This window comes from Pseudophryne corroboree, chromosome 2 (assembly GCF_028390025.1).
Source record: "Pseudophryne corroboree isolate aPseCor3 chromosome 2, aPseCor3.hap2, whole genome shotgun sequence".
Taxonomy (NCBI): Eukaryota; Metazoa; Chordata; class Amphibia; order Anura; family Myobatrachidae; genus Pseudophryne; species Pseudophryne corroboree.
In genome coordinates this window covers 810,957,787-811,479,025 of record NC_086445.1, presented here as the reverse complement: position 1 = coordinate 811,479,025, position 521,239 = coordinate 810,957,787, and the positions used below count along the sequence as shown (strand labels likewise).

The 521,239-nt window shown below is 46.9% G+C and overlaps 2 protein-coding genes and 1 long non-coding RNA gene across 5 annotated transcripts; 1 reads left to right on the top strand and 2 right to left on the bottom strand.

Annotated features, from left to right (window-relative positions):
- Positions 1-116,861: 116,861 nt before the first annotated feature.
- LOC135051275 (ras and Rab interactor 3-like) lies at positions 116,862-161,130 on the bottom strand. The gene is made up of 6 exons (XM_063957348.1): positions 160,921-161,130; positions 143,215-143,492; positions 126,717-127,508; positions 120,773-121,087; positions 119,121-119,249; positions 116,862-117,167 (listed from the first exon to the last, which is right to left on the bottom strand). The coding sequence occupies exons 2-6, from the start codon at positions 143,441-143,443 to the stop codon at positions 116,956-116,958; spliced, it is 1,677 nt and encodes a 558-aa protein (XP_063813418.1). The 5' UTR covers positions 143,444-143,492; positions 160,921-161,130; the 3' UTR covers positions 116,862-116,955.
- Positions 161,131-178,636: 17,506 nt separating this feature from the next.
- Positions 178,637-334,689, bottom strand: SIRT2 (sirtuin 2). Of its 3 annotated transcripts, XM_063955663.1 has the most exons (16): positions 334,593-334,688; positions 316,643-316,686; positions 290,333-290,372; positions 282,040-282,150; positions 260,823-260,864; positions 244,956-245,062; positions 244,405-244,461; positions 244,026-244,094; positions 243,612-243,741; positions 243,264-243,323; positions 224,354-224,409; positions 213,950-214,026; positions 205,588-205,639; positions 205,429-205,496; positions 204,817-204,883; positions 178,637-179,851 (listed from the first exon to the last, which is right to left on the bottom strand). In XM_063955663.1, the coding sequence occupies exons 1-16, from the start codon at positions 334,600-334,602 to the stop codon at positions 179,717-179,719; spliced, it is 1,125 nt and encodes a 374-aa protein (XP_063811733.1). In that variant the 5' UTR covers positions 334,603-334,688; the 3' UTR covers positions 178,637-179,716. The 3 variants fall into 3 exon arrangements, with proteins under 3 accessions (XP_063811733.1, XP_063811736.1, XP_063811735.1); XM_063955666.1 differs by lacking the exon at positions 316,643-316,686 and having other exon boundaries at positions 334,593-334,689; XM_063955665.1 differs by lacking the exons at positions 290,333-290,372; positions 316,643-316,686.
- Positions 289,396-505,556, top strand: LOC135049790 (uncharacterized). The gene is made up of 6 exons (XR_010241472.1): positions 289,396-289,482; positions 485,104-485,189; positions 486,640-486,749; positions 487,219-487,337; positions 497,613-497,790; positions 499,122-505,556. It is a non-coding gene; the product is annotated as an uncharacterized LOC135049790 (long non-coding RNA).
- The last annotated feature ends 15,683 nt before the right edge of the window (positions 505,557-521,239 follow it).

Genomic DNA, 521,239 nt, shown 5'->3' with positions numbered 1-521,239 from the left:
AGTATGCCAGCACACACCCCAGCGCTATATGACCCAGGAATCACACAGTAACTTAGTGTTAACCCAGTAGCTGCTGTATATACTGCTTTTTGCGCCAAATTTATGTGCCCCCCTCTTTTTTTACCCTCTTTCTACCGTGATTCTGCAGGGGAGAGCCTGGGGAGCTTCCTCTCAGCGGAGCTGTGGAGAGAAAATGGCGCTGGTGAGTACTGAGGAAGAAGCCCCGCCCCCTCAGCGGCGGGCTTCTGTCCCGCATTTTGTGTGTAAAATTATGGCGGGGGCTCATGCATATATACAGTGCCCAACTGTATATATGCTGCTTTTTGCCAAGAGGTTCCCAATTGCTGCCCAGGGCGCCCCCCCTTCCCTGCGCCTTGCACCCTACAGTGACCGGAGTGTGTGGGTTTAGTGTGGAAGCAATGGCGCACAGCTGCAGTGCTGTGCGCTACCTCATATGAAGACTGGAGTCTTCTGCCGCCGGTTTCGAAGTCTTCTTGCTTCTCACGCCGGCTTCTGTCTTCTGGCTCTGCGAGGGGGATGGCGGCGCGGCTCCGGGATCGGACGACCAAGGGTGCGTTCCTGTGTACGATCCCTCTGGAGCTAATGGTGTCCAGTAGCCTAAGAAGCAGGAGCTATCTTCTAGTCAGTAGGGCTGCTTCTCTCCCCTCAGTCCCACGTAGCAGAGTCTGTTGCCAGCAGATCTCTCTGAAAATAAAAAATCCTAACAAAATACTTTCTTTTTAGCAAGCTCAGGAGAGCTCACTAAGATGCACCCAGCTCGTCCGGGCACAGATTCAAACTGAGGTCTGGAGGAGGGACATAGAGGGAGGAGCCAGTGCACACCAGTATCCTAATTCTTTTTTAAAGTGCCCTGTCTCCTGCGGAGCCCGTCTATTCCCCATGGTCCTTACGGAGTCCCCAGCATCCACTAGGACGTTAGAGAAAATAAGATATTAAACCTACCGGTAAATCTTTTTCTCCTAGTCCGTAGAGGATGCTGGGCGCCCGTCCTAGTGCGGACATATTTCTGCAAGGCTTGTATATAGTTATTGCTTACATAAGGGTTATGTTACAGTTAAGATCAGTCTTTGGCTGATGCTGTTTTGTTCATACTGTTAACTGGTTGCGTATATTCCATGTTATACGGTGTGGATGGTGTGGGCTGGTATGAATCTTGCCCTTAGATAAAAATGTCAAAGTCAGAAAAATATCTCTATGCACACTGCCATATTTGCACCTCACACAGGTCCGTGCTGCGCATGCGTACGCTCTCCCGTACGTGCGCATACTCACAGTCGCGGGCACCCGCAGGCGCATGGTATGCGTATTTACGGTAGAGTTTATGCGATCGTAGCGTGCGACTCAATCATTACATATTTTCACTAATAATGTATTTTGTAGATCATGGTCCCTTTGATAGATTCTGAAAGTTTGGTTAATATAGAATGTTCATGAACAGAGAAATCCCTCTTTGTTTGATACGAAGGGTCAGACAGGAGTAATACAGTGGTGTTTAGTATCCATCGGAAGAATATTTAATTAGAAATATTCCGGTGTTGGTTTGAAGCAGATCAATCGCTCGTGCGAATAGTTATGGACATAAGAAGTTTATGAACATTTACTTTATTTGCACTTTATTACCCATGCGGCGGGAAACCCAGTTTCCCTCCCACCTGAGCAGTTGGAAATAGTCACAGCCCACCTGTATGAATCAACCTATGACCTTTTGTTATAATGCGAAGCCGAATTCCTGTGTCCAATGAACAATGAGATTGTAGGGACCATTGAATTGTATTGTGTGTGGGGCATAAATAGGCAAGCCGACCATATCCAACTTCACTCTCTTCAACGGTTCTCATTGCTGATAATCGGGAGCTGGATATCGAGGCGCATGCGATCGTTCCCCTTGTGCGTAAGTTTTCTCCGTAATCATATTGTCTTACTGTGAGCCATCTCTCTCTATCTCTCTCTATCTCTCTCTCTATCTCTCTCGTATTTTCCTTTAAATTGTATTGTATTGTATTTCCTGTGTAGTTATCTGGTTAGTTGGTTTATGTTATATTGTAGTGTATCATTTGTACTGTGATTCCTTTTGCAAGTATAATAGTTATAATACATATAATAGGTTTTGGACCCTAAGCCCAGGTATCTGTGTATTCTTTATAGTGTTAAGCAGCTTTGTAGTTAATCAGGTTACACCAGGTTGCACTTACACTCTGTCTCCACACTAAGGTATACTGTGTATCTCATTGTTAAAGGTATAGATATAAAGGTTTTAACGTTGTAAGCGTCTGCACCGCTGGTGATCTCCTCGTGGTCCCGAGCGTACGCTACGCTATAGCGAATCATCACGTTAGCCGGCAGCCAATAGCGTGCCTGCCTGTGATCACTGGGCCGTAAGCGAACGTGACGCTTGAGCGTCTCGACTACGGTTGAGCGATCGCTACACAACTTGCGTACCCTTACGGTACTTCTTACGTAGATAGCGTATAGTGTTCTTAGACCTCTTAAAGTGTTTTATATACGATAAATATTTAGCTTTATCAATCCTCGACTACGGTTGAGCGATCGCTACACAACTTGCGTACCCTTACGGTACTTCTTACGTAGATAGCGTATAGTGTTCTTAGACCTCTTAAAGTGTTTTATATACGATAAATATTTAGCTTTATCAATTGGAGGCTCGCCCGTCCTTCACATATCTGCACTAGGTAGATCAGCAGACATTATCCCTCAGCAAAGGGCGGGAGGTTGTATCCCTCGTAGTGCTGACAGGATAAGCGTCTGCTTCGCTTAAGTAAAGAGTGCTGAAGGAATCCGGGAACCGGAGGTAAGAACAAAACGCTAGTGCCTTTTAAAACTGTTTATTTTTCTGTCTTGCGTACACACGCACGCACACATATATATCTGCATTTCTTTTTCATTTTCGTATATCACTCTCCTGTCTGCCAGTTTTATAGTTGATAGAAGTGCTAAAAGAGAGTTGCCGTTATTTCATAGTTTAAGAATAGATAACATAGTTAAAGGATAGACAAACACACAGTTTTGCCTGGGAGATAAGGCGAAGTCAGTGTGTTGTGTGGTAGATGATCAAGGATCATCTACATTGATAAAAGTATAAATTGTGTTACGGTGGATCTTTGCTTTGCGTATACGTGTCTATAACAAAGACCTGCGTACGCAATCCAAAGGCCGACGCACGCAGCGTATATTACGCAACGGAGCGTCCGGTTACGCCCACGTAGCTCAAGTCACGATAAGTTGATTTTTAACGCAAAGCGATAAATAACGCAAAGCGATAAATAACGCGAGGCGAGAAATAACGCAAGTCTATTTTTGGGTGTCCGAAATTTTAATTAACAGATCCTGCTCCTAATTGGTAACACACCTGATCTAAAGAAAAATTTCTGCGCAGAAATAGAAATAGAAACAAAAGTGTACATGTGATGAGTGAGTGTTTTTACAATTTTTAAAGGTTGAACCACAAGAAAAGTCGAGTACTCGTGAGGTACATGCGTGTAAGTGACGTGCACGGTGGCTAGGGAGGCATCTCTGGTTAAATATACAATTTTGAGCATTAGAGTATAGCAGACCAGGAGGTCATACTGTAACAAGACCAGGAGGTCATACTGTAACAAGACCAGGAGGTCATAGCAGACCAGGAGGTCCAGGTACAGCCGACAAGGAAGTCCGCTATACAGTTCACAGGCACAACACCGAAAAGGGTTGGTGCAACACCCATATAGGCCATATAAGCTCTGGCTGAAGGAATTCGCAGTCGTAAGTTTCGATTCCATTGGTCTTTCCGTACATAAGCTTAGTTGTTTGTGTACTGAACGACTGGACCGCACGTAAGTGTGTGCAGTAGTTAGTAATCTGACCTAATACCATTAGAGTAAAGGGGTCACAAACGCTATTTGTACACTCTAACGTGATTTGTGTAATTTTTTTATTTTAAGGGAAGTTTGCTGCTCACTCAGGAACTATCCAGCAACCAATAGTTACTGGAAAGAGTAAGTGTTCTTCGGATAACCCTCGCAGGTTCCAGTAAATAGAGGTTCAGGTCGCAGGGGCCCTAGGTCGAGTACGCCAGCACCATATCGGTGTGATCAGGTCGTATTGGTCGGCGTGGGCGAGTGAGTGGGGTACTCGGTAAACCGCCACCGTCAGCCTATTGTGGACATTTGGTTTTGCGTAAGGGTTGGCTAAATAAAGCAACACTTTCGAACTATGGGGGCCACTTGTTCAGGTAGGGGGCGATCAACCTCGGTTCGGGTTGATTCAGTGGTCCGACCAATTGGGTCGGCCAGGTATATAATGTGTGAGAAATACGGAAGTCACACAGAAACTTTATGTGATGAATGGGAGAGAATGACTGTACATGACGGGGAGAAATTCCCAAGAGTAGGGAGCTTCAGCTCAGAAGTGTTACAAAATTTAAGGAGGAGGATATGTCTCATAAAATCAACAAAGAGACGAATCCAGCATTATGATTATTTACAGTTGTGGCAACAGGAAGGTGAGATACAGAGAGGTTTGGCTCAGGCGGCGGGATCTGGCTCTAACAGAAAACTGATTGCCACGGCCCCACCGCCACCATATATATCAGGAGAGAAGTTGATTGCGGAGAAAGACGCACTAAGGTGTAACACAAAATCACTTAGTAACTGTGTAAATGTTAATGATAATGTTAACCCATGCAAGTATTAACCCGTGCAAGTTGTACCCTGTTTTGAACTTTCCTCAGGAGTGTGATCAAGAGGACGAATCGGCAACGATTTCAGCGCTCTCTCTAGCAGCCACCATAGCAGAGACCACAGTAGGCACAGCTCCACCCACGAGATTAGTAAAGGCCCCTAGCGGAGGGATAGGTGAGGTCGTATCAACTGGTAAGTACGGCACCATGCATTATGCTGAGACTATTTCACCACAGCCTGTAGAATCTACACAGAATGAGGTTGTTAGAATTACACCTGTTAGAGTAATAGCAGTGCCAAATGGGAAAACAGACACATCAGGAGCCACTCCCATTAGGAACATTGCCATGTACACCCCATTTTCCCGAATGGAATTAAGGACCATAGTGTCTGAATTTCCTGACCCTAGAAAAGATTTAGTTGCCAGTCAAAAATACATCAGAGACTTAGGTAACACTGTAGAGCCCAACAATAAAGACTGGCAGATATTGCTGAGAGCATGTTTACCCTCAAATGTCGACGCAACTCAATTTTTAGCTGATTGCGGACTAGATCATGATGTACCTCTTACAGATGTGTACAACCAAGATAATGTGAAAAGAATAAACTTGCAGCTAAAAGAGTATTTCCCAGCAGTAGCTAAATGGAATAAGATATTCTCCATTAAACAGAAGGAGTCAGAGACAGCTGCAGAGTATTTTCACAGAGCATTATTAGAAATGGCAAAATACACAGGCATAGAGGACATTAAAACAGACACAAACCATCGGGAAGTAGCAGTATCGGTACTGATGGATGGTTTAAAAGAGTCTTTGAAGACTAGGGTACAGACCACGCAACCATGTTGGCGAGGTCTGTCTGTGGCTACTTTGAGAGAGGCTGCTATTGATCACGATAGAAACATCACCAGACACAGGGAACAACAAGGTGATAAATTAATGTCAGTAAGTATACAGGCTCTGACCACAAGGCAGCCTTTGTTTGTATCACCAAATCCTGTGGGTAAGTCAAGTATGGTTACTTGTTATTCTTGTCACAAACAGGGACACATGGCACGAGATTGTAGAGTAAAGAATCCACGAAACTCATACCAACCCCCTAGACAACGACACGACACACGACATTGGGATCGGGGTCCACAGAAACGGAGTTATGAGCCACATACAGGGGAAACAAAAAGATATCCCCCGAACAGAGACTGGCATGCCTCTGGTAGTTCCCAGCTAACTCCCTCACAAGTAGTTGCTGCCAGCGGGATTCAGGAAGGTCACCATACCCAATAGGGGTGTGGCCATACCTGTAATCTGCAGCCAGTAAAGTTAATTGCCAACCTTGGAAGTGAACCCGAGATCGCAATTAATGTAGCTGGTAAAACTTTAAACTTTCTTGTAGACACAGGGGCGGCCAAGTCGGTGATAAATTCGACAGTGGGCATGAGAACCACTGGTAGGACAATTCCAGCCATGGGAGTAACAGGAGTAGTCCAGCACTACCCTGTTAGCAAACCAGCCGAGATTACAATAGGGCCTTTGCATACCAAGCATTCCTTTTTGCTGGCTGCATCGGCACCAACCAATCTCCTGGGAAGAGACTTACTGTGTAAAATGGGGTGCGTCATTTATTGTACTCCTGAAGGTGTATTCTTGGACATACCTGAGAAACACGCTCAGGTAGTGCGAGACATGTTAGACTCCCCATCAAAATTAATGTCACATACCATTATGACAAATAGGAATCCATCCCAAATAGAAGAGATGACATCTCAGATACCAGAGTCACTTTGGACAAAAGACGGACAAGACACTGGATTAATGGCAAACGTAGCTCCAGTAGTTGTACAAGTAAAAGATGGTAGGATAGCTCCAAAAATCCCACAGTACCCTCTGAAGCCAGAGGTGGAGTTAGGAGTTTACCCAGTAATAGAGCGCTTGCTACAACAGGGCATTCTGGTAAGAACGTCCAGCACTGCTAATAGTCCCATCTTCCCTGTGAAAAAGAGTGGGGGGAGGGGTTACAGACTAGTGCAGGATCTAAGGGGGATTAACAAAATAGTTGAGAGTCAGTTCCCCGTAGTGCCAAATCCAGCTGTCATCCTAATGCAAATCCCTCCCACTGCCAAATTTTTCACTGTTATTGACCTCTGCTCCGCTTTCTTTTCGGTACCTCTACACCCTGACAGCCAATATTTGTTTGCATTTACATACAAAGGAGTCCAATACACGTGGACTCGATTACCCCAAGGTTTCATAGATAGTCCAAGTATATTTTCTCAGGCTTTGCATGATTGTTTACAGTCTTTCCAACCAGACAGTGGATCAGTATTGATACAGTATGTGGACGATTTACTACTGTGTTCAGATTCACTGGAAGCATCTCTGAAGGATACGAAACAGCTCCTGTTTCATCTTTCAGACACAGGACACAAGGTGTCCAAAGACAAGTTACAATTATGCCAAACTAAGGTAAAATATTTGGGACACTGTCTAACACAAGGACTGAGACACCTGACCGCTGATAGAATCCAAGCAATTAGAGACATGACTCTGCCACAAACCCAGCAACAGATCAGAACGTTTTTAGGAATGTGTGGGTATTGCCGTAATTGGATCCCAGGGTTTTCCATTTTGGCGTTACCTTTGCAGGAAATGGTCTCCTCAAACAAACCTGATAGGATTTCGCATACAGACGAGTCCGAAACAGCATTTGAGAGACTCAAACAGTGCCTAACGCAGGCACCAGCACTAGGTATGCCAGACTATGGGAAACCCTTTGAACTATACGGAACAGAAAGTGCTGGTTGCGCGGCAGGTGTACTAACCCAAAAACACGGTGATGCCAGTAGGCCAGTTGCATACTACAGCGCTCAGCTAGACACGGTAGCGCGATCCCTCCCCACATGCTTGCGAAGCGTTGCTGCGATAGCATTGCTAGTGACAAAAAGCGAAGATGTCGTGCTAGGCCACAACCTCACAATCCATACGCCACATGCAGTATCACCCTTATTGAATTCTGCCCAAACCAGACACGTCTCATCAGCGAGGTTTACAAGATGGGAATTGGCACTAATGGCCCCCGTAAACATCACCATAAGGAGATGCAGTGCATTAAATCCTGCAACGTATCTCCCAGGTGTGCCTGGTCAGGCACAAAGGGTGGAAGGTGAGAGTGATGGGGAAGGAGGATTTAATACAAAGGAAGATACACATGATTGTATGGAATATTTGACCCAAAATTTTACCGCAAGGCCTGACATCAGTGACAACCCACTGGAAGATGCAGAACTCACGTTCTACACGGACGGTAGTTGTCATAGACAGTCAGACTCGGGAGACTTGTGTACTGGATACGCAGTCGTAGATGACCAAGACACCATAGAAGCGGAACCGCTAGGCCCACCTCACTCAGCCCAGGTTGCTGAACTGGTCGCCCTAACCAGAGCATGTGAATTGGCTAAGGGTAAGTCAGCCAATATCTACACCGATTCTAGATACGCATTCGGGGTAGTCCATGATTTCGGAGCCCTATGGCGTCTCAGAAATTTCATGACGGCCGCTGGTACACCGGTAGCGCATGCAACTCACATAAAAAGGCTTCTAACAGCGATACAGGAACCCGACAGAGTGGCTGTTATCAAATGTAAAGCACACACATATAGCCAAGACCCGGTATCACTTGGTAACAGCCGAGCAGACGAAGCTGCTAAGTTAGCAGCTGCTACCCCCATACAGACAGACACCACACAATTGATGGTATTTAATACCATTAACACACAGAAGTTGTGTGAAATGCAAAATTTGTGTTCCACACAGGAAAAGGCAGTCTGGAAGGCAAAGGGATGTGGCCAGGAGTCCTCAGGACTCTGGACGGATGGACATGGTAAACCAGTGGCCCCCAGAGCATATCTTCCATGTCTGGCTGAAGCAGCTCACGGGCTGACTCATCTAGGCAAGGAAGGGATGTGCAAATTGGTGAGAGCATATTGGTGCGCCCCAGGATTCTCCTCTCATGCGAGTAAAAGAGCAATGTCATGCCTTACCTGTTTGAGAAAGCATATTGGAAAGGCAATACCTACAGAACCATCCCATATCCCACCTGCCGGCGGCCCTTTCCAGGTAATACAAATTGACTTTATACAATTACCCCCTTGTCGGAATTTGAAATATGTACTTGTTTGTATAGATGTTTTCTCAAATTGGGTCGAAGCATTTCCTGCGGCTACAAATACCGCTATGTTTACTGCTAAGAAAATTGTGCAGGAATTTGTATGTAGATATGGTATCCCTAGAATAATCGAAAGTGATAGGGGTACCCATTTTACAGGTGATGTCTTTCAAGGAATGTGTAAGTTGATGGGAATTGATAGCAAGCTGCACACTCCGTACCGTCCACAGGCGAGTGCGAAGGTCGAAAGAGTGAACAGCACTATTAAAAATAAATTGAGTAAAGTGATGGCAGAGACAGGATTGACATGGCCAGAAGCTTTACCCATTGTATTGTACAGTATCAGAACCACTCCCAGGTCCCCTCTTAATCTGTCTCCCTTTGAAATCTTGTTTGGTCGACAACCGCATGTTATGATTAACCCTCAGGATGATTTGAAATGTAACAATGAAGTAACTGTAAAGTACTTGATTAACATGAGTAAACAGTTAAGGAATCAAAATGATAATCTGAAGTTGGTGATTCCTGATCTACCTGATAGTAATTGTCATGACATTGAACCTGGGGATTATGTAATGATACGGAATTTTCTACGCTGAGGTTGCCTTATTGACAGATGGGAAGGACCATACCAGGTCTTATTGACTAGCACTACAGCACTGAAGGTTGCTGAGAGAGAGACTTGGGTCCATTCATCCCACTGCAAGAAGGTTGCTGATCCAGAGAAGTCCCGTGATAAGGAACAGACGGTAGAGGTTGTATCACTGGAGTGTCTGTTCCAGGAGGACTGAGGCGGCACCCGAGCCTTGAAGACCGACAGCTGTTGTCGACTCCCCACTCCCTTTTATTATTTTCCTCCACTTCCCATCCCCTCTCCCTCAAATTTCTTTTTCCTCCTTCTCATTCTTCTCCGTTTCCTCCTATAAGATGGACTTGCCCCAAGAGACTGTGATCCGGATTTTCCTGTTGACCATGATGTTGACCAGAGCAGTCTGTTCCGGCGAGAGTACCATGGAAGTCGATAGAGGTTCTGGAATGGGTCCTGATGATAAAGATGGAGGCGTAGTTTTCCAAGATCAACCTAACCAACAAGCAAAGGCGAGTATCAGAAAACGATCCGATAGCATTGACCATAGAAGAAATTGTGACGGATTGTTAGCTGAAGAAAACTGTATCTGTAGGCTCTGTAACAATGTCATTGAAGATGGGTGCATTAAGAAATGCCAATCCAGTTTTAATATCCATATGGACCGGCATCCATTGAGTGACTATCACTCCTTAGTGGGTAATGTGTTAAACAAAACAGATTGTTGGGTATGCTCTCAAGTACCTCAAGGTCATAGCAAATCAGGGCTAGTGCCATTTCCTTTAACGATAGAGGAGGTACTTGAGTTAAATGGTGGGAGACCGGTGGACAGGAGGTTTAATATCTCCAGCCCTCCTAGTTTGAAGCTCCACCAATACCATGTGGATAGGTCCCTATTATGTTTCAACATCTCCAATCCCAGAAAGCCGGGAAATTGGGAAGTGTCATGGAGTAACCACACCATGACCTTTTCGCATAGAGCAGATAGAATGCCTACAGATACAGAGCTTGTACGCCACATAGCCAGTAGAGGAAAATCTTTCCGGTATAGGTACACCTTAGGAAATAGGATTACGAGAGTTGGAGAAGTATCACCAGGATACTGTGCACATATCATACAACCTGATACGTGTATTAAGCAGATGGAAGAATTAGGATTAGGAGAGTTCACCTGGAAGGTGTGTAATATGGTTATGTCCTTCTCCGTCCCATATGTTCTCCCCGATGATGCATATTTCATATGCGGGAGAAAGGCGTACAAGTGGCTTGCCCCAAACTCTGAAGGATTGTGTTATATTGGAAAAGTATTGCCTGAAGTAATGACTGTAACACATGATAAAATTAAAGACATACATCGTGGTGCCCAAGCTCCTTATACTCACACCCATTACGAGCACGTTGTTAAAAGGCACCTGATAGAGAAGACAGAGCATCCGGCCTCTGATCTGATAAGTGAATCCACCGGGATTCAATTCTTAATCGCGTTAGATTTCACCCGCACCGCTAGAGGAGTGCTAAATTATAAATACATATCGGCGCTCGCAAATTTGTTAGACAATATCACTGAAATGTATGATGACACGTTTAGATATACTGGAAGGGAACTTCAAGCTTATAAAACAGAACTGGTGCAGCATAGAATGGTTCTCAATTACCTCACAGCAGTGACAGGCGGATATTGTGTTACATTGGCAACACAGTACGGCGTGAAGTGTTGCACGTATATCACGAATAGCATCGAGGATCCGGTCGAGGTCATAGACCAAAAGATGGACGATATTCTCCAATTGAAGTGGGAATTTCGCCGAAAACACAATCTCACTCTTGCTGCTGTAGGTAATGAGCTGACTGGTTGGGTGTCATGGTTGAACCCGCGAAATTGGTTCTCCGGTTTGGGAGACTGGGCTCAAGGAGTCATAATGGATGTTGGGAAGTTTCTCCTATGTATCTTAGGTGTTGTCATATCAATTGGCTTGATATTTAGATGCGGTCAGGCTTTAATAAAGTGCAAACATCGTACCAGGGTAATGAGTTTGAGGAGTGAGGAAACTGTAATTAACCTGGATTTGATTTATGACCCAATGATAGAAATAATGATGTAATGAAAATGCGATTATACGGTCCGTTTCTTTCACCTGTTTTTCTGCTTTTCTCCAAGATAAAAAGACCCACTTGGACGAGGAAGTTGACGAGACGCTATACAGACAACGGATAGACCAAAGAAGAAGTTTTGACCACTTGAGATACGGACATTTGATGAACTTTGCCATGGATCCCCAGTTTCCCTAGAATTCTTAAACTTACGCTAGCCCAACATTTTTTTGTAAATCTAATGGCATTGACAAAGCTTTTTGCTCACACCTAATGGGCAACACAGCGCAAAGAAGACGACTTTCAACTGATACCGAACAAAACTTCAACCGACAGATGTACATTAACCTGACATAGAATACCACCGCATTTACCGTAATTATGTCTTTTCTTCATTTCTACAACCCTCAGGTAATGACACACATAGTATAGGGAATACAGGCACAGATATCAGCAATCACATATTCCCCCATTCATGTATCATCAACTAAAATGTGCTCCCCATTTTGTTCAAAATCCGAAAAGAGCTCGGTAAAGTTTGACAGCCCATCCACAGACCCGTACCACGGGATAAGAAGGAATTCAAATGTATACTTCGCAATACCTCGAAGCTTGATTTACAACACGTACGGCACGATGATACATGACCCCCCAAACATGGACTCATACACACATGCTTCTGCTATCTCACTAGGTCATACCCTCTTCACACCTACTCCTCTCTCCTCCCTTACCCAACCATGGAAATGAATTAACCCCTGACATATATTTTTCTCCTTTTGAAATGTTTTCAGGAAGTGGTAGTTATTATTGACTGCCAAAGGGTGGACTGTCAAAGTCAGAAAAATATCTCTATGCACACTGCCATATTTGCACCTCACACAGGTCCGTGCTGCGCATGCGTACGCTCTCCCGTACGTGCGCATACTCACAGTCGCGGGCACCCGCAGGCGCATGGTATGCGTATTTACGGTAGAGTTTATGCGATCGTAGCGTGCGACTCAATCATTACATATTTTCACTAATAATGTATTTTGTAGATCATGGTCCCTTTGATAGATTCTGAAAGTTTGGTTAATATAGAATGTTCATGAACAGAGAAATCCCTCTTTGTTTGATACGAAGGGTCAGACAGGAGTAATACAGTGGTGTTTAGTATCCATCGGAAGAATATTTAATTAGAAATATTCCGGTGTTGGTTTGAAGCAGATCAATCGCTCGTGCGAATAGTTATGGACATAAGAAGTTTATGAACATTTACTTTATTTGCACTTTATTACTCATGCGGCGGGAAACCCAGTTTCCCTCCCACCTGAGCAGTTGGAAATAGTCACAGCCCACCTGTATGAATCAACCTATGACCTTTTGTTATAATGCGAAGCCGAATTCCTGTGTCCAATGAACAATGAGATTGTAGGGACCATTGAATTGTATTGTGTGTGGGGCATAAATAGGCAAGCCGACCATATCCAACTTCACTCTCTTCAACGGTTCTCATTGCTGATAATCGGGAGCTGGATATCGAGGCGCATGCGATCGTTCCCCTTGTGCGTAAGTTTTCTCCGTAATCATATTGTCTTACTGTGAGCCATCTCTCTCTATCTCTCTCTCTCTCTCTATCTCTCTCTCTCTCTCTATCTCTCTCGTATTTTCCTTTAAATTGTATTGTATTGTATTTCCTGTGTAGTTATCTGGTTAGTTGGTTTATGTTATATTGTAGTGTATCATTTGTACTGTGATTCCTTTTGCAAGTATAATAGTTATAATACATATAATAGGTTTTGGACCCTAAGCCCAGGTATCTGTGTATTCTTTATAGTGTTAAGTATTCTCTGAGCGTCGGTGACGCTCAAGCAGCTTTGTAGTTAATCAGGTTACACCAGGTTGCACTTACACTCTGTCTCCACACTAAGGTATACTGTGTATCTCATTGTTAAAGGTATAGATATAAAGGTTTTAACGTTGTAAGCGTCTGCACCGCTGGTGATCTCCTCGTGGTCCCGAGCGTACGCTACGCTATAGCGAATCATCACGTTAGCCGGCAGCCAATAGCGTGCCTGCCTGTGATCACTGGGCCGTAAGCGAACGTGACGCTTGAGCGTCTCGACTACGGTTGAGCGATCGCTACACAACTTGCGTACCCTTACGGTACTTCTTACGTAGATAGCGTATAGTGTTCTTAGACCTCTTAAAGTGTTTTATATACGATAAATATTTAGCTTTATCAATCCTCGACTACGGTTGAGCGATCGCTACACAACTTGCGTACCCTTACGGTACTTCTTACGTAGATAGCGTATAGTGTTCTTAGACCTCTTAAAGTGTTTTATATACGATAAATATTTAGCTTTATCAAAAACACAAATCCTTTCCTCGTACTGTCCGTCTCCTCTGGGCACAGTTCTTTAACTGTGAGGAGGACGGCGGCGCGGCTCCGGGACGAACAACGAGGGTGAGACCTGTGTTCCGACCCTCTGGAGCCAATGGTGTCCAGTAGCCTAAGAAGCAGAGCCTATCATTTAAGTAGGTCTGCTTCTCTCCCCTCAGTCCCACGATGCAGGGAGCCTGTTGCCAGCAATGCTCCCTGAAAATAAAAAACCTAACAAAAGTCTTTTTCAGAGAAACGCAGTAGAGCTACCCTGCAGTGCCTCCAGTCTCCTCTGGGCACAGGATCTAACTGACGTCTGGAGTAGGGGCATAGAGGGAGGAGCCAGTGCACACCCATCTAAAGTCTTTAGCGTGCCCATGTCTCCTGCGGAGCCTGTCTATACCCCATGGTCCTTACGGAGTTCCCAGCATCCTCTACGGACTAGGAGAAAAAGATTTACCAGTGGGTTTAAAATCTTATTATTTCTGTGCATGCTGCAAATAGTCCAGGGGCAAACGCATTCATTTTATGGTGTTTTTTCACACATACACACTTATGTATGTGTGTGTATATGTATATGTATGTAAATGTAAAAAAAAAAAAAATATATATATATATATATATATATATATATATATATTTTCCAAATTAAGGGAGCACTCACCAGTCTTCAAGTAGAAAAAGGTAATTTATTCAGACCATCAGCATATAATTTATGTCGACGTTTCGGTCATAATTCTGACCTTTGTCAAGATACCAGTGCATTAAACTAGTGTTACCTATATACCCATATAGGTCCCTCCCTCCAATTAATCTCAGCAACTCCCCCACACCACAAACAGTTACACTTATTACACATTCAACAAACGTATATTAAAATCAAGAGGTCACTGTATTTTGTTCTATCTCCTTATTGGTAATCTCTCACTTACCCCCTATTGCAGCCACCATCATGTGTTTGTGCAGTAAAATCAATAAACACGGTGTGCGTTCCACCGCTAAACGCACTTCTGGTCCGTGGAACGCATCCACCGCATTAACATACAGGACATTGTCATAGTATGGCCTCTAGCCGCGGGTCACATGATCGGCGCTTCAAGGCGCTACCTAGCAACAGGTACGCTAAGGCTACATGCGTTCCACCATAGACCGGACATCTGGTCCGTGGGACGCAGAAAGCCACTGCCACATAAATGGTGCGTCTTAAAGGTGCACCACACTCATATTACGTTTATAATGTACTATTGGCAACACAATATGGTATAAGTTAACTTAGGCAGATCACTTGTATATAGAGAAAAATATACACTGCTCAAAAAAATAAAGGGAACACTTAAACAACACAATGTAACTCCAAGTCAATCACACTTCTGTGAAATCAAACTGTCCACTTAGGAAGCAACACTGATTGACAATTAATTTCACATGCTGCTGTGCAAATGGAATAGACAACAGGTGGAAATTATAGGCAATTAGCAAGACACCCCCAATAAAGGAGTTGTTCTGCAGGTGATGACCACAGACCACTTCTCAGCTCCTATGCTTTCTGGCTGATGTTTTGGTCACTTTTGAAAGCTGGCGGTGCTTTCACTCTAGTGGTAGCATGAGACGGAGTCTACAACCCACACAAGTGGCTCAGGTAGTGCAGCTCATCCAGGATGGCACATCAATGCGAGCTGTGGCAAGAAGGTTTGCTGTGACTGTCCGCGTAGTGTCCAGAGCATGGAGGCGCTACCAGGAGACAGGCCAGTACATCAGGAGACGTGGAGGAGGCCGTAGGAGGGCAACAACCCAGCAGCAGGACCGCTACCTCCGCCTTTGTGCAAGGAGGAACAGGAGGAGCACTGCCAGAGCCCTGCAAAATGACCTCCAGCAAGCCACAAATGTGCATGTGTCTACTCAAACAATCAGAAACAGACTCCATGAGGGTGGTATGAGGGCCCGACGTCCACAGGTGGGGGTTGTGCTTACAGCCCAACACCGTGCAGGACGTTTGGCATTTGCCAGAGAACACCAAGATTGGCAAATTCGCCACTGGCGCCCTGTGCTATTCACAGATGAAAGCAGGTTCTCACTGAGCACATGTGACAGACGTGACAGAGTCTGGAGATGCCAAGGAGAACGTTCTGCCTGCAACATCCTCCAGCATGACCGGTTTGGCAGTAGGACAGTAATGGTGTGGTGTGGCATTTCTTTGGGGGGCCACACAGCCCATTGCTAGACCTCATGTGGCTGGAGTGTGTCAGCAGTTCCTGCAAGACGAAGGCATTGATGCTATGGACTGGCCCACCCGTTCCCCAGACCTGAATCCAATTGAGCACATCTGGGACATCATGTCTCGCTCCATCTACCAACGCCACGTTGCACCACAGACTGTCCAGGAGTTGGCGGATGCTTTAGTGCAGGTCTGGGAGGAGATCCCTCAGGAGACCATCCGCCACCTCATCAGGAGCATGCCCAGGCATTGTAGGGAGGTCATACAGGCACGTGGAGGCCACACACCACTGAGCCTCATTTTGACTTGTTTTAAGGACATTACATCAAGTTGGATCAGCCTGTAGTGTGTTTTTCCACTTTAATTTTGAGTGTGACTCCAAATCCAGACCTCCATGGGTTAATAAATTTGATTTCCATTGATAATTTTTGTGTGATTTTGTTGTCAGCACATTCAACTATGTAAAGAACAAAGTATTTAATAAGAATATTTCATTCAGTCAGATCTAGGATGTGTTATTTTAGTGTTCCCTTTATTTTTTTGAGCAGTGTATATCTAACTAAGGCTGCAAAGGGAGCAAGTGTTTTATAGGAGAGAATAACATAACAGGTATCATTATAAAGACCATCATATAACAGCTTTAACTATATTCGGTCCTAACTTACATATATAATTGATCCGGTCCTAATCACTAATATGCATGATTCCTCAGGGATCCCATATATGCACAATAGGATCCTATTTCTCATTACAGATTTTCGGTTTCAAAACATTGTATAGGACAAAAAAATGAAAGTTGATAACCGACGACAGGAACAATCAAAAAAATATAAAAATATAAATAAAGAAAATGACCATGGAGCCATAGTGGGACTATGATTCCAAAAAGATACTATAGTGTATTCCATCATTGAGGCCACGGAGTCGTATTGTATCCAGTCTGTGAATCCACGCAGCTTCTCGTTTCAGTAAGAGTTTTGCTCGATCCCCACCTCTTTTGGGCAGCTCCACTCTATCAATCACCATACTCCTCAGGGACGCCAAAGGATGTCGTGCTTCACAAAAGTGTCTGGCCACCGGTTTATCTGAATTGCCACTTGTTATAGCATTCCTGATAGAAAGTCGGTGATTAGCCATTCTTTCGCGGAATGGACGAATAGTCTTTCCCACATATACTAAGGAGCATGGGCATGTCAGGGTATACACCACATAATCCGAGGTACAGCTCAGTCTATGGCGAATAGATATTTTCGCTCCTGTATGTGGATGATGGAAAAATTGACCTGTGGTCATGCTTCTGCATGTGGTGCAATTTATACACCTAAAACATCCTAGTTTTTTAGGCATCAGCCACATATCTGAAGCTTGTGGCATTGTTCTATCAGGCTGCATCAGGATGTCCTTCAAATTATGAGCACGTCTGAAGCTTAATAATGGTTTGTCAGGTAGTTTTTTCATGAGAACCGGATCTGTTCTTACTACTGGCCATAGCTTTTGGACCGCTTTTCGAATGGCCGGACCGGCCGTATTAAATGTGGTGGAGATGACAAAAGGGTTATCCTCCTTATGTTTTCTATGTGAGGCTCCCTTATGAATGTTTTTAGCCTTGCATAGGCACCTGCTGATGGTCTGTTTGTCATATCCCCTTGCCTCAAATCTCACTTTCATCTCCTGCAGTTGCATGACAGCCACTTCTTCATCTGAATTATTTCTAAGGACCCTCAAAAATTGGGATATGGGTAGATTTTGCTTTAATGAGCCAGGGTGATGACTGTCAAATGACAGTAAGGTGTTCCTGTCAGTCGGCTTTTTATACAATCTGAAACCATAGCCCTCATTGGTGGTGCATATACTGACATCTAGAAAATCTACTGTTTCAATACTCGAGTGCATAGTAAACCTAATCGTTGATTCAAGACCATTCAGATACTCCAACATATTCATTAGGGCTTCCTGGGTATCCACCCATATAAGGAAAACATCATCAATGAATCTTCGGTAGAAGGCAATACTATCCCCAAACGGCGGGATGATGTTCATAGTTTCATACGCATCCATATATAGATTTGCATATGATGGGGCTATATTACTCCCCATCGCTGTACCAGCCGTTTGGAGATAGTACCGCCCCCCCATAGGTGAAATAATTACAGGTCAGAATCAATTCCAATAAATTCATCAAGAAATCAACCGGAGGGGAACCCTTATGTGATGCAATCAACGCTCGTCTAGTCGTAGCCAACCCTTCTGTATGGGGTATTACTGTATATAGTGATACTGCATCCATGGTGACCAGAATCCTCTGGCCAACATGGGATTGTAGATTTAGTAATCTCAAGAAATCCTCCGTATCTCTTAGGTAACTGTTGGTTTTCTTGACACAGACCTGCAAACAGCTATCAACATATTGTGCCACTTTAGAAAAGAGCGAATTACGTGCAGATATAATTGGACGGCCAGGAGGCCTGTCCAAAGTTTTATGTATTTTAGGTATCAGATATATAATCGGAGTAATCGGAAAATCAGTCTTCAGAAAACCAACAGTATCCTCATCTATCCATCCCTGGGAAAATGCCTTATCTAAGACATTATCTAAACGGTTTTTAAAGGCCAAACCTGGGTCCCCAGGTAGCAATCTGTATGTCTTAGTATCCGCTAGTTGTCTCAATACTTCAGTGTTGTAGTCTGCAGTGTTTAATACAACAACTGCTCCCCCCTTATCCGCGGGTCTCACTGTGATGTTTGGATTATTTTTTATTTCATGTAGTGCCCTCCTTTCTACCACAGAAAGATTATATCTAATCTTTTTTTGCTTAGCTAAGGATTTCTTAATATCAGAATCAAGCATTCTGGTAAAGGTCTTTATACTTGGATTATGTGATATAGGATCATAGGTACTTTTATTCTTGAATGGTTTAACAGTTTCAGTACTGGGTTTCACATTCTCAAATTTCTCAGCAAGTCTCAATTTCCTGCCCATTTTGAACCTATCTATAGACCACTCAAGGTCATTAAATTTAGGGGTAGGTATGAAGCTCAAACCCTTGGACAATACACTCATTTCTGCTGATGAAAGTTTATATGCAGATAGATTTATCACTGATTCTTCAGAGTTTTGGTTGTTTTTTTCTTTTCTTTTGTATTTTCCCTGCCGGAGGTGGGGCCTTCTGCGTTTAAATTCTGCTCACCAAACCGTGAGCGGGTATTAGCTCTTGGTAACGTTTTTTTTTATGTGTCTGGGAGTCTGAAGAATCCCTCTCAGAAGAAGAGTAGCTGTCTAATTGTCCGCCGTTTGGGGATAGTATCGCCTTCTACCGAAGATTCATTGATGATGTTTTCCTTATATGGGTGGATACCCAGGAAGCCCTAATGAATATGTTGGAGTATCTGAATGGTCTTGAATCAACGATTAGGTTTACTATGCACTCGAGTACTGAAACAGTAGATTTTCTAGATGTCAGTATATGCACTACCAATGAGGGCTATGGTTTCAGATTGTATAAAAAGCCGACTGACAGGAACACCATACTGTCATTTGACAGTCATCACCCTGGCTCATTAAAGCAAAATCTACCCATATCCCAATTTTTGAGGGTCCTTAGAAATAATTCAGATGAAGTGGCTGTCATGCAACTGGAGGAGATGAAAGTGAGATTTGAGGCAAGGGTATATGACAAATAGACCATCAGCAGGTGCATATGCAAGGCTAAAAACATTCATAAGGTAGCCTCACATAGAAAACATAAGGAGGATAACCCTTTTGTCATCTCCACCACATTTAATACGGCCGGTCCGGCCATTCGAAAAGCGGTCAAAAAGCTATGGCCAGTAGTAAGAACAGATCCGGTTCTCATGAAAAAACTACCTGACAAACCATTATTAAGCTTCAGACGTGCTCATAATTTGAAGGACATCCTGATGCAGCCTGATAGACCAATGCCACAAGCTTCAGATATGTGGCTGATGCCTAAAACACTAGGATGTTTTAGGTGTATAAATTGCACCACATGCAGAAGCATGACCACAGGTCAATTTTACCATCATCCACATACAGGCGCAAAAATATCTATTCGCCATAGACTGAGCTGTACCTCGGATTATGTGGTGTATACCCTGACATGCCAATGCTCCTTAGTATATGTGGGAAAGACTATTCGTCCATTCCGCGAAAGAATGGCTAATCACCGACTTTCTATCAGGAATGCTATAACAAGTGGCAATTCAGATAAACCGGTGGCCAGACACTTTTGTGAAGCACAACATCCTTTGGCGTCACAGAGGAGTATGGTGATTGATAGAGTGGAGCTGCCCAAAAGAGGTGGGGATCGAGCAAAACTCCTACTGAAACGAGAAGCTGCGTGGATTCACAGACTGGATACAATACGACTCCGTGGCCTCAATGATGGAATACACTATAGCAGGAGTTCTCAAACTTGGTCCTCAGGACCCCACACAGTGCATGTTTTGCAGGTAACCCAGCAGGTGCACATGTGTATTAATTACTCACTGACACATTTTAAAAGCTCCACAGGTGGAGCTAATTATTTCACTTGTGATTTTGTGAGACCTGCAAAACATGCACCGTGTGGGGTCCTGAGGACCGAATTTGAGAACCTGTGCACTATAGTATCTTTTTGGAATGATAGTCCCACTATGGCTCCATGGTCATTTTCTTTATATTTATATTTTTAAATTTTTTTATTGTTCCTGTCGTCAGTTATCTATTTTCATTTTTTTGTCCTATACAATGTTTTGAAACCGAAAATCTGTAATGAGAAATAGGATCCTATTGTGCATATATGGGATCCCTGGGGAATCATGCATATTAGTGATTAGGACGGGATCCATTATATATGTAAGTTAGGACCGAATATAGTTAAAGCTGTTATATGATGGTCTTTATAATGATACCTGTTATATGTTAATCTCTCCTATAAAACACTTGCTCCCTTTGCAGCCTTAGTTAGATATATATTTTTCTCTATATACAAGTGATCTGCATAGGCGTGCGCAGCACATTTTATTAGGGGGTGCACCGTCGGAGGGATGTGTCTAGCACTGCCTTTTGGGCGTGTCTGGCACCATCTATTGACGGTCAACGCAATATAAAATATCCACCCTTGTACCAGTCCTAATAAAGCAGATACATTGTCAGATGTTGTGGTGTGCACCAAACAAACACCCCTGATAGCACTCACTGCAATTACACTGCTCCTCCTCAGCCTGGTCTGGCTCCCCCTCTCTTTCCTCTGCAAGCTGCAGCAGTTTACTTACAAGTCAGTCACTCACTGACACTTGCAGTCGCAGACTAGTACTGCTGCTGCTGGAAAAATGAGTGACGTGTCAATGTTGCTGCCGACTGCCTTCTAGTATTGAATTTGTCTTCCTAAGAGGAACGCTGGCTGCATGCTGATCCTCATCAGTGGCTGGCGTTGGCATAGAAAAGAAGGAGAGAGGTGGGGGGGGGTGGCGGGTGGGCGTGCAAGCAGCATGACGTAATCACATCACGCTGTTTTTATACATGGAGGTGGAGCCAGGAGTTTGAAAATCAGTGCCAGTGGCACCCTTGATTAACTCAGGCGCCCAGTCAGAAATGCAGTCCTGACAGGGTGCAGCGCAGAGGGGACAGTAATCAGCTTGCTTGGCGATCGCTGCATCAGGCATGTGAGATCGGGGTGCCAGACATTAGGGGGTGCCTGTGCGCACCAGGCACCCCCCCTGCGCACACCTATGGTGATCTGCCTAAATTGACTTATACCATATTGTGTTGCCAATAGTACATTATAAACGTAATATGAGTGTGGTGCGCCTTTAAGACGCACCATTTATGTGGCAGTGGCTTTCTGCGTCCCACGGTCCGGATGTCCGGTATATGGTGGAACGCATGTAGCCTTAGCGTACCTGTTGCTAGGTAGCGCCTTGAAGCGCCATTCATGTTACCCGCGGCTAGAGGCCATACTATGACAATGTCCTGTATGTTAATGCGGTGGATGCGTTCCACGGACCGGAAGTGCGGGCGGCGGTGGAACGCACGCCGTGTTTATTGATTTTACTGCACAAACACATGATGGTGGCTGCAATAGGGGGTAAGTGAGAGATTACCAATAAGGAGATAGAACAAAATACAGTGACCTCTTGATTTTAATATACGTTTGTTGAATGTTTAATAAGTGTAACTGTTTGTTATGTGGGTCGTGGGGGAGTTGCTGAGATTAATTGGAGGGAGGGACCTATATGGGTATATAGGTAACACTAGTTTACTGCACTGGTATCTTGACAAAGGTCAGAATTATGACCGAAACGTCGACATAAATTATATGCTGATGGTCTCAATAAGTTACCTTTTTCTACTTGAAGACTGGTGAGTGCTCCCTTAATTTGGAATTGTATTGGAGTGGGATTTTCTCTCCCTCATTGGATGTCACCCCAGCACTTTTCTCATATGCAAACGGGAGTGTGGACCCTCTATGTTTATATATATATGTATGTATTTGCAAAAAAGGAAAAAATAGCGCCACTTGTGGTATGTTAACCTTCACAGTTATGTATAATATATGTCCAAAAATACACTCCCTTGGTACAAAGGGTGTCAGCAGGCCCCTAAATAAAAACAGCAGTGGTAAGCTGCTGTAAAAAGTGTTATAGAAACCAAGAATATGGGCACAAGCGACCAATGGTGTCTATAGTAAAAGAACGTAAAAATATTTTTTTATATAAAAAGAAAGAGCATATTTATTTTACATGAGTAAAAACACTGATATACTTTGATTTAAAAAAAATGCTTAAGCATAAGAATTCATTAAAAATGCATAAAAAATACACGAAAATGTGATAAAAAGAGAAGAAAAAATCTAAAAGTACAAGGTACACATCGGTTTGTAATAAATGTGTAGAAAGTGCTTATCTTAGGTTCAGGAGGTTGGTCTGGGAAAGATCATGTATGTATGTGTGTGTGTGTGTGTGTGTGTGTGTGTGTGTGTGTATGTATATATATATATATATATATATATATATAATATACTGCTCAAAAAAATAAAGGGAACACTTAAACAACACAATGTAACTCCAAGTCAATCACACTTCTGTGAAATCAAACTGTCCACTTAGGAAGCAACACTGATTGACAATCAATTTCACATGCTGTTGTGCAAATGGAATAGACAACAGGTGGAAATTACAGGCAATTAGCAAGACACCCCCAATAAAGGAGTTGTTCTGCAGGTGGTGATCACAGACTACTTCTGATAAAGCAAAATATTTATCTTATAACATTCACTATATATTGGTAAGAGACTCAGTACGCAATGGGCGTACGGGGTACCGTAAGGGTACGCACTTAGCGTAGCAGACGCTAGGCCGTGGTCGAGACGCACGAGCGGCACGTTCGCTCACGGCTTACGCTGGGTATCGAGCACGCTATAGGCGGTCCGAGTACCGTAATGCTACGCTACTAGCGTAGCGGACGCTGTGCCCACAAGAGGAACACGAGCGGCGCAGATGCTCACAGGATGACACACAGTAAACCTTGTATGCAACACAATGAAAGGCTGAGCCTATACTGTAAACCTTGGTTTTGTAATGTGAACACAATGCAATGCTAATTAACCTCTATTATATAAAAGCCTCTTGAGCGATTGAGACGCTCTGAATACTCTCAGCAATGTAATAAACACACAATACCTTGCTAAGGTTCCAAAACCTTTACTAACGAGATATAGTTATGTAAAAAGGGAAAATACAGTTAACATCTTATACACTACAGACTAACATCAATATCTAAACATAATAACTACACATATACAATATACAACAGCGTAACAATAACAGAGAGAGAGAGAGTATGGCAAATACAAACAGAGAACAAGTTGGTTACAGAGAAAAACTTACACACTGGGGAATGATCACTGCGCAGTCCTGGTCACCAGCTCTCAAGTTAGTCAGTGATGAAAACCTTTTGTGGAGAGTAGACTAGCTGGCCCAAACTGGCTGCCTTATATACACTGCATACAGTACACTACAAAGGAGCCTACAATCTCATTGTTTATTGGACACAGGAATCTGTCTTCACATTATAACAAAAGGTCATAGGTTGATTCAAACAGGTGGGCTGTGACTATTTCATACTGCTCAGGTGGGAGGGAATCTCAGGATTCCCGCCGCATGGATAATGAACTGCAAATATAGTGAATGTCCATAAACTTCTTATAGACATAACTATTCGCAGGAGCGATTAATTTCTCTCAAACCAATACCGGAATGTTTCTAATAATATACTCTACTGTTGCATACCAAACACCACTGCTCAAAACCTGTCTGACCCTTTGTATCATGTAAAGAGGGATTTCTCTGTCCATAAACCAGTTACACTAAACAAACTTACTGATATTATTAAGGAGACCATAACCTACAAAATGCACTATTTGGATTAACTATGTGACAATTGAGTCGCCCGCCAGACGCACGCAAACTCTACCGTAAATGCACATACCACGCGCTTGAGCGCTTGTCTGTGGAGGCGCCGTCACGCAACTGCGAATATGCGCACGCACGGGAGAGAATGTGCACGTGCAGCGGGCAAGCGCATGGGGTTAGTACAAGGCATGAGAATAACGATATTTTTCGACTTTGACAGTCCACCCTTTGGCAGTCACCAATAACTGCCACTTCCTAAACAAAACAGAAAAATATATGTCATCATGTAAACACCTTTTTATGATTGGGTAAGGGGAGGAGAGGAGAAGGTAGGAAAAGTATGACCTAGTGAGATAGTAAAAGCATGTGTGTATGAAATCCATGTTTGAGGGGTCATGTATCATCGTGCCGTATGTGTTTTAAATCAAGCTTCGAGGTATTGCGAAGTATACATTTGAATCCTTCTTATCCCGTATCAAGGGTCTGTGGATGGGCTGTCAAACTCTACCGAGCTCTTTTCGGCTTTTGGTTGCAACAAATGGGGAGCACATTTAGTTGATGATACATGAAGGGGGAACATGTGAATGCTGATATATGTGTCTATATTCCCTGTCGACTATGTGTGTCATTACCTGGAGGTTGTAGAGATGAAGATAAGAAACAATCATTATAAATGCAGTCGTAAACTATGTGAGTTTAAATAAACAGTCGCCGATTGAGGTCTTGTCTGATGTCTTGTCTTGATGTACATGTTGTCTGATGTCTCTCGGTGCTTTTGCTATAAATAGTGAGCAAAAGCTTTTCCATTGTCCATAAAGTTACAGTCTCTAAAGTATTGGGCTATCGTAAAAGTTAAAGTCACTAGGGATATTGGGGCTTGTGGCATAGTTCATCAATGGTCTGTATAAAAGAGGTTGTCAAATTCTTCTTCCAAGTGGATGTCTTTGTACCTTGGAGGGAAACAAAGGAGAAATGGGTGAAAGAAACGAACCGTGGAATCACATTTTCATCACAACATTGTCTCTATCGTTGGGTCATAAACCAAATTAGTTGTTGTTATTACAGTGTCCTCGCTCCTCAGACTCATCACTCCGGTACTACCTTTACACTTCGTTAAAGTCCGAACGCATCTAAATATCAGGCCAACCAATATGACGACTCCCAGAATACACAAGAGAAATTTCCCTACATCCATTATAATACCTTGGGCCCATTCTCCTAAACCAGAGAACCAATTTCGTGGGTTCAACCATGACACCCAACTGGTCAGCTCACTACCCACAGCAGCGAGTGTGAGATTGTGTTTCCTTCGAAACTCCCACTTCAATTGCAAAATGTCATCCATCTTTTGGTCTATGACCTCGGCCGGGTCCTCAGTGCTGTTTGTAATATACGTGCAGCACTTTACTCCATACTGAGTTGCTAGGGTAACGCAATACCCGCCTGTCACTGCTGTGAGATAATTGAGAATCATCCTTTGCTGAACCAGCTCTGTTTTGTAGGCTTGTAACTCTTTCCCAGTGTACCTGAACGTATCGTCATACATTTCGGTGATATTGTCTAACAAGTTCACTAGCGCAGATATATATTTATAATTTATCACTCCTCTGGCGGTACGAGTGATATCTAACGCGAGTAGGAATTGAATCCCGGTGGATTCATGGATCAGATCAGAGGCCGAGTGCTCTGTCCTCTCTATCAGGTGCCTTTTAACGATGTGCTCGTAATGAGTGTGAGTATAAGGAGCTTGGGCACCGCGGTGAATGTCTTTCATTTTGTTATGGGATACAGTCATTACTTCAGGCAGTACTTTTCCAATGTAACACAATCCCTCTGAGTTTGGGGCAAGCCACTTATACGCCTTTCTCCCGCATATGAAATATGCATCATCGGGGAGAACATATGGGACAGAGTATGACATTACCATGTTACAAATTTTCCATGTGAAATCTCCTAACCCTAACTCTCCCATCTGTCTAGTACACGTATCAGGTTGTACGATATGTGCACAGTATCCTGGTGATACTTCTCCAACTCGCATGGTCCTACTTCCTAGAGTATACCTATACCGGAAATATTTTCCACTGTTGGCGATCTGGCGTATAAGCTCTGTGTCTATGGGCATTCTATCGGCTCTATATGAAAATGTCATGGTTTGATTACTCCATGACACTTCCCAATTTCCCGGCTTTCGGGGATTGGAAATGTTAAAGCATACTAAGGACTTATCCACGTGATACTGGTGGAGCTTCAAACTAGGAGGACTAGAGATATTAAACCTCTTGTCCACCGGCCTCCCACCACTTAACTCAAGTACCTCTCCTACAGTTAAAGGGAATGGTACTAGTCCTGATTTGCTATGACCTTGAGGTACTTGAGAGCATACCCAACAGTCTGTCTGGTTTAACACTTTACCCACTAAGGAGTGATAGTCACTCAATGGATGTCGGTCCATGTGGACATTAAAACTGGACTGACATTTCTTGATGCACCCATCCTCAACTATATTGTCACAATGCCTACAGATGCAGTTCTCTTCAGCTAACAATCCTTCACAATTCCTTCTATTGTCAATGCTACCAGATCGTTTTCTGATACTCGCCTTTACTCTGTGATTATGTTGCTCTTGGAAAACTACGCCTCCATCCTGGTCATCAGAACCCTTTCTCGACCTCCATGGTACTCTCACCGAAACAGACTGCTCTGGTCAACATCATGGTCAACAGGAAAATCCGGATCACAGTCTCTTGGGGCAAGTCCATCTTATAGGAGGAAAAGGAGACAAATAAGAAGGAGGAAGGAGAATAGGAGGGAGATGGGAACTGGAGAAAATAACAAAAGGGGGAAAAAATCTGGCTCGACAAGCCTCCGGTCTTATTATTCTCAGCGCTCAGGTGTCGTCTCAACCTTCCCGGAACAGACACTCTAGTGATACAACCTCTACCGTCTGTTCTTTATCACGGGACCTCTCTGGGTCAGCAACCTTTTTACAATGAGACGAATGGACCCAAGTCTCTCTCTCTGCAACCTTCAATGCGGTCGTGCTGGTCAATAAGACTTGATATGGTCCTTCCCATCTTTCAATAAGGCAACCTGAGCGAAGAAAATTCCGTATCATTACATAATCCCCAGGTTCAATGTCATGACAATTACTGTCTGGTAAATCAGGAATCACCAACTTTAGATTATCATTCTGATTCCTCAATTGCTTACTCATTTTAACCAAATACTTTACAGTGACTTCATTGTTACATTTCAAATCATCCTGGGGGTTAATCATAACATGGGGTTGTCGACCAAACAGAATTTCAAAAGGATACAGATTAAGAGGGGACCTGGGAGTGGTTCTGATGCTGTATAATACGATTGGCAAAGCTTTGGGCCACAACAATCCTGTTTCAGCCATTACCTTGCTTAATTTGTTTTTAATAGTGCTGTTTACTCTTTCCACTTTCGCACTCGCCTGGGGGCGGTACGGAGTGTGCAGCTTACTATTTGTTCCCATCAACTTACACATTGCTTGAAAAACTTCACCTGTAAAATGGGTACCCCTATCACTCTCAATGATTCTAGGGATACCGTACCTACACACAAATTCCTGCACAATTTTCTTTGCAGTAAACACAGCGGTATTTGTGGCCGCGGGAAATGCTTCAACCCAATTTGAGAACACGTCAATACAAACCAATACATATTTTAAATTTCTACAAGGTGGCAATTGTATGAAATCAATTTGTATTACCTGGAAAGGACCATCTGTAGGAGGGATATGGGATGGCTCTGTTGGTATTGCCTTTCCGATATTCTTCCTCAAGCAGGTGAGACATGTCATCGCTCTTTTACCCGCATGGGAAGAAAATCCTGGGGCGCACCAATAAGCTCTTACCAACTTACACATTCCTTCTTTGCCTAGATGAGTCAGTCCATGTGCCGCTTCCGCTAGACTTGGAAGGTATGCTCTGGGTGCCACTGGCTTACCCTGTCCATCTGTCCAGAGTCCTGAGGACTCCTGGCCATATCCTTTTGACCTCCACACTGCCTTTTCTTGTGGTGAACACAAATTTTGCATTTCATATAATTTCTGTGTGTTTACAGTATTAAATACCATCAGTTGTGTGCTGTCTGTCTGTATGGGGTTACTGGCTGCTGATTTAGCAGCTTCGTCTGCTCGGCTGTTACCAAGTGATACCGGGTCTTGGCTATACGTGTGAGCTTTGCACTTGATAACAGCCACTCTGTCGGGTTCCTGTATCGCTGTTAGAAGTCTTTTGATGTGGGCTGCATGTGCTACGGGTGTGCCAGCTGCCGTCATGAAATTTCTGAGGCGCCATAGGGCCCCGAAATCATGGACTACTCCGAAGGCGTACCTAGAATCTGTGTAGATATTGGCTGACTTGCCTTTAGCCAGTTCGCATGCTCTGGTTAGGGCAACCAGTTCAGCAACTTGTGCTGAGTGTGGTGGGCCTAGGGGTTCCGCTTCTATGGTACCTTGGTCATCTACGATTGCGTATCCAGTACACAAGTCTCCCGAGTCCGTCTGTCTGTGACAACTGCCGTCAGTGTAGAAAGTAAAATCTACATCTTCCAGTGGGTTGTCACTGATGTCAGGCCTTGCCGTGAAATTTTGGGTCAAATATTCCATACAATCATGTGTGTCATTTTCCTTACTAAATCCTGCTTCACCATCACTCTCATCCTCCACCCTTTGTGCCTGTCCAGGCACACCTGGGAGATATGTTGCAGGATTTAGTGCGCTGCATCTCCTTATGGTGATGTTTACGGGGGCCATCAACGCCAATTCCCATCTTGTAAACCGTGCTGATGAGACGTGTCTGGTTTGGGCCGAATTCAGTAAAGCTGACACTGCATGTGGTGTATGAATTGTGAGGTTGTGTCCTAGCACTACATCTTCGCTTTTACTTACTAGCAATGCTATTGCTGCAACGCTTCGCAAGCATGTGGGGAGGGATCGCGCTACCGTGTCTAGTTGAGCGCTATAGTAGGCTACCGGCCTGCTGGCATCACCATGCTTCTAGGTTAAGACACCTGCCGCGCACCCAGCACTCTCTGTTCCGTACAGCTCAAAGGGTTTTCCATAATCTGGCATGCCTAATGCTGGCGCCTGCGTTAGGCACTGTTTAAGTCTCTCAAATGCCATCTCAGACTCGTCTGTGTGCGAAATCCGATCAGGTTTGTTTGAGGAGACCATCTCCTGTAAAGGCAAGGCCAGTATGGAAAAACCTGGGATCCAGTTACGGCAATACCCACACATTCCTAAAAACGTTCTAATCTGTTGCTGGGTTTGTGGCAGGGTCATGTCACGAATTGCTTGAATTCTATCAGTGGTAAGGTGTCTCAGTCCTTGTGTCAGACAGTGTCCCAAGTATTTTACCTTGGTCTGGCATACTTGTAACTTGTCTTTGGAAACCTTGTGTCCGGTGTTTGAAAGATGAAACAGGAGTTGTTTCGTATCTCTCAGAGATGATTCCAGTGAATCTGAACACAGCAGTAGGTCATCCACGTACTGTATTAATATTGATCCACTCTCAGGTTGAAAAGACTGTAAACAATCATGCAAGGCCTGTGAGAAAATACTTGGACTGTCAATGAAACCTTGTGGTAATCGAGTCCAGGTGTACTGAACTCCTCTGTATGTAAATGCGAATAAGTATTGACTGTCAGGGTGCAGAGGTACCGAGAAGAAGGCGGAGCAGAGGTCAATCACAGTGAAAAATTTGGCAGTGGGAGGGATTTGCATAAGGATGACAGCTGGATTTGGCACTACGGGGAATTGACACTCAACTATTTTGTTGAGCCCTCTTAGATCCTGCACTAATCTGTAACCCCTCCCCCCACTCTTTTTAACAGGGAAGATGGGACTGTTGGCAGTGCTGGACGTCCTTACCAGAATGCCCTGTTGTAGCAAGCGCTCTATTACAGGGTAAACTCCTAACTCCACCTCTGGCTTCAGAGGGTATTGTGGGATTTTTGGAGCTATCCTACCATCTTTTACTTGTACAACTACTGGGGCTACGTTTGCCATTAATCCAGTGTCTTGTCCATCCTTGGTCCAAAGTGATTCCGGTATCTGGGAAATCATTTCCTCTACCTTGGACGGACACCTATTTACAATAACAGTGTGTGACATTAATCTTGTTGGGGAGTCTAGCATATCCTGCACTTCCTGAGCATGGTTTTCGGGTATGTCCAAGAACACACCTTCAGGAGTACAATATATGACACATCCCATTTTGCATAGTAAATCTCTCCCTAGGAGATTAGTCGGAGCCGATGCAGCCAGCAGAAAAGAATGCTTGGTATGCAAAGGCCCTATCGTAATCTCTGCAGGTTTGCTTAAAGGGTAGTGTTGTACTACTCCTGTTACTCCCATGGCTGGAATTGTTTTACCAGTGGTTCTCATGCCCACGGTCGAATTTATCACCGACTTGGCCGCCCCCGTATCTACAAGGAAATTTAGAGATTTACCAGCTACATCAATTGTGACCTCGGGTTCACTTCCAAGGCTCGCAATTAATTTCACTGGCTGCAGACTACAGGTGTGGCCCCACTCCTATTGTATGTGGTGACGTCCCTGCATTGCGCTGGCAGCTATTACCTGTGAAGGGGGTAAATGAGAACTATCAGAGACTTGCCAGTCTCTTCTTGGGGGATACCTTTTTGTTTCCCCTGCGTGTGGCTCATAACTCCGTCTCTGCGGTCCTTGATCCCAATTTCGTGTGTCATGTCGTTGTCTAGGGGGTTGATATGAGTTTTGTGCACTTTTAAATCTACAGTCTCGTGCAAAATGTCCCTCTTTATGACAGTAATAACAAGTTACCACATTTGACTTACCCACAGGGGTCTGAGACTTATGCTGAGTTGGCCTTGTGGTAAGGGCCTGTATACTTACAGCCATCAGCTTATCACTCTGCGACTCCCTGTGTCTGGTGATGTTCCGATCATGATCAATAGCGGCCTCTCTCAAAGTAGCCACCGACAAACCTCGCCAACATGGTTGGGTGGTCTGTACCCTCGTCCTCAATACTTCCTTTAAACCATCCATTAACACAGATACTGCTACTTCTCTATGATTCACATTTGTCTTAATGTCTTCTATCCTTGTATACTTAGCCATTTCCTGTAGTGCCCGATGAAAATAATCAGCAGCTGTTTCTCCCTCCTTTTGCTTGATGGAGAAAATTTTGTTCCATTTAGCAACAGCTGGGAAATATACTCCCAGCTGCAAGTTAATTCTTTTCACATTATCTTGATTGTACTCCTCAGTAAGGGGTACTTCTTCGTCTAGTCTACAGTCAGTTATAAAACTCACTGAGTCGACATTGGAGGGTAAACATGCCCTCAGCAATGTCCGCCAATCTTTGTTATTGGGCTCTACAGTATGTCCTAGCTCTCTAATGTACTTCTGGCTTGCAACTAGATCTTTCCTAGGATCAGGGAATTCAGACACCATTGATCTTAATTCCGTTCGGGAAAAGGGGCAGTGCATGGCGATGTTTCTGACAGGAGTGACTCCTGAAGTGTCAGTTTTCCCCATTTGGTACTGCAATTATCCTAACGGGATTAAGTTCAATAACATCATTCTGAGTAGATTCTACAACATGTGGTGTAATGGTTTCAGCATAGTGTACAGTGCCGTACTTACCAGTTGATACGACCTCACCTGTCCCTCCACTAGGGGCCTTTGATACTGCTCTTACTGGTTGGGACGTGCCCACTGTTGTTTCTGCTATGGTGGCTGCTAGAGAGAGTGCCGATATTGTTGTGGGTTCATCCTCTTGGTCACAATCCTGGGGAAAGTTTAAAACAGGGTACAGCTTGCACGAGTTAGTATTAGCATCAACAATCTTAGTTACATTATTCTTAACATCTATACAGTTACTAAGTGCATGTTTATCATACACCAGTGTGCCATTCTCTGTAACCACTTTCTCTCCCGTTATGTATGGTGGTGTTGGAGCTGTGGCTATCAGTTTTCTGATAGGGTTAGATCCAGCCGCTTGAGCCAATCCTCTCTGTATTTCACCTTCCTGTTGCCATAATTGTAAATAATCATAATGTTTGATCCGTCTCTTTGCAGATTTAATGAGACATATCCTTCTCCTTAGATTTTGTAACACCTCGGGGCTAAAACTGCCTACCCGTGGGAACTTTTCCCCGTCATGCACAGTCATTCTTTCCCATTCATCGCACAAAACCTCTGTGTGTGAACCGTATTTCTCACACATGATATACCTTGCCGACCCGATTGGTTGGTTTACTGAATCAACCTGGACCAGAGTTGATCGCCCCCTACCTGAACAACTGGCCCCCATCTTTGCAGGTGTTGCTTTCGCTACCTCTGACCTTCAAATCAGGGTCTTCAGCAAACCCTTACAAAAACCAAGATGTCTGGGGTAGACTGACGGTGAAAGTTTACCGAGTACCTCCACTCACTCGCCCACGTCGACCAATACGCCCACACACTGCCTTAGCGCTGGCGTACTCAACCTAGGGCCCCTGCGACCTGAACCTCTATTTACTGGAACATGTGGGTGTGATCCGAAGAGCACTTAACCCTTCCCAGTAAACATCAGTTGCTGGAGAATTCCTGAGTGACCAGCGAACCTCCCTTAAAATAAAAAAAAATTACACAAATCACGTTAGAATGTACAAATAGCGTTTATGACCCCTCTAGCGTACGCAAATGGTACTGGGTCAAGTTACTAACTAATGCACACAATTACATGCGGTACAATCGTTCTGCACATAAGCAACTAATCTTATGTGCGGAATGACCAGTGGAATCGAAAATTGTGGCTGCGAATTCCTTCAGCCAGAGCTTAATGGCCTATATGGGTATTGCACCAACCCTCCTGGTGTTGTGCTTCTTGACTCTATCTGTAGCGGACTTCCTAGTCCGCTGTACCTAGACCTCCTGGTCTGTCTCTGGACCTCCTGGTCCGTTATCTCTAATGCTCTTATTTTAATATGTTAACAAGGGATACCTCCCAAGCCACCGTGCTGTCACTTTCACATATGTACCTCACGAGAACTCGATTTCCTGTGATTCCACCCAAAAATGAGAAACTTATATATATGTATACACACTCTTTCACCTCATATACTCTTTACTTTCGTTTCTGCGCAGAAATCCCTTTCATTCAGTATCACAGTCTAGTCCCGAAAGGAGTTACAACTAGAGAAGGATTATTTACGCTAAAATTTAGGACACTGAGATTGACTTGCGCTATTATCGCGTTGCCTCCGTATCGCCTACTAAAACAATACTATTGTGGGATTTGTATTACGTGGGCGTACCCATACACTCCGTTGCATAATATACGCTACGTGCGTCAGCCCTTGCGTCGCGTACGCTTGTCCCGCCCTTTGTTAGGGACACGTGTACACAGGCCAGACACGTCCACAGTAACACAAGTAACACGTTTATATCAATGTAAATGATCTTTAACTGTAATCATTTACTGAACACCACACAGAACTTCCTTGTATCTTAGGCAAGCCGTGTGCGTGTTTTACAAATTACTCCCTTACGTATTAATTTTACTTTTAACTACCAATAGCAACAAATCTTTCTCAGCACGTTATCAATGATAAATGGCAAACAGGAGAGTGAGATGTGAAAATTACACAAATGACAAATGCAGGTGTGTGCGTGTGTTGCGTACGCAATGCGTATCAAGCAGAAATAAAACAGTTTTAAAAGACAATAGCGTACTGTTCTTACCTTCCGGTTCCGGATTCCACTAGCACTCCTACAGCGTAGCGATGCAGACGCTTATCTAGTCAGCATTACCGTATCCCTCACCACCAACACGGATACAAAGGGATACGCCTTCCCGCCCTTTGCTGACAGATAAAGTCTGCTTGTGTTCGCTAGAGCGGATATGTGGAGGACGGACGAGCCGCCAATTGATAAAGCAAAATATTTATCTTATAACATTCACTATATATTGGTAAGCGACTCAGTACGCAATGGGCGTACGGGGTACCGTAAGGGTATGCATTTAGCGTAGCAGACGCTAGCCGTGGTCGAGACGCACGAGCGGCACGTTCGCTCACGGCTTACGCTGGGTATCGAGCACGCTATAGGCGGTCCGAGTACCGTAATGCTACGCTACTAGCGTAGCGGACGCTGTGCCCACAAGAGGAACACGAGCGGCGCAGATGCTCACAGGATGACACACAGTAAACCTTGTATGCAACACAATGAAAGGCTGAGCCTATACTGTAAACCTTGGTTTTGTAATGTGAACACAATGCAATGCTAATTAACCTCTATTATATAAAAGCCTCTTGAGCGATTGAGACGCTCTGAATACTCTCAGCAATGTAATAAACACACAATACCTTGCTAAGGTTCCAAAACCTTTACTAACGAGATATAGTTATGTAAAAAGGGAAAATACAGTTAACATCTTATACACTACAGACTAACATCAATATCTAAACATAATAACTACACATATACAATATACAACAGCGTAACAATAACAGAGAGAGAGAGAGAGTATGGCAAATACAAACAGAGAACAAGTTGGTTACAGAGAAAAACTTACACACTGGGGAATGATCGCTGTGCAGTCCTGGTCACCAGCTCTCAAGTTAGTCAGTGATGAAAACCTTTTGTGGAGAGTAGACTAGCTGGCCCAAACTAGCTGCCTTATATACACTGCATACAGTACACTACGAAGGGGCCTACAATCTCATTGTTCATTGGACACAGGAATCTGTCTTCACATTATAACAAAAGGTCATAGGTTGATTCAAACAGGTGGGCTGTGACTATTTCATACTGCTCAGGTGGGAGGGAATCTCAGGATTCCCGCCGCATGGATAATGAACTGCAAATATAGTGAATGTCCATAAACTTCTTATAGACATAACTATTCGCAGGAGCGATTAATTTCTCTCAAACCAATACCGGAATGTTTCTAATAATATACTCTACCGTTGCATACCAAACACCACTGCTCAAAACCTGTCTGACCCTTCGTATCATGTAAAGAGGGATTTCTCTGTCCATAAACCAGTTACACTAAACAAACTTACTGATATTATTAAGGAGACCATAACCTACAAAATGCACTATTTGGATTAACTATGTGACAATTGAGTCGCCCGCCAGACGCACACAAACTCTACCGTAAATGCACATACCACGCGCTTGAGCGCATGTCTGTGGAGGCGCCGTCACGCAACTGCGAATATGCGCACGCACGGGAGAGAATGTGCAAGTGCAGCGGGCAAGCGCATGGGGTTAGTACAAGGCATGAGAATAACGATATTTTTCGACTTTGACACTTCTCAGCTCCTATGCTTTCTGGCTGATGTTTTGGTCACTTTTGAAAGCTGGCGGTGCTTTCACTCTAGTGGTAGCATGAGACGGAGTCTACAACCCACACAAGCAGCTCATCCAGGATGGCACATCAATGCGAGCTGTGGCAAGAAGGTTTGCTGTGTCTGTCAGCGTAGTGTCCAGAGCATGGAGGCGCTACCAGGAGACAGGCCAGTACATCAGGAGACGTGGAGGAGGCCGTAGGAGGGCAACAACCCAGCAGCAGGACCGCTACCTCCACCTTTGTGCAAGGAGGAACAGGAGGAACACTGCCAGAGCCCTGCAAAATGACCTCCATCAAGCCACAAATGTGCATGTGTCTACTCAAACGATCAGAAACAGACTCCATGAGGGCCCGACGTCCACAGGTGGGGGTTGTGCTTACAGCCCAACACCGTGCAGGACATTTGGCATTTGCCAGAGAACACCAAGATTGGTAAATTCGCCACTGGCGCCCTGTGCTCTTCACAGATGAAAGCAGGTTCTCACTGAGCACATGTGACAGACGTGACAGAGTCTGGAGACGCCAAGGAGAACGTTCTGCTGCCTGCAACATCCTCCAGCATGACCGGTTTGGCAGTGGGTCAGTAATGGTGTGGGGTGGCATTTCTTTGGGGGCCGCACAGCCCTCCATGTGTCAGGTAGCCTGACTGACATTAGGTACCGAGATGAGATCCTCAGACCCCTTGTGAGACCATATGCTGGTGCGGTTGGCCCTGGGTTCCTCCTAATACAAGACAATGCTAGACCTCATGTGGCTGTAGTGTGTCAGCAGTTCCTGCAAGATGAAGGCATTGATGCTATGGACTGGCCCGCCCATTCCCCAGACCTGAATCCAATTGAGCACATCTGGGACATCATGTATCACTCCATCCATCAACATGGCGTTGCACCACAGACTGTCCAGGAGTTGGCGGATGCTTTAGTCCAGGTCTGGGAGGAGATCCCTCAGGAGACCATCCGCCACCTCATCAAGAGCATGCCCAGGCGTTGTAGGGAAGTCATACAGGCACGTGGAGGCCACACACACTACTGAGCCTCATTTTGACTTGTTTTAAGGACATTACATCAAAGTTGGATCAGCCTGTAGTGTTTTTCCACTTTAATTTTGAGTGTGACTCCAAATCCAGACCTCCATGGGTTAATACATTTTAATTTCCATTGATAATTTCTTTAACGTCCTAGTGGATGCTGGGGACTCCGTAAGGACCATGGGGAACAGACGGGCTCCGCAGGAGACAGGGCACTCTAAGAAAGAATTAGGACTACTGGTGTGCACTGGCTCCTCCCTCTATGTCCCTCCTCCAGACCCCAGTTAGAATCTGTGCCCGGTCAGAGCTGGGTGCACTTTAGTGAGCTCTCCTGCTAATAAGAAAGTATTTTATTAGGATTTTTTTATTTTCAGAGAGATCTGCTGGCAACAGGCTCTCTGCTACGTGGGACTGAGGGGAGAGAAGCAAACCTACTAACTGCGGATAGGATGCGCTTCTTAGGCTACTGGACACCATTAGCTCCAGAGGGATCGAACACAGGAACTCACCCTTGGTCGTCCGATCCCGGAGCCGCGCCGCCGTCCCCCTCGTAGAGCCAGAAGACAGAAGCCGGCGAGAGAAGCAAGAAGACTTCAAAATTGGCGGCAGAAGACTCCTGTCTTCACATGAGGTAGTGCACAGCACTGCAGCTGTGCGCCATTGCTCCCACATTTAACCCGCACACTCCGGTCACTGTAGGGTGCAGGGCGCAGGGGGGGGGGGGGCGCCCTGGGCAGCAATTGAGTACCTCCTGGCAAAATAGAGCATATATACAGCTGGGCACTGTATATATGCATGAGCCCCCGCTATTATTTTACACAAAATCGCAGGACAGAAGCCCGCCGCTGAGGGGGCGGGGCTTCTTCCTCAGTACTCACCAGCGCCATTTTCTCTCCACAGCTCCGCTGAGAGGAAGCTCCCCAGGCTCTCCCCTGCAGAATCACGGTAGAAAGAGTGTACAAAGAGAGGAGGGGCACATAAATTTAGCGCAAAATCACTAATACAGCAGCTACTGGGTAAACACTAAGTTACTGTGTAATTCCTGGGTTATATAGCGCTGGGGTGTGTGCTGGCATACTCTCTCTCTGTCTCTCCAAAAGGCCTTGTGGGGGTTCTGTCCTCAAATAGAGCATCCCCTGTGTGTGTGGTGTGTCGGTACGTTTGTGTCGACATGTTTGACGAGGAAGGCTATGTGGAAGCAGAGCAGGTGCAGATGAATGTGGGGTCGCCGCCGACGGCGCCGACACCTGATTGGATGGATATGTGGAAGGTGTTAAATGATAATGTAAACTCCTTGCATAAAAGGTTGGATAAAGCTGAAGCCTTGGGACAGTCAGGGTCTCAACCCATGCCTGATCCTACAGCGCAGAGGCCGTCAGGGTCTCAGAAGCGCCCACTACCCCAGATTGTTGACACGGATATCGACACGGATTCTGACTCCAGTGTCGATGGCGATGATTCAAAGCTGCAGCCTAAAATGGCTAAAGCCATCCGCTACATGATTATAGCAATGAAGGATGTATTGCACATTTCAGAGGTAAACCCGGTCCCTGACAAGAGGGTTTATATGTTTGGGGAAAAAAGGCAAGAAGTGACTTTTCCCCCTTCACATGAGTTAAATGAGTTATGTGAAAAAGCTTGGGATTCTCCTGATAGGAAAGTGCAGATTTCCAAACGGTTACTTATGGCGTATCCTTTCCCGCCAACGGACAGGTTACGCTGGGAATCCTCCCCTAGGCAGGGCCGTCTTTTCGTATGGGCTCAATGGGCTCTTGCCCAAGGGCCCCAAGAGTAAAAGGGCCCTAGGCTGATAGCTGAGAGTCCCCTCTTTCCAGGGGTACCAGATTTTTGCAAATCGGCCCTGGGGAACCGGAGATATCCGACTTCAAAGAGTGGTCCCCATCCAAGCCAGTTAATTGTTCTTCCCTGCCAGATATCTCGGGTTCTGTCTGACTTAGAGATTTTCTGAGGGTACACTCCAAAAGCTGAGACTCTCCCCTATTGGTGAGCACTGGCAGCTTGTCTCTACTATGCCCAGAACCAGAGATATCAGCCTTCCAGCAGCTGGTCCCTACTCCAGCTCCACACGCCTGGTATGCAGTTTTATATGTTTGTTGGTGGATTGCTGTGGCTCCTGAACTCTGATCCCCAAATCCCCAGTACCTCCTGAAAGGTGGGACTCTCTAGTTTGTTATAGTGATGAGTGGGTTCGGTTCCTCGGAAACCAAACCCCCCCGAACTTCACCCATTTTACACGGGTCCGAGGCATACTCGGATTCTCCCGTATGGCTCGGTTAATCCGACCGCGCCCGAACGTCATCATCCCGCTGTAGGATTCTCGCGAGATTCGGATTCTATATAAGCAGCCGCGCGTCGCCGCCATTTTCACTCGTGCATTGAAAATGTTAGGGAGAGGACGTGGCTGGCATCCTCTCCGTTTATTAATAATATTTGTGCTGCTTATTGCTTAATTGTGGGGACTGGGGAGCAGCTGTATTATATAGGAGAAGTACAGTGCAGAGTTTTGCTGACCAGTGACCACCAGTATACGTTGTCTGCCTGAAAAACACTCCATATCTGTGCTCAGTGTGCTGCATATATCTGTGCTTACACTGCTTAATTGTGGGGACTGGGGAGCAGCTGTATTATATAGGAGTACAGTGCAGAGTTTTGCTGACCAGTGACCACCAGTATACGTTGTCTGCCTGAAAAACACTCCATATCTGTGCTCAGTGTGCTGCATATATCTGTGCTCACACTGCTTAATTGTGGGGACTGGGGAGCAGCTGTATTATATAGGAGGAGTACAGTGCAGAGTTTTGCTGACCAGTGACCACCAGTATACGTTGTCTGCCTGAAAAACACTCCATATCTGTGCTCAGTGTGCTGCATATATCTGTGCTCACACTGCTTAATTGTGGGGACTGGGAAGCAGCTGTATTATATAGGAGGAGTACAGTGCAGAGTTTTGCTGACCAGTGACCACCAGTATGCGTTGTCTGCCTGAAAAACACTCCATATCTGTGCTCAGTGTGCTGCATATATCTGTGCTCACACTGCTTAATTGTGGGGACTGGGGAGCAGCTGTATTATATAGGAGGAGTACAGTGCAGAGTTTTGCTGACCGGTGACCACCAGTATACGTTGTCTGCCTGAAAAACACTCCATATCTGTGCTCAGTGTGCTGCATATATCTCTGCTCACGCTGCTTTATTGTGGGCACTGGGGACCACCAGTATATTATATAGGAGGAGTACAGTGCCAGTGGCAAACGCAGGATTTGCATGGGTGGGTTTCCAGAACTGGGTGGAGCCAATCACGGGGTGGGGACTGAGGTGACCCAGTATATGCTGGGTCCGTAAAACTAGTGTGCCTGTGTGTGTGTGTGTGTGTGTGTGTGTGTGTATATATATATATATATACACACATATCTACACATATATATACCGTATGTATATATATATATATATATATATATATATACACACACACACACACATACATAGCATATTAAACATGCATACACACACATATATATATATACACATACAGTACAAGTATATATACACATGTATATATATCATATGTGTGTGTGTGTGTGTGTGTGTGTGTTTATATGTATGTATGTATATACGTGTGTGTGTGTGTGTGTGTGTGTGTGTGTGTGTGTGTGTGTGTATATATATATATATATATATATATGCACATGGATATATATGTACTATAATAAAAATAAAGTAAACTTTTATTGCACTTACAAGTGCCACCAGGAAGACAGCTGGCTGAAGAGGACGCTAGACAGCCATTAATAATACTCATGCAGCAAAAAAAAAATTTTTTTTTTTTTTTTTTTAGTGGAGGGAGTTTTCTGGGTGCTTGGAAACCCCCCCTGGGTGCGCCACTGAGTGCAGAGTTTTGCTGACAGTGACCACCAGTATATATAGCAGTACAGTACGGAAGGCCACTGCTCTACCTACCTCTGTGTCGTCAAGTATACTATCCATCCATACCTGTGGTGCATTTCAGTTGTGCGCAGTATATATAGTAGTAGGCCATGGCTATTGATACTGTCATATAATTCCACACATTAAAAAATGGAGAACAAAAATGTGGAGGTTAAAATAGGGAAAGATCAAGATCCACTTCCACCCTGTGCTGAAGCTGCTGCCACTAGTCATGGCCGAGATGATGAAATGCCATCAACGTCGTCTGCCAAGGCCGATGCCCAATGTCATAGTAGAGAGCATGTAAAATCCAAAAAACAAAAGTTCAGTAAAATGACCCAAAAATCAAAATTGAAAGCGTATGATGAGAAGCGTAAACTTGCCAATATGCCATTTACGACACGAAGTGGCAAGGAACGGCTGAGGCCCTGGCCTATGTTCATGGCTAGTGGTTCAGATTCACATGAGGATGGAAGCACTCATCCTCTCGCTAGAAAAATGAAAAGACTTAAGCTGGCAAAAGCACAGCAAAGAACTGTGCGTTCTTCTAAATCACAAATCCCCAAGGAGAGTCCAATTGTGTCGGTTGCGATGCCTGACCTTCCCAACACTGGACGGGAAGAGCTTGCGCCTTCCACCATTTGCACGCCCCCTGCAAGTGCTGGAAGGAGCACCCGCAGTCCTGTTCCTGATAGTCAAATTGAAGATGTCACTGTTGAAGTACACCAGGATGAGGATATGGGTGTTGCTGGGGAGGAAATTGACAAGGAGGATTCTGATGGTGAGGTGGTTTGTTTAAGTCAGGCACCCGGGGAGACACCTGTTGTCCGTGGGACGAATATGGCCATTGACATGCCTGGTCAAAATACAAAAAAAATCACCTCTTCGGTGTGGAATTATTTCAACTCAAATGCGGACAACAGGTGTCAAGCCGTGTGTTTCCTTTGTCAAGCTGTAATAAGTAGGGGTAAGGACGTTAACCACCTAGGAACATCCTCCCTTATACGTCACCTGGACCGCATTCATCAGAAGTCAGTGACAAGTTCAAAAACTTTGGATGACAGCGGAAGCAGTCCACTGACCACTAAATCCCTTCCTCTTGTAACCAAGCTCCTGCAAACCACACCACCAACTCCCTCAGTGTCAATTTCCTCCTTACACAGAAAAGACAATAGTCCTGCAGGCCATGTCACTGGCAAGTCTGACGAGTCCTCTCCTGCCTGGGATTCCTCCGATGCATCCTTGAGTGGAACGCCTACTGCTGCTGGCGCTGCTTTGCTGCTGCTGGGAGTCGATCGGCATCCCAGAGGGGAAGTCGGAAGACCACTTGTACTACTTCCAGTAAGCAATTGACTGTCCAACAGTCCTTTGCGAGGAAGATGAAATATCACAGCAGTCATCCTGCTGCAAAGCGGATAACTCAGGTCTTGTCAGCCTGGGTGGTGAGAAACGTGGTTCCGGTATCCACCGTTAATTCAGAGGCAACTAGAGACTTGATTGAGGTACTGTGTCCCCGGTACCAAATACCATCTAGGTTCCATTTCTCTAGGCAGGCGATACCGAAAATGTACACAGACCTCAGAAAAAGACTCACCAGTGTCCTAAAAAATGCAGTTGTACCCAATGTCCACTTAACCACGGACATGTGGACAAGTGGAGCAGGGCAGACTCAGGACTATATGACTGTGACAGCCCACTGGGTAGATGTATTGCGTTCCGCAGCAAGAACAGCAGCGGTGGCACCAGTAGCAGCATCTCGCAAACGCCAACTCGTTCCTAGGCAGTCTACGCTTTGTATCACCGCTTTCCATAAGAGGCACACAGCTGACAACCTCTTATGGAAACTGAGGAACATCATCGCAGAATGGCTTACCCCAATTGGACTCTCCTGGGGATTTGTGACATCGGACAACGCCAGCAATATTGTGCGTGCATTACATCTGGGCAAATACCAGCACGTCCCATGTTTTGCACGTACATTGAATTTGGTGGTGCAGAATTATTTAAAAAACGACAGGGGCGTGCAAGAGATGCTGTCGGTGGCCCTAAGAATTGCGGGCCACTTTCGTCATTCAGCCACTGCGTGCCGAAGACTGGAGCACCACCAAACACTCCTGAACCTGCCCTGCCATCATCTGAAGCAAGAGGTGGTAACGAGGTGGAATTCAACCCTCTATATGCTTCAGAGGATGGAGGAGCAGCAAAAGGCCATTCAAGCCTATACATCTGCCCACGATATAGGCAAAGGAGGGGGAATGCACCTGACTCAAGCGCAGTGGAGAATGATTTCAACGTTGTGCGAGGTTCTGCAACCCTTTGAACTTGCCACACGTGAAGTCAGTTCAGACACTGCCAGCCTGAGTCAGGTCATTCCCCTCATCAGGCTTTTGCAGAAGAAGCTGGAGACATTGAAGGAGGAGCTAAAACAGAGCGATTCCGCTAGGCATGTGGGACTTGTGGATGGAGCCCTTAATTCGCTGAACCATGATTCACGGGTGGTCAATCTGTTGAAATCAGAGCACTACATTTTGGCCACGGTGCTCGATCCTAGATTTAAAACCTACGTTGTATCTCTCTTTCCGGCAGACACAAGTCTGCAGAGGTTCAAAGACCTGCTGGTGAGAAAATTGTCAAGTCAAGCGGTACATGACCCGTCAACAGCTCCTCCTTCACATTCTCCCGCAACTGGGGGTGCGAGGAAAAGGCTAAGAATTCCGAGCCCACCCGCTGGCGGTGATGCAGGGCAGTCTGGAGCGAGTGCTGACATCTGGTCCGGACTGAAGGACCTGGCAACGATTACTGACATGTCGTCTACTGTCACTGCATATGATTCTCTCACCATTGAAAGAATGGTGGAGGATTATATGAGTGACCGCATCCAAGTAGGCACGTCAGACAGTCCGTACGTATACTGGCAGGAAAAAGAGGCAATTTGGAGGCCCTTGCAGAAACTGGCTTTATTTTACCTAAGTTGCCCCCCCTCCAGTGTGTACTCCGAAAGAGTGTTTAGTGCAGCCGCTCACCTTGTCAGCAATCGGCGTACGAGGTTACTTCCAGAAAATGTGGAGAAGATGATGTTCATCAAAATGAATTATAATCAATTCCTCCGTGGAGACATTCACCAGCAATTGCCTCCAGAAAGTACACAGGGACCTGAGATGGTGGATTCCAGTGGGGACGAATTAATAATCTGTGAGGAGGGGGATGTACACAGTGAAAGGGGTGAGGAATCGGAGGATGATGATGAGGTGGACATCTTGCCTCTGTAGAGCCAGTTTGTGCAAGGAGAGATTGATTGCTTCTTTTTTGGTGGGGGCCCAAACCAACCAGTCATTTCAGTCACAGTCGTGTGGCAGACCCTGTCGCTGAAATGATGGGTTCGTTAAAGTGTGCATGTCCTGTTTATACAACATAAGGGTGGGTGGGAGGGACCAAGGACAATTCCATCTTGCACCTCTTTTTTCTTTCATTTTTCTTTGCATCATGTGCTGATTGGGGACAATTTTTTTGAAGTGCCATCCTGCCTGACACTGCAGTGCCACTCCTAGATGGGCCAGGTGTTTGTGTCGGCCACTTGTGTCGCTTAGCTTAGTCACACAGCGACCTTGGTGCGCCTCTTTTTTTCTTTGCATCATGTGCTGTTTGGGGACAATTTTTTTGAAGTGCCATCCTGCCTGACACTGCAGTGCCACTCCTAGATGGGCCAGGTGTTTGTGTCGGCCACTTGTGTCGCTTAGCTTAGCCATCCAGCGACCTCGGTGCAAATTTTAGGACTAAAAATAATATTGTGAGGTGTGAGATGTTCAGAATAGACTGAAAATGAGTGGAAATTATGGTTATTGAGGTTAATAATACTATGGGATCAAAATGACCCCCAAATTCTATGATTTAAGCTGTTTTTGAGGGTTTTTTGTAAAAAAACACCCGAATCCAAAACACACCCGAATCCGACAAAAAATTTTCAGGGAGGTTTTGCCAAAACGCGTCCGAATCCAAAACACGGCCGCGGACCCGAATCCAAAACCAAAACACTAGTTTGTTATCCCATTAAAGCTAAGAAATCTATTTCCAGGAACTGGAGATATCTGCAGTAAAGCAAGCTGCTCTCCCACCAGAAAATTATGAATATTAAGCCCACTCCACTATCGACCCCTCCCCTACATATTAAACATCCCCTACCACCCTGAAAGTCATGTACCAGGTCCCCTTCATTCAGCCCAATGCCCCCTTCTACAGTTTAGTGTTCTCCTTCCTGCCCCATATGTGCAGTAAAGGAGTAATTAGCAGAAATTATTTCTCCAGGTCCTACATGCTGAGTGGAAGATAGGACACCCCCTAACTGCCCGCGGAACATCAAAGCTGCCGCTGATAGCACCCCCACCCCTACCGCTGGAGGATGGGTAGGGGCCCCGCCGCCCCAGTGCATTGCTGTGCCCAGGGGCCTACACTGCTGTTAAGACGGCTCTGCCCCTAGGGTAGACAAAGCTTTGACACGCTTAACTGAGAAGGTGGCCCTGCTGTCACAGGATACGGCCTCCCTAAAAGATCCTGCGGATAGGAAGCAGGAAGGTATCCTGAAGTCCGTTTATACACATTCAGGTACCCTACTGAGGCCGGCAATTGCGTTGGCCTGGATGTGTAGTGCTGTAGCAGCATGGACAGATACTCTGTCTGATGAACTTGATACCTTGGACAAGGATACTATATTACTGACCCTGGGGCATATAAAAGACGCTGTCCTATATATGAGGGATGCCCAGAGAGACATTTGCCTACTGGGCTCTAGAATAAATGCAATGTCAATTTCTGCCAGAAGGGTCCTGTGGACTCGGCAATGGACAGGTGATGCCGACTCAAAAAAGCACATGGAGGTTTTACCTTATAAGGGTGAGGAATTGTTTGGGGACGGTCTCTCGGACCTAGTTTCCACAGCTACGGCTGGGAAGTAAAATTTTTTGCCATATATTCCCTCACAACCTAAGAAAGCACCGTATTACCAAATGCAGTCCTTTCGATCGCACAGAGGCAAGAAAGTCCGAGGTGCGTCTTTTCTTGCCAGAGGCAGGGGTAGAGGAAAGAAGCTGCACAATACAGCTAGTAACCAGGAACAGAAGTCCTCTCCGGCTTCCACAAAATCCACCGCATGACGCTGGGGCTCCACTCGTGACTTGGAGGATTCCAAGTTACTAGATGTAGTCAGGGCTTTGAAGATTTATGTAGCCAGAACGGCTGGAGTCAGGAAAACTGACTCGCTGTTTATCCTGTATGCATCCAACAAGCTGGGTGCTCCTGCTTCAAAGCAAACTATTGCTCGCTGGATCTGTAACACGATTCAGCAGGCTCATTCTGCGGCTGGATTGCCGCATCCAAAATCTGTAAAAGCCCATTCCACAAGGAAGGTGGGCTCTTCTTGGGCGGCTGCCCGAGGGGTCTCTGCATTACAGCTTTGCCGAGCAGCTACTTGGTCGGGTTCAAACACGTTTGCAAAATTCTACAAGTTTGATACCCTGGCTGAGGAGGACCTAGAGTTTGCTCATTCGGTGCTGCAGAGTCATCCGCACTCTCCCGCCCGTTTGGGAGCTTTGGTATAATCCCCATGGTCCTTACGGAGTCCCCAGCATCCACTAGGACGTTAGAAAAAATAAGATTTTACTTACCGGTAAATCTATTTCTCGTAGTCCGTAGTGGATGCTGGGCGCCCGTCCCAAGTGCGGACTTCTTCTGCAATACTTGTATATAGTTATTGCTTAACTAAGGGTTATGTTATGTTTGCGTCAGGTTGTCTGATGCTCTGTTGTTCATACTGTTAACTGGGTAAGTTATCACAAGTTATATGGTGTGATTGGTGTGGCTGGTATGAGTCTTACCCTGTATTCCAAAATCCTTTCCTTGTACTGTCAGCTCTTCCGGGCACAGTTTCCTTAACTGAGGTCTGGAGGAGGGACATAGAGGGAGGAGCCAGTGCACACCAGTAGTCCTAATTCTTTCTTAGAGTGCCCTGTCTCCTGCGGAGCCCGACTGTTCCCCATGGTCCTTACGGAGTCCCCAGCATCCACTACGGACTACAAGAAATAGATTTACCGGTAAGTAAAATCTTATTTTTTGTGTGATTTTGTTGTCAGCACATTCAACTATGTAAAGAACATAGTATTTAATAAGAATATTTCATTCATTCAGATCTAGGATGTGTTACTTTAGTGTTCCCTTTATTTTTTTGAGCAGTATATATATATATATATATATATATATATATATACATATATTACAGATACAAACAATATCTCTGTGCGCTAATAAATATACAGTACCATTCAAAAGTTTTAGGCAGGTATGGAAAAATCATCAAAGTATGGATGCTTTCAAAAATAGAAGTGTTAATAGTTTATCATTTCGCAAAATGCAAAGTGAACAAAAGAGATATCTGAATCAAGTCAATATTTGGTGTGTCCACCCTTTAAAACAGCATCAATACTTCTAGGTACACTTGCATACAGTTTTTGAAGGCACTCAGCAGGGAGGTTGTTCCAAACATCTTGGATAACTAACCATAGATCTTCTGTGGATGTAGGCTTGCTCATATCCTGCTGTCTCTTCATGTAATCCCAGACAGACTTGATGATGTTGACATCAGGGCTCTGTGGGGGCCACTTCTAGGACTCCTTGTTCTTCTTTATGCTGAAGATAGTTATTAATGACATTGGCTGTATGTTTGGGGTCGTTGTCCTGCTGCAGAATAAATTTGGAGCCAATCAGACACCTCCCTGATGGCATTGCATGATGGATAAGTACGTGTCTGTATTTATCAGCATTGAGGACACCATTAATCCTGACCAAATTCCCAACTCCATTTGCTGACATGTAGCCACAAACTTGAAAGGAACTTCCACCATGCTTCATTATTGTGTTTTTCTGCAACATTTTGTAATCATTTTCAGGAATTTACTAAGATGCCGAGTTTTATTTTTCGTATTTTCCGATGTCGATGATATTCGTATTGTCGGGCAGTGTTTTACGGGAGTGATTAGTAAAACACTGCCGGACATAAAACAATGAAGTCCGGCCGGATCAGTGAGATCCGTGCAGGGCGTCATTGTGTATAGTATTTAAAGTGTTAAGAGTAAAAAAAAAAAATTGCATGGGGTCTTCCCTCCTATGTATAACCAGCCTCGGGCTCTTTGAGCCGGTCCTAGTTGTTTAAATACCGGGGGTGGGTGGGTGGGGGGGAATTGGACAGGGGTTCCCCAGTATTTAGACAACCAGCACCGGGCTATTGGGCCGGCCCTGGTTCCAAAAATATGGGGGACAAAAGATGTAGGGGTCCCCCGTATTTTTAAAAACAGCACCGGGCTCCACTAGCCAGAGAGATAATGCTACAGCCGGGGGACACTTTTATATAGATCCCTGCGGCATTACCTCCCCAACTAGTTATCCATGGCCGGGGTTCTCTGGAGGAGTGGGGACCCCTTAAATCAAGGGGTCCCCCCCTCCAGGCACCCAAGGGCAAGGGGTGAAGCCCGAGGCTGTCCCCAGCACCCCTGGGAGGTGGGTGCTGGGCTGATAGCCTTTTCCAGTGTAAAAAAAAGAATATTGTTTTTTTTGTTTTAGAACTATAAGTCCCAGCAAGCCTCCCCCACTTGCTGGTACTTGGAGAACCACAAGTACTAGCATGCGGGAAAATAACGGGCCCACTGGTACATGTAGTTCTACAACAAAAGAAATACCCAAATAAAAACAAGACACATACACCGTGAAAGTAAAAATTTATTTAAACATACTTACACACTCATACATACTTACCTACATCCCATGCTGCCCAACCACGTCCCCTTCTCCAGTAGAATCCAGTCAAGTACCTATAAAAATTAAAAATAAACTTACGAACAATCCAGTGATGATCTGTCCTCTTCTGTCCTGAAGTAATCCACGGCTTTGAAAAAAAACAAAAAACGAAATCCCAGTCCATGCCACTAAAGGGGTTCCATGTTTACACATGGAACCCTTTCCCCGAATGCCGGGACCCCCCGTGGCTCCTGTCACTGGAGATCCCAGCAGCCAATCAGGGAGTGCCAGTCATGGCGTTCTCCTGATTGGCTGTGCGCTACTAGCCTGTCAATCAGGAGTAGCGCACCGGCTAGAATGGAGGAGCGCGATCCTCCATTCTAGCCGGTGGCGCTCCCTGATTGGCTGCTGGGATCTCCAGTGACAGGAGTCACAGGGGGGGGGTCCTGGCATTCGGGAAAACATGGAACCCCTTTAGTGGCGTGGACCGGGATTACATTTTTTTTTTTTTTTTCATGGCCGTGGATTACTTCAGGACAGGGGAGGACAGATCATCACTGGATTGTTTGTAAGTATATTTTTAATTTTTACAGGTACACGACTGGATTCTTCTACTGGAGTAGGGGACATGATTGGGCAGCATGGGATGTAGGTAAGTATGTATGAGTGTGTAAATGTGTTTAAATAATTTTTTACTTTCATGGTGTGTGTGTTTTGTTTTTATTTGGGTATTTCTTTTGTTGTAGAACTACAGGTACCAGCGGGACCGTTATTTCCCCGCATGCTGGTACTTGTGGCTCTTCAAGTACCAGCAAGTGGAGGAAGCTTGCTGGGACTTGTAGTTCTAAAACAAAAGACAATATTTTTTTTACACTGGAAAAGGCTATCAGCCCAGCACCCACCGCCCAGGGGTGCTGGGGACAGCCTCGGGCTTCACCCCTGGCCCTTGGGTGCCTAGAGGGTGGGACCCCTTGATTTAAGGTGTCCCCACTCTTCTAGGTAACTCTGGCCAGGGGTGACAAGTTGGGGGGGGTAATGCCATGACCACAGGGACCTATATAAAAGTGTCCCCTGGATGTGGCATTATCTCTCTGGCTATTGGAGCCCAGTGCTGGTTTTAAAAATACGGGGGACCCCTACGTCTTTCGTACCCCGCATTTTTTGAACCAGGACCGGCCCTATAGCCCGGTGCTGGGTGTCTAAATACTGGGGAACCCCAGTAAATTTTTCCCAGGTATTTAACTAACCAGGACTGGCTCAAAGAGCCCGAGGCTGGTTATACATAGGAGGGGGGACCCCACATAATTTTTTTTTATTTTACATTTTTAACTGTTTCAGACCCTTTTCCACAGATAAGCATGCATGGATCTCACTGATCCGTGCATGACTATCTGAACACGCCAGCAAAAAGCAGGTCTATTTGAAAGCTCCTTTTTTTTTTACGAATTCTATGCTGTCCGGGCTGTGTTTGGCTATTGTCGGCAGTGATTGAGAAGACAAATTCTTAGTAAATTACCGAGTTGTATAAAATAACAGCTGTGTTTGACCAATGGTCTATCCATTCGTATTTGTGAACTCCGCCTGGAAAAAAAGTACGAATAACCCCAACACTGCCGAGATTTGTGTTTAGTAAATTCCCGTGATCACACTTAGACAAAAAAAACAACAACAAAAAAAACAAGTGAAATCAGGACCTTAGTAAATATACCCCTGGGTCTTTGTACACAAAGTGTTACAGTACAATGTAACAGCCGCAGATTTTTTCTCAATACAAGTGCTGTTATGCTCCATATACAGTCACACATAATATTCAAGTGCCTCTTCTTGCGTCTTAGTCACATTGCATTGTGACTGAGATGCATTTTCAGCAAAAAAAAGACACCTGACGTTAGAGTTGTATGGGACCTGGCGGCTCACTCACACCAAGCATCTCGCGTTACATGGCATATTCAGGATAGATGTATGAGAACACATCTGTACATTGCATTATTTATGGATAAACCAAAATGTTCAGACAATGAATTTAGCAATGGTTTTTATGTAAGCAAACAAAAGGAATTACAGAGTTATTTAATTACCTGCTAACAATAAATAACTGTTTTCTTTTGCATTAGAGGATTTTGTTTCATTTTAATTTCATTTCCATAGTCAGAGCCAGACTGGGACTTTAAAGCAAAGTTTTGCATGCAAAGCCCACATTTATTGTGTTTGATGGCATCACTACTGACCCTACAGCAGCGGTAGCTACAGTAAATGGTTAGAGTACAGTGGAAGTGCACAGGGGTGGGGGGTTGCTATGGAAATGTGATGGCGTTGTGAGATGCGCTACTACAGGGGATGGTCAAACATCTGGTCAGGACCCATCCTGCTTTGTAGCATTGCAAATGCATCATAGCTTTAATAGAGCCCAATTAAAAATGCTGAAAGGCCTTTCTCATAAGTCCTAGAGGATGCTTCAAGAACCATGGGGTATAGACGGGATCCGCAGGAGACATGGGCACTTTAAGACTTTAAAAGGGGTGTGAAGTGGCTCCTCCCTCTATGCCCCTCCTCCAGTTAGATTATGTGCCCAGTGAGACTGGATGCACACTGAGGAGCTCTCCAGAGTTTCTCAGAAAAAAAGACTTTGTTAGGTTTATTATTTTCAGGGAGACCTGCTGGCAACAGGCTCCCTGCATCGTGGGACTGAGGGAAGAGAAGCAGACCTACTTCTCTGAGTTCAAAGGCTCTGCTTCTTAGGCTACTGGACACCATTAGCTCCAGAGAGTCCGATCACTTGGTGCGCCTAGCTGCTCGTTCCCGACACCGCGCTGTCACCCCCCTTGCAGAGCCAGAAGATAGAAGCCGGTGAGTATTAGAAGATCAGAAGACTTCAGTGACGGCAGAAGATGGCTTGTTGAGGTACCGCGCATCGGCCGCGCTGCGCGCCATGCTCCCACATTCAGATCGGCATTGCAGGGTGCAGAGGGGAAGCCCTGGGCAGCATTAATCCTCAATTTAGCCACTGGCAGAAAGAGTATAACGTGCCTGGGCACTGATTACAGACCCCCGCCAGTATAAAAAATATGAAATTAAGTGGGACTGAAGCGCCCCATTAAGGGGGCGTGGCTTAGCCCTCACAGCTCTGACCAGCGCCATTTTCTCTTCACAGAAGCTGCAGAGACGCTGAGCCTGGCCTCCCACACTACTGTACAAGTAACAGGGTGCAAAATGGGGGGGCACAAGGGATTTGGTGCTAATTATTGGAATATAAAAGCGCTAGCAAGTCTGGGCAGTATTTTACTCGCTTCAGGACCGGGACAGGGGCTGGGTTGCGAGCTGGCAGAACTCCCTCTGTGTTTCTCTAACAGGCTTTGTTGTGGGTCTGTCTCCTATAGCCCTAGTGTGGTTGTGGGTGTCGGTACGTGGGTGTTGACATGTCCGAGGCTGAGTGCTCTTCTCAGGAGGAGGCTGGAGTGGGAACAGAAAAGGCTGGGGGAGTGACCGTGTCGGCACCGCCGACAGCTGATTGGGTAAATATGTTGAGTGTTTTGAATACTAATGTGGCTCGGTTGACGAAGAGATTAGATAAATCTGAGTCTAAAAGCCAGACATGGAGGAAATCCATGGAAGATGCATTGTCACAAGCTCAGACCCCTTTCGGGGTCACAGAAACGTGCATTTACCCAGTTAACAGATACAGATACCGTCACGGACTCTGATTCCAGTGTCGACTGTAGTGATGCCAGATTAAATCCTAAACTGGCTAAGAGCATTCAGTACATGATTGTGGCAATAATAGAAGTGTTGCATATAACAGAGGACCCTGCTGTTCCTGATACTAGGGTCTGTATGTATAAAGGAAAGAAACCTGCAGTAACTTTTCCTCCCTCTGATGAACTGAACGCTCTCTTTGAAAAGGCTTGGGAAAATCCTGACAAGAAGGCACAGGTTCCCAAAAGAATTCCAGTGGCATATCCGTTTCCCTTTGGGGACAGGGAAAAGTGGGAGACAACTCCCACGGTGGATAAAGCTCTATCGCGTCTATCCAAAAAGGTGGCAATTCCGTCTCCTGACACGGCAGCCCTAAAGGATCCTGTGGATCGCAAGCAGGAAAATACACTAAAATCCATTTATGTCACTACGGGTGCGCTACTCAGGACTGCCGTTGCTTCGGCATGGGTGAGTAGCGCTATTGAAAAGTGGGCAGATAACTTGTCATCTGAGTTAGATTCCCTAGACAGGGATAACGTTCTTTTGACTGGGTCATATCAGGGACGCTGCAGCATATTTAAAAGAAGCTGTAAGGGATATTGGCCTTTTGGAATCAAGGGCCAATGCCATGGCAGTCTCAGCTAGGAGAGCAATGTGGATTCATCAATGGAATGCTGATGCCGACTCTAAGAAGGCGATGAAGTCTTTACTGTTTAATGGTAGTGTCTTGTTTGGTGACGGCCTCACTGACCTGGTATCTACGGCTACTGCGGGTAAGTCGTCATTATTACCTTATGTTCTGGCACAACAGAAGAAAACGCCCCACTATCAGATGCAGTCCTTTCGGCCCGATAAATTAAAAAAAGGACGAGGGTCCTCCTTCCTTGCTGCGAGAGGAAGAGGATGGGGAAAGAGGTCACAGGCTGTGGCAAGTTCCCAAGAGCAGAAGTCCTCTCCGGCTTCTACCAAATCCACCGCATGATGCTGGGGCTCCTCGGCGGGAGTCCGCACCGGTGGGGGCACGTCTCAAACTCTTCAGTCAGGTCTGGGTACACTCGGATCTGGATCCTCGGATATTAGAAATAGTAACCCAAGGGTACAAATTAGAGTTTCAAGACGTGCCCCCTCACCGATTTTTCAAATCGGCCTTGCCAGCTTCTCATCTAGAAAGGGAGGTAGTATGCGCGGCAATACTAAAGCTGTGTCAAAATCAAGTCATTGTCACGGTACCCCCGTCACAACGAGTCTGTTCATGGTCCCGAAGCTGGATGGCTCAGTCAGACCGATTCTGAACCTAAAATCCCTCAATTTCTTTCTGAAAAAATTCAAATTCAAGATGGAATCTCTCAGAGCAGTGATCTCCAGTCTGGAGGAGGGGGATTTTATGGTTTCGGTCGACATAAAGGATGCTTACTTACACGTTCCCATATATCCTCCACATCAGGCATACCTGAGGTTTGCTGTTCAGGATTGTCATTACCAATTTCAGACGTTGCCGTTTGGTCTGTCCACAGCACCAAGGAATTTCACCAAGTTTATGGCGGAAATGATGGTTCTCCTCGCAAGCAGGGAATTACAACTATCCTGTACTTGGACGATCTCCTCATAAAGGCGAGATCCAAGGAGCAATTGCTGAAAAATGTTGCGCTCTCACTGACTATTCTGCAACAACATGGTTGGCTCCTAAACTTGCCAAAATCACAGTTGGTTCCGACGACACGGCTGTCGTTCCTGGGTATGATTCTGGATACAGAATTACAGAGAGTTTTTCTTCCAGTGGAAAAGGCTCTGGAAATACAGAACATCGTAAAACAGATTCTGAAACCGGCAAAAGTGTCAGTTCTTCAATGCACTCGGTTGCTGGGGAAGATGGTGATGGCCTACGAGGCCATTCCGTATGGCAGGTTCCATGCCAGGGTGTTTCAGTGGGACCTGCTGGACAAGTGGTCCGGGTCTCACCTGGATATGCACCGGAAAATAATCCTATCTTCCAGGACCAGGATCTCCCTTCTGTGGTGGCTGCACAGTTCTCACCTTCTGGAGGGACGCAGGTTTGGGATTCAGGATTGGATCCTGGTGACCACAGATGCAAGTCTCCGAGGCTGGGGAGCAGTCACACAGGGGAGAAACTTTCAGGGACAATGGTCAAGCCAGGAAGCTTGTCTGCACATAAACATTCTGGCATTCAGCAAGCGTAACATCTTCTTCGCGGTCTGCCCGCCTTGATTCAGTCAGACAACATAACAGCAGTAGCGTACATAAACAGCCAGGGCAGAACAAAGAGCAGAGCGGCGATGGCCGAGGCCACGAAAGTTCTTAGCTGGGCGGAAAGACATGCAAGCGCTCTGTCAGCAGTCTTCATTCCAGGAGTGGACAACTGGGAAGCAGACTTCCTCAGCAGACACAATCTCCATCCAGGAGAGTGGGGTCTTCATCAAGAGGTCATTGCAGAAGTGACAAGTCGTTGGGGATTTCCTCAAATAGACATGATGGCGTCCCGCCTCAACAAGAAACTTCAGAGATATTGTTCCAGGTCGAGGGACCCTCAAGCAATAGCGGTGGACGCCCTAGTGACACCGTGGGTGTTTCCGTCGGTCTATGTGTTCCCTCCACTTCCACTTATTCCAAAGGTGATAAAGATTATAAGAACAAGGGTTCAGGCGATACTCATTGTTCCAGACTGGCCAAAGAGGGCCTGGTATCCAGATCTTCAGGAGTTGCTCATAGAAGATCCCTGGCCTCTTCCTCTACGGGAGGACCTGCTACAACAAGGTCCGTGCGTGTATCAAGATGTACCGCAGCTACGTTTGACGGCATGGAGGTTGAACGTCAAAACCTAGCCAGGAAGGGTATTCCCAGTGAAGTCATTTCCACACTTCTTCAGGCTAGAAAGGAAGTAACGGCAAAGCATTACCACCGTATTTGGAGAAAATATGTGTCTTGGTGTGAATCCAAGAAGGCTCCTACGGAAGAATTTCAGCTGGGGCGTTTGCTCCATTTTTTGCAAGCAGGTGTGGATGCGGGCCTAAAGTTAGGCTCTATTAAAGTACAAATTTCGGCATTATCAATTTTCTCTCAGAAAGAATTGGCCTCCCTTCCAGAAGTTCAGACCTTCATGAAAGGTGTGCTGCACATCCAACCTCCATTTGTGCCTCCTGTGCCACCGTGGGATCTTAATGTGGTATTGCAGTTCCTGCAATCTCATTGGTTTGAACCTTTACGAAAGGTTGAGTTAAAATTCCTTACTTGGAAAGTAGTCATGTTGTTGGCCTTGGCATCCGCAAGGCAGGTATCTGAATTGGCGGCTTTGTCTCACAAAAGCTCCTATTTAATCTTCCATGCTGTAGAGCGGAGTTGAGAACTCGTCAGCAATTTCTGCCAAAAGTGGTTTCATCATTTCACGTAAACCAGCCTATTGTGGTGCCAGTGGCTACTGACGCCTTGGCGGAATCGAAGTCTCTCGATGTGGTCAGAGCTTTGAAAATCTATTTCGCCAGAACGGTGCAGATTAGGAAAACAGAGGCTCTGTTTGTCCTGTGGGCTCCCAACAAGATTGGGGCTCCTGCTTCCAAGCAGACTATTGCGTTCTGGATCTGTAATACGATTCAGCAGGCTCATTCTATGGCAGGTTTGCCGTTACCGAAATCGGTGAAAGCCCATTCTACCCGAAAGGTGGGCTCATCCTGGGCGGCTGCCCGAGGGGTCTCGGCATTACAGCTTTGCCGAGCTGCTACTTGGTCGGGTTCAAACACCTTTGCGAAGTTTTACAAGTTTGATACCCTGGCTGAGGAGGACCTCTTGTTTGGTCAATCGGTGCTGCAGAGTCATCCGCACTCTCCCGCCTGTTCTAGAGCTTTGGTATAAACCCCATGGTTCTTGAAGCATCCTCTAGGACGTATGAGAAAATAAGAATTTACTTACCGATAATTCTATTTCTCATAGTCCGTAGTGGATGCTGGGGACTCCGTAAGGACCATGGGGAATAGCGGCTCCGCTGGAGACTGGGCACATCTAAAGAAAGCTTTAGGACTAACTGGTGTGCACTGGCTCCTCCCCCTATGACCCTCCTCCAAGCCTCAGTTAGGATACTGTGCCCGGACGAGCGTACACAATAAGGAAGGATTTTGAATCCCGGGTAAGACTCATACCAGCCACACCAATCACACCGTATAACTTGTGATCTGAACCCAGTTAACAGTATGATAACAGAGGAGCCTCTGAAAAGATGGCTCCCAACAATAATAACCTGATTTTTGTAACAATAACTATGTACAAGTATTGCAGACAATCCGCACTTGGGATGGGCGCCCAGCATCCACTACGGACTATGAGAAATAGAATTATCGGTAAGTAAATTCTTATTTTCTCTAACGTCCTAAGTGGATGCTGGGGACTCCGTAAGGACCATGGGGATTATACCAAAGCTCCCAAACGGGCGGGAGAGTGCGGATGACTCTGCAGCACCGAATGAGAGAACTCCAGGTCCTCCTCAGCCAGGGTATCAAATTTGTAGAATTTAGCAAACGTGTTTGCCCCTGACCAAGTAGCTGCTCGGCAAAGTTGTAAAGCCGAGACCCCTCGGGCAGCCGCCCAAGATGAGCCCACTTTCCTTGTGGAACGGGCTTTTACAGATTTTAGCTGTGGCAGGCCTGCCACAGAATGTGCAAGCTGAATTGTACTACAAATCCAACGAGCATTAGTCTGCTTAGAAGCAGGAGCACCCAGCTTGTTGGGTGCATACAGGATAAACAGCGAGTCAGATTTCCTGACTCCAGCCGTCCTGGAAATATTTTCAGGGCCCTGACAACATCCAGCAACTTGGATTCCTCCAAGTCCCTAGTAGCCGCAGGCACCACAATAGGTTGGTTCAGGTGAAAACGCTGGAACCACCTTAGGGAGAAACTGAGGACGAGTCCTCAATTCCGCCCTGTCTGAATGGAAAATCAGATAAGGGCTTTTACAGGATAAAGCCGCCAATTCTGACACGCGCCTGGCCCAGGCCAGGGCCAACAGCATGACCACTTTCCATGTGAGATATTTTAACTCCACAGATTTAAGTGGTTCAAACCAATGTGACTTTTGGAACCCAAACTACATTGAGATCCCAAATTGCCACTGGAGGCACAAAAGGAGGCTGTATATGCAGTACCCCTTTTACAAACGTCTAAACTTCAGGGACTGAAGCTAGTTCTTTTTTGGAAGAAAATTGACAGGGCCGAAATCTGAACCTTAATGGACCCCAATTTCAGGCCCATAGACACTCCTGTTTGCAGGAAATGTAGGAATCGACCCAGTTGAATTTCCTCCGTCGGGCCTTACTGGCCTCGCACTACGCAACATATTTTCGCCAATTGCGGTGATAATGTTTTTGCGGTTACATCCTTCCTGGCTTTAGATCAGGATATGGATGACTTCGTCAGGAATGCCTTTTTTCCTTCAGGATCCGGTGTTCAACCGGCATGCCGTCAAACGCAGCCGCGGTAAGTCTTGGAACAGACAGGGTCCTTGCTGGAGCAGGTCCCTTCTTAGAGGTAGAGGCCACGGATCCTCCGTGAGCATCTCTTGAAGTTCCGGTTACCAAGTCCTTCTTGGCCAATCCGGAGCCACGAATATAGTGCTTTCTCCTCTCCATCTTATCAATCTCAGTACCTTGGGTATGAGAGGCAGAGGAGGGAACACATACACTGACTGGTACCCCCACGGTGTTACCAGAGCGTCTACAACTATTGCCTGAGGGTCTCTTGACCTGGCGCAATACCTGTCGAGTTTTTTAATCATGTGGACGACTTCTGGGTGAAGTCCCCACTCTCCCGGGTGGAGGTCGTGCTGAGGAAGTCTGCTTCCCAGTTGTCCACTCCCGGAATGAATACTGTTGACAGTGCTATCACATGATTTTCCGCCCAGCGAAGAATCCCTGCAGCTTCTGCCATTGCCCTCCTGCTTCTTGTGCCACCCTGTCTGTTTACGTGGGTGACTGCCATGATGTTGTCCGACTGGATCAACACCGGCTGACCTTGAAGCAGAGGTCTTGCTAAGCTTAGAGCATTGTAAATGGCCCTTAGCTTCAGGATATTTATGTGAAGTGATGTATCCAGGCTTGACCCTAAGCTCTGGATATTCCTTCCCTGTGTGACTGCTCCCCAGCCTCGCAGGCTGGCATCCGTGGTCACCAGGACCCAGTCCTGAATGCCGAATCTGCGGCCCTCTAGAAGATGAGCACTCTGCAACCACCACAGGATGGATACCCTTGTCCTTGGTGACAGAGTTATCCGCTGATGCATCTGAAAATGCGTCCCGGACCATTTGTCCAGTAGGTTCCACTGGAAAGTTCTTGCGTGGAATCTAACGAATGGGATTGCTTCGTAGGAAGCCACCATTTTCACCCAGAACCCTTGTGCATTGATGCTCTGAGACTTGGTTCGGTTTTAGGAGGATCCTGACTAGCTCGGATAACTCCCTGGCTTTCTCTTCCGGGAGAAACACCTTTTTTCTGGACTGTGTCCAGGAACATCCCTAGGAAACAGAAGACAAGTCGTCGGAACCAGCTGCGATTTTGGAATATTGAGAATCCAATCGTGCTGCCGCAACACTACCTGAGATAGTGCTACACCGACTTCCAACTGTTCCCTGGATCTTACCCTTATCAGGGAATCGTCCAAGTAAGGGATAACTAAAATTCCCTTCCTTCGAAGGGATATCATTTCGGCCATTACCTTGGTAAAGACCCGGGGTGCCGTGGACCATCCCTACGGCAGCGTCTGAACTGATAGTGACAGTTCTGTACCATGACCTGAGGTACCCTTGGTGAGAAGGGTAAATTTTGACATGAAGGTAAGCATCCTTGATGTCCCGAGACATCATGTAGTCCCCTTCTTCCAGGTTCGCAATCACTGCTCTGAGTTACTCAATCTTGAATTTGAACCTCTGTATGTAAGTGTTCAAAGATTTTAGATTTTAGATTTAGAATCGGTCTCACCGAGCCGTCTGGCTTCGGTACCACAATAGTGTGGAATAATACCCCGTTCCCTGTTGCAGGAGGGGTACCTTGATTATCACCTGCTGGGAATACAGCTTGTGAATGGCTTCCAAAACTGCCTCCCTGTCAGAGGGAGACGTCGGTAAAGCCGACTTTTGGAAACGGCGAGGGGGAGACGTCTCGAATTCCAATATGTACCCTTGAGATATTACCTGAAGGATCCAGGGGTCTACTTGCGAGTGAGCCCACTGCGCACTGAAATTCATTGAGAACGGGCCCCCACCGTGCCTGAGCTTGTAAGGCCCTAGCGTCATACTGAGGGCTTGGCAGAGGCGGGAAAGGGTTTCTGTTCCTGGGAACTGGCTAATCTCTTCAGCCTTTTTCCTCTCCCTCTGTCACGAGCAGAAAAGAGGAACCTTTTGTCCGCTTGCCAACAAAGGACTGCGCCTGATAATACGGCGTCTTATTTTGAGAGGCGACCTGGGGTACAAACGTGGATTTCCCAGTTGTTGCCGTGGCCACCAGGTCTAAAAGACCGACCCCAAATGTCCCTTTTCAAAGGCAATACTTCCAAATGCCGTTTGGAATCCGCATCACCTGACCATTTTACTGGTAGAATTGGACAACGCACTTATACTTGATGCCAGTCGGCAAATATTCCGCTGTGCATCATGCATATATAGAAATGCATCTTTTAAATGCTCTATAGGCAATAATATACTATCCTTATCTAGGATATCAATTTTTCCAGTCAGGGAATCCGACCATGCCAACCCAGCACTGCACCTCCAGGCTGAGGCGATTGCTGGTCGCAGTATAACACCAGTATGTGTGTGAATACATTTTTGGATACCCTCCTGCTTTCTATCAGCAGGATCCTTAAGGGCGGCCATCTCATGAGAGGGTAGAGCCCTTGTTCTTACAAGCGTGTGAGCGCCTTATCCCCCCTAGGGGGTGTTTCCCAACGCACCCTAACCTCTGGCGGGAAAGGGTATACACCAATACTTTTTAAGAAATTATCAATTGTTATCGGGGGGAAACCCACGCATCATCACACACCTCATTTTATTTCTCAGATTCAGGAAAACTACAGGTAGTTTTTCCCTCACCGAACATAATACCCCTTTTTGGTGGTACTCGTATTATCAGAAATGTATAAAACATTTTCCATTGTCTCAATCATGTAACGTGTGGCCCTACTGGAAATCACGGTTGTCTCTTCACCGTCGACACAGGAGTCAGTATCCGTGTCGGCATCTGTATCTGCCATCTGAGGTAACGGGCGCTTTAGAGCCCCTGACGGCCTATGAGACGTCTGGACAGGCACAAGCTGAGTAGCCGGCTGTCTCATGTCAACCACTGTTTTTTTATACAGAGCTGACACTGTCACGTAATTTTCAACAGTACATCCACTCAGGTGTCGACCCCCTAGGTGGTGACATCACTGTTACAGACACTCTGCTCCGTCTCCACATCATTTTTCTCCTCATACATGTCGACACAAACGTACCGACACACAGCACACACACAGGGAATGCTCTGATAGAGGACAGGACCCCACTAGCCCTTTGGGGAGACAGAGGGAGAGTATGCCAGCACACACCAGAGCGCTATATATATATACAGGGATAACCTTATATAAGTGTTTTTCCCCTTATAGCTGCTGTATGTTTTAATACTGCGCCTAATTAGTGCCCCCCTCTCTTTTTTTAACCCTTTCTGTAGTGTAGTGACTGCAGGGAAGAGCCAGGGAGCTTCCCTCCAACTGAGCTGTGAGGGAAAATGGCGCCAGTGTGCTGAGGAGATAGGCTCCGCCCCCTTTTCGGCGGCCTTATCTCCCGTTTTTCTGTATATTCTGGCAGGGGTTAAATGCATCCATATAGCCCAGGAGCTATATGTGATGTATTTTTTTGCCATGTAAGGTATTTTTATCATGTTTTATTGCGTCTCAGGGCGCCCCCCCCAGCGCCCTGCACCCTCAGTGACCGGAGTATGAAGTGTGCTGAGAGCAATGGCGCACAGCTGCAGTGCTGTGCGCTACCTTATTGAAGACAGGAACGTCTTCTGCCGCCGATTTTTCCGGACCTCTTCGCTCTTCTGGCTCTGTAAGGGGGCCGGCGGCGCGGCTCCGGGACCCATCCAGGCTGGGCCTGTGATCGTCCCTCTGGAGCTAATGTCCAGTAGCCAAGAAGCCCAATCCACTCTGCACGCAGGTGAGTTCGCTTCTTCTCCCCTTAGTCCCTCGATGCAGTGAGCCTGTTGCCAGCAGGTCTCACTGAAAATAACAAACCTAAACTAAAACTTTCACTAAGAAGCTCAGGAGAGCCCCTAGTGTGCACCCTTCTCGTCGGGCACAGAAATCTAACTGAGGCTTGGAGGAGGGTCATAGGGGGAGGAGCCAGTGCACACCAGTTAGTCCTAAAGCTTTCTTTAGATGTGCCCAGTCTCCAGCGGAGCCGCTATTCCCCATGGTCCTTACGGAGTCCCCAGCATCCACTTAGGACGTTAGAGAAAATAGGATTTTAATACCTACCGGTAAATCCTTTTCTCTTAGTCCGTAGAGGATGCTGGGCACCCGTCCCAGTGCGGGCTGTATCTGCAGTTTAGTTTTGGTTACACTCATGTTGAGTTAAGTACAGTCAGTCAGTCTGTGGCTGATGTTGGTCATGCCGTTGCATGCGTTGTTGTTGAATGCCATGTTGTACGGCGTGTTTGAGGTGTGAGCTGGTATGTATCTCACCTTAGTTTAAAAATGAAATAAAATTAAATAAATCCTTTTACTCGAAATGTCCGTCTCCCTGGGCACAGTTCCTATGACTGGAGTCTGGAGGAGGGGCATAGAGGGAGGAGCCAGTTCACACCCCTTTTAAAGTCTTAAAGTGTCCATGTCTCCTGCGGATCCCGTCTATACCCCATGGTTCTTGAAGCATCCCCAGCATCCTCTACGGACTAAGAGAAGAGGATTTACCAGTAGGTATTAAAATCCTATTTTTAAACTAGAAAATTTAATGTATTTTACATGTTTAAGCAAGTAAAGTTTTATTGTGACTCCTTCAATGAGAGATGCGACCAATGTGGCCCTCAGACTAGAAAAGATTGTGCCACTTTGGATTAGACTGTAATATGCTGGCAAAATGTAATGAGGCCCTTAAATAATAAAAGTGGGCATATAGAAATATTCAAAAATACAAACATCTGTTCTTATTGTACACTGGTCTAAAACAGTACAGGGAAATTGTGATCACTTAATAAGGATGTCCATCTCCTTTAAAATTCTGATCTACAGCCGTGGTCAAACATTTTGAGAATGACAGAAGTTTAGGTTTTCACATTTTTACAAAGTTTGCTGCATCAGTGTTTTTAGTCCTTTTTGTCAGATGTTACTATGGTATACTGAAGTAAAATTACAAGCATTTCATAAGCGTCAAATGCTTTTATTGACAATTACATTAAGTTTGTGCAAAGAGTAACTATTTGCAGTATTGACCCTACTTTTTCAAGACCTCTGCAATTCACCCTAGCATGCTGTCAATCAACTTCTGGGCCACATACTGACTGATTGTCGCCCAGTCTTGCCTAATCAATACTTGGAGTTTGTCAGAATTTGTGGGTTTTTGTTTGTCCACCCGCCTCTTGAGGATTGACCACAAGTTCTCAATGGGATTAAGGTCTGGGTAGTTTCCTGGCCATGGACACAAAATTTTTATGTTTTGTTCCCTGAGCCACTTAGTTATCACTTTTTCCTTATGGCAAGGTGCTCCATCATGCTGGAAAAGACATTGTTCACCACCAAACTGTTCTTGGATGGTTGGGAGAAGTTGCTCTTGGAGGATGTTTTGATACCATTCTTTATTCATGGCTGTATTCTTAGGCAAAATTGTAAGTGAGCCCACTCCCTTGGACAAACAAAAACCCACAAATTCTGACAAACTACAAACATTGATTAGGCAAGAATTGTCGTCCATCAGTCAGTATGTGGCCCAGAAGTTGATCAACAGCATGCCAAGGTGAATTGCAGAGGGGTTATGGGTCAACACTGCAAATATTGACTCTTTGCAGTGGCGGAAGTCCCGGAGGCAAGTGAGTCATTTGCCGCCAGGCTCCAGCCGCCAGGGGGTCACAGATGAGCAGACCCTGCAACACAGGCACGGGTTGAGCTAGGAGGCAAGCAACTATGCTCCCGGGGTTGGCCATATACTTTATACGCACCAAGTTGTGCCCAGTGCTGGCATCTGCAGTGAGCAGAGGCTCACCGAACACTCACTCACTGTGTATAAACGGTGACAGGCTGGCTAGCAATGCCCGTCTGAAGCTCTGCCCCCATGACAGCTGGCCCCGCTCCTGACCTGCACACACTCACTGTATAGGATAGGGATCCCTGGCACTTGCTAGATAAAGTTAGGATTGTTGCCCTACTCACTCTTACATGCAGGTCCCCACTCTCTGGGATCACAACAAATCCCTTTCAGCTCTGCCTCTACAGCTGCCTGGCCCGCCCCCTGCTCTCCTCCACTCCTCCCTCCTGCTCCCATTTCCAGGGCATAGTGTGCTGCTCTGCACTCAGTGCACTGTACACACACAGAAGATGCCATTGCAAGTGGGACAGCGTTGCAGGGCACAGAGGTATATCCCTTCTCTGCAGTACAGTATGTTTCACTGTTCTCCTTACCATTCCTGCCTCTGTCCCTTCCCCATATCTGTTCCTCTGACCACTCCCTATCTGTGTGCCCCTGCCCTTTAATCAAATCTGTACCTATGCCCTCCCTTTATGTGTGACTTTGCCCTTTCCATCTAATCTTTGCCCCCTCCCCATATCCATGACTCTGCCCCCCTCATATCTGTGCATCTGCCCCCCCTCACTTATGTTGTTCTAACCACTCCCTGTCTGTGTGCTCATGCCCCATATCTGTGCCTATACCCTCTCTGTATATGTGCTTTTGCCCTTTCTCATCTTTCCTTTGCCCCCTCCCCATATCCTTGACCTTATATCTGTGCCTCTGTCCCCATCACTTCTGTTCCTCTGTTGCCCCTCATCTGTGCCTCTTCTCCCTCCCTATCTATGCCCCTGACCCCTGTTTACTACTGCCCCTTTATCCATGTTTGCCTATGCTGCCTCACCCAATAGCTTTTCTGGCTGCCGATCAGCCACTGGTGGGGAGTCGGCACCACGTCAATTTCGCCTCCGGGCGTCAGGTATAAACTTACGCCCCTGACTCTTTGCATAAATTTAATGTAATTGTCAATAAAAGCCTTTGACACTTATGAAATGCTTGTCATTTTACTTCAGTATACCATAGTAACATCTGACAAAAAGTTCTAAAAACACAATCTGCAAACTTTGTAAAAACCAATACTTGTGTCATTCTCAAAACTTTTGGCCATGGTTGTAGATAAGTGTGTTTGCCTCTCTTTCCTTGTAGCTTATTCTGCAAAATCTTTCTTACTTTATAGCAAACCTACTAACGTTTTTGATATTCTGGAGAAGAGACTGTGGGCTTTCACCGTCTTGCCGTTGCTACATGATGGCAATCTCTGTGGCTGATACAATGGTCATTATCCAGATCGTCATCCTTGAATTGGTCCTTAAGTTCCACACTCCTGAACCCTTCTGGAGCAGAGTTCCTTGGTGCATGATCCGGGATGTACTAAGTTATGGAGCTTACAACACTTCTGTCTGGATGGTGGTCTGCTTTACCATTGAACGGTTTATATCAATCAGATCTCTGCATCAGAAACCCAAGTGGTGTACTAAAAAACGGGCAGTCTATGTGATAGCATCTGTTTTTATCTGCAGTCATCTGCTGGCTATACCATATTTCTGGTCAAATCAATCAATACCACAGAATGGGACTGACGTCTTCATATGTGTATACAATGATCAGCTACCAAGTCTGTTTGTGGAAAGCATGGTGTGGTTTCAAACCACTGTCATATATGTCATACCATACATTATCATTTTTACACTTAATGGAATAGTTTTAAGGCAAATCTGCCAAAGCAACAAAGTTCATAGTGAAATGCAACAAAACCGCAATAGGCATTCAGCAATTATTCATAGGACGAAACAGAGGCTGAAGTCCATGGTACTCTTAGTGACCGTTTCAATGACTTTTGCCTATCTGTGCACCATGCGATTTGTTACCCAAATTATAATCAAGACAGTGCACTACAAAATAAATAGAGAAGACTATAGTAAGAGCATTAATATTGCTGCAGACATTGGAACCATGCTTGACCTTACAAATACTGTTGTTAACATGTATCTCTATGCTGGTACCCAGCACAGATTTCGAAAAGAGATTTTACAGGTGGCAAAAACAGTGGTAAGCCCGTGCAGGACTGACAAGCCACAAAGTAATAGCCCTATGATCTCTCACATCTGTTTCAGAAAATGTTATCCTAAGTGAGAGAACTCAGACTTCATATTAAGCCTTGGTAACATGCCACCTGAAGGGTGGCAAGCCCTATTCCTACTCCTATAATACATGCTATGGTGTCCTCTCCCCCCAATTATATACATATTTCTACATGTATGTATGAACTTATGTCTGAAAATCCCATAATTGGGAGTCATTCACAAACCCGTAACAGAAAGCGATGGAGCACATTTTCCACTCCGCATGCCACCACATACCACTCAGACCACGCCACCTGTTTCCAAATGCCACACTGACCACCCAACATTACACTTATACCTCCCAACATACCTCCAAAAGTTATAACACATGCCAGTTTGACCTCCCTTTAGGGGCATAAATAGTACTTTGTGGCCCCAAAGCAAGATTTTGAAGGGCCGCCAATGCTTCTAGAGATAAACCGCTATCTACAGCATTCCACCTCTTAATGCTCTCGGTTGTAGACAGTCAAAATGTTGACAGTGCAATTTTAGCCTAACACTAACCCTAACGTTCACCTAAATTGCACCATAATCCTCATTGAAGCCTAACCCTAACTGCAGCCAACCCTAACCACAGCCTACCCTAACCGCAGCCTGATCGTAAATCATAAATTCATGTGCCGACATTCACAATTAAACATGTCAGTATTGATATAGTGAATGATGTCTGCATTATGGTGTCAACGTTTTAAATGTCAACATGATGACTAGGTACCCTCCAGTGCACTTCATCTCTATTATATAGTTACTACATATTATTCATAAATCATGAGTGTAACGTACAGTACATTGAGTGACTTCATTGTGGAAGAACAGGATCCACGGTTATGTAGCTCCCACTTAGGCTGAGGCTGTGTCCACTGAATTTGGAGTTTTGTGTCCACCGAGGGTGAAGAGGAAAGCGAGGCTGCCTGAGAGAGGCTATAGAGCTGGGTGCTGGTGGTGCAGGCCCTGTTGAAAATGCACCCCCTGCACCTATCTATGGTTCCACGCCGCCTGAGTAGGGCTGCTGACATTAGTCCCAATTACTGATTTTTCTGGTGCACGGAGCTAGTGCTCAAGTGGCTCCAGCCCAGCTACACCCCTACATCTCAGTTTACAACCTCAGTGCACAGTATAAAGAGAAAGAGGAAAATAATGTATGTCGTCTGGCAATTCATGAAGCTTGCTATTTTATTTAATTCAGAGCCTGCAGAACCACTAAATGTTTTCTTTGCTGCAAAACTTACATACAACATACTTTACAGTGTTCACATGAATAGAAACCTTTATCCTATTACTTCCTTCTTTATTTGTTGGACAAGATGGGAGGATACTAGGGGCCAATATACTTTATAGAGATTTGACCTCAGTTGTTCTCCTGGGATAGTTCTTGCTCGTATTACACTTTCCTTAATTAAATTGTCAGTACAGGTTGAGTATCCCATATCCAAATATTCCGAAATACGGACTTTTTTGAGTGAGAGTGAAATAGTGAAACCTTTGTTTTTTGATGGCTCAATGTACACAAACTTTGTTTAATACACAAAGTTATTAATATTATTGTATTAAATGACCTTCAGGCTGTGTGTATAAGGTGTATATGAAACATAAATGCATTCTGTGCTTAGATTTAGGTTCCATCACCATGATATCTCATTATGGTATGCAATTATTCCAAAATACGGAAAAATCCGATATCCAAAATACCTCTGGTCCCAAGCATTTTGGATAAGGGAGACTCAACCTGTATATTTTTTCTCCTTAAAACGTGATCTATACATTTCCGCTTGTGTATTAAATTTAGCATCTTGGGCGCAATTCTTAGGGTCAATCTAATTGCTTGCGAAGGGTGCGAAGAGTCACTGCTGTGGAATTTAAACGACAGCAATGGCACCTGATCTTGCATCCTTCATGGGCACGAAAGTACTCGGAGCCCTATGGGGTGGCAAGCACTTTTAAATTAAAGATGACTCGAACCTGTGAGATCATTGCGGCTAATTGGATTAATCCCTTAGGGGGAGATGTACTAAGCCTTGAAAAGTGCTAAGTTTCACATTGATAAAGTACCAGCCAATCAGCCCCTAACTGACATGTTACAAATAAATTATAATGATTACAATTGCAGCATATTTGTAGTTATTAACCATGAATAAAGATGGGGAGATAAATCTATTGGTCATAATCAGGGAAGAGTCTGCGGACATCAATTTTATCTCTCCATCTTTATTCAAGGTTAATAACTACAAATATGCTGCAATTTTAATCATTATAATCTATTTGTGTTATACAGGTTGAGTATCCCTTATCCAAAATGCTTGGGACCAGAGGTATTTTGGATATCGGATTTTTCCGTATTTTGGAATAATTGCATACCATAATGAGATATCATGGTGATAGGACCCAAGTCTAAGCACAGAATGCATTTTTGTTACATATACACCTTATACACACAGCAGGAAGGTAATTTTAGCCAATATTTTTTGTAACTTTGTGCATTACACAAAGTGTGTGTACATTCACACAATTAATTTATGTTTCATATACACCTTATACACACAGCCTGAAGGTCATTTAATACAATATTTTTTAATAACTTTGTGTATTAAACAAAGTTTGTGTACATTGAGCCATCAGAAAACAAAGGTTTCACTATCTCAGTCTCACTCAAAAAAGTCCGTATTTCGGAATATTCCGTATTTCGGAATATTTGGATATGGGATACTCAACCTGTATATGTTATCCTATTATTAAAACAAATTATTAATTGTGAGCGCCTCTGGATATTCATATCTATTCATTTATGTATGTTATCTGATATAATTGTTTCTAAATAAGCTTGACACAGGATGCGGTCAAGATCCTGTCGGATGGAATCCCGGCGGTCGAAATACAGACGCCGGAATCCCGACCGGCACAATACAGACATATTCTCCCTCCGTGGGTGTCCACGACACCCATAGAGGGAGAATATAATAGTGTGCCGAGCGTGGCGAGCGAAGCGAGGCCGCAAGGGGCTGCGTTCCACTCGCCACCCCTGTCGGGATTGTGTGGTTGGGATTCCGGCGTCGGTATTTCGACCGCCGGGATTCCGTCCGACAGGATCTTGACCGTCCAGCGGGATTTAGTACTGATCCCCTTGACACACCAGAGTGTCATATTTGGGGGCTGCTTTTTATAATTAGTCCTTTCATAAGGTGACATGAGTTTATAATTTATGTTATTTTATTATATTATACGTATTTAATTAAACTAAATAGTATTTAATTGATTGGATACCACTGATTGCGCCCGGTTTACTATAAACTACTGGGTTTGAAAAATGGCAGGTAGGAGCTGATTCACTGGTACTGTATCACTTTGAAATGTATCACTTTTCAAGGCTTAGTCGCTAAGCCTTAGTACATGTCCCCTTAGTCTGACAAATTAAGATAAAGGAATATTTGATTTCCATTTATGTAAATGACTGCTGTCATCGAGAACATAGCAGTTACTGTGAACAGAAGGGGGACATGTACTAAGCAGTGATAAGTGGAGAAATGAGCCAGTGGAGAAGTTGCCCATGGAAACCAATCAGCTGCTCTGTATACTTTTATAGTATGGAGGAAGAGAGATGCGGATGCACACTCCTAGCACTAAGAACACTGATAGTAAGAATAATTTAAATAAACTCTCACAATTAACATGGAGTATAATTGAAGTTCTTAGCACACATTTGCGCAAATATGCGGGCCCATGTACCGCGGCCAGGTGACTTCATCACATGGGTCCCTAACATTCCTAATACCATCACATTATATAAATTTATACAGGACTTACCTCTAAATAGGGCCTTATCAATGTGTGATCTGAAATGCAGGAACCCAGCTAATTAAAACACCTGAGGGTAAATGGGAGGGGTGCCAATGCCAGAGGAAGGAAGCCTTGCCTTCCAGTGTACAATATATACACAAATATAGAGGAAAAAAGGGGGGAACCTGGACTGCACACCCTAATACTAGAGATTTCAAGAGGTGCTATCATGCTGAGGCTTGATAGCACCTCTTGAAATCTCTAGTATTAGGGTGTGCAGTCCAGGCCCCCCTTTTTTACTTTTATAGTATGCAAATTATAATGTTATGTCAATGCTGATTGGTTGCCATGGGTAACTTCTCCAGTGCTCACCTCTACTTGTATCACTGCTTAGTACATCTCCCCCATAATAAAAGTGTAGGTGTTCATTTTCACCCCATTTTTTGTTTTTTTTGTTTGAAGGGGTAAATTTACTAAGGTGTAGGTTTTTTTAGAAGTGGAGATGTTGCCCATAGCAACCAATCAGATTCTAGCTATTATCTTCTAGAAGCACCTAGATAAATGTTAAGTAGAATCTGATTGGTTGCTATGGGCAACATCTCCGCTTCTAAAAAAAACCTGCACCTTAGTAAATATACCCAATGTGTACAAAATCAGATCCAAAAACTCAATTTAACTTTTTGGGAAGTTACAGTAGAGGTAAATTTCAGATTATATTAATTAAAACGTAGGTACATCATAAACTCTGAAAAGCATTCTTGGCTCCTCTCCCAAATTATTAGCACGTTCTGGTTTCGCCTTGTAAATGATTGCCGCTTTAAAAATAAGCACAAAGTCCCGCACCTCCAGATTCTATTACACTTACCCCAACATGTTTGGTCTAACTCCATTCAAGATCATTACATTTTTTTAAATCCATATTCCTTTCTAGACCTATAACATATGGTTATTATTTCTTGTATTGCCTCTAGTTTTACCTGTGTTGTAATGGGATACCTGTTATTAGTATAACTATGGGGGTCATTCAGGTGCGGTTGGACCTGATACGGATTTTCTGTACTTTGCACCAATGGTCTCAATTGGTCTCAATGACCAATGGTTCGATTTTCCGTATTTTGCACATGCGCAGAACCCCTTATTAACAGGTCCTGCGGCATAGGACGCAGGCCAGCATCAGGCTGTCATTGATTCAATGTCTGATGCCGTTTTGGAGGGGGTGTGGTGACGGGCTCCATTTGGAAAAACGGAGGTGTGTCACCGCTGTTTAGGGGTTGGAAAGGGTATCATTGTCATAGGATGGAGATTTCCTGGCCTTTGCAACAGACGCCTTGCGCGGCAACATGGGTGCCGTAAGCCACCCAAAGGTGGGTGCTTTGATCCGATGCTATGTCCTAGGACACAGCTCAGATCACTAGTGCAGCAGGAGACGTCTGCATGTAATTGACGCCTCCTGCTGCATTTACATACAGAGCTATCACCAACCGACCTGACTGACCCCCTATATGCCTAGGTACAGGGCTCGCTTTGATAATCACTGTGGGTTCACTAGCATCTGGGACAGACCACTAAGCTTCCTAATAATGGAATTTTAATAAGGGAGACTATGTACATTGTTCTGTTTCTACCTTATGTTATACTAGCAATTCAAGAGACAATTTGTTCTATAGTGATAAGTCTGCTCTTTAAAGTTCCTAGATCAAGGTAATCTTAAAATCACCTGTGTGGAATAAAAGTACTAAGATGAAATATAAAACAAGACTTAAGTCTAAACTGCTATACTGTAACTCCAAGGAGAACCAAACCCCAATCTTAATTTACCCTATAGGGGATATTCAATTTGCCCACAACGATTGCGCCGATAAGCCGGGCAGGCGAAGCAAAATGCCCGATAACAGCCCCGTTTTCATCTGAAAACGGGGCTATTTCACCCGAAAACACACAGGTTTCACTGAACCTGTGTGTTTACGGGTGTAAAAGCACTTGTTACTGGCCGAGCTAATTAAATAGTCCGACCGCAGCACCCGAAGAAACATTGGGGGGTTTTACTCCTGATGTCTCTTCGGACCAAATTGAATATGGGGGTAAGTGTTAACCCTACATTGTATATAAATCCTTAACCAGGCTTAAATCCCAAATATAAATTTATTCAATTTATAAAGGAATCTCAAATTGTAGCAGATACCTGCCCAAATGTGTTAACTGTAAGAGACTCTCACTCAAGTAGATGCACCTGATATGGGGTGTGGGCCACCTACAGGACCCAGTCCTACCCCTGCCCCCAGTTACACTGCCCATGGCTTCTTCTGTGTGTCTCCGTCCTCACTGATGTGCTAGAATAGCCACACCTCCTCCCAGCATCATTGATTACTGTCAGACGGTGGGACAGTGCTAGATCCAGTGGGGGACTGAGGGGTGTGTTTACACCCACTCACCCATGTCTCCTACAAGAGCCATATTACTAGATTGATTGTGAAACACTAACTTATATACCACTTTACAGTATATCATACACAATTAGGAACACTATATAATACTTACTATATGCTAATCACCATTCACTTAATCAAGTATGTCAACTAAGCGGACAGAGCCTGCAAACATTAGATCATTTACACTCATAATGGCTATACGGCAAATGAATTTAGCATATAATCCCAAACCTCTTAGTGTAAGGTTCATTTGGCAGGGCCAGCTTACCTTTCTGTTTTGTGTCATTGTATCTCATTTGCTTGTTGCATAATATGTCAGAACATTATAAATAAAAGATAATAATTGTATATAATTTATTTGTATCATTATTTCATCAATGTATAGTGCTGCATATGTTACAGCTTTATAAACACTAATAGTAATGTTGATATCTACAATTGATATTAGGTATTGACACCTTTGGACTTTTCCCACATTTTGCTGTGTTACAACATATAACCAGAATAGATTTAATTGACATAAAATAATTTATCATGTGACACAAAATGTAATACAAACACTTGTCAGAATTAAAAACTAAAAGAAACTAAACATTGCACCGCTAAGGATTATACCCACTTCTCTGCACCACATCAGCATTACTCTTGAATAGATATGATCCATGTGTCCCAATCTCTCACGACATTGGTCTCTGATGCAGGCATCACTCCCTGTTCATGGACGGATCATGCGGGAGTTTATATTCTATTAGATGTCTATAGAGCCCCCAACAGGATGCGTAAATGGCGCTTAGACAACACTCTCCTATCACATCCTTCAACTCTTTTAGACAGTAAATCAACCCTGCAATATTATTTTAAGGAAAATGCCTCCCCCGAGGTTCCTCCCGGCCTTGTTTGGGAAGCACACAAAGCCACTATTCGTGGTCATTTTATGTCCAAAACTTCAGCCTTACGTAAAAAAGCGGCACATGAAGTTTCCTCATTGGAGTCTCAAATGTCTGCGCTTTTAGCCCAACATAAAACTGCCCCGAGTGACTCCCTGCTTTCTCGGATAGATAACCTCAGTGGTCAGTTAAATACCCTATTGTTGCGACGTGCAGCTACTATCTTACAGAAACTACGTCAAAAATTCTATGATAAATCGGATAAAATAGACAGTATTTTAGCCAACAAGTTAAGAAGCAAACGAGCTTCAGGCATGACAGAAAAACTATATTCACACAAATTAAATACACTCACTTATGACCCTAAACTGATGACTGAGGAATTTAGAGGCTTCTATAGTTCCCTTTATAATCTCCCTGCCCCTCCCCTTTCCTCTGATGGTCATCTATGCGGCATCTAGCTCCATTTGCGTTAGGATTAAAGAGAATGTTTATAAATTATTATACAGATGTTATTATGTACCCTCTCGTTTGAGTAAAATGTACCCTGATACATCGGACAGATGTTGGAGAGGATGTGGTTCGGAGGGCTCTTTTCTACACATATGGTGGTCATCCCCTAAAATAGTAAATATATGGAGGGATGTAATTAATCTTATTTCTAGCTTACTACAGATTTCTGTTCCTTACGACCCTAAATATATCCCCCTTCCCCTGAACCTGCCAAAGCTGACAAAATCTCAAAATAAACTGCTGCGCAATGTGGCCTGTCAATTGGCAGTAGACCAGAAAAACCCAGCTCCTCCCCCCATACAATCTATACCAGTGATCTCCAACCCGTAGCTCGCGAGCTACCGGTAGCTCGTCATAGTATTTTCGGTAGCTCACAGAGCGCACGGGCTTGGGCAGTCACTGGCACTCCTCCTCCCTTTATTTTTAATATGGTGCCTGCCGTCAGCCAATCAGAGCTCGTGGACCGGCAGTGGCGGCACTTTATTGGCTGCCGGACCGCGAGTTTTGATTGTCTCACTTACCGGCACCATATTTTAAATGCCCGCCGCTGCCGGAGACTCTGTCACCCTCACCGCAGCCGCTTTCCGGACTTCACAGGAGAGGCGCGCGTTGCGCTCCCCTCCCCTTCCGTCCCTCATACAGGAGGAGCAGCACCGGCGGCAGTAGAAGCCAGCAAGGGATAGCACTGTGTGGGACACTGTATTGGACACCGCGGGGGGGGGGCATTTTAAATGGCACTGCGGGAGGAATTGTATCTGGCACTGGTGGGCGCATTGTATCTTGCACTGCTGGGGGCATTGTATCTGGCACTGCTGGGGGCATTATTTGTGTATCTGGCACTGCTGAGGGGCATTATTTGTGTATCTGGCATTGGTGGGGGCATTGTATCTGGCACCGCTGGGGGCATTATTTGTGTATCTGACACTGCTGGGAGGCATTATTTGTGTATCTGGCACTGCTGGGAGGCATTATTTGTATATCTAGCACTGCTGAGGGGCATTATTTGTGTATCTGGCACTGCTGAGGGGCATTATTTGTGTATCTGGCACTATGCGGGTGGGGCATTACTTGTAGTTATGAGGCCACACCCACTTTCGCAGGAACGCACGTGCATTGGGGGGAGGGGGTAGCTCCTTCAGAGGTTTTATTTTACAAAAGTAGCTCACACCCCAATTAAGGTTGGAGACCACTGGTCTATACTATCTCGTTTCTGGTATGTTTACCGTATGGAATACATGACTAGTATTATTAACTGTTCCTCTAACTCATTTGCTAAAATATGGAGTCCGTGGCTGACTACCCAACATGCCCCTTCGTCTTTCCATTTGAAATGCCCTGTGCCATCTATAACAACTCTAGATTTATTTGATGGACCCCTCCCGGGGATTCTCTGCCGTTCTTCTATTCTTTTCTTTCTTTTTTTTCTTTTCTTCTCTCTTCTCCACCTTTTTTACTCTTCAGTCTCGGTCGGCTAATTCCTCTACTGGCTGACATTCTTTCCATGTTTTATTACCCGATTTGCGGTTTGCAAAAAATTGATCATATTTTTGGTTCTATCTATAAACGCCAACTATTAATCTATGTTTATAATGTACTATGACTCAAATATGTTGGTCTCTGTTTGATTCTATGATCTCGCTAATAAAAATTATGTTTAAGAAAAACTAAAAGAAACTGAGTTTAATTACCTTATTCTTTTTTTAAATTACATATCATTTTATGTGAGTTATGTGACACCTAGGTACTGTAAGTATTGTGGATGTTGTGCAAAGTAAGTATGCAGGTAAGTATGCAGGCAAGTTGATGACTTATGGTGGCTGGGTAGAGTACTCTTTTACCTGGTGTTTAAGTCTAAAGTGATGGGAGATAGAGGGGCGATATTAAAATGGTCCCCGTTACTGCGTTGATCGCGCCCAGTACAGTTGGGTTTAGATGCATAAAGCACCTAAACCCAACTAAACTAATGGGCCCAAACGGGTTCTTTACATGCATTTCAGCTCAACAGAGCCAATGGAGCCTGTCAGCGCTTCCCTGCTGACTCCAAAACAAAGCCGCGCTCCCTAACAATGCTGCCTCAGGACTGAGGTTACCAGTCAGTCACAGCAAGGACAGCGGCACATGGGATGAGGAGCAGCATATTTTCACAACTAACTAAATTTGGGTGCCTCTGTATATAACCTTTTGGGGTACCACATACTGCTAACAGTAATATGTTCCAAATATATCTGCCCCAATAAAAAAGTTAACACTTTAACAAAATGCGTTGGATGATGAAGAGAAGGAACCTAATACCCCTTTTCCACCGAAAACGTGGGTACGACCCGTGATTTGGACCTCGGTTCCAATCTGGGTCAGACTCAGAACAGACCCCTTTCACACTGCGCCGTTTCCACTGTACATGGGTGCAGTCTATCTCATCTGCTGGCATTTGGGGATGGCACCAACCGTAATGGTCCAGAACCCGAAACACCGGACCGGCGGCTTGCAGTGAGTGTCTCATCCAGGAGGGTGTCTGTCATAGCTGTCAGTTGGGAAGATAGGCAGGGAGAGATTACAGCCTCCCCATATGACGTGGGGATGGGGTAAAAACCGGAACGGTCCGGACTATATGGGAAAGATGCAATCTCTCCTCCCCAGTGACAGCTGTTACCGCCATCTTTTTTACCAAGTCACCATCCTGTTTACACTGGCCTTAACCTGGATCCTTCTCGGGTCCAACCCTGGTCACTACTCAGGTAGGATTCCCAGGTCACTGGACCTACAGTAGGTGTTTCTTTTGGGATCCTTTTCCATTGAGCTGCATCCTGGGTTACCACAGGAATAACCCGGGTTTTAAAAGCAGTGGAAAAGGGGTATAACTAGGCTGTTATTTTTAACATGGCTGCAAAGTTCTTTTTTTTATTTAAACAATGAAAAGGGACGAGAGGTAACTGATTGCCAAATATTGTTAATCAATGTTGCCATGAGTGTTCCACTAAATTGTCTAACTGCAGCCTACAGGTCATGAGTAAAAAGGATTACAGTACCTTTTCAAATGAACAGTTTGCATTACGATATAGCCACCATCTAATCCAGTGGTTCTCAAAACTTTTTTCTGCTGTTACACACTGAAAAGTGATATCCAAATACGTGACAAATTTTAAAAACATAAAAATAAATGTAAATTAACCTTATTGTACCCAAAGCACACTCCTACATACCAAACACCCCTCCCCCATTCTCTTTACCATTGCTCATAAAAAACAATCAGCATTAACTTAACAGTTAGAATTTGTATAGTATAAAAGTATACAGAGCAGCTGATTGGTTGCCATGAGCAACTCCTCCACTGGCTCACTTCACTCTTTTTACTTTTTTTTTTTTTTAGTACATTTCCCCGTTCTACTGTGTCTCCTGTCCTACTGAACTGCAGCTGCCTGTTCCATGCTCCTCTCCATGGCAGCCATCATGATGTATCTGCTGCCTATTCCTTTATGATGCCACAGGAAGCTAGGAGGTGGATGGGACTTTGGGACTTTTGGCGAGATTTATCAATCTTGGAGAGAGTTAAAGTGGAGATATAAAATATTAACCAATCAGCTTTTGACATTTTACAGACTGTGTTGGAAAAATGACAGCAGCTGATTTGATAAATCTCCCCCCAAGTCACAGTAATGTATAATACATTTTACAGACTGTTGGAAAAATGACAGCAGCTAATTTGATAAATCTCCCCCCAAGTCACAGCAATGTATAATTTAAATTGGTTGGATCCCCTATTACCAGACACGCATTGTTTCAATGTGAAAGTGTTGCAAAGACAGCATATTATAGACGGTATGCAGATGTTGGTATACTGACATTCAGCATCCTGCGTGCCGATACCACATACCGATCCCTTATAGACATTGGGGCAAACATTGGTGTGAAACTATTAGGCTGGGCAGAGTTGGTGCATGTTGGACATTAGTCTACAGTAGGCATTAGGGCTTCTATGCTTGGCCCAAGGTAAAGGAGGTTTGGCATTGGTCTGTGGTAGACCTGTGATTACACTGGTGGAACTAGTTAGTGATTAATGGCCCCCCCCCAAAAAAAGAAAGAAAAATACACTTTTCGGAGACAGTTTAAATTAAATCCCCTTTGATTTACTTAATATACAAACTCTGATAAGAAAGATGTAGTAATTGGTTTATGTAAAGAAAGAGGAACTTTTTATGTACAGTATTTCACCCACCACCTCACTGTGTACCTAGCCCATGTCCCTCGTGTGTCTCCATTGCAATTCCCCTGTGTCTTCATGGTGGTTGGGCAATTATAGTAGACTGAGGACAAAGGTGTATATGAGACTATTATGCTGGTTTTACTTTTAAGTCGACAATTAACCCGGACCAATTAAGATAAATTCAAATGCAAATTTATTCACAAAGGAATCATCAGTAAAGCACAGGCATGCATCAGATTCAATACTAGAAACAATTCCAAGTTTTTCACCATTCGACCAGTCAATGTGTACTATACAAGATATATTAATTACAAATTCAAAGTAGTTATATTATCTTTTAAAGTAACAGTTCACAATTATCAGCGGTTGGCACAAACTATGGTACCCTCCCATCCTTTATCGATAGGTTTGATCGATGTTACGCAATCCATATCAGCAGCTGATCTTATAACGTCAGAAAACAGGTATGTGTCCAGTAGCTCAGTTGTGCCAAGTTCTTTGGTATAGATCCAGGTGTATTCCCTTTATCCAAGTGTGTGATCAGAGTAGACTTGTGTTATTTGAGATTAGGACCTCATCACATGCATTAGCATATGTCATGCTTAGCTGTCTTTGCTTACAGAACATCTCATGATTAATTAATTAATTACTTATTTCTCATACGTCCTAGAGGATGCTGGGGACTCCATAAGGACCATGGGGTATAGACAGGATCCGCAGGAGCTTGGGCACACTACTGACAATGCTAAATTCCTTTGCCTTATAACAACCCTTTATGAAGCTAAGAACACTGTACGCTGTTTACTTAAGAAGTACCGTAATGGTACGCTAGTTGCGTAACGATCGCTCAGCCGTAGGCGAGACGCTCAGGCGTCACGTTCGCTCACGGCCCAGGGATCACAGGACACGTTATTGGTTATGTCTAGGGGAAAGATTCGCTGTAACGTAGCGTACGCTAGAGACCACGAGGAGGTCACCAGCGATGCAGACGCTCACAACACTATACCTTTATGTTAAAACCTTATACCAATGAAATACACTGAATACCTTAATGTGAGTACAGGGTGTAAGTGCAACCTTGTGTAACCTGACTATCTACAAAGCTGCTTGAGCGTCACCGACGCTCAAGTGAACACTTAACACTATAGTAAATACACTGATACTGGTTTAGGTTTCCAAAGCCTATTAACTGTATTATATCTAATATACTTGTAAAAGGGGATAACAGTACATATGATACGCTACAATATAACAGAGACCTCCTAACCACAGAACTAAACAATAAATACAATAAGACAATACTACGCTGACCTAAATGAAATACAATACGATACTATAATACTATAAGGTATTTAAGAGAAAAGAGGAGAGAGAGAGATAGAGAGAGAGAGAGAGAGAGAGATTGGCTCGCAGAAAGACAATGATTATGGAGAGAACTTACGCACAAAGGGTATGATCGCCAGCGCCTCGATATCCAGCTCCCGATTATCAGCAGATAACCGTTGATGAGAGAGTGAGTGCTGGATGTGGTCGGCCTGCCTATTTATGCCCCACACACAATGCAATCTCCTAGTCCTACTATCCCATTGTCCATTGGCCGAAGGAATTCGGCCCTGCATCATAACAAAAGGTCATAGGGTGATTCATACAGGTGGGCTGTGACGATTTCCAACAGCTCAGGTGGGTGGGAAACTGGGTTTCCCGCCGCATACCTGAGTATGTGCAAATCATAGAAATGGACATAAACTTCTTATGTCCATAACTATTCGCACGAGCGATTAATACGCTCCAAACCAACACCGGAATATTGCTAATTAAATACTCTTCCGATGGGTACCAAACACTGCAATATGATTCCTGTTAGACCCTTCGTACGATGCAAAGAGGGATTCCTCAGCTCTGGGACATTGTACTTTAACCAAACTTACAGAAACTATCAAAGGGATCATGATCTATAAACTACATTAATTGTGAACATTTGTAACTAATGAGTCGCACGCTACGATCACATAAACTCTACCGTAAATGCGCATACTGCGCGTGCGAGTGCACGCTATTGCGGGTATGCGCTTCCACGGGAGAGCGTACGCATGCGCAGCACGGACCAGTGTGCGGTGCAAATATGGCAACGTGCATTGAGACATTTTTCTGACTTTGACAGTCCACCCTTTGGCAGTCAATAATAACTGCCACAAAACATTTAAGGAGAAAAATGTAAGTCAGGGGTTAATTGATTTCCATGGTTGGGTAGGGGAGGAGAGAGGAGAAGGTGTGAAGAGGGTATGACCTAGTGAGAAAGCAGAAGCATGTGTGTATGAGTCCATGTTTGGAGGGTCATGTATCATCGTGCCGTACGTGTGGTAAATCTAGCTTCGAGGTATTGCGAAGTATACATTTGAATTCCTTCTTATCCTGTGGTACAGGTCTGTGGATGGGCTGTCAAACTTTACCGAGCTCATTTCGGCTGTAGTTGTAACAAAATGGGGATGCACATTTTAGTTGATGATACATAAATGGGGGAGGTATGTGGTTGCTGATATCTGTGCCTGAATTCCCTATCGTCTATGTGTGTCATTACCTGAGGGTTGTAGAGATGAAGGTAGAGAACACTTATGGGAAATGCAATGGTATTCTATGTCAGGGAAATGTACATTCGTCGATTGAGGTCTTGATTGGTGTCGGTTGATTGGAGTCTTCTTCTTTGTGCTTTTGCTCATAAATCGTGAGTAAAGCAAACAACGTCCATGGATTTACAAAAAATGTTGGGCTAGCGTGATTTTAAAGTTCCTAGGGAAACTGGGGTACCCATGGCATTGTCCATCAAAATCTTGTATATCAGGTCGTCTGCTCTTCTTCTTTCCATCTTTCCGTTGTCGGCCCCTTGGCTCATCAAATCCTTCGTCTACGTGGGTCTTTGTACCTCGGAGGAAAACATAGAAATGGGTGAAAGACGGACCGTATACTCATTACATCATTACGTCATGGTTTCTAGCATTGGGTCATAAATCAAATCCAGGTTAATTACAGTTTCCTCACTCCTCAAGCTCATCACTTTTGTACTTTGTTTGCACCTCATTAAAGCCTGCCCGCATCTAAATATCAATCCAATCGATATAACGACACCCAAGATACATAGTAGAAACTTTCCGACATCCATTATGACTCCTTGAGCCCAATCTCCTAAACCGGAGAACCAATTTCGCGGGTTCAACCATGACACCCAACCAGTCAGCTCATTACCTACAGCAGCAAGGGTGAGATTGTGTTTTCGACGAAATTCCCACTTTAGTTGGAGAATATCGTCCATCTTTTGGTCTATGACCTCTACCGGATCCTCGGTGCTATTTGTGATATACGTGCAACACTTTATGCCGTACTGTGTTGCCAATGTAACACAATATCCGCCTGTTACTGCTGTAAGATAATTAAGAACCATCCTATGCTGAACTAGTTCTGTTTTGTAAGCTTGAAGTTCTCTTCCAGTGTATCTAAACGTGTCATCATACATTTCAGTGATATTATCTAACAAATTGGCGAGTGCGGAAATGTATCTATAATTCATCACTCCTCGAGCGGTATGAGTGAAATCTAACGCTACCAGAACCTGAATCCCGGTGGATTCATGGATAAGATCAGAGGCCGGATGCTCTAACCTTTCTGACAGTTGTCTTTTAACTCGGTGTTCGTAATGAGTGTGAGTATAAGGAGCTTGGGCACCACGGTGTATGTCCTTCATTTTGTCATGTGTTACAGTCATCACTTCAGGCAATACTTTTCCAATATAACACAATCCTTCAGAGTTTGGGGCAAGCCACTTGTACGCCTTTCTCCCGCATATGAAATATGCATCATCGGGGAGAACATATGGGACGGAGAAGGACATGACCATGTTACAAACCTTCCAGGTGAAATCTCCTGACCCTAATTCTTCCATCTGCCTAATGCACGTATCGGTTTGTACGATATGTGCACAGTATCCTGGTGATACCTCTCCAACTTTAGTAATCCTATTTCCTAAGGTATATCGATACCGGAAAGATTTTCCTCTACTGGCTATGTGGCGTACGAGCTCTGTATCTGTAGGCATTCTATCTGCTCTGTGTGAAAAGGTCATGGTAAGGTTGCTCCATGACACTTCCCAATTTCCCGGTTTTCTGGGATTGGAGATGTTAAAACATATGAGGGACCTATCCACATGGTATTGGTGGAGCTTCAAACTAGGAGGGCTGGAGATGTTAAACCTCCGGTCCACCGGTCTCCCACCACTTAGCTCAAGTACCTCCCCTAACGTTAAAGGAAATGGTACTAGCCCTGATTTACTGTGACCCTGAGGTACTTGAGAGCATACCCAACAATCTGTTTGGTTTAACACGTTACCCACTAAGGAGTGATAGTCACTCAATGGATGCCGGTCTATATGGATATTAAAACTAGATTGGCATTTCTTTATGCATCCATCTTCAACCAGATTATCACAGAGCCTACAGATACAATTTTCCTCAGCTAACAATCCATCACAATTTCTTCTATCGGATCGTTTTCTGATACTCGCCTTTGCTTGTTGGATTGGTTGATCTTGGAAAACTACGCCTCCATCATCATAATCGGAACCCATTCCAGAACCTCTCTCGACCTTTATGGTACTCTCGCCGGAATAGACTGCTCTGGTCAACATCATGGTCAACATCAAAATCCGGATCACAGTCTCTTTGGGCAAGTCCATCTTTGAGGAGGAAATGGAGAAGATTGAGAAGGGGGAAACAGAAATTTTAAGGGAGAGGGGATGGGAAGTGGAGAAAAACAATAAAAGGGAGAGGGGAGTCGACAACTGCTTCCGGTCTTCAAGGCTCAGGTGCCGCCTCAGTCCTCCTGGAACAGACACTCCAGTGATACAACCTCTACCGTCTGTTCCTTATCACGGGACTTCTCTGGATCAGCAACCTTCTTGCAGTGGGATGAATGGACCCAAGTCTCTCTCTCAGCAACCTTCAATGCTGTGGTGCTAGTCAATAAGACCTGGTATGGTCCTTCCCATCTATCAATAAGACAACCTGAGCGTAGAAAATTTCGTATCATTACATAATCCCCAGGTTCAATGTCATGACAATTACTATCTGGTAAATCAGGAATCACCAACTTCAGATTATCATTTTGATTCCTCAACTGCTTACTCATATTAATCAAGTACTTTACAGTTACTTCATTGTTACATTTCAAATCATCCTGAGGGTTAATCATGACATGCGGTTGTCGACCAAACAAGATTTCAAAAGGAGACAGATTAAGAGGGGACCTGGGAGTGGTTCTGATGCTATACAAAACAATGGGTAAAGCTTCTGGCCACGTCAATCCTGTCTCTGCCATTACTTTACTCAATTTATTTTTAATAGTGCTGTTCACTCTTTCGACCTTCGCACTCGCCTGTGGACGGTACGGAGTGTGCAGCTTGCTATCAATTCCCATCAACTTACACATTCCTTGGAAGACATCACCTGTAAAATGGGTACCCCTATCGCTTTCAATGATTCTAGGGATACCATATCTACATACAAATTCCTGCACAATTTTCTTAGCTGTAAACATAGCGGTATTTGTAGCTGCTGGAAAAGCTTCGACCCAATTTGAGAAAACATCTATACAGACAAGTACATACTTTAAATTTCTACATGGGGGCAATTGAATGAAGTCAATTTGTATTACTTGGAAAGGGCCGCCGGCAGGTGGGATATGGGATGGTTCTGTAGGTATTGCCTTTCCAATATTCTTTCTCAGACAGGTAAGGCATGACATTGCTCTTTTACTAGCATGAGAGGAGAATCCTGGGGCGCACCAGTATGCTCTTACCAATTTGCACATCCCCTCCTTGCCTAGATGAGTCAGCCCGTGAGCTGCTTCAGCCAGACACGGAAGGTATGCCCTGGGGGCCACTGGTTTACCATGTCCATCCGTCCAGAGCCCTGAGGACTCCTGGCCATATCCCTTTGCCTTCCAGACTGCTCTCTCCTGAGTGGAACACAAATTCTGCATTTCACACAACTTTCGTGTGTTGATGGTATTAAATACCATCAGTTGTGTGGTGTCTGTCCGTATGGGGGTAGCAGCTGCAAGCTTTGCAGCTTCGTCTGCTCGGCTGTTACCAAGGGATACTGGGTCTTGGCTATATGTATGTGCTTTACATTTGATAACAGCCACTCTGTCGGGTTCCTGTATCGCTGTTAGAAGCCTTTTTATATGAGCTGCATGCGCTATCGGTGTGCCAGCTGCCGTCATGAAATTTCTGAGCCGCCATAGGGCTCCGAAATCATGGACTACCCCGAACGCGTATCTGGAATCGGTGTAGATATTGGCTGACTTTCCCTTAGCCAATTCACATGCTCTGGTTAGGGCGACCAGTTCAGCAACCTGGGCTGAGTGAGGTGGGCCTAGTGGTTCCGCTTCTATGGTGTCTTGGTCATCTACGACTGCGTATCCAGTACACAAGTCTCCCGAGTCTGACTGTCTGTGACAACTACCGTCCGTGTAGAACGTGAGTTCTGCATCTTCTAGTGGATTGTCACTGATGTCAGGCCTTGCGGTAAAATTTTGGGTCAAATATTCCATACAATCATGTGTATCTTCCTTTGCATTAAATCCTCCTTCCCCATCACTCTCACCTCCCACCCTTTGTGCCTGTCCAGGCACACCTGGGAGAAATGTTGCAGGGTTTAATGCACTGCATCTCCTTATGGTGATGTTTACGGGGGCCATTAAATGCCAATTCCCATCTCGTAAACCTTGCTGATGAGACGTGTCTGGTTTGGGCAGAATTCAATAAGGCAGATACCGCATGCGGTGTATGGATTGTGAGGTTGTGGCCTAGCACGACATCTTCGCTTTTTGTCACTAGCAATGCTATCGCTGCAACGCTACGCAAGCATGTGGGGAGGGACCGCGCTACCGTATCTAGCTGAGCGCTGTAGTATGCAACTGGCCTGCTGGCATCACCGTGTTTTTGTGTTAGTACACCTGCTGCGCACCCAGCACTTTCTGTTCCGTATAGTTCAAAGGGTTTCCCATAGTCTGGCATACCTAGTGCAGGTGCCTGCGTTAGACACTGTTTGAGTCTCTCAAATGCTGTTTCAGATTCGTCTGTATGCGAAATCTGATCAGGTTTGTTTGAGGAGACCATTTCCTGCAAAGGTAGTGCCAATATGGAAAACCCTGGGATCCAATTACGGCAATACCCACACATTCCTAAAAACGTCCTGATCTGTTGCTGGGTTTGTGGCAGTGTCATGTCTCTAATGGCTTGGATTCTATCAGCGGTCAAGTGTCTCAGTCCTTGTGTTAGACAGTGTCCCAAATATTTTACCTTAGTCTGGCATAATTGCAACTTGTCTTTGGAAACCTTGTGACCTGTGTCTGAAAGATGAAACAGGAGCTGTTTCGTATCCTTCAGGGATGCCTCCAGTGAATCTGAACACAGTAATAAATCGTCCACATACTGTATCAATACTGATCCACTGTCTGGTTGGAAAGACTGTAAACAATCATGCAAAGCCTGAGAAAATATACTTGGACTATCTATGAAACCTTGGGGTAACCGAGTCCACGTGTATTGGACTCCTCTGTATGTGAATGCAAACAAATATTGGCTGTCAGGGTGCAGAGGTACCGAAAAGAAAGCGGAGCAGAGGTCAATAACAGTGAAAAATTTGGCAGTGGGAGGAATTTGCATTAGGATGACAGCTGGATTAGGCACTACGGGGAACTGACTCTCAACTATTTTGTTAATCCCCCTTAGATCCTGCACTAGCCTGTAACCCCTCCCCCCACTCTTTTTAACAGGGAAGATGGGACTATTTGCGGTGCTGGACGTTCTTACTAGAATGCCCTGTTGTAGCAAGCGCTCTATTACGGGAAAAACTCCTAACTCCACCTCTGGCTTCAGAGGATACTGTGGGATTTTTGGAGCTATCCTACCATCTTTTACTTGCACAACTACTGGAGCTACGTTTGCCATTAATCCAGTGTCCTGTCCATCTTTTGTCCAAAGCGACTCTGGTATCTGAGATGTCATCTCTTCTACCTGGGATGGGTTCCTATTTGTCATAATGGTGTGTGACATTAATTTTGATGGGGAGTCTAACATGTCTCGTACTTCCTGAGCGTGATTCTCAGGGATGTCCAAGAATACACCTTCAGGAGTACAATAAATGACGCAACCCATTTTACATAGTAAGTCTCTTCCCAGGAGATTAGTTGGTGCAGATGCAGCCAGCAAAAAGGAATGCTTGGTATGCAAAGGCCCTATTGTAATCTCGGCTGGTTTGCTAACAGGGTAGTGCTGGACTACTCCTGTTACTCCCATGGCTGGAATTGTCCTACCAGTGGTTCTCATGCCCACTGTCGAATTTATCACTGACTTGGCCGCCCCTGTGTCTACAAGAAAGTTTAAAGTTTTACCAGCTACATTGATTGCAATTTCTGGTTCGTTTCCAAGACTAGCAATCAACTTAACTGGCTGCAGATTACAGGTATGGCCACACCCCTATTGGGTATGCTGACCTCCCTGAATCCCGCTGGCAGCAACTACTTGTGAGGGAGTTAGCTGGGAGCTACCAGAGGCATGCCAGTCTCTGTTTGGGGGGTATCTTTTTGTTTCCCCTGTATGTGGCTCAAAACTCCGCCTCTGTGGACCCTGCTCCCAATGTCGTGTGTTGTGTTGTTGTCTAGGGGGCTGAAAAGATCTTTGTACATTCTTTGTTCTACATTCTCGTGCAAAGTGTCCCGGTCTGTTACAAGAAAAACATGTTATTACACTTGCCTTACCCACAGGATTCGGTGGTACATACGCAGGCTGCCTTGTGGTCAGCGCCTGTATACTTACGGACATCAACTTATCACTTTGCGACTCCCTGTGCCTAGTGATATTTCTGTCGTGATCAATAGCAGCCTCTCTCAAGGTGGATACTGACAGACCTCGCCAACATGGCTGCGTGGTCTGTACCCTAGCTTTTAATGTTTCTTTTAAACCATCCATCAGTACAGATACTGCTACTTCCCGATGGTTTGGGTTGGTCTTAATGTCTTCTATACCAGTGTACTTTGCCATTTCTAATAGTGCCCGGTGAAAATATTCTGTTGCCGTTTCGGACTCCTTTTGCTTAATGGAAAATATTTTATTCCATTTAACAACGGCTGGGAAATACTCTTTTAGCTGTAAATTTATCCTTTTTACATTATCCTTGTTGTACACGTCTGTAAGCGGTACATCTTTATCCAATGCACAATCAGCTAAAAACTGAGTTGCATCAACATTGGAAGGTAAACATGCTCTTAGCAGTATCTGCCAATCCTTGTTGTTGGGTTCTACCGTGTTACCTAAATCCCTGATGTATTTTTGGCTAGCAACTAAATCCTTCCTGGGGTCAGGAAATTCGGACACTATTGTTCTTAATTCCATTCTGGAAAATGGAGTGTACATGGCAATGTTCCTTATGGGAGTGGCTCCAGAGATATCTGTTTTTCCATTGGGGACTGCTATTACCCTTACAGGAGCAATTCTAACAGCCTCTTCCTGTGTAGATTCTACAGCTTGTTGTGGTACAATTGTTTCAGTGTAGTGCATGGTGCCGTACTTACCCGTTGACACGACCTCACCTATCCCTCCGCTAGGGGCTTTCACTAATCTCGTGGGTGTCGCTGTGCCTACTGTGGTCTCTGCTATGGTGGCTGCAAGAGAGAGAGCTGAAATTGTTGTTGAATCGTCTTCTTGATCACACTCCTGAGGAAGGTTCAAAACAGGGTACATCTTGCACGGGTTAATACTTGCATGAGTTATTTGGTTAACATCATTAACATTTACAGTGTTACTAAGAGTTTGTGTTTTACAACCCAGTGCGTTTCTCTCCGCAATCAACTTTTCTCCTGCAATGTATGGTGGGGGAGGAGCTGTGGCAATCAACTTCCTGACTGCCCCAGATCCTGCCGCCAGAGCCAAACCTCTCTGTATCTCACCTTCCTGGTGCCATAACTGTAAATAATCATGATGCTGAATTCGTCTCTTTGCTGATTTTACGAGACATATCCTCCTCCTTAAATTTTGTAACACTTCTGGACTGAAGCTACCTATTCTTGGGAATTTGTCCCTGTCTTGTACAGTCATTCTCTCCCATTCATCACATAAAGATTCGGTGTGAATTCCATATTTTTCACACATTACATATCGTGCCGACCCAACTGGTCGGTTCACAGAATCAACCTGAACCAGGGTTGATCGCCCCCTACCTGAGCAACTGGCCCCCATAGTCTGCAGGTGTTGCTTAGTCCTCCTTGGATCTCTGTATCAAGGTTTTCAGCAAGCCTTTTCAGACAACCAAATTACTCCACAGTAGGCCGGCGGTGGCGGTTTACCGAGTACCCCACTCACTCGCCCACCTCGACCAATACGACCTGATCACACCGACGTGGTGCTGGCGTACTCGATACAGGGCCCCTATGGAACCTTCAGTTTACTGGAACATATGAGGGTTACCCGCAGGACACTTACTCTTTCCAGTAAAGGTGGGGTTGTTAGATAGTTCCTGAGTGACCAGCGAACTTCCCTTCCAAAAATAAAAAATTACACAAATCACGTCAGAATGTACAAATAGCGTTTGTGACCACTTTACTCTAATGGTATTAGGTCAGATTACTAACTACTGCACACAATTACGTGTGGTCCAATCGTTCAGTACACGAGCACTACTTGTCATGTACTGAAAGACCAATGGAATCGATGTTTCCGGCCGCGATTCCTTCAGCAAGAGCTTATGGCCTATATGGGTTCTGCACCAACACCCCAGGCGTTGTGCCACTGGACTTTTATAGCGGACCTTTTTACCTTATGACCTCCTGGTCTTGTTACCTTATGACCTCCTGGTCTTGTTACCTTTTGACCTCCTGGTCTTGTTACCTTTACCTTATGGTCCGCTATACTCTAATGCTCAAATATTATTTAACCAGGGATGCCTCCCTGGCCACCGTATATGTCACTTACACGTATGTCCCTTGACGAGTACCCGGCTTTCCTTTTGGTTCCACCTTAAAGTTATATAAACTTTTGTATACAAAACACACTCACTCAACACATGTACACTTTGTTTCTATATCTATTTCTGCGCAGAAATTGTCTTCAGGCCAAGAGTGTTACCAATTAGGAGCAGGATCTGTTAAACTAAATTTCAGATTTTCTAAAAACAGATTTGCGTTATTTACCGCTTCGCGTTATCTACCGCTGTGCGTTAATTATCGCCTTGCGCTAATTATCGCTTTGCGCTAATTCAACTTTTTCGTGACTTGAGCTACGTGAGCGTAACCGGACGCTACGTTGCGTAATGAACGCTGCGTGCGTCTGCCTTTTGGATTGCGTACGCTAGTCTTTGTTAGCGACACGTGTACGCAATGCAAAGGATCCACCGTAACACAATATATTTATTTATCAATGTAGGTGATCCCTGATCATCTACCGCAATCCACACTGACTGCCTTGTATCTCAGACAAACCGTGTGTTTGTTCTATACTTTAACTATCACCTCTACTATTAAATAACAGCAAATCTCTTTTTAGCACTTTCTATCAACTATAAAATTTGGCAAACAGGAATAGTGATATACGAAAAAATGAAATACACAAGTGAAAAGAAATGCAGGTATGTATGCGTACGCAAGACAAAAGAAAAATAAAACAGTTTTAAAAAGACACAAGCGTTTTGTTCTTACTTCCGGTTACCGGGTTCCTTCAGCACTCTTTATCTAAGCGAAGCAGACGCTTATCCCGTCAGCAACTGCGAGACAACCTCCCACCCTTTTGCTGGAGGGATAATGTCTGCTGATCTACCTAGTGCAGATGTGAAAAGGACCGGACGAGCCCCCAATTGACAATGCTAAATTCCTTTGCCTTATAACAACCCTTTATGAAGCTAAGAACACTGTACGCTGTTTACTTAAGAAGTACCGTAATGGTACGCTAGTTGCGTAACGATCGCTCAGCCGTAGGCGAGACGCTCAGGCGTCACGTTCGCTCACGGCCCAGGGATCACAGGACACGTTATTGGTTATGTCTAGGGGAAAGATTCGCTGTAACGTAGCGTACGCTAGAGACCACGAGGAGGTCACCAGCGATGCAGACGCTCACAACACTATACCTTTATGTTAAAACCTTATACCAATGAAATACACTGAATACCTTAATGTGAGTACAGGGTGTAAGTGCAACCTTGTGTAACCTGACTATCTACAAAGCTGCTTGAGCGTCACCGACGCTCAAGTGAACACTTAACACTATAGTAAATACACTGATACTGGTTTAGGTTTCCAAAGCCTATTAACTGTATTATATCTAATATACTTGTAAAAGGGGATAACAGTACATATGATACGCTACAATATAACAGAGACCTCCTAACCACAGAACTAAACAATAAATACAATAAGACAATACTACGCTGACCTAAATGAAATACAATACGATACTATAATACTATAAGGTATTTAAGAGAAAAGAGGAGAGAGAGAGATAGAGAGAGAGAGAGAGAGAGAGAGATTGGCTCGCAGAAAGACAATGATTATGGAGAGAACTTACGCACAAAGGGTATGATCGCCAGCGCCTCGATATCCAGCTCCCGATTATCAGCAGATAACCGTTGATGAGAGAGTGAGTGCTGGATGTGGTCGGCCTGCCTATTTATGCCCCACACACAATGCAATCTCCTAGTCCTACTATCCCATTGTCCATTGGCCGAAGGAATTCGGCCCTGCATCATAACAAAAGGTCATAGGGTGATTCATACAGGTGGGCTGTGACGATTTCCAACAGCTCAGGTGGGTGGGAAACTGGGTTTCCCGCCGCATACCTGAGTATGTGCAAATCATAGAAATGGACATAAACTTCTTATGTCCATAACTATTCGCACGAGCGATTAATACGCTCCAAACCAACACCGGAATATTGCTAATTAAATACTCTTCCGATGGGTACCAAACACTGCAATATGATTCCTGTTAGACCCTTCGTACGATGCAAAGAGGGATTCCTCAGCTCTGGGACATTGTACTTTAACCAAACTTACAGAAACTATCAAAGGGATCATGATCTATAAACTACATTAATTGTGAACATTTGTAACTAATGAGTCGCACGCTACGATCACATAAACTCTACCGTAAATGCGCATACTGCGCGTGCGAGTGCACGCTATTGCGGGTATGCGCTTCCACGGGAGAGCGTACGCATGCGCAGCACGGACCAGTGTGCGGTGCAAATATGGCAACGTGCATTGAGACATTTTTCTGACTTTGACACTACAAAGACTTTGACTGGGTGTGAACTGGCTCCTCCCTCTATGCCCCTCCCCCAGACCTCAGTTAGACTTTGTGCCCAGGAGTGATGGGTCACACACTAGGGGAGCTCTACAGAGTTTCTCTAAAAGACTTTATGTTAGGTTTTTTATTTTCAGGCAGACCTGCTGGCTACAGACTCCCTGCAGCGTGGGAGTGAGGGGAGAGAAGTCAGACCTACTTCTTCTTAGTTCAAGGGCTCTGCTTCTTAGGCTACTGGACACCATTAGCTCCAGAGGGTTCGATCACTTGGTTCGCCTAGCTGCTTGTTCCCGGAGCCGCGCCGTCACCCCCCCCTCACAGAAGCCAGAAGACAGAAGCCGGGTGAGTATGTGAAGAACAGAAGACTTCAGTGACGGCAGAAGGCTTCAGTAACGGAGGTAACACGCAGCGGTCGCGCTGCGCTCCATGCTCCCACACACCAACGGCACTCACAGGGTGCAGGGCGCTGGGGGGAGCGCTCTGGGCAGCAAGTTACTAGAAATGTTTAATACAGCTGGCATAAGGGCAGACTCTATTACTGGGCACTGTTACGATCCCCCGCCAGATATCGTAGCGGTCACGCTGCGCACCATTGCTCCCACACACCAATGGTTGTTATGAGGGTGCAGGGCGCTAGGGAGGGAGCGCCCTGGGCAGCAATGTGTATGTATAACTTTTTGGGGGTGGTAGTGCATCTATACAGTGTCTTAACACTGTATATGGACCCCCGTTGGCATGTAAAAAGTTATTTTTTTGCGGGCTAGAGCGCGCTGGGGGGCGGGACTTAGCCCTCACTTCAGATACAGCGCCATTTTCTTGCTTGTCCCCGCCAAAGCATGAGGGAGAACAATGTTTAGTGCTGTTTAGAGAAAGATAGCACTGTTTTAGACAAAGGGGCTTGTATGCTGTGTGTTATAAATATATATTTTTATCTGTGTGTTCCCTGTCGTATACCCACTATAGTTAGTCGACATAGGTCGACAGGTGTGAGTGCTCTGTCATTTATGCGGATCACAGTCGACATCGCCGGCTACTGTTGGCTGTAAATGCAGTGTCAGCATGTCGGTAGTTGTATACTTGTCAAAAGTAAACACTGTTTGGGAGACGCAGTAGTATGTGGGCGGCACCGAATGTTATTACTGGGTGTTATTTAACATGCGGTAACTACCTATACCTGTATATGTGTTATATGTATAGGTAGGGTACGGGTCCGTGGGCCTGTAGCTTGTGCGCAGACATGGTAGTACATGTAATGGGGTGTTATTGAACTTATTATGTACCTTCCTTCAGTCCCCTCGGAGTTACAAGTATGTTATTTTACATGATTACTACTCCCTGCTGTCGACGAATGCAAGGTTTTCTGTCGACCATAATGTTTCCTGGTAGATCCACAACTGGGGCTTCAGTACATGATCATACACAGTCAGAACACATTAATGTCATTAGGGAACCGTTGGTTCCGGAAAATCCGCTTATATGTATATAGATATATATATATATATATATATATATATAGATATATATATACACAGTCCAAATACCGGCACTCCTGCTATAAATCAATACAGCCCAGGTGCTCTCCCAGGTAATAAACACCTAGCATATGTCTCCAACATCGGGTGGCACTCACGGGTCTTCACACCAATAAATCAGGCAATAGATCAGTAGATCAACGTTTCGATTTACTTATAAATCGTCATCAGGATCAGATAAGTACAAAAGCAGATAACAAACAAATTTATAACTCACCCAAAGTGATTCTCCCGCCTCCTCACCATGCCGCCAGGTTCCGGGTGCCCGGCGCCTTCCGGTGACGTCACTGCTGCCTGCGTGCGTCCGTACGTCACCTCGTCAGCCCGGCTTCCCGTTGCCCAGCAACACAGGTGGGCGGGCTCGTGTCCGTGCCACCTTCACCAATGAAAAGCCTCCGTCCCTCCTCCACACCCTGCTGGCGAATCAAGAGCGCCTAACGCCGGCTGATCCTATCCACACGTCCATGCGACCAGCTCGGCACAGTGTCCCGTTGCCCGGCAACCAGGGGGGAGCGAGTTCAACGGCCGGCTGTACATCAAATAAAAACAATAATACATAAATACAACTGAGATAATGGCATAGATCAATATTATAAACCCTACATAACAATGGCTCCTTATAATGTGCGGAATCCAAACAAGCTGGTTATCTAACAATATTATTAAACAGAAAAACTACACTAAAGCAGCAGATTACAAACCCATAGAGTTCTGTCAGCCTAATCAAAAGAGTATTTTATAGGAAGCAATTAAGACCCAAAGATTCATTCAGGCCTCTAGGGGCCACTGTATCTAAACGATGTATCCATTTAGCTTCCCTCTGTAACAGAGCCCGATCTCTGTCACCACCTCTAATGCTTTTGGGGACCTGATCGATAATTTTATACCGCAACGTAGACAACCCATGTTTAAAGATCCTAAAATGACGTGCCACCGGTTGTTCTTGGGGCACCACCAGACCTTCCACAGCTTTACGTATTGAGGACCTATGCATATTCATGCGTTCCTTAAACTGTCTCATGGTCTTCCCTATGTAGAGAAGACCACATGGACAGCGAATAAAATATATGACATGCGTACTGGAACATGTCAGGACCTGACGAATGGCGATGCGTTTCCCCGTATGTGGATGGGAAAACGAATCCCCACTTTCCAGGAAGCTACACGTAGTACAACCCGTACAACGGTAGCACCCAGGTCTGCGACTCAAAAAGTGCACAGATGGAGGTGTCTTCGTAAAGCCAGAAATGTCATTTTTCACCAGCCAGTCCTTCAGATTCTTGTTCCGAGAAAAACTAGGCATGACCTTGGTCTCATGAAAGACCTTCAGGTCAGGATCGCTCTTCACTAGGGGCCACAATCTTTTAATGTGCTTGACCGTACTTGCACTTTGGTTGTGGAATTTCTGTACAAAGGGGATTTTTCTAACAGACTTAGTGTCCTTAGTGGTAGATTCCATGGCCTGTTCCCTAGGAATAGCTACTACCTTGTGTTTGATACGTACTAATTCCTCAAAATTGTACCCTCTGGCTACAAACTGGCGAATCATCACATCTATATCCTTCTCAGTTATCATCAAGTTATCCGAAATTCTATGCACCCTGAGGAACTGTGAAAATGGAAGACCTTTTTTAGTACTAATAGGGTGTTGACTAGAAAAATGTAAAACATTATTTCTATCGGTGGGTTTTTTGAATAATGAGGTATGTAGACCATCTGGATCCAAACGGATAGACACATCCAAATAATTCACCTGTTTGTTGATAATTGTATAGGTGAATTTAATAAATTCATTATTATTATTATTGGCCCTGGTCATGAGATCATGAAACTCAACCTCGTTGCCAGACCATATGATCAACAGATCGTCAATGTACCTCAAAAATAACAAATTTTAGAAGAAATACTTAGATCTTCAAAAAAAAATTCCCGTTCAATATCAAACATATAACAATTGGTGAATGCTGGGGCCACACAGGACCCCATAGCACAGCCTTGCAATTGTATGTACCAACGATTATCAAATAAAAAGTAATTTCTCCTAAGAGTCAACCCTAACAATTGTATAAAAAATGCAACATCAGGACCCTGGTAGGCTGAACTCTGGGAGAGTAATCTTTCTGCTGCCTGTAAACCACCATCATGCGGAATACTCGTGTACAAATTCACAACGTCTACAGTACACAGAAAACAATTTGGTAAGGGGTTCGGTAAAGAATGCAACCTATGTAGTAAAGCGGTTGTATCTTTTAAATACGTATTTTGTACTTGAATGACAGGTTGAAAAAACGTGTCCAGATACTTCGATACTTTGTAGTAAATTGAGTCCCTAGCGGCAATAATCGGCCGACCAGGAGGCCGCAAAGCATCCTTGTGAATCTTGGGCAGGGTGTATAACACAGGCGCCACAGGAAATTCCTGTATTAAAGCATTTTTAACACGTACAGTAATGATGTTATCACTAACCGCCTGTGTCAACACCCTATCCAATTCATTATTAAACAAAGAAGTAGGATCAGTTTCCAATTCCCTATATACCAATGCATCACCTAACTGCCTATATATCTCATCACAGTATTGACCGATGTCCTGAATGACAATCCCGCCCCCCTTATCTGCAGGGTGGATAATGATGTTTTGATCTTTACTGAGATTCACCAATGACTCATACTCCACTTTGGACATATTCGGTACTGTGAGTTCATCAGATCTAGCAGTAGGTTGTTCCAAATTCCTCTGAAAACATTCAGAGAAGCATTGTTCGTATACGGATCAAATTTGGATTGAGGTTTAATAGACAGTGTTATGTAGGGTTTATAATATTGAACTATGTCATTATCTCAGTTGTATTTATGTTTTATTGTTTTTATTTGATGTACAGGCGGCCGTTGAACTTGCTCCCCCCTGGTTGCCGGGCAACGGGACGCTGTGCCGAGCTGGTCGCATGGATGTGTGGATAGGATCAGCCGGCGTTAGGCGCTCTTGATTCGCCAGCGGGGTGTGGAGGAGGGACGGAGGCTTTTCATTGGTGAAGGTGGCATGGACACGAGCCCGCCCACCTGTGTTGCTGGGCAACGGTAAGCCGGGCTGACGAGATGACGTACGGACGCACGCAGGCGGCAGTGACGTCACCGGAAGGCGCCGGGCACCCGGAACCCGGCGGAATGGTGAGGAGGTGGGAGAATCACTTTGGGTGAGTTATAAATTTGTTTGTTATCTGCTTTTGTACTTATCTGATCCTGATGACGATTTATAAGTAAATCAAAACGTTGATCTACTTGATCTATTGCCTGATTTATTGGTGTGAAGACCCGTGAGTGCCACCCGATGTTGGAGACATATATATATATATATATATATATACACATACTGTATATATATATTTTTTTGGGATATGTGTGTAGTTGAGTATTACATTATGTATATTCATATTACGTGTTTAAATGGATGCTGAAATAATAGTATTCCTTCTCATGTGCTGGTCGCTCTGTTGGAAAAGCTCTAGGTCGGCCGTGACGAGTTGGTGTCAGAAAGAAGCCCGAATGTCTATTCTTTTCCCACTGCGTATAGAATACTGCGAAAGTCAACTTCTAGTCGACTCAGGGCCCTGCCACAAAGGATCGGACACAGGAAGCTAAGTGATATTTTATTCTTTACTTTGGAGTTATGTACATTGCCTGCACATGGGGGGAATGTGGTATTCGGAAAGGCATCCGATAGATTTACCCTATAGAAAGAGGGGCTGTATCTTATGTTGATCCTTTTCTATAACATGGCGACAGGTTGCAGTGCGTCTGCAGTAGAAATGCTGAGGCTGAATCCGAGAGATACTGGAGTGTTTCCCTGGGACGGTGTACCGCTGTAGAGTTGGCCTCGGCTCGGTCAATCTTGGCAGATACCATGGGTAAGTCTGTCTACATGAGTTGGATTCCCTCACAACGGTTGGTGACGCGTTCGGTTGTGGGATGCTGTCATTTTAACCGGTTTCATACTTTTCTTTTTTCCTTTTCGGTGCAGATTGTGGAAGGTGACAAGGTAAGAGTTCTGCAGCCTTGTTAGGCTCGCAGAAGCGGATGTTGTTGTCTGTTGTCTACCACATCCACCGCATGTCGATGGGTCTATCTGACTGGAGCCCACTCCGGTGGGAATTCGTCTATTACTCTTCAGTCAGTCCGAGACTGGACTTGGACCTGGGAGTTACTCATAGATGACATGCTGGGGTTTACAGATGTTTCCCCTCACTGATTTTTTTTAATAGATCTTAGCGATTCCCCCCTGGAAGGGGAGGTAGTACGCGATGCCATACCAGAGTTGCGTCAGGTTCAGGACTTTGTCCTGCTATCCAAAAAAAAAATAATAATAATTTTTTTAGGATATAAAGTTTCTACTTATGACGGTGCTTCAGCACGTAAAGGTAGAAAGGGGATTAAATGCATTTTCCCCACATTTAGTTTACCTAGGTTGATATCCAGGTTGTCTTTGCCATTTCACCGGAGTGATGGCAGTATGCTGGGTTTCTTTCAATAGTAAGACCCATTATTATTGTGTACTGAGACACTCTCCTGATTAAGGCGAGGTCATGAAACGAGTGGTGCAACTCGTTGTTTCTCTCTGACTGTTCTTCAACACAGGGTATAGCTGTTGTTCCCAATGACGCAGATGTCGGAGGTGGGTATCAGAGTAGATACTGAACGGTGGAGGTTCTGTGTTTCCTGTGGAAAGAGGTCTGAGGATTCGGAGTCAGATCAGTTTTGCAGTGACAATCCATCAATATGTTCCGATGATGAAGGAGTTGGTGCGGCCTAAGAGGCTTTTCGTTGAGCAGGTCAACTGCCAGGGTGGTTTTCACGAGGCCAGTTGGAAATGTGGTCCGGGTCTCACCTACACATGCGGATTATAATCCTAATAGCCAGGATATCGTTCCTGTGGTATCTGCTCAGTTCTCACCCCCTAGAGGGACGAGGGTTAGGAATCCAGGCTGTGATCCTGGTGTCCATGCATGCAGATTTACGAGACTGGGGAGCAGTCCTTGCAAGAGAAGTATTTCCAGAGAAAAAGGTCAAGCTGGGAAGCTTGTCTGCAATAAGCTTTCTTGACTTAAGAGCCATTTTCAATGAACATATGCTTCGTGATCTGCCCGTGTTAACTCTGTCGGAGGACCTGACAGCAGTAATGTAAGTAAGCTGCTAGGGCAAGGAGCAAAGCGGCAATGGCAGAAGCCGAAATAGGTTTTCCGATGGGTGAAAAGACTGGTAAACGCTATATTAGCAGCCTTCGTTCCGGATGTGAACAATGGAGAAATAGATTCCTCTGCAGACGCAATCTCCATCCGGGTGAAATACTGGGTGAAATACCGGGTGAAATATAGTCTTCGAGAAGTTTTCACTGAAGTGACAAGTCTTTGAGAAGTGTCTCAAGTCGACATGTTGGCGTCTCGCCTCAATGAGTGATCTCAGGAAGATTGTTCCGGGTCAGGGGATGTTAGGCGCCGAGGGTCCGCCCGTCAGTGCGGCCCGGCGCCTAGCAACTAGGGACGCCGCAGGCAGACAGCCGCCGGCTCCCTAGCAACGCTAGACGCCGGGCGCACGGAGCCGCTCTGACCATAGCAACGGGGACGCCACTGTCGGACCGCGTTCCCCGTTGCTAGGTCTAATGAATCAGGTCAAATTGCATCCTGGCCGTGCAGCATGCAGCTGCATGGCATAATTAACATTACCCTGTCTGGATCCGGATTGGAGGGGTTCTAAATAAAAGCACTCTCAGGACTTCTCACAGACGCCGGTGTTAGCTTCCTGTTGCTGTGTCTGTTACAGAGAGTTTCCAGTCCTGCTCCATCCGGTTGTTCCTGTCCTCAGTGATCCAGTACTCGGAATTTGTCATCTTTCCTGGAGTCCTACCGAGCACCTTTAACATCCTGTGGTGTTCGTGAGTCGCGGCGTAGCCGTGTGTTGCGGCTTGACCGCTTACTATTTATTATTTAGTTTTATTGTGTTCCGGAGCTTTTGCGGAGGATTCCGCTCCCACTAGTCCACTCTGGTATCCAGCGGTGCTGGATAGGAGTAACGGATCAGTGGATCTTTGGTTGTCCTTTTCCCTGGCGGTTTGTCCGCACATACTTTTGGTTAAGTTAGATAGCTTGTAACCCCTGGTCTGGTTGCTTAGTCAGAGGGCCCCTTGTTATCACCCTGTCTCGGATTTCCCTTTGTCTCCCATTAAGACCTGAGGGGGCATCGGGGTTGGGCAGACATAATCCGCCCTTCGAACGCGGCTGCCATGGGCTCAAGCAACCATAGTCTCGCAGGGGATTTCTGATAACACGGGCGAGACAACGGAGTTAGGGCGCCAGGGGTTACTAGGCTTTCCTGCTCCCGTAACCAGCATATCTTTCCAGTACTCAGACCTCTGCCATAAGATCTCATCTGGTCTGGAGTACGGGAATCATAACATTAACACCGGCCAAACTAAAATTTAAAATTAACAGGAGTTAATTTTTTCCCTTATTCAGTTGGGAGATTTGTCAGCTTCATGAATCCCACCGGTGTTGGGCCAAATCCTGGCCAGCTTTTAGTTAGCCAGATCCAAGAGCTTACTCAGATGGTTCAGGATCTGTCCCTTCGGGTGAGGTCACAGGAAGATCTGTTACGGACTTCCCCGAGGGTCATTCCTGAACCAAAAATGCATCTGCCTGACCGTTTTTCTGGGGATAGAAAGCAGTTTTTTAATTTTAAAGAGTCTTGTAAACTGTATTTTCGTTTAAGACCAGTATCCTCAGGTACGGAATCGCAGCGGGTAGGAATTATTATTTCTCTGCTACAGGGGGATCCTCAGACCTGGGCTTTTGGTTTAAAGACAGACGATCCAGCTTTATTGTCTGTAGACGCCTTTCTGGGGTCCTTAGGGCTTTTGTATGACGACCCTGATAGAGAGGCATCCGCCGAGAGTCAGTTGCGTGCTCTCAGACAGGGTAGGAATCCCGCAGAGATTTATTGTACAGAGTTTCGCCGTTGGTCGAACGACTGTGGATGGAATGACCCAGCCTTGCGCAGTCAGTTTCGCCTCGGCTTATCCGAGTCTATAAAAGACAGTCTCCTTCAGTATCCCGCTCCTGAGACTCTCGATAAACTCATGGAGCTCTCTATTAAGATTGATCGTCGTCTCAGAGAGCGGAGGGCTGAAAAAGGAGCATCTGTCGGGTCTACTCCTTGTGTTTTTTCCATTCCTGTGGACATAGAGGAGCCCATGCAGATAGGCCTCTCCAAACTGTCTCCAGAAGAAAGCACCAGAAGGCAAAATTCTGGTCTTTGTTTATACTGTGGGGGTAAGGGACATTTTGCCCGTAGTTGTCCGAACAAGTCGGGAAACGCCTCGACCAAGTGAGTTGTGAGGGGGTTCACTTTGGTCTACAGCTTATCTCCTCAAATAATTCACTGTTGGTTCCAGCTAAAGTTTCCTTTGGCAGCCTCTGTTCTTCGGTCTCGGCTTTTGTGGACAGTGGAGCTGCAGGGAACTTTATGGATTTAACATGGGCCAAGGCCTTAGGTATTCCTCAGTTAGCCTTGGGTAGGTGTATCACCATGCATGGTTTAGATGGGAGTCCCTTGTCCAATGGGGTTATTTCTCTCTGTACACCTTCTGTTCTACTTTCGGTAGGAGCTCTGCATTCTGAAAAGATTGAGTTTTTCCTTACCCATTGCCCAGCAGTTCCTGTGGTTCTGGGTCACCCTTGGCTGGCCTTTCATAATCCCATCATTGATTGGCAGTTGGGGGAGATCTTACAATGGGGTACCATCTGTAATAAGGAATGTATTACACTTCCCATCAGAATTGCTGCTGTCATTCCCGCACCCATTCCTGTGGTATACCAGGATTTTGTTGATGTATTTTCCAAGGGCAATGCGGATATTCTGCCTCCCCATAGGCCTTATGATTGTTCTATTGAGTTAATTCCTGGTGCCACTTTGCCTAAGGGAAGGTTATATGCATTGTCCGGACCTGAAACTGTGGCCATGAATGAGTATGTTAAAGAAAGCCTAGGGAAAGGATTTATCAGGCCATCTAAATCCCCTTTAAGTGCAGGCTTCTTCTTCGTGGAGAAGAAGGATGGATCACTCAGACCTTGCATCGACTTTAGAGCCTTGAATAAAATCTCTGTAAAGAATACTTACCCTTTGCCGCTGATTTCTGTCCTCTTTGATCAGCTACGTTCGGCGGTGATTTTTTCTAAGATTGACCTGAGAGGAGCATATAACCTCATCAGAATCAAGTCAGGGGATGAGTGGAAAACGGCATTCAGTACTCAGTCAGGCCACTATGAGTATCTGGTTATGCCATTCGGCCTGTCCAACGCTCCGGCAGTTTTCCAGGATCTCATTAACGATGTGCTCCGTGAATTTCTTGGAAAATTCGTTGTAGTCTACTTAGACGATATTTTGATATATTCTGACTCTATAGAACAACATGTTACCCAGGTGCGTCAGGTTCTAAAAAAATTACGTGAAAATCACCTATATGCCAAGCTGGAGAAGTGTGAATTTCATGTCACGGAGGTATCCTTTTTAGGGTACATTATTTCCCCTCGGGGATTCTGTATGGAACCAAAGAAGCTCCAAGCCATCCTTAGTTGGGCGCAACCCACCAATTTAAAAGCAATTCAGCGCTTTTTAGGGTTTGCAAATTACTATAGAAGATTTATTCACTCTTTCTCTGACCTAGTTGCTCCCATTGTGGCACTGACTAAGAAGGGAGCAGATCCTACCAACTGGTCACGTGATGCGGAGTTATCTTTTCAGGCCTTGAAACAAGCCTTTGTCTCAGCCCCTGTCCTCAGACATCCCAACCCAGAATTGCCTTTCATTGTTGAGGTCGATGCCTCGGAGGTTGGAGTAGGGGCTATCCTGTCTCAGAAGGATCCGGATTCCCTAGAATTACATCCTTGTGCCTTCATGTCCAGGAAATTCTCATCTGCTGAATCCAACTACGATGTTGGTAACCGGGAATTACTGGCTATTAAATGGGCTTTTGAGGAGTGGAGGCATTGGCTTGAAGGAGCCACTCATACCATTTCAGTTTTGACTGATCACAAAAATCTTCAATACATTGAATCAGCCAAACGGCTGAATGCCCGGCAAGCTCGTTGGGCTTTATTTTTTACTTGTTTCAAGTTCATTATCACCTTCAGGCCAGGTTCCAAGAATACCAAGGCAGATGCCCTATCACGCAGTTTTCTTCCAGTTCAAGACAACAGTCCTGTTACTCCCATACTTCCGTCTTCAGTCATTCGGGCAGGCCTCACACAAGATTTATTTACCCAGTTGAAGCAGCTTCAACATCAAGCTCCTGGTAATACTCCTGCTGGTCGTCTTTATGTCCCCGAGTTTTTGAGAGCAACGGTTTTGACAGAGTTTCACGATAGCAAAGTTGCCGGGCATCCGGGGATCGCTAAGACTTTTGAATTAGTTTCCCGCTCGGTATGGTGGCCTGGTCTTTCCAAAGACATTAAGGAGTTTGTTTTTTCTTGTCAGGTCTGTGCACAGCATAAGGTTCCCCGTTCCTTGCCTATCGGTCAACTTATGCCCTTGAATGTTCCTCTTAGGCCATGGTCTCATATTTCCATGGATTTTGTGGTGGACCTCCCTCTGTCAGCCGGATGCCGAGTCATATGGGTGGTAGTGGACCGTTTTAGCAAAATGGCCCATTTTATTGCTCTTCCCCGATTGCCATCTGCCCAGGGATTGGCAGTCTTGTTCCTCCGCCATGTTTTCAGACTCCATGGGTTACCCACTGATATTGTTTCTGATCGGGGTCCACAATTCATTGCACAATTTTGGAAGTCTTTTTGTGCCTCATTGAAGATGAAATTATCTTTAACGTCTGGCTACCATCCCCAATCCAACGGGCAGACTGAGCGAGTCAATCAATAATTAAAACAATATTTGCGTTTGTACTCGGCCAAACTCCAAAATGACTGGTCTGAGTTTCTTCCGTTAGCAGAGTTTGCTTACAACAATGCCTGTCATTCCTCCACCAATGTATCTCCATTTTTTACAGTTTTTGGTTTTCACCCTAGAGCTAATTCCTTTTTTCAACATTCCTCTGTCTCCTCACTGACCTTGACCTCTCATCTCAAACTCATTTGGAGAAAAGTGCACCTGGCTCTCAGAAAAGCGGCATTTCGGGAAAAAAAATTTTCTGACAGGCTCCGGCGGCCGTGCACTTTCAAAGTTGGAGATAGGGTATGGTTGTCGACTCGCAACATTAAACTTCGACAAACCTCAGCCAGATTGGGTCCTAAATTTATTGGACCATTTCAAATTATCAAAAAAGTCAATCCAGTGGCTTTCCGGTTACGGTTACCAAAAACTTTACGGATCGGAAATACCTTCCATTGCTCCTTGTTAAAACCTTATGTTTCGTCCAGTAAATTTCCTCGCAAGATCTCTCAGGGGAAATCACCAATAGACGTACAGGGTCAGCAGGAGTTCTTAGTGGAGAAGGTTCTCGATTCCAAGTTGTCCCGGGGTCGGCTTTATTTTTTGGTGCATTGGAGAGGTTATGGTCCAGAGGAAAGGTCTTGGGTCCTGCATGAGGATCTCCATGCCCCGAGGCTCAAAAGGGCGTTTTTTCGAGAATTTCCTCAGAAGCCTGGCCTTAGGGGTTCCTTGACCCCTCCTCAAGGGGGGGGGTACTGTTAGGCGCCGAGGGTCCGCCCGTCAGTGCGGCCCGGCGCCTAGCAACTAGGGACGCCGCAGGCAGACAGCCGCCGGCTCCCTAGCAACGCTAGACGCCGGGCGCACGGAGCCGCTCTGACCATAGCAACGGGGACGCCACTGTCGGACCGCGTTCCCCGTTGCTAGGTCTAATGAATCAGGTCAAATTGCATCCTGGCCGTGCAGCATGCAGCTGCACGGCATAATTAACATTACCCTGTCTGGATCCGGATTGGAGGGGTTCTAAATAAAAGCACTCTCAGGACTTCTCACAGACGCCGGTGTTAGCTTCCTGTTGCTGTGTCTGTTACAGAGAGTTTCCAGTCCTGCTCCATCCGGTTGTTCCTGTCCTCAGTGATCCAGTACTCGGAATTTGTCATCTTTCCTGGAGTCCTACCGAGCACCTTTAACATCCTGTGGTGTTCGTGAGTCGCGGCGTAGCCGTGTGTTGCGGCTTGACCGCTTACTATTTATTATTTAGTTTTATTGTGTTCCGGAGCTTTTGCGGAGGATTCCACTCCCACTAGTCCACTCTGGTATCCAGCGGTGCTGGATAGGAGTAACGGATCAGTGGATATTTGGTTGTCCTTTTCCCTGGCGGTTTGTCCGCACATACTTTTGGTTAAGTTAGATAGCTTGTAACCCCTGGTCTGGTTGCTTAGTCAGAGGGCCCCTTGTTATCACCCTGTCTCGGATTTCCCTTTGTCTCCCATTAAGACCTGAGGGGGCATCGGGGTTGGGCAGACATAATCCGCCCTTCGAACGCGGCTGCCATGGGCTCAAGCAACCATAGTCTCGCAGGGGATTTCTGATAACACGGGCGAGACAACGGAGTTAGGGCGCCAGGGGTTACTAGGCTTTCCTGCTCCCGTAACCAGCATATCTTTCCAGTACTCAGACCTCTGCCATAAGATCTCATCTGGTCTGGAGTACGGGAATCATAACAGGGGACACTCAAGCTATAACAGTGGACATCCTCGGGACATCTTGGGTGTTTGCAGTCGGTGTATGTGTCCCCTCCGTTTTCACTCTTTGGAAGGTGATAAACATAAGAAGAACAAAGGTTCAGGCGACCCTCATTGTTCCGGTCTAACCAAGGAGGGCTTAGTATCCAGTCCTTCAAGATTTGCTCATAGAAGGTCCATGGCCTCTTCCTCTACGTGAGGAACTGTTACAACAAGATCTGGGCGTGTATCAAGACTTGCCGCGGCTGCGGTTGACGGCGTTGCGGTTGAACGTCATATCATAGCCAAAAAAGGCTATTCCCAGTGAAGTCATTTCCACACTTCTTCAGGCTAGAAAAGAAGTAACGGCAAAGCCTTCCCACCGTGTTTGAAGACAATATGTGTCTTGGTGTGAATCAAAGAAGGTTACTACGGAAAATTTTCAGTGGGGTCGTTCTTCTCCATTCTTTGCAAGCAAGTGTGGGTGCAGGTCTAAAGTTAGGCTCCATTTCAGTTCGGTTTTGGCCTTATAAATTTTCTTTCAAGAAAGAATAGGCACTCTTTCCTGAAGTTCGGACCTTCGTGAAGGGAGTACTGCACATCCAAACTCCATTTGTGTCCCCGTTGGCGTGGTGTTGCGTTTTCTTGTGTCACACTGTTTGGAACCTTTGCGAAAGGTTGTGTTAAAGTGTATCTTTTGGAAGGTGATCATGATATTGGCTTTGGCATCCGCAAGGCGGGTGTCCGAAGTAGCGGCTTTGTCTCACAAGAGCCCTGTTTGATCTTCCAGGTGGATAGAGAGGAATTGAGAACTCGGATAATAGTTCTGACACGTGTTTTCTGGGTTTCGCAGAAATCAGCCTGTTTTGCTGCCGTTGGTTACTTAGGCGTTAGCTGAGTCAAAGTCTCTCGATGTAGTCAGGGCTTTGAATATTTAGGTCTCCAACTTGGCTCAGATTAGGGAAACAGAGGCTCTGTTTGTCTGGTATGTTTCCAGCATGTTTGGGGCGCCTGCGTCTATGCAGTCTGTTACACGCTGGATCTGTGATACGTTTCGGCGTGCTCGTTCTACGGCTGGTTTGTCGTTACCGAAGTCGGTGGAGACCCATTCTACTAGGAAGATGGGTTCTTTTTGGGCGGTTGCCCGAGGAGTCTCGGCGGTTCAACTTTGCCGAGCGGCCACTTGGTCGGGTTCAAACACTTTTGATATGCTCTACAAGTTTGATACCCTGGCTGATGGGGACCTTTTGTTTGCTCAATCGGTGCTGCAGAGTCGTCCGCACTCTCCCGCACGATCTGGAGCTTTGGTATAAACCCCATGGTCCTTATGGAGTCCCCAGCATCCTCTAGGACGTATGAGAAAATAGGATTTTAGTACCTACCGGTAAATCCTTTTCTCTTAGTCTGTAGAGGACGCTGGGCGCCCGTCCCAGTGCGTACTGTGTCTGCAGTTATTGGTTATGGTTACACTCTGGTGGTGTTTCTTTCTGTCAGGCTGTTGCTGACGTTGTCATACCATAGCATGCGGTGTTTTTGTTATTGGTTGTTGACAATCAGGTTGTGTTACATATTCTCTCAGCATGTGACTGTGTATTTTTTCATGCCGTTGGCTGGTATTCTATTGAAGGCCAGGTTTGGCGGTATGTTCGTGGTGTGAGCTGGTATGACGCTCACCGTGTTTAAACGGGTGGTCTTCTGTTTGCCGGCGGTCGGGCTCCCGGCGCTCAGTATACCGGCGCCGGGAGCCCGACAGCCGGCATACCGACACTTATTTTCCCTCGTGGGGGTCCACGACCCCCATAGAGGGAGAATAAAATAGTGTGGCGCGCGTAGCGCGCCACCGTGCCCGTAGCGTGGCGAGCGCAGCGAGCCCGCAAGGGGCTCATTTGCGCTCGCCAAGCTGTCGGTAAGCCGGTGGTCGGGCTCCCGGCGCCGGGTTGCTGGTCGCCGGGAGCCCGACCGCCGGCCAGCCGTAGTGAACCCGTTTAAACAATAATTTCTTTCCTCGAAATGTCCGTCTCTCCTGGGCACAGTTACTATAACTGAGGTCTGGGGGAGGGGCATAGAGGGAGGAGCCAATTCACACCCAGTCAAAGTCTTTGTAGTGTGCCCAAGCTCCTGTGGATCCCGTCTATACCCCATGGTCCTTATGGAGTCCCCAGCATCCTCTACGGACTAAGAGAAAAGGATTTACCGGTAGGTACTAAAATCCTATTTTTCCAACTATAAAAGCTACTTACTTATTCCACAATGTCCGTGCACATCTTAAAAAATGTGTCTTAAATTTAATAATCTGATAAGAATAGCATCAGCTGCAATTTTTAAACACATTTCTCTTTTTTATACAGTAAGTGCATTTAAGCTTTTATAGGCTCCAGACTTTATATACTTCTTTTCCTACACTTTAATATCATTAATCATTTTCATTCAAATACCTTATGGATTGGTCTTGCATAATACAGTAGTTCAATCATACTGCTAATGGGTTTAAATATGTGTATACAGGATCGAATCTTTAATAAAATCATATGTATTATAAAACTGTATATAAATTACTATGCAGGACCAACTATTCATTCGTTAAATTGACTTTATCTTTAACACTAGGCAGAGGGCATTGTATGGGGTGAATACAGCACTGGGGGCAGGAGCGGTTCTTGGGGCGCAGCCGCAGTCACCCCGCAGGTGCCCGCCGCCTACCTGCACCCCGCTCCCCAGCTGCTGCAGATGCCGTGGGTTGTGTGGGCGTCCGCTGCATCCGGCGCACCTGTCAGACGCTAGAGGTCATTATCAGTGGTGCAAGTAGAAAAAATGTCTTACGAGTACTGTGTGCGCGCGGCGAAGGCGCGCACGCAAAAAATGGATGTGGCCAAATGTCACGTGGGGCGTGGCCAATTAAAATAGGGGCGTGATACACATATGGGGGGAGGGGCAGATACACGTATGACCCCAATAGTGCCAGATACACGTTGCCCCACAGTGCCAGATATACATTGCCCCACAGTGCCAGATACACATTGCCCCACAGTGCCAGGTACAGAAATGCCCCCAGAGTGCCAGATATACATTGCCTCACAGTGTCAGATACACATTGCCCCACAGTGCCAGATACACAAATGCCCCCACTGTGTCAGATATACATTGCCCCCCAGTGCCAGATACAGAAATGTCCCTACACTGCCAGATATGCCCCCAGTGCCAGATACAGAAATGCCCCCAGTGCCAGATACACAACTATGCCCCAGTGCCAGATATGCCCCCAGTGCCAGATACACAAGTATGCCCCCATTGCCAGATATGCCCTCAGTGTCAGATATGCCCCAGTGCCAGATACACATGTCTCCGCAGTGCCAGATATGGCCACAGTGCCAGATGCACATGTCCGTCCAGTGCCAGATATGCCCCCAGTGCCAGATATCCCCCAGTGCCAGGTATAAATGCCCCCCCCCCCCCGTGCCAGATATCCCCCAGTGCCAGGTATACATGCCCCCCTGTGCCAGATATGCCCCCAGTGCCAGATTTCCCCCAGTGCCAGGTATACATGCCCCCCCAGAGCCAGATATCCCCCAGTGCCAGGTATACATGCCCCCCCAGTGCCATATATCCCCCAGTGCCAGGTATATATGCCCCCTGTGCCAGATATCCCCCAGTGCCAGGTATACATGCCCCCCCAGTGCCAGATATCCCCCAGTGCCAGGAATACATGCCCCCCCTAGTGCCAGATATCCCCCAGTGCCAGGTATACATGCCCCCCCCCAGTGCCAGATATCCCCCAGTGCCAGGTATAACATGCCCCCCCAGTGCCAGATATCCCCCAGTGTCAGGTATACATGTGTCCCCCCCCTCCTCCCCTGCTCACCGCTGCCGCTGCCGTCTGTCTGTGTGAGGGGAGGAGAGCGCACCCTACACTTCTCCTTCCCCTCAGTCTCTGGCGGGTGTCTCAGTTTAATTCAGCGCCGATCCGTGAGCCAATCAGAGCTTGCACCGCGAGCTCTGATCGGCGCTGAATTAAACTGAGACACCCGCCGGAGACTGAGGGGAAGGAGAGGTGCAGGGTGCGCTCTCCTCCCCTCACATCAGCTGCGGTGCGGCGGGGGCGGCGGGTGCGGCGGGGAGCAGCAGAGGGAGGGAGGGAGGGAAGAGGAGCGGCGGCCCATCGGTGTGGGTACGGCGTACCCACGGCTAAATTCTTACGGGTATGCCGTACCCACCCGTACCCACACACTTGCACCACTGGTCATTACTGACCTCTAGTGTCTGTGCGGCGCTGCTATGGGAGAGACGTCATGACGTCTCTCCCATAGAGAGGAGCCGCGGGCGGCCAGACGCAGCAGCGGTCGGTGAAGCAGGAGCGTGGCAGTGGGAAGTATTTTTTTTTTTTGTGTGTGTTTGTTTGTAAGCGGCTACTAAGGGGCACAGCAACAGGGGGAACAACTACTGGGGGCACAGCAACAGGGGAAAATCTACTGGAGGCATATCTATAGGGGGCACAACTACTGGGGCAAATCTACTGGGGGCACAGCTACTGTGGGCAAATCTACTGGGGCAAATCAACTGGGGGCACAACTACTTGGGGCAAAGCTACTGGGGGCACAACTGTGGCCACGGCCCTCCCCTATGAAGCCATGCCCCTATTTTTTGACACGCGCGCACTGTTTTACCACGGGGGGGTTTGGCGCTAGTGGAAACTTTCGCACTGGGCGCCACAAGGTGTAGAAGCGACCCTGACTGGGGGAATTCCTTTGTCATGGTGCACATGGCAGTGACGGTGTACAAGAGCATTTGGAGGTCATGAAGCAGTTTTTTTCTCAGCACAGGAAGCATGTGGTGAACATTGGACTACATGTTCCCACCACATAGTGGTAGGTTAATTTGCTCACAACAAAAATTTACACTAGTGTGTAAATTGGACTGTAAGGAAACTTTTGCTCCCCATATCACATGCAGATTATCTCCATTGCTGCCATCATCAGGGCCAGCACCGCTGAGCTGTTCTTCACATACAGCCACCAATGGAGTGGAGAATGCCTCTACTCCCTCCCTTCCTGGCTGAGACTCTGCCCTTTCTCCTCTGTGAATGCCCACCCCTTTCTTTTCCCTACCATGTCTGTGCTTCTCCTCCCCTAGTCTTAAACCTTTCCCCTCCTCTACCTTTTCTCTGAATCTCTCATTTTCCTCCAGAGCTCTGCAGTTTGCTGTGACTAGACGGCCTTCTTCAAGCTAAGGTAAGTATGGGGAGGATTAGGGGGCATATTAACCACTTAACTGGCAATTTTTTTCTTCTAAAAACCGCTCAGAAATTGACATTAGGTGAAGAACGTGTTTAAACTTATGCAAAATGATTTTATATTAAAAAAAAAACCTTATAATTTGTAAAACAAAAAACAAAAAAAACGTCCAGGTACACAACCGAAGGGTTGGGGGGTTAATTTACACCTGCAGGGATCGGCAGCATGGCAGACACTCGGGGAGGGTGCATGGAAGAAGAGGGACCGTAAGGTCCCTCTGAGAGCAGCAGCTGCAGGAAGATTCTCTTCCTGCAGCCGCCTACGCTGTGTTTCTGACTAGTCGCATTATTTGCGACCATGCGAGACAAGTGGTTAATCCAAACTGTGGTCGGGGTGTATATTAATATTAATGGGATGGAGGTTTGTTAATATCATGAGGGGCCATTGGATTTCTGTGTATGGGTATACTCTCTGGCTGGGATGCATGGTCTGTGCTGTGGTGGCAGAATCTTATGTCAACAAACTTGCTCTTTTCTTGGCTTATTTTATATACAACTGCATTTTCTCTGTGGATGGTAGGGTGTGAGCGTAAAGGCATAGGATACCAATGATTAGTTATTAGTTAATTACATTGGGACGTAAAGGATGTTGGAAATATGAGATAGGTAACGTTTAGGAGGGGATGCGGTCAATTTACCTAAAATCAAAATCCCGACAGCCAAAATACTGACAACCATTGACCGAATGTCAAAATCCCGACATTGTCTGTATTTTAAATGTCAGCATTTTGACCAAGTAAAAATACCGACATTTGAAGTGTTGAAAGGTCAAAAAGTCGACATGATTTTTTAATTGAATTGGACTTGTTCATACTGTACCATCCCAGTGGACCTGGAGGGGTAATATAATAGTGTGCCGAGCTCAGTGAGGTACGCATGGGGACGCGGTACACTTATACGGTGTTCAAGTTGACCTGTGTCGACATATGCACCCAAAATACAATGAAAAACTCGGGTTGACTTTTTGACCTGTCGACATTTTAAATGTTGGTATTTTTACCTTGTCGGTATTTTGACCATTGGACAATTGTCGGTATTTTGACAGTTTGGATTTTGAGTTTAGGTATTTCATACTAAACCCTTTAGGAGGTGTGAATGAAACCCCTTTGGTGTCAGTAACATATAGCATAATATAGATTGACAGTTTCTAAAAAAAAGCCAAACAAACTTTTGTCATTACTTTTTCATTCCTTTGTACTAAGATATCATAGCATACGTTATCTTTAAATTTATTCTAATTTACATTTAATGTCAGAGAAAATAGATAACATTAATTAATGATAATGTGCTCTTTATTATGACTTCATAAACTTTAGTCTGTTCATGAGACATGATAGAAAAGTTCCATATTAGTGTCACACGCAACTTTCCAATAATAAAAAAGAAATGCAATAAAGTAGATAAGAGATGGTTAATAATTAACTGTTAAATCGTGTGTATTTGAGGAGGGATTTATTTATATTGGATCAAAATGTGCACAAGTCTTTATTTTAATTGAATTTACAAAGGCCTGAATAGGGTATCCGGACTCCAGGTCGACAACAAAAAGGTCGACACACCTTAGGTCGACGTCAATTGGTCGACACGCCTTGGGTCGACATGGACAAAAGGTCGACATGGACAAAATGTCGACAGGAACAAGGTCGACATGGAAAAAGGTCGACATGACTTTTTCACAATTTTTTTCTTTTTTGGAACTTTTTCATACTTAACGATCCATGTGGACTACGATTGGAACGGTAATCTGTGCCGAGCGAAGCGGAGCGAAGGCACCATGCCCGAAGCGAGGGGACGCGGTGCACTAATTGGGGTTCCCGGTCACTCTACGAAGAAAACGACACAAAAAAAACCATAAAAAAACTAACGTCGACCTTTTGTCCATGTCGACCTTGTTCCTGTCGACCTTTTGTCCATGTCGAACTAAGGTGTGTCGACCAATTGACGTCGACCTAAGGTGTGTCAACCTTTTTGTTGTCGACCTGGAGTCCCAGACCCCTGAATAGATGGTTACAGTAATTTTTATACTATAGGGAGGTCTAAATCAACTCAAAACTAATTATAAATATTTGTATGGATCCAATGCCAAAGTGACAAGAGGAACCTTCTTATACGTAATGGCGTTTGTAATGTGGTTTTAATTGCATGGTAAAACTAAAGTTAAAACACATTTTATATGCATATTATATTTTTTTCAATCTGTATGTTTTTTTTTAACATGCCTCTATGAGATAACAGGAATATGTTTTTCAAATATATGTGTAAATGCTTCTTAACCGCATCACATTGTTTTGTGTTTACAATGTGCGCCCTTTGAAATTTGTGAATTGAAATGCGCCAAACGCACAAGAAGCATCCACAAAATGCGCTGTACCTTACCGCCAGTGCAAAGAGAATTACATTTGAAAGTTTTACCATAGTGTTTTTGCCAGTGTATTATGTTTTGCAAAAAGCTTTTTGTGAGCATGAAAAGTATGATGGGTATGTTGAAATATTATTTTTACGGTTCCTCGATCTGACCTTCTTAGGCGTGAGAGATAGCAGACAGTTCATTGTTCTAAGAAATCCTCTAGTACCTCTGGTTCGCTGGCAGGACAGGATCCTATATCAAAGATTCTTCTGCTTCACACCACTACTTCTACTGTATGTTTTGTTCATGGTTCTTTGTTTGTTGGTTCTTATTTTCCCCTACAGGTTCTGCACCTAAATTTGGAAGATTGATTCGTCATCCATAGCTGGCTCGGTACATTCCTTATGCCTGCTCTATCTGAGGACTACTTACTCTTTTCATTTACCATTATCTATTATAGGTTGCTTTTACATAATAAGTTTATTAAGACCTGCGCCTATTAGCATTGCTACTAGTGTTATAATTGTAGTTATGATGCTATTATATTATTAAACTTTCTATACTATATCTTTACTGAATGTTTTGCCTTTTGTGATACTTTTTTTTTGCATTTTGAGATGTTATGTACATGACAGTCTTATTTCATTGTATGGACTTTTCTGGGTTGATGGAGTTGCCTACACCCAGTTTGCCCCTCACTGCAACTTATTTTTAGAGATCGTGTACTTATAAGGAACCCCACTGTTTTCCTGGAGCAATATGGTGTATGGGGGGTCATTCCGAGTTGATCGCTAGCTGCCGTTCGCAGCGCTGCGATCAGACTAAAAATTGGCATTTCTGCGCATGCATATGGGCCGCAATGCGCACGCGCATCGTACGGGTACAAAGCCCGTTGTGGTTGTGCACAGGTTGTAGCAAAGTTTTCAGTCGCATTGACGGCCGCAAGAAGATTGACAGGAAGGGGGCGTTTCTGGGTGTCAACTGACCGTTTTCAGGGAGTGTTTGCAAAAACGCAGGCGTGTCTGATAAAACGTAAGCACGGCTGGCCGTTCGCTGGGCGGGTATATGACGTCAAATCCGGACATGAATAGGCTGAAGTGATCGTAAGCGCTGAGTAGGTTCAGAGCTACTCTGAAACTGCACAAACTGTTTTTGCAGAGCTCGGCTGCACAAGCGTTCGCACTTCTGCTAAGCTAAAATACACTCCCCAGTGAGTGTCGGCATAGCGTTTGCACAGCTGCTAAAACTAGTTAGCGAGCGATCAACTCGGAATGACCCCCATTATCCTTTCTTATGCTATAAATATCCTATAGTTATTTTACCATTTCATCTTGCATGTTCCTTTTCTTTCTTCTGTCATTCTACAGTTCTTACCTCTCCACCTTAGGGCAGCTGCTTACTGTCTCATGACTGATATTTTACATGAGGTCTCCAGCATTAAATCAAGAATCCCACTTCCAGCATTTTCCTCTCCCCCACACCTTTACCAACCCTTTCTTCCTTTCTTGGTGCAACAATTCCCAAAGCAAATCCAAAGATGTGGCCACTCTATTTGTTGGCTGCCTCTGTTCAATGTCAACCTTTTGCCATTGTGAACATATGCCCCTAATAAAGATCAGCCAGCTTTTCTTCTCAATGACGGAAGATGAAGTTGATTCACTGTAGAAGGGCATTGTCGGATAAGACTTCAATTAGGCTTTAGATACCCTCTGGCTTGACATCCTCCTTGGGTCAGATTATCTGTATAGTAAGACACTTGTTTCACATTCACCAGCTGACTGACATTTGGCACATCCTTCATGCCACTGCTGGGGATTTTACACATTTCTTACATCATTATGGTACTTATTCCAGCATACTGTAGGTTACATGATCAGGGACACAGGTATTTGCATTTAGCCGGGGAGGACCATGTCCTGGTTCAATTGCACCCTGAGCGTTGTCACTGAATTTTTAATGACTACTTATTGCACAATGTCTACTGTAGGTCCCAATTAGATGAAGTTATCTCTGACTATGTACACCGCCATTCTACTTCTGAGATCTTAAGAGTCACTATTTGGGAAGCACACAATTGTGTAATTCAAGGGAAGTGAATCCAATTGGGGGGTTTCCTCAAAAAATATCTGCTAGGGCAAATGTCACTGTTACTCCAGAAGATTAGGGATTTGTAGATCTCACATAAGGCTCCACTTTCATCTGACACTCTTGCGGACCTATTGGCGGCACACTCCACTGTTAACAAATTGTTGCTCGATATAATCAAAGTCCATAAGAGAAGAGCAGATACTGTCACTGGGGAAATAACCCTGGTAAAATGTTGTCTAAGGCCCCTTAGGGCACAAAGGGCTGTATCCTTTATTCACTCAAAGATGATACGAGGAAGCTCCACCACTATACTGGGAAAATAGCATCCTCCTTCTGCTCTTATTATGCTAAATTGTAAACTTATCTAGCCATAGCAAATGTCATCCTTCCAAGTAGAGGCTATGGGTGGTATGCAATTAGTGCCGTTTTGTTCGACCCACCCTAGTCAATTGCGGGCATTTTTGCCTGTTTTTAAATACATTTTTGCCATGCCGTTTCACCTTTTTTTTTGGGTCGAATCGGCATGGGCGAAAACGGACCCAAAAACCGGCAAAAACTCCCTGTCAATTCGACAAAACACGTGGATCGGCTGTGATTTTGCCGATCCACGTGTTTTTCGCCAGTGCCGACATTTTTGACAAGCCGAATAACTGGCACTGGAATTGAATAGTGAGAATCCAAATTCGCCCTAAAAATGCTGAAAAGTTACTTTTTTGACTTTTCAAAAAAAAATCAGCACTAATTGCATACCCCCCATAGCCTCATACTTGGTCAAAATAGAAGGTCCCCGCAGAGGGCAGAGACAATCTGGAAAAGCTGTTTACTAAGAGTGAACTAGAGGAAGCATTCCGGAGCTCGGCCCTGAGAGGATAACACCATTTCCAGGTGGCACTTTCCTATGGTAGCCTACATTTTTCCAGAGAGGAAGCATGCATATTAGCTCCCGAGGACCCAAACCAGGAAACAGCGTCAAAACTAAATGCTATCACACTGCTTCCAGCTCTTCACCAGGATGGGCTCTTATCGAAGCCTGACTCCTGACAAGAGGATTTTAAATGAAATGTTTAGAAACCTAGGAAATACCCCAAGACTACCATAGAAATCCTGGGGACACTTAGCAGTTATAACATACCAATTTCTTGTTTTAGGTAATCACATTATTTATTATTATTTATCAACACATTCTTATATAGTGCAACAAATTCCATTGCGCTTAACAAATGGAAACAACAGTGATAAAACAAAACTGGGTAATAACAAACGGTCATAGAGGTAGGACGGCCCTGCTCGCACGCTTACAATCTATTACACTTCATATATATTCATAATATACATATAATACAAAAAATATACAGAGATATAAATATGAAAAATACATACACAACTTACTGCAAGTGTTTGCCAGTTCCTGATACATGAGCATCTGAAAGGGTTAGGCTTGCACTCTCAATATGCATTTAAGATACACATAGTACACATTACAACAAGGACAATATGATTCCCCTGGATCCAATATGATAATGGGACTCATATGTACATACAATAATCCATGGGGTATAACTGGTGAATAAAATCAAGGCTGTCCATGATGACAGGTTACTGAATGCTGCTGTACATCCTCCAGTCTCACAGGGAGCCTCAATGTCCTCTACTACATTACACTATCCTTACTGAGTTCCAGTCTGTAGTTCTAAGTTACATGAGACATATCTACAGTTCACCGTATGGAGAATGGGATGCAGTTAAAATACCGGCTGTTGGGATCCCGGCGTACAGGAGACCTATGCTGGAATCCCCACAGCTAGTGAAATACCACAGACGGAATCCCGACCTCCGCCAGGTATTCCCACTCGGTTGGGGGGTTTACGCCACCAACCCAGTGGGAATATAACTGGCTGAGGAGGTACAGAGGGAGAGAGAGGTAGCGGGAAGGGGGGGGGGATGCTTGGTGTGAAGATTACTATACGGAGTACGTGAGTGTCTCCCTACACAGCAGTAATGACCACGGATATAGATGTTATGGTGTATCGTCTTTTATTATGGTAGTGAGTGATGCCACTATCAGGTGTGTACTGCAGACCACCCCACCCCCCCTCCCTCTCTCTCTCTCCCTCCACAGCCTCCACCTCTCCTGCAGAGTGCGCTGACCGCACCCTGAACCAATACAATTCAAGAGGTAGGACACCTCTAGGTTTAGCAGCACCTATCCCCTTCTGTTCCTTCAGTGAGCGCAGTCTCCTCCCACTCTACAAGGGAATATAACTGGGCCCGAAGCGTGGCAAATGCAACGAGACCACAAGGGGACTTGATGCCTCGCTGCCGGGATTCCGATAGGCGGAACACCGCTATCAGTATACTGACAGCCGGCATCCCATCTGTTGGTAAAACATACCGATTCCTGGAGAATATGTGCAGTGTTATTACAGATAGTACAAATTCAACTTCTTAGCACATATTGTATATGTGAAGCTAAATCCATGATGCCTCAGTAGACTCATTGGGGGAGATTCAAATGTTTGAAAAGTCAGTTGGGTGTCTGTTTTTTTCCTATCTAATAAGACAGGAAAAAACAGACACCCAACCGACTTTTCAAACATTGGAATCTCCCCCATTAACTCTTTCCTAATCTGTGTCCTCCCTACATATTTACATATATATCATAATTGGGGGTGAGGGATACTAATATGGAGAGAATACATTTAAAAAATGATTTACATTTTTTTCTGCAAAATAGAAAGTGTGTTTTCTATCTTGTTAGATAAAGTTAATATTTGTCTCATAGTGTATAGTACATTACTACAGTAGTATACATTTGGATAGTATCAGAAAGTTATGAGATTTCCATTATACTGTAGTTGGACAACAATAATCAGTTTTACCCTTGAATAGAATATATTTCCTTTCAGTTCTGAAATGAGTCGCCATAGAGTTTATACCTAATTATGGGGCAGATGTATTAACCTGGAGAAGGCAAAAGGAAGTGATAAAACAGTGATATGTGCAAGGTGATAAAGGCACCAGCCAATCAGCTCCAATATGTAAACTAACATGACCTGATTGGCTGCTGCCTTCATCACCTTGCACATATCACTGGTTTATCACTTCCTTATACCTTCTCCAGGTTAATACATCTGCCCCCATATGTGCAAACATACAACAATGGCTTGTATTTCTGGTTAGACACTGTGAAATTATATTCTATGCTACATTCCATCAGAGGCCACAAGAGACATGTCTTCTGATGTCTCCGTATTCATTTGGATGGATTTTTCAAAAGTGTGTTTACGGTGAATAGTCCTTCTGCGTTGCCATTGGCGAATAGAATTCTGGGCTTCCACACTGAGCTGCCTTGATACGGTATTAAAGCTGCTTATATGATACAGGGCTCCAAACAATGTAGTCAGATAGTAACCACCTGAGGAAGAAAAAGATAGATAGATAGATAGATAGATAGATAGATAGATAGATAGATAGATAGATAGATAGATAGATAGATAAATTATTGAGGTATTGGAAAACAGTGCATCATTCGGCAATACAAAGCAGGCACTAATAACATATCTGGGCAGAAGTAACAAATACAATACAATGATACTGTAAGTAATATGGCCAAGTGTAGGCTAAGAGAATATATAAAAATGTATCTGATTATCATAAAGCAAGTGTGGAAGGTCAGAATGTACAAACATCTAAAATAGAAAATCAAGATGCTGCAATTAAATCAGTTCCATTTTCTGAAATATGGCTGAGAAAGAAAAAAGACCTGGGAGGGAGACGGCAGTCAGTATCATACCCATAAGCTCAAGGAGCTAGGTGGATCCTGTGCACCATCCTGGTTAGAAACCAGGTGGTGTTACGAAGGTCGTGGTGAATTTGTTCTCTGGTTGTTAGTGGGATGGTATCAATATAAGATTCCCATAATATCAAAAAAGTGTTCCACTTGTTTCTCCTTGTTCAGGAGTGTTTCCACCCAATCCATTCAGAATAAAAAGTGGAATTTATTAAAAAAGAGAGGTATTTGAGGAGGTGTGCTATCAATCAAGCCCTGTAAAACATACGTTACTAAAAAGCTAGTAAAAGTTTTGCTCTCTAGGAACATACATTGTCTTGAGTCAAAGACATCCAATATTGCCCACTCACGAGTGAAAGGGATATGATTAAATTTAGCCTCTGCATATCGGTGAACAAAATGACAAAAGTATTGAATAATGGAGCATGCCCAAAGACAATGGTGAGTATCCACTTCCTCCTGGTGATATTTCATGCAACAATGACTCTCAGAGTTTCCCATATGAAAATGTTTGAGTGGAGACAGATAGGCATTAAAAAATGCTTAAAAAAAAAGCTCAGTGTATATACTGGCTGGTAACGTTTTGGTAGAGAAGAAAATAGCTTTTACCAATACAGGCATGGATAAAGTAGGAAAGTGAGTCAACCACTTGGACATGCCTCCAGTTATGTTGGAGTGATCCAAGATATCCCTTAGAAAAGTATAATTGACCGATATGGCTTTATATTGTGGTACTGGTTGCACCAGAAGCCTGTCCAGCGAGTTGTCCCAGTCTGTCTCTAAAAAGTACCCAAGGACATGAGCCACAAAGAAGCAGGTTTGTAAAAATGCTAAGGGGTACGAGCTAACCATAGCAAATTGTGAGGAGACTTCTGAGTAGGTCAGAGGGCGCTTATTACTGATCAATACCAAAGTTTTGATGTTATTAATCCCAGCTAGTCTCCACAAACTGAAGGGGTGAGCAGCCATGCCGTCTAGAAAGTTGGGGTTGTGGATCAAGGGTAGATGTAAGGAATGAAAGGCCAGGTTTATGGTAAATAACTATTTTAATTGTTATCCACAAAGCCACAGAGCCATATATTCTATTACACTACTACTAAGGCCTCTAATTATCTTTTATATAAAATCCCAGTGCATAAGAAATTGAATGTCATAAAAAGAGAGGTATGTATAGTAGTAAAAGACAAAGGGGGAGATGTATCAAACCTTAGAGAGAGAAATAAAGTGGAAAGATAAAGACACAACCAATCCACTTCCTGTCATTTTTCAAACACTTCCTGTAACATGGCAGTTAGAAACTGATTGGCTGGTACTTTATTTCTATATACTTTCTCTCCCCAAGGTTTGATAAATCTACCCCAAAATCGCTAAGTAAAATTATTATGTAGAACACAGGGCTAACATGATCACAATAGGTAGGTAACTACTCAATAAGCCACTGTACTCATATATTTCTAACATAAAAAGATGATAATTGAGCTGGAAAAAGGAAGTAAAGGGGAAATACTATGATGTGGACAGGGACACACTGGAAGAAATGGGCTGTTATACTGACCATGTTTTGATCATAAATCTTACCTTCTCCTTGAAGCTGAGAAGGATCCAAAAGTTCCATCATATATTCTACATCTAAAAGAACAGAAGTGATATCACAGCCCAGCAAGACATGGATCAGAACTGGTAAGAAGTCATCAGCCCCAAAGGCTTCTGGGAAAAGAAAAAGGGAAAACTTTATCAGCCATGCCACTATAGCTCAGTATAAATGCGCACATGAAAACTATACAGCAACCTGAACAAACAGATCTAATTGGCATTCATTAACTGGTAAGTATTCTGTCTTAGGGTGTGGTATGATATGTTGAGAAGCAGAATGTCAACAATCATTATGTCAACAGAATAATGCAAATATATACTGAATGTATATGTCGACAAGTGACATGTCAACATCCACAGTGTTGACACTGATATAAAGGTTGACATTGCGAATAAAGACATTTTTAACATGACAGGCTGGTGCATGGGGGCCTTTACTCATATGGCTGATCACCATCGTGACTGATGGTGACGATGGTGATCTAATGCTGCATCTTTGTGCAAAGCACTCGGTTCTGCGATGTTGGCAGGAGGCATCTATTTTTCCTGGAGCATTAGCATATTTTGACATCTAGGATCCAAAGATGCAGCAATGATGCCAATAGTGCCCACCTAGTCAGGCCCACTGTCTTCCAGATTTTTGTTTGTTAATCCTTCCTGTTTTACGTTTTTTGTCACAATAAAGTTTTCACACAAACTTCTCTGGGGATGCGGTTAATACCCGGCTGTCAGGATACCGGCTGCCGGAATACAGACACCCGTTATAATCCCACCATCGGAATACTGACTGCATCAGGATACCGCCGCTGGAACTACAACAGCTGGAATGCCGACCTCTCATTACTGCGCGGAGGGAGGGGGGTGTTAGGTTTAGCAGACACCGGTATGGGTGGGGGGGGGGGGTGAGTAGGGTTAGGTTACGGCCAAATGGGGGGGGGGGGGGTAGGGTTAGGCACCACCAGGGGTGGTTAGGTTTAGGCTGCGGGACAGATGGGGATTATGTTTAGGCACCACTGAGGCGAGGTTAGGGCAGAGACATCACATACTATAAGTAAGGAAAAAGGGTGCGTGGCTTCGCGTTCTGACCCTCATTTTTTTCGTCACTCTGGAGGTTTGGGAGGTGGGGCTGCCCCCTGGGGAGTGCCGTGGCTGCAGTGGCGGCTTCTGCACAGTGTCAGGAGCCATAATATAACAGTGCAGCACTCGGCTCCTGTTATTGAGCAGGAGTCGCCATTTTGATGTCACACCTTGGCGGGCCGCACCCCCATTGTAATGCCACTGGGTTAGAGTTAGACACTAAGGGGGAGGTTAGGGTTAGGCTGTGGGAAGGAGGGTTAGTGATATGGGGGTAGGATTACATACCTCAGGAAGCCAGCATCTGTAATTTTGACTGCCGGCATCCCATCCGGCGGGCACTCATACCAGAATTAATGCTTAAACAAAGCAGCAAATTTTGCAGCAGCTTTTATGTGTGAGACAAAGCACAGCATAAAGAACAATAATATAACATCAAATATTACTCCTATTAAATAACTATGTCTTCTTCAAGGGTACTCGCACACCAAATCATAGGTGAATGTAATATTTAACAATGCTTTATCTGTGCACATTAGTTTTATCTTTCAATATTAACACACCATTTTTTCCACTAGAGTTCTCCATTGACTCATAAATGATTTTGCACACTTTCAGCAGGTGTAGTATCTTCTTCTCTGGCGAATAGACCATGTGCATTAGTGACAGCTTCTGCTGAATCTTTTCCATGGTTCCAGCCCCAGGAAGTCCTGCACGTGGTTTCTGCTCACTAAGGCTCCAGGTCTTCATCTTACTCTGGTTACCTAACAACTTGTCCAGGGAGCCATCTCTGTTGTGCAAATCCAGGAGTTGTGAATAAATAGCAGCTTGGAGAGGCTTCAGCACACACTTGAATAAAGATGTTTCAATGATGGAAGCTAAGATTAACAAAAATAAAATTGGTTGTTTAGTCAGCTCAGCTGTTAGTGGTATATTAAAATGAAATATTATAAATATTTTTCATGCTTTCTAAATGTGTAAAATTAAAATATTACATAAATAGAGGGCTTTTTTTGAGTAGCTTTTAAGTTTAATGTAATAGCCTTATAAGTATGCCTGATGTTGCATTCTTCCTGCCTCTTCCACAGCTGCAGCAAAAAGAAGAAGCAGGGGAGGTATGGTTTTTCCAAGTTACTCTTTCTCCAAACCGGAGCTACATCACGTTGAGATTTGCCATACTAGTTATAAGTCTGGTATCATGTCCATGTAACTTGGTCTGATTAGAGGTTTATACATTTCAGCAGATTTACTTCATATCAGTGTTTGAGCATTTTGATAAAGTACCCCTGATGAAGTCCCGATAGGGACGAAACACGTTGGATCATTCTTCTACTTCTGTATTGTTTGTTTCAACAAAGAAATACACGAAAAAACTGAATGTAAAAACAGTCATATCTGAAGACATCATCTGTAAAATCAAGACGTATTATATGTTTTATTCTATATTTTTATGAATAAATTTTACTTCATGTTAATTGAAAAGTATATGTTTTAAAATTGATATATTTGTTATATCTGAACAGTACCATACATGTAAGTGCCCTCAGATCTGTTGTATTGCTATGCATGTATATATATATATATATATATATATATATATATATAATTTTTGTAACTTTCATTGAAGCATGTACCATACAAGTATTTAGTGATAAATTAAAGAGGATGTCTGTCTGGGTAGTATGGATGGTGTAATGGTTAGCATTACTGCCTCACAGTACTGAGATCATGGGTTTGATTCCCAGCACGGCCCTAACTGTGTGGAGTTTGTATATTCTCCCCGTACCTACGTGGGTTTCTTCCGGGTAGTCCCGTTTCTCCACATACTCCAAAAATATACTGGTAGGTTAACTGACTCCCAACAAAAGTAACCCTAGTATGAATGTGTGTGTAAATGTGATAGGGAATATAGATTGTAAGCTCCACTGGGTCAGGGAATGATGTTAATGACCAAAATATTCTCTGTAAAGCACTGCGGAATGTGTGCGCGCTATATAAATAACTGGTAATAAATAATATTAAAATAAATCTAAATTGTTTGCAATAAACGTTGAGAAAGTGTATACATCTCTAACTCAATTCCCGTGCAACCACAATGGAACTGGTGGCAACACATTCCCTCCTACAGGCTGCTGCTCTAATTGGTTTTCAATTACATTCTAGCATCATGGAGGCAAATTATTTTCCATAAACACTGTAATCTACAGTATACGAACAGATATATAAGTTACACTAAAAGACCAAGGGATCGTTAGAAAACAATCTATTCACACCTAATAATTTTCCTGCTGAGCAAATTACAAAGGTTTAATTGCATATTTAAAAAATATTTTACATTATGATTATTCACCTTTTATTGGCACCTGAATTCTGTCCCAGTGATATACGCTAACATATAACATGACAGTGTGCAATACCATGGTAATATTTGCAGTAATTGTATTATGAGAATATACTTTTTCCTTTTCATTTAATTTACTAGTACTACCAGCATATACGTTTTTATGGTTAAGACTAGCGTGTGAGAGGAAGTCTGAGTGTGTACTGCAAACCACAGACACAAGTTATTCCGGAGAACACCAACTTGTGTCTAACCAGAACAGACATCTATTGTCCTATCTATAAAACATGTAATCAGTACAAATAACATCACATGTACTGTACCATATGGATCTATTTCTCATTGGTGGCAACCAATGAGACCCCCCAAAAAGTATAATATCTAATCTTCTCATATCGCAGAAATACATTTTCAGGCACACTATTTACTGTAAACCTCGTAGTCAGTGTAGTGTCTTATAATATATATAGTTTATGTGCATTATGAAGTGGTAGTAATTCAAAGTTAGTGCATTGTAATAACACATAAGCACAGGAAGACGTGACCAGGAAGCAGAAAGAAGAATAGCATGAGGAGATGTCGGTTTACACGTACCTGTAACAATGCAAGTATTACTAATAATAAATAATACGTATAACCAACATGCCTGATGCTGCATTAATTTAATTCTCTTCGCTGAGAGAAGCCCAGAGAGGAGATGTAGCTGGTCAGTTCAGGGGGTGGGGCTGGATGTCCCCTTAGCTGTAAAATGCTGAAATTCGTGGCTTGCTGCAGAAGAGGTGGGGCTAAAATTAAGCAATCCCATATTATTTAGCCCCATCCTCTACATACACAGTCACAAATCCCGGTATTATCTCCACATTCTGGGCCTGATTCTGCAGTACACGGATTTGCAAAGCCACACACAAGCGGCTTTTCAAATCCGTCCACTGAAAATGCAAATGCAGAAGGAGGTGTCAGACACCTCTGTGCTGCACTTGCGAACCCAGCGCTGCAACCAAGGTCACAGCATGGGATCAACATTGTAACGTTTCCAGCAAATGGCCAGCTGAGTAATCCTCGGCTTACTCAGGCTTGCCATTGCAGGGTGCATTGCGAGGCTAGGAAGTATGCATTCTGAGACGCAGATCCTGGCCTTGCCACTTCTGGAAAATGGAGGTCATACGCCCGTTTCCAGAAACACTGGCTATCCCAGCCCCCGCACTGTCCCAGACACCTCTGCCTGTCAATCAGGCAGAGGCAGAAGGGGGGCTGCGTGAAATCACTCAGGACCCATTTTGCATATGCACAGAACGGGTCTTGGGCATTTGGATCAGCATGTACTGCTGAATCAGGCCCTCTGTTCTCTTCACTAGGAAGCAGGCAGGATGTGGGAGACCTGCCTGCGCTACCGGGGGTGCGGGGGACTACACGTAAAATCCATAGTCTTCTGCAGCTTCTAGGAGAAGCAAATGTCATAGAAGGTACTATCAGAACATAACAGCCCACACGGATTCTTATTGGAGACGCTGTCTAAGCAACAGGTTTTAGTTAAAGTGAGAGCTATCATTATCATTAGCCCGCACATACACAGAAAACTGTAGCAAGAGTGAATTGATGAGCACGGAAGGTACCGTGGAGAGATGAGGAGATTCCCCTCTAGCGATGCTCTCCACATAGTGCTACAGTGGTTAATGTCATCTGAAGATGGTGTTAGCTAATGGGACGGAGCCAAGCTACACTTTTCGGAGCTTGGTAAATTGGGTCAGACCACTGTCCTCTCTGAGAATTTTCTTCAGTTCCTTTATTAGTTTGCCTAACGCAGGCAATATCTCTTTTTAAGTGTTAGGCTCTTGTTAACTGGGCATTAAACTCAGGTCACGTGGAAACTCATTAACAAGTAGAACCCTTACGGCATATTTATTAATTATATTTTGTGTGAAATCACCTGAAAACTTCTATTTCTGATACCTTTCCAAAATGACATATTCCCAGGATGTAAGAAGGGGGGACTGCAGCCAATACTGGAGATATCTGATGGTGTTAGATAGGGATGTAGTTAATATCCCAGCGGTCGGGATCCCGGCAGTTAGAATACCGACACTGGGATCTTTCTAGCGCTGCCGGCATTATTACAGCTGGGCCAACCTATGGAATAGTACACGTTCCAGAGCTTGATACATTTTATATTTTAGCAGATCCCATATTACCCTTGGGTGATGATTTTGTGAAAGAAAATCATCACCCAAGGGTAATATGGGATCTGCTAAAATATAAAATGTATCAAACTCTGGAACGTGTACTATTCCATAGGTTGGCCCAGCTGTAATAATGCCGGCAGCGCTAGAAAGATCCCAGTGTCGGTATTCTAACTGCCGGGATCCCGACCGCTGGGATATTAACTACATCCCTATCTAACACCATCTTAAGGCATTAAGGGGCCCATACATCAGCAATCGATTGGGGCAATTTGCCAATTTGTAGACGATTGTGTCAATAAATCTGCAATGTATGGGGTTCACAGATCGCACAAATCGATTGAGATTGTTAAAACAGATTTTCAACATGTTTAATTTCACAGATCAATTGGGACTGTAGATTGCTAGCGTATGGGCAACGATCTGCAGACCATTCCTAATAAACTATTGAGCCTTTCAAGATTGGCAGATCTGTTTAACTGAAAATGTTTGATATGCAAATCACTGAAAAAGATCTGTAATGTACTGAATGGGTAAGTTAGATGAATTGTAAAAACAATAAATCTGGGAAAAAAATCTCAGGATCTGTAAAAAAAAATAAACTGCAATTGCAGATGTATGGGCTCGCTTAGTTATTTTTTGGTACAGTGAGTCAAAGTATCACTCCCCAGTAATGTCCACTTGCATGTGTGCAGATGTATGTACGTACGCACATGTGCAGAGCTACACCCGGGTCCAAACACAGAAGTAAAGTGATCACATGCAGTGATGACTATTTCTCACCGATTGCCAGGACAGGCTCATATCAGAGCCCGTCTTCCGTGATTTGTGGCTATAAGGAATGTTAATTTCCGGGGTGGACTGTAGCCTAATCCTAACCCTTCCCACGCAGCCTAACCCTAACCCTCCCCATGCAGCCTAACCCTAACCCTCCCCACACAGCCTACCCATAACCCGCCCCACGCAGCCTAACCCTAACCGGGCATCTCCCAGAGAGGGGAATTGACAAGGTGGTAGTCAAGTATTAAATCAATGCAGCATCAGGCATGTTGGTTATATGTATTATTTGTTATAAGTAAAACTTGCATTGTTACAGGTAGACAAACCGTCAACTCCTCCCTATTCCTCTTTCTGCTTCCTGGTCACATGTCCTCCTGTGTGTTATTAACAATGCACTAACATAAATTACTACTACTTCATAATGCACATAAACTGTTTATATTATAAGACACTACCAGGGGCGTTTTAAATGAGAGACCCACATGCAACTTCCGTTGCAGGCCCCCTCCTCTCCGGCAGCTAGTAGCCTCTGGCATAGTGCCAGAGTCTACTGCGCATGTGTAGGTCTCTGGGAACATGGCGCCCGCGCCTTGTCCCCGGGGACATATACTTTACGGGTGCAGTGTGTGGGCGCCCCCCTTCCTGACCTAGGGGCCCGCACTCATTATAGAAAATCCTATGGGCACTACACTGGTGAGAATGTTTGCAGTAAACACTGTGCTTGCAAACTGTATTTCTTATCACCGCGATATGAGAGGATTAGATATTATACATTTTTGGGGTGTTTCATTGCTACCAATGAGAAATAAATCCCTTTGGTACATGATGTGATGTTATTTCTACCAATTACATCTTTTATAGTTAGGACAATAGGTGTCTGCTCTGGTTAGACACAACAAGAAGTTGGTGTTCTCCAGAATAACTTGTGTCTGTGGTTCTGATTGGTTGGAAAAGCCCACTTTGTGTAAAAAAAATCTTACCGTGTGTGGGCACCTTTATACTTGCCAAGCTTATTATAATATCACTTTGTACATGGTCACAGCCATTGGTTCCTGCATATTTAGACATCATTTTACTCAAATGAATTGCCCAACTGATTGTACCATTATAAGAAAAATACACCTTAGAGGAAAGGGGCGGGGTGGGGGTGGTGGAGGGTGTGGCACTGGGGCATTTGTTACAAATGTGTTTAAGGGGCAAGTATCATACCAATTTTGAAATCTTCAACATCTTGATGTTCCAGAATTTCCAAAATCTCATCACTGTCAATCAGATAGTTCTTCAGGTTAGTTATCAGTTGGCGTATAGCCTGTAGCAGCTCTGTGCTATTCTGGTACTGCACAGACCCCTTTTGCAGTTGGCATATGAATGGCTCAACAGTACTTCCAAGTACAGAACAAGGTTCCTCAGCAAGTTGCTGTATTCTATTTCCCAGGTGTTTCTCTGGGCATACAAGTCCAGTTAGTGCAGTACTAACTGCTAGTAGGCTATGTCTGACCATATCTCCAAGTCCATGTGAATGTTTCCTTTTAGGCCTCAAAGAGTTGAATTGTTCATCTTCAATGCTACTGATGGAAACAGAGTCCAGCTCTGGCAATGGAGGGAGTAAAAAGCTGTCAGAGGAGTTTAGAGAAGACTCAGAATTTGATTTCTTCAAAGTGGTTTCTGAGATGTGTTCCTCTTCAATCCAGGTGACTCTGTGGGGAGCAAAAGAACGTATGTTCTCCCGTGACTTCCGTAGTGTTTGCTTTTTAGCATCACGACCTTCATCTAAAGTTTGTGATACATTTATTGTCACATTGGTTTCTCTCTTAGATTGTTTTTGTCTCCTTACAACAGATTTCTGAAACAGTTTTGAATTCTCTATGTGCGAATCCGAATTATCTTGAACATCATAGGACTCAATCTTCTCTTGATGAATGAAAGACTTACGGTCTTCAGCACTTTGTGTTTTACAGGTGTTCGATTGTTCATCAATGTTGTTATGATGAACAGTTAAATCTGCAGAAAATTAAAATTCACTTTCACTCACTACTGTGGACATGCCATCAACTTTATGTACAATACTACTTAAACAAAAGATGACTCTAAATTTAGCATATATGGGATAATTCACATGCTAACTATGAAATATAGTATATTTTATGTCAAACAGTGGTGTGTTGTGTAAGGGGCCAGGCTTCATTCCCAGACTCCATGGCAGCCCTTACTTATGGTGTAAAACTTGAATAGCTGTGTAGAGACCGGAAACTTAAACACGCTATAGTGTTTAGGGGGTAATTCCAAGTTGATCGCAGCAGGATTTTTAATAGCAACTGGGCAAAACCATGTGCACTGCAGGGGAGGCAGATATAACATGTGCAGAGAGAGTTAGATTTGGGTGTGGTGAGTTCAATCTGCAATCTAATTTGCAGTGTAAAAATAAAGCAGCCAGTATTTACCCTGCACAGAAACAATATAACCCATCCAAATAACTCTCTCTGCACATGTTATATCTGCCTCCCCTGCAGTGCACATGGTTTTGCCCAGTTGCTATCAAAAATCCTGCTGCGATCAACTTGGAATTACCCCCTTAGTGTGTGAATAGCATGACTCCTAATTTCGTTTCTTCTTTCTATCTATTCAGCTGATAAGAAGGTAATTTGTAGGAGATGAAAGATAATGGCGTCTCTTCCATAAGGATTGCCTATGAGGACAAAGGCTGATATAAGGCTATATTGGCACTGGGGGTGGGGATAATGGTCCATTTAAGTCCAAAGATACTGGGGCATAGCGAATGAGGTGGTGTAAAAAACTGACATCAGTCACTGGGGGAGCATGGGTAAGTAAGGTATGTGGGGGGGATACAACTAGGAATCAATGACATAAAGGAGGGTGAGCTAATGCTAATGGAGAATTATTGCCACTGGGGGGACCTATGGCCAATTGGGGGGGGGGGGGGGGGGGAGGTAAGTTAATAATGGGGTACTATGGACATGGAGTGGCGCAAAACACTCCCTAGTCATATTAATGTTTTTCGATAAAACATTTTTGTTGATTAAAAAAAATATATATATTTTTTTTTTACTTAATTATAGTTCTCAAAAAAAATAAACAATTTAGAGCCATTTCGTTAAACATAAAATTGTTATTGCTATTAAGTGGTTAAGGACAGGGGTGTTTCCTATATCTACTCAGTTGAACAAGGATTACCCATATGTAAAGGCTACCTATGAAATATATGAAATGACCAGATAAACATAATTTATTTATTTGTGACAGTGTATACACGGTGGGGAGAGATGAGCAAAATTTTCAAAAAAGTTTATCTAACTAAGGGGTCATTCCGAGTTGATCGCTAGCTGCCGTTGTTCGCAGCGCATCGATCAGTTGAAAAAACGGCTAATCTGCGCATGCGTATACACCACAATGCGCACGCGCGACGTATGGTTACAAAGTCCTTTGTGGTTTTGCACAGGTTCTAGCGAAGCTTTCAGTCGCACGGCCGAACGCAGGAAGATTGACATGAAGTGGGCGTTTCTGGGTGTTAACCGACCGTTTTCAGGGAGTGCTTAGAAAAAACGCAGGCGTGTCGAGGAAAAAACGCAGGCTTGGCTGGGCGAGTGTGTGACATCAAAAGCCGTCCCTCCGTTGTTAGAATCAACGCACACGAAGAGTAACTACAGGGCTTGTCTTGTTTTGCACAAAATGTTTTTGCAGCCGCTCTGCTGCACAAGCGTTTGCACTTCTGCAAAGCGAAAATACACTCCCCGGTGGGCGGGGACTATGCGTTTGCACGGCTGCTAAAAACTGCTAGCAAGCGATCAACTCAGAATGACCCCCTAAATTTGGTGTTACGTTTTCAGCACAGAACTCCCCTCATTATATTTATTCTGCTTCTGCCTTTATATCTTCATCCCCGCCATGGGGCATAATATACTGCCACCATTATTGTGACATTTAAAAATACAGTGTAGAATGCCTTTACACAGATTGGCAATTCACTAGTGGAACTCAAAGATTGTATCATTGGAGCTTCTCACCTCTGCAATCTTGATTTGTTTGAAATGTTCCCAGAATTTTGCTGATCTCGAATGGACAGCAGAGGTTCAATTGGGCAAAGTATTGGATGCCGAGTATGCTAGCTAGGACAAACACTGGGTGTGGGACACAGGTTACATACATTTTATCGGCAGACGGGATGTCGGCTGCCAATATCCCGACAGCGGCATCCTGGCTGACAGAATGCCAGCAGCAGGGCGAGCACTAAGAATCTCCATGCGGGCTAGCTGTGCTTACCACGAGTGGGAATAGCCCTGGTGTGCCAGGATTCCATCTGTAGGCATTGTCGGCTGTCTGGATTTCAGCATTGGTATCCTGCATGCCAGGATCCCGACAGCCGGCATTTTAACTGCAACCAGTGTGACACGGAGTAGTATACCTGGCTGCACTAACAAGCAGAGAAAGACCAGCAGAGAAATTGTAGGTTTTGTTCATACTGTCAAAAAAGTGGTGAGATATACATCACTGTGTACCAAATATAAGCAGATAGAACCAAGAGAAGACTAATGTATATATAACAGTTATTACAATTAAACCTTGCTTTGGATCAAAAAGGTGATTAACTGTTAAAGGAATGGGGTTATTTATAAATGTGTGTATTGACTGACAGTAGTTCATACGGTGTAAGAAGAACTAAGAGGCCTGTTAAAGGATGAGAGTTACAGGATCTGGAAGGCTGGAAAATAGGATTTTCTCTGACGTCCTAGTGGATGCTGGGACTCCGTCAGGACCATGGGGAATAGCGGCTCCGCAGGAGACAGGGCACAAAATTTAAAAGTTTGACCACTAGGTGGTGCGTACTGGCTCCTCCCCCTATGACCCTCCTCCAAGCCTCAGTTAGGTTTTTGTGCCCGTCCGAGCAGGGTGCAATCTAGGTGGCTCTCCTAAAGAGCTGCTTAGAAAAAGTTTGTTAGGTTTTTTATTTTCAGTGAGTCCAGCTGGCAACAGGCTCACTGCAACGAGGGACTTAGGGGAGAAGAAGTGAACTCACCTGCGTGCAGGATGGATTTGCTTCTTAGGCTACTGGACACTAGCTCCAGAGGGACGATCACAGGTACAGCCTGGATGGGTCACCGGAGCCGCGCCGCCGACCCCCTTGCAGATGCCGAATAGAGAAGAGGTCCAGAAACCGGCGGCAGAAGACGTCTCAGTCTTCATGAGGTAGCGCACAGCACTGCAGCTGTGCGCCATTGCTCTCCGCACACTTCACACCAGCGGTCACTGAGGGTGCAGGGCGCTGGGGGGGGCGCCCTGGGCAGCAATGTAATATACCTATTCTGGCTAAAATATATCACATATAGCCCCTGGGGCTATATGGATGTATTTAACCCCTGCCAGGTTCCAAAAAAACCGGGAGAAGAAGCCCGCCGAAAAGGGGGCAGGGCCTATTCTCCTCAGCACACAGCGCCATTTTCCTGCCCAGCTCCGCTGCGAGGAAGGCTCCCAGGACTCTCCCCTGCACTGCACTACAGAAACAGGGTAAAAACAGAGAGGGGGGGCACTTATTGGCGATATTTATAATATTGAGCTGCTATAAAGGGAACACACTTATTAAGGTTGTCCCTATATATATTTATAGCGCTTGGGTGTGTGCTGGCAAACTCTCCCTCTGTCTCCCCAAAGGGCTAGTGGGGTCCTGTCTTCTATCAGAGCATTCCCTGTGTGTCTGCTGTGTGTCGGTACGTGTGTGTCGACATGTATGAGGACGATGTTGGCGTGGAGGCGGAGCAATTGCCTGTAATGGTGATGTCACCCCCTAGGGAGTCGACACCAGAATGGATGGCTTTGTTTATGGAATTACGGGATAGTGTCAGCACGCTACAAAAGTCGGTTGACGACATGAGACAGCCGGCAAACCAGTTAGTACCTGTCCAGGCGTCTCAGACACCGTCAGGGGCTGTAAAACGCCCTTTACCTCAGTCGGTCGACACAGACCCAGACAGTGACACTGAATCCAGTGTCGACGGTGAAGAAACAAACGTATTTTCCAGTAGGGCCACACGTTATATGATCACGGCAATGAAGGAGGCTTTGCATATCTCTGATACTGCAAGTACCACAAAAAGGGGTATTATGTGGGGTGTGAAAAAACTACCGATAGTTTTTCCTGAATCAGAGGAACTGAATGAAGTGTGTGATGAAGCGTGGGTTACCCCAGATAGAAAACTGCTAATTTCAAAGAAGCTATTGGCATTATACCCTTTCCCGCCAGAGGTTAGGGCGCGCTGGGAAACACCTCCTAGGGTGGATAAGGCGCTCACACGCTTATCAAAGCAAGTGGCGTTACCGTCTCCTGATACGGCCGCCCTCAAGGATCCAGCTGATAGGAGGCTGGAGAATACATTAAAAAGTATATACACACATACGGGTGTTATACTGAGACCAGCAATCGCCTCAGCCTGGATGTGCAGTGCTGGCGTGGCTTGGTCGGAGTCACTGTCTGAAAATATTGATACCCTGGATAGGGACAGTATTTTACTGACTATAGAGCAGTTAAAGGATGCATTTCTTTATATGCGAGATGCACAGAGAGATATTTGCACTCTGGCATCAAGAGTAAGTGCGATGTCCATATCTGCCAGAAGAAGTTTATGGACGCGCCAGTGGTCAGGTGATGCGGATTCCAAACGACATATGGAAGTATTGCCGTATAAGGGGGAGGAATTATTTGGGGTCGGTCTATCGGATCTGGTGGCCACGGCAACGGCCGGAAAATCCACCTTTTTACCCCAGGTCACCTCCCAGCAGAAAAAGCCGCAGGCTTTTCAGCTGCAGTCCTTTCGTTCCTATAAGAACAAACGAGCAAAAGGACATTCCTATTTGCCCCGAGGCAAAGAAAAGGGTAAGAGACTGCAACAAGCAGCTCCTTCCCAGGAGCAGAAGCCCTCCCCGGCTTCTACAAAGGCGTCAGCATGACGCTGGGACCTTACAAGCAGACTCAGGGGCGGTGGGGGGTCGCCTCAAACATTTCAGCGCACAGTGGGCTCACTCGCAGGTGGACCCCTGGATCCTGCAGGTAGTATCTCAGGGTTACAGGTTGGAATTCGAGAAGTCCCCTCCTCGCCGTTTCCTAAAGTCTGCTTTGCCAACGTCTCCCTCCGACAGGGCGACGGTATTGGAGGCCATTCACAAGCTGTATTCTCAGCAGGTGATAGTCAAGGTACCCCTCCTACAACAGGGACAGGGGTATTACTCCACGCTATTTGTGGTACCGAAGCCGGACGGCTCGGTAAGTCCGATTCTAAATCTAAAATCTCTGAACCTGTACATACAAAAATTCAAGTTCAAGATGGAGTCACTCAGAGCAGTGATAGCGAATCTGGAAGAAGGGGATTTTATGGTGTCCTTGGACATCAAGGATGCTTACCTTCATGTTCCAATTTGTCCTTCACACCAAGGGTACCTCAGGTTCGTGGTCCAAAACTGTCATTATCAGTTTCAGACGCTGCCGTTTGGATTGTCCACGGCACCCCGGGTCTTTACCAAGGTAATGGCCGAAATGATGATCCTTCTTCGAAGAGAAGGCGTCTTAATTATCCCTTACTTGGACGATCTCCTGATAAGGGCAAGATCCAGAGAACAGCTGGAGGTCGGAGTAGCACTAACCCAAGTAGTGCTCCAACAACACGGGTGGATTCTGAATTTTCCAAAATCCCAACTGATCCCGACGACACGTCTGTTGTTCCTAGGGATGATTCTGGACACTGTTCAGAAAAAGGTATTTCTTCCGGAGGAGAAAGCCAGGGAGTTATCCGATCTAGTCAGGAACCTCCTAAAACCAGGAAAAGTATCTGTGCATCAATGCACAAGAGTCCTGGGAAAAATGGTAGCTTCTTACGAAGCGATTCCATTCGGCAGATTCCATGCACGAACTTTTCAGTGGGATCTGCTGGACAAATGGTCCGGATCGCATCTGCAGATGCATCAGCGGATAAAATTGTCCACAAGGACAAGAGTGTCTCTGCTATGGTGGTTGCAGAGTGCTCATCTGTTAGAGGGCCGCAGATTCGGCATACAGAACTGGGTCCTAGTGACCACGGATGCCAGCCTGAGAGGCTGGGGAGCGGTCACACAGGGAAGAAACTTCCAGGGCGTGTGGTCAAGCCTGGAGACGTCTCTTCACATAAATATACTGGAGCTAAGAGCAATCTACAATGCTCTAAGCCTGGCAAAACCTCTGCTTCAGGGTCAGCCGGTGTTGATTCAGTCGGACAACATCACGGCAGTCGCCCACGTAAACAGACAGGGCGGCACAAGAAGCAGGAGGGCAATGGCAGAAGCTGCAAGGATTCTCCGCTGGGCAGAAAATCATGTGTTAGCACTGTCAGCTGTGTTCATCCCGGGAGTGGACAACTGGGAAGCAGACTTCCTCAGCAGACACGATCTGCACCCGGGAGAGTGGGGACTTCATCCAGAAGTCTTCCACATGATTGTGGTCCATTGGGAAAGACCAATGGTGGACATGATGGCGTCCCGCCTCAACAAAAAACTGGACAGGTATTGCGCCAGGTCAAGAGACCCTCAGGCAATAGCTGTAGACGCTCTGGTAACACCATGGGTGTACCAGTCAGTGTATGTGTTTCCTCCTCTGCCTCTCATACCAAAAGTACTGAGAATTATACGGCAAAGGGGAGTAAGAACGATACTCGTGGCTCCGGATTGGCCAAGAAGAACTTGGTACCCGGAACTTCAGGAGATGCTCACGGAAGATCCGTGGCCTCTACCTCTAAGACGGGACCTGCTTCAGCAGGGACCGTGTCTATTCCAAGACTTACCGCGGCTGCGTTTGACGGCATGGCGGTTGAACGCCGAATCCTAAGGGAAAAAGGCATTCCGGAAGAGGTCATCCCTACCCTGGTAAAAGCCAGGAAGGAGGTGACTGCACAACATTATCACCGCATTTGGAGAAAATATGTTGCGTGGTGTGAGGCCAGGAAGGCCCCGACGGAGGAATTTCAACTGGGTCGATTCCTACATTTCCTGCAAACAGGATTGTCTATGGGCCTCAAATTAGGGTCCATTAAGGTTCAAATTTCGGCCCTGTCGATTTTCTTCCAGAAAGAATTGGCTTCAGTTCCTGAAGTCCAGACTTTTGTAAAAGGAGTACTACATATACAGCCCCCGGTTGTGCCCCCAGTGGCACCGTGGGATCTTAATGTAGTTTTGGATTTTCTCAAATCCCATTGGTTTGAGCCACTCAAATCGGTGGATTTGAAATATCTTACATGGAAAGTAACCATGCTACTGGCCCTGGCTTCAGCCAGGAGAGTGTCAGAATTGGCGGCTTTATCGTATAAAAGCCCATATCTGATTTTCCATTCGGACAGGGCAGAACTGCAGACGCGTCCTCACTTTCTGCCTAAGGTGGTTTCAGCGTTTCACCTGAACCAGCCTATTGTGGTGCCTGCGGCTACTAGCGATTTGGAGGATTCCAAGTTGCTGGACGTTGTCAGAGCATTGAAAATATATATTTCAAGTCAAGGCCCATTCCACAAGGAAGGTGGGCTCATCTTGGGCGGCTGCCCGAGGGGTCTCGGCATTACAACTCTGCCGAGCAGCTACGTGGTCAGGGGAGAACACGTTTGTAAAATTCTACAAATTTGATACCCTGGCTAAGGAGGACCTGGAGTTCTCTCATTCGGTGCTGCAGAGTCATCCGCACTCTCCCGCCCGTTTGGGAGCTTTGGTATAATCCCCATGGTCCTGACGGAGTCCCAGCATCCACTAGGACGTCAGAGAAAATAAGATTTTACTTACCGATAAATCTATTTCTCGTAGTCCGTAGTGGATGCTGGGCGCCCATCCCAAGTGCGGATTGTCTGCAATACTTGTACATAGTTATTGTTACAAAAAAATCGGGTTGTTATTGTTGTGAGCCGTCTGTTCAGAGGCTCCTACGTTTGTCATACTGTTAACTGGGTTCAGATCACAAGTTGTACGGTGTGATTGGTGTGGCTGGTATGAGTCTTACCCGGGATTCAAAATCCTTCCTTATTGTGTACGCTCGTCCGGGCACAGTATCCTAACTGAGGCTTGGAGGAGGGTCATAGGGGGAGGAGCCAGTACGCACCACCTAGTGGTCAAACTTTTAAATTTTGTGCCCTGTCTCCTGCGGAGCCGCTATTCCCCATGGTCCTGACGGAGTCCCAGCATCCACTACGGACTACGAGAAATAGATTTATCGGTAAGTAAAATCTTATTTTAATTACCTACTAGTAAATCCTTTTCTCGTAGTCCGTAGAGGATGCTGTGGTCCACATTAGTACCATGGGGGTATAGACGGGTCCACTAGGAGCCATGGGCACTTTAAGAGATTAATAGTGTGGGCTGGCTCCTCCCTCTATGCCCCTCCTACCAGACTCAGTCTAGAAACTGTGCCCGAGGAGACGGACATACTTCGAGAGAAGGAAATACACAGATAGTGGTGAGACTCGCACCAGCTCACACATACAACAAAAGGAAAGCCAAGCTAACCAACTTGGAACGAGTCAGCAACGGCTGAACTAACAAACGGAACCAAGTAACAATGCAGGAATACGCAGCACTGTGGACCTCAGCAACCTCTACGGACTACGAGAAAAGGATTTACCAGTAGGTAATTAAAATACTATTTTCTCTTACATCCTAGAGGATGCTGGGGTCCACATTAGTACAATGGGGATGTACCAAAGCTCCCAGTACGGGATGGAGAGTGCTGAGGCTCCTGCAGAACAGATTGACCAAACTTTAGGTCCTCAGAGGCCAAAGTATTAAACTTGTAGAACCTAGCAAACGTGTTCGATCCTGACCAAGTAGCTGCTCGGGCGAGACACCCCGGGCAGCCGCCCAGGAAGAACCCACCTGACTAGGAGAGTGGGCCTTAATGGATCTTGGACACGGCAAGCCTGCCGTAGAATAAGCATGCTGGGTAGTAAACCGGATCCAGTGAGAAACTGTCTGCTTAGAAGCAGGACAACCAACCTTGTTGGGATCATAAAGGACAAAGAGAGCGTCCGATTTCCTGTGACGAGAAGTTCTCTTCACATAAATTTTCAAAGCCCTCACCACATCCAAGGATTGTGAGGTAATTGGGGAGTCAGTGGCCACTGGCACCACAATAGATTGGTTGATATGAAAAGCGGACACAACCTTTGGAAGAAATTGCTGACGCGTTCTGAGCTCAGCTCCACCTTCATGGAAAATCAAATAGGGGCTCTTGCATGACAAAGACCCCAATTCTGACACATGTCTAGCAGATGCCAATGCCAACAGCGTGACCGCCTTCCAAGTAAGAAACTTGACGTCCACCTCCTGCAAAGGTTCGAACCAATCCGACTGCAGGAACTGTAGCACCACATTCAGACCCCAAGGTGCCGTAGGAGGCACAAAGGGCGGTTGGATGTGCAGAACCCCTTTCAAGAAAGTCTGAACCTCAGGGAGGGCAGCCAATTGTTTCTGGAAGAAAATGGACAAGGCCGAAGTCTGGACTTTTATGGAGCCCAAGCGTAGGCCCACATCCACACCTGCTTGCAGAAAAAGGAGAAACCGTCCCAGTTGAAACTCCACTGTTGGAAACTTCTTGGATTCACGCCAAGACACATATTTCTTCCAAATCCGATGGTAATGTTTAGACGTAACTCCCTTCCTAGCTTGAATAAGGGTCGGAATGACCTTTTTCAGAATGCCCTTCCGAGCTAAGATCTGGCGTTCAACCTCCATGCCGTCAAATGTAGTCACGGTAAGTCTTGATAGGCGAACGGCCTCTGTTGCAGAAGGTCCTCGCGAAGAGGCCTCGGATCCTCCAGTAGTAATTCCAGAAGATCTGCGTACCAAGCCCTCCTTGGCCAGTCCGGAGCAATGAGGATCGCCTGAACTCTTGTTCTTTTTTAATTAATTTTAGAACCCTTGGGATGAGTGGAAGTGGAGGGAACACATACACTGACTGAAACACCCACGGAGTTACCAGTGCATCCACCTCCGAAGCTTCTTGTTGAGGCGAGACGCCATCATGTCTATCTGAGGTACCCCCCAACGGCTTGTCACCTCTGCGAACACCTCCGGGTGGAGGCCCCATTCTCCTGGATGGAGATCGTGTCTGCTGAGGAAGTCCACTTCCCAGTTGTCCACACCCGGAATGAAGATTGCTGACAGCGCCAGCGTGTGCTTTTCTGCCCAGAGGAGGATTCTTGTTACCTCTGCCATTGCAGCTCTGCTCTTCATTTTGCCCTGCCTGTTTATGTAGGACACCGCTGTGACGTTGTCCGACTGAACCCGAATGGCTTGATCTTGTAGAAGATATGTTGCTTGTAGAAGGCCGTTGTAAATGACCCTTAGTTCCAGAATGGTTATCGGAAGAATGGATTCCAGACTTGACCACTTTCCTTGGAACTTTTCCCCTTGGGTGACCGCTCCCTAACCTCTGAGACTTGGTTAGAAAGATCCAAATCTGAATCCCGAACCTGCGGCCTTCAAGTAGGTGAAAAGTTTGCAGCCAACAGAGGAGTGAAATTCTGGCTTTTGGCGACAGGCGTATACGCTGGTGCATGTGAAGATGTGATCCCGACCATTTGTCTAGGAGATCCAGCTGGAATGATCGCGCATGGAATCTTCCGTACTGAAGAGCCTCGTAGGAGGCTACCATCTTCCCCAGAAGGTGAATGCACTGATGAACCGATACCCGGGCTGGCTTCAAGACATCCCGGACCATTGATTGCATCACCAACGCTTTCACCACTGGTAGAAACACCCTCTGCACCTCCGTGTCGAGTATCATCCCCAGGAAAGGTAGTCTCCTTGTCGGCTCCAAATGTGACTTTGGAAAGTTCAGGGTCCACCCATGATCCTGGAGTAGACGAGTTGAGAGAGCAATACTCTGCAACAACCTCTCCCTGGACAGTGCTTTTATCAGCAGATCATCCAGATATGGTATTATGTTCACTCCCTGCTTGCGGAAGAGTAACATCATCTCTGCCATGACCTTGGTGAACGCCCTCGGTGCTGTGGAGAGACAAAAAGGCAGTGCCTGGAACTGATAGTGACAATCCAGCAGCGCAAGTCTGAGATAAGCCTGGTGAGGCGACCCGATCGGAATGTGAAGGTATGCATCCTTGATATCCAAGGATACCAGGAATTCCCCCTCTTCCAGACCTGAGATTACCACTCTCAGAGACTCCATCTTGAATTTGAATTCCCTTAAGTAGGGGTTCAAGGACTTTAGGTTTAATATCGGCCTTACCGAACCATCCGGTTTCGGCACCACAAACAGGTTTGAGTAATAACCCTGGTGGTGTAGGTGAGGTGAAACTGGGACAATAACATTTGTTAGGACCAGTTTTTGAATGGCTTCCTGCAGGATAGCACATTCTTTCAGCGAAACTGGTAAGCCTGATTTGAAGAATCTGTGAGGTGGGAGTTCCTGAAACTCCAGTCTGTGACCCAGGGCAGTGGCAAACGCAGGATTTGCATGGGGGGGTTTCCAGAACTGGGCAAAGCCAATCACGGGGGTGCGGACTGCGGACTGAGGTGACCCAGTATATGCTGGGTCCATAAAACTAGTGTGTCTGTGTGTGTGTGTGTGTGTGTGTGTGTGAGTGTGTGTATATATATATATATATACATACATATATATATATATATATATATATATATATACAAATATATATACATACACACACACATACATATACACATAGCATATTAAACATGCATACATATATATATATATATATGTACACACACATACAGTACACATATATATACACATGCATATATATATATTGTGTGTGTGTGTGTGTGTGTGTGTGTGTGTGTGTGTGTGTGTGTGTGTGTGTGTGTGTTTATATGTATGTATGTATGTATGTATGTATATACATGTGTATATATGTATGCACATGGATATATATGTACTATAATTAAAATAAAGTAAACTTTTATTGCACTTACAAGTGCCACCAGGAAGACAGCAGGCTGCAGAGGACGCTAGACAGCCATTAATAATACTCATGCAGCTAAAAAAAAAAAAAAAAAAAATTTTTTTTTTTAGGGGGGGGGGGGGTTTCTGGGTGCTCGGAAACCCCCCTGGGTGCGCCACTGCAGGGTAACAATGTCCATCACCCAGGGGTCTAGGCAAGAGGACGCCCAGACGTGACTGAAATATTTTAGTCTCGCTCCCACCTGCCCGATCTCCAGGCTGGGAGGTCCACCGTCATGCTGAAGATTTTAAAGAAGCAGAACCTGGTTTCTGTTCCTGAGAACCTGTTGGTGTCGTTTTTTTGGGATTTCCCTTTACCACCCCTAAAGAAGGTGGAAGAGGATTTGGATTTTTTTAAATTTTGCAGTCCGAAAGGACTGCAGTGTAGACGTAGGAAAAGATTTCCTAGTCGGTGGAGCTGCTGAGGGGAGAAAGGTTGACTTACCCGCAGTTGCCATGGAAATCCAGGCATCTAATGTGTCCCCAAACAGAGCCTGACCTATGAAGGGTAGGTTCTCCACACTTTTCTTAGATTCTGCATCCACAGTTCATTGACGTAGCCAGAGTCCTCGGCGTGCCGAGACTGACATGGAAGTAGCCCTTGCATTCAGCATTCCAAGGTCCTTCATGGCCTCCACCATGAACCCAGCAGAATCCTGTATGTGACGCAAAAACAATGCAATGTCACTCCTATCCATCATCATATCTAAGTGCTCTAGTAATGTGCCTGACCACTTTACTATGGCTTTAGAAATCCACGCACAAGCAATAATGGGCCATAAAGCCACGCCTGTAACAGTGTATAGAGATTTGAGTGTAGTCTCAATCTTACGGTCAGCCGGCTCTTTTAGGGCGGTTGAACCAGGGACAGGTAAAACCACCTTTTTAGACAATCTGGATACAGAAGCATCTACTATAGGTGGGTTTTCCAATTTCTTTCTATCTTCTTCAGGGAAAGGGAAAGCAATGAGAATTCTTTTAGGGATCTGGAAATTTTTCTCTGGGTTCTCCCAGGATTTTTTCAAATAAAGAGTTCAGCTCTTTAGAAGCAGGGAAGGTGAGAGAGGATTTCTTATTTTCTGTAAAATAAGATTCCCCTTCCTTCAGGTACCTTCTCAGTAATATGCAAAACATCCCTAATGGCTTCAATCATCAGCTGCAGCCCCCTTAGGAAGGGATGCATCCCCTTCCCCCCCCCGCATATCTCCATCACCGTCCCCTGTATCAGAGTCGGTATCAGGGTCAACTTGCATTATTTCGGCAAGTGTACTTTTTTAGGGTATGTAGGTGGGGTATTTGAGGGAATAGGAGCTAAATGCTGCAAACCCTCTACAGCAGAGGTTCTCAAACTCGGTCCTCGGGGGCCCACACAGTGCATGTTTTGCAGGTCTCCTCACAGAATCGCAAGTGAAATAATTAGCTCCACCTGTGGACCTTTTAAAATGCGTCAGTGAGTAATTAATACACCTGTGCACCTGCTGGGTAACCTGCAAAACATGCACTGTGTGGGCTCCCGAGGACCGAGTTTGAGAACCTCTGCTCTACAGACTCTCTCAAAAACTGCGTCTCTTTCTCATTATGTGACATCCTTGATGAAATGTTGGATATCACTCCCCTTAAAGAATCCACCCATGGGGGTTCAGATTCAGAAGGTTGGGAAAGCATATTGCAGTCCTGAGTACATGGGATAGACTCTCCAGGAGAAGATACACACTCTGCAGCACATGATACAGAGCCCTTAGACATGGTAATGTGGATAAATGCACATACACACACAGGAAAATGTCAGACACTGTTTCCCCCATAGTACTTTCAGAGAGTCACAGAGTAAAAGGAGCCAGCCACACAGCGCCCCAGCAGGCAGTTATTATGACAAACGGCCAGCGCTGACTGAGTAACCTTAATAGGATAAACAGTTCATATAATCACACTCCCTCTCCCCCCTTTCTATAACACCCTGGTACCGCAGAGGATAGCTGGCGTTATGTGGAGGGCAGCGCTCCCTGTCAGCGTTCTGATGCTGTGATCTGCAGGGAGAAAATTGCACTGGTGAGTGCTGGGTCTGCTCTGAGGAGAAGTCTCGCACCCTGTAATGGCGCGTCTTCCAGCACTTAGTTGATTATAGTGGCCGGAGGTAATGTGCTGCTAACAGTGGGATTAGCCCCTGTTAGCGTTAGTTGACCAGTGTAGGGTGATTGCACTGGCTAAGGATGCCCCTCACAGCGCCGTACACAGTGTGCCACTGAGCCTTCTGGAGCGCAGCCTGTCAGAGCTGCGCTCCCACCCTTGTGCCACCATACCCACCGGCGACCCGCTTCCCGGGCCGCCAGCGTTGTACTCACCACTCTTCTTTCTTCTAGTTCTGTTAGGGGGTGGCGGCTGTGCTGTGGGAGTGAGCGGTCGCCTCGTGGGCTTGCGATCAGCACCCTCAGGAGCTCAGTGTCCTGTCAGCGGAGATAAAGAACAATTAACTTCAAGAGTTGGTTCCTATTCCCCTCCTAAGTCCCACGAAGCAGGGAGGCTGTTGCCAGCAGCCTTCCTGTAACCTAACTCTTAGAAAAATAATAAAACCATAAAAACTCCTAGGAGCTCTCCTAGCTGTGACCGGCTCCTCCGGTCACATTTTCTAAACTGAGTCTGGTAGGAGGGGCATAGAGGGAGGAGCCAGCCCACACTATTAATTTCTTAAAGTGCCCATGGCTCCTAGTGGAGCCGTCTATACCCCAATGGTACTAATGTGGACCCCAGCATCCTCTAGGACGTAACACAAATTATATTTTGGGGCTGCTGCAGAGTTATAATTTAGCGTTTAGGTGTGTATTTTGTGTGCAGAGTCATACAGGCAATGCAGGGTCATAGGCATTGTGATCACATCTACACTTATGACTGAAGATGCAGAATTCGGGTGTAATGTGGTGCTCTGATGTAGGCAAAGTACAGTAAGGGCAATCTATGCAGAGTTCGAAATAGGTGCGAATTACGCCAGTTTGGAGGCAGACTTTTTGCTCCAAGTATAGGTTGGGGCAAGTGGCCATTGCTGATGATGAATAGCAACATGCGCCCAATTTCCATCCAATTCTGCATCAGCAGGCTCCTTGTTTGTTCTTTACTTTTTATTTATTTTGCAAACAGTCCGATACTATGCATAGATGCAAATAGACTGATACAGAATAGAATTAAAGTACAGAATATAAACTTCAACAAGTGTTTTTAAGGATTGCTAGACAAAAAAAACAGAACACCTTTTTGTTATTATTATTCATCTCCTTTTCATCCAAATGTCTCCTTTTTTTGAAGACAGTGGCAATAGAAGGATTTGCCATTAGGATGCCAAGTATGATCACAGCAGTACAGATTATTTCAGGAACTAGTTGTGAACAGAGGCGGCGCCAAAGGTGGGGCTGCAGCGCACTCTAAACAACGGCCGGTGATGTTTGGCAGTGTTTGGGATAGCAGTTGGTGCGGCTCCCGTATTTACATTTTGGACTGTGCCACAGACCCAGATCTGGAGCCACCACTGGCTGTGGGAGTCTTGTAGAGGCTGCCCACTCATGTGATTCTGCAAATACAGAGATGCATGTGGCGGTGTTAGGGTGTGAAGGGTGGAACGGAGATGAGTGCAAAGTCCTAAACTGAAAATCACAGACTAATGTGAGTTGTTGGATCAAATCATCCCGTGTGAAACACAGTTCCTATTGTTGAAAAGTTTCCACCTACCTTCCGAAGCAGTGCCATGACTTATTTTGCCAAGCTCTTCTCCAAAACACCATGGTATGCTCTTTCTATTCTCTTCTAACTGGCTTTGTGAAACAGGCCTGAGCCATTTATCTCCATGTTCATGCAAAAACAGTGGATTTATGATACAGAGAGCCCCATTTTCTGATGTCACATGAACAGAACAGAAATGCTGCTCCTCTTGGTTACTTTGTGACAGATTCAGTTTCATCCTCCAAAGGAAAATTTCTGGAGCAGTTGCCTAGACTGTCCCGGGTCTCCTGAAATTAAGTATAGACAAGGCTGTTACATCTTATCCAGGGTAAATAGAACTACAAACTTTGATGTTGACAAATTTCTGACACCTACCCAGCGACGTTTTAAGAGAAGAGAAGGCCTGTTGTGCCTCCATTGTGGGCCCCCTCCTCTCCGGCAGTGAGTGACTCTGGCATCATACCAGAGTCTACTGCGCATGAGCAGGTCTCCGGGAACATGGTGCCCATACCTTGTTCGCACGGACACCTTGTTCGCACGGACACCTTGTTCCCGGGGACATCTCCAGTGCGCAGTGAGCAAATCACTGGGAAATGGCCGCGGCGGCCATTTTCCAAGTGATTTATGTTCGCGGGACTCCATTTTCCAAGTGATTTGTGCCCGCGGGACTCCAGTATAATATATGGGTGCAGGGTGTGTGGTGTGGGTACCCCTGGACCCAGGAGCCCGTATGCACCGCACATCTTGCACCCATTATAGAAATGCCTATACACCTACCACAGAAAAAAAACAACAATAAATAAAAACACTCTAAAGATGCACATAGTTCTGAGTTTGATTAAAGGGCTTTTAGCAACATTTGGGTTTAGTTAAGTACTTTGGATTCAACCAACTTATGGAGATATCCAAAACCCCGTGGTACATTACCACAGGTAATGAAATCACCCAGGGCTATCCTATTAGCCGTGATAAGCTGGCACGAGCCGTGGCTTATCGGGATTGAGTCAAGTGCCTTAGTACCTAGCAATGGCTCCCACAACAGCTCCGGCTCACCGTCACATGACAACCCCCTGGCTGGGGCACCCAGGGCAGGGGAAGGGGGGTGGATGTAGGTGTAATTGGATACCCCGTAAAAAGAAATATCAGTGAAACATCGGGAAAAATCGCAAAAACTCAAATTTTTCGCTCCCGATGTTTCATCTGGATCTGGATTTCTCTGAGATTTTAGTACATAGGACACAGCAATACAATTTCCAGGAGGTAAATATATCTGCAAGACTTTATTATTTACAGTAGACACCATCAGTTCTTAAACCTTTAGAAGACAAAATATACTTTTGAAGTAATTTACTTTTTTTTCGGTTTTATTTGCATAAAGAGTAAGTAATACAGACATCTTGAAAACTGGCATTGTATAAAAATGTTTACATGGATATTTCAGCATTTTTTTTGCTAGCCCCGGTAGCGCTGAGCACTAGTACTTGGCTGAGAGACGCTGTCCCAGGCCTCCTACGGCATGGCTATGCGGCTGGGCATGCATCATACACGTCATGCTGCGCAGTCCCACGCCAGCCGCTCCACCACGTTGTGTAGCAAAGGTTTGCAAAGTAGTGCGGCCGCCTGAGTAGCACACTGTCAATTAACCTGTCACTGTTTAACTAGAGGCGCAATTGAACAAGATATGTTGCAGAAACAAATTGTGAACACATCCACCACCTAAGGAGCGTAAGATTCTATTTCTCTCTCAACATCTCCGAACATCCACAAAGGCAAACCTAAAAGTGTCTAAATCGTGTGGTCCCTGATCTTCACAGACTTCTGTCTGCTCATGTGACCTTTCAGGCTTCCATCCAACACACAACTGCTCTCTGAGTGTCCAGTTTCTACAATCTGAGGATAGATTTGGGGCGAGCACCCAGCACAAGATTGATACACCCATCTTATTGGGAACCACTGTCAATAAATCTATCCCAGGCTGAACAGTGGGCCACAGACTTCCACAGCAGGTTCTATATCAGCAAACTACTCTACAGTATGTACCTAAAAACATACTCCAGTATTTCTTCACCCTCCTCAATCTAATTTAACGCTCATAGATCTTTATTATAAATCTCTCTTTCGCTACACAATATATATACACACACTGCTCAAAAAAATAAAAGGAACACTTAAACAACACAATGTAACTCCAAGTCAATCACACTTCTGTGAAATCAAACTGTCCACTTAGGAAGCAACACTGATTGACAATCAATTTCACATGCTGCTGTGCAAATGGAATAGACAACAGGTGGAAATTATAGGCAATCAGCAAGACACCCCCAATAAAGGAGTTGTTCTGCAGGTGGTGACCACAGACCACTTCTCAGCTCCTATCCTTTCTGGCTGATGTTTTGGTCACTTTTGAAAGCTGGCGTTGCTTTCACTCTAGTGGTAGCATGAGACGGAGTCGACAACCAACACAAGGGGCTCAGGTAGTGCAGCTCATCCAGGATGGCACATCAGTGCGAGCTGTGGCAAGAAGGTTTGCTGTGTCTGTCAGCGTAGTGTCCAGAGCATGGAGGCGCTACCAGGAGACAGGCCAGTACATCAGGAGACGTGGAGGAGGCCGTAGGAGGGCAACAACCCAGCAGCAGGACCGCTACCTCCGCCTTTGTGCAAGGAGGAACAGGAGGAGCACTGCCAGAGCCCTGCAAAATGACCTCCAGCAAGCCACAAATGTGCATGTGTCTACTAAAACGATCAGAAACAGACTCCATGAGGGTGGTATGAGAGCCTGACGTCCACAGGTGGGGGTTGTGCTTACAGCCCAACACCGTGCAGGACGTTTAGCATTTTTCCAGACAACACCAAGATTGGCAAATTCGCCACTGGCGCCCTGTGCTCTTCACAGATGAAAGCAGGTTCTCACTGAGCACATGTGACAGACGAGACAGAGTCTGGAGACGCCGAGGAGAACGTTCTGCTGCCTGCAACATCCTCCAGCATGACCGGTTCGGCAGTGGGTCAGTAATGGTGTGGGGTGGCATTTCTTTGGGGGGGCCGCACAGCCCACCATGTGCTCGCCAGAGGTAGCCTGACTGCCATTAGGTACCGAGATGAGATCCTCAGACCCCTTGTGAGACCATATGCTGGTGCGGTTGGCCCTGGGTTCCTCCTAATGCAAGACAATGCTAGACCTCATGTGGCTGGAGTGTGTCAGCAGTTCCAGCAAGACGAAGGCATTGATGCTATGGACTGGCCCGCCCATTCCCCAGACCTGAATCCAATTGAGCACATCTGGGACATCATGTCTCGCTCTATCCACCAACGCCACGTTGCACCACAGACTGTCCAGGAGTTGGCGGATGCTTTAGTCCAGGTCTGGGAGGAGATCCCTCAGGAGACCATCCACCACCTCATCAGGAGCATGCCCAGGTGTTGTAGGGAGGTCATACAGGCACGTGGAGGCCACACACACTACTGAGCCTCATTTTGACTTATTTTAAGGACATTACATCAAAGATGGATCAGCCTGTAGTGTGTTTTTCCACTTTAATTTTGAGTGTGACTCCAAATCCAGACCTCCATGGGTTAATAAATTTGATTTCCATTGATAATTTTTGTATGATTTTGTTGTCAGCACATTCAACTATGTAAAGAACAAATTATTTAATAAGAATATTTCATTCATTCAGATCTAGGATGTGTTATTTTAGTGTTCCCTTTATTTTTTTGAGCAGTGTATATATACCGTATAGATATCTTTTTATACTAGCTGAAATGTCTCTTGCTGAAATCAATATGCATTGAAAAAAAATAATCCACAAACTAAAAAGATCAGATGATACAGTTTTTACAGATTGAAAAAATGGTGGATTAGATTTATAAACGGGTGATTCATTTTCAAGTACCCCATCATCCACCTTGTGCTCTGATTTAACTCTTACAGTAACTTACTGTTTCTACTTACACCTCTGAAGAAGATGGTTTCAGACTAGAGAAGTGCATCAGGGTTGACTTTTATATTCTCACTTGCCAGTGTGTCAGAAGCAAATAAGATGGGGCTACCCCCTGGTAGGTAATTGCTCTACTAAGAGTTATAACCTGATTTCTACATCCCCGCCCCCCTCTGGGCTGCGCTGCTCCACTCAGCAGCGTCACTATAGTGTGTGTGTGTGTGTGTGTGTGTGTGTGTGTGTGTGTGTGTGTATGTGTGTGTGTGTGTGTGTGTGTGTGTGGAGGTGTCACCCGCCAGCAGCAGAAGCTTGTCATGGAGGAAAAGGGTGAGCCTGCTCTTCAGCAAGCAGGATTTCCTTATCCCCTGCGCTCCACAATGCCAGGTGTGATGACACCTTGCTGTGTGATGTCATCATGTCCGCCCAGGGGACATCTTTAGACTTAGCCAGCGTTTGGCACTGGTTATGGGAAGCTGCAGCCGCGGGAGAGCTGGGAAAGGCGTTGTGCGGCATGGTCACCACCCGAACCATCACCGCCATGCCCTATAAAGGTCAGACACCAGGGTCCAACACTCATACCTGGCCTCTTCCCAGCCAGGGCCCCTTCTTCCTCAGGTTACACCCTATTCATCTATGTTGTGGGACTGCAAGTCCCAGCAGGGACCACAGCAGCACATACTAAAAACTGAAAGGCTGTCACCTGGGGGTGCTAGCTATGGACCACCCGTACACACAGCCAGATACACCGATATAGCTTTAGATATATATCTGCACAGCCTACGTGATGTCAGTGAATTACTTCGGGTGTACACACCGACCGTCAGGCTTGCGATACACTGAATGCCTCACACGCCCTAAGCACCACACAGCCTCCCCCTCATGTATTTACCTACTGTAAATATGAGTAACTGTGTCTCACTTTTGTAATCAACCATAGTACACTCAAAGATAGTGGATGTACAACGTCAGGACTTATCTTGTAACATATTATATCTTATGTTAAGGTCACAAATATATATATTCTATACATACTGTTTTGGTGTGAATGTTAGACAGATAGACAGATAGACAGATAGATAGACAGATAGATTTTTTATTACTTCCCTTTTTCTGTTTAACATACCAGTCAGATTAAGGAAGTAGGATTTATATAATATGCTCATTTCCCACAATATACTGTACAATAGCACGTAAAGCCAGTGACTGCTATAGGATCACTCTTTGCAACATTTTCTTAATATAGACTTGTATTTACATCCTAGTGTTTCTTAATTACCACTATGATTTAAGAATTCTATCTACATATTACTAAAAATTCAGAAATTACATAGATCATTTTAAAATTTTAGGTCAGAGGTAAGAGTCACTTACTCCATTCCATATCCAAAAGCCAGTGATGTAACTAGACATTTTGGTGCCCTGTTCCAGAAAGAGAATTGGTGCAACCCCCCCATCTTTGAACCGCCACATGGTAGTAGACATTATTCACATTATACCGCAGGGCAAATTATACACGTTACAACTTACCACACAGTAGTGTCCCTTATTCACATTAGACCAGACAGACCCAGTAGTCTAGCAGAATGTATTTAGCACTTGCCTTTACTGCAGTCCCTCCAGCTCTGGCTGGGGTGACACCTGCAACCCCCTGTCTATGGGGGTAATTCTGAGTTGATCGCAGCAGGATTTTGGTTAGCAGTTGGGCAAAACCATGTGCACTGCACGGGGGCAGATATAACATTTGCAGAGAGAGTTAGATTTGGGTGTGGTGTGTTCAATCTGCAATCTAAATTGCAGTGTAAAAATAAAGCAGCCAGTATTTACCCTGCACAGAAAAAAAATAACCCACCCAAATCTAACTCTCTCTGCAAATGTTATATCTGCCCCCCCCCTGCAGTGCACATGGTTTTGCCCAACTGCTAAAAAATTTCCTGCTGCGATCAACTTGGAATTACCCCCTATGCCCTGTCCCCGATACTGCGCCACCTGGCAGCTACAGTAAAGCGTGAGAAGCCAGCAGACTACATACTGTACACTCCGTGCACTGACAGGGGAGCACCAAATCTTTCGGATACAGTACACTCTGAAAGATTTGGGTCTAATTTGTGCATTTAGAGGGACATTTACTAAGCAGTGATAAGAGCGGAGAAGTGAGCCACTGGAGAAGTTGCCCATGGCAACTAATCAGCACTGAATTAACATCTATAATTTGCATACTATAAAATGAAACAGAGCTGCTGATTGGTTGATGGGGTAACGTCTCCACTGGCTCATTTATCCGCTCTTATCACTGCTTAGTAAATGTCCCCCTTAACCCCTTAAAAAAAAATGCCCACTATGTTGAAGGTATCTGGTCTATAGATCTAAACTAAAAAGGTCTATAGCAATTGGTCGACCACTAATGATAGACAGGCATTAGGTTGACACGGTCAAAAGGTCGAAATGTAAAAGGTAGACAGTTAAAAAAATCAACGGGGTCAAAAGGTTGACATGATAATGGTCGACACAAGTTTTTTTTATTTATATATTTTTTTCCAACTTTTTCATACTTCACCATCCATGGGGACTATGATTGGGAATAGCTTGCTTGTGACAGAAAAGTGACAAGACAAAACAAATGTGTATTTTTTGTGTTGACCTTTTGACCCGGTCTACCTTTTCTACTGTCTACCTATTCTATGCCGACCATATGACCCTGTCGACCTAATGCATGTCTACCTTTAGTGGTAGACCTATTAACTGTAGATCTAGTAATCCACACCCCTTTGACAAATGCAAAAAACGGTGTCAAGGAAAAGTGAATTTTATGGTCACTGACCCAAAGTTATTTATATATGTACACAGTGGAATATAATATCCCTAATGGACCGTCTCAGGAGATATGACATCTCAGTGGATAGTGTTGCTGCCTCACAGTTCATAAGGTCGCAGGGTCAATTTTGGAAAGGTCCCTCTGTGCATAGTTTGTATGTTTTCCATAGGGGAGAGCAGTATTTCCTTCCAGTCCCCACACACATATACCATCAGCTTAAATGGTCTCTGAATAGCATGTGGTGGGGAACTTAGACTGTAAGCTCCACTGTGACAGAGTACACATTTTCTGCATAATAAGTTACACAAGCTGGTGCTCAGTGCAGAGTATATTTCCTGCAGATCCTATTTATCCCCTTGTACCTGGACCCCTTCAACAGATCCAGCTGGGTCTGAGCTGCAGCGTATTTGAACTCTGCAAGGCCTTGTTTTTCTGGACTGCCAGGAGGCTCCGTCACCACCAGCAAGAAATGAAACTGTGCAGGTCATGGGCAGAACCTTGCCGGAGCCAGGGGAGGCAAAGCACACAGGCGGGCAGCTGCAACGCTGCTCACTGTAATGTATGTAGTGGCGCGTTCAGCAGAGAAGGAACCGGGCTATACATATTACATAACAATGCAGCTGGTAGTGCATGCACCATACATCACAGATGGATGCGGATAGGTCTCCACCCTCAGGGACCCCATGGCGGCCTAACCCTAAGCAGCCCTGGCATACTTACATTTGGGATGCTGGCAGTCGGGATACCAGCACCAGCATTGCGATCGATGTCGCCATCCCGGTGCTGCTATTCTGACTGTTGGCACCCCTAACTGGATCTCGTCAGTGAGTAATGAATACACCTGTGCACCTGCTAGGTGGCCTGGAAAACAAGAACTGTTGGGGGTCCTTGAAGACTTTGTACCTTTTTCAGAGATGAGCGCAGATCGCTGCATACGCAGCCAGATCTGCGTTCATCTCAAGAGCTGGGGGCCGACCACCATGTGTAAGGCCGCCTCCCTATGTGTATGCAATTAGATTGCAGGTGCATCGGAATGAAGGTTGACCCTTGGCAGCGCAGCCTGGCTGTGCTGTCAGGTGGTCTGCCGCCTTTTTTTTTTCAGCGCAGCTGCGTGTGATGTCACGTAGTGCCCCTCAAACGGTCCTGGCCCACCCCCGTTCGGAACACCCCACCGACCCCCTCAAACGCCTCAACAATGCCCCTCTGACTGATACAGCCACAATGTGTAAGGTCGTGCACATGCACAATGGCTGGTGCACGTGCGCAGACCACCTGGATGCGGCCGCTGCATGCGAAAGGGCGGCTGCATCCAGGTCTGAATAATCCCCTTTGTCCCAAATGTATTAAGCCTTAAAAGTGATAAAGTGGAGAGTGATAAAGCAGCAATTTATCAGCTTTTAACTATCATTTTTCAAACACATCCTGGGGCAGATGTATTAAGCCTGGAGAAGTGATAAAGCAGTGATAAGCGCAAGGTGATAACATATCAGCCAATCAGCTCCAATATGTAAACTGACAGTTAGGAGCTGATTGGCTGGTGCGTTATCACCTTGCACTTATCACTGCTTTATCGCTTCTCCAGGCTTAATACATCTACCCCCCTGTAACATGGCAGTTAAGAAGCTGATTGGTTTTATCACTCTCCACTATCACTTTTTAAGGCTTAATTTATTTGGACTTGAGTTTGGGAACCACTCATCTAGACAATGCATGATGTCCCTACATGCACCATCCTAGAAGTTACAAATATGGGCAACTCTGTCTACCCTCTTGTATGCAAAGCTGACAAACTCTGCGTTATGCCACTCCGCGATCACATAACTATTTTTACTACTATTACATCAAATTGTAGTTTTAAAACTATAGCATTTTATATATTAACTTTTAAATAAAAATTAAATTCTGTTGAAAAATGTTGTTTGAGCGCTCACCTAACTGTCCTAGGTTGATGAGAACAGAGAATTAGGGCAGTACGTTGTTACATTAATAATCAGAACATTGCATGATGACATTTTGTTTTTCCTAATACCTCCTAAAGGGTAGGAGTCCAGTTATGTCAAGTTTCAATCCTCCTCTTTCTTTATACCAAAAAGCATAGTGTCCTAAACTATATGGCGATATATACTAAGCAAAAAGACACTAACAATGCCAGAAGACAGGCATTCAGCAACTTGCTGCCTACTGACAGACAATTGCACTGGACCATGAGTATTTTATCAATAATCATTTATTTTTCATAGACACAGAAGTGTGATGTAATCTGTGTTTTGCTTTATATTTATACTGTACATCAATGCTTGCTACCGATAAAAAATGTTCTAATATCTATATGTAAATGTTGTACATTTAATTGCAGAGACAGTTTACATATTATTCTCAATTCTATCTGTTAAATCAGATGGATAAAAATGCTGCAGTGACCACTAGCATGGCAAATGGATGATTTAGCAGGTTTAAATTTTGTGAAAGATATAGGCCTGAGGCAGAGATGTTAAGCTCAACTTTCCTCCAACCATCCGGCTAACTAAAATGCTGCCCCACACACCTAACCAACTTCTTTAACAGACTAGCAACCAGCCACTTTATCATACCAGCCAACTTCTGCCTAGCTTGTGATGTCACAGATGTAGGCGGACAGTGTCTACCTACATCTGAGAAAAAAACAAAATACCCAGTGCCTATTAGTGTCTGAATACCTGCTGCTTTTCAGTGGGTATACTCAACCCAATAGAAACAAACCAAATAAAACAAATATTTGAAAAGCGCTGATATTCAACAAAATAGGATTTTAATTACCTACCGGTAAATCCTTTTCTCGTAGTCCGTAGAGGATACTGGGGATCCATTTAGTACCATGGGGTATAGAGGGGTTCACTACGAGCCAGGGGCACTTTAAGAGTTTGATAGTGTGGGCTGGCTCCTCCCTCTATGCCCCTCCTACCAGACTTAGTCTAGGAAACTGTGCCCGAGGAGATGGACATACTTTGAGAGATACAATAGTGGTGAGATTCCGAACCAGCACACAAACAAGAGGAAAGCCATGCTAACCAAACTTGGAACAGGAACAGCAACCGCTGAACCAAGCAACAATACTTAACCAAGTAACAGTGCAGGACGAACGAAGCACTGGGCGGTGCCCAGTATCCTCTACGGACTACGAGAAAAGGATTTACCGGTAGGAAATTAAAATCCAATTTTTTCTTACATCCTAGAGGATACTGGGGATCCATTTAGTACCATGGGGAAGTATCAAAGCTCCCAAACTGGGTGGGAGAGTGCTGAGGTTCCTGTAGAACTGATTGACCAAACTGAAGGTCCTCAGAGGTCAAAGTTTCGAACTTGTAGAACTTTGCAAAAGTGTTCGAACCTGACCAAGTAGCTGCTCGGCAGAGCTGTAGAGCCGAGACACCACGAGCAGCCGCCCAAGAAGAACCCACTGACCTAGTCGAGTGGGCCTGTACAGATTTAGGAACCGGCAATCCTGCCGTGGAATAAGCATCCTGGATAGTGAGTCTGATCCAGCGTGCAATTGACTGCTTTGAAGCAGGACACCCAATCTTATAGGGATTGTAAAGAACAAACAGCGAGTCCGATTTCCTGTGACGAGCTGTTCTCTTCACATATACCTTCAAAGCCCTCACAACATCCAAAGACTTTGAAGTAACAGAAGTGTCGGTAACAACCGGAATCACAATTGGTTGGTTGATGTGAAACGCAGACACCACCTTAGGAAGAAATTGCTGACGAGTCCTGAGTTCAGCTCTGTCCTCATGGAAGATTAAATAGGGGCTCTTGTGAGACAACATCCCCAGCTCCGACACACATCTTGCAGAAGCCAAGGCCAACAGTGTGACAGTTTTCCACGTAAGATATTTTATGTCTACCTCCTGTAATGGTTCACACCAGTCCGACTGAAGGAACTGCAACACCAAATTGAGATCCCAAGGTGCCGTGGGAGGCACAAAGGGAGGCTGGATGTGCAGAACACCTTTCAAGAAAGTCTGGACCTCAGGAAGAGACGCCAATTGTTTCTGAAAGAAAATGGACAAGGACGAAATCTAGACTCTTATGGAGTCCAGACGTAGGCCCACATTCACACCAGAATGCAGAAAAAGCAGGAAACGTCCCAGATGAAATTCCACCGCAGAATATTTTCTGCTCTCACACCAAGACATATATTTCTTCCAAATACGGTGGTAATGTTTAGACGTTACCCCTTCCTGGCTTGGATCATAGTCGGGATGACCTTGTCAGGAATCCCTCTCCTGGCTAGAATCAGCCGTTCAACTTCCATGCCGTCAAACGTAGCCGTGTTAAGTCTGGACAGTGGAACGGCCCCTGTTGCAGGAGATCCTCGCAAAGAGGTAGAGGCCACAGATCTTCCAGGAGCATCTCCAGAAGGTGCGCGTACCAGGCCCTTCTTGGCCAACCCGGAGCAATGAGAATTGCTTGAACTTTTTCCCTTTTTATTCTTTTCAGAATTCTTGGGATCAGCGGAAGTGTAGGGAACACGCACACCATCTGATAGACCCATGGAGTTGTCAGAAAGAAAGACTGAACCTGAATAGCCCTGAGTTCCAGAATGTTGATTGGAAGGACGACTTCCTGACTTGACCATCTTCCTTGAAACTGCACCCCCTGAGTGACCGCTCCCCAACCTCTGAGGCTTGCATCTGTGGTTAGCAGAATCCAATTCTGAATCCCGAACCTTCGGCCCTCGATTAGGTGAGAAGTCTGTAGCCACCACAGAAGGGAGATCCTGGCCTTTGGCAACAGACGGAATCTCTGGTGCATGTGAAGATGCGATCCGGACCATTTGTCCAACAGATCCAACTGGAAGGGCCTCGCATGAAACCTTCCATACTGAAGTGCCTTGTAAGAGGCCACCATTTTCCCCAGAAGGCGAATGCATAGATGCACCGATATCCGGTTGGCATCAGGGCATCCTGAACCATCGACTGGATTACCAATGCCTTTTCCAACGGAAGAAAAACTTTGCGACTCTGTGTCCAGTATCTTTCCCAGAAATGGGAGCCTCCGAGTTGGCTCTAAATGAGATTTCGGGAGATTTAGAATCCACCCGTGATCCAGGAGTAGTTTGGTTGTGAGACCAATGCGGCTCAACAATCTTTCCCTGGACGGAGCCTTTATCAGAAGATCGTTCAGGTACGGAATTATGTTCACTCCCTGCTTGCGAAGGAGAAACATCATCTCTGTCATCACCTTGGTGAACACCCTCGGTGCCGTGGAGAGACCAAATGGCAGAGCCTGGAACTGGTAGTGACAGTCTTGGAGTGTAAAGCGTAGATAAGCCTGGTGAAGCAGCCAGATTGGATATCAAGGATGCGTACCTTCACATTCCAGACACACTAGGAATTCCCCCTCCACCAGACCTGAGATCACTACTCTCAGAGACTCCATCTTGAATTTGAACACTCGTAAGTACGGGTTCAACGATTTTAGATTCAAAATCGGTCTCACCGAACCGTACGGTTTCGGTACTACAAACAAGTTGGAATAGTACTCCTAGTTTTGCAGATGAGGTGGAACTGGAACAATGACCTGAGTCTGTACCAGTTTTTGAATGGCATCCTTTAAGGTTATACTTGCCTCTTGTGAAGCTGGTAAGCCTGATTTGAAGAATCTGTGAGGTGGGAGCTCCTGGAACTCGTCTGTAGCCCTGGGAAATAAGATCTATGACCAAGGGATCCTGGCATGATGCTGTCCAAATGTGACTGAAATTTCTTAGTCGGGCTCCCACCTGCCAGTCTTCCAGGCCACTCGGTCCACCGTCATGCAGAAGGCTTAGAGGAAGCAGAACTGGGGCTCTGTTCCTGAGAACCGGCAGTTGCTGATTTGCGTGGTTTACCTCTAGCGCCTCTGTTGGCAGTAGAAGATCCTCTGACTTTGCCCTTAAACTTGGCAGTCCGAAAGGACTGTAGGGTAGGTACTGACTAGGTCTTCCTGCTTGGGGAAGCTGCTGAAGGAAGATATGTGGAATGTCTTAAGTATTGCGTCTCTTTCTCATTGCGGGACAATTTATTAGAGATAAAAGAAATCATTCCTTGAGGGAATTCAGCCACACTGGTTCAGCCCCGCTAGCCTGAGAAGGTGCACTATACTGAGTACATAGTAGTGAGCTACCTGGGGAAGAGGAACACTCTGCCGAACATGAAACACACTCTTTCATATTGTAAATGTGACAGCACACACACACACAGGAAAGGTTAAAAACACAATTAACCCCTCTAATGCCAAGAGATAAACCATATACTTTTATGTATTAATGTTTTATTAAAACAACTGTGTTCACAAACAATGTATATCACATATATAAAAAAAATATTCACCGGCCAGTGATCTCAATAATAAAAGTATATTAACATTATTCTAATCCAAAAGGTAGATGGTAACGGCTGATTCCTGTGTGTCAGCTAGGAACAATATTATACTTTGCTGCAGCTGTGCAAAGATGTTTGGATCTCAGAAACAGTTCCAATAATCTGTTACCTTAGTGGTATGCAATGGTTCCAATGTGTAGGGAGCTTCTATGAGCCAAATGATAGTATATCAATGATTAACTGCACTAGTGTGCTTGCAAGTACATTTAAACTTAGCCAGTAGTGCAAATATACAGTATATACTGTATAGAAGGGTTACCCTTAATTATGAGTCGTTCCACAGTCCTCTGGCCATTTATGATGGTATGTAGAACAATCTCATCCAAGAAATGTTCACTACTGAGGCGCTTTCCTCCGTATCCAGGAGGATGTTCGCCAATCCTCAGTTTGAAGCTCTTAGTAATAATCACTGTGGTATATGTTGTATATGGGCTCATTCATCCCCACAAAAGATCCAACTCTCAGAGGTCCTTTAACACTGCTGCCAATAGACATGTAATCGGATTGCTTCCGTTCCCGCAGTGCGCAGCATGCACACAGCGGGTTTATCGTCAACAACAGCACCAAGCACACACGGGCTCCCTCTCACCGCTGTACAGCAATAGGCGTAGTACCTCCATCCCCGCTAATTGCGCTGAACTCTCCCTGTTGGTGTGACACGCAGTCGGCTCTCCCCACTTTAGCTCCACAGAATACACACCAGCTGGTGCTCAATGATGAAATGAATGGATGACGCGTTTCACCGCCTACAGCATCGGCGGCTTCCTCAGAGGTATCAGCACTATATAAATAAATATTTGTTTTATTTGGTTTTTACCTACATCTGCACAGTTTCTGTGGTGTGGCGACAGTGGACCTCATTCCGAGTTGATTGCTCGCTAGTTACTTTTAGCAGCTGTGCAAACGCATAGCCGCCCGCCACGGGGGAGTGTATTTTCGCTTTGCAAGTGTGCGATCGCATGTGCAGCCGAGCGGTACAAAAACATTTTGTGCAAAACAAGACCAGCCCTGTAGTTACTTATCCTGTGCGATGAGTCCAGCGACAGAGGTCCCAGAATTGACATCACATACCCGCCCTGCCAACGCCCGGCCATGCCTGCATTTTCTCAACCACTCCCAGAAAACGGTCAGTTGACACCCATAAACGCCCTCCTCCTGTCAATCTCCTTGCGATCGGCTGTGCAAATGGATTTGTTGCTGTTTGTACCCATACGACGCGCATGTGCATTACAATGCAAACGCATGCGCAGTTTTGCCATTTTTTTTACCTGATCGCTGCGCTGTGAAAAACGCCAGCAAGCGATCAACTCAGAATGACCCCCAGTGTGAGAGAGTAAAAGAGGATGCTGTGTAGAGACAGCATGAAATTAGATCGGTATGGGATGCTGGTGCATGGGATGCGAAAGGTCAGTATACCGACATCTGCATCCCATGCACCAGAATGCCAGCAAGGGGGCGAGCACAACAAAGCCCCATGTGGGCTTGGTGGCGAGCATCACTCACCACATGTTCTTTTCTCTCTCTGTGGGTGTCATGGCGGCATAGAACCTGTCCAGATGGGCGGTATTTTAACCGCATAGCTATGAAGGACATAATACAATATAACCTCCCAACATTCTAATCTAAACACCCAGCACCCTTTACCTAACAGCTCAGCACCTGTACTATAGCCACACAGCACCTCTAACCTGTAATACTGTATAATGTAACAGTACAGTACCCCTCCTCACTTAATCCAAAATGTACAGTGGTCTGCACCCAATACAAATGCAGAGCATCCCCCAAATATCTCATGAGAAGTGAACATTATTTTGTTTTTGACCGTACAGGATTCCCTTTCTCTGCCTACCTAGGAACTATGGTCATACCTTCAAATTAAACATTATCTGTTGAGCCTGACCTGCACTCACTTGTTCTTTAGGAACTTGATGTCTTTTGATTATGCTCAACCCAACAAGCCTTGCCACATACCATCTCTAGCCTCTATCAAATCCTCCTGAATGACACCTTTGCTTTCATGCCCAAATTCACCCAAGCTTGGCAATGAGAGCTCCCCACTCTATTGGATGAGCATAATTAAAGATATTTTCTATGGCTAATGCCAGGTACACACTAGGCCAAACTTGATGGCGGACTTGCTGTTGCACGGACAGGGCAGCCGATTCAGGTAAGCATATACACCTACCGATCAGCTGCATGGTGTGTCGTCCTGCCGTCACAGCTGGGGTGCAATTTAATTTTAACCCACCCAGCCATGATGTCAGTCACTGGAGCGCTCGGATTGGCGGTTGGCGGGTCATCCGTACACACTGCCAGATGTGCTGATATATCTGCACATATATTGGGTACCGGCTGTGCTGCACAGCTGACACTATATCTGAGGAAGCCGCTGAGAAGAACCAAAAGGTGGAGAAATGCTTTATTAATAGCAGGAGACTGTGAGGCGGGGGGGGGGGGGGGGGGGGGGGGGGGCTAATGTACGCTGGTAAAGCCTATTTGATGAGACTCCCTGCCAGTGCCTAACCGCTGGTCACACAAGCAAGCTGAGTTTTTTGGGAACACCAGCAGCAATTGCAATCAGGAGAAAGGAGGTTACCTACTCTGGCAATAGGCAGTAAGTGGCTGCTAATAATAAACAACAACATATGGGAAAAACCTCAAATATTCAGAAAGTGGACTTGTGAGTATATTGGCACGGTAAAGCAGGACTGTCTCAAGCATCTCTCACTAATAAACTCCGGTCTCCTGGGAAAGTGAATAACATTTGTGCATAAATATTGTTCTTAACAAAATAACAAAGACCTGGACAAATGTCCCATTTCTAATATACTGTAGGTGCATGTTCACTAACTTCGGACATCAATATTCTAACAAGGACTGAACTTGTTATGGATAATTGCTTAGTAGACTAAGGATAATTGTTTACTATTAAGGTGCAGGATTACTAACACCAGATATTATTCTAAAAGATTGGACTTGCGACTAAATACATGTTTACAAGTTTTACCATATTTACTGATTAAAGTTCAGACTATAGATTGTTAAAATTCATCCTCATGAAATATGATTTTATTATCTGTGTTTTTTTCCTTTTATATATTATTTTTTTTAAATATGTATTAAATCTTGTCTTTTTTAAAATTTAATCTGTGGCTAAGCAGCACATATCTTTTTTTTCTGTGGTGGAATTTGTCCCCTAAGATTTGATGTATACAGCTGACACGATGGAGGTCATTCCAAGTTGATAGCTCGCTAGCTACTTTTAGCAGCCGTGAAATGCATAGTCGCCGCCCATGGGGGGGGGGGAGTGTATTTTATTTTTGCAAGTGTGCGTACGCCTTTGCAGCAAAAACATTTTGTACCGTTTCAGAGTAGCTCTGGACTTACTCAGCCCTTGCGATCACTTCAGTCTTTTTGGTGCTGGAATTGACGTCAGACACCCGCCCTGCAAACGATTGGACACGCCTGTGTTTTCCCAAACACTCCCAGAAAACGGTCAGCTGACACCCATAAACACCCTCTTTCTGTCAATCACCTTGCGTTCGGCTATGCGTATGGAATGTTCGCTAAATCCATCGCCCAGCACCGATCCTCTTTGTACCCGTACAATGCTCCTGCACATTTGAGGTGCATACGCATGCAGTTTTGCCGTTTTTTTACCTGATCGCTGCGCTGAGAAAATCGGCAGCGAACGATCAACTCTGAATGACCCCCTATATGTCTGTGAACTCTGTCATTCACAGACATATCATATGTACAGACCCATTGACCAGCTTGTGATATATCAGCGTCGCTTGAATGGCCAATATATTGTCCAGCTTAAGATCAGCTCCCTCAGCCTTTCAGTTGTGGAGATGCCAATTAAATTTTTTACAGTGGCACAGATGTCCTAGCCTCCTCAATAAAAGTTCCCCTGTTAACCTGGCAATGTACCTTGGCTTTAGGTACTCCAATGCATATCTGGTGGAACTGTTGTCATATAATATCTGTTAATCACCATTCTATTGCGGAATGGTTCAGCAGGATAGATTATTTTATATGTAAATAGATTATATAAAACACGTTTGATTTTCCCAATTAGTTTGACCAACCGTCTTTTGCAGTTTTTAGTATGTGGGAGCAAATGGGTGATTAGCGTTTGCTCCCATACACTGCCAGATTATCATTCCAACCAGACAATTTGGCTGGTTAGAATGAGATCATTCTGATGTATGGCCAGCATCACTTATGAAGCACAGGGCACATGCAAGAAACTATTTGCAGGAATAGAGTCCTTTTAAGAAACAAAATGTACAAACTACTGTATCAGATACTTCAAGTGGTGATGTATTCCTGGTTATTGGTTTGAGATGCTCATTAGGTCCAAGTCATATGTAACAGGCCAATGTTCTTCAGATTTAAAGAATGTAAAAAAAAAAAAAAGATCATCAAATAGAGATTATAGCTACTGAGCTCTACCTACCTGTATACATGTACTGTATACAAGAAAATAAAACAAGATGCATAGAACAACTAAACAATCTTACAGAAAACTGGTTATACATGCTGTTTTCTGATGACTTACCTAACTGTCCAGAGTTGCTGGATCTGGATATATATGGCACACAGATAGGTTGCTGTATTAGACAGGAGACTGCTGCATAATGAGTTTCTTTTTCTGTTTTTGCAATACCTTCTAAAGCCCTGTTACAGGAAGGGGTCAGATTATGAGGTCCACTCCCCCCCTCCTGGGTATTTCCTCCACAAAGCATTGTACTTCCATATGTGGTTTATATACAGTATAATCCAGAAGTTAGCACCTTATTTAAACTACATAAACAGAAGAGAAAACAAGTCAGAAGCGTTTCTGCATTGGTAACGTTTTCCTATACACCTTTGTTCAGTCTAGGTTATTGTGATTTTAGCGATGCATCAGGTTTTATTATTTTGTATTATTAGTCTATTCCAGTTGCATATAATGTTAAATGTAATTAATACTACACCTGGTAAATGAAAGGCTAAGTAGGAATGCTGTGTCGTTTTCTCATGAGGCAAGTCCCCGTTATATGCTTCATGTAAAATGCTAATTACCCAACTGAAAACAAAAGAGTGGAAAACCACAAATGTTGTCACTGGCGGACTGAAATCACCTCTCATAACGTTGTTTCTTGTTACTACAGCATAGCATGTACGCAATGTAATGACTAACAGAATAGTATAGAGGCTTACCTTGTAGGGCAAAAAGTGAGGCATAAATGGGAAGTGTGAGATAAAGCATTTCACAGAAATAACGGAACATTACTGGAATGAATAACTGCATTTACACCTTCTCATTTCCTATCATGTTTTGATAGCTGCCTTCTACAGAACCAAAAAGGCACTATATATACACTGCTCAAAAAAATAAAGGGAACACTAAAATAACACATCCTAGATCTGAATGAATGAAATATTCTTATTAAATACTTTGTTCTTTACATAGTTGAATGGCCCTCATTCCGAGTTGTTCGCTCGCAAGCTGCTTTTAGCAGCTTTGCACACGCTAAGCCGCCGCCTACTGGGAGTAAATCTTAGCTTATCAAAAGAGCGAACGAAAGATTCGCAATATTGCGAAAAGACTTCTCTGTGCAGTTTGTGAGTAGCTCGAGACTTACTCTGCCAGTGCGATCAGTTCAGTGCTTGTCGTTCCTGGTTTGACGTCACAAACACACCCAGCGTTCGCCCAGACACTCCTCCGTTTCTCCAGCCACTCCCGCGCTTTTCCCAGAAACGGTAGCGTTTTTTCACACACTCCCATAAAACGGCCTGTTTCCGCCCAGAAACACCCACTTCCTGCCAATCACATTACGATCACCAGAACGAAGAAAAAACCTTGTAATGCCGTGAGTAAAATACCTAACTGCATAGCAAAGTTACTTGGCGCAGTCGCACTGCGGACATTGCGCATGCGCATTAGCGACTAATCGCTCCGTTGCGGAAAAAAATAACGAGCGAACAACTCGAAATGACCACCAATGTGCTGACAACAAAATCACACAAAAATTATCAATGGAAATCAAATTTATTAACCCATGGAGGTCTGGATTTGGAGTCACACTCAAAATTAAAGTGGAAAAACACACTACAGGCTGATCCAACTTTGATGTAATGTCCTTAAAACAAGTCAAAATGAGGCTCAGTAGTGTGTGTGGCCTCCACGTGCCTGTATGACCTCCCTACAACGCCTGGGCATGCTCCTGATGAGGTGGCGGATGGTCTCCTGAGGGATCTCCTCCCAGACCTGGACTAAAGCATCCGCCAACTCCTGGACAGTCTGTGGTGCAACGTGGCGTTGGTGGATGGAGCGAGACATGATGTCCCAGATGTGCTCAATTGGATTCAGGTCTGGGGAATGGGCGGGCCAGTCCATAGCATCAATGCCTTCGTCTTGCAGGATCTGCTGACACACTCCAGCCACATGAGGTCTAGCATTGGAGGAACCCAGGGCCAACCGCACCAGCATATGGTCTCACAAGGGGTCTGAGGATCTCATCTCGATACCTAATGGCAGTCAGGCTACCTCTGGCGAGCACATGGAGGGCTGTGCGGCCCCCCACAAAATGCCACCCCACACCATTACTGACCCACTGCCAAACCGGTCATGCTGGAGGATGTTGCAGGCAGAACGCTCTCCTTGGCGTCTCCAGACTCTGTCACATCTGCTCAGTGAGAACCTGCTTTCATCTGTGAAGAGCACAGGGCGCGAGTGGCGAATTTGCCAATCTTGGTGTTCTCTGGCAAATGCCAAACGTCCTGCACGGTGTTGGGCTGTAAGCACAACCCCCACCTGTGGACGTCGGGCCCTCATACCACCGCCATGGAGTCTGTTTCTGATCGTTTGAGTAGACAGATGCACATTTGTGGCTTGCTGGAGGTCATTTTGCAGGGCTCTGGCAGTGCTCCTCCTGTTCCTCCTTGCACAAAGGCGGAGGTAGCGGTCCTGCTGCTGGGTTGTTGCCCTCCTACGGCCTCCTCCACATCTCCTGATGTACTGGCCTGTCTCCTGATAGCGCCTCCATGCTCTGGACACTACGCTGACAGACACAGCAAACCTTCTTGCCACAGCTCGCATTGATGTGCCACCCTGGATGAGCTGCACTACCTGAGCCACTTGTGTGGGTTGTAGACTCCATCTCTTGCTACCACTAGAGTGAAAGCACCGCCAGCTTTCAAAAGTGACCAAAACATCAGCCAGAAAGCATAGGAGCTGAGAAGTGGTCTGTGGTTACCACCTGCAGAACAACTCCTTTATTGGGGGTGTCTTGCTAATTGCCTATAATTCCACCTGTTGTCTATTCCATTTGCACAACAGCATGTGAAATTGATTGTCAGCGTTGCTTACTAAGTGGACAATTTGATTTCACAGAAGTGTGATTGACTTGGAGTTACATTGTGTTGTTTAAGTGTTCCCTTTATTTTTTTGAGCAGTGTATTTACGGGATACGTTTATGTGACCACCCGTCACTATACCCACACCGGGATCCTGGCATCTGAAAATCCCGCTGGTCGGCATGTCGACCAACATGGACTATTCCCACTCATGGGTGTCCACGACACCCATAAAGTGGGAATAGCACTTGTGGCGAGCGCAGCAAGCCACAGAGTCCGTAAGGTGCTTAATTGCGCTCCCCCGCCATGTAACAGCCGGGATACCACCGTTGGTATTGTGAACGGTGGTCTCCTGACCGCCGGTCACACATACCCAACCCATATTTACCACGGAGCATGCAGAAAAGTAACATGCAATACACATTAAGCTGGATGATGTTACATGAGACATACTTGACGTACTTGTCTCTTAGGGACAGATGTATTAAACCTGGAGAAGTGATAAAGCAGTGATACGTGGAATGTGATATCGCACCATCATAACTGGTTTGAAAAATGAGACTTAGGAGCTGATTGGCTGGTGCATTATCACCTTGCACTTATCACTGCTTTATCACTTCTCCAGGCTTAATACATCTGCCCCTTAGTGTTTCACATGTACAGAAAAGGGATTTGTAGAAATATGGCTAAAAATTGTGGCTTACAGATTAATTTCTTAATCACCAAATTTCTTAAGGTCAATTTTTTTTATGATGTCATGTACATTATATGGTGTTTTCTAGACCTAATGTACTGGTCGTTGAGTTTTACACACTGACTGGTGTGTACCAGGGGCCGCCGTCATATGTACAGTGCATTAATGTGGTATATAATAAATATATATATCTAACCACCCCCCAACCCCTCTTGCTGCAGCCGAAACCTAAACCCCACCCCCCAAGGAACCTCGGCATACTTACGGCATTCGGGATTCTGGCACCAGCATTTTGATCCATGACGGGATCCCAGCGTCGGCATTCTGACCAGTGTTGGGAGTCCAGCGTCGGTATTCCAGCTGCCGGCATCCTGAATGTTGACTGGATCCCCCTCAATCCATAGTCTATGAGGTGAATAAGCAGGTAAAGGTAATTCATGGACTTGGAGAAAATTTGGGTCCCTTGATCAAAATATGACAAAATCCCCTTGGTTCTGTTTGCTACATACACACAGATTTGACATATATTATTGTTAGCGATGATAGCAAAAGTCTTTGTTTTGTATTAAAATCTAAATGGCAGAACCTGACAATTATATGTAATACCATCAGAGGTACCATGAGGTCAGAGGTAGGGGGGTTGTGCTCCGGTCACAAGATGTGTGCAGGGGGGAGCAAGGGCGCCAAGAGGTAGTGGACAAAATTGAATCGCTAATGTTACTCCCTAGATCAAGGTCTGAGCAGTTCAAGGAGGAATCAGGCGGCAGCAGCAATAAATGGCAGATCTGTACGCAGAGGGAAGTGTCTGTGTTCACTTTCTGCCTGAGCATAGGAGTATGCAGAGCAGCAGCAAAGACGGTATGTTGGCACACCTAATATTAAACTTTTAAGGGGGCAATGACAAATCTATGGACTGGAGGAGACTATAGAGAGGGCAATGACAAATCTAAGGGTTGGAAGAGGACTATAGGCTTTTCAGCACTTTGACTCTTGTTCCAATGACTAATTATAGTATATTATTTATTTCTTTTAGATAGATATAATGTGTATAGTGTCAGTTTCCAGGGTGAGAGTGAAATCATTTATATTTAGATCTTGGCAATACTAATGCCTGATACACACTATAACATTATCTGTTCAATCTAACTAGTTGGAGCAATAATCTGGAAATGTATGGGAGCAAATCCTCCAACCAATAATTTGCTCCCAAAAGCCAGAAATGGATTTAACCAATTTGTCTGAACGTCCATTTTTGTCTGTATTCCAGTGTTTAGGAGCAAATGGTCAATTGTTATTTGCTCCCATACATCACCGGATTTGCGTTCCAACCAGAAAGATTAGTCAAATAATCATATAATCTGTATTCAGCTTAAATCAATTGAGTGAGGGTGAGCCCAGGGCATGGAGACAGAATTGCAGGTTTTACATGGCAGTACGGATTGTGTCATGGTTAGCATTACTGCCGCACAGCACTAAGATCATAGGTTCGATTCCCACCATGGCTGTGTGGAGTTTGTATATTCTCCCCATTCTTGCGTGAGTTTCCCCCTGGGTACTCCGGTTTCCTCCCACAATCCAATAATATACTGGTAGGTTAATTGGGTCCCAACAAAATTAACCCTAGCATGAATGTGTGTGCGTGTACATGTGATAGGGAATATAGATTGTAAGCTTTACTGATGTGAATGGGCAAATATTCTCTGTAAAGCGCTGCGGAATATGTGTGCGCTATATAAAATAAGAATTTACTTACCGATAATTCTATTTCTCATAGTCCGTAGTCGATGCTGGGGACTCCGTAAGGACCATGGGGAATAGCGGCTCCGCAGGAGACTGGGCACATCTAAAGAAAGCTTTAGGACTAACTGGTGTGCACTGGCTCCTCCCCCTATGACCCTCCTCCAAGCCTCAGTTAGGATACTGTGCCCGGACGAGCGTACACAATAAGGAAGGATTTTGAATCCCGGGTAAGACTCATACCAGCCACACCAATCACACCGTATTACTTGTGATCTGAACCCAGTTAACAGTATGATAACAGAGGAGCCTCTGAAAAGATGGCTCCCAACAATAATAACCCGATTTTTGTAACAATAACTATGTACAAGTATTGCAGACAATCCGCACTTGGGATGGGCGCCCAGCATCCACTACGGACTATGAGAAATAGAATTATCGGTAAGTAAATTCTTATTTTCTCTAACGTCCTAAGTGGATGCTGGGGACTCCGTAAGGACCATGGGGATTATACCAAAGCTCCCAAACGGGCGGGAGAGTGCGGATGACTCTGCAGCACCGAATGAGAGAACTCCAGGTCCTCCTCAGCCAGGGTATCAAATTTGTAGAATTTAGCAAACGTGTTTGCCCCTGACCAAGTAGCTGCTCGGCAAAGTTGTAAAGCCGAGACCCCTCGGGCAGCCGCCCAAGATGAGCCCACTTTCCTTGTGGAACGGGCTTTTACAGATATTAGCTGTGGCAGGCCTGCCACAGAATGTGCAAGCTGAATTGTACTACAAATCCAACGAGCAATAGTCTGCTTAGAAGCAGGAGCACCCAGCTTGTTGGGTGCATACAGGATAAACAGCGAGTCAGATTTCCTGACTCCAGCCGTCCTGGAAACATATTTTCAGGGCCCTGACAACATCCAGCAACTTGGATTCCTCCAAGTCCCTAGTAGCCGCAGGCACCACAATAGGTTGGTTCAGGTGAAAACGCTGGAACCACCTTAGGGAGAAACTGAGGACGAGTCCTCAATTCCGCCCTGTCCGAATGGAAAATCAGATAAGGGCTTTTACAGGATAAAGCCGCCAATTCTGACACGCGCCTGGCCCAGGCCAGGGCCAACAGCATGACCACTTTCCATGTGAGATATTTTAACTCCACAGATTTAAGTGGTTCAAACCAATGTGACTTTTGGAACCCAAACTACATTGAGATCCCAAATTGCCACTGGAGGCACAAAAGGAGGCTGTATATGCAGTACCCCTTTTACAAACGTCTAAACTTCAGGGACTGAAGCTAGTTCTTTTTTGGAAGAAAATTGACAGGGCCGAAATCTGAACCTTAATGGACCCCAATTTCAGGCCCATAGACACTCCTGTTTGCAGGAAATGTAGGAATCGACCCGTAGCCTCGCACTACGCAACATATTTTCGCCAATTGCGGTGATAATGTTTTTGCGGTTACATCCTTCCTGGCTTTAGATCAGGATATGGATGACTTCATCCGGAATGCCTTTTTTCCTTCAGGATCCGGTGTTCAACCGGCATGCCGTCAAACGCAGCCGCGGTAAGTCTTGGAACAGACAGGGTCCTTGCTGGAGCAGGTCCCTTCTTAGAGGTAGAGGCCACGGATCCTCCGTGAGCATCTCTTGAAGTTCCGGTTACCAAGTCCTTCTTGGCCAATCCGGAGCCACGAATATAGTGCTTTCTCCTCTCCATCTTATCAATCTCGGTACCTTGGGTATGAGAGGCAGAGGAGGGAACACATACACTGACTGGTACCCCCACGGTGTTACCAGAGCGTCTACAACTATTGCCTGAGGGTCTCTTGACCTGGCGCAATACCTGTCGAGTTTTTTAATCATGTGGACGACTTCTGGGTGAAGTCCCCACTCTCCCGGGTGGAGGTCGTGCTGAGGAAGTCTGCTTCCCAGTTGTCCACTCCCGGAATGAATACTGTTGACAGTGCTATCACATGATTTTCCGCCCAGCGAAGAATCCCTGCAGCTTCTGCCATTGCCCTCCTGCTTCTTGTGCCACCCTGTCTGTTTACGTGGGTGACTGCCATGATGTTGTCCGACTGGATCAACACCGGCTGACCTTGAAGCAGAGGTCTTGCTAAGCTTAGAGCATTGTAAATGGCCCTTAGCTTCAGGATATTTATGTGAAGTGATGTATCCAGGCTTGACCCTAAGCCCTGGATATTCCTTCCCTGTGTGACTGCTCCCCAGCCTCGCAGGCTGGCATCCGTGGTCACCAGGACCCAGTCCTGAATGCCGAATCTGCGGCCCTCTAGAAGATGAGCACTCTGCAACCACCACATGATGGATACCCTTGTCCTTGGTGACAGGGTTATCCGCTGATGCATCTGAAAATGCGACCCGGACCATTTGTCCAGTAGGTTCCACTGGAAAGTTCTTGCGTGGAATCCAACGAATGGGATTGCTTCGTAGGAAGCCACCATTTTTACCCAGAACCCTTGTGCATTGATGCACTGAGACTTGGTTCGGTTTTAGGAGGTTCCTGACTAGCTCGGATAACTCCCTGGCTTTCTCTTCCGGGAGAAACACCTTTTTTCTGGACTGTGTCCAGGAACATCCCTAGGAAACAGAAGACAAGTCGTCGGAACCAGCTGCGATTTTGGAATATTGAGAATCCAATCGTGCTGCCGCAACACTACCTGAGATAGTGCTACACCGACTTCCAACTGTTCCCTGGATCTTACCCTTATCAGGGAATCGTCCAAGTAAGGGATAACTAAAATTCCCTTCCTTCGAAGGGATATTATTTCGGCCATTACCTTGGTAAAGACCCGGGGTGCCGTGGACCATCCCTACGGCAGCGTCTGAACTGATAGTGACAGTTCTGTACCATAACCTGAGGTACCCTTGGTGAGAAGGGTAAATTTTGACATGAAGGTAAGCATCCTTGATGTCCCGAGACATCATGTAGTCCCCTTCTTCCAGGTTCGCAATCACTGCTCTGAGTGACGCAATCTTGAATTTGAACCTCTGTATGTAAGTGTTCAAAGATTTTAGATTTAGAATCGGTCTCACCGAGCCGTCTGGCTTCGGTACCACAATAGTGTGGAATAATACCCCGTTCCCTGTTGCAGGAGGGGTACCTTGATTATCACCTGCTGGGAATACAGCTTGTGAATGGCTTCCAAAACTGCCTCCCTGTCAGAGGGAGACGTCGGTAAAGCAGACTTTTGGAAACGGCGAGGGGGAGACGTCTCGAATTCCAATATGTACCCTTGAGATATTACCTGAAGGATCCAGGGGTCTACTTGCGAGTGAGCCCACTGCGCACTGAAATTAATTGAGAACGGGCCCCCACCGTGCCTGAGCTTGTAAGGCCCTAGCGTCATACTGAGGGCTTGGCAGAGGCGGGAAAGGGTTTCTGTTCCTGGGAACTGGCTAATCTCTTCAGCCTTTTTCTTCTCCCTCTGTCACGAGCAGAAAAGAGGAACCTTTTGTCCGCTTGCCAACAAAGGACTGCGCCTGATAATACGGCGTCTTATTTTGAGAGGCGACCTGGGGTACAAACGTGGATTTCCCAGTTGTTGCCGTGGCCACCAGGTCTAAAAGACCGACCCCAAATGTCCCCTTTCAAAGGCAATACTTCCAAATGCCGTTTGGAATCCGCATCACCTGACCATTTTACTGGTAGAATTGGACAACGCACTTATACTTGATGCCAGTCGGCAAATATTCCGCTGTGCATCATGCATATATAGAAATGCATCTTTTAAATGCTCTATAGGCAATAATATACTATCCTTATCTAGGATATCAATATTTCCAGTCACGGAATCCGACCATGCCAACCCAGCACTGCACCTCCAGGCTGAGGCGATTGCTGGTCGCAGTATAACACCAGTATGTGTGTGAATACATTTTTGGATACCCTCCTGCTTTCTATCAGCAGGATCCTTAAGGGCGGCCATCTCATGAGAGGGTAGAGCCCTTGTTCTTACAAGCGTGTGAGCGCCTTATCCCCCCTAGGGGGTGTTTCCCAACGCACCCTAACCTCTGGCGGGAAAGGGTATACAGCCAATACTTTTTAAGAAATTATCAATTGTTATCGGGGGGAAACCCACGCATCATCACACACCTCATTTTATTTCTCAGATTCAGGAAAACTACAGGTAGTTTTTCCCTCACCGAACATAATACCCCTTTTTGGTGGTACTCGTATTATCAGAAATGTATAAAACATTTTCCATTGTCTCAATCATGTAACGTGTGGCCCTACTGGAAATCACGGTTGTCTCTTCACCGTCGACACAGGAGTCAGTATCCGTGTCGGCGTCTGTATCTGCCATCTGAGGTAACGGGCGCTTTAGAGCCCCTGACGGCCTATGAGACGTCTGGACAGGCACAAGCTGAGTAGCCGGCTGTCTCATGTCAACCACTGTTTTTTTATACAGAGCTGACACTGTCACGTAATTTTCAACAGTACATCCACTCAGGTGTCGACCCCCTAGGTGGTGACATCACTGTTACAGACACTCTGCTCCGTCTCCACATCATTTTTCTCCTCATACATGTCGACACAAACGTACCGACACACAGCACACACACAGGGAATGCTCTGATAGAGGACAGGACCCCACTAGCCCTTTGGGGAGACAGAGGGACAGTATGCCAGCACACACCAGAGCGCTATATATATATACAGGGATAACCTTATATAAGTGTTTTTCCCCTTATAGCTGCTGTATGTTTTAATACTGCGCCGAATTAGTGCCCCCCTCTCTTTTTTTAACCCTTTCTGTAGTGTAGTGACTGCAGGGAAGAGCCAGGGAGCTTCCCTCCAACTGAGCTGTGAGGGAAAATGGCGCCAGTGTGCTGAGGAGATAGGCTCCGCCCCCTTTTCGGCTGCCTTATCTCCCGTTTTTCTGTATATTCTGGCAGGGGTTAAATGCATCCATATAGCCCAGGAGCTATATGTGATGTATTTTTTGCCATGTAAGGTATTTTTATCATGTTTTATTGCGTCTCAGGGCGCCCCCCCCAGCGCCCTGCACCCTCAGTGACCGGAGTATGAAGTGTGCTGAGAGCAATGGCGCACAGCTGCAGTGCTGTGCGCTACCTTATTGAAGACAGGAACGTCTTCTGCCGCCGATTTTTCCGGACCTCTTCGCTCTTCTGGCTTTGTAAGGGGGCCGGCGGCGCGGCTCCGGGACCCATCCAGGCTGGGCCTGTGATCGTCCCTCTGGAGCTAATGTCCAGTAGCCAAGAAGCCCAATCCACTCTGCACGCAGGTGAGTTCGCTTCTTCTCCCCTTAGTCCCTCGATGCAGTGAGCCTGTTGCCAGCAGGTCTCACTGAAAATAACAAACCTAAACTAAAACTTTCACTAAGAAGCTCAGGAGAGCCCCTAGTGTGCACCCTTCTCGTCGGGCACAGAAATCTAACTGAGGCTTGGAGGAGGGTCATAGGGGGAGGAGCCAGTGCACACCAGTTAGTCCTAAAGCTTTCTTTAGATGTGCTCAGTCTCCTGCGGAGCCGCTATTCCCCATGGTCCTTACGGAGTCCCCAGCATCCACTTAGGACGTTAGAGAAATAACGGATGATGATGATACAAAGTTGTGCGTATGCAAAGATCCATCTAATTTCATACAAGAGAACCCTTGTTTTACTTAATGAAATTAATCACACAAATGATATGGAGGGGACTTTCAGGAAAACACTTTCACAGTAAACAAGTGATGTAAGCCATATCTATAATATGGTAATAAATAATCTGATAATAAATAAGATTCTGCAGTTTGTCCGACTCAAATGTCTTGTCTTTGCTGGATGCACCAACTTTCAAAAATGCCCCCAGAGACATTTATAAAACAAGTAATCTTTGTAGTTTTACATTGTGCAGTGATGACTCAGGTCATTCGAGTGTGTAAACCAGGCATTCAGCGAAGATGGTTAAATCATAATAACTGAGGTACTAATTAAGTTACCTGTGCTCAGGCCTGGATATCACTAAAACCTGGACTGTTAGGGGTATATTCAATTAAAGTCGAAAACGGCAGTCTGTCGAAAAAAATAAGATTTTACTCACCGGTAAATCTATTTCTCGTAGTCCATAGTGGATGCTGGGAACTCCGAAAGGACCATGGGGAATAGCGGCTCCGCAGGAGACTGGGCACAACTAAAAAAAGCTTTTAGGTCACCTGGTGTGCACTGGCTCCTCCCACTATGACCCTCCTCCAAGCCTCAGTTAGGACACTGTGCCCGGACGAGCTGACATAATAAGGAAGGATTTTGAATCCCGGGTAAGACTCCTACCAGCCACACCAATCACACCGTATAACTCGTGATACTATACCCAGTTTAACAGTATGAAAACAACTGAGCCTCTCAACAGATGGCTCAACAATAACCCTTTAGTTAACAATAACCATGTACAAGTATTGCAGACAATCCGCACTTGGGATGGGCGCCCAGCATCCACTACGGACTACGAGAAATAGATTTACCGGTGAGTAAAATCTTATTTTCTCTGACGTCCTAGTGGATGCTGGGAACTCCGAAAGGACCATGGGGATTATACCAAAGCTCCCAAACGGGTGGGAGAGTGCGGATGACTCTGCAGCACCGAATGAGAGAACTCAAGGTCCTCCTCAGCCAGGGTATCAAATTTGTAGAATTTTGCAAACGTGTTTGCCCCTGACCAAGTAGCAGCTCGGCAAAGTTGTAAAGCCGAGACCCCTCGGGCAGCCGCCCAAGATGAGCCCACCTTCCTTGTGGAATGGGCTTTTACTGATTTAGGATGCGGCAGTCCAGCCGCAGAATGCGCCAGCTGAATTGTGCTACAAATCCAGCGAGCAATAGTCTGCTTAGAAGCAGGAGCACCCAGTTTGTTGGGTGCATACAGGATAAATAGCGAGTCAGTTTTCCTGACTCTAGCCGTCCTGGAAACATAAAATTTCAAGGCCCTGACTACGTCCAGTAACTTGGAATCCTCCAAGTCCCTAGTAGCCGCAGGCACCACAATAGGTTGGTTCAAGTGAAAAGCTGATACCACCTTAGGGAGAAACTGAGGACGAGTCCTCAATTCCGCCCTATCCATATGGAAAATCAGATAAGGGCTTTTACATGACAAAGCTGCCAATTCTGACACACGCCTGGCTGAAGCCAAGGCCAATAACATGATCACTTTCCACGTGAGATATTTTAGATCCACGGTTTTAAGTGGCTCAAACCAATGTGATTTTAAGAAACTCAACACCACGTTGAGATCCCAAGGTGCCACTGGAGGCACAAACGGGGGCTGAATATGCAGCACTCCTTTCACAAACGTCTGAACTTCAGGTAGTGAAGCTAGTTCTTTCTGGAAGAAAATCGACAGAGCCGAGATCTGTACCTTAATGGAGCCTAATTTCAGGCCCATAGTCACTCCTGCTTGTAGGAAATGCAGAAATCGACCTAGTTGAAATTCCTCTGTTGGGGCCTTTTTGGCCTCACACCAAGCAACATATTTCCGCCATATGCGGTGATAATGCTTTGCAGTTACATCTTTCCTGGCTTTAATCAGCGTAGGAATGACTTCCTCCGGAATGCCCTTTTCCTTCAGGATCCGGCGTTCAACCGCCATGCCGTCAAACGCAGCCGCGGTAAGTCTTGGAACAGACAGGGCCCCTGCTGCAGCAGGTCCTGTCTGAGCGGCAGAGGCCATGGGTCCTCTGAGATCATCTCTTGAAGTTCCGGGTACCATGCTCGTCTTGGCCAATCCGGAACCACGAGTATTGTTCTTACTCCTCGTTTTCTTATTATTCTCAGTACCCTTGGTATGAGAGGCAGAGGAGGGAACACATAAACTGACTGGTACACCCACGGTGTCACTAGAGCGTCCACAGCTATCGCCTGAGGGTCCCTTGACCTGGCGCAATATCTCTCTAGTTTTTTGTTTAGGCGGGACGCCATCATGTCCACCTGTGGTCGTTCCCATCGATTTACAATCAGCGTGAAGACTTCTGGATGAAGTCCCCACTCTCCCGGGTGGAGGTCGTGCCTGCTGAGAAAGTCTGCTTCCCAGTTGTCCACTCCCGGAATGAACACTGCTGACAATGCTAGTACGTGATTTTCCGCCCATCGGAGAATCCTTGTGGCTTCTGCCATTGCCATCCTGCTACTTGTGCCGCCCTGACGATTTACATGGGCGACTGCCGTGATGTTGTCTGACTGGATCAGTACCGGCTGGTGTAGAAGCAGGGATTTTGCCTGACTTAGGGCATTGTAAATGGCCCTTAGTTCCAGAATATTTATGTGTAGGGAAGTCTCCTGACTCGACCATAGTCCTTGGAAGTTTCTTCCCTGTGTGACTGCCCCCCAGCCTCGAAGGCTGGCATCCGTGGTCACCAGGACCCAGTCCTGTATGCCGAATCTGCAGCCCTCTAGAAGATGCGCACTCTGCAGCCACCACAGCAGAGACACCCTGGTTCTTGGAGACAGGGTTATTAGGCGATGCATCTGAAGATGCGATCCGGACCATTGGTCCAACAGGTCCCACTGAAAGATTCTGGCATGGAACCTGCCGAAAGGAATTGCTTCGTAAGAAGCCACCATCTTTCCCAGGACCCGCGTGCAGTGATGCACCGATACCTGTTTTGGTTTCAGGAGGTCTCTGACTAGAGATGACAGCTCCTTGGCTTTCTCCTCCGGGAGAAACACTTTTTTCTGGACTGTGTCCAGAATCATACCCAGGAACAGTAGACGTGTCGTCGGAACCAGCTGTGATTTTGGAATATTCAGAATCCAACCGTGCTGGTGTAGCACCTCCTGAGATAGTGCTACTCCCACCAATAACTGCTCCTTGGACCTCGCCTTTATTAGGAGATCGTCCAAGTACGGGATAATTAAAACTCCCTTTCTTCGCCTTGATGTCCAGGGATACCATGTAATCCCCCTCGTCCAGGCTTGCAATAACCGCCCTGAGCGATTCCATCTTGAACTTGAATTTTTTTATGTATGTGTTCAAGGATTTCAAATTTAAAATGGGTCTCACCAAACCGTCCGGTTTCGGTACCACAAACAGTGTGGAATAGTAACCCCGTCCTTGTTGAAGTAGGGGCACCTTGATTATCACCTGCTGGGAATAAAGCTTGTGAATTGCCGCTAGCACAGCCTCCCTGTCTGAAGGAGTAATCGGCAAGGCAGATTTTAGGAACCGGTGGGGTGGAGACGCCTCGAATTCCAGTTTGTACCCTTGAGATACTATTTGCAGGATCCAGGGATCCACCTGTGAGCGAGCCCACTGATCGCTGAAATTTTTGAGGCGGCCCCCCACCGTACCTGGCTCCGCCTGTGGAGCCCCACCGTCATGCGGCGGACTTGGAAGAAGCGGGGGAGGACTTTTGCTCCTGGGAACCTGCTGTTTGATGCAGCCTTTTTCCCCTACCTCTGCCTCTGGACAGAAAGGACCCGCCTTTTCCACGCCTGTTTTTCTGAGTCCGAAAGGACTGTACCTGATAAAACGGCGCCTTTTTAGGCTGTGAGGGAACATGGGGTAAAAATGCTGACTTCCCAGCAGTTGCTGTGGAAACTAGGTCCGAGAGACCATCCCCCAAATAACTCCTCACCCTTATAAGGCAAAACTTCCATGTGCCTTTTTGAATCTGCATCCCCTGTCCACTGGCGAGTCCATAAGCCTCTCCTAGCAGAAATGGACAATGCACTTATTTTAGATGCCAGCCGGCAGATCTCCCTCTGTGCATCTCTCATGTATAAGACTGAGTCTTTTATATGCTCTATGGTTAGCAGAATAGTGTCCCTGTCTAGGGTGTCAATATTTTCGGACAGGGAATCTGACCACGCAGCGGCAGCACTGCACATCCATGCTGACGCAATAGCTGGTCTCAGTATAATGCCTGAGTGTGTATATACAGACTTCAGGATCGCCTCCTGCTTTCTATCAGCAGGTTCCTTGAGGGCGGCCGTATCCGGAGACGGTAGTGCCACCTTTTTAGACAAACGTGTGAGCGCTTTATCCACCCTAGGGGGTGTCTCCCAACGTGACCTATCCTCTGGCGGGAAAGGGAACGCCATTAGTAACTTCTTAGAGATTACCAATCTTTTATCAGGGAAAGCCCACGCTTCTTCACACACTTCATTTAATTCTTCTGATGGGGGAAAAACTACGGGTAGTTTTTTCTCCCCAAACATAATACCCTTTTTAGTGGTACCTGGGTTTATATCAGAAATTTGTAACACCTCTTTCATTGCTTCAATCATGCAACGAATGGCCTTAGTGGACATTAGACTAGACTCATCGTCGTCGACACTGGTGTCAGTATCCGTGTCGACATCCGCGTCTGCCATCTGAGGTAGCGGGCGTTTTAGAGCCCCCGATGGCCTTTGAGACGCCTGGACAGGCACGAGCTGAGAAGCCGGCTGTCCCGCATTTGGCATGTCGTCAAATTTTTTGTGTAAGGAGTCGACACGTGCACGCAATTCCTTCCATAAGTCCATCCACTCAGGTGTCTGCCCCGCAGGGGGTGACATCCCTTCTATAGGCATCTGCTCCGCCTCCACATCATTATCCTCATCAAACATGTCGACACAGCCGTACCGACACACCGCACACACACAGGGAATGCTCTAACAGAGGACAGGACCCACAAAAGCCCTTTGGTGAGACAGAGTGAGAGTATGCCAGCACACACCAGAGCGCTATATAATGCAGGGACTAACTGAATTATGTCCCCTATAGCTGCTGTTATATATACTGCGCCTAAATGTAGTGCCCCCCCTCTCTTTTTTACCCTTTTCTGTAGTGTAGACTGCAGGGGAGAGCCAGGGAGCTTCCTTCCAGCGGAGCTGTGAGGGAGAAATGGCGCCAGTGTGCTGAAGGAGATAGCTCCGCCCCTTTTTCGCGGACTATTCTCCCGCTTTTTTATGGATTCTGGCAGGGGTAATTATCACATATATAGCCTCTGGGGCTATATATTGTGGTATTTTTGCCAGCCAAGGTGTTTTTATTGCTGCTCAGGGCGCCCCCCCCTAGCGCCCTGCACCCTCAGTGACTGGAGTGTGAAGTGTGTATGAGGAGCAATGGCGCACAGCTGCAGTGCTGTGCGCTACCTTGGTGAAGACTGATGTCTTCTGCCGCCGATTTTCCGGACCTCTTCTTGCTTCTGGCTCTGTAAGGGGGACGGCGGCGCGGCTCCGGGACCGAACACCAAGGCCAGTTCCATGCGGTCGATCCCTCTGGAGCTAATGGTGTCCAGTAGCCTAAGAAGCCCAAGCTAGCTGCAAGCAGGTAGGTTCGCTTCTTCTCCCCTTAGTCCGTCGCTGCAGTGAGCCTGTTGCCAGCAGGTCTCACTGTAAAATAAAAAACCTAATTATATACTTTCTTTTTAGAAGCTCAGGAGAGCCCCTAGTGTGCATCCAACCTCGGCCGGGCACAAAATCTAACTGAGGCTTGGAGGAGGGTCATAGTGGGAGGAGCCAGTGCACACCAGGTGACCTAAAAGCTTTCTTTAGTTGTGCCCAGTCTCCTGCGGAGCCGCTATTCCCCATGGTCCTTTCGGAGTTCCCGGCATCCACTAGGACGTCAGAGAAAAGACGGCAGTTTTCGACTTTTTAAGGTTGAATCCTGATTCCACCTATTCAATATTTAGCTACATTTTTCGACAAGTCGATAAATTCGACTTGTCGAAAAGCACGTGGATCGTCGGAATAGCTGCCGATCCACGTGTTTTTGTCGAAAACGGGGGCCAAAACCGACAGGTTTTAGCCCCCTTTTCGACCATCTCAGTCCGACATCAAAATGATGTCGGACTGAGATGCGGACCCAGAGGAGGCGAGGGGGGGGGGATGGGAAAGCCGCAGGGAGACAACCGGCGGGCATACAGGGAGATCATGGATGTCACTCAGCCGCCCGACTTCACGGCAGCTTCCACCCGGCTCCAGCACGCTGCTGGAGCCAGGTGGAAGCTGCCGTGAGGTCGGGCGGCTGAGTGACATCCTGCTGCAGCGCTACTGTAGCGCTTATCTCCCTGTATGCCCGCCGGCTGTCCCCCCTTCTCCTCCTCTACGTCGAATTAAGATGGAATTGAATAGGGGATGTCCGACTTTAATTGAATATACCCCTTAGTGTGCCTTGAGGACTGAGGTTGAGAATGCCTGGTGTAAACTGACAGCAAAGTTCAGCAATGACCTGGAGTTCCTAAAAGGCATTATTTACTAAAGGTAGATTTTGATCGATTTAAATACGATCAAAATCGATGTTATAGTTCAAGGGCTAAAACACACATTATATTAATATTTAAAATTATTTAAAAATAAAAAAAGCTGTTTTGCAAATGTGTGTTTCAGTCCCTGGAACTAAACATAGATTTCCATCAATTTTAAATCAATCAAAATTGACCTTCAGTAAATATACACTTAAGACAGTACTGTAATGAGAAAGGGAGAACGGAAAAGATACATAAATGTGCACACTCAGTCATAAAAAAAAAAAAAAAAATAGAACAATTTGCTTTTAGAGGCCATGCAATAAAAATGGACAAACAAGGTTTTAAAGAAGTTTAATTTAACACATAATGAAAGAACCGTATGATTTAGATCAGATTTACACACATCACAATTATTGTAAAATCTGAATATGGTAATGATTAATATTTCTAATGTGGAAACATACGTTTGTAGTTTCTTTCCTGAAAATTCATTATCCAGACAGTAAAAGCTGAATAATTGCCCCCAAACTGTTCCAGCTAGGAGCCCTACTAGGCAATGTAATGAGGAGGATGCTATATACCAGGGGCAGGGTAGGGCAAGCCTTGGGGGTATATATTTTTCTTGTTGTTGGTGTTAGGTAAGCACAGTAGTCCAACTTATAGAAAAACCTTAGTCCCAGGCATTCTAAATAAAACCACAAAAAAAGTTCTGTTTGTAAGACCAGAAGGATACTGAATAAAAACCTGTATTTAAAACCAATGATTGGGAAAGCACTGCTACAAAACGCTAAGTCTGGAAGATCTACTGCAAACACGATCATGTCTGCACGTTCCCATAAAACCTTTTTACCTGAATGATTAGGCCGTCCTAAACTAAAGAAATGGAGCAGAGTAATGAATAAAAGGTTGTCAAGTTGATAACTACGGCTTTGTCATGTTTCTGGATTCTGACCAGTCATTTGTTGGACATTAATTACAATTTGAAAATCCCCACGATGTTCTAGAATCAAAATTGTAGTAAATGGAGACTGAAGAAAAGCAATCGCTTTCACAGGTGATGTCCGGTATATATAATAGTTTGGTCTATTGTCACATTAGACAAGGGATGGGCAATCCAGCTCCTGCTGTTGAGGATCTTCATCTCAAAATGTGTAGTATGCGGTCATAGAAAATGTACCAGCAACATGTGGCATACTGGTCATCCATTATATAGTAAAAGTGCGATAGCTGCTATAAGGAAAAGGTGGCAGATATATGTATGCAGTTATTGGTCAGCTGTGCAGAGATTACACGTACATCTGCCCCTAGGCCCGTGCCTATAGAAGTTCCCAGAGAGAGAAGCAGCAGCAGCAGCAGCAGCACTTGTTAAAGGTGCATTTCTGAAGATGTGGTATCACACGGACACCCTCGATCTGTTATTCTACTGAGGTTTCACCCTCTGGTTTCTTCTGAGACTTCTTTTTCTCCATCTGCCCAGGAACACTTTCCTTTTCCTGAGTGGCTGCATCGATTGCTGCATGTTCTTTCTTCACCAGCTCTTCCAGCTCAGCCTGCAAGATGAAACAGCAGCGTAAAGACGATCAGCTCCTTTTAGTTTGGTAAATATACACGGAGCAATCATTAGCCATTATAACATGGTGCAGTGACTAACATTTATCATAGGCACAGGACACACCATCATAAACATCCACTTTAGCACTTATTCATTTTAATTCACAGAGCACAAGCAGTTTTTAGTAATGATTTCAGGTGGTTGTTATATGAAATGTAAGTTTTGATTTATTTTATTTCCCAGGACCCTTAATGGTTCACGTTTTCCAGATCCGCCAGGTGCGCTACAACCAGGTTTGTAAGCAAAGCAAAAAAGTAAGCAACTGGGCAATACCACGTTGCACTGCAGGTCGGGCAGATGTAACATGTGCAGAGAAATTTAGATTTGGGTAGGGGGAGTTCACACTGAACTCTAAATTGTAGTGTAAAAATAAAACCGTCTAACATTAAAGGGCTACATGCAAAAGAAGCCCGTATTTATCCTGCACAGAAAAAATATAAATCACCAAAATTGTAATCTCTCTGCACATGTTACATCTGCCCCACAACACTTGTGTACTTTTGTGCTTTGCTTACAAACCTGAATCAAACCCTATAACTGAAATGGGATTACACAGAACACAATGAAATTAAAGAAGAAGTTTCATGGTATCAAAACAGTTTTACTATGTTTAGGCTTTTAACTACAAGCTCAAATCAATATTATTCATCTTTATTTTAATCCAGGAATTTGCACCTGGAGGTTTGCAGGAATACAGATATTTGAAGGTACTTTTTAGATTACAAAATGCTGAAGAAGCATTAGCTGGTAAATATGTCTGTGTAAATGGGGAGAAATAATAAAAGACAAAAAAAAAAAAAGGTGTCTACATACGTGTATATTGTCCATCAGTATCATGAGAGCATGTCCTGTTTGAAGGTTGGTGTCTGTGTCAGAATATGCTGTTCTATGTGTGGGTCAGGGAAAGATATGAGTGGGCACCCTGTGTGGAGGTACTGTACTCCTGCTATCTGCCCCTCCCCAGGCTGTGGCATGATGTTGGGTACTTATACCGTGTATCAGTGCATTGATCTACCACTGCTCATTGTTTTAATGCTGTGTTACGCTGTTATTGTTTTTATTTGTTTACGCTGTACAATACTGTGTATACATTGCCCACATAATAATAATGGAAAGTGTTTTGCTGTGTATGGGTGAGCATTATAGCGTTTATGTACTGTGTATTGGTGATTGTTCTAGGCGAGAGTGATTATGTGTGTGGGTGAGTGCCCAAGGTAGGAGGGGTGCTCCACATGGGTGAGTGTCATTGGTGGATGTGCTATATATGGTTAAGCACCATATGCTTAAGCATATATGGTTAACTTAAGGGTGAATGTACTGTGTACAAGTGAGAACCCTGAGTGGATGTGATTTGCTCCCTAGGTGAATGTTATGGGCATGAGTGAGTTTCCTGGTTCAATGTGCTGGGCATGAATAAGCTCAATGGGTGGATATGCTGGTTACGAGTGACCTTCCTTGGGTGGATGTGCTGGGCATCATTTTGCTCCCTTGGGTGCATGTTATGGGCATCTGTGTGCTCCCTAGATGTATGTGATGGGCATCGGTGTGCTCTCTATGTGTATGTGATGGGCATCGGTGTGCTCTCTATGTAAATGTGACGGGCACCAGTGTGCGCTCTAGGTAAATGTGACAGGCACAGGTGTGCTCTCTAGGTAAATGTGACGGGCACCGGTGAGCTCTCTAGGTAAATGTGACGGGCACCGGTGTGTCCTCTAGGTAAATGTGACGGGCACCGGTGAGCTCTCTAGGTAAATGTGACGGGCACCGGTGTGTCCTCTAGGTAAATGTGACGGGCACAGGTGTGCTCTCTAGGTAAATGTGACGGGCACCGGTGAGCTCTCTAGGTAAATGTGACAGGCACCGGTGTGTCCTCTAGGTAAATGTGACAGGCACCGGTGTGTTCTCTAGGTAAATGTGACAGGCACCAGTGTGCTCTCTAGGTAAATGTGACGGGCACCGGTGTGCTCTCTAGGTAAATGTGACAGGCACCGGTGTGTCCTCTAGGTAAATGTGACAGGCACCGGTGTGTCCTCTAGGTAAATGTGACAGGCACCGGTGTGTCCTCTAGGTAAATGTGACAGGCACCGGTGTGTCCTCTAGGTAAATGTGACAGGCACCAGTGTGCTCTCTAGGTAAATGTGACAGGCACCAGTGTGCTCTCTAGGTAAATGTGACAGGCACCGGTGTGCTCTCTAGGTAAATGTGACGGGCACCGGTGTGCTCTCTAGGTAAATGTGACGGGCACCGGTGTGCTCTCTAGGTAAATGTGACAGGCACCGGTGTGCTCTCTAGGTAAATGTGACAGGCACCAATGTGTTCTCTAGGTAAATGTGTCGGGCACCGATGTGCTCACTAGGTAAATGTGACGGGCACCGGTGTGCTCTCTAGGTGGATGTGATGGGAAATGTGCGCTCCCTGGTGAGCTCATTGTTAATGTGATGTGCCTGGGTGAGTTTCCTGGTCACTATTAGTCAATTATAATCAGAAGTAAAATGTGGAAATGTTTTTCAGGAAGTTGCACACATTCAGTTCTCAAACATGAAAACAAACATGAAACTCAGATGAATAAAGCAATACCACAGCCTATTCGGTGCCAAGTGTAACAATACAAAAAGTAAAACATAAATAGCATTAAAAGCATTAATATATAAATTTCTTTACAACACAGGGGCGACGGGGGGAGGGGGGTCTGTTCCGGGAGTAGCTATTTATGGGACTAATGGCGACAACTCCCTGTCACCTTGAAAAAGAGCCACTCTGGATCTAAACACTTTGGTGTATCGATCGGGCTGCCTGTTTGTATCAGTTATTGGGATCAGTGGTAGCGTGTTGCCTGAGCCACAGCATTCTGTCCAGGTTATACTACCAGTATATCAAGTACAAGTCCCATCATGCCTTGCCACAGTTTTACTATTAGGGAATTCTAAAACTGTGGCAGGGCAAGCTGTGATGTGTAGTTTCACAAACATCTGGAGAGCCACAGGTTGGCCGGGCCTGGTTTAGGGTATCACTGTTACACAGAATCCTGGTCTGCATTATTATGTATACACTCAAACCCTGCCAGACAGAGTAGGTTATCACCCTAACTGGCAGTGCAGCTTGGACTCGAGGATCCAGTATCACTTATATAAGTCTGATTACAAATATTGTTGAAATGGTTCACAAAACGCTTCTAAAGTTGTAAAATGCATAATAATGTTTCCCTAAATTAGACCATGGTAAAACAGTTTAGGCTTAGTACAGTACCTATACTATATTGTATTTATCATTTACAATTTATAATTTTATTGAAAAAACAAACAAAACCCATGTTATAGTATTTTTAATGTCCTTCCCATGCGGCATTGTAATGTTCACTGTTTAAATAAAACAAATCTATACAAACATTATGAAGTGTAACTGTTTAGGTTGAAACAGGCAGAAAATGCCATTTTAAAGCTTATTTTAATGTTGTGTGACTGCACGCTTTAAGCGCATATCTAGATATCGAGTAAACAGTATTTTGATATTTTCAGAACTTAAAATTCATGTTGACCCAGACCAATTCAATCAAATTTTGAAATGGCCCAAATAGTTTGATCATCAAAACATGTCCAGCTTATCTACAAGAGTATATGAAGACTAACGTTTTGGACCAGTCATTGGCCAGGTTGCTAGCTATAATGGCCACTGTTCTTATCCTTTTATCCTCTCACATCTCTTCCTATTCCCATCTTCTCCATATCCTATCGCCACCTATTCCCATGATCTCCTTCTCCCATCTTCACCTATTAGCATCTCCCACTATTCCAATCTTCTCCCTTTCCCATCTGCTCTCATTTCAGTTTCCACCTACACCCCTCTACTATCTGCACATATTCCCAACTTCTCCCTTTCTTGTCTCCTCCTATTCCAGTCTTCTCATTTCCGTCTCTTTCTTTATTTTTTCTAAGTTTTTTTTTTAAGGCATTGTGGGGTGAGAGAACAATTGACAATAAATAATGAACATTTGAACATATCCAGACATAAGCAATAAAATAGGATTTTAATACCTACCGGTAAATCCTTTTCTCTTAGTCCGTAGAGGATGCTGAGGACACTTCAAGAACCATGGGGTATAGACGGGATCCGCAGGAGACATGGGCATTTTAAGACTTTGAAGGGGTGTGAACTGGCTCCTCCCTCTATGCCCCTCCTCCAGACTCCAGTTATAGAAACTGTGCCCAGGGAGACGGACATATCGAGGAAAAGGATTTATTGTTAAACTAAGGTGAGATACATACCACAAACACGCCGTACAACATGGCATTTAACAGAACTCCAGTCAACAGCATGAACCATGTCAGCAACAGGCTGACTATAACCGAAACACAACCTGTGTGTAAACATAACTAATAACTGCAGATAGAGTCCGCACTGGGACGGGCGCCCAGCATCCTCTACGGACTAAGAAAAAAGGATTTACCGGTAGGTATTAAAATCCTATTTTCTCATACGTCCTAGAGGATGCTTCAAGAACCATGGGGTTTATACCAAAGCTCTAGACCGGGCGGGAGAGTGCGGATGACTCTGCAGCACCGATTGACCAAACATGAGGTCCTCATCAGCCAGGGTATCAAACTTGTAAAAGTGTTTGAACCCGACCAAGTAGCTGCTCGGCAGAGTTGTAATGCCGAGACCCCCCACCCCCACGAGCAGCCGCCCAGGATGAGCCCACCTTTCTGGTAGAGTGGGCCTTCACTGATTTCGGTAACGGCAATCCAGCCGTAGAATGAGCATGCTGAATCGTATTACAGATCCAGCGCGCAATAGTCTGCTTGGAAGCATACGTCCCAATCTTGTTGGCAGCATACAGGACAAACAGAGCTTCCGTTTTCCCAAGTTGAGCCGTTCTGGTGACATAAAACTTTAAGGCCCTGACAACATCGAGAGATTTTGACTCCGCGAAAGCGTCAGTAGCCACCGGTACCACAATAGGCTGGTTCATGTGGAACGATGAAACCACCTTCGGCAGAAATTGTTGACGAGTCCTCAACTCCGCTCTATCTTCATGGAAGATTAAATAAGGACTCTTATGAGACAAAGTCGCTAACTCAGACACCCGCCTTGCGGATGCTAAGGCAAATAGCATGACCTCTTTCCAAGTGAGAAATTTCAACTCTACCTTCTGTAAAGGTTCAAACCAATGTGACTGAAGGAAATACAATACCACGTTAAGATCCCATGGTGCCACTGGGGGCACAAATAGAGGTTGGATGTGCAAAACTTCCTTTCACGAAAGTCTGAACTTCTGGAAGGGAGGCCAATTGTTTTTGAAAGAAAACCGATAAGGCCGAAATTTGTACTTTAATCGAGCCTAACTTTAGGCCCGCATCCACACCTGCTTGCAGGAAATGGAGAAAACGCCCTAGCTGAAATTCTTCCGTAGGAGCCTTCTGGGATTCACACCAAGACACATATTTTCTCCAAATATGGTGATAATGTTTAGACGTTACTCCTTTTCTAGCATGAAGAAGTGTGGGAATGACTTCACTGAGAATACCCTTTCGGGCTAGGATCCGGCGTTCAACCGCCAAGCCGTCAAACGTAGCCGCGGTAAGTCGTGATATACGCACGGCCCCTGCTGTAACAGATCCTCTCATAGAGGAAGAGGCCAGGGATCTCTTATGGGTAATTCCTGAAGATCTGGATACCAAGCCCTCCATGCCCAGTCTGGAACAATGAGGATCGCCTGAACCTTTGTTCTTCTTATGATCTTTAGCACCTTTGAAATGAGTGGAAGCGGAGGGAACACGTACACCGACTGAAACACCCATGGTGTCACCAGCACGTATACTGCTATTGCTTGAGGGTATCTCGACCTGGAACAATATCTCTGAAGTTTCTTGTTGAGCGAGACGCTATCATGTCTATTTGAGGAATTCCCCAAAGACTTGTCACTTCTGTGAAGACCTTGATGAAGACCCCACTCTCCTGGATGGAGATAGTGTCTGCTGAGGAAGTCTGCTTCCCAGTTGTCCACTCCTGGAATGAAGATTGCTGACAGAGCGCTTGTATGTCTTTCCACCCAGCGGAGAACTTTTGCGGGCTCTGCCATTGCCGCCCTGCTCTTTGTTCCGCGCCCTGGCGGTTTATGTGCGCTACTGCCGTTATGTTGTCCGACTGTATTAGGACGGGCAGGTTGCGAAGAAGACGATCCGCTTGAAAATGGCCCTTGCCTCAGAGACTCGCATCAGTGGTTACTAGGATCCAGTCCTCGATCCCGAACCTGCGTCCCTCTAGGGGGTGAGATCTGTGCAGCCACCACAGGAGTGAGATTCTGGTCTTGGAGGACATGATTATTTTCCGGTGCATGTGCAGATGGGATCCGGACCACTTGTCCAATAGGTCCCACTGAAACACTCTGGCATGGAATCTGCCAAATTGAATGGCCTCGTAGGCCGCCACCATCTTCCCCAGCAATCGAGTGCATTGATGGATTGTTACTCTCGCTGGTTTCAGAATTTGTTTGACCAAACTCTGAATTTCCAGAGCCTTCTCTTCTGGAAGAAAAACTCTCTGTAATTCCGTGTCCAGAATCATTCCCAAAAACGACAGCCGTTTCGTCGGATTCAACTGTGACTTCGGCAAGTTTAAGAGCCAACCATGTTGCTGCAGAACTGTCAGGGAGAGCACAGTGTCCTGCTCGAGCTTGTCTTTGGATCTCGCCTTTATCAGGAGATCGTCCAAGTAAGGGATAATTGTGACTCCTTGTTTGCGAAGGAGAACCATCATTTCCGCCATTACCTTGGTGAAAATCCTCAGAGCCGTGGACAGACCAAACGGCAACGTCTGAAATTGGTAATGACAATCCTGAATAGCAAACCTCAGGTAAGCCTGATGCGGAGGATATATGGGGACGTGTAAGTAGGCATCCTTTATGTCGACCGACACCATGAAATCCCCTTCCTCCAGACTGGAGATCACTGCTCGGAGAGATTCCATCTTGAATACGAATTTTCTTAGGTAAAGATGGAGGGACTTTAGGTTCAGAATTGGTCTGACCGAGCCGTCCGGTTTCGGGACCACAAACAGGCTTGAATAAAAGCCTTCTCCCTGTTGTGACGGGGGAACCCTGATAATGACTAGATTTAGACACTTTTGTACTGCATCGCATACAACCTTCCTGTCCGGAAGAGAAGCTGGTAAGACCGATTTGAAAAATCGGTGAGGGGGAACGTCTTGAAACTCCAGTTTGTACCCCTGGGACACTTTCTAAAACCCATGGGTCCAGGGCCGAACGAGCCCAGAATTGACTGAAAAGCTTGAGATGTGCAGAGGCGCCCCAGCGTCATGCGGTGGATTTGGCAGAAGCCAGGGAGGACTTCTGCTCCTGGGAACCTGCCACGGCCGGAGGTTATTCTTTCCTTGCTAATACGGGAAGAGGAAAAGGTAAAACATACCTTTTCCTCTTCCCCTATTAGCAAGGAAGGAATAACCTCGGCTTTTTTTTTATTTATTTGGCCGAAAGGACTGCATCTGAAAATGGTGAGCTTTCTTTTGTTGTGGAGGAACATAAGGCAAAAATGACAACTTACCCACGGTAGCCGTAGATACCAAATCAGTGAGACCCTCATCAAACAAGACACCACCTTTATATGGGAGACTCCATAGCTTTTTTTGGTAGGCCGCAGCATCCCTGATATAACCCACAGTCAACGGGATGCTATCCCTATCTAGGGTATCTATATCATATGACAAGTTATCTGCCCATTTTTCAATAGCACTACTCACCCATGCCGATGCAATGGTTGGTCTGAGCAGCGTATCTGTGGCGACGTAAATGGATTTTAACGTATTCTCCTGTCTATGATCCGCAGGATCCTTAAGGGCTGCCGTGTCAGTAGACGGTAAATCCACCTTTTTAGACAACCGTGATAGGGCCTTGTCCACAATGGGGGATAATTCCCACTAATCTCTATCCCCAGAGGGGAACGGATACGCCACCTGAATCCTTTTGGGAATCAGAAACTTTTTGTCAGGATTTTCCCACATTTTTTCAAAAAAGGTATTCAGTTCATGAGAGGGCGGAAATGTTACCTCAGGTTTCTTTCCCTTATACATACAGACCCTAGTATCAGAAACAGCAGGGTCCTTAGTGATATGTAACACGTCTTTTATTGCCACAATCATGTACTGAATGTTCTTTGCCAATTTTGGGTCTAATCTGGCATCACTATAGTCGACACTGGAGTCAGTGTCCGTGTCGGTATCTGTGTCCGCCAACTGAGCAAATGAACGTTTATGTGACCCCGAGGGGGTCTGGACCTGTGATAACACATCCTCCACAGATTTCTTCCATGCCTGGTTCTGAGATTCAGATTTATCCAATCTCTTATTAATAAGAGCCACATTAGCATTCAAGGCATTCAACACATTTACCCAATCAGGAGTTGGCGGTGCCGACAGGGTCACTCCCATAGCCGCTTCTGTCCCTAGCACAGTCTCCTCCTGGGAAGAGCACTCAGCCTCAGACATGCCAACACACGTGTACAGACATCCACAGACGCACTGGGCAAATAGGGGACAGACCCACAGTAAAGCCTGTCAGAGAAACACAGAGGGAGTTTGCCAGCTCCCCCCGTTTTGCACCCTGTTACTTGTACAGCAGTAATTGGAGGAGAGAACCAGCGTCTCTGCAGCTTCTGTGAAGAGAAAATGGCACTGATGAGAGCTGTGAAGGCTAAGCCCCGCCCCCTTAATGACGCACTTCAGCCCCGCTATTTTCTTAATATAATATACTGGCGGGGGTTCGGATCTTGTGCCCAGGCACTATATTCCACTTTTGCCAGCCTGAAAATGAGGATTTTATGCTGCCCAGGGCGCCCCCCCGCGCCCTGCACCCTGTAGTGCCTCTGTGTGTGTGGGAGCATGGTGGACAGTGTGATCACTGTGCGGTAACCTCAGACAGCCGTCACTGAAGTCTTCTATCTTCTTCTACTCACCTGTCTTCTGACTTCTGGCTCTGCAAGGGGGGTGACGGCGGCCTCTGGGAGTGAACCCCTAGGCGTACCTAGTGTTCCAAACCCTCAGGAGCTAATGGTGTCCTGTAGCCAAGAAACAGAGCCTTTAAACTCATTAGAAGTAGGTCTGACTTCTCTCCCCTAAGTCCCACGATGCAGGGAGACTGTTGCCAGCAGTCTCCCTGAAAATAAAAAAATAAGATTTTACTTACCGATAAATCTATTTCTCGTAGTCCGTAGTGGATGCTGGGACTCCGTAAGGACCATGGGGAATAGCGGCTCCGCAGGAGACAGGGCACAAAATAAAAGCTTGAGATATCAGGTGGTGTGCACTGGCTCCTCCCCCTATGACCCTCCTCCAAGCCAGTTAGGATACTGTGCCCGGACGAGCGTACATAATAAGGAAGGATATTGAATCCCGGGTAAGACTCATACCAGCCACACCAATCACACCGTACAACTCGTGATCTGAACCCAGTTAACAGTATGATAAATTTAAAGGAGCCTCTGAAAGGATGGCTCAACAATAATAACCCGAATTTTTTCTAACAATAACTATATACAAGTATTGCAGACAATCCGCACTAGGGATGGGCGCCCAGCATCCACTACGGACTACGAGAAATAGATTTATCGGTAAGTAAAATCTTATTTTCTCTAACGTCCTAAGTGGATGCTGGGACTCCGTAAGGACCATGGGGATTATACCAAAGCTCCCAAACGGGCGGGAGAGTGCGGATGACTCTGCAGCACCGAATGAGAGAACTCCAGGTCCTCCTCAGCCAGGGTATCAAATTTGTAGAATTTAGCAAACGTGTTTGCCCCTGACCAAGTAGCTGCTCGGCAAAGTTGTAAAGCCGAGACCCCTCGGGCAGCCGCCCAAGATGAGCCCACTTTCCTTGTGGAATGGGCTTTTACTGATTTTGGCTGTGGCAATCCTGCCACGGAATGTGCAAGCTGAATTGTACTACAAATCCAACGAGCAATCGTCTGCTTTGAAGCAGGAGCACCCAGCTTGTTGGGTGCATACAGGATAAACAGCGAGTCAGTTTTCCTGACTCCAGCCGTCCTGGAAACATATATTTTCAAGGCCCTGACAACGTCCAGCAACTTAGAGTCCTCTAAGTCCCTAGTAGCCGCAGGTACCACAATAGGTTGGTTCATGTGAAATGCAGAAACCACCTTAGGTAGAAATTGAGGACGAGTCCTCAATTCCGCCCTGTCAGAATGAAAATTTAGGTAAGGGCTTTTACATGATAAAGCCGCCAATTCTGACACACGCCTAGCTGAAGCCAAGGCCAACAGCATCGACACCTTCCACGTGAGATATTTTAAATCTACCGTAGACAATGGTTCAAACCAGTGTGATTTTAGAAATCTCAACACAACATTGAGATCCCAAGGTGCCACTGGAGGCACAAAAGGAGGCTGTATGTGCAGCACCCCTTTCACAAATGTCTGAACTTCAGGTACTGAAGCCAGTTCTTTCTGGAAGAATATCGACAGGGCCGAAATTTGAACCTTAATGGACCCTAATTTTAGGCCCATAGACAGTCCTGTTTGCAGGAAATGCAAGAAACGACCCAGTTGAAATTCCTGTGTAGGGGCCTTCTTGGCCTCACACCACGCAACATATTTACGCCAAATGCGGTGATAATGTTTTGCGGTTACTTCCTTTCTGGCTTTTACCAGAGTAGGGATGACTTCTTCTGGAATGCCCTTGTCCTTCAGGATCCGGCGTTCAACCGCCATGCCGTCAAACGCAGCCGCGGTAAGTCTTGGAACAGACAAGGCCCCTGCAGTAGCAGGTCCTGTCTTAGAGGTAGAGGCCACGGTTCGTCCGTGAGCATCTCTTGAAGTTCCGGGTACCAAGACCTTCTTGGCCAATCCGGAACCACGAGTATAGTTCTTACTCCTCTCCTTCTTATGATTCTCAATACTTTCGGTATGAGGGGCAGAGGAGGGAATACATACACTGACTGGTACACCCACGGCGTTACCAGAGCGTCCACTGCTATTGCCTGAGGGTCCCTTGACCTGGCGCAATATCTGTCCAGTTTTTTGTTTAGACGTGACGCCATCATATCCACCTTTGGTCTTTCCCAACGGTTTACAATTTGGTGGAAGACTTCTGGGTGAAGTCCCCACTCTCCCGGGTGAAGGTCGTGTCTGCTGAGGAAGTCTGCTTCCCAGTTGTCCACTCCCGGAATGAACACTGCTGACAGTGCTATCACATGATTTTCCGCCCAGCGAAGAATCCTTGCAGTTTCTGCCATTGCCCTCCTGCTTCTCGTGCCGCCCTGTCTGTTTATGTGGGCGACTGACGTGATGTTGTCCGACTGGATCAACACCGCCTGACCCTGAAGCAGAGGTTTTGCTTGAATTAAGGCATTGTAAATGGCCCTTAGTTCTAGAATGTTTATATGAAGAGATGTTTCCATGCTTGACCACAAGCCCTGGAAATTCCTTCCCTGTGTGACTGCTCCCCAGCCTCTCAGGCTGGCATCCGTGGTTACCAGGATCCAATCCTGAATGCCAAATCTGCGGCCCTCTAGTAGATGAGCCCTCTGAAGCCACCACAGGAGAGACACCCTTGTCCTTGGCGACAGGGTTATCCGTTGATGCATCTGAAGATGCGATCCGGACCATTTTCCCAGTAGATCCCACTGAAAAGTTCTTGCATGGAATCTTCCGAATGGAATCGCTTCGTAAGAAGCCACCATTTTTCCCAGGACCCTTGTGCACTGATGCACTGAGACCTGTCCTGGTTTTAGGAGGTTCCTGACTAGCTCGGATAACTCCCTGGCCTTCTCCTCCGGGAGAAACACCTTCTTCTGGACTGTGTCCAGAATCATTCCTAAGAACAGTAGACGTGTCGTTGGAATCAGCTGCGATTTTGGAATATTTAGAATCCATCCGTGCTGACTTAGCACTACCTGAGATAGTGCCACTCCGACTTCTAACTGTTCCTTGGTTCTTGCCCTTATCAGGAGATCGTCCAAGTAAGGGATAATTAAGATGCCTTTTCTTCGTAGAAGAATCATCATTTCGGCCATTACCTTGGTAAAGACCCGAGGCGCCGTGGACAATCCAAACGGCAGCGTCTGAAACTGATAATGACAGTTTTGTACTACAAACCTGAGGTACCCTTGGTGAGAAGGATATATTGGGACGTGGAGATAAGCATCCTTGATGTCCAGCGACACCATATAGTCCCCCTCTTCCAGGTTCGCTATCACCGCTCTGAGTGACTCCATCTTGAATTTGAACCTTTTTATGTAAGTGTTCAAAGATTTTAGATTTAATATTGGTCTCACCGAGCCGTCCGGCTTCGGTACCACAAATAGTGTGGAATAATACCCCTTCCCCTGTTGTAAGAGGGGTACCTTGATTATCACCTGCTGGGAGTACAGCTTGTGAATGGCTTCCAGAACTGCCTCCCTGTCGGAGGGAGACTTTGGTAAAGCAGACTTCAGGAACCGATGAGGAGGAAACGCCTCGAATTCCAGTTTGTACCCCTGTGATACTACCTGTAGAATCCAGGGATCCACTTGCGAGTGAGCCCACTGCGCGTTGAAATACTTGAGACGGGCCCCCACCGTGTCTGAGTCTGCTTGTAAAGCCCCAGCGTCATGCTGAAGACTTGGCAGAAGCAGGGGAGGGCTTCTGCTCCTGGGAAGCGGCTGCATGGTGCTGCCTTTTTCCTCTTCCTCTGCCCTTGGGCAGAAAAGAGTGACCTTTTGCTCGCTTGTACTTATGGGAACGAAAGGACTGAGTTTGAAAAGACTGTGTCTTTTTCTGTTGATGTGAAGTAACCTGGGGTAAAAAGGTGGATTTTCCAGCCGTTGCCGTGGCCACCAGGTCTGTTAGACCAGCCCCAAATAACTCCTCCCCCTTATACGGCAATACTTCCATGTGCCGTTTGGAATCTGCGTCCCCTGACCACTGTCTGGTCCATAATGCTCTTCTGGCAGAGATGGACATTGCGCTTACTCTTGATGCCAGGGTACAAATATCCCTCTGCGCATCACGCATATATAGCAATGCATCCTTTAAATGTTCTATAGTTAACAGAATATTGTCCCTATCCAGGGTATCAATATTCTCAGTCAGGGAATCCGCCCATGTGACTCCAGCACTGCACATCCAGGCTGATGCGATTGCTGGTCGCAGTATAACACCAGTATGTGTGTATATACTTTTTAGGATATTTTCCAGCCTCCTATCAGCTGGTTCTTTGAGGGTGGCCGTATCAGGGGACGGTAACGCTACTTGTTTAGATAAACGTGTGAGCGCCTTATCTACCCTAGGGGGTGTTTCCCACCGTGCCCTAACCTCTGGCGGGAAAGGGTATAGTGCTAATAACTTATTAGAAATTAGCTGTTTTTTTATCGGGGGAAACCCACGCTTTATCACACACCTCATTTATTTCCTCAGACTCAGGAAAAACTATTGGCAGTTTTTTTACACCCCACATAATACCCGCCTTTGAGGTATTTGTAGTGTCAGAAAGGTTTAATGCCTCTTTCATTGCCGTGATCATGTAACGTGTGGCCCTACTGGACATTACGTTTGTCTCGTCACCGTCGACACTAGATTCAGTATCTGTATCTGGATCCGTGTCGACCCACTGAGGTAGCGGCCGTTTTAGGGCCCCTGAGGGTGTCTGAGACGCCTGAACAGGCACTAATTGATTTGCCGGCTTTCTCATGTCGTCAACAGTTTTTTGTAAATTGCTGACATTATCACTTAATTGCTTAAACACAATCATCCAGTCAGGTGTCGACTCCCTAGGGGGTGACATCACTAACACAGGCAACTGCTCCGCCTCCACCTCATTTTCCTCCTCATACATGTCGACACACGCGTACCGACACACAGCACACACACCGGGAATGCTCTGATAGAGGACAGGACCCCACTTAGCCCTTTGGAGAGACAGAGGGAGAGTCTGCCAGCACACACCCAGCGCTATATATATACAGGGATAACCTTATATAAGTGTTAATCCCTTATAGCTGCTGTTAATCTAGTTATTTGCTGCCAAAATGCCCCTTCTTCTCTTTTTTACCCTGAATCAGATGCAGTACTGCAGGGGAGAATCAGGGAGCCGTCCTTCCAGCGGAGCTGTGAGGGAATAATGGCGCCAGTGTGCTGAGGAGATAGGCCCCGCCCCTTCACGACGTCCTTAACTCCCGCTTTTTTGTGTAAAATGGCAGGGGAAAAAATACATCCATATAGCCCTGGAGCTATATGTGATGTATTCCTTTTGCCAGCTAAGGTATATGTGTGTTATATTGCGTCTCAGGGCGCTCCCCCCCAGCGCCCTGCACCCTCAGTGACCGGAGTGTGAAGTGTGCTGAGAGCAATGGCGCACAGCTGCGGTGCTGTGCGCTACCTTAGTCTTGAAGACAGGATGTCTTCTGCCGCCGCTTTCACCGGACCTTCGTCTCTTCTGGCTCTGTAAGGGGGACGGCGGCGCGGCTCCGGTGACCCATCCAGGCTGAACCTGTGATCGTCCCTCTGGAGCTAACGTCCAGTAGCCTAAGAAGCCCAATCCACTCTGCACTCAGGTGAGTTCGCTTCTTCTCCCCTTAGTCCCACGATGCAGTGAGCCTGTTGCCAGCAGGACTCACTGAAAATAAAAAAACCTAACTAAACTTTTATTCTAAGCAGCTCTGGAGAGCTACCTAGTTTGCACCCTTCTCGGCCGGGCACAAAAATCTAACTGGCTTGGAGGAGGGTCATAGGGGGAGGAGCCAGTGCACACCACCTGATATCTCAAGCTTTTATTTTGTGCCCTGTCTCCTGCAAAGCCGCTATTCCCCATGGTCCTTACGGAGTCCCAGCATCCACTTAGGACGTTAGAGAAACCTAACAAAGTATTTTCAGAGGAACTCAGTAGAGCTCCCCTGTGTGTGACCAGTCTCCCTGGGCACAATTCTAAAACTGGAGTCTGGAGGGGGGGCATAGAGGGAGGAGCCAGTTCACACCCCTTCAAAGTCTTAAAGTGCCCATGTCTCCTGCGGATCCAGTCTATACCCCATGGTCCTTGAAGTGTTCCCAGCATCCTCTAGGACGTATGAGAAATGTACGATACAGTACGACAGTTACAAATGTAATTACCCATAGTGCGTTGGGAGCAGACAAACAAAATAAGTCATAGCGGTATAAAGTTGCATGCAAACAAACATTGGGATACAAAGTGATTATAGATGGATCAACTAATAAAACAATTATATGGCTGACAGAACCTGGGAGGGATGGAAGAGATGGGTGGATCTTACACGGCAATCCTGGTAAGATACCAGGTGGTATTATGAAGGCTATAATCAACTTGTTCTCTAGTTGTCGTCTTTCTGTTCCAGTCATTACTCTCTCCTGTCACCATATATTCCTGTCTTCTCTCTTTCATGTATCCCAGCAGTGGTGGATCCAAATGAAGGACCCTGATCACACGCACTGGAAAACTGAGGACCATTGTCAGTGAACACTTCCATAGGAACACCATGCCTTGCAAAGATTGACTTCATGCAACTGATTATGGCTATACTAGTAGTTGTATGTAGTGTCTTCACCTCAGGGTAGTTAGAGTAATAATCAGTCACGACAATGTACGTTTTCCCATTACAATCAAACAAATCTGCACCAACTTTCTGGTACGGTCTCTCTGGCACTGCGTGAGGACTCAGTGGCTCGACTTGTTGTTTCGGTCTATACGTAAAACATAATTCACATGTAGCTGTAGTCTGTGCTATGTCTTGGTTCATTCTTGGCCAATACATAACTTCACGGGCTCTCCGCTTACATTTTTCTTTTTCCTAAGTGGCCTTCATGTATCTTGCACAGCATAGTTTTTCTTAGTCGTGCAGGTATGACAAACCTATTGCCTTTGTAAATAATACCATCGACAACTGTAAGGTCACTGCGGTACATCCAATAATCATGGATAGACAGCGGGCATGCATGTTTTTCTGCTGGCCAACCTTTCAGAATGATATCTTCCAACACTTTCATTGTGTCATTTGTCTCAGTTTCTTTCCTAATCTGTTCTTGTCTTGCAAGAGACACTGGTAGAGAAGCTACGATCAAATTAATATAGGCTTCTATCTCTTCATCCATCAGACTTTTGGAACCTTACACTTTCTCGTGCTGTGGACAAAAGTGATCAGCAATGTACATGTATTTGCCGGGACAGTACAGCAAGTGTACATCATATTTCTGTAGTCTGATAAGCATTCGTTGAATTCTCATGGGACAGTCATGTAATGATTTAGTCATGATAGCTACCAATGGCTTGTGGTCAGTTTCCACTGTAAATGTTTGACCATACACAAACTGATGAAATTGCTCATATGCATATGTGATCGCTAGAAGTTCTTTTTCTATCTGAGCATACCTTGTTTCAGCACTTGTCAGTGCTCTTGATGCATAGATTACTGGTTGCCATGTATCCTCATGTTCTTGTAACAGCACTGAGCCTAGGCCAAACTGCGAAGCATCTGCTGAAATTCTTAATCTTTTCGCAGGATCAAAGAATTTTAGCACTGGTTGCTCTGTAATGATCTGTTTCAAGTTTTGACAACTTTCTTCTTGTTCATGTGCCCACATCCACTCGTTATCTTTGTCCAACAACCATCTAAGAGAGGCTGTTCGTTCAGAGAGTTGAGAAATAAACTTTCCTAAGTAAGTAATCATTCCTAGGAATCTTCTGACGTCGTCTTTGTTGTTAGGACGCTCCATGTTCACTATGGCTGATATTTTCCTTGGGTCTGGTTTTACACCTTGATCCGAGACCATGTCGCCCATAAAGGTAAGTGTATTCACGCCAAATTCACAATTGTCCTTGTTTAGTTTTAGAGTCACTTTCTTGACAAGTTCCATTACTTGTCTCAATCTAGAATCATGTTCTTCCTTTGTAGATTCCCAGACAATAATGTCATCCATCATTGTTTCAACACCTGGAATATGTTCAAAAATCATGTGTATCTTTTTGTGATATACTTCTGGAGCAGACAATATTCCATATGGTAGTCGAAGAAATCTGTATCGACCTTCTGGTATATTAAATGTACAAAGCTCTGAGCTGGCCTCATCTAGCTTCATTTGCCAGAATCCTGAAGATGCATCCAATTTACTGAACTATTTTTCTCCCGCAAATTGCGACATGATTTCATCTCTGGTTGGTAGTTCGAAATGTTCTCGTTTAATAGCTTTGTTTAACTCTCTGGGGTCTAGACATATTCTGAGTTGTCCATTTTTCTTTTCAACAATTACTAAGGAGCTTACCCATTCAGTAGGCTCATCAACTTTCTGTATCACACCCAAGGCTTCCAAGCGATTTAACTCATTTCTGCTTTTCTCTCAGCGCAAACTGCACTTTTCTACAGGGGTGTATCACTGAAGAAACTTGCGTGTCTATATTTATTTTATGCTCTCCAGGCAAACAACCTAGACCTTCAAACAAGTCTCTGTATTCTGTAAACATCGATTTGCAGTCATCTTCTACTTGTGATGTCACCATAAAAACTTTCTTTAGCAAGCTTACTTTCTCACAGGAACTTAATCCTAGAATCAGTTGCACATTTTTATCCACAATCAGTAGATGTTTTAAACTGTTGTCCCTTATATTTCAGTGTCACTAAGCATGTACCTTTCACAGGAATTTCCTCCCCAGTGTACCCTGTAACTTTCACTTTGGCTGGATGAATTTTAGGTTTTACTCTAAAAATAGGATTTTGGTACTTACCAGGTAAATCCTTTTCTTTGAATACATAGGGGGCACTGGAGTACTCTTGGGATATGGACGGTGCGTAGCAGGGAAAGCACATTTAAATATTTAAATGAGCAACCCTCCTCTTCCCTCCTCCATACTCCCAGGATCCTCAGTGTTTTTTACTGAGCCGAATAGGAGCGACAGAGAAGTGAACAATGGAGAATTACATACAACATTATAAAATAACGGACAACAATAAAGTTGACACATAACGTTACTGACAACTAAACAGTTGACACCATAACCGATAGAACTTGAAAATTTAAACCAGTCGGTGAGAATGTGTTACCATAAGATCCCCTGAACTTACCACAAACCAGGTAAAACTGCTCTGGGTGGGCGTCCAGTGCCCCCTATGGATTCAAAGAAAAGGATTTACCTGGTAAGTACCAAAATCCTATTTTCTTTTTCATCCACTAGGGGTCACTGGAGTACTCTTGGGACGCACCAAAGCTTCCCCCGTGGGCGGGAGAGCTGTTTGGCACCTGTAACACTAGGTGGCCAAAGCTAGAAGCTGATGCCGCAAACGTATCAAACTTGTAAAAGCGCACAAACGTGTGCACTGCTGACCATGTAGCCGCACGGCAAAACTGCGTCGTAGAAGCCCTACGACCAGCTGCCCATGAAGTTCCCACAGAACGTGTGGAATGAGCTGTTACTAATGTAGGCGGCTGTAACCTAGCATGAAGGTAAGCCTGACGTATGGTCAGTTTAATCCATCTGGATAAGGTCTGCTTAGAAGCTGGCCAACCCATCTTGGCAGCATCATAAAGAACAAACAACGTATCCGTCTTACGAACTGTAGACGTTCGGGATACATAAACGCGTAATGCGCATACCACAACCAAAGTTCCAGAATTTCCTGTTAAGACATGAACTACTATTGGTTGATTGATGTGAAAAGATGACACTACCTTTGGCAAGAAAGCGGGATTCGTCCGAAGTTCCGCTCTGTCATCATGAAACATCAAATACGGTGGCTTGCATTACAAGGCACCCAAATCTGAAACACGCCTTGCCGAAGCTAAGGCTAGAAGAAAAATAGTTTTCCAAGTGAGAAACTTAATATCCACTTGTTGTAAGGGTTCAAAATATGAAGACTGTAAGAAATCTAAAACCAGATTCCCATGTCGCTGTAGGTGGAATGAATGGAGGCTGTACTCTGAGGACACCTTGCAGAAAAGTGTGTACAGACGGCAATAGAGCCAAACGTCTTTGAAAGAAAATTGACAAAGCAGATACCTGCACCTTTAGTGTAGAGAAACGCAGTCCTCCATCTAACCCCATCTGTAGAAATAACAAAAGACGGAATAACTTGAAAGATGATGTCGGAAACTTCCGAGCTTCACACCAACCTATATAGGCACGCCTAATTCTGTAATAATGAGCTGCCGTAACTGGCTTCCTAGCACGTAACATGGTTGGTATAACCGATTCTGGAATGCCGTCTTTTCTTAAGAGGGCGGCTCAACAGCCACCCCGTCAAACGCCGCCGCGCTAAATTGGGGTAAAGGAAAGGACCCTGTTATAACAGGTCCGGACGTAGTAGGAGCGGACAAGGATAGTCTGCGAGTAGTCCGCGGAGATCCGAGAACCAAGCTCTCCAAGACCAATGAGGCGCTACTAGTATGACTGTGGCGGACTCTCTTGTGATCCGTTTTAGCAACAAAGGGAGGAGCGGAAACGGTGGAAACGAGGCTGTACGGCCACGCAATTGTGAGAGCATCCGCCGCTGCCGTTGGATCTCGCGTTCTGGACACATACTGGGGCGTTTGGTGATTGTGGCGAGATGCCATCAGGTCCACTTGAGGGCAACCCCACCTGTGGACCAGCATGTAAAACACTTCTGGATTTAATGCCCATTCCTCTGGATGAAAATCCCGACGGCTGAGATAATCCGCCTCCCAGTTGTCCACTCCCGGAATGAACACTGCCGACAATATCACTTGGTGATACTCGGGCCAAATGAGGATTCGAGCTACTTCCCGCATTGCCATGCGGCTTCTCGTTCCTCCTTGTTTGTTGATGTACGCGACCGACGTCGCGTTGTCTGACTGCACCTGGACAGTCTGAGACCGAAGCATGTACACTGCTTGCCGTAGCGCATTGTAAATTGCCCGGAGTTCTAGGACATTTATAGACAGCAATCTTTCGTGATCCGCCCAGAGACCCTGGAGCTGACAATTTTGAACTACAGCTCCCCAACCTCTGAGGCTCGCGTCCGTCATTAGAATTATCCAATTCCAGGCGCCGAATCGTTTTCCTGCGGTTAGATTGTGTACTTTGAGCCACCAGAGTAGAGATACTCTGGCCCGTGGCGACAACCTCACCCTGTGGTGAATCTGCAGATGCGAGCCCGACCACTGTGCGAGCACATCCAGTTGAAAAGGACGTGAGTGAAATCTTCCGAACTGAATCGCTTCGAAAGCCGTCACCATTATGCCTAACAGACGAATGCACAAATGTACCGAGACACTGCGTGGCTTGAGCAGTAATTGTACCAGATGACGAATAATCTGTACTTTCTGTTCTGGTAGGTAATTTCTTTGATTTACCGTATCGAGAATCATTCCTAGGAATTGAAGTCGTTGAGACGAATTCAGATGTGATTTCTTGAAGTTGACAATCCCACCGTGCTGAACTAGTACATTGTACGTTAGTAATGTAATTTGAAGGAGTATTTGTTGAACTAGAGCTGTGATGAGAAGGTTATCTAAGCACAGAACCATTATCACCACCCGGGATCTGAGAATAACTTATCACAGACATCACCCTTGTGACAACCCGAGGCGCTGATGAGAAACCAAACCGGAGAGCTTGAATGGTGGACTGCCAACGTTTAAGTATGCCAGATGTAGTGGCAAAATTTTGAACGCGTAAGAACGCATCCTTGAGATTTTAGGGAGAATATGATTTCAGTGGTTGTAAACCTGCAATCACTGACCGCATGAATTCCACTGATTGAGCCTCTTTCGGTATAATATGGAATATAACAGTCGGCCGGCTGCGGTACTACAAAAAAAAATTGTAATAACCTTGAATCTAGGAGAGACTGAATTGCGGTCTACAGAACTGCCTTTGTGTCCTCTGACACAGGCTGGCTAGTTTTGGAACTAGCCTTGACAAACCACAGCAAAGGTGGTAGACAATGGAACTCTATGTGTGATTGAACACTAATTATGTAACCGCAGATCTGTGGATTTCAGTAATAATGTCGAATGAGACATCAGAAGAATTGCTCGCACAAAAGAAGAAACAAGACAATTAAAAACTTGCCATGCCATTGGCTTGTCAGCAGCCGTTGTGTCCGAACTTCGGTTAAACCACCTTCTCGACCACGTGTAGTCGTGTCGTGTGTTGTAGGACAACTGGAAAAGACTGAGGTTTAAAAGATTTGAACCCTGGTGCAGTTTTCCTTGTAAGAACTGGTGTGGCAATGGCTGTAAACAGACTCTCACGCCGGAGCGTGAGAACTTAAACTTCCTAATTTAGGAGTAAATAACACATTTCCGTGTAAGGCCACGCAAAGCGTCTGTCAACCACAAAGATTGATGGTGAACTACGAGAACTAACATGGCTGACAGCTATAGCAGACATGCGTAAATTCTCAGGCGATATACCAATGTGAGTAACAAGCCGTCGAAACTGTTCTGAGGCCAGAACTGGCTATTAACTACGTTATTTATGCGACTATAACGTCGGTAACCCAAACCCCAACTACAGCATAGACATTGCCTTTAGCATAGCTTGAATGTCCACTCTGACTAGTCATTAAGTGTAGTTGCAGGTGGGACCTGGAAAGTTTTGACACCAAGAAATGCCGTCATAGACTCTGGTATAGTGAATGGCTTAATAATAGAATTAGAACAATGAACACACACACCCGCACAGGCGCTCGCTGCGTTCTATCCTATAGGAACGCTTGCATTTGAAATAGGTTCCTTAGTGGCATTAAAAACTCAGAACCTTGCGTCTGGCATTGAATCGTTTTGTACCACACAGCCGATGTTAGCATGCGCCCTCTGATGGGTACTGTTTATTTATTATTTATTATCAGTTATTTATATAGCGCACACATATTCCGCAGCGCTCTCACAGAGAATACACGACCCTCCAGATGAGCATGTGACTTCGTTATAAACAGTTATATGTAGCCGCCCAAATAGGATTAGGATAGATGTCCGGATGCGGACTGGTATTCCCACTGTGCACGTGGATTCCCTTAGATATCTTAAGTAACGTGTACATAAACTAGAAAAGTATTGCTGCACACTTTCTTGTGACAGAAAATTCCTAACACCACCCCTGCTCCTCTAGTGGGGAAGTGTTGTAGGACCGCAGAAAAATGTCCTGGACAAAGAAACAGGAAATTGAGTTAAAATGGTGTCCAGCCATGTGCGCAGTGCCATGTGCTTTCACCATATGTTAAGCATAAGAAAAAATAAACAATACAAATCAATTTCCAACTTACAGTAATGTTAGTCAAAACAGATCAGGCATACATTACATATTACTGCTTATATATGCCAGATATACATATGTAATATACTTCCTACGTATATATGACATACTACAACGGGTGGTCTTCTGTTTGCCGGCGGTCGGGCTCCCGGCGCTCAGTATACCGGCGCCGGGAGCCCGACAGCCGGAATACCGACAATTATTTTCCCTCATGGGGGTCCACGACCCCCATAGAGGGAGAATAAAATAGTGTGGCGCGCGTAGCGTGGCGAGCGCAGCGAGCCCGCAAGGGGCTCATTTGCGCTCGCCAAGCTGTCGGTAAGCCGGCGGTCGGGCTCCCGGCGCCGGGATGCTGGTCGCCGGGAGCCCGACCGCCGGCCAGCCGTAGTGAACCCACTACAACATCTACATGCCAACTATACATCTGTAACAAATCACCATGCATATATTAGATATTATAACATATGCATATTATTTATAACATATGCATGCAATCGGGACCTGGCATACCCTTTCTATGCATATGAGATACTCTCCTTGTGGGTATAATCATCCCCCCCCCCCGTGTCCCGCGATCTCCCCCTGTGCAGCCGTAGTGCTCTCTCCTCTCCCACTGACATAGCTAGCGGAAGGGAGCCGGAGAGCAGCGGGGGACGGATGCAGAAGCCCAGCGGCGGCAGCCTGTCTGTCCGCGGCTGGGCTGAATAGCGGGCAGCGGGAGCGCACTGTGATCAGTGCGCGACCGCTGAGAACGATGTGCGGTCTGAGCGTGTCGGGCGGGCAGTGAGGCAGGCATCGGGCGGCCAGCAGGGTTTCTGTAGCGGCGGCCAGCGGGGAGTATGGAGCGGGTGGCCAGCGGCGGAAGACCACGCTCCCAGCACCTGCTGTGTGTCTGGGAGCGTGCAGTACTGGGGGAGTGCACTAACCTTGCGGAAGCTGTGGAAGCTAACCGCCTGCAGCCTCCTCCTTCGTCTTGCGGCAGCAGCACTGAAAGCGCCTGTTAGAAAAAATATGACTCCTCTGAAATCTCCTCCACCCAGCGTGTACATGTGGAGGAGATGGCCGCTAGATCCCGGACCCTCACTTCTCTGTAAGTGGGGAAGGGACTCCCTGAGGCACATAAAAAACACTGAGGATCCTGGGAGTATGGCGGAGGGAAGAGGAGGGTTGCTCATTTAAATATTTAAATGTGCCTTCCCTGCTACGCACCGTCCATATCCCAAGAGTACTCCAGTGACCCCTAGTGGATGAAAAAGAAAGTCTTATAGTCTTGAAACGATATTAAATTCACCTGTGTGCCAGTATCAAGCTTAAAGGGAATGACAATCTCGTTCACAGTTAAAGGGACAATCCATTCTTTCTTATCTGCACTGCAAAGTTCAATGCAATCCACAAAGAATTCCTCTGTTTGTTTAACAGCATGCACATTGGTTGTTTCCCTTTTCATTTTACAGCATTTGGCAAAGTGATTAAGTCTACCACATTGCATACAGGTTTTACCATAAGCAGGGCACATTTTAGGATTGTGAGCATTTCCACATCTACTACACATTTCCTTATTAGACTGTGGCTTAGACCGCTTCATTCTTGAGAAAGGGAGGTTTGCTTGGCTCTGTTTTCTGCACTACAATGACAGCAGCATCAACTTCCTTGTGTAACTTTTTGGCTTGAAATCTAGTTATTTCTGCAGATCTGCACAGTCACTGCCTTTTCTAGTGTTAGGTCTTGCTCTCTCAGCAATCTCTCTCCGAGTCCATTATCAGGTATTCCACAGACAATACGATCTCTAATCAGTGAATCCTTTAAATCACCAAACTCACAGATTTTACTGAGTGATTGCAGCTCTGTAACATACTGATCAAATCCATCTCCAGACTTCTGATCACATGTAAAAAAACTTATATCTTTCATATGTCACATTTTTCCTTGGCACAAAGTAATCTTCAAACTTTTGCATTATAGAAGATAGCACCATATTCTGCCCCTCATCAAACTGAAAACTATTATAAATGTCCAGCACATCCTCTCCTATCACATGGAGGAAAATGGATGCCTAGTTTTGTCAGCCTCTGTATCCGCTCCACATGCAGCAAGATATATATTAAACCTTTGCTTAAATCTTTTCCAGTTTTCAGACAAGTTACCAGACATCAGCATGCCTGTTGGAGGAGCTAGTTTATCCATGGTTACTCACTGTTTGAGGAGAGGAGCACACGGCAGGCTTTGCAGACACTGAGTATCACAGCCTTACAGACTTCTGCAGGATTCTTTCACACTCTGAGAGCACTAGCAGTCCAAGTTACACTTCTTCTGACACCATGTTTTGTTCATATGTTTGTAAATCCAGTCATAAGGACACAGAGACATGTGAGTTCACTTCTGTGCTGTTTATTCGATCACCAACTCCAGGCACACTGCACACTGGACCACCCACTTCCCAGCATTCCCCTGGTCCTAGGGACCATCACTGAAGATTCAGGCTTACACAGATTAGTAAGGGAGTGTCTACAAATATTAAGCATTCTAATACACTAACATCAGAGGGGGTAACTTGACCTGGACCCTGGTCTAGGGTCTAGTTGTTAAGAAGCAAAACATCAAATATGAAGGCGATTTATTCATCATGATTGTTTTATATTTGATCCCATTTAGGATGACAAAAAAACAAAAACATTCTGTAAATACCTTCCATCCAAGGAATTCAGCTAATGCAAGGCAACCATCATCACAGTTTCCAAGCCAGGCTACATCCCTAAATACAAACAAACAATTAAAGCTGCAACTATCTAACTAGAATTGAGCATCTACTTTAAAGCACAGATCGACATTCATCAGGACATTGAAAAATAAATATGCTAAGGGAGTACCATTTTTTGCTAGCTACAATGCACTCTTGAACTTGTCAATATTCATGCAATTTAGAGAAAGCCGTGTCACACTTTACTATATAACAGGTTCGGAGTGTGCAGAGCCAATACAGCACAACCCACAGCATTTAACTGATATTGTTATTACATACTAAGGGGGAGATGTATGAAGCAGTGAAATGAGAGGAGAAGTCAGACAGTGGAGACCTTGTCCATGGCAACCAATCGATCTTGAAGTAACATTTTTCAAGCGCATTCTATAAATTACAGGTAGCAGCTGATTGGTTGCCATGGGGAACTTCTCCACTCGTCAATGCTTTATACATCTACCCCGGAGTTGGCGGTTAAAAGGAAAGGTGTTCCATATGTGAATATTTGATATTCTCCTCAGAGGTATAATTTTAACTACGTTCAAGTTGTATATTTTTACCTGTAAGCTTTGTCAGAGTCAAAATCCATCCCGCCTCCCAAACCTAGGAGTCCAAAAAAGGAGTCCCCCTGAGGTGTCAAGCAAAATGAGGTTATGATAGTGAAACAAGGGAAAATTATGATTAAAAAAAAAAACTATTCTGTTCCATGCCTGTCCTACCTCTCCAGTCTTATCCTTGTTAATTAGAAGACGTGGTGTTTTGCTAGGAACCCTGCCAAAAGATAACACATTCATTCTCATTATGCTTTCTAGATTTCGCTAACTCTTTAGTTTCCAAAATCATTTATGTTACTACACAACGCTAAACATGGAAGTGCTGACTGTGCCGTACAGCATTTAGACTCCTGGATGTTATAGGATTTGGTGGGATTCCCAATTTTAAACTTCTCTGTGGCCTCCTGCCACTTATAATTACACAATATTGTTATGGGACATTATATTATCCACATAAAATGTTATAAGCATGGATAGCTGGCGAACAAAGGAATTGTATCAAATCCTGTAAAAATAATACTTTACAGCCAGCACTTAGGAGGCGAGTAGAACAGACAGTGCTGGACTGTATAGTTACAAGGTAAGGTCCATTTACTCACTGCTATTGCGACTTTGCAAAATCTGAAGTTCAAACTGCATGCAAAAATCGAATATAACTGCAATGTATTTAGTATGTGGTTCACATCCTGTATATCTGCGGATGATTTGCATTGGTTGCATTCACATGTTTGCGCATAAGTCCTTAATGCAAGCTGAAAGGTGCTTTCTCCATTCCTTTCAATAGCCCATTCATTTCAACCGATTTCCAGGGTGTTTGCAATGTAGAGCCATACTAAAATAAATGGGCTATTTACAATGAATATTGATTCATACGGCGCAGCATGGATTCCCCCTAGATCCCCAATCAGCTCCAGCACTAATTATTCTGGGATAGTTTCCACAAAACCATGGCAACAGAAATTACTGAAAAGCATTGGCGCTATTATGGTCCTGGGGTACTGGATATATTTATAGTATGTGCAGAAAAAATGTAGACCATTATAGATTAAAGCAGTGGTTCCGAAACTGGTTGTTCTGGCACCCTTGGGGTCCTGAGTTGGTGGTCCACGACTAATTAAAATTACACGGTCAAGTCACACTATTATGACCACTTCCTACATTTGACGCCGGCAACGCGTAGCTCATGAAGTACGTTGTATCGTGCGCTGGCTTGATGGGTATATAAAGATGTGCGATAGGTCGTCTGCACACAAATCACTCGTTCCTGTCATGGGTAAAAATAAGATTTTACTTACCGGTAAATATATTTCTCGTAGTCCGTAGTGGATGCTGGGGACTCCGTAAGGACCATGGGGAACAGATGGGCTCCGCAGGAGACAGGGCACTCTAAGAAAGAATTAGGACTACTGGTGTGCACTGGCTCCTCCCTCCATGTCCCTCCTCCAGACCTCAGTTAAGGAAACTGTGCCCGGAAGAGCTGACAGTACAAGGAAAGGATTTTGGAATCCAGGGTAAGACTCATACCAGCCACACCAATCACACCGTATAACTCGTGATAAACTTACCCAGTTAACAGTATGAACAACAACAGAGCATCAGACCAACCTGATGTAACCATAACATAACCCTTATGTAAGCAAGAACTATATACAAGCATTGCAGAAGAAGTCCGCACTTGGGACGGGCGCCCAGCATCCACTACGGACTACGAGAAATAGATTTACCGGTAAGTAAAATCTTATTTTCTCTAACGTCCTAGTGGATGCTGGGGACTCCGTAAGGACCATGGGGATTATACCAAAGCTCCCAGACGGGCGGGAGAGTGCGGATGACTCTGCAGCACCGAATGAGCAAACACAAGGTCCTCCTCAGCCAGGGTATCAAACTTGTAGAATTTTGCAAAAGTGTTTGAACCCGACCAAGTAGTTGCTCGGCAAGCTGTAATGCCGAGACCCCTCGGGCAGCCGCCCAAGAAGAGCCCCCCTTCCTTGTGGAATGGGCTTTTACTGATTTTGAAGGCGGCAATCCAGCCGCAAAATGAGCCTGCTGAATTGTGTTACAGATCCAGCGAGCAATAGTTTGCTTTGAAGCAGGAGCACCCAGCTTGTTGGGCGCATACAGGATAAACAACGACTCAGTTTTCCTGACTCCAGCCGTTCTGGCTACATAAACCTTCAAAGCCCTGACTACCTCTAGTAACTTGGCATCCTCCAAGTCACAAGTAGCCGCAGGCACCACAATAGGTTGGTTCAAATGAAAAGATGACACCACTTTTGGCAGAAATTGCGGACGAGTACGTAATTCTGCCCTGTCCATATGGAAACCAGATAGGGGCTTTTATGTGACAAAGCCGGCAATTCTGACACACGCCTAGCCAAAGCTAAGGTCAACAGCATGACCACCTTCCTCGTGAGATATTTTAACTCCACGGTTTTAAGTGGCTCAAACCAGTGTGATTTCAGGAAACTCAACACCACGTCAAGATCCCAAGGTGCCACTGGTGGCACAAAAGGGGCTGAATATGCAGCACTCCCTTTACAAAACGTCTGAACTTCAGGAAGAGAAGCCAGTTCCTTTTGAAAGAAAATGGATAGGGCTGAAATCTGGACCTTAATGGACCCCAATTTTAAGCCCAAAGTCACTCCCGACTGTAGGAAGTGAAGGAACCGGCCCAGCTGGAATTTCTCTGTAGGGGCCTTCCTGGCCTCACACCAAGCAACATATTTTCGCCATATACAGTGATAATGTTTTGCTGTCACGTCCTTCCTAGCCTTTATCAGCGTAGGAATAACTTCATCCGGAATGCCTTTTTCCGCTAGGATCCGGCGTTCAACCGCCATGCCGTCAAACGCAGCCGCGGTAAGTCTTGGAACAGACAGGGCCCCTGTTGCAACAGATCCTGTCTGAGAGGCAGAGGCCATGGGTCCTCTGCGAGCATTTCTTGTAGTTCCGGGTACCAAGTCCTTCTTGGCCAATCCGGAACAATGAGTATTGTTCTCACTCCTCTTTTTCTTATAATTCTCAGCACCTTGGGTATGAGAGGAAGAGGAAGAAACACATAGACCGACTGGAACAACCCACAGTGTTACTAGTGCGTCCACAGCTATCGCATGAGGGTCTCTTGACCTGGCGCAATACATGTGTAGCTTTTTGTTGAGGCGGGATGCCATCATGTCCACCTGTGGCAGTTCCCAACGACTTGTAATCTGTGTGAAGACTTCTTGATGAAGTCCCCACTCTCCCGGGTGGAGGTTGTGCCTGCTGAGGAAGTCTGCTTCCCAGTTGTCAACTCCCGGAATGAACACTGCTAACAGTGCTTTTACGTGATTCTCCGCCCCGCAAAGAATTCTGGTGGCTTCCGCCATCGCCACCCTGCTCCTTGTGCCGCCTTGGCGGTTTACATGAGCCACTGCGGTGATGTTGTCTGCCTGAATCAGCACCGGTTGGTAGCGAAGCAGAGGCTCCGCTTGACTTAGGGCGTTGTATATGGCCCTTAGTTCCAGGATATTGATGTGCAGACAAGTCTCCTGACTTGACCACAGACCCTGGAAATTTCTTCCCTGTGTGACTGCCCCCCCCCACCCTCGGAGGCTTGCATCCGTGGTCATCAGGACCCAGTCCTGAATGCCGAACCTGCGACCCTCGATAAGGTGGGCACTCTGCAGCCACCACAGAAAAGACACCCTGGCCCTGGGGGATAGGGTGATCAGCCGCTGCATCTGAAGATGCGATCCGGACCACCTGTCCAACAGATCCCACTGAAAGGTTCTCGCATGGCCGAAGGGAATGGCTTCGTATGACGCCACCATCTTTCCCAGGACTCGCGTGCATTGATGCACCGACACCTGTTTAGGTTTTAAGAGGCCTCTGACCAGAGTCACGAGCTCCTGAGCCTTCTCCGCCGGGAGAAAAACCTTCTTCTGGTCTGTGTCCAAAATCATGCCCAAGAAGGGCAGACGCGTCGCAGAAATCAGCTGCGACTTTGGAATATTCAGAATCCAGCCGTGCTGTTGCGACACCTCCTGAGAGTGTGCTACGCTGATCAGCAACTGCTCTCTGGACCTCGCCTTTATAAGGAGATCGTCCAAGTATGGGATAATTGTAACTCCTTGCTTTCGCAGAAGCACCATCCTTTCTGTCATTACCTTGGTAAATATTCTCGGTGCCGTGGACAGACCAAACGGCAACGTCTGGAATGTGTAATGACAATCCTGTACCACAAATCGGAGGTACGCCTGATGAGGTGGATAAATGGGGACATGAAGGTATGCATCCTTTATGTCCAGAGACACCATATAATCCCCCCCTTCCAGGCTTGCGATGACCGCTCTGAGCGATTCCATCTTGAACTTGAACCTTTTCAGGTATATGTTCAGGGATTTTAAATTCAATATGGGTCTGACCGAACCGTCCGGTTTCGGTACTACAAACATGGTCGAATAATAACCCTTTCCTTGTTGAAGGAGGGGAACCTTGACCACCACCTGCTGAAGATACAATTTGTGAATTGCATTTAACACTGTTTCCCTCTCGTGGGGGGAAGCCGGCAGGGCTGTCGGTGAGGGGGCATCTTCTCAAAGTCCAGCTTGCATCCCTGAGACACAATATCTATTGCCCAGGGAGAGAACCCACTTGTGGCTGAACTTACGCAGGCGTGCCCCCACCGGGCCTAGCTCTGCCTGTGGAGCCCCAGCGACATGCGGTGGATTTTTGTAGAGGCCGGGGAGGACTTCTGTTCCTGGGACCTAGCTGTGTTGTGCAGCTTCTTTCCTCTGCCCCCGCCTCTGGCAAGAAAGGACGCACCTCAGACTTTCTTGTTTCTTTGTTCTAGTGGCTGCATTTGATAATGTCGTGCTTTCCTAGGCTGTGCAGGAATATAAGGCACAACAACAGAATTACCAGCTATAGCTGTGGAGACCAGGTCCGAGAGCCCTTCTCCACACAATCCTCAGCCTTCCATATGCCTCTTAAGTCGGCATCATCTGTCCATTGCATATTCTACAGCACACGTCAAGCAGAAATCGACATAGCTTTGTCTCTAGGACCCAGTATACTCATGTCTCTTTGGGCATGTTTTATATATATATATATATATATATATATATATATATATATAGAATGCATGGAAGGCGGCACTCAGGAGACTTTCAAAGATGTGAAAAAACGTGCTTTAATATCGACGTTTCGGGAGACGCACTCCCTTCCTCAAGATACAGCAAGACACTTGTCTTGCTGTATCTTGAGGAAGGGAGTGCGTCTCCCGAAACGTCGATATTAAAGCACGTTTTTTCACATCTTTGAAAGTCTCCTGAGTGCCGCCTTCCATGCATTCTACATAGAGCCACTTTGCTCAGGGAGGGCACCGGAGCATATTCCCAGCAGGGACGAGGAGTGCCAGACCCAACAGAGCGGTATATATATATATATATATATATATATATATATATATATACACACATAAATCTCTTAAGACAGCATCTTTAATATATATATATCTCTATATATACATATATCTGTATATATCTACATACTAGGGTCTCAATCTCTGCTGATAAGGTACCCGTCCACGCTGCCCCAGCGCTATAAACTCATGCCGACACAATCGCCGGTCTGAGTAGTGTACCAGAATGTGCACGCTATCTGCAGGATCCCTGAGAATAGCTGTTACGACAGGTTACCTTTTGGGCAAACGTGACACCCTAGGGGAAGATTCCCATCGTATTCTGGCCCTAGTGGGGAAAGGATACTGCCTGAGAATTCTTTGTGGGAAACTGCAGTCTCTTGTCTGGAGATTCCCGCTCTTTTTCCTCACGAGAGGAGGGAAATTTACCTCAGCTTCCTTCCCCTTAAACATGTGTACCCTTGTGTCAGGGACAGATGAGTCATCAGTGATATGCAAACCATCTTTTATTACAATAATCATATATTGAATACTTTTCTGCCATTTTGGCTGTAACTTTGCATTATCGTAGTCGACACTGGAGTCAATCTCCGTGTCGACATCAGTGTTTATTATTTTGGATAGTGAGCATTGAGAGACACTGAAGGTCTCTGCGACAGAGGGACAGACATGGGTAGATTTCCTGTCTGTTCTCTAATCTTTTGTGCAATAAATTCACCTCCGCACTTAATTACACATATCCAACAGGTGTCGGCGTTGTCGACGGAGACACCCTCACACACACATATTTGCTCTATCTCCTCCTTAGGGGAGCCTTTTATTTGAAGACAGTTCCCCCACAAGGCCCTTTGGAGAGACAGAGAGAGAGTATGCCAGCACACACCCCAGCGCTATATGACCCAGGAATCACACAGTAACGTAGTGTTAACCCAGTAACTGCTGTATATATTGTTTTTACGCCAAATTTATGTGCCCCCCCTCTCTTTTCACCCTCTTCTATCGTCTGCAGGGGAGAGCCTGGGGAGCTTCCTAACAGCGGAGCTGTGGAGAGAAAATGGCGCTGGTGAGTGCTGAGGAAGAAGCCCCACCCCCTCAGCGGCGGGCTTCTGTCCCGCGATTTTGTGTAAAATAATGGCGGGGGCTCATGTATATATACAGTGCCCAGCTGTATATATGCTCTATTATGCCAGGAGGTACTCAATTGCTGCCCAGGGCGCCCCCCCCTGCGCCCTGCACCCCACAGTGACCGGAGTGTGCGGGTTTAATGTGGGAGCAATGGCGCACAGCTGCAGTGCTGCGCGCTACCTCATATGAAGACAGGAGTCTTCTGCCGCCGATTTTGAAGTCTTCTTGCTTCTCTCGCCGGCTTCTGTCTTCTGGCTCTGCGAGGGGGACGGCGGCGCAGCTCCGAGATCGGACGACCAAGGGTGAGTTCCTGTGTTCGATCCCTCTGGAGCTAATGGTGTCCAGTAGCCTAAGAAGCACGACCTATCCGCAGTTAGTAGGTTTGCTTCTCTCCCCTCAGTCCCACGTAGCAGAGAGTCTGTTGCCAGCAGATCTCTCTGAAAATAAAAAATCCTAACAAAATACTTTCTTATTAGCAAGCTCAGGAGAGCTCACTGAAGTGCACCCAGCTCTGTCCGGGCACAGATTCTAACTGAGGTCTGGAGGAGGGACGTAGAGGGAGGAGCCAGTGCACACCAGTAGTCCTAATTCTTTCTTAGAGTGCCCTGTCTCCTGCGGAGCCCGTCTGTTCCCCATGGTCCTTACGGAGTCCCCAGCATCCACTAGGACGTTAGAGAAACGGGAAATTTATCAGAGGAGATGATTATTGGCTTTTGGGCCATGGGTGGCAGTATTTGTGAAACAGCATAGTTTCTGCTGCTATAGCGTAGGTGTATTGTGACTGGACAAATGGCACCATTGCGAATAACCGACATGGATACTGCAGAACACCGCGTGCCAGTGATGTGAAAGGTGAACATCGGCTACGAAGGTGCATGAGGGCTGACTAAAATGCTACAGTGGAATAGCTCACCATTAAAATGAACCTGGGGGCTACCAGACGTGTGTCTAAAATGACAGTAAACTCTGCTGTGTATGGGGCTCCGAAGTGAACGAAGGTGCATTAGCATAAAAGTCTTCAATTTGCACAGCTGTATCGGAATTGGACCTCCAATGATTGGCAAAGGGTTTCCTTTCACAGATGAGTAACGTTTTCTGCTTCACTGAATGGATGGACGTTGGCACGTCAGGCGAGAAACATTGGAGAACAAACACCCTGCAACCACTGCTGAAAGAACACAAGCTGGTGGTGGCAGTGTTATGTCTGGGAGATGTTTTCATGGCACTCTCTGGGCCTAATCATCCATGTGGAAGGCACTCTCGACCAATTTGGATATGAATCCATCCTTGCAGGTCACGTACACTCATACATGCCGATAGTCTACCCTGGGGCGGATGGGATCTTCCAGCAAGAAAACGCGACATGTCACACGGCTAGAAATGTCCAACAGTGGTTGGACGAGCAAGACCAAGACTGGTGTTCACTCTGTGGATCCATCGCCACGCACCCTCCAGCAGTTGTGGGATGCACTGCAGTCAGCATGGCTCTAGATACCTTTACCAACCTACCAGCACCTTCCAGCCTGTCTAGCTACTGTCCGTGCTGCACACGGCGATTGCTTTGGCTTTTAGCTGGTGGTCATAATAATGTGACTCAACTGTGTATTTATGGTCAATGTAATAGGGAACAACCAGTGCTTGTGGCTTCCAATCATAAAATATGTGGGGAAACAGAGGCGAATCCTGTCCCTAACCACATAACCTAAGGATGACATATAAACACATTTGAATAATTCAATGGGATTTTTTTTCTCAATAAAGAAAATTTTGTCCTAGGGGTGAGAAACATTCTGATACTCTAGGGCAAACCTGGCCAACCTCTGGCTCTTCAGCTGTCGTGAAACTACACATCCCAGCATGCCCTGCAACAGTTCTAAGCATTCCCTAATAGCAAAACAGTCAGGGAATGCTGGGCAGTGTAGTTTCTCAACAGCTGGAGCGATACAGGTTGGCTAGGCCTGCTATAGGGCGTAGAGAAGACACAAAAGTTTCAACACTTACTTGCCAACAAGGGAGGCAAATGGCTGCACTTGAAGAGACGTCCCCATTATAATGAGGAGATCAATCTTTTGGAAGTCCTAAGGAGAAGAGGATGCATTTGGTAAAGACATGATTTTTTCGAGCTAGCAAAACATTTATATTCTTAGCCCTGAGAAATATTAAATTCAACTAATCCATCATTTTTCATGATCATTTGGTCAATATTTGACAGACTTTAATTGCATCCTGTGGACCATACTGTATACTATGTACCAAAGGTAAGCAGTCTGGATGTCATGTTCCATAAGAATAAATACAAATAAATTGTGCCAGTATGTTAAACATTTCTAAAATAATGAAAACTTTCAAAAACTTATAGGGGTATATGCAATTGCGGTCGAATTCGCGGCAATTTTCGCCGTTTTTTAATTCGACTCAATTCGACAGGTGAATCCCGGAAGGTGGCTTCCGGAATTCACCATATTCAATGAAAAACGGATTCGCCAGAGTCGCGGGCGAAAATCGGCCGATTTGGCGGATTTTGCCGCGATTTTAAAAAACGGTAAAAAAACGTGAAAAACCCGAAAAAAAAATGGCGTGGGGTCCCCCCTCCAAAGCATAACCAGCCTCGGGCTCATCGAGCTGGTCCTGGTTCTAAAAATGCAGGGAAAAAATTGGCCAGGGATCCCCCGTATTTTTAAAACCAGCACCGGGCTCTGCGCCTGGTGCTGGTGCCAAAAATACGGGGGACAAAAAGAGTAGGGGTCCCCCGTATTTTTAACACCAGCATCGGGCTCCACTAGCTGGACAGATAATGCCACAGCCGGGGGTCACTTTTATGCCGTGCCCTGCGGCCGTGGCATTAAATATCCAACTAGTCACCCCTAGCCGGGGTACCCTGGGGGAGTGGGGACCCCTTCAATCAAGGGGTCCCCCCCCCCCCAGCCACCCAAGGGCCAGGGGTGAAGCCCGAGGCTGTCCCCCCCCATCCAATGGGCTGCGGATGGGGGGGCTGATAGCCTTTTGTGATAATAAAAAGATATTGTTTTTTCCAGCAGTACTACAAGTCCCAGCAAGCCTCCCCCGCAAGCTGGTACTTGGAGAACCACAAGTACCAGCATGCGGGAGAAAAATGGGTCCGCTGGTACCTGTAGTACTACTGGGAAAAAAATACCCAAATAAAAACAGGACACACACACCTTGATAATAAAACTTTATTACACACTACCGACACACACATACTTACCTATGTTGACACGCCGACTGCCACGGTCTCCGACGATCCGAGGGTACCTGTGAAAAAATTATACTCACCTTCCAGCGTCCAGAGATAAATCCACGTCCAGAGAGTAAAATCCACGTACTTGTTTAAAAAAAAAAAACCCGCAAAAACCCGCTCCATACCGGACTAGAAAGGGGTCCAATGTTTTCACATCAGACCCCTTTCTCCCGAATGCCGGGACATCACGTGACTCCTGTCACTGACGTCCCTTCAGCCAATCAGGAAGCGCTACTTCCGTGGCGCTCACCTGATTGGCTGTGCGCTGTCTGTACTGTGACAGCACATCGCAAAGCCGCTCCATTACTTTCAATGGTGGGAACTTTGCGGGTAGCGGTGGGGTCACCCGCCGGTCAGCCGCTGACCGGCGGGTGACCTTACCGCTAGCCGCTAAGTTCCCACCATTGAAAGTAATGGAGCGGCTTTGCGATGTGCTGTCACAGTACAGACAGCGCACAGCCAATCAGGTGAGCGCAACGAAGTTGCGCTTCCTGATTGGCTTAGAGACCTTTCTGTGACAGCTGTCACTGACAGGTCTCATTCGTGGAAAGGTGTCCCATGTGTCAGCATGGGACCCCTTTCAGTCCGGCATGGAGCGGGTGTTCGGTTTGTTTTTTTGCCAAGTACGTGGATTTATCTCTGGAGCCTGGTTGAGGTGAGTATATTGATCTTTTATTTTCAGGTACCCCTGGATTCTACATGGAGAAGAGGACCGATGTCGGCGTGTGAACATAGGTAAGTATGTGTGTGTCGACGTATGAAATAAAGTTTTACTTTCACGGTGTGTGTGTCCTGTTTTTATTTGGGTATTTTTTTTCCAGTAGTACTACAGGTACCAGCGGGCCCGTTTTTCTCCCGCATGCTGGTACTTGTGGTTCTCCAAGTACCAGCTTGCGGGGGAGGCTTGCTGGGACTTGTAGTACTGCTGGAAAAAACAATATTCTTTTCATGATCACAAAAGGCTATCAGCCCCCCCATCCGCAGCCCATTGGATGGGGGGGGGACAGCCTCGGGCTTCACCCCTGGCCCTTGGGTGGCTGGGGGGGGGTCCCCACTCCCCCAGGGTACCCCGGCCAGGGGTGACTAGTTGGATATTTAATGCCACGGCCGCAGGGCACGGCATAAAAGTGACCCCCGGCTGTGGCATTATCTGTCCAGCTAGTGGAGCCCGATGCTGGTGTTAAAAATACGGGGGACCCCTACGCTTTTTGTCCCCCGTATTTTTGGCACCAGCACCAGGCGCAGAGCCCGGTGCTGGTTTTAAAAATACGGGGGATCCCCTGTCAATTTTTCCCCCGCATTTTTAGAACCAGGACCAGCTCGAAGAGCCCGAGGCTGGTTATGCTTTGGAGGGGGGACCCCACGCCATTTTTTTTTATGATTTCACCGTTCCAGCATAAAAAAAAAATAAAAAAAAAATAATATTTTAAAAAATATATAAATAATATTTGTGCCTCCAAAAAAAAAAAAAAAAAAAGTACCTAATCCCTTCTAATATAAATAGATCTGCTATTCCCAAAAAAAAAAAACACAAAAAAAAACATGTTTAATTTTTTTTTATTTGTTTTCACCCTCCAAAGTGTGGCGGATTGAAAATGACGAATTTGCTGTCTAAAAGCACTGCTGTCGAATTTCCAAACTTGAATTGAATATGCTCTGGTCGAATTGCAGCACTTGTATCATTGCAGAAAAGTCGAATTTGCAAAAAGTCGAATTTCAAAAAGTCGAATTTTGAAAGTCCGTTTTTTGGTCGGAAAGCACTGAATTGCATAGGCGATTTTTTTTTTTGGTCGAAAATGACCCGAAATTCGACAATTTCGGGAATTCGACCGCAATTGCATATACCCCATAATAAACCTACTGAAAAAGAGCACATACAATAGCAATAAATATTTTTTTTAAGACTTACTTGCAAATTTAATATGCTAATACATTTTTATATCTTATATATCGTTTTATTGATATTATATGCGCTCTTTTTTCAGTGGGTTAATTATAACTTTTTGTAAGTTTTAATTTTGTACTAATTGGAGTGATACAGAGTTGCTTGTTAGGAACTTTGCACAGTAATAATATTGTACTTACATAGTTATATCTGAAAAAATAGGATTTTAATTACCTACCGGTAAATCCTTTTCTCGTAGTCCGTAGAGGATGCTGGGGTCCACATTAGTACCATGGGGTATAGATGGGTCCACTAGGAGCCACTGGCACTTTAAGAGTTTGAGAGTGTGGGCTGGCTCGTCCATCTATGCCCCTCCTACCAGACCCAGTCTAGAAACTGTGCCCGGGGAGATGAACAACTTCGAGAGAAGGATTTTACACAGATAGTGGCGAGATTCACACCAGCTCACACAAACAAGGCACACCAAGCTAAATAGCTTGAAAACTCAGCAATAGCTGAATAACATTTGTGAACCAAGTAACAACGCAGTACTTAACTACGAACAAAGCAGTACTGACCCAAGTAACCATTGCAGGATAACAAAACTCTGGATGGGAGCCCAGCATCCTCTACGGACTACGAGAAAAGGATTTACCAGTAGGTAATTAAAATCCTATTTTCTCTTACGTCCTAGAGGATGCTGGGGTCCACATTAGTACCATAGGGATGTACCAAAGCTTCCAGAACAGGAGGGAGAGCGCGGAGGCTCCTGCAGAACTGATTGACCAAACTTTAGGTCCTCAGAGGCCAAAGTATCGAACTTGTAGAACTTATCAAACGTGTTCGACTCTGACCAAGTAGCCGCTCGGCAAAGTTGTAAAGCCGAGACCCACCCGGCAGCCGCCCAGGAAGAACCCCACCTTACGAGCAGAGTGGGCATTAACAGATTTTGAACACAGCAATCCTGCCATAGAATATGCATGCTGAATAGTGAACCTGATCCAGCGAATAATCGTCTGCTTAGAAGCAGGACAACCAATTTTCTTGGGATCATACAGGACAAACAGAGTCCTATTTCCCGTGACGAGCAGTCCTCTTCACATAGATCTTCAAAGCCCTCACAACATCCAAGGACTTTAATGTAATTGAGGAGTCAGTAGCTACTGGCACCACAATAGGTTGGTTGATATGAAAAGCCGACAACCTTTGGAAGGAACTGCTGACGTGCCCTGAGCTCAGCTCTATCTTCATGGAAGATTGAATAGGGGCTTTTACAGGACAAAGCCCCCAATTCCGACACACGTCGAGCAGAAGCTAAGGCCAACAATGTGGCAGCCTTCCACGTGAGAAACTTGACCTCAGCCTCCTGTAAAGGCTCAAACCAATCTGAGTGCAGGAAATGCAATACCACGTTAAGATCCCAGGATGCCGTCGGTGCCACAAAGGGAGGCTGGATGTGCAAAACCCCTTTCAAAAAAGTCTGAACCTCAGGTAGGGCAGCCAATTGTTTCTGGAAGAAAATGGATAAGGCCGAAATCTAGACCTTTATGGATCCCAAACGCAGGCCCATATCCACAAGGAAGAGGAGAAACCGTCCAAGTTGAAACTCCACCGTAGGAAACTTCTTGGATTCACACCAAGACACATATTTTTTCCAAATGCGATGATAATGTTTAGACGTTACTCATTTCCTAGCCTGTATCAGGGTAGGAATAACCTTGCTCGGAATACCCTTCCGGGCTAAGATCTGGTGTTCAACCTCCATGCCGTCAAACGTAACCGCAGTAAGTCTTGATAAGTGAACGGCCCCTGTTGCAGAAGATCCTCGCAAAGAGGCAGAGGCCTCGTGTCACACGCCATAGGCGGCGTTCACCGCGCTTACCCCTGCGTGCCTGCTGGTCTGTGTTGCGGCCTCCGCCTTCGATGGTCCACGGGCTCCGGCGTCTGGCTGGCGCGGCTCCCGGCGGTTCCCCGGGGCAGGGGCGCCGCCATGATACCCGGCATCACGTGGGCGGGGAGCAGGTGACGTCATCAGACTGTTCCGCCAATCCAGCGGAGGCGGGAGATTCAAAGGCAGACGCCGGGCAGAGCTTCGGCGCCTGAGTATCGTCTTTTCCCCTGAGGTGGATGCCAGTCCTCTTGTTCCCGGCGAATCTCTCTGCAGTCGCACCTCAGTGTCTCCGCCACTTCCAGGTGCCAGTTGCTGCATAGTTCCAGCGTATACAGCGGCTGGTGTGTTCCTCTGCAATCCAGTCACCAGTGCTTCTTGGAGTCAGCGTGGGCTGCGGGCTAAACGCCGCTCTCAAGCTCTACAAGTCATCAGTGTCTTTAAACACCACTCTCAAATTCTACAAGTCATCAGTGTCTTTAACCACCGCTCCCAAGTCTTGCAAGTTACCAGTGTCTTTAACCACTGCTCCCAAGTTTTGCAAGTTACCAGTGTCTTTAACCACAGCTCCCAAGTTTTGCAAGTTACCAGTGTCTTTAACCACAGCTCCCAAGTTCTACAGTGTCTTTAATCATCGCTCTCAAGTCATACAAATCATCAGTCTTTAACCACCGCTCTCAAGTTCTATAAATCATCAGTATCTTTAGTCACCGCTCTCAAGTCATACAAATCATCAGTGTCTTTAACCACCGCTCACAAGTGTTTCAAATCATCAGAGTCTTTAACCACCGTTCACCAGTTCTTCAAATCATCAGTATCTTTAAAAGCATCACTCACAAGTTCTTCAGTCACTATTATCTTGTACCAACACTCACAAGTACTTCTTTCCTGGAATCTTTAACATTGCTTACAAGTTCTCCTATAGGCCCGGACATTCCCCCCATACGTTCCTTCTCTGCTATGTGACATTGTGTTGCTCCCTTCCTGCAATAAAGTTCTTTAATATTTTCACCAAGCTTTACTGTCAGAGTCCTGTATAAGGAAGACCTATATCAAGCCATCCCTGTTCCGACCCAACTGTGGTTCCTCTCCCCTACCATCGGGAGAAACCCCAAGTTCACAACACCCCCAACCTAGGTCAGTGACACGTCGGATCTTCCAGCAGTAAGTCCAGAAAATCCGCGTACCAAGCTCTACTTGGCCAGTCTGGAGCAATGAGAATTGCCTGAACCCTTGTTCTCTTTAGGAGTTTTAGAATTCTTGGAATGAGAGGAAGTGGAGGGAACACATACACTGACATGAACACCCACGGTGTTACCAGGGCAACCACCGCCACTGCTTGTGGGTCTCTTGACCTGGAACAGTACCACTGAAGTTTCTTGTTGAGACGTGAGGCCATCATGTCTATTTGAGGTACGCCCCAAAGACTTGTCACCTCCATGAACACCTCCGGATGGAGGCCCCATTCTCCTGGATGGAGACCGTGCCTGCTGAGGAAGTCTGCTTCCCAGTTGTCCACTCCTGGAAGGAAGATTGCTAACAGCATCACTGCGTGCTTTCCTGCCCAGAGGAGGATTCTTGTTACCTCTGACATAGCAGCTCTGCTCTTCGTTACTTCTTGTCGGTTTATGTAGGCCACCGTCGTCACATTGCCTGACTGTACTTGAATGGCCTGATTTTGCAGAAGATGTGCTGCGTGGAGAAAACCGTTGTAACCGGCTCTCAGTTCCAGAATGTTTATTGGGAGAATGGATTCCAGACTTGACCACCTTCCCCTTGAGTGACATGCGCCCCACCCCCTGAGACTTGCATCCGTGGTTAGAAGGATCCAGTTCTGAACACCGAACCTGCGGCCCTCCAGAAGGTGAGGCATTTGCAGCCACCAGAGGAGTGAAATCCTTGCTTTTGACGACAAACATATCCTCTGGTGCATGTGTAGGTAAGATCCCGACCACTTGTCTAGGAGATCCAGTTGGAAGGACCGAGCATGAAATCTTCTGTACTGTAGAGCCTCGTAGGGGGCAACCATCTTCCCCAGAAGGTGAATGCACTGATGAACCGATACCCGGGTAGGCTTCAAGACACCTCGGACCATTGATTGTATCACCAACGCTTTCTCCACCGGTAGAAACACCCTCTGCACTTCTGTGTCGAGGATAATCCCCAGGAAAGACAATCTCTTTGTCGGCTCCAAATGTGACTTTGGAAGGTTCAGGATCCAACCATGCTCCCTCAACAGATGAGTCATGAGAGCAATGGATTGCAACAACTTCTCCCTGGAAGATGCCTTTATCAGCAGATCGTCCAGATATGGAATTATGTTCACTCCCTGTCTGCGGAGGAGAACCATCATCTCTGCCATCACCTTGGTAAACACCCTCGGTGCCGTGGAGAGACCGAATGGCAGTGCCTGGAACTGATAGCGACTGTCTAACAATGCAAATCTGAGATAAGCCTGATGCGGTGGCCAAATCGGAATGTGGAGGTACGCATCCTTGATATCTATGGATACCGGAAACTCTCCCTCCTCCAGACTGGAGATCACCGGTCTCAGAGACTCCATTTTGAACTTGAACTCCCTCAGATAAGGGTTTAACGATTTCAAGTTCAAAATCAGTCTGACCGAACCATCCGTTTTCGGTACCACGAAAAGGTTGGAATAGTAACCCATGTGTTGCATATGAGGTGAAACTGGAACAATGACATCTGACTTTTCCAATTTGTGGATGGCTTCCTGTAGGGTAGCCCTTTCTGTCAGTAAAGCTGGCAAGCCTGATTTGAAGAATCGGTGAGGCGGGAGTTCTTGAAACCCCTGTACTCAGGGATCCAGGCCGGACGACACCCAGATGTGGCTGAAATGTTAGAGTCTTGCACCCACCAGCCCGTTCTCCAGGCTGTGCGTTCCACCGTCATGCTGAGGATTTTGAGGAACCAGAAGCAGGCTTCTGGTCCTGGGAACCTGCAGGTGCAGGCTTTTTGGATTTTGCCTGACCACCTCTAAAGAAGGTGGTAGGGGGCTTGGACTTTTTCGTCTTTGCGGTTCGAAAGAATTGCAGTGTCGATGAAGAAAAGTGTTTCTTCGTAGAAGGAGCAGCTGAGGGAAGAAAGGTTGACTTACCTGCGGTTGCCGTGGAATACCACGCATCCAACACTTTCCCAAGTAGAGCCTGACCTGTGAAGGGTAGGTTCTCCACACTTCCCCTGGATTCCGCGTCTGCAGACCATTGGCGCAGCCAGAGTACCCTGCTTGCTGAGACAGACATGGAAGATATCCTTGAATTCAGAGTACCCAGGTCCTTCATCGTATCCAAGTCCTCTATTAATGTGCCTGACCACTTTACTATGGCTTTAGAAATCCATGTACAGGTAATAGTGGGCCTTAACGCCACTCCTGAAGCAGTGTATATGGATTTGAGCGTAGTGTCAATCTTACGATCAACCGTTTCTTTTAACACAGTAGATCCAGGAACAGGTAAAACCACCTTTTCGACAGTCTGGAGACAGATGCGTCAACTACGGGTGGGTTTTCCCATTTTTTTCCTATCCTCCTCAGGGAAGGGAAAAGCAACCAGAACCCTTTTTGGGATCCGGAATTTTTTCTCCGGGGTTTCCCAGGACTTTTCAAATTATGGGTTTAATGCTTTAGACGCAGGCAAGGTTAGCGAGGCTTTCTTATTGTCTATGAAGTAAGCCTCCTCAACCTGCTCAGGTGGTGTGTGTCAGAAATGTGTAACACATCCCTAATGGCCTCAATCATTAGCTGCACCCCCTTTGCAAGGTATGCCGCCCCTCTCAGCATATCCCTATCACCGTCTGCCATGTCAGACTCTGTATCCGTGTCGGCTTGCATAATCTGGGCAAGTGCACGTTTCTTTGGGTATTTGCTGGGGGATTTAGAAGTAATAGGAACAGAATACGACCAAACTTCCATAGACTTCCTTAAAACCTGAGTTTCAGTCTCAGTATGGGCAACCCTAGTAGAAATCTGAGATAATATTCCTTTAATGGAAGCCAGCCAGTGTGGTTCAGATTCAGAAGTCTGAGACATGATATTACATTCCTGGGTACATGGAATGGATTCCTCTGGAGAAGATCCTTCCTCCACAGCATAAGACACAGAGTCCCTGGACATGGTTATGTGAGATTTGCATACACACACACACACACACACACACACACACACACACAGGAAAATGTCAGTCAGTAAGACCCCGCCCCCCCCAAGTACCTTCAGAGAGAGACAGAGTTTGGAGCCAGCACACACAGCGCCCCAGAGACAGTTATCTAAGAACTGCCTGGAGCTGACTGTGTACCCTTAATAGACTACACAGCGAAATTACAACCCCCCCCTTCTACAACCCCCTGGTACCGCACAGGATAGCTGGAGTCGTGTGGAGGGACAGCGCTCCCTGTCAGCGTCGCTGGGAGAAATGGCGCTGGTGAGCTGCTGGGTCCGCTCTGAAGCTCCGCCCCCAAATAATTGCGTCTTCCCGCACTATTTCAAATTCATACTGGCTTGAGGTATTATGCTAGCAGCGTTTACCGGAGTCCCTAAGAGCCAGAGTGACCAGTGTTAGGGGATTTGCGCTAGCCCAGGGCGCCCCTCATAGCGCCGCACCAGCTGTACCGCTGAGCCTTCCTGAGCGCAGTATCAGTACTGCGCTCCCAACCTGTTGCCGCCATTCACACCGGCTCCCCGCTTGTTGGGTCACCAGTGCCACACTCACCACTGGAATCTTCTGGCTCTGTTAGGGGGTGCCGACATGCTGTGGGAGTGAGCGGTCGCCTCGGGCGGCTAACGATCATCACCCTCAGGAGCTCAGTGTCCTGTCAGTGGAGATAGTGGCCATTAACCTCTCAGGGTTGGACACTACTCCCCCCTTAAGTCCCAAAAAGCAGGGAGGCTGTTGCCAGCAGCATCCCTGTGCCTAAATTACTCTTAGAAAAAAATAAAACTAAAGAAGCTCTAGGAGCTCCCCTAGCTGTGACCAGCTCCTCCGGGCACATTTTCTAAACTGGGTCTGGTAGGAGGGGCATAGAGGGAGGAGCCAGCCCACACTATTAAACTCTTAAAGTGCCAGTGGCTCCTAGTGGACCAGTCTATACCCCATGGTACTAATGTGGACCCCAGCATCCTCTAGGATGTAAGAGAAATTATATAGTTCTTGGCTAAATTCTGTGTTTATTAAGCCCCGAGTTACACAAATGCTGGGAAAAATATATAGATATTTCCTGGCTTCAGTATCTTCAGTCTTCAAAGCGACGCTGAGCACCCACAAAAATGTTACTACAGCAAATTCAGTTTACCAGGTGTTAATAATCATATATAATGAACTATATGTAACCACAGTATATAAATGACTACCAACTTACAGACTTTAGTGCAGAAAAGAAGCAGGATGGAAGACTTTCCCCAAAAAACACAATATCTGTTATAAAAAAAAAAAAAAAAGAATGTTCAGCATTAGACATATGTTACTTAAGGATTGTACTAAATTGTTGGAAAAACTCAAAAATAGGATTTTAATACATACCGGTAAATCCTTTTCTCGTAGTCCATAAGGGATATTGGGGGAATCTAGTACGATGGGGTATAGACGGGGTCCAAAGGATCAAGTGCGCTTTAAATTTCTTCAACTGGGTGTGCTGGCTCTTCCCCTCTATGACCCCTCCAACAGGCAGTTAAGGGTAAAAATGTGCCCGAAGGAGAATGGACATATATGAGAGAAGGAACATGATAACAGAAAAGGTGGTGAGATTTACACACCAGCACACCACTAACATGCAACAACCAGCAACGACTGGTAACAACAACAGCTGAACAAGTAACTATAGAACAAGAACCTGCAGAAAAGTCCACGCACTGAGGCGGGAGCCCCATATCCCTTATGGACTACAAGAAAAGGATTTACCAGTAGGTATTAAAATCCTATTTTCTCTAGCATCCATAAGGGATATTGGGAGGATCTAGTACGATGGGGACGTCCCAAAGCTTCCAGAACGTGCGGAGACTGCTGCAGTACCGCCTGCCCAAACTGGGTATCAAATTTGTAGAACTTCACAAAAGTGTTCTTTCCCAGACCAGGTAGCAGCTCGGCATAGTTACAAGGCCGAGACTCCATGGGCAGCCTTTAGAGACTTAGGAACAGGTAAGGCTGTCAACACATAGGCTTGTTGGATAGGAAGCCTAATCCAATGAGCTATGGACTGCTTTGAAGCAGGGCAACCCTTTTTCTGCGCATCCTAGAGCATGAACAAGGAATCCATATTTCTGACCCGAGCTGTGCGCTTGACATAGATCTTCAAGGCAAGCACAGCATCCAATGCCTCCGGAGGAGCAGAAGCGTCAGAACTGGACGGAACCACAATAGATTGATTCAGATGAAACACGGAGACAACCTTCGACAGGAACTGCTGTCTAGTCCGGAGCTCTGCTCTGTCCTCGTAAAAGACCAAGTACGGACTTTTACACGATAACACGTCGAGCAGAAGCCAGGGCCAATAACATCACCGTCTTCCACGTGAGGTACTTATCTTCTACCATCATCAGAGGAGGACTGTAGAAATGCCAACACTACATCCAAATCCCAGGGTGCCATAGGCGGCACAAAAGGTGGTTGTATGCGGAGTACCCCTTGCAAGAAGGTCTGAACTTCTAGCAACACTGCCAATTTCTTCTGGAAGAAAATGGAGAGGGCTGAAATCTGGACCTTAATGGAACCCAGACTCAAGCCCTTATCCACACCAGCCTGCAGGAAACGTCCCAAGTGAAACACTGCAGGTGGATACGTGCATTCCTTGCACCAAGAGACATATCTCCTCCAGATATGATGACAGTGTTTTGACGTCACAGGTTTTCTGGCCTGAACCATGGTAGCAATAACTTTTTTGCACTAGGATGTTCCGCTCAACCTCCATGCCGTCAAACGAAGTCGCCGTAAGTCCGGGTAGACGAATGTGGTCCTTGTTGAAGAAGATCTCTTCTGAGAGGTAGAGGCCAAGGGTCTTTGACGGACATGTCCAGAAGATCCACGTACCACGCCCTCCGAGGCCAATCCGGGGCAATCAGAAATGTCTGGACACTCTGATCCCTGATTCGCTTTAGCACCCTTGGGAGCAATGGAATCGGATGAAACAGGTAGACTAGCCAATACGGCCAAGGCGATGCCAGTGCAACCACTGCCCTCGCCTAAGGGTCCCTGAACAATACCAGGGAAGTTTCTTGTTCAGCCGAGAAGCCATTATATATATTTGTTGTGGGTAACCCCACCAGTCGATGATCTGCTGGAGCCCCCACTCCCCCGGGTGGAGATCGCGACGACTCAGGTAGTCCTCCTCCCAGTTGTCCACACCTGGAATGAAGATTGCGGACATCGCTCATGCATTTCTTTCTGCCCGGAGGAGTATTTTTGACATCACTCGCATGCAGGCTCTGCTTTTTGTCCCTCCTTGTCGATTGATATGCCACAGCCGTGGCGTTGTCCGACTGTACCTGGATTGCGTGATCTGTGAACAGAGGAGAGGCCTGAAGCAGAGCATTGTAGATCTCCCGAAGTTCCAGAATGTTGATTTAAAGGAGGGATTCGTGGGCTGACCACCTGTCCTGGAACTGCGCCCCTTGGGTGATAGCTCCCCAAACCCGTAGACTCGCATCGGTCGTGAGGAGGGTCCAATCCTGAATCCCGGAACTTCGGCCTTCCAGGAGATTGGAGGACTGTAGCCACCACAGAAGAGAAATCCTTGCCTGAGGTGACAGCCACATCATCCAGTGCATCTGCAGATGCGATCTGGACCACTTGGTCAGAAGATCAAACTGAATCTGGAATGGAACCTCCCATACTGGATCACCTTGTATGAGGCAACCATCTTTCCCAACAATCTTATGCAAAGATGGATGGACACTCGAGTAGGTAGGTGCACCATGCGGACTCATCTCCTGAAGTGTTTTCACCTTGTCCTCTGGTAGAAACAGCTTCTGTGCCACAGTATCCAGCAACATTCCCAGGAACAGGAGCCGCTGAGTTGGCTCCAGGTGGGACTTCTGCAAGTTGAGGATCCACCCATGGTCCGACAGAAGATAGATGGTGCGGTCGATATGGAGCAACAAAAGCTCCCTGGATCGTGCCTTTATCACAAGGTCGTCCAGATGAGGGACCACATTGACCCTCTGGACCCGGAGTTGGAACATCATCTCCGCCATCACCTTTGTGAATACCCTCAGGGCTGTGGACAGGCCGAAGGGTAGTGCCTGGAATTGGAAACGATTGCCCAGTAGGGCAAACCATAGGTACGCCTGATGAGGCAGCCAAATCGGAATATGTAGATAGGCGTCCTTGATATCCAAGGAGACCATAAATTCCTGTTCTTCCAGGCCCGCAATCACTGCTCGCAGATATTCCATCTTGAACACCTTCAAGTAAGGATTCACGGATTTGAGATTCAAAATGGGTCTTACCGAACTGTCCGGTTTTGGCACCACAAACAGGTTTGAGTAAGACCCCTTGCCGCGTTGCGGTAGTGGTACTGGAACAATGACGCGGGACTGAACCAACTTTCGGATTGCCTGTTGCAACATAACTTGCATATCCTCCAAAGCTGGTAAGCTTGATTTGAAAAACCGTTGAGGGGGAGTACTGTCGAACTCCAGCCTGTAGCTCTCAAAAATGAGATCTCTGACGCAGGCATCCTGGCAGGAAGTCTCCCAGACGCGGCTGAAGTGACGCAGTCGAGCTCTCACTTCGAGATCCCCTCAGGGTGGGTGGGCACAGTCATGCCGAGGCCTTAGTGTAAGCAGAACCGGTGGACTGTTACTGAGAACTGGTGCTTGCAGGTTTTCTGGACTTACATCTGGTGCCTCTAGCCGCATTGGAGGCACCTCTGGCCTTAGATCGAAATCTGTGAGACCGAAAGGACTGGACAGACGGCCCCGGATAGGAGCGTCTCGCTGGCGGGGCCCCAGAGGGGAGAAACGTGGATTTCCCAGCCGTAACTTTGGAAATCCAGGTATCAAACTCAACCCCAGAAATCCATTACACAGAAAAGGGGAGGGATTTCACTACGTTTGGATTCTGTGTCCGCAATCCACTGACGCAACCACAAAGCCCTGCACGCGACACTGACTTGGCAGAAGTCCGAGCATTAATGTTCCACATCTACTTGAGCAAAGCACAGAGGACACGGGTAGTGTTCTGAATGTGCTTCAGGAGGGTTACCATAGTAACTAAGGGCATATCCCCCGAGAGGCCCCCCTAAATTTGAGTGGCCCAAGAATGAATAGCATGAGTCATTCAGCAACTCGCAATGACCGGTCTTTGTGATATACCGGCTGCTGTGTATATAGATTTCAGGGTAGTCTCTAGCTTCCTATCCCCAGGATCCTTCATGGTAAAGGAGCCCGGGGCGGGTAGCACCACCTTTTTCAGACAGGCGAGAGACCGAGACATCCACCCCTGGGGGTTCCTCACAAAATTTTCTACCTTCAGGAGTAAATGGGAAAGTGCGCAAAAACTTTTGGACACTTGGAAAACGACTGCTGTGCATCCTCTAGAGGGAGCTTTAACGCATCCCTTATAGCCAAAAGTCGGGGTTCAATACACTGAGCAGCATTGGGATCCCCACAAACGGGATCCACGTAATCTCCATCATCCTGTATATCAGCATCTGTATCAGATAGTATAGCAGGTAAAACACGCTTCTGAGGACCTGCATGAGAGGGGGGGGGGGGCGGTCTGTGCGTTTGCACTAGCAGCTAAATCTGTAACAGCTTGTTGTAGTAGCTGAGTTTTCTGTACATTAGCATTGAGCTGGGATGACATATCAGACATCATAGTCTTAAGAGACCCTAACCAGTGGGGCTCTGGACCCTCGCACCCAGCCATTTTACTGATTAGTGAAGATTGACTGCATTGTTCATAGGTAACAGTCATTATATAAGGGAGAGAATCTAGTGTGACATACACTGCACAGCTTGTGTTTACCCATATTTCACAGTAAACACAATAACATACACACAGACAGTTGTAATGCAAGCCTGCCCTACTGTATGTGAGGAGAGAGAGAGAGTGACGACACCAGCACACCCTGAGCTGCACAGCCCCAGTGAGGCTGTCAGCTCCCTATAATACAGCAAACACTAACAATGATTGTCCTAAATAGGATCAGGATAGTGTACACAAGCAGCTCTCCCCCTTTGCTACACCCTGTACCAGATATCCTGCGTGTCTGAGGATCAGGAAGCATTGTGTGTGCTGTCTGTACTGCAGTGAGCAGAGAAAGGCGCCAAAACGCCTCAGGTCCTGCTCTGAGGTAGCTCCACCCCCTCCAATGGTGCCGGAGTTACATACATATATTATAGTGGCAAAAGTCTCCTCTTAAGTTTAAAGCATCACACAAGTGCTAGTCAAGCCCTTTTGTGCCAGTTCTACACGGGGGATCTTAGTGGGACCCCCCGGGAGGATCCCATACGCTGCGCCCGTGGTCAGCCGCATTTTGAACCGGGGGACCCTCCTAGCGGGGCCCCCGGTTTGTACTCACCACAGATGTCCCCTTCAGGCAGCGTTAGGGATGTGTGGCGTGCTGCGGCTGTGACAGCCAAGGTGCAGTACCCTGCTGGACAACAACCCCTCAGGTCGGTGGTCCAGCAGCGGGAAGGCGGCTCTGCACCTCGTAAGGCCGGTGACCCCCCCCCCCCCCCCCCAACTCCCATGGTGCAGGTATGCTGTTGCCCAGACAGCATACCATAATAAAAGATTAAAATTGACGAAAACTCTCTGGAGCTGCAGAGATGTGCATCCTCTCCTGAGGGCACTTTTTTCTGAACTGCCTGTGGGAGGGGGAATAGAGGGGAGGAGCCAGCACACCCAGTTGAAGAAATTTAAAGTGCACTGGCTCCTTTGGACACCGTCTATACCCCATCGTACTAGATTCCCCCAATATCCCTTATGGATCCTAGAGAAATATAGAGATGTGCGGGTTCGGATTTACCCAGATCTCAAAACGGCATCTTATTGGCTCTCGAATGTCACGTGTTTTAGATAGTCAATAAGAAAAAAAAGGATTTTAATACCTACAGGTAAATCCTTTTCTCTTAGTCCGTAGAGGATGCTGGGGTCACATTAGAACCATGTGGTATAGACGGGATCCGCAGGAGACATGGGCACTTTAAGACTTTGAAAGGGTGTGAACTGGCTCCTCCCTCTATGCCCCTCCTCCAGACTCCAGTTATAGGAACTGTGCCCAAGGAGACGGACATTTCGAGGAAAGGATTTCTTGTGAAACTAAGAAAGGATTTATTGTGAAACTAAGGTGAGATTCATACCAGCTCACACCTCAAGCATGCCGCACAGCGTGGCATTCAACAGAACACAAGCCAACGGCATGAACAATTGCAGCAACATGCTGACAATAAACGTAACACAACATGTGTGTAACCACAACTAATAACTGCAGATACAGTACGCACCGGGACGGGCGCCCAGCATCCTCTACGGACTAAGAGAAAAGGATTTACCGGTATGTTTTAAATTCCTATTTTCTCATACGTCCTAGAGGATGCTGGGGTCACATTAGAACCATGGGGTTATACCAAAGCTCTAGAACAGGCGGGAGAGTGCAGATGACTCTGCAGCAAGGATTGACCAAACTTGAGGTCATCATCGGCCGAGGTATCAAACTGGTAAAACTTAGCAAAAGTGTTTGATCCCGACCAAGTAGCTGCTCGGCAAAGCTGTAACGCCGAGACCCCCCACCCCGGGCAGCCACCCAGGACGAGCCCACCTTTCTAGTAGAACGGGCCTTCACCGATTTCGGTAATGGCAATCCTGCCGTGGAATGAGCACGCTGAATCGTACCACAGATCCAGCGCGCAATGGTCTGCTTGGAAGCAGGACACCCAATCTTGTTGGGAGCATACAGGACAAACTGAGCCTCTGTTTTCCTAATCTGAGCCGTTCTGGCGACATAAATCTTCAAAGCTCTGACCACATCCAGAGACTTTGACTCAGCGAAAGCGTCAGTAGCCACAGGCACCACAATAGGTTGGTTCATGTGGAAAGAGGAAACCACCTTCAGTAGAAATTGCTGACGTGTCCTCAATTCAGCTCTGTCTTCATGGAAGAGCAAATAAGGGCTCTTGTGAGACAAGGCCGCTAACTCAGATACCCGCCTTGCAGATGCCAAGGCCAACAGGATGACCACTTTCCAAGTGAGGAACTTCAACTCCACCTTCTGTAAAGGTTCAAACCAATGTGATTGAAGGAACTGCAACACCACATTAAGATCCCATGGTGCCACTGGAGGCACAAATGGAGGTTGGATGTGCAACACGCCTTTCACGAAAGTCTGAACTTCTGGAAGGGAGGCCAATTGTTTCTGATACAAAACCGATAAGCATCCACACCTGCTTGTAGAAAATGGAGAAAACGTCCTAGCTGAAACTCTTCCGTAGGAGCCTTCTTAACATATTTTCTCCAAATACGGTGGTAATGTTTAGACGTTACCCCTTTTCTGGCCTGATTAAGTGTGGGAATGACTTCACTGGGAATACCCTTACGGGCTAGGATTTTGCGCTCAACCGCGGTGCCGTCAAAAGTAGCCGCGGTAAGTCCTGATACATGCACGGCCCCTGTTGTAACAGGTGCTCGTGTAGAGGAAGAGGCCAGGGATATCCTATGACTAATTCCTGAAGATCTGGATACCAAGCCCTCCTTGGCAAGTCTGGGACAATGAGGATCGCCCGAATGTTTGTTCTTCTTATGATCTTTAGAACTTTTGTAATGAGAGGAAGTGGAGGGAATACATACACCGACTGAAACACCCACGGTGTCACCAGTGCATCCACTGCTATTGCTTGAGGGTCTCTCAACCTGGAACAATATCTCTGAAGCTTCTTGTTGAGACGAGATGCCATCATGTCTACTTGAGGAACTACCCAACGACTTGTCACCTCTACGAAGACTTCTTGGTGGAGGCCCCACTCTCCTGGATGGAGATCGTGTCTGCTGAGGAAGTCTGCTTCCCAGTTGTCCACTCCTGGAATGAAGACCGCTGACAGAGCGCTTGTGCGCTTTTCCGCTTAGTGGAAAATCCTTGTGGCTTCTGCCATCGCCGCTCTGCTTTTCGTTCCGCCCTGACGGTTTATGTACGCTACTGCAGTTACATTGTCTGACTGGATCAGTACGGGTAAATCTCGAAGATGTTCTGCTTGCAGAAGGCTGTTGTAAATGGCCCTTAACTCCAGAACGTTTATGTGGAGACAAGTTTCCTGACTTGACCATCTTCCTTGGAAGTTTTCTCCCAGCATGACTGCCCCCCAGTCTCGGAGGCTTGCATCCGTGGTTACTAGGATCCAGTCCTGGATCCCAAACCTGCGCCCCTCTAGGAGGTGAGAGCTGTGCAGCTACCACAGGAGTGAGACCCTGGTCTTGGAAGACAGGATTATCCTCCGGTGCATATGTAGGTGGGACCCGGACCACTTGTCCAACAGGTCCCACTGGAACACTCTGGCATGGAACCTGCCAAACTGAATGGCCTCGTAGGCCGCAACCATCTTCCCCAGCAACCGAATGCATTGATGGATTGACACTCTTGCTGGTTTCAGAACTTGTTTGACCAGACTCTGGATCTCCAGAGCCTTTTCCACTGGAAGAAAAACTCTCTGAAGTTCTGTGTCCCGTATCATTCCCAAAAATGACAATCGTGTTGTTGGAAGCAACTGCGACTTTGGCAAGTTTAGGAGCCAACCATGTTGTTGAAGAACTGTCAGGGAGAGTGCAATGTTTCGCCCCAACTGGTCCCCGGATCTCGCCTTTATCAGGAGATCGTCCAAGTACGGGATAATAGTGATTCCTTGTTTGCGAAGAAGAACCATCATTTCCGCCATCACCTTGGTGAAAATCCTTGGAGCCGTTGATAGACCAACCGGCAACGTCTGAAAATAAGATTTTACTTACCGATAAATCTATTTCTCGGAGTCCGTAGTGGATGCTGGGGTTCCTGAAAGGACCATGGGGAATAGCGGCTCCGCAGGAGACAGGGCACAAAAAGTAAAGCTTTTCCAGATCAGGTGGTGTGCACTGGCTCCTCCCCCTATGACCCTCCTCCAGACTCCAGTTAGGTACTGTGCCCGGACGAGCGTACACAATAAGGGAGGATTTTGAATCCCGGGTAAGACTCATACCAGCCACACCAATCACACCGTACAACTTGTGATCTAAACCCAGTTAACAGTATGATAACAGCGGAGCCTCTGAAAGATGGCTTCCTTCAACAATAACCCGAATTAGTTAACAATAACTATGTACAATTATTGCAGATAATCCGCACTTGGGATGGGCGCCCAGCATCCACTACGGACTCCGAGAAATAGATTTATCGGTAAGTAAAATCTTATTTTCTCTATCGTCCTAGTGGATGCTGGGGTTCCTGAAAGGACCATGGGGATTATACCAAAGCTCCCAAACGGGCGGGAGAGTGCGGATGACTCTGCAGCACCGAATGAGAGAACTCCAGGTCCTCCTTAGCCAGAGTATCAAATTTGTAAAATTTTACAAACGTGTTCTCCCCTGACCACGTAGCTGCTCGGCAAAGTTGTAATGCCGAGACCCCTCGGGCAGCCGCCCAAGATGAGCCCACCTTCCTTGTGGAGTGGGCCTTTACAGATTTAGGCTGTGGCAGGCCTGCCACAGAATGTGCAAGTTGGATTGTGCTACAGATCCAACGAGCAATCGTCTGCTTAGACGCAGGAGCACCCATCTTGTTGGGTGCATACAATATAAACAACGAGTCAGATTTTCTGACTCCAGCTGTCCTTGCAATATATATTTTTAATGCTCTGACAACGTCCAGTAACTTGGAGTCCTCCAAGTCACTTGTAGCCGCAGGCACTACAATAGGCTGGTTCAGATGAAATGCTGACACCACCTTAGGGAGAAAATGCGGACGAGTCCGCAGTTCTGCCCTGTCCGAATGGAAAATCAGATATGGGCTTTTGTAAGATAAAGCTGCCAGTTCTGACATTCTCCTGGCCGAAGCCAGGGCTAGAAGCATGGTCACTTTCCATGTGAGATATTTCAAATCCACCTTCTTTATTGGTTCAAACCAATGAGATTTTAGAAAGTCCAAAACCACATTGAGATCCCACGGTGCCACTGGAGGCACCACAGGAGGCTGTATATGTAGCACTCCCTTAACAAAGGTCTGGACTTCAGGGACTGAAGCCAATTCTTTTTGAAAGAAAATCGACAGGGCCGAAATTTGAACCTTAATAGATCCCAATTTGAGACCCATAGACAATCCTGATTGCAGGAAATGTAGGAATCGACCCAGTTGAAATTCCTCCGTCGGAGCACTCCGATCTTCGCACCACGCAACATATTTTCGCCAAATTCGGTGATAATGTTGCACGGTTACTTCCTTCCTTGCTTTAATCAAAGTAGGAATGACTTCTTCCGGCATGCCTTTTTCCTTTAGGATCCGGCGTTCAACCGCCATGCCGTCAAACGCAGCCGCGGTAAGTCTTGAAACAGACAGGTACCCTGCTGAAGCAAGTCCCTCCTTAGAGGTAGAGGCCACGGATCTTCCGTGATCATCTCTTGAAGTTCCGGGTACCAAGTCCTTCTTGGCCAATCCGGAACCACTAGTATCGTCCTTACGCCTCTTTGCCGTATAATTCTCAATACTTTTGGTATGAGAGGCAGAGGAGGAAACACATACACCGACTGGTACACCCAAGGCGTTACCAGCGCGTCCACAGCTATTGCCTGCGGATCTCTTGACCTGGCGCAATACCTGTCCAGTTTTTTGTTGAGGCGAGACGCCATCATGTCCACCATTGGTCTTTCCCAACGGGTTACCAGCAAGTGGAAGACTTCTGGATGAAGTCCCCACTCTCCCGGGTGAAGATCGTGTCTGCTGAGGAAGTCTGCTTCCCAGTTGTCCACTCCCGGGATGAACACTGCTGACAGTGCTATCACATGATTCTCTGCCCAGCGAAGAATCCTTGCAGCTTCTGCCATTGCACTCCTGCTTCTTGTGCCGCCCTGTCTGTTCACATGGGCGACTGCCGTGATGTTGTCCGACTGGATCAACACCGGTTTTCCCTGAAGCAGAGGTTCTGCCTGGCTTAGAGCATTGTATATTGCTCTTAGTTCCAGAATGTTTATGTGAAGAGACGTTTCCAGGCTCGTCCATACTCCCTGGAAGTTTCTTCCTTGTGTGACTGCTCCCCAGCCTCTCAGGCTGGCGTCCGTGGTCACCAGGATCCAATCCTGTATGCCGAATCTGCGGCCCTCCAATAGATGAGCACTCTGCAACCACCACAGAAGAGACACCCTTGTCCTTGGAGACAGGGTTATCCGCAGGTGCATCTAAAGATGCGACCCTGACCATTTGTCCAACAGATCCCTTTGGAAAATTCTTGCGTGGAATCTGCCGAATGGAATTGCTTCGTAAGAAGCCACCATTTTTCCCAGGACTCTTGTGCATTGATGTACAGACACCTTTCCTGGTTTTAGGAGGTTCCTGACAAGCTCGGATAACTCCTTGGCATTTTCCTCCGGGAGAAAAACCTTTTTCTGAACCGTGTCCAGAATCATCCCTAGGAACAGCAGACGAGTTGTCGGCATTAACTGGGATTTTGGAATATTCAGAATCCACCCGTGCTGTTTTAGCACTTCTTGCGACAGTGCTAATCCCATCTCTAGCTGTTCTCTGGACCTTGCCCTTATTAGGAGATCGTCCAAGTATGGGATAATTAATATGCCTTTTCTTCGAAGAAGAATCATCATCTCGGCCATTACCTTTGTAAAGACCCGAGGTGCCGTGGACAATCCGAACGGCAGCGTCTGAAACTGATAGTGACAGTTTTGTACAACGAACCTGAGGTACCCCTGGTGTGAGGGGTAAATTGGAACGTGGAGATACGCATCCTTGATGTCCAAGGATACCATAAAGTCCCCCTCTTCCAGGTTCGCTATCACTGCTCTGAGTGACTCCATCTTGAACTTGAACTTCTTTATGTACAGGTTCAAGGACTTCAGATTTAGAATAGGCCTTACCGAGCCATCCGGTTTCGGTACCACAAAAAGAGTGGAATAATACCCCTTCCCTTGTTGTAGAAGAGGTACCTTGACTATCACCTGCTGAGAGTACAGCTTGTGAATGGCTTCCAAAACCGTCTCCCTTTCGGAGGGGGACGTTGGTAAAGCAGACTTCAGGAAACGGCGAGGTGGATCTGTCTCTAATTCCAACCTGTACCCCTGAGATATTATCTGCAGGATCCAGGGATCTACCTGCGAGTGAGCCCACTGCGCGCTGTAATTTTTGAGACGACCACCCACCGTCCCCGAGTCCGCTTGAGAAGCCCCAGCGTCATGCTGAGGCTTTTGTAGAAGCCGGGGAAGGCTTCTGTTCCTGGGAAGGAACTGCCTGTTGCTGTCTCTTCCCTCGACCTCTGCCTCGTGGCAGATATGAATAGCCCTTTGCTCTCTTATTTTTAAAGGAACGAAAGGGCTGCGGTTGAAAAGTCGGTGCCTTTTTCTGTTGGGGAGTGACTTGAGGTAGAAAGGTGGATTTCCCGGCTGTAGCCGTGGCCACCAAATCTGATAGACCGACTCCAAATAACTCCTCCCCTTTATACGGCAAAACTTCCATATGTCGTTTTGAATCCGCATCGCCTGTCCACTGTCGCGTCCATAAAGCTCTTCTGGCCGAAATGGACATAGCACTTACCCGTGATGCCAGTGTGCAGATATCCCTCTGTGCATCACGCATATAAAGAAATGCATCCTTTATTTGTTCTAACGACAGTAAAATATTGTCCCTGTCCAGGGTATCAATATTTTCAATCAGGGACTCTGACCAAACTACCCCAGCACTGCACATCCAGGCAGTCGCTATAGCTGGTCGTAGTATAACACCTGCATGTGTGTATATACTTTTTTGGATATTTTCCATCCTCCTATCTGATGGATCTTTAAGTGCGGCCGTCTCAGGAGAGGGTAACGCCACTTGTTTAGATAAGCGTGTTAGCGCCTTGTCCACCCTAGGAGGTGTTTCCCAGCGCTCCCTAACCTCTGGCGGGAAAGGGTATAATGCCAATAATTTCTTTGAAATTATCAGCTTTTTATCAGGGGCAACCCACGCTTCATTACACACGTCATTTAATTCTTCTGATTCAGGAAAAACTATAGGTAGTTTTTTCACACCCCACATAATACCCTGTTTAGTGGTACCTGTAGTATCAGCTAAATGTAACGCCTCCTTCATTGCCAAAATCATATAACGTGTGGCCCTACTGGAAAATACGGTTGATTCGTCACCGTCACCACTGGAGTCAGTGCCTGTGTCTGGGTCTGTGTCGACCGACTGAGGCAAAGGGCGTTTCACAGCCCCTGACGGTGTTTGAGTCGCCTGGACAGGCACTAATTGATTGTCCGGCCGTCTCATGTCGTCAAACGACTGCTTTAGCGTGTTGACACTATCCCGTAGTTCCATAAATAAAGGCATCCATTCTGGTGTCGACTCCCTAGGGGGTGACATCCTCATATTTGGCAATTGCTCCGCCTCCACACCAATATCGTCCTCATACATGTCGACACACACGTACCGACACACAGCAGACACACAGGGAATGCTCCTAACGAAGACAGGACCCACTAGCCCTTTGGGGAGACAGAGGGAGAGTTTGCCAGCACACACCAAAAGCGCTATATATAACAGGGATAGCCTTATAATAAGTGCTCCCTTATAGCTGCTTTATATATATCAAAATATCGCCATAAATTTGCCCCCCCTCTCTGTTTTACCCTGTTTCTGTAGTGCAGTGCAGGGGAGAGACCTGGGAGCCGTCCTGACCAGCGGAGCTGTGAGAGGAAATGGCGCCGTGTGCTGAGGAGATAGGCCCCGCCCCTTTTCCGGCGGGCTCGTCTCCCGCTATTTAGTGAATCCAGGCAGGGGTTAAATATCTCCATATAGCCTCTGGGGGCTATATGTGAGGTATTTTTAGCCTTTATATAGGTTACATTTGCCTCCCAGGGCGCCCCCCCCCAGCGCCCTGCACCCTCAGTGACTGCGTGTGAAGTGTGCTGAGAGGAAAATGGCGCACAGCTGCAGTGCTGTGCGCTACCTTTAGAAGACTGCAGGAGTCTTCAGCCGCCGATTCTGGACCTCTTCTGACTTCAGCATCTGCAAGGGGGCCGGCGGCGCGGCTCCGGTGACCATCCAGGCTGTACCTGTGATCGTCCCTCTGGAGCTGATGTCCAGTAGCCAAGAAGCCAATCCATCCTGCACGCAGGTGAGTTCACTTCTTCTCCCCTCAGTCCCTCGTTGCAGTGATCCTGTTGCCAGCAGGACTCACTGTAAAATAAAAAACCTAAGCTAAACTTTTTCTAAGCAGCTCTTTAGGAGAGCCACCTAGATTGCACCCTTCTCGGCCGGGCACAAAAATCTAACTGGAGTCTGGAGGAGGGTCATAGGGGGAGGAGCCAGTGCACACCACCTGATCTGGAAAAGCTTTACTTTTTGTGCCCTGTCTCCTGCGGAGCCGCTATTCCCCATGGTCCTTTCAGGAACCCCAGCATCCACTAGGACGATAGAGAAATTGGTAATGACAATCCAGAATCGCAAATCTCAGGTAAGCCTGATGCGGAGGATAAATGGGAACATGTAAGTAGGCATCCTTTATGTCCACCGAAACCATGAAATCTCCTTCCTCCAGATTGGAGATCACTGCCCTGAGAGATTCCATTCTGAATTTAAACTTCTTCAGGTAGAAATTTAGGGATTTCAGGTTCAGGATTGGCCTGACCGAGCCGTCCGGCTTCGGGACCACGAAAAGGCTTGAATAAAAGCCTTCTCCCTGTTGTGACGGGGGAACCAGGATAATGACTTGATTCTGACACAACTTTTGTATAGCCTCACTTACTACCTCCCTGTCCGGAGGAGAAACTGGTAAGGCCGATTTGAAAAATCGGCGAGGGGGAACGTCTTGAAACTCCAGTTTGTACCCTTGGGACACTATTTGTAAAACCCACAGGTCTAGGACCGAACGAATCCAGAACTGACTGAAGAGTTTTAGATGTGCCCCCACCGTAGCGGACTCCTGCAAGAGAGCCCCAGCGTCATGCGGTGGATTTGGCAGAAGCAGGGGAAGACTTCTGCTCCTGCAAACTCGACAAGGTTGTTGATCCTTTACCTCTTCCCCTCCCTCTACTAGCAAGGAAGGAAGAGCCTCGCCCTCTTCTGTATTTATTGGGCCGAAAGGACTGCATTTGATAGTGGTGCGTTTTCTTTTGTTGCTGAGGAACATAAGGCAAAAAAGATGACTTACCCACGGTAGCCATAGATACCAAATCATCTAGGCCATCCCCAAACAAGACACCACCTTTATATGGGAGAGACTCCATATTTTTCTTGGAGTCTGCATCAGCATTCCATTGGTGAATCCACAATGCTCGCCTAGCCGAGACCGCCATGGCATTGGCTTTTGATCCCAAAAGGCCAATATCTCTTGCAGTTTCCTTTAGGTATGCTGCAGCCTCCTTGATATAACCCAGCGTCAAGAGATGCTATCCCTATCCAGTGTATCTATGTCAGTTGACAAGTTAGCTGGCCACTTTTTAATAGCACTACTCACTCACGCAGATGCAATGGCAGGTCAGAGCAGCGTACCTGTGGTTGCATAAATGGATTTTAACAGTTTCTTGCTTACGATCTGCTGGGTCCTTAAGGGCCGCCGTGCCCGGTGCTGGGCGAGCGACCTTTTTAGACAAACATGACAGGGCCTTGTCCAAAATGGGGGGTGACTCCCACTTTTTCCTGTCCTCAGTGGGAAAAGGATAAGCAACCGGAATCCTTTTAGGGATTTGAAACTTTCTGTCAGGGCTTTCCCAGACTTTTTCAAATAGAGCGTTCAGTTCATGAGAGTGAGGAAACGTCACCTCCGGTTTCTTTTCTTTATACATACAGACCCGTTTATCAGGAACAGCAGGATCATCAGTGATATGTACACTAATACATCTTTAATAGCCACAATCATGTATTGAATGCTCTTTGCCAATTTTGGATCTAATCTGGAATCACTATGGTCGACAATGGAATCAGTGTCCATGTCGGTATCAGTGTGCATCAACTGGGCAAAAGAACGTTTTTGCGACCCCGAGGGGTCCTGGACTTGCAATAACATATCCTCCACAGATTTTTTCCATGCCTGGGTCTGAGACTCAGACTTATCTAATCTGTTACTGATAAGAGCCATATTCGCATTCAAGACATTCACCCAGTCAGGAGTCGGCGGTGCCGACAGGGTCACCCCCTCAGTCGTCTGTGTCCCTAATACAGCCTCCTCCTGGGAAGAGCACTCAGCCTCAGACATGTCGACACACGTGTACCAAACACCCACAGACACACGGGGCTTATAGGGGACAGACCCACAGTAAAGTCTGTCAGAGGGACACAGAGATTATTTGCCAGCTCACAACCCAGCGCCAAACTAACAACTCTGAAAACCCTAAAAAATGCCTCAGACCTGTAGCGCTTTTAAATGCCAATATACTGCACCAATATGTACTGCACCCCCCCCCCCCCCCGTTTTGCACCCTGATACTTGTCAGCAGTGTAAGGAAGGACCAGCGTCTCTGCAGCCTTGTGGAGAGGAAATGGCGCCGAGCAGTGAGTGTGAGGAAGAAGCTCCGCCCCCGTAAAGGTGCGCTTCTGTCCCGCTCAAATTAAACAAATAATTATACTGGTGGGGGTTAGGACAGTGCCCAGGCACTAATGTCCCCTCTTGCCAGTTAACTTTTAATGAGGATTTATGCTGCCCAGGGTGCCCACCCCCGCGCCCTGCAGTGCCTGTGTATGTGTGAGAGCACCGCTCGCTGCACGGTACCTCAGAAGTTGGTCATACTTCTCTCCCCTAAGTCCCACGAAGCAGGGAGACTGTTGCCAGCAGTCCTCCCTGAAAATAAAAAACCTAACATAAGTCTTTTCAGAGAAACTCAGTAGAGCTCCCCTAGAGTGCATCCAGTCTGCCTAGGCACAATTCTAAAACTGGAGTCCGGAGGAGGGGCATAGAGGGAGGAGCCAGTTCACACCCTTTCAAAGTCTTAAAGTGCCCATGTCTCCTGCGGATCCTGTCTATACCCCATGGTTCTAATGTGACCCCAGCATCCTCTAGGACGTATGAGAAATCTGGATAAATCCAAACTCGCGTTAATTCTGGCGTCAAGAAACGAGAATATCCAAACTCGCACATCTCTATCAAAATATGGACATGTCCAGTAAGGACAACAGATGTAGCCATGCTCATCTTTGCTGCGATACAGCATGCTGCAACATGGTTTGCTGCATGGTGTGCAAGGCTGCGACTACTTGCAGCTGGGATAGCTCCATTAATTACATGCAGCATGCCGTGATGCAACATGCTGCATCACAGTAACATGATCATGGCTACATCATCTGTACAACAACACACTTGCCTACTAAATTGCAGATCTAACTAGCGGTAGACCCAGGTGCAACAATATGCTTTGGGTCGAATTCAATTACCCACAAGTCCCCCTCGCGGTGCAAGTAAGTAACTACGTCACACCTACAGTACCCCCGGACTCTGACCTTTGTTCACAGCCCCGTATAGCTGTAATAGCATAAATTATATTTTATAAAAGAGTAAATTAAAGTGGGATACGGTCGTTAGGTAGACACAGCTTAGGTCGACCACTGACAGTCGACATGCATTAGTTCGACGTGGTCAATAGGTCGACAGGTCAAAAGTTCGACATGAGTTTTTAAAATAAAATTCTTCATTTTTTGGACTTATTCATACTTGCCGATCCACGTGGACTACAACTGGGAACAGTAACCTGACTAGATTGCTTAGATTTCAAGCACGGATCTCTCCATGTGTATGCCCTACAGCAATAGCGATGCGCGGCGCTATCGCCGATGCCAGATCGCCCCCCTCGCGTTGTGCTGAGCGGTCACTGGCAGATCACTCAGCACACATCTCTGTAGTGTGCACTGGCCTTTAGTGCCGTGCTCACTGATTAGCAAAGTTGTGCCTGTGGGGGTGAAATGGGAGTGTGGGAGATGGATTATATCAGTGTGGGGCATTATTGAGAGGCAGAGATATACAGACCTCCACCTATACGAGTGCTGACGAGTCCCTGTTTTCAGGGTGGGCAACACACCGTACCCCGTTGCTTAGCAGCTAATTCTGGGAACTTAGTAGGCAACTATAAGACCCGTAAGAATCTGGACCCCATAGCAATGGTACCCCCTGCACCCATTATAGCTATGCCCATGGTCATGAACATGAAATGATATTAAGAATTTATGAAGCTTTTAATTTTTTAATTTTACAATTTTTTACTTTCAGTTGATTTCCGGTCACATGAGAATGGCCATGTTTAAGGACTGACGGAACAGACCTTAATGTTCTGTACAGGCCCATATTAGAACTGGGGTCTCAGAGAGAAGGGAGCCTTCCGCTTGGCTTACCAGTGCCATTTCAGTATCTCAACACACCTTTTAGAAGGGGAAGTGGTTAAAATACCGCTAGTCGGGATTCCAACGGTCACAATACAGAGTCACGGCTAGCGGTGAAATGCCGCCGCAATGCTATCCTCCATTTGTGGATGTCCACGACACCCATAGAGGAAGAACAGAAACGGTGGTGAGCGCAGCGAGCCACAGTGCCCGCAGTGTGGCGAGCGCAGCAAGCCCGCAAGGGGCAATCTAATGCTCACCCTGCTGCCAGCATTACGGCGGATGGGATCACACTGTCGGGATCATGACGGCCGAGATCCCGTCCGCTGGCATTTCATACTGATCCCTTAAGAAACACTAGACCAATATGCTACACCTCACAATGCTTCAGGAACAATAATCCACAGTAGGACATTTGATTTCACTTTTTAAAATAGTGTTGCTATGGTTTAGATACATTTTATCAATCACTTGGGCATTGATTTTCACCAGATATGCTATTTTTAACTAAATGTTTCCTCCCCTCGTACAGCGATTGTTTCATAATAAACAAATTGAACAGGATAAGGAGGATCAAAATTCATTAAAAAGCATTTTTCTCGGCAGAGCAACTTATCTCTCCTCCAGCAAGAATGACTGACGTTTTAGCTCACCCTCCATGTCACTCACTATATACTGTAACTGCTCACCCCACAGACAAGTTTTGCTCAGCTTTCTAATTATCAAAATTCAATTTTAACCCTTTTTTATGCAAAGTTTACCCTATATTATTATTCAACTCCTAGCGGATGAAATTTAGTACCTGGTTTAACCAAGCGGTTACACTTTTCACACTTTGGGATCAAATCGGAGAAGATCTTTTCTGGAAAGAAGAATGAAAATTATAAATACACTGTATAAAGATTTTTACTTTTGATTATTTGACCAATGCACTCATTAAAACAATGAAACATTGGTTTTCTTCATAGTAATAATGAAGTACATAAGCCTTAACTCTACTCCTCCAGGGATTTGTTGGCCTTAAAGGTTTACAAAATCAACATTGTTAATCATCATGCAACTTACAGATACAAGAAATTTATCCCAGCCCCTGTGTTCATACAGGGCTTCGCCAAAGCAAGGAAATATATTTGTAGTTAATGTAAAATACCTTTCATCCAGGAGAGTGGATACTCAGCTCTGCATAACGGCCCAATACAGTGGGAGGTGTGAAAAGTCCCATGAGCCTCTACTAGATCATCAGAAGAGAGGCCGGCCACCCTCTCAAGAGTGTCAATGTTCTACGCGGGAAGACAGGATACATTAATAATATGATCTGTTTGTGTAATAATAAAAACAAAATAGTTCACTGTCATTTAGAATATAAAAACAATCCCAGCATGCCATGCAACAGTTTTGCAATTAGGACATGCTAATCCTCTAGCAGGACATGCAAGGAAGTATAGTTCCATAGCAGCATGAAGGCCGTATGTTCAATACCTCTGACATGAGGCCACAATTATGGTTTACACGCTCCCAGAAATATGTGCAACTGGACTGAATAATGTAGCACTAGTAGTAATACCTGAGTGTAACAGCGGAGCAACAGACCTTTTTCTTTCATCAAACGCATGAAATAGTGGCAAATAGTCGGCTGAAAAAGAAGACAACATTTTTGTCAAGAAAGGAGGCAAGAATAAAGGGAAATAAATTGAAATAAATAAAAAAAAGTCTAGTTGGGAATTCTAGCATTTATAACAAGCAAGTGAATTAGAAATAAAAATGATTGTACAGCTGAACAGAGATGTTGACATTCAGCAATAGCGGAGTGCAGGTACAGATGAGCTCTAACATGTATAAATGCCAACAGGCACGCTGCCATTTGTGAGACAGACTGCATTCTTTTTTTCTGTGTGTTATACGGTAATAAGCCATGTCACTCATATTTCTTCTCTTGCACTTACCTTGAATTGTCCTGGATACAGCTCCCGAGCCAGAGCAAAAAATGGTTCTGGATTTTGCTATAAGAAGAGCAAAAACAAAATGAATACATCTCTAAGTAAAGCATACAGTATAAACAGTTTGTCATGCGATTGCTGAAAGTCAAGTCCTCCTCATGGGTTGAAATTACACCTTTTGTCTAATGTCATCATCTGCACATAACCTAAGACAGCAATTGTCACTTTCCACAGCAACTTTTAGAGGCCTCTTCCTAGTGTACAGCACTACTTCAGGCTACATTTTTGTGTGTGTGGTTGTGTAGGTTTGTGTAAATTGTAAGGTATACTCCCCCCCCCCCAATCCTTAACTGTAAATCAGAAAAAAATGGTAAATCCAGCCTGTATTTTAGCAATGTTTAGCATGTGTGTGTTTATATCAAAGGTTACTCATTTCATTCATAAACAAAATAAAGTTGTGTCTCTAATTTGTATATCAATATACATAAAAAATAAAATAAAAAAAAACACTGGTTACCTACTGATGTTACATCTTGCAGCTTTAACTGTTGCTTTACCTGAAAGAATCCAATTTCAAAAATGGCCTCTGGATATGGCAAGTTATATTTTTGCAGGTTAGAGTACAATCCACTGCCTGGGGAACGGAAATCAGGAATTCCAGCGGCTAGAGTAGATGCACAAAAGAGGTTAATATAATAGTCCACAAGCCAGTGTATAGCAACAACGGATCTAATCAGATCCCACTTTTACCAAGCACAGAATTTCATAGAAATTTGACATTTGTATAAAGGCTCATCGGGTCTACGGGTGTGGTATGTGTTACCGGCGGCCAGGATCCCGGCGATCAGCATCCCGAAGCTGGGATTCAGACCGCAGAATGCCAGCAAGCGATGTAGGGGGCGAGCGCAACAAGCCCCTTGCAGACTCGTGGACACTCACGAGTGGGAATAGTCCCTGTTGGCTGGCATGCCAACTGTTGGGATAGAGAGGGGGCAGGATGTAGGTGGAGGTATTGTGACTACATAACTACATCCTAGGTCTACCTAGTCCGTCATTTTATTGGTTTATGTTCTCCCTATATATGTCAATTTGTACTGTTACTATGTGTATTTCTTGTATGGTGCTGCAGAAGCTTTGGGGCACCTTACAAATAATAGATTATAGTACTAACTGTAACACTACGACAAATAGAAAGCCCTATATGTATATACATAAAAAATAAAAATAGTTATGCTCATTAGAATCACCGCACTATAAAATGTGACATTTAGTATAGCCATGAATGGGCAAAAACCTAAAGCCTTCAAATGGCTGAATACGAACAGGTCCATAGGTGTAACTCTGCCAGCACAGTGCACCAGGGTTTCTGATCAGCCAGGGTCCTCCAATTGCCAGATTAACATAGGAACCCATGAGGCGGTTTCAAGACATCTTCTGAAATAGCCACAAGTATGGAGTAGTCTACTTCCTTTGTGTGTGTTTTATATGTGCGTGTTTTCTATTTGTGCACTAATGAGCAGAGGCGTAACTAGGGTTTTTGGAGCCCAGGGCAAGATCAATAATGGCGCGCCCCCCCCCCCCCAAAATAAAAATAATAATAATAATTTTTTCTTAATAAAAATAATAAATTAATAAAATGATAATAAAAAAAAAATACAAAAGGAAAGTATGTGCAGACGCCACCGGTGTCACTGCATATAAAGATGTCAGGGTGTGTATGTATGTGTATGTATGTGTATGTAGGTGCAGTGGTCGAAGTTGAATTTTTGAAGGTGGAATGAAAGAGTGCAGATAGCTCTGGCCGGGGTTCCCTGGAGGAGTGGGGACCCCTTAAATCAAGGGGTCAACCCCCCTCCAGGCACCCAAGGGCCAGGGGTGAAGCCCGAGGCTGTCCCCCCCCATCCGTGGGCTGTGGATGGGAGGCTGATAGCCATGTAAGTAAAAAAAGAATATTGTTTTTTGTTGTGGAACTACAAGGCCCAGAAAGCCTCCCCCGCTTGCTGGTACTTGGAGAACCTCAAGTACCAACATGCAGGGAAATAACGGGCCCGCCGGTACCTGTAGTTCTACAACAGAAAAAATACCCAAATAAAAACACAACTCACACACCGTGACAGTAAAAATTTATTAAAGCACACTGACACACTCACACATACTTACCTATATCCCACGCCGGTCACGTCCACTTGTCCAGTAGAATCCAATAGGGGTAGCTGTAAAAATGAGAGACAGATTACTTACCTACATCCCACGCCGGTCACGTCCACTTGTCCAGTAGAATCCAGTAGGGGAATCTGTAAACATGAGAGACAGATTACTTACCTACATCCCACGCTGGTCACGTCCACTTGTCCAGTAGAATCCAGTAGGGGAATCTGTAAAATGAGAGACAGATTACTTACCTACATCCCACGCCGGTCACGTCCACTTGTCCAGTAGAATCCAATAGGGGTACCTGTAAAAATGAGAGACAGATTACTTACCTACATCCCACGCCGGTCACGTCCACTTGTCCAGTAGAATCCAATAGCGTTACCTGTAAAAATGAGAGACAGATTACTTACCTACATCCCACGCCGGTCACGTCCACTTGTCCAGTAGAATCCAGTAGCGTTACCTGTAAAAATGAGAGACAGATTACTTACCTACATCCCACGCCGGTCACGTCCACTTGTCCAGTAGAATCCAGTAGGGGAATCTGTAAACATGAAAGACAGATTACTTACCTACATCCCACGCCAGTGACGTCCACTTGTCCAGTAGAATCCAATAGGGGTACCTGTAAAAATGAGAGACAGATTACTTACCTACATCCCACGCCGGTCACGTCCACTTGTCCAGTAGAATCCAATAGCGTTACCTGTAAAAATGAGAGAGAGATTACTTACCTACATCCCACGCTGGTCACGTCCACTTGTCCAGTAGAATCCAATAGGGGCACCTGTAAAAATGAGAGACAGATTACTTACCTATATCCCACGCTGGTCACGTCCACTTGTCCAGTAGAATCCAGTAGGGGAATCTGTAAAAATGAGAGACAGATTACTTACCTACATCCCACACTGGTCACGTCCACTTGTCCAGTAGAATCCAGTAGGGGAATCTGTAAAAATGAGAGACAGATTACTTACCTACATCCCACGCCGATCACGTCCACTTGTCCAGTAGAATCCAATAGGGGTACCTGTAAAAATGAGAGACAGATTACTTACCTACATCCCACGCTGGTCACGTCCACTTGTCCAGTAGAATTCAATAGGGGTACCTGTAAAAATGAGAGACAGATTACTTACCTACATCCCACGCTGGTCACGTCCACTTGTCCAGTAGAATCCAGTAGGGGAATCTGTAAAAATGAGAGACAGATTACTTACCTACATCCCACGCCGGTCACGTCCACTTGTCCAGTAGAATCCAATAGGGGTACCTGTGAAAATGAGAGAGAGATTACTTACCTACATCCCACGCCGATCACGTCCACTTGTCCAGTAGAATCCAATAGGGGTACCTGAAAAAATGAGAGACAGATTACTTACCTATATCCCACGCTGGTCACGTCCACTTGTCCAGTAGAATCCAGTAGGGGAATCTGTAAAAATGAGAGACAGATTACTTACCTACATCCCACGCCGGTCACGTCCACTTGTCCAGTAGAATCCAATAGGGGTACCTGTGAAAATGAGAGAGAGATTACTTACCTACATCCCACGCCGATCACGTCCACTTGTCCAGTAGAATCCAATAGGGGCACCTGTAAAAATGAGAGACAGATTACTTACCTATATCCCACGCTGGTCACGTGCACTTGTCCAGTAGAATCCAGTAGGGGAATCTGTAAAAATGAGAGACAGATTACTTACCTACATCCCACGCCGGTCACGTCCACTTGTCCAGTAGAATCCAATAGGGGTACCTGTAAAAATGAGAGACAGATTACTTACCTACATCCCACGCCGATCACGTCCACTTGTCCAGTAGAATTCAATAGGGGTACCTGTAAAAATTAAAATGATACTTACAAACTGCAATCCACAGGAGGAGAGAGAGAGAGAGAGAGAGAGAGAGAGAGAGAGGGGGGGGGGGGGGGGGAGAGACTAACCTGCTGCTGCTGCTGGGGAGACCGGCACACACTGCAGGGCCACGACGGGAGGACGGAGCCGGCGGAGGAGGGGGAGAGCCGCACACCGCCGCTCCTGTCAGCGGCAGCGGAGGAGGATGGGGCGCACACTACAGACGCCAATAACCGCCGGGACAATTAACACACACACACAATTAACACACACGCACGCACACTGTCCCACACACACAAATAGCACACACGCACACTGTCCCACACACAATTAACAAACACGCACTGTCCCACACACACACACACAACACACTCACACTGTCACACACACTTAACACACGCACACTGTCCCACACACACACAATTAACACACACGCACACTGTCCCACACACACACAATTGATACACACGCACACTGTCCCACACACACACAATTAACACACGCACACTGTCCCACACACACACAATTAACACACACTCAAACTGTCCCACACACACACAATTAACACACTCACACTGTCCCACACACACACACACATTTAACACTCTCACACTGTCCCACACATACACAATTAACACACACGCACACTGTCCCACACACACACAATTAACACGCACTCAAAACTGTCCCACACACACACAATTAACACACTCACAATTAACAAACACGCACTGTCCCACACACACAATTAACACACTCACACTGTCACACACACACAATTAACACACGCACACTGTCCCACACACACACACAGTCACACACACAATTTACACACACTCAAACTGTCCCACACACACACAATGTCCCACACACAACACACACGCACACTGTCCGACACACACACACTTAACACACACACACACACAAAATGTCCCGCACCCCCTTCCCGCTCACCTGCACTCACTGCTGTTCAGGGCAGGGGCCGCACGCCCCCCCGAGGTCGCGCACGCGCATGCGCGCACCTCCGCGGTCGCGATCGCGTACACACAGTCACTTTGCAGGGGGGAGTAGGGGGAGGCTCCGGGCTGCCGCTGCCTGTCTATTGTGACAGGCACAGCAGCCGGGGAGACAGGGAAAGCGCCGCGGGTAGCGCCGGCGGAATCCCTGAAGCATGGGGCGAGTGGGCCGTGCAGGTGCCGGTGGCGCCCCCCTCTGTTGGGGCTGCCATGGCGCCCAGGGCACGTGCCCTGCTCGCCCCGTGCTAGATACGCCTCTGCTAATGAGTCTCCCAGTATGCACATTCATAAGACAATCACGCAGTGTTTGTAAAAGAGCGGCACTGGATTAATTTATTCAGACAAAAGTAATATTATATACTGTATAATATTTAGATCATCCAGCGCGGACTGTTTTCCTTGCATCCTCCAGGGTACACGTTAGTTATCTACTTATGGCTAACTCATGAAGACTGACACACGACAAATTAATATACTATAAACCAGAACATCTATAACCATTACCCTAAGCCAGGGGTTCTCAAACTCGGTCCTCAGGACCCCACACAGTGCATGTTTTGCAGGTAACCCAGCAAGTGCACAGTGTATTAATTACGGACACATTTTAAAAGGTCCACAGGTGGAGCTAATTATTTCACTAGTGATACTGTGAGGAGATCTGCAAAACATGCACTGTGTGGGGTCCTGAGGACCGATATTGAGAACCTGTGCCCTAAGCTATTCTGTTAGGGTGCTGTAAACTAGGTTTTAGAAGTGCTACAAGAGCATTAATGGATGACCATACATATATACATTTCTGCTGTCTTTTAACAACATATATACTGTATTTCAATCAAATTTTGTTAACGTTGTACCCCACTTGTTTGTTAAACAGTGTATATCAGGGATTTTCAACTCCAGTCCTCAAGCACCAACAACAGGTCATGTTTTCTATACTTCTTTATTAATGCAGGTGAGTTAATCTATTTTGCTGGTCAGTAATTATTCCACCTGCTTCCACAGATAGAATGCTTGAGGGTTGCAGTTGAGAACCACCGCAATATATAATGTATTCTTAGATTAAAATATTCTATCAAGCATGCCCAGTAATGTGTTATCTGAATTCTAAACTGCCCTGGAAGACACATTTATCCTTGTGGTTCCAGTTATCTTTGCATGACTTTACTAATAAAGAAACTTAGCTCATACTGTAGATCAGAGGTGGCCAAAAAGGTAGAACACGATCTACTGGTAGGTCGCAGAGTAGACTGCAACAGTCTTAACAGAAAATAACTGTAAGGAGCCTGCCACCGCTTCTTCTCTTCATAGTTCAAAGGGATGCAGTGTGCGGGTGACGTAATTCCGTCACCCGCGATGTGAGGGGCCTGGGCGCTAGTTGGATCCAGTTTGATCTAGCAGCCAGCGGGAGGCCATGCAGCGTGAAAGCGGGAGCCGTGATTGCGAGGAGATGGAGGACTGAAGCTCGGCAGCGTGACAACTTGTCAGGAAAGTTATGCAAAGGAATGTTTCTTCACAAGGGGAGGGACAATCTGCAAAGGGGGGATCTGCACAGAGCGTGTTATCTTCACAAATTTTTTTTTTTTTTTTTTTTACAAAAGGGGGGGGGATCTGCACAGATGGGATTATTGTACAGGTGGCTATTATGCAGGGGAGTGGAAGGGGAGTATCTGCACGAGGGGGGTATCTGCAAAGGAGGGGGATTTGCACAGGGGTGGGTTATTTGATGTTGTCATTCTTAATGCTATTTTTAATTGTGCACATTATTATTGGTGCTGTTATTTGATGGCATCATTATTAATGCTATTTTTAAATGGGAGCGTTATTATTGGTGTTATTTGACGCCGGTAGATCACCGGTAAGTAAGTGAATAAAGTGAATAAAAAGTAGATCCCAGGTCCCAAAAGTCTGGCCACCCCTGCTGTAGATAATATAGATATCAGTTGATTTTACTGCGAGATGACTTGTTAGATAGGTATAGTAAATAGTACCCTGTATTCTTAGCTTCATATCATGCAGCCAATCACATCCCGCATTTGTTTATGGTTCTCTCACAGCTGGTTAAACTGCTCTCTTCAGGAATTACTTACCGCTGTCACTCTACTTTGTACTGGCATTATACATCAGCTGCTGACATTGCATCAGCCGGAGGCCTTCTATCGTATCATTAGTGACTCAGCACAGTGTGTAGGTGAGGAACACACAATGCTGAGCCCAGGGATTAGCCCACAAATTGTTATGGAAGGGACACTACCAGAGCAGTCTTTGTCTTATGACTTCTTCATGGCTAACACAGTTTTTTTTTCAAATATCGGAGCAAAAACCCAGTCTTCATTTGTGTGTGGTCCGCTGCATTCACATGTGGCATAAAGGTTCACCTTGCCATCTATAAATATGCTTTCAGGAATTGCTGTTTTTTTTTCCCAACAATGGCCTAAGACACTGAAAGTACCAGGACTTGAATTAGAGTCAGACATAAACTCACATTTTCCAAGTAAAAGTGCACATTAATTAGCTGTTCAGATGCCAACATGTACACAAAAATTTAGAGCTACAGATGTAGCCACGCTCAGCTAGCCTGCAGCTTGCCATATTCGCGGCAAGTGTGCACACGACTAGGACGCGTGCATGCATCTAAGTACGCGTGCCCATAAGAATACATGGGTGGCATACTATGCCGCACCCACATCTCAGCGTGGCACGTGTGCCCATGTAGCTGAGCTGCAGGAAGGAAGAGCGTGGCTACATCTGTAAATGCAAGTTGGAGAGGAATTTGGGCACATACATGTACAGTATGCTCAGTACGGGTGCACACATGCCGATGCATTACATCACCTAGAGATAAGCCCTATTTAGGCATACCTCCCAACATGACCCTCACAGGAGAGACAGAATGCTCTGTTTCTGGTCTTTTCTCTTAATTTAGGATTGCCGGCACCCGTTTTGAACAGGTTAATGGATAAGAAAGGTGTTTCAGCACAGGGGATGGCAATCATAACTTAAGAGGGTAGTCCAGGAGCAAAGCATTCTGTCCCTCCTGGAGAGGGTCATGTTGGGAGGTATGATTTAGGCATATCCATTGCACACCAATGGCCTTAAGGTGCGTACACACTGTCCGATATCTATCGGGCGTTCTCTTGAATGGCCGATATATATCGCGGGTCCGTCGGCCAGTGTGTACGAGCGATATGTCTGTGAACTCAGTTGTTCACAGACGTATCGCGTCAGCCCTGCCGCACAGCCAACAGCCAATATATCGTGCAGCAGCCGGCAATGACTTACAGTGGAACTGGGCGGGCGTGTGTAAATGGCTTTAGATATGTCTGCAGCTCAATTGATCTGCAGATATATCTGTAGGTGTGTACCCACCATTAGTGTAAAGGTACAATTTGATTAGAATGACAGCATCAATACATTTCTATGCTGCGTCATAAAAATAACTGAAAACTAGTTTTGGCCCCCAACTATCCCATTGTGTAGGAGTGCAGGGTTTACAAACGAGAATATTTCTTACTTACAGTACGTACAAAAATGTCCCCTTTAATATAATGGACATGCACATTATCTAGTTTATATCTGGCAAACTTGAGAAAGGTGGCAGTGTCCTTTATGAAACATAGTTGTTCTTTCTTCACATCCTCCCATTCACAATTGTTCTATTTATGGTGGGCCCAAGAATACCTACACAAAACAAAGGGAGAGGGGAGATGTATTATAGCAGCATGGATCGTGCCACTATAACACTTACTGTTTCGCTTCACTACCAAGGCGAAGCAGGAAGCTACAGGACAATATGTATTATGTAACATCGCCTGCAAAATCGGAGGAGTGACACCCCCCTACCCCAGCGATCCCCGCTAGGGCATACAGTGCATCAGCTTAGTGTTGATGCATTGTGCCTCTTCCCTGGCTGGCTCCTCTAGGCATGCGTGAGATCTCCTGTGCAGCCTGGGGCCGGCAGCTGCCGCAGCCAGGGGATGCAGTGTCCCTGGCTGTGGTGACACCTACAGCTGTCAAATCAATAACCCTAAATACATTGACATGCATATCGGAGTGCTATCTTGTAGATAGCAGCACCAATACAGATAGCTGTGCGCCCCTGTCATGTACTGCACACCAGCACATTCATACATAACATGCGCTGATACCACTTCTTGCCCATAACGACTAATCTTACATCAACCCCAACATTCTGTATCCCAGAATGTCTTTAGCCATTAAGCTTCATTTTTGTGACAGAGGACTGTAAGGCTGGGGCTAGTAGTCATCACTAAAGCAGGGAAACAACAAGGGTCATGTCACCTGCAATAATGTTAATCAGCACCATACTAGAATAGGTTGGATCAATCAGACTGTCAGATAAGCCTGCAGTAGGATTTCAGACACAGAACCTCTGCCATAAGGTAGAGTATAAAATTTAAAGTAATAGGAGCCTCTGACTTTGCAACACATTTATTTATTACCAGTTATTTATGTAGGGAACAGATATTCCGCATTTATTAATAATATTTAGCCATTCACATCAGTCCCTGACCCAGTGAGACTTACAATCTATATTCCCTACCACATGCACACACACTAGGTGATTATATATATATACACACACACACACACAGAGAAAAAACCACAGCACTCACCACATCTGAAGCGGGGCACAGCTATGCACTTGCCACTCACAGGGTGGGGTGCATGTAACACAGCACTCTCCACCACAAAAGCGGGGTACACAGCTGTACTTACCACTCACAGGGCGGGGTGCATGTAGCCCATGACCACATCGCTCTAATAAATACAAACAAAGAACCCAGCACTCACCAAAGTAAACTCACTTATCCTAGGATAAGTGAGTTTACTTTGGTGAGTGCTGGGTTCTTTGTTTGTATATGTATATATATATATATATATATATATATATATATAACAAACGAGAACATCCGGCACTAGTGTTTGTAACTTTGTATATGCTCCGGTGCCCTCCACAAGGACATAATCCTCAAATACAGGTTGGTTGGATGGCGGCACTCAGAGACTTGTACTCACGTTAAGTAGGGAACTTTTATTCAAGTGTCAACGTTTCGGGTAGGCACCCGTCGTCAGGATAGCATAACAACAAATATTACACATTATCACATTTATATACCTAGGCATACCTTAATTGAGTCACCTGGTCCGGTCCAGCTGGGAGCCGCAGTATCGGGTTCCGGCTGCAGAGCGGGTGTGCGGCATGAACGCCACTCCGTCCCGCTCTGTGACGTCATCCGTGTGCGCACGTCCAGTCTGTCCGGCCAGGCGTCATCAGGTTATCTCCATGGTAACTGGTACACAAACAGAAAAGAAAAATAGACAAAAACATTACTGTTTAAAAACAATTAAAAACTGTTACTATCAGTAACCTATGGTGGTAATCAGTTACTACTTTGCTATGATGGAGATATTAAATGTCGTTACCGCTAAATGTAATTACTTTATCAGTGGCTCATTTAATAGGCAGTACTAACGACTCATTACTAAAGGGCTTATTAGGCCCGATATTCAAATTAGTGGTAACGAAGTTTATTCACAAAAAATACTTAGAATGAATGCTTGACCGCTAAGTTACATGAAGCACTTCAGACCCAGGGTGTCGTTAAGACCCCTAGGGGTTATGGTATCCAACTGGAAAATCCATCTACTTTCCAATTGGAGCAACGCTTTCCCTCGATTTCCTCCCCTACTGGTAGCTGGTACGTGGTCGATCAATTTAGATCTCAAACTGGCTATGCTATGTTTAGCTTGGGCGAAATGTCGGGCTACAGGTTGGTCACTATCACCTGACTCTAGCAGCCCTGATGGCCGATCTATGTCCTGCCATTCGTTCTCTAAATTGTCGTTCGGTCTTACCTATATAACTTAGTCCACATGGACAAGTTAAAATGTAAACGACAAATTTAGTAGTGCACGTCAGTGCATGTCTTATTGTGTATTTTTTTCCCGAATGGGGGTGTGTGAACGTATTACCTGGGATAAGAGACCTGCAGGTAGTACACCCCAGGCAGCGATAGCATCCTGTCTTCTGAGTCAAAAAGTGTGTTTGTAATTTTTTCTTCTTAAAGTTCGTGATGTCTCTCTTAATTAGACGATCACCCAAATTACGGCCTCTGGTATAACTAGTAAGGAGGCGTGAATCTTTAAGTGAAGGCAAGCTTTTATCTGTATTGACTATGGGCCAGAATTTTTTTGCTACCTTATTAGTAAATTGGCTTCTGGTGTTATATCTGTTTACCCAAGGTACGAACGATGTTTCTGAAGGTGTCATATTGTTGGTTCTAAGTGTCTCATCCCGAGGGATGGCTAACACTCTATCCCTGGTCTTCTCCAATTCTCTGCGAGGATACCCCCTTTCCACAAACTTATTCACCATCTCTGCCATAGCTTGTGCAGTTTCTACTGGGTCACTAGTTATTCTCCTTACTCGCAACATCTGCGAGTAAGGGAGACCTTTTCGAAGTGCTTGTGGGTGGAAGCTATCGTGCTTAAGGATAGTATTCCTATCAGTTTCCTTCACATGTAGTGCAGTTGTTATTTTCCCTGACTGGAGTGAAGTTTTCACATCCAGAAAATTAATAACTTCCGGAGAGATATTATATGTAAATTGCACTGCATGTCCTGTCCTGTTGTGTGTAGATAATAAGGTTATTAACGATAATTCATCTCCCAACCAGACCAGTAGGAGATCATCTATGAATCTCACATATAGTGGCAAATATTGCATGACCTCAGGTTTAGATAATAGTAACCGTTGTTCGACCATAATCATATAAGCGTTTGCGTACGATGGGGCCACATTCGACCCCTTCGCACACCCCGCAACTTGCACGTAAAAACGTGCATCATACATGAAAAAATTTCTTGTTAGTACCAGATTAAGTAATTGTAAAAATAAATGTACCGGGGGCCCTTTATAATGTGGGTTATTGGTAATCAACAATTCCACTGCCCTTAGTCCGTCTGAGTGGGGAATACATGTGTACAGACTATTGACATCAGCACTACATAATAATGTTCCCGAAGGGAGGGATCCCAAGCTCTTAATTTTTAACAATAAATCTGTAGTGTCTTTAAGGTAAGTTGTAGATTTCTGAACACATGGATTCAGTAGGGAATCTAAATACACAGATATCGGTTGGTAGAGGGAACCCCGGGCAGATATGATAGGTCTACCCGGGGGCCTCTCCAAACTTTTGTGTATTTTTGGCACAGTATAGTATATAGGTACCACTGGGAATTCTACTGTGAGCGCTTTAGCTACTTCCGGTGTGATGTGTAGTTGTGAAACTGCTATCGATAGAATTGAATCTATTTCTAACTTATAACACATCGTAGGATCACTCGATAATAGCTCATAGGTATCAGTGTCAGCTAGTTGTCGTAAACATTCTGTATCATAATCCTCAAGGGATTGCACCACAACCGCCCCACCCTTATCAGCCTTACGTATGACAATATCTGTCCGTTTGCTTAATTTACTGACTGTCTCAAGTTCTTCTTTGGACATATTATTTCTAAAAGGTTTTTCTCTTTGAGATACTGTGCCAAGTTGATCCATCAATCTAGTAAATGTTTTTGACGGATTGGCACTAATTGGGTCAAAAGTAGATCTGGGTTGGAGCTTTCTTAAATTCTTGGGTACTTTCGCTTCTGTTGGATTATCTAACGGTGGTTGTGTTTCCTTGAAGTGTTCCTTAAGTCTCAGGGTACGATTAAGCTTGTAAGTATCCACTTTCCACTGGAAACTGTCGAACTTAGTAGTGGGAATATAGGAAAGGCCTTTAGAGAGAACTTCATATTCTTGGTCTGTTAACGGTGTCGAAGATAGATTAAACACCTTGTCTATTTTCTGCGCGGTGGTCGGCCCCTTGTTCTGCCTCGCGTTTTGTCTCCCCCTCCTCGTTTTTCTTTTCCCAGGCCTGTATTGATTGCTTGGGTCGCTGCCCCTAAAGGGTGATGGTGGCCCGTGGAGGTAGATGGTTGTGGCTCAGATTCACTAGCAGATGTTGCGAGTAAGGAGAATAACTAGTGACCCAGTAGAAACTGCACAAGCTATGGCAGAGATGGTGAATAAGTTTGTGGAAAGGGGGTATCCTTGCAGAGAATTGGAGAAGACCAGGGATAGAGTGTTAGCCATCCCTCGGGATGAGACACTTAGAACCAACAGTATGACACCTTCAGAAACATCGTTCGTACCTTGGGTAAACAGATATAACACCAGAAGCCAATTTACTAATAAGGTAGCAAAAAAATTCTGGCCCATAGTCAATACAGATAAAAGCTTGCCTTCACTTAAAGATTCACGCCTCCTTACTAGTTATACCAGAGGCCGTAATTTGGGTGATCGTCTAATTAAGAGAGACATCACGAACTTTAAGAAGAAAAAATTACAAACACACTTTTTGACTCAGAAGACAGGATGCTATCGCTGCCCGGGGTGTACTACCTGCAGGTCTCTTATCCCAGGTAATACGTTCACACACCCCCATTCGGGAAAAAAATACACAATAAGACATGCACTGACGTGCACTACTAAATTTGTCGTTTACATTTTAACTTGTCCATGTGGACTAAGTTATATAGGTAAGACCGAACGACAATTTAGAGAACGAATGGCAGGACATAGATCGGCCATCAGGACGGCTAGAGTCAGGTGATAGTGACCAAACTGTAGCCCGACATTTCGCCCAAGCTAAACATAGCATAGCCAGTTTGAGATCTAAATTGATCGACCACGTACCAGCTACCAGTAGGGGAGGAAATCGAGGGAAAGCGTTGCTCCAATTGGAAAGTAGATGGATTTTCCAGTTGGATACCATAACCCCTAGGGGTCTTAACGACACCCTGGGTCTGAAGTGCTTCATGTAACTTAGCGGTCAAGCATTCATTCTAAGTATTTTTTGTGAATAAACTTCGTTACCACTAATTTGAATATCGGGCCTAATAAGCCCTTTAGTAATGAGTCGTTAGTACTGCCTATTAAATGAGCCACTGATAAAGTAATTACATTTAGCGGAACGACATTTAATATCTCCATCATAGCAAAGTAGTAACTGATTACCACCATAGGTTACTGATAGTAACAGTTTTTAATTGTTTTTAAACAGTAATGTTTTTGTCTATTTTTCTTTTCTGTTTGTGTACCAGTTACCATGGAGATAACCTGATGACGCCTGGCCGGACAGACTGGACGTGCGCACACGGATGACGTCACAGAGCGGGACGGAGTGGCGTTCATGCCGCACGCCCGCTCTGCAGCCGGAACCCGATACTGCGGCTCCCAGCTGGACCGGACCAGGTGACTCAATTAAGGTATGCCTAGGTATATAAATGTGATAATGTGTAATATTTGTTGTTATGCTATCCTGACGACGGGTGCCTACCCGAAACGTTGATACTTGAATAAAAGTTCCCTACTTAACGTGAGTACAAGTCTCTGAGTGCCGCCATCCAACCAACCTGTATATGTATATATATATATATATATATATATATATATATTTTTTTTTTTTATTACAGTGGGGGCCCATTCTCACTGGGGGTGAGGGTGGGGGGGTCTGCAACTGGGATCTATTACCACTTTTGCCCCGGGGAGAGTGGGGCAAAAGATCCCCAGTGTTATCTACCCCCACCCCTCAAGTGGTAAGATCCCAATTGAAGAGCCCCCACCCTCTGCAACTATTAAAGTATTTTATTAAATACTTTAATATATATATTATTAAAAGTACTTTTTAAACTTTATTAAATTGAAAATAAAACCAACAGATAATTTCGAAGTGGTGTTTTAGAAAAACAATTGTCTATTAAGTTAAGTAGGTGAGATATGATACTTTGAATAATATTGCATTTTTCTATAGATTATTATTTTACAGAAATATACATATATACTGTATTTGAAATATATTTTTACTCATTTATACTGATTTGAAGTGCTATGTATGCTTTTGAAATTCAAATGGTCTCATAGTCAAAGAATATTTAAGATAATCAGCCAGCTGCAGGTACAGTAGATCATGGCTCCGACTGACTCTGAACAAGGCTCTGTTTTGATGCTCATTATCATTTATGGAGCTATGGGGGGTTATTCAATTGATTGAAAAGTCAGTTGGGTGTCTGTTTTTTCCTATCTAATAGACAGGAAAAAAACTGAATATCCCCCTATGACTTTATTACCTCTACATGTCTTCTATACGTTTTATTAATTTGCTATGGCACTACTACCCTATACTGGGTACAGTCATAATGGTTTTATTTATTCACTATGAGGAAAAGCAGGTGGAGCTATTCTGCTGTAAGCACCGATCTATGAGAAAGTCTTGGTATATGGATAATTCCTCTTCTGCCATTTGTTAAATAAACTTTTTTTTTTTTAATTACAGTTCCAAACCTTACTGCGAAATCATGGAAAGTCACAAGCCTACCTGCAATTCAGTGTGGCCGGAAATGGTATTAAAGGCAGAATTATTGGTGAGGTTATGACAACTTCAGCAGACACTTGACAAAAAGGTATTGTCAATGAATTATTAAATGCATACAAAAATAAGCAAAAATGTACAAATAATATAAATAAGAACAAACACTATTCCCATGTACATATTCCATTCTGCATCTGTGTACCTGTAGTCTTGTATTTATACCCTACACATTTAAAGTAGTCTGTGACTCACTTCTGGTTTTTGATTATAATAATATCCCATTTCTCTTTGCCTTTCTGATCCTGGGGCAAGAACTGTAAATCTAAAAAGAGTCTTAATAGCTAGATCTAAATCCAGACATGTAACTGTATTGAAAAGTATCCTTTTTATGGTAGGGGACCCCTGAATGACGAAATACGGGACCACCACAGATACGTCTGGATATATGCCTGTCAAGCTGACTTATCCTGGGACGCTTAGCGCTACCGAGTGCCGCCACAGCATGGCGCGACTTCAAGGGCTGTTTATTGTGACTGCAGCAAGGCTGTGAGAGGACACATCTGTATGAGCAGCATATTATAGTAATACTAGGTACCAGCACATCAAAATGACGGAACAACTTAACATTAATGTCAGCGCCGGGGATGTGTGCGGCCAACTGGAGCAACACTTGAATAGCTCTGTTGCACGCCACCTAGTGGCCACCGCTGAGCAAAACACTTGAACTCCCCCCATAGAGATGAGGAGCCGCGTTAGCCTTTTATTATGTAGGCTAATATATTGGACATTAGAGTATAGTAGAGTATATTGGACATGCCGGTATAGTAGAGTAACAGTGGTAAAGTCACTAATGTACAAACTTGGAGCAGGGAACTCACAGGTGTACAGACCACACTGAGGGATGTCAGACAAAAATAAGGGGCCATGGACCATCCTTTTAAATGAGAAATACTACTCACATGTTGAGATACCAGCTCCAACCATAAACACCACATTTTTACCTGCAAAGGACAATGAAGAAATGTTAAGAGAGCATGGGGGAAATAGATCTTAAAGTATACAGTATCAATAATAGGAAAATTGGCTGCTTTTCATGTACTAGAGATGAATAGTCTCACAGCGATCACAACTGGTTCAAATACAATCACATTTTCAGTGACTTGTGTATACATTGGTGTGTTACAGTGAACAGTTTAGCTGTGGAATAATACATTTATGGGTTAAAATGTTGGCAGAACAGTACAATCACTGGCATTCCTCCACTACAAAATTGTGCTTAGTAACAATGTTAATACCCTCACAGAATTAGGGAGCAAAAACAAACTACTAAAATACATCAGGATTTTGTTTTTTTTAAACTTGTGATAACATTTAGGTCCCATGGATTTTAGATTCCAGATAATTAAGATATAGCAATCCGACATTAAGAAACAAATAAAACTGAAGTTCATAAAGTGCATATTAAATGCAAAAGAAGATAGTTTCAAATATCAACATAGTAATAATAATTGCAAATTTATTAAATCAATATTAATGAATATAAATTTTATATTGGAAAATTGTTCTTTCAATCAAATGGGATTATTTGTGAGAGAAGGACTCAAAATAAAAGCTCTAGAAATACTGGATATGAATGACAAAATACTGGGAAGCCATAATTATATCTACAGATTAATTAGTCGTTACAAAAAAACTGCCTTATTCATTTTGAAAAGACAAAAAAAAAAAGGAAAAATAGGAATAGACTACTTACCGGTAATTCCTTTTCTCATAGTCCGTAGTGGATACTGGGGATCTATACTTTAGTACCATGGGTATAGATAGGGTCCACTGGAGCCTGGCACTTTAAAACCTTTAGTGCGTGTATGTGTGTGCTGGCTCCTCCCCTCTATGCCCCTCCTACCAGACTCCGTTTAAGAAAACAGTGCCCGAGGAGATGAACATACCACGAGAGAAGGAATAAATACAACAGCGGTGAGGCACTAAGCCAACACACAACCATAAACAAAAGGAGGGCGCTAACCGAAACAGAGGATAGCAACACCAACCCAACCAGGATAGCACTGCTATTCCAACAACATAACAGGACCGCAACGGCGGGCAAATCAAAAACTTACTCAGGTAAGCAGAAATCGAAGCACTGAGGTGGGCGCCCAGTGTCCACTACGGACCACGAGAAAATAAGATTTTAAACCTACCGGTAAATCTTTTTCTCCTAGTCCGTAGAGGATGCTGGGGACTCCGTAAGGACCATGGGGTATAGATGGGCTCCGCAGGAGACATGGGCACTATAAAGAACTTTAGAATGGGTGTGCACTGGCTCCTCCCTCTATGCCCCTCCTCCAGACCTCAGTTAGAGAAACTGTGCCCAGAGGAGATGGACAATACGAGGAAAGGATTTTGTTAATCTAAGGGCAAGATTCATACCAGCCCACACCATCCACACCGTATAACCTGGAATATCCTCAACCAGTTAACAGTATGAACAAAACAGTATCAGCTAAAGACTGATCTCAACTGTAACATAACCCTTATGTAAGCAACAACTATATACAAGCCTTGCAGAATTTGTCTGCACTGGGACGGGCGCCATCATCCTCTACGGACTAGGGGAAAACGATTTACCGGTAGGTTTAAAATCTTATTTTCTCTTACGTCCTAGAGGATGCTGGGGACTCCATAAGGACCATAGGGTTTATACCAAAGCTCCAGACCAGGCGGGAGAGTGCGGACGACTCTGCAGCACCGACTGAGCAAACGCAAGGTCCTCATCAGCCAGGGTATCAAACTTATAGAACTTTGCAAAAGTGTTTGAACCCGACCAGGTAACTGCTCGGCAAAGCTGTAAAGCCGAGACGCCTCGGGCAGCCGCCCAAGAAGAGGCCACCTTCCAAGTGGAATGGGCCTTTACCGAATTTGGTAACGGCAATCCTGCCGTAGAATGAGCCTGCTGAATCGTATTACAGATCCAGCGAGCAATAGTCTGCTTTGAAGCAGGAGCGCCAACCTTGTTGGCTGCATACAGGACAAACAGTGCTTCTGTTTTCCTAACCCGAACCGTCCTGGCTACATAAATTTTTAAGGCCCTGACACATCCAGGGACTTGGAATCGTCCAAGTCACCCGTAGCCACAGGCACCACAATAGGTTGGTTCATATGAAATGAAGAAACCACCTTAGGCAAAAAATGAGGACGAGTCCTCAACTCTGCTCTATCCACATGGAAAATCAAATAGGGGCGCTTGTGAGACAAGGCCGCCAATTCGGACACCCGCCTTGCAGATGCCAAGGCCAACAACATGACCACCTTCCAAGTGAGAAATTTTAATTCAACCATCTGAAGCGGTTCAAACCAGTGAGAGTTATACAATTATAACTAAGTCACTCAGTCTTTTCTACTATAACGGAGAGGACGCCAGCCACGTCCTCTCCCTATCAATCTCAATGCACGAGTGAAAATGGCGGCGACGCACGGCTCTTTATATAGAATCCGAATCTCGCGAGAATCCGACAGCGGGATGATGACGTTCGGGCGCGCTCGGGTTAACCGAGCAAGGCGGGAGGATCCGAGTCGCTCGGACCCGTGAAAAAAAAGGTGAAGTTCGGGCGGGTTCGGATCCCGAGGATCCGAACCCGCTCATCACTAATAGTTATACGGAGACAGTTCCCCAATAAGGCCCTTTGGAGAGACAGAGAGTATGCCAGCACACACCCAGCGCCAACTGACACTGGAAACAATTTCCCAGATAATATAGCGATTTTTATATATAATTAAATGTGTAATACACTCACTGCACCTTACCTTACAAGTGCTCCCCCCTCCCCCCCTTTCCAGCCCTGTGTTCAGCAGGGGAGAGTCCGGGGAGCCAGCTTCGCTGCAGTGCTCTGTGGAGAAAATGGCGCTGGTTAGTGCTGAGGGACCAAGCTCCGCCCCCTCCAGCGGCGGGCTTCTGTCCCGCTCAGATGTATAAAACTGGCGGGGGATTTTTATAATTACTGCCTCCGCAGCCTATCTACATATAAATGCCAGACTTAGAAGTTTATATTGCTGCCCAGGGCGCCCCCCCCCTGTGCCCTGCACCCATCAGTGCCTGCTAGTGTGTGTTGTGTGTGGGAGCAATCAGATCTTCCCTGAGGTAAGCGCGCAGCGGTAAAGCTTCGCGCTTACCTCATGGAAGATCTGAAGTCTTCTGCCGCCTTAGAAGTCTTCTTTCTTCTTATACTCACCCGGCTTCTATCTTCTGGCTCTGTGAGGACGGCGGCGCGGCTTTGGGACGAACAGCGAGGGGAGACCTGCGTTCCGACTCCCTCTGGAGCTAATGGTGTCCAGTAGCCTAAGAAGCATAGCCTATCACTTAAGTAGGTCTGCTTCTCTCTCCTCAGTCCCACGATGCAGGGAGCCTGTTTCCAGCAGTGCTCCCTGAAAATAAAAAACCTAACAAAATTATTTTTCAGAGAAACTCAGGAGAGCTCCCCTGTAATGCACCCAATCTCCTTTGGGCACAGGATCTAACTGAGGTCTGGAGGAGAGGCATAGAGGGAGGAGCCAGTGCACACCCATTCTAAAGTTCTTTATAGTGCCCATGTCTCCTGCGGAGCCCATCTATACCCCATGGTCCTTACGTAGTCCCCAGCATCTTCTAGGACGTAAGAGAAAAGGAATTACCGGTAGGTATTAAATTCCTATTTTCTCTAACGTCATAGTGGATACTGGGGATCTGTACTTTAGTACCATGGGGAAGTCCCAAAGCTTCCAAACGGGTGGGTGAGTGCCGAGACCCCTGTAACACCGCCTGACCAAACTGAAGGTCATCCTTGGCCAAGGTGTCGAACCGATAAAATTTCACATAAGTGTTCGAACCAGACCAAGTAGCAGCTCAGCACAACTGTAAGGCCAAGACACCCCAAACAGCCGCCTAGGAAGAGCCCACAGACCTCGTCGAGTGGGCCTGAATAGACGTCGGCAAAGGCAGAGTCGCTGAAGTATAGGCCTGTTGAATGGTCAACCTGAGCCAACGAGCAATGGATTGCTTGGAAGCTGGACGACCAATCTTGGTGGTGGCATCATAAAGGACAAACAGCGAATCAGATTTCAGATGACGAGCCATCCTCTTAACATAAATCTTCAGAGCCCTCACTACATCCAAGGACTTTGGCCCAATGGAAGCGTCAGACAACACCGGAACCACAATGGGTTGATTGACATGAAAAGCTGAAACCACTTTTGGCAAAAACTGAGTAAGAGTCCTGAGTCCCGCCCTGTCTACATGAAAAACCAAATAAGGGCTCTTACAGGATAAGGCCCCCAATTCAGAGACAAGTCTTGCCAGGTGAGAAATTTTAACTCCAACCTATGTAAGGGTTCAAACCGTCCGATTGAAGAAAGGACAGAACCACATTGAGATCCCACGGAGCCATGGGAGTCACGAAGGGCAGTTGAATATGAAGCACGCCTTTTAGGAATGTTTGTACTTCCGGCAACATGGCAAGTTGTTTCTGGAAGAAAATAGAGAGCGTCGAAATCTGGACTTTGATGGAGCCTAAAATAGGCCCATATCCACTCCCGTTTGCAGGAAAAGTAGAAAACAACAGATTCTAAATTCCATGGGAGACACCTTTCTACTCTCACACCAGGAAACATACTTTTTTTAGGATGATAATGTTTTGACGTCACCATCTTCCTGGCTTGGACCATGGTGGGAAATAACCCGGAAGGGAAGACCTTTCCTTGCTAGAATCTCGCTCTCAACTTCCAAGCCGTCAAACGTAGCCGCTGTAAGTCTGGATAGACTAACGGACCTTGTTGAAGATCCTTTTGGAGCGGTAGAGGCCAGGGATCCTCCAGAGCCATGGTTAGGTGGTCAGAGTGCCACGCCCGTCGATGTCAATCCGGAGCAATTAGAATTGCTTGAACGCTTTCCCTTCTTAGTCTTTTTAGAACCCTTGGTATTAGCGGTAGAAGAGGGAACAGGTACACAAACTGGTACGTCCAAGGCGTCGTCAGCGCGTCCACCGCTACAGCCTGCGGATCCCTCGTTCTGGAACAGTAACGGCATAGCTTCTTGTTGAGACGAGAAGCCATCAGGTCTATCTGCAGACAGACCCACCGGTGAATTAACGGTTTAAACACCTGGGGATGTAGGCTCCATTCCCCCGGATGGAGGTCGTGTTGTCCACTCCTAGAATGAATATGGCTGAGATGGCTCTTGCGTTGGCCTCCGCCCAGAGGAGGGTTTTGGAAACTTCTAGCATCGCTGCTCTGCTTCTTGTTCCCCCTTGTCGGTTTATGTACGCCACCGCGTTGTCCGAATGAACCTGGATCTTCCGATCCCTAAGAAGATGGGAAGCTTGCAGCAGGGCATTTTAAATTGCCCTGAGTTCCAGGATGTTTATCGGCAGGGTAGATTCCAGAGTTGACCATATCTCTTGGAACTGGGCCCCTTGGGTCACAGCCCCCCAACCCCTGTAGGCTGGCATCCATTGTCAGTAGAATCCATGATTGGATATTGAAATTTCTGCCTTCTACCAGGTAAGGAACTTGAAATCTGCTGTATTGAGATGCCTCGTAAGCAGCAACCATCCTGCCCAGCAAACGTATGCAAAGATGTATGGACACCCTGCGAGGACGGAGCACTGAGCGGACCAAAGCCTGGATAGCCAAGGCCTTGTCCATCGGAAGAAACACTTTTTGAGATACTGTATCCAGTATCATTCCCAGGAATTGGAGACGTTGGGTTGGTTCCAGGTGAGATTTATGGAAGTTTAGAAACCATCCATGATCTGTAAGCAGGCGAGTCGTCAGATCGATGCTGTGCAATAGACGCTCCCAGAACATAGCCTTTATCAGGAGTTTGTCCAAGTAGGGGACTATGTTGACTCCCATCCTGCGCAGTTGCAGCATCATCTCCGCGATGACTTTGGTGAAGACCCTCGAAGCTGTGGACAGGCCAAAGGGCAAGAAACTGGAAATGGTCATCCAAGATGGCGAACCCGAGGTAAGCCTGATGAGGGGGCCACATGGGAACATGTAGGTGAGCATCCTTGACATCTAGGGATACCAAGAATTCCCCCTCCTCCAGCCCGGACACCACTGCCCGCAGGGATGCCATCTTGAATTTGAACACCCGCAGATACGGATTTAGAGACTTCAGGTTTAAGATGGGTCGCATCGAGCCATCCGGTTTTGGAACAACAAATAGACTGGAGTAAAACCCCCTTTTGTGTAACGGAGGAGGTACTGGAACCACCACCCCTGTCTGCAAAGGTTTTTGAATTGCCTCTTGCAAGTTAACTTTTGCAGCGGGCAAAACTGGTAAGCCCAATTTGAAAAATCTGGGAGGAGGAAGTGTTTGAAATTCCAGCCAGTATCCCTGGGAATGAGATCCCTCACCCAAGGATCCCGGCAGGACTTCACCCACACGTGGGCGAAGTGCTGAAGGCAAGCACCCACCTGAAAATCGCCTTGCTGCTGGGGCCAACCGTCATGCAGAAGGCTTAGCAGCAGGAAATCCGGTGGTCTGGTCCAGGGATGCAGCAGTTGCAGGTTTACGGGACTTACCACGAGATCCTCTCGGAGTGGTGGAGACTCCCCGGCCCCTGCCTCTGAACCTTGCCACACGAAAGGACTACAAGGAGGATCCTGTACAAGAACGTCTAGCAGGTGGGCAGCCGATGGCAGATATGTAGACTTACCCGCCATTGCCTGGGAGATCCATTTATTCACTTAGTCTCCAAACAAGGCATCACCTGTAAAGGGAAGATTTTCTACACCCTTTTTGGAATCAGCATCCGCTGACCACAGACGCAACCACAGAGCTCTGAGACGAAACCGCCATAGCAGTAGTGCAGCCATTTATCTTAAACAATTCTTTTATAGCCTCGCTCACGAAGTTTGCAGCATCCTGTATATGTTGCAGCAGAGTAATGACCTCATCTCGGGGCAGAGAGTCTAAACCTTCAATAACAGTATCAGACCACTTAACTACAGCCCTGGAAATCCACCCACAAACAATTGTCGGGCGTTGTGCTACGCCTGCTCTCGTATATACTGCTGTAAGAGTGGTCTCAATTTTATGGTCAGCAGGCTCTTTTAGGGATTTAGCCCCTGGCACCGGCAGTACCAATTTCTTAGTCTGGATGCAGACAGGTCGACTGATGGGGGATTTTCCCATACCTTCCTGGGAGGGGAAAAAGTAGCTAAAAACCTCTGAGGAATCTCACATTTCTTATCAGTGTTTAACCATGCCTCCTTGGCTAGAGAATTTAATTCTCTAGACACAGGAAAGGTGACTAGGTCTTTGGTGTAACATTAAAGTACAACTCCTCATCTGGTTCTGCGTCCTGATCCGGTATGTGAAGAACCTCTCTAACAGCAAAAATGAGAGCCTCCACCCCAGGGGACACAGAGCTGTCCTCATCCATATCATCATCATCATCCACATCAGGCTGATCAGAATCAGACTGGAGCAGTAAAACGCAGTAAGCGTTTATGTGAAACCAACAGGGGGGCTGGGAAACCTTCTTGGTATCTGCTGCTTTAGCAATACAATTAATATACTGTTTCTACACCGGTCTCTCCTTTTTTGCAGCAGCTAATTCTGAATATACATTCTGAATCATGCTTTTAAAAACAGGATTTTAATACCTACCGGTAAATCCTTTTCTATAAGTCCGTAGAGGATGTTGTGGACACCAAAAGAACCATGGGATATAGACGGATCCGCAGGAGACATGGGCACTTTAAGACTTTCAAAGGGGGCGTGACCTGGCTCCTCCCTCTATATCCCTGCCCAGACTCAGTTTGGAACTGTGCCCGGAGAGATGGACATTTTGAGGACAGGAATTAACAACAAGGCAAGCATCATACCAGCTCACGCCATAACCATGCCGAATAACATGGCATTCAACTGAACACATGCCAACGGACATGAACAAAATTCAGCAACAAGCTGAAGAAACCATAACACAACCTGTGTGTAACCAGAACCAAACTGCAGATACAGTACGCACTAGGACGGGCGCCCAACATCCGCTACGGACTTATAGAAAAGGATTTACCGGTAGGTATTAAAATCCTGTTTTCTATTACGTCCTTGAGGATGTTGGGGACACCAAAAGAACCATGGGATTATACCAAAGCTCTATAACGGGCGGGAGAGTGCGGATGACTCTGCAGCACCGATTGACCAAACTCTAGGTCTTCATCGGCCAAGGTATCAAACTTGTAAAACTTGGCAAACGTGTTTGACCCCGACCAAGTAGCAGCTCGGCAAAGTTGTAATGCCGAGACACCCCGGGCAGCCGCCCAGGACGAGCCCACCTTCCTAGTGGAATGGGCTTTTACCAATTTAGGTAACGGCAAACTTGCCGTGGAATGAGCCTGCTAAATCGTGTGACATATCCAGCGGGCAATGGTCTGCTTGGAAGCAGGATACCCAAGTTTATTGGGAGCATATAGCACAAACAGAGACTCTGTTTTTTTTAACTGGAGCCGTTCTGGCAACGTAAATTTTCAAAGCTCTGACGACATCCAGAGACTTTTCCTCAGCCAAAGTGCCAGTAGCCACAGGCACCACAATAGGTTGGTTAATATGAAAAGAGGAAACCACCTTTGGCAGAAATTGTTGCGGAGTTCTCAATTCTGCCCTATCTTCATGGAAGATCAAATAAGGGCTCTTGTGAGACAAGGCCGCCAATTCAGACACCCGCCTTGCAGATGCCAATGCTAACAAAATGACAACCTTCCAAGTGAGGAATTTCAACTCCACTTTACTTAAAGGTTCAAACCAATGTGATTTTAGGAATGTCAAAACCACATTAAGATCCCAAGGTGCCACAAAAGGAGGTTGGATGTGCAGGACCCCTTTTATAAAGGTCTGCACCTCAGGAAGTGAGGCCAATTGTTTCTGAAAGAAAATTGACAAAGCAGAAATCTGCACTTTTATGGAGCCTAATTTAAGGCCCGCATCCACTCCATTTTGTAGAAAATGGAGAAAATGTCCAAGGTCAAACTTCTCCACTGGAGCTTTCTTGGACTCGCACCAGGAAAATAAGAATTTACTCACCGGTAATTCTATTTCTCGTAGTCCGTAGTGGATGCTGGGAACTCCGTAAGGACCATGGGGAATAGCGGGCTCCGAAGGAGGCTGGGCACTCTAGAAAGATCTTAGACTACCTGGTGTGCACTGGCTCCTCCCACTATGACCCTCCTCCAAGCCTCAGTTAGGTACTGTGCCCGGACGAGCGTACACAATAAGGAAGGATTTTGAATCCCGGGTAAGACTCATACCAGCCACACCAATCACACCGTACAACTCGTGATATGAAACACAGTTAACAGTATGAAACAATAGAGCCTCTCAACAGATGGCTCAACAATAACCCGATTTAGTTAACAATAACTATGTACAAGTATTGCAGATAAACCGCACTTGGGATGGGCGCCCAGCATCCACTACGGACTACGAGAAATAGAATTACCGGTGAGTAAATTCTTATTTTCTCTAACGTCCTAGTGGATGCTGGGAACTCCGTAAGGACCATGGGGATTATACCAAAGCTCCCAAACGGGCGGGAGAGTGCGGATGACTCTGCAGCACCGAATGAGAGAACTCCAGGTCCTCCTCAGCCAGGGTATCAAATTTGTAGAATTTTGCAAACGTGTTTGCCCCTGACCAAGTAGCTGCTCGGCAAAGTTGTAAAGCCGAGACCCCTCGGGCAGCCGCCCAAGATGAGCCCACCTTCCTTGTGGAATGGGCATTGACAGATTTTGGCTGTGGCAAGCCTGCCACAGTATGTGCAAGCTGAATTGTACTACAAATCCAACGAGCAATAGTCTGCTTAGAAGCAGGAGCACCCAGCTTGTTGGGTGCATACAGGATAAACAGCGAGTCAGATTTTCTGACTCCAGCCGTCCTGGAAACATATATTTTCAGGGCCCTGACAACGTCTAGCAACTTGGAGTCCTCCAAATCCTTAGTAGCCGCAGGCACCACAATAGGCTGGTTCAGGTGAAACGCTGACACCACCTTAGGGAGAAACTGGGGACGAGTCCTCAATTCTGCCCTATCCATATGGAAAATCAGATAAGGGCTTTTACATGATAAAGCCGCCAACTCTGACACTCGCCTGGCTGACACCAAGGCCAATAACATGACCACTTTCCACGTGAGATATTTCAGATCCACGGTTTTTAGTGGCTCAAACCAATGTGATTTTAAGAAACTCAACATCACGTTGAGATCCCAAGGTGCCACAGGAGGCACAAATGGGGGCTGAATATGCAGCACTCCTTTCACAAATGTCTGAACTTCAGGTACTGAAGCTAGTTCTTTTTGAAAGAAAATCGACAGAGCCGAGATCTGTATCTTAATGGAGCCCAGTTTTAGGCCCATATTCACTCCTGCTTGCAGGAAATGCAGAAATCGACCTAGTTGAAATTCCTCTGTTGGGGCCTTTTTGGCCTCGCACCATGCAACATATTTCCGCCATATGCGGTGATAATGCTTTGCCGTAACATCTTTCCTGGCTTTAATAAGCGTAGGAATGACTTTCTCCGGAATGCCCTTTTCCTTCAGGATCCGGCGTTCAACCGCCATGCCGTCAAACGCAGCCGCGGTAAGTCTTGGAACAGACAGGGGCCCTGCTACAGCAGGTCCTGTCTGAGCGGCAGAGACCACGGGTCCTCTGAGATCATCTCTTGAAGTTCCGGGTACCACGCTCTTCTCGGCCAATCCGGAACCACGAGAATTGTGTTTACTCCTCGCTTTCTTATAATTCTCAATACCTTTGGTATGAGAGGTAGAGGAGGGAACACTTTAACTGACCGGTACACCCACGGTGTCACTAGAGCGTCCACAGCTATCGCCTGAGGGTCTCTTGACCTGGCGCAATACTTCTCTAGTTTTTTGTTTAGGCGGGACGCCATCATGTCCACCTGTGGACGACCCCATTGATTTACAATCATTTGGAAGACTTCTGGATGAAGTCCCCACTCTCCCGGGTGGAGGTCGTGCCTGCTGAGAAAGTCTGCTTCCCAGTTGTCCACTCCCGGGATGAACACTGCTGACAGTGCTAGTACATGATTCTCCGCCCATCGGAGAATTTTTGTGGCTTCTGCCATCGCCGTCCTGCTTCTTGTGCCGCCCTGTCGATTTACATGGGCGACTGCCGTGATGTTGTCTGACTGGATCAGCACCGGCTGGTGTAGGAGCAGGGATTTTGCTTGACTTAGGGCATTGTAAATGGCCCTTAGTTCCAGAATATTTATGTGAAGGGCAGTCTCCTGACTTGACCATAGTCCTTGGAAATTTCTTCCCTTTGTGACTGCCCCCCAGCCTCGTAGGCTGGCATCCGTGGTCACCAGGACCCAGTCCTGTATGCCGAATCTGCGGCCCTCCAGAAGATGAGCACTGTGCAGCCACCACAGAAGAGACACCCTGGTTCGTGGAGACAGGGTTATTAAACGATGCATCTGAAGATGCGATCCGGACCACTTGTCCCACAGGTCCCACTGAAAAATCCTGGCATGGAACCTGCCGAATGGAATTGCTTCGTAAGAAGCTACCATCTTTCCCAGGACCCGCGTGCAGTGATGCACCGATACCTGTTTTGGTTTTAGGAGGTCTCTGACTAGAGAAGACAACTCCCTGGCTTTCTCCTCCGGGAGAAACACTTTTTTCTGGGCCGTGTCCAGAATCATTCCCAGGAACATTAGACGTGTCGTGGGGACCAGCTGTGACTTTGGGATATTCAGAATCCAGCCGTGCTGGCTCAGCACTTCCTGAGATAGTGCTACTCCCACTAACAACTGTTCCTTGGATCGTGCCTTTATTAGGAGATCGTCCAAGTATGGGATAATTAAAACTCCCTTTTTTCGAAGGAGTATCATCATTTCCGCCATAACCTTGGTAAATACCCTCGGTGCCGTGGAGAGTCCAAACGGCAGCGTCTGGAATTGGTAATGGCAGTCCTGTACCACAAATCTGAGGTACTCCTGGTGAGAATTGTAAATGGGGACATGCAGGTAAGCATCCTTGATGTCCAGGGATACCATGTAATCCCCCTCGTCCAGGCTTGCAATAACCGCCCTGAGCGATTCCATCTTGAACTTGAATTTTTTTATGTATGTGTTCAAGGATTTCAAATTTAAAATGGGTCTCACCGAACCGTCCGGTTTCGGCACCACAAATAGTGTGGAATAGTAACCCCGGCCTTGTTGAAGTAGGGGTACCTTGATTATCACCTGCTGGGAATACAGCTTGTGAATCGCTGCTAGCACCGCCTCCCTGTCTGAGGGAGCAATCGGCAAGGCGGATTTTAGGAAACGGCGGGGTGGAGTCGCCTCGAATTCCAGCCTGTATCCCTGAGATACTATTTGAAGGATCCAGGGATCCACCTGTGAGCGGGCCCACTGATCGCTGAAATTCCTGAGGCGGGCCCCCACCGTACCTGGCTCCGCCTGTGAAGCCCCACCGTCATGCGGCGGACTTGGAAGAGGAAGCGGGGGAGGACTTTTGTTCCTGGGAACCTGCTGTTTGCTGCAGCCTTTTTCCCCTGCCTCTGCCTCTTGACAGAAAAGACCCTCCTTTTCCCCGCTTGTTTTTCTGGGACCGAAAGGACTGAACCTGATAAAATGGCGCCTTCTTAGGCTGTGAGGGGACATGGGGTAAAAATGCTGACTTCCCAGACGTTGCTGTGGAAACTAGGTCGGAGAGACCATCCCCAAATAATTCCTCCCCCTTATAAGGCAAGACTTCCATGTGCCTTTTGGAATCTGCATCTCCAGTCCACTGGCGAGTCCATAAGCATCTCCTAGCAGAGATAGATAATGCACTTATTTTAGATACCAGCCGGCAGATTTCCCTCTGTGCATCTCTCATGTATAAGACTGAGTCTTTTATATGGTCAATTGTTAGCAGGATCGTGTCTCTGTCTAACGTGTCAATATTTTCTGACAGTTTATCTGACCACGCAGCGGCAGCACTGCACATCCATGCTGACGCAATAGCTGGTCTCAGTATAATGCCTGAGTGTGTATATACAGACTTCAGGATCGCCTCCTGCTTTCTATCAGCAGGTTCCTTAAGGGCGGCCGTATCCTGGGACGGTAGTGCCACCTTTTTAGACAAACGTGTGAGCGCTTTATCCACCCTCGGGGGTGTTTCCCAACGTAACCTATCCTCTGGCGGGAAAGGGAACGCCATTAGTAGCTTCTTAGGAATTACCAATTTCTTATCAGGGGAAGCCCACGCTTCTTCACACACTTCATTTAATTCATCTGACGGGGGAAAAACTACAGGTAGTTTTTTCTCCCCAAACATAATACCCTTTTTTGTGGTACCTGGATGTAAATCAGAAATATTTAACACCTCTTTCATTGCCTCAATCATGCAGTGAATGGCCTTAACGGGCATTAAATTTGACTCATCGTCGTCGACACTGGTGTCAGTATCCGTGTCGACATCTACTTGTGCCACCTGAGATAACGGGCGTTTCAGAGCCCCTGATGACTTTTGAGACACCTGGACAGGCACGAGCTGAAGACTCGGCTGTCCCACAGTCGGCATGTCGTCAAATGTTTTATGTAAGGAGTCTATACGTGCACTCATTTCCTGCCATAATACCATCCACTCAGGTGTCTGACCCCCAGGGGGTGACATCCCTGCTAAAGGCATCTGCTCCCCCTCCACATCATTATCCTCCTCAAACATGTCGACACAGCCGTACCGACACACTCCACACACACAGGGAATGCTCAAATAGAGGACAGGACCCACAAAAGCCCTTTGGGGGGACAGAGTAAGAGTATGCCAGCACACACCAGAGCGCTATATATATACAGGGACTAACTGAGTTATGTCCCTAATAGCTGCTTTTTATATAATATACTGTATACAGTGCCAATTTTAATGCCCCCCCTCTCTTTTCCCTCTTACTGTACTGTAGAATTGCAGGGAAGAGCCAGGGATCTTCCTTCCAGCCGAGCTGTGAGGGAAAAATGGCGCCAGTGTGCTGAGGAGATAGGCTCCGCCCCTTTTTCGCGGCCTATTCTCCCGCTGTTTATGGGATTCTGGCAGGGGTATTTACCTCATATATAGCCCCAGGGGCTATATATTGAGGTATTTTAGCCAGCCAAGGTGTTTTTATTGCTGCCTCAGGGCGCCCCCCCCCAGCGCCCTGCACCCTCAGTGACCGGAGTGTGAAGTGTGTATGAGGAGCAATGGCGCACAGCTGCAGTGCTGTGCGCTACCTTGGTGAAGACAGGATGTCTTCATGCCGCCGATTTTCCGGACCATCTTCTTGCTTCTGGCTCTGTAAGGGGGACGGCGGCGCGGCTCCGGGACCGAACATCAAGGCTGGGCCTGCGGTCCATCCCTCTGGAGCTAATGGTGTCCAGTAGCCTAAGAAGCCCAATCCGGCTGCAAGCAGGCGAGTTTGCTTCTTCTCCCCTTAGTCCCTCTCTGCAGTGAGCCTGTTGCCAGCAGGTCTCACTGAAAATAACAAATTCTAAGACTATAACTTTCTAAGAGCTCAGGAGAACCCCTAGTGTGCATCCAACCTCGGCCGGGCACGAAATCTAACTGAGGCTTGGAGGAGGGTCATAGTGGGAGGAGCCAGTGCACACCAGGTAGTCTAAGATCTTTCTAGAGTGCCCAGCCTCCTTCGGAGCCCGCTATTCCCCATGGTCCTTACGGAGTTCCCAGCATCCACTAGGACGTTAGAGAAATATATGTCCTCCAAATACGGTGATAGTGATTCGACGTCACACCCTTCCTAGCAAGGATAAGAGTGGGGATGACTTCATCGGGAATACCCTTACGGCCTAAAATCTGGCGTTCAACCGCCATGCCGTCAAACGTAGCCGCTGTAAGTCTTGATAGACGAACGGCCCCTGCCGCAGCAGATCCTCGCAAAGAGGAAGAGGCCATGGATGTTCGACTAACAACTCCTGAAGATCCGGGTACCAAATTCTCCTTGGCCAGTCTGGAACTACAAGGAGCGCTGGAATCTGTGATTTTCTTAGGATTCTCAGAACCTTTGGAATGAGAGGAAGCGGAGGGAAAACGTACACCGACGGATACACCCAAGGCGACGTCAGTGCATCCACTGCCGCCGCCTGAGGGTCCCTGGACCGGGAACAATACTTTAGTAGTTTTTTGTTGTGGCGGGACGCCATCATGGCTATGTGGGGAACCCCCCATAGATTTGTTAGTAGGGAGAAGACCTCCTGATGGAGGCTCCACTCTCCTGGATGTAGATCGTGTCTGCTGAGGAAGTCTGCTTCCCAGTTGTCCACTCCCGGAAGGAAAATTGCCGACAGAGTGCTTACCCGAGTCTCTGCCCAGCTAAAAATCCTTGTGGCTTCTGCCATTGCCTGCTCTTTGTGCTGCCTTTGCGGTTTATGTACGCTACTGCTGTCACATTGTCCGATTGGATCAGGACAGGCTGGTTTCGAAGAAGATGCTCCGCTTGTAGAAGGCCGTTGTAAATGGCCCTCAACTCCAGCACGTTTATGTGAAGAAGAGTTTCCTGACTTGACCATCTTCCTTGGAAGGTCACCCCTTGTGTGACTGCTCCCCAACCCCGGAGACTTGCATCCGTGGTCACTAGGATCCAGTCTTGGATCCCGAATCGGCGTCCTTCTAAGAGGTGAGAGCTGTGTAGCCACCACAGGAGTGAGATTCTGGTGTTGGGGGATAGAACTATCCTCCGGTGCATATGAAGGTGGGATCCGGACCATTTGTCCAACATGTCCCACAGAAACACTCTGGCATGGAACCTCCCGAATTGGAGAGCCTCGTATGCCGCCACCATCTTCCCCAGCAATCGAATGCATTGATGAATAGAGACAGTTGGTGGTTTCAGAATGAGTTTTACCAAACTCTGAATTTCCAGTGCTTTCTCCGGAGGGAGGAACACTCTCAGCTGGACCGTGTCCAGAATCGTACCCAAAAATGCCAACCGGGTTGTTGGAATTAAGTGTGATTTCGGCAGGTTCAAGAGCCAGCCGTGCTGTTGTAGAAGCGACAGAGACAGTGCAATGTCCTGTACCAGTTTTTCCTTGGAACTCGCCTTTATCGGGAGATTGTCCAAGTACGGGATAATTGAAACTCCTCTTTTTCTGAGGAGAACCATCATTTCTACCATGACTTTTGTGAAAATCCTCGGAGCCGTGGCCAGGCCAAACGGCAACGACTGAAATTGGTAATGAGTATCCTGGATTGCAAACCGGAGATAACTCTGATGAGGGGGATAAATGGGAACATGAAGGTAGGCATCCTTTATGTCCAAAGACACCATGAATTCCCCCTCCTCCAGGCTGGAGATCACTGCTCGGAGAGACTCCATCTTGAATTTGAATTTCTTCAGGAAAATTTTTTGAGATTTTAGGTTGAGGATTGGTCGTACCGAGCCATCCGGCTTCGGCACTACAAATAGGCTTGAATAAAACCCTTCCCCTTGTTGTGCTCGGGGGACCGGGATCACAACCTGATTTTGACATAATTTTTGTATTGCTCCACAGACTAGAACACTGTCTGGAAGCGAAACTGGTAAGTATGATTTGAAAAAACGGCGAGGGGGAACGTCTTGGAATTCCAGTTTGTATCCTTGGGTCACAATTTGTAACACCCAAGGGTCCAGGTCCGAGCGAACCCAAACCTGACTGAAAAGCCTTAGACGTGCCCCCACCGGTGCGGTCTCCTGTAAGGGAGACCCGGCGTCATGCGGTGGATTTGACGGAAGCCGGGGAGGACTTCTGCTCTTGTGAACTCGAGGAGGCGGAATTTCTCTTGCCCCTTCCTCTAGCTCTGGTAGCGAGGAAGAAGTTACCTCGGCCTTTTCTATATTTACTGGGCCGAAAGGACTGCATTTGATAGTGCGGTTTCTTCTGTTGCGCAGGAGCATTAGGTAAATAAGTAGATTTACCCGCTGTGGCCGCTGATACTAAATCAGTAAGGCCGTCACCAAACAGTTCCCCACCCTTAAAGAGAAGGGAATCCATATTTTTCTTGGAATCAGCGTCAGCATTCCATTGATGAGTCCATAGCGCACGCCTAGCCGCAATTGACATAGCATTAGCCTTAGCCCCCAGGAGGCCAGCATCTCTTGCAGCCTCTTTCAAGTACGCAGCCGCGTCCCTGATATAACCAAGCGTCACTAGGATGCTATCCCTATCCAGAGTATCTAAATCCGCAGATAAACTTTCAGCCCATTTTTCAATAGCGCTACTAACCCACGCTGACGCAATAAGCGGTCTAAGCTGCGTCCCCGTTGTAGTAAAAATAGCTTTTAAAGTAGCCTCCTGCTTACGATCAGCCGGCTCCTTAAGAGTCGTCGACTGAGCCGCAGGGAGCGCTACCTGTTTAGACAAGCGTGCTAGGGCTTTGTCTACTGTGGGTGGTATTTCCCACTTATACCTATCCGCTGCGGGAAAGGGGTATGCCACTTTGATCCTATTAGGAATGAGAAATTTCTTATCAGGTGTATTCCAAATGCCATCAAAAAGGTCATTTAGTTCAAAACAAAGAGGAAAAGAAACCGAGCGTCTCTTCTCTTTGTAAATAAGGACCCTCGTTTCTGGTGTAAAGGGGTCCTCGTCAATACATAATATGTCTTTGACAGCCACAATCATATATTGAATACTCTTAGCCAATTTAGGATCTAATCTAGAATCAGCATAATCGGCACCTGTATCAGAGTCCGTGTCGGTATCTGTGTCATCTAATTGGTCAATACTACGTTTCAGTGACCCTTGTAATAAAGCGTCATCTACTGATTTCTTCCAAATCTGCAGTTGAGAGTCAGATTCAGTAAACTTTTGATTCAACAGTGTAACATTAGCATTTAAAGCAGTTAACCAATCAGCCGTCGGCGGTGCCGACAGGACCCCTAAAACATTTGGTGTCCCCAATAAATTATCCCCCTGAGAGGAAAATTCTGCCACAGACATGTTGTCTCCCTAACAGCACCCAAAGAAAAGCCTGTGAGGGAACAAAAGGAAAGGAGCCAGCTCACACCCCAGCGCCAAAGTGCAGGTCTGAAAGCACCCTCAAGTGTCACAGAGCTGCAGCACTATATATCTGTATAGAAATAATCTGCCCCCCCCCTCGTTTTTATAGCCCCTGGTACTTGTCTGCTGTGAGGAAGAACCAGCGCTGCTGCTTGGAGGAGGAAATGGCGCAGAGTGAGCCTGGAGGAAGAAGCCCCGCCCCCAACATGGTGCGCTTCTTCCCGCTTATTTTTACCCTGGCGGGGGTTTGCGGGCAGTGCCAGGGCACTGTACAGATATGCCAGCCTTATTTATGAGGTATTTTTAGCTCCCCAGGGCACCCCCCCCCCCCAGCGCCCTTCACCCAGCGGTGTGTACAGTCCAGGAGCCTGGCGCGCACTGAGCAAATCATGCTGCGCGGTACCTCTATATGCCGTCTTTGTTGAAGAGAAGATGTCTTTTCCTCACATACTCACCTGTCTTCTGACTTGAAGAGGGGGGACGGCAAGCTGTGGGAGCGAGCATCCAGGAGAGCCCGGCGTTCATCTCCCCTCAGGAACTGAAGGCATCCTGTCAGCAGCAGCAGAGCCCTGAAACTCATTAGAAGTGGGTCTAGACTGCTCTCCCCTCTTTCCCATGAAGCAGGGAGTCTATAGCCAGCAGATCTCCCCAAAATAAAAAAACCTAACATTAAGTCTTTTCAGAGAAACTCTAAGAGCTCCCCCGAGTGCCTCCATCTCGCAGGGCACATTTTCTAAACTGAGTCTGGGGAGGGATATAGAGGGAGGAGCCAGGTCACGCCCCCTTTGAAAGTCTTAAAGTGCCCATGTCTCCTGCAGATCCGTCTATATCCCATGGTTCTTTTGGTGTCCCCAACATCCTCAAGGATGTAATAGAAATTATCTAACCAGTGAGGTGCCTGTGAACTGTGTCCCTGTGGAGATAAGGAGCACTGTTCACACATGAGGGACCCCGCTGATGAAGGGGTAGAGTTACAAGCAGCACACATAACTATGTCCACAGACATCTTGAAACAACTGTAATATAGCGCAGATCACTGGAAAACACCCCCACACAGACCCTAGAAAGCCCTGGAGTGACACTGAGGAGCGGAGACCAGCACACAGAACACAGCAGCAGTGTGTGAAATAATGTGTATAACCTGATAAAAGTGCAGCGGAGCTACCGTTGTAGTGCTCCCCCCGTTATGACCCCCTGGTACCAGTACAGAGCTTGTAACAACGTGGGTCCGTGGAGGAGCAGCGTGCATGCAGCCTTGATGATCCACAGCAGCAGGGAATGGCGCCTTCCGGCCTCTGGTCCCGCACCTTGTAATGGCGCGCGGTCCCTCACAGTTATTATACTAGCCATGAGTAAATTTAACACGTATAACAGCACAGACAAGCCCTAAGGTGCAGTGAGCACTGTGGGGCAAGAGCCCTGAGCCAGTTTCGCCCGCGGCAGGCACCGCAGCTCGTGGCCCGTGACTGCAGCGCGTCCTGCCGCCAAACTGCACCGGGGACCCGCTAACCAGGACCCCGGTGTAACACTCACCACACCGCGATCTCCAGCATGTTAGAGGGTGGCGGGTAGCTGCTAGCGTGGGCACACATACTAACGATGTGTGATCAGCACCTCAGGAGCTCAGTGTCCTGTCAGCTGGGACTATGGACCATTAACCTTCAGGAGGTTGGTAAAGTTCCCCGTCTAAGTCCCACGAAGCAGGTAGACTGGTTGCCAACCAGGACTACCTGAAAATAATAAACTAAAACAAAAATTAAAGGAAACTCTCTGGAGCTCCAGAGAAATGCACCCTTCTCCTTGGGCACATGTTTCTAAACTGAGTCTGGTAGGAAGGGCATAGAGGGGAGGAGCCAGCACACACATACACACACTAAAGGTTTTAAAGTGCCAGGCTCCAGTGGATCCGATCTATACTCATGGTACTAAAGTACAAATCCCCAGTATCCACTAGGACGTTAGAAAGAAAAAAAACACTGAAAAATTCCATAAGAACAAAAATGACTTTATTCATAATACGCAAACAGACGTACATCAGTCTTGTACATTCAGCTGGAAGCTTTAGAAAAGTGACCAACAAATGTACAAGAATCACAGAAACCACCATGTTCTACCAAATCATATGATAGTACGGGTACAACACTGATCATCCGGCACCTGATTGCTCGGCACTTCTTTAAAACCGGACACATCAGACACTGGGCGGAGATAAGCTGCGGGAGGGAAAATCAGTTCCTCGTACCCCAAGCTCTGCGGTCAGCAATAAGAAGAGGCGGAGGGGCTATAACGGGGGAAGGGGGGGGGGGGGGCTGCCTCATAAAAATATGTTTTGGCTGAGGGGGAGGAAAAATATTAATAATGACTGAAAATACATATATATTGACAATGGAGAGGGGGATGGACTTGAAGGGCCCATTGATACTGGGGATCTATTACCTCCAGGAAGGTGGGTGTTGATAATGCAGGAGATCTCATGTCACTAGGGGGAATATTTCTGATGGGGGGTGGGAAGTAAAATTGTAGTGGGGGCCTATGGACATGGGGGTGAGATGCAAAACACACCCTTTGTATATTTAGTTTAAGTAAAATATTTAAATATATTTAAAAAAATATTTGTTAAACTTTATTAAAATTAAAACACAAATAAAAGGGGTTGGGGCAGAAAAAATTTACCAGTCAAGTGGTTAATACCCCATAAGCCAATTTTTAAGAATACAGATTAATGGGCCCTACACACAGTGCGATCCGCCGTCGAGCTGCCCGACTGCGGAGGAAGGGGGGCAGTGACGGGGACGAGATCGTCCCTATTGGCCTGCATGCACAAGCGACGGAGCACCAGCGATGAACGAGCGCGGGGCCTCCACACTGAAAGATATGAACGGTATCTCGTTCATTAATGAAGGAGATAGTTCATATCTTTCATTACTATCGCTCAGTGTGTAGGGCCCTTAATGATATCAGAATAGGAATAGAAACAATTCCTCATATATTGTTTTATTTTAATTTTATATAAAAGAGTATCGATTCAATAGATCATGAAAGATTTCCTTCAATGGTAACTGAATAGTTGATTCTGGCACCTGCCGTAGCTGCGGGGAGGACCTATCCTTAGATCCTAGGCAATAACTTATAATTATTTCTAAAAGTATATGGTATGCGACTTACATTTCTCGCTAAGCATGAACTTGGTCACTCCTTCCAGGGTCAGTTCATCAAGGACTTTTTCTGGAGCGCCGAGGCCAAGTGTCCGGGAGAAAAGATTCCGCAGAAAATCCACTGGCAAAAAAAATAAAATTGTGTGCAGTGAAACAATATACATTCCCGGGCTACAATATCGTTAACATTAATAAAGGATAGCGCTTGGATGTTACAGTATTCACTCAGATGATGCCAACAGAATTCTATAAATTACATTTTACCTTTATTTAAAATACATTCAGTATGTAACAAAACAATAAACACAGCCACACAGTGGGGGATATTCAATTGTTTTAAAAGTCAGTTGGGTGTCTGTTTTTTCCTATCTAATAGACAGGAAAAAATAAGAATTTACTTACCGATAATTCTATTTCTCGTAGTCCGTAGTGGATGCTGGGAACTCCGTAAGGACCATGGGGAATAGCGGCTCCGCAGGAGACTGAGCACAAAAGTAAAAGCTTTAGGACTACCTGGTGTGCACTGGCTCCTCCCCCTATGACCCTCCTCCAAGCCTCAGTTAGGATACTGTGCCCGGACGAGCGTACACAATAAGGAAGGATTTTGAATCCCGGGTAAGACTCATACGAGCCACACCAATCACACCGTACAACCTGTGATCTGAACCCAGTTAACAGCATGATAACAGAGGAGCCTCTGAAAGATGGCTCACAACAATAATAACCCGATTTTTGTAACAATAACTATGTACAAGTATTGCAGACAATCCGCACTTGGGATGGGCGCCCAGCATCCACTACGGACTACGAGAAATAGAATTATCGGTAAGTAAATTCTTATTTTCTCTGACGTCCTAGTGGATGCTGGGAACTCCGTAAGGACCATGGGGATTATACCAAAGCTCCCAAACGGGCGGGAGAGTGCGGATGACTCTGCAGCACCGAATGAGAGAACTCCAGGTCCTCCTCAGCCAGGGTATCAACTTTGTAGAATTTTGCAAACGTGTTTGCCCCTGACCAAGTAGCTGCTCGGCAAAGTTGTAAAGCCGAGACCCCTCGGGCAGCCGCCCAAGATGAGCCCACCTTTTTTGTGGAATGGGCTTTTACAGATTTTGGCTGTGGCAGGCCTGCCACAGAATGTGCAAGCTGAATTGTGCTACAAATCCAACGAGCAATAGTCTGCTTAGAAGCAGGAGCACCCAGCTTGTTGGGTGCATACAGGATAAACAGCGAGTCAGATTTTCTGACTCCAGCCGTCCTGGAAACATATTTTCAGGGCCCTGACTACGTCCAGCAACTTGGAGTCCTCCAAGTCCCTAGTAGCCGCAGGTACCACAATAGGCTGGTTCAAGTGAAACGCTGAAACCACCTTAGGGAGAAATTGAGGACGAGTCCTCAATTCTGCCCTGTCCGTATGAAAAATCAGGTAAGGGCTTTTATAGGATAAAGCCGCCAATTCTGAGACACGCCTGGCTGAAGCCAGGGCTAACAGCATTACCACTTTCCATGTGAGATATTTTAAGTCCACAGTGGAGAGTGGTTCAAACCAATGTGATTTTAGGAACCCCAAAACTACATTGAGATCCCAAGGTGCCACTGGAGGCACAAAAGGAGGCTGTATATGCAGCACCCCCTTGACAAACGTCTGAACTTCAGGAACTGAAGCCAGTTCTTTCTGGAAGAAAATCGACAGGGACGAAATTTGAACCTTAATGGACCCTAATTTTAGGCCCATAGACAGTCCTGTTTGCAGGAAATGCAGGAAACGACCCAGTTGAAATTCCTCTGTAGGGGCCTTCCTGGCCTCGCACCACGCAACATATTTACGCCAAATACGGTGATAATGCTGTACGGTTACATCCTTCCTGGCTTTGATCAGGGTAGGGATGACTTCATCCGGAATGCCTTTTTCCTTCAGGATCCGGCGTTCAACCGCCATGCCGTCAAACGCAGCCGCGGTAAGTCTTGGAACAGACAGGGTCCCTGCTGGAGCAGGTCCTTTCTTAGAGGTAGAGGCCACGGGTCCTCCGTGAGCATCTCTTGAAGTTCCGGGTACCAAGTCCTTCTTGGCCAATCCGGAGCCACGAGTATAGTCCTTACTCCTCTCCATCTTATGATTCTCAGTACCTTGGGTATGAGAGGCAGAGGAGGGAACACATACACTGACTGGTACACCCACGGTGTTACCAGAGCGTCCACAGCTATTGCCTGAGGGTCCCTTGACCTGGCGCAATACCTGTCTAGTTTTTTGTTGAGGCGGGACGCCATCATGTCCACCTTTGGTTTTTCCCAACGGTTCACAATCATGTGAAAGACTTCTGGGTGAAGTCCCCACTCCCCCGGGTGGAGGTCGTGTCTGCTGAGGAAGTCTGCTTCCCAGTTGTCCACTCCCGGAATGAACACTGCTGACAGTGCTATCACATGATTTTCCGCCCAGCGAAGAATCCTTGCAACTTCTGTCATTGCCCTCCTGCTTCTTGTGCCGCCCTGTCTGTTTACGTGGGCGACTGCCGTGATGTTGTCTGACTGGATCAGCACCGGCTGACCTTGAAGCAGAGGTCTTGCTAGGCTTAGATCGTTGTAGATGGCCCTTAGCTCCAGGATATTTATGTGAAGTGATGTCTCCAGGCTTGACCACAAGCCCTGGAAATTTCTTCCCTGTGTGACTGCTCCCCAGCCTCTCAGGCTGGCATCCGTGGTCACCAGGACCCAGTCCTGAATGCCGAATCTGCGGCCCTCTAGAAGATGAGCACTCTGCAACCACCACAGGAGAGACACCCTTGTCCTTGGTGACAAGATTATCCGCTGATGCATCTGAAGATGCGACCCGGACCATTTGTCTAGCAGATCCCACTGGAAGGTTCTTGCGTGGAATCTGCCGAATGGGATTGCTTCGTAAGAAGCCACCATCTTTCCCAGGACCCTTGTGCATTGATGCACTGAGACTTGGCCTGGTTTTAGGAGATTTCTGACTAGTTCGGATAACTCCCTGGCTTTCTCCTCCGGGAGAAACACCTTTTTCTGGACTGTGTCCAGGATCATCCCTAGAAATAGAAGTCGTGTCGTCGGGATCAGCTGCGATTTTGGAATATTGAGAATCCAACCGTGCTGGCGCAGCACTATCTGAGATAGTGCTACTCCGACTTCCAACTGTTCCCTGGATCTTGCCCTTATCAGGAGATCGTCCAAGTAAGGGATAACTAAAACTCCCTTCTTTCGAAGGAGTATCATCATTTCGGCCATTACCTTTGTAAAGACCCGGGGTGCCGTGGACAATCCAAACGGCAGCGTTTGAAACTGACAGTGACAGTTCTGTACCACAAACCTGAGGTACCCTTGGTGAGAAGGGTAAATTGGGACATGTAGGTAAGCATCTTTGATGTCCAGAGACACCATATAGTCCCCTTCTTCCAGGTTTGCAATCACTGCTCTGAGTGACTCCATCTTGAATTTGAACCTTTGTATGTAAGTGTTCAAGGATTTTAGGTTTAAAATTGGTCTCACCGAGCCGTCCGGCTTCGGTACCACAAATAGTGTGGAATAGTACCCCTTTCCCTGTTGTAGGAGGGGTACCTTGATTATCACCTGCTGGGAATACAGCTTGTGAATGGCTTCAAATACTGCCTCCCTGTCTGAGGGAGACGTCGGTAAAGCAGACTTTAGAAAACGGCGAGGGGGAGACGTCTCGAATTCCAATTTGTACCCCTGAGATACCACCTGAAGGATCCAGGGGTCCACTTGCGAGTGGGCCCACTGCGCACTGAACTTCTTGAGACGGGCCCCCACCGTGCCTGAGTCCGCTTGTAAAGCCCCAGCGTCATGCTGAGGACTTTGCGGAGGCGGGAGAGGGCTTTTGTTCCTGGGAACTGGCTGTTTGTTGCAGCCTTTTTCCTCTCCCTCTGCCACGGGGCAGAAATGAGGCGCCTTTTGCCTGCTTGCCCTTATGGGGCGGAAAGGACTGCGCCTGATAATACGGTGTCTTCTTAGGTTGAGAAGCTACCTGGGGTAAAAATGTGGATTTTCCAGCAGTTGCCGTGGCTACCAGGTCTGATAGACCTACCCCAAATAACTCCTCCCCCTTATAAGGCAATACTTCCATGTGCCTTTTAGAATCCGCATCACCTGACCACTGCCGCGTCCATAAACCTCTTCTTGCAGAAATGGACAGCGCGCTAACTCTTGATGCCAGTCGGCAAATATCCCTCTGTGCATCACGCATATATAGAAATGCATCCTTCAAATGCTCTATAGTCAGTAATATACTGTCCCTATCTAGGGTATCAATATTTTCAGTCAGGGAATCCGACCACGCCAGGCCCGCACTGCACATCCAGGCTGAGGCGATTGCTGGTCGCAGTATAACACCCGTGTGAGCGTATATACCTTTTAGGATATTCTCCAGCTTTCTATCGGCAGGTTCCTTAAGGGCGGCCGTATCAGGAGAGGGTAGTGCTACCTGTTTAGACAAACGTGTAAGCGCTTTATCCACCCTAGGGGGTGTTTCCCAACGTGCCCTATCCTCTGGCGGGAAAGGGTACGATGCTAATAACCTTTTAGGAATTATCAGTTTTTTATCGGGGGAAACCCACGCCTCATCACACACTTCATTTAATTCCTCGGATACAGGAAAAACTACAGGCAGTTTTTTCTCACCAAACATAATACCCTTTTTAGTGGTACTTGTATTATCAGAGATATGCAATACATTTTTCATTGCTTCAATCATGTAACGTGTGGCCCTAGTGGAAGTCACGTTTGTCTCCTCATCATCGACACTGGAGTCAGTATCCGTGTCTGTGTCTGCCATTTGAGGTAACGGGCGTTTTAAAGCCCCTGATGGCATTTGAGACCCCTGGACAGGCACAAGCTGAGTAGCCGGCTGTCTCATGTCGTCAACTGTCTGTCGTAAAGAGCTGACACTGTCACGCAATTCCTTCCATAAGCTCATCCACTCAGGTGTCGACTCCCTAGGGGGTGACAACCGTATAATAGGCAATTGCTCCGCCTCCATCTCATTTTCCTCCTCAAACATGTCGACACAATCGTACCGACACACCGCACACACACAGGGAATGCTCTGATAGAGGACAGGACCCCACTAGCCCTTTGGGGAGACAGAGGGAGAGTATGCCAGCACACACCAGAGCGCTATATATAGACAGGAATACTACTATAAAATGTGCTTTTCCTTTATAGCTGCTGTTAGTATCAAAACTGCGCCAAATTAGTGCCCCCCTCTCTTTTTTACCCTTTTCTGTAGTGCAGGACTGCAGGGGAGAGTCAGGGAGACGTCCTTCCAGCGGAGCTGTGATGGAAAATGGCGCCCGTGTGCTGAGGAGATAGGCTCCGCCCCCTTCTCGGCTGCCTTTTCTCCCGCTTTTTTGGTGAGTTCTGGCAGGGGTTAAAATACATCCATATAGCCCTGGGGGTTATATGTGGTGTATTTATGCCAGCCAAGGTGTTTACATTGCTGCTCAGGGCGCCCCCCCCTAGCGCCCTGCACCCTCAGTGTGAAGTGTGCCTGAGTAACAATGGCGCACAGCTGCAGTGCTGTGCGCTACCTTGTTGAAGACTGATGTCTTCTGCCGCCGATTTTTCCGGACCTCTTCTTGCTTCTGGCTCTGTAAGGGGGCCGGCGGCGCGGCTCTGGGACCGAGCTCCGAGGCTGGGCCTGTGTTCGGTCCCTCTGGAGCTAATGGTGTCCAGTAGCCTAAGAAGCCCAATCCACTCTGCACGCAGGTGAGTTCGCTTCTTCTCCCCTTAGTCCCTCGATGCAGTGAGCCTGTTGCCAGCAGGTCTCACTGAAAATAAAAAAACCTAAAACTAAACTTTCACTAAGAAGCTCAGGAGAGCCCCTAGTGTGCACCCTTCTCGGTCGGGCACAAAAATCTAACTGAGGCTTGGAGGAGGGTCATAGGGGGAGGAGCCAGTGCACACCAGGTAGTCCTAAAGCTTTTACTTTTGTGCCCAGTCTCCTGCGGAGCCGCTATTCCCCATGGTCCTTACGGAGTTCCCAGCATCCACTAGGACGTCAGAGAAAACAGACACCCAACTGACTTTTAAAACAATTGAATTCCACCCATTATGTTTCATTGCATATTTGCCAGTGCTTTGAGGTCATGTTTGTATTTAACCTCTTTATGGTGGACGTTACCGCTGTCAATTTATTATAGAACATCTAATGCATGATCGCAGTGAATATTACTGCTCTTATATGGAAAATAGTGAAAGTTCTCATTCAGTTTACTCATGTTAATATTGGCATATACTGTGACATGACCATAGTAATAATGGGGTGCTATAGACCATACTTGCGGGTTTACACAATAATTTTCACTTTACTGGATAATGGGGGTAATTCAGACCTGAACGCTCCTCTGCGAATTTGCAATCAGATAGTTGCTGCCCAGAGTGAAAAACCGCCCCGTGCAAGCTGCAAATCTGTTCGCAACTCACTCACCATCGAATGATTTTCCCAGTCTGTGCATAGCCCAGAACCTACTCCTACAGTGTGATAGAATCACGCTGATCGGGGCGGAAGCAGACGTCACACACCTTCCCTGAAAACGCCTGGCCATGGCTGCGTTTTTCCTGACACTCCCAGAAACGGCCAGTTACCACCCCCAAACACCGGCTTCCTGTCAATCAACCTGCGCACGCACAGCAATCAAAAAAGTTGCTCAATTTTTTTGCAGTTTGGTCTTGCGCGTGTGCACTACGATCCGTATGCATGTGCAGTCGACTGATAATCTACCACTTTGCGAATTTGCACAACAGCGATCAGGTCTGAATCGGGCCCAATATTTGTTACTTTGCTATATCAGCGAGTCAAGAGTCAAAGTTTGAAAATGGTCCAAACTTTGACCAGAAAGTTGACTTTCAAATAATTATTGCAGTTGTAGGAGTTCTCTATGTAACGTAATCTTTCCACACACAGCGGTGCTTCGGTATAGGGGCACCAGCAATTATGTGTTGTGGATTGTAACCATGATCCGTATATTTTCACACCGAGTTTCTCAAATTTTTTTTTAAACACAGCAGTCATGTTTGTGACAGCTGTCTATTAGACATAACATCGGTAGTGTGCAATCATCATGTTTACAGTCCCATCAAAACATTCTTGCAATACACTCCTTTTAGTGTGATTCCTTTTCCATGCTCTTGCACTATAGTTAGTCTACTATATTGTGTTCATTAGGTCAAGCTTGATCATCTATTCATAGCATGGATGCTCCGTATCTTAGTATTTTGTTATATCTCACTTGTTTGTTTTTCTATCTGACAGCCCCGGCCAGCGCGACCTGACGCGGCGGCTGCTACTATGGCAACCCGACGCACGGACGTGTGACGTCATCCGTAGCGGACCCCGGAAGTCCAGGGAGCGCAGCGGAGACAGAGTGGCCGGAGGCGTCCGTCCTCATCACACTTGGCGGGTCTTCTCACGGTATATAAGGTAAGCTCACTGCACCCATCACATACACCTTGAAAAAGGGGCTTCGGGCCCCGAAACGTCGGTCACAGTTTGTATTTTGTGATGTTTTAATACACATCTTTATTACTACTTTGAAGTCCTGGAGTGCCGCCGATCTTTTTTCTTTATATATATATATATATATATATATATATATATATATACACACACACACACATATATATATATATATATACATACACACACACATATATATATATATATATATATATATATATATATATATATATACACATACACACACATATATATATATATATATATATATATATATATATACACACACACACACACATATATATATATATATATATATATATATATATATATATATATATATATATATATATATATATATATATATTAGAACATGTATCCAGAAAAATTATCATGAATGACTGAAAACCACGGAATTAGCCAGAACCTATTTATCCACAGTTGCATGGTCATATTGCAGCGACAGTGTATTCCTGATGTTTCAATAGGAAATATCAAGTAGAAGTCCTATTTCCATTATCAGTTATTCCAGTAGAGCGTTTCACCCATAATGGTGGTTCCATAGTCAAAAGGCAATTTAGATGACATTACCATTTAAGAGATAAAGCATATGACAAAGAATTGTGGTTCCCATTGAGAACATCAACTCTGTGCTCAGCAACAAAATCCAGCATTCTGTAACCCTTGTCTGACACCACTGAAAAAGGCTGGCTATCTCCCATGAAACATTCTACGGATCAATGACAATTCCATATGAAAAAAAACCATTTTATTTCTACTTCATGACTGATTGCATAATGGATATGCATCTTACTTTCTGATGTACTGCCGCTCTCTTCACTGGAATCTGAATCCTAGAAAACAAATAGAATAATGACATTTGCTTCTTAACATAAATAATATTGGGCTTGATTCAATTCTGAGAGCGTTGAATAGCGCCGGTAATTAGCTCCCAGGGTTATCCAATATAGTGCGCTGTAACACCCTATGAAGGGATTTCTTTTCACACCCCCGGAGGGGTGCGAGCAGAAACTCGTCAAAAGTGCGATGCTGTTTCCACAATGGTATAGGCAGAAATCGGTGTCACGCCGGGTACTTAACACCCTGTTTAGTCCGGGAGAACAGGCATTCTTCTAATTACCATTGTGCAGTATTGAATAGCCCCGGGAACTAATGCCCAGAGCTATTCAACTCTCTCAGAATTAAATCAAGCCCAATTGTCACTTGCTCATATAAGTTATTCAGCCTTTACAGTATAACCTAAACTGTCCACGTTTCTTCTGCATTCAGCATCAATGAATGTTGTTGTGTTAGCACGATGGGTCTTATTCAGAGTCCGTCTGAAATGCTATTGATTTCTTTTTTCATTGTGTCATTTTCAGTCTCAAACACAAGAGACTGTGGGGGCCTAATTCAGCTCCAGTAGCAGTTTTGCTATCTACTGCTTACAATTGATGATGGGGGCTGCCCAGTATGTCAAGTGCCTCCCAGTGATGCAATCGCATTGCAGAAATAGTCAGTTGTTAGTGGAAGCCCCCTGTATGGTGCACCGCCCGCCATGTTTCCGATCACAGGAAATGCAGGTGAGGTCATCAGATCGCCCAAAAAATGCCCATTACACGCCTGCGTTTCCTGCTCCCCCCTCCAACACTGTCGCTGTCCCCGAACACCCGTTGCCTTTCACTAACATTGTGATAGCATCCTTCCAGAATGCAATAGTAACATGAAGAGTCGCGCACACGATTTTCATTATATACAGCAGCAGCCAGTACTGAATGAGGGCCTGTGTGTGACTAGGGGGCTGTGACCAGGACCGGAATGGAATTACAGGAATTGGGCATGCAGTAACAGCGTGGTGTGGGCATGCATTTGCAAAGTATGACTAAAATGGGAGACAAAAAAAAATTGCAAACGCAGACCTCACTGTAAAGCTGATATTGAGGACTGCGTGCAACTGGTCACAAACAGTGAAAACACGCCCACTTATGACAAACCTGTAAAATAAATGCAGCAGCAGAAGTACAACTGAAATACAGAATTGTTTCACACAAATACATAATGCATCTTACTCATCTGGGGATGTCAGCACATATGATCAAAAGTGATGTACAGTAATTTGGAATAAAAATAAGATTTTAAACCTACCGGTAAATCTTTTTCTCCTAGTCCGTAGAGGATGCTGGGGACTCCCTAAGGACCATGGGGAATAGACGGGCTCCGCAGGAGACATGGGCACTATAAAGAAACTTTAGAATGGGTGTGCACTGGCTCCTCCCTCTATGCCCCTCCTCCAGACCTCAGTTAGAGAAACTGTGACCAGAGGAGACGCACAGTACGAGGAAAGGATTTTGTTAATCCAAGGGCAAGATTCATAACAGCCCACACCATCCACACCGTATAACCTGGAATATACGAACCAGTCAACAGTATGAAACAGACCAGAATCAGTCAAAGACTGAACAAAACTGTAACATAATCCTTAAGCAAGCAAATAACTATATACAAGTCTTGCAGAATGTTGTCCGCACTAGGACGGGCGCCCAGCATCCTCTACGGACTAGGAGAAAAAGATTTACCGGTAGGTTTAAAATCTTATTTTCTCTTATGTCCTAGAGGATGCTGGGGACTCCGTAAGGACCATGGGGATTATACCAAAGCTCCAGACCGGGCGGGAGGGTGCGGACGACTCTGCAGCACCGACTGAGCAAACGCAAGGTCCTCCTCAGCCAGGGTATCAAACTTATAGAACTTTGCAAAAGTGTTTGAACCCGACCAGGTAACTGCTCGGCAAAGCTGTAAAGCCGAGACGCCTCGGGCAGCCGCCCAAGAAGAGCCCACCTTCCTAGTGGAATGGGCCTTCACCGAATTAGGTAACGGCAAGCCAGCCGTAGAATGAGCCTGCTGAATCGTGTTGCAGATCCAGCGAGCAATAGTCTGCTTAGAAGCAGGAGCGCCAACCTTGTTGGCTGTATACAGGACAAACAGAGTTTCTGTTTCCCTAATTCGAGCCGTTCTGGCTACGTACATTTTTAAGGCCCTGACTACATCAAGGGATTTGGAATCCTCCAAATCTCCCGTAGCCACAGGCACCACAATAGGTTGGTTCATATGAAAAGAAGAAACCACCTTAGGCAAAAATTGAGGACGAGTTCGCAACTCAGCTCTGTCCACATGGAAAATCAGATAGGGGCTTTACTCAGAGACTCGCCTTGCAGACGCCAAGGCCAACAACATAACCACTTTCCAAGTGAGATATTTTAATTCCACGGTGTGAAGAGGCTCAAACCAATGAGACTTATGGAACTGTAACACCACGTTAAGGTCCCATGGTGCCACTGGAGGCACAAAAGGAGGCTGCATATGCAGCACTCCCTTCACAAAAGTCTGGACTTCTGGTAGAGAAGCCAATTCCTTCTGAAAGAAAATAGACAGGGACGAAATCTGTACCTTAATGGAACCTAATTTTAGTCCCAAATTCACTCCAGTCTGTAGGAAATGGAGAAAACGGCCCAGATGTAATTCCTCCGAAGGAGCATTCTTGGTCTCACACCAAGACACATACTTCCTCCAGATACGGTGATAATGTTTCGCTGTCACCTCCTTCCTAGTCCTTATCAGAGTAGGAATGACCTCATCCGGAATGCCCTTTTCAGCTAGGATCCGGCGTTCAACCGCCATGCCGTCAAACGCAGCCGCGGTAAGTCTTGGAACAATGAGAATTGCCTGTACTCCTTTTCGTCTTATGATTCTCAATATTTTTGAGATGAGAGGAAGAGGAGGGAACACATAGACCGACTGGAACACCCACGGAGTCACCAGTGCGTCCACCGCTACCGCCTGAGGGTCCCTTGACCTGGCACAATACCTCGGGAGCTTTTTGTTGAGGCGTGACGCCATCATGTCTATTTGAGGCAGTCCCCACTGACTTGCAATCTCTGTAAAGACTTCTTGATGAAGTCCCCACTCTCCCGGATGGAGATCGTGTCTGCTGAGGAAGTCTGCTTCCCAGTTGTACACTCCCGGAATGAAAACTGCTGTCAGAGCACTTACATGATTTTCCGCCCAGCGAAGAATTCTGGTGGCTTCTGCCATTGCACCCTGCTCCTTGTTCCGCCTTGGCGGTTTACATGCGCCACAGCCGTGACGTTGTCTGACTGAATCAGAACCGGTAGGTCGCAAAGAAAATTCTCCGCTTGACGTAGGCCGTTGTATATGGCCCCTTAATTCCAGTACGTTGATGTGTAGACAAGCCTGATGGCTTGACCACAGACCCTGGAAGTTTCTTCCCTGCGTTACTGCTCCCCAGCCTCGCGTCCGTGGTCACCAGAACCCAGTCCTGAATGCCGAACCTGCGACCCTCAAGAAGGTGAGCACTCTGCAGCCACCACAAGAGAGATACCCTGGCCCTGGGGGACAGGCTGATCATCTGATGTATATGTAGATGTGACCCGGACCACTTGTCCAGAAGGTCCCACTGAAAGGTCCTCGCATGGAACCTGCCGAATGGAATGGCCTCGTAAGACGCCACCATCTTTCCCAGAACTCGAGTGCATTGATGGACCGACACCCTTTTTGGCTTTAACAGGTCCCTGACCACATTCTGGAGTTCCTGGGCCTTTTCCAACGGGAGAAAAACCCTTTTTTGTTCAGTATCCAGAATCATGCCTAAGAAAGGGAAATGAGTCGTTGGAACCAACTGTGACTTTGGTAGATTGAGAATCCAGCCGTGTTGTTGCAACACCCTCAGGGAGAGCGACACGCTGTTCAGCAACTGTTCTCTCAATCTCGCTTTTATTAGGAGATTAGGTACACCATATAATCCCCCCCCTCCAGGCTGGCGATGACTGCTCTGAGCGATTCCATCTTGAATTTGAACCTTTTCAAGTATAGGTTTAAGGATTTTAAATTCAGAATGGGTCTGACCGAACCATCCGGTTTCGGTACCACAAACAGGGTTGAGTAGTACCCCGTCCCCTGTTGAAGCAGGGGCACCTGGACCACCACTTGTTGAAGACACAGCTTTTGAATTGCATTTAAAACTACTTCCCTCTCCGGGGAAGAAGCTGGTAGGGCCGATTTGAAAAACCGGCGAGGAGGCACCTCTTCGAATTCCAGCTTGTAACCCTGGGAAACAATGTCTATTGCCCAGGGATCCACCTGTGATTGAATCCAGACGTGGCTGAAATGTCGAAGACGTGCCCCCACTGGGGCGGACTCCCTGAGGGGAGCCCCAGGGTCATGCGGTGGATTTTGTAGAAGCCGGGGAGGACTACTGTTCCTGGGAACTAGCTGTAGTTGGGAGCTTTTTCCATCTGGCGAGAAAGGAAGATCCCCGTACTCTTGGGTTTATGCGACCGAAAGGACTGCATCTGATAATGTGGCGTTTTTTTTTGCTGTGAGGAAACCTAAGGTAAAAAAGTGGATTTACCTGCAGTAGCTGTGGAAACCAGGTCCGTGAGACCTTCCCCAAATAATTCCTCACCCTTGTAAGGCAAAACCTCCATATGCTTCTTTGAGTCGGCATCACCCGTCCATTGTCGGGTCCACAGGGCTCGCCTAGCAGAAATCGCCATGGCGTTAGCTCTGGAACCCAGTAGGCCAACGTCTCTCTGAGCATCTCTCATATATAGGACAGCATCCTTAATATGACCCAAGGTCAATAAAACGGTATCCTTATCCAGTGTATCAATTTCAGCAGACACGGTATCTGTCCACGCTGCCACAGCGCTACAAACCCAAGCCGACGCTATCGCCGGTCTGAGTAATGTACCAGTATGTGTGTAAATTGACTTCAACGTAGTCTCTTGCCTGCGATCAGCAGGATCCTTGAGGGTTGCGGTATCTTGAGATGGCAGCGCCACCTTCTTGGATAAGCGCGTCAACGCTTTGTCCACTCTGGGAGAGGATTCCCACCGTATCCTGTCCTTAGCCGGGAAAGGATACGCCATAAGAATCCTTTTGGGAATCTGCAGTTTCTTGTCTGGAGTTTCACAAGCCCTTTCAAACAACTCATTTAGCTCATGTGAAGGGGGGAAAGTAACCTTAGGTTTCTTTTCTTTATACATGCGCACCCTCGTGTCCGGGACCGAGGGGTCATCTGTGATATGCAACACATCTTTTATAGCAATAATTATATAATGAATACTTTTTGACAATTTCAGCTGCAACCTCGCATCATCATAGTCGACACTGGAGTCAGAATCCGTGTCGGTAACAGTGTCTGCTACTTGGGATAGTGGGCGCTTTTGAGACCCAGAAGGGCCCTGTGACACAGTGAAAGGCAGGGATTGACTCCCTGTATTTCCCCTGTACTCCGCTTTGTCCAACCTTTTGTGCAATAAATTCACATTTGCATTTAAGACATTCCACATATCCAACCAATCAGGTGTCGGCGTTGCAGACGGAGACAACACACATTTGCTCCACCTACTCCCTAGAAGAGCCTTCCGCTTCAGACATGCCGACACACGCGTACCGACACCCCACACACTCAGGGAAATCTCTAATCTGGAAATAGTTCCCCCAACCAGGCCCTTTGGAGAGACAGAGAGAGAGTATGCCAGCACACACCCAGCGCCAATGACCCTGGAAACACAAGTCCCAGCAATATACAGCGCTTTTCTGTTTTACATATATATTGACTGCGCTCAAATTATGTGCCCCCCCTCCTTCAAAGCCCTCTGTCACCGTGTTCAGCAGGGGAGAGTCCGGGGAGCCAGCTTCTCAGCAGCGTGCTGTGGAGAAAATGGCGCTGGTTAGTATTGGGATCAAGCTCCGCCCCCTCAGCGGTGGACTTCGGTCCCGCTCAAAATACAAAATAACCTGGCGGGGGTTGTATATCATACTGCCATAGCTTGAATATACCGGTAATGCCAGCCAAGAGGATTATTGCTGCCCAGGGCGCCCCCCCTGCGCCCTGCACCCATCTGTGCCTGTGTGTGTGTGCAGGAGCAATGGCGCGCAGCGTTACCACTGCGCGTTACCTCAGTGAAGATCTGAAGTCTTCTGCCGCCTGTGAAGTCTTCTTTCTTCGTATACTCACCCGGCTTCAATCTTCCGGCCTTGCAAGGAGGACGGCGGCGCGGCTCTGGGACGAACGGCAAGGGTGAGACCTGCGTTCCGATCCCTCTGGAGCTAATGGTGTCTAGTAGGCTAAGAAGCAGAGCCTAACACTGAAGTAGGTCTGCTTCTCTCTCCTCAGTCCCACGGCGCATGGAGCCTGTTGCCAGCAGGACTCCCTGAAAATAAAATACCTAACAAAATTCTTTATTACAGAGAAACTCAGGAGAGCTCCCCTGAAAGCACCCAGTCTCCTCTGGGCACAGGATCTAACGGAGGTCTGGAGGAGGGGCATAGAGGGAGGAGCCAGTGCACACCCATTCTAAAGTTTCTTTATAGTGCCCATGTCTCCTGCGGAGCCCGTCTATTCCCCATGGTCCTTACGGAGTCCCCAGCATCCTCTAGGACGTAAGAGAAAATCCTTTCTCTGACGTCCTAAGTGGATGCTGGGACTCCGTAAGGACCATGGGGAATAGCGGCTCCGCAGGAGACTGGGCACAACTAAAGAAAGCTTTAGGACTACCTGGTGTGCACTGGCTCCTCCCACTATGACCCTCCTCCAGACCTCTGTTAGAATCTTGTGCCCGGCTGAGCTGGATGCACACTAGGGGCTCTCCTGAGCTCCTAGAAAGAAAGTATATTTTAGGTTTTTATTTTACAGTGAGATCTGCTGGCAACAGACTCACTGCAGCGAGGGACTAAGGGGAGAAGAAGCGAACCTACCTAACTGGTAGTAGCTTGGGCTTCTTAGGCTACTGGACACCATTAGCTCCAGAGGGATCAACCACAGGACCCGACCTCGATGTTCGGTCCCGGAGCCGCGCCGCCGGCCCCCTTACAGAGCCAGAAGCAAGAAGTGTTCCGGAAAATAGGCGGCAGAAGACTTCTGTCTTCAACAAGGTAGCGCACAGCACTGCAGCTGTGCGCCATTGCTCCTCATGCACACCTCACACTCTGGTCACTGATGGGTGCAGGGCGCTGGGGGGGGGGCGCCCTGAGGGCAATATAAACACCTTGGCTGGCAAATCATCACAATATATAGTCCCAGGGCTATATATGTGATAAATTACCCCTGCCAGAATCCATGAAAAAAGCGGGAGAAAAGTCTGCAGAAAAAGGGGCGGGGCTATCTCCCTCAGCACACTGGCACCATTTTTTCTTCACAGTGCAGCTGGAAGACAGCTCCCCAGGCTCTCCCCTGTAGTTTTCAGGCTCAAAGGGTTAAAAAGAGAGGGGGGGCACCAAATTTAGGCGCAATATGTGTATACAAGCAGCTATTGGGGGAAAAATCACTCAGTTATAGTGTTAATCCCTGCATTATATAGCGCTCTGGTGTGTGCTGGCATACTCTCTCTCTGTCTCCCCAAAGGACTTTGTGGGGTCCTGTCCTCAGTCAGAGCATTCCCTGTGTGTGTGCGGTGTGTCGGTACGGCTGTGTCGACATGTTGGATGAGGAAGGTTACGTGGAGGCGGAGCAGAGGCCGATAAATGGGATGTCGCCCCCTGTGGGGCCGACACCAGAGTGGATGGATAGGTGGAAGGTATTAACCGACAATGTCAACTCCTTACATAAAAGGCTGGATGACGTAACAGCTGTGGGACAGCCGGCTTCTCAGCCCGCGCCTGCCCAGGCGTCTCAAAGGCCATCAGGGGCTCAAAAAACACCCGTTACCTCAGATGGCAGACACAGATGTCGACACGGAGTCTGACTCCAGTGTCGACGAGGTTGAGACATATACACAATCCACTAGGAACATCCGTTGCATGATCTCGGCAATGAAAAATGTGTTACACATTTCTGACATTAACCCAAGTACCACATAAAAGGGGTTTTATGTTTGGGGAGAAAAAGCAGCCAGTGTTTTGTTCCCCCATCAGATGAGTGAATGAAGTGTGTAAAGAAGCGTGGGTTCCCCCGATAAGAACCTGGTAATTTCTAAAAAGTTACTGCTGGCGTACCCTTTCCCGCCAGAGGATAGGTCACGTTGGGAGATATCCCCTAGGGTGGATAAGGCGCTCACACGTTTGTCAAAAAAGGTGGCACTGCCGTCTTAGGATACGGCCACTTTGAAGGAGCCTGCTGATAAAAAGCAGGAGGCTATCCTGAAGTCTGTATATACACACTCAGGTACTATACTGAGACCTGCAATTGCCTCAGCATGGATAGTGCTGCTGCAGCGTGGTCTGATACCCTGTCAGATAAAATACCCTAGACAGGGATAATATTTTGCTAACATAGAGCATTTTAAAGACGTAGTCTTATATATGAGGGATGCACAGAGGGATATTTGCCGGCTGGCATCCAGAATTAATGCAATGTCCATTCTGCCAGGAGGGTATTAGAGACCCGGCAGTGGACAGGTGATGCTGACTTTAAAAGGCACATGGAGATTCTGCCTTATAAGGGTGAGGAATTGTTTGGGGATGGTCTCTGGGACCTCGTATCCACAGCAACAGCTGGGAAGAAAAAAATGTTTACCTTCAGGTACAGTCCTTTCGGCTTCAGAAAAGCAAGCGGGTCTAAGGCGCTTCCTTTCTGCACAGAGACAAGGGAAGAAGGAAAAAGCTGCACCAGACAGCCAGTTCCCAGGATCAAAAATCTTCCCCCCGCTTCCTCTGAGTCCACTGCATGACGCTGGGGCTCCACAGGTGGAGACAGGTGCGGTGGGGGCGTGTCTCGGGAACTTCAGGGACCAGTGGGCTTGCCCACAGGTGGATCCCTAGGTTCTGCAAGTAGTATCACAGGGATACAAGCTGGAGTTCGAGGCGACTCCCCCTCGCCGTTACCTCACATCAGCCTTGCCTGCTGCCCTCGGAGAAAGGGAGGTAGTACTGGCGGCAATTCACAAGCTGTACTTCCAGCAGGTGAAATCAAGGTACCCCTCCTTCGGTTCGGTGAGACCCATTCTAAATTTGAAATCCTTGAACACTTATATACGAAGGTTCAAGTTCAAAATTGAATCGCTCAGGGCGGTTATTGCAAGCCTGGACGAAGGGGATTACATGGTATCACTGGACATCAAGGATGCTTACCTGCATGTCCCCATTTACCCTCCTCACAAGGAGTACCTCAAAATTGTGGTACAGGACTGTCATTACCAATTCCAGACGTTACCGTTGGTCTGTCCCCGGCACCGAGGGTATTTACCAAGGTAATGGCCGAAATGATGATACTCCTTCGAAAAAAGGGAGTTATAATTATCCCGTACTTGGACGATCTCCTTATAAAGGCGAGGTCCAGGGAGCAGTTGTTGGTCGGGGTAGCACTATCTCGTGAAGTGCTACAACAGCACGGCTGGATTCTGATTATTCCAAAGTCGCAGCTGGTTCCTACGACGCGTCTACTGTTCCTGGGTATGGTTCTGGACACAGAACAGGAAAAAGTGTTTCTCCCGGAGGAGAAGGCCAAGGAGTTGTCATCTCTAGTCAGAGACCTCCTAAAACAAATACAGGTGTCGGTGCATCAATGCACGCGAGTCCTGGGAAAGATGGTAGCTTCTTACGAAGAAATTCCATTCGGCAGGTTCCATGCAAGGATCTTCCAGTGGTATCTGTTGGACAAGTGGTCCGGGTCGCATCTTCAGATGCATCGGCTGACAACCCTGTCTCCAAGGGCCAGGGTGTCGCTGTTGTGGTGGCTGCAGAGTGCTCATCTTCTAGAGGGCCGCAGATTCGGCATACAGGACTGGGTCCTGGTGACCACGGATGCCAGCTTTCGAGGCTGTGGGGGCAGTCACACAGGGAAGAAACTTCCAAAGACTATAGACAAGTCAGGAGACTTCCCTACACAAAAATATTCTGGAACTAAGGGCCATTTACAATGCCCTAGGTCAGGCTAGACCCTGCTTCAACACCGGCCGGTGCTGATCCAGTCAGACAACATCACGGCGGTCGCTCATGTAAACCGACAGGGCGGCACAAGAAGCAGGATGGCGATGGCAGAAGCCACAAGGATTCTCCGATGGGCGTAAAATCATGTGTTAGCACTGTCAGCAGTGTTCATTCCCAGAGTGGATAACTGGGATGCAGACTTTCTCAGCAAACACGACCTCCACCCGGGAGAGTGGGGACTTCATCCAGAAGTCTTCCAAATGATTGTACACCGTTGGGAAAGGCCACAGGTGGACATGATGGCGTCCCGCTTCAACAAAAAGCTAAAAAGATATTGCGCCAGGTCAAGGGACCCTCAGGCGATAGCTGTGGACGCTCTGGTAACACCGTGGGGGTACCAGTCGGTGTATGTGTTCCCTTCTCTGCCTCTCATACCCAGGGTAATGAGAATAATAAGAAGGAGAGGAGTAAGAACTATACTCATTGTTCCGGATTGGCCAAGAAGCTTGGTACCCAGAACTCCAAAAAATGATCTCAGAGGACCCATGGCCTCTGCCGCTCAGACAGGACCTGCTGCAGCAGGGGGCCTGTCTGTTCCAAGACGTTCCGCGGCTGCGTTTGACGGCATGGCGGTTGAACGCCGGATCCTGAAGGAAAAGGGCATTCCGGAGGAAGTTATTCCTATGCTAATTAAAGCTAGGAAAGAAGTGAACGCAAACCATTATCACCGCATATGGCGGAAATATGTTGCGTGCTGTGAGGCCAGGAAGGCCCCAACGGAGGAATTTCAGCTAGGTCAATTTCTGCACTTCCTACAGTCAGGGGTGACTATGGGCCTAAAATTGGGTTCCATTAAGGTCCAGATTTCGGCTCTATCGATTTTCTTCAAAAATAGAACTGACTTCACTGCCTGAAGTTCAGACTTTTGTTAAGGGAGTGCTGCATAGTCAGCCCCCGTTTGTGCCTCCAGTGGCACCGTGGGATCTCAACGTGGTGTTGGATTTCCTGAAGTCGCATTGGGTTGAGCCACTTAAATCCGTGGAGCTAAAATACCTCACGTGGAAAGTGGTCATGCTGTTGGCCTTGGCGTCGGCCAGGCGTGTATCAGAATTAGCGGCTTTATCATGCAAAAGCCCTTATCTAATTTTTTTATATGGATAGGGCGGAATTGAGGACTCGTTCCCAATTCCTTCCTAAGGTGGTATCAGTTTTTCATGTGAACCAACCTATTGTGGTGCCAGGACGGCTGGAGTCAGGAAAACTGACTCGCTATTTATCCTGTATGCACCCGACAAGCTGGGTGCTCCTGCTTCTAAGCAGACTATTGCTCGCTGGATCTGTAGCACGATTCAACTTGCACATTCTGCGGCTGGACTGCCGCACCCTAAATCTGTAAAAGCCCATTCCACGAGGAAAGTGGGCTCTTCTTGGGCGGCTGCCCGAGGGGTCTCGGCTTTACAAATTTGCCGAGCTGTTACTTGGTCGGGTTCAAACACTTTTGCAAGAGTCTACAAGTTTGATACCCTGGCTGAGGAGGACCTAGAGTTTGCTCATTCGGTGCTGCAGAGTCATCCGCAGTCTCCCGCCCGTTTGGGAGCTTTGGTATAATCCCCATGGTCCTTACGGAGTCCCAGCATCCACTTAGGACGTCAGAGAAAATAAGATTTTACTCACCGGTAAATCTATTTCTCGTAGTCCGTAGTGGATGCTGGGCGCCCATCCCAAGTGCGGATTGTCTGCAATACTTGTATATAGTTATTGCCTAACTAAAGGGTTATTGTTGAGCCATCTGTTGAGAGGCTCAGTTATATTTCATACTGTTAACTGGGTATAGTATCACGTGTTATACGGTGTGATTGGTGTGGCTGGTATGAGTCTTACCCGGGATTCAAAATCCTTCCTATTTGTGTCAGCTCTTCCGGGCACAGTATTCTAACTGAGGTCTGGAGGAGGGTCATAGTGGGAGGAGCCAGTGCACACCAGGTAGTCCTAAAGCTTTCTTTAGTTGTGCCCAGTCTCCTGCGGAGCCGCTATTCCCCATGGTCCTTACGAAGTCCCAGCATCCACTACGGACTACGAGAAATAGATTTACCGGTGAGTAAAATCTTATTATTTGCATATGCTACTATTCACGTTTCTTGGGTATTTGTCTGCACTATCCTCCTATTTACTATAATGCGACTGCATTGTGTACTGTTATTTTATAGTTTGCGAGCACCTCCCGTTTCAATAGCCTCCTCTTAGCCAGGTAGGACAAGGGAAGAGAGTCACAACTCGATGTGCATATGCGGCAGACTCTGAAATGGTCAAAAAGATGCAAATGAGTTTGCAATCGCATACTGCGACTCCAAATGCAACTGGCTCTACGTAAGGACATATACTGTAAGTTTAAGCAGTCTTCATTGTTATGTAGTCTGGCAAAACATGTGGGCAATAACTAAATACAAGATATCAGGAATGATCACATTTAACCACTTGCCTGGTCGCATCAGATGCGACCATGCCTGCAAGTGCTTTATCTGACCTGGTCGCATAGGATGCGACCAGTCAGATAAACTGTGTTAGCAGCGGCAGAGAAGAGAAACTTCCCTCCGCTGCTGCGGTCTTCTGCCTTCCAGCACCCAGTCCCCACTGTTGCTGATCGGTCAACACGGCAGGATCCCTCACCCCCAGAGGCTACAGACAACAGCAGCCGCTGGTAAGTGTAATCATCGCCCCCAAGCCACCCCCAGACCTGCCCTGTGTACCTGGCAGCTGTCTGGGCTCTAAAAACTAGTCGCAATGTTACCGATGTTCGTGATGTACACGATCAATGTTTTGATGTTTGCAAAAAAAATAATGCAAAAAAAAAAAGGAAAAAAGATTTTTGGGTGTTTTTTTTTTTTTACCAAAATCATTTTGGATAGGGTTAAATTCATGTTCTTCACCTAATTCACTCATTAAAAAAATAAGAATTTACTTACCGATAATTCTATTTCTCATAGTCCGTAGTGGATGCTGGGGACTCCGTAAGGACCATGGGGAATAGCGGCTCCGCAGGAGACTGGGCACATCTAAAGAAAGCTTTAGGACTAACTGGTGTGCACTGGCTCCTCCCCCTATGACCCTCCTCCAAGCCTCAGTTAGGATACTGTGCCCGGACGAGCGTACACAATAAGGAAGGATTTTGAATCCCGGGTAAGACTCATACCAGCCACACCAATCACACCGTATAACATGTGATCTGAACCCAGTTAACAGTATGATAACAGAGGAGCCTCTGAAAAGATGGCTCCCAACAATAATAACCCGATTTTTGTTTAACAATAACTATGTACAAGTATTGCAGACAATCCGCACTTGGGATGGGCGCCCAGCATCCACTACGGACTATGAGAAATAGAATTATCGGTAAGTAAATTCTTATTTTCTCTAACGTCCTAAGTGGATGCTGGGGACTCCGTAAGGACCATGGGGATTATACCAAAGCTCCCAAACGGGCGGGAGAGTGCGGATGACTCTGCAGCACCGAATGAGAGAACTCAAGGTCCTCCTCAGCCAGGGTATCAAATTTGTAGAATTTTACAAACGTGTTTGCCCCTGACCAAGTAGCTGCTCGGCAAAGTTGTAAAGCCGAGACCCCTCGGGCAGCCGCCCAAGATGAGCCCACTTTCCTTGTGGAACGGGCTTTTACAGATTTTAGCTGTGGCAGGCCTGCCACAGAATGTGCAAGCTGAATTGTACTACAAATCCAACGAGCAATAGTCTGCTTAGAAGCAGGAGCACCCAGCTTGTTGGGTGCATACAGGATAAACAGCGAGTCAGATTTCCTGACTCCAGCCGTCCTGGAAACATATTTTCAGGGCCCTGACAACATCCAGCAACTTGGATTCCTCCAAGTCCCTAGTAGCCGCAGGCACCACAATAGGTTGGTTCAGGTGAAAACGCTAGAACCACCTTAGGGAGAAACTGAGGACGAGTCCTCAATTCCGCCCTGTCCGAATGGAAAATCAGATAAGGGCTTTTACAGGATAAAGCCGCCAATTCTGACCCGCGCCTGGCCCAGGCCAGGGCCAACAGCATGACCACTTTCCATGTGAGATATTTTAACTCCACAGATTTAAGTGGTTCAAACCAATGTGACTTTTGGAACCCAAACTACATTGAGATCCCAATTTTGCCACTGGAGGCACAAAAGGAGGCTGTATATGCAGTACCCCTTTTACAAACGTCTAAACTTCAGGGACTGAAGCTAGTTCTTTTTTGGAAGAAAATTGACAGGGCCGAAATCTGAACCTTAATGGACCCCAATTTCAGGCCCATAGACACTCCTGTTTGCAGGAAATGTAGGAATCGACCCAGCTGAATTTCCTCCGTCGGGCCTTACTGGCCTCGCACTACGCAACATATTTTCGCCAATTGTGGTGATAATGTTTTTGCGGTTACATCCTTCCTGGCTTTTGATCAGGATAGGGATGACTTCATCCGGAATGCCTTTTTTCTTCAGGATCCGGTGTTCAACCGCCATGCCGTCAAACGCAGCCGCGGTAAGTCTTGGAACAGACAGGGTCCTTGCTGGAGCAGGTCCCTTCTTAGAGGTAGAGGCCACGGATCCTCCGTGAGCATCTCTTGAAGTTCCGGTTACCAAGTCCTTCTTGGCCAATCCGGAGCCACGAATATAGTGCTTTCTCCTCTCCATCTTATCAATCTCAGTACCTTGGGTATGAGAGGCAGAGGAGGGAACACATACACTGACTGGTACACCCACGGTGTTACCAGAGCGTCTACAACTATTGCCTGAGGGTCTCTTGACCTGGCGCAATACCTGTCGAGTTTTTTTAATCATGTGGACGACTTCTGGGTGAAGTCCCCACTCTCCCGGGTGGAGGTCGTGCTGAGGAAGTCTGCTTCCCGTTGTCCACTCCCGGAATGAATACTGTTGACAGTTCTATCACATGATTTTCCGCCCAGCGAAGAATCCTTGCAGCTTCTGCCATTGCCCTCCTGCTTCTTGTGCCACCCTGTCTGTTTACGTGGGTGACTGCCATGATGTTGTCCGACTGGATCAACACCGGCTTACCTTGAAGCAGAGGTCTTGCTTAGCTTAGAGCATTGTAAATGGCCCTTAGCTTCAGGATATTTATGTGATGTATCCAGGCTTGACCCTAAGCCCTGGATATTCCTTCCCTGTGTGACTGCTCCCCAGCCTCGCAGGCTGGCATCCGTGGTCACCAGGACCCAGTCCTGAATGCCGAATCTGCGGCCCTCTAGAAGATGAGCACTCTGCAACCACCACAGGATGGATACCCTTGTCCTTGGTGACAGGGTTATCCGCTGATGCATCTGAAAATGCGACCCGGACCATTTGTCCAGTAGGTTCCACTGGAAAGTTCGTGCGTGGAATCTAACGAATGGGATTGCTTCGTAGGAAGCCACCATTTTTACCCAGAACCCTTGTGCATTGATGCACTGAGACTTGGCTCGGTTTTAGGAGGTTCCTGACTAGCTCGGATAACTCCCTGGCTTTCTCTTCAGGGAGAAACACCTTTTTCCTGGACTGTGTCCAGGATCATCCCTAGGAAACAGAAGACAAGTCGTCGGAACCAGCTGCGATTTTGGAATATTGAGAATCCAATCGTGCTGCCGCAACACTACCTGAGATAGTGCTACACCGACCTCCAACTGTTTCCTGGATCTTACCCTTATCAGGGAATCGTCCAAGTAAGGGATAACTAAAATTCCCTTCCTTCGAAGGGATATCATTTCGGCCATTACCTTGGTAAAGGCCCGGGGTGCCGTGGACCATCCCTACGGCAGCGTCTGAACTGATAGTGACAGTTCTGTACCATAACCTGAGGTACCCTTGGTGAGAAGGGTAAATTTTGACATGAAGGTAAACATCCTTGATGTCCCGAGACATCATGTAGTCCCCTTCTTCCAGGTTCGCAATCACAGCTCTGAGTGACTCAATCTTGAATTTGAACCGCTGTATGTAAGTGTTCAAAGATTTTAGATTTAGAATCGGTCTCACCGATCCGTCTGGCTTCGGTACCACAATAGTGTGGAATAATACCCCGTTCCCTGTTGCAGGAGGGGTACCTTGATTATCACCTGCTGGGAATACAGCTTGTGAATGGCTTCCAAAACTGCCTCCCTGTCAGAGGGAGACGTCGGTAAAGCCGACTTTTGGAAACGGCGAGGGGGAGACGTCTCGAATTCCAATATGTACCCCTGAGATATTACCTGAAGGATCCAGGGGTCTACTTGCGAGTGAGCCCACTGCGCACTGAAATTCATTGAGAACGGGCCCCCACCGTGCCTGAGCTTGTAAAGCCCTAGCGTCATACTGAGGGCTTGGCAGAGGCGGGAAAGGGTTTCTGTTCCTGGGAACTGGCTAATCTCTGCAGCCTTTTTCCTCTCCCTCTGTCACGAGCAGAAAAGAGGAAACTTTTTGTCCGCTTGCCAACAAAGGACTGCGCCTGATAATACGGCGTCTTATTTTGAGAGGCGACCTGGGGTACAAACGTGGATTTCCCAGTTGTTGCCGTGGCCACCAGGTCTAAAAGACCGACCCCAAATGTCCCCTTTCAAAGGCAATACTTCCAAATGCCGTTTGGAATCCGCATCACCTGACCATTTTACTGGTAGAATTGGACAACGCACTTATACTTGATGCCAGTCGGCAAATATTCCGCTGTGCATCATGCATATATAGAAATGCATCTTTTAAATGCTCTATAGGCAATAATATACTATCCTTATCTAGGATATCAATATTTCCAGTCAGGGAATCCGACCATGCCAACCCAGCACTGCACCTCCAGGCTGAGGCGATTGCTGGTCGCAGTATAACACCAGTATGTGTGTAAATACATTTTTTGGATACCCTCCTGCTTTCTATCAGCAGGATCCTTAAGGGCGGCCATCTCATGAGAGGGTAGAGCCCTTGTTCTTACAAGCGTGTGAGCGCCTTATCCCCCCTAGGGGGTGTTTCCCAACGCACCCTAACCTCTGGCGGGAAAGGGTATACAGCCAATACTTTTTAAGATTATCAATTGTTATCGGGGGGAAACCCACGCATCATCACACACCTCATTTTATTTCTCAGATTCAGGAAAACTACAGGTAGTTTTTCCCTCACCAAACATAATACCCCTTTTTGGTGGTACTCGTATTATCAGAAATGTATAAAACATTTTCCATTGTCTCAATCATGTAACGTGTGGCCCTACTGGAAATCACGGTTGTCTCTTCACCGTCGACACAGGAGTCAGTATCCGTGTCAGCGTCTGTATCTGCCATCTGAGGTAACAGGCGCTTTAGAGCCCCTGACGGCCTATGAGACGTCTGGACAGGCACAAGCTGAGTAGCCGGCTGTCTCATGTCAACCACTGTTTTTTTTATATAGAGCTGACACTGTCACGTAATTTTCAACAGTACATCCACTCAGGTGTCGACCCCCTAGGGGGTGACATCACTGTTACAGACACTCTGCTCCGTCTCCACATCATTTTTCTCCTCATACATGTTGACACAAACGTACCGACACACAGCACACACACAGGGAATGCTCTGATAGAGGACAGGACCCCACTAGCCCTTTGGGGAGACAGAGGGAGAGTTTGCCAGCACACACCAGAGCGCTATATATATACACAGGGATAACCTTATATAAGTGTTTTTCCCCTTATAGCTGCTGTATTGTTAATACTGCGCCTAATTAGTGTCCCCCTCTCTTTTTTAACCCTTTCTGTAGTGTAGTGACTGCAGGGGAGAGCCAGGGGAGCTTCCCTCCAACTGAGCTGTGAGGGAAAATGGAGCCAGTGTGCTGAGGAGATAGGCTCCGCCCCTTTTCGGCGGCCTTATCTCCCGGTTTTTTGTACATTCTGGCAGGGGTTAAATGCATCCATATAGCCCAGGAGCTATATGTGATGTATTTTTTGCCATGTAAGGTATTTTAATCGTGTTTTATTGCGTCTCAGGGCGCCCCCCCCAGCGCCCTGCACCCTCAGTGACCGGAGTATGAAGTGTGCTGAGAGCAATGGCGCACAGCTGCAGTGCTGTGCGCTACCTTATTGAAGACAGGAACGTCTTCTGCCGCCGCTTTTTCCGGACCTCTTCACTCTTCTGGCTCTGTAAGGGGGCCGGCGGCGCGGCTCTGGGACCCATCCATGGCTGGGCCTGTGATCGTCCCTCTGGAGCTAATGTCCAGTAGCCAAGAAGCCCAATCCACTCTGCACGCAGGTGAGTTCGCTTCTTCTCCCCTTAGTCCCTCGATGCAGTGAGCCTGTTGCCAGCAGGTCTCACTGAAAATAACAAACCTAAACTAAAACTTTCACTAAGAAGCTCAGGAGAGCCCCTAGTGTGCACCCTTCTCGTCGGGCACAGAAATCTAACTGAGGCTTGGAGGAGGGTCATAGGGGGAGGAGCCAGTGCACACCAGTTAGTCCTAAAGCTTTCTTTAGATGTGCCCAGTCTCCTGCGGAGCCGCTATTCCCCATGGTCCTTACGGAGTCCCCAGCATCCACTTAGGACGTTAGAGAAAAACAATTTATGAGCGGTTTTTACATATCAACAACCCATTTAGGGCTTCTGTTCTAAAGCTCCACTGATAATCTTTAGCTGCCGTCAGTGTTAAAGATTCCTCCTTGGTCCACCGACCCTGCAAGGAGTGCTGCTCCAGCACCGCGCCCCAACCTCTTAGACTGGCATCTGTTGTCAACAGGACCCAGTTGGATATCCAGAAGGGATGGCCCCTGCACAATTGTTGGTCCTGGAGCCACCAGAGCAGCGACAGACAGACCTCCGGAGTCAATGAGATAATTTAAGACCTGATCCGATGAGGCAGGCCGTCCCACTTGGCTAGAATCAGCTTCTGGAGGGGGCGAGAATGGAATTGAGCATACTCCACCATGTCGAATGCTGACACCATGAGGACCAGCACCTGCATCGCCGAATGTATCGACACTTACGAATGTATCGACACCGAGGCAACAACAGATTCAAAGCTTTGACTGTTCCCAGAATGCACAGCGCCACCTCCTATATCACTACGCCTCCCAGCACAGGAGCTCAGTTTTAGTTAACCAGCCCAATGCAGTAGCAGGAAAAGAGACGACAACGGTTAGTAGCCACATACACCACACTCTCACGAGAAGAGATGTGTCAGCGGTTAATGCCATATCAACCCAAAGAAGCTAAGTGCGTCAGGGTGGGCGCCTTGTGGAGCCCAGTGTACCTCGCAGAACAAGGGTAAGTTCTTACCATAAAACTCGTTTTCTGCTGCGGGGTACACTGGGCTCCACAAGTCTGGACAATGTGGATGTCCTAAAGCAGTTCCTTATGGGAGGGGACGCACTGTAGCGGGCACAAGAACCCGGCGTCCAAAGGAAGTGTCCTGGGAAACGGCAGTATCGAAGGCATAGAACCTTATGAACGTGTTCCCGGAGGACCACGTAGCCGCCTTGCACAATTGATCAAGGGTCGCACCACGGTGGGCTGCCCAAGAAGGTCCAACAGACCGAGTAGAATGGGCCGTAATGTGAGCAGGAGCTGACAGACCAGCCTTCACATAAGCATGTGCAATCACCATTCTAATCCATCTGGCCAGGGTCTGCTTGTGAGCAGGCCAGCCACGTATGTGAAATCCAAACAAAACGAGAATCAGATTTTCGAATAGAAGCAGTTCTCTTCACATAAATACGGAGAGCCCGTACCACATCCAAAGACCGCTCTTTGGGAGACAAATCAGGAGAAACAAAAGCTGGAACCACAATCTCCTGATTAAGGTGGAATGAAAAAACCACCTTAGGGAAATATCCGGGACAAGTCCTAAGAACCGCCCGGTCACGGTGAAAAATCAGATATGGGGAACTACAACACAAGGCACCCAGATCCGACACTCTTCTGGCAGAGGCAATAGCCAGCAAGAACACCACCTTAAGGGAAAGCCACTTAAGGTCAGCTGAACCAAGAGGTTCAAATGGAGGCTCCTGCAACGCCTCCAAAACCACCAAGTCCCAAGGAGCCACAGGCAGGACATAGGGAGGTTGGATACGCAACACACCCTGAGTGAAAGAATGAACATCAGGTAAAGTCACAATTTTTCTCTGAAACTACACCGACAAGGCAGAAATATGAACCTTGAGGGAGGCCAGACGCAGGCCTAAATCTAGGCCCTGCTGCAGAAAAGCCAAAAGTTTGGCTGTACTAAACTTGGAAGCGTCATAATTGTTAGATGCGCACCAAACAAAGTATGAAGAATGCCAGACCCTATGGTAAATCCGAGCAGAAGCCGGTTTCCGGGCCCGCAACATAGTTTTAATGACCTCTTCAGAAAAACCCTTAACCCTCAAGACGGAAGCTTCAAGAGCCACGCCGTCAAAGATAGCCGGGCTAGGTCCTGGTAGACACAAGGGTCCTGAACGAGGAGGTCTGGGCGTTGTGGAAGTAGAAGTGGATGCTCTGACGATAGGCCTTGCAGGTCTGAGAACCAGTGCCGTCTGGGCCACGCCGGAGCTATGAGAAGCAGATTTCCTTTTTCTTGCTTGAACTTCCGAATTACCCTGGGCAGGAGCGACACCGGAGGGAACACGTATGGCAGCCGAAACCTCCAAAGCACCGCCAGCGCATCCACGAATGCTGCTTGAGGATCCCTTGTCCTTGTTCCGAAGACCGGAACCTTGTGATTGTGTCGAGACGCCATCAGATCCACATCTGGAAGACCCCACCTTTCCACGAGGAGTTGAAACACTTCTGGATGGAGGCCCCACTCGCCGGCATGCACGTCCTGACGACTGAGAAAGTCCGCTTCTCAATTCAGGACTCTTGGAATGAATATTGCCGATATTGCCAGTAGATGGCGTTCTGCCCACTGTAGAATCCGTGAGGCTTCCTTCATTGCCAAATGGCTTCGAGTGCCGCCTTGATGATTTATGTAAGCCACTGTGGTGGCATTGTCCGATTGTAGTTGAACAGGAAGGTTCTGAATTAAATGCTGGGCCAGATTCAACGCATTGAAGACCGCCCGCAACTCCAGAATGTTGATCGAGAGGAGAGATTCCTCCTTGGTCCACCGACCCTGTAAGGAGTGCTGCTCCAGCACTGAGCCCCAACCTCTTAGACTGGCATCTGTCGTCAACAGGACCCAGTTGGATATCCAGAAGGGATGGCCCCTGCACAATTGTTGGTCCTGGAGCCACCAGAGCAGCGACATACGGACCTCCGGAGTCAATGAGATCATATGAGACCTGATCCGGTGAGGCAGGCCATCCCACTTAGCTAGAATCAGCTTCTGGAGGGGGTGAGAATGGAATTGAGCATACTCCACCATGTCGAATGCTGACACCATGAGGCCCAGCACCTGCATAGCCGAATGTATCGACACTTGCGGACGAGAAAGGAAGCAACGAATCCTGTCCTGAAGCTTCAGGACTTTTTCCTGAGACAAGAACAACCTCTGGTTGTGAATGTCTAACAGCGCTCCTAGGTGCACCATGCTCTGAGCAGGGACCAGGGAGGATTTATTCCAGTTCATGAGCCACCCGTGGGCTTTTAGAAACCGGACCGTCATATCCAGATGACACAGGAGAAGATCTGGGGAATTTGCCAGGATTAACAAGTCGTCCAGATACGGCAGTATCCTGACCCCTTGACGGCGGAGTACCACCGTCATATCTTTGGTGAAGACTCGCGGAGCCGTTGTTATACCAAAAAGGTAACGCCCGAAACTGGTAATGGATGTTGCCAATAGCAAACCTCAGGTATTGTTGATGTGACACTGCTATAGGAATATGCAGGTAAGCATCCTGTATGTCCAAGGAGACCATGTAGTCCCCAGGTTCCAAGGCCAGAACTATATAGAGCAAAGGGTTTCCATACGGAACTTGGAAATCTTCACAAACCTGTTCAATGCCTTGAGGTTGAAAATGGGCCGGGAGGACCCATTCGGTTTCGGGACTAGAAACAGCGGAGAATAGTACCCCCGGCCCCTCTGAGCAAGAAGCACCTGTACTACGACTCCTGTATCCAGGAGGGTCTGTACCACCGAGTGTAGAGTTTTTGCCTTTGTCCGGTCCAAAGGGACGTCTGTCTGGCAAAATCGATGAGGGGGTCGGTTTTTGAAGGCAATGGCGTAAACCTCGAGTGACGACTTCCCGTACCCAGGAATCTGAAGTGGTCTTAAACCATTCCTGGGTATACCCTAGAAGCCGGCCTCCCACCCTGGGATCTCCCAGGGGGAGGCCCGCCCCGTCATGCGGCAGGCTTATCGTCTTGGCAGCTGGCTGACGGGCAAGCCAGGCTCTTTTGTGCTTCAGCTTACCAGGTTTGGAAGTGCGGGCCTGCTTATTGTACGCCTGACCTTTTGCTTTACCTGAAGGACGAAAGGGTTGAAAGGACGTACCTTTAGCCTTCGACACAGAAGGAGCGGTATTAGGTAGACAGGCAGTTTTGGCAGTAGCCAAGTCAGCCACTATCTTATTTAAGTCCTCCCTAAACAGAATATCTCCCTTGAAAGGGAGTACCTCCAGGGTTTTCTAGAGTCCAGATCCACAGACCAGGATCTCAGCCACAATATCCGGCGAGCCTTGGCTGCCAGGATACTGGCATCAGAAGCCGCCTCTTTAATATATCGAGAAGCTGTGACAATATATGACAAGCATTGTCTAGCATGGTCAAAGGAGATTTCAGCTTCTAACTCCAAGGCCCATGCTTCAATAGCCTCAGCAGCTCATGAAGCTGCAATAGTAGGCCTTTGTGCAGCACCCGTGAAGGTGTAAATCGCTTTTAGACAACCCTCCACACGTTTATCAGTAGGCTCTTTCAGGGACGGTAGTGACAGGTAGAGCTGAGGAAACCACCATCCTAGCCACATGTGAGTCCACTGGAGGACGTGTTTCCCAATTCTTAGACAGCTCTGGCGCGAGGGGATAGTGAGCCAGCAACCTCTTTTGAGGCGCAAACTTCGTACCCGGGTTTTCCCAGGGTTCCGAACGTATATCCACTAGGTGATCAGAGTGAGGTAAAACCTGTTTAATAACCTTCTGATGCTTGAACCTATCTGGTTTCTTAGGAAGCACGGATGGCTCAGGATCATCCGTAATCTGCAGAATTAACTTAATAGCCTCCAAAAGGTCAGGAACATCCACATGTGAACTACCCTCCCCATCAGTCGTATCTGAGTCAGAACCTGTGGGGTCAGTGTAAGTGCCGTCCTCATCAGACGAGGTGTCAGTGACAGCAGTGGATTGTGAGGAGACGAGCGCTCGCTTAGAGGACCTCTTGGACTTAGGCGTGCGTTGGTCAGACTTTTTCGTAGTCAAGGACTTGTTCAACTTCTTTAATTGAGCAGATAAATCGTCCGCCCACGGCGGGTTAGCTGCAGGGCCCACATACGTTTGTACCGGCATTGGGGGTCCCATAGGGGGTGTTAGTTTATGAACTAGCGTATGCAGAAGCGTGGAAAAAGCGGACCACGGTGGGTCAGTATGTGCCTCCGTTGCTACAGTCCCACTGGGGGGCAAGGAGCCCCCAGAACCAGATCCCACAGCTGCTATATTCTCCTCATATGTGCCTGTGGCTTCAGCAACACAGCAGTGTGTTCCGCCCCAGAACCGTTACCCTCAGAAGCAGACATGATATAACTTGCAGTATGAGGTAACACAGTACAATTATCAGCAGCACAATATCCCAAACACAAACCCCTACGCAGTGTAGTCAGCACTAGCAGAGATAAAGGAGAGATATGGTGACCAAATCACAGAGAAAAATACGTAATACAGTATATCTTTGTGAAAATCCTATATTAGATAACGCCTGACGCACCAAGCCCCCTCAGGTTGTAGAATATAGGGATAGCAAGTTGAGTGAAAGACACGAGATGGACAACACTCAGCTATCAAATGCACACACAGAAGGTCACAGTTTGTACAATGCAGAGGTTATTACAGACAATAATATTGCACTGGACTAGCTTACACAGCTATATAACAGTAGATATAACAGTACACAGTAAGAACTGGATGTATATCACAGGGTAATTGTACTATAAACCCCTGACTAAATGCACTCTTTCTTAATTATCACTGTCTAAAAAGGCAGGTAGAAAACTTAACTGTCATGTAAAGGCACAGCGCTGACAACCAGGCGGGTTTACATAGGAGGATTTGCCCAAGCAGTCCCAGGAACTGAGGGATAATGGCGCCGCAGACACTGACTGGGAGTGAGGAAAAGACAGATATGCAGCTCCAGGGCGGGAACATTTGCGGGAAATGGCGCCCTGGGGCTGGGGGAGGGGCTTCAGGTCTAAGCCTTATCCCCCTTGCTGGCAAAACCACCGGGTACTGTGGGCGATATAAGAAGTGGTTTAGAGAGAAAACCCGACCTGCGCCCATGCCCTGGTGATCTAGTGGGATTGCCTGTACTTCCACAGTGTCCACCGCCAGCGCGCGCAGCCCGCCTCCCACTGACCGCGTTGGATCGCGATAAAAACCGGGTCCTGCGAGCGGGACCCACTTACCACCTCCAGAAGCGCGGCCACGCGATCCTGGAGAGCCCCAGCCGTGTGTGTCTAACATGAAGAAACCAGAGCCTCCACTGTAGGTACCCAGCAACCAGGGCTCGGAGTGTACAGCGCCGCTGGGGAGAGCTGGAGCTGCAGCAGTGAATGTCACAAAACATTTACCACCGCTGCTGCCCTTGAAGTCCTCATAAAAAGCTTTTCTCAGGGCTGCTTGGAGCAGCCCCTCTGTTAAGTGTCTGCTTACTGCAGCACCAACTGACAAACTGAGCTCCTGTGCTGGGAGGCGGGGTGATATAGGAGGCGGCGCTGTGCATTCTGGGAACAGTCAAAGCTTTGAGTCTGTTGCTGCTTCGGATCAAGATCCTACTCTACACCTCATTGTCCAGACTTGTGGAGCCCAGTGTACCCCGCAGCAGAAAGGCAGGTAGAATACTTAAGAATCATGTAAAGGCACAGCGCTGACAACCAGGCGGCTTAACATAGGAGGATTTGCCCAAGCAGTCCCAGGAACAGTGAGCTGAGGATTAATGGCGCCGCAGACACTGACTGGGAGCGAGGAAAAGACAGAGATGCAGCTCCAGGGCGGGAACACTTGTTAGAAATGGCGCCCTGGGGCTTCAGGTCTAAGCTTTATCCCCCTTGCTGGCAAAACTATCGGGTACTGTGGGCGATATTAAAATCGGTTTTGAGAGAAAACCTGACCTGCGCCCATGCCCTGGTGATCTAGTGGGATCGCCTGTACTGCCACAGTGTCCACCGCCAGCGCGCGCGGTCCGCCTCCCACTGACCGCGCCAGGACCCACTTACCACCTCCCGAAGCGCGGCCACGCGATCCTGGAGAGCCCCAGCCGTGTGTGCCTAACGTGAAGTAAACCGAAGCCTCCGCTGTAGGTACCTGGCAACCAGGGCTCGGGAGTGTACAGCGCCGCTGGGGAGAGCTGGAGCTGCAGCAGAGAATGTCACAATACATTTACCACCGCTGCTGCCCTGAAGTCTTCAATTTTTCTTCAGAAAAAAGCTTTTCTTAGGGCTGCAGCCCCTCTGTTAAGTGCCTGCTTACTGCAGCACCAACTTACAAAACTGAGCTCCTGTGCTGGGAGGCGGGGTGATATAGGAGGCGGCGCTGTGCATTCTGGGAACAGTCAAAGCTGTGAGTCTGTTGGTGCCTCGGATCAAGATCCTACTCTACACCCCATTGTCCAGACTTGTGGAGCCCAGTGTACCCCGCAGCAGAAATATATATATATATATATATATATATATATAGAAAGAGAGAGAATGAATTGTAATTGGACCTTGCACTTCAATATACTGTACAACCTCTATGCATTGACCGATCAGAGTGTAGCTACATTGTGCGTACAAACTATTGCACGCTCCCGCGGGTCACATGCGTCATCTTCCGGTAAGCCCTGTTGTAAGGCCAACCAGAAGATATCGCGTGCGACCCGGCGCAGTGTAATGAAGGACGGAACAAGATTTGTTTACTGCTCATTACATCGGTCTAGTGTATACCCGCAATCCGGCATGCGAAGGGAAATCGCCTCACCCATTGGCCTGATTGCTGGTCGTTTACATGTGTACCCACCCTAATATGGAGGAAAAGCCTTTGAAAGAGAAAGTTGGAAGTTGCCCATAGCAACCATCAGTTTCACACTGTCATTTCATAGATGGTGGTAGATAGATGTAACCTAGGTCAGTGAATTCAGAATGTAAGTTAGTAAGTTACTGTACCTCTGAATCTTCCAACTTGGTTTTTGGTTCCTCACTTTCCTTTGCTTCCATACAAAGAAAGAAACACAGTAATCAGTCTAGCAGCTGGGGAAGTAGAAGGACGCAGGTATTCACAGCTCCTAGATCTGCTTTGTGTGCAGAACCCTTTGGGGTCATTTCTAAAGATCTCACTTCACTGACCTTAAAAATGTTTAGATGGCTCCCAAATTTGTTTCACATCCTCTGATTATTTTGTCTAGATTAGCGCTCAAAATTAAATAATGTGAATATAAAACAGTTAAAATGTCACTTTTACCAACACTCTACATTGAAGGTATCCACTCAGATCTACACAGAGGCAGAACTCTGGGAGGCAACGGAGTCATCTGCCGCCGGGCTCCTGCTCTGAAGGGGGGCACCTCTCCTCCCATTCTGTGACACCATTCAATTAAGGGTGTAATTCCAAGTTGATCGCAGCAGGAATTTTTTTAGTAGTTGGGCAAAACCATGTGCACTGCAGGGAGAGGCAGATATAACATGTGCAGAGAGAGTTAGATTTGGGTGTGGTGTGTTCAATCTGCAATGTAATTTGCAGTGTAAAAATAAAGCAGCCAGTATTTACCCTGCACAGAAATAAAATAACCCACCCAAATCTAACTCTTTCTGCACATGTTATATCTGCCTCCCCTTCAGTGCACATGGTTTTGCCCAACTGCTAAAAAATTTGCTGCTGCGATCAACTTGAAATTACCCCCTAAGTTAATTGATAGCTGTCGCTGTCTTTTCAGTGGCCAACTTCCTCACTGGTCCCTGCACCTTACAAATCACACCCTCTTTATTATACTGAATATACTCATTTTACAAGTATCACACCCAGGATTAGAACCCATGACCTATTACACTGAAAGCAGACACCTTACTGATGAAGCTGTTTGCTCCTGTATAGGAAATATGAGAATTTTAACTATATGAAGACACTTCTCTGACAATTACACGTAACTTTATATAGTTAGAATTCTCATGCTTCCTCTACAGGAGCAAATAACTCCATCAGTAAAGTGTCTGCTGTCAGTGTAACAGGTCATGGGTTCTAATCCTGGGTATGACTGCTAAGAAATGTGTGATTTAAAATAAAAGACAATTAAATGTATAAATACAGTATATAAATTTTTTTCAGAACACTCCATATACACGCACGCACGCACACATATATTTATCTTAATATGGGAAATAGGGGGGCAGCAATATTTATCTTGCCTCCGGGCAACTGTGACGAACTTACACCACTGGATCTACAGACGTGTCCTGCTACAGCTTTGCTCCGTACAGCAGCGCTCTGTAGCGGGACCGCATGCAGGGTGTGCTTACCCGCAGCCGGCCCCATTACAATGCATGCGTATCGGGAGCGTGTGTATGCATGTGACCTGCTATGCTGAGACCTGTGTGCTGTGGTGCCACAGTGACACATCTGTATGGATTATTTAAATTCATCTTTGATTTTCTAATATTTATAATACTTGCATAGTGTTCTTTGTATACTTCTTAGTATATATTACAATAAAGCACGCATCTCCACTGAACAAACTACTGTCAGAAATATAAACATAAAAAGTCAAACTCCCATATATACACTATATATATATATATATATATATATATATATATATACACACACACACACAAACAGAAAGTTCAGCACTCACCATAGCAAGCTCACTTATCCTCACATCAATAAATAAATGATCAAATCATTTATTTAGTGATGTTGTGAGGATAAGTGAGCTTGCTATGGTGAGTGCTGAACTTTCTGTTTGTATATATTTGGGTTGGTGGCCGTGGGCTGCATGCACCCCACCCTATGAGCGGTGAGTGCAGATATTGCACCACGCTTCTGGGGTGGCGAGTGCTGTGGTTTTCTAGATTTGTTTGTGTGTATTATATATATATATATATATATATATAATAAGAATTTACTTACCGATAATTCTATTTCTCGTAGTCCGTAGTGGATACTGGGGACTCCGTAAGGACCATGGGGAATAGCGGCTCCGCAGGAGACTGGGCACATCTAAAGAAAGCTTTAGGACTATCAGGTGTGCACTGGCTCCTCCCCCTATGACCCTCCTCCAAGCCTCAGTTAGGATACTGTGCCCGGACGAGCGTACACAATAAGGAAGGATTTTGAATCCCGGGTAAGACTCATACCAGCCACACCAATCACACCGTACAACTTGTGATCTGAACCCAGTTAACAGCATGATAACAGAGGAGCCTCTAGAAAAGATGGCTCACTACAGCAATAACCCGATTTTTTGGTAACAATAACTATGTACCAGTATTGCAGACAATCCGCACTTGGGATGGGCGCCCAGCATCCACTACGGACTACGAGAAATAGAATTATCGGTAAGTAAATTCTTATTTTCTCTAACGTCCTAAGTGGATGCTGGGGACTCCGTAAGGACCATGGGGATTATACCAAAGCTCCCAAACGGGCGGGAGAGTGCGGATGACTCTGCAGCACCAAATGAGAGAACTCCAGGTCCTCCTCAGCCAGGGTATCAATTTTGTAGAATTTTACAAACGTATTTGCTCCTGACCAAGTAGCTGCTCGGCAAAGTTGTAAAGCCGAGACCCCTCGGGCAGCCGCCCAAGATGAGCCCCCTTCCTTGTGGAGTGGGCATTTACAGATTTTTGGCTGTGGCAGTCCTGCCACAGAATGTGCAAGCTGAATTGTACTACAAATCCAACGAGCAATAGTCTGCTTAGAAGCAGGAGCACCCAGCTTGTTGGGTGCATACAGGATAAACAGCGAGTCAGTTTTCCTGACTCCAGCCGTCCTGGAAACATATTTTCAGGGCCCTGACAACGTCTAGCAACTTGGAGTCCTCCAAGTCCCTAGTAGCCGCAGGCACCACAATAGGTTGGTTCAGGTGAAAACGCTGAAACCACCTTAGGGAGAAACTGAGGACGAGTCCTCAATTCCGCCCTGTCCGAATGGAAAATCAGATAAGGGCTTTTACAGGATAAAGCCACCAATTCTGACACGCGCCTGGCCCAGGCCAGGGCCAACAGCATGACCACTTTCCATGTGAGATATTTTAACTCCACAGATTTAAGTGGTTCAAACCAATGTGACTTTTGGAACCCAAACTACATTGAGATCCCAAATTGCCACTGGAGGCACAAAAGGAGGCTGTATATGCAGTACCCCTTTTACAAACGTCTAAACTTCAGGGACTGAAGCTAGTTCTTTTTGGAAGAAAATTGACAGGGCCGAAATTTGAACCTTAATGGACCCCAATTTCAGGCCCATAGACACTCCTGTTTGCAGGAAATGTAGGAATCGACCCAGTTGAATTTCCTCCGTCGGGCCTTACTGGCCTCGCACCACGCAACATATTTTCGCCAAATGCGGTGATAATGTTTTGCGGTTACATCCTTCCTGGCTTTGATCAGGATAGGGATGACTTCATCCGGAATGCCTTTTTTCCTTCAGGATCCGGCGTTCAAAACCGCCATGCCGTCAAACGCAGCCGCGGTAAGTCTTGGAACAGACAGGGTCCTTGCTGGAGCAGGTCCCTTCTTAGAGGTAGAGGCCACGGATCCTCCATGAGCATCTCTTGAAGTTCCGGTTACCAAGTCCTTCTTGGCCAATCCGGAGCCACGAATATAGTGCTTACTCCTCTCCATCTTATCAATCTCAGTACCTTGGGTATGAGAGGCAGAGGAGGGAACACATACACTGACTGGTACACCCACGGTGTTACCAGAGCGTCTACAGCTATTGCCTGAGGGTCCCTTGACCTGGCGCAATACCTGTCGAGTTTTTCCCAACGGTTTATAATCATGTGGAAGACTTCTGGGTGAAGTCCCCACTCTCCCGGGTGGAGGTCGTGCTGAGGAAGTCTGCTTCCCAGTTGTCCAGTCCCGGAATGAATACTGCTGACAGTGCTATCACAAGATTTTCCGCCCAGCGAAGAATCCTTGCAGGTTCTGCCATTGCCCTCCTGCTTCTTGTGTCACCCTGTCTGTTTACATGGGTGACTGCCGTGATGTTGTCCTACTGGATCAACACCGGCTGACCTTGAAGCAGAGGTCTTGCTAAGCTTAGAGCATTGTAAATGTCCCTTAGCTTCAGGATATTTATGTGAAGTGATGTCTCCAGGCTTGGCCATAAGCCCTGGATATTCCTTCCCTGTGTGACTGCTCTCCAGCCTCGCAGGCTGGCATCCGTGGTCACCAGGACCCAGTCCTGAATGCCGAATCTGCGGCCCTCTGGAAGATGAGCACTCTGCAACCACCACAGGAGGGACACCCTTGTCCTTGGTGACAGGGTTATCCGCTGATGCATCTGAAGATGCGACCCGGACCATTTGTCCAGCAGGTCCCACTGGAAAGTTCTTGCGTGGAATCTGTCGAATGGGATTGCTTCGTAGGAAGCCACCATTTTACCCAGAACCCTTGTGCACTGATGCACTGAGACTTGGCTCGGTTTTAGGAGGTTCCTGACTAGCTCGGATAACTCCCTGGCTTTCTCCTCCGGGAGAAACACCTTTTTCTGGACTGTGTCCAGGATCATCCCTAGGAACAGAAGACACGTCGTCGGAACCAGGTGCGATTTTGGAATATTGAAAATCCAATCGTGCTGCCGCAACACTACCTGAGATAGTGCTACACCGACCTCCAACTGTTCCCTGGATCTTACCCTTATCAGGGAATTGTCCAAGTAAGGGATAACTAAAATTCCCTTCCTTCGAAGGAATATCATCATTTCGGCAATTACCTTGGTAAAGACCCGGGGTGCCGTGGACCATCCATACGGCAGCGTCTGAACTGATAGTGACAGTTCTGTACCATAAACCTGAGGTACCCTTGGTGAGAAGGGTAAATTTGACATGAAGGTAAGCATCCTTGATGTCCCGAGACATCATGTAGTCCCCTTCTTCCAGGTTCGCAATCACTGCTCTGAGTGACTCAATCTTGAATTTGAACCTCTGTATGTAAGTGTTCAAAGATTTTAGATTTAGAATCGGTCTCACCGAGCTGTCCGGCTTCGGTACCACAACAGTGTGGAATAATACCCCGTTCCCTGTTGCAGGAGGGGTATCTTGATTATCACCTGCTGGGAATACAGCTTGTGAATGGCTTCCAAAACTGTCTCCCTGTCAGAAGGAGACATCGGTAAAGCCGACTTTAGGAAACGGCGAGGGGGAGACGTCTCGAATTCTAATTTGTACCCCCGAGATATCACCTGAAGGATCCAGGGGTCTACTTGCGAGTGAGCCCACTGCGCGCTAAAATTCATTGAGACAGGCCCCCCACCGTGCCTGATTCTGCTTGTAAAGCCCCCGCGTATACTGAGGGCTTGGCAGAGGCGGGAGAGGGTTTCTGTTCCTGGGAACTGGCTGATTTCTGCAGCCTTTTTTTTCTCCCTCTGTCACGGGGCAGAAATGAGGAACCTTTTTCCCGCTTGTCCACGAAAAGACTGCGCCTGATAATACGGCGTCTTCTCATGTTGAGAGGCGACCTGGGGTACAAACGTGGATTTCCCAGCTGTTGCCGTGGCCACCAGGTCTGAAAGACCGACCCCAAATAACTCCTCCCCTTAATAAAGCAATACTTCCAAATGCCGTTTGGAATACGCATCACCTAACCACTGACGTGTCCATAACCCTCTACTGGTAGAAATGGACAACGCACTTAGACTTGATGCCAGTCGGCAAATATTCCGCTGTGCATCACGCATATATAGAAATGCATCTTTTAAATGCTCTATAGGCAAAAATATACTGTCCCTATCTAGGGTATCAATCTTTTCAGTCAGGGAATCCGACCACGTCAACCCAGCACTGCACATCCAGGCTGAGGCGATTGCTGGTCGCAGTATAACACCAGTATGTGTGTAAATACCTTTTAGGATACCCTCCTGCTTTCTATCAGCAGGATCCTTAAGGGCGGCCATCTCAGGCGAGGGTAGAGCCCTTACAAGCGTGTGAGTGCTTTATCCACCCTAGGGGGTGTTTCCCAACGCACCCTAACCTCTGGCGGGAAAGGATATAATGCCAATAACATTTTAGAAATTATCAGTTGTTATCGGGGGAAACCCACGCATCATCACACACCTCATTTGATTTCTCAGATTCAGGAAAACTACAGGTAGTTTTTCCTCACCGAACATAATACCCCTTTTTGGTGGTACTCGTATTATCAGAAATGTGTAAAACATTTTTCATTGCCTCAATCATGTAACTTGTGGCCCTACTGGAAGTCACATTTGTCTCTTCACCGTCGACACTGGAGTCAGTATCCGTGTCGGCGTCTATATCTGCCATCTGAGGTAACGGGCGCTTTAGAGCCCCTGACGGCCTATGAGACGTCTGGACAGGCACAAGCTGAGTAGCCGGCTGTCTCATGTCAACCACTGTCTTTTATATAGAGCTGACACTGTCACGTAATTTCTTCCAACAGTTCATCCACTCAGGTGTCGACCCCCTAGGGGGTGACATCACTATTACAGGCAATCTGCTCCGTCTCCACATTATTTTTCTCCTCATACATGTCGACACAAAAGTACCGACATACAGCACACACACAGGGAATGCTCTGATAGAGGACAGGACCCCACTAGCCCTTTGGGGAGACAGAGGGAGAGTTTGCCAGCACACACCAGAGCGCTATATATATACAGGGATAACCTTATATAAGTGTTTTTCCCCTTATAGCTGCTGTATAGTTAATACTGCGCCTAATTAGTGCCCCCCTCTCTTTTTTAACCCTTTCTGTAGTGTAGTGACTGCAGGGGAGAGCCAGGGAGCTTCCCTCCAACGGAGCTGTGAGGGAAAATGGCGCCAGTGTGCTGAGGAGATAAGGCCGCCGATAAGGGGGCGGAGCCTATCTCCTGTTTTTCTATGTATTCTGGCAGGGGTTAAATGCATCCATATAGCCCAGGAGCTATATGTGATGCATTTTTTTGCCATCTAAGGTGTTTTTATTGCGTCTCAGGGCGTTCCCCCCCAGCGCCCTGCACCCTCAGTGACCGAAGTGTGAAGTGTGCTGAGAGCAATGGCGCACAGCTGCAGTGCTGTGCGCTACCTTGTTGAAGACAGGACGTCTTCTGTCGCCGATTTTCCGGACCTCTTCTGCCTTCTGGCTCTGTAAGGGGGCCGGCGGCGCGGCTCTGGGACCCATCCAAGCTGGGCCTGTGATCGTCCCTCTGGAGCTAATGTCCAGTAGCCTAAGAAGCCCAATCCACTCTGCACGCAGGTGAGTTCGCTTCTTCTCCCCTTAGTCCCTCGATGCAGTGAGCCTGTTGCCAGCAGGTCTCACTGAAAATAAAAAACCTAAACTAAAACTTTCACTAAGAAGCTCAGGAGAGCCCCTAGTGTGCACCCTTCTCGTTCGGGCACAGAGATCTAACTGAGGCTTGGAGGAGGGTCATAGGGGGAGGAGCCAGTGCACACCAGATAGTCCTAAAGCTTTCTTTAGATGTGCCCAGTCTCCTGCGGAGCCGCTATTCCCCATGGTCCTTACGGAGTCCCCAGCATCCACTTAGGACGTTAGAGAAAATAAGAATTTACTCACCGGTAATTCTATTTCTCGTAGTCCGTAGTGGATGCTGGGTACTCCGTAAGGACCATGGGGAATAGACGGGCTCCGCAGGAGACTGGGCACTCTTAAAAGAAAGATCAGGTACTATATCTGGTGTGCACTGGCTCCTCCCTCTATGCCCCTCCTCCAGACCTCAGTTAGGGAAACTGTGCCCGGAAGAGCTGACATTACTAGGAAAGGATTTGGAATCCAGGGTAAGACTCATACCAGCCACACCAATCACACCGTACAACTTGTGATAACTATACCCAGTTAACAGTATGAATAACAACTGAGCCTCATTCAACAGATGGCTCAGAACAATAACCCTTAGTTAAGCAATAACTATATACAAGTATTGCAGAAAATCCGCACTTGGGACGGGCTCCCAGCATCCACTACGGACTACGAGAAATAGAATTACCGGTGAGTAAATTCTTATTTTCTCTGATGTCCTAGTTGATGCTGGGTACTCCGTAAGGACCATGGGGATTATACCAAAGCTCCCAAACGGGCGGGAGTGCGCGGATGACTCTGCAGCACCGAATGAGCAAACTCAAGGTCCTCCTCAGCCAGGGTATCAAACTTGTAGAATTTTGCAAAAGTGTTTGATCCCGACCAAGTAGCAGCTCGGCAAAGTTGTAAAGCCGAGACCCCTCGGGCAGCCGCCCAAGAAGAGCCCACTTTCCTCGTGGAATGGGCTTTTACTGATTTAGGATGCGGCAGTCCAGCCGCAGAATGTGCAAGTTGAATCGTGGAGCAGATCCAGCGAGCAATAGTCTGCTTTGAAACAGGAGCACCCAGCTTGTTGGGTGCATGCAGGATAAACAGCGAGTCAGTTTTCCTGACTCTAGCCGTCCTGGAAACATAGATTTTCAGGGCCCGGACTACGTCCAGCAATTTGGAATCCTCCAAGTCCCGAGTAGCCGCAGGCACCACAATAGGTTGGTTCAAATGAAACGCTGATACCACCTTTGGGAGAAATTGGGGACGACTCCTCAATTCTGCCCTGTCCATATGGAAGATCAGATAAGGGCTTTTACATGACAAAGCCGCCAATTCTGACACACGCCTAGCCGAAGCCAAGGCCAAAAGCATGACCACTTTCCACGTGAGATACTTCAACTCCACGGTCTGAAGAGGCTCAAACCAATGTGATTTTAGGAAATCCAACACTACGTTGAGATCCCAAGGTGCCACTGGAGGCACAAAAGGGGGCTGAATATGCAGCACTCCCTTAACAAACGTCTGAACTTCAGGCAGTGAAGCCAGTTCTTTTTGAAAGAAAATAGACAGGGCCGAAATCTGGACTTTAATGGATCCCAAATTTAGGCCCATAGTCACTCCTGACTGTAGGAAGTGCAGAAATCGACCCAGCTGAAATTCCTCTGTTGGGGCCTTCAAGGCCTCACACCAAGCAACATATTTTCGCCATATGCGGTGATAATGTTTTGCTGTCACATCCTTCCTAGCTTTTATCAGCGTAGGAATGACTTCAACCGGAATGCCCTTTTCCATCAGGATCCGGCGTTCAACCGCCATGCCGTCAAACGCAGCTGCGGTAAGTCTTGGAACAGACAGGACCCCTGCTGTAGCAGGTCCTGTCGGAGCGGCAGAGGCCAAGGGTCCTCCGAGATCATTTCTTGTAGTTCCGGGTACCAAGTTCTTCTTGGCCAATCCGGAACGATGAGTATAGTTCTTACTCCTCTCTTTCTTATTATCCTCATACCTTTGGTATGAGAGGAAGAGGAGGGAACACATAAACCGACTGCTACACCCACGGTGTCACTAGAGCGTCCACAGCTATCGCCTGAGGGTCCCTTGACCTGGCGCAATATCTTTTTAGCTTTTTGTTGAGGCGGGACGCCATCATGTCCACCTGTGGCCTTTCCCAACGATTTACAATCAGCTGGAAGACTTCTGGATGAAGTCCCCACTCTCCCGGGTGGAGGTCGTGCCTGCTGAGGAAGTCTGCTTCCCAGTTGTCCACTCCCGGAATGAACACTGCTGACAGTGCTATCACGTGATTCTCCGCCCATCGGAGAATCCTTGTGGCTTCTGCCATTGCCATCCTGCTTCTTGTGCCGCCCTGTCGGTTTACATGGGCGACCGCCGTGATGTTGTCTGACAATCAGCACCGGCTGGTTTTGAAGCAGGGGGTTTGCTTGACTTAGGGCATTGTAAATGGCCCTTAGTTCCAGAATATTTATGTGTAGGGAAGTCTCCTGACTCGACCATTGTCCTTGGAGGTTTCTTCCCTGAGTGACTGCCCCCCAACCTCGGAGGCTTGCATCCGTGGTCACCAGGACCCAGTCCTGAATGCCGAATCTGCGGCCCTCGAGAAGATGAGCACTCTGCAGCCACCACAGCAGACACACCCTGGCCCTCGGGGACAGGATTATCATCCGATGCATCTGAAGATGCGATCCGGACCACTTGTCTAACAGATCCCACTGAAAGATCCTTGCATGGAACCTGCCGAAGGGAATTGCTTTGTAAGAAGCCACCATCTTTCCCAGGACTCGCGTGCAGTGATGCACCGACACCCGTTTTTCAGAATCCAGCCGTGCTGTTGTAGCACTTCCTGAGATAGTGCTACTCCGACCAACAACTGCTCCATGGACCTCGCCTTTATAAGGATATCGTCCAAGTACGGGATAATTATAACTCCCTTCTTTCGAAGGAGTATCATCATTTCGGCCATTACCTTGGTAAATACCCTCGGTGCCGTGGACAGACCAAACGGCAACGTCTGGAATTGGTAATGGCAGTCTTGTACCACAAATCGGAGGTACTCCTGGTGAGGTGGGTAAATGGGGACATGTAGGTAAGCATCCTTGATGTCCAGTGATACCATAAAATCCCCCTCTTCCAGGCTTGCAATAACCGCCCTGAGCGATTCCATTTTGAACTTGAACTTCCTTATATAATTGTTCAAGGATTTCAAATTTAGAATGGGTCTCACCGAACCGTCTGGTTTCGGTACCACAAACATTGTGGAATAGTAACCCCGTCCCTGTTGAAGGAGGGGAACTTTGATTATCAGCTGCTGGAGGTACAGCTTGTGAATTGCCGCCAGTACTACCTCCCTTTCCTTGGGAGTGGCTGGCAAGGCTGATTTGAGGTAACGGCGAGGGGGAGACGTCTCGAACTCCAGCTTGTATCCCTGAGATACCACTTGTAGAACCCAGAGGTCCACCCGTGAGCGAACCCACTGGTCGCTGAAGTTCCGGAGACGGGCCCCCACCACACCTGGCTCCACCTGTGGAGCCCCAGCGTCATGCGGTGGACTTAGTGGATGCAGGGGAGGCTTTTTGTTCCTGGGAACTGGCTGTCTGGTGCAGCTTTTTCCCTCTACCCCTGCCTCTGGGCAGAAAGGACGCGCCTCTGACCCGCTTGCCTTTCTGGGGCCGAAAGGACTGTACTTGATAATACGGTGCTTTCTTAGGCTGTGAGGGAACCTGGGGTAAAAAAGTCAAATTCCCAGCTGTTGCTGTGGACACGAGGTCCGAGAGATCGTCCCCAAATAATTCCTCACCCTTATAAGGCAAAACTTCCATGTGCCTTTTAGAATCAGCATCACCTGTCCACTGCCGAGTCCATAATACTCTCCTGGCAGAAATGGACATTGCATTAATTCTAGATGCCAGCCGGCAAATGTCCCTCTGTGCATCCCTCATAAATAAGACAACGTCTTTAATATGCTCTATGGTTAGTAAAATAGTATCCCTGTCAAGGGAATCAGACCATGCTGCTGCTGCTGCAGCAGCACTACACATCCATGCTGAAGCAATAGCAGGTCTCAGTATAGTACCTGAGTGTGTATACACAGACTTCAGGATAGCCTCCTGCTTTCTATCTGCAGGCTCCTTTAAGGCGGCCGTATCCTGAGACGGCAGTGCCACCTTTTTTGATAAGCGCGTGAGCGCCTTGTCCACCCTAGGGGATGTCTCCCAGCGTAACCTATCCGTTGGCGGGAAAGGGTACGCCATTAGTAACCGCTTAGAAATCACTAATTTCTTATCTGGGGAACACCACGCTTCTTCACATAATTCATTTAACTCATCAGATGGGGGAAAAGTCACTGGTTGCTTTTTCTCCCCAAACATAATACCCTTTTTGTGGTAACCGGGTTAATGTCAGAAATGTGCAACACATTTTTCATTGCCGTAATCATGCATCGGATGGCCCTTGTGGATTGTACATTTGTCTCATCCTCGTCGACACTGGAGTCAGACTCTGAGTCAGACTCTGTGTCGACATCTGTGTCTGCCATCTGAGGTAGCGGGCGTTTTTGAGCCCCTGATGGCCTCTGAGACGCTTGGGCAGGCGCGGGCTGAGATGCCGGCTGTCCCAAAGCTGTTACGTCATCGAACCTTTTATGCAAGGAGTTGACACTGTCGGTTAATACCTTCCACATATCCATGCACTCTGGCGACATCACACTTATCGGCTTCTGCTCCGCCTCCACGTAAGCGTCCTCATCAAACATGTCGACACAGCCGTACCGACACACCGCACACACACACAGGGAATGCTCTGACTGAGGACAGGACCCCACAAAGTCCTTTGGGGAGACAGAGAGAGAGTATGCCAGCACACACCAGAGCGCTATATAACAGAGGGATTTACACTAATACAAAGTGAATTTTCCCCCAATAGCTGCTTATTATCACAATTGCGCCTAAATTTATGTGCCCCCCTCTCTTTTTTACCCTTTCCGTAGTGTATACTGCAGAGGAGAGCCTGGGGAGCGTCCTTCCAGCGGAGCTGTGAAGAGAAAATGGCGCTGGCTGTGCTGAGGAAGATAGCTCCGCCCCCTCAGCGGCGGGCTTCTCCCGCTTTTTTAATAATATTTATGGCGGGGGATTAGGCACATATACAGTTTAGAACTGTATTATGTGCATTTTGCCAAGCAAGGTAAACAAATTGCAGCCCAGGGCACCCCCCCCCCCCCCCCCCAGCGCCCTGCACCCACCAGTGACCGGTGCGTGTGGTGTGCTGTGGGAGCAATGGCGCACAGCTGCAGTGCTGTGCGCTACCTTATTGAAGACCGGAGTCTTCAGCCGCCGATTTTCTCCTGAATCTTCCGTCTTCTGGCTCTGCAAGGGGGACGGCGGCGCGGCTCCGGGAACGGACGATCGAGGTCGGGCCCTGTGTTCGATCCCTCTGGAGCTAATGGTGTCCAGTAGCCTAAGAAGCACAAGCTAGCTGCAAGCAGGTAGGTTTGCTTCTCTCCCCTAAGTCCCACGTAGCAGTGAGTCTGTTGCCAGCAGATCTCACTGAAAATAAAAAACTTAACAAATACTTTCTTTTCTAGTAAGCTCAGGAGAGCCCACTAGGTGCATCCAGCTCTGGCCGGGCACAGATTCTAACTGAGGTCTGGAGGAGGGGCATAGAGGAAAGAGCCAGTGCACACCAGATATAGTACCTAATCTTTCTTTTAAGAGTGCCCAGTCTCCTGCGGAGCCCGTCTATTCCCCATGGTCCTTACGGAGTACCCAGCATCCACTAGGACGTCAGAGAAATATAATATATATTAATATATATTGATATATATATATATATATATATATATATATATATATATTGATATATATATATATATATATATATATATATATATATATATATATTAATATATATATAGCAAATGGTATCGGCAGCACACGGTGAAATAACGACACAAGGAGTCAGGATAAACTGCAGTTTATCCTGACTCCTTGTGTCGTTATTTCACCGTGTGCTGCCGATACCATTTGCTGTCTATTTGGACTCCTGGCTGGGGAAAAGTCGGTTGGGTGTCTTTTTTTTCCTATCTATTAGATAGGAAAAAAACAGACTCCCAACTGACTTTTCAAACATTTGAATCTCCCCCACAGGATTCAAAAAAATACACAGGATATCTATAAAAACAACACAACCAAAAACTTAATTTGGGATTTATATTGTATGAAATTATGCTTACATTTTTAGGGTATAAATTTTATATTTTTCTAGAGAGAGATGGAAGTAATGGTTCAATTTAGTGAGAAGATGGAGTAAATAAAATAAGGTCCTTTACTACGTCAGCCTGTAGCAGTAACTGGAGAGAAGGCCTAATTCATGTTTGTATGCAAGTGCAATAGGTTACAGAACTGCTAATGCCCACCAGAGCCACTGCAAACTCAATCGCAATTGCATACACCTTGGTGATCTATACACAAAAATGAGGAACATCGGGGAAAAGGTTGGTCTATGGCTCTGCAGACTGGACACAGCAGTAGCGACTCAGCAGTACGTATGAGCTTGCAACATTCAGTAGCTACGCTCCCTGAAAACGGCCATGACAGGCCTCCGTTTTCTCCATAAGCTTCCCGTTAACTCCTCCAAAGGTCACTGTCAATCTTCTCCATGATATCCTCATTGCGAGCAAGATCACACTGCCACCTTTGCGCAGTCTGACGATAATTGCTATATTGCATGATAATCGGCCATTGCGTACAAGCATGAGGCCCAGTGTCTTCACATCCACACCTTGTTACACAGTATTGGAAAATCTCTTCAAATAATGATGAAATCTACCAAAGTTTTGTATCCTGAATCATTTAAAGATCATTAACATTAATAGAATGGACCAAAGAGGCTTAGGCAGAGGTGGCCAAAAGGTAGAGCGCGATCTACCGGTAGATCGCAACAGACCTAACAGAAAATAACTGTAAGGAGCCTGCCGCCGCTGCTTCTCTTCACAGTTCCCAGGGATGAAATGTGTGGGTGCACGAGTGACATAATGACACCTGCAATTTGAGGAGCCTGGGCGCTAGTTGGATCCAGTTGGCGGTGGCGAAGACAGGAGAAGCAGCCAGCGGGAGGCCATGCAGCGTGAAAACGGGAGAAGCGACTGCGGGGAGAGGGAGGACTGAAGATAAGCATTGTGACCCCTTGTCAGGGAAGTTATGCAAATGGAGGTTTCTTCACAAGGGGAGGGATGATCTGCAAAGGGGGGATCTGCAGAGAGCGTGGTATCTTCACAAAGGGGTTGTTTTTTGGGGGGGGTTTACACAAGGGGGAGATCTGCAGAGGGTGGAGGATCTGCACAGAGGGTATTATTGTACAACAGGCTATTATGCAGGGGACTGGAAGGGGGGTATCTGCACAAGGGGGGGGGGGTCTGCAAAGGAGGGCATTTGATGTCATTCTTAATACTGTTTTTAAATGTGTGCATTATTATTGGTGCTGTTATTTGATGGCATCATTATTAATGCTATTTTTAAGTGTGAGCTTTATTATTGGTGTTATTTGATGCTGGTAGATCACCGGTAAGTAAGTGAACAAAAAGTAGATCCCAGGTCCCAAAAGTCTGGCCACTTCTGGGCTTAGGGATATATTCAATTAAAGTCTCATCCTTTCAGCCAAAGCACAATGAACGGCCAAATCCGACAGGATTTGGCCTTTCCCGACAATGTCAATCCAACTTTTTCTGAAAGGACACAGACAGGCGCCCACCCGGTAGCAGGTCATCACAGCTGGGAGAGAAGGGAACCCCACCCCTGCAGCAATGCCCGCCGCTGCAGGACTCAGCGCTGACAGGCTCCATCAGCACTCCGGAGACTGAACTAAAAATACCTGTCTGGCTTGACCCCGAAGGTTCTGTGAGTAGTACAGAGCAGGGGAAGTCCCGGGACTGCACTTGTGATCCCTGGGAGAGACTGAGGTGGATAGTCCTCCCTGGAAGGTGGACCCGGCCAGGACGGCATAAGTGGAGAGACGGCCTCCCTTGGTGCCTGACTGGCAACGGAGGCGTAGACCAGGAGGCACAGAGACACAAGAGCCGGCCTCCTCCTTCAGCACATGATGGAAGGAGCATGGGCATGGAGGAGCGGCTCAGGCGGAGCTAGACGCCTGGAGGCAGAGCAAGAGTCACTACTTCAATCCGCCACTCATGGTGACACTGCCAGGGTCCTCTCTGAAGCCTTCTCCCTTCATCGTGAGTGGCACCTGGGGAACTGGAGCGGATGGGAGCTCCGGGATGCAGCTGCTACTTGTGGCCACGGCTCCTGAGCTAGACGCAGGCCCTGATCTCCCTGGTCAGCGCAGGAATCAGAGCCCTCGGGGATCAGCCCCGCTGTATCCCCCACACCTGAGACTTTTTAAAAACAGGTTTTGGCCGTTTCGACAATGGCTACCCGACTTTTTTTAAAGTTGGATTGACATTGTCGGAAATGGAGCTAATACCTGTCGGGTTTGGCCGCGCTTCAGACAATACATGCGGATTGGCAGCGCATTCCGACAAGTTGGGAATACCCAACTTGTTGGAAAAAACGGCCCCCTATTGAATAGGTCGGAACCCCTTCCGACCTAAACCTGTCAGAAAGACGGCAGCTTCCGACAATTATTGAATACACCCCTTAATGCACCTCATGTAAGGCAAGTCAAAAGTAAATTTCTGAGGTGTAAATATTTCCATAATTCAAATGTGGGATGCAGGCAATATACCAGCTGTCAGGAAATACCTGGAATCCACCCCACCAACCAAGTGGGAATAGAACCTGTGGCGAGCGCAGTAAGCCCGCGAAGGGACTCGCTGCCAGGATTCTGGCAGACGGGATGCCATTGTCGGTATAGTTATAGCTGGCATCCTATATGCCAAGATTTTGTATGTATCCCGCACATGTATTCCAAAATGAGTCAGCATTTAGATTTCAGACTTGCAGCCTTTTACACCTAAAAGCCTGTCAGCTTAAGTGGAGTGCAGTAAGTGTAAACGCTCATTGGATTTGCAACCTAATACAGTAGGGCTGTGATGCATGGCAAAAATGCTTAATATGAGGAGTGTTTTTTGTAGGTGACAGAAATCGGCCCATTTAGGTTGGATTTGACGCTTAGAACAATACAGGGTACACAGAACTTCACATTACAGTAACTGAAAACCCAAAGCACAGGTAACAATTACCACCACAATTCTCAGTACACAATACAGCTGAGCTGTAAGGGAGCAAAGGAGTAATCGGCATACTACTAGGGGCAGGACAGCCATAGACAGTATCTAGCGAGAGGAGATGCGGGTATAGACAGTCACCGAGTAGGAGACAGCTGTAACTGAAGTGTTAGAGAAAACGGTTGTGAGAACAGGAGGGTAGAGGGGTGTGATACACTTTACTGGCACTCGGGATGCCGGTGTTCAGAAGACCGACTGTGTCATCCCGATGGAGAGAAGCCCAACAGGGTAGGGAAGTATACTTACCCTCCCCCAACCCCCCTTAACATTCCATTCCAGCAGCCTAACCTGCCCTGGTGGTGCCTTAACCTACCTACCCCCCTCCCAGCAGCATAGCCCTAACCGTTCCCAGGGGTGCCTAAACCTACCCCCACCACCACCGGGGGGAAAACACTACAGGGTATATTTACAACCGGGATGCCAGGTGTCAGGATTCGGGCTGCGGCATTTCGGCTGGTGTTGGAGTTCTGGTGTTAGCATTTTGGACACGTGTTGGGGTTCTGGCGCAGCCTGGGCCCTGCTCCATGGAGCTCACAATCTAGAGGTGCACATTACAGTGTGCAATATGCATGAAACCTCTAAGTGAGGCGCGCTGTCCACAAACTAACTCTATCCTTGCGGATATATTTAATGAAGTGCAATGGAATATACTGGCACTATTTAAGTAAATGTTAATAAATAATGCTATACTGCAGCTTTTTAAAGACAGCCATTGTGAGCAGTTTTATCCACAATAGTTCCAAACAAGCCTGGTTTTGCATCCAATGTTATTGCAGTTTAAAATGCTGCAGGAAACCATGTTAGGGTCAGAAAAGCTGCTGTTTAAGAAATATACCCCTTAATGTTTACATCATTAATGATTTGAATGCACAGACTGTTTAACAAGAAACGTTCACTTGGCTAAAAGCTATGAAAAATATCAATATATCACCAACACATTCTGTATATTACATTTATTGCTGTAGTTATCATTCATACATCCTTTCCTACTGAGATAGGTTTTCCAGTTACTGTACTTTGTATCAAGTCAGCTGTTACACTGACAGCAGTGCATATGTTAGGTTGCTCTATAACACTCCCTTGGAAAGGTTGTGCCCCCCCCCTTCAGTGACCATTATATATTCATACTTCGATCTGGGTGTATGTGTACACGACTGCTAGATCAGGCTGTGATATAAAACCCTTAGGTACAGTAATAAACACATTACTGTCATCAAGTTCTGCCTGCCTGTGGCTTCCAGAGGCTGCTGCAGAGTGCTGTCAGTGCAGTCTTGTACAAACAAAGCATAGTAGGGGCAGACACTTATCTGTAGCTACTGGAAGCCTGTGAGAGTGATAATGCCTCTTCACTTCACATGCATCTCCCTGCAGAATGCATAAGGTGCTGGAGCCCGAGTATAGTACCTGCAGCCATGGAGACTTCAGCCACTTCCGCCTCGAGTCCAGCAGCAGCAACAGTAGCAGCTGAGGGAACTACATGTCATGTGACCACAGTGGCCTGGACCCGCCTCTGCTCTAGCCCCATTGGAAGGGAGGAAAATGCTTTTGATTGGGCGAGCAGAGGGTGACTGGCACTTAGTAAGGCAAAGCAGAGAGCTACTTTCTGCAGTTTTTTTAAGTGCTGATTGCTGAATGATAGTGTTCAGTTTAGATGATAATGTAGCAATCACTGCTTCACCCTACACCCCTCCTGTAATACTGTGAGCACAACAGTATAATAAAATCCGTATGTGTATCCCAGCTTTCTCTGACGTCCTAGTGGATGCTGGGAACTCCGTAAGGACCATGGGGAATAGCGGGCTCCGAAGGAGGCTGGGCACTCTAGAAAGATTTATGACTACCTGGTGTGCACTGGCTCCTCCCACCATGACCCTCCTCCAAGCCTCAGTTAGATTTTGTGCCCGTCCGAGGTTGGATGCACACTAGGGGCTCTCCTGAGCTCTTAGAAAGAAAGATAGACTTAGGTTTTTTATTTTCAGTGAGACCTGCTGGCAACAGGCTCACTGCAGCGAGGGACTAAGGGGAGAAGAAGCGAACTCGCCTGCTTGCAGCCGGATTGGGCTTCTTAGGCTACTGGACACCATTAGCTCCAGAGGGATCGACCGCAGGCCCAGTCCTTGGTGTTCGGTCCCGGAGCCGCGCCGCCGTCCCCCTTACAGAGCCAGAAGCAAGAAGAGGTCCGGAAAATCGGCGGCAGAATACATCAGTCTTCTCCAACTGCAGCTGTGCGCCATTGCTCCTCACACACACTTCACACTCCGGTCACTGAGGGTGCAGGGCGCTGGGGGGGGGGGGGGGGGGCGCCCTGAGAAGCAATTATAACACCTTGGCTGGCAAAAATACCACAATATATAGCCCTAGAGGCTATATATGTGGAAAATACCCCTGCCAGAATCCAGAAAAAAGCGGGAGAATAGGCCGCGGAAAAGGGGCGGAGCTATCTCCTGCAGCACACTGGCACCATTTCTCCTTCACAGATCCACTGGAAGGAAGCTCCCTGGCTCTCCCCTGCAGTCTACACTACAGAAAAGGGTAAAAAAAGAGAGGGGGGGGGGGGGGGCACTAAATTTAGGCGCTGTATAAAATAAGATTTTACTTACCGATAAATCTATTTCTCGGAGTCCGTAGTGGATGCTGGGGTTCCTGAAAGGACCATGGGGAATAGCGGCTCCGCAGGAGACAGGGCACAAAAAGTAAAGCTTTTCCAGATCAGGTGGTGTGCACTGGCTCCTCCCCCTATGACCCTCCTCCAGACTCCAGTTAGGTACTGTGCCCGGACGAGCGTACACAATAAGGGAGGATTTTGAATCCCGGGTAAGACTCATACCAGCCACACCAATCACACCGTACAACTTGTGATCTAAACCCAGTTAACAGTATGATAACAGCGGAGCCTCTGAAAGATGGCTTCCTTCAACAATAACCCGAATTAGTTAACAATAACTATGTACAATTATTGCAGATAATCCGCACTTGGGATGGGCGCCCAGCATCCACTACGGACTCCGAGAAATAGATTTATCGGTAAGTAAAATCTTATTTTCTCTATCGTCCTAGTGGATGCTGGGGTTCCTGAAAGGACCATGGGGATTATACCAAAGCTCCCAAACGGGCGGGAGAGTGCGGATGACTCTGCAGCACCGAATGAGAGAACTCCAGGTCCTCCTTAGCCAGAGTATCAAATTTGTAAAATTTTACAAACGTGTTCTCCCCTGACCACGTAGCTGCTCGGCAAAGTTGTAATGCCGAGACCCCTCGGGCAGCCGCCCAAGATGAACCCACCTTCCTTGTGGAGTGGGCCTTTACAGATTTAGGCTGTGGCAGGCCTGCCACAGAATGTGCAAGTTGGATTGTGCTACAGATCCAACGAGCAATCGTCTGCTTAGACGCAGGAGCACCCATCTTGTTGGGTGCATACAATATAAACAACGAGTCAGATTTTCTGACTCCAGCTGTCCTTGCAATATATATCTTTAATGCTCTGACAACGTCCAGTAACTTGGAGTCCTCCAAGTCACTTGTAGCCGCAGGCACTACAATAGGCTGGTTCAGATGAAATGCTGACACCACCTTAGGGAGAAAATGCGGACGAGTCCGCAGTTCTGCCCTGTCCGAATGGAAAATCAGATATGGGCTTTTGTAAGATAAAGCTGCCAGTTCTGACACTCTCCTGGCCGAAGCCAGGGCTAGAAGCATGGTCACTTTCCATGTGAGATATTTCAAATCCACCTTCTTTAGTGGTTCAAACCAATGAGATTTTAGAAAGTCCAAAACCACATTGAGATCCCACGGTGCCACTGGAGGCACCACAGGAGGCTGTATATGTAGCACTCCCTTAACAAAGGTCTGGACTTCAGGGACTGAAGCCAATTCTTTTTGAAAGAAAATCGACAGGGCCGAAATTTGAACCTTAATAGATCCCAATTTGAGACCCATAGACAATCCTGATTGCAGGAAATGTAGGAATCGACCCAGTTGAAATTCCTCCGTCGGAGCACTCCGATCTTTGCACCACGCAACATAATTTCGCCAAATTCGGTGATAATGTTGCACGGTTACTTCCTTCCTTGCTTTAATCAAAGTAGGAATGACTTCTTCCGGCATGCCTTTTTCCTTTAGGATCCGGCGTTCAACCGCCATGCCGTCAAACGCAGCCGCGGTAAGTCTTGAAACAGACAGGGACCCTGCTGAAGCAAGTCCCTCCTTAGAGGTAGAGGCCACGGATCTTCCGTGATCATCTCTTGAAGTTCCGGGTACCAAGTCCTTCTTGGCCAATCCGGAACCACTAGTATCGTCCTTACGCCTCTTTGCCGTATAATTCTCAATACTTTTGGTATGAGAGGCAGAGGAGGAAACACATACACCGACTGGTACACCCAAGGCGTTACCAGCGCGTCCACAGCTATTGCCTGCGGATCTCTTGACCTGGCGCAATACCTGTCCAGTTTTTTGTTGAGGCGAGACGCCATCATGTCCACCATTGGTCTTTCCCAACGGGTTACCAGCAAGTGGAAGACTTCTGGATGAAGTCCCCACTCTCCCGGGTGAAGATCGTGTCTGCTGAGGAAGTCTGCTTCCCAGTTGTCCACTCCCGGGATGAACACTGCTGACAGTGCTATCACATGACTCTCTGCCCAGTGAAGAATCCTTGCAGCTTCTGCCATTGCACTCCTGCTTCTTGTGCCGCCCTGTCTGTTCACATGGGCGACTGCCGTGATGTTGTCCGACTGGATCAACACCGGTTTTCCCTGAAGCAGAGGTTCTGCCTGGCTTAGAGCATTGTATATTGCTCTTAGTTCCAGAATGTTTATGTGAAGAGACGTTTCCAGGCTCGTCCATACTCCCTGGAAGTTTCTTCCTTGTGTGACTGCTCCCCAGCCTCTCAGGCTGGCGTCCGTGGTCACCAGGATCCAATCCTGTATGCCGAATCTGCGGCCCTCCAATAGATGAGCACTCTGCAACCACCACAGAAGAGACACCCTTGTCCTTGGAGACAGGGTTATCCGCAGGTGCATCTGAAGATGCGACCCTGACCATTTGTCCAACAGATCCCTTTGGAAAATTCTTGCGTGGAATCTGCCGAATGGAATTGCTTCGTAAGAAGCCACCATTTTTCCCAGGACTCTTGTGCATTGATGTACAGACACCTTTCCTGGTTTTAGGAGGTTCCTGACAAGCTCGGATAACTCCTTGGCTTTTTCCTCCGGGAGAAAAACCTTTTTCTGAACCGTGTCCAGAATCATCCCTAGGAACAGCAGACGAGTTGTCGGCATTAACTGGGATTTTGGAATATTCAGAATCCACCCGTGCTGTTTTAGCACTTCTTGCGACAGTGCTAATCCCATCTCTAGCTGTTCTCTGGACCTTGCCCTTATTAGGAGATCGTCCAAGTATGGGATAATTAATATGCCTTTTCTTCGAAGAAGAATCATCATCTCGGCCATTACCTTTGTAAAGACCCGAGGTGCCGTGGACAATCCGAACGGCAGCGTCTGAAACTGATAGTGACAGTTTTGTACAACGAACCTGAGGTACCCCTGGTGTGAGGGGTAAATTGGAACGTGGAGATACGCATCCTTGATGTCCAAGGATACCATAAAGTCCCCCTCTTCCAGGTTCGCTATCACTGCTCTGAGTGACTCCATCTTGAACTTGAACTTCTTTATGTACAGGTTCAAGGACTTCAGATTTAGAATAGGCCTTACCGAGCCATCCGGCTTCGGTACCACAAAAAGAGTGGAATAATACCCCTTCCCTTGTTGTAGAAGAGGTACCTTGACTATCACCTGCTGAGAGTACAGCTTGTGAATGGCTTCCAAAACCGTCTCCCTTTCGGAGGGGGACGTTGGTAAAGCAGACTTCAGGAAACGGCGAGGTGGATCTGTCTCTAATTCCAACCTGTACCCCTGAGATATTATCTGCAGGATCCAGGGATCTACCTGCGAGTGAGCCCACTGCGCGCTGTAATTTTTGAGACGACCACCCACCGTCCCCGAGTCCGCTTGAGAAGCCCCAGGGTCATGCTGAGGCTTTTGTAGAAGCCGGGGAAGGCTTCTGTTCCTGGGAAGGAGCTGCCTGTTGCTGTCTCTTCCCTCGACCTCTGCCTCGTGGCAGATATGAATAGCCCTTTGCTCTCTTATTTTTAAAGGAACGAAAGGGCTGCGGTTGAAAAGTCGGTGCCTTTTTCTGTTGGGGAGTGACTTGAGGTAGAAAGGTGGATTTCCCGGCTGTAGCCGTGGCCACCAAATCTGATAGACCGACTCCAAATAACTCCTCCCCTTTATACGGCAAAACTTCCATATGTCGTTTTGAATCCGCATCGCCTGTCCACTGTCGCGTCCATAAAGCTCTTCTGGCCGAAATGGACATAGCACTTACCCGTGATGCCAGTGTGCAGATATCCCTCTGTGCATCACGCATATAAAGAAATGCATCCTTTATTTGTTCTAACGACAGTAAAATATTGTCCCTGTCCAGGGTATCAATATTTTCAATCAGGGACTCTGACCAAACTACCCCAGCACTGCACATCCAGGCAGTCGCTATAGCTGGTCGTAGTATAACACCTGCATGTGTGTATATACTTTTTTGGATATTTTCCATCCTCCTATCTGATGGATCTTTAAGTGCGGCCGTCTCAGGAGAGGGTAACGCCACTTGTTTAGATAAGCGTGTTAGCGCCTTGTCCACCCTAGGAGGTGTTTCCCAGCGCTCCCTAACCTCTGGCGGGAAAGGGTATAATGCCAATAATTTCTTTGAAATTATCAGCTTTTTATCAGGGGCAACCCACGCTTCATTACACACGTCGTTTAATTCTTCTGATTCAGGAAAAACTATAGGTAGTTTTTTCACACCCCACATAATACCCTGTTTAGTGGTACCTGTAGTATCAGCTAAATGTAACGCCTCCTTCATTGCCAAAATCATATAACGTGTGGCCCTACTGGAAAATACGGTTGATTCGTCACCGTCACCACTGGAGTCAGTGCCTGCGTCTGGGTCTGTGTCGACCGACTGAGGCAAAGGGCGTTTCACAGCCCCTGACGGTGTTTGAGTCGCCTGGACAGGCACTAATTGATTGTCCGGCCGTCTCATGTCGTCAAACGACTGCTTTAGCGTGTTGACACTATCCCGTAGTTCCATAAATAAAGGCATCCATTCTGGTGTCGACTCCCTAGGGGGTGACATCCTCATATTTGGCAATTGCTCCGCCTCCACACCAATATCGTCCTCATACATGTCGACACACACGTACCGACACCCAGCAGACACACAGGGAATGCTCCTAACGAAGACAGGACCCACTAGCCCTTTGGGGAGACAGAGGGAGAGTTTGCCAGCACACACCAAAAGCGCTATATATATAACAGGGATAGCCTTATAATAAGTGCTCCCTTATAGCTGCTTTATATATATCAAAATATCGCCATAAATTTGCCCCCCCTCTCTGTTTTACCCTGTTTCTGTAGTGCAGTGCAGGGGAGAGACCTGGGAGCCGTCCTGACCAGCGGAGCTGTGAGAGGAAATGGCGCCGTGTGCTGAGGAGATAGGCCCCGCCCCTTTTCCGGCGGGCTCGTCTCCCGCTATTTAGTGAATCCAGGCAGGGGTTAAATATCTCCATATAGCCTCTGGGGGCTATATGTGAGGTATTTTTAGCCTTTATATAGGTTACATTTGCCTCCCAGGGCGCCCCCCCCCAGCGCCCTGCACCCTCAGTGACTGCGTGTGAAGTGTGCTGAGAGGAAAATGGCGCACAGCTGCAGTGCTGTGCGCTACCTTTAGAAGACTGCAGGAGTCTTCAGCCGCCGATTCTGGACCTCTTCTGACTTCAGCATCTGCAAGGGGGCCGGCGGCGCGGCTCCGGTGACCATCCAGGCTGTACCTGTGATCGTCCCTCTGGAGCTGATGTCCAGTAGCCAAGAAGCCAATCCATCCTGCACGCAGGTGAGTTCACTTCTTCTCCCCTCAGTCCCTCGTTGCAGTGATCCTGTTGCCAGCAGGACTCACTGTAAAATAAAAAACCTAAGCTAAACTTTTTCTAAGCAGCTCTTTAGGAGAGCCACCTAGATTGCATCCTTCTCGGCCGGGCACAAAAATCTAACTGGAGTCTGGAGGAGGGTCATAGGGGGAGGAGCCAGTGCACACCACCTGATCTGGAAAAGCTTTACTTTTTGTGCCCTGTCTCCTGCGGAGCCGCTATTCCCCATGGTCCTTTCAGGAACCCCAGCATCCACTAGGACGATAGAGAAATTATATAAGAAAAGCAGCTATAGGGGACATAACTCAGTTAGTCCCTGCATTATATAGCGCTCTGGTGTGTGCTGGCATACTCTCACTCTGTCCCCCCAAAGGGCTTTTGTGGGTCCTGTCCTTTGTTGGAGCATTCCTTGTGTGTGTGCGGTGTGTCGGTACGGCTGTGTCGACATGTTTGATGAGGATAATGATGTGGAGACGGAGCAGATGCCTTTAGAAGGGATGTCACCCCCTGCGGGGCAGACACCTGAGTGGTTGAGCTTATGGAAAGAAATGAGTGCACATATAGACTCATTACATAAGAAATTTGACGACATGCCAAATGTGGGACAGCCGACTTCTCAGCTCGTGCCTGCCCAGGCGTCGCACAGGTCATCAGGGGCTCTAAAACGCCCGCTACCTCAGACCGCAGACCCAGATGTCGACACTGATACTGACACCAGTGTCGACGACGACGAGTCTAATCTGATGCCCACTAAGGCCATTCACTACATGATTGAGGCAATGAAAGAGGTGTTACACATTTCTGATATAAATACAGGTACCACTAAAAAGGGTATTATGTTTGGGGAGAAAAAACTACCCGTAGTTTTTCCCCCATCAGATGAATTAAATGAAGTGTGTGAAGAAGCGTGGGCTTTCCCTGATAAAAAATTGGTAATTCCTAAAAAGGTACTAATGGCGTTCCCTTTCCCGCCAGAGGATAGGTCACGTTGGGAAACACCTCCTAGGGTGGATAAAGCGCTCACACGTTTGTCTAAAAAGGTGGCACTACCGTCTCCGGATACGGCCGCCCTCAAGGAACCTGCTGATAGAAAGCAGGAGGCGATCCTGAAGTCTGTATATACACACTCAGGCATTATACTTAGGCCAGCTATCGCGTCAGCTTGGATGTGCAGTGCTGCCGCTGCGTGGTCAGATAAACTGTCAGAAAATATTGACACATTAGACAGAGACACGATCCTGTTAACCATAGACCATATAAAAGACTCAGTCTTATATATGAGAGATGCACAGAGGGAAATCTGCCGACTGGCATCTAAAGTTAGTGCATTGTCCATTTCTGCTAGGAGAGGCTTATGGACTCGCCAGTGCACAGGAGATGCAGATTCTAAAAGGCACATGGAAGTGTTGCCATATAAGGGTGAGGAATTATTTGGGGATGGTCTCTCGGACCTAGTTTCCACAGCAACGTCTGGGAAGTCAGCATTTTTACCCCATGTCCCCTCACAGCCTAAGAAGGCGCCGTTTTATCAGGTTCAGTCCTTTCGGACCCAGAAAAACAGGCGTCGAAAAGGCGGGTCTTTTCTATCCAGAGGCAGAGGTAGGGGAAAAAGGCTGCAACAAACAGCAGGTTCCCAGGAGCAAAAGTCCTCCCCCGCTTCTTCTGCCAAGTCCGCCGCATGACGGTGGGGCTCCACACCTGGTACGGTGGGGGGCCGCCTCAAGAATTTCAGCGATCAGTGGGCTCGCTCACAGGTGGATCCCTGGATCCTTCAAATAGTATCTCAGGGGTACAAACTGGAATTCGAGGCGTCTCCACCCCACCGGTTCCTAAAATCTGCCTTGCCGATTGCTCCCTCAGACAGGGAGGCGGTGCTAGCGGCATTTCACAAGCTGTATTCCCAGCAGGTGATAATCAAGGTACCCCTACTTCAACAAGGCCGGGGTTACTATTCCACACTATTTGTGGTACCGAAACCGGACGGTTCGGTGAGACCCATTTTAAATTTGAAATCCTTGAACACATACATAAAAAAATTCAAGTTCAAGATGGAATCGCTCAGGGCGGTTATTGCGAGCCTGGAAGAGGGGGATTACATGGTATCCCTGGACATCAAGGATGCTTACTTGCATGTCCCCATTTACCATCCTCATCAGGAGTACCTCAGATTTGTGGTACAGGATTGCCATTACCAATTTCAGACGCTGCCGTTTGGACTGTCCACGGCACCGAGGGTATTTACCAAGGTGATGGCGGAAATGATGATACTCCTTCGAAAAAAGGGAGTTTTAATTATCCCATACTTGGACGATCTCCTAATAAAAGCGAGGTCCAAGGAACAGTTGTTGGTGGGAGTAGCACTATCTCAGGAGGTGCTGCACCAGCACGGCTGGATTCTGAATATCCCGAAGTCACAGCTGGTTCCGACGACACGGCTACTGTTCCTGGGTATGATTCTGGATACAGTCCAGAAAAAAGTGTTTCTCCCGGAGGAGAAAGCCAGGGAATTGTCATCTCTAGTCAGAGACCTCCTGAAACCAAAACAGGTATCAGTGCATCGCTGCACGCGGGTCCTGGGAAAGATGGTGGCTTCTTACGAAGCAATTCCATTCGGCAGGTTCCATGCCAGAATCTTTCAGTGGGACCTGTTGGACCAGTGGTCCGGATCGCATCTTCAGATGCATCGCTTGATAACCCTGTCTCCAAGAACCAGGGTGTCTCTACTGTGGTGGCTGCAGAGTGCCCATCTTCTAGAGGGCCGCAGGTTCGGCATACAGGACTGGGTCCTGGTGACCACGGATGCCAGCCTTCGAGGCTGGGGGGCAGTCACACAGGGAAGAAACTTCCAAGGACTATGGTCGAGTCAGGAGACTTCCCTTCACATAAATATTCTGGAACTAAGGGCCATCTACTATGCCCTAAGTCAAGCAAAATCCCTGCTCCTACACCAGCCGGTGCTGATCCAGTCAGACAACATCACGGCAGTCGCCCATGTAAATCGACAGGGCGGCACAAGAAGCAGGATGGCGATGGCAGAAGCCACAAGAATTCTCCGATGGGCGGAGAATCATGTACTAGCACTGTCAGCAGTGTTCATTCCGGGAGTGGACAACTGGGAAGCAGACGTCCTCAGCAGACACGACCTCCACCCGGGAGAGTGGGGACTTCATCCAGAAGTCTTCCAGATGCTGGTAAACCGTTGGGAAAAACCACAGGTGGACATGATGGCGTCCCGCCTCAACAAAAAGTTAAAAAGATATTGCGCCAGGTCAAGGGACCCTCAGGCGGTAGCTGTGGACGCTCTAGTGACACCGTGGGTGTACCAGTCGGTTTATGTGTTCCCTCCTCTGCCTCTCATACCAAAGGTATTGAGAATAATAAGAAAGAGAGGAGTAAACACCATTCTCGTGGTTCCGGATTGGCCAAGACGAGCGTGGTACCCGGAACTTCAAGAGATGCTCTCAGAGGACCCGTGGCCTCTACCGCTCAGACAGGACCTGCTACAGCAGGGGCCCTGTCTGTTCCAAGACTTACCGCGGCTGCGTTTGACGGCATGGCGGTTGAACACCGGATCCTGAAGGAAAAGGGTATTCCGGAAGAAGTCATTCCTACGCTTATTAAGGCCAGGAAAGATGTTACGGCAAAGCATTATCACCGCATATGGCGGAAATATGTTGCATGGTGCGAGGCCAAAAAGGCCCCAACAGAGGAATTTCAACTAGGTCGATTTCTGCATTTCCTGCAAGCAGGAGTGAATATGGGCCTAAAACTAGGCTCCATTAAAGTACAGATCTCGGCTCTGTCGATTTTCTTTCAAAAAGAACTAGCTTCAGTACCTGAAGTTCAGACATTTGTGAAAGGAGTGCTGCATATTCAGCCCCCATTTGTGCCTCCTGTGGCACCTTGGGATCTCAACGTGATGTTGAGTTTCTTAAAATCACATTGGTTTGAGTCACTAAAAACCGTGGATCTGAAATATCTCACGTGGAAAGTGGTCATGTTATTGGCCTTGGCCTCAGCCAGGCGAGTGTCAGAATTGGCGGCTTTATCATGTAAAAGCCCTTATCTGATTTTCCATATGGATAGAGCAGAATTGAGGACTCGTCCCCAATTTCTCCCTAAGGTGGTGTCAGCGTTTCACCTGAACCAGCCTATTGTGGTGCCTGCGGCTACTAAGGATTTGGAGGACTCCAAGTTGCTAGACGTTGTCAGGGCCCTGAAAATATATGTTTCCAGGACGGCTGGAGTCAGAAAATCTGACTCGCTGTTTATCCTGTATGCACCCAACAAGCTGGGTGCTCCTGCTTCTAAGCAGTCTATTGCTCGCTGGATTTGTAGTACAATTCAGCTTGCACATTCTGTGGCAGGCCTGCCACAGCCAAAATCTGTGAATGCCCATTCCACAAGGAAGGTGGGCTCATCTTGGGCGGCTGCCCGAGGGGTCTCGGCTTTACAACTTTGCCGAGCAGCTACTTGGTCAGGGGCAAACACGTTTGCAAAATTCTACAAATTTGATACCCTGGCTGAGGAGGACCTGGAGTTCTCTCATTCGGTGCTGCAGAGTCATCCGCACTCTCCCGCCCGTTTGGGAGCTTTGGTATAATCCCCATGGTCCTTACGGAGTTCCCAGCATCCACTAGGACGTCAGAGAAAATAAGAATTTACTCACCGGTAATTCTATTTCTCGTAGTCCGTAGTGGATGCTGGGCGCCCATCCCAAGTGCGGATTGTCTGCAATACTTGTAAATAGTTATTGTTAACTAAAGGGTTATTGTTGAGCCATCTGTTGAGAGGCTCAGTTGTTTTCATACTGTCAAACTGGATATAGTATCACGAGTTGTACGGTGTGATTGGTGTGGCTGGTAAGAGTCTTACCCGGGATTCTAAATCCTTCCTTATTATGTCAGCTCGTCCGGGCACAGTGTCCTAACTGAGGCTTGGAGGAGGGTCATGGTGGGAGGAGCCAGTGCACACCAGGTAGTCATAAATCTTTCTAGAGTGCCCAGCCTCCTTCGGAGCCCGCTATTCCCCATGGTCCTTACGGAGTTCCCAGCATCCACTACGGACTACGAGAAATAGAATTACCGGTGAGTAAATTCTTATTTTCCTCCATTCTCTGTATCACAGTATCCAGGCTTTCTTTAACCCAGGGCAAAATCTGAAACAGTAATGTATTACATATTATATCTCTGACCCTATCTCTCTTTACATTCCCACCCGTCCTCTTCGCTCTGCGAATGCACGCCATGTCTCCTGCCAACTGATTACCTCATCCTACTCCTACCTACAAGATTTTGCACGTGCTGCTCCCATACCTTCCACTCCAACATTTTACACATAAAAATTGGTACAAATCCGAAAAGGGGGGCGTGGCCACGGGTAAAAGGCGCCCCTTTTGCTAAACTTTTAATGGAAGTTTGGAGAGCCAAAAATGGAAGTTTGGAGACCATAAAAAAAAGGTACTGTACCTGCCAAAAAGGTACAGTTGGAGGGTATGTCCTCCCTATCTCTGGAATTCTCTACCTCTCCCAATCCTACTCTTCACCTCTCTACAAAACCTCAAACGGGCTCTCAAGGCCCACTTCTTCACCAAATCCAGCCTAATCTCATCCTAACCCTCTTGTCTATGCTCACTGTCTACCCCTTCTGTGTCACCCCAGTCTGTTAGCCTTCCCCTTTTAGATTGTAAGCTCGCAAGAGCAGGGCCTTCATTCCTCATGTGCCTTTCCTTTTCTTACTTACACTATCTTATATTCCATACGCCCTTTGATGGCACCTAACCCCGGGTTTTCTATACCTGTCCTATATTGTCTTGAACTATAAGGGCTGTTTTCTTGTTTGCTATAATTTGATTATGTTCTGTCACTGTGTATTGGGCGCTGCGGATCCCTTGTGGCGCCATATAAATAAAGGATAATAATGTAATGCCCTATTAGAATTTAAGTATGTGTGTATTAAATAATTATTCTGCAATGTGATTGTACGTTCATATAGGTACACTGTGTAAGTATAGATGGTCCTTATTTAATTGATTAATACTGGTATGTCGCCATAAAGTTTATGACTGAATGGGCTGGGGTACAAGGGCTGCCTGGGGGAAAGAACCTTCTGGGGGCAGTGCGCAGCACCGCAAGCGTGGCGACCAGCAGAGCCGTAACTAGGTGTGTGCGAGCGGTGCCTCGCACACAGCGCAGAGCTCTGGGGGCGCACTGTTTCACCCGTATTGTTTCACCTGTTCTCCATAACCTCCACATGCGTATCCTTCTCCTCCTCCCCTTGCCGGCGCCGCCTCCCTCTCCTCCTCCTCCCCATTCCGCTTCTTTTCTTCCTCCCGTGCCGCCTCCGAGTCTGATAGCAGTGTAGAGCTTCCAGTGATTAGAGCTAGTTGAGTGCCAGGCTGCTGGCACATAGCTCCTAGCCGCTTTCTATATGGGAGCCAGCAGGCTACACGGTAGGTTCGTCGCCGCAATTAAGATTTTTATACAAGGCAGTTAAAATTTCAATAGGTCAGCCGCAGCTGTCAGGTCACCTATACAACTCCCTGCACGGGCAGACACTTCCAGCTGCTGTATGCGGCCCCGCTCATTGAAACATTTGTGGAGATGTGAACCCTCTCCCCGGCGCTTTACAGACACTAGTAGGCATAGTGAAACTAGCCCTCCCCCTGCGCCGCATAGTGTCTCATCGCCTCCGCCTCCACCGCACCAAAAAGCCCTAAAGCAGCCGAGATCGAGCAGCCCCAGCTCCGTGAAGGCAGTATGGCAGGGGACTGTTCCAGGCACTAATCAGCTGTTCTGCAGGGATGCCTATAGGGATGTGGTGTCCCGCTGCTTGCTGACGATCACTTCCCTCCAGCCAGAGCCTGAGACAGCCCTGTAAAATGTATGCAGGTACTCTCATACATATTTTAATGACGTCTTGTAAATCAGTTTTCATATATTTGTTGACACAGTGGTGTGTGTTTATGTGTGTATATATACACACACACACACACACACACACACACACACACATTAGCAGGGTCCAGCTCTCCCATTAGTGAAATCGTTCCTGCGCCGGATGCCTCCACTAGGAAGTAACATATACACTGGAAAGGTGCGGCACACAAGTTGATGTATATGACCATTGTACTTGTGTTGCTGTATTCGCGCTTGTTGTACACTACAGTGTTATATGTAAGTCATTCCCCTGTATACATAACCATATGCTGGCCTTATTATGTATTTCTCTAACGTCCTAAGTGGATGCTGGGGACTCCGTAAGGACCATGGGGAATAGCGGCTCCGCAGGAGACTGGGCACATCTAAAGAAAGCTTTAGGACTATCTGGTGTGCACTGGCTCCTCCCCCCATGACCCTCCTCCAAGCCTCAGTTAGATCTCTGTGCCCGAACGAGAAGGGTGCACACTAGGGGCTCTCCTGAGCTTCTTAGTGAAAGTTTTAGTTTAGGTTTTTTATTTTCAGTGAGACCTGCTGGCAACAGGCTCACTGCATCGAGGGACTAAGGGGAGAAGAAGCGAACTCACCTGCGTGCAGAGTGGATTGGGCTTCTTAGGCTACTGGACATTAGCTCCAGAGGGACGATCACAGGCCCAGCCATGGATGGGTCCCGGGGCCGCGCCGCCGTCCCCCTTACAGAGCCAGAAGACTGAAGAGGTCCGGAAAATCGGCGGCAGAAGACGTCCTGTCTTCACTAAGGTAGCACACAGCACCGCAGCTGTGCGCCATTGCTCTCAGCATACTTCACACTCCGGTCACTGAGGGTGCAGGGCGCTGGGGGGGGGGCGCCCTGAGACGCAATAAAAACACCTTTTGTGGCAAAAAATACATCACATATAGCTCCTGGGCTATATGGATGTATTTAACCCCTGCCTAATTTTACATAAAAAAGCGGGAGAAAGGCCGCCGAAAAAGGGGCGGAGCCTATCTCCTCAGCACACTGGCGCCATTTTTTCCTCACAGCTCCGTTGGAGGAAGGCTCCCTGACTCTCCCCTGCAGTCCTGCACTACAGAAACAGGGTAAAACAAGAGAGGGGGGGCACTAAATTGGCATATAAATATATACAGCAGCTATATTAGGGAAAAACACTTATATAAGGTTATCCCTGTATATATATATAGCGCTCTGGTGTGTGCTGGCAAACTCTCCCTCTGTCTCCCCAAAGGGCTAGTGGGGTCCTGTCCTCTATCAGAGCATACCCTGTGTGTGTGCTGTGTGTCGGTACGTTGTGTCGACATGTATGAGGAGGAAAATGATGTGGAGGCGGAGCAATTGCCTGTGTTAGTGATGTCACCCCCTAGGGAGTCGACACCTGACTGGATGGTCTTATGGAAAGAATTACGTGATAGTGTCAGCACTTTACAAAAGACTGTTGACGACATGAGACAGCCGGCTAATCAGTTAATACCTGTACAGGCGTCTCAAACACCGTCAGGGGCTCTAAAGCGCCCGTTACCTCAGGTGGTCGACACAGACCCAGACACGGACACTGACTCCAGTGTCGACGGTGAGGAAACAAACGTATTTTCCAGTAGGGCCACACGTTACATGATCACGGCAATGAAGGAGGTTTTGAACATTTCTGATACTACAAGTACCACAAAAAAGGGTATTATGTGGGGTGTGAAAAAACTACCTGTAGTTTTTCCCGAATCAGATGAATTAAATGAGGTGTGTGATGAAGCGTGGGTTTCCCCCGATAAAAAACTGCTAATTTCTAAAAAGTTATTGGCATTATACCCTTTCCCGCCAGAGGTTAGGGCGCGTTGGGAAACACCCCCTAGCGTAGATAAGGCGCTCACACGCTTATCAAAACAAGTGGCGTTACCGTCCCCAGATACGGCCGCCCTCAAGGAACCAGCTGATAGAAAGCTGGAAAATATCCTTAAAAGTATATACACACATACTGGTATTATACTGCGACCAGCAATCGCCTCAGCCTGGATGTGCAGTGCTGGGGTGGCTTGGTCGGATTCCCTGACTGAAAATATTGATACCCTAGACAGGGACAATATATTATTGACTATAGAGCATTTAAAGGATGCATTTCTATATATGCGAGATGCACAGAGGGATATTTGCACTCTGGCATCAAGAGTAAGTGCGATGTCCATTTCTGCCAGAAGAGGATTATGGACACGACAGTGGTCAGGTGATGCGGATTCCAAACGGCATATGGAAGTATTGCCGTATAAAGGGGAGGAGTTATTTGGGGTCGGTCTATCGGACCTGGTGGCCACGGCAACGGCTGGAAAATCCACCTTTTTACCCCAAGTCACCTCGCAGCAGAAAAAGATACCGTCTTTTCAGGCTCAGTCCTTTCGTCCCCATAAGGGCAAGCGGGCAAAAGGCCACTCATATCTGCCCCGGGGCAGAGGAAGGGGAAAAAGACTGCAGCAGACAGCCTCTTCCCACGAACAGAAGCCCTCCCCCGCTTCTGCCAAGTCCTCAGCATGACGCTGGGGCCTTACAAGCGGACTCAGGCACGGTGGGGGCCCGTCTCAAGAATTTCAGCGCGCAGTGGGCTCACTCGCAAGTGGACCCCTGGATCCTGCAGGTAGTATCTCAGGGGTACAAATTGGAATTCGAGACGTCTCCCCCTCGCCGGTTCCTGAAGTCTGCTTTACCAACGTCTCCCCCCGACAGGGAGGCGGTATTGGAAGCCATTCACAAGCTGTATTCCCAGCAGGTGATAATCAAGGTACCCTTCCTACAACAGGGAAAGGGGTATTATTGCACGCTGTTTGTGGTACCGAAGCCGGACGGCTCGGTGAGACCCATTTTAAATCTGAAATCCTTGAACACTTACATAAAAAGGTTCAAGTTCAAGATGGAGTCACTCAGAGCAGTGATAGCGAACCTGGAAGAAGGGGACTATATGGTGTCTCTGGACATCAAGGATGCTTACCTCCATGTCCCAATTTGCCCTTCTCACCAAGGGTACCTCAGGTTTGTGGTACAGAACTGTCACTATCAGTTTCAGACGCTGCCGTTTGGATTGTCCACGGCACCCCGGGTCTTTACCAAGGTAATGGCCGAAATGATGATTCTTCTTCGAAGAAAAGGCGTCTTAATTATCCCTTACTTGGACGATCTCCTGATAAGGGCAAGGTCCAGAGAACAGTTAGAGGTCGGAGTAGCACTATCTCAAGTAGTACTACGACAGCACGGATGGATTCTAAATATTCCAAAATCGCAGCTGATTCCGACGACACGTCTGCTGTTCCTAGGGATGATTCTGGACACAGTACAGAAAAAGGTGTTTCTCCCGGAGGAGAAAGCCAAGGAGTTATCCGACCTAGTCAGGAACCTCCTAAGACCAGGCCAAGTGTCAGTACACCAATGCACAAGGGTCCTGGGAAAGATGGTGGCTTCTTACGAAGCGATTCCATTCGGCAGATTCCACGCAAGAACTTTTCAGTGGGATCTGCTGGACAAATGGTCCGGATCGCATCTTCAAATGCATCAGCGGATAACCCTGTCTCCAAGGACAAGGGTGTCTCTCCTGTGGTGGTTACAGAGTGCTCATCTCCTAGAGGGCCGCAGATTCGGCATTCAGGATTGGGTCCTGGTGACCACGGATGCCAGCCTGAGAGGCTGGGGAGCAGTCACACAGGGAAGAAATTTCCAAGGCTTGTGGTCAAGCATGGAAACGTCACTTCACATAAATATCCTGGAACTAAGGGCCATTTACAATGCCCTAAGTCAGGCAAGACCTCTGCTTCAGGGTCAGCCGGTGTTGATCCAGTCGGACAACATCACGGCAGTCGCCCACGTAAACAGACAGGGCGGCACAAGAAGCAGGAGAATCATGTGATAGCACTGTCAGCAGTGTTCATTCCGGGAGTGGACAACTGGGAAGCAGACTTCCTCAGCAGACACGATCTTCACCCGGGGGAGTGGGGACTTCACCCAGAAGTCTTCCACATGATTGTGAACCGTTGGGAAAAACCAAAGGTGGACATGATGGCGTCCCGCCTCAACAAAAAACTGGACAGATATTGCGCCAGGTCAAGGGACCCTCAGGCAATAGCTGTGGACGCTCTGGTAACACCGTGGGTGTACCAGTCAGTGTATGTGTTCCCTCCTCTTCCTCTCATACCAAAAGTACTGAGAATCATAAGAAGGAGAGGAGTAAAGACTATACTCGTGGCTCCGGATTGGCCAAGAAGGACTTGGTACCCGGAAATTCAAGAGATGCTCACGGAAGACCCGTGGCCTCTACCTCTAAGAAAGGACCTGCTCCAGCAGGGACCATGTCTGTTCTAAGACTTACCGCGGCTGCGTTTGACGGCATGGCGGTTGAACGCCGGATCCTGAAGGAAAAAGGCATTCCGGATGAAGTCATCCCTACCCTGATCAAAGCCAGGAAGGATGTAACCGTACAACATTATCACCGTATTTGGCGTAAATATGTTGCGTGGTGCGAGGCCAGGAAGGCCCCTACAGAGGAATTTCAACTGGGTCGTTTCCTGCATTTCCTGCAAACAGGACTGTCTATGGGCCTCAAATTAGGGTCCATTAAGGTTCAAATTTCGGCCCTGTCAATATTCTTCCAAAAAGAACTGGCTTCTGTTCCTGAAGTTCAGACGTTTGTCAAGGGAGTACTGCATATACAGCCTCCTTTTGTGCCTCCAGTGGCACCTTGGGATCTCAATGTAGTTTTGGGATTCCTAAAATCACATTGGTTTGAACCACTCACCACTGTGGACTTAAAATATCTCACATGGAAAGTGGTAATGCTGTTAGCCCTGGCTTCAGCCAGGCGTGTCTCAGAATTGGCGGCTTTATCCTATAAAAGCCCTTACCTAATTTTTCATACGGACAGGGCAGAATTGAGGACTCGTCCTCAATTTCTCCCTAAGGTGGTTTCAGCTTTTCAGTTGAACCAGCCTATTGTGGTGCCTGCGGCTACTAGGGACTTGGAGGATTCCAAGTTGCTGGACGTAGTCAGGGCCCTGAAAATGTATGTTTCCAGGACGGCTGGAGTCAGAAAATCTGATTCGCTGTTTATCCTGTATGCACCCAATAAGCTGGGTGCTCCTGCTTCTAAGCAGACGATTGCTCGTTGGATTTGTAGTACAATTCAGCTTGCACATTCTGTGGCAGGCCTGCCACAACCAAAATCTGTTAAAGCCCATTCCACACGGAAAGTGGGCTCATCTTGGGCGGATACCCTGGCTGAGGAGGACCTGGAGTTCTCTCATTCGGTACTGCAGAGTCATCCGCACTCTCCCGCCCGTTTGGGAGCTTTGGTATAATCCCCATGGTCCTTTTGGAGTCCCCAGCATCCACTAGGACGTTAGAGAAAATAAGAATTTACTTACCGATAATTCTATTTCTCGTAGTCCGTAGTGGATGCTGGGCGCCCATCCCAAGTGCGGTTTGTCTGCATTACTTGTACATAGTTATTGTTACAAAATCGGGTTATTGTTGTTGTGAGCCATCTTTTCAGAGGCTCCTTCTGTTATCATGCTGTTAACTGGGTTCAGATCACAAGTTGTACGGTGTGATTGGTGTGGCTGGTATGAGTCTTACCCGGGATTCAAAATCCTTCCTTATTGTGTACGATCGTCCGGGCACAGTATCCTAACTGAGGCTTGGAGGAGGGTCATAGGGGGAGGAGCCAGTGCACACCAGGTAGTCCTAAAGCTTTTTACTTTTGTGCCCAGTCTCCTGCGGAGCCGCTGTTCCCCATGGTCCTTTCGGAGTCCCCAGCATCCACTACGGACTATGAGAAATAGAATTATCGGTAAGTAAATTCTTATTTTTAGCTTGCTGTTGACATGTTGCTATGGTCATGGTCACTACCAGATGACGTATCCGGTAGGGTTACAACGTCATCCCTTTAATTCTGGACAAATAATAATTACACAGGTTCTGTGGCTGGCTGACTTCAAGACTCCATTTCACCTGGTTTTAATCAGCCCCAGAACCTGTGTAATTAATATGTGTCCAGAATTAAAGGGATGAGGTGGTAAACCTAGCATCCGGTGGTGACGTCACTGGCTATGCGCCGAAGGAGGCGGGCGGGTGATTCGTCTTCCGGACACGATGGGACACAAGGGCGGTCTGTTGGTATTTAGGTGAGTAACATCCACTATTGTGGTGGACCTGATAAAAATGCTGCAATAGAGGCATAGAAACGTAATGCTGCAGTAACGGTTTCTTTGACAAGCCGCCAGGAGTGCCGCACTTTTCCAGTGTGTATGTATATGTATATATATATATATATATATATATATATATATACATATACACACACACGAACACTCGGTAAGCAAAGAAATCAGACTGAGCTACGTACCTGCCTCAGTCTGCTTTCTTTGCGTACCGAGAGCCGCCTCAGTGTTCGTGTGTGAGGTCCTGGCTGTGGAGCGCACCGGAACGTCTACATTTATATAATTGCAGTGCTGCCTTTCAGTTTTGCGATATATATATGATAATATATTAATTTTAAGCATGCGTTAAAGTGCCCTGGTGTCCAGTCAAAACACTGAAATGCTGTAATACAATACACAAAAACAGAGGGATAATACTCAGGATCTTCGTTACTGGAGAAATGTAAATGAATTAAAAAACACTTACATGAAAATAATGGTTTATGTGTCAGTGTGATTATTAGTATACTGTGGTATTTTGGCCTTATTTATCTCCATTAGGCCGTTATTACTTTGTTTTTTCTTTATAGATTATTTTTTTCACTAGTTGTTCATTATTTTTTATTTTTTTGCCATAATCCCATTATTGTTCTAACATCTTATATTCCCCATGGTATTTATTCATTAATTCACCTCTCTGCACTGTTTAGTCTGTTTTGCCGGTCCTGCCCCTATTTTAACACTTTCTTTACTTCACATTCTTTTAGTTATTAACAGTGCAGCCCCAGGACGCAGGTGTCCGGCTGCATCTGTTGTTGCTGGGATACTGCGCCTGGCCATGGCTACTGGGAGTTGGCCACACCCCCATATGAGATGTCACATTCCCCCCATACTGGTTATACCCACTGCTGCAGTACACACTAGGCCATTTATAAATATCAGCTCCAGGCTACGTTGCGCACGCCCTATTTTAAATATGGGGGGGGGAGGCGCCGATGCTGTTTCTTGCACACAGCGCTAAAATGTCTAGTTACGGCACTGGCGACCAGTGAGAGGGAAGGGAGCTTGCGGTGAGAGATAATGGTGGTGCTGAGCGGGAGGCGAGGGAGAGAAGTGGCTGGACGGCGGGAGGATTGTGTGCGCACTACCCGGGGACCAAGGGAGGCTGAGGCCGCAGCTAGAGACTAAGTGGAGTTGATCATCCCGGTGAGCGGAGACAAGAGCCGCCGTAGCAGCGGGAGGCGCTTATGGAAATTATTACCTGGGAGGCCGGCCGCCGCCGGACAGACATAGCTGCTGCGTCAGTGCCAGGCTTTACAGCGGGCTGGAGCTCCGGGACACAGGCCGAGAGATCAGCCAGGAAGGAGCAGCCCAAAGTGAAGGAGTGTCAAAGCTATAACATAGGCAGCTGATGGAATTGTAAGTAATTGACTCTCCACGCTGTACCCCACTTGCAGCATGTAGTTTGGAGCCTAGCCTAATGCCCCATAGGCATGATTACCACATCATAATAGGCACAGTGAAAGAATTTTAGCATCCAGCACCCAGTTAGCCTGGCATAAAGATATTACTGTAAAACCCCTGAAAGCAGCAAAGAGAGTGACAGTTCATAGCTCATGGTAGAGTGACAAGGTCATCATTTCAACCAGACAGGAGCGCACTTTATTCGAGGCAGCATAGCTGCGAGTTACTCCTTGTAATAATATATCAGAGTTGTGCTAGTAAGTTTGGTGCTCTCATGCAGGATCAGTGAAACGGGCCTAGGGGGTAATTCCAAGTTAATTGCAGCAGGAAATTTTTTAGCAATTGGGCAAAACCATGTGCACTGCAGGGGGGGCAGATATAACATTTGCAGAGAGAGTTAGATTTGGGTGGGTTATTTTGTTTCTGTGCAGGGTAAATACTGGCTGCTTTATTTTTACACTGCAAATTAGATTGCAGATTTAACACACCACACCCAAATCTAACTCTCTCTGCACATGTTAAATCTGCCTCCCCTGCAGTGCACATGGGTGGTCATTCCGAGTTGTTCGCTCGCAAGCCGCTTTTAGCAGCTTTGCACACGCTAAGCCGCCGCCTATTGGGAGTGAATCTTAGCTTATCAAAATTGCTTACGAAAGATTAGCAATATTGCGAATAGACACTTCTTAGCAGTTTCTGAGTAGCTCCAAACTTACTCAGCATCTGCGATCAGTTCAGTGCTTGTCGTTCCTGGTTTGACGTCACAAACACACCCAGCGTTCGCCCAGACACTCCTCCGTTTCTCCAGCCACTCCCGCGTTTTTCCCAGAAACGGTAGCGTTTTTTCACACACTCCCATAAAACGGCCAGTTTCCGCCCAGAAACACCCACTTCCTGTCAATCACATTACGATCACCAGAACGAAGAAAAAACCTCGTAATGCCATGAGTAAAATTCCTAACTGCATAGCAAATTTACTTGGCGCAGTCGCACTGCGGACATTGCGCATGCGCATTAGCGACTAATCGCTCCATTGCGACAAAAAAATAACGAGCGAACAACTTGGAATGACCCCCATGGTTTTGCCCAACTGCTAACACAATTCCTGCTGCGATCAACTTGGAATTACCCCCCTAATTCGCAGCAGCAAATTTGTTAGCAGTTGGGAAAAACCATGGGGGTAATTCCAAGTTGATCGCAGCAGGAAAATTTTTAGCAGTTGGGCAAAACCATGTGCACTGCAGGGGGGCAGATATAACATATGCCAGAGGTAGATTTGGGTGTGGTGTGTTCAAACTGAAATCTAAATTGCAGTGTAAAAATAAAGCAGCCAGTATTTACCCTGCACAGAAACAAAATAACCCACCCAAATCTAATGGTGTGTACACACGGTGAGATCCTTGCTATGGGGGTAATTCTGAGTTGATTGCAGCAGGAACTTTGTTACCAGTTGGGCAACACCATGGGGGTCATTCCGAGTTGTTCGCTCGTTATTTTTTTTCCGCAACGGAGCGATTAGTCGCGAATGCCATGCGCAATGTCCGCAGTGCGACTGCGCCAAGTAAATTTGCTATGCAGTTAGGAATTTTACTCACGTTTTTTTCTTCGTTCTGGTGATTGTAATGTGATTGACAGGAAGTGGGTGTTTCTGGGCGGAAACAGGCCGTTTTATGGGTGTGTGCGAAAAAACGCTACCGTTTCTGGGAAAAACGCGGGAGTGGCTGAAGAAACGGAGGAGTGTCTGGGCGAACGCTGGGTGTGTTTGTGACGTCAAACCAGGAACGACAAGCACTGAACTGATCGCTGATGCCGAGTAAGTTTGAAGCTACTCAGAAACTGCTAAGAGGTGTGTAATCGCAATTTTGAGAATCTTTCGTTCGCAATTTTACTATGCTAAGATTCACTCCCAGTAGGCGGCGGCTTAGCGTGTGCAAAGCTGCTAAAAGCAGCTTGCGAGCGAACAACTCGGAATGAGGGCCATGGGCCTTCATTCCGAGTTGTTCGCTCGCAAGCTGCTTTTAGCAGCTTTACACACGCTAAGCCGCCGCCTACTGGGAGTGAATCTTAGCATAGTAAAATTGCGAATGAAAGATTCTCAAAATTGCGATTACACACCTCTTAGCAGTTTCTGAGTAGCTTCAAACTTACTCGGCATCTGCGATCAGTTCAGTGCTTGTCGTTCCTGGTTTGACGTCACAAACACACCCAGCGTTCGCCCAGACACTCCTCCGTTTCTCCAGCCACTCCCGCGTTTTCCCCAGAAACTGTAGCGTTTTTTCGCACACACCCATAAAACGGCCAGTTTCCGCCCAGAAACGCCCACTTCCTGTCAATCACATTACGATCACCAGAACGAAGAAAAAACCGTGAGTAAAATTCCTAACTGCATAGCAAATTTACTTGGCGCAGTCGCACTGTGGACATTGCGCATGCGCATTCGCGACTAATCGCTCCGTTGCGAGAAAAAAATAACGAGCGAACAACTCGGAATGACCCCCCATGGTTTTGCCCAACTGCTAACAAAGTTCCTGCTGTGATCAACTCAGAATTACCCCCAATGTCTGATTTTGACTATGCGATTTCCCTTGAACTCCTCCAGAGCCCATATAGCACAGATTTTGACAATCTGTACTTGAGATTTTGTCTATGTACAATTTTGACTAAGGGGACATTTACTAAGCAGTGATAACAGCGGAGAAGTGAACCAGTGGAGAAGTTGCCCATGGCAACCAATCAGCACTGGAGTAACATCTATAATTTGCATACGATAAAATGATACAGGCAGAGGCGGTAGCGTCGGCGGTGTTTGGCCGCCGTTTTGGGTGCACGGTCTGGCCAACGCAGGTGCGGCTGGACCATGCGGGGGGCGGGCCGCAGCAACTGCGTGACATCACACGCAGCCGCTGCGAACAGGGGCAGCGACGAGCAACTCCCGGTTAGCCGCAGGAGCTGCGCTGGCCGGGAGTTACTCAACAAGTACAAAAGCATCGCCGCTGTGTGATGCTTTTGTACTCATGCGGGGGGGTGGGGGCGGACAGACATGCGGGGCGGGCTTGCCCTGTGCTGGGCTTCCCCCCGCATGTCTGGGAACAAGATCGTGGCTGTGCTAAATTTAGCACAGCTACGATCAACTCTGAATGACCCCCATAGAGCCTAACGATAGTCTGGAAGCTTGACACCACAAGTAGAGTTAATACTCACCTTCTGTTTCTATAATGGTTGATTCACACGGGCAGGATGTAACACTGTAAATTAATAAAAGACACCGTTGCTTACTATAATTAAAAGGTTATACAGAGTTCCTAAAAGCCAGAACCACAAGAACCAAGACAACATTGTGGAGTATAATTACTCTAATTAGATTACAGGAAAGGACTGTCAAAGTCGAAAAATATTGCAGTACACACATCACGTACAAACCACACACAGATGGCCTCTGCGCGTGTACTTGTTCTCCCGTGCGTGCACATACTCGCAATTTGCGTATGGTCGCTCCCGCGGTCCTGCGCGTGGTATGGGTATTTACGGCGGAGTTTGTGAACGCATGGAGAGCTATCAAAACACATTACATATTTAATCCAAATAGTGCACAATGTACACAGTCTCCTTACACCACATCAGAAAGTTATAGCTGTTTAAATGGTTGCAGAACAAAGGGATTCACCTTTGCAGGATAAGAGGGGACAGACTAAGGTTATAAGGTGATGTTTGGTATCCAGCTGTAGGGTATTTTAAGGGAGACATTCCGGTGTTGGTCTGCGGAAGATCGCATGTTTCTGCTGATAGTTATGTGCAGAAATAGAATATAGATATAAACTGTATTTACTGTATATTATGTATGCGGGGGGAATCCAGAGGAGACCACCCACAAGAGCAGTTAAGAAAGACATCGCCCACCTATTCAAACAGACCTATGACCTCTCCTGTACTGTAAATGACCATCCCTGTGTCCAATGGACAAAGGGATTACAGTATCCATTGTGTTATGTTTTGGATGAAGTGAATAAAGAGAGCCTGCAGCAGGCTTGGACACACAAGACTCTCAACGCTTTCAACCTGATAGCGGAGGACCGGACCGGGAAGCGCATGCGAAATATTCTCACGTATGTACATTGACTGTAGCCATTTACTCTGTTGTATTGTAGTGCATAATTTGTATTGTTAAACCCCCTTTCAGATATATTACTCTGTGGTGTCGGAACCCAGTGTTTAACTACAAATCGGTGTTGTGTCCTCTTTTCCCTGCTAGGGTTTAAAGTGTATTACATTGCCTAACTGTATAAGATTCAAAAATGTATTAATAAGGTGTGTACAGGCTGCGGGTCCTTTGTACCGTCAGCGCTGCATAAGGTTTAAAGTGTAATAGCATCACACTGCATTGCTGCATAAGGTTTAAAGTGTAATAGCATCACACTGCATTGCTGCATAAGGTTTAAAGTGTAATAGCATCACACTGCATTGCTGCATAAGGTTTAAAGTGTAATATCATTGCATTGCATTACTGCGAAGGTTTAAAGTGTATCTAAGTGTGTGTAAGGTATAGCTTTCATTCCTGCATATCCTTTTTAATAACAAATATACATCAATGAGCTTTGGAACTCAGATAATGTGTGGGTGTATTGTTTTCTCTTAAGGGATACAGCGTTTGCGATGTACAGCGCACTTTTATCATATATGGTAATAAGATGTGCCTGGCGTCTGCAATATATATTAGAGCGGGCATTTTAAATATTTGTGAGAAATCTAAAAATGGCATTCATAGGACCACCTAATACCCCTTTCACACTGCCAATGCTGGATCCCACCTGGGAATTGGAAACGGGTCCTTCCCAGGTGGGATCCAGCATTGGCCGCTGCTGCGGGCTTCCCTGACCCGGCAATATGCCGGGTGGGTTGCCATAGCAGCGGGGGCGGAGCCGACGGCAGCGCTGGGAGATGAGATCATCTCCGCGCTGCCTCTCCCTGCTGTAGTAAACGTGTCACGGGACCCATCGACCCGGGAGCCCGTTTACGCAGCCACTGACCCGGTATTCAACCCGGGTATAACACTGATTTATTCCCGGGTTGAATTGCCGGGTCAGGCGACCCAGGATTTCGGCTATGCCCCTTTCACACCGCGCGCTGACCCGTGTCGACCCGGCAATATGCCGGGTTGATACCGGGTTATTTGTGCGGTGTGAAAGGGGTATTAATGTCACAGTGTGTTTACTGCAGTTTCTGGAAATAGACAAGTGGATACAGTTTCATTCCAGATTAATACCAATCTACCTGACACAAGTCGAAGGGATACAAATTCTCCAATTATTAGAGCAGCCTACACAGAATAGCTAGAGGTAGCCCATCAGAACTTCTTTATTAAGCCTGTGACCCATACTTGCCTACCTGACCATCTCCATGAGGGAGAAAATGCTCTGTTCCTGGACTTTCCTGCTAATGTATGATTGCCATCACCTGTGGTGAGCTCATTAATTGATAAGAAAGGTGTTTTACCACAGGTGATGGCAATCATACATTACCAGGAAAGTCCAGGAACAGAGCATTTTCTCCCTCATGGAGAGAGTCAGGTAGGCAAGTATGCTGTGACCTATAAAGCTGGATTGTATTCTGGGAGCATTTAAAAGGAATCTAAGGGAGTTACAGAGTGACCTGCCTGGAATTATAGTCTAAACTTTGTCTTGGCTTCTGAACTCCAGCTTGTGACTTTTCATAGACAACGGTATACCGGTTCAGTGCCCCAACGAGACATTTGACTGCAGTCCATATGGTAAAATACAACTAGAGTTTAGTCAAGGAGTGTGTATTAATTGATTCTCAGTAGTGGTGGTTTTTACCCGGGAAGATTTTTTTGTAATGCATGTATATAATATCGTATAGGCAATGGTAAATCTAAAATAGATGTAATGGATTGAGTATATGTATATGTTAAGAAATAACTGCTGAAATTCAGTCTATTGGTAGTTGGAAGTCAGTATGGTATGCCCTTGAATGCGAAATACTTACCTTTTACACGACATCCAGTTGATGACCTTCGTAAAGATCCTGAAACAGAAGAAAGGTGACAATTGGTAAAAGTACATGTCTTAATAATTCATATTACAGCATAAGAATATAAATAACCCTGATACGAATAGGCTTTCCCAAGCGAGCATATACTATTGATATAGCTTGGATGGAGGCACGCGCTAAAAGGTATTTTTAGAGACCATATCACCTACTCACTTAGGGTTGCAATAATGAAGCCGGGGACACACTATAGAAATGTGTACCTGAACAATATGGTCCAGCACGGCCGACTGGACGATATCACATACGATTGCGAGTGCACGTACATTGGCCGTACACACTGAGCGACCCGACTGATATGACATACCGTTGTGTGGGTACCCGGCGATCTCGTTAGTGACGGAAACCCGATGGCAGAGCAGGCATTGGGAAGTGCATACACACTTGCTGTTGTCGCCAGTAACGAACAGCGTGGGGGGCAGGGGCCATGCTACATTGGCAGCATGGCTCTCAGTGGCGAGATCGCCCGTCAGACATGCATGCATGGCTGACGGGCGATGTCGTTGACCACACACGGGAGCGCACATCATCAGCAACATAGTGCATACACACTAGACAATATCATGAACGATGTGTCGGAATCGGCACTATATCGTCTAGTGTGTACCCAGCTTAAGATGTGGGAATTAAAAGATGTTTCATCTGACCCATGGATGGATTTTGCTTACTCCTGCCTCCACGGGTCGCCCCCTCCGCAGCCAGGCAACCCTTCTCCTGCCTCCCCTTCTCCCCCTCCGGGCAAGCGTTCTCCTGCCTCCCCAGGTATCCCCCCTCCTCCACAGCCCTTCTCCTGCCTGACCCTGTTCTCCCCTCTGCAGCCGTTCTCCTGCCTCCCCGGGTTCCCCCTCTGTGGCAGGGCAGCCGTTCTCCTGCCTCCCCAGGTATCCCCCCTCCTCCACAGCCCTTCTCCTGCCTGACCCTGTTCTCCCCTCTGCAGCCGTTCTCCTGCCTCCCCGGGTTCCCCCTCTGTGGCAGGGCAGCCGTTCTCCTGCCTCCCTGGATCTCCCCCTGCAGTCCTCCTCATGTCTTCCCCTCTGCAACCATTCTCCTGCCTCTCCCAGGCAGCACTGCTTTATAGCTGGGTCCTGGATTGATTCATCTCTCTTCCCTCTGTTCTACCTCTTGTTACCAATACAGGTACTGCCCGTTCCTCCTGCTGCCCCTATTGCTCTATGTATGCAGATTGAATACCTCTGCTTCCTGCCCATATTGCCCAATCCCCTCTATCCCTGTGCTGTGTGTGATATGTATACAGGCACTGTTCCCTCCTCCTAATGCCCCACACAGTCCCCCCCCCCTCCTCTGCTATATGTATGCAGAGTGACTACCTCTGCTTCCTGCCCCTATTGCCCCCGCCTCCACTATCCCTATGCTATGTTGCACTGCTCTTAGCAACCTGGACTAAGCTGGGACACCGGGAACGCACAGGACCCTCTTCGCAAGTCAGTCACCTATTCTCAATCATGTAGCTGTCCCTGTCTCCAGCTGCTCTACTTCACTTGCCTTTATGTTCCCTTAGTCTCCCCTTCAGCAGTCCTTCTCCTGCTTCCCCAGTTCCCCACCTCCGCAGCCCTACTCCTGCCTCCTCCTCTGCAGTCCTACTCCTGCCTCCCCCTCTGCAGCCCTTCTCCTGTCTCCTCCTCTGCAGCCCTACTCCTGCCTTCCCTGGTCTCCCCTTCCAAAGCTCTTCTCCTGCCTCCCCCAGTCTCCCCCTCCACAGCCCATCTCCTGACTACCCTGGTCTCTCCCTCAGCAGCCCTTCTCCTGACTCTCCCGGGCAGCGCTGCTCTATGGCATGGTGCTGGCATGATCGATCTCTCGCCTCTGTCCCTTCCTCCTGTTGCCCCTATTGCCCCGCACAGTCCTTCCTCCCCTGTCCTCTGGGGGTTATTCAGGGTAGTTAGCAAACCAAAAAAAGCACACTAATGAGCAATGTCATGTTGGACTGCAGGTGGGGCAAATGTAACATGTGCAGAGAGATTTAGATTTGGCGCCAAAAACCCTAGTTATGCCTCTGGTGGCTAATCAGACACATGGACAGGGGCGTAACTAGAAGTTTGTGGGCCCCATAGCAAAATCTTGAAAGATTCCCCCCCCCCAAATGACATTGTCACTTCAGTGCCACTTACAGGAGCAGGAGAGTGAGAGACAAAAAGGGTGTAAGGGGGAGAAAGCGAAAGAGAGGTGCAAGTAGAGAGAGGGAGTCAGAGAGAAAGAGAAGGGGAGGAGCAAGAGAGGGAGGGGAGCACAAGGGAGTGAAAGCAATTGAGAGGGGAGCAAGACAGAGTAAGGGGTCTATTCATGAAGCAGTGAAAATTACCAGTGGAGAAGTTGCCCAGGGTAACCAATCAGCTTTCAAGGAAACCTTTATCAAGTACATTTTCTAAAATATAAGGGAGATGCTGATTGGTTGCCATGGGCAACTTCTCCTCTGGTCTGTTTCTCCACTGTTTTCACATGAATAGACCCCTAAGAGAGAGTGTCAGGGAGAGAAAGAGGTAGAGAGAGAGTGTCAGGGATAGGGAGACAGTGTCAGGGAAAGAGAGAAACCATGTCAGAGAGAGAGACAGGGAGAAAGAGAAGGGCAGGAGCAAGAGAGGGAGGGGAGCACAAGGGAGTGAGCGATTGAGAGGGGAGCAACAGTAAGGGGTCTATTCATGAAGCAGTGGAAAAAGTGTAGAAAAGGACCAGTGGAGAAGTTGCCCAGGGCAACCAATCAGCTTTCAAGTAAGCCTTTATCAAGTATATTTTATAAAATGTAAGGGAAATGCTGATTGGTTGCCATGGACAACTTCTCCTCTGGTCTATTTCTCCACTGTTTTCACATGAACAGACCTCTAGAGAGTGTGTCGGGGAGAGAAAGAGGTAGAGAGGGAGACAGAATGAGAGTGAGTGTGTCAGGGAGAAAGTGAGTGTGTCAGGGAGAGAGAGAGAGAGAGAGAGACAGTGTCAGGGAAAGACAGAAGCCATGTCAGGGTGAGACAGTGTCAGGGAAAAAGAAAAAGTGTCAGAGAGAGAGAGAGTGTCAGGGAGAGAGACAGTATCAGAGTAGAAAGAGCGTCAGTGAGAGAGTGTCAGGGAGAGAGAGGCAGGTGGAGTGAGTTCAAGAGACACTACCTGATTAAAACTAGAGATGAGCGGGTTCGGTTTCTCGGAAACCGAACCCCCCCGAACTTCACCCTTTTTACAGGGGTCCGAGGCAGGTTCGAACCTTCCCGCCTTGCTCGGCTAACCCGAGCGCGCCCGAACGTCATCATCCCGCTGTCGGATTCTCGCGAGATTCGGATTCTATATAAGCAGCCGTGCATCGCCGCCATTTTCACTCGTGCATTGGAGATGATAGGGAGAGGACGTGGCTGGCGTCCTCTCCGTTTATTGTTGAAGTTGATTGGTTTATTGCTTAATTGTGGGGAGGACTGGGGAGCAGCTGTTAGGAGTACAGTGCAGAGTTTTGCTGATAAGTGACCACCAGTTTTTATCCGTTCTCTGCCTGAAAAAAACGCTCCATACCATATCTGTGCTCAGTGTGCTGCATAATATATCTGTGCTGAGTGCTCACACTGCTTAATTGTGGGGACTGGGGAGCAGCTATAGCAGGAGTACAGTGCAGAGTTTTGCTGACAGTGACCACCAGTATACGTTGTCTGCCTGAAAAAACACTCCATATCTGTGCTCAGTGTGCTGCTTTATTGTGGGGACTGGGGACCACCAGTATAATTAATATTATATAGGAGTACAGTGCAGAGTGCACTGCTGTACCTACCTCTGTGTCGTCATCCATTAAGTATACTATCCATCTACATTCTATACCTGTGGTGCATTTTAGTTTTGCAGTTTGCTGACACAGTGACCACCAGTATACTATATATAGCAGTACGGTAGGCCACTGCTGTACCTACCTCTGTGTCGTCATCCATTAAGTATACTATCCATCTACATTCTATACCTGTTTTGCATTTTAGTTTTGCAGTTTGCTGACAGTGTCCACCAGTATACTATGTATAGCAGTACGGTAGGCCACTGCTGTACCTACCTCTGTGTCGTCATCCATTAAGTATACTATCCATCTACATTCTATACCTGTGGTGCATTTTAGTTTTGCAGTTTGCTGACAGTGTCCACCAGTATACTATATATATAGCAGTACGGTAGGCCACTGCTGTACCTACCTCTGTGTCGTCATCCATTAAGTATACTATCCATCTACATTCTATACCTGTGGTGCATTTTAGTTTTGCAGTTTGCTGACAGTGTCCACCAGTATACAGGTTGAGTCTCCCTTATCCAAAATGCTTGGGACCAGAGGTATTTTGGATATGGGATTTTTCCGTATTTTGGAATAATTGCATACCATAATGAGATATCATGGTGATGGGACCTAAATCTAAGCACAGAATGCATTTATGTTACATATACACCTTATACACAGCCTGAAGGTCATTTTAGCCAATATTTTTTATAACTTTGTGCATTAAACAAAGTGTGTCTACATTCACACAATTCATTTATGTTTCATATACACCTTATACACACAGCCTGAAGGTCATTTAATACAATATTTTTAAAAACTTTGTGTATTAAACAAAGTTTGTGTACATTGAGCCATCAAAAAACAAAGGTTTCACTATCTCACTCTCACTCAAAAAAGTCCGTATTTCGGAATATTCCGTATTTCGGAATATTTGGATATGGGATACTCAACCTGTACTATATATAGCAGTACGGTAGGCCACTGCTGTACCTACCTCTGTGTCGTCATCCATTAAGTATACTATCCATCTACATTCTATACCTGTGGTGCATTTTAGTTTTGCAGTTTGCTGACAGTGTCCACCAGTATACTATATATAGCAGTACGGTAGGCCACTGCTGTACCTACCTCTGTGTCGTCATCCATTAAGTATACTATCCATCTACATTCTATACCTGTGGTGCATTTTAGTTTTGCAGTTTGCTGACAGTGTCCACCAGTATACTATATATAGCAGTACGGTAGGCCACTGCTGTACCTACCTCTGTGTCGTCATCCATTAAGTATACTATCCATCTACATTCTATACCTGTGGTGCATTTTAGTTTTGCAGTTTGCTGACAGTGTCCACCAGTATACTATATATAGCAGTACGGCAGGCCACTGCTGTACCTACCTCTGTGTCGTCATCCATTAAGTATACTATCCATCTACATTCTATACCTGCGGTGCATTTTAGTTTTGCAGTTTGCTGACAGTGTCCACCAGTATACTATATATAGCAGTACGGTAGGCCACTGCTGTACCTACCTCTGTGTCGTCATCCATTAAGTATACTATCTATCTACATTCTATACCTGTGGTGCATTTTAGTTTTGCAGTTTGCTGACAGTGTCCACCAGTATACTATATATAGCAGTACGGTAGGCCACTGCTGTACCTACCTCTGTGTCGTCATCCATTAAGTATACTATCCATCTATATTCTATACCTGTGGTGCATTTTAGTTTTGCAGTTTGCTGACACAGTGTCCACCAGTATACTATATATAGCAGTACGGTAGGCCACTGCTGTACCTACCTCTGTGTCGTCATCCATTAAGTATACTATCCATCTACATTCTATACCTGTGGTGCATTTTAGTTTTGCAGTTTGCTGACAGTGTCCACCAGTATACTATATATAGCAGTACGGTATGCCACTGCTGTACCTACCTCTGTGTCATCATCCATTAAGTATACTATCCATCTACATTCTATACCTGTGGTGCATTTTAGTTTTGCAGTTTGCTGACACAGTGTCCACCAGTATACTATATATAGCAGTACGGTAGGCAACTGCTGTACCTACCTCTGTGTCGTCATCCATTAAGTGTACTATCCATCTACATTCTATACCTGTGGTGCATTTTAGTTTTGCAGTTTGCTGACACAGTGTCCACCAGTATACTATATATAGCAGTACGTTAGGCCACTGCTGTACCTACCTCTGTGTCGTCAAGTATACTATCCATCCATACATACCTGTGGTGCATTTCAGTTGTGCGCAGTAAATATAGTAGTAGGCCATTGCTATTGATACTGGCATATAATTCCACACATTAAAAAATGGAGAACAAAAATGTGGAGGTTAAAATAGGGAAAGATCAAGATCCACTTCTACCTCGTGCTGAAGCTTGCTGCCACTAGTCATGGCCGAGACGATGAAATGCCATCAACGTCGTCTGCCAAGGCCGATGCCCAATGTCATAGTAGAGAGCATGTAAAATCCAAAACACAAAAGTTCAGTAAAATGACCCAAAAATCAAAATTAAAAGCGTCTGAGGAGAAGCGTAAACTTGCCAATATGCCATTTACGACACGGAGTGGCAAGGAACGGCTGAGGCCCTGGCCTATGTTCATGGCTAGTGGTTCAGCTTCACATGAGGATGGAAGCACTCATCCTCTCGCTAGAAAAAAGAAAAGACTTAAGCTGGCAAAAGCACAGCAAAGAACTGTGCGTTCTTCTAAATCACAAATCCCCAAGGAGAGTCCAATTGTGTCGGTTGCGATGCCTGACCTTCCCAACACTGGACGGGAAGAGCTTGCGCCTTCCACCATTTGCACGCCCCCTGCAAGTGCTGGAAGGAGCACCCGCAGTCCAGTTCCTGATAGTCAAATTGAAGATGTCACTGTTGAAGTACACCAGGATGAGGATATGGGTGTTGCTGGCGCTGGGGAGGAAATTGACAAGGAGGATTCTGATGGTGAGGTGGTTTGTTTAAGTCAGGCACCCGGGGAGACACCTGTTGTCCGTGGGAGGAATATGGCCATTGACATGACTGGTCAAAATACAAAAAAAATCAGCTCTTCGGTGTGGAATTATTTCAACTCAAATGCGGACAACAGGTGTCAAGCCGTGTGTTGCCTTTGTCAAGCTGTAATAAGTAGGGGTAAGGACGTTAACCACCACGGAACATCCTCCCTTATACGTCACCTGCAGCGCATTCATCATAAGTCAGTGACAAGTTCAAAAACTTTGGGTGACAGCGGAAGCAGTCCACTGACCACTAAATCCCTTCCTCTTGTAACCAAGCTCCTGCAAACCACACCACCAACTCCCTCAGTGTCAATTTCCTCCTTACCCAGGAAAGCCAATAGTCCTGCAGGCCATGTCACTGGCAAGTCTGACGAGTCCTCTCCTGCCTGGGATTCCTCCGATGCATCCTTGAGTGTAACGCCTACTGCTGCTGGCGCTGCTGTTGTTGCTGCTGGGAGTCGATCGTCATCCAAGAGGGGAAGTCGGAAGACCACTTGTACTACTTCCAGTAAGCAATTGACTGTCCAACAGTCCTTTGCGAGGAAGATGAAATATCACAGCAGTCATCCTGCTGCAAAGCGGATAACTCAGGCCTTGGCAGCCTGGGCGGTGAGAAACGTGGTTCCGGTATCCATCGTTAATTCAGAGGCAACTATAGACTTGATTGAGGTACTGTGTCCCCGGTACCAAATACCATCTAGGTTCCATTTCTCTAGGCAGGCGATACCGAAAATGTACACAGACCTCAGAAAAAGACTCACCAGTGTCCTAAAAAATGCAGTTGTACCCAATGTCCACTTAACCACGGACATGTGGGATGAACTTCCGGTTCCGGGTTGATGGCGTGAGGCAGCAGTCCCCGGAGCTCCGCCACAACCCGCCAACAAACAACTTTTAAAGGCTTCTAATAGCCTCTATTTGCCCAGCCTGGCGCTCCCGCTCGCACCCGCAACTCCTATGGACCGTTTTGTGACCCCGGTGACCACGTCAGGCGCGCAGCCACAGCGCCTGGAAAAACGGCGCGCTGCGGGGACAATGACTCCGGAGGTCGGCCCTGACCCTGTCTCCCCAGCACCAAAGAAGGTGGCAGCGGTGGTGGTGCCTCTGTCAGAACGCGATGCAGACGCGCCGGTATCTTATGCCGACGTGGTGGACGCTATCCGGTCCACCATGACCCCCCTCCTCACTCAGGCTGTGGCTGATATCACCCAACAACTGCAGCAGCTGCAAAATAGAGTGACTCGCACTGAAAATCAGTTGGGAGCTGCCATGCATAATGTTGATGAAATGCAGCAGGCTGTGAAATCTCTGACTTCTGACAATTATCACATTTGGAATAAGCTCGATGATATCGAAAACAGATCGAGGAGAAATAATATCAGGCTTGTGGGCCTACCTGAATCTGTAAAAGGCCCGGCACTTGCACACTTTGTCCGAACCACGCTTCCTACCCTCTTAGGAATTCAACAGGACTGTCGGGATCTGGTGATTGAGAGAGCGCATCGTGTGGGCCCGGCTCCCACCCCAAATAAGCCTCGTCCGAGGGTCACGCTATTCCGATGCCTTAATTTCCTACATAAGTCAGCCTTCTGGTCGGCATCGCGACGCATCAAAGATCTACAATGGGAGGGTCACAAACTTTTTATTTTTCAGGACTACTCTGTGGAACTGACGAGGGCCCGGAAAGCCTTTTCGCCCGTTTGCTCTCAACTCGTTGCAGAGGGCCGCAAGTTTGGCTTGCTCTATCCAGCCCGTCTACGCATTTACGATGGAACCTCCTATAAGGACTTTCTTTCCCCAGCAGATGCTCATGCTTTCCGAGGCGAACTCTCTCGTCCCCCGGATACAGACATCAGCGATCCTCCAGCCGCCGCGTCCACCTGAAGGTTATCTTCCTCTATCACACGTGTGTGCCACAGTGGCTTGGTTTTGAATTGCCCCACATACTAATGTTATGTCAGGTTCTGTTGCGTTATGCCCCCGCCACAAGTTCAGGTCGCACCGGCATAATTCATATTGCATATTTTACTGTTCGTGTGTTATTACAAATATTCTTTCCAATGTTGATTTAATGTGTTGCAATATGCAGCCTACTGGTTAAAACTATTGATCTGCCTGTCACACTAGTTTGCAGCTAAGATATAGATTAATAGTACTCTGCGTTTTCTCAAAACTGCAAGACATCACCTCATTTAAAACTTGTTTAGCTTATTTTGTTCTAGCATAACTTAAAGCCACCTTCGCCCCTTGCTTACTGTATTATTAAGGTACGACTTCTGTATATGCAGGGCAAAAACACTGTTTCCCCGCTCTTGATCGGAGATGGCGGGGTAGGCGGAGCTCCTACCTCATGCTCCACTACCGGTTGCTAGGTTAATGTGGTTTATTTCTCTCTTTCTATACATTTCTTTTTATGGGAAGTCACGAGTCTTACTGCTGTGTAGAATTTCTAACATCCACATCATTGTTTCTTAGGACTCGCTGTTTAGGACTACCCTGTTATTTCTTATGTCTGTCTTTCACCTCCCCTCCCTCCCCCTCTTTCCTCACAACTCTCCTCTCCCCCTCCATAACACCAGCTCATACTTACGTGAATTATTTAGATGATGACAGTGGTGACAGCATATTGACCCTCCTCCTCAAACCATGCCTACCTTGACGATTGGCTCATGGAATGTGGGTGGGTTCAATTCACCAGCAAAGCGAAGAAAAATTCTTATCTATTTAAGCAAACAAAGTGTTGACTTAGCATTTTTACAAGAATCTCACCTAATTCCCGAGGAAGTCGCAAAACTAAACACCTTAGGATGGTCTGTTTTAGGTTTCAGCTCATACAACTCAAAAGCTAGAGGGGTAATCATTCTGATCAAAAAACATATTCCCTATGAAGATTTAACAATCCGCTCTGACGAATCCGGTAGAGTAGTACTGCTGACCCTCAAGATTCACGGTCATCCCTTGACACTTTGCAATGTATATGCACCATCTACCTACACCAAAAAATTCCTCCAATCTCTGATTGCCTTGCTGACCCCACACCTTTCTTCCTCCATTATACTGTGCGGAGACTTTAACCTGGTGACGTCTCTTCTATTAGATAGATCCTCCCCGCCTCCTAAAGGCCTGTCCCTCCCGAAACTAGACATGCCTTCACTTGCCGAGAAACTCTCATTGGTGGATATCTGGAGGGCTCTCCATCCCACTGACAGAGAATATACCTGCCTATCCTCAGCCCATCAAACCCTATCCCGAATTGATTATATATTCACGTCTCATACCCTTTTTCCCTCCGTAGTGGACGCATTTATAGCCCCTATATCCCTCTCTGACCACGCCCTTGTAACAGCTTCAATACAGATCTCGGAGTTGCAGGATTCCCCCAGACTTTGGAAATTCCCTTCCTATCTGTCCAAGTCACTTAAATTTAGGAATAGACTAGAAGCGACCTGGGAAACATATGCCTCTGACAATGCACTACATGCAGATTCGGATCCCATGCTATTTTGGTTGACAGCCAAATCTGTATTAAGGGGAGAAATAATGTCATATGTAGCTGGCCTACGCAAACAACACACTGAACATTATTTGAAATTCCAGACAGCCCTGACCTCAGCCTTTCAGCAGTTCAAATCCACGCCAAACGACACCACTAAACATAATTATCTCTTGACAAAAACACATTTTGATGAATTCATGACGACGCTTGGTGACAAATATATGTTTAATGTCAGCTTTAGGTTCCACAAATTTGGAAACAAAGCGGGTAAACTACTTTCCAACCTCCTCCGTGGTTCTCACCCCCCCTGACCATGCGTCCCCTGATGACAAAGTTGGGTACATTGACTACCACTAACGCGGAGATCTCAGCAGTCATGCGTTCTTTCTACACTGATCTCTACTCCCCCACAGTTCCCCGTCCATCCCCTCCAGACCTGATTACAGAATCTGTGTCTCCCAACAATTGGGAGTCCCTGCCGGTACCAGAATTACCTCCGGAGCTAAGCCAGTCGCTAACATCCCCGATCACATTGGAGGAAATCCGCCAGACTATTGGTCAATTTAAACGAGACAAAGCCCCAGGCCCCGATGGCTTCTCAGCTGATTTTTACAAATTACTTTTGCCAAAGCTAGAATCCCCGTTATTACATGCGCTTAACTCTATGCTCTCATCTCAAAAGCTCCCACCACACTTCAATTCAGCCATCCTTAAAGTCTTACCCAAACCGGGCAGAGACCTCACCCTCCCGGGGTCCTATCGCCCCATTTCCTTATTAAACCTTGATTATAAATTGCTGACCAAAATTCTGGCTGATCGATTAAAAATACTCCTTCCCCACATCATTCATCCAGATCAAACGGGCTTCATATGGGGCAGACACTCGGAAATCAATGTCAGACGTGTGTTAGCAGCGATACACGCATCCCATACCCTACAGCCTGCAGCCCCTGACCCTGCTTATATCCTCTCCCTCGACGCGGAGAAGGCGTTTGACCTGGTTGAATGGCCCCATTTATATCACTCCCTAACAAGATTTGGCTTCCCGATGATATTCATAGACTGGATTAAGCTCCTTTATAACAATCCCCAAACCCAGGTTTCCTGCAATGGAGTTTTATCAGCACCCTTCCCAATAGGTAGGGGTACACGGCAGGGATGCCCATTGTCCCCCTTATTGTTTGATATAGCTCTGGAGCCCCTGGCAATAGCCTTACGAGCGTCCAGGAAGTTCCAGGGGATTCGGGATGTGGAATTGAAGGTGGCATTGTTTGCAGACGATATGCTGCTTTTCATTTCAGAACCTGACGTCTCCATTCCAGAGATTCTCCACCTCATCTCTTCCTTTGGGAAAACCTCAGGTTATCGCATTAATGTATCTAAATCGGAATTAATGCCCTTGGGGACCCCTCGCACACCCGACACTCAATCTGTCCCTACCACGACGCTACCGTTTAAAATGGTCCTAGATAAGATCACATATCTGGGAATACAAATTCCATCTGACATAACCACCTTATATAACGTCAATTTCACACCCATACTACATAAGCTTACCACTACCCTCGACGCGTGGAAATTGTTGCCCCTCTCACTCTTGGGCCGAGTGGCCGTTTTACAAAGTGTATTCTTTCCACGTCTATATTATCTGATGCAGATGTTACCCATACGTCTTTCAATGAAAGATCTGGCCCATATCCGCAAAATCCTTATTAAATTCCTCTGGAAGGGCAAGAGGCCCCTCATAGCCTTCAAAAAACTGACCGCCCCCCGCACTGCGGGAGGTGTCGGCTTACCTGATTTTCTTTCATACTCCCTATCTGCCCTTTTTCGTTGGGCTGCTGATTGGCTGATAGAAGGACACGCTTATACAGACCCTGCCTTAGATGAGGCCATGTTTTTCCCCTTTTCTCCCAGCGCACTCCTACACTCCACTCCGAAAACGATTCCTCCTCATATCCTTGGCTCCCCGCTATTCCATGACATATATTATGCCTGGATTAAAATAAATAAGCTGTTCCACAGGAATCACATGTCCTCGCGACGAATTCCTCTCTGGGGCAATCCTGCATTTCCTCCATCTCTCACAAACTCTATCTTTAATCTCTGGAGGATTAAGGGACTATCATGCTCCTCCAAAGTATATGACCCAGGAGGACATTTTATTCTATTCTCTTCCCTCCAAGAGAAATACGACATCCCACACTCACAATTTTACATGTACTTACAAATTCGACACTATCTCACCTCCATACCGCACTCCAGGGAGCATTACTCATCCCCCGCTGGCCCCCCAGACCCACTACAATCAATAATCACCTTATGTGAACGGGTACCCTTTCGCACTAGGATGCTATACAATCTTCTCACTGACATAGAAACACCTCATAGATGGTCTCGGTTACTATCACAATGGCAGAAAGATATTCCCTCCCTATCCGACACTGCGTCTCTAAGCACTTTTTATGGATCAACCATGAAAATCCTCTCCTCCGCTTACTTACAAGAAGTCCATCTCCGAACCCTACAAAGAGCGTATGTTCCCCAAACTCATCATGCCAGATTTAACCCCCTGATATCGGGGAAATGCCCCAAGTGTGGGTACCACTCAGCAACTTTCTATCACAATTTCTGGGAACGTGGACACATTAGGACATTTTGGGGCAAGGTACTCAACTACATTAACTCTCTGCTTCATACCCGAGTTTCACCTGACCCCCTAGCTTGTCTGTGCTAACTTTACTCAATGGGATTTAGGCACTCAGGGACAAAAACACACACCGTTGCTGACCATCCTAATCACGGTGTCAAAAAAGATAATTCTCACCCACTGGATCTCTAGATCTAAACCCACACTAGCGAAAGTACACAGGAAGATGTTGCAGATACTATATTTCGATCGCAGATCCGCATTGGTTCACATAGAAACAGATGTTGTTAAATTCTACGCCAGGTGGGAAACATATATTGACTCACTTCCTCGTTCCACGCAAACCCACATTTCCACGGTCTTTGAATCAACTGAATGGTTCCTACTCCGACAAATCTCAATACAGTCTCCATCGTCATAGCTGATTATCGGATCTTATACCTCCTCCCCCCTCACTTCCCTTTTTTCCTATTTTTCCTACCCCATATGTGTGTAACCCCCCCCCCCCCCCCCCCCACTATAAGACTTGTTAAGTTAAACCTGTCTGAAATATCAGGTATACTGTCAACTGGAATAACTCTGGCGGACCCATTGTTGACAATCAGAGGAGGCCTCATTTTAGGTTTAAAATATTTTGGTAGACCAAATATCTGATTTGATGGTCTCCACACTGCATAAAATGTTTTAATAACTTGGTTTGTTGTTATCACCCCTAATACTTTCCAGATTGTCTGACATCTGCCCTTCATCTCTGATATACCATTTGTACCTGATGATTCCTCATTTTGTTGTACTGTAAAATTTCAATAAAACAGATTTATAAAAAAAAAAAAAAAACACGGACATGTGGACAAGTGGAGCAGGGCAGACTCAGGACTATATGACTGTGACAGCCCACTGGGTAGATGTATTGCCTCCCGCAGCAAGAACAGCAGCGGCGGCACCAGTAGCAGCATCTCGCAAACGCCAACTCGTTCCTAGGCAGGCTACGCTTTGTATCACCGCTTTCCATAAGAGGCACACAGCTGACAACCTCTTATGGGAACTGAGGAAGATCATCGCAGAATGGCTTACCCCAATTGGACTCTCCTGGGGATTTGTGACATCGGACAACGCCAGCAATATTGTGCGTGCATTACATCTGGGCAAATTCCAGCACGTCCCATGTTTTGCACATACATTGAATTTGGTGGTGCAGAATTATTTAAAAAACGACAGGGGCGTGCAAGAGATGCTGTCGGTGGCCCAAAGAATTGCGGGCCACTTTCGGCATTCAGGCACCGCGTACAGAAGACTGGAGCACCACCAAACATTCCTGAATCTGCCCTGCCATCATCTGAAGCAAGAGGTGGTAAAGAGGTGGAATTCAACCCTCTATATGCTTCAGAGGATGGAGGAGCAGCAAAAGGCCATTCAAGCCTATACATCTGCCCACGATATAGGCAAAGGAGGGGGAATGCACCTGACTCAAGCGCAGTGGAGAATGATTTCAACGTTGTGCAAGGTTCTGCAACCCTTTGAACTTGCCACACGTGAAGTCAGTTCAGACACTGCCAGCCTGAGTCAGGTCATTCCCCTCATCAGGCTTTTGCAGAAGAAGCTGGAGACATTGAAGGAGGAGCTAAACAGAGCGATTCCGCTAGGCATGTGGGACTTGTGGATGGAGCCCTTAATTCGCTTAACCAGGATTCACGGGTGGTCAATCTGTTGAAATCAGAGCACTACATTTTGGCCACCGTGCTCGATCCTAGATTTAAAACCTACGTTGTATCTCTCTTTCCGGCAGACACAAGTCTGCAGAGGTTCAAAGACCTACTGGTGAGAAAATTGTCAAGTCAAGCGGAACGTGACCCCGTCAACATCTCCTCCTTCACATTCTCCCGCAACTGGGGGTGCGAGGAAAAGGCTAAGAATTCCTAGCCCACCCGCTGGCGGTGATGCAGGGCAGTCTGGAGCGAGTGCTGACATCTGGTCCGGACTGAAGGACCTGCCAATGATTACTGACATGTCGTCTACTGTCACTGCATATGATTCTCTCACCATGGAAAGAATGGTGGAGGATTATATGAGTGACCGCATCCAAGTAGGCATGTCAGACAGTCCGTACGTATACTGGCAGGAAAAAGAGGCAATTTGGAGGCCCTTGCACAAACTGGCTTTATTCTACCTAAGTTGCCCTCCCTCCAGTGTGTACTCCGAAAGAGTGTTTAGTGCAGCCGCTCACCTTGTCAGCAATCGGCGTACGAGGTTACTTCCAGAAAATGTGGAGAAGATGATGTTCATCAAAATGAATTATAATCAATTCCTCCGTGGAGACATTCACCAGCAGCAATTGCCTCCAGAAAGTACACGGGGACCTGAGATGGTGGATTCCAGTGGGGACGAATTAATAATCTGTGAGGAGGGGGATGTACACAGTGAAAGGGGTGAGGAATCAGAGGATGATGATGAGGTGGACATCTTGCCTCTGTAGAGCCAGTTTGTTCAAGGAGAGATTGATTGCTTCTTTTTTGGTGGGGGCACAAACCAACCAGTCATTTCAGTCACAGTCGTGTGGCAGACCCTGTCGCTGAAATGATGGGTTCGTTAAAGTGTGCATTTCCTGTTTATACAACATAAGGGTGGGTGGGAGGGCCCAAGGACAATTCCATCTGGCACCTCTTTTTTCTTTCATTTTTCTTTGCAGCATGTGCTGTTTGGGGACAATTTTTTGGAAGTGCCGTCCTGTCTTGATTGACACTGCAGTGCCACTCCTAGATGGGCCAGGTGTTTGTGTCGGCCACTTGTGTCGCTTAGCTTAGTCAAACAGCCACCTTGGTGCGCCTCTTTTTTTCTTTGCATCATGTGCTGTTTGGGGACAATTTTTTGGAAGTGCCATCCTGTCTTGATTGACACTGCAGTGCCACTCCTAGATGGGCCAGGTGTTTGTGTCGGCCACTTGTGTCGCTTAGCTTAGCCATCCAGCGACCTCGGTGCAAATTGTAGGACTAAAAATAATATTGTGAGGTGTTCAGAATAGACTGGAAATGAGTGGAAATTATGGTAATTGAGGTTAATAATACTATGGGATCAAAATGACCCCCAAATTCTATGATTTAAGCTGTTTTTTAGGGTTTTTTGAATCCAAAACACACCCGAATCCGACAAAAAATTTTCGGTGAGGTTTTGCTAAAACGCGTCCGAATCCAAAACACGGCCGCGGAACCGAATCCAAAATCAAAACACAAAACCCGAAAAATGTCCGGTGCACATCACTAATTAAAACACAGAATTGGGGTACATAGAAGGACAGACGACGGAAGGGGGAGGACATGGGCGGACGGGGGACAAGTACGGACAGACAGATGGACGGGTGGCAAAGATGGACGGACAGAACACCATATGGGAGCATAAATGAAAAAACGGATGGGGGGCGTGCATAGACAGACAGACGGAGCGGCTTCCGGGCAGTGACTCCTCGCTCCCCTCACTGGAGAGGTTCTGGGCAGCAGTGGCTCCAGGCAGGCAGCGGCTCCTCCTCCCTCACCCTCCGCGGAGCGTCTTCCGAGCAGCGGCTCCACCTCCAAGTTCACTTCACTCACTGGCGGCTTACAAAGCTGTGGTAGCGGCTCCGCCTTCCTCCCTCCCAGGTAGTAAACAAGTGTGCCCCTAACCAGCGCAGTGCAAAAATTCAAAAGGGTGCAGGGTCTTGGGGCCCCCCAAAGCAGTTGCATCCCCTGCACCCTCTATAGTTATGCCACTGCACATGGATATGCTGCATCTTATATGTTGTCTAATTGATATTGAGCTGCTATTGCAAGCAAATAGTCTGGATTCAGTTTCTTAAAATAAGTAAGTCAATTTATTGTTATAACAGATTACCTTATAATCAGAGGGCAATCCTCTGTCGTCTATTATGGATATTAGAATGCCCCGATCAGGGCGTTACATTTCAATATATTCATTGTACATTTCATTATTCACGCCTACTATAATGACACTTGTTTTCTGATAAAATGGACATATATGGACATTGGCATAAACAAACAAGAAATATTTAATCACGTCAGAATTACAGGTTTTGGACCCAGTGGTCTACATATGTCCTTGATAATATAAAAATATCCAATTCCTATTTTTCCATTGTCTGCAATGTGTGTGTGTGGGGATAACTCCTTTTTTGGAAATAAACTGGACTTCGGAAATGCGTACGTGGAATTAGCACTGGCCAACAAGTTGTTTTCGTCTTTCTTTCTGTGTATAAAGTTCAAATGAAATACAAAAGAATATATGCTGTATCATCTAGCTAGAAACAAAATGGATTCTCTTATGCTTTTATACTATACTATTGAATATAGTTTACTTGATATATTCTGCGAAAGGTCCCGGGTTCAAATCCCGGACGAGCGCCCAAATTGTCTAATTGATATTGAGCTGCTATTGCAAGCAAATAGTCTGGATTCAGTTTCTTAAAATAAGTAAGTCAATTTATTGTTATAACAGATTACCTTATAATCAGAGGGCAATCCTCTGTCGTCTATTATGGATATCAGAATGCCCCGATCAGGGCGTTACATTTCAATATATTCATTGTACATTTCATTATTCACGCCTACTATAATGACACTTGTTTTCTGATAAAATGGACATATATGGACATTGGCATAAACAAACAAGAAATATTTAATCACGTCAGAATCACAGGTTTTGGACCCAGTGGTCTACATATGTCCTTGATAATATAAAAATATCCAATTCCTATTTTTCCATTGTCTGCAATGTGTGTGTGTGTAATTCCTTTTTTGGAAATTAACTGGACTTCGGAAATGCGTACGTGGAATTAGCACTGGCCAACAAGTTGTTTTTGTCTTTCTTTCTGTGTATAAAGTTCAAATGAAATACAAAAGAATATATGCTGTATCATCTAGCTAGAAACAAAATGGATTCTCTTATGCTTTTATACTATACTATACTATTGAATATAGTTCACTTGATATATTCTGACTATATATGTGCATGCATATTATATGTACTAACCAGTAGTACATATGGAAGGCTTTTAGGCCTTCAGCAGTTTGTCTCTGTCACAGTATTTGACAATGTTGAGGACATGTCACTGATAGCGGTTACATACAGAGACATTGAATCGCTCACATAGGAGGCTTTATTTAGATGGATACTATGCACCCATAGGGCTGGTGCAAGTTTTGCTGGTGCCCCGATGGTGAACCTAAAGACACACCAAGCATGATTGCTGTGTCTGAAGATGCTCATAGTGTTGCTGTGTCTCAAAGTGTTGCTGTGTCTGAAGACGCTCAGTCCTAGATGCATGGATGTTCACCGGGAAAGGCCTTTGTAGCAGCATTAGCATAAAATCATACATGCAACTGCAGCAAAACACACAGACATGGACGTGGCTGCATCCAACTGAAAATTGGGCCCTGTATCTCCAATAACCATTAATGAGTGATCTTCACCTAACTGAACAATAGTTGTTGTTAAATGTTTTGTATTTCCTTAGGATACATACAACACTTTTTCGGATATCTTAATACAAAACAGATCAAATGTTTAGTTAATTATGACTTGTGTCTCCACTTAGTGGTGTTTTAAGACTGGAAGGGGCCCATGGCCCTCATTCCGAGTTGTTCGCTCGTTAGTGGTTTTCGCAACGGAGCGATTTGTCGCAAACTGCGCATACGCAATGTTCGCAGAGCGCATGCGCTTAGTTATTTTACTCAAAAGTTAGGTATTTTACTCACGGCATAACGAGGAATTTTCATCGTTCTGGTGATCGGAGTGTGATTGACAGGAAGTGGGTGTTTCTGGGCGGAAACTGGCCGTTTTATGGGTGTGTGCTGAAAAACGCTGCCGTTTCTGGGAAAAACGCGGGAGTGTCTGGGCGAACTCTGGGTGTGTTTGTGACGTCAAACCAGGAACGAAACTGACTGAACTGATCGCAGTGGCAGAGTAAGTCCCGTGCTACTCAGAAACTGCAAAGAAATTTCTATTCGCAATTATGCAAATCTTTCGTTCGCAATTCTGCTAAGCTAAGATTCACTCCCAGTAGGCGGCGGCTTAGCGTGTGCAAAGCTGCTAAAAGCAGCTAGCAAACGAACAACACGGAATGAGGGCCCATGTGCAGATGTGTGTGGCAACGGTGCATGTGCAGCATATAACAAAGAATCTGGCACTGTGCATGCATAATAATCCAGCATTGATGTAGTGGTAGAGAGGCCTTAGGGCCTGAATCAGAGCCACAAACAATGAAAACACATCTGTAGTTGAGCGAGTTTTTGTATCTGCACAGGCTTGAACATTTTTAAATCTTCCTGTGGTGCATGTGTTCTACAGCGTATGCGCACAAAGACTCTGTTGCCATTGGGACAGAAGGTACAGTATCACAAATGTCTTGGAAAAGTGATGGGCTGTGACTGGGAGGTGGTTCTTAAGATGCGCCAAAATGGTCTGTGTTATTGGAATCTTATGGGAGTTTTGCAAGCACATGGCTAAAGTGTTTGCATACACAGACGCATCATTGGTCAGATTGGAGGCTATTGTCAAGCAGAAAATGTGTACCTGCTATAGGACTGCTGCAACTTTTCATTGCAAGCAATGGTGGCAACTACAGATGCACCAGCATGTACAGATGCTCAAAGTGTGCGCCTTAGTCCTTGCACATTCATATGCATGGATGTACACCAGGGAACATCTGTAGAAGTGTATCTTTACTAGCTGCATGTATGCTTAACAATGGCTACCAAGGCACTTCCTGAATAACAAGCCGATGGCAGTGATGCAACTTTTGACATCCACATTACAGCAAACAGATACAATACAGTGCTTTTATAGAGTTAATAGTTGAATATATTACCTTGGTAGCGTAAACTGATGGTATGCAGACAGGGCCTGGTTAAGCATTAGAAGGACCTGGGGCGTTTTAAGATAAGGGGGCCTGAGGGATGGGGGTGTGTACAGTATATTAGGTTGTGCATACCTCCCAACATGACTCTTTCTAGGAAGGACAAAATGCTCTGCTCCCGGACATCCCTCTTAATATATGATTGGCGTCACCTGTATTGAACTGTTTAATTGATGAGAAATGTATTTCAACGCAATTAATTGCAATCATAAATTAAGAGGGAAAACTAATAGTTTAATAATGCCTGAGTACTGTTCATAGCTCCGCCTGATTATAAAATAGTTTTTTCTCAAAGTTTTCTTGTAATGGAACAAAGACAATTTAAATAGGATTTTAATTACCTACCGGTAAATCCTTTTCTCGAAATCCGTAGAGGATGCTAGGGTCCACATTGGTACCATGGGGTATAGACAGGTCCACTAGAAGCCACTGGCACTTTAAGATTTTGAGAGTGTGGGCTGGCTCCTCCCTCTATGCCCCTCCTACCACACTCAGTCTAGAAACTGTGCCTGAGGAGACGGACAACTTTGAGAGAAGAATTTTACACAGATAGTGGCGAGATTCACACCAGCTCACACATACAAGGCAAACCAAGCTAACCAGCTTGAAACTCAGCAACTTCTGAACAAGATTACTTAACCAAGTAACAAAACAGTACATAACTAAGAACTAAGCAGTACTGAAACAAGTAACCACTGCAGGATCACGAAGCGCTGGGCGGGCACCCAACATCCTCTACGGTCTACGAGAAAAGGATTTACCGGTAGGTAATTAAAATCCTATTTTCTCTTACGTCCTAGAGGATGCTGGGGTCCACATTAGTACCATGGGGATGTACCAAAGCTCCCAGAACGGGAGGGAGATCACGGAGGCTTCTGCAGAACTGATTGACCAAACTTAAGGTCCTCAGAGGCCAAAGTATCGAACCTGTAGAATTTTGCAAACGTGTTCGACCCAGACCAAGTAGCTGCTCGACGAAACTGTAAAGCCGAGACACCCCGGGCAGCCGCACAGGAAGAACCCACCTTACGAGTAGAGTGTGCTTTAACAGATGTAGGACAATCCTGCCGTAGAGAAAAATGGGAGAAAATAGAAGCGCTCAACACTTTCTGACACTGTAATCCTGGATCAATTCACAACCAAAGGGTCAAAAATTAAAATGAATGTTTATTGTGAACCAGTATAAAATACACTATACACAAGATGTGTATTAAACATAAAAGCCCTATCCTCACTGAATTACCACATGTGTTATATTTTACAACTCACATCAGTTACGTATATGTTTCAACAGACAATTTAAACAAAATTGCCAACTAAGTGACTAGCAGCAGAGCAATTGTAACAACTGTTGCAATAATGTTACCAAGGCTGTTGTGTAGTACTGTTGGAAGTTAGATGAAACACAATTGCTGAATGTGAATTAAAGATATTGGATGTAGTCATAAGCTCTATATTCAAGAGCTATAATATGAATCGTCTCAAAGTTCCAGAAGCCGATATAGGTGAAAGTAAATGTTGAATTACCTCTCCAGTAGGGCTGAGAAGACCCGAGCGTCCTCGGGTGAGTCCAAAAAAGCCCAAATTAGGTTGCAGATTTGGAGATTTTAGCCGTGCTGGCCGGGATCCCGCTGTTTGAAGACCTGTTTTCCCTGGGCGTGCACCGCCCGCTGCAATGTATGGGGAGAGACAGGTGTGCGGCTGCTGTGATGAAAAGCCGCTGCAGGGATCAAATGCTTAGTGGGGCGCCTCGATCTCCCTGGACTTGCACCGTCCGTTGGAAATGAAAGGGAGAGAGGCTATTAGTTACCCTCCTCCCCCTTATTCCTCACTGACCGACTGCATTCTCTGGGACACTTCGCATAGCTCCAGTTCACCATCTACAGGAGCAAGCAGTGTGGGTTCCAGCACAGGATAAAGCCGTACCCTTAGCTCCGTGCGGCTCCGGTGGGTAACTAATAGCCTCTCTCCCTTTCATTTCCAACGGACGGTGAAACATCTGAATCACGCACCCACCAGGCCGTCCTCCAGGCGGTGTGGTCCACCGTCATGCTGAGGATTTTGAGGAACCAGAAGCAGGTTTCTGGTCCTGGGAGCCTGCGGGCGCAGTCTTTTTGGACTTTGCGTGACCACCTCTAAAGAACGGCCACGCAGTTTAAGAAAATGGTTTCTTCGTGTAAGGTGTAGCAAAGGGAAGGAAAAATAAGAATTTACTCACCGGTAATTCTATTTCTCGTAGTCCGTAGTGGATGCTGGGACTCCGTAAGGACCATGGGGAATAGCGGCTCCGCAGGAGACTGGGCACAACTATAAAGAAAGCTTTAGACTACTGGTGTGCACTGGCTCCTCCCACTATGACCCTCCTCCAGACTTCAGTTAGGATACTGTGCCCGGAAGAGCTGACACAATAAGGAAGGATTTTGAATCCCGGGTAAGACTTATACCAGCCACACCAATCACACCGTATAACTTGTGATACAATACCCAGTTAACAGTATGAGAACAACTGAGCCTCTCAACAGATGGCTCAACAATAACCCTTTAGTTAAACAATAACTATATACAAGTATTGCAGACAATCCGCACTTGGGATGGGCGCCCAGCATCCACTACGGACTACGAGAAATAGAATTACCGGTGAGTAAATTCTTATTTTCTCTAACGTCCTAAGTGGATGCTGGGACTCCGTAAGGACCATGGGGATTATACCAAAGCTCCCAAACGGGCGGGAGAGTGCGGATGACTCTGCAGCACCGAATGGGCAAACTCTAGGTCCTCCTCAGCCAGGGTGTCAAAGCAATAGTCTGCTTTGAAGCAGGTGCACCCAACTTGTTGGGTGCATACAGGATAAATAGCGAGTCAGTCTTTCTGACTCCAGCTGTCCTGGAAACATAAATTTTCAGGGCCCTGACTACGTCCAACAACTTGGAAGCCTCCAAGTCTTTAGTAGCCGCAGGCACCACGATAGGTTGGTTCAGATGAAAGGCTGATACCACCTTAGGGAGAAATTGGGGACGAGTCCTCAATTCTGCCCTATCCATATGGAAAATCAGATAAGGGCTTTCACATGACAAAGCCGCCAATTCTGACACTGCCTGGCCGAAGCCAAGGCCAACAACATGACCACTTTCCACGTGAGATACTTCAAGTCCACGGTTCTAAGTGGCTCAAACCAATGTGACTTTAGGAAATCCAACACCACGTTGAGATCCCAAGGTGCCACTGGAGGCACAAAAGGGGGCTGAATATGCAGCACTCCCTTAACAAAAGTTTGAACTTCAGGTAGTGAAGCCAGTTCTCTCTGGAAGAAAATCGATAGAGCCGAAATCTGGACCTTAATGGAACCTAGGCCCATAGTCACCCCTGACTGTAGAAAGTGCAGGAAACGACCCAGCTGAAATTCTTCCGTTGGGGCCTTCCTGGCCTTGCACCACGCAACATATTTACGCCATATGCGGTGATAATGGTTAGCCGTTACTTCTTTCCTAGCTTTAATCAGCGTAGGAATGACTTCCTCCGGAATGCCCTTTTCCTTCAGGATCCGGTGTTCAACCGCCATGCCGTCAAACGCAGCCGCGGTAAGTCTTGGAACAGACAGGGCCCCTGCTGCAGCAGGTCCTGTCTGAGTGGAAGAGGCCATGGGTCCTCTGAGATCATTTCTTGAAGTTCCGGGTACCAAGCTCTTCTTGGCCAATCCGGAACAATGAGTATAGTTCTTACTCCTCTTCTCCTTATTATCCTCAGTACCTTTGGTATGAGAGGAAGAGGAGGGAACACATAAACCGACCGGTACACCCACGGTGTCACTAGAGCGTCCACAGCTATCGCCTGCGGGTCTCTTGACCTGGCGCAATACTTTTCTAGCTTTTTGTTTAGGCGGGATGCCATCATGTCCACCTGTGGCCTTTCCCAACGGTTTACAATCATTTGGAAGACTTCTGGATGAAGTCCCCACTCTCCTGGGTGGAGGTCGTGCCTGCTGAGGAAGTCTGCTTCCCAGTTGTCCACTCCCGGAATGAACACTGCTGACAGTGCTAACACGTGATTTTCCGCCCATCGGAGAATCCTTGTGGCCTCTGCCATCGCCGTCCTGCTTCTCGTGCCGCCCTGTCGGTTTACATGGGCGACCGCCGTGATGTTGTCTGACTGGATCAGTACCGGCTGGTTTTGAAGCAGGGGTTTTGCCTGACTTAGGGCATTGTAAATGGCCCTTAGTTCCAGAATATTTCTGTGCAGGGAAGTCTCCTGACTTGACCATAGTCCTTGGAAGTTTCTTCCCTGTGTGACTGCCCCCAGCCTCGAAGGCTGGCATCCGTGGTCACCAGGACCCAGTCCTGTATGCCGAATCTGCGGCCCTCTTGAAAATGAGCACTCTGCAGCCACCACAGCAGAGACACCCTTGTCCTTGGAGACAGGGTTATCAGCCGATGCATCTGAAGATGCGATCCGGACCACTTGTCCAACAGGTCCCACTGAAAGGTTCTTGCATGGAACCTGCCGAATGGAATTGCTTCGTAGGAAGCTACCATCTTTCACAGGATCCGCGTGCAGTGATGCACCGACACCTGTTTTGGTTTTAGGAGGCCTCTGACTAGAGATGACAGCTCCTTGGCCTTCTCCTCCGGGAGAAACACTTTTTTCTGTTCTGTGTCCAGAACCATCCCCAGGAACAGTAGACGTGTTGTAGGGACCAGCTGTGACTTTGGAATATTTAGAATCCAGCCGTGCTGTTGTAGCACCTCCCGAGATAGTGCTACCCCGACCAACAACTGTTTCCTGGACCTCGCCTTTATCAGGAGATCGTCCAAGTACGGGATAATTAAAACTCCCTTCTTTCGAAGGAGTATCATCATTTCTGCCATTACCTTGGTTAAGACCCTCGGAGCCGTGGATAGACCGAACGGCAACGTCTGGAATTGGTAATGACAATCCTGTACCACAAATCTGAGGTACTCCTGGTGAGGATGGTAAATGGGGACATGCAGGTAAGCATCCTTGATGTCCAGTGATACCATGTAATCCCCCTCGTCCAGGCTTGCAATAACCGCCCTGAGCGATTCCATCTTGAACTTGAATTTTTTTATATATGTGTTCAAGGATTTCAAATTTAAAATGGGTCTCACCGAACCGTCCGGTTTCGGTACCACAAACATTGTGGAATAGTAACCCCGTCATTGTTGAAGTAGGGGCACCTTTACTATCACCTGTTGTGAATACAGCTTGTGAATTGCCTGTAACACTGCCTCCCTGCCTGAGGGAGTGGTTGGTAAGGCAGATTTGAGGAAACGGCGGGGGGGAGACTTCTCGAATTCCAGCTTGTACCCCTGAGATACTACTTGAAAGATCCAGGGATCCACCCGTGAGCGAGCCCACTGATTGCTGAAATATTTGAGACGGGCCCCCACCGTACCTGGCTCCGCCTGTGGAGCCCCAGCGTCATGCTGTGGACTTAGAGGAAGCGGGGGAGGACTTTTGCTCCTGGGAACTGGCTGTATGCTGCAGCTTTTTCCCCCTACCTCTGCCTCTGGGCAGAAAGGACGCGCCCTTAACCCGCTTGCCCCTATTGGGCCAAAAGGACTGTACCTGATAATACGGTGCTTTCTTTGGCTGTGAGGGAACATGGGGTAAAAATGTAGACTTCCCAGCTGTTGCTGTGGAAACGAGGTCCGAGAGACCATCCCCGAACAACTCCTCACCCTTATAAGGCAGAACTTCCATGTGCCTTTTGGAATCTGCATCTCCTGTCCACTGCCGAGTCCATAACCCTCTCCTGGCAGAAATGGACATTGCACTAATTTTAGATGCCAGCCGGCAAATATCCCTCTGTGCATCCCTCATGTATAAAAGTGCGTCTTTAATATGCTCTACGGTTAGCAATATAGTGTCCCTGTCTAGGGTATCAATATTTTCCGACAGGGAATCTGACCATGCAGCTGCAGCACTGCACATCCATGCTGAAGCAATAGCTGGTCTCAGTATAACACCTGTGTGTGTATATATAGACTTCAGGATAGCCTCCTGCTTTCTATCAGCAGATTCCTTCAGGGAGGCCGTATCCGGAGACGGTAGTGCCACCTTCTTTGACAAGCGTGTGAGCGCTTTATCCACCCTAGGGGATGTTTCCCAACGTGCCCTATCCTCTGGCGGGAAAGGGTACGCCATTAATAACCTCTTAGAAATTACCAGTTTTTATCAGGGGAAGCCCACGCTTCTTCACACACTTCATTTAACTCCTCAGATGGAGGAAAAGCTACTGGTAGTTTTTTCTCTCCAAACATAATACCCTTTTTTGTGGTACCGGGGGTAACATCAGAAATGTGCAACACATTTTTCATTGCCTCAATCATGTAACGTGTGGCCCTACTGGAAGTTACATTAGTCTCATCGTCGTCGACACTGGAGTCAGTATCCGTGTCGACATCTGTGTCTGCTATCTGAGGTAGCGGGCGTTTTAGAGCCCCTGATGGCTTTTGAGACGCCTGGGCAGGCACAGGCTGAGAAGCCGGCTGTCCCACATTTGGTATGTCGTCAAACCTTTTATGCAAGGAGTCGACACTGTCGCGTAATTCCTTCCACAGCACCATCCACTCAGGTGTCGACCCCGCAGGGGGTGACATGACATTTATAGGCATCTGCTCCGCCTCCACATAAGCCTCCTCATCAAACATGTCGACACAGCCGTACCGACACACCGCATACACACAGGGAATGCTCTGACAGAGGACAGGACCCCACAAAGCCCTTTGGGGAGACAGAGAGAGAGTATGCCAGCACACACCAGAGCGCTATATAACACAGGGATCCCACGATAAATGAGTGTTTTCCCTTATAGCTGCTTATTTTATATATACTGCGCCTAAATTTAGTGCCACCCCCTCTCTTTTTTACCCTTGTGTAGCTTGACAACTGCAGGGGAGAGCCAAGGAGCGTCCTTCCAGCGGACCTGTGAGGCAAAAATGGCGCCAGTGTGCTGAGGGAGATGGCCCCGCCCCTTTTCTGGCTGACTTCTCCCGCTTTTTCTGGAATTCTGGCAGGGGTATTTTTACACCTATATAGCCTTCCTGACTATATATGGGGTAGATTTGCCAGCCAAGGTGTCTTATATTGCCCTCAGGGCGCCCCCCCCCCAGCGCCCTGCACCCATCAGTGACCGGAGTGTGAGGTGTGCATGAGGAGCAATGGCGCACAGCTGCAGTGCTGTGCGCTACCTTGTTGAAGACTGAAGTCTTCTGCCGCCGATTTTCCGGAACACTTCTTGCTTCTGGCTCTGTAAGGGGGCCGGCGGCGCGGCTCCGGGAACGAACACCAAGGTCGGGTCCTGCGGTCGATCCCTCTGGAGCTAATGGTGTCCAGTAGCCTAAGAAGCCCAAACTACCACCAGTTAGGTAGGTTCGCTTCTTCTCCCCTTAGTCCCTCGCTGCAGTGAGTCTGTTGCCAGCAGATCTCACTGTAAAATAAAAAACCTAAATATACTTTCTTTCTAGGAGCTCAGGAGAGCCCCTAGTGTGCATCCCAGCTCAGCCGGGCACAAGATTCTAACTGAAGTCTGGAGGAGAGTCATAGTGGGAGGAGCCAGTGCACACCAGTAGTCTAAAGCTTTCTTTATAGTTGTGCCCAGTCTCCTGCGGAGCCGCTATTCCCCATGGTCCTTACGGAGTCCCAGCATCCACTTAGGACGTCAGAGAAATAGGATTTTACTTACCGGTAAATCTATTTCTCGTAGTCCGTAGAGAATGCTGGGGACTCCGTAAGGACCATGGGGAATAGACGGGCTCCGCAGGAGATAGGGCACTTTAAGAAAGCTTTGGATTCTGGGTGTGCACTGGCTCCTCCCTCTATGTCCCTCCTCCAGACCTCAGTTAGAGAAACTGTGCCCAGAGGATATGAACAGTACGAGGAAAGGATTTATGTAACCTAAGAGCGAGATTCATACCAGCCACACCAATCACACCGTATAACTTGTGATAAACTACCCAGTTAACAGTATGAACAAGTAACATAGCCTCGCTTCAAGACCGACCAACTATAACGTAACCCTTATGTAAGCAATAACTATATACAAGTCTTGCAGAAGAAGTCCGCACTTGGGACGGGCGCCCAGCATCCTCTACGGACTACGAGAAATAGATTTACCGGTAAGTAAAATCCTATTTTCTCTAACGTCCTAGAGGATGCTGGGGACTCCGTAAGGACCATGGGGATTATACCAAAGCTCCCAAACGGGCGGGAGAGTGCGGATTACTCTGCAGCACCGATTGAGCAAACAGGAGGTCCTCCTCAGCCAGGGTATCAAACTTATAGAACTTTGCAAAGGTGTTTGACCCCGACCAAGTAGCAGCTCGGCACAGTTGTAGTGCCGAGACCCCTCGGGCAGCCGCCCAAGAAGAGCCCACCTTCCTAGTGGAATGGGCCTTAACCGATTTAGGCAATGGCAATCCTGCCGTAGAATGCGCCTGCTGAATCGTGTTACAGATCCAGCGAGCAATTGTCTGCTTTGAAGCAGGAGCGCCAACCTTGTTGGCCGCATACAGAACAAACAGAGCTTCAGTCTTCCTGATCCTAGCTCTTCTGGTCACGTAAATCTTCAAAGCCCTGACCACATCCAGGGACTCGGAGTCCTCCAAGTCCCATGTAGCCACAGGCACGACAATAGGTTGGGTCATATGAAAAGATGAGACCACCTTGGGCAGAAATTGAGGACGAGTCCTCAACTCTGCCCTATCCACGTGAAAAATCAGGTATGGGCTTTTATATGATAAAGCCGCTAATTCCGAAACACGCCTTGCAGAAGCTAAGGCCAACAACATGACCACTTTCCAAGTGAGGTATTTCAACTCCACTGTTTTGAGTGGTTCAAACCAAGGTGACTTGAGGAAACTTAATACCACGTTAAGATCCCAAGGCGCCACCGGAGGTACAAAGGGAGGCTGAATATGCAGCACTCCCTTCACAAAAGTCTGTACTTCAGGAAGAGAAGCCAATTCTCTTTGAAAGAAAATGGATAAGGCCGAAATTTGGACCTTTATGGACCCTAATTTTAGGCCCAAATGCACTCCCGTTTGAAGGAAGTGAAGCAGACGGCCCAAATAGAACTCCTCCGTAGGAGCAGCTCTGGCCTCACACCAAGAAACATATTTCCGCCATATACGGTGATAATGTTTCGATGTCACATCCTTGATCAGGGTAAGAATGACCTCCTCCGAAATCCCTTTTTCAGCTAGGATCCGGCGTTCAACCGCCATGCCGTCTAACGCAGCCGCGGTAAGTCTTGGAACAGACAGGGCCCCTGCTGCGGGTTCACTACGGCTGGCCGGCGGTCGGGCTCCCGGCGACCAGCATACCGGCGCCGGGAGCCCGACCGCCGGCTTACCGACAGTGTGGCGAGGGCAAATAAGCCCCTTGCGGGCTCGCTGCGCTCGCCACGCTACGGGCACGGTGGCGCGTATTCTCCCTCTATAGGGGTCGTGGACCCCCACGAGGGAAAATAAGTGTCGGTATGCCGGCTGTCGGGCTCCCGGCGCCGGTATACTGAGCGCCGGGAGCCCGACCGCCGGTATACAGAAGACCACCCCCTGCTGCAGCAGGTCCTGCCTTAGAGGAAGAGGCCACGGATCTTCTGTGAGCAACTCTTGCAGATCCGGATACCAAGTCCTCCTTGGCCAATCTGGAACAATGAGAATTGTTCTGACCCTTCTTAGTCTTATTAATCTCAACACCTTGGGTATGAGAGGCAGAGGAGGAAACACATAGACCGATCTGAACACCCATGGTGTCACCAGAGCGTCTACCGCTACAGGTCTCTTGACCTGGCGCAATACCTCTATAGCCTTTTGTTGAGACGGGACGCCATCATGTCTATTTGAGGCAGTCCCCAACGATCCACGATCTGTGTGAAGACTTCTTGATGAAGTCCCCACTCTCCCGGATGCAGGTGCCTGCTGAGGAAGTCCGCCTCCCAGTTGTCCACCCCCAGGATGAACACTGCTGATAGTGCGCTTACATGGCCTTCCGCCCAGCGCAGAATCCTGGTTGCCTCTGCCATGGCCACTCTGCTCCATGTGCCGCCTTGGCGGTTTACATGAGCCACTGCCGTGATATTGTCCGACTGAATCAGAACCGGTTTGTTCTGAAGCCACTCCTCCGTCTGGTGTAGGGCATTGTAAATGGCCCTTAACTCCAGGACATTGATGTGGAGACAAGTCTCTAGGCTTGACCAGAGACCTTGGAAATTTCTTCCCAGTGCGACAGCCCCCCAACCTCGGAGGCTCGCGTCCGTGGTGTCACGATCCGGATACTGAGACACCATTTTCCTTCTGGATGTACGTCCTCCATGGGCCTCTGCTGCCACTCCTGTCTCGCTGACCGCCGCGCGCCACTGGGCGCATGTTATTCTGCTACTGCGGCCTACATCGCAAGTGTTGCACCTTCCCTATAGTACTTAATTCCCCTTCTTTGTTTGTTCATGGGCGCAGCCATGTTAGACTCCAGTCACATGGCATTATTCCTCCTATCCACGGTGCTGGAGCCTTGTCATAATTGCTCAGCCAATCCCTGCTATGCAGCAGGTATAAATATCCGGTCCCAGCTCCCAAAAGATCGTCAGTGCTTTCATTGTCATCTGTGATTCCAGCATACAAGCTTCACTACAGATTTTCTCCTGCAATTCCATTCTGCAGATCAGCCTGACTTCCCTGGTGATTACACTCTGCCTGTGTAACCCGACTCTCCAGTGTTAACCCCTACAGCCTACTTTGGATTCCTGTGTTTGAACTTTTGCTTTGCAGTAATCATCCTTCATTCTTCAGTTCCTGCGTACTCCAGTTTCATTCCTCATCTTCCAGTGAACCCCAGCCTCATTTATTGTTTACAGGACTTTCTTCCATATTCCAGGTTACTGGCCTTCACCGATTGTGAACTTAATTATCACGTGTGACTTTATATTATTCTTTTGCACGTTATCTGACTTTTTATTTAATAAAAGCACTTAAGGAATTCCCAGTTGTCGTGGTCACGCCCTCGGGCATTCTTTGCTGCTGTCAATACGTATGTCCAGGAGTCACATAGCTCCTCCTAAATTTAAGTACCCGTCAGCCCCTACAACTGAGGCTCCCAGTCACGGTCCCCAGCCCTCAGTTGTGACAGTAAGCACTGACCCAGCGCCTCCGGTGGTGTCCCCACCCACCGTACCTGTTCCCTATCTTCACTTGCTGACTCCTGCTAAATATGATGGATCCCCTAAAACCTGCAGGGGTTTCCTAAACCAGTGCGAGATCCAATTTGAATTGCAACCCAGCAGTTTCCCTACTGACCGCATTAAGGTGGCATACCTTATTTCTCTACTCACTGGTGCCGCTCTAGACTGGGCCTCACCTATATGGGAAAGGTCTGATGTCCTGTTGTCATCCTATGCTAACTTCGTGGCAACGTTCAGACGAATTTTCGACGAGCCAGGTCGAGTGACATCAGCTTCCTCAGAGATCCTTCGACTGCGTCAGGGGACGCGAACTGTCGGTCAGTATTTGGTGCAATTCCAGACCTTGGCATCTGAAGTCTCCTGGAATGATGACGCTCTTTATGCAGCCTTCTGGGGAGGGCTATCCGAGCGTATCAAAGATGAGCTCGCTGCTAGAGACTTGCCTTTAACTTTAAACGAGCTCATTTCCCTCTGCACTAAGGTCGATTTACGGTTCCGTGAAAGGGCTGTTGAACGAAGAAGATCCACATTTCCCAGGATTCCTACGGTTTCCATTCCTCGTCAGCCATCTCCGTCTCGGGAGGAACCTATGCAGATAGGTCGCTCTCGTTTATCTCAGGCAGAGCGTAGTAGACGTCTCGCTGAGCGTCTCTGTTTGTATTGTGCCGAATCTTCTCACGTTATCAAGTCCTGTCCCAAGCGTCCGGGACAACCTCAAGTCCTAGCCCACCAAGGAGAAGGTCAGCTAGGAGTGACGAATTTCTCTCCATTTCCAAGTAACTGCAATCTCTCCGTTTCTCTGCAGGTGGCTCCACGTACAAAGAATCTCACTGCCTTATTGGATTCTGGAGCAGCCGGAAACTTTATTACAGAGAGGTTCGTTAAGCAGTGGTCTCTTCCCACTGAGAGACTGTCATCACCGATATCTCTAACTGCCGTGGATGGCAGTAGGATTCTTGAGGCGGTGATTACCTCCAAGACCTTACCTATCCGTCTGAAGGTAGGGGACCAGCATACAGAGTTGATATCTTTCCAGGTTATCCCCAGGGCCACCCATCCTGTGGTCCTAGGCCTTCCATGGCTACGTCTGCATAACCCTCAAGTTGATTGGAAGTCGACCCGTATCCTGGCATGGGGTCCTTCCTGCTCTGAGACCGGTCTCCAAAAAGAGCTTCCAGTTCGTCTATCCTCCTACAAGTCTTCTGATGTCCCGTCTCCTCCGTGCCAAGACTCCAAACTACAGTTTTGTCCAGGGTCACCGAATCACAAGGCTGATGCCCTTTCCCGCTCTCGGGAGCAAGAAAATGAGTCTGAGTCTACTGTCAAGCATTGTATTGTTGATCCAGTGGCGTTCTCCGCAGTGAGGATGGACTCTATGCCCCCGCCAGGGAAAAATTTTGTGAAGCCGGCTTTCAGGAGGAAGCTCTTGCATCGGGCACATTCCTCTCGCTTTGCCGGACACGCGGGCATACGCAAGACCTTAAAATTCGTCTCCAGGTCAAATTGGTGGCCGACCCTAAAGAAGGACATTGCTGAATTTGTGGCCTCCTGCCCGAAATGTGCCCAGCACAAAGTATCCCGCCAGTTACCCACTAGGCAACTGGTTTCCTTGTCTGATCCTCATCGTCCGTGGTCTCATCCCTCGATGGATTCTGTCATGGATTCCCCACTTCCAAGTTGGCACAAGTCTTCATCCAGAAGTTCCATTCCAGATGGCCAGGTAAACTTAAGATGTGTCCTGGGGCCACTCCTAAAAGGGGGGGTACTGTCACGATCCGGATACTGAGACACCATTTTCCTTCTGGATGTACGTCCTCCATGGGCCTCTGCTGCCACTCCTGTCTCGCTGACCGCCGCGCGCCACTGGGCGCATGTTATTCTGCTACTGCGGCCTACATCGCAAGTGTTGCACCTTCCCTCTAGTACTTAATTCCCCTTCTTTGTTTGTTCATGGGCGCAGCCATGTTAGACTCCAGTCACATGACATTATTTCTCCTATCCACGGTGCTGGAGCCTTGTCATAATTGCTCAGCCAATCCCTGCTATGCAGCAGGTATAAATATCCGGTCCCAGCTCCCAAAAGATCGTCAGTGCTTTCATTGTCATCTGTGATTCCAGCATACAAGCTTCACTACAGATTTTCTCCTGCAATTCCATTCTGCAGATCAGCCTGACTTCCCTGGTGATTACACTCTGCCTGTGTAACCCGACTCTCCAGTGTTAACCCCTACAGCCTACTTTGGATTCCTGTGTTTGAACTTTTGCTTTGCAGTAATCATCCTTCATTCTTCAGTTCCTGCGTACTCCAGTTTCATTCCTCATCTTCCAGTGAACCCGAGCCTCATTTATTGTTTACAGGACTTTCTTCCATATTCCAGGTTACTGGCCTTCACCGATTGTGAACTTAATTATCACGTGTGACTTTATATTATTCTTTTGCACGTTATCTGACTTTTTATTTAATAAAAGCACTTAAGGAATTCCCAGTTGTCGTGGTCACGCCCTCGGGCATTCTTTGCTGCTGTCAATACGTATGTCCAGGAGTCACATAGCTCCTCCTAAATTTAAGTACCCGTCAGCCCCTACAACTGAGGCTCCCAGTCACGGTCCCCAGCCCTCAGTTGTGACAGTAAGCACTGACCCAGCGCCTCCGGTGGTGTCCCCACCCACCGTACCTGTTCCCTATCTTCACTTGCTGACTCCTGCTAAATATGATGGATCCCCTAAAACCTGCAGGGGTTTCCTAAACCAGTGCGAGATCCAATTTGAATTGCAACCCAGCAGTTTCCCTACTGACCGCATTAAGGTGGCATACCTTATTTCTCTACTCACTGGTGCCGCTCTAGACTGGGCCTCACCTATATGGGAAAGGTCTGATGTCCTGTTGTCATCCTATGCTAACTTCGTGGCAACGTTCAGACGAATTTTCGACGAGCCAGGTCGAGTGACATCAGCTTCCTCAGAGATCCTTCGACTGCGTCAGGGGACGCGAACTGTCGGTCAGTATTTGGTGCAATTCCAGACCTTGGCATCTGAAGTCTCCTGGAATGATGACGCTCTTTATGCAGCCTTCTGGGGAGGGCTATCCGAGCGTATCAAAGATGAGCTCGCTGCTAGAGACTTGCCTTTAACTTTAAACGAGCTCATTTCCCTCTGCACTAAGGTCGATTTACGGTTCCGTGAAAGGGCTGTTGAACGAAGAAGATCCACATTTCCCAGGATTCCTACGGTTTCCATTCCTCGTCAGCCATCTCCGTCTCGGGAGGAACCTATGCAGATAGGTCGCTCTCGTTTATCTCAGGCAGAGCGTAGTAGACGTCTCGCTGAGCGTCTCTGTTTGTATTGTGCCGAATCTTCTCACGTTATCAAGTCCTGTCCCAAGCGTCCGGGACAACCTCAAGTCCTAGCCCACCAAGGAGAAGGTCAGCTAGGAGTGACGAATTTCTCTCCATTTCCAAGTAACTGCAATCTCTCCGTTTCTCTGCAGGTGGCTCCACGTACAAAGAATCTCACTGCCTTATTGGATTCTGGAGCAGCCGGAAACTTTATTACAGAGAGGTTCGTTAAGCAGTGGTCTCTTCCCACTGAGAGACTGTCATCACCGATATCTCTAACTGCCGTGGATGGCAGTAGGATTCTTGAGGCGGTGATTACCTCCAAGACCTTACCTATCCGTCTGAAGGTAGGGGACCAGCATACAGAGTTGATATCTTTCCAGGTTATCCCCAGGGCCACCCATCCTGTGGTCCTAGGCCTTCCATGGCTACGTCTGCATAACCCTCAAGTTGATTGGAAGTCGACCCGTATCCTGGCATGGGGTCCTTCCTGCTCTGAGACCGGTCTCCAAAAAGAGCTTCCAGTTCGTCTATCCTCCTACAAGTCTTCTGATGTCCCGTCTCCTCCGTGCCAAGACTCCAAACTACAGTTTTGTCCAGGGTCACCGAATCACAAGGCTGATGCCCTTTCCCGCTCTCGGGAGCAAGAAAATGAGTCTGAGTCTACTGTCAAGCATTGTATTGTTGATCCAGTGGCGTTCTCCGCAGTGAGGATGGACTCTATGCCCCCGCCAGGGAAAATTTTTGTGAAGCCGGCTTTCAGGAGGAAGCTCTTGCATCGGGCACATTCCTCTCGCTTTGCCGGACACGCGGGCATACGCAAGACCTTAAAATTCGTCTCCAGGTCAAATTGGTGGCCGACCCTAAAGAAGGACATTGCTGAATTTGTGGCCTCCTGCCCGAAATGTGCCCAGCACAAAGTATCCCGCCAGTTACCCACTAGGCAACTGGTTTCCTTGTCTGATCCTCATCGTCCGTGGTCTCATCCCTCGATGGATTCTGTCATGGATTCCCCACTTCCAAGTTGGCACAAGTCTTCATCCAGAAGTTCCATTCCAGATGGCCAGGTAAACTTAAGATGTGTCCTGGGGCCACTCCTAAAAGGGGGGGTACTGTCACGATCCGGATACTGAGACACCATTTTCCTTCTGGATGTACGTCCTCCATGGGCCTCTGCTGCCACTCCTGTCTCGCTGACCGCCGCGCGCCACTGGGCGCATGTTATTCTGCTACTGCGGCCTACATCGCAAGTGTTGCACCTTCCCTCTAGTACTTAATTCCCCTTCTTTGTTTGTTCATGGGCGCAGCCATGTTAGACTCCAGTCACATGACATTATTTCTCCTATCCACGGTGCTGGAGCCTTGTCATAATTGCTCAGCCAATCCCTGCTATGCAGCAGGTATAAATATCCGGTCCCAGCTCCCAAAAGATCGTCAGTGCTTTCATTGTCATCTGTGATTCCAGCATACAAGCTTCACTACAGATTTTCTCCTGCAATTCCATTCTGCAGATCAGCCTGACTTCCCTGGTGATTACACTCTGCCTGTGTAACCCGACTCTCCAGTGTTAACCCCTACAGCCTACTTTGGATTCCTGTGTTTGAACTTTTGCTTTGCAGTAATCATCCTTCATTCTTCAGTTCCTGCGTACTCCAGTTTCATTCCTCATCTTCCAGTGAACCCGAGCCTCATTTATTGTTTACAGGACTTTCTTCCATATTCCAGGTTACTGGCCTTCACCGATTGTGAACTTAATTATCACGTGTGACTTTATATTATTCTTTTGCACGTTATCTGACTTTTTATTTAATAAAAGCACTTAAGGAATTCCCAGTTGTCGTGGTCACGCCCTCGGGCATTCTTTGCTGCTGTCAATACGTATGTCCAGGAGTCACATAGCTCCTCCTAAATTTAAGTACCCGTCAGCCCCTACAACTGAGGCTCCCAGTCACGATCCCCAGCCCACAGTTGTGACACGTGGTCACCAGGATCCAGTCCTGAATGCCGAACCTGCGACCCTCTAGGAGGTGAGCACTGTGCATCCACCACAGAAGATACCCTGGCCCTGGGAGACAGGGTGATCCGTTTCTGCATATGTAGATGGGACCTGGACCATTTGTCCAATAGGTCCCATTGGAAAGTCCTCGCATGGAACCTGCCGAAGGGGATGGCCTCGTATGAAGCCACCATCTTCCCCAGAACCTTTGTGCAATGATGCACCGAAACCTTTTTCGGCTTTAAAAGGTTCCTGACTAGGGCTATGAGCTCCTGAGCCTTCTCCACCGGCAGAAAAACTCTTTTTTGGTCTGTGTCTAGAATCAGGCCCAAAAAGGTCAGACGCGTTGCAGGTACTAGCTGGGATTTCGGTAAATTGAGAATCCAGCCGTGCATCTGCAACGTCTTCACGGACAGAGACACGCTGTCCAGCAACTTCTCCTGAGATCTCGCCTTTATAAGGAGATCGTCCAAGTACGGGATAATTGTGACTCCCTGCTTGCGCAAGAGCACCATCATTTCCGCCATTACCTTGGTGAAAATTCTCGGGGCCGTGGAAAGACATAACGGCAACGTCTGAAATTGGTAGTGACAATCCTGTACTGCAAACCTCAGAAACGCCTGGTGAGGGGGGAAAACCGGAACATGAAGGTACGCATCCTTTATGTCCAGGGACACCATCCAATCCCCCTCCCTCCAGGCTGGCGATGACCATTCTGAGCGATTCCATTTTGAACTTGAACCTCTTCAAGTACAGGTTCAGGGATTTTAGATTTAGAATGGGTCTGACCGAACCGTCCGGTTTCGGTACCACAAACAGGGATGAATAATAACCCTCTCCTTGCTGGAGATGAGGGACCTTGATTATCACCTGTTGAATGTACAATTTGTGAATTGCCGCTAACACTAGCTCCCTCTCTGACGGGGAAGCCGGCAGAGCCGATTTGAAAAACCCGCGAGGGGGCATGTCTTCGAATTCCAGTCTGTATCCCTGGGAAACAGTCTCTATTGCCCAGGGATCCACCTGTGATTGAACCCAGACGTGGCTGAAAAGACGAAGACGTGCCCCCACTTGATCTGCCCCCCCCCCCCCCCCCGGAAAGCCCCAGCGTCATGCTGTGAACTTTGCGGAAGTAGGGGAGGACTTCTGCTCCTGGAACTAGCTGAGTGCAGCTTTTTTCCCTTGCCTTTACCTCTGGCAACGAAGGACGATCCTCGTACCTTCTTGTTTTTATTGGAACGAAAGGACTGCATTTGATAATGTGGTACCTTCTTAGAATGCTGCGGGGGAACATAAGGTAAAAAATTCGATTTACCGGCCGTAGCAGTAGAGACTAGGGGGGTCATTCCGAGTTGTTCGCTCGTTATTTTTTTCTCGCAACGGAGCGATTAGTCGCTAATGCGCAATGTCCGCAGTGCGACTGCGCCAAGTAAATTTGCTATGCAGTTAGGTTTTTTACTCACGGCATTACGAGGTTTTTTCTTCGTTCTGGTGATCGTAATGTGATTGACAGGAAGTGGGTGTTTCTGGGCGGAAACTGGCTGTTTTATGAGTGTGTGTGAAAAAACGCTACCGTTTCTGGGAAAAACGCGGGAGTGGCTGGAGAAACGGAGGAGTGTCTGGGCGAACACTGGGTGTGTTTGTGACGTCAAACCAGGAACGAAACTGACTGAACTGATCGCAGATGCCGAGTAAGTCTGGAGCTACTCAGAAACTGCTAAGAAGTGTCTATTCGCAATTCTGCAAATCTTTCGTTCGCAATTTTGATAAGCTAAGATTCACTCCCAGTAGGCGGCGGCTTAGCGTGTGCAAAGCTGCTAAAAGCAGCTTGCGAGCGAACAACTCGGAATGACCCCCTAGGTCCGAGAGGCCTTCTCCAAACAACTCCTCCCCCTTGTAAGGCAATGACTCCATATGCCGCTTTGAGTCGGCGTCTCCCGTCCACTGTCGGGTCCACAAGAGCCGCCTAGCAGAAATAGACATAGCGTTTATTCTAGAGCTTAGTAAACAAATGTCTCTCTGAGCACCCCTCATATACAAGGCAGCATCTCTGATATGCTCCATGGTCATTAGAATGGTATCCCTATCTAAGGTGTCCATCTCCGTAGATAAGGAGTCTGCCCATGCCACGACAGCACTACAAACCCAGGCCGACGCCAATGGCCGGCCTAACTATAGTTCCTGAATGTGTGTAAATGTGCTTCATGGTAATTTCCTGCTTGCGATCAGCAGGATCCGGAGAAGGCAGTGCCACCTTCTTGGATAAGCGTGTCAGCGCCTTGTCTACTTTAGGCGCAGATTCCCATCGTATCCGATCCTTCTGTGGAAAAGGATACGCCATGAGAATCCTTTTGGGAACATGAACATGGAGTCTCCTATCCGGAGATTCCCAAGCCTTTTCGCATAATTCGCTTAGCTCAAATGAGGACGGAAACGTGACCTCAGGCTTTTTCCCTTTATACATGTGAACCCTCGTGTCAGGGACAGGGGGTACCTCCGTGATATGCAAAACCTCTTTTATGGCAATAATCATGTACCTAATACCTTTAGCCACCTTCGGCTGTAATTTTGCATCCTCATAGTCGACACTAGAGTCAGTATCTGTGTCAGCGACCTGGGATATGGGGCGCTTTTGAGACCCTGAAGGTCCTGGCACCACAGGGACAGGCACGGACTGGCTACCTGACTGATCCCTAGCTTCAGCCTTGTCTAATCTTTTATGCAGGAGATTTACATTTGCATTCAAGACATTCAGCATATCCACCCAGTCCGGTGTCGGCGTTGCCGACGGCGACCTGACATTCAAGCACTCCCCCTCCACATTAAGCGAGCCTTCCTCATCAAACATGTCGACACACACGTACCGACACACTGCACACACCCAGGGAAACTTTTTTCTGAAGACAGTATCCCCTGAAAGGCCCTTTGGAGAGACAGAGAGTATGCCAGCACAAACCCCAGCGCAACAACCTGGAGCCCAACACAGAATGCTTTTCCCCAGCAGCGCTGTATTATACTTTATCCGCCAATTATGTGCCCCCCGCCCCTCTCTTTTTAAACTCCCTTCACCGTGTGTAAGCAGGGGAGAGTCCGGGGAGCTTCCTCTCAGCGTTCTGTGGAGAGAGAAATGGCGCTGGTGAGTGCTGAGGGAGAAGCCCCGCCCCCTCGGCGGCGGGCTTCTGTCCCGCTCAAAATCGTGTAAAATGGCGGGGGCTCAATTATATACATGTACAGTGCCCAGCTGTACATGTATATACCTATTCATCTAAGAGGTGTTATTATTGCTGCCCAGGGCGCCTGTTGCTGCCATCTTCACACCGGCTCCCCGCTTGCCAGGGGGGGCAGTAACTCACTCGCCACCGGAATCTTCTGGCTCTGTAAGAGGGTGGCGGCATGCTGCGGGAGTGAGCAGTCGCCTGGGGCGGCTAGCGATCAGCACCCTCAGGAGCTAATGTCCTGTCAGCGGAGATAATGTCCTGTCAGCTCAAAACCCGTCAGGGCGAACACTACTCCCCCCCTTAGTCCCACGAAGCAGGGAGGCTGTTGCCAGCAGCCTCCCTGTGCCTATACTAACTCTTAGAAAAAAATAAAACCAAAGAAGCTCTAGGAGCTCCCCTAGCTGTGACAGGCTCCTCCTGGCAAATTTTCTAAACTGAGTCTGGTAGGAGGGGCAAAGAGGGAGGAACGAGCCCATAATCTCAAACTCTTAAAGTGCCAGTGGCTCCTAGTGGACCCGTCTATACCCCATGGTACTAATGTGGACCCCAGCATTCTCTAGGACGCAAGAGAACAAAGACAATTTAAACAACCTTAAAATACACACAGAAAAAACGAGATTTATGGTAAGAACTTACCGTTGTTAAATCTCTTTCTGCGAGGTACACTGGGCTCCACAGGGAATGACATTGGGGTGTAGAGTAGGATCTTGAACCGAGGCACCAACAGGCTAAAAGCTTTGACTGTACCCAGAATGCATAGCGCCTCCTCTATAACCCCGCCTCCGTGCACAGGAGCTCAGTTTTTGTTAACCAGTTCAATGCAGTAGCAGGCAAAAGAGACGACAACCGTTAGTAGCCACATACAGAGCCGGCCATAGGCATAGGCAAACGAGGCAATTGCCTAGGGCATTTGATATGCCTAGGGGCATCAGCAACTTCTGCTGATTAAAATGATATGCGGCATGTCTATATTCTGTGTGTAGCATTTCATATGCAGATACAGCCACAGTCTCACACAATATATGGGCATGCTGCATATCATTTTAATCAGCAGAAGCTGCTTGTGCATCCTAGCCACATAGCAGTGCAAATATGCATTTTCATTAAAAAAGGTGTGCCCGGCGTTAGCATTGAGGCAAGATTTATGAGGACACATCTGTATCCAAGCAGAGGCAGAGGTCACAGTGCTAGTAGCAGTGTAAGTGCTGTGTGCATGTGAGTGGGTTGGCTGTGCAGTAGTGTTTGGAATATGTGTAAGGAGCATTATGTGTGTCACATAAAAATGCATTAATAATGTGCAACATATGTGTAAGGGGCACTATGTGTGTCATTATCATAATGTGCGGCATATGTGTAACAGGGTACTACTGTATGTGTGTCATTATGTGTATAGGGGCACTAATAATGTGCAGCAAATGTGTAGGGGGCACTATGTGTGTCATTATGTGTATAAGGGCATTAATATTGTGCGGCATATGTGTAAGGGACATTATGTGTAAAAGGGCATTAATAAGGGTTGTCATAATGTGTAAGGCGCATTATGTTTATAAGGACATTAATAAGGTGTCTCATATGTGTAAGGGGCATTACTGTGTGGAATGTGTGTAAATGCATTACTAATGTGTGGCATTATGTGTATAAGGTGCTCTACTATGTGGCGTTGCGTATAGAAAGGGCACTACTGTGTCGTCTAATGTGAATAAAGAGCAATAGGGTGTGGTGTAATGTGAATAAGGAGCAATTCAGTGTGATGTAATGTGAATAAGGGGCTCTACAGTGAGGAGTAACGTTTATAAGGTAAAGTGATACTACTGTGGAATTTAATATGAATTATGGACACTATCGCATGATCATATGTGAATAAAGTTGCAGTACTGTATGGCATAGTTGAAATTGGGTTTATTGTGTGGCCATGCCCCTTGCCTGCAAAAACACACCCCTTTTTGGGCTGTGCGCCAAATGTGCGAACTGTTCCTATTTAAAATATAGGGGGTACAAGGTCAGAGGCGGAACCAGCGGTGGTGCTAGGGGGCACCAGCCAAAATCTTGCCTAGGGCATCATATTGGTTAGGGCCGGCTCTGGCCACATACACCACATTCTCACGACAGGAGAAGGTGTCAGCGGCTAATGCCTTACTAACCCAAAGAAGCTAAGTGCATCAGGGTGGGCGCCCTGTGAAGCCCAGTGTACCTCGCAGAAAGATTTAACAACGGTAAGTTCTTACCATAAATCTCGATTTCTGCTGCGGGGTACATTGAGCTCCACAGGGAATGACATTGGGGATGTCCTAAAGCAGTTCCTTATGGGAGAGGACGCACTGTAACGGGCACAACAACCCGGCATCCAAAGGAAGCATCCTGGGAGGCAGAAGTATCGAAGGCATAGAACCTTATGAACGTGTTCACTGAGGACCACGTAGCCGCCGTGCACAATTGTTCAAGGGTCGCACCACGGCGGGCCGCCCGAGAAGGTCCAACAGACCGAGTAGAATGGGCCTTAATGGTAGCAGGAGCTGGAAGACCAGCCTGTACATAAGCATGTGCAATTACCATTCTAATCCATCTGGCCAGGGTCTGCTTGTGAGCAGGCCAGCCACGTTTGTGAAAACCAAACAGTACAAAGAGAGAATCAGACTTCCGAAGGGAAGCAGTTCTCTTCACATAGATACGGAGAGCCCGTACCACATCCAAAGACCGCTCTTTGGAAGACAATTCAGGAGAGGCAAAGGCCGGAACCACAATCTCCTGATTAAGGTGGAAAGAAGACACCACCTTAGGTAAATACCAGGGACGTGTTCTAAGAACCGCCCGATCACGGTGAAAAATTAGATATGGTGACCTACAAGACAAGGCACCCAAATCCGACACCCATCTAGCAGTGGCAATAGCCAGCAGAAACACAACCTTAAGAGAAAGCCACTTAAGGTCCGCAGATTCAAGAGGCTCAAACGGAGACCTTTGCAACGCCTCCAAAACCACCGACAAGTCCCAAGGAGCCACAGGTGGGACATAAGGAGGTTGAATCCGCAACACACCGAGTGAACGTATGCACATCAGGTAAGGTCGCAATTTTTCTCTGGAACCAAACCGACAAGGCAGAAATATGAACCTTGATGGAGGCCAGACGAAAGCCCAAGTCCAAGCCCTGTTGTAGAAAGGCCAAAAGTTTGGCTATACTAAACTTGTAAGCGTCATAATTGTTAGATGCGCAACAAGCAAAGTAAGAATTCCAGACCCTATGGTAAATCCGAGCAGAAGCCGGTTTCCGGTCCTTCAACATGGTTTGAATGACCGCCTCAGAAAATCCTTTGGACCTCAAGACGGAAGCTTCAAGAGGCATGCCATCAAAGCCAACCGCGCTAAATCCTGATATACACAAGGGCCCTGAACGAGGAGATCTGGGCACTGTGGAAGTAGAGAGAGACCCTGAAGGTCTGAGAACCAATGCTGTCTGGGCCACGCAGGAGCGATCAGAAGTAGGATTCCTCCTTCTTGCTTAAACTTCCTTATTACTCTGGGCAGGAGTAACACCAGAGGGAACACGTATGGCAGCTGAAAGTTCCATGGAATTGCCAGTGCGTCTACGAACGCTGCTTGAGGATCCCTGGTCCTTGCTCTGAAGACCGGAACCTTGTGATTGTGTCGTCCACATCTGGAAGGCCCCACCTGTCCACGAGGAGTTGAAACACTTCTAGATGGAGGCTCCACTCTCCGGCGTGTATGTCCTGATGACTGAGAAAGTCCGCTTCCCAGTTTAGGACCACCGGAATGAATACTGCCGATATGGCTGGCAGATGGCGTTCCGCCTACTGAAGGATCCGTGGTACATCCCTCATTGCCATGCGGCTTCGAGTGCCGCCTTGATGATTGATGTATGCCACCGTGGTGGCGTCCGACTGTACTTGAACAGGTCTGTGCTGTATTAAATGCTGGGCCAAGTTCAATGAGTTGAACACTGCCCGCAACTCCAGAATGTTTATCGGGAGGAGATACTCCTCCTTGGTCCACCGACCCTGAAGGGAGTGTTGCTCCAACACCACACCCCAACCTCTCAGACTGGCATCCGTCGTCAGAAGGATCCAGTTGGAGATCCAGAAGGGACGACCCCTGCTCAATCATTGGTCCTGAAGCCACCAGCTCAGTGACAGACGGACCTCCGGAGACAAGAAGATCATTTGAGACCTGACCCGGTGAGGCAGGCCGTCCCACTTGGCAAGAATCAGATTCTGCAGAGGGCGGGAATGGAATTGAGCATACTCCACCATGTCGAAAGCAGACACCATGAGATCTAGCACTTGCATCGCCGAATGTATCGACACTTGCGGATGAGATAGGAAGCATCGAATCCTGTCCTGAAGCTTCAGGACTTTATCCTGAGACCAAAACAACCACTGGTTGTGAGTGTCCAACAACGCCTCCAGGTGCACCATGCTCTGAGCAGGGACCAGGGAAGATTTCTTCCAGTTGATGAGCCACCCGTGGGCTTGCAGAAACTGGATAGTCAGATCCAGAAGGAGTAGGAGAATTTCTGGGGAATTTGCCAGGATCAACAAGCTGTCCAGGTACGGTAGGATCCTGACCCCTTAGACGTCGGAGTCCAAGGTCATTAACACCATGACCTTGGTGAAGACTCGCGGAGCCGTGGTCAAACCAAAAGGTAACGCACAAAACTGGTAATGGAGGTTGCCAACTGCAAACCTCAGGTATTGCTGATACAATAGGAATATGCAGGTAAGCATCCTGTATGTCCAGGGAGATCATATAATCCCCAAGTTCCAAGGCCAGAACAATAGAGCAAAGAGTTTCCATACGAAACTTGGAGACCCTCACAAATTTGTTCAAGGACTTGAGGTTGAGAATGGGACGGGAGGACCCACTTGGTTTCGGGACTAGAAACAGCGGTGAAAAGTACCCCTTGCCTCTCTGAGCCAGAAGCACCTGTACTACCACTCCTGTGTCCAGGAGGGACTGTACCACCGAATGAAGAGTTTTTGCCTTCACTTGATCCGAAGGGACGTCTGTCAGGCAAAATAGATGAGGGGGACAATTTTTGAAGGATATGGCGTAGCCTCGAGTGACGACTTCCTGTACCCAGGCATCGTAAGTGGTCTTCAACCATTCCAGGGTATACCTTAGAAGTCGGTCCCCCACCCTGGGATCCCCCAGAGGGAGGCCTGCCGTGTCATGCGGCAGGCTTGTCAGTCTTGGAAGATGGCTGACAGGCAGCCCAGACCCGTTTGGGTTTGGGCTTAGTAGGTTTGGAAGTGCGAGCCTGTTTCGGGTACGCCTGATCCTTTGCTTTCTCTAAAGGACGAAAGGAAGTACTCTTAGCCCTCGGTACCAAAGGAGCAGTACTAGGTAGATATGCTGTTTTAGCAGAAGCTAAGTCAGCCACTATCTTGTTGAGGTCTTCTCCGAAAAGAATATCTCCCTTAAAAGGGAGCACCTCCAGGGTTTTCTTTAGAGTCCAGATCCACGGACCAGGACCGCAGCCAGAGAATCCGGCGAGCCAGTATGGATGTAGTAGAAGCCTTGGCCACCAGAATACCAGCATCAGAAACCGCCTCCTTAACGTAATGAGAAGCTGTGACAATATACGATAGACATTGTCTAGCATGATCAGAAGCATTGGAAGACATCTCAGCTTCCAACTCCTGAGCCCACGCTTCAATAGCCTCTGCAGCCCAAGTCGCTGCAATGGTGGGCCGATGCACAGCACCCATTAGAGTGTAAATCGCCATTAAACAACCCTCCACGCGCTTATCGTTCGGTTCTCTCAGAGACGTGACGGTAGTTACAGGCTGACCAGAGGATACCACCAGCCGCGCCACCTGCGAATCCACTGGCGGGAGTGTCTCCCAATTTTTACTTAGCTCCTGCGCGAGGGGATAGCAAACCAGCATCTTCCTGTGAGTCGTGAATTTCTTTCCTGGATTTTCCCAGGATTCCTGACGTATGTCAACTAAATGGTCAGAATGAGGTAATACTTGTTTAACCACTTTCTGACATTTAAATCTGTCCGGTTTCTTAGGGGCAGCATCCGGCTCAGGGTCATCAGTAATTTTAAGAATTAGCCTGATAGCCTCCAACAAGTCAGGAACATCCACCTGTGAAACAGATTCCCCATCAGAAGCATCAGGATCAGAATCTGTGGGGTCAGTATATACGCCATCCCCATCAGACGAGGTATCCGGGATGTTGGTGGATTGTGAGGAAGTAATAGCCCACTTAGAGGACCCCGTGGTCTTGGGCGGGCGAGGGTTAGATTTCTGTTTAGTCAGTGATTGGTTCAATTGCTGTAACTGAGAGGACAGTTGATCTGCCCATGGCAGATTAATCGCAGGGACCATAAGCGGTTGTACCGGCACAGGAGGTCCCATAGGGGGCGCAAGTCTAGTTACTAGCGTATTCAATAGTGTGGAAAAAGTAGCCCAAGGTGGGTGATTTTGAACCCCCCGTTGCTACAGTCCCACTGGGAGGCAAGGAACCCCCAGAACCACAACCCCCAGCTGCTATATTCTCCTAAAACGTGTCTGCAGCGTCACCACCACGCAATGAGGGATCAGCCTCAGCTCCGTCGCCCCTTGTAGCTGAAATATCTGAAAGCTCAATGCGAGGCACCCCAGTACAATAACAGCAGCACAATACCTGACAAGAACCCCCTGTGTAGTGTATGTGCACAAACAGAGAATTCCAGAGGAATATGGTGACTAAAATTCACAGAGAAAAATACACAATAGGTATATCTTGTGAAACACCTATATTAGATCATAACCCTGACGAACGTAACCCCCTCAGGTTATAGAATTTTGGGATAGCAATCTGAGTGAAATACAGGAAATGGAGGTCACACAGCAGCTATATGCACACACATAGAGTCACATTGAACAATGCAGAAAATAAGATTTTAAACCTACCGGTAAATCTTTTCTTTTAGTCCGTAGAGGATGCTGGGGACGGCGTAAGGACTATGGGGTATAGACGGGCTCTGCAGGAGACATGGGCACTATAAAGAAACTTTAGAATGGGTGTGCACTGGCTCCTCCCTCTATGCCCCTCCTCCAGACCTCAGTTATAGAACTGTGCCCAGAGGAGACGGACAGTACGAGGAAAGGATTTTTGTTAATCCAAGGGCAAGATTCATACCAGCCCACACCATCCACACCGTATAACCTGGAATATACGCAACCAGTTAACAGTATGAACAAAACAGTATCAGGCAAAGACTGATTTCAACTGTAACATAACCCTTATGTAAGCAATAACTATATACAAGCCTTGCAGAAAAATAGTCCGCACTGGGACGGGCGCCCAGCATCCTCTACGGACTAGGAGAAAAAGATTTACCGGTAGGTTTAAAATCTTATTTTCTCTTACGTCATAGAGGATGCTGGGGACTCCGTAAGGACCATGGGGTTTATACCAAAGCTCCAGACCGGGCGGGAGAGTGCGGACGACTCTGCAGCACCGACTGAGTAAACGCAAGGTCCTCATCAGCCAGGGTATCAAACTTATAGAACTTTGCAAAAGTGTTTGAACCTGACCAGGTAGCTGCTCGGCAAAGCTGTAAAGCCGAGACGCCTCGGGCAGCCGCCCAAGAAGAGCCCACCTTTCTAGTGGAATGGGCCTTTACCGAATTTGGTAACGGCAATCCAGCCGTAGAATGCGCCTGCTGAATCGTGTTACAGATCCAGCGAGCAATAGTCTGCTTTGAAGCAGGAGCGCCAAGTTTGTTGGCTGCATACAGGACAAACAATGCCTCTGTTTTCCTAACCCGAGCCGTCCTGGCTACATAGATTTTTAAGGCCCTGACTACATTCAGGGATTTGGAGTCCTCCAAGTCACCCGTAGCCACAAGCACCACAATAGGTTGGTTCATATGAAATGATGAAACCACCTTGGGCAAAAATTGAGGACGAGTCCTCAACTCTGCTCTATCCATATGGAAAATCAGATAGGGGCTCTTGTGAGACAAGGCCGCCAATTCGGACACCCGCCTCGCAGATGCCAAGGCCAACAACATGACCACTTTCCAAGTGAGAAATTTTAAATCAACCGTATGAAGCGGTTCAAACCAGTGAGAGTTTAGGAACCGTAACACCACGTTAAGGTCCCATGGTGCCACTGGGGGCACAAAAGGAGGCTGGATGTGCAGCACTCCCTTTACAAAAGTCTGGACTTCTGGGAGAGAAGCCAATTCCTTCTGAAAGAAAATAGATAGGGCCGAAATCTGTACATTAATGGAGCCTAACTTCAGGCCCATATCCACTCCTGTCTGTAGAAAGTGGAGAAAACGGCCCAGATGGAAATCTTCCGTAGGAGCATTCTTGGCTTCACACCAAGATACATACTTCCTCCAGATACGGTGATAATGTTTCGCCATCACCTCCTTCCTAGCCTTTATCAGCGTAGGGATGACTTCTTCCGGAATACCTTTCCCAGCTAGGATTCGGTGTTCAACCGCCATGCCGTCAAACGTAACCGCGGTAAGTCTTGGAACACGCAGGGCCCCTGCTGCAACAGGTCCTCCCTGAGAGGAAGAGGCCACGGATCTTCTGTGAGCATTTCCTGAAGATCTGAATACCAGGCCCTTCGAGGCCAATCTGGAACAATGAGTATTGTCTGCACTCTTTTTCGTCTTATGATTCTCAATATTTTTGAGATGAGAGGCATAGGAGGGAACACATAGACCGACTGAAACACCCATGGTGTCACCAGGGCGTACACCGCTACTGCCTGGGGGTCCCTTGACCTGGCACAATACCTCCAAAGCTTCTTGTTGAGGCGTGATGCCATCATGTCTACTTGAGGAAATCCCCAATGACTCGTTATCTCTGCAAAAACTTCTTGATGAAGTCCCCACTCTCCTGGATGGAGATCGTGTCTGCTGAGGAAGTCTGCTTCCCAGTTGTCCACTCCCGGAATGAAGACCGCCAACAGAGTGCTTACGTGATTTTCCACCCAGCGAAGAATCCTGGTGGCTTCCTTCATTGCCACTCTGCTCCTTGTCCCACCTTGTCGGTTTACATGAGCCAATGCTGTGACGTTGTCTGATTGAATCAGAACCGGTAGGTCGCGAAGAAGATTCTCCGCTTGTCGTAGGCCGTTGTATATGGCCCTCAATTCCAGTACGTTGATGTGTAGACAAGCCTCCTGGCTTGACCATAGTCCATAAAAATCCCTTCCTTGTGTGACTGCTCGCCACCCTCGGAGGCTCGCGTCCGTGGTCATCAGAACCCAGTCTTGAATGCCGAACCTGCAACCCTCTAGAAGGTGAGCACTCTGCAGCCACCACAGGAGAGACACCCTGGCCCTGGGGGACAGGCTTATCTTCTGATGTATTTGTAGATGGGATCCGGACCACTTGTCCAGAAGGTCCCACTGAAATGTCCTTGCATGGAACCTGCCGAAGGGGATGGCCTCGTAGGCAGCCACCATTTTTCCCAGAACTCGAGTGCATTGATGAACAGATACTCTTTTTGGTTTTAGCAGGTCTCTGACCATGTTCTGGAGGTCCTGGGCTTTTTCCATTGGGAGAAAAACCCTCTTCTGTTCCGTGTCCAGAATCATGCCTAGGAATGATAGACGAGTCGTTGGAATCAATTGAGACTTTGGTAGATTTAGAATCCAACCGTGCTGTTGTAGCATGCTCAGGGAGAGCGACACGCTTTTCAGCAACTGATCTCTCGATCTCGCTTTTATCAGTAGATTGTCAAAGTACGGGATAATTGTGACTCCCTGCCTGCGAAGGAGCACCATCATCTCCGCCATTACCTTGGTGAAAATCCTCGGGGCCGTGGAAAGCCCAAACGGCAACGTCTGAAACTGGTAATGACAGTCCTGTACAGCGAATCTCAGGTACTCCTGATGAGGAGGATATATGGGGACATGAAGGTATGCATCCTTTATGTCCAGTGACACCATAAAATCCCCCCCTTCCAGGCTGGAGATCACTGTCCGAAGCGATTCCATCTTGAATTTGAACTTTTTCAAGTACAGGTTTAGGGATTTTAGATTTAAAATGGGTCTGACCGAGCCATCCGGTTTCGGGACCACGAACAGGGTTGAATAGTACTCTTTCCCCTGTTGGACTAAGGGAACCTTGATAATCACTTGCTGTTGACACAGCTTTTGAATTGCAGCTAACACTATTTCCCTCTCTGGGGGAGCAGCTGGCAAGGCCGACTTGAAAAATCAGCGAGGAGGCACCTCTTCGAATTCCAGTTTGTAGCCTTGGCACACAATTTCCAGCGCCCAAGGATCCACGTCTGACAGAACCCAGACCTGGCTGAAGAGTCAAAGACGTGCCCCCACCGGTGCGGACTCCCTCAGTGGAGCCCCAGCGTCATGCGGTGGATTTAGTGGAAGCCGGGGAGGACTTCTGCTCCTGGGAACTAGCCGTAGCAGGCGTTCTTTTCCCCCTACCCTTACCCCTGGCGAGGAGGGATGAGCCCCGACCTCTTCTGGACTTATGCGACCGAAAGGACTGCATCTGATATTGTGGAGTTTTCTTTTGCTGTGGGGGAACAAAAGGCAAAAAAGTAGATTTACCCGCGGTAGCTGTGGAAACCAGGTCCGCGAGACCTTCCCCAAATAAAACCTCACCCTTGTAAGGCAAAACTTCCATATGTCTCTTTGAGTCGACATCACCCGTCCATTGGCGGGTCCACAGGGCTCGCCTAGCAGAAATGGCCATGGCGTTGGCTCTCGAACCTCGCAGCCCCACGTCTCTCTGAGCGTCTCTCATATATAAGACTGCGTCTTTAATGTGACCTAAGGTCAATAAAATGGTATCCCTATCTAGGGTATCAAAGTCAGCTGACAAGGTATCTGTCCAAGCTGCAACTGCGCTACATACCCATGCCGATGCTATTGTCGGCCTGAGTAAAGCACCCGTATGTGTATAAATAGATTTTTAGGTAGTTTCCTGCCTGCAATCAGCAGGATCCTTGAGGGCTGCCGTGTCTGGAGACGGTAGCGCCACCTTCTTGAACAAGCGCGTTAAAGCCTTGTCCACCCTGGGCGAGGATTCCCATCGTACCCTGTCCCTTGCAGGAAAAGGATACGCCATAAGAATCCTCTTGGGAATCTGCAGTTTTTTATCTGGAGTTTCCCAAGCTTTTTCAAATAACTCGTTTAGCTCATGAGACGGGGGAAAGGTTACCTCCGGTTTCTTTTCCTTAAACATGTGCACCCTCGTGTCAGGGACAGAGGGATCATCTGTGATATGCAAAACATCTTTTATTGCAATAATAATATAATGAATACTTTTGGCCACCCTCGGGTGTAATCTTGCATCATCGTAGTCGACACTGGAATCAGAATCCGTGTCGGTATCAGTGTCTGCTATTTGGGATAGAGGATGTTTTTGGGACCCTGAAGGGCCCTGTGACACAGCTAAAGCCATGGATTGACTCCCTGCTTTTTCCCTGGACTCTGCTTTGTCCATCCTTTTATGTAATAAAGCCACATTTGCATTTAAAACATTCAACATGTCCAACCAATCAGGTGTCGGCGTTGCCGACGGAGACACCACAATCATCTGCTCCACCTCCTCCTTAGATGAGTCTTCCGCTTCAGACATGCCGACACACTCGTACCGACACCCCCACACACACAGGGATATATTTATATGGAGACAGTTCCCCAATAAGGCCCTTTGGAGAGACAGAGAGAGAGTATGCCAGCACACACCCAACGCCAACTCACACTGGAAACAAAATTCCCAGATAAATAGCGCTTTTATATATAATTATATGTATATAATACACTCACTGCGCGTTACAAATGCCCCCCCTCCCCTCTTTTCTGCCATGTGTCACCGTGTTCAGCAGGGGAGAGTCCGGGGAGCCAGCTTCTCTGCAGTGCTCTGTGGAGAAAATGGTGCTGGTTAGTGCTGTGGGATCAAGCTCCGCCCCCCCCCCCCCCCCCCCAGCGGCAGGCTTCCATCCCGCTCAATTTTGTAATACTGGCGGGGGATTTTAATATATATACTGCCTCCGCAGCCTATATATGTACTAGCCAGTCCCAGAGGTGTAATATTGCTGCCCAGGGCGCCCCCCCTGCGCCCATCCGTGCCTGCAGTGTGTGTTGTGTGTGGGAGCAATGGCGCGCAGCGTTACTGCTGCGCGTTACCTCTAAGATCTGAAGTCTTCTGCCGCCTTTGAAGTCTTCTTTCTTCTTATACTCACCCGGCTTCTTTCTTCCGGCTCTGTGAGGACGGCGGCGCGGCTCTGGGACGAATGGCGAGGGAAGACCTACATTCCGACTCCCTCTGGAGCTAATGGTGTCCAGTAGCCTAAGAAGCAGAGCCTATCACTTAAGTAGGTCTGCTTCACTCTCCTCAGTCCCACGATGCAGGGGATAATTAATAAAATTTATAGATTATTATTCACTGATTCTGTTCTTAGGGAACATTTAGATGAAACACCTGTGATTGTTTTCAAGAAAGCTAAAAATTTGCGAAATATTTTAGCTCCAAGTTTTTTTAAAGGACAGACAGATCGATCTTTAAAAAATACACAAAGAACTCTCATTGGACCGGAGGTCACAGGCTTTTTCCGATGTAATCATAAGAGGTGTACAACGTGTTTGTTTGCTTCAAATAAAACCAAAAGTGTGGTGTCAAGTGTCTCTAAAAAAGAGTACATAATTAATACATTTATTAATTGTAGTACCCAATATGTCATTTATTTATTGATATGTCCCTGTCAATTATACTATGTTGGTCGAACTATACGTTCCCTGAAACTCAGATTTATGGAACACAGAAGGAATATTCTCAACAACATCATGAACCATAGTGTACCCCGACATTTTTCTGAGTTTCATGGAGGTGATCCAACAGGGCTCCTGCTGGTTGGGCTGGAACATATTCCAGCAACCAGCAGAGGCGGTGACCGCTTTAGAACTTTATGTAGACAGGAGGCAGCATGGATTAAATTACAGACATTGAATCCTCAGGGTCTTAATGAAACCATCGACCTGGAGTTTATTTAAAAGTTTAAAACTGAAAGTTTAAAATCCGTTTAAAATTAATTTATATATTTATATGTTTCTTAATTTAAATACTTGTACAGGAGTACATATATTAGATCTGGTCCCAGAGTTCCACCGTGAAAGGTTTTTCTCCCTCCGCTTGATGTTTAAGATACTGGAATTTTCTAAAACCACTAGCTATATGTAGTATCTCTCACTTTCTTCTCCTTCTCCACCATATTCTTTATATATGGTGTGTATTCTATATAATGCATTACATACTATATATGATTGTTTGGTTCTTATGGAACTATCTTGCAGATAATTAAGCTATTTTTAGGATAAGACTTATGTATATATTTTTTGTTCTATTTCTATTTTTTCTTTGTTCGTTTCCCTCTCCTCTGTTTCCCTGTCGCCCAATACATTTTTATAGGAGGGCTATTGGTGTTTTTTCATTTTAGGTACTAATACTTGTGCTGTTGCTAGCACAGATTTTAAGTGTGAGTGAAAGTATGAATTACATAAAAGAAATTTTTTTTCCTTACTATAGTCATGTAAATTAATATTACGATAATTTGAGAAAGTTTACTGACTTAAATATACACACGGATGGATATGCAAATCAGCACGACAATTATAGATTGTTACAATATATTTTTCAAAATAAGGACAAGTATTCCCAGTCTCATATTTTATTTGGGTTCCTTTTTTATATATATGTGATAAATGTTATGTCACTGTCTACTATATTTTGGTACTATTATGGTATCATCATAGTGATGTTTTTTACAAATGTGCATGTTTGCTCCAAAACAATAGGAGCTTAAAATATTACATCTAAATTGATGATAGAGAAATGGCTGAATCTAATTGTTGAAAATCAGCTTCACCTGTGGAACAGGTATAAGAACTGACCACCCCTACTCCCAGGTATACCTGCCTTTCGAAAAAGACGCCCTGCTGGCGTTGAAACGCGTTAAGGATACAGGCTTTTGTTTCTCAAGGATTAACACTGCCAGTTGCCGTATATACTTCCAAACCGTGCACAGGAGCCCGGTTCCAACCACCGCAATTAGGAACACCTGTATTGCAGCTCACATTCCTACAGCCCCAGCCGTCCATCTCAAATCGGGGAGGTAGAAGCTACAGGTGCCGTTCCCTTCAGCCCGGCGCATAGAGTTCACACCGGGTGTCTGTTTCACTAAAGACAGGCCACTGGTTGGCCGAATACACACCCAGATAAATCAACATAGATACTCCGGAATACCAGCATACAGCCTCCGTTTTGAAAGTGCGGAGGTACCGGAGGTGGTGTGGCTCAGCGGGGACGGCTTGTCGGGACTCTCTGCACGGCGCGGCATCAGTTGCATCCGCTGAGGCTCTGGTGTGTGTCTCTGTTGGGACGGCGGGACGACACCAGGGAGAAAGGACTGAATAGGCTCCTGCCCAGCGGAGGTTGTATTTTTTAAATTATTCTCTCCTGCACCAGCTGCTTATTGCCATGGATTTGTGATACATACAATCCCTTCAAAACATACAGCCGTGAGTGACTCTTGTTTAGATTAAGCATTTAACAGCTCTATACATTTTATATATTTATTGTGTGCACATAGTGAACCCAGCATGGTCTAAAACCTTCCAGGTGTTATTAAGAAATAGTCACATGCAAATAAGATTATTTATAATTCATGTTTTATAAATTGATTATGAAGCTATAATGCAGTGCATATTCATATCATTGTGACATTTTTAACATTTTTAATATTGTTTCTTACTCCCGGGAGGTTGTTGTAATCCAGAAACATTCTATATAAATAAATGCTTTTTACGTTTCTGATTGTCAAGCGCCACTTGTTATTCATTTGATAGTTTTGCTTTAAGGGATTGGCAATTCCCTTTTACAGGAGGCTGCTGACAATCATAGTGCAGTGCTACTCACCTGAGCGCATAGTTTTTTCTTTCTTCCACGATGCAGGGAGCCTGTTGCCAGCAGTGCTCCCTGAAAATAAAAAACCTAACAAAATTATTTTTTTAGAGAAACTCAGGAGAGCTCCCTGTAATGCACCCAGTCTCCTCTGGGCACAGGAACTAACTGAGGTCAGGAGGAGGGGCATAGAGGGAGAAGCCAGTGCACACCCATTCTAAAGTTTCTTTATAGTGCCCATGTCTCCTGCGGAGCCCGTCTATACCCCATGGTCCTTACGGAGTCCCCAGCATCCTCTAGGACGTAAGAGAAATTATGATATGCAATAAAACTGCACTGGACTAGCAATACAGAGTAATACGAAGTATGGCTATACAGACAATAGATATAACAATGCACAGTAAATACTGGATGTATATCACAGGGTATTTGTACTATATAACCCTGACTAAATGCACTCTTTCTAGACTAACACTGTCAGCAGACATGTAGAATACTTAAGTGTCCTGTAAAATGCACAGCGCTGACATGCAGGCGGCTTTACAGAGGAGGATTTGCCCAAACAGTCCCAGGATCAGCTCAGCTTGTCCTAAAGGCGCAAAAGCACTGACAGGGAGTGAGGGAGAGAGAGAAATGCAGCTCCAGGGCGGGAACATTTACTCTAAATGGCGCCCTGGGGCTACAGGTCCAAGCCTTATCCCCCTGCTGGACTTCACCACCGGGTACTGTGGGCTGTACAATAAAGTTTTTTAATAAAACCAACCTGTGCCCTTGCCCTGGTGGTCTAGTGGGCTCCCTGTACTGCCACAGTGTCCACGCCAGCGCGCACGGCCCGCCTCCCACGCCAGATCGCGATTACCCGCGGGTCCCGCCTGGGGGACGCTCTTACCTCCTCCCTGTGTGCGGCCACACGATCCAGGAGGGCAGCGGTGGTGTGTGTGACTGACAAAGAAGAACCGGAGCCTCCGCTGTAGGTACCCGGAAACCAGGGCGCGGGAGTGTACAGCGCCGCTGTGGGAGGTGATGGAGCTGCAGCAGGAAATGTCTGACTGACATTTAACATTTACAGTGCCTCTGCTGCAGCCCTTGAAGTCTTTATTTCTCTGACGTCCAAGTGGATGCTGGGAACTCCGAAAGGACCATGAGGAATAGCGGGCTCCGAAGGAGGCTGGGCACTCTAGAAAGATTTATGACTACCTGGTGTGCACTGGCTCCTCCCACTATGACCCTCCTCCAAGCCTCAGTTAGATTTTGTGCCCGGCCGAGGTTGGATGCACACTAGGGGCTCTCCTGAGCTCTTAGAAAGAAAGATAGACTTAGGTTTTTTATTTTCAGTGAGACCTGCTGGCAACAGGCTCACTGCAGCGAGGGACTAAGGGGAGAAGAAGCGAACTCGCCTGCTTGCAGCCGGATTGGGCTTCTTAGGCTACTGGACACCATTAGCTCCAGAGGGATCGACCGCAGGCCCAGCCTTGATGTTCGGTCCCGGAGCCGCGCCGCCGTCCCCCTTACAGAGCCAGAAGCAAGAAGAGGTCCGGAAAATCGGCGGCATGAAGACTCTGTCTTCACCAAGGTAGCGCACAGCACTGCAGCTGTGCGCCATTGCTCCTCTCACACACTTCACACTCCGGTCACTGAGGGTGCAGGGCGCTGGGGGGGGGGCGCCCTGAGGCAGCAATAAAAACACCTTGGCTGGCAAAAATACCACAATATATAGCCCCAGAGGCTATATATGTGGTAAATACCCCTGCCAGATTCCATAAAAAAGCGGGAGAATAGTCCGCGGAAAAGGGGCGGAGCTATCTCCTTTCAGCACACTGGCGCCATTTTTCCCTCACAGCTCCGCTGGAAGGAAGCTCCCTGACTCTCCCCTGCAGTCTGCAACCACAGTAAGGGTAAAAAAGAGAGGGGGGGCGCTAAATTTAGGCGCAATATATATATTATACATAAAAGCAGCTATAGGGGACATAACTCAGTTAGTCCCTGCATTATATAGCGCTCTGGTGTGTGCTGGCATACTCTCACTCTGTCCCCCCAAAGGGCTTTTGTGGGTCCTGTCCTCGTTTAGAGCATTCCCTGTGTGTCTGCGGTGTGTCGGTACGGCTGTGTCGACATGTTTGATGAGGATAATGATGTGGAGGCGGAGCAGATGCCTTTGCAAGGGATGTCACCCCCTGCGGGGCAGACACCCGAGTGGATGAGCTTATGGAAAGAAATGAGTGCACGTATAGACTCCTTACATAAAAAATTTGACGACATGCCTAATGTGGGACAGCCGAGTTCTCAGCTCGTGCCTGTTCAGGTGTCTCAAAGGTCTTCAGGGGCTGTAAAACGCCCGTTACCTCAGACAGATGTCGACACTGATACTGACACCAGTGTCGACGACGATGAGTCTAATCTGATGCCCACTAAGGCCATTCACTGTATGATTGAGGCAATGAAAGAGGTGTTAAACATTTCTGATTTACATCCAGGTACCACTAAAAAGGGTATTATGTTTGGGGAGAAAAAACTACCCGTAGTTTTTCCCCCATCAGAGGAATTAAATGAAGTGTGTGACGAAGCGTGGCTTTCCCCTGATAAAAAATTGGTAATTCCTAAAAAGATACTAATGGCGTTCCCTTTCCCGCCAGAGGATAGGTCACGTTGGGAAACACCCCCTAGGGTGGATAAAGCGCTCACACGTTTGTCTAAAAAGGTGGCACTACCGTCTCAGGATACGGCCGCCCTTAAGGAACCTGCTGATAGAAGGCAGGAGGCAATCCTGAAGTCTGTATACACACACTCAGGCATTATACTTAGACCAGCTATTGCGTCAGCATGGATGTGCAGTGCTGCCGCTGCGTGGTCAGATAAACTGTCAGAAAATATTGACACACTAGACAGAGACACGATTCTGCTAACCATAGACCATATCAAAGACTCAGTCTTATATATGAGAGATGCACAGAGGGAGATCTGCCGGCTGGCATCTAAAGTAAGTGCATTGTCCATTTCGGCTAGGAGATGTTTATGGACTCGCCAGTGGACTGGAGATGCAGATTCCAAAAGGCACATGGAAGTTTTGCCTTATAAAGGGGAGGAATTATTTGGGGATGTTCTCTCGGACCTAGTTTCCACAGCAACGTCTGGGAAGTCAGCATTTTTACCCCATGTCCCCTCACAGCCTAAGAAGGCGCCATTTTATCAGGTTCAGTCCTTTCGGACCCAGAAAAACAAGCGTGGAAAAGGAGGGTCTTTTCTGTCTAGAGGCAGAGGTAGGGGAAAAAGGCTGCAACAAACAGCAGGTTCCCAGGAGCAAAAGTCCTCCCCCGCTTCTTCTTCCAAGTCCGCCGCATGACGGTCGGGCTCCACGGGCGGAGCCAGGTACGGTGGGGGCCCGCCTCAAGAATTTCAGCGATCAGTGGGCTCGCTCACAGGTGGATCCCTGGATCCTTCAAATTGTATCTCAGGGGTACAAACTGGAATTCGAGGCGGCTCCACCCCACCGGTTCCTAAAATCTGCCTTGCCGATTGCTCTCTCAGACAGGGAGGCGGTGCTAGCGGCAATTCACAAGCTGTATTCCCAGCAGGTGATAATCAAGGTACCCCTACTTCAACAAGGCCGGGGTTACTATTCCACACTATTTGTGGTGCCGAAACCGGACGGTTCGGTAAGACCCATTTTAAATTTAAAATCCTTGAACACATACATAAAAAAATTCAAGTTCAAGATGGAATCGCTCAGGGCGGTTATTGCAAGCCTGGACGAGGGGGATTACATGGTATCCCTGGACATCAAGGATGCTTACCTGCATGTCCCCATTTATCATCCTCACCAGGAGTACCTCAGATTTGTGGTACAGGATTGCCATTACCAATTCCAGACGCTGCCGTTTGGACTGTCCACGGCACCGAGGGTATTTACCAAGGTTATGGCGGAAATGATGATACTCCTTCGGAAAAAGGGAGTTTTAATTATCCCGTACTTGGACGATCTCCTAATAATGGCACGGTCCAAGGAACAGTTGTTGGTGGGAGTAGCACTATCTCAGGAAGTGCTGCACCAGCACGGCTGGATTCTGAATATCCCAAAGTCACAGCTGGTTCCGACGACACGTCTAATGTTCCTGGGGATGATTCTGGACACAGTCCAGAAAAAAGTGTTTCTCCCGGAGGAGAAAGCCAGGGAGTTGTCTTCGCTAGTCAGAGACCTTCTGAGACCAAAACAGGTATCGGTGCATCACTGCACGCGGGTCCTGGGAAAAATGGTGGCTTCTTACGAAGCAATTCCATTCGGCAGGTTCCATGCCAGAATTTTTCAGTGGGACCTGTTGGACAAGTGGTCCGAATCGCATCTTCAGATGCATCGCTTGATAACCCTGTCTCCAAGAACCAGGGTGTCTCTTCTGTGGTGGCTGCAGAGTGCTCATCTTCTGGAGGGCCGAAGATTCGGCATACAGGACTGGGTCCTGGTGACCACGGATGCCAGCCTTCGAGGCTGGGGGGCAGTCACACGGAAAAGAAACTTCCAAGGACTATGGTCAAGTCAGGAGACTTCCCTTCACATAAATATTCTGGAACTAAGGGCCATTTACAACACCCTAAGTCAAGCAAAATCCCTGCTCCTACACCAGCCGGTGCTGATCCAGTCAGACAACATCACGGCAGTCGCCCATGTGAATCGACAGGGCGGCACAAGAAGCAGGATGGCAATGGCAGAAGCCACAAGAATTCTCCGATGGGCGGAAAATCATCTACTTGCACTATCAGCAGTGTTCATTCCGGGAGTGGACAACTGGGAAGCAGACTTTCTCAGCAGGCACGACCTCCACCCGGGAGAGTGGGGACTTCATCCAGAAGTCTTTCAAATGATTGTAAATCAGTGGGATTGTCCACAGGTGGACATGATGGCGTCCCGCCTAAACAAAAAACTAGAGAGGTATTGCGCCAGGTCAAGAGACCCTCAGGCAATAGCTGTGGACGCTCTAGTGACACCGTGGGTGTATCAGTCAGTTTATGTGTTCCCTCCTCTGCCTCTCATACCAAAGGTATTGAGAATAATAAGAAGGCGAGGAGTAAACACAATTCTCGTGGTTCCGGATTGGCCAAGACGAGCGTGGTACCCGGAACTTCAAGAGATGATCTCAGAGGACCCGTGGCCTCTGCCGCTCAGACAAGACCTGCTACAGCAAGGGCCCTGTCTGTTCCAAGACTTACCGCGGCTGCGTTTGACGACATGGCGGTTGAACGCCGGATCCTAAAGGAAAAGGGCATTCCGGAAGAAGTCATTCCTACGCTTATTAAAGCCAGGAAAGAGGTTATAGCAAATCATTATCACCGCATATGGCGGAAATATGTTGCATGGTGTGAGGCCGAAAGGGCCCCAACAGAGGAATTTCAACTAGGTCGATTTCTGCATTTCCTGCAAGCAGGAGTGAATATGGGCCTAAAATTAGGTTCCATTAAGGTACAGATCTCGGCTCTGTCGATTTTCTTTCAAAAAGAACTAGCTTCAGTACCTGAAGTTCAGACATTTGTAAAAGGAGTGCTGCATATTCAGCCCCCATTTGTGCCTCCTGTGGCACCTTGGGATCTCAACGTGGTGTTGAGTTTCTTAAAATCACATTGGTTTGAGCCACTAAAGACCGTGGATCTGAAATATCTCACGTGGAAAGTAGTCATGTTATTGGCCTTGGCTTCGGCCAGGCGAGTATCAGAATTGGCGGCTTTATCATGTAAAAGCCCTTATCTAATTTTCCATACGGATAGGGCAGAATTGAGGACTCGTCCCCAGTTTCTCCCTAAGGTGGTGTCAGCGTTTCACCTGAACCAGCCTATTGTGGTGCCTGCGGCTACTAAGGACTTGGAGGACTCCAAGTTGCTAGACGTTGTCAGGGCCCTGAAAATATATGTTTCCAGGACAGCTGGAGTCAGAAAATCTGACTCGCTGTTTATTTTATATGCACCCAACAAGCTGGGTGCTCCTGCTTCTAAGCAGACTATTGCTCGTTGGATTTGTAGTACAATTCAGCTTGCACATTCTGTGGCAGGCCTGCCACAGCCAAAATCTGTCAATGCCCATTCCACAAGGAAGGTGGGCTCATCTTGGGCGGCTGCCCGAGGGGTCTCGGCTTTACAACTTTGCCGAGCAGCTACTTGGTCAGGGGCAAACACGTTTGCAAAATTCTACAAATTTGATACCCTGGCTAAGGAGGACCTGGAGTTCTCTCATTCGGTGCTGCAGAGTCATCCGCACTCTCCCGCCCGTTTGGGAGCTTTGGTATAATCCCCATGGTCCTTTCGGAGTTCCCAGCATCCACTAGGACGTCAGAGAAAATAAGAATTTACTCACCGGTAATTCTATTTCTCGTAGTCCGTAGTGGATGCTGGGCGCCCATCCCAAGTGCGGTTTATCTGCAATACTTGTACATAGTTATTGTTAACTAAATCGGGTTATTGTTGAGCCATCTGTTGAGAGGCTCAGTTGTTTCATACTGTTAACTGGGTATAATATCACGAGTTATACGGTGTGATTGGTGTGGCTGGTATGAGTCTTACCCGGGATTCAAAATCCTTCCTTATTGTGTACGCTCGTCCGGGCACAGTGTCCTAACTGAGGCTTGGAGGAGGGTCATAGTGGGAGGAGCCAGTGCACACCAGGTAGTCATAAATCTTTCTAGAGTGCCCAGCCTCCTTCGGAGCCCACTATTCCCCATGGTCCTTTCGGAGTTCCCAGCATCCACTACGGACTACGAGAAATAGAATTACCGGTGAGTAAATTCTTATTTTTTCATTTGAAAAGCTCTTCTCAGGGCTGCTGGAGCAGCCCCCCTGTTGTATGCCTGCACTGCATGGCACCAACTCCTGTGCACAAAAGCGGGGTTATAGAGGAGGCGGCGCTATGTATTCTGGGAACAGTCAAAGCTTTTAGCCTGTTGGTGCCTCAGATCAAGATACTACTCTACACCCCAATGTCATTCCCTGCAGAGCCCAGTGTACCCCGCAGCAGAAATAAAATCTATTATCTATCTTGTCACATGCAAGAGTATCAGCAGCCTCTGTACTACTTACACACTGGGACAGTACTCAGGAGGACTCTGTGTGTGAGTGAGTGTGTGTGTGTATCTCTCTCTCTGAAACCTGATACTCCTCTGTCTCTACTTACCCTGCATACTGTCCTGTTTGCGGTTCTGCTGCAGCACAAGAGGGAGAGTTAGTGATGTCAGTGTCCTTCAGCCGAAGGGGGGGGGGTACAGTATCCCCTGCACCCCCATCTTAATCTGCCTCTGTATGCTGGTCATTTTCTTGGGTGCACAATTTGAGTCTTTACAATTTGTCAATGCAGTGCTTTGAATAGAGGGGTAGTTCTGTGTATCTTAGTCTGGCTGGTGCAATGTTGTATCTCCATCATCAGATACCTGAGGAACATAACCTCACTCTCCTAATCTAATACCCCTTTTCCACTAGTGATGCCGGTTGCAGCTGGGAGCCTAACACGGGTGCTACTCGGCTGCGACCTTCATCAGAGCCCCCTTTCCCACTGCACTCACCAACCCGGCATATTGCCGGGTTGGTGAGGCTGCTGGTGACGCGGCTGGGAGATCACATGATCTCCCAGCGCCGCCCTTTAATACACTGTGAACGGAAGCCGTGTCGCATCGACGTGGCTTCCGTTTACACTGCACAGCTTACTGGGTTGAACTCGTGTAGGATTCCCGGATCACTTGATCCAGGTTTTTGCAGAGGGAGCCGTTTCCACTAGCAAAAAACACGGGTAAATGCGCGCCCCCGTGCATTTACCCATGTTTCTCGAGCTAGTGGAAAAGGGGTATTAGTATTACTATTGTTATCGAAATATTACTTTTGTAAACTATAAGCAATTTGACATTTGTAACATTGCAAGTCTACTAAGTACTGAAAGACTGCAATATCAAACTAGCAGTTACAATAATAGGTTCTACTGTTCTTTCCACTGCTCATATCAGACTACCAGTGCCAGCAGTGATGGATTTTACCTATGGACTGCAGCCCCCCCCAGTAAAATCCGCCACCTCAGTGATCGCTGAACCAGTTGTTACTGCGCTGGCTTCACTGTGACTGGAAGTGATTTCCCACTGGAAATGCTACCTGCCAGCAGGGACTGGCCAGAAACTTTTAGCCTGGAGACCAAACACATGCAAGTGGCCCCTGCTTTTCTACAAGCACATTGCAATGTGGGCTAGGTTCATTTAATCTGGCTTTGGCGCTCATAGATAGTAGTTACCCTCGGTTTGCTTTAATACAGATGTCAACCTTTTTAAAGAGTTAAATATTTGTAGGTTGAGAGCAAAACGATAATTTGACCTGTTAAATTCAGGTGCTAGTGTTTAAAAAGAGCATGCAGCCTCCACTGTCTCAAGACTCCAAGAAAGAAAGGTAAGTATCACTGCCTGTACTACCCTACCTCCCCAACCACAAAACATTGCAGTTACCGGCATATAGGGGGTAATTCCAAGTTGATCGCAGCAGGAATTTTTTTTCGCAGTTGCGCAAAACCATGTGCACTGCAGGGGAGGCAGATATAACACGTGCAGAGAAAGTTAGATTTGGGTGGGTTATTTTGTTTCTGTGCAGGGTAAATACTGGCTGCTTTATTTTTACACTGCAATTTAGATTGCAGATTGAACACACCACACCCAAATCTAACTCTCTCTGCACATGTTATATCTGCCCCCCCTGCAGTGCACATGGTTTTGCCCAACTGCTAAAAAATATCCTGCTGCGATCAACTTGGAATTACCCCCATAATTCAGGGAGCATCAGGGATCACCATAGTATACAGACAGCATCGCAGTGACCACCATAAAAATGCAGAGAGCATAGTAGTAACCATCATAATAAAATGCAGAGAGCATGATAGTGACCACTGTATAATGCAGACATTCAGTGACCACCATATAATATAGAGAACATCACATTATTATTACAAGCTTAATACATCTGCCCCTATATCTCAGTAGTACCCCTTACACATGGCAGCCTTATACTTACCTTGCTGGAAAGCTGCTTCCTATCCAGGTGCTCTTGGTTGCAGCTACTATGCTTCCTTGTACTGCTTGCTGTCAAGAACTTTATGTACCCATAACCCTTCTCTTACTGGCACCGGAGGCAAAGTAGATACTAGATCCAAGTGGGCTAAAGGACCTGATTATGGGGGTCATTCCGATTTGTTCGCTCGTTATTTTTTTCTCGCAATGGAGCGATTAGTCGCTAATGCGCAATGTCCGCAGTGCGACTGCGCCAAGTAAATTTGCTATGCAGTTAGGTATTTTACTCACGGCATTACGAGGTTTTTTCTTCGTTCTGGTGATCGTAACGTGATTGACAGGAAGTGGGTGTTTCTGGGCGGAAACTGGCCGTTTTATGGGTGTGTGCGAAAAAACGCTACCGTTTCTGGGAAAAACGCGGGAGTGGCTGGAGAAACGGAGGAGTGTCTGGGCGAACGCTGGGTGTGTTTGTGACGTCAAACCAGGAACGACAAGCACTGAACTGATCGCAGATGCCGAGTAAGTCTGGAGCTACTCAGAAACTGCTAAGAGGTGTGTGGTCGCAATTTAGAGAATCTTTCGTTCGCAATTTTAAAAAGCTAAGATTCACTCCCAGTAGGCGGCGGCTTAGCGTGTGTAAAGCTGCTAAAAGCAGCTTGCGTGCGAACAACTCGGAATGACCCCCTATGTCACAACCGTGTGACCTGCCTCTTCATCAGGGGAAGGATTCAGCACACCGGAGGATTTCAGCGCATCGGGAGGAGGTTAGGCTAAGACACTGGGAGCGCATCGTGGGATTCAGCACACCGGGGGAGGTTAGGGTTAGGTACCAGTGGAATGAATAGGCTGTGGGAGGGGAGGTTAGGGTTAGAGTGAAGTTAGGGTTAGGCTGCAGAGGAGAGGATAGAATCAGGCTGTGGGAGTGGATGTTATAATTAGGGTGTAGGTTAGGGTTAGGCACCAGGAGAACAGTTAGGGTTAGGCTACGGGAGGGGACATTAGTGCTAGGCTGCAGACAGGAAGTTAAGGTCAGGTTCCAGGGGGAGGGTTAGGATTAGGCTGTGGGATGGGAGGTTAGGGTTAGGCACCGGGGAAACAGTCAGGGTTAGGCCCTGGGGGGGAGGGTTAGGCTGCAGGATGGGAGTTTAGGAATAAGCACCAGGGGGAGAGTTAGGGTTAGGCTGCAGAATGGAAGGTTAGGGTTAGTCACCATAAATACAATTAGGGGTAGTCACCGGGGGGCAGTGCAGTAACTAGACATTTTGGTGCCATGTGCCAGAAAATAGGATTTTAATTACCTACCGGTAAATCCTTTTCTCGTAGTCTGTAGAAGATACTGGGGATCCATTTAGTACCGTGGGGTATAGACGGGTCCAATAGGAGCCAGGGGCACTTTAAGAATTTCATAGTGTGGGCTGTCTCCTCCCTCTAAGCCCCTCCTACCAGACTAAGTCTAGGAAACTGTGCCCGAGGAGATGGACATACTTTGAGAGAAGGATATAAAAGGATAGTGGTGAGATTCCGAACCAGCACACACAAACAAGAGGAAAGCCAAGCTAACCAAACTTGGAACAGGAACAGCAACAGCTGAACCAAACAACAATACTTAACCAAGTAACAGTGGAGGACGAACGAAGCACTGGGCGGTGCCCAGTATCCTCTACGGACCACGAGAAAAGGATTTACCAGTAGGTAATTAAAATCCTATTTTTTCTTACGTCCTAGAGCAGGGGCGGCCAGACTTTTGTAGTCGGTGATCTACTGTGAAAGCTAAAAAGCTTTTGTGATCTACCTAGGAGGAATGATAGCGCGCGCCGCAGGCGCACGGAAAAAGGGGCGTGGCATAACAAAGTGGGCGTGGTATAACAAAACGTGGGCGTGGTATAACTAAAAAAAGGGACGTAGCCTTGCTGCGCAGAGTGTAATGACTGCCTCACACGAAATAACACATTGGCCCCCACAGGTAAAAACCTCAAACACATATGCCCCCACAGTGCCAGATACACATGCCCCCACAGTGCCATGTGCCCACAGTGCCAGATATGCCCCCACAGTGCCAGATACATATATGCCCCCTCAGTGCCATGTACCCACAGTGCCAGATATGCCCCCACAGTGCCAGATTACAGATATGCCCCCACGGTGCCAGATATGCCCCCACAGTGCCAGATATGCCCCCACAGTGCCAGAAATGCCCTCACAGTGCCATGTGCCCACAGTGCCAGATATGCCCCCACAGTGCCAGATACAGATATGCCCCCACAGCGCCAGATTACAGATATGCCCCCACAGTGCTATGTGCCCGCAGAGCCAGATATGCCCCCAGTGCCACATATGACCCCACAGTGCCAGATATGCCCCCACAGTGCCAGATTACAGATATGCCCCCACAGCACCAGATTACAGAAATGCCCCCAGTGCCAGATATGCCCCCACAGTGCCATGTGCCCGCAGAACCAGATATGCCCCCAGTGCCACATATGACCCCACAGTGCCAGATATGCCCCCACAGTGCCAGATATGCCCCCACAGTGCCATGTGCCCAGTGCCAGATATGCCCTCACAGTGCCATGTGCCCACAGTGCCAGATATGCCCCCACAGTGCCAGATACAGATATGCCCTCACAGCGCCAGATTACAGATATGCCCCCACAGTGCCAGATATGCCCCCACAGTGCCATGTGCCCGCAGAGCCAGATATGCCCCCAGTGCCACATATGACCCAACAGTGCCAGATATGCCCCCACAGTGCCAGATTACAGATATGCCCCCACAGCGCCAGATATGCCCCCAGTGCCACATATGACCCCGCAGTGCCAGATATGCTCCCACAGTGCCAGATATGCCCCCACAGTGCCATGTGCCCGCAGAGCCAGATATGCCCCCAGTGCCACATATGACCCAACAGTGCCAGATATGCCCCCACAGTGCCAGATTACAGATATGCCCCTACAGTGCCAGATATGCCCCCAGTGCCACATATGACCCCACAGTGCCAGATATGCCCCCACAGTGCCAGATATACCCTCACAGTGCCATGTGCCCACAGTGCCAGATATGCCCCCACAGTGCCAGATACAGATATGCCCCCACAGCGCCAGATTACAGATATGCCCCCACAGTGCCATGTGCCCGCAGAGCCAGATATGCCCCCAGTGCCACATATGACCCCACAGTGCCAGATATGCCCCCACAGTGCCAGATTACAGATATGCCCCCACAGCGCCAGATTACAGATATGCCCCCACAGTGCCAGATATGCCCCCACAGTGCCATGTGCCCGCAGAGCCAGATATGCCCCCAGTGCCACATATGACCCCACAGAGCCAGATATGCCCCCACAGTGCCATGTGCCCACAGTGCCAGATATGCCCTCACAGTGCCATGTGCCCACAGTGCCAGATATGCCCCCACAGTGCCAGATACAGATATGCCCTCACAGCGCCAGATTACAGATATGCCCCCACAGTGCCATGTGCCCGCAGAGCCAGATATGCCCCCAGTGCCAGATATGCCCCCACAGTGCCATGTGCCCACAGTGCCAGATATGCCCCCACAGTGCCATGTGCCCGCAGAGCCAGATATGCCCCCAGTGCCACATATGACCCCACAGTGCCAGATATGCCCCCACAGTGCCATGTGCCCACAGTGCCAGATATGCCCTCACAGTGCCATGTGCCCACAGTGCCAGATATGCCCTCACAGTGCCATGTGCCCACAGTGCCAGATATGCCCCCACAGTGCCAGATACAGATATGCCCCCACAGCACCAGATTACAGATATGCCCCACAGTGCCAGATATGCCCCCACAGTGCCATGTGCCCGCAGAGCCAGATATGCCCCCAGTGCCACATATGACCCCACAGTGCCAGATATGCCCCCACTGAGCTATGTGCCCACAATGCCAGATATGCCCCCATAGAAGAGCTCACCGTTGGTGTGTGGAGAGCGCAGCGCAGCGCGCGCTTCTCCTGTCTGCCGCTCTGCCTCCTCAGTCTGATCTCCGGCGGTGACGGCAGCGTGTATGGCTCAAATCAGGTGCCGGTCCACGAGCTCTCATTGGCTAACGAACCGGCACCTGATTTGAGCTATACACTCGGCCGTCACTGCCGCAGACCAGACTGAGGAGACAGAGCGGCAGGCAGGAGAGGCGCGGCTTCGGGTGGCTGGGCGGCGGATCGCGATCGACTGGTCGCATGTCCGCGATCGACCAGTCGATCGCGATCGACTGTTTGGCCACCACTGTCCTAGAGGATACTGGGGATCCATTTAGTACAACGGGGAAGTATCAAAGCTCCCAAACTGGGTGGGAGAGTGCTGAGGGTCCTGCAAAACTGATTGACCAAACTGAAGGTCCTCAGAAGCCAAGGTATCGAACTTATAGAACTTTGCAAACGTGTTCGAACCTGACCAAATAGCTGCTCGGCAGAGCTGTAAGGTCGAGACACCGCGGGCAGCCGCCCAAGAAGAACCTTCTGACCTAGTCGAGTGGGTCTGTACAGATTTTGGAATCGGCAATCCTGCCGTGGAATAAGCATGCTGGACAGTGAGCCTGATCCAGCGTGCAATTGACTGCTTTGAAGCAGGACACCCAATCTTATTTGGATTGTAAAGAACAAACAGAGAGTCCGATTTCCTGTGACGAGCTGTTCTCTTCACATACACCTTCAAAGCCCTCACAACATCCAAAGACTTTGAAGTAACGGAGATGTCGGTAACAACCGGAATTACAATTGGTTGATTGATGTGAAACGCAGACACCACCTTAGGAAGAAATTGCTGACGAGTCCGGAGTTCAGCTCTGTCCTCATGGAAGATTAAATAGGGGCTCTTGTGAGTCAACGCCCCTAGTTCCGACACGCGTCTTGCTGAAGTCAAGGCCAACAGTGTGACGGTTTTCCACGTAAGATATTTTACGTCTATCTCTTGTAATGGTTCAAACCAGTCCGATTGGAGGAACTGCAGCACCAAATTGAGATCCCAAGGTGCCGTGGGAGGCACAAAGGGAGGCTGCATGTGCAGAACCCCTTCCAAGAACGTCTGGACCTCAGGAAGAGACGCCAATTGTTTCTGAAAGAAAATGGACAAGGCCGAAATCTGAACTTTTATGGAGCCCAGACGTAGGCCAACCATCCACACCCAACTGCAGAAAAAGCAGGAAACGTCCCAGATGAAATTCCACTGCTCTCACACCAAGAGACGTATTTCTTCCAAATACAGTGGTAATGTTTAGACGTTACCCCCTTCCTGGCTTGGATCATAGTCGGGATGACCTTGTCAGGGATGCCTCTACTGGCCAGGATCAGCCGTTCAACTTCCATGCCGTCAAACGTAGCTGATAGACGAACGGGCCCTGTTGCAGAAGATCCTCGCGAAGAGGTAGAGGCCACGGAACTTCCAGGAGCATCTCCAGAAGGTTTGCGTACCAGGCCCTTCTTGGCCAATCCGGAGCAATGAGAATTGCTTGAACTTTTTCCCTTTTTTATTCTTTTCAGAGTTCTTGGGATCAGCGGAAGTGAAGGGAACATGTGCATCATCTGATAGACCCATGGAGTTGTCGGAGCGTCCACTGCCACTGCCTGTGGGTCTCTCGACCTGGAACAATGGGTGTGGTATGGTATGCTTGCGGCCGGGCTCACGGCGACCAGCATACCGGCGCCGGAAGCCCGACTGCCAGCATACCGACAGCATGGCGAGTGCAAATGAGCTCCTTGCGGGCTCGCTGCGCTCGCCACGCTACGGGCACGGTGGCGCGCCACGCTATTTATTCTTCCTTCCGGGGGGTCGTGGACGAGGGAGAAAAGCTGTCGGTATGCCAGCTGTCGGCATCCCGACAGTCGGCAACCTGAAGCCCACCCGGAACAATACCTCTTGAGATTCTTGTTGAGACAAGGGGCCATCATGTCGATTTGTGGACATCACCATCGATGTGTCAAGCACCTGAACACCTCCGGTTAAAGGCCCCACTCCCCCGGGTGCAGGTTGTGTCTGCTGAGGAAGTCTGCTTCCCAGTTGTCTACTCCCAGAATGTCGCAGACAACGCCACAGTGTGTTTTTCTGCCCAGAGGAGAATTCTTGCTACCTCTAACATTGCTGCTCCGCTTTTTCTTCATCCCTGTCGGTTTATTTATGTTACTGCCGTCACATTGTCCGACTGAACCTGAATGGCCCGATCTTGAAGAAGATATGAGGCCTGCAGAAGGGCGTTGTATACAGCCCTGAGTTCCAGAATGTTGATTGGATGACCGCTCCACAAGCTCAGAGGCTTGTGTCTGTGGTTAGCAGAATCCAATTCTGAATCCCGAACCGTCGGCCCTCGATTAGGTGAGAAGTCTGTAGTCACCACAGAAGGGAGATCCTGGCCTTTGGCGAAAGACGGATCCTCTGGTACATGTGAAGTTGTCCAACACATCCAGCTGAAAGGGCCTCACATGGAACCTTCCGTACTCAAGCGCCTCGTAAGAGGCCACCATTTTCCCCAGAAGGCGAATGCATCGATGCACTGATATCCGGGTTGGCTTCAGGACATCCCGAACCATCGACTGGATTACCAATGCCTTTTCCAACAGAAGGAACACCTTCTGCGATTACGTGTCTAGTATCATTCCCAGGAATGGAAGCCTCCGTGTTGGCTCTAGGTGAAATTTCGGAAAGTTCAGAATCCACCCGTGATCCTGGAGAAGTTTGGTTGTGAGACCAATGCTGTCCAGCAACCTCTCCCTGGACGGCGCCTTTATCAGAAGATCGTCCAGGTACGGAATTATATTTACTCCCTGTTTGCGGAGTAGAAACATCATCTCTGCCATCACTTTGGTGAACACCCTCGTGCCGTGGAGAGACCAAATGGCAGGGCCTGAAACTGGTAGTGACAGTCCTGCAGTGCAAACCGTAGATAAGCCTGATGAGGCTGCCAGATCGGAATGTGAAGGTCCGCATCCTTGATATCCAGAGACACTAGGAATTCCCCCTCCTCCAGACCTGAGATCACTGCTCTCAGAGACTCCATCTTGAACTTAAACACTCTTAAGAACGGGTTCAAGGGCTTGAGGTTCAGAATCGGCCGTACCGAACCGTCCGGTTTCGGCACTACAAACAAGTTGGAATAGTACCCCTTGTTTTGCAGATGAGGTGGAACTGGAACAATGACCTGTGTCTGTACCAGTCTTTGAATGGCATCCTGTAAGTTTATACTTGCCTCTTGTGAAACTGGTAAGCCTGATTTGAAGAATCTGTGAGGTGGGAGCTCCTGAAACTCCAGTCTGTAGCCCAGGGAAATAAGATCTATGACCCAGGGATCCTGGCATGATGTTGTCCAGATGTGACTGAAATTTTTTAGTCGGCCTCCCACCTGCCAGTCTTCCAGGCCACGCGGTCCACCCTCATGCAGAAGGCTTTGAGGAAGCAGAACTGGAGCTCTATTCCTGAGAACCGGCAGTTGTTGGTTTGTGTGGTTTACCTCTAGCGCCTCTGTTGGCAGTAGAAAACCCTCTGACTTTGACCTTAAATTTGGCAGTCCGAATGGACTGTAGGGTAGGTCCTGAGTAGGTCTTTCTAGTTGGAGGAGCTGCTTAAGGAAGATATGTGGACTTATCCGCAGTAGCTTTGGAGATCCATTTGTCCAGTTCAACTCCAAATAAGGCCTCTCCTGTCCTGTGAAGGGTAGGCCTTCCACGCCTTTCCTGGAGTCCGCATCCGCAGTCCACTGGCGTAACCATAAGCCCATGCATGCTGACACTGCCATAGCAGTGGTGCGTTCATTAAGCAAACCTACTTCTTTTATGGCTTCCACCAAAGTTTGCAGAGTTCGCATATGTTGCAGGAGTAGCACAATCTCCCCCATAGATAAGGAATCCAAGCCTTCAATAAGGTTACCCTACCATTTAGTAATGTCTTTAGTAATCCATGCACATGCTATAGTGGGTCTCTGAGTCACCCCAGCAGCTGTATACAGGGATTTGAGTGTAGTCTCAATCTTACAATCAGCTGTGTCTTTCAGGGAGGCTGCACCAGGGATGGGTAAAACAATCTTCCCTGAAAACCTGGTGGACTTTCCCATTTTTCCTATCCTCATGAGGCAAAGGAAAAGCTGAGCATAACCTTTTAGGGATTTGAAATCTCTTTATCAGGATTAACCCACGGTTCTTCAAACAGGGTATTCAATTCCTTTGACACGGGAAAAGTGACTGAGGACTTCCTTTTTACATTAAAATAAGATTCCTCACACTCCTCTGTCACCTTATCAGGAATTTGTAGCACATCTCCGATAGCTTCTATAAGAGCCTGTATTCCATGTGACAGAGCAACATCCTTCCCCGTCTGAATCCACCTCCCCCTCCTCCATGTCTGACCCCTCAGTTTCAGACTGCAGGATATAGGCCAGAGTTCGTTTTTGTGGACAAGGGACTGAGACGCTTGTTTGGGGACTGAGGGGTATATTCAGTTTTTGACTTTTTTAGGTCGGAAGGGGTTCCGATCTATTCAATGTAACCCCAAATTATTCGACAAGTCGAGGAATTCGACTTGTCGAAAAGCACATGGATCGGCGGAATAGCTGCCAATCTGCGTGCTTGTGTCGAAAACAGGGCCAAAATTGACTGGTTTTGGCCCCCTTTTCGACCATCTCAATTCGACTTTAAAAAGTCGAAGTGAGATGCGGGAGCACAGACGGGGAGAACCGTGGGCAGCCAGATGGGGAGAGCAGTACCGGAGGATGTATCACAGCCGCCGCTTACAGCAGCATCCACCCGGCTCGCTTGCTGGAGACCTCGCTTGCTGGACGGGTGGATGCTGCCGTGAGTGACGGCTGTGATGCGGGGCCGCGGAGAGGAGGGACTAGGAGAGGCAGAGAGACGGGTGAGAGCCGCGGGCAGTCAGGGGTGAGCAGCGCTGTAGTGCTGCTCTCCCCTGTCTGCCCGCGTCTCTCCCCGTCTAAGCTCCCGCATCTCAATTCGACTTTTTTAAAAGTTGAATTGAGAATGCATTGAATAGCCCAAGTCGGATCCATTCCGACAGATGAATGTCGGAATGGATCCGACTTCAATTGAATATACCCGAGTCTCTGTTAATAATCTCATCCACAGAATGTCTTAAATTTTGCTTCTCTTTCTCATTGCGAGACAATTTATTAGAGATAAATTAAGGGAATCCAGCCACGCTGGTTCAGCCCCACTAGGCTGAGAAGGTGCACTACACTGAGTACATAGTAGTGAGCTCCCCGGGGAAGAGGAACACTCTGCTGTACATGAAACACACTCTTTGCCTGACATATTGTAAATGACTTAGTACACTAATAATCGCTCCCCCCTGCTATAACTCCCTGTACAGCTGAGATAATCTGGAGTCACACCGGAGGAGCTGTGCATCCCTGTCAGTCAGCGTCTGTGTCCACTGCAGAGGGAAAATGGTGCTGGTGAGCAGCTGGATCCGCTCATAGTGAAGCCCCGCCCCTTCAATGGCGTGCGGTCTTCCCGCTATTTTTATACTGGCTGAGGTAATTTGTGCTTAAAATGGAGACAGAACCGTTTTAAGGCTTTGTTTGCCAGTGTGGGTACTGTGGGGGGTCATTCCGAGTTGTTCGCTCGTTATTTTTTTGCCGCAACGGAGCGAATAGTCGCTAATGCGCATGCGCAATGTCCGCAGTGCGACTGCGCCAAGTAAATTTGCTATGCAGTTAGGAATTTTACTCATGGCATTACGAGGTTTTTTCTTCGTTCTGGTGATCGTGATGTGATTGACAGGAAGTGGGTGTTTCTGGGCGGAAACAGGCCGTTTTATGGGAGTGTGTGAAAAAACGCTACAGTTTCTGGGAAAAACGCGGGAGTGGCTGGAGAAACGGGGGAGTGTCTGGGCGAACGCTGGGTGTGTTTGTGACGTCAAACCAGGAACGAAACTGACTGAACTGATCGCAGATGCCGAGTAAGTCTGGAGCTACTCAGAAACTGCTAAGAAGTGTCTATTCGCAATTCTGCTAATCTTTCGTTCGCAATTTTGATAAGCTAAGATTCACTCCCAGTAGGCGGCGGCTTAGCGTGTGCAAAGCTGCTAAAAGCAGCTTGCGAGCGAACAACTCGGAATGACCCCCTGTGTACAATGTACTGAGATGCAGTTGTGTACTGAGTCTGGAGTCGCAATCCGCCCCGGTTAGAAGCCGTGCATCTCCGTACCCTCATGCAGCCATAAAGGCTGGCAACCCGCTAACCGGGACGTCGGCTTAGTTTTCACCACTCTTCTTTCTTCTGGCTCTGATAGGGTATGCAGGAATGTACGCTCGCCGTGGTGGGGCTTGCAAATAGTTCCCTCAGGAGCTCAGTGTCCTGTCAGCGGGGAACGGGACCATTAACCCTTCAATAGGTTGGGCCGCTCATCTCCCCCCCCCCCCACCCCAAGTCCCACGAAGCAGGCAGGCTGGTGCCATCCACATCTGCTTGAAAATAACAAACAGAAAAATAAATGCACATTTTCTAAACTGAGTCTGGTAGGATTGGCATAGAGGGAGGAGACAGCCCACACTATCAAATTCTTAAATTGCCCATGGCTCCTAGTGGACCCGTCTATACCACATGGTACTAAATGGATCCACAGTATCCACTATGACGTAAGAGAAAAATAAATGGTGCAGCAGCAGCATCCGGCTCCTCTAACCAGGAAGTCTCTGTCTACAGCAGCCAGCTGCAGCGCTACAACAGTATGCGCACAGGGCACCAATCATGTGCTGCACATGAATACCGCTTCTACACATTGCGGCGCGGAACTGCCAATGCTGCCCGTGGTGCTGCAACCACAGTCCATATGCGCACCATGCCAGGGGGAGGGTTAGGTTGCGGGACAGGAGCATAGGGTTAGGCACTTGGGGAGGTTAGGGATGGTTAGGCAGCAGGATGGGAGGTTAGGCTGTGAGACTGGAGGTTAGGGTTAGGCACCAAGGGTATAATTAGGTTTAGCCACTGGGTCCTTTTGCCCACTCATACCTGGCGGCAAGTGGTCTCGACAGTTCCGTCGCTGAACTTACTGAACAACTGCACTGCATTTGCCAGAAACACATACACATCCCTCCTGCATTCTAACCAAGCTAACCTGACTTCCAGGTACCATATTCCAGTCACACTAGCAAAGAATTATAAATGACCCAAATGCAACAATTAGCTTGTCATAAACAGGTGCACAACAAAAAATAAGATTTTAAACCTACCGGTAAATCTTTTTCTCCTAGTCCGTAGAGGATGCTGGGGACTCCGTAAGGACCATGGGGTATAGACGGGCTCCGCAGGAGACATGGGCACCATAAAGAACTTTTAGTATGGGTGTGCACTGGCTCCTCCCTCTATGCCCCTCATCCAGACCTCAGTTAGAGCACTGTGCCCAGAGGAGATGGACAATATGAGGAAAGGATTTTGTTAATCCAAGGGCAAGATTCATACCAGACCACACCATCCACACCGTATAACCTGGACTATACGAACCAGTCAACAGTATGAAACAAACAGCATCAGTCAAAGACCGATCAAAACTGTAACATAACCCTTAAGCAAGCAATAACTATATACAAGTCTTGCAGATTTAGTCCGTGCTGGGACGGGAGCCCAGCATCCTCTACGGACTAGGAGAAAAAGATTTACCGGTAGGTTTAAAATCTTATTTTCTCTTACGTCCTAGAGGATGCTGGGGACTCCGTAAGGACCATGGGGTTTATACCAAAGCTCCAAAACGGGCGGGAGAGTGCGGATGACTCTGCAGCACCGACTGAGCAAACGCAAGGTCCTCCTCAGCCAGGGTATCAAACTTGTAGAATTTTGTAACGGTGTTTGAACCCGACCAAGTTGCTGCTCGGCAAAGCTGTAATGCCGAGACACCTCGGGCAGCCACCCAAGAAGAGCCCACCTTCCTAGTGGAGTGGGCCTTTACGGAATTTGGTAACGGCAATCCAGCCGTAGAATGAGCCTGCTGAATCGTGTTACAGAGCCAGCGAGCAATAGTCTGCTTAGAAGCAGGAGCGCCAACCTTGTTGGCTGCATACAGGACAAACAGAGCCTCTGTTTTTCTAACCCGAGCCATCCTGGCTACATAAATCTTTAAGGCCCTGACTACATCCAGGGACTTCCTCCCAGTCCCCCGTAGCCACAGGCACCACAATAGGTTGGTTCATATGAAAAGAATGCCACCTTAGGCAAAAATTGAGGACGCATGGAAAATCAAATAGGGGCTCTTGTGGGACAAGGCCGCCAATTCTGACACCCGCCTTGCAGATGCCAAGGCCAATAACATGACCACCTTCCAAGTGAGAAATTTTAATTTAACTGTTTGAAGAGGTTCAAACCAGTGAGAACTCAGGAATTTTAAGACCACGTTAAGGTCCCACGGTGCCACTGGGTGCACAAAGGGGGGCTAGATATGCAGCACTCCCTTCACAAACGTCTGGACTTCTGGGAGAGAAGCCAATTCCCTCTGAAAAAAGATAGATAGTGCCGAAATCTGTACCTTAATGGGGCCTAACTTCAGGCCCATATCCACTCCTGTCTGTAGAAAGTGGAGAAATCGTCCCAAATGGAAATCTTCCGTAGGAGCATTCTTGGCTTCACACCAAGATAGATACTTCCTCCAGATACGGTGATAATGCTTAGCCGTCACCTCCTTCCTAGACTTGATGAGAGTAGGGATGACTTCCTCCGGAATACCTTTCTCAGCTAGGATCCGGTGTTCAACCGCCATGCCGTCAAACGTAACCGCGGTAAGTCTTGGAACACACATGGCCCCTGCTGTAACAGGTCCTCCCTGCGAGGAAGAGGCCACGGATCTTCTGTGAGCATTTCCTGAAGATCTGAATACCAGGCCCTTCGAGGCCAGTCTGGGACAATGAGTATTGCCTGCACTCTCTTTAGTCTTATGAGTCTCAATATCTTTGAGATGAGAGGAAGAGGAGAAAAGACATAGACCGACCGAAACACCCATGGTGTCACTAGGGCGTCTACTGCTACTGCCTGAGGGTCCCGTGACCTGGCACAATACCTCCGAAGCTTCTTGTTGAGGCGTGACGCCATCATGTCTATTTGAGGAATTCCCCAAAGACCTGTTATCTCTGCAAAAACTTCTTGATGAAGTCCCCACTCTCCTGGATGAAGATCGTGTCTGCTGAGGAAGTCTGCTTCCCAGTAGTCCACTCCCGGAATGAAGACAGCTGACAGAGCGCTTACGTGATTTTCTGCCCAGCGAAGAATCCGGGTGGCTTCCGCCATCGCCACTCTTCTCCTTGTCCCGCCTTGGCAGTTTACATGAGCCACGTCTGTGACATTGTCTGATTGAATCAGAACCGGGAGGCCCCGAAGAAGAGTCTTCGCTTGTTGCAGGCCGTTGTATATGGCCCTCAGTTCCAGTATGTTGATGTGTAGGCAAGCCTCCTGGCTTGACCATATTCCTTGAAAATTTCTTCCTTGTGTGACTGCTCCCCATCCTCGGAGGCTCGCGTCCGTGGTTACCAGAACCCAGTCTTGAATTCCGAACCTGCGACCCTCTAGAAGGTGAGCACTCTGCAGCCACCACAGGAGAGACACCCTGGCCCTGGGGGACAGGGTCATTTTCTGATGCATTTGTAGATGAGACCTGATAAAGCTAAATATTTATCATGTATATAACCCTTTATGAGGTCTAAGAACACTGTACGCTAGCTACGTAAGAAGTACCGTAAGGGTACGCAAGTTGCGTAACGATCGCTCAGCCGTAGGCGAGACGCTCAAGCGTCACGTTCGCTTACGGCTTAGTGATCACAGGCAGGCACGCTATTGGCTGCCGACTAACGTTATGATTAGCTATAGCGTAGCGGACGCTCGGGACCACGAGGAGATCACCAGCGATGCAGACGCTCACAACGTTAAACCTTTATCTCTATACCTTCAGCAATGAAATACACAGTAAACCTTAGTGTGGAGACAATGTGTAAGTGCAACCTTGTGTAACCTGATTACCTACAAAGCTGCTTGAGCGTCACCGACGCTCAGAGAATACTTAACACTATAAAGAATACACAGATACCTGGCTTAGGGTCCGAAACCTATTATATGTATTATGACTATTACTTGCAAAAAGAATCACAGTACAAAGCATACACTACAGTATAACATAAACCAACTAACCAGATAACTACACAGGAAATACAATACAATACAATTCAAGTCTAATCAAGGGAAAATACGAGAGAAAGAGAAGAGAGGGAGAGAGAGAGAAATGGCTCACAGTAAGACAATATGATTACGGAGAGAACTTACGCACAAGGGGAACGATCGCATGCGCCTCGATATCCAGCTCCCGATTATCAGCAATGAGAACCGTTGAAGAGAGTGAAGTTGGATATGGTCGGCCTGCTATTTATGCTCCACACACAATACAATTCAATGGTCCCTACAATCTCATTGTTCATTGGACACAGGAATTCGGCTTCGCATTATAACAAAAGGTCATAGGTTGATTCATACAGGTGGGCTGTGACTATTTCCAACTGCTCAGGTGGGAGGGAAACTGGGTTTCCCGCCGCATGGGTAATAAAGTGCAAATAAAGTAAATGTTCATAAACTTCTTATGTCCATAACTATTCGCACGAGCGATTGATCTGCTTCAAACCAACACCGGAATATTTCTAATTAAATACTCTTCCGATGGATACTAAACACCACTGTATTACTCCTATCTGACCCTTCGTATCAAACAAAGAGGGATTCCTCTGTTCATGAACATTCTATATTAACCAAACTTTCAGAATCTATCAAAGGGACCATGATCTACAAAATACATTATTAGCGAAAATATGTAATGATTGAGTCGCACGCTACGATCGCATAAACTCTACCGTAAATACGCATACCATGCGCCTGCGGGTGCCCGCGACTGTGAGTATGTGCACGTACGGGAGAGCGTACGCATGCGCAGCACGGACCTGTGTGAGGTGCAAATATGGTAGTGTGCATAGAGATATTTTTCTGACTTTGACAGTCCACCCTTTGGCAGTCAATAATAACTGCCACTTCCTGAAAACATTTCAAAAGGAGAAAAATATATGTCAGGGGTTAATTCATTTCCATGGTTGGGTAAGGGAGGAGAGAGGAGTAGGTGGGAAGAGGGTATGACCTAGTGAGATAGCAGAAGCATGTGTGTATGAGTCCATGTTTGGGGGGTCATGTATCATCGTGCCGTACGTGTTGTAAATCAAGCTTCGAAGTATTGCGAAGTATACATTTGAATTCCTTCTTATCCCGTGGTACAGGTCTGTGGATGGGCTGTCAAACTTTACCGAGCTCTTTTCGGATTTTGAACAAAATGGGGAGCACATTTTAGTTGATGATACATGAATGGGGGAATATGTGATTGCTGATATCTGTGCCTGTATTCCCTATACTATGTGTGTCATTACCTGAGGGTTGTAGAAATTAAGAAAAGACATAATTACGGTAAATGCGGTGGTATTCTATGTCAGGTTAATGTACATCTGTCGGTTGAAGTTTTGTTCGGTATCAGTTGAAAGTCGTCTTCTTTGCGCTGTTTTGCTCATTAAGCGTGAGCAATAAGCTTTGTCAATGCCATTAGATTTACAAAAAAAAATGTTGGGCTAGCGTAATTTTAAGAATTCTAGGGAAACTGGGGATCCATGGCAAAGTTCATCAAGTGTCCATATCTCAAGTGGTCAAAACTTCTTCTTTGGTCTATCCGTTGTCTGTATAGCGTCTCATCAACTTCCTCGTCCAAGGGGGTCTTGTTATCTTGGAGAAAAACCAGAAAAACAGGTGAAAGAAACGGACCGTAGAAATCGCATTTTCATCACATCATTGTTTCTATCGTTGGGTCGTAAATCAAATCCAGGTTAATTACAGTTTCCTCACTCCTCAAACTCATCACTCTGGTACTTTGATTGCACCTCATTAAAGCCTGCCCGCATCTAAATATCAATCCAATCGATATAACGACACCTAAGATACATAGTAGAAACTTCCCAACATCCATTATGACTCCTTGAGCCCAGTCTCCCAAACCGGAGAACCAATTTCGCGGGTTCAACCATGACACCCAACCAGTCAGCTCATTACCTACAGCAGCAAGAGTGAGATTGTGTTTTCGACGAAATTCCCACTTTAATTGGAGAATATCGTCCATCTTTTGGTCTATGACCTCTACCGGATCCTCGGTGCTATTCGTGATATACGTGCAACACTTCACGCCGTACTGTGTTGCCAATGTAACACAATATCCGCCTGTCACTGCTGTGAGGTAATTAAGAACCATTCTATGCTGTACCAGTTCTGTTTTATAAGCTTGAAGTTCTCTTCCAGTGTATCTAAACGTGTCATCATACATTTCAGTGATATTATCTAACAAATTGGCGAGTGCGGAAATGTATCTATAATTCATCACTCCTCGAGCGGTGCGAGTGAAATCTAACGCCACCAGAACCTGAATCCCGGTGGATTCATGGATCAGATCAGAGGCCGGATGCTCTAACCTTTCTGACAGTTGTCTTTTAACGAGGTGCTCGTAATGAGTGTGAGTATAAGGAGCTTGGGCACCACGGTGTATGTCTTTCATTTTATCATGAGTTACAGTCATTACTTCAGGCAATACTCTTCCAATATAACACAATCCTTCAGAGTTTGGGGCAAGCCACTTGTACGCCTTTCTCCCGCATATGAAATATGCATCATCGGGGAGAACATATGGGACGGAGAAAGACATTACCATATTACACACCTTCCAGGTGAAATCTCCTAGCCCTAATTCTTCCATCTGCTTAATGCACGTATCAGGTTGTACGATATGTGCACAGTATCCTGGTGATACTTCTCCAACTCTAGTAATCCTATTTCCTAAGGTGTATCTATACCGGAAAGATTTTCCTCTACTGGCTATGTGGCGTACAAGCTCTGTATCTGTAGGCATTCTATCTGCTCTATGTGAAAAGGTCATGGTGTGGTTACTCCATGATACTTCCCAATTTCCCGGCTTTCTGGAATTGGAGATGTTAAAACATAATAGGGACCTATCCACGTGGTATTGGTGGAGCTTCAAACTAGGAGGGCTGGAGATATTAAACCTCCGGTCCACCGGTCTCCCACCATTTAACTCAAGTACCTCCCCTATCGTTAAAGGAAATGGTACTAGCCCTGATTTGCTATGACCCTGAGGTACTTGAGAGCATACCCAACAATCTGTTTTGTTTAATACGTTACCCACTAAGGAGTGATAGTCACTCAATGGATGCCGGTCCATATGGATATTAAAACTGGATTGGCATTTCTTAATGCACCCATCTTCAATGACATTGTTACAGAGCCTACAGATACAGTTTTCTTCAGCTAACAATCCGTCACAATTTCTTCTATGGTCAATGCTATCGGATCGTTTTCTGATACTCGCCTTTGCTTGTTGGTTAGGTTGATCTTGGAAAACTACGCCTCCATCTTTATCATCAGAACCCATTCCAGAACCTCTATCGACCTCCATGGTACTCTCGCCGGAACAGACTGCTCTGGTCAACATCATGGTCAACAGGAAAATCCGGATCACAGTCTCTTGGGGCAAGTCCATCTTTGAGGAGGAGACGAAGAAGAATGAGAAGGAGGAAAAGGAAATTTGAGGGAGAGGGGATGGGAAGTGGAGGAAAATAATAAAAGGGAGTGGGGAGTCGACAACAGCTCTCGGTCTTCAAGGCTCAGGTGCCGCCTCAGTCCTCCTGGAACAGACACTCCAGTGATACAACCTCTACCGTCTGTTCCTTATCACGGGACTTCTCTGGATCAGCAACCTTCTTGCAGTGGGATGAATGGACCCAAGTCTCTCTCTCAGCAACCTTCAATGCTGTAGTGCTAGTCAATAAGACCTGGTATGGTCCTTCCCATCTGTCAATAAGGCAACCTGAGCGTAGAAAATTTCGTATCATTACATAATCCCCAGGTTCAATGTCATGACAACTACTATCAGGTAGATCAGGAATCACCAACTTTAGATTATCATTTTGATTCCTTAACTGTTTACTCATGTTAATCAAGTACTTTACAGTTACTTCATTGTTACATTTCAAATCATCCTGAGGGTTAATCATGACATGCGGTTGTCGACCAAATAAGATTTCAAAGGGGGACAGATTAAGAGGGGACCTGGGAGTGGTTCTGATACTGTACAATACAATGGGTAAAGCTTCTGGCCATGTCAATCCTGTCTCTGCCATCACTTTACTCAATTTATTTTTAATAGTGCTGTTCACTCTTTCGACCTTCGCACTCGCCTGTGGACGGTACGGAGTGTGCAGCTTGCTATCAATTCCCATCAACTTACACATTCCTTGAAAGACATCACCTGTAAAATGGGTACCCCTATCGCTTTCGATTATTCTAGGGATACCATATCTACATACAAATTCCTGCACAATTTTCTTAGCTGTAAACATAGCGGTATTTGTAGCTGCAGGAAATGCTTCGACCCAATTCGAGAAAACATCTATACAAACAAGTACATATTTCAAATTCCGACAAGGGGGTAATTGAATGAAGTCAATTTGTATTACCTGGAAAGGGCCGCCGGCAGGTGGGATATGGGATGGTTCTGTTGGTATTGCCTTTCCAATATTCTTTCTCAGACAGGTAAGGCATGACATTGCTCTTTTACTCGCATGAGAGGAGAATCCTGGGGCGCACCAATAGGCTCTTACCAATTTGCACATTCCCTCCTTGCCTAGATGAGTCAGCCCGTGAGCTGCTTCAGCCAGACATGGAAGATATGCTCTGGGGGCCACTGGTTTACCATGTCCATCCGTCCAGAGTCCTGAGGACTCTTGGCCACATCCCTTTGCCTTCCAGACTGCCTTTTCCTGTGTGGAACACAAATTTTGCATTTTACACAACTTCTGTGTGTTGATGGTATTGAATACCATCAGTTGTGTGGTGTTTGTCTGTATGGGGGTAGCAGCTGCTAACTTAGCAGCTTCGTCTGCTCGGCTGTTACCAAGTGATACCGGGTCTTGGCTATATGTGTGTGCTTTACATTTGATAACAGCCACTCTGTCGGGTTCCTGTATCGCTGTTAGAAGCCTTTTTATGTGAGCTGCATGCGCTACCGGTGTACCAGCTGCCGTCATGAAATTTCTGAGGCGCCATAGGGCTCCGAAATCATGGACTACCCCGAATGCGTATCTAGAATCGGTGTAGATATTGGCTGACTTACCCTTAGCCAATTCACATGCTCTGGTTAGGGTGACCAGTTCAGCAACCTGGGCTGAGTGAGGTGGGCCTAGCGGTTCCGCTTCTATGGTGTCTTGGTCATCTACGACTGCGTATCCAGTACACAAGTCTCCCGAGTCTGACTGTCTGTGACAACTACCGTCCGTGTAGAACGTGAGTTCTGCATCTTCCAGTGGGTTGTCACTGATGTCAGGCCTTGCGGTAAAATTTTGGGTCAAATATTCCATACAATCATGTGTATCTTCCTTTGTATTAAATCCTCCTTCCCCAGCACTCTCACCTTCCACCCTTTGTGCCTGACCAGGCACACCTGGGAGATATGTTGCAGGATTTAATGCACTGCATCTCCTTATGGTGATGTTTACGGGGGCCATTAGTGCCAATTCCCATCTTGTAAACCTCGCTGATGAGACGTGTCTGGTTTGGGCAGAATTCAATAAGGCTGATACTGCATGTGGCGTATGGATTGTGAGGTTGTGGCCTAGCACGACATCTTCGCTTTTTGTCACTAGCAATGCTATCGCAGCAACGCTTCGCAAGCATGTGGGGAGGGATCGCGCTACCGTATCTAGCTGAGCGCTGTAGTATGCAACTGGCCTGCTGGCATCACCGTGTTTTTGGGTTAGTACGCCTGCCGCGCAACCAGCACTTTCTGTTCCGTATAGTTCAAAGGGTTTCCCATAGTCTGGCATACCTAGTGCTGGTGCCTGCGTTAGGCACTGTTTGAGTCTCTCAAATGCTGTTTCGGACTCGTCTGTATGCGAGATCCTATCAGGTTTGTTTGAGGAGACCATTTCCTGCAAAGGTAACGCTAAAATGGAAAACCCTGGGATCCAATTACGGCAATACCCACACATTCCTAAAAACGTTCTGATCTGTTGCTGGGTTTGTGGCAGGGTCATGTCTCTAATTGCTTGGATTCTATCAGCGGTCAGGTGTCTCAGTCCTTGTGTTAGACAGTGTCCCAAATATTTTACCTTAGTTTGGCATAATTGCAACTTGTCTTTGGACACCTTGTGTCCGGTGTCTGAAAGATGAAACAGGAGCTGTCTCGTATCCTTCAGAGATGCTTCCAGTGAATCTGAACACAGTAATAATAAGAATTTACTTACCGATAATTCTATTTCTCGGAGTCCGTAGAGGATGCTGGGGTTCCTGAAAGGACCATGGGGAATAGCGGCTCCGCAGGAGACAGGGCACAAAAAGTAAAGCTTTACGATCAGGTGGTGTGTACTGGCTCCTCCCCCTATGACCCTCCTCCAAGCCTCAGTTAGGTACTGTGCCCGGACGAGCGTACACAATAAGGAAGGATTTATGAATCCCGGGTAAGACTCATACCAGCCACACCAATCACACCGTACAACCTGTGATCTAAACCCAGTTAACAGTATGATAACAGCGGAGCCTCTGAAAAGATGGCTCACAACAATAATAACCCGATTTTTGTAACTATGTACAAGTAATGCAGATAATCCGCACTTGGGATGGGCGCCCAGCATCCACTACGGACTCCGAGAAATAGAATTATCGGTAAGTAAATTCTTATTTTCTCTATCGTCCTAGTGGATGCTGGGGTTCCTGAAAGGACCATGGGGATTATACCAAAGCTCCCAAACGGGCGGGAGAGTGCGGATGACTCTGCAGCACCGAATGAGAGAACTCCAGGTCCTCCTTAGCCAGGGTATCAAATTTGTAGAATTTTACAAACGTGTTCTCCCCCGACCACGTAGCCGCTCGGCAGAGTTGTAATGCCGAGACCCCTCGGGCAGCCGCCCAAGAAGAACCCACCTTCCTTGTGGAGTGGGCTTTTACCGATTTTGGCTGTGGCAGGCCTGCCACAGAATGTGCAAGCTGAATCGTACTACAAATCCAGCGAGCAATAGTCTGCTTAGACGCAGGAGCGCCCAACTTGTTGGGAGCATATAGTATAAACAGCGAGTCAGATTTCCTGACTCCAGCTGTCCTTGAAATGTATATTTTTAAAGCTCTGACAACGTCCAACAACTTGGAGTCCTCCAAGTCGCTTGTAGCCGCAGGTACTACAATAGGTTGGTTCAGATGAAATGCTGACACCACCTTAGGGAGAAAATGCGGACGAGTCCGCAGTTCTGCCCTGTCCGAATGGAAAATCAGATATGGGCTTTTGTAAGATAAAGCTGCCAGTTCTGACACTCTCCTGGCCGAAGCCAGGGCTAGTAGCATGGTCACTTTCCATGTGAGATATTTCAAATCCACAGTTTTTAGTGGTTCAAACCAATGAGATTTGAGAAAGTCCAAAACAACATTGAGATCCCACGGTGCCACTGGAGGCACCACAGGGGGCTGTATATGCAGCACTCCCTTAACAAAAGTCTGGACTTCAGGAACCGAAGCCAATTCTTTTTGGAAGAAAATCGACAGGGCCGAAATTTGAACCTTAATAGATCCCAATTTGAGACCCATAGACAATCCTGATTGCAGGAAATGTAGGAATCGACCCAGTTGAAATTCCTCCGTCGGAGCACTCCGATCCTCGCACCACGCAACATATTTTCGCCAAATGCGGTGATAATGTTGCGCGGTTACTTCCTTCCTTGCTTTAATCAAAGTAGGAATGACTTCTTCCGGCATGCCTTTTTCCTTTAGGATCCGGCGTTCAACCGCCATGCCGTCAAACGCAGCCGCGGTAAGTCTTGAAACAGACAGGGACCCTGCTGAAGCAAGTCCCTTCTCAGAGGTAGAGGCCACGGATCTTCCGTGATCATCTCTTGAAGTTCCGGGTACCAAGTCCTTCTTGGCCAATCCGGAACCACTAGTATCGTTCTTACGCCTCTTTGCCGTATAATTCTCAATACTTTTGGTATGAGAGGCAGAGGAGGAAACACATACACCGACTGGTACACCCAAGGCGTTACCAGCGCGTCCACAGCTATTGCCTGCGGATCTCTTGACCTGGCGCAATACCTGTCCAGTTTTTTGTTGAGACGAGACGCCATCATGTCCACCATTGGTCTTTCCCAACGGGTTACCAGCATGTGGAAAACTTCTGGATGAAGTCCCCACTCTCCCGGGTGAAGGTCGTGTCTGCTGAGGAAGTCTGCTTCCCAGTTGTCCACTCCCGGGATGAACACTGCTGACAGTGCTATCACATGATTCTCTGCCCAGCGAAGAATCCTTGCAGCTTCTGCCATTGCACTCCTGCTTCTTGTGCCGCCCTGTCTGTTCACATGGGCGACTGCCGTGATGTTGTCCGACTGGATCAACACCGGTTTTCCTTGAAGCAGAGGTTCTGCCTGGCTTAGAGCATTGTAGATTGCTCTTAGTTCCAGAATGTTTATGTGAAGAGACGTTTCCAGGCTCGACCACACGCCCTGGAAGTTTCTTCCTTGTGTGACTGCTCCCCAGCCTCTCAGGCTGGCGTCCGTGGTCACCAGGATCCAATCCTGTATGCCGAATCTGCGGCCCTCCAATAGATGAGCACTCTGCAACCACCACAGAAGAGATACCCTTGTCCTTGGAGACAGGGTTATCCGCTGGTGCATCTGAAGATGCGACCCTGACCATTTGTCCAACAGATCCCTCTGGAAAATTCTTGCGTGGAATCTGCCGAATGGAATTGCTTCGTAAGAAGCCACCATTTTTCCCAGGACTCTTGTGCATTGATGTACAGACACCTTTCCTGGTTTTAGGAGGTTCCTGACAAGCTCGGATAACTCCTTGGCTTTTTCCTCCGGGAGAAAAACCTTTTTCTGAACCGTGTCCAGAATCATCCCTAGGAACAGCAGACGTGTTGTCGGAATTAACTGGGATTTTGGAATATTCAGAATCCACCCGTGCTGTTTTAGCACTTCTTGAGACAGTGCTAATCCCATCTCTAGCTGTTCTCTGGACCTTGCCCTTATTAGGAGATCGTCCAAGTATGGGATAATTAATACGCCTTTTCTTCGAAGAAGAATCATCATCTCGGCCATTACCTTGGTAAAGACCCGAGGTGCCGTGGACAATCCGAACGGCAGCGTCTGAAACTGATAGTGACAGTTCTGTACGACGAACCTGAGGTACCCCTGGTGTGAGGGGTAAATTGGAACGTGGAGATACGCATCCTTGATGTCCAAGGATACCATAAAGTCCCCTTCTTCCAGGTTCGCTATCACTGCTCTGAGTGACTCCATCTTGAACTTGAACTTCTTTATGTACAGGTTCAAGGATTTCAGATTTAGAATAGGTCTTACCGAGCCATCCGGCTTCGGTACCACAAATAGAGTGGAATAATACCCCTTTCCTTGTTGTAAAAGGGGTACCTTGACTATCACCTGCTGAGAGTACAGCTTGTGAATGGCTTCCAAGACCGTCACCCTGTCGGAGGGGGACGTTGGTAAAGCAGACTTCAGGAAACGGCGAGGTGGATCCGTCTCTAGTTCCAACCTGTACCCCTGAGATATTATCTGCAGGATCCAGGGATCTACCTGCGAGTGAGCCCACTGCGCGCTGAAATTCTTGAGACGACCCCCCACCGCCCCCGAGTCCGCTTGAGAAGCCCCAGCGTCATGCTGAGGCTTTTGTAGAAGCGGGGGAGGGCTTCTGTTCCTGGGAAGGAGCTGCCTGTTGGTGTCTCTTCCCCCTTCCTCTGCCTCGTGGCAGATATGAATATCCCTTTGCTCTCTTGTTTTTAAAGGAACGAAAGGGCTGCGGTTGAAAAGTCGGTGTCTTTTTCTGTTGGGGAGTGACTTGAGGTAAAAAGGTGGATTTCCCGGCTGTAGCCGTGGCCACCAAATCCGATAGACCGACACCAAATAACTCCTCCCCTTTATACGGCAAAACTTCCATATGCCGTTTTGAGTCCGCATCGCCTGACCACTGTCGCGTCCATAAACTTCTTCTGGCCGAAATGGACATAGCACTTACCCGTGATGCCAGTGTGCAGATATCCCTCTGTGCATCACGCATATAAAGAAATGCATCCTTTATTTGCTCTAAAGACAGTAAAACATTGTCCCTATCCAGGGTATCAATATTTTCAATCAGGGACTCTGACCAAGCTACCCCAGCACTGCACATCCAGGCTGTCGCTATAGCTGGTCGTAGTATAACACCTGTATGTGTGTATATACTTTTTTGGATATTTTCCATCCTCCTATCTGCTGGATCTTTAAGTGCGGCCGTCTCAGGAGAGGGTAACGCCACTTGTTTTGATAAGCGTGTGAGCGCCTTGTCCACCCTAGGAGGTGTTTCCCAGCGCGCCCTAACCTCTGGCGGGAAAGGGTATAAAGCCAATAACTTCTTTGAAATTAGCATTTTTTTATCGGGGGCAACCCACGCTTCATCACACACCTCATTTAATTCATCTGATTCAGGAAAAACTATAGGTAGTTTTTTCACACCCCACATGATACCCTGTTTTGTGGTACCTGTAGTATCAGCAATATGTAACGCCTCCTTCATTGCCAAAATCATATAACGTGTGGCCCTACTAGAAAATACGGTTGATTCGTCACCGTCGCCACTGGAATCAGTGCCTGTGTCTGGGTCTGTGTCGACCGACTGAGGCAAAGGGCGTTTTACAGCCCCTGACGGTGTTTGAGGCGCCTGGACAGGCACTAATTGATTGTCCGGCCGTCTCATGTCGTCAAACGACTGCTTTAGCGTGTTGACACTATCCCGTAATTCCATAAATAAAGGCATCCATTCTGGTGTCGACCCCCTAGGAGGTGACATCCCCATATTTGGCAATTGCTCCGCCTCCACACCAATATCGTCCTCATACATGTCGACACACACGTACCGACACACAGCAGACACACAGGGAATGCTCTTAACGAAGACAGGACCCCACTAGCCCTTTGGGGAGACAGAGGGAGAGTTTGCCAGCACACACCAAAAGCGCTATATATGACAGGGATAGCCTTATAATAAGTGCTCCCTGTATAGCTGCTTTAATAATATAGTTTTGCCACAATTTTGCCCCCCCTCTCTTGTTTTACCCTGTTTCTGTAGTGCAGTGCAGGGGAGAGCCTGGGAGCCTTCCTGACCAGCGGAGCTGTGTGAGGAAAATGGCGCTGTGTGCTGAGGAGATAGGCCCCGCCCCTTTTTCGGCGGGCTCGTCTCCCGCTCTTTAGTGGATTCTGGCAGGGGTTAAATATCTCCATATAGCCCCCGGAGGCTATATGTGAGGTATTTTTAGCCAAAAAAGGTTTTCATTTGCCTCCCAGGGCGCCCCCCTCCCAGCGCCCTGCACCCTCAGTGACTGCCGTGTGAAGTGTGCTGAGAGGAAAATGGCGCACAGCTGCAGTGCTGTGCGCTACCTTAAGAAGACTGAGGAGTCTTCTGCCGCCGATTCTGGACCTCTTCTCGTTTCAGCATCTGCAAGGGGGCGAGGCTCCGGTGACCATCCAGGCTGTACCTGTGATCGTCCCTCTGGAGCTAATGTCCAGTAGCCAAGAAGCCAATCCATCCTGCACGCAGGTGAGTTCACTTCTTCTCCCCTAAGTCCCTCGTTGCAGTGATCCTGTTGCCAGCAGGACTCACTGTAAAATAAAAAACCTAAGCTAAACTTTTCTAAGCAGCTCTTTAGGAGAGCCACCTAGATTGCACCCTTCTCGGCCGGGCACAAAAATCTAACTGAGGCTTGGAGGAGGGTCATAGGGGGAGGAGCCAGTACACACCACCTGATCGTAAAGCTTTACTTTTTGTGCCCTGTCTCCTGCGGAGCCGCTATTCCCCATGGTCCTTTCAGGAACCCCAGCATCCACTAGGACGATAGAGAAAAATCGTCCACATACTGTATCAATACTGATCCACTGTCTGGTTGAAAAGACTGTAAACAATCATGCAAAGCCTGAGAAAATATACTTGGACTATCTATGAAACCTTGGGGTAATCGAGTCCACGTGTATTGGACTCCTCTGTATGTGAATGCAAACAAATATTGGCTGTCAGGGTGCAGAGGTACCGAAAAGAAAGCGGAGCAGAGGTCAATAACAGTGAAAAATTTGGCAGTGGGAGGGATTTGCATTAGGATGACAGCTGGATTTGGCACTACGGGGAACTGACTCTCAACTATTTTGTTAATCCCCCTTAGATCCTGCACTAGCCTGTAACCCCTCCCCCCACTCTTCTTAACAGGGAAGATGGGACTATTGGCAGTGCTGGACGTTCTTACCAGAATGCCCTGTTGTAGCAAGCGCTCTATTACTGGGTAAACTCCTAACTCCACCTCTGGCTTCAGAGGATATTGTGGGATTTTTGGAGCTATCCTACCATCTTTTACTTGTACAACTACTGGAGCTACGTTTGCCATTAATCCAGTGTCCTGTCCGTCTTTTGTCCAAAGTGACTCTGGTATCTGAGATGTCATCTCTTCTACTTGGGATGGATTCCTATTTGTCATAATGGTATGTGACATTAATTTTGATGGGGAGTCTAACATGTCTCGCACTTCCTGAGCGTGTTTCACAGGTATGTCCAAGAATACACCTTCAGGAGTACAATAAATGACGCACCCCATTTTACACAGTAAATCTCTTCCCAGGAGATTGGTTGGTGCCGATGCAGCCAGCAGAAAGGAATGCTTGGTATGCAAAGGCCCTATTGTAATCTCGGCTGGTTTGCTAACAGGGTAGTGCTGGACTACTCCTGTTACTCCCATGGCTGGAATTGTCCTACCAGTGGTCCTCATGCCCACTGTCGAATTTATCACTGACTTGGCCGCCCCTGTGTCTACAAGAAAGTTTAAAGTTTTACCAGCTACATTAATTGCGACCTCGGGTTCACTTTCAAGGTTGGCAATCAATTTCACTGGCTGCAGATTACAGGTATGGCCACACCCCTATTGGGTATGGTGACCTCCCTGAATCCCGCTGGCAGCAACTATTTGTGAGGGAGATAGTTGGGAACTACCAGAGGCATGCCAGTCTCTGTTTGGGGGATATCTTTTTGTTTCCCCTGTATGTGGCTCATAACTCCGTTTCTGCGGACCTTGCTCCCAATGTCGTGTGTCGTGTCGTTGTCTAGGGGGTTGGTATGATCTTTGCGAATTTTTCGCTCTACAGTCTCGTGCATAGTGCCCCTGTCTTTGACAAGAATAACATGTTATCATAGTTGACTTACCCACAGGGTTGGATGGTACATACGCAGGCTGCTTTGTGGTCAGAGCCTGTATACTTACTGACATTAATTTGTCACCTTGTTGTTCCCTGTGTCTGGTGATGTTTCTGTCGTGATCAATAGCAGCCTCTCTCAAAGTAGCCACAGACAGACCTCGCCAACATGGTTGCGTGGTCTGTACCCTTGCCTTTAATGTTTCCTTCAAACCATCCATTAGTACAGATACTGCTATTTCTCGATGGTTTGGATTTGTCCTAATGTCCTCTATACCAGTGTACTTTGCCATTTCTAATAGTGCTGTTTCTGACTCTTTTTGTTTAATGGAAAATATTTTGTTCCATTTAACAACTGCTGGGAAATGCTCCTTTAACTGTAAGTTTATCCTTCTTACGTTATCTTTGTTGTACACATCTGTAAGAGGTACATCCAGATCTAGTCCACAATCAGCTAAAAATTGAGCTGAGTCGACATTGGAGGGTAAACAAGCTTTTAGCAATATCTGCCAATCTTTATTATTGGGCTCTAAAGTGTTTCCTAAGTCTGTGATGTATTTTTGGCTGGCAACTAAATCTTTTCTAGGGTCAGGGAATTCAGACACTATGGTCCTTAATTCCATTCGGGAAAATGGGCTGTACATGGCAATGTTCCTTATGGGAGTGGCTCCTGATACATCTGTTTTCCCATTGGGAACTGCTATTACCCTAACAGGAGTAATTCTAACAACCTCATTCTGTGTAGATTCTACAGCTTGTGGTGAAATAGTCTCAGCATAATGCATGGTGCCGTACTTACCAGTTGATACGACCTCACCTATCCCTCCGCTAGGGGCCTTTACTAATCTCGTGGGTGTTGTTGTGCCTACTGTGGTCTCTGCTATGGTGGCTGCTAGAGAGAGCGCTGAAATCGTTGTCGCTTCGTCCTCTTGATCACACTCCTGAGGAAAGTTCAAAACAGGGTACAACTTGCACGGGTTAATACTTGCATGGGTTAATGGGTTAACATTATCATTAACATTTACACAGTTACTAAGTGATTTTGTGTTACACCTTAGTGCGTCTTTCTCCGTAATCAACTTCTCTCCTGATATATATGGTGGCGGCGGGGCCGTGGCAATCAGTTTTCTGTTAGAGCCAGATCCTGCCGCCTGAGCCAAACCTCTCTGTATCTCACCTTCCTGTTGCCACAACTGTAAATAATCATAATGCTGAACTCGTCTCTTTGTTGATTTTATGAGACATATCCTCCTCCTTAAATTTTGTAACACCTCTGGGCTGAAGCTACCTATTCTTGGGAATTTCTCCCGGTCTTGTACCGTCATTCTCTCCCATTCATCACATAAAACCTCTGTGTGACTTCCATATTTCTCACACATGATATACCTGGCCGACCCAATTGGTCGGACCACTGAATCAACCCGAACCGAGGTTGATCGCCCCCTACCTGAACAACTGGCCCCCATAACTCTGCAGGCGTTGCTTGCTCTACCTCTGATCTCTATATCAAGGTCTTCAGCGAACCCTTACAGAAAACCAGATTGTTCACAATAGGCCGACGGTGGCGGTTTACCGAGTACCCCACTCACTCGCCCACGCCGACCAATGCGACCTGATCACACCGATATGGTGCTGGCGCACTCGACCCAGGGCACCTATAAAAACCGTTGTTTACTGGAACATGTGAGGGTTATCCGCAGAACACTTACTCTTTCCAGTAAAGGTGAGGTTTGTCAGATAGTTCCTGAGTGACCAGCGAACTTCCCTTCTTGAAAAATAAAAAATTACACAAATCACGTCAGAATGTACAAATAGCGTTTGTGACCCCTTTACTCTAATGGTACTAGGTCAGATTACTAACTACTGTACACAATTACGTGCGGTCCAGTCGTTCAGTACACAAACAACTAAGCTTGTATATGGAAAGACCAATGGAATCGAAACTTACGACTGCGAATTCCTTCAGCCAGAGCTTGTACGGCCTATATGGGTCTTGCACCAACCCTTCTCGGTGTTGTGCCTCTGAACTGTATAGCGGACTTCCCTGTTTACTGTACCTGGACCTCCTGGTCTGTTATGACCTCCTGGTCTGACCTCCTGGTCTTGTTCTATACTGGTCCGCTATACTCTAATGCTCAAATATTATGTTTAACCAAGGATGCCTCCCTAGCCACCGTGCACGTCACTTACACGCGTGTACCTCACGAGTACTCGACTTTTCTTGTGGTTCAACCTTTAAGTTATATAAACTTATGTAATACAAAAACACTCACTCATCACATGTACCCTTTTTCTTCTATTTCTATTTCTGCGCAGAAATTTTTCTTTAGCCCAGCTGTGTTACCAATTAGGAGCAGGATCTGTTAATTTAAATTTTGGATTTCCAAAAATAGACTTGCGTTATTTATCGCCTGTGGCGCTATTTACCGCTTTGCGATACTTATCGCGTTGCGTAAAAAATCAACTTATCGTGACTTGAGCTACGTGGGCGTAACCGGACGCTCCGTTGCGTAATGTACGCTGCGTGCGTCCGCCTTTGGATTGCGTACACAAGTCTTTTGTTAGGGACACGTGTACGCAAAGCAAAGATCCACCGTAACACAATTTATATTTTTATCAATGTAGATGATCCCTGGTCATCTACCACACAACACACTGACTTCGCCTTATCTCCCAGACAAAACTGTGTGTTTGTCTATCTTTTAACTATATTACCTTTACTCTTAAACTATGAAATAACGGCAAATCTTTTTTTAGCACTTCTATCGACTATAAAACTGGCAGACAGGAGAGTGATATACGAAAATGAAAAAGAAATGCAGATATATATGTGTGCGTGCGTGTGTACGCAAGACAGAAAAATACAGTTTTAAAAGACACTAGCGTTTTGTTCTTACCTCCGGTTCCCGGATTCCTTCAGCACTCTTTTATCTAAGTGAAGCAGACGCTTATCCCGTCAGCACTACGAGACAACCTCCCGCCCTTTGCTGAGGGATAATGTCTGCTGATCTACCTAGTGCAGATATGTGAAGGACAGGACGAGCCGCCAATTGATAAAGCTAAATATTTATCATGTATATAACCCTTTATGAGGTCTAAGAACACTGTACGCTAGCTACGTAAGAAGTACCGTAAGGGTACGCAAGTTGCGTAACGATCGCTCAGCCGTAGGCGAGACGCTCAAGCGTCACGTTCGCTTACGGCTTAGTGATCACAGGCAGGCACGCTATTGGCTGCCGACTAACGTTATGATTAGCTATAGCGTAGCGGACGCTCGGGACCACGAGGAGATCACCAGCGATGCAGACGCTCACAACGTTAAACCTTTATCTCTATACCTTCAGCAATGAAATACACAGTAAACCTTAGTGTGGAGACAATGTGTAAGTGCAACCTTGTGTAACCTGATTACCTACAAAGCTGCTTGAGCGTCACCGACGCTCAGAGAATACTTAACACTATAAAGAATACACAGATACCTGGCTTAGGGTCCGAAACCTATTATATGTATTATGACTATTACTTGCAAAAAGAATCACAGTACAAAGCATACACTACAGTATAACATAAACCAACTAACCAGATAACTACACAGGAAATACAATACAATACAATTCAAGTCTAATCAAGGGAAAATACGAGAGAAAGAGAAGAGAGGGAGAGAGAGAGAAATGGCTCACAGTAAGACAATATGATTACGGAGAGAACTTACGCACAAGGGGAACGATCGCATGCGCCTCGATATCCAGCTCCCGACTATCAGCAATGAGAACCGTTGAAGAGAGTGAAGTTGGATATGGTCGGCCTGCTATTTATGCTCCACACACAATACAATTCAATGGTCCCTACAATCTCATTGTTCATTGGACACAGGAATTCGGCTTCGCATTATAACAAAAGGTCATAGGTTGATTCATACAGGTGGGCTGTGACTATTTCCAACTGCTCAGGTGGGAGGGAAACTGGGTTTCCCGCCGCATGGGTAATAAAGTGCAAATAAAGTAAATGTTCATAAACTTCTTATGTCCATAACTATTCGCACGAGCGATTGATCTGCTTCAAACCAACACCGGAATATTTCTAATTAAATACTCTTCCGATGGATACTAAACACCACTGTATTACTCCTATCTGACCCTTCGTATCAAACAAAGAGGGATTCCTCTGTTCATGAACATTCTATATTAACCAAACTTTCAGAATCTATCAAAGGGACCATGATCTACAAAATACATTATTAGCGAAAATATGTAATGATTGAGTCGCACGCTATGATCACATAAACTCTACCGTAAATACGCATACCATGTGCCTGCGGGTGCCCGCGACTGTGAGTATGTGCACGTACGGGAGAGCGTACGCATGCGCAGCACGGACCTGTGTGAGGTGCAAATATGGTAGTGTGCATAGAGATATTTTTCTGACTTTGACAGACCCGAGCCACTTGTCCAGAAGGTCCCACTGAAAAGGCCTCGCATGAAACCTGCAGAAGGGGATGGCCTCGTAGGCTGCCACCATTTTTCCCAGAACTCGAGTGCATTGATGAACAGACACTCTTTTTGGTTTTAGCAGGTCTCTGACCATGTTCTGGAGATCCTGGGCTTTTTCCAATGGGAGAAAGACCCGCTTTTGTTCCGTGTCCAGAATCATGCCTAGGAAAGATAGCCGAGTCGTTGGAACCAATTGTGACTTTGGCAGATTGAGAATCCAACCGTGCTGTTGCAGCACTTTCAAGGAGAGCGACACGCTCTGAAGCAATTTGTCTCTCGATCTCGCCTTTATCAGGAGATCGTCCAAGATCGTATATGAGGGATAATTGTGACTCCCTGCCTGCGCAGGAGTACCATCATCTCTGCCATTACCTTGGTGAAAATCCTCGGGGCCGTGGAAAGCTTAAACGGCAACATCTGAAACTGGTAATGACAGTCCTGTACAGCGAATCTCAGGTATTCCTGATGAGGAGGGTATATGGGGACATGAAGGTATGCATCCTTTATGTCTAGTGACACCATAAAATCCCCCCCTTCCAGGCTGGATATGACCGCTCGGAGCGATTCCATCTTGAATTTGACCTTTTTTAAGTACAGGTTTAGGGATTTCAGATTTAAAATGGGTCTGACCGAACCATCCGGCTTCGGGACCACAAACAGGGTTGAATAATACCCTTTTCCCTGTTGAACCAGGGGAACCTTGACCACCACCTGCTGTTGACACAGCTTTTGAATTGCAGCTAACACCACCTTCCTCTCCGGTGGCGAAGCTGGCAAGGCCGACTTGAAAAATCGGCGGGGGGGCACCTCTTCGAATTCCAGCTTGTAGCCCTGGGAAACAATTTCGATTGCCCAAGGATCCACTTCTGAAAGAACCCAGATTTGGCTGAAAAGTCGAAGACGTGCCCCCACCAATGCGGACTCCCTTAGGGGAGCCCCAGCGTCATGAGGTGGATTTTGTAGAAGCCGGGGAGGACTTTTGCTCCTGGGAGCTAGCCAACGCAGGTGTTCTTTTCCCTTTACCCTTACTTCTAGCAAGGAAAGAGGAGCCCCGACCTCTTCTGGCCTTATGCAACCGATAGGAATGCATCTGATACTGTGGAGTTTTCTTTTGCTGTTGGGGAACAAAAGGTAAAAATGTAGATTTACTCGCGGTAGCTGTGGCAACCAGGTCCGCGAGTCCCTCCCCAAACAACACCTCACCCTTGAAGGTATAACCTCCATATGTTTTTTGGAGTCTGCGTCACCCGTCCATTGGCGGGTCCATAGAGTTCGCCTCGCAGAAATAGCCATCGCATTGGCTCTGGAACCCAGCAGCCCAACGTCTCTTTGAGCGTCCCTCATAAACAAGACTGCGTCTTTAATGTGGGCTAATGTTAATAAAATGGTATCCCTGTCTAGGGTATCAAGGCCCTCTGACAAGGTATCTGTCCATGCTGCAACCGCGCTACATACCCATGCCGATGCTATTGCCGGTCTGAGCAAAACACCTGTATGCGCATAAATAGACTTTAAGGTAGTCTCATGTCTGCGATCAGCAGGATCCTTGAGGGCTGCCGTGTCCGGAGACGGAAGCGCCACCTTCTTGGACTGGCGCGTCAAAGCTTTGTCCACCCTGGGAGAGGATTCCCAACGCAGGGAAAGGATACGCCATAAGAATCCTTTTGGGAATCTGCAGTTTTTTATCTGGAGTTTCCCAAGCTTTTTCAAACAACTCGTTCAGCTCATGAGAAGGGGGAAAGGTTACCTCAGGTTTCTTCTCCTTATACATGCGCACCCTCGTGTCAGGGACAGAGGGGTCATCTGTGATATGCAAAACCTCTTTCATTGCAATAATCATACACTGAATACCCTTTGCCACCCTTGGGTGCAATCTTGCATCATCGTAATCGACACTGGAATCAGAATCCGTGTCGGTATCAGTGTCAGCTATTTGGGACAGGGGACGTTTTTGAGACCCCGACGGGCCCTGTGACCCAGCCCAATCCGTGGTTTGACCCCCAGCTTTTCCCCTGGACTCTGCCAGGTCCAGTCTCTTATGTAATGAGGCCACACTTCCATTTAACATATGCCACATGTCCATCCATTCATGAGTTGGCGTTGCCGACGGAGACACACCACTCATTCGCTCCACCTCCTCCTTTGACGAGCCTTCCGCCTCAGACATGCCGACACACACAGGGATATATCTATAAGGGGACAATTCCCCAACAAGGCCCTTTGGAGAGACAGAGAGAGAGAGAGTATGCCAGCACACACCCAGCGCCTACAGATACTGGAAAATAACCCAGATAGCGCTTTTATTACCAATCAATGTGTAATACACTCACTGCGCCTTGAAAATGCCCCCCCCCCCCTCTTTTCCAGCCCTCTGTCACCGAGTTCAGCAGGGGAGAGTCCGGGGGGAGCCAGCTTCTCTGCAGCGTTCTGTGGCAAAAATGGCGCTGTTAGTGCTGAGGGATTAAGCTCCGCCCCCTCCAGCAGCGGGCTTCGGTCCCGCTTCAATATGAAAAAAATGCGGGCGATCTCTCCATTTACTGCCACCGCAGCCTAATGCCTCCCGATATGCCATACCCGAGGTTTATTGCTGCCCAGGGCGCCCCCCCTGCACCCATCAGTGCCTGTACTGTGTGTGTAGCGTGTGGGAGCAATGAAAGCTGCGCGCTTACCTCAATGAAGATCTGAAGTCTTCTGCCACCTTGACGTCTTCTTTTCTTCTTATACTCACCCGGATTCTATCTTCTGGCTCTGCGAGGAGGACGGCGGCGCGGCTCCGGGACGAACGGCGGGGTGAAACCAGCGTTTCGACTCCCTCTGGAGCTAATGGTGTCCAGTAGCCTAAGAAGCAGAGCCTATCATTTAAGTAGGTCTGCTTCTCTCTCCTCAGTCCCACGATGCAGGGAGCCTGTTGCCAGCAGGCTCCCTGAAAATAAGAAACCTAACAAAATTCTTTATTTAGAGAAACTCTGTAGAGCTCCTCTGTAATGCACCCTATCTCCTCTGGGCACAAAATCTAACTGAGGTCTGGAGGAGGGGCATAGAGGGAGGAGCCAGTGCACACCCATACTAAAAGTTCTTTATGGTGCCCATGTCTCCTGCGGAGCCAGTTTATACCCCATGGTCCTTACGGAGTCCCCAGCATCCTCTAGGACGTAAGAGAAACTACAGTTAGGTACAGTGCACTACACTATATACTGTACAGTGCAGAACAGTGAGACAATCAACAAACAAAGCAAACAGGTTATACACCAACAGTGATACCTGAAATGAGACTGGAAGCTGCATCCAGCAGGTGAGCGGAGGAGGCAGAAGCTGATGCATGTGGTGAGCAGAACGCAGGAGTCTGCAGATGGAGCACAGGCATGTAGACAAGTGCATCTAAAGATGGTGCCTGCTCAGCTCCCTTTCCGCGCCTTTCATACCCAGTGATGTTGCACATGAAACTTTACCTGCTCAGCTCTCCCCGTCTACGCCTTTCATACCCAGACCGGCTCGGTCACGTTGTGACATCACTATGCAATGATGCAGCCGTACATGAAACTCCACCTGCTAAGTACAGTGTCGCTCAGGAGGCGGTGCTGCTGAACTCACATAGTGACGGACAAACCGGCCCATCTTGCGAGAAGTGCCCTGTTCCCTACCAAATGTGTACGCACACACATTCATGCTAGGGTTAATTTGTAAAGAACCAATTAACCTACCAGTGTATTTTTGGATTGTGGGAGGAAACCCGCGCAAGCACAGGGAGAATATACAAGTTAGGGTCATGATGGGAAGCAAACCCATGACCTCAGTGCTGTGAGGTAGTAATGCTAACCATTACACTATCCATGTGCACAAATACCACACTGATCTATGCTAAAGAATCATTAATCCTTATAATAAACATTAAGAAACTCAGAGTTGGATGTAAAAATATTTTGCTTACCCCCCTTGTTTTTTTTCCTTTTCATACAGCACATGTACGGTAAACAGGACTATCGCTCCGATGTGCGCCTCTGCACCTACAGGGGCAGAACAGGGATGGTATCACTGGTTTTGGCTTGCCTGGATTGGCATCTTGAAGGATGAAGAGTTGCTCTCAGCTTCTTGGGTTTGGCTCCTTCCGTGACATTATGACATCACGTGCATTAGTGATCTGCACATACTCAGGAGCCGCATTGCGCATGTGCAAATCTGAGAAAGCGATGTCTCTTGCAGTGACCCAAAAGCCGCAGCATGTTTGGCATTTGGGGGAGGCAACGGGTGTGTTGACCCCATTTTCTGGGCATGATTTGGCTGTTCCTTGGTTACTCAGTTGTCCAATGGTCATGAAGCTGATACGATGCTGCATCCTCAAACTCCACAGCAGATCAGAGAAGCTGTCAATGGGTATTTTTTTTCTCCTAGGCTTTAATGTAATTTCACACAACCACTGCACACAGAAATGCAGTAGTAGGACGGGTTAACCTGCACAGGAGAAATTTTCACGCTGCAGTGCCATCAAGGGGAAAAATGGACTGGATATATAGCTAATGTTTTTTAGGGTGTGTTCAAATATATTTAACAAGATGTGACATTTAATAGATATCTCTATCACACTGGAACAGTTTATGTCCAGTGCTGCAGTAGCAAGATAATTTAGATGTGGCACTGTTTGCTTTTGTAGTAAATTCTCTGTTTTAGAATATACACAACAGAGCTCATCCACAGGGGATTCAAACATGTGCCATAGTCAGACATTTGATAAGTTCTGCTAGGTTAAGCTAGCACTTCATTGGTGTAGGTCACACAAAGGCATTTTTCCAGTCGACCAAGCTCAAGCTTAGCAGTTGTGCAGGATTAGACAGTGATCACTGTAGGAATTTTTAGGGCAGGGGACTGAATACACAGGAGGACACATTTGTGCACCCAAAGAAGAGCCATGACTACACATTTTGGTGCCCTGTGTACATAAAAAGTTTTTGTGTACCCTTGAAGCAGGGAGAGCATACAAAAACAGGTGTGGTCTCACTTGGAAGGGGTGTGACCACACAATAGTACCCCCAATTCAAATTATGCCACACAGTAGTGCCCAATAGTCACATTGCACCACACAGTAGTGTCCCTAATTCACATGTCACAGTAGTGCCCCTTATTCATGTTACATCACACCATAGTGCCCCTTATTCATGTTACATCACAGTAGTGCCCACTATTCACGTTACATAACAAAGTATTGGCCCTTATTCACATTGTCACAGAAGTGCCCATTAAAGCTCTTTCATGTTATGCCACACAGAGCCCATTCACATTATGCCACACAGTAGTACCCCTTATGCACATTATGCCACACAGTAGTATTGCTCCACATACAGTAATAATGTCTTTTTTTTTTTTCATCAATAGTTTTTATTGAAAACAAGTTTTCTTTTTGCAAGGGGAAGGGGTACAGAAAGAAAGAAGGAAGGGGGGGTACAAAGAAACAAGGGAACGGGATGTAAACATGCAAATATCAAAATTGTCAGAAGTTAAATATAGCAATCCAATATAGATACAATAGGAAAAATACAAAGTCATCTTGGAAAAAGATACAGATAAAGATAAACACGGGTCAAACATGAAAACATATCAATAAACAGATAATCAATAATAGACACAGGGCTAGTAAGGCACAGCCGGTGCACAGAGCGGAAGTATAAGCCGAGTCAGTTAGGGGGAAGGCGAAACACCCCCTCCAGCAGTGATGTAGTCATGCCATGCTCTCCATTTCACCATTGGGGAGGAGGCCGCAGAAGAGTAAGGCATGAACTCAGTTTCCGTAGTAAAATGGAATTGAATTTTGTTGGTGACTAGTGATAGAGGAGGGGGAGAAGCTTGTTTCCAACTTTGGGCCAATGCAGCCCTGGCAGCTATACAAATATGCCCCACCAGATATCTCTGATGAGGTGGTATCTCAGCAGGAAAAATGTGGAGCATGGCCATGGCCGGAGAGGGGGTGAGGGACAGGTGTAAGACCGAATTAATCAAAGCAAATATCTCGCTCCAGAAATGTCGAAGGGAAGGACAGGACCAGAAAATATGGAAAATATGGCCTATTTCCCCACAGTTACGCCAGCAATATTTGGAACAAGACTTCCAGAATTAGTGTAGCCTATCCGGTGTTAAATATGGTCTATTAAGGAGTTTGATATGCATCTCCGTGTGATTCAAGCACTTGGACATTCGGTAAGAAGAAATAAAAATTTGTTCCCATTGGGCTTCAGATAGGGGAAGATCCAAGTCTTGTTCCCATTTCAGCTGCGCATTAGACTTAGTAGTAGTAAGCAAGCTGATAAGCGTTCTGTACCAAAACGAGATGTCCCCTCTAGAGTCACACAGAGATACACGTGTTAAGACAACCTGGGACAACAGGTTCGGGGGAGCCACCTGTCTAGGCAAACCTTTGTACCAGTGGTGAATTTGGAAATAATGCAATAATTCTCCACTGGGGAGATTATATCGAGACTGGAGTTGACAAAACGATAGCATAACATTACCATCCATAAGGTCCCCCAAGACAGTCAAACCACAAACAAACCAGGTAGAGAGATTTAAATTAGGGATTAATTTAGCTATGGCTCGTAGTGAGATAGTAGAATATGAAAATTGATGTCCAGGCAGGCGAGTCACCAATTTATCCTAGATTTGTAAAGATGTTCTAGTGGCGGGGAGGAGGGACAATAAGCGGGATCTAGAGTTTGGGTGTATCTTAAAAAGGTCTTCTAAGGGAAGGTCCAAACTCCCAGTACGTTCAAGAGATACCCATCCCACTACAGGCGCCCCACTCAACCAGTATTTAAACTGGGCCAGCACACATGCCTCCTGGTAAAGGACAAGGTCGGGCATATCTAGCCCTCCCTTTCTACGAGGGAGAATCATTTTGGACCGAGCCAATCGGGGTGGCCGTGCCTTCCAGACATAGCATAGCATTATAGCACGACATCTATCAAGGTACGTTTTAGGGAAAAGAAAAGGTATGGTTCTGTATAAGTACATGAGTTTAGGTAAGAGAGTGATTTTGAAGGCTGCTAGGCGGCCAATCCACGAAATATCATAAGATAGCCAGGACTTAGTCAGGTCTAACAAACTATTAATGAGTGGAGGTAAGTTAACATCAAAAACAGAGGCCGTAGAAGGTGGAATTTGGATCCCCAAATACTGAATTGAAGCCGAACGCCAGTTATATGGATATTGTGATTGAAGGGTGGACACTATGGGAGCTGGGATATTAATGGGGAGAGCATCTGTCTTTGTTGTATTAATATTATAAAATGAAGCTTCACTATACTGTCCCAAGATAGCATGCAAACAAGGAAGGGAGGTTAGCGGGTCCGTGACAAACAGAAGGACGTCGTCCGCTAAGAGGCACATCTTGTGATTAGCAGTGCCAATAGTCACCCCCGGGAAGCCCCCAGACATCCTAATCTTCTCAGCAAGGGGTTCTATGCCCAACGTAAATATTAAGGGTGATAGAGGGCAACCCTGTCGGGTTCCATTCGTAATAGGAAATGTATCGGAGAGGAAACCGTTACTAAATACCCGTGCAGAGGGGGAGCTATATAGAGATAAAACCGAAGAAAGAATATGGCCACTAAAACCAAACTTGTCTAGAACCGAGGACATATATTGCCAGTTCAGTCTATCAAATGCCTTCTCTGCATCTAAAGAGAGCAGGAGAAGGCCAGTGTTAGAGGGAACGATATCAATCAAGTCAAAAACCCTACGGGTATTGTCAGATGCCTGTCTACCAGGCACAAACCCAACTTGGTCGAAGGCAATGAGAGATGGCAGAAAGACATTTAAATGGAAAGCGACAAGTTTGGCAAAAATTTTAATATCGCCGTTCAATAGTGCAATGGGCCTATAATTTTGACAATGCGCTGGGTTTTTACCTGGCTTGGGTATAGTGATAATCTGAGCCTCCAGCATTTCTGTAGGGAAAGCACCAAGAGAGGAGACTGAATTATACAAGGAGGTCAGGGTGGGCGATAGTTGATCACAGAGAGAAACATAAAATTCATTTATGAAGCCATCTGGACTGGGGGCTTTATTATGCGGGAATGATTTCATTACTTGAATTACCTCGGAGGGGGTCCACGGGGCATTTAGTGTCTCGAGCTGTTCCGCAGAAAGGGAGGGGAGTTTGACGTCGGCTAGGAAGGATTGAATAGAATCAGGAGTGGGTTGAAAAGTAAGGGGATCAGAAGAAAGGTTGTACAGCTTGGTATAATATCTAGCGAATTGATTCGCTATGTCATATGGATTGGACACTTTACCACCCTGAGGAGAAATCAGATGTCTAATCCTATTACGAGCCTGGAGAACACGGAGCTTGCGAGCCAGCATTTTCCCTGGTCTATTACCAGTCAGGTAAAATTTCTGTCTCAACCTATTTAAAGCAAACTGGGTCCGTCTCATAAGGAGTTTCTGAAGTTGGCCTCGGATATCCTTTAATTCCCTACGTAGGGCCCTAGAGGGGTGGAGCTTATTCCTATCTTCAACCTCCTTAAGTTTAGATTCCAAGTCTTGTTGTTGTTGGATAGCTTGTCGTTTGAGTCTAGCACCGGCTTGGATCGCAGTGCCTCGCACAACTGCCTTAAGGGCACACCAGAAAGTCGTGACAGAAGTATCTGAGGGGGAATTAGTTTCCATATAGAGGGAGATGCAATCATAAATCGCTTTTTTAGATATAAGGTCCGACAGCAGGTGGGCAGATAGGCGCCACGGCCGAGGATGGGGTAAATTGGTGGCAAATATTCCAAGACCATAGGAGAGGAGCATGATCGGACCAGGAAATAGGCAGAAAATCCACCTGTGCTGAGTGCTGCAAAGTCCACTTATCGCAAAGAATAAGATCTATGCGAGAGAAGAATTGTGCACTGGAGAGAAATACGTATAATCTCTCGAAGTTGGGTTCTGAACTCTCCACAAGTCATACAGGTCATATTCTGCCAGCAAATTACGGAAGGCTTGTGACGGGCCAGCCGGAGCCACAGACATCTGGGAAGAAGACCGAGGAGATCTATCTAATTTAGGATCAAGCACTAAATTATAGTCGCCCCAACATAAGCAGGGCACCCTGACGAACCCTCGCAATAGTCGAGCAAACTTTTCTAAGGAAGGGGACTCGGTTAGAATTGGGAGCGTAGAGAGATACAATCGTAACCATCTTATCCTCCAATTTTCCAACTAGAATGAGGAAACATCCATTCTTGTCAGCTATCTGGGACAGCAGTTCAAACGAAACAGTGCTCCGAAACAGAACAGCCACTCCATTGCGCTTGAAGGGGCCATTTGCAAAAAAGCCAACTGGGTATCTCCGGTCTCTCAGAGCCGGGGGACCTGCTGACGAAAAATGCGTTTCCTGCAAGGCAACTATGTCAGCTTTGTGTTTATGAAAAGTGGTCAAGGCTAGCCTGCGTTTATTGGGGGGGGGGGGGGGGGGGGGGGGGGGACAAACTAGGGAAAAAAGAGGAAAGGACAGGCAGGAAAAACCAAAAGGGCCCATTATATCGGGACCGCATTGCTACTGCAGGGGAAAGGTATGCAGTAGAAAAAGTATGGGGAGGTGGCGGTAGTATCACCAGTATCACCACCCGGGGTACAAAAGGCACATGTATACCTGGAGCAATAACGTATAGCCAAACTACAAATACCAATAAGGGTACCAACAAGCACATCAACAAATAATGTAAGTGACTAGTGAGATACCCTCATGTGTACAGTAAGAAGAAAAAGAAAGATAAAAGAGATAGAATCAGAGGAAAATGCGGGTACACATAGTAATATAAACAGCAAATGAAGGAACCAAAAGCATACACATATATAACATATAAACTCACGTATCCGGTATGCATAATAAGGGGGACGGAGTCCCCAACCAAACATGAAGATCAACCAGGAACTACATTAATTGGAACATTGAATACTCAGTCAAGTCGCAGACCACTCATGGGTAAGTGGCAGGCGAGGTTTCAATGTAGAGGGCACTTTGACCGAAACATCCCAGTCATTAAGCAGCTTAACCCCAGTGTCCAGAGTGGCAACTATGTAGGAGGAATTCTCATGGGAAATCACCAATTTCACTGGGAAGCCCCATCTGTATCTAATGTCATGAGAACGTAGTGCCTCCGTGATAGGAGCCAGAGCTCTACGTTTAGAGATGGTCAGTGCCGAGAAGTCAGGAAATATTTGTATGCCTCCAAGCGTATCCGAATCAGACGCAGATCTGGCAGCTTGCATTATCCGTTCCTTGGTCGTGAAGAAGTGAACACGGAGGAGGGTATCCCAAGTGTAGGAGGCGGAAACCGACCGTGGTTTCGGTAGCCGGTGAATGCGATTGATGAGAAGGTCTCTGTCGTCCGCCCCAGGTAGCAGTTTGCGGAAGAGGGACATAGCATAGTCCAGAAGTTCCGAATTGGCCACAGAGTCTGGGATACCTCGGATTTTAATATTATTTCTCCGCGACCTGTCCTCTATATCCGCCAGTTTGTCTTTATACGTCTCCATCTCAGCTTGTTGTCGGTCATGGGCCGAAATAAGGTCATTATGAGAGGACACCAGTTCCTCCATTTTACGTTCAAGGTGGTCTGTGCGATCACCTAAAGCAGTTAGCTCCACTTTAACTTCACGGATAGCCAGAGAGAGGTCTTGAGTGAGCTCAGATTTAAAAGCCGCAAGAACTTGACACAGAGTCTTGACAGTGAGAGGATCCGTAGAATTAGAGTCCACCCCAGGGACCGATAAGGAATGGCCAGAACTCTCCTTAGAACGGTCAGGTTGGCTCGATGGGATCGAGCTCCCGGCAGGAGACGAGGAGATACGAGCCCCTTTTTGATTAGAGAAAGCCACCGGGGGCGGGAGTGCGTCCTTAATTTTTTTAGGGGGCATCGTTAGAGGGCTGTAGTAGAAGGAGTAGACGAGTGAAACTGGAAGGCCAATGCGTCACAGGTCCTGGAGGCAGAGTAGTATGCTGGTTCCAAACAGAAGCTACTATGTATGCATGAGGACCCCGGGTGGAGGCGTAGAGAGGACAGAGCACATCACATCCCTATTCAAACATTATTAGATGCAGAGAGATCTTTGCAGGGTCAAGGAGAAGCGACAAATATGAGGCACAACAAATCCCAGCAAGGGGGTACTCACAGATCCAGTACAGGGGATTCCAGCAGGAATTGGCAGCACTACCACATAATGGAATATACACCCCAAGGGAGATGTAGTAGAAAAAGCTGGAGGAGAGCCCCAGGCAGATATCACTGGTCCTGGTTTAGCTCAGAGTTCAGTTTCAGCCTCAGAAGGAGACAGAGTTGCAGAGATGCACAGACTGAAGAATCCAAAATGGGCGCTGGCTGTGAATGTCTCCTTCCCAGCTGGAGACAGAGGTGGATCCCAGGCACACAGGAGTAAAAGCACAAGGGCCCACGGGTCCTCGGCCTCTGGGAGCCCCCAGAGACCCCCCAGGAGCCTGCAGGGAGAGGTAGGAGCCGTCCGGCGGAGCCACGTCCCGTTTTCCCGGGTCCCGGAAGTCCAGCCCGAGTAGGCTTGAAAATTTAGTCCCCGGCTTCTGGGCAGAAGGTAGGCCGCAATCTGCAGGAGCCTCCAGGAGTGCTCCCTGATTCCCCGGACCTCACCAACCGGCCAGCGCACAACAGCAGGAGTGGGGGAGAGGGCACCAGGCTGAAAGGAGCAGAGATGGATGTGCAGGGAGGGAGAGAAGTGCCAGAAATCTTGCAGCTCTGCTGAGACACTTCCACTTACAGCAGCAGCTAGGCCACGCCCCCGTAATAATGTATTTTATACATTATGCCACACAGTAAGTTGTGATAGCCGGGGAGGGGCCTGTCCATCAGTCATTTTAAAAAGCATTGTCACGCCAGGCCATGTCATCACATAAGCAAGCAGTTTATTCACAGTTCAGACAGGGTTATCACGACAGTAACATTTAACTCCTTGTTCTCCTCTCCAGCGCAATATTCATATGGGTTACATCAAGTTACATCTCCTTTCATTTGCTTCACGGGCAATAACAGCATTTACAGTGATGTGACATCATTACAGTACAGTACATACCAGCGCAGTCTCTGGGAATCAGTAGTGCGGCTTTCGCAAACTGAAATTCATTTTAGTGTGCTCTCCCCCATTCGCTAGGGGCTCCATCTAAACGGGATCTCATGTACACGTTACTGGGGGCCTTCCGCCAAACGTGGTTCCTACCACTCACCCAGCTCGTCCTATCCCGCAGACTCACACCTCCCGTCCTGCTTCTTGGGTACCCCGGAAGGTCCTTTGTTCCTGGTTCCTTCCACTGTACTCTGCATACTGTGGCTCTCACACTGCACTCTCCATCTCTCACTGAAGCTGCTGGCTCTCCTGTCACACTGCAGATATGGGCTCTCCCTCTCTTCATAGCAACACCCACACGCTGCTCTTCTTTCCATCATGCCAGGGACTGTGGAGTGCCATTCTTGTTCCACAGTCCCCAGCCTGCGTTTCTCCTGGACACTTAGCCTGTGCCTTCCATCCTCAGTCCTCAGCTCACACTGCACTGTCCTGTGCTTTGTTCCTTCTACTAAAACCCCCTACACTTCCTGTCCTAACCTCTTACATGTGGCAGGGTCTGCAAGTAACTGGTTGGGGCCATAAAACTCCCCCACTCACTGATAAGAATTAAAAGGCTTTTGGAACTTTCCAATATCTCTTGTCTACTAACATTCCAGTATGCCACATACACCCCTGCTAAAATCTTGCGTGTCCCCACGCAATATAACTAATTAACTATGAGCTTGCAAAAAGTCTAGCAAGGAACAGTCTCTTATACTCTACAGCAAGGTCAAAACATAACACACAATAAACAAGCATAATTGAAGTATACATCATACACAATATAACAATCACATGAGCAAAAAACATGGCATGCAAACACACAATATAACAATCACATGAGCAGAAAAACATGGCATGCAAAACATCACATGAAATACAAATCACATATACTGCTGCCTATTTCCTGTGAATTACAGTCCTGGGTCACAGATGATCATGAATGTTCCAACATCTTCTGGCAATTGTGCCAAACACTTAGAACCTGCCCGTGCCGGCCCTTGTCTCCCCCAGTTCGCTGGGTCAAAAGAGATAGGTGGCTTTCATGGGCCCCTCCCAATAAAGTTTTCCCCAAATTGTCAAATAAATCTTCGGTACCGATCCTGTTCGCGGACGCCAAGTTGTGATAGCCCATCAGTGATTTTAAAAAAGCATTGTCTCGCCAGGCCATGTTATCACATAAGCAAGCAGTTTATTCACAGTTCAGACAGGGTTATCACGACAGTAACATTTAACTCCTTGTTCTCCTCTCCAGCGCAATATTCATATGGGTTACATCAAGTTACATCTCCTTTCATTTGCTTCACGGGCAATAACAGCATTTACAGTGATGTGACATCATTACAGTACAGTACATACCAGCGCAGTCTCTGGGAATCAGTAGTGCGGCTTTCGCAAACTGAAATTCATTTTAGTGTGCTCTCCCCCATTCGCTAGGGGCTCCATCTAAACGGGATCTCATGTACACGTTACTGGGGGCCTTCCGCCAAACGTGGTTCCTACCACTCACCCAGCTCGTCCTATCCCGCAGACTCATACCTCCCGTCCTGCTTCTTGGGTACCCCGGAAGGTCCTTTGTTCCTGGTTCCTTCCACTGTACTCTGCATACTGTGGCTCTCACACTGCACTCTCCATCTCTCACTGAAGCTGCTGGCTCTCCTGCCACACTGCAGATATGGGCTCTCCCTCTCTTCATAGCAACACCCACACGCTGCTCTTCTTTCCATCATGCCAGGGACTGTGGAGTGCCATTCTTGTTCCACAGTCCCCAGCCTGCGTTTCTCCTGGACACTTAGCCTGTGCATTCCATCCTCAGTCCTCAGCTCACACTGCACTGTCCTGTGCTTTGTTCCTTCTACTAAAACCCCCTACACTTCCTGTCCTAACCTCTTACATGTGGCAGGGTCTGCAAGTAACTGGTTGGGGCCATAAAACTCCCCCACTCACTGATAAGAATTAAAAGGCTTTTGGAACTTTCCAATATCTCTTGTCTACTAACATTCCAGTATGCCACAAATGTCTCTTACACATCATGACACACACAGTAATGTCCCTTACAAATTATTCCATACATTAATGCCATTTACAATGATGCCACGTAGAAGTAGTGCCCCTTATAACACATTATGCTACGCAATTCTTGTGCCCCTTACACTTTATGCCCCTTACACATTATGCCACAGTAATAATACACCTTATAACATTATAATGCCGTGATGCCCCTTGCACATTATGCCCACCTGCAGCATCTAAACCTCCTTGTGTGTACCTAAGCAGCCTCTTACCTCCCCGTGTCCCTCCAGCAGCTACTCACCTCCCCTGGTGCACAATCAGCAGGTGTGGATTTGGTGCCCGGCTGCCAGCTATTTACACCTGGTGCACCAGCAGGCGGCCATGGAAAGACCGCACTGGTGGCATTTTGAATTTGGCACTGGTTGCGAGCCAATCATAGCTTGCAGATCTTCAGCCAATCAGGAGTCTCTGCCACAGCTGCTCCTGCTTGGCTGCCAACTGTGTGCTAACAGTAATCAATTACTGGCCTTGCACCAAATCCACACAGCTGCCACTCTCATCTCCCTCAGCAAGCCTGGCCAGACAAGACCATATTGCCATCAGCCCTTCTGCCATTTTCCACAACTGCCAGATGGCCAGTTTGGCCCTGGTCACACCTCACAGCTACACTGTAGCAACAGCTGCGCACAGAATGAGACAAAATTTCTTAAGAGTTTAAGGGGTGCATTTACTAAGCCTTTAGACTGAGGTGAAGTGTAGGAGCTAAAGTACCAGCCAATCGCTTCCTAACTTTCATTTTTCAAACCCAGCCTGTGATATGGAAGTTAGGAGCTGATTGGCTGGTACTTTATCTCTGTCCAAGGCTTAGTAAATAGACCCCTAAGTACTGTCAGCCTGTACTGTGAGTGATGGGTGATGAGTGCTGTTATAGGTGAGGAGTGCTGTGATGGGAGAGGGGAGCTGGATGAGGGATGCTGTGCTGTAAGAACGGTGCTTGGTGAGGGACGTAGTGCTGGGAGAGGGGTGCTGCTCTTGTTAGGAGTGCTGGGTGAAAGGTGCTGTGCTGTGATATTTGGTGCATATAAACACTAGCTTGGTGGTGATCATCTGCTAGGGGGCACCACATTGGTTAGGGCCGGCTTTGAGTAGTACAGTACACAAAACATGCAAATTCATGGATTGCATGTGTGCAAAACGAATTCCATAAAGTCCACACAAAGTGCTTTGTGCAATAACATAAATTGTTTAAGTTGAAAGTACATGGATCAATTAAAATACAATGTATCAGCTAGATAAAAAGCTCAATATAATAAAAAGCAAATATTTAGGATATAAAGAAACCAACAAATAAAATTGCCTATAATATATAGTAATATAGCATACACAAATTCTTTATTTGAAATTAATTAGTGGAGGAATTACAACAACAAAAAAATTATGGGTTTTAGATGTTAGTCAAAAATGTAAAAATGTCAGATTTTAGTCAAAATCTAGTTCAGTTTTCTCATGCCAATGATGCCATCTGGGTTCTCAGACTTTTGCTTACTTGTTGTCTATTACCCCCACGGTTCTGCAGATTTTTGAGGCACACTAATAATAATAGTAATAATTATAAGCTGCCCATCAGTATTCATAGCGTTTTTGAAAATGGGTAATGTTTCCTGAAGACAATGGGTCTGATGCAAAGATGACATTGGTGCATTCACAGAAATAAATGTCTGTGTTGGCTAATATGCAGAGTTGTATGAATCATTGCTCCACTTGTCCCACTAAGTTTTCTATTCCGTTTTATGCACAAGTCTATGCTTGCTGCAAATGATACTCCTGGAAACAGGCATATTTAAGATTGCATCCAGCTCTGCATTTCCCACAGTTGCCCAGATTGCCTACATAGGAATGCTATGTTACCCGTTTATAGTCCTAAAAGGAGATGTGACTGCAATGTGCATAACTCTGGTATCTGCAGTACCAGCATACATCTGGCTCAGGAGCCTGCGTAGGGAGAAAACATTCGAATTCCTCCTAGTAGGGAAAAAAAACATTCGAATTCCTCCCCGCCAACAGGCCCAATATACACAGTGGGGGTCCTCGCTGCGAACGGGTCGGAACTGCGGCTGCGTGGCACCCGCATTGCGCATGCGCTTCGTTGCCCAGCGACGGCTGTTGCCGGGCAACGATGCCAGGACCAAAGAAAGTGATCGCAGGCCCGATCGCAAGAAGATTGACAGTGGGAAGGAGGATCGGGGCATCTACTCACTGTTTCCCGGGCGTGGTAAGGAAAACGCAGGCATGTCCAGGCGTTTGGAGGGCGCATGTCTTACATCACAGCAGGGACCTTCATCGCTGGATCTGTCGCACTGGGTAAGTAGATCTGACCCTGGTCTTGTTTTACAGGAAACTTTTTTAGCATAGCAGGGCTGCACAAGCGATCGCAGCTCTGCTATGCTAATATACACTCCTCCATAGGCGGCACCAAGTTGATCGCATGAGCAGTAAAAAGTTGCTACGTGCGATCAACTCGGAATGACCACCAATGTCCATAATCTGTTAACCATTTTCTAGATACCACTGATCCCTATTATTAGGTCAGTTAGTGGTCTATTAAAAATGTAGTAAATTAATCTGATTAAAAACAGGAACAATGCACCTGTGATAGGCAACAAGTGCAAAGTCAGATGAGCAAATTAGAATATGTTGTTTTTCCACCTAGATATATGTATAGCCTGAGTAGTGACAAAGATTATATTCTATGAAATACAATTTACATGTTGGAACCTTGCACAATATGCAGCTGTGTGCATTTCTGGATATCACAGTAGGTCTAACATGGGGGGTCATTCCGAGTTGTTCGCTCGTTGCCGATTTTCGCAACGGAGCGATTAAGGCGAAAATGCGCATGGTACGCAGTGCGCATGCGCTAAGTATTTTAGCACAAAACTTAGTAGATTTACTCACGTCCGACCGAAGAATTTCCATCGTTGAAGTGATTGACAGGAAGTGGGTGTTTCTGGGCGGAAATTGGCCGTTTTCTGGGAGTGTGTGGAAAAACGCAGGCGTGCCAGCATAAAACGCGGGAGTGTCTGGAGAAACGGGGGAGTGGCTGGCCGAACGCAGGGCGTGTTTGTGACGTCAAACCAGGAACAAAACGGCCTGAGCTGATCGCAGTGTAGGAGTAAGTCTCGAGCTACACAGAAACTGCTAAGAATTTTCTATTCGCAATTCTGCTAATCTTTCGTTCGCAATTCTGCTAAGCTAAAATACACTTCCAGAGGGCGGCGGCCTAGCGTGTACAATGCTGCTAAAATCTGCTAGCGAGCGAACAACTCGGAATGACCTCCTATATTTCTATGGGACAGGAGCAAATATGAAGCAGTTTTACTACCCTATTATACGACAGAACCTCAATGCTAATTCATATTCCACATTTTTGGAGTACGGAGGAAGCCGAAGCACCAAGGTGAAACCCATGCAAGCATGGAGAGAACAAATAAACTCCACATAGTTAGGGCCATGGTGGATCGTACCCAAGACCTCAGTACTTTGCTTTGAGGCACTAATGCTAGCCATTACACATAAGTGCTGCCCTAAATACTTCCATTTTTCTTTTTCCTAAGGGACAAGACAAAAGCATACAACTAATTTAGTAGACAAGCCATGGAAATTGTATCTCACCTGTTTCCTCCAATGCAATTAAAAGTTTCGGGAGCTATACATTCTGTGCTGTCTGCCACTGTTTACAATAGAGTCAAATCTTCTTAGTTTTAATCTGATTACAGCTAATATTTTCAGTGGCATTAACCATTAGGTTTGTGTACCAGGCTGTCTTCAATTTGTAACACAGAAATAAATCTGTATTGAGAAGAATAATCACATACAAAAATGGGAACAGATACAGTTTGTTGGCAGTCAATATGATTCTAAACTATACGTGAACAGGAGAATGCCAATATCATCACTATGACACAGTTGTAATGCTAGTTAGAGCATTGTAACCGTGTCGGCAGTGTAAGTATTAACAATGTTATAAAGCACCATGGCCCTCATTCCGAGTTGTTCGCTCGTTATTTTCCTTCGCATCGGTGCGTTTTTCCGCTAACTGCGCATGCACAATGTTCGTATTGCGGCTGCGCCAAGTAAATTTGCTAAGAAGTTTGGTATTTTACTCACGGCATTACGAGGTTTTTTCTTCGTTCTGGTGATCGTAGTGTGATTGACAGGAAGTGGGTGTTTCTGGGCGGAAACTGGCCGTTTTATGGGAGTGTGTGAAAAAACGCTGCCGTTTCTGGGAAAAACGCGGGAGTGGCTGAAGAAACGGGGGAGTGTCTGGGCGAACGCTGGGTGTGTTTGTGACGTCAAACCAGGAACGACAAGCACTTAACTGATCGAACTGGAAGAGTAAGTCTGGAGCTACTCAGAAGCTGCAAATAAAAATCTTTTCATAATATTGCGAATACTTAGTTCGCAATTTTGCTAAGATTCACTCCCAGAGGGCGGCGGCTTAGCGTTTGCACTGCTGCGAAAAGCGGCTAGCGAGCGAACAACTCGGAATGAGGGCCAATGTTTCATGTTATATTGCTGGCATAATTAGATTGCTTTAATTAGCATCACAGCCATGTCGGTATTATGAAGTTGTCATTCCCTTGTTCACATATTACCTGTTTACAAACGTACTTCTTCCCGTATTATGATTCTACTATACGAAGAAAGAACGGATTAGGAATAGATATAATGAATAAATAAATGGAATACGATAGTATTAAATGTAAGAAAATAGATAAACAGATAACATCATGTGTCTTTATAATGGTAATTTGACTTGGTGTAGAAAATTGAGGTAATTTTTTCTATTTTTTCTATCTTTGAAACATACAGACTTAATTTAGGGATAATTAAAATGTGAATACCCTCTATCTTGTTTTAATTAAGTTTTGATCGGGTTAATGATACAGATTTTTCTTCTGTCATTTGATTAGAAGGCTATATATAATTGACTCAGTGTACTTCCAACTAAGTATGTTTTGTATTAATCTTAATCTGTCTACTATTGCTGAATTGTTTTATTTAGCGTTAAATGATCACTTGAGAAGTATTTGACACACCAGATCTGATTTAAGTAATTACTCAGGTATAAATTACAAAGCCAGCAGCAGGGAGGAATTCGTCTTGAGGAAGTCTCCGGTTCCTAGGAGATGAAACGCGTTGACGCCCACTTCCTTCACCTGCGCTTTTACAAGTGGACTCCACCGAAATGCAGATCAGCTCTTTGTGTTCACAGTTTTTGCACCACGCTAAGAACTGACACCGCTGCTGGCCAGCACTACACTGCCTAACCTTCGCTGTGACGTCCCAGCCACGCCAGCTATCCGCGGCGCAACCCCACTGCCGTCCACCGCTATTTGGTTGAGAACTGACACCGTTGCCGGCCAGCTGTATACTGCCTAACCTCTGCTGCAAGGTCCCAGGCACGCCGGCCATCCGCGGCACAGCTTCACGGATATCCACCGCTGCCGCCAGCCGGATTCTCACTAATCCCCGCTGTGAGGTTTAAACCACGCTGGCCACCTGTGGTTAATTTGCTCTGCCATCCACCGATGCCGCCAGCCGAATTCTCTCGGACCCCCGCTGTGAGGTCCCTTGTACATCATTATCGGCGGCTATCTCAGCAGGCATCATCCACCAAAATACAAACACGCACCCAGTCTTCCAGCGGGTCTGTTCTCTAAAGGGTCTATTTACTAAGCCTCAGATGGAGATAAAGTGCATGGAGATAAAGGAACAGCCAATCACCTCCTAACTGCCATGTCACAGGCTGGGTTTGAAAAATGACAGGATCTCATTGGCTGGTACTTCATCTCCCTCCACTTTATCTCCACCCAAGGCTTAGTAAATAGACCCTTAAATGCTGTAGAGGCAGCAACCTCATTGTATTTTTCACACCTCGTGCAATTGCCTACAGGACCCTGTATCTAACTCAGGAACCAGCACGGGGGTAACTATAAATTGTTTGCATGCCTCTTTAACCATACTAACAACTGTGAAGTTATCTGCGGGATACTCTTATGAGTAAATACACTGGGACGCCAGTGGTATAATTATACATTTTTCCTGAGAGAGCTCTTTTTATATATTTTTTTTATATACCCAGTTTTAACTGCATGTTATACTAATATACATATCTCTGCCAAACATAGATATAGTAACAGTGTAAATTGCCAATCAACTAGTTGCTAATTGTGTCTTTTTAACTGCTACACATTTGTTCGTTGCACTGTATGTTAATCTTTTGATAAAATCTTTTTTCATACTGAGTTTCACTGAGTCAATTATTCTTCCTGATAGACTGCACAAAATTAGCCATATATAGTGATTCTTGGAACGCAGAGCATTCTTTCTCTTTTTTCCCGTATTATGGGCCTAAATGGAAATCTCTCAGCACATGTTACATCTGCCCCACCTGCAGTGCAACTTGGTTTTGCCCATTACTTTGCTTTTTTGGTCTGCTAACAAACCTGAATAACCCGCTATGTACACTAGCAGATGTCCTGGCCATACGCACAGTAAAGACGGTACGTTTGAAACACAGATGTATGCAAGTCAACTGCAAGCTTGGTAGCATTGTGTGTATGTAAGTAAATGAGATATTCCCCCATATCTCTATGGCGCAGTGCTCTCATCAATCTGCTTACAGAAGTAGCAGTCATTACTATCAGCCAGATCTCTGTGTACGCACAGAGCTGTATAACCCACAATCCCACATACAAGCCCAAGGCACACCCTGAGAACATTATCTTACATGCAAGCGCCCAGTTGGCACTAAAGAGCCCTACACACTGGCCGACATGACTGCACGATATGAACGATCTCGTTCATTAATTAACGAGATAACGTTCATATCGTGCAGTGTGGAGGCTCCAGCGATGAACGATGCGCGGCCCCGCGCTCGTTCATCGCTGGTCCCCCGTCGGCTGTACATGCAGGCCAATATGGACGATCTTGTCCATATTTGCCTGCACTTCAATGCAGCCGGGTGACGGGGGGAGTGAAGAAACGTCACTCCCCCCCCACCCCCACCCCGTCGGGCAGCTTGGCGGCGGATCAGCCAGTGTGTAGGGCCTATAAGTTACAACCATTCAGAGACAAGTGGAGATGCGAGTGCGATTGGTGCATATGTCTATGAATCACCTGAGGTACAGGTGCCTGTACTGCTCCATTTTGTAAATATATTACATGTTGCAGAATGGTCATTACAGGATTTGTTTTAGAATGTAAATAAAGAGACAGTGCAGAAAGTTTATGCTGTATTCTTGTGAACTCATATTCCAACTACTGCTTATGTGTCTTATTATTTCATCCTGTTTCATTTAGCCCCGTATCCAGGAGGCAATCACATTGCTGGCTGTCGGGATCCCACCGGTCAGGATACCAACGCTGGAATCCAGACACCCGACAGCCAGGATATCATACTGATTCCATGCATCCTGGCTCAGCTCCAGAAATACAGAATTGTAAATGCCAACATTGTCAAACACAAATGTTATGGCTAAAGCTTCTTAATTTTGTTGCAAGATGTTCTTAACACCTTGGTGATCTGCTCTTTTCCCTTCATAGTGCCATGAGAACTGCCCCATGCAGCTGTATTCCTTGTGCTCAGCCGTTACAGCCCCAGTGTGAGGACCAATCAGGTTGTTTAGCTTTTCTGCAACCATAGCCCACCCATCAACAATAATTTGAAAGGAGCAACCTCAAATGCTTCACCACTTTGGTGCTAGCAGAGGTGTAACTAAGGCAGGGAGAGTGGGGTGTGTGCCCTGGGTGCTGTGGAGACCCGGCAGAAGGTGTGTGTGTGTGTACAGTACTACCCGGCACAGGCATGTTTTATTTTAACCATAAAATAAGAATTTACTTACCGATAATTCTATTTCTCATAGTCCGTAGTGGATGCTGGGGACTCCGAAAGGACCATGGGGAATAGCGGCTCCGCAGGAGACTGGGCACAAAGTAAAAGCTTTAGGACTAGCTGGTGTGCACTGGCTCCTCCCCCTATGACCCTCCTCCAAGCCTCAGTTAGGATACTGTGCCCGGACGAGCGTACACAATAAGGAAGGATTTTGAATCCCGGGTAAGACTCATACCAGCCACACCAATCACACCGTACAACTTGTGATCTGAACCCAGTTAACAGCATGATAACAGAAGGAGCCTCTGAAAAGATGGCTCACAACAACAATAACCCGATTTTTGTAACAATAACTATGTACAAGTAATGCAGACAATCCGCACTTGGGATGGGCGCCCAGCATCCACTACGGACTATGAGAAATAGAATTATCGGTAAGTAAATTCTTATTTTCTCTAACGTCCTAGTGGATGCTGGGGACTCCGAAAGGACCATGGGGATTATACCAAAGCTCCCAAACGGGCGGGAGAGTGCGGATGACTCTGCAGCACCGAATGAGAGAACTCCAGGTCCTCCTCAGCCAGGGTATCAAATTTGTAGAATTTAGCAAACGTGTTTGCCCCTGACCAAGTAGCTGCTCGGCAAAGTTGTAAAGCCGAGACCCCTCGGGCAGCCGCCCAAGATGAGCCCACTTTCCGTGTGGAATGGGCTTTTACAGATTTTGGCTGTGGCAGGCCTGCCACAGAATGTGCAAGCTGAATTGTACTACAAATCCAACGAGCAATCGTCTGCTTAGAAACAGGAGCACCCAGCTTGCTGGGTGCATACAGGATAAACAGCGAATCAGATTTTCTGACTCCAGCCGTCCTGGAAACATATATTTTCAGGGCCCTGACTACGTCCAGCAACTTGGAAACCTCCAAGTCCCTAGTAGCCGCAGGCACCACAATAGGCTGGTTTAAGTGAAATGCTGAAACCACCTTAGGAAGAAATTGAGGACGAGTCCTCAATTCTGCCCTGTCCGTATGAAAAATTAGGTAAGGGCTTTTATAGGATAAAGCCGCCAATTCTGAGACACGCCTGGCTGAAGCCAGGGCTAACAGCATTACCACTTTCCATGTGAGATATTTTAAGTCCACAGTGGTGAGTGGTTCAAACCAATGTGATTTTAGGAATCCCAAAACTACATTGAGATCCCAAGGTGCCACTGGAGGCACAAAAGGAGGCTGTATATGCAGTACTCCCTTGACAAACGTCTGAACTTCAGGAACAGAAGCCAGTTTTTTTTGGAAGAATATTGACAGGGCCGAAATTTGAACCTTAATGGACCCTAATTTGAGGCCCATAGACAGTCCTGTTTGCAGGAAATGCAGGAAACGACCCAGTTGAAATTTTTCTGTAGGGGCCTTCCTGGCCTCGCACCACGCAACATATTTACGCCAAATACGGTGATAATGTTGTATGGTTACATCCTTCCTGGCTTTGATCAGGGTAGGGATGACTTCATCCGGAATGCCTTTTTCCTTCAGGATCCGGCGTTCAACCGCCATGCCGTCAAACGCAGCCGCGGTAAGTCTTGGAACAGACATGGTCCCTGCTGGAGCAGGTCCTTTCTTAGAGGTAGAGGCCACGGGTCTTCCGTGAGCATCTCTTGAATTTCCGGGTACCAAGTCCTTCTTGGCCAATCCGGAGCCACGAGTATAGTCTTTACTCCTCTCCTTCTTATGATTCTCAGTACTTTTGGTATGAGAGGAAGAGGAGGGAACACATACACTGACTGGTACACCCACGGTGTTACCAGAGCGTCCACAGCTATTGCCTGAGGGTCCCTTGACCTGGCGCAATATCTGTCCAGTTTTTTGTTGAGGCGGGACGCCATCATGTCCACCTTTGGTTTTTCCCAACGGTTCACAATCATGTGGAAGACTTCTGGGTGAAGACCCCACTCCCCCGGGTGAAGATCGTGTCTGCTGAGGAAGTCTGCTTCCCAGTTGTCCACTCCCGGAATGAACACTGCTGACAGTGCTATCACATGATTCTCCTCCCAGCGAAGAATCCTTGCCACTTCCATCATTGCCCTCCTGCTTCTTGTGCCGCCCTGTCTGTTTACGTGGGCGACTGCCGTGATGTTGTCCGACTGGATCAACACCGGCTGACCCTGAAGCAGAGGTCTTGCCTGACTTAGGGCATTGTAAATGGCCCTTAGTTCCAGGATATTTATGTGAAGTGACGTTTCCATGCTTGACCACAAGCCCTGGAAATTTCTTCCCTGTGTGACTGCTCCCCAGCCTCTCAGGCTGGCATCCGTGGTCACCAGGACCCAATCCTGAATGCCGAATCTGCGGCCCTCTAGGAGATGAGCACTCTGTAACCACCACAGGAGAGACACCCTTGTCCTTGGAGACAGGGTTATCCGCTGATGCATTTGAAGATGCGATCCGGACCATTTGTCCAGCAGATCCCACTGAAAAGTTCTTGCGTGGAATCTGCCGAATGGAATCGCTTCGTAAGAAGCCACCATCTTTCCCAGGACCCTTGTGCATTGATGTACTGACACTTGGCCTGGTCTTAGGAGGTTCCTGACTAGGTCGGATAACTCCTTGGCTTTCTCCTCCGGGAGAAACACCTTTTTCTGTACTGTGTCCAGAATCATCCCTAGGAACAGCAGACGTGTCGTCGGAATCAGCTGTGATTTTGGAATATTTAGAATCCATCCGTGCTGTCGTAGTACTACTTGAGATAGTGCTACTCCGACCTCTAACTGTTCTCTGGACCTTGCCCTTATCAGGAGATCGTCCAAGTAAGGGATAATTAAGACGCCTTTTCTTCGAAGAAGAATCATCATTTCGGCCATTACCTTGGTAAAGACCCGGGGTGCCGTGGACAATCCAAACGGCAGCGTCTGAAACTGATAGTGACAGTTCTGTACCACAAACCTGAGGTACCCTTGGTGAGAAGGGCAAATTGGGACATGGAGGTAAGCATCCTTGATGTCCAGAGACACCATATAGTCCCCTTCTTCCAGGTTCGCTATCACTGCTCTGAGTGACTCCATCTTGAACTTGAACCTTTTTATGTAAGTGTTCAAGGATTTCAGATTTAAAATGGGTCTCACCGAGCCGTCCGGCTTCGGTACCACAAACAGCGTGGAATAATACCCCTTTCCCTGTTGTAGGAGGGGTACCTTGATTATCACCTGCTGGGAATACAGCTTGTGAATGGCTTCCAATACCGCCTCCCTGTCGGGGGGAGACGTTGGTAAAGCAGACTTCAGGAACCGGCGAGGGGGAGACGTCTCGAATTCCAATTTGTACCCCTGAGATACTACCTGCAGGATCCAGGGGTCCACTTGCGAGTGTGCCCACTGCGCGCTGAAATTCTTAAGACGGGCCCCCACCGTGCCTGAGTCCGCTTGTAAGGCCCCAGCGTCATGCTGAGGACTTGGCAGAAGCGGGGGAGGGCTTCTGTTCGTGGGAAGAGGCTGTTTGCTGCAGTCTTTTTCCCCTTCCTCTGCCCCGGGGCAGATATGAGTGGCCTTTTGCCCGCTTGCCCTTATGGGGACGAAAGGACCGAGCCTGATCTTTTTCTGCTGCGAGGTGACTTGGGGTAAAAAGGTGGATTTTCCAGCCGTTGCCGTGGCCACCAGGTCCGATAGACCGACCCCAAATAACTCCTCCCCTTTATACGGCAATACTTCCATATGCCGTTTGGAATCCGCATCCCCTGACCACTGTCGCGTCCATAATCCTCTTCTGGCAGAAATGGACATCGCACTTACTCTTGATGCCAGAGTGCAAATATCCCTCTGTGCATCTCGCATATATAGAAATGCATCCTTTAAATGCTCTATAGTCAATAATATATTGTCCCTGTCCAGGGTATCAATATTTTCAGTCAGGGAATCCGACCAAGCCACCCCAGCACTGCACATCCAGGCTGAGGCGATTGCTGGTCGCAGTATAATACCAGTATGTGTGTATATACTTTTAAGGATATTTTCCAGCTTCCTATCAGCTGGTTCCTTGAGGGCGGCCGTATCAGGGGACGGTAACGCCACTTGTTTTGATAAGCGTGTGAGCGCCTTATCTACGCTAGGGGGTGTTTCCCAACGCGCCCTAACCTCTGGTGGGAAAGGGTATAATGCCAATAATTTTTTAGAAATTAGCAGTTTTTTATCGGGGGAAACCCACGCTTCATCACACACCTCATTTAATTCATCTGATTCAGGAAAAACTACGGGTAGTTTTTTCACACCCCACATAATACCCTTTTTTGTGGTACTTGTAGTATCAGAAATGTTCAAAACCTCCTTCATTGCCGTGATCATGTAACGTGTGGCCCTACTGGAAAATACGTTTGTTTCCTCACCGTCGACACTGGAGTCAGTGTCCGTGTCAGTGTCTGTATCGACCTGAGGTAACGGGCGTTTTATAGCCCCTGACGGTGTTTGAGACGCCTGTACAGGTATTAACTGATTTGCCGGCTGTCTCATGTCGTCAACAGTCTTTTGTAAAGTGCCGACACTATCACGTAATTCTTTCCATAAGACCATCCAGTCAGGTGTCGACTCCCTAGGGGGTGACATCACTAACACAGGCAATTGCTCCGCCTCCACACCATTTTCCTCCTCATACATGTCGACACAGCGTACCGACACACAGCACACACACAGGGAATGCTCTGATAGAGGACAGGACCCCACTAGCCCTTTGGGGAGACAGAGGGAGAGTTTGCCAGCACACACCAGAGCGCTATATATATATAGGGATAACCTTATATAAGTGTTTTTCCCTAATATAGCTGCTGTATATATTAATATGCCAATTTAGTGCCCCCCCTCTCTTGTTTTACCCTGTTTCTGTTGTGCAGGACTGCAGGGGAGAGTCAGGGAGCCTTCCTCCAACGGAGCTGTGAGGAAAAAATGGCGCTTGTGTGCTGAGGAGATAGGCTCCGCCCCTTTTTCGGCGGCCTTTCTCCCGCTTTTTTGTGGAAAACTGGCAGGGGTTAAATACATCCATATAGCCCAGGAGCTATATGTGATGTATTTTTAGCCATTTAAGGTATTTTCATTGCGTCCCAGGGCGCCCCCCCCCCAGCGCCCTGCACCCTCAGTGACCAGAGTGTGAAGTGTGCTGAGAGCAATGGCGCACAGCTGCGGTGCTGTGCGCTACCTTATTGAAGACAGGACGTCTTCTGCCGCCGATTTTCCGGACCTCTTCACTCTTCTGGCTCTGTAAGGGGGCCGGCGGCGCGGCTCCGGGACCCATCCATGGCTGGGCCTGTGATCGTCCCTCTGGAGCTAATGTCCAGTAGCCTAAGAAGCCCAATCCACTCTGCACGCAGGTGAGTTCGCTTCTTCTCCCCTTAGTCCCTCGATGCAGTGAGCCTGTTGCCAGCAGGTCTCACTGAAAATAAAAAAAACCTATTTAAACTTTTACTCTAAGCAGCTCAGGAGAGCCACCTAGATTGCACCCTTCTCGTTCGGGCACAAAATCTTAACTGAGGCTTGGAGGAGGGTCATAGGGGGAGGAGCCAGTGCACACCAGCTAGTCCTAAAGCTTTTACTTTGTGCCCAGTCTCCTGCGGAGCCGCTATTCCCCATGGTCCTTTCGGAGTCCCCAGCATCCACTAGGACGTTAGAGAAAGTTAGTTACTGTGTGTGCAGTATACAATCACTGCAGTCAGTGTGCAGACATACGCCATCCCTGCTTACCGATTCCCGGTACAGAGGACTGGGTGCATGGGCAGGGGAACACAGACTCCGCCGGGCGAATGGCACTACAGCTTTTCCCAAGGAGGTAGTAGTTAACGCCACCCAGCCAATAGCAGCAGGATGGGGTGGTATTTAGTAACCACCATCCAAGGCAGCGTCACTGGGTGTCAGGGTGATGGGAGGCTTGGTGCTTTCTGGGCTGGTGGTGTGACTTGCACGCCCGAATTGGCATCTGACGTCACCCGCGGTCCACATTGCTGAGGGGATTCCGCCGCCACCAGCCGCTCTGCCTCTTTCTGCCTGGCTGCTTTGCTACCAATATCATCTGCCCTCTTTTTACAGAAGTGCCTGCCGTGCCTGCTGTACTGACTGGGTCACTGGAAGGAAGCCTTGGACAGAGAGGACCTGAGCTGTTCCATCCTGCATAAGTAAAAAATGCAAACTTTCACACTGTGTTACTTATGCATGTTGTAATAAAAAAAAGCTCCATGCTTTGTTTAATAATAACAGAAAAGCATTAGGACTGTCTGTTTAAATAAAAAAAAAAAAAAAAAACAGGCATGCTTTAATTAACTCACTCCCTCCCTCAGCCTGCTTTAGTTGAATAACACCCCCCCCCCCCCCCAGGCTGCTTTGAATAATCCCCCCACCTCTGCTTTAGTTGAATACGCCCCCCCTCCCCCCAGGCCTGCTTTAATTGAATAACTCCTCCCCCCCATCCCCAGGCCCACTTTAGTTGAATAACCCCCCTCCACCGGCTCCTTGCCTGCTTTAGTTGAATAAAAAAAAAAAAAACTAGTACTGCTGTAGTTAATTAAAATTATTTAGTTAATGAACTCCCTCCCTCAGCCTGCTTTAGTTGAATACCCCCCCCCCCCGACCTGCTTTGAATACACCCCCCACCTCTGCTTTAGTTGAATACCCCCTTAGGCCTGCTTTAGTTGGATAATACCCCCCAGACCTGCTTTGAATTACCCCCCCCCACACACACACCCTCCAGGCCTGCTTTAGTTGAATAACTTCCCCCCCCATGCCCACTTTAGTTGAATAACTCCCCCCCCCCCACCCCCAGGCCCGCTTTAGTTGAATAACCCCCCTCCCCCTGCTTTAGTTGTATTAAAAAAAACCTAGGGCTGCTGTAATTAATTTAAAAAAATAATTATCCAGGCCTGAGGTAGTTAAATAAATAAATAAACCCAGGATTGCTGTAATTAAATAAATAAAATAATAAAACCCAGGCCTGCTGTAGTTAAATGAAAAACACAACAACAACAACAACAACCTAGGCCTGCTATAATTAATAAAAAAACAAACAAACCCAAGCCTGCTGCAGTTAAATAAAAAAGCCAGGCCTGCTGTTGTAGAAAGTTATTAAAATTAAAGGCCTAGTCCTTTTTATATATATTAACAACAAAAAAACCTGTGCCCACTTTATTTGGACAAAAACACAGCCCTGGCCTTGCTTAGTTTTTAAATTACCTCTCATCTACAGTAATGATTTTTAGCATCTCTAGTGCTTTGGATACCTTTGTTTACCTACATTGCAAGGGGGAGGGTAATATCAGTCATTGTTAATCTGTCTAGATCAGGGGTGAGCAATAAGAAGCCCTTCAGCTGCATTGTGCTTTACCTCCCAGCATGCCCTGCCTCAGTTTCAGTAGGTTGTGATGGCAAAATCGGTCAGGGCATGCTGGGATGTATAGTACCACAGTAGCTGGATAGCCGCCTTTTGTCCACCCCTGTTCTAGATAGAGGATAGCAACTCCAGCTCCTTTTCTATCCCTTTAGGTATACACTATAGAGACATATAATGTCCTAGAAAGTGTCGTCCTCGCATCCCATTTAAGAACATTTTTCTTCTTCTCATTTTATCTTTAGGTCTTGCCTGCTGTATGACCTCCACTCCTGTGAGGGTCAACATTTGACATTGCAAGACATCACAATCCAGAACCTTTTCACAGCTGAGATCCTCAGAGACTGTGTGCAAGGTAAGTGCCTCTATGCTACATCACACCATGGGGTGGTGGGGCGGGGGGGGGGGGGGGGGTGGTAGGGTAGTCACAGTCATAGTAAATCAGTCTAGATCAGGGGTGAGCAATCGGAAACCCTTCAGTTACATTGTGCTTTACCTCCCAGCATGCCCTGCCTCAGTTTCAGTAGGTTGTGATGGCAAAATTGGTCAGGGCATGCTGGGATGTATAGTACAACTGGAAATGGCAACAGGATGATTCAGCACCAGCCAAAAAGGATAAAGATGAAGATATTTACAAAACCAGTTTAGAGATACTGTACCAAGGTACTGCCCTATATGTCATCACACTGGTGGTGCACCCTGAGGCAAAGAGTATCATTTCATCAAACACTAGTAGAGAAAGAAGAAGACTCTTTTTAGGTGCACTCTTAGATTAGGACAAAGTTGTCAGAGTAATTATGTGAATAAAACATACATTTTATTAGGTTCTTTAAAATAGATCTGATGTATCAACATATGTGAGGGCCAACATTCGACATCGCAAGACATCACATCACGATCCAGAACCTTTTCACAGCTGAGATCCTCAGAGACTATGTGCAAGGTAAGTGCCTCTATGCCACATCACACCATAGTGGGGAGACATTGTTACTCTGTCTACATTTTGGACTCTAGCTCTCTAGTTGACATAGTGTACTACGATCAGGGCCATAATAATAATGGAACAGAATAGATCACTGTCTCAGTCCTCCAACTGTTAATTTAATGTACACTGTCAGACTTTTAGGGCTGATAATATTTAGGTTGTATTAGAGATGAGCGGGTTCGGTTCCTCGGAATCCGAACCCGCCCGAACTTCAGCTTTTTTTACACGGATCCGAGCGACTCGGATCTTCCCGCCTTGCTCGGTTAACCCGAGCGCGCCCGAACGTCATCATGACGCTGTCGGATTCTCGCGAGGCTCGGATTCTATCGCGAGACTCGGATTCTATATAAGGAGCCGCGCGTCGCCGCCATTTTCACACGTGCATTGAGATTGATAGGGAGAGGACGTGGCTGGCGTCCTCTCCATTTAGATTATAAGAGAGAGAGATTTACTGGAGCTTAGGACTAGGAGGAGTACTGTAGAAGTGTAGAGAGTGCAGAGAGTTTACTAGTGAGTGACCACCAGACAGTGCAGTTTATTTAATATATCCGTTCTCTGCCTGAAAAAAGCGATACACACAGTGACTCAGTCACATACCATATCTGTGTGCACTGCTCAGGCTCAGCCCAGTGTGCTGCATCATCTATATATATTATATATCTGTCTGACTGCTCAGCTCACACAGCTTATAATTGTGGGGGAGACTGGGGAGCACTGCAGTGCCAGTTATAGGTTATAGCAGGAGCCAGGAGTACATAATATTATATAGTGAGTGACCACCAGACAGTGCAGTTTATTTAATATATCCGTTCTCTGCCTGAAAAAAGCGATACACACAGTGACTCAGTCACATACCATATCTGTGTGCACTGCTCAGGCTCAGCCCAGTGTGCTGCATCATCTATATATATTATATATCTGTCTGACTGCTCAGCTCACACAGCTTATAATTGTGGGGGAGACTGGGGAGCACTGCAGTGCCAGTTATAGGTTATAGCAGGAGCCAGGAGTACATAATATTATATTAAAATTAAACAGTGCACACTTTTGCTGCAGGAGTGCCACTGCCAGTGTGACTGACCAGTGACCTGACCACACTGACCACCAGTATAGTTAGTAGTATACTTATATTGTGATTGCCTGAAAAAGTTAAATACTCGTCGTGTGACTTCACTTGTGTGTTGTTGTTTTTTTTATTCTATAAAAATAAAACTCATTCTGCTGACAGACAGTGTCCAGCAGGTCCGTCATTATATAATATATAATATATACCTGTCCGGCTGCAGTAGTGATATATATATATTTTTTATATCATTTATCATCCAGTCGCAGCAGACACAGTACGGTAGTTCACGGCTGTGGCTACCTCTGTGTCTGCACTCGGCAGGCAGTCCGTCCATAATTGTATACCACCTAACCGTGGTTTTTTTTTCTTCTTTATACATACATACTACTACGACATCTCTTTATCAACCAGTCTATATTAGCAGCAGACACAGTACAGTACGGTAGTTCACGGCTGTGGCTACCTCTGTGTCTGCACTCGGCAGGCAGTCCGTCCATAATTGTATACCACCTAACCGTGGTTTTTTTTTCTTTCTTCTTTATACATACATAGTTACATAGACATCTCTTTATCAACCAGTCTATATTAGCAGCAGACACAGTACAGTACGGTAGTTCACGGCTGTGGCTACCTCTGTGTCTGCACTCGGCAGGCAGTCCGTCCATAATTGTATACCACCTAACCGTGGTTTTTTTTTCTTTCTTCTTTATACATACATACTACTACGACATCTCTTTATCAACCAGTCTATATTATTAGCAGCAGACACAGTACAGTACGGTAGTTCACGGCTGTGGCTACCTCTGTGTCTGCACTCGGCAGGCAGTCCGTCCATAATTGTATACCACCTAACCGTGGTTTTTTTTTCTTTCTTCTTTATACATACATAGTTACATAGACATCTCTTTATCAACCAGTCTATATTAGCAGCAGACACAGTACAGTACGGTAGTTCACGGCTTTGGCTACCTGTGTCTGCACTCGGCAGGCAGTCCATAATTGTATACTAGTATCCATCTCCATTGTTTACCTGAGGTGCCTTTTAGTTGTGCCTATTAAAATATGGAGAACAAAAATGTTGAGGTTCCAAAATTAGGGAAAGATCAAGATCCACTTCCACCTCGTGCTGAAGCTGCTGCCACTAGTCATGGCCGAGACGATGAAATGCCAGCAACGTCGTCTGCCAAGGCCGATGCCCAATGTCATAGTACAGAGCATGTCAAATCCAAAACACCAAATATCAGAAAAAAAAGGACTCCAAAACCTAAAATAAAATTGTCGGAGGAGAAGCGTAAACTTGCCAATATGCCATTTACGACACGGAGTGGCAAGGAACGGCTGAGGCCCTGGCCTATGTTCATGGCTAGTGGTTCAGCTTCACATGAGGATGGAAGCACTCAGCCTCTCGCTAGAAAAATGAAAAGACTCAAGCTGGCAAAAGCAGCACAGCAAAGAACTGTGCATTCTTCGAAATCCCAAATCCACAAGGAGAGTCCAATTGTGTCGGTTGCGATGCCTGACCTTCCCAACACTGGACGTGAAGAGCATGCGCCTTCCACCATTTGCACGCCCCCTGCAAGTGCTGGAAGGAGCACCCGCAGTCCAGTTCCTGATAGTCAGATTGAAGATGTCAGTGTTGAAGTACACCAGGATGAGGAGGATATGGGTGTTGCTGGCGCTGGGGAGGAAATTGACCAGGAGGATTCTGATGGTGAGGTGGTTTGTTTAAGTCAGGCACCCGGGGAGACACCTGTTGTCCGTGGGAGGAATATGGCCGTTGACATGCCAGGTGAAAATACCAAAAAAATCAGCTCTTCGGTGTGGAGGTATTTCACCAGAAATGCGGACAACAGGTGTCAAGCCGTGTGTTCCCTTTGTCAAGCTGTAATAAGTAGGGGTAAGGACGTTAACCACCTCGGAACATCCTCCCTTATACGTCACCTGCAGCGCATTCATAATAAGTCAGTGACAAGTTCAAAAACTTTGGGTGACAGCGGAAGCAGTCCACTGACCAGTAAATCCCTTCCTCTTGTAACCAAGCTCACGCAAACCACCCCACCAACTCCCTCAGTGTCAATTTCCTCCTTCCCCAGGAATGCCAATAGTCCTGCAGGCCATGTCACTGGCAATTCTGACGATTCCTCTCCTGCCTGGGATTCCTCCGATGCATCCTTGCGTGTAACGCCTACTGCTGCTGGCGCTGCTGTTGTTGCTGCTGGGAGTCGATGGTCATCCCAGAGGGGAAGTCGTAAGCCCACTTGTACTACTTCCAGTAAGCAATTGACTGTTCAACAGTCCTTTGCGAGGAAGATGAAATATCACAGCAGTCATCCTGCTGCAAAGCGGATAACTGAGGCCTTGACAACTATGTTGGTGTTAGACGTGCGTCCGGTATCCGCCGTTAGTTCACAGGGAACTAGACAATTTATTGAGGCAGTGTGCCCCCGTTACCAAATACCATCTAGGTTCCACTTCTCTAGGCAGGCGATACCGAGAATGTACACGGACGTCAGAAAAAGACTCACCAGTGTCCTAAAAAATGCAGTTGTACCCAATGTCCACTTAACCACGGACATGTGGACAAGTGGAGCAGGGCAGGGTCAGGACTATATGACTGTGACAGCCCACTGGGTAGATGTATGGACTCCCGCCGCAAGAACAGCAGCGGCGGCACCAGTAGCAGCATCTCGCAAACGCCAACTCTTTCCTAGGCAGGCTACGCTTTGTATCACCGCTTTCCAGAATACGCACACAGCTGAAAACCTCTTACGGCAACTGAGGAAGATCATCGCGGAATGGCTTACCCCAATTGGACTCTCCTGTGGATTTGTGGCATCGGACAACGCCAGCAATATTGTGTGTGCATTAAATATGGGCAAATTCCAGCACGTCCCATGTTTTGCACATACCTTGAATTTGGTGGTGCAGAATTTTTTAAAAAACGACAGGGGCGTGCAAGAGATGCTGTCGGTGGCCAGAAGAATTGCGGGACACTTTCGGCGTACAGGCACCACGTACAGAAGACTGGAGCACCACCAAAAACTACTGAACCTGCCCTGCCATCATCTGAAGCAAGAAGTGGTAACGAGGTGGAATTCAACCCTCTATATGCTTCAGAGGTTGGAGGAGCAGCAAAAGGCCATTCAAGCCTATACAATTGAGCACGATATAGTAGGTGGAATGCACCTGTCTCAAGCGCAGTGGAGAATGATTTCAACGTTGTGCAAGGTTCTGATGCCCTTTGAACTTGCCACACGTGAAGTCAGTTCAGACACTGCCAGCCTGAGTCAGGTCATTCCCCTCATCAGGCTTTTGCAGAAGAAGCTGGAGACATTGAAGGAGGAGCTAACACGGAGCGATTCCGCTAGGCATGTGGGACTTGTGGATGGAGCCCTTAATTCGCTTAACAAGGATTCACGGGTGGTCAATCTGTTGAAATCAGAGCACTACATTTTGGCCACCGTGCTCGATCCTAGATTTAAAGCCTACCTTGGATCTCTCTTTCCGGCAGACACAAGTCTGCTGGGGTTGAAAGACCTGCTGGTGACAAAATTGTCAAGTCAAGCGGAACGCGACCTGTCAACATCTCCTCCTTCACATTCTCCCGCAACTGGGGGTGCGAGGAAAAGGCTCAGAATTCCGAGCCCACCCGCTGGCGGTGATGCAGGGCAGTCTGGAGCGACTGCTGATGCTGACATCTGGTCCGGACTGAAGGACCTGACAACGATTACGGACATGTCGTCTACTGTCACTGCATATGATTCTCTCAACATTGATAGAATGGTGGAGGATTATATGAGTGACCGCATCCAAGTAGGCACGTCACACAGTCCGTACTTATACTGGCAGGAAAAAGAGGCAATTTGGAGGCCCTTGCACAAACTGGCTTTATTCTACCTAAGTTGCCCTCCCACAAGTGTGTACTCCGAAAGAGTGTTTAGTGCCGCCGCTCACCTTGTCAGCAATCGGCGTACGAGGTTACATCCAGAAAATGTGGAGAAGATGATGTTCATTAAAATGAATTATAATCAATTCCTCCGCGGAGACATTGACCAGCAGCAATTGCCTCCACAAAGTACACAGGGAGCTGAGATGGTGGATTCCAGTGGGGACGAATTGATAATCTGTGAGGAGGGGGATGTACACGGTGATATATCGGAGGGTGAAGATGAGGTGGACATCTTGCCTCTGTAGAGCCAGTTTGTGCAAGGAGAGATTAATTGCTTCTTTTTTGGGGGGGGTCCAAACCAACCCGTCATATCAGTCACAGTCGTGTGGCAGACCCTGTCACTGAAATGATGGGTTGGTTAAAGTGTGCATGTCCTGTTTTGTTTATACAACATAAGGGTGGGTGGGAGGGCCCAAGGACAATTCCATCTTGCACCTCTTTTTTCTTTTCTTTTTCTTTGCATCATGTGCTGATTGGGGAGGGTTTTTTGGAAGGGACATCCTGCGTGACACTGCAGTGCCACTCCTAAATGGGCCCGGTGTTTGTGTCGGCCACTAGGGTCGCTAATCTTACTCACACAGTCAGCTACCTCATTGCGCCTCTTTTTTTCTTTGCGTCATGTGCTGTTTGGGGAGGGTTTTTTGGAAGGGACATCCTGCGTGACACTGCAGTGCCACTCCTAGATGGGCCCGGTGTTTGTGTCGGCCACTAGGGTCGCTAATCTTACTCACACAGCTACCTCATTGCGCCTCTTTTTTTCTTTGCGTCATGTGCTGTTTGGGGAGGGTTTTTTGGAAGGGACATCCTGCGTGACACTGCAGTGCCACTCCTAGATGGGCCCGGTGTTTGTGTCGGCCACTAGGGTCGCTAATCTTACTCACACAGCTACCTCATTGCGCCTCTTTTTTTCTTTGCGTCATGTGCTGTTTGGGGAGGGTTTTTTGGAAGGGCCATCCTGCGTGACACTGCAGTGCCACTCCTAGATGGGCCCGGTGTTTGTGTCGGCCACTAGGGTCGCTAATCTTACTCACACAGCTACCTCATTGCGCCTCTTTTTTTCTTTGCGTCATGTGCTGTTTGGGGAGGGTTTTTTGGAAGGGACATCCTGCGTGACACTGCAGTGCCACTCCTAGATGGGCCCGGTGTTTGTGTCGGCTACTAGGGTCGCTTATCTTACTCACACAGCGACCTCGGTGCAAATTTTAGGACTAAAAATAATATTGTGAGGTGTGAGGTATTCAGAATAGACTGAAAATGAGTGTAAATTATGGTTTTTGAGGTTAATAATACTTTGGGATCAAAATGACCCCCAAATTCTATGATTTAAGCTGTTTTTTAGTGTTTTTTGAAAAAAACACCCGAATCCAAAACACACCCGAATCCGACAAAAAAAATTCGGTGAGGTTTTGCCAAAACGCGTTCGAACCCAAAACACGGCCGCGGAACCGAACCCAAAACCAAAACACAAAACCCGAAAAATTTCAGGCGCTCATCTCTAGGTTGTATATATATTTGTCAGTGGTCATAAACACACAGTACTGGGTACAATATTATGGATTGTATCGGGTGGGGACTAAACATTTAATATATACTAGTGTGTGTATAGATATATGTGTGTGTGTGTATGTATGTATATATATATATATATGTGTATATATATATACAAAATGCTGTTCTGTGGGCGCTAGTGTAGTTATTCCAAACAGTATATCATCTCACTAAGTATGACAATAAAAACTTATTAAAAGCTTTAAAATAAGATATACATAAAATGTATTCAAAATTCCAGACAAAAATGTCTAAAAATACACATTTTCACAAATGTGCAGAGTAAATCTTTCCAGTTGAATAAACCAGTTTTCTTGGCCGGACTATTATTCGAATGGTGATACAGAAATCGAATGAACATAGAACCCAATGCGTTTCATCCCGAATGACTTCCTCAGGGGTACACTATCAATAATTTTAAGAAAGCATGGTATACAAATAAATCAGTTTAAGTGCCGGCTTGAGACAATCTGAAAATGAACTGATGTATTACAAATAAAAAGTCTGTCGATTTTTCAGATAATATTCTTCAACTGAAGATAGTTCTCAAAAAGAACTGAAGTAAAAAATGACCAACTAAAGTGTTGGACCAATAATGCATGAACGTGAGGAACACTAATGAACTTCTGATTCCGGGGTGGTAAAGTGGCTTCACCGAAATAGCAATAGAGGATGATAATAGTGTGTCTGTCAAAGTTCATTAGCAGAATGATTCCTATAGGATTGACCTGATTAAGTACAAAATGGACAAATTGCAGAAAGTACAAATGGACTATGAACAACATTGTGTCTACACTTGGCTATCAAGCAACACTACTCAGACAACAAAAGGACGTCCTATGGGGCCTCACAGACATAGACCATACAGACATCATTATAGCATTTCCGCCAGTGATACAGATGATATACTGCCACCTGCCCCACAAGGAGTCACTTTAGGGGTGTCTACCCGGGCAGTAACATCAGGCCGAAGAAAAACCCCACAAGACGGGGTGGCCAGTCGAGGAGGAAGACCCCCCGAGGAAACACCAGACTTTATATTTAATCTATCCTCAACTCCCCTATCCACAGCAGAAACAGCAGTAACTTAATAAAGATCTCACCTACATTCCGACACATCCACCCGATAAGTTCAAATGGAAGGTGGAGACCTTTAAATTGAATAGGACACTCAGACTCAAAAGAATACTTTGGCAAATCTCCTGAACAGTCCAGAGGATGCACTTTAATACCACAAATCATGAATAGGGCCCAAGTTCAACTTTTGATCCAGTCTCACAGAATGCATCTATAAAAACTTTTTCACGCCTGATGGACAATCTACAAGATGAACCTCCCCGACATGTGCACAAAAATTTCACCGAAGAAAAAAGACTAGCTCTTTAATCGTTAAAATGCAGACAAGACATCATAATCCATGGAGCAGACAAAGGGGGAGCTAATGTGGTACAGGACACTGTAGATTACATTGCTGAATGTGACCGTTTGCTCAGTGATCATGATACCTACAGTGTACTCAATGGCAACCCCACTAATGAGTACAAAGCTGAATTGGACTCTACTCTGTTGGATGCCAGGAATAAGGGTTTAATATCTGTTGACATGTACAAGTTGGTGTGCACTTTTCCAGTGGTACCGGTCTTTTACGCTATACCCAAGATTCATAAAGATGCGCAGACGCCCCCCTGGCGGACCTATCATTTCGGCCAGGGGGTCTCTGTGTGAATCTATTTCTATATTTTTAGATGCATTTCTACAACCATGCATACAGGCCATCTTCACACACTTAAGATTCAACCATGCTATTACGTAAGTTGGCCCATATTTCTGAGAATACATTGATTACATTTGATGTAGCAAGTTTATATACTTGCAAACCACACCAGGCGGGGGTGGCAGCAGTAAAACGGTTGATTAAACACAACACTCTGTATGAAGGTCCTGATGTGGAGCTGTTTTCGCGTCTATTAGCCTTCACACTGTCCCATAATTATTTTTTATTCAACAGTTAGTTCTTTAAGCAAAACACTGGCTGCGCAATGGGGTCTGCAGTGGCATCGTCGCTAGCCAATACATATATGTGGGAAGTGGAAAAACAATTGCTCTTTGAGGATACTGATATCTCCAGCCACCTGCTGTTATATTACACATAAATTGATGACTTATTACTGTTTTGGGTTGGTAACATTGATGTCTTTAAGAAGTTAATTGACAGGCATAATAGTTCATGTAGCCCCATTAAGTTTAGTATGACCACACACATGACAGAAATATGCTTTCTGGATATTAAGATTACAATTAGTGAAGGTAAGATCCAAACATCCATTTATTCTAAACCAACTGAAAGCAACACTTTACAAAGATACGAAAGCTTTCATCCGGTTGCCACAATCCGTGGTCTCCCTTATTCCCAGTTCCTCAGGGTTCGCAGGATTACCAGCGAACCTGAGGACCTGGAATGTCAATTGGATATGACTGACAAATTTATTTAGAGAGGATAGCCGATGAAATTACTAAAACAGGCTAGATCAAAAGTAATGTTGCTTGATCGTGCCGAGCTTCTGCGTGAAAAGCAACCTACCCCTCAAGTAACTCGGGTCAATGAATTTAACACGGCGAGCAGCAGGACAGTGAAAAATGTGAAACAGATGTGGCCCATGGTCACTTCGAACCCTAATATGCAGTCTTTAAAACAGGCCAAGATCATGCCGTGTTACACACGGAGTGCAAATTTGAAAGATTTATTAGTAAAATAGTAAAAAACGACGTAACAGGCTTTAAAGCCTCGTCAACTGCACAACAATTCTTGAGCCGTAAAGCAGGCTGCCACAGGTGTTTGGGATGCACCACATGCCGTTATATGCTCACGGACGATTACATCCCTCACCCACACACAGGAAAAAAGATTCCCATTAAACGGGTACTGACCTGCAGCTCTGCGTATGTGCTATATGTTTTGATCTGCCCATGCAGTTTATACTATGTTGGCAAGATGCAATGTCTGTTTAAAGAGAGAATGGCCCCAACATAGGTTAGGACAGCATTACTCTCAGGCAGCAATGACCAACCGGCATTTTGCCCAGTCAAGACATAGTCTGGCCTCTCTGCTTTATAAAATAGATCAGATACCTGCTACATTGAGGGGAGGTAATAGGTCAGAACAACAGCTACAGTTAGAGTCCTGGTGGATCCATAGATTGGACACCATCCAACCACGAGGGCTCAATGAATATCTCAATTTAAGTTGCTTTTTATAGATGATGTACTAACTAATAGTGCCAGTACCTCTGTTCTATTTGACAGACTCTAGTCTGGCCATTAAGCAAGGAGACACAATCATGTTATATAATTTTTCCAGTAAGCAAATTCCATGTTCACATAGTCAGCTGGCTTTTACTTACTATAGCTATGTATTACTACACTTGATCATCACTGTTTTATATACATAAATATGCCTTGGTGTTCAGGTATATCATACTGATCGTCACCTATATCACACACGTCACAGTCAGTGTGTGTCTTATTTGAGCTTTTTTCACATTCACGTTTTTTTGTAATCTATTATCACATTGTTATTTGTGTATTAGAAGTAAATTTTAATAATGTTTTCTTGCAGAGACGCATGGTAAACTGTGGAGCTATGTCACTTCTTGTACTGTTTATATTTCAGCTATCAATTCCATGGTAACCTGACGCGTCCCTGTGCCCACAGCAGCTGCGTAGGTTCCGGCTACACGATGACGTCACTTCCGGGGTATGCAATGCAGCCATGGCCGGTAGCATGTGTCCGCATCCGGAAGTGTGGGATCCATGGTCGTGCCCGCGGCGGCGGTTGGCTGTCCTGGGGGGTAAGTTATTTAAGATTTTATGTGTGTTTTTTTCACTTGTGTGTTGCTTTCCTGATGAAGGGGGTTCGGCCCCCGAAACATTGAAAAATACATTGCACATAACCTGGCTACAGAAGTCTTTGGGTGCCGCCTCTACATCTGGTTTATATATTATATTCAGAACCTCAGTCTCCAGTTATCATCCCATTTTCTTTCTCCCCTGTCCCAATTTCATTAATTTCCCTTAGCTGTAATGTTTAATTAAATGGGAGCACCTAAAGTGAATATTTTCTTAAGGTGCATACACGGTGAGATTCGGGCTAACACCGATTCTCACTGTGCGATAGGGACTAGGTCGGTATCGCAAGAACATAATGACTGTGCTTGTGATACCAACTGCGATTTTGGCTAAGTGTCAATTTTGACTATCTTTTCTACGAGATAGTCAAAATTGACTTGCCTGCACAGTCTATCTAGACTTGCGATGCCGACCACGCGGGACCGAGCATCGGCATCGCAAGGTGACTTTCACCTTGCAATCTGCACTAACTTTTCTTACGATTTTGACTATATAGTCAAAATCGTAAGAAAAAAAATCTCACCGTGTGTACACACCATTACTTTTGCACTTACCAAATCCACAATTAAGTACTTACATGAAGCTGCATGATGACCTCATTTGTCAGTTTTACAATGTAGTACATAGCTATAATATGTATGGGGGTTTGTAGCTAATCATTAAGGGTCCTATTTATTAACACTATTTTTACTAAACAAAAGTGAAAAAGTATGTTTTCACATTTTTTAGTATGACTGAAATGTTTTAAAGGGCTTTTGGAGCAGTGCTTGTGAAAAACTGCTCCTACCACTTTATTTGTCGATTTTATTTTTATTTTTTTCAAAGTAACCCACATTGCATTTCCCATACCTATAATGCAAATTGTGATATGGCTGAATTTAAAAAATGTTATTTTTTTTTTTTTTAAATAAACATCATTGTGCCCTGTAATAATAATGCCAGACTCTTGGAACTAGTCTTTTTGCGGCACGGGGGTATTCTAGATGGGGGGGGGGAATTGGCCAGTAGCAACAGACGACGGTGCATGTGTAGAAAGATACGTGATGCTGCGGAGAGGCATTGCAGGGACAGAGCTTTCTTGCAAGATCTGTCCCTGCATGCGATAATTGATACATCCATGCGATGTACTCAATTATCGCAGTGCGAGTTTGGCTGATATATATATATATATATATATATATATTTGCTACTATTATACTACATTTTAAATGTTGAATTCTAAGTTAAATTTGAAAATAATGTGTAATCTTTACTGTATTTAATTTCTTAATAGTATCCATGTTGGCTAATTTATCTGGAAAAGAGTATATTGACCACTGACCAGCGTCAACTTTGGACACAGTGATTATCCAGAGTGCCTCAACCTTAGCCGCCTGATCTTCTGCACCCTCAGTTAAGAAGCAAAATGACACCAGTAATCTTATTATATTTAAAACTTCTATATTGCATGATGTACGGTCAGTGACTTTAATCCATTATACTTTAAAGGATTACCTATCTTGTATATGTGCCCTGTGCCAGCACATTTTCATACAGACCCAACTGTTTCAAGTTGCTAATTGATCTGTAAATTGTATTACTGTTACATTTTTGGAATATTTTTAAGGTATCTTGTTTACCAGTGCAGAACTGTTATACTGACATTACACAAAGTGTGAAATATTATTTTGGGAGCTCAGTCTCTAGTGAGGATATACAGTAGATTATCCTAATTTAATTTAATTTATACCTGCCTACCGGATTGTTTGTTAGGCTACTTAGGCAACCGTTATTCTGTAAATTAAGGGTTTACTAGACCACTGCTCCTGTAATTTACACTCCTATTTGCCTGTGTGCTCAGTATCTACTAATGACCTAGTAGCGATATTTAGGTCTTGTTATAATATTTTCATCCTCGTATCATTCAAGTTCTTTTTTTTCATTTATTTATACCTGCCTACCTGATTGTTAGGCAACTGTTACTCTGTACATTAAAGGCTCACTAGACCGCTGCTCCTGGAGTTTACAATCCTATTTGCCTGTGTTCAGTATCTACTACTGTCCTAGTCTAGTCTAGTTATAATATTTTCATCTTCATATCAGTCAAGCTATATCTACCTAAATATCTTTTGGCTAAAGTGTGTATTTAAAAATTATTATTATTTTGCAATGAAATTATTTCCCAAAAAGAAACTTAGTGGAGCGGAAGGCAGGGAAAAAAAGAAAATTGCAAGATGCAGCAGCTAGAAAAATAGGATTTTAATACCTACCGGTAAATCCTTTTCTCCTAGTCCGTAGAGGATGCTGGGGACTCCAAAAGGACCATGGGGTATAGACGGGATCCGCAGGAGACATGGGCACACTAAAAGACTTTGACTGGGTGTGAACTGGCTCCTCCCTCTATGCCCCTCCTCCAGACCTCAGTTATAGGAACTGTGCCCAAGGAGACGGACATTTCGAGGAAAAGGATTTTTGTTAAACGAAGGGTGAGATACATACCAGCTCACACCACAACACACCGTACAACTGGATTACCAAGAAAACCAGATAACAGTATGAACAAAAAAACAGCAACAAGCTGAACATGACCGATACACAACCTTTGTGTAACCGAAACCAACAAGTAACAATACAACCGCAAGTAACAGTACGCACTGGGATAGGCGCCCAGCATCCTCGACGGACTAGGAGAAAAGGATTTACCGGTAGGTATTAAAATCCTATTTCTCTTACGTCCTAGAGGATGCTGGGGACTCCAAAAGGACCATGAGGTCTATACCAAAGCTCCAGACCGGGCGGGAGAGTGCGGACGACTCTGCAGCACCGATTGAGCAAACATGAGGTCCTCATCAGCCAGGGTATCAAACTTGTAGAATTTTGCAAAAGTGTTTAAACCCAAACACGTAGCTGCTCGGCAAAGCTGAAGTGCCAAGACCCCTCGGGCAGCCGCCCAAGATGAGCCCACCTTCCTGGTAGAATGGGCCTTCACCGACTTCGGCAATGGCAATCCAGCTGTAGAATGAGCGTGCTGAATCGTATTACAAATCCAGAGCGCAATCGTCTGCTTGGAAGCAGGATTTCCAATATTGTTGGAAGCATACAGGACAAACAGAGCCTCTGTTTTCCTCACAAGAGCCGTTCTGGCGACATAAATCTTCAACGCTCTTACCACATCGAGACATTTTGGCACCGCCACGGCATCCGTAGCCACTGGCACCACAATAGGTTGGTTTATGTGAAACGAAGAAACCACCTTTGGCAGAAATTGTTGACGAGTCCTCAATTCCGCTCTATCCACATGGAAAATCAAATATGGGCTCTTGTGAGACAAAGCCGCCAATTCCGACACCCGTCTGGCGGATTCCAAGGCCAAAAGCATGACCACTTTCCAAGTGAGAAATTTAAACTCAACCTTTCGCAAAGGTTCAAACCAGTGAGACATAAGAAATTGTAACACCACGTCAAGATCCCACGGTGCCACGGGTGGCACAAATGGAGGATGGATATGCAGCACTCCCTTCACGAAAGTCTGAACGTCAGGAAGGGCGGCCAATTCTTTTTGAAAGAAAATAGATAAAGCCGAAATCTGCACTTTGATGGAACCTAATTTTAGGCCTGCATCCACACCTCCCTGCAAAAAATGGAGGAAACGACCCAGCTGAAACTCATCCGCAGGAGCTTTCCTGGCTTCACACCACGACACATATTTTCTCCAAATACAGTGATAATGCTTCGCCGTGACCTCCTTTCTAGCCTTAAGGAGAGTGGGGATGACTTCCCCGGGAATACCCTTTCGAGCTAGAATTTGGCGTTCAACCTCCACACCATCAAACGCAGCCGCGGTAAGTCCTGAAAAACGCATGGCCCTTGCAGTAACAGGACCTCTCTGAGAGGAAGCGGCCAAGGATCTTCTATGAGCAATTCCTGAAGATCCGGATACCAGGCCCTCCGTGGCCAATCTGGAACGACAAGTACTGCCGGAACTCTTGTTCGTCTTATGATCCTCAACACTTTCGGAATGAGAGGAAGAGGAGGGAACACATATACCGACTGAAACACCCACGGAATTACCAGGGAGCCCACTGCACTGGCTTGGGGGTCCCTTGACCTGGAACAGTACCTCGGAAGCTTCTTGTTGAGGCGAGACGCCATCATGTCTATTTGAGGAATTCCCCAACGCCTTGTCACTTCTACAAATACCTCTTGATGAAGAGCCCACTCTCCCGAGTGTCTGCTGAGGAAGTCTGCTTCCGAGTTGTCCACGCCTAGAAGGAAAACTGCTGACAGAGCGCTCATGTGCTTTTCCACCCAAAAGAGAACTCTTGTGGCCTCTGCCATTGCCGCTCTGCTCCTTGCTCCGCCCTGACGGTTTACGTACGCTACCACTGTTACGTTGTCCGACTGAATCAGGACAGGTAGACCTCGAAGGTGTTCCGCTTGCAGAAGGCCGTTGTAAATGGCTCTTAACTCCAGAACGTTTATGTGGAGACAAGTTTCCTGGCTTGACCATTTTCCCTGGAAACTTCTTCCTAGCGTGACTGCTCCCCAGCCTCGGAGACTTGCATCCGTGGTCAGCAGGACCCAATCCTGGATTCCGAACCTGCGTCCCTCTAGAAGGTGAGAACTTTGCAGCCACCACAGGAGAGAAATTCTGGTCCTGGAAGATAGACTTATTTTCCGGTGCAAGTGCAGGTGAGACCCGGACCATTTGTCCAGCAGGTCCCACTGAAACACCCAGGCAAGAAACCTGCCAAACGGAATGGCTTCGTAAGCCGCAACCGTCTTCCCTAGCACTCGAGTGCATTGATGAATCAACACTCTTGTCGGTTTCAGAACTCTTTGCAGTTCCGTGTCCAGGATCATGCCCAAGAAAGGCAGCCGAGTTGTCGGAATCAACTGAGATTTTGGCAAATTTAGAATCCAACCATGATGTTGCAGAACCGTCAGGGAGAGTTCCACATTTCTTAGCAACTGCTCCTTCGATCTCGCCTTTATCAGGAGACCATCCAAGTACGGGATAACTGTGACACCTTGCTTGCGTAGGAGCACCATCATTTCCGCCATCACTTTGGTGTAGACCCTCGGGGCCGTGGAAAGCCCAAACGGCATCGTCTGAAATTGGTAATGACAATCCTGCACCGCAAATCTCATAAACGCCTGATGTGGAGGATATATCGGGATGTGCAAGTAGGCATCTTTTATGTCTACTGACGCCAGAAAATCCCCCACTTCTAGACTGGAGATCACTGCCCGAAGAGATTCCATTTTGAACTTGAAAGTTTTCAAATACAGATTGAGGGATTTAGGTTCAGGATCGGTCTGACCGAGCCATCCGGCTTTGGTACGACAAAGAGGCTTGAATAAAACCCTTCTCCCCGTTGGGACGGGGGTACCGGGACAATGACACACTGTTGACACAGCTTTTGTATTGCCGCACTCACTACTTCCCTTTCTGGGACAGAAACTGGCAAGGCTGATTTGAAAAATCGGTGGGGGGACAGGTCCTGAAACTCCAGTTTGTATCCTTGGGACACTATGTCTAACACCCAAAGATCTAGGCCCGAGTGGACCCAGACCAGACTGAAGAGTCTGAGACGCGCCCCCAACAGCACGGACTCCCGTAAAGGAGCCCCAGCGTCATGCGGTGTACTTGGCAGAGGCCGGGGAGGACTTTTGGTCCTGGGAGCCTGACGCAGAAGGTGCCCTTTTCCCCCTTCCTCTACCTTTTGAAGCAATGAAGGACGAGACTCTTATTAGGCCGAAAGGAATGCATCTGATAATGGGGTGCCGTTTTCTATTGTGCTGGAACATAAGGAAGAAAAGATGACTTACCCGCTGTAGTGGTAGACACCAGGTCAGCGAGGCCATCCCCAAACAAGACACTACCTTTATAAGGGAGAGCTTCCATAGCTTTCTTGGAGACGGCATCAGCATTCCATTGATGAATCCACAGCGCTCTCCTGGCCGAGACAGCCATGGCATTGGCCCTTGATCCCAAGAGGCCAATATCCCTCGCAGCATCCTTTAGGTAAGCTGCAGCGTCCCTGATATAACCGAGAGTTAAAAGAATGTTATCCCTATCCAGGGTATCCATATCAGATGCCAAATTATCAGCCCACTTAGCAATAGCACTACTCACCCAAGCCGACGCCACGGCAGGTCTGAGGAGTGCACCCGTAGTGACATAAATAGTTTTTAATTACGTTTCCTGCTTACGATCCGCAGGATCCTTGACGGCAGCAGTGTCAGGAGACGGAAGTGCCACCTCCTTGGACAGCCGGGAGAGGGCCTTGTCCACATTGGGAGATGACTCCCACTTTTCCCTGTTGACAGAGGTGAAAGGATATGCCATAAAAATTCTCTTGGGAACTTGCCACCTTTTGTCAGGCGATTCCCAAGCCTTTTCACAAAGAGCATTCAGTTCATGAGAGGGGGGAAACGTCACCTCAGGCTTTTTCCCTTTATATAAACAAACCCTTGTGTCTGGAACAGCAGTCACCTCAGAAATATGTAAAACATCTTTAATTGCCACAATCATGTACTGAATACTCTTCACCACTCTTGGATGTAAACTGGCCTCACTAAAGTCGACACTGGAATCAGTGTCCGTGTCGGTATCAGAATCCGCCATCTGGGTAAATGAACGCTTTTGTGACCCCGAGGGTGCCTTTACCTGGGATAAGGCTTCCTCCATAGATTTTCTCCACGTTTAAGTCTGAGAATCAGATTTATCCAGCCTCTTAAACAATAATGCCACATTTGCATTCAATGTACTTAACATGGCCACCCAATCAGCAGTCGGCTGTGCCGACAGAGACACTCCCAACTCTTTCTCTGCGCCCCCAGTAACCTCCTCCGGGGAGGACACTCAGCCTCAGACATGTCGACACACCGTACCGACATACACACACTCACACTCGACATACACACAGACCCACAGAGAAGCCTGTTAGAGAGAACACAGAGGGAGTATACCAGCTCACACCCCAGCGCCCATATGCTAGAAAAAAAATAATATATGATCACTGCGCTGCTTTGATAGCACCAAATAACTGTGACTTCCCCCCGTTTTGCTCCCTTTACTTGTTGAGGAGAGTGGAGGTCCCGGGCTAGCGTCTCTGCATGTCTGTGAAGAGAGAAAAATGGCGCTGGTAAGCTGTGAGGGCTAAGCCACGCCCCCTCCCGGCGCGCTGTAGTCCTGCTCAAATTTGAATATTTAGACTGGCGGGGGTCTTATATTTAATGCCTAGGTACTTATATATATGTTTTTGCCAGTGTTATTAGCTCCAGTAACTTGCTGCCCTAGGCGCCCCCCCTGCGCCCTGTAAGTGCCGTTGGTGTATGTGTGGGAGCATGGCACGCAGCGCGACCGCTGCACTGTACCTCCGTCACTGAAGTCTTCTGCCGTCACTGAAGTCTTTTTGCTTCTTTATACTCACCCGGCTTCTTTCTTCTGGCTTCTGTGAGGGGGTTGATGGCGCGGCTCCGGGAACAAGCAGCTAGGCGCACCAAGTGATCGAACCTCTGGAGCTAATGGTGTCCAGTACCCTAAGAAGCAGAGCCTTTAACTCAGAAGAAGTAGGTCTGACTTCTTTCCCCTCACCTTGACGAAGCAGGGAGCCTGTAGCCAGCAAGTCTCCCTGAAAATAAAAAACCTAACATAAAGTCTTTTCAGAGAAACTCAGGAGAGCTCCCCTAGTGTGTGTACTGTCTCTCTGGGCACAGAATCTAACTGAGGTCTGGAGGAGGGGCATAGAGGGAGGAGCCAGTTCACACCCAGTCAAAGTCTTTTAGTGTGCCCATGTCTCCTGCGGATCCCGTCTATACTCCATGGTCCTTTTGGAGTCCCCAGCATCCTCTAGGACGTAAGAGAAATCTAGTATTTTTATGAAGTCTTTTTTAGAAAAGCAAGATGCTGGAGCTTCATCGAATACAAATTCTTCTGATATGAATGTGGCTGAACCTCCCAGTTTGTCTTCTGCCCCACTGGAAAAATCTACTGGCAATAAAGATCCAGATAGAACGCCCAGTTTTTCTGATGCAGAATTAGGTGTCTTTTAAGAACCAGACATTTCTTCTTTTTCTTCTGCCCCACTGGCAGGATCTTCTGGCAATAAAGAGATAGATAGAACGCCCAGTTTTTCTGATGCAGAATTAGGTGTCTTCCAAGAACCAGACATTTCTTCTTTTTCTTCTGCCCCACTGGAAGATCTACTGGCAATAAAGATCCAGATAGAACGCCCAGTTTTTCTGATGCAGAATTAGGTGTCTTTTAAGAACCAGACATTTCTTCTTTTTCTTCTGCCCCACTGGCAGGATCTTCTGGCAATAAAGAGATAGATAGAACGCCCAGTTTTTCTGATGCAGAATTAGGTGTCTTCCAAGAACCAGACATTTCTTCTTTTTCTTCTGCCCCACTGGAAGATCTTCTGGCAATAAAGATCCAGATAGAACGCCCAGTTTTTCTGATGCAGAATTAGGTGTCTTTTAAGAACCAGACATTTCTTCTTTTTCTTCTGCCCCACTGGCAGGAACTTCTGGCAATAAAAAATAAGAATTTACTTACCGATAATTCTATTTCTCATAGTCCGTAGTGGATGCTGGGAACTCCGTAAGGACCATGGGAATAGCGGCTCCGCAGGAGACTGGGCACAAATAGAAAGCTTTAGTACTACCTGGTGTGCACTGGCTCCTCCCCCTATGACCCTCCTCCAAGCCTCAGTTAGGATACTGTGCCCGGACGAGCGTACACAATAAGGAAGGATTTTGAATCCCGGGTAAGACTCATACCAGCCACACCAATCACACCGTATAACTTGTGATCTGAACCCAGTTAACAGTAAGATAAACAGAGGAGCCTCTAGAAAAGATGGCTCACTACAACAATAACCCGATTTAGTTAACAATAACTATGTACAAGTATTGCAGACAATCCGCACCTGGGATGGGCGCCCAGCATCCACTACGGACTATGAGAAATAGAATTATCGGTAAGTAAATTCTTATTTTCTCTGACGTCCTAGTGGATGCTGGGAACTCCGTAAGGACCATGGGGATTATACCAAAGCTCCCAAACGGGCGGGAGAGTGCGGATGACTCTGCAGCACCGAATGAGAGAACTCCAGGTCCTCCTCAGCCAGGGTATCAAATTTGTAGAATTTAGCAAACGTGTTTGCCCCTGACCAAGTAGCTGCTCGGCAAAGTTGTAAAGCCGAGACCCCTCGGGCGGCCGCCCAAGATGAGCCCACTTTCCGTGTGGAATGGGCTTTTACAGATTTTGGCTGTGGCAGGCCTGCCACAGAATGTGCAAGCTGAATTGTACTACAAATCCAACGAGCAATAGTCTGCTTAGAAGCAGGAGCACCCAGCTTGTTGGGTGCATACAGGATAAACAGCGAGTCAGATTTTCTGACTCCAGCCGTCCTGGAAACGTATATTTTCAGGGCCCTGACTACGTCCAGCAACTTGGAGTCCTCCAAGTCCCTAGTAGCCGCAGGTACCACAATAGGCTGGTTCAGGTGAAACGCTGAAAACACCTTAGGGAGAAATTGAGGGCGAGTCCTCAATTCTGCCCTATCCGTATGAAAAATTAGGTAAGGGCTTTTATATGATAAAGCCGCCAATTCTGACACGCGCCTGGCTGAAGCCAGGGCCAATAGCATTACCACTTTCCATGTGAGATATTTTAAGTCCACAGTGGTGAGTGGTTCAAACCAATGTGATTTTAGGAACCCCAAAACCACATTGAGATCCCAAGGTGCCACTGGAGGCACAAAAGGAGGCTGTATATGCAGCACCCCTTTGACAAACGTCTGAACTTCAGGAACTGAAGCCAGTTCTTTTTGGAAGAAGATCGACAGGGCCGAAATTTGAACCTTAATGGACCCTAATTTTAGGCCCATAGACAGTCCTGTTTGCAGGAAATGCAGGAAACGACCCAGTTGAAATTCCTCTGTAGGGGCCTTCCTGGCCTCGCACCACGCAACATATTTACGCCAAATACGGTGATAATGCTGCACGGTTACATCCTTCCTGGCTTTGATCAGGGTAGGGATGACTTCATCCGGAATGCCTTTTTCCTTCAGGATCCGGCGTTCAACCGCCATGCCGTCAAACGCAGCCGCGGTAAGTCTTGGAACAGACAGGGTCCCTGCTGGAGCAGGTCCCTTCGTAGAGGTAGAGGCCACGGGTCCTCCGTGAGCATCTCTTGAAGTTCCGGGTACCAAGTCCTTCTTGGCCAATCCGGAGCCACGAGTATAGTCCTTACTCCTCTCCTTCTTATGATTCTCAGTACCTTGGGTATGAGAGGCAGAGGAGGGAACACATACACTGACTGGTACACCCACGGTGTTACCAGAGCGTCCACAGCTATTGCCTGAGGGTCCCGTGACCTGGCGCAATACCTGTCTAGTTTTTTGTTGAGGCGTGACGCCATCATGTCCACCTTTGGTTTTTCCCAACGGTTCACAATCATGTGGAAGACTTCTGGGTGAAGTCCCCACTCTCCCGGGTGGAGGTCGTGCCTGCTGAGGAAGTCTGCTTCCCAGTTGTCCACTCCCGGAATGAACACTGATGACAGTGCTATCACATGATTTTCCGCCCAGCGAAGAATCCTTGCAACTTCTGCCATTGCCCTCCTGCTTCTTGTGCCGCCCTGTCTGTTTACGTGGGCGACTGCCGTGATGTTGTCTGACTGAATCAGCACCGGCTGACCTTGAAGCAGAGGTCGTGCTAGGCTTAGAGCATTGTAGATGGCCCTTAGCTCCAGGATATTTATGTGAAGTGATGTCTCCAGGCTTGACCACAAGCCCTGGAAATTTCTTCCTTGTGTGACTGCTCCCCAGCCTCTCAGGCTGGCATCCGTGGTCACCAGGACCCAGTCCTGAATGCCGAATCTGCGGCCCTCTAGAAGATGAGCACTCTGCAACCACCACAGAAGAGACACCCTTGTCCTTGGGGACAGGGTTATCCGCTGATGCATCTGAAGATGCGATCCGGACCATTTGTCCAGCAGATCCCACTGGAACGTTCTTGCGTGGAATCTGCCGAATGGAATCGCTTCGTAGGAAGCTACCATCTTTCCCAAGACTCTTGTGCATTGATGCACTGAGACTTGCCCTGGTTTCAGGAGGTTTCTGACCAGTTCGGATAACTCCCTGGCTTTCTCCTCCGGAAGGAACACCTTTTTCTGGACTGTGTCCAGAATCATCCCTAGGAACAGAAGACGTGTTGTCGGAATCAGCTGCGATTTTGGGATATTTAGAATCCAGCCGTGCTGCCGTAGCACTACTTGAGATAGGGCTACTCCGACTACTAACTGTTCTCTGGATCTTGCTCTTATCAGGAGATCGTCCAAGTAAGGGATAATTAAAACGCCTTTTCTTCGAAGAAGAATCATCATTTCGGCCATTACCTTGGTAAAGACCCGAGGTGCCGTGGATAATCCAAACAGCAGCGTCTGAAACTGATAGTGACAGTTTTGTACCACAAACCTGAGGTACCCTTGATGAGAAGGGTAAATGGGGACATGGAGGTAGGCATCTTTGATGTCCAGAGACACCATATAGTCCCCCTCTTCCAGGTTCGCGATCACTGCCCTGAGTGACTCCATCTTGAATTTGAACCTCTGTATGTAAGTGTTCAAAGACTTCAGATTTAAAATTGGTCTCACCGAGCCGTCCGGCTTCGGTACCACAAACAGCGTGGAATAATACCCCTTCCCTTGTTGCAGGAGGGGTACCTTGATTATCACCTGCTGGGAATACAGCTTGTGAACTGCCTCCAATACTGCCTCCCTGTCGGAGGGAGACGTTGGTAAAGCAGACTTCAGGAACCGGCGAGGGGGAGACGTCTCGAACTCCAATTTGTACCCCTGAGATTCTACTTGCAGGATCCAGGGGTCCACTTGCGAGTGAGCCCACTGCGCGCTGAAATTCTTGAGACGGGCCCCCACCGTGCCTGAGTCCGCTTGTAAGGCCCCAGCGTCATGCTGAGGACTTGGCAGAAGCGGGGGAGGGCTTTTGTTCCTGGGAAGTGGCTGTCTGTTGCAGTCTTTTTCCCCTTCCTCTGCCCCGGGGCAGAAAAGAGGAACCTTTTGCCCGCATGGGGACGAAAGGACTGAGCCGGATAAGACGGCGTCTTTTTATGTTGAGAGGCTACCTGGGGTAAAAATGTGGATTTCCCAGCAGTTGCCGTGGCCACCAGGTCCGATAGACCGACCCCAAATAACTCCTCCCCTTTATAAGGCAATATTTCCATATGCCGTTTAGAGTCCGCATCACCTGACCACTGTCGCGTCCATAATCCTCTTCTGGCAGAAATGGACAGCGCACTCACTCTCGAAGCCAGAGTGGAAATATCCCTCTGTGCATCTCGCATATATAGAAATGCATCCTTTGAGGATTGAAGGGAGCTCCTTAGACCCAAAGCCTAAAATATATTAGAAATGCATCTTTTAAATGCTCCATAGTCAACAATATACTGTCCCTATCCAGGGTATCAATATTTTCAGTCAGGGAATCCGACCAAGCCACCCCAGCGCTGCACATCCAGGCTGAGGCGATTGCTGGTCGCAGTATAACACCAGTATGCGTGTATATACTTTTAAGGATATTCTCCAGTTTTCTGTCACCTGGTTCCTTGAGGGCTGCCGTATCAGGAGACGGTAACGCCACTTGTTTTGATAAGCGTGTGAGCGCTTTATCCACTCTAGGGGGTGTTTCCCAACGCGCCCTAACCTCTGGCGGGAAAGGCTATAATGCCAATAACTTTTTAGAAATTATCAGTTTTTTATCGGGGGAAACCCACGCTTCATCACACACCTCATTTAATTCGTCTGATTCAGGAAAAACTACAGGTAGTTTTTTCACACCCCACATAATACCCTTTTTTGTGGTACTTGCAGTATCAGAAATGTTTTACACCTCTCTCATTGCCGTGATCATGTAACGTGTGGCCCTACTGGAAGTCACGTTTGTCTCCTCACCGTCGACACTGGAGTCAGTATCCGTGTCGACGTCAGTATCCACCACCTGAGGTAACGGCCTTTTTAGAGACCCTGATGGTTTTTGAGACGCCTGGACAGGGACTAGCTGATTAGTCGGCTGTCTCATGTCATCAACCGTCTTTTGTAAGGAGCTGACACTGTCACGTAAATCCTTCCATAAAGCCATCCACTCAGGTGTCGACTCCTTAGGGGGCGACATCTCTATTATAGGCAATTGCCCCGCCTCCACATCATTTTCCTCCTCATACATGTCGACACAAACGTACCGACACACAGCACACGCACAGGGAATGCTCTGATAGAGGACAGGACCCCACTAGCCCTTTGGGGAGACAGAGGGAGAGTATGCCAGCACACACCAGAGCGCTATATATAGATATAGGGACAACCTTATATAAGTGTTTCTCCCTTATAGCTGCTGTATTGTTAATAACCCGCCAATTAGTGCCCCCCTCTCTTTTTTACCCTGTTTCTGTAGTGCAGGACTGCAGGGGAGAGTCAGGGAGACGTCCGTCGCGGAGCTGTGAGGGAAAATGGCGCCTGTGTGCTGAGGAGATAGGCTCCGCCCCCTTCTCGGCGGCCTTTCTCCCGCTTTTTGTGAAAATCTGGCAGGGGTTAAAATTCATCCATATAGCCCAGGAGCTATATGTGATGTATTTTTAGCCAGCCAAGGTGTTTCTATTGCTGCTCAGGGCGCCCCCCCCCTAGCGCCCTGCACCCTCAGTGACCGGAGTGTGAAGTGTGCTGAGAAGCAATGGCGCACAGCTGCAGTGCTGTGCGCTACCTTGTGGAAGACAGGATGTCTTCTGCCGCCGATTTGCCGGACTCTTCTTGCTTCTGGCTCTGTAGGGGGCCGGCGGCGCGGCTCCGGGACCGAGCTCCAAAGCTGGGCCTGTGAGCGGTCCCCCTGGAGTTAATGGTGTCCAGTAGCCAAGAAGCCCAATCCACTCTGCACGCAGGTGAGTTCGCTTCTACTCCCCTTAGTCCCTCGATGCAGTGAGCCTGTTGCCAGCAGGTCTCACTGAAAATAAAAAACCTAAACTAAAACTTTCACTAAGAAGCTCAGGAGAGCCCCTAGTGTGCACCCTTCTCGTTCGGGCACAAAAATCTAACAGAGGCTTGGAGGAGGGTCATAGGGGGAGGAGCCAGTGCACACCAGGTAGTACTAAAGCTTTCTATTTGTGCCCAGTCTCCTGCGGAGCCGCTATTCCCATGGTCCTTACGGAGTTCCCAGCATCCACTAGGACGTCAGAGAAAGATAGATAGAACGCCCAGTTTTTCTGATGCAGAATTAGGTGTCTTCCAAGAACCAGACATTTCTTCTTTTTCTTCTGCCCCACTGGAAGAATCTTCTGGCAATAAAGATCCAGATAGAGGTGGTCATTCCGAGTTGATTGTAGCAGTTCATCGCATCGCAAACGGCAAAAAAATTGCAAACTGCGCATGCGCGAAAGCAGAAATGCGCGTGCGCAAAGGGAGCGATATGACGCTTGTGCAAAATTACTAACTGAAAATCAACTCGTACTACATCACCGAAAACAGGGAGTGACGGAGGAGTGGCAGAGGCTCGGCTTCGCTATCTAACGAAATGGGTGTGAAAGTGGGCGGCTAGTGTGGCAGTATGCAACCGGCAGTAGGCGTGTTTTGTGCAGAAATGCGTATCCGATGGTAAAAAGTACACAACAAATGTTCGCTATCTTGACGCAGCCGAGGAGTAAAGGGCCCTACACACTGGCCGATCCGCTCGACGGCGGATACGGCCGACGAGCGACCTGGCGGCGGGGGGTGGGCAGTGATGGGGGGAGTGAAGTTTCTTTACTCCCCTCGTCACGCGGCTCCATTGAAGTGCAGGCAAATATGGACGAGATCGTCCATATTGGCCTGCATGCACAGCCGACGGGGGACCAGCGATGAACGAGCGCTGGGCCGCGCATCGTTCATCGCTGGAGCCTCCACACTGAAAGATATGAACGAGTTCTCGTTCATTTATGAACGAGATCATTCATATCTTTCAAACAAATCGGCCAGTGTGTAGGGCCTATTAGTCTGCAGCTACTCAGCACTTGCGAAGTATTGTTACAAGTGTGTCTGCCCTATTTAGCAATTAATTAGCAAATTAATTCACCTGTTCATCAATTACTTGCCAAACATTGCAGTTACAAATGACTCCAAACAGCAATTGTTGCTGTGGCAGCATGAGACTTCATCTTGAAGCCTTGCTGGCTAATGTAGATCAGCTACAAAAATTTGGTTAAAACAAAATTCCCAAAAAAATTTTGTGTGCAAAAAGTTAAATTAACAAAAAAAAGTTTGTTAAAAAATAAAAAATGTTTTTTTTTCAAGTTAAGCGGGTGTTGTGTTTATTAATGCAATAAATGAACAGCAGATTGGCTAGCAGAAATTGGTTACCTTACACATTTCACACATCTAACTTAATAGTATTTTTATTTAAAAAAAAATAAACAAATTAATGAGAGTTAGGAGCTTATTGTTAAAAAAAAAACATGTAAACACATTTATTCACAAACTACACCTCTACACAAAAATAGACAAATTAGCAGACCAGGCACATTTACCACATCTATACTTTAAAAAAAAAAATGTAGATGTTGATGGCCAATTATGCCTACAAAGTGTTCTTCAGGTATTCTTTGAAGACTTAATTGATCATGAACATGATCATTCATTACACTAATTGTAATCGTAATTGAGGAAGGCTTGTGGAGTTTGAACTGAAAGGTGTATTTTAACTTTAAAAAAAAAAACATTGCTGGGGGTAATTCTGAGTTGATCGCAGCAGGAATTTAGTTAGCAATTGGGCAAAACCATGTGCACTGCAGGGGGGGGCAGATACAAAATGTGCAGAGACAGTTAGATTTGGGTGGGGTGTGTTCAATCTGCAATCTAAATTGCAGTGTAAAAATAAAGCAGCCAGTATTTACCCTGCACAGAAATAAAATAACCCACCCAAATCTAACTCTTTCTGCACATGTTATATCTGCCTCCCCTGCAGTGCACATGGTTTTGCCCAATTGCTATCAAAAAGCCTGCTGCGATCAACTCAGAATTACCCCCGCTGTGCGGTTTTTTGCAAAAGCGTGTGCAATTTTAAGAAGAATGTGTAAATCTACAAGAAGTTAGGATTTTTACGATGTGGTTTGTGGTAATGCGATGGGTTCGCATTAGTGCGATGTCAGTTGGCATACGCCTACTTTGTGTAATTCTGCGTACGAAATAGCAAAAATACGTTAGGGGCGGTTATTCGCTATTGTGCAACGTGTTCGCAATATTGCGAATATGTTGTGCGAACGAAAAAATAAGATTTTACTCACCTGTAAATCTATTTCTCGTAGTCCGTAGTGAATGCTGGGACTCCGTAAGGACCATGGGGAATAGCGGCTCCGCAGGAGACTGGGCACAACTAAAGAAAGCTGTAGGACTACCTGATGTGCACTGGCTCCTCCCACTATGACCCTCCTCCAGACCTCAGTTAGGATACTGTGCCCGGAAGAGCTGACACAATAAGGAAGGATTTTGAATCCCGGGTAAGACTCATACCAGCCACACCAATCACACCGTATAACTCGTGATACTATACCCAGTTAACAGTATGAAATATAATTGAGCCTCTCAACAGATGGCTCAACAATAACCCTTTAGTTAACCAATAACTATATACAAGTATTGCAGACAATCCGCACTTGGGATGGGCGCCCAGCATCCACTACAGACTACGAGAAATAGATTTACCGGTGAGTAAAATCTTATTTTCTCTGACGTTCAAGTGGATGCTGGGAACTCCGTAAGGACCATGGGGATTATACCAAAGCTCCCAAACGGGCGGGAGAGTGCGGATGACTCTGCAGCACCGAATGAGCAAACTCTAGGTCCTCCTCAGCCAGGGTATCAAACTTGTAGACTCTTGCAAAAGTGTTTGAACCCGACCAAGTAACAGCTCGGCAAATTTGTAAAGCCGAGACCCCTCGGGCAGCCGCCCAAGAAGAGCCCACTTTCCTCGTGGAATGGGCTTTTACAGATTTAGGGTGCGGCAGTCCAGCCGCAGAATGTGCAAGTTGAATCGTGCTACAGATCCAGCGAGCAAAGTCTGCTTAGAAGCAGGAGCACCCAGCTTGTTGGGTGCATACAGGATAAATAGCGAGTCAGTGTTCCTGACTCCAGCCGTCCTGGAAACATATATTTTTCAGGGCCCTGACTACGTCCAGTAACTTGGAATCCTCCAAGTCCCAAGTAGCCGCAGGCACCACAATAGGTTGGTTCCCATGAAAAACTGATACCACCTTAGGAAGGAATTGGGAACGACTCCTCAATTCTGCCCTATCCATATAAAAAAATTAGATAAGGGCTTATGCATGATAAAGCCGCTAATTCTGATACACGCCTGGCCGACGCCAAGGCCAACAGCATGACCACTTTCCACGTGAGGTATTTTAGCTCCACGGATTTAAGTGGCTCAACCCAATGCGACTTCAGGAAATCCAACACCACGTTGAGATCTCACGGTGCCACTGGAGGCACAAACGGGGGCTGACTATGCAGCACTCCCTTGACAAAATTCTGAACTTCAGGCAGTGAAGTCAGTTCTATTTTTGAAGAAAAACGATAGAGCCGAAATCTGGACCTTAATGGAACCCAATTTTAGGCCCATAGTCACCCCTGACTGTAGGAAGTGCAGAAATCGACCTAGCTGAAATTCCTCCGTTGGGGCCTTACTGGCCTCACAGCACGCAACATACTTCCACCATATGCGGTGATAATGGTTTGCGGTCACTTCTTTCCTAGCTTTAATTAGCGTAGGAATAACTTCCTCCGGAATGCCCTTTTCCTTCAGGATCCGGCGTTCAACCGCCATGCCGTCAAACGCAGCCGCGGTACGTCTTGGAACAGACAGGGCCCCTGCTGCAGCAGGTCCTGTCTGAGCGGCAGAGGCCATGGGTCCTCTGAGATCATTTCTTGGAGTTCTGGGAACCAAGCTCTTCTTGGCCAATCCGGAACAAGAGTATAGTTCTTACTCCTCTCCTTCTTATTATTCTCATTACCCTGGGTATGAGAGGAAGAGAAGGGAACACATACACCGACTGGTACACCCACGGTGTTACCAGAGCGTCCACAGCTATCGCCTGAGGGTCCCTTGACCTGGCGCAATATCTTTTTAGCTTTTTGTTGAGGCGGGACGCCATCATGTCCACCTGTGGCCTTTCCCAACGGTGTACAATCATTTGGAAGACTTCTGGATGAAGTCCCCACTCTCCCGGGTGGAGGTCGTGTTTGCTGAGAAAGTCTGCTTCCCAGTTATCCACTCCGGGAATGAACACTGCTGACAGTGTTAACACATGATTTTCCACCCATCGGAGAATCCTTGTGGCTTCTGCCATCGCCATCCTGCTTCTTGTGCCGCCCTGTCGGTTTACATGAGCGACCGCCGTGATGTTGTCTGACTGGATCAGCACCGGCCGGTGTTGAAGCAGGGGACTAGCCTGACCTAGGGCATTGTAAATGGCCCTTAGTTCCAGACATTTTTGTGTAGGGAAGTCTCCTGACTTGTCCATAGTCCTTGGAAGTTTCTTCCCTGTGTGACTGCCCCCCAGCCTCGAAGGCTGGCATCCGTGGTCACCAGGACCCAGTCCTGTATGCCGAATCTGCGGCCCTCTAGAAGATGAGCACTCTGCAGCCACCACAACAGCGACACCCGGGTTATCAGCCGATGCATCTGAAGATGCGACCCGGACCACTTGTCCAACAGATCCCACTGGAAGATCCTCGCATGGAAACCTGCCGAATGGAATTTCTTCGTAAGAAACTACCATCTTTCCCAGGACTCGCGTGCATTGATGCACCGACACCTGTATTTGTTTTAGGAGGTCTCTGACTAGAGATGACAACTCCTTGGCCTTCTCCTCCGGGAGAAACACTTTTTTCTGTTCTGTGTCCAGAACCATACCCAGGAACAGTAGACGCGTCGTAGGAACCAGCTGCGACTTTGGAATATTCAGAATCCAGCCGTGCTGTTGTAGCACTTCCCGAGATAGTGCTATTCCGACGAACAACTGCTCCCTGGACCTCGCCTTTATAAGGAGATCGTCCAAGTACGGGATAATTATTGTTAAATACCCTCGGTGCCGGGGACAGACCAACGGCAACGTCTGGAATTGGTAATGACAATCCTGGTGAGGAGGGTAAATAGGGACATGCAGGTAAGCATCCTTGATGTCCAGTGATACCATGAAATTCTCCAGGCTTGCAATAATCGTCCTGAGCGATTCCATTTTGAACTTGAACCTTCGTATATAAGTGTTCAAGGATTTCAATTTTAGAATGGGTCTCACCGAACCGTCTGGTTTCGGTACCACCAACAATTTGGAATAGTAACCCCGGCCTTGTTGAAGGAGGGGTACCTTGATTTCACCTGCTGGAAGTACAGCTTGTGAATTGCCGCCAGTACTACCTCCCTTTCTCCGAGGGCAGCAGGCAAGGCTGATGTGAGGTAACGGCGAGGGGGAGTCGCCTCGAACTCCAGCTTGTATCCCTGTGATACTACTTGCAGAACCTAGGGATCCACCTGTGGGCAAGACCACTGGTCCCTGAAGTTCCCGAGACGCGCCCCCACCGCACCTGTCTCCACCTGTGGAGCCCCAGCGTCATGCGGTGGACTCAGAGGAAGCGGGGGAAGATTTTTTATCCTGGGAACTGGCTGTCTGGTGCAGCTTTTTCCTTCTTCCCTTGTCTCTGCGCTTGCTTTTCTGAAGCCGAAAGGACTGTACCTGAAAATACGGTGCTTTCTTAGGCTGTGAGGAAACCTGAGGTAAATTTTTTTCCTTCCCAGCTGTTGCTGTGGATACGAGGTCCCAGAGACCATCCCCAAACAATTCCTCACCCTTATAAGGCAGAATCTCCATGTGCCTTTTAAAGTCAGCATCACTTGTCCACTGCCGGGTCTCTAATACCCTCCTGGCAGAATGGACATTGCATTAATTCTGGACGCCAGCCGGCAAATATCCCTCTGTGCATCCCTCATATATAAGACAACGTCTTTAAAATGCTCTATGTTAGCAAAATATTATCCCTGTCTAGGGTATTAATATTATCTGACAGGGTATCAGACCACGCTGCAGCAGCACTATTCATGCTGAGGCAATTGCAGGTCTCAGTATAGTACCTGAGTGTGTATATACAGACTTCAGGATAGCCTCCTGCTTTTTATCAGCAGGCTCCTTCAAAGAGGCCGTATCCTAAGACGGCAGTGCCACCTTTTTTGACAAATGTGTGAGCGCCTTATCCAACCTAGGGGATATCTCCCAACGTGACCTATCCTCTGGCGGGAAAGGGTACGCCAGCAGTAACTTTTTAGAAATTACCAGTTTCTTATCGGGGGAACCCACGCTTCTTTACACACTTCATTCACTCATCTGATGGGGGAACAAAACACTGGCTGCTTTTTCTCCCCAAACATAAAGCCCCTTTTATGTGGTACTTGGGTTAATGTCAGAAATGTGTAACACATTTTTCATTTCCGAGATCATGCAACGGATGTTCCTAGTGGATTGTGTATATGTCTCAACCTTGTCGACACTGGAGTCAGACTCCGTGTCGACATCTGTGTCTGCCATCTGAGGTAACGGGCGTTTTTGAGCCCCTGATGGCCTTTGAGACGCCTGGGCAGGCACGGGCTGAGAAGCCGGCTGTCCCACAGCTGTTACGTCATCCAGCCTTTTATGTAAGGAGTTGACATTATCGGTTAATACCTTCCACCTATCCATCCACTCTGGTGTCGGTCCCACAGGGGGCGACATCCCATTTATCGGCCTCTGCTCCGCCTCCACGTAACTTTCCTCATCCAACATGTCGACACAGCCGTACCGACACACTGCACACACACAGGGAATGCTCTGACTGAGGACAGGACCCCACAAAGTCCTTTGGGGAGACAGAGAGAGAGTATGCCAGCACACACCAGAGCGCTATATAATGCAGGGATTAACACTATAACTGAGTGATTTTTCCCCCAATAGCTGCTTGTATACACATATTGCGCCTAAATTTGGTGCCCCCCCCCCCTCTCTTTTTAACCCTTTGAGCCTGAAAACTACAGGGGAGAGCCTGGGGAGCTGTCTTCCAGCTGCACTGTGAAGAAATAATGGCGCCAGTGTGCTGAGGGAGATAGCCCCGCCCCTTTTTCGTCTGACTTTTCTCCCGCTTTTTTCATGGATTATGGCAGGGGTAATTTATCACATATATAGCCCTGGGACTATATATTGTGATGATTTGCCAGCTAAGGTGTTTATATTGCCCTCAGGGCGCCCCCCCCCCCAGCGCCCTGCACCCATCAGTGACCGGAGTGTGAGGTGTGCATGAGGAGCAATGGCGCACAGCTGCAGTGCTGTGCGCTACCTTGTTGAAGACTGAAGTCTTCTGCCGCCGATTTTCCGGAACACTTCTTGCTTCTGGCTCTGTAAGGGGGCCGGCGGCGCGGCTCCGGGAACGAACACCAAGGTCGGGTCCTGCGGTCGATCCCTCTGGAGCTAATGGTGTCCAGTAGCCTAAGAAGCCCAAACTACCACCAGTTAGGTAGGTTCGCTTCTTCTCCCCTTAGTCCCTCGCTGCAGTGAGTCTATTGCCAGCAGATCTCACTGTAAAATAAAAAACCTAAAATATACTTTCTTTCTAGGAGCTCAGGAGAGCCCCTAGTGTGCATCCAGCTCAGCAGGGCACAAGATTCTAACTTAGGTCTGGAGGAGGGTCATAGTGGGAGGAGCCAGTGCACACCAGGTAGTCCTAAAGCTTTCTTTAGTTGTGCCCAGTCTCCTGCGGAGCCGCTATTCCCCATGGTCCTTACGGAGTCCCAGCATCCACTTAGGACGTCAGAGAAAAATAGCGATCAATTAGGAATCACCCCCAGAACTCCAAGTTTTTCTGATGCAGAATTCGGTGTCTTCCAAGAACCAGACATTTCTTCTTTTTCTTCTGCCCCACTGGAAAACTCTTCTGGCAATAAAGATCCAGATAGAACGCCCAGTTTTTCTGATGCAGAATTAGGTGTCTTCCAAGAACCAGACATTTCTTCTGCCCCACTGGAAGCATCTTCTAGTAATATAGAGGCAGAAATATCACAGATCATACGACACCTGATTCAAAATCATGATGTAGGCTTCTAGGAGTTTGATCAAACAACTAAGAGAGTTATTTTACCTGATGCTTTGAGAATAGAAATTATAAAATTGGGCTCCAGATATTTTCAAAATGTCAATGGACCTTTTATACCCACCAAAAAATGGTGTATGAATAAAATAAGAATTTACTTACCGATAATTTTATTTCTCGTAGTCCGTAGTGGATGCTGGGAACTCCGTAAGGACCATGGGGAATAGCGGCTCCGCAGGAGACTGGGCACAAAAAGAAAGCTTTAGGACTACCTGGTGTGCACTGGCTCCTCCCCCCATGACCCTCCTCCAAGCCTCAGTTAGGATACTGTGCCCGGACGAGCGTACACAATAAGGAAGGATTTTGAATCCCGGGTAAGACTCATACCAGCCACACCAATCACACCGTACAACTTGTGATATGAAACCCAGTTAACAGCATGATAACAGAGGAGCCTCTGAATAGATGGCTCACAACAAGAACCCGATTAGTTAACAATAACTATGTACAAGTATTGCAGACAATCCGCACTTGGGATGGGCGCCCAGCATCCACTACGGACTACGAGAAATAGAATTATCGGTAAGTAAATTCTTATTTTCTCTGACGTCCTAGTGGATGCTGGGAACTCCGTAAGGACCATGGGGATTATACCAAAGCTCCCAAACGGGCGGGAGAGTGCGGATGACTCTGCAGCACCGAATGAGAGAACTCCAGGTCCTCCTCAGCCAGGGTATCAAATTCATAGAATTTTGCAAACGTGTTTGCCCCTGACCAAGTAGCTGCTCGCCCAAGATGAGCCCACTTTCCTTGTGGAATGGGCTTTTATTGATTTAGGCTGCGGTCATCCTACCGCAGAATGCGCCAGCTGAATAGTGCTACAAATCCAGCGCGCAATAGACTGCTTAGAAGCAGGAGCACCCAGCTTGTTGGGTGCCATCAGGATAAACAGCGAGTCAGTTTTCCTGACTCCAGCCGTCCTGGAAAAATAAAATTTTCAGGGCCCTGACTACGTCCAGCAACTTGGAATCCTCCAAGTCCCTAGTAGCCGCAGGCACCACAATAGGTTGGTTCAAGTGAAAACCTGAGACCACCTTTGGGAGAAACTGAGGACGAGTCCTCAACTCTGCCCTATCCATATAGAAAATCAGATAAGGCTTTTACATGACAAAGCCGCCAATTCTGACACACGCTTGGCCAAGGCCAACAGCATGAACACTTTCCACGCGAGATACTTTAGCTCCATGGTT

Excerpts from the sequence above, each read along its gene's own strand:
- SIRT2 (XM_063955663.1), bottom strand. Across the intron at positions 224,410-243,263 it reads TAACCGCTTGGTTAAACCAG|ATATTGTGTTTTTTGGGGAA; the intron begins GTACTAAATTTC and ends TTTTTATAACAG. Across the intron at positions 205,497-205,587 it reads ACAAGGATAAGACTGGAGAG|GGGGACTCCTTTTTTGGACT; the intron begins GTAGGACAGGCA and ends TTGACACCTCAG.
- LOC135051275 (XM_063957348.1), bottom strand. The coding sequence starts at position 143,443 with ATGAAACTGAATCTGTCACAAAGTAACCAAGAGGAGCAGCATTTCTGT. Across the intron at positions 119,250-120,772 it reads GAACTCTAGTGGAAAAAATG|AAGCCTTTGGGGCTGATGAC; the intron begins GTGTGTTAATAT and ends TTCTTTTCCCAG. Across the intron at positions 117,168-119,120 it reads TTCTCAGCTTCAAGGAGAAG|GTGGTTACTATCTGACTACA; the intron begins GTAAGATTTATG and ends TTTCTTCCTCAG.